A 576,716-nucleotide genomic window follows, 5' to 3' on the forward strand; every position below is an offset into this window, starting at 1 on the left:
TCCTCCCATGCTGACCCTTGCACTCTGAAGGGACCCCCTGGAAAACCATCCCAGAGCCTCCCTTGCTCTTCCCAGTCCCTTTTTTTTAATTCCTCAGTGGCAACAAAGAGCCTCACCACAAGCAAGTCACTTCTCCTGGCTGATCTCAGCCTGTGCTGCCCCTGTGCTGCCAGGACTACATCCATCAGTTGGTTCATGCTCCAGCCTGTGCCTTCTCTTGGGCAAACCCCATCATCCACACTGGGATTCTGGTGCATGGATAATGCTCCAGTTTGCTCTGGCACAAAAAGCAGTGCACGTACATAATAAGCAAAGATGTAATACGGAAAGCACAGGCATATGCTAATTTCCCCCATTTCACACTGTTTTTGCTGGCCTTTAATCCCTAAACATCAAGCCAAACCATGAAATTATGTTTATGGTGAAATATTGGACTCTGTCCAGTCATTTTTCCTGCTGTAAAACTAATACACAAAAACATTTCTAGTTTAGAGCTGGAACATTCTACTTCCCAAGGAGAATATTTCTGCAAGAATGTGGCCAAGGAAATTTATCCCAGCAGAGGGGAGCAAGAACCACCTACACATGGGGACAACGAGCCCAGAGCACTGTAAGTGGTGCAGAGACCTTGAGCTGGCCCTCCACAGGGCCTGAATTTCTCCCTGCATGCCCATTCCCACACAAAGATACAAAGCATGTTGCTATCAAAGGGCCTGCCCCAGAGCATCACTGCAGCCATCAAATTGCTACTCTCTACTTTCCTTTTCCAGGATGGAATTACTCAGATTATATTATGGCTCCAGAAGAAAGTGAGGGGGGAGAGAAGTCAGCAAGAGCCACCACATGCTGTAAATCCTCAAAAGACGCCTTCATCAGTCACACTGTGCCTTTTCATTTCTTAGGAGGAGTCAGCTGCTGACTGCTATGTTTTCTGTCCCTCCCACCTTCTTATCAGGATTACTATAATTTTTTGATTATTCATTTCTATGCAGTGGACAAAAAACATCAATCACTTTAACCAAATGTTTTAGGAAGTTAAGTTTTACTTTCAAAAGGTGGCTATCTGCATGAAATACTTATTATTCATAATGCCTTTAAACAGAATCTGTTTTTCCTGAGCATCTGAACACGAGCTGAGAGCTCGGACATCTTCTGGTGATCACCAATTTTATTTTTTAAACCCATGGTGGGCTGTATTCATGCAAGCACCTCTGCAAAATAGAAGAGATCCATACATGATGAATTTAAAGAGCAAGCCTCCTCAAATCCAGCAATAGATGAACACAGAGGTGCAGGGTAGAAAAGAGTAGCAGCTTAAAGCTGAAAAGGTGAAGTACTACAAATGGGGAGAGAAGAAATGGCAGAAAGCCACAGGTCCATACATCTCAGTGGAAAGGAATTCACAGAACTCTCCCTGCTTGAATGTGGAGGATGAAACTCCAACTCTGACCATGCCTTCCCACTAGTTTTCCTCTCCCTGGTTAATAATGCAATAAACACAAAGGCAGAAAAGATACTTTTAGGAAAATCAATGTTTTTAAGATAAAACATCAATGTAATTCAAACAGCCTGAGTCAACTGCCTATAGTAAATTAAGTTTAAAATTTTAACAAACTGTCATGTAAAACTGGTGGTGTCTGACAAATTCAATTACAATAGTAATACATCACTCACAAAAGTATTATTGATAGTGACAGGAAGATATTGAATTTAAATTATTCATTTTTATTGATTAAACAGTATCTCTTCACCAAGAATGGGGCAAAACATCTGACAAACATTCAAGATTCATATTTTAGCTCCTAAAATAAATAGCTGTCAATCCCCCATGCTGGGTTTTTGCATATTCCCCTGCAGTGGATCAAGCCAGCATTAAAACTTCGTGCATGGAAAGCCATTCGCCCATATTTCTTGTAGCTAACACCAAGCTGCAAAACACTCTTTCCCCTCCCAGAAGTCACTTGAAAAGCTGTTTCTGTGAAAATGTGCACACTGGTGTGTCCCTGTGAGCTGCTGCCTTACCCACCTGCATCTCAAAGTAGACATTCCAGGCAGGTGGGACACCTTGACTCAATACCAGCCACAAAATGTCATCCCTACTGCTAATTCCCTCTGCCCAGGACCAGTCAGGAGATTTCAGCTGAAGTCTGGACCTTCTAGTCATTCCATACAGCCAGTCTGAACTTCATTCCTTGCCAGCAGCAGCGGTATCCCAAAAAAAAAATGAAAGGAGTAATTGCTTTCTGAGCTCAAAGACTGAACCGAGTCACACTGAGAATACTGACCCTGAGCAGCTCTAACACGTGTATTCCAAGAAAAATAATCAGGGAAGAGAAAGTCAGGTCGCCTTCAACATGCAATTCTTCCCCTCAAACTATTACCTGTGAAAAGTCCAGGGGATTGTTATTTCATTTAAGTTCTTAGTTCCTTGCCCAAATGCTGTCCTTTGAGGTTTTCACTCTGATGGCACTGAACATCACACATACAACAGGAAAATAAATGAACACCAGCAAAGTAGGTGGAAGCAAAAGAAGAAGATTAAAAACACCAAGCCTTAAACCAAGCAACAATCTCTTATGGGAAGGAGGCCTCTTGCATCCAGACATGTGCATTTAATTGTTTCTGGAGACTTTTGGCCATGGAGTTTTGACACATCGATAAAACATGGAGTTTTGACACTGTCTCCTACTATAAGTGAGGGAATGTCAGGCTGAGAGTTTGGACATTTTTGTGCTGTTAATATTTTTACTTACCTGCACAGTCTTAAGGGCTGAAGGAAAATAAACCAGCATGAGTGTGTACATCTGGGTGATCTTCATGCACAGTCAGAGTGGCAGAGCTGGTGGGATATACAGTCTTCAGTTTCCTGTAGCAACTCACTCTCACATCAAAGCATGGGGATTAAACACAATTTTCCACATGAATGTACAGGGTAACACACTCAAGGACTGTGCACATCATTAATGTGCACATGAATAAATGTCAAGTAAACCTTTCATAACCATAATGCATTTTTGGTGGATTTTTAGGAGAATTTGAAGTTCTATTGCCTTTACCTATATCCAAATGTACTGATACAGTGCTACATTTGGTCTGAATAATCTCACTTGTCTATATCTGACTAGTTTTCTCTTCAGAACATTAAATTTGAATCCTCATAGCTTGAGCACTGTTATCAACATAACTAACATTGCTACTAACATAAGATTACCATAAGAATATCATAAGATTATCCAGCCATGAAAAAAAATTATCTTGCTATTCCAGACTTGCAACATTTGTGTGCCAGTGCCAGCAAGAGTTTGCACACTCACACATGTTGGATCCCAAACCACAATCAGCACTGGATGTTGGATAAGCAGACTGCACATGGTGGAGCCCAAGGCATGGGCAGTTCATTAACTGGTCCCAGGACACACAGCCCGACATGGCCAAAAACAAGCCTGGGAGATTGGTTTTACCATTAACCAGTGGCTCTTCCTACATTTAATGTTAATGTTTGATTTTTAGTTCCAAGGGAGGTATTCACTCCTGCTCTGAATTTTCAAGAGGGAATAGAAATGTGGTGCCACAGCTCTGTGTCAATGAAACATTCCAGTGGGGCAGTAATACAGGAGTAGCACAATTTATTCTCTTCCCTGGTCTACAGAACAAGAGAGAAGTAAATAAGATTAAACTAAAGAAATTTTCTATACAATTAACAAGCAAATTTATTTAGATAACAGGTTTATTTTTATAGGGTTTGGGGTTTTCTCAGGAAAAAAATTTCCTCTCCTGCCTCCAACTGACATTTTTATTTCTTTTGCATGAAGTCTTTTTTGTCTTTTGGTACAAGAAGGTTCAGCCTAATACCTGGATTATTTCTGTCTACTTGAAATGAAAAGGAATTTGTTTTATGTGTTTGACCTTTGATAAACTACTATACAGTAAATCCTTTTCCTTTTCCTCTCCCTGCTGATGTGTATTTGGTCCAGTGTAAATACAGCACCTTTCAGCAGCTCTGAGAAACTTCAACAAGGGACCATGGAAAATTAGTTTGTTCCTAGCATTACTATGCCCTTGTTTAAAACCCTTGTGTGATCCATCAGAAAAATACATCAAATAAAGAACCTCAATGTTTAAATGGTTCACAGCCACTCTACCAAAAAGCAGTGAATCCTAGATGTTTCAATATCTCTTAAAACCTTAAAATCTAATTTAAATGCCTACTTCTTAAATGTCCTAGTTTTAGCACATTTCAGCTACTCAACAGAAATATCCTGAACCATTAAATGAAATGGAGCTTCTCAATCCTAATTCCCTACCCATATTTCCCAACTCATCCCCTTCATACCAAATACACAGCAGAAACCTATAGGAGAGGCTTTGGGTCAATCCCCAAAGGTGTACAACGCTGGAATAAAAACTGGACAAGGTTTCTTGGCACCTATTTAAACCCAGAGGCTAGACTCACTGTTTTGTGGGGAACACTGAGTGAAATCTGAGTCCCACTGGCTTCCAGTCACAGCAGGCTCCCATTAGGGAGAACTCACCACACACACCTGAGTTACACCATCTGTTGGCCATGGCACAAAAGAGAATGCACAGATAAGATGTTTTTTTCTGCTAACAGGTGAATAAGAGCCTGTAACTGCCAAGAGGGCTGCACAACAAAAAGATGGGATTTGGAAGGAAAAAAAAACAAGTTTAAAACAATCCCTTCAACTGAGAGAAATCAGTTCTTGATTTCCATAGGGAAGAGTTTACAGGCATTCACAGTGGTTTTCAGCAAACAAATTTTAAAAAGCAATCTATCATGTTGATAAACTCTCTTTTATCCTCTGCCTAGCCTAGAACTACCTTGTGCCAAGTCTCTGAGAACAAAGTTAGGGAGTTTTTCTTCCACAAGAGCATTTTGCTACTTGCTAGTTAGTATTTCCTGAATCTTTATGCTTCAATGAAAAACAATGAATCTTACGAAAGAGACTAGAGGAAAAACTTTAACAATTTTAGATCATTTTCTTAATTATTAAACAAACTCTGCTTTTCTTGTTTAGCTCTACTATTCTGCACATCTGTCCCATTATTCAGCAATTAATGTTAAAAATAAAAGCAGTTCTTCAGATCCTCAGGAAGCAAGTCCTACACCAAAAACCACAATCAAAAAGCCATAAATCTGCTGGGTGCAGCTCTCAGATGTAGAAATGTCCAGCTGAAAACATTCAGATAGCCCAGCTACCTCAGTGAGCCTCTAAATACATCAGCACACAGAAAATTTCTGAAACCATCTTGAGTTCAAACAAGTGAAAAAGCATATCAGCATTGATCATGATTGGTTCTGTGATGCTCCTCTTATGTGCTATATGCTGTCCAGCCTCTGCAATAAGTAAATCACACTGTTTGATCAGGTTGTATACTAATAACTGATCTAAGTCAAGGCAGAAAAAAAATGCAGTATATGATTTTGAACTGCAAATACCTAAGTGGCCAGACTGTAATTGTAATCACCAGCATTCTGGTTTGTTCTGCCTTACCACTTCAGTTTCTTTAGTATAATCTGTTCATTCTATAGTTTTTTTTATTTTTCCCTGGTGATAAAAGGTTTTCCATCGCACAGAGTTATTCCCCAGGCAGCAGCAGAGGCTCCATCTGGCATTATGTGCTCTCTGCAAAGTCACCAGGAGCTGAAGGTCTCTGCACCAATTGGGGATTTCTTTTGACTACCAAACCCCAGAGCTGCTTCAAGGCAGTACAACTCCATTTCTGGGGAGACCCAGCACTGTCATTTTATCACGAGGAAAACTTCAGGAAGGTGGCCACAGCACTGGCCTCTCCCAGCAAAGAGCAAGGCCACCACGTCCCCACTGGGATCTGACAGCACACAGTGACACACACACAGTGTGCCCAGGGCACAGGGAAGGAGGCAGCTGCCAGGATGCTGCCTGCAGGAAAGGCAGCCTCTCTGCTCTGCATTTGCCAGAAGGTGCTGGGATGGACTGTTTCAAACCACTCCAGCCTCCTGCTCTGGGAGAAGAGGGAGACAGGCAGGGTTGTGAGAGGAGGCAGCTCTGTCCTGCTACAGCCATCACATCCTACCCCAGCCCATGGGACCCTTCTCACTGGAGTCCTCACCAGGGACCCCAGTGCAGGTGGTGAGCACAGAGTGCCAGGGGTGCACGTGGAGGGGATGGGTTTGGACCTGTGCTACAAACCATGTACTTCACTTGTAAGGTAAGGGAAACCTGAAATCCAAGTCCCCACGAGCAGCCTGGGCTGGTGAAGTTGTAAGGCCCATTTTGCCAAACCAAGGGGAAGAGCAGTCACCCACAATGTCACCCCAGCTGTGCTGGCCCCACAGCACACGCTCAAATCCATGGCAATGGTCTGTTCTGGGGCTGAGCAGCACAGCCCAAACTGCTTCCTAGCTGAGGCTGCAGCAGCACTTCAGTCCCACAACTTTAGGGCTTCAGATTCAATTCAGCACAAAGAATATCTTGCAATTTAGGCAAGTAGAAAAGTGTCTTTGCCTGAGTACTAACAAAACTTTGTATTGTCTGGCCACAAGCTGGGTTTTGGCAATTAATAATTGGGAAAGTGTAGTAAAACGTTTTGAAAGATGAAGTTCCTAGAGACTTCTCCTGTTCTTTCAAAAGCATCATGTGAAATTGCTCTTGATTCCACACAGGTCAAAAGACAAGGGAATAGCAAGCACTGCTAAGGAAAACTAAAGGACAACTCATGCACTAATAACAAATCCTCACTGTTGATGGAGATACTCATGAATTTAACCAAAAGTTATTTGCATATAATGTCTGTTTCTGAGGTTGTAGTGTTTACCATTGTTGCTCTTAATTATTTCTGACACATTCCGTATTACTTATGGCCTTCAGTGACATTGAGAAATTAACTCTCAGTCTTCTTTAAAGCATATGTGCCAAGAAACAGAATTAAATGCTGCACATTTGTATTACAGCATTCAGGCACCTGAAGTAATCAAGCCAGTGCATGCAATGACATGGTGGGAATAATGCTTATATAAATGCCTCTGAGGAATGAGGGCATCCATAGGCAGATTTTTGCTCTCTCCAGTGTCTTGTCTCAACTTGGTTGTTCAGGGAAATTCTGAACTTCCAAGAAGTTTTAATCAGCCCATGCTGATAGAAAACCAATCCCAGCATGGCTGGCTTGAGGGACTTACAGAGAGGAACAGAAACACTTCTCAGGGTACACTCACCCCAAAAATATCTATCAGCCTGGAGGTGTATGAAAGGTGCAGCTGACCCAAAATAGGAACAAGATGCCATTCATCCTTCTCCTAGTATTTGTCCACACTCCCTGCAGCACAATGGCTACACACAGTATTTTTTGGCCCGTGAGAGAATTCTGTTAATGCAATCAGTAACCTCAGATAGGAGCATCCATGAAATACTTTGGAAAGTTAATGAAATCTGCCCACCAGAAAGGCTGAAAATTGTTGTCCTTCAGCTGTGTCTTATTTACTTTTCAGGGCTATTTCCTTTTCAAAACAGTATGTGGACAGCAATAGTTTTCCTTCTTGTGGCAGGTGCAGGTGAAAACTTACGATCCGTGGGCAAATTTATAGCAGGGGTTTGGTACCAAAAGATAGGAACTGAAAATTAACTCTTACTACTTTCAAATCCATTAAGTTCCTTCAAGCCTCTAAATCTTCTCATGATCTGCCCCTGGGGCCCAGCCTGAGCTGGATGCCACTGTCTCTGCAGGGGAAAAAATAATAAAAATTTGCTACTTAAGCCTTAACATTTTACTAGAGCTTAACATCAGCTGGGCAGATTCTTCAAAGGTCCATCTGAACCCACAGAGAGTGGTAAAAAGATCAGTCAGAGAGCAGGATCCTAAAATACACCATCTCTTCATGTGCATTTGAAGTCAGACTCTCTGATCCATTGTCTTATCTCCTGTTTCATCTGCAACCTGCCAACCTTTCCAGGAGCAGATTTGTATGCACATAGATGTCTGTGAAATAGTTGTTCTTTAGATAAATTTGGCTGAAAACAAAGCAACGTTATGCACAGATCAGAGACTGCAGCTCATCAGCACCTATTATCACTAAGTAGGAAACTGCAGACAGACACACACACACAGATGCAGCTGCTCCATCACCATGAGGGTGCTGCAGTGCCAGAGCTGCACCACCACGACAGAGTGCCCACAATGGGTACCTCGTGCTCTGCATCACGTGCTGAGACACAAGGAGTGGCTGCAGCAGGCTGGAGAGGGGTACAACATAAATGCAACCATTATACCTGATAGACAGCTGTCACAGAGGAACACCTTTTTCATAAACATCATAGCACAGTCCCATTAAAAATTCACCTTTCCTTAAAAAATACTTTCTTTTATAACGCCACTCATGCTGAAGATCTTGCAGTCAGAGCAGTCTAATGGCCTGCTAGCAGTGTTATTAAAAGTCTAAGGAAATCCTTTATTCATCAACTTACAGTCTTAAACCGGTTTCTGCAAATAACCTGATATAGTAAATAAACAATTTTTAAAGAGGCTATAACTAATGAAAATTAAAAGGGCTAAAGTCACAGAATGTTATGAATTGCTCTGATAGCACTTGAGGACACTAAATAAGCAAATTGGCCACATTAAAAAAATATGAAGTCACTGTCAGAGACTTGCAGAATTGTTTAGGTTGGAAAAGACCTCTAAGATTGTTGAGTCCAACTGTTCTATTAGCACTGCCAAGCCCATCACTAAACCATGTCTCCCAGTGCTGCATCTACACATCTTTTAAACCCCTCCAGGGCTGGTGGCTCCACCATTGCCCTGCAGAGCCTGACAACCCTTGCAGTGAAGAAATTTGTTATAATAACCAATCTGAACATCCCCTGACACATTTCCTTGCTATTTGGAGGAAGATACCAACCCACACCCAGCTGAAACTTCCTGTCAGGCAGCTGTGGAGAGTGATGAAGTCCCCCTGGAGCCTCCTTTTCTCCAGACTAAACACCCCCAGCTGCCTCAGCTCCTCCTGCTCAGCCTTGTGCTCCAGACCCTTCCCAGCTCTGTTCCCTTCTCTGGACACACTCCAGCCCCACAGTGTCCCTCTTGTCATGAGGGGCCCAGAGCTGGACACAGATTTGAGGTGTGGCCCCAGCAGCGCCCAGCACAGGGGGTGGTCACTGCCCTGGTCCTGCTGCCAACCACGGCTGGAACAGGCCAGGTGCCACTGGCCCCTTGGCCACCTGGGCACACCTGGCTCATGTCCAGCCACTGCCACCCAGCAGCCCCAGGTCCTTTCCAGCCCCTCTGCCCCAGCCCGGAGCACTGCAGGGGCTGTTGTGAGCCAAGGACAGGATCCAGCACTCGCCCTTATCAAACCTCCTCCACCTCGGGCCACTGGTCCAGCCTGGCCAGGTCCCTGCAGAGCCTTCCTGCCCTCCAGCAGATCAACACTGCCACACAATTCGGTGTCATCTGCAAACTGGCTGAGGGTGGCCTCAATCCCCTCATCCAGATCACCAGTCAAGATATGAAACAGAGCTGGCCCCAGTACTGAGCCCTGGAGAAGGTCCCTTGTGACCAACTGGATTTAATTCCGTTCACCATCGCTCTCTGGGATTGGCCATCCAGACAGTTTTCCACCCAGCAGCAACTGTCAAAGCACATGATGTGGCAAAAGAAGTCACATTGATAGCACTCCCATTTTCCATTATTAACTTGATCTTTTGATGTCCAGATCAAATCAAACACATAAATGGGAGCCCTGACATGATTAAATCCGCCATGAAAATATTAAGGGCTGCTTAATTGTCTTACAGTTCAGCACAAGATTTAAGGGAAAAGTGTCACATATGTAAGATGGAAATTAGAAGACAGATGGAGTAAGGGTTGATCTGAGCTTTTAATCAGTGTATCAGGCCCCGAAGACCAGGACTTGGTACAGACATGAATGAGACACAGAAGTTTTCTGAGAAGACAAGATCCATAAGGACCCTCCATAACCACCTTCCTATTAACATTTATCTTTTTCTTCTGGTTCAACATCTGCAGTATTAAGAAGACAATTACTTATCTACCTTTCCACTGCATTAGCACCAAATTACCAACTGCAAACCACCACACAACCTTCAGGTAGGAGATAGCAACAAACATCTCCAAAATTCAAGCAGCAGGCAAAATAAAAGCAGAGATTTTAGCATTTTTAATTTATTGACTGGCAGGGAATGATCTCATGGGTGTCTGAAGGTAGATGAAATAGCTGCTCCAATTCATTGGTGTGTCAGCACTGAACCCAAGCAAAGCAGAAAATGTGACACCTTTCAGCCAAACTTAATGGGAATATAAATGGGTTGAAAAGAAATTGCAATCAGGTATACAATTGAAATGTTGAGGTGCTTAGAAAAAATTACTTATTGTGATAACAAAATAAGTGTTATATGAACCAATAAGTCACAGAAGTTGCCACTAGCTAGGAGATAATTTAAAAATACAGAGCTTGGCAGTTGTTTGGAAGTATGTGATGGATTTTTTTTCTTTTTTTAATACATGTGACAGCCAGTATTTTGTGTAGACTTAGAGAAATTTCACATTTGCTTCTGACTCATTATCCTAAATAAATCAAAAATCTCATGCTGTTTATTTATCTCATGAGGAAGAGTGCACATATAAAATAAAAGACCATATTGCACTTCAACAAATCAGCACTTGTTTTCTGTCTCCCAGTTTGAGTAAGTTTTCTTCTGAATTATGTCAAATCATAATATGATTATGTTAAATCATTAACAACATACCTGAAAATCAAATAATTGTTTCCCTCTGCAGAAGATCTTGGCACAGAAAAGTGTCTTCAAATCAGGAGGGACACAACAACCAATAAAGCTAGAACACACATGAAATTAGTTCTAACCCCTCACCCTTATCACAGAACCAACTAGAACATAATCATTCCTGACTCAACTTTGCCAAAATTTTATCCTAAGAAATCCTTCAACATGTAGACTTCTTACCTAGGTAACCTGTTCCAAGGATGTGCCAACAAGTTCACCCCAGGTTGCCCAATTCAAACACTTGGAAGTCTCATGTCAGGCTTTAAGATTGCTTTCCGTGAGTTCTTATATTTGCCAACTTAGTTTTTGAACTTGAAAGTTTGTATTACCCAGCTTCTCTGAAACATGATTTTTTTTTTTCAGAAATCGATAGCTTCTCATAATCATTTGAGTCTAGATGCTGAAACTTGGGAAGCAAAAATATATACTTCTACCAAGTGCTGACAGTATTCATTTAATTTCTTGCAACCAGGGTGGAGAGAATAATAGACCACTGTCCTTTAACCTGCCAGGGCTCAAAATCTCCCAGAAATGCTGCCCTTTGCACAGCACCCATCTGGGCTTTGCTGCAGGCCAAGAGAAGGTGCCTCTGGGTGTGGTATTCACATGCCCTCTGAACAGAGAGAGACTTGGCTCTCTCAGGATTTCTCCTGAGAGAAGCAGAGAAAAGAGAATGAAAACAATGCTTTTCTCACTCTCTGCTCCTGTGTTTGTGCCCATGTGGAATGTGGTCTGGAGATTGTTTACCCAAGGTGATTGCTTGACTGGATTCTGGTGAGGGTGTTTTGGATTCATTGACCGGTTGGATCCACGTGTGATTCTCAGGAGTGAGTCACGGGTTTGCTGGTTAGGTAGTTAGTGATAGCTCTTGTTAGTGCAATATAGTTATAGTATAATATAGTATAATATAGTATAATAAAGTAATTAATTAGCCTTCTGAAATCATTGGAGTCCTGCACATCATTCTTCCCATGCTGGGTATCCCAGCACTGATATCTGGGTGTCCTGATCCACGTGTGACTCTCAGGAGTGAGTCACGGGTTTGCTGGTTAGGTAGTTAGTGATAGCTCTTGTTAGTGCAATATATTTATAGTATAATATAGTATAATAAAGTAATTAATTAGCCTTCTGAAATCATTGGAGTCCTGCACATCATTCTTCCCATGTTGGGTATCCCAGCACTGATATCTGGGTGTCCTGAGCCCCCACCCTGCCCCCCATGGCCCCAACCCTTGTTATCCTCATCCCCCTGGCTCCAAGTGACCACGATGCAGCTGCTCTGCTCTTCTCTCTCCCTCCTGCCCTGTCACTTCCTCTAAGAACATTGACCAGAAAGTATTTGTCTGGTCCTTTGCTCCATCTGCTGCTCAAACATTAAATGTGAAAGAAGGCAGAGCCCCTACACTACAGCACAAATTCTGTTTAGGGTATGATGCTACTGCAGTTCGCTTGTAGTATCAATTTAAAATAAAAGAAAGATGCTTTGCAGGGGATGGCAGGTACTGGAGATTTAGCTTTGCTTCCATTTGGACAAAGAAAAGGAAAAAAAAATTAAATTTCCTTTTACCACCTCCCAGTTTTCCAGAAATTCTCTAATTCTGTGCTAAACTACAGGCTATATATTTATATTCATGGGGATATTTTTTCCTCTAGTTTGGACATATTTATTTTCTTCACTAATTAAAAAATTAATTGGAAGCAAAACAGGACAGAAGAGATTTGCCTTTTCCTTTCCAGAATACAATCATAGCACCCGCTGATTTGGTTTTGGACTGGACTTTTGGTTCAAGGTTGTTTGCGCAAGTCAACTTTATTTTTTCCTGAGAAAGTCTTGGGGACATTGCTTTGGCATTTAGAGAAAGAAGGAGCTCTGTGCTTTTACCACTTTTTTGTTTAACATGGTCCCAGACCACAGATGAATTTTAGCACTTTTGGGCACATCAGTTTTAGTGGGTTTGGACACATATGCTTCTTCTGCATGAAAGGCAGTAAAAATTTAGTCACGGCCTCATTCATCACTGGCCTGATCCAACTTACACTGAAATCTGTGGGCACATCTCCAAAAAACTGGACCCATGCACCAAAAAATCCTCCTCTGACCAGGAGGAGGCTAAAATATACAGAGGTCTAAAAAATAACAGAGGCTAAAAATAACAGAGGTCTCGTACATAACTAGATATGAATGGATACCAGAAAATAAATCACTGCAATGAATAATATCAAGAGAAGAAAACGGGTTTCAAGTCAAGCTCTAGATTTATAAACTATAGGGGTAAGAAACTTAGCCCCTGCAAAGAAACAAATGGGTATGATTGACTGCTTTGTTCTGTTTGCAGATAAACTTTGCAATTGCAGCTCCAGTTAATGATCGTGCAGGAATCCTTAGCTGTAAGCACAAAGAGAACAGTAAAACAGCAAAACTCCAAAGTTACACTGTGCAATGGAAGTTGATGCAGCAGGGCTCTGCCTTCCTCCTTCCTTTGGCAGTACTGTCAAAGTGGCATAACGACTCAGAAAATAAAGAATTATTAACTAAAATTATGTCAGAATAAGCAAGAAGGGGAAAACCACAGGTTTACTACCAGTCTCTCTCCCTGCTAATTGCTGATTTTAATAGCTTTGAGCTCCTTAGCCAGCAACACACAGGAAGAGGAGGGGCAAAAATGTTTTATTCAGTGCTCAATAAATGCACTGCAGTTGGTACTGACACGGCACTCAGGACAAAAGCTCTTCACTGTGTCGTCAAGCAGCTGAACTTCCAGTCCTGCCTTGTCTAAAAAAACAAGCTAGATGCCCCTTCTCCCAGGCAAATGACACATTGGTTGCTGTCACTGCTGTCAAGCCTGAGTTACAATGATAGCATTACTGCTCGTCCAGCCTGCAGGGAAACCAAACAGCATCAGAGAGGGAGGCTGCCAGGAAGGTGCAGTCACCACCTCATCTGCCTCGTGAGAGGAATAATGTTTTTTGCAAGAGATACTTCCCAAAGAGCAGTGAACCTTGCAAACTGCCATGAGAAACACCCCTGCCTTCCTGACCAGCCTCCTTTTCATTCTACAGATACAATAAATCAACCTTCACGTCCACAGCTGATAACAGTGGTTTTCCTCATCAAGCTGAGGCCCTTTCTGTCATACTCAGCCCCAGCAGACCATCCTCCTGGGCTGTGTTTGGACACAGGTTTTGTGCAAGGTTTCTGACTCCCCATGCTGCAATCCAGCTCTGATCATATGGCTGAAATGCCCGAGAGCTGCAGTGTGGAAATCAGCACATGGCACAAAGCAATGACCTCTCACCCCAAACAAAGGCAGGGTTATGTCCAATAGGATTATTGTGAACCTATCCTTTCATTTAAAGAGAGACCATTTTAAATTTTCACCTGCTTCCCAACACTCCAAATTTCTCCCAGCATTCCCAATTCTGCCAGACTTCCATGAGCTCCCTTTAACAGGCTGCAACTCCTCTCCCCAGTGCCAGGCAATGCACTCCCATTGTTTGCTGACAAGCTGGAGCTTGCCCTGGGGTATCCTTGCCCCCAGCAAACAGCTGTCCGGGCTCTGGCCCACCACCCACGAGCCAGTGGATGTGGAACAGGCAGGGACCAGCCTCACAGCTCAACACCACACTGAGCTGCTGCAGCTCCCTGTCAGAGCACCTGTCCCACCAAAGCTCATTAGGGGGAAATAAGCAAGGAGTGCTGGGGAAGGATCTTGTCATCCTTAATAATGTCAGACCCTTTTCTGCCTTGTCTTTTCATGTTAAAGGTTTCAGAAGAACATGGAGGAGCCACACTTGACAGGTCCTAGAGTACCTTTGACACCCTGATCAAACTTGGCACCTACTACTTTATGTCTGGAGTAAATGCTCTTTGGAGCTCATGTACACGTCATGTATTAGCATATGTAGCTTTTTTATATCTTTTATATGTATTATTCATATTCAATATGTTTTATATGTATTATTCTGTTTAGCTGCATATGGATACACAGCTACCTATTCCTTGGCCTATTCTGATATCCAAAGGGATTCTCAGGGAAATTCCCACTAGGCTGGCCTCAAGGATCATATTTCCTGAACTGAACAGGGCCACAGCAGTTACTCTGTACAGCTCATCAGTCTATCAAAAAAGTAGGTGACTCCTGCTAGCCAGCCACACAGACTATTTTCTCTTTCCCCTTCTGACAGATAAATTATTGAACATATAACATGGAAATTTTCCTTCAAATTCATTAACAGTTCCTCCACACACTACAGCAAGCTGTTATATTTGGATACCTTTCTCTCATAAGCCTCGGGCTGACTTCTCTCTCTTAAAAATGGTTTCCCAGTGGATACCAATATGGTTATGGTGGTGTACAATCTCCTCCCAAACACAGCTCCCTGTGTTTTATCCCCAGTTCACATTTCCAGTGCAGCATGAGAAGTACCAGGCTCCTGAAAGACCCCAAAGGCTCCTACCTTTGAGGTTTTTACCCCAGACTCCCTGTGAGCCACACAAACTTCCTTGCAGTTTGAAATTACACCTGTCTGGCCCCACAATCTCACCGAATGCAGCAGTGTGGAGACTGAAGCATGCACTGCCCCAGCTGCAAACATCTGGCTGGGAACCTGCCTGCACCAGCCTGCGGCAGGTTTCTGATGGAGCACATGAGGGGAGTTCTTCAACAGAGACGCTGACAGCAAGCCCTGCCCCACGGGTGTTGGCAATTCCAGCAGGTGCCACAGGTAGCCCCAGGTATAACAACCTTCTTTCCCTCTCCAGGATGCCTGCACTCACCCTGACAAGCTGCTGTGCATCCCACTGCACACTATAAACAGACTTTCTATCTATCGTGCAGAGCATAAAAGAGAAGTTTTGTTGTCAATCCCCCATTATTTCTGCTGCAGATGTAAGGAAAGGTGGCCTGGTTTATTTAATGAGCACAGTGTCAAAAGGCACCAGCCCTGCAACCCCTGTCTCTTCACAACAGCCCAGGCTAGTGGGGCACTGGAGGAGATGCCTGCTCCCACAGGCACTGGAAGAGCTGTAACTACTGATTTTCTGGTGCATTCAGTGACCTGACCTAGACAGAGTTTCACTAAGTTACTCCAGAATGTGCACTTCCTCAGCTTTGTCACTGGAGCTATCAAAACCTGCTCACGGGGTTTTCCCTTGATGCAATTATTTACCCACAGGGAACTCATTTGAAATTTTCTCCCAGACCCAAACCAGCACCTAGCACAGCAGCTAGATTTAATCCAAAACCCAAGAACCTCCTATGGCATAACCTGGGGGCTGGCATACCCTTGCTGCCTCCCACACCCTCCTCCTCCAGCTGTCTCACCCTTGCTTGCTCTTTAACTACCAAGAATCCCTAATTTCTGATAGTAGCTGTCCAAAGTCTCACATGCAGAGGAATCATCTCCCCATCTTGCTTGCATTACAAAACAAATTAGAGATATTGAAGTGAAGTGTGTTAATCCTGTAATTATCATGGTTATAATGAGGCAGTTTAATGATCTTGCTAATTGTCTGTTCAGCAAGACTGGATTGGAAAACATTTCTTACCCCATCCACCCTTTTAATTCTGCTTAGATCAGATGTTTCCTGTGAGTGTAGCTATGTGTATCACTAACCCATCACCAAATTAATCTTTAAAACTTGCTGCAAGTCTAACCAAAGGCCAAGTATTACATTGTAATCAATGCCTATGTGGCCACAGTCAGCAGCTATTCAGCTGTATATTAATTCAGACAAGATTGCCAGAGGTAGCAAAAAGAGAAATAAAACATCTCTGTGACGACTAAAATTTTGCATATGGATTGCCCGTTAAGGGTCTTAAAATTATCAGCTGAAATAAGCTGCCTGAAAGTTGTTTCTGCCTAATCAACTGCTTTCCTGTTTATTCTGCTGCAGCAACCCATCCTCAGCCTGTGGCTGTGGCTAAATACAGGTGCTGTCCCAGAAACCACCTGCAATGCCCCAGGAAACTTCATTCTCCAACCCCTGCATACCTTGGGAGCAACTCAGGACCCCCTACATGGGCCATCAGAGACTCATTAAAAATGATCTTTACAAAAGAAAACAATCAAGAATGGGTACATAAGTAAGTGTTCACTACTGCAAAAAAACACATGCTTCCAGCACATCAGCTTCTCTGCAGGAGTTGTCATGCATATGCTAATCCTGGAGTAAACTGCAAGTAATTCCAAGCAATGAAGCAGTAATTTAGCCCATGTTTACTGTAAGCAGCTGATACAGCCATGCTTTCCCTGCCATGGCTTGTTCAAAACCCCACATCTCATCCTTCCAGCTCTCTTGGCTGTAAAAAAGGTGAACTAAGTTTTCTTGTAATAGGCAAAATTTACCAAGCATCTCAATGTAGAATTCCTCTGTTTCCCCAGCAAATGATTGCAGGAGAATTGAAAAAGAATGAAGAGTCTGTCCATTTAGCCAAAAACACACCTCTGAGCCACAGAGGAAACTGCAGAACTTCTTCCAAGTACTAACCATCTCTCCAAGATCCCTACCTCACCTGCTGCTACAAAACAAAGGTAACTTGTCATCAAGCTTGGTAATAACAGTGCTGTGAGCAGCCACCCAAAACCCAGAGGTCAGATTTAAACTGATATTAAACCAGCAAAACTCCACCAGTCAGAAAACACAGTGATTTACAAGCAGTTGGGGACCTAACCTCTGCACCCAGCAAGCTCTGCACCATGTTGCACAGGCAAACAGCCCAGCACACGTAGGCCAAGCTGCCCTGCACAGCAGAGAACAGACAAAAATCAGGAGTTCTCTCACTGCAGCCAGATCTTAATGCTCAGCACCTACCAGATTTTGTTTCTAGTACATTTGACACACTAGAGAAATAATGAATAGTAATTTGAATTAATCATTGCAAGTTCCATTGTAATTAACAGCAGTGGTTAGCATGCCATATTTATGAATACAGAAGTGACGTATGGGATCAGCCCAAAGATTTAACTAACCCACTGTCCCGTTTCCAGCAACTGTCAGCAGCAAATGCCTGGAAATACATTTCAAGGGCAAGCTAGGCACCAAGCAAAGCTTTTTCTGAACATCCTTCCAACCTCCAGTGGCTCACAGCTGAGAAATTTCCTGAGCCAAAGCCTGCCAGGGCTGTGCATCTGAGCAGCTGGCACCCAGCAGCACCCACAAACTCCTTGTGCTCTGCAGAACATCTCTCCCTGTGCCTCAAAGGCCAAGCCCAGAGGGTACAGGCAAGTTCTGCATGTAGCATTATTTCTTTACTTATTTGACACACAATTCTCTCAGCATCTCTGCATGAGCTCAAGGTATCACAGGACTAGAGCACTCCTTTAGCCAAGTGCTGAGCGTTGCTTTGCTGAAAAAAAGGGCTCACAAGTGAGACAACAGCAGGTAATGCATCTACTATAGTCTAATGATTTCCCATAGCTTTAAAAAATACTGTCACTGCAGCATGTGGCCATGATAACCAGAGGATGCAATCAGGAGAAGGTTTGTAGGTAAGCATTAGATTTCATTAAAACCAACTAGCAGAGATTAAAAATGAAGACAAGCTTATCAAGACACAAGTCCTCTTTTCAGTTCTGTCAGCTCTCTTATTAAACTGTATCCTCTGTCCCCAGAGATCTGCCTTGACTGAGCAGTGCTGGGGGCAGGAACAGCAGGGAGCAGGTCAGCTTGGTGCCACTGCCCTGCTCCCCACCCTGCAGCAGCCGCAGAAAGGATGGGCCTCCCACGCCAAGCAAGACCTGGGAATTAAAGTTCATTTATCAGCAATGGGAAAAATATTCCCTTGGCAGGAAAAGAAGGGGTCAGGTAACAGTGGAATCTATTAAATGAGTCAGTTTCTTAGCACTCTCCAGAAAATAGAGTGGAAACAGCAGAGTGATGACATAAGGTGGAATCCGCAGCGAGATGAGAATCGAGCACCAGGGAGACAGGAATAAAACCAAAGGGATATGGCTGAACTCATTTCCCTCAGACCTACACAGTCACTCTTATTCTGTGCTTCACATTCCTGATAGCACAGCCATCCACAGGGGGATGATCTGCTGGGTGCTCAAGTCAAAGAAAAGTTATTCAATAACTTCAGACAGGTTTTGGTGTAAGCTCCAAAAGCCCCTCCAACTCAGCTGGGCAGTAGCTGTGTGCAAGTCAGCTGTTGCACCTGAAGAAGGTAGCCTCGTGTGAAATTCTAAATAAAATAAATAACAGTTTTCAGACACATGTTACAGCAAGGAAACCACTGGAGATGATGGAGAGTCTTCTTGTTTTTTGGCTTTTGGTTTTATTTTGAAACAATTTTGCAGTAATATCACTTCAAAACAAGCTGCCATATATGAAGTGGCAGAGTCAATATTACCTTTTAAATAAAAAACTCATTTGTTTCTCATTGTGCCTTCAAGATTATAAGCTTCTTGATTACAAACACCTTTTTCAGAAAGCCTCAGATGAAGAGGTATGGTGCTGGCAGCCAGGATTGTTACCAGCTTTATATGATCCTCACCTACACAGCCACACTACAAATGAATTTGCATACCAGAGATATTTTGGGCCAAATAAAGCAAAACTGCTCATTATTCCTGAGCTGTAACATGGCTCAAAAACATCCCTCTATCCATTTACCTCTGTCCATGAACCATTCCTCTATTTATTGGTCCATCTCCAATATGAACGACTCATGAAAAGTTTGGGGTAAAAACTCTGCAAAGATGAATTTAAGTCAGAACCAATATTTATTCCAAGACTGTTCCTCAGTCCATTTCATCTACTCCCCAGCTCTCCATAATAAATCACTTGGGCTCCCCATATACTGCAGCACATCAGATCTCAACAGCATAGCTCAGAATACACAGCTGTGTTTATGAGAAAGAAAAACTAATAAATGAAAAATTATGAGTGGAAATTGAATCTGCTAGACAAATGCTCAGCAATAGATTAACATATGCTGCATTTGCAAAAAAAATAATACTTTAACTCCAGTTTATATTAAATATTGAGATCACTAAGTTTTCCTCAATGTTCTGCATGTCTTGATATATTGTAAGCAGCATATTTTGTTAGTTGCATATATCCATATCTCTCTAATAACTTTCAAACTCCTGGACTCCTGTCATTTGGACTTATATTTGAAGAGACACTTGAGACCTATAAAAGAAGGGGAAAAAAACCAAAATCCAATACTAAAAGCAATGTGCTTTCACTGCTTTTGTCAGTGGAAATTTTCTTTTGAGCTATATAATTGAAAAGCAATGCAGTAGCACAAAATATTACATGAGATGAGGAACATTTCAGTGACAGCCTTGCAGCCCACAAATCAAAACATAATGCATTGTTTATCACAGATAATTTCAGGCTTTCCATCCCATTTTAATCTTTTTGTTAGCTTTTAAACAAACTCTCTGTCCCAATTTTAGAGACAGGAATAAGAATAAACATTTGCATTCTGTCCTGAAAAAAATTCATTATTCAGGGTAACAGAGAGAATAAACTGCAGAATATACTACCCTGCTCATGGTAGCTACTCTTTGCATGATAAGATACAAGCCAGTGAACCATCACAACACATTTTCTTTATTTAACTTTTAGGAAGCTGTAACTAAGCTGTAAGCTTCTCTGTTTCTATTCCTTGGCTTTGAATTCATTCTCTGCCTTATTTTAATATTTTCTAAATTAAAAAAAAAAAAACCTCACCAAAGTCAAATCTTTTTCATGCAGATGAGGATGCCAGGAAATAATTCAGCAGTAGATTTATCCCTGAGAACAGAAACACATTTTAAAAGTTATATCTCCATTTTTAATCATTTTTACAGTCTAAGAATGAGCATTTTCTAGTGAGATATTTTTCCTCCTGCCTGGACTGCTCTGAAGAGCAGCCACAGTCTGTGTAACATCTGAGGTGCTGAAAAATCCACGAGAAGGTCAAAAATGTAATTCTGACAGCAGTTTTAATTCAGCATAGTTCAGCCAAAGTCATTCAAGGGAGAAAGAACCAAAACAACTTAGTGGTCTATAGGTGAAGAGAACTTCAGCCCACCCCTATGTTTCACAGACATCAGTGTTGATGATTATTCTCATTTTCCATACACAACTATCCATAGCCTGAGTATTTGCATGTATGAGTGATACCACTCACCTCATGGAAGTCAGCAGAACTCCTAGTGCTCACCTTCTACTGCTGAATTAAAGCCCACTGCCTACCACTCATCGATATCAGCTTCTCTCCTCAGCTGACCCACTTTGACCTCAATACCCATATTTAACAGAAACCCAGCTCCCCTCCAGTGAGACACCCCTGTGCTGTGTTAGTCATTTCCTGCAAGGACAAGGGCCAGCTAACACAGAAAAACCTGTGCAAAGGCAGCTCAGTTTGCTGACACCACTCAGGTGTTGCTCAAAGCAGGCACCTCTTCTAATGACATTTGCAGTGCATTTTTTACAAGAACATTTGGTTAAATTAGTATCTGCAAACTACAGTGCCACACATGCATAATGCAGTGTGGCAGCTCTGAAGATTTAGTGAGGCTGTACAGAGAAGCATCCATAGTGATAAATGAAAAATACAAGTTTTCAAAATACAAACTTTATGTCTCAAGACACCTGTTACTTGCTCAGAGAATGAATGGAAAACTACCAGAAATCAGAATAGGTGCTCTCATTAGGCTGTTCATAATTTCTTACTCTTTTCTGCACTGTCAGCCAACCAGATCTTTCTGGTTGGGCCAAAACTATTGCTGTCCCAAATTCAGTCAGTGGGAGAAAGCCAAGTGGACAGCAAAACCTGGAACCAGTCTTAACCTGGTCAAGGTGTAGGGATGTTTGGAGGACAGCCCAGAAGGTGATAAAGGACATTAAGTGTCTCAGTCACTGATGTGACACTAAGGACAGTGCCAGGTCTAAAGTAAATTGTAATGCAGTCTTGGCCTCTAAAAAATTGCAGAAGTAGGAGGGTTGAACTCACACCCTTGTGCTTCAAAGGCAAGAAACTCCTGCTGCTGAAATGGAGAAAGGACAGTCCTGCAGTTCTTAGTAATACCTGATGTAGCAAATTTTTCAAACAGAAAGAAAAGCAAAGAAAAGAGCAATGCAGGAACACGACAGGGTTTGAAGACACAGATTAACAGATTTCAATATTAATCAAGTTAAGGTAGAGCTTGTTATTAGAGACTATTGCCTTCAAATTGCTTCTGTTCATATATTCATTAATTTGGGTATTTTTACAGATTTTCTGTACAGAAAAAAAAGATTGATTTTAGATTTCTGAACTATGCTCTGTCCTACTTCACTATTTACACAGAGCTCCAGAGTGAAGCTGCCTGATTAAAATGCCAAGCAGGCATTTTGGCAATGAAGACCAATAAAAGTGCACAGGCAGGAATTCAGCCTTGGTAACGCATAGACGTTACGTGTTTCTAACTTGCATCCTGCTGCCTGGGGCCCCAGGGAACAGCCCTGCCATGGGTGGCACCACGACACAGGCCCCTGTCCACAGCCTTTCCCTACGGCTCCCTCTCTGCATCACACGGGTGAATATTGTTCCCTCCCACCAACTCTCTCATCCAGCTGAAAATTCCCAAAAGAGGAACATTTGAATAATCAACCAGCCATTTGCACAGCTGAAATAGCAATAAGTCAATACCAGGGTCATAAACAACCATTCCAAGTTCTTTTTTGTGATATTGTTTGCAAACATTTCTACTGGCTCTAGCAGCATGAGGTTGGAAGTCATGAGTGAGCAGAGCAATTCCCACTGCAGTTGGATTAACCCTCCCTTCCCAATCTGTTATAGCTGTAACAAGATATACATGGAGAAATAGTGTTGATCAAGGTGGAATAATATTTAGAGCAGAATGTCAGGTTCAGCCACAAATAGATTTGCTTGTGGAAGCAGCTGCTGCACCCATTAGAATCTTTTAATAAACTGTTATGAAGATTGACACCTTGGAAGTAATTAAGTATTCAGTATTTTTAGGTAATTACTGCAGCAATAACATAAGACGTGCTCATTTTCAGAATGAGGAATTATCTGTAGCTCCCGTTGCTGTGCTCCTTTTAATAATCCCTAATAGTTTGACACCAATGATTATTACTCCAGCTTTCCAAGTTTCCAAACAAACTAATAGGAGCAAAAGAAACTGTTTACAGTCCAGGGGAAATCCCACGAGCTGGTTAGATGGGACTTCTAGGGAAAGCACACAGAAGGAATGATGCCAATGCACCGAAGAACAGCAAAAAATCCACATGCAAAGCAAATACCTCTAAAAGATCCTGTGTAGAAGGACAGAAAAAATAGTACAGCAATAAAAGTGGCCATGAGAAGATGATGTCTCATTAACAGGCATGCTGCCACGTTTGTTAGGGCACTCACACACTGGCTGGGATGAGGAAAGGATGTTTTCATGCAGTCAGTGCTCATGGGCCACCACCCAAACCAAGCTCCCCACCTTCTCTCTTCCATTCACACCTAACTCAGACTTCTTCCCCAAGCCCTTTGAAGGGCACAGGCTTGTCCTGGATGTCCCATCACCTGCATTTGCCAAGTGAGACATCAGGAGCTCTCCTGGACCCACACTTGTTCCACATTCATGCAGCACATCTCCACAACTGCACACAGAGCCAGACTCAGGCTCACGCTGCTTCCAAGCACCATTTAATCTGCTGATTGCAAAAAATACAAACCCAAAACTTCCCATAGGCACACTTGTTCTTTTTGCTATGAGCTGCCCAGGTAAACCACAAAGGTTTCCTGTGAGGCAGTATTGATAGGATCTCAACGTGCAGATGGGTTTTGTCAGTGCAGGAAAGCTTCACTCTGCTCCCCCTGCAAAGGAAGAGTGCCTATCCTGAAGCTCATTTTAAGAGCAGAGTGACCAGGCCAGAATTCTGTGCTGTCCCCCTCCTGCACAGTGTCACCCCTCCAGAATTCAGCAGTGTCCTTGATCCACCCGGTGCCAGTGGGTTGGCATGACATCCTTCAGGCCCTGACAGGTTGAGAGCAGCTGCACTCAAACAAACTGCTCTGCCATCCTAAAAGAAATTTTGAGAATCAAAAATTAAATAAAAATAAATACACATCAATTAGACAAGAAGGCCAAACCCTAGAAAATATTACTGAGTTAAAAAGAAAGACTGAACCAAAAGAAAGACTAAACAAAATGGTCTTACTGACAAAAAATGCTTCAATAGCTTTAAAACTACCTAAGAGTGGCTTTGGCCTTATTACTTTCAGTAAATCTGGAGGTTTGTTTTGTATTTAAACTTAAATGTCAAGTTATAAATGCACTTTGAACTGAAAATACATTTTTGAAAAACCTTTTCAAAATAGGATGGATATTCACAGAAACTAACCATTTTCCCATAAGCAGGCTGGACTTAGACAGAAAAATGTCAGCATAAAACATACCCACAACTCCATTCTGAGCTGTGTGCCCCCTAATGAGATGGATTCCTAATGTGGCCATCTGAAAACATCTCTCAGTGCCCCACCACCCAGGCATTCCCAAACAGCTTTTCCCACAGCCTGGCCAGAGCTGATGCTGCTTCATCAGGATTTTTAGCTGCTGCCTCACTCTGCCCTCCTAGCAGAGGTGCTCATCAGGAAAGCTCCGAGTCCTTCTCTTCAAAGACAGGGATGTTGTTGCTTGGATGGATAGAAGCAGTTACATTAATCCCCACTTTGTCTTCATTTGCTCCATCACAGCAAAGACAGAAATATCTGGCCCATACACAGCCTCTGCCCAACCCCATTAACGTGTGGTCAAAAGAGCCGCCAAAGGAGAGATTAACAGCTCCTCATTTATTTTAAAGTGTTTCCTGGTTTGTTTCTGAAATGCACCATCTGTGCTTGCACCACGACGTGTTGATGAAACCTGGCTCTTGCTTCTTTTAGGGCACGAAAGTGATTTTAAGTGCACGGGTTGGTGGGAACCTGGCCCAGAAGTTGCAGCTGTGACTGTAAGTAGCTCTGGCAATGGCACATCCACCTTTCCACCTGGAACAGCTCATCCCCAAGCTGCCAGGAGCTGTCTGAAGAAGGTTGTGAAAAACCCACCAGCATCATCCAGCTTCCTTCGCAATTCAGATGAAATGAGGCCAAGGAGATTTTAGCAGCCGTGTATTTCAAGCAGTGATGAGATTCAAACAGCTGGAATTGAGGCACACTCTCACAGATGGCTCTTATGTTTGCTTTTGTTGTGGTTCAGCCAGCAGACTTTGGGATAACTGTGTCTTCAGGATCCCAAGGCTCTAATAAAGTTGCATTTGCCATCAGCTCTATTTTCATTTGCATTGCTACAGGAGGTACCTTGACATCTGCAAGACAAGACAGAAAGGCTTACAAAGTGGATCAAAGTGTGGATTAGGGCACAAGTTGACTCTTCAGAGAAATAGACAAAACCTGCAACTAAACTGTGCTTTGAAGAGGAATTTTAAATTTTATTAAAACTGTTTGGTGCTCTCTGACTGTGTACTCAAGACAGACACCCAAGATTTTTATCCTGCTTAAACAAGCAGTAAAGGTAGTTAAATTTCATTCCAATTCTCTCAGACCAAAGCACATTTCCACAGCAGATAACTCAGATTATGCTAACAAAGCAATGGATTAACTTTCTTTCCCTCAGATGGTAATGCTGTTAAAAACACAAAGCCAAGTGCCAGTGTCCTGGCTAGAAAAAGCCCATCAGTTTTGTGCAAAGATGACTCTTATTAACTCGCAAAATCTCCATCTGCTCAGAATATCCATCATCTGGGGGAGACAGAGAAGGAAGGAAAGGAGGAGGAGGAGGAACTGAGAGAAGGAACTGCCTTTAAAGACATTGTTCCATTTGGTAAAAGTGACACAGCTGTGTTTCTAAAGAGATTAAAATCTGAGCCTAATATCAACAGTCTGCCTTTGCCTGAGGAACAGCACCACAAATTTCAACATCTTCATCTGGTGAAGTGGTACCAGTTATCATGGGAGAAAAATAAATCAGAATGTTTCATGTCCAGACCAAAAATTAGGTAAACTCTGGGAAAGCAACAGTAAACCCTGGAAACACAAAGTTTTATTCCACATTAAATATGAAACAAACCTACTAAAACCAGGGAAGTTTAAAAAAAAGTTTGAATTATGCCTGAAGAGACCTTGGCCATATGTGGTACCATATTCAGAAATTTCTTTCTAGGCTGCTATGCCACTGTTCCATTTGTTAAATTATTTTTATGTTAGTGAGAATGATTAGGTTTCTTGTGCAGTTATTGGGGCCCGAAAGGCACCTTTATTTACCTCATTTATCATATACAGCAGCATTCAGCTGAAGTGTAGAGGTAAACAATCTTAAATAGCAATATTCTTGCTAGAATGCAGTCATCTTGACCACAGGAGCTTTGGAAAAATGCAGATTTAAACTGTTCACATTACTGTTTTATCTGCATTTCAGGTCTGAATCACTAACTTGTCATCAAGCTTAGCAATAAAGAAACATGGAGAGAAGATATTAAATATTTATGTCTCTAGTACCTTACAAGTTTTCATTGAAATATTAATTGTAAAACAAAAGCACAACTGTTCCAGCTACCAGGAACAGTAAGGGCAATACTTAAAGCCAACTAACAGTGCCATAGCCAATTAAGTTTGGTGTGCTAAAAGAATTGTTATCCCCATTTAAATTTGTCAAGGGAAATACTTTGAAAATATATACTCAAAATATTTGTCAGTCACTTTGCAAATGTGCAAAGTGCAATCCGCACCTGCTAAAACTGTTGAATCCCTTGCATGTTACAGAATAAACATAAAGTAGGGAAATATCTCCTGACTGCCCAGGTTATGCAGAGTTTCTGTCACAGGATCTCCTGCAGCTTTGCACACTCACAGCAGGACTGACAGGTTCGTCAGGGACTCCAGAGCCTGCCCTGGCCACGATGGTCACAGCAAGGCAGGAGCCACTTCATACCAGCCACAGGCAGCCTTTTGTCATGCCATTTTCTTAAAAGGTGGTCTGTTCAACCAGAGAATGTCTTTTACAGTAAATTGCAATTATTTTTTACAAGAAATAAAAGCTTACTGTAATCTGAAAGAAATAAAATCTGGTCTTTGCTGAAAGAGCTTAAAGTTTAATAAAAGGCAACCTGTGTGGGTGAGGCGAGGAGAAAGCCAGCTAAAATGGGCTGAAGAGAAAAATCAAAGAGTAGTTGGGATAAATGGAGAGAAGCCTCTCCTTCACAGAGATTAAATTATTAATTATCCTGCAGAAAGCCCTGTGTTTACCTCAAACATGTTCAGTGCCTTAACAAGGGCCACCATCCGTGCTGCCTTAAAACAGCGCAGCACACACGGAGCTCAGCTCATTGCATTACAGAGGATTTTAAATACTGCTGCTCCTCAAAGGCAGTGATATGGGGTCAAGAACATAATACCCATTGCAGAGAAATCTAATTCCAAAGCTGGGAAAGTCTCTTCCCACCCCAAAATGGCTTTAGGTATTGAAATGAATCCTGTATTACAGCTAAGCTTTGGTCAAAGCAGAAATTCTGACAGACTTATTACTACCTTATCAAGTGACTTCATGGCTTCAAAAAATACATATATTCTTCTAAAATCCATTTATCTAGGCAGAATTTAATAGTTGCAAGAAGCATGCTCATTTAATTGAAATTTGCTCCTAGCATGTTACTCTAGGGCTCTCTCCATCTGCAGCACCCCACCAAGGCAAGCGTCCTTTTATTCTTGCTGTCTATCTTCCACATTCAGAGACCCACTTAAAATCATGCTAAGGCACTTTCCTTTATGCCTTTGCATTCTCAGAAAATTGCTTTTTAACTTGGGTCAGCTTCAATTTTAACTTTATTTTTTAGGAAATGTTTTTTAATCTGCAGCAGCTCAGCATTTATATACCTCATTTTACAGTGCTGCTCTGGAAGAAATGAAGGAAGTGGCCAGGGCCTCATCACCCCAAAGCAGTGCACTGTGTTCATCAAATGTGCTGTGAGGCTCTGGGGGAGACAGGAAAAATAGGCTGTAATTCTGGCTCAGGCCCTCCCTGACCTCTAGCACGAGGTGAAATCACTGCTGGGTGGTGCTGGATGTCAGGACGTGCTCTGTGCACATGGGACCATTACTATCTCAAAGCATTGCACTTCTACAAACTTGCTGATTAATGAAAAATTCTAAAAGCCCTTCCAAGAGCTAAGGACAGCCCTGGAGAAGGGTAAGCAGAAATTATCACTCAGCTAAAAGCTTTCACTTGCATTAGTAGACACCTGGGACGAGTTGTTCAGTTCAGGGCACCTCAACAGGAGCTGGCAGGATGCCATGGGAGCCCCAGGTGAGCTGCAGTCCCCGGGGCAGCTCTGCAGGATCCCCCTCCAGCCACAGGTGAGGGGACACAGGGCTCTGGCAGCACTCCCAGCCAGCACAGAGAGACGAGAAGCATCTGGCAGAAGGGAAACCTGAGAGAGAGTGGGTTTAAATTAGAAACTAGGAAGATGCTCTGGACTGTGGGGGAGGTGAGGCCCAGGCTGTCCAGAGAAGCTCTGGTCACCCCATCCCTGGAAGTGTTCAGGGCCAGGCTGGATGGGGTTTGGAGCAGCCTGGTCTGGTGGAAGGTGTCCCTGCCCATGGCAGGGGTGGGACCAGGGGATCTCAAGGTCCCTTCCAAACCAAGCCATTCTATGACTCTGTGATATTAAGAAAGCAGTGTTCCATATAATTGAGACTGTAAACATTAAACAAATCATTGACTAAATGCGTATTAGAAAAGAAACTCCTAACCAATTAATGGATGTAGGCTACACACTGAGCTTCTAAAACTTAATGAAGAAGCATTTCAAATACATATTCTACTGGGTTTGGTTCCCATAATAAATTCTTAGTGTAGAGGAATTGATGCTTCGTATTTCCTTTAGTCCACTTCCAATCACAATGCCAAGTGCACTTATCTGAAGGACATTATTTTAATGAAGTCATTTGTGCCCTTAAAAATTAATATGTCAGAGCAGTTAAAGTCTAGTGACTGTAACCAAACCAAATAATGTATAATGGAGAAATGCAGTGAGAAAAAAATACAGCCTGAAATCAAGGTTAAAGTAGTTAACCTTAGGAAAAAGAGGGAAAAGAAAAGCCAACACCAATTTTATGTCCCCTTGACACACCATAAAGAATACCATTACATTGTCATCACACTACAGCATATAGTTGTGAATTGAGATTATTAACCATTACTGTACTGTATACTGAGGGCACCATGAAATTTATCTTCATTCGAAAAGATAAAAATTATATTCTTGTGGTGTAGAGACACCTGATCTCAGAGAAGCCCCTTCAGCAGCACAGTACCAGAGCTTCTCAGACAGCCATGACTAGAACAGTCCTTTTTGTTGTAAAGAGTTTTGTGCAAGTCAAATACATTGCAAAAATATGATGCAACATTCTCTCTTCCAGTTCTTTAAGCCAAGTCATACAGAAACTGCTATTTAATTCCATGAGTTCAGGAAAATTCTTCCCTCACTTTTGCATAAAGCCATGACAGACTGTTTTGGCAGCAGCTCCTTAAATTAGAGCAGCTCCAACTCAGGGCTTCCTTTCTTTAAATAATTCAGCTTTTCCCACATTCAGGTGAAAGTGAACCATGTATCATCTAAAATGCCAACTATATACAAGAATACAAAGTGCACCTGTTGATGTGCTACTACTTCATCACTTTTCTCACCATGACATTTTCTTCAGTGCATCTGTCATCCCCATGAGCAGTGACAGAAGCAGAGCTGGTCCCTGTGAAATGACAGGAAGTGTTCACAGACAGAACTGAGGCTCCTTCCTTCAGCATCCCGGCAGATGTGCCTCCCACAAATTCACTGCCCTTTGGGTGATGGAAGGGGATTCCTAGCTAAGCATACAGGAAGGTTAAACACATGAAGAGTTAATCCTCTGTCCAAATTTCCTGATACCCAACACCCCCCACCTCACTTTCAAAAAATGGACAATGTTTCTCTCCTGCAGAGCCCATGTGCACTGAACTCAGCACTCCAACACCACAGCAGTTCACTTAAACTGCTACTCACAGAGGGGTTTTCTTCATTATCAGCTGCAAACAATTCCAGACAAGAAAAGCACAATCACATTTGCAGAACCCATCACAGATATTTATGAGTTCTTCTTCTTGGCCCATGGAATTCACTGGTTTGATAAACTCCCTTCCCCTTTTAACACAGCTTAGCAGTCTCCAAGGTGCACCTCCAAACTAGATTAATGTACCTCCAGAACATTCATAAGGTAAAGAAATGTAATTTAATTTGTGATTGCATAAACCAGTCACGGAAGCCTCCCAAGAAGCCTGAGTTTTCATTTCTTTCATAGTAGACATTTAATTATATGATAATTACTTACAGCTTGCAGCTCAGCTTCTACTTTTATGAAATATAAATTGCTCTTCACTCAAAAGTGCGGGATGAGCATTTAAAAGGCTTCATTAAGTAGGTTTTAAGATTTTTTTTGACTACTTTCTTTAAGCTGTGGAATGGAAAGCAGATGTACCTGTAAACTGAAACTTGCTTCACAGAAGAACAAAGTAGAATTGCTAATGTAATACCAGGATGGATGAGTCTTTACAAGAAAAAAATATTAACTTTTAACAAACACATTTTTTAAAACAACAAACAAAATATTTCTGTCAAGCTGCATGATAAAAGGGACCAGAAGGGGATAAGCAGCATTGCCAGATCTCAGACATGAACAACAAGGCTCTTTATTCTAAATTTCCAGAGCTTGGAAACCTGAGGTTGTGTCTGACTCACACCATTATTAAAGCACCATTATTAAAGCAGCCTGACTGAAAACCCACCAACTCATTTGTAGCTTCCTAAAAGCCTAGAAAACAGGAATTATGGAAGCAGAAAGTGGAAGAGAAGAAAAATACCTTCACATGAGTTTGTGTATTGTAATTCTGTGACTGTTTTGACCTTGATTTTGATTTTAGACCATTAGGAGATGGCAGTGCTGGTAACTTCTGCCCTCTCATATCTTCCCAGTGCTACAAGTTCAGACCTAGGAACAAACGAACGAGGACACAAAATAACCAAAGGCTGAGGTCCCGGCTGCTGCAAAATATTGTGCGGGTGTTACTGCTACCTGGTGGCCACACAAATATCTCACAGTGGTGGTAGAAAGATGCTGTTTGCTGCAAATCCTGCAGGAAACGTGACCCAGGCAGGCAGCCTGTTCTTCTGCCACAGGGCTGTGTCTCCTCCCTCCCAGGCAGGAGAGGTGAGCTGAGAAAGGTGCTGAGGTGTGAACTCCACGTTTTGAGACTCCATCAGGTAAGCTTTTCTGATTTTAGCTTAGCAGTTGGGTATGCCCATACTATTAATCATATCTGGATTCATTAAACGTGAATATACAAAATGAGACAATAAAACTGTCACACACAACCTGCCTGTAAATTCTGCTTTGGCAGCTGTTGTCTGCCACCAAGTCAGTACCCCAGAAGAGAAATTCTCTCTGAAGCAGAGGAACACAAAACTTGAGATTTGCCTAGACCAGGGCACTGTTAAGGAAACTAAGCAGAACTGAAAAACACAGATTGAAAGGCTCAGTTAAACTGCATTAAGTCTTTGTGTGGACACTCTCACTCAGAATTAAAAAAGTACCCCTGATTCAAGTGAGGCTTACTAATTCCCACGGGAAAACAAAGCTTATTATGATTTTTTTTTGTCACTTAAATTCTGAAGTAACAAGTCTACTGAGAGTTTGATCATTTGGTTTAAAAGGTACTTTGGAATAATTTTCCTAAGGGCTCCCATCTAGAGCAGCATTTGCAGACTGCAATGTCTTTTCAGACACTTTACAGATACTGCAGCACTGAGCACTCACATCACCCCAGAGCCACCTCTCTGCAGCTAATGAATTCAGTTTATGGTTTTTCCTTCTTCTGGAGATGACACACCCCAAAGAGACACTTTTAATTGTGACCATGGGCAAGCAGTCCCCCAGACCCTGGTTTTTACATAGAGGCTGTGAACAGTGCTCCTAACAATCAGCTGGCTGGAGTCAGCCATGATCCAGGGGAAAGTAAAGAGCCAACACCCTACAGCAAGCTGTGCCTTGGCTGAAACGGGCAGAAAAGTTCATCTTTATTTTATATAGTTTACAAAAGGGCAGAAAATGCCACGCCATTTCATTCTGAATAGCTTCTTCCATTATCTACTGCAGCACGTAGCACTTAGCAGCTAAATAACAGCAAAGGAGGGAAATTAAGAAGTAGAGGAGCAAAAGGAGTTGTATTTCCAGCTGAGACGTGGAGAGAATTGAGAGAAGGTGAAAGGCTGCTTTGTGTAGGACTGAACATACCTTCTGTACCCTTACTCACACCAACACAGTCTGCTGGGGTCAGGCTCTCAAATACCTCATATTGATCAGTAATGTCTCAACCTGTAGAAATCAGCTTAAGGCTGAAACAAAAACTACCTGGCAGCACATAAAAAATTTAAAAGCATTTTTTGAGCACAGATGCTGAAGGAAGGTGTGCCTGTGAGCTGCCCAGCATAGAAGGGTCTCTCCCAAAGGGAAAAGGCTACTTAGAGCTACTGTGAGACCTGACACGCTTTTGGCCACACACTTTGCCTTGAAAGGGGGCAATATTTTTTACAGCTGCTTTTCTGAAACTTATCTCATGTCCAGGGAGGGAAGAGGAGGGTCGGGGGACAGGGAGACATCACTGCCTTCTCTGTGCTGGCCTCTCTGCACACCTATTTCCATACCACACCAGGAGGATCATTCAGTGAAACGGTGTGAAGGCAGTGGGGAGGTAAGGAGAACACCTGATCACACAGTCCCATAAAAAGAAAAGGTTTCTTTTTAAAGTTCCATTAAATCTGGCTGAAATTTTGCATCTGCAACAAATGCACAATTAAGACTGCAAGAGATAAATTTGTAATTTAAGCCTATAATTAAAACAGAACTTCTAAAGAGCAATCTTTTATTCTTTCCAATCTGTTCTTTTAACATTTTATCAGTTTAAGGCACTTTTAAAGCCCACAGCAAGACATAACACCACCCTCTTCCCAGACAGTGAAAGTAGCAGGGCCTTAGAAAACATCTGCTATCAGGCAGGTGCACTTTGTGCTCCAATGAAGAATGCCCCATTTTTCATAGTTGGATACTGCTGGGGAACCTCATTAGAAACCAAATTACTACCTGCATCAGGTTTACACTAATGTATTGACATCTACAGCACTTGGTAAATGAACCGTAAATCCAATACACTGAAGTCATTTTCAACTGAATCAAATCAGGTTTCAGTCAAAAGAATTACAATTGTCATATACTTAAAGCTTGGCACTTTCCTGGTGTCTCCAGCTAGATCATTTCAGACACAGAGAGAAAATTGTGAACCTTTGAAACAGCACAAGCTGAATTGGACACACTGCAAGCATACAAAACCCAGGGTGAGGAGTCTGAGGATGATAATTGACTCTAATTGACTCCTTGGTAAAGCTACCCAGGCATCCACAGGCACACTCCTCACTAATCTGTTTTCAACAGATGCTAGTTTCTTCTCCTTAGTTAATTTATACTTTCTTATTATAAAGCACATTGTTTGCATTTCAGAGAACCTTTTCATTTTAAATCTTCACCTCCTGGTACCCCTGTGAAGTCCCCTGTGGGACTGTGGGCCCTGCTGCAGTACATAAAGACCAGGCAGCAGCACTGTGCACAGCCCTCCGCAAAGTTCTTTCTCAGCAGGAAGAAAAATGCCTTCCAGGCCTTGGGAAGCAAATTCACACTCATGTGTTGTCTCTTCTCCTCAAAGCCACCACTGGTCTTCTTTTAATACTGATCTAAAAATCCTTGACCCACATGTGAGTGAGGACAGCATTAACCCCAAATTTCCTTTTCTCTCGGAATCGACAATTTCTCAGTAAACCCAGGTCTGTCACCCAGTGCCTGACCATGTGCACAGTACAAAAGGGGATGTCAGCAGAGGGGACAAAGCCAGTTTCCCCCTGTCCTGCTCCTACAGCCTACCTTTTCAGCTTGCTTAAACCAAGATATTTGAAAGGCCTAATTCAAATTCAATACAGCTACGAATTTGAACTAGCAGATTTGTCCAGCTAGATTTTCGTCCAGCCTCACACAGACACATTGCCTAAGTGGCCTTAGTTCTGCTTAATTCATTTCCCAGAAATAGAAAACAGCAAAATGTAAATTTAAAAGGAAATATATATGAGCCAGCTCCTCTTTCAGCATAAATAGAACCTGGTACCAGGCAATCATTCTGACATTGTCTGAGGAACCAGCTCCTAATCAAGAGTTTATATAGATTAAATTCTTTTACTAGGCCAGACTTTAAACAATTTCTTTTGGCCTCTCACTATCTAAATCCCAGGCAGACTATCTGTGCAAGACTTCCTCCTTCTCCCCTTTCCTTGGAGCAGTGCTACCTCCATGATCTGCTCCAGCAATAAAGAGCTGCCCCTTGGAAAAAGTAGCCACACAGCAGAACAAAAGGCCACATTAAACTTATGCAGCCTGGAAGAAATTCTGCTGATCAGTCAGAAATAATTGGTGACCTTCTAATGAGAGGAAGCCTCAGTAGAAGGGGTGGACACTGCTTGCTTCCATTCATGCACAGAGCTGGATTGTTTGGAGAGCTGAGGCTGTCCAGTTGGATAGTACTCTCCTTTGGCCACTTTCCATCCCCATTTACTATTTCCCACAGTGCCAGTGGTGTTTTCAGCCTGTTCCTGGAGGACTCTAGCAGAAAGTCATCCTGCCGGTGTATTCATGGACAGACTTTTGTAACACACTGTTACTCACCTGACATATTTATAGGCTGATGGTGAAAGTGAGGCTCTCCCACCCAGTGCATCTCATTGCCATATTGCTGCAATGCTGGATGTGCCCCTGGAACAGGGCTCTGGAGCCTCCCAAGCCAGCCAGCTGGCAGGGAGGCAGCCTGGCCCCTGAACCCAGCACACAAGCAAGCCTTGGACCAGGACAGGCTGGCACAGCTCAGCACAAGGCATTGGGCCATTTGCTCAGTGTGTTTGCTATCAAGTGAAAGGTCAGCAACTCACTGCAGAAAAACATAGAGAATGCTGGTAAACTCAGGTGAAAACACAGCCTCAAGCAGAGTGAAGATGGTTGAAGATCACACCTTGGAACAGATTTGTTTTCAATTGCTTTTTCCTTCCAATTCTCAAATTCTTTTTTGTCTCAATCAGTTTTCCTGTATATTGTTCATTTCTTACTCCCCTGTGAACAAGCATCTTGCACAAAAGTTTCCTACAGGGGCAACTCCTTTCCATTGCTTCCCTGGACTGCTCAGTTTGCATCAGTGGCCATCAGGAGAGGGATGAGGATGCCATGCTGCTGGCCTCAATTCACCTCAGCCATTTCTGCAGTGAGCTGGGAAGGCTGCCTCCTCCTCGCCACATCAGTCCATTGTCAACTCTCCTACACTTTAACCACAGTCATTTTATCCTCCTCCAGCCTGCAAAATAAAAGAGTAGGTGTTAATTTAGCAGCTGTAAGGTTGTTTTGCATCCTACAGAGCCAGCTGCCATGGGGTACCTTCCCAGGATGCTCACCAGACAACCAAAACATTGATGGGGTAACCAGTGGTAACCAGCACTGTGGCTGATGCAGAAATATGAACTGGAGATCTCCATTACTAAACACATGAGGAAGAATAAAGTCTGTGATTTCACTGTAGTGAGTCTATAACATACACCCTGGGTGATCCACATGTTCTCCAGGGGATTAGGGGACCACATGACTGCAGTGGGTTTCTCTTTATAGAAGACAAAAAGCCTGCAGGGCAAGCAGGGAACAAAGAAAAGCCTGGTCCATTGGGTAAAGGGAAAGAGGTTCAAAATATGTACCAATGAAAGGGCAATACCAAGAAATTGAGGTTAGTTCAGAGCCAGTTACAAAAGCTCAGAACAAAGAGTGGCTACATGAGCCCTTAAAAACTAGTAGCAGATCCAGAAATAAAAGCCAATCTTAAAGTGAGTTGTAAAGGAGACACATGAAATCCCCAACATAGTAACAGGTCAGAAAGGCTGTTTTACTGTAGAGCTCTCCAAATACAACACAACAAATAAGCTTGCTAATGCTGAGAGAATCAGGATAATTTTCTTGTAGTACAGAGTCTGTCCGCAGCTGTAGTGCAAACCAAACAGAGCAAGTGCATCAAGTCACATAATCAGCATAGAAGGATCAAAACACCTTCCTCAAACATCTTTGATAAAGGCTTCTGACTCTTGAATTACCTACTATGCTTCAATTTATTATTTTTGATGACAGTATTTTATTTTCATCCAAACTAATTATGCACAAATCCATGGTAATGGTAGATTTGGCATCAATTATCCCTGTAGCTGCTCTCAACTTAAATCATCCTTTTGCACACAGACGATTCCCTTGGCTACCTCCTGCCAGAGCATCGACACCTGAGTATTTATTTCAGTAATTATTTTTATGCATGTCACTGGAATTTGATAGAAACTACAGGAATATAAACAGCTCCTGTGTTCCTGTATATAAACAGGAATATAAACCCCCCTGTGTTGTCCAGAGACATCAGAAGATGGGCTCCCTCAGCAGTGAGCCACTGTCTAATAGTCTGCTCAGGAACTGCACTGAAACTGAGCTGTGTTCACAAAATCTTCCTCAGTCACAGACCCCGTACCAGACAAGGTGTCCCAGCAGATCAGTTGTGGAGCCTTATCGGTGCAAGACCAGGTTAACTGACGTACTAGACCAGTGCCTCTTCGTTTGAATTACTGGAGAGCCAAGAGTTCAAGAAAAGCTGAAAACTGTTGGGGTTTTTTTGCATAAAATAAAGACTTCTGCAGTTTTGCAGCTACCTCTCCAGTTGTCCACTTCTCCAAGTCTTCCCTGGCCTGGAAGGGATTACTCAATTCTGAAAGAGAAGCAAAGCCCACAGTGATTGGGATGACAGATAGATCCACCTGCTGGCATAAATCACATTTTCTGTCTACCCCACTTCCAAATCAGAAAACAAAAAAAAAATTGCCCATTGGAAGTGAAAGGCTTCTAGATCATTATTTACATTATTAATGTTGTCCACCTTTTTTCCTCATATAAAAATCACCTAGGTCAAAACTAGTCACTTGACTTGCACAGAAAAAAACATAACAAAATAGATGCAAACATTTTTTCTGATATTCTGACTCAGAATGTAAAAATAATCTCAAATAGCCTCTCTACATTTAAAAATTGTGTTTACTCTTGAGACAGGTAGGATTAGTCTCAGTGACAGATTAATTTGCTTTTTGATACAGAAAAAGTGCTCTGTGGGATGAGCACAAACACTGCAGGCTCCAGAGGACTGCAGGAGAGCATTTCACCTCCAGGTCACTGGTTCAAGTTCCATCTGGAGGTAGGGACAGAAGATTTTTTTAATGTCTAATGTTCAATGGTCTATGTGAAATGAGTTTTGTTGTTGTGCCTTCACTTCAAGTTAACACTACTGACTGTCTCAGTGATGAGGCAAGTGCAGTGAGCAGCAAACCCTCCTGCACCCTGAGTTTCCTTTCCATGGAGCAAAGTCTGCTCTTGATCTGGCTGTAATGCAGTTCTTCAGTAACAAAACAAAGGATTTCTTGACATTGGGGCTTATTAACTCATTGCTTGTCACAAGAATTAAAATTGTTTCAAGTGAATGCTGAAGGCAGCGTTTATAACCCAAAAGAACCAGTTATAACTCAGATCTGATGCAGAAATTAATAGGCTGCTCTCCTCTAGAAGCTTCTCCTTTTCTTCCTTTTTGCAGATATGTGGCTTTCTCTGAAAGAAATATATACAGTCCCAAAGCCTAGGAAACTGCAGTTTTGGAGCATTTCCAGAAGCACCACATGAAACACATTGAACCTGGAAAGGTCTGCTGCGGGCAGATGGAAATAAGCAATAAGCCAGTTTTCCTTGATGTAACCCCACACCACCAGTACCACTGCCCAGAGGTCTCATTCCCTTCCCCATCTGAATATTGAGTTACTTTTACTCCTGTGACATAACACACTTAATGTACCTTAAAAGCAAAAGGCTACCTGAGATTTCCCAAACTGAAACACGGTTTTAAAGGCCAGAACTTGAGACACTTTGTTTCAGGGGGAGCACTCCGGCTGCCTGCTCAGCCGAGCCCCGCAGAGCCCCAGGGCAGTGACAGCACAGCGGGCACTGCGGGCAGCCGCGGAGCGGGGCTGGGAGGGAAGGGGACACACGGACAGGGGATCAGGGAGGGAGGCTGCTGCACCCCCCCAAGCCTCAGAGCCTCCTGAGCCACGCTGCAGATACCCCTGTGATCCTCAAAGCAGCAAGGCTGCTCTGGTCACCTTCTCCCCAAAGAGCATCCTTTCAGGGCAGCTCTAGCCACACCTCTTCCCCCAGTCTATGCACCTGAGTCAGGAGAGGGGAAGAAAAAGGCAACTTTGCACTTTGCCTGCAATGAGCAGAGGAAGCAAGAAATTAACTAAATGTGTTTTCCAGGTCTTGCTATGATGCTCTATAAAAGAAAAACAGGTTCTTGCACCAGCTACCCACCTACAGCAATTTACAGTACCTGATTTGGGGGCATTAACCTGTGCACACAAAACATGTCAGTTCTTATTATTCACTGTAAACATGTCATCAGCATGGAAATATGCTCCACAAGGCTACTGAGGCTGGGCCTGAAATTGTAAACAGCCCATTAAATAGGAGCAGTAAATACTCCAAAGTGCTGTAGATCTTGGTCAGTTAAAAGAAAGCACTAGACAGACTTTAAACCACAAAAAAATACTTGGCTCCATCTAAATCCCCTTCTTGCAATCCAACCCAATGCTGCACTGCAGGAAATTGAGGGGAACAAAGCAAGCAGGTAAAACCTACACAAGGACAGAAAATACAGGAGCACTTTCACAGCTGCTGGCTGCTGGAGCAAACACCAACACCAGCACGACAACCACTCCTCTGAAAGAGAGGGGTGGACCACGGGCAGGGGATGCCTATGAGCTCACATCCTTGTTCAGATCAAAGGGGCATCTGAGCCATCTCAGGCAACAGGAACAAGAACAGGCTGCACTGGTGGTAACTGGTGATTTTGCACTCGAACACAGAACTGTGGAGGAGGCAGAAATAAAATGTGGCATCTCGTTTACAGGAATATTTTTGCTAAGACAAAAACATCTGATGCAGCTGGTCCTGTGTAACCTGGTCCCTGAACCAGTACAGACACTGGCACAGGATGGGAACCTGGGTCTTACCACCACAGAGGAAATACCTGAACTGATTTTTGCAGGGCTGGAACTCAACTGATCCTCACAGCAATTTACACTGCTCTCAAAGCTAGAAACCACACGTTTCTTTTTTTACCAAAAACCACAAAACTTCATTTACTCCCCTGATTGTGTTAACCAACATGAAACAAAGTAATTTTTAATAAAGTGTGCCATGGCAGAGAAAAATTGATACAATCACAGAGCTGCTATAATAGGATTTAATTCTGCTTCAGATGTGCTAGTTTTAATAAAAAAGGATTGAGCAAATCTAAAATAAATTACACTGAAAGGTCAGGCTTATTGCTTGTACAGTTATGTTAACTCTTCCACAGACATTTTTACAGACTGTATTTATGAGACCTTTTGATTTTCAGAAGAGGTATAAAATACGTCTGCAATTTTCTCATTATTTGCAGCAATGTTTCTTCTACAAGTGTCATTTCTTGGTACTTCAATATAGATTTATTTAATGGACATCTATAAAAAATTATGAGTTATTTATCAGGTGGTTTTGTTGAATTAGTGAAACTGTAATTCCCAATGGAAACTTAAACCCAACTAGAAAAAAAAATTTTAAGAGAATGATGATTTCCATTTGTATGCCAGTGACACTCGTGATTTCTTATTCATTAATCATTCCACAGCATGTCACTTATTCAATAGAAAGCAAATAAATTACTTATTTTTATATATAGCTAAGGTCCTAATACTGTGAACTACTCAGAACAGCCATGAATTGGAATGAGCTGTAGACACTGAATCTTATTACAAGGCTCTTATTAATATTACAGCAGCACCTTGAGACCCCACCCAGCATCATAGCCCACATCACTTAGTGCTGCCATAACCCAGAGATAAATCTCCACCCTACCCCTAAAGGAAATCCACAGCATGAACAGACCTCAGCAGAGGAAACAACAGAGTCTGCAGAGAAAGGAGCTTGCTGCAGCCCCAGAGGAGACACAGCACAGCATGGCAGTGTCCCAGCTCAGAGCCCCAGGCTGCTGCTCTCCTGCATGGCCTGGCACAAACCCTGCAGGCACAGCCAGGGACCCCAGCAAGCTGCAGTGACACCATTTCATTCTTACCCTTGCCATTGCCGTGGCTGCACGAGTCCATCGTGTATGAGCCCAAAGGTTCTCTGCTGCTTCTTGGTGGTTTTACCCAGCCCGGGTGAGCATGAGACCTCACACTTGGAAAAAGAACTGTCAGTCCTATGTCACTGTTGGTATAACATCTAGATAGCAGAAGCACAATTCTCTACAGCCACACCAGAGAAATCCAGCTGAATTTGATCAAATAAACTATTGGGAAGAACAGGAAATCCAAGCCAGTCTGGGTGTCTGTATCCACAGGTCCACCAGCAGTGAGCACAGACAAAGTGGGCTGGACTGTGTCACCACATTTAAAAGTAAAATCCTGGGTTCACTGTGAAGTTCTACTCAACACTCACAGGTAATGAGTCTCTCCAGCATCAGGAAACTGCACACAGAAACCTCTGACAGCAGCAGGATAATAAAGACCTGACACAACAGCCAAGGACTTTCCCAGGGGGCTTGGGTTTTAAGAGTCACATCAATTCCAAAACACTGATTTTTATGTCATTCTAGTGAGATGAATGGCTACTAGGTGACTAGGGAACTGGAAGAGAGTGTTGTCTTCATTTTTATATTTGGAAAATACAGCAAACCTTAGAGATACCTCCTCAAATCTGCCTCAACAGCTTAAACATCTACCAAGCTCTAGCACATCAGTTCATATACACTTTTCCTTCTGATACCACTGACTCTGACAGGATATCTGTATCTATTTCCACCTATATAAGATAGAGATACAAGCTATGGTGTTTGCACAGGCCCTGCTACATACAACCTGCAGTTACTGCTGCTGTGATTGATATAAATCCTCTCATGTCCCACAGGGATGTGGTCTCCATCTGACAAATCTATCTATTTTGTCTTCTTTTTAATCGGTTTCCTGCCAGCTGGGGTCTGTATCCATCTCATCAAGTGAACTATGTCCTCAATCAACCCTTCTTGATTTTTTCCTCTCCATTTTTAAAAGCAACAGCCCAAGACCATGAAAGCAGTAAAAAATATTGCATTTTCTCAACTTTTATTACTATTGCTAATTCCCGATGAGAAAAACATTCCTATAGCAACACTTAAACAAAGCCCTCAAAGCCCATTAAATTAAAAAGAATTTATTAATGCAGAGAAACTGGCAACGCTGCTGATCTCAGGTTGTAGGCACCTTTGTTTAACCAAGAGCAAGTCAGAAAGCTGAGGTACATCACCCAGGACCAGAGTCTGAGCAAGGCTGTGTTGAGCACACATGCTGCTGCACTAACCTCCGGGGAGCCCCCTCAGCTGCGCCGCACGCGGGCAGGCAGTGACAGCCTTGCCACATTGCTTCACCTGGCCCACACCAGAACAGCCAGCTCTGAGCACGGGATGCCACATCCACCCTCTGGCAGCAAGTTAGGAATGGCACACCGCTCCAAACTCTGGGAGCAAGTTAGGAATGGCACACCCGCTCCAGACTCTGGGAGCAAGTTAGGAATGGCACACCCACTCCAAACTCTGGAAGCAAGTTAGGAATGGCACACCGCTCCAAACTCTGGGAGCAAGTTAGGAATGGCACACCCACTCCAAACTCTGGGAGCAAGTTAGGAATGGCACACCCACTCCAAACTCTGGAAGCAAGTTAGGAATGGCACACCCACTCCAGACTCTGGGAGCAAGTTAGGATGGCACACCCACTCCAAACTCTGGGAGCAAGTTAGGATGGCACACCCACTCCAAACTCTGGGAGCAAGTTAGAGGGCAATCAATGGTTTCATTCCAATCCAGAAGACTGTACTGATTTGCACGGGGTGCATCAATAGGGTGTTATTAGCTCCATATTATTTTCAGTTTCCTCCAGTGAGGAAGACTTTTTTCTGCCCACCTCCAGAAGCAATGAACACTGCAAGGAGCCTTCTGTGCAGAGACATCCATTTCTGAAGGGCGATGGATCTGCCTGTGTACAACATTCATGGATGGGCACTGGGCCCTGGCATCAGGCAGCCAACCAATCCTTGCACCCCAGGCTTCTGAACAAACTTTTAGACCAGGATGCCCGACAGCCGGCATTTTAAGAAAGTTCTGCAGCACCCAAGAAATAAATAGACTACCATTACTCTTCAGTTTCTGATTCTGCCTCAGGTTCACTACTGAACAAAGTAACTTGCAGATCAATAAATTTTGACATGTTTTCATGTTATAAAAACAAAAACTTATTTATTCACTTTTTACCTCATCCATCCCAAATCAATAATTGCATCTATTGATTGATGACAAATTCAAAACTTTAATTTACATTGAGTACCATAACCTAATAAGACGGCAACAACTGAATTTGTTTAAATCGATTTTTGTTTCCAACAGAAAATCTTCAGGCCCGTAGCATAATAAGATGCAGTACATGGAGCAGTTAATTACCAGTGAGTATCACAAAAAGCTAAAATTAAATTTCTTTTTGAATATTGAAAGAAAATGCTGAGTCTCCAAGGCTGACACTTAAGAAAAAGAAATTTCTTGTACCTCTTCCACATGTTCAGTCACGTAATATTAATCAACCCTTTGTAACATAAATAAGTAAGATTATTTCAGAGATATGTATGTATGGAAGCCATAAATTAATGCTGACACAGAAAGGGTAGGGGTTTTGGTTTGTTTTTTTTTTTTAATTACAGCAACATAATTTTAATAGTAAGTCCCAGAAGAAAAGTCCTGCTTTTTGTGGTGCAGATATGCTTGCCTTCAAGCAGTCATTGAACGTGCTCTAAGACAATGCCAACACAGACCTTGCAGGCTGGCTCTGAGCAAGGAGTGCCACATTAGCTATAGCTCAGTTTAAACTTTGATAGAGGCCTTTTAAGTTGAACATGATGCAACTTCTGGATGGGAAGACTAGTTTTCAAATCACCTCTTACATGGCAACTAACCAGCCAGCCAGCCAGTTTGCAAGTATGTTTGGAAAGGAACGGCAGCTCTGAGGAGACGGCTGGACTACAGCCCTGTCAACACAGAAAGGAAGGAATTGCATAGAGCACCTCAGTACCACACCACTGGCCTTGTTCACGGTGCATGGAACTTCTCCTTCTCCACATTTCCTCCTTTCAGATCCAACACTACCACCTGGGGTGTGAACGGGTAACACCATGGAAGCACTGCAGGCAGGAAGGGCAGAGAGGAGCAAAGCCCAGCCAGCAGTGCCCTCACCAGCTGTGCTCCACACGAGCCACACGGACAGCTCCAGTGCCTTCCGACCTCCACTCACTCAGCAGCAAGTTACAGTGGCTTTACCTTCAATTTCCATTTACTAGCAAGAAAAAGATAGATTTAGCCATCAATCTCCAGTTAATTACACACAGATTTTCCCAGCCCAGCTCTCACCCTTGCCTAGCACAGGCAATTTTTTCCAGGATTCAGCCTTTTTTTTCCCATTTCAAATGTTGGATGGGGAGCCTGCTGTGAGAGCAGGGCTTGCACAGGGACTGGGCACTGTGACAAGGCACCCCGTTAACTTGGACAGCTTTCCAAGGAGCCATGAAAACACCCATGATGTTAACTGACCCAGCAGGATTTGAAATAAGGCCTAGAAGCAAAGGCTTAGTCCCATCTAAGAGCTCATCATGCACCTGTGCATCTTCCTGCTCCTGACTTCACCACCCTTCCATCCCAACACCAGTCAGGACTTAAAGCAGGTTATAGTAACAGCTGGCAACTTCTTGTCTTCCTACCTCCAGATAGCAAAGCTATCTGGAAGAACTATAGCTCTTGGAGTGAACCCAAAAATTGTTTTGGCTGCTACTGAGGACCAGGTAAGGCGGAACCAGCTGTCTTTTACCAGCTCCTCCATCCTGGTCTAGGTGCCTCACCTGAAAAAGAGGAGCACACAGAATTGCTACCAGCCAACACCAGAGAAACTGGTCCTCCAGTCTATCTTTTTTAGGTTATCCTGAGGAAAAAAGACTGAGCATTCATTCAGGGCATGCACCTCTCCAAGCACATAATCTAGCAAGACTACTAGTGATCAACAACTGCAACAAAATTCATGGTTCCTACCATTGTGTCAGCTGGACTTAAGCTCCAAAGTATTTTATTTTAGGAATAAACCAAAGGTATGAAATAAAAGGGAATCAGCAATACACTTTAATAGAGGATCAACATTGTTACATTGTGTAACACTGTACTAAGAGACAACACAGGCAAGGCTGTCACAAAAACATAGGCACTACTAGTATAGTTTTAGATTACAAGAAACTATAATTTGAAAGCAGATGTGCAACAGTCACATACCCCTTACATTCAGCCACCATGGCCTGAAGGTTATCGGAGGCACAAGAGCAACAAAACCAAATCAAACTATCTTGAAAGTATCCAAGTAACAGACTGGTGTACCAGAATGACCAGAAGACATCAGGTTCATATTAACTTTTATTTTCATTTATGTACAACTTAAGAAACAAATCCCAGATTGAAAAAGTTCAGAAGTCATCTTGAACAACACGACACCGACATACCTTTGAGGCAGCAAATATTACTCCTATTAAGGCTCTCATTAAAGGATGGATACCATGCAAATGCAATTAAAGAGTACATTACATTTCAAAATATGCAAACTAAGTTCAACTTTAAGTCTTTCAGAAAAAGAACATATCAAACATTAGAACTATGAGCCACAAACATATTTACATACATGCTTGAAGTATGTGTGGACCAGATAAAATTAAGTAAAATGTAACAGTTGTCAACCTCTCTTTAGTCAGATCAGAACTACAGTTGGTGATCAATCCCTTCCAGCATCACAAGTGCCAATGTGTGCACCAACCTCATCATTTGCATTCACATAAAACTGGTATTGACTGCAAAACTCCACCTTTCTTCAACCTGTAACGCTTTGGCATTTTTTTCTCATCACTGAAAGTACTTCATCCCCCTACTGAACGTGGGCAGGAGGCATGTACAGGAGTGCCTGTAACACAGCAGCACACAGCAGCAACTGCAGGCACTGTACAACAAAGTTACTTCCACTGATGCCAAACTCATTTTTGCTTTTGTATATCCTTCATATAGCTACAAAGCTACAAATATATATGAAGAATATATAAAAGCAAAAATCAGTTTGGCAACACCATCAGGCACAGATTCTGATTATTTTCTGTATACTGTACTCCTTGCTCATCATCTCAAAGAGTAATAGCTGCTTTTTTTTTTTAAACCCTAACCAGCATTAGCACTAAATCAAACAGCAATGCTAATCTACAACAAAAAAAATTCCTACTTAATATTTTAGTATAGTAACACCACTTGTGCAAACCAGCATCTAAAGATGGTCTAATATTACCAGAAAGAAGAAAGTTCATTTCTTCAGTGTCATTATAGCAAACTGAAATTAAAAACAATGATGGTGGCTAGCAGCATTAGTTTTTTGGTCTCATCACTAACATAACTCAAAAATAAAAGGACTAATAAGTTGGAAGTGATGAATATGTGAAAAGGAAACCACCACAATTGCTGTGACCTCTCCCAGGATGTTATATGCACTGCCTGGTGAGTCAAAGGTGCTAGGTGACTTTCTTCAAGCCTGATGTTTACGCAATCAAATTTTACTTGTCCACTGAAAAGGAACTAAATTAGCTTTCCAAATGTTTTATCTTGCAGCATTTTTGGCAACTCTAAAATTGCCTAAAGGCTCAAACTTTTCAGAAGTTTTCTGTCACATAACATTCAGCACTTACTAATTTCTTACAAACAGTATTCCTCGCCTACAAAAATAGCAGTTAAAAGAAGAAGGATTCTTTCATTTCTGTCACCTAATTTTGAGTCACAGCAGCACATAATTTAAGATACTGCTAGGCATACACTGTATGGGTATTGGCAACTGGAAGAATGAAAAAGGGAAAAGAAAGATCCATTCTTCTTTAATCCTGACCAGCAGCTGTTAGCAATTTTCTTTAGTTATCACTGTAGGACATGATGGATGGGAAGGCTCAGTCTGCTAGGAACTGGTGTATAGTGTCCAAATGCTCTCAAGGACTGCTGTTCAACAGCACATTCTGTTTAACTGGGGACTACAGACTGCAAAATGTAACAGATAGTTCCTGGGAGAATCTATTATTCTTCAGAGCTGTCTGATCAAGGGATAATATCTGAAAGAACAATTGCATGATCTTTTGCTATATGGTTTGTGCATCATGTCATTGAGAAGAATGAACATTACCTCAAGTGGTAACTCAAACCAAAAAATCTGCATAAAACAACATGTTGAGATATTACCATTTTAAGACTTTCCATACACTTTGCAACACAGAGAAACTGGATACACAAAAACATGCGAGTCAAACAAAGCTAATCTACAATAAACAAAACCAGAATACACTTATTTCAAGACTTAAAACATTAAAATATTCATCCAATGCTAAATAGGAGCAATAGAATAAGCTCTAGACCTAGCCATGTAATTCCATAAACATTTCAATTGGCTCTTTAAGCCTTTATTTCCCATCTCTTTTAACTTGTTTTTATCATTTCAGGCCATAAACTTAGTGAGTGGCACATGAGCCAAAATGCAAATGTAAATAAGGCATCTTCCTCTCTCTATTAATAGCAATGCTCCTGGGATTTGTGGTTATATATGCATGTAGCTGCACAGCCTTTTTCCATAATTACATGGGATGCCCTCCTCCCAAGGATAAAGCAGGATGTTAACTGCTCCAGTACCAGAACCACATTCTGAGGAGACATGCTTCTTTCCTGAGCACACCTATCCCACCTGGGCTGCACACTCATTTAAGAGCATGCTCTGACTCCTTTGACCAATCTCCTGCCTGGAAGTTGTGGCCCACCATTATCAGATGTACCTCTCAACTCAACAGACAAATACCAAGTCTTACAAATGTAAACCCAGTGAAATAATTAAGGTGGTCCCTGGACAAAAGCTACATTCCAAAATACAGAATCTAATCCTTTTGAAATGCTCATCCAATCTTCACACCCATTTTGCCTCAAACCTTTAACAGACACTACGAAAAAAGCTGGAAATTCTTCATCAAACTCAGAGGTACGAATCCCAGAAAACTTCAGAGACATACCAATATATTTTCAATGACATAGAAGAATATGGGCAGAGCTCAAAAACTTTAAGTCCTATGTTTTACAAACACAGAAGAAGGTAGCCAATGCAAAGCACAAAATACAAAGAGGTTTCTTTATCTAAAAACACCTCAAACCACTGAAGGAAGCAAACTGCACTAGAAGAAGTTTACAAGTAGTCTTCAAGGGAAGTACCATGTAAAGCACACTGCATTAATCTAGACATGACATTATGAGGGCATGTCTCACTGTAGCAAGGTCTGTACTAAACACCAGATCAGAGACTGAACATTAAAGTAAAACATCAGATGTCACAGCCACTATTCTACTGATCTGGGAAAGGCAGACTCCAAAGTGAGCAGGAACTGTGAACCTGCTTAATAAAGGCCATTCTTGCAAAGTCAAAAAATCATACATCCAACACTTTCATCCCTTCATTAAAATAGAAATACTAAAAAGGAGCACTCCATAACATATCCCCATTGCTTCTGACTGACATGGTGAATAAAAGGTAAAAGAACTTTAGCTGAGATAATTAAAGCAACGAAGATCTTTCAGCACAAGGCAGCAGAGCTGAGGAGCCTACCAACCAGAGAGTGAACTATTTTGTTTGCTACTTAAACAACCAGAAGCTGTGAGCTGACTAATTCCTTTTATGAGGCATAGAAAAGTTTTCATCTAGCGGCCATTCTGAGAAACAACTCACTCTGTGTTTAAGCATGTGGCCCAGCAGAAATCACTGATAAAGAAAAACAAAAAGTGTGTATTTGCTGGGTTTCCTTCTGAACATTTCAGAGAAAATGTCCATTTAATGCAGAGAGCAAACAAGGATGTCAGTCTAATTAGATTCTGTTCTGTCATGCTCCTGATCCTGTCTAAGTACTCCTCTGAAAACAATCTGATTGATGATGAAGGCACAATTATACAAACCTTAACATTCTTTCTAAATGTAGCTATGCAAAAAAGGGAGAGAGGATAGGGAAAACAAAGGTGAAGTATATTTCTCTTCAAATAATTAAGTCAGTTTATTTTCCAACAGCCATATAAATTTAAAATATGAAACAACAATAATACAGCTATAGAATCTAGGTTTTCTTTCAAAGCAGCAGCATATAAAACATATAAAAGCTAAAACCTCAGCACAAGCTTCAAAAAACCAAGGACTGAGTGAATTCTGCCAAAGACATGAAACTCACAAAATACAGTACACAAAATACTGGAATGCATAAGATATAAAGCTACACATTTTAGGTAAAGAAAGGCGTTGTAAAGGATACAAAATTTGCAAAATTAAAGCATGGGACTTGGGGAAGAGTACCATGAATACAAAGAAGTTGGCATTAAATACACATAGATGGAGTGAAGAGAGTGGCAGTTTCATATTTAGCATTCAGTTTTCAGGTTCACGACTTCACTTTCTTAGCATCTTTTTTTCCAGAGTTCTCAGCAGACATATCTGCTTTTCTCTTCTGTGACTAAAGAGAAAAAAATAAGTATAAATTTAACAAGATGGTGGCATTACAAAAAAAAAAAGTTTAAATACATAACTGTCTATTCAGAAGGGAATGTACAACCCCAATGCATTCTAGATTTCAGTGCACCTTTGTAGGATACAATGGAAAGGCAAATATTAATTCCTGATGTAGACACTCAATTCTCGTACCCTTTTAATATCCTTAAAATCATTACATGGTCTCAGTGGTGCAGGCACCACACATACCATGAATTGGATGAAAAGATCAGGGCCTTGACTTATACACAATTCTGTTCTAAAGATGACAACCAAAATAAAAGAAGCACTTTCATTTCTTCTTCCAGCAACTACTACGTAGTGGAGAAAAAAAATCTGAGAAGAAACTGAAGCAACATGCAATGTACATAAATAGGCAGAAATTAGGCAGTGCAACTTTCTAAAAAGAGTCTTCCTCTGCTACTTAAACAAAAGCCTTCTCAAAAAAAAACCCAAAAAAAGCCCGAAAATACTGTGCATTGGGAATACCTGCCTAAGCAAATCTAGGAGAGCTGTGAATAGAGAAATATTTTGGTTTAATCTCTCCTCATGGCTTCTACTAATGCAATCAGTGCCTACAATTATCTTTTACATTTAAAAAAATATATATATAATTGAATTCAACACCACTGGAAGTAAAGTAAGTGCTACTAAACATACTGCTGTAACTTTTGCTCCTCTTTTCTTCTTTTCAGCTCTTTCTTTTTCTTCAATTTCCATATTTTCTTTTTCTATTAATGATATGAGAGTATTGCAGCGTCTCTGAAACTCCTAAGGAAAGAGAACACATCAAATTTTTAAGTAAATTATAATATTTCCCTCGCTTATATAAGTATGTTCAAAATCCTTTCATTTCAAAGCACTTATGTTTTCCTAAAATATTCAATAATACTAATCATTAGCTTAGTTACTATTATCTGTCTTTCCCTCAGTGTAACCTTTAGAAAGAGGAAAGGATTTACTGTCCTTCTGACAAGGAGTTTTCAGGATTCTGTCTTCCAAACTGACATTCCAAAGATGGATGTGATCTTTCATCTTGGTTAATGAAGCAAATTACAGCCTACCAGCACAGTATGCCAGATTTTAGGGAAGAGGTCTTCAAGCATGTCTTTAAAGCAGAGAGAAAAGGAAGCAAAGCTATCTTAAGCAATACTTTTCTGTGCTAAACAGACTAGAGAGGTTTTTTTTTTTGTGAAAAGACACAGTAGAGCTGCAAATTGGCTAAAAATCTATTCAGTCTTAAATTGTAAACTCACTGTTGTATTTTCATTCAAACAGGACCCAAGAGATAATAGGCCCTAAATGCTTTTACCATCAAGACTTGCAAGCTATCAGGACTAAATGCCATAAGGTTGTTTACACATTAAGAAGTATTTCCAGTACCACTCAAAATATCTGCATTGCAGTTACTAATGGCTGGCTTGCTTAATAGAATTCACCTGACTTGGACACTTTCTTGTACCCCATTTAAAGGAAAAGTATCTCCTACAAAACACCTAACAGTACCTATTTTTATTATAATTATTCAGTATATTCTATGTACTATTGAGAACATGATTCCATGGGTTTTTCTTTCCAACTCAAAGTGGGAAGCTCTCTTCTGAGGAAAAAAAAAAAAACAAAAAATATGTTTCATCTCTGCTAAACTGAGAGAAGCCATTTTTGAAACATAGGCTATCCTAGAATTACCTAGTAGCAGGTATCTTGACCTACAATGGGTCCATTTGCAATGAAGTGAACAGGTGACCTTTTTGCCCAGAAATTAGCCTCTATTTTCTCAGCCCCAGCCATCATGGTCCATCACGGATAAGACAGCCTAGGTGCTTTCCTGGACTGAACCTTCCCAGGCAGGCATGTCACTCATCTTTGAGACATTCACAGCCTCAAGCTTAACCACAGTCTTAAGTTCTACAGTTTCCACAGATTCCTCTACAAAAGATGCTCCATGGCCTTGGGCAAAAACTGTGTCTTCAGAATGGACACAGAGAATCCTACCACCACTTGAATTCTTTTTATCAGACACACACACAAAATAATCCTCAGGACATTTTTCTTTACAAGTCCCTTCCAGAAATGTTCCAGTGTCATGCTTATAGCTTCACCAACAGAGTACTGGAATAAGTCACTTTTATCACATCCCTGTAGCAATAACCCCACACCCTCCAGTAAAGGTTAAACCACAATTAGGGTGCCATGCTTGTGCCCTGGTGTGTGACAGTCCTTCAGGAACTAAAATACTCTCACTTCAATCAATCAACTCCCTCAAATTCCACCCAAACAATGTAGTTTAGATAAAAAGCAACAACTCTGAGCAAACTTGAGTTCAAGCCATCCCAATATATATTGCAACCTCAAACACAGAACAAAAGAGTGCCTCTGTCCCAAAAACCTACACTCTACAGATGAACAGAGATGAAAAAAGACCAGAATAGAATAATGATTGTCAACATGCCAGAAGTATTTTACAAAATTTAAATTTGTGTATATTACACTCAGACTTAGGAGCTGAGATAAAGAGTGATGACAAGCTGCTTCATCATCATAACCTGGATTTTTTCTAGCATATGAGAAATGGGATTGTGTTAAAACAAGCAACTAATCTGAAAGGACTAAGAAATAACCTTGATCCACTTGCCTAAGGCACTCAAAGATCCTCCTCTTTCCTGGGGACAAATGCCTGCATAAATACATACATTTATAAAGTGCTCATGGTTAGACTTTCCAGATGGACTACTGCCCCAAAGCATCTGCTGTGGACAGAGGATGGACTCAAGAACAATTTTCTCTGGAGAATCACAGAATCAGTTGACAGTAAGATGTGACATGCACACAGGTTTCTTGTACATCTACCATAAAAAATAATTTGAGTGATAAATCCTGCACTAAGCTAATGAAGTTCCAATATGGATTACTGCATTCCGTTTTAGTACTACAAAACTACACTTATTAAAATGCCTTGCACTTTCAGAGATGACTTTTTATTCTGTGTGGCCTGATCCTTTTCTCTTTTGGATGGAAAGAGACAAGAAATACTTTGTTCATCCCCTCACAGCTATAAAGACCTGGATTGCAACAAATAAGATGGGAGCACTGAACCACTGCCTTCCACATGGCCGGAGGCAGAGATGCTGACTTGGGAGCAAAAGCAGCCCTCAGCTCTGTCCACAGGCCTGGGTATTCCTGTATTTACTAAGAAGTCATTTCTCTTATGCTGGGGAGTGTTTGCAGAAAACTAAAAGAGAATATGCATAATTTATGACTTCAGAGAACAGATACATGCTTCACTACTGCCATGATATTTTGCATGGACAGAAATTTAAAAACAAACAAACAAACCTGTGCTCAATATAAAAAGCAAAAAAAAAATTACTATCTTAGGCACTCATGGTATCTTTAGGAATTTACATTTTGGGTAAACCATTTGATTTTGAAATAATTAAGTGAAGCAGGATTTGTTTTTCAAAGAGAAATCTTCAGGAGAACAAACAGAAATTGTAAGATGGAAAATAAATTAGCTGATTATATGGAATTCAAGAGACATCTAGTGGTTACAACACAAAGCTTTCTCAAAGAGCCTGCTAAGCCCTATTCTGAATTATGCTGCCCTTTTTATCTTGTTTCATATGAGTTTAAAGGATCACATGTGAATTTCAGCATTTTAGGGAGCCTTCTCCACTTTCACTTATCTACTCCTCTATAAAAATTTGTATTCACACTTCATTCGTTGTTATTATCATGTGATTTTCCAGCACATTTCTTCACCAAAAAAAAAAAAAAAAAAAAAAAAAAAAAAAAAAAAAAAAAAAAAAAAAATCACCAAACTGGTACAAAATGGACCCATAGAAATTAATACCTCCACAAATCTCACGACATTAGAATATATCAGCTATATTACTAAAACACACAGAGCATGATAATTCAGAACATTTCAGAATATTAAATGCATATTGAAAGTGAAAGATTGTTTTAAGTTTGTATTTCCATAATATTATCTTTTAACTATGTAGTAGCAGAATAACTAAAATTATTAATGAATAGAATTTTAAAAGAAAATCTAAGCCCAAAGTTTCACTATATTCCCAGTGTCTCAGTTTCAGCATTAAGACACCACAGAACATATTTCTACACTTGAGCAAATGATTTCTATCCCCTTTAAAGAAAAAGTATACTGAACATAAGGATCTGCAAGATTTAAATTGAATATTTAACTCTACCCCTGACAACTATATATCAACTAATATTAAACACTGAGCTACATTTTTAATTTCTAGTACCCATTTCTATGATTTATTTAACTGGATTCCTTCATAGACAGCTTAAAAGAAACTTCTTAATGTGCTAAATACTGCAGGCTTCTCTCTTTATGGACATAATTTTAAAATCCAGTATTTCTTCAAACAGACATTTTAGTAAGAAACACTTGTCATTTTTTTTAATTAAGGGCTACCTGCTGCACTATCCAAAAACACTTCAACTGCTGAAATAGCAAGTAAAAAGTGTAATGCATAATTATAAGTAGTATTGGGAAAAGCAAATATACCCACCTGTTCAAATACACATTTTAAATATTTTAATTTATGTTTTACCTATTCTTAGTACATAACCAGAACTCTGAAAGAACATTCTTTCAGACGAACAAATCCTGAGGTCAGGAAATAAAGACAAACAACAATTAGAAAGAATTGAGCAAAAATTCTGGGGCAGATCCAACAGCTTTTTACCATTGAAAGAGTCCCATATTCTGATGTTGGCACCTACATACCTTAATATTTGCAACCAACAAAGCTTCTGTTAGTGTTATTAATTCCTGCTTAATGATTAAATTAAAAATTAAAGGCTCTGCTCTAAAATTCCAAGTGCTAGTCTACTTGCTACTAACCTTGTATTATATTCTCTAAATAAAAACAGAATTTTCAGTGAAGGATACCTAAAGAAATTTAAGCCTTTGCATGGAATAATCCACACTCACAACAACCAAGTGCATTTTAAAGCTATTGCTTCAATGATTAATTTCTATGTGAATCACTAACTTTCCTCATGCTGTTAGAAATTAAATACTGTATTAGAAAAGCTGCTCCCTTCTCCAAGTATATTATTCAGATGTCTTCAGTCTTTAATATTATGCAACAATTCTAAAAGAGTCATATTTTAAGAGACATTGTTTAGTAAAACACTCAGTTTGCAATAAAAGTAAGAAGGATATTTGTAAGTCTATTCTACCTTTGCATTAATACCTCTGGGTGACATGGGACTTCAGTCTGGCAGGTTTTCTAATCTGTGTTTCAGCTGTATTGCATACATTTTCTATACTAAGGCAAAAGGTTACTTAACAAAAACAGAAATGAAAATAAAACCCGAAGTTATTCTTTCAGCACTTGTTTCCTAAACTAATTTTATGTGGTGGTGCTTCAAAAAAGAACAAGGTGCCTCATGGCAAGTCATGCCTAGCCCCTGGAAGTGGTACCTACCATGGCAGTTCTGGATTTGATAAACCAGTCGAACCTGAACTGAGGAGCGTTGCGCACGCACTGCCTCAGCTCCTCGTACACGTTTTCCTTGTCAAAGCCCATCTTGTGTAACATACAGATCAAAAACCTGTCTTCTTCTTCCGTGTAATTTTTCCCTTTGTTTGTTCCGTACTGAATACGCAGCTGATGAAAAGGTGCTTTGTACCTTGCAATCTGAACGCAAAACAAAAGTAAGGGCTAATAAACATACAATGCTACATCAAGGAATCATTATACAATACTGTAGATCACTGAGAGATGGCGAACTACCTATGCTGCATAAAAAGACAGAACACTCATCCCCAGTTACTCCTTTTCTGAAGGAATTTTTGGAAGAAGTTAGCTGCAGAAAACAAAAATAATTACTAGAATAATTACTTTGGCATCAAGGGCTTTCTTGATACTGATCCTCCTTTGAATCCTTGCCTCTCCTCGTTCAATTTGAGCCATAATCCTCTCAATGTCCTGTAGTTCATTACAACGCTCCCAGAAAACAGCTAAAAACACAAACAACAAAATTGTTGAATATAATCTTTTCCCCTGCTCTTCTGACTTTACTGTTAAGAACCTCTAGCAAAAAAAAAAAAAAAAAAAAAAGTTATTTAGCTTGTGGTTCCATTAAATCTTAAACAGCGAGCTAATGCTCTCCAGCTTACTGTGCTAGCCAAAAAATAAGCCAGCACTGACTCTATATTCAGTATCTTTAAAAGTTAACTGTAAGTGAAGGCTTAGTAAAACTTCTAACAAAATTTGCATGCAACATAATTAATTGTATCAACACTGAAGGGAACTTTTGCAGAGGTCTTCCTTTTTAACTACAGGAAAAACATTGCAAAGTTGATTTTATGAAGGTATTTAGTAAAATTACATCCAAGGCTGAAAGAGGAAAAAATCTCAAAAGCACTGTGTAAATACAAATGACAAATATACAGTGTACTAGGCAAAGTAGCAGAGATACAGCATAAAAAATCATGTTGGCACTATAAGGCAAATGCACAATTTCACAACTCCATGTTGTCAGCGAGAATTAACTATATCAAATTCTAAATCTTGACTAAGGAGGGCTAAAGGCAGCTGTAGGTGTTAGTTACAGGCTACAAAATCAACCTTTTAAATAGAATTTAGTGTCCTGAAAAAAAACAATGTTGCATACTTTATCAAAAAAAATTCTTAATGCATCCCAATTCCCTATCTTGTAATTTTAAAAGAACATGTAGCAAAAATTATGGTAATACTCTGGTATTAGGAAATAAATACATTTCAAAGTAGCACAAACCTGAGTACTCAATGACCTCCTCAGGTGACTTTCCTTCCACCTCACGGGCAATATTGTCTATATCATCACGACCATATTTCTCATTAGCTTTAATAAACTGGTTAAAATCTCTTTTATTCCAGTTTGTAAAACCCTGTAAGCAACAAGAGATCAAGAAGGCATTATGAGGTCGAAGGGAAGCAGTTTCCAAAATTCTGATTTATGTATGTATCATTTGCTCCTCTGCAACATCACATAATTACAGTGGCTAATGGCCTTTCAGTATCTCCATAAACTTGTGTTATCCGAGGCTTATTACTGAATCTATAACTAAAGAGGTTTTTTTGGGCATGACCCCATGTGCATTAGTAACAGCTTTTTATCCTTTCTTTTTAAAGTTTTTGTGATACTTCTATAAAGAAACAAGCTCAGTGACAGTCACACTTCTGCAGATACAAGCATCACACTTCAGAGGAGTACAAGGTGCAGCAATGCCTGTGTCATCATAAGTTCTCAGAGCAGTGCGAGTATCTAAAGCAAGAGCTCCTACTTCAGACATTTACAAACCTGGAACCAGACAAACAGCTGGATAAAAGCGTAAGTATGTCAAGAAAAGATCTCTAGTCCAAAAAGATGCAATCAAATGGAAACTCTAAAGCACTGTCAAAGAGAGAATTTGTTATGTACCAAAGAAATCAATCCAAAACTGAACAAGCGAGATGCAATGCACAAAAACATCATCCAAGAAAGAGACATTACAATTCAAAGACAGGGAAAGCAGAAAATGACAACAAACAAGACAATCACATGCCTGGGCAATAATCTGTAGTGCACTGAGTCTCCTTCATCACAGAAATGTATTTACAGGGAACTCTGTCAGTTCTCCAGCTGAATAAGCTCCCTCCACAATTAGCATGCTCAGACATATGTGAACTAACATACATGTGTCTAACATACACAATACAACTATTTCTTTTTAATCATTAACAGCAGTACTGATATGCAGCACCAGCGTCAATATTTCCTCTGAAATTAACAGCGAAATTGTGACCTTGGAATTTTTTTCCAAGGTACACCATCCCCAGTTCTTCTACAGAAAACTTTCTGAATCAAAAAGTCCTGTTACTTTGAACACGCCTTTCTCCTTAACAATCAGCTTTGAATAAGCCCACTCAGCAGGATAATCAGCCAAAAGGTCAAGAAACTAGTGAGTGATAGAAATTCAGTCCCAGTATAAAAAGAACATGCCTAACAACTCAACTGGGACAAAAATTAATGGATGTGACATGCCTTAAGACACCTGCATAAACACCATGTATGTTGACTCTGGCTTGTCCTGATTCAAACCCTTTTTGATTTAAAATCAACACAGAAGCATTATGTATGTACAAGGAAGCCACTGATTGGATTTCTGCATGTTAATGCTGAGTAGTACATCTACTATACAAGCTCTTGCCTCAGAAGTTTTCAAGGACTTTCAAGGAGATAGTAGAGGACTAAAATGTAAACTTGTTCAAGGACAAGAAAGGTTCCTCAAAGCAAAACCAATCAATATCATTACATGTTCTGTGCTTTCTTCTTTCAATAACATCAGCATAGTTTCCTGTGGGCATTTACCATTACTTTTATTCCATACCAGCAAAAGCACATGATGAAATATTTCAGCTGATTTTATTTTACCTGTGTTAGCAGCTTTTCTTTCTCTTCACTTTCCTCAGTATTCAGAGGCATAGACTCATCTATCTTCTTTTGTTCCTCCTTTTGTACCTGAGCTGCATTTGGAAGGTCAGGATTCCTGGGGACCTAAAATCAGGGGTATCAAAAAGCAGTAGTGCAGCAATGTTATTTCAAAGACTGCATTTTAAAAGCACTGATCTGTACAAAATGTGTTTTACCTAGATTCAGATCTTATTGCTTAAACCCCTCCTCCCAGAAATAGGACTGGATCGAAGTTCTAAGTTCGTTAAGCTCTGAACCCACCACTCCTGCACACAATGACCTCGGGATACTGTGAGAGGCTGAGCTGTCACAGCTCACTGATTTTTCAGTGGTACTTTTCACTAGGAAAGGCCCTGCTTTCCTGCATTCATTGGTTTACAATGTTTTGTAACTACAGTGAAACACTAAGTTCTGCCAGTAAAGCCATGCACACTGCCCAAGTAAGGACCAGACACAACATGATGTTAACAAGAACAAGCAACATTTTATCTGTCCTTCTCCACACTGACCAATTTAGTATTTGTGACCTTTGAACTGTACTTCAATTCCACTGCACACAGCAGCAAACAAGTCAGAAACCAGTATCTAGTAAAGGTTTAGTAGACCTTACTTATTCCTGCAGCAAAAGGCAGTGGAAGATAAGAACTGTTAGGCTGGTTTCAATATATAAGAAATCTTCTTGACTTTACTGGTTTAAATTAAGACTGACACATAAAGCTTGATCTCTGCCTATTGGTTACCTTCTGACATTGGTTATGGCAATTTTCAGTATTTATAATAAACTCTCTTCAGATTGGAAGTTATACTTCCATTTCAAAGCTAAACAAATTTAATTATATTTATCACTTTCCCCACCAGTAAACTGTCATACTAACCTTTTACAGTAACAACTATTCATGTTCAACCTTTCCAGGCTGACAGGTTTCCATAACAGGTCTGAAACACCTCTTTTTACATGCATACTGTCAACATTAGCAATTCTCTCATCCTTCTTTGTTGGAGCATTAATTGAATAAATTCTTTCCCTAAACTAATTGCATATGTATCTTAATTCTGTCCTGACATCCCCGTGAATTTATTTTGGCTGAAAACAAGATTCTAAAAAAACCTTCTACTCTTTCTTTAAAATACATTTTGCTAATACTCATTCTACTCTCACCAATTTTCTATCTGTTGCTTTGTATGACAATTTTATGTTCTCCAACACATTTTTAGGTTATTTTTTTTTCTTGCTGCAACTTGTCACGAAACCTGAGGCTTTTTAAAGCAAGTTACAGACGTGTCTGGCCAGAAGTAAAGAATCCATTTTGTTCACTCAATCAATATTGGCCCATGTAAGGATAACAGAATCTGTTCGCTGCTTGTCCAGTAATGTCAGCAGGGAAAAGGGAGAAATTCAGCTAAGGCACAGTAAGAAGAAAAAATAAAAGGAAAATCGAGAAATCTGTTGTCTTGTTTCCTTTCTGTAGTAGTAATACATTCAGACTTTTCCACACCTTTAAACCTTTTATATCCTACTCAAATCCAAAGAAAACTGATGTAATTTTAATTACCTTTGTATCAATACAAAGTCATAATTATTTTAAGTTATTTTCTAAATAAGATATACAAAAGTTTTCACAAAAAATCATACTCTGGACATAGACTTCACTTATTTGCAAAGAAAAAATATGCATTACCTTGTATCCTATAGTTTTTCGGTAATACAGAATTTCTTTTTCCAGAAGTTCAAATAACCGTGGTGGGAAAAATTGAAAATCCTGAATATTTGGTTGTTTTGGAGGTCGTGGAGCCTACAAAAATATACAGATAAATCAACATTATAGAAGCTTAATTTTTCTGCAAGTAAACTACCATAATTCAGCAGCAGTGGCAACCTATGACTTTGTAAATATACAGGGGTAGAGCCAGGGATGCAGCATAGAAGAGGAGGAGCAAAAGAACAACACAAAACCCTTCCATACTTGCCACCTTCTTACCTTTGGAACTTTCGGTTCACTGACACGTAGGGCTTCTCTGAAATAAGCATCCACTGCATAATTGGCTTTGCGTTCTCTTTTTGGAGGCTCAATCCATTCCATCATGCTCAGCTGCACACAGAACAGAATGAAAAGCTACTTAAGTAACTGTTTGCTTCCCTAAAGTCACAAGAATAATGACTAATATGGCACTGCAAAACAGGAATGTATTTCTGCACAGCAAATTTAATGATTGTGCTCAATAATTTGGATACTACAACAGAGCTCAAAAATAAGCTAGAAGTTATAGCTGATTATAACATATTTAAGCACTTAGAAGACAATACACAAGAGAAGTAAGGCAGTGCAGTGGCAAGAACAGATTATTTTACAGTATTCTAAGTATTTCAGACACCTGAGTAGGGTTAGGACTCCATCTACCAAAACACAATGGAAGGGCTGAGGACTTGGGCTCTGAATTCTCTAATTTCTTGTGATATGAATAAATTGCTTCTCCTCTAAATATCTAAATGAATAACCTCTATAAAGGCTACAACACAGACACAAAATCCATTAGCAATCAAATAATCTTAACTAAATCCTTAATGTTATTTCATACTATGCAGTATTTAACTCACTTCTTGTAATGAAATTATCCACACAAAGAATTTTATGTGTATACCCACACACTGTACTATATTCTCAAACAATTTACTTTTCTAAAGGACTTTTTCAAAATCAATAAAAGCCAGAGTAAGAAGGGTATTTTGTAGTTAACAAGTAAGAACTCACAAATCTGATTCCAGGTAAGACCTTAAGGACATTTCAATATACATCTTGTACAAAACAGGGACTCAAAGGAAACACTGTGGGATTGAGTAATGCCTCTTTGTATGGACCATCCTTCTATTTTTAGGTAAAATCAATGTACAAACTAAAACCTCGTTGAGGGCTAGGTTTCTCTCCTTTTGTTTCTTTTTACTTAGGGAATTTTTTTCCCATATGTTGCTAGGAAACATTAACTATGGGGTATTTAAGAAAAACTAAAGTGGCCAAGCTCAGGGGAGGAGGGCATCTGGTTGCACTTCTCTTATCTGGGAGTTTCTCTCTGAGGGGCAGATACCTTGGGAACTGGGCTGGTAAAAGAGGAGGCTGGGGCAGCTGCAGGCTCCCTCTCTCCCAGCTTTGGAGGCTGGAACTGCTGCTTGGGGGAGGGAATTTGCTGCTGCAGCCGGAGCCCAGCCCAGAGCTGCTTCTTCTGACACGGGGTGAGCCTCTGCTTGTGAGAGCAGCCACCGAACTGGGACCTTATTGACACCTGCCTCACTGAAAGAGGGACCTATCCCCATCGGCTCGGCTGCCCGGGATCCTGAGCCCGCCTCTCCCTGCCCTGCTGGGATCCTGGCTGCCGCTGCCCTGCTCCCGCCGTCTCTTAGGCACTGCTCCGAGTCCTCGCTGCACTGCAGCCTGCACCCCCTGCCCGCCGATACATCCTGCCAGCCCAGCCTGGTGCTCCTCAGCGTCCTGCAGGGCAGCGGGATCGGCTGCCCCAGGGTTTGTGGAGCAAAGCCTCTCCTCCATCCCTTCCCGCCTGGGCCGAGCCGCCATTGCCGCGCGCTGCCCGAGCCCCACGGCGCCCCCTGCAGCCGCGGGGAATCACCGCACCCGCCCTGCCCGCCGGGAGCCAGCAGCGCCCCTGCCGGCCGTGCCCGGAACTGCACCGAAGGGGACGCGCCGCAGCCGAGGCTGTCCCTGGGCTCCTGGCTCTGCTCGTTGTTAATGCCGGGCTGTTGGTGTTTGTTTGCCTTGTTACACCTACTGGTAAAGAACTGTTATTCCTTTCTCATATCTTTGCCTGAGAGCCCCTTAATTTCAAATTATAGTAACTCAGAGGGAAGGGGTTTACATTTTCTATTCCAAGGGAGGCTCCTGCCTTCCTTAGCAGACACTTGTCTTTCAAACTAAGACAAACCTTCACTATAAAAATCGACTCAAGTCCACGATCCACATAAAAATTATTATCAGGCCTGTTTTTTCACCTTAGTTATGCGACAGCAAAACAATACGGACTGCAGCAGTATAGTACTGCTATAGTATATAGCAGTATAGTACATGCAACACAGTGGTTCGTTACAGATGGGATAACATCCCTGAGGAATGTTATTGGATTTTGCCATGAAAAAAACAGTGGGGCTGAAAGTAGTTTAAAAAAAATTCAGAATACTAATGCACAGGCAGAGCCAAGTGAATTTTTCAATAGTTCCTTACTTCTCTAGAATCCAGAAACCTTCATAGTCATAATGTTTATAGTATGGCTTTTATGCTTGCACCTTTAAACTGAAGTCTTAAATTCTACAAAAGATTACCTTCTGTTTTTCTCTGTAATCTTCACCTTCAAAGTTGTATAAGCTCATCTCTGTGTCCATAGTGAAATTTCGTAGGGAGCTCTCTCCCATTTTCTGCAATCGTTCATTCATTTCAGCTGTCTAAAATGAGAGGAAGATATTTTTAGGCTCACTCAAGCTATTTAATCTTTCCTGAAAAAACAGCTTTTATCATTAGTACAACATTCTCAATATCTTTTTCTGATTTTAACTTTTACTTATACTTTCTTCTGAAGAGAGATACCCATTGTCCTTTTCAATTTAGAGCAATTTGACTTCAAGACTCTCCATTAAACTGAATTTATTATGCTGGAATGTAGTCCTACAACTGTAGAATTTAACTTTAAAATTTAAATTAAATTTATGCCCATCTCCTTGGAGCTGAAATGGCAGTTCATTTTTTCATAGAGCTATCTATTACCTAATGAAGTTCCATAAAGACTTTGTGTCTGTCCAAATTACTGGCAGTGCTTATAATGCACACAACATGAACCTTGAAAATAATTACAATCACTAATTCTACTTCTTCAAAACTTCCATAATATTTAAAATCTGCACAAATAATAAAATAAAAATAGATTTACGTAATCAGATCTCATTCCATTTTGTGCATAGGTATTTTGAATTCCATATTAAACAGCTCTCTAACCTTTTTTTCACCTCTTTCTAAAATTGTGGTTATATCTTCTTCTGTCAGCTCACTATCTTTGGAAGCAAACACATGCGTGGCTCCGTGCCGGATCATTTGCAGCATTTCATCTTTTGCCAGTTTGTTGGACTGCTGGTCTATGAGCCTTCCTACAATCAAGGAATATGTTGAAAGTTACAATATGGCAGTTCGAGTAGGACCATGAAAGCAGTGGATTTTTTTTACTTCACTGACAGAACAAGAAAGGAAAAACAGAACAACCGTACAGAAAAAACACATTTCGCTCAAGATGAGAATAAACAGAAGTCAGGAACTTTGGGGAAAATTAAAACAAAAAACAACTTTGACACAAGCCATAACAAAAAAAGTTTCATATTCAGATAATCCGAATTTTACATGTAAGATCTTATCCTTACAAATTTAGCTGAACTTTTAGGGTCACAATCTTATCTCAAGATGAAAAATTTAGAAGTATTCTATAATAACCAATAAGAAGTGCTTGACCTTTTCAACATTCACATCACCGATTTCAACCCGATTTTTAATTATTCTTCCCAAAATTTAATTGCTGTCACAAAATTTCACTTATCCTATCTTTTTTCATGCTATCAAAATTTTGACCATCATCCTTTCAGTAGCCCACCCTTCAGTAAATACAAACAACCCTACAAACAGAGCTTGAGTACCTTAGTTTTGACAAACTATTCCCCTAAGTGCTTCCAAACAAAAATACATGAAAGTGTTTTATTGTTCACTTAACTCTTATGTGGTAAGAAGCATACATATATTATTATTATTTCAACTGCCATGGAACATACCTGATTTTCTTCTTTTTCTTTTTAACCTATCACAAAACTAAGTAACATCTATTCAGGTGTAGTTTACTTTCCTCACTTAGACTCACTATAAGTCTATGTCTACATTAATCAAGAAAACAGAATTTAAAAATAATTCAGCTGAACAAGTGAATACTTTGCACATTAGGTTGATTTAGAACACTGCTATTATACACAAGGCCTGCTTTCTCTAACACTGTACGTTTGTACAGTTATTTAACCATACTTTAAGGGACTGAACAATTCTGTTGCAGACAAACATATATAGCAGTTGATACCTTGTTGTATAACTATAGAGTCCAGTCTCAGTTTTATTTCAGCTCTTTCTACAATCCTCTCTTCAACAGTATTATCAGTGATAAGTCGAAACACCCGTACTGGTTTCTTTTGACCAATACGATGCGCACGATCCTAACAAACATAAATCAGTGAGTGTTCAGCAACAAGAACTCACAAGCAATACACAGTTAGCTTGCAGAAACAGCAGCCTCAAACTAGCATTGTACTTCTTGGTCCCTTGCCTATTCAAAAGCACTGTAAAACCAGTGATAATATTTACTTATGCCTGGCTATTACATTTTTGAGTCATTCCATAGCAATAAATGCATCTCCCTCATTGTAAATTAAGATAACTGAATGTCCGTCCAGACTGCAGCTGGGAAGTGGACATACAACAGTACATACATGCATACATTTGTATTGCTTTCAAATGAATTCTCTCACTTGACACAGAAATTATACTCTGCATCCCTGGCTTGAGCACATTAATTCCATGTGCAGAGTTCCTGCAGCCATAGCTCCAACAATGCACTTGTCCCAAGCCAGCAAACAAGGTTTATGACTGACACACTATACACATTTGTAACAAAACTTGTGTTTATCCTCTCTGGAAAACATGTCCTTTTAAATCAAAAAAAGTTGAACAGCTGTCTTCAAGCTGTGGGTACCAGGATTTTCTCTTTAAACATGAGTTGTTAAATCTTTTACTCTCCTGCATAATATTCCTTTCTCCATGAAAACCCTACTGAAGTTCACAAATCACACTTACAGTCTCCAGGAAGTTGGTCAACTATTGGCAGTCAACATGCATATCTAAATGGATGAGCTATTGATATTAAATACCTGATGTGTTTAAGTGCATTAAAAGAAAATTAAAAATTACAAACCACTAAACAAATATCCACCCTCCTAATCATGCAAGAAGGATCACATGAGTTTTATTCCACATGAAATAAACTACAGACTCTATTTTCTTTAAATTCACCATTCAGAAAGAGAAGATTTTAGTAGGTTTAACTCAAAGCATCACCAGCCACCCAGCATCACCACCAAATGCCTTTCTGCTTATGCAAAAACAAAAAGTAAAACCATAAACTTCCAATTTGAGAGAAATATAAGGCTGCATGCTTCTAGTTATCTGTTATTATTTTGGAAACAGTCCTCTATTATTCATTGACTGTACTCTTCTGAAAAGATAGAATTAATAATTCTATACTTCTATTAACTGAGATAGTATTTTGATAGAAGTAATCTCTCATTATTAAATCAATTAAGAAAAATATTCACAGGCAAAAATCTACAATTTCCTCCACAAATTCTGTTCATGCCCTTTTATTCAATTCCTTTGCTTCTTCGTATTGTCTTGTGTATACCAAAAGTAAAGAAAAATAACAAAAGTGCAAGTTCTGAAAACAGTTATACAAAATAGAACACTGACAAGTTAAGCAAACAAATGTGTATTAGGGAGTTAACTCACCATGGCTTGCAGATCTACTTGAGGGTTCCAATCTGAATCATAGAGAATAACCACATCAGCAGTTGCCAAATTAATTCCAAGACCTCCAGCTCTGGTACTCAGCATGAAAATGAATTTACTGCTGTTGGGAGCATTAAATGTGTCAATTGCTTCCTGAAAGGGGAAAAAAAAAAAAAAAAAAAAAAAAAAAAAAAAAAAAAAAAAAAAAAAAAAAGTGTCACTGAAGTATCAGATATTTCAAACAAGTTTCCACTATGTTGGTGGCTTTCCAATTAAATTTCATTCTTTTAAATTTACACAATTTTCATATAAAAAAGAATTTTATCAAAGTAAGAAACTGTATGTCTGGACAGGTAAGAAAATCTGCATTGACTCCACAATATACTGTATTTCTCATTTAGCTGAGGATCAAATGAAACATACTGTGGACTTAGGTTAGGAAAAACATTCCCTAGCAGCCTTTGAAAAACCCCAGCATTTCTGCTTTACTTTAAACAATGATGTGGCTACATACATATATGTAAATAATAGCTTTTTAACACAAAGGCTTTTCTTGTTTGCATACAAGTTTCCCACCTCTCTTTCCTCATGCGGTGTCTGCCCATCAAGTCTGCAGTACTCATAACCACGCCACATGCAATAGTCTTCCAAAATATCCAGCAAACGAGTCATCTGACTGAAGAGCAGAACTCTGGAACCTGACAGAACACAGAAGGTTTTGACATTCATTTTGTTTTCACATGGATCTTATCACAGAGCTACTACAGAGCATTACTGAGAATTTATGTGAAATATTCTATACTATGCCTAACTTAAATAAGTCTTTCTTCTCAAGTTTTTTTTCTGGCAGTGATTTAACCAATCAAGAGTATTACTTGATAAATTATAGAGAAATATATAACCAAAGAAGCAGAACACTTCAAGTCACTGTAAGGGAATCTGGTGCTGACTGATGCACATAGATGAAATAACCTATCATCAGAAATTTTCTAACAGAAAGGAGAAGGGAGGCTGTATTCGTCCTTTCCTTCTGCTTCTCCATATTTTTAGTCTTACTCATGATTCCCATAAGACTTCTTTCCCTTCATGTGTTAAGATCTACAGAAAATTAATTTTCAACAAAAACCTCACAGAAAGTGATGAATACATTCACTGCAGGAAAGGCTAAACCTGTGCCGTTTTTGAAAGATACTTTAACTTAGAAGGAGCATTCAAACCACTGCTGTCCATAAACACTACTCACCCTGCTCTCTGAGTTTTGCCAGCAGCTTATCCAGAACTAACATTTTACCACTGTTGGTGATGAGATGAGTGTCAGTGGTGTAAGGAGGGCCTGGCTCAGCACCATCAAACAGGTAAGGATGGTTACAGCACTTCCGCAGCTGCATCAGAATATTCAGCAGACGCATCTTATCCATTTTGCCAGCTGAATTCAGGATATCAATATCTTTCATCAGGATCCTGGTATACCTGAGGTTTTAAGGGCAGTTTTGAACAAATTTTGTTTTTTATTTGAATGAATGAATGAATGAATGAAACCCTGCAAGATCACCATTCTTATTTCTGGATGTGGGAGTTGGCTTTGTTTATATAACAATGAACCATATTATCAAGAAACATCTGACTGATAATATGGATTTCTAAATTCATACCTAAATATGAAAGGGAATCTCTCTGCAAGTGATAATGATTCTGCCATTCACTGGATTATTTTACACTTTCATTTTAGTAGTACAAAGTGGATTAAAAATTTCACTTATTTGACAGAAACTGCTTCACTGACCTGGCTCCTTGTCTTATGTCTCTTCTGGGTATGTAGCTCCTCAAGGTTTTTTTTTTAATTTCAGGTAAGACTTTTTGGTGCATACATACTTGGATCAAAGGAGGAAGCTTAGGAAGCATTTGTTCTTTCAAATAGACTTAAGGAAGGAAAAAAGTTTCTGCTTTCATCCTCCCAGTTCTTTTCATTACCCTTTGTGAGCTCTCTGAAACTTGTGCATTTTTTACAAAAACCCTAAGACAGCTATAAGTAATTTTCTCAATCTGACTCAACATGCAATTGTAAGGAGAAAAAGTACCAGTGTGAAGAGCTATAGTGTTTATCAGAAAAGAATCTTACTTTGATGTAAATAACTCACCATTCTCTCTGCATTTTGCTGAGCCCAAGATAAATTTTTACTTCCTTCTTCGGAGGCAAACTCTTTTCTACTTCACCTTTTATGCGACGTAAGAGAAATGGCTTCAAAACCTACACAAATTAAGATGTTTTACATAGATAAATGTATAAAATTGACTGCCACAAATACAAAACTAACAGATTCAATTATCTGATATTTATTCAGAACTAATCAGTATCTATTGCTGTCATGGGGACTCCATGAGAAAAATTCTGCAGAACAAAGTTGTCCAGCGATGACTAAACTCACACATAAATATGTGTATCCCTATATAAGGATTGCTATAATCATCCCAGTTGTTATCTTAAGAAGAGGAAAAACTTCTAAGTTTGTAAAATTTAATCATTTTTAACATAAGCCCCATTTCATTTCCATTAGCAGGGACAAAACACAACATTTCAAGTATAAGCAATGTAAGTTGTAGTTTCTCTGACCTCTTTTGCTACTGCAAAAAATGTCTTAGCTCATGCACAGTAAAACAAAGGTAAAGGAATGCCTTTATTCAGACTAGCACGATGTGTATCAGTGCACTTTTCACAATAATAAATGGTTTCAAAAAGATCTCAAAATTCTTCATTTTCATATTTAATGTTCAGATTTTGTCTGCTTCAAACAGTAACACACAAAAGATAGTACCTATGATAGGAAGCTCAATTCATTAAAATTCTGCTAGGCATTCCTGTAACTAAAGACCTCTAAGTTCATCTTTTCAACTTTGAGATGAAGGGGAAAATAATCTGGTTTTCTTCTTTACAGTGTGCATGCTAATGATGGCATGTGATTACAGCTTTAATTACTTACAGCATGAAGTCTTTCTACAAGTTTCTGATCACCGAGACAATTTTTAGTGTCAAACCATGAGTCAAAATCCTGTGGTGAGAAACAGCACAATTGGTATGAACAGTTTATCATCTGTACTTTTAACAGACACATATTGACTCTCTTTCATTCCAACTGAGAGTGGCCCAAATCTTGAGACAAATTACTCCTGTGAAAGAAAACTCAGTCTGCAATTCTGGGCCATCTCCCCAGTACGTTGTAACATTTGAGTCAAGTGCATCGCTCTGCAGACAAAATACCATTCTACTCTGCTTAATACACAACAACTTTCCATGCTCATCACTGCAGTGTCCAAGTGCTTCCCTTCAGTGCTTATGTGATAATGGGACAAAAAGTTAAAAAAACCCAACTCGAATCCTTAAGAAAATCAGATGGACAGCAGAGCAAGAATAACATAAGCAAGTAATATAAGCACAAAGAAACATTAACAGTAAAAGAAGAAAGATTATTCAAGTTCTAAACTACACAAAGGCTTATGCCTATTTGGATGCTTTATATTCTTGCTACTTCATTGCTGTCTTAAATTTTGCATAAACCTCGATCTACTTAAAGTATTGCATTTGCTATTAATGGTCTGAGGCCTCACCCACACCAGCAGAATGCACTGTTTTACCTAGGTAAAGTAAGAAAAGTAGTCTACAGTAAGGCACAGAGCTTTCCCTGAACCTGGGTCATGCACAACATCCATCTCCTACTAGGCTGATCATTCTTCTCTTCTACTGACAGCAGCCTGAGAATCAAAATAACAACACTGTACCTCCAAACATCAACTTACATCTGCAGAATTGAAGACATCAGGTAAAAGGAAATTGAGTAATGCCCACAGCTCATGGAGGTTATTCTGTAAAGGAGTTCCTGTAAGCAGCAATCGATTTGTTGTCTTGAACTCGCGTACAATCTCTGACAGCTGGAAACACAACATAGTTATCAACACCATCTACACTGAAGCACAGTGAATCAGTTTTTGAAACCTAAAACAGTGTCAATTAAACTTAGAGACAGTGAGCTACCTATGAAACTCATATTTACCACCAAATAGCTTATTGCCTCTATTTTAAAAAAACACCACACCTAACACTTAAAATCTGCTCAAATCAGATGCATCTTTTTGTATCAAACTAATTTCCAAGTATCAAACAATTTCAAGTTTACCTTAGACTTCTCATTTTTTATTCTGTGGGCTTCATCAATTACCAGGTACCTCCAGTTAAATTTCTTGAAGACTGATTTCTCTTTAATTACCATTTCATATGATGTAACACAAACATCCCATTCACCAGGCATCATAACATCACGGATAAATGCAGCCTAGAGCAGAAGAACTGGATTAGTAAACACTTATAAATATGAACAATTTTTATGGCATTCAGGGAAAGCTGCCTCCACCACCATCACTGATGCACTAAACTAGCACACCAAAGACTCTGAAACATCTTCTCAGTAACTGAAAGTTACTGTAATAAAAGCCTTCAATCCTTTGTACTTCAAGCACAGAGAAAGCTGGAGTTAAGCAAAACACAAATTACTCCTACTCTAAATTAGCTGTTTTCTCTTCAGCATCATTTCTCTGTAATTCAAATACAGTACCTACAACCAAAAGGGGAAAAACCTTCTGAATTAACCTGTCCAAAGATACAATCCACAAAAGTGTATCAAAACAACTTACATAGCCCACTCCCAACTAGGTTCTCTCTTCCCCAAATACGTCCCTCCTCTGTCCCATCTGTTTTGCAAGATACACATCAAAGCATATAAATCCTTTCACAGGAAAGAACATCATCCCAAGGAAAGCCATGCAGACAGGTCTCCCCTGGTGCACCTCAGGCCACTTCCTCTTGTCCTATCACCTACAAAAACAAGTTCCCTCAGCTGCTCCTCCTAAGCTCTGTCCCCTTCTCTGTACACACTCCAGCACCTCAATGTCACCAGTGCCCAGTACAGGGGCACAGTCGTTGCCCTGATCCTGCTGGCCACACCATGGCTGGTACAAGCCAGGATGCCAACGGCCTTCCTGGCCACGCTGCCAGCTCCTATTCCCTTTCTAGAGCCTTTCTACCCTCAAGCACTAACAGGTAGCCATGCAATCCAAATGAGCAGCTACAGAATTCACAGAAACATCCAGCTCATTCATCCCCTTCAGTCAGAAAAACATTCCATATCTATTTTAAGGCCTTCACAATGAAAGATGGAAAGCTCTACAACAGAATCCTAGTTACAAGGCCAGGCAGGTTTATAAAATACAAGAGTGGGAAAAGTTACCTGAAAAAAGGTGAAGAGAGAGGTAACAAAGTGAGTGCAACAAAGAAAAATGAGTACACACTGCCATATTACAAATATAGAAGAGAGATAAAAAATAGGTGCAAAAATCAAAGAGAAAAACAACAGAAAAACAGACAACTCAAAGGGCTGTACCCTGATCCCAGTCTATTATTTAATCTACTGATTTTCAGTTTTTCCTCATAATCACAATCATAATATTTTGCATTTTCAACATTAATGTACTTAACAATTACTAAAATACACTGTAACTAAGGAAGTAGCTTAGGGAGAATTCCACGGACCCAACTGACACTTTTGCCAAATAACGCATATATTTCTGAAATGTGAAACACTTACTCTGGCATCTTTATCTCCAATAAGGCAAACAGCACGTAAGGATGGAACCCAGCGCTTGAATTCATTCATCCAGTTATGCAAAGTTGATTTTGGAACCAGGACCATGTGTGGCCCAGGAATGTTCCGGTAATGCTTCAGATAGCCTAATAAAGCTATTGTTTGCAGAGTCTTACCAAGCCCCTGCATTGACAAAGAGGGAAGGGAAGGAAACTTGCTGATGTGAAATATCATAGAGAAATACTTTCAAACCATTTCCTTACTATGTAATTCTGCCATTTGTTTAAAACAAACTATAAAAAAAAATGTTTGCAATAGAACTTCTTTCATTACAATTTCAGATTTGAAAAACCAGACTGCTGTAGAATGAAGCATACTACTGCACATACATGAAACACTGTAAGCATTTCGATGTTTTATTTTGCTCAATAATTACCACAAAAAATCCAAAAGATTACTGCTTACCATTTCATCTGCCAGAATGCCATTAACTCCATTTTCATACAATGAGATCATCCAGTTCAAACCTCTAACCTGATAATCTCTTAGTGTTCCTCCTTTCACATCTGTAAATGTAAAATTCCTCTAAGTAGAAAAATACTAATTCTAAGTAGAAAATTTTAATTGCAATCTGCTCAGATCTTAATTACATCAAATCACTCAGAACTGTTAACACCATGCTTACATGAAGGGGACTCCTCAAACCGAATACACACATTGGAGGTTTTCCGACTCTCAGACAAGAGCTCTTCATCTTCCTCCTGCTCCGTGCGCCTGTGGCGGTACCTAAAGAAAGAGCCCAACACTGATGTGTGAACAAAACCACTCCAAAACACTGCTACAAACTCCAAAGACAAATTACAACAGAAGCAATCACTGACCCACAGTGTGAATGTTCTGGTATCCTGACCAAACTCTCATCCTGTTAACACATTATTCCTTAGGAGTCATTCCAGCTTTAATTAGAAAGGCTGATCTGAAGCCCTCTCTTTCAGAGCCACAGCTATAATCTGACAATATCTTGAGTTCTCTGAGGCACTTTTTAATGAGCAACACAGAAATACAAGACACATGAGTGGTGGCCTTAGACTCAATTACTCGATAATTACAAAGTTCAGAAAAAACACATATTCAAATTTTTAAAAAATTAAAATTTCTAAAACAGAATGCCATTTTGCAAACATTCAAAAAAATAATTGTTTCTTATTTCAAGACCTCTCAGAGGCACTACAGGCAGGCTCTGCTGCAATACTAACACAGACCAGTGAGAGAGACTAACACAGACCAGTGAGACCAGTGGGAAGAGCCAGTTGGTGCTGAGGATCCAACATCCCCACTACAAGGGCACTGCCTTGTCATAACCTGGACTAGTCCCACCCTGGTCCCACCGACAGGTCCACTACCAGCTGGGTCACATCAGGTGGGCTTCTGGAGTGCCCCTTCAGCATTATGCAAAAAAAATCCAATCTGTGTGCTCCAAAGTCACCCCACAACACAGACCAAAACATTTTACATGGCAAGAATCAGATAACTTGCTTTACAAGTGAATGTCCAAGGTCACACTTATGTTGATGGAGCAGATGATGCCTTCAAACCAATCAGCTTTTAAAGAAATTGATACACCACTAACATGAAATTGTCTAGATTTACTGAAAGTACCATTTCTATGTACAAACTCTAAACAAATTATTAAGTTTAAGTTGTTTGGACATGTAACAAGTCAGAAATAAAAATAAAACATACTCCCCAGCTGAAATCAAACTCTGTTTTTCATCTTTCTTCATCCGTGGCCGTCCCAGCTTGACTTTCAGTGGAGACGTTGGTGATTTTTGTGCTGCAGGTTGAATAAAATGTGCAAAAAGTTCTGTCTGCTTCAGGAGGAATTCAAACCTTTTCGCTCGATCTGCTTTCTAGTTTCCAAAGTGAAAAAGAGAATAAAAAAAAAAAAGAAAAGCAGATAACAAAAATACATTTTTATGAAGAAAAGTTAAGACATAGAATTCAGGCAACTCATGAGAACAACTCATAAAAGGAAAGACTGACAAGACCATCTGTTAGACAACTCAGAGGGCTACAAGCATTGTGAAATAGAGCTGCTTCGTGGCACACCAGCAGTGGTGAAGGGATGTTTTAATCTTTGTCCACAAAAGATAAAGACAAAACTAAAGTTATGACTTACAGTAAAGGATGAAATCCTAACCTTGCTCGTCAGTGGAAGAACTTTCATCAGGTTCAACGCGATCAGGATTTGATCAAAGATAACAATGTAGTAGCCCTGCTTTTAGAACTATTTCTGAAGTAATGAACTGCTTTCATTCAAGTTTGTGAATTTTGCTGTCAGATTTCAAATCTCGAGCATTTCAGTTTTTCCATCTCAATGAGGCACGTGCACTTCAGTATGTCACACAGCAAAACATGGCCTGCCTTATACTTAGAAGATAACATATTACATCATTTTAAAGAAAAATATGATAAAATGCAAATTCTGTTTGAGAGAATGCAACTGTTATCATTTTCTCTATGAGAAATCTAAGCACCATGTAAGGCAACGTCCATGTGATCTCATTTACATATCATGATAAAAAGGACAGAAGCGAACCGTAGCTCCGCACCGAGTATTTCCCAGAAATACTGGACCCACAGAACGCCTTTCTGCAGGTCGCTTACAGCAGGAAGGTCTCCCCCAGCAGCAGAATCGCCAAGAGGGCAGCAGAACCATCCTGGCGTGCAATGCACGACGGCGCCACACGAGGGCACTGCAGCCCGCTGCAGTTTCTCGAGCCGCGCAGCCCTCACCAGCCAAGGACCGGCTTTACTGAGATCTCCTGGGGGGAAAAATTCTGCTTCTCCCCCTTGCATCATTACTGCACCGTTTCTGTAAATAACCTGACAACCGAGTAAAATTTAAATATCAAGTAAAACCTTTATGAAAAAGAAATTATAGAAGGGGGAGGTAGAGGCATTGATGTCTATGATCATCAGTACAGAAATAAATCCATTCAGAGGATTCATAGTTAACAAATAATACACGATCACTTTGGCAAAAAAAATACACGATCACTGTTGGTAAAGACCTATATTGAATTAAACAATATAATTTTCTGCCTGCAATATTATAGGCTTAGTTAAATTAAGCCTATAATAATTAATAATAAATTAAGCCTTAGTTAAAGATATAAACAGTATGTCTTGGTAAAACAGTAAAGGTCTAGCTCACAACTGCACAATTGATAAAAGGTAGTTTTTTTGGCATCTAATCCCTTTGCCTATTAGGACAACTGAACTAACATTGTAATTCAGGAAAGCTGTAAAGTCATGTGAAACAAGTTTAGCTGTTTACTCAATTCATTCTCAAAGAACAGATTCACTGTGGCTCTTTGGCTATAAATTAGGTGTTCATACATGTACGTATCAATTTTTCTATGTCTAACAGTTATATTCTTCCCTGACTTCAGTGATATCCAGTCCTTTCAGACTCTTCTGTAATCATTAGGCGTCCATTTAACATTAAAGCTTTTTAAAAAAATACAAGATAGAGGTATCAGCTTAAACCAAGAATTTATTACAAATGTCATCCAAGGAGTCTTATAATGTCCTCCAGGCTTTTGCCTCTTTGTAACACAGAAGTTACCCTGTTACATCTCCTTTCCAGCACTACAAGCTCCCAGCACTGGTGTCATGGACAAATCCTCTTTTGCACTGTTATGGCACACATATTATGGGGCATTTAAATATTTAAGACCTTGGTTTTATATGAGAGAAACTGGCAGCAGCTTCGGTATTTCAGTTAAGTAAGAAGTAGCTTAAGGATGCCTCTGACATGACCCAAGGAGTGATCAAATAAAACTGGCAGAAACCAATTCAAAACAAAATGGGGAGAATTCTAAATAAAAAATATAATTGAATAGTAACTCCTTACCACAGATGTGTGTGGATAACTGCAAAAGAAACCACAAAACCAAAAATCTACTGACAACTACTGAGCATAAAAAACAGAGTCTACAACTCCAAACACATGCAGACAAAAATATTTGGAAGAATGGGAAGTATTTAACAGAACTACCACTACCTGACCTGTTTGCCACTGTGAGACACACGACATGGGCCTAGACATCTAAATGAATCTGGATCTGTTTTTCTTTTCTGACACATCCAGGCTGCAGTAACTCCTTGTAACTGTGCTGATCCTACTCCAACAAGCAAGAGCCACAAAAAGCTGCTGTATGTTTTCTCATGAAAGCACTTACCATCTTCTCTTCATATTCTGGGTCAACTTCTTTGTCAGGTCTAGCTGCCTTTGGAGGAAGTTTGAGTTGAAATGGGGGATCATTTTTCTGGAAATCAGAAGTTAAACATTTTATAAATACCAGTTTGTTTACTTTTTTTAGCAAGATCTATCAAACTGAACAAACCTACAAACTGCAAAACAAGCATGGTACGTTTCAAAAATAATTATGTCAAAATGAAATGAGTGCATTAATCATATCATTTCACCTAAAGCAAAACTTCATGTCCACGATAAAACTAAAGATCCTCATATTTATATCTACACACAGGATCCAGATTGAAAGAAATTACTGAAAGAGCACTAAGTTTAATCTTTCACAGAGATCTCACTATAAATGCATAACTAAGTTTAGTATCTTGAAAAGGTATTTTTAAAAATGTAAAAGTTTTGGTTTCTAAATGTCAGATTCCTAATTGTAAGTCCCTGACACTTGCACTTCAGTTGGGTTTTGTCTGTTTCCACTTCTAGATGAACGGTCCCAAATCCAATTGGAAACACAGCTTCACTACACTTAACCATAAACCTAGGAAAATAACCATCCAACCAATTCAATCCATGCAGCAACAACTCCATGGTACGCTCTCAGACAGCTGAAGAACCACCTTATTTCCTATATATGAAAGAAATCTAAGGAATTGTAACTAAAATGCAACTTTTGCAGTTTATGAGATTCATACCAGACTTCAATTGTGAAGCTCAAAGCAGGTTTTCCACAACTATATTGGTAAAATGATGAAATGGTAGATTTTTTTTCCCCCCTAATTAAGGAAAACTTTCCTAACTGGTCTTTGAACTATGCCAATTAAAAAAAAACCTATTTTGAGATGTTTTAAATTCTAAAAATGTTTTTGAAAAGCTCTGAATAAACTGGAAGGAGCTGTCAGGGTGCATGTCTGCATAAAATATAACAGTGCAGAGCACAAATCTGCTTTAAGTGCTTTGAGTATCAGACTAGTATTAAATACATTAAAATAATAATTACTTTAAACTATTAAGGGTTCAGTAGCAAAACCAGGCCAAAATGGTACCAAATATTTAAAAATCTGTCAAGCAACACTGCTGGATTTAAATTTCAGAACTGTTACTGATAAATACACATGCCAGCTTCTTCTCTAACCACAATCATGCAAATGTAAGGAATATTTTCTGAAGTCAGAGATTACAGTTTCAAGTTTGGCCCAAAGCCATAATTCTCTGCAGAGGTGAACAGTACTAAGTGTATAATGAAGCTGCTTGACAGCTTAATGATTTTATAAATGCTCCACCTCACCTTTGCAAGGCCAAATGTTGCAAATAGGTAGCATTAAAAATATTCTATTCACTTAAATGTTCTTCAATCACACAGGTAATCAGCTCATCTCAGAAAGCAAAGTTACTCCAACATGCCACAGAGAGCTCATACAGACGTGTATATTCACACCTCCATTACATTACTGAACAACACACTCCAAAGAGATAGACTGACATTGCTAATATCAGGTCCAGTCCTTCAATTAAGTGTCAAATTATTCCTTAAATGAAAACAAATTGACAGTAGGCCATTTCAGGCCGACTCACTTGCCCTAGAAATAAATTAGATAGATACGTGTTACTGGAAAAAAACTGTCTACCTCAGGTAAATATTAAGTTTCTTCAAGCAGAACAACTCAATATTATGAGAATCCCTTAAAACTGAAAGTTTTCCAAGCAAATCGCAATGCAGTATTATCTTTCTGAGCCCCAAGGCAGACAGCTGCAATGCCAGTTCTCTTCTTACTCAGATTATCCCAGAAGGATAAAACTTATGGTGGCATACAAATCGAATTTATTCTGAAGTAAGTATTTCTGAGTAACACACTCTGAGTTAAAACACTAAATGAGCTGACTTATTCCTGCAGCCACAGCACAATAAAATCACAGCATACACCCCACCCTTCAAGAGGAAACAAAACACACTGTCCTTACCCCCCCAGCTTCTCATTGCAGTGCTTCTGTTGAATACTGATGGTTCCACAGCATCAGAAATAACAAACAGGACATTATCAAAAGCCAATGAAAGAGACAAGCATGAACATGCATCCCTGTGCCCCTTCTCTTCCTCAGCACGGGCAGAGTATGCTGCAGGTTCACTGAAGTGCTGCTCTGTGCTAGTGGTGCCATCATACCCAAACTTGCTTCTGCAGCATGCTCTGAATTACAAAAATCTACACCTTGACAATTACTAGATTTTGGTATGAGTAAGAATACTTCCCCCTAACAACTGGACCATGTACCTTTATACAATACAGGAACACAAAATATTTCATGAAGTCTGACAGTTTTTCCCTAGAAACTTTACACAACATATCTTCATCAGGTAGCGGGCTGACTTGTCGGGAACCAGGACAGCAGAAGTCTCAGTGCAATTCACCACCACAAAAGTAGTTTCATTTTTAGCTCGGGAAACTCACCAGTAACAATTTGTCTCTACTCTAGAACCTATTTCCATTATAGATTAAACAGTCCCCTGAAAACTGGCATCATTTAAACACCTTACAATACCCACACAGCATATTCAAAAGATCCTGAGCATTCCAAGGATACAAAACACTCCCTTTAAAATCTCTAATATTAAACTACCCTAAAGAGAGTTCCCAAATCCAGGCTGAAAGATTCCTATCCAGAAAGTTTAACAGTCCCAAAGTGAGGAGGCCTCATGAACACCTAAATAAACAACTGGGAACAAGCACTGCTGCTGATTTAGTTGACTTTACTATTACAACTTGTGATACTGAAAACTCTGAACAGATGCACTAAGAATAAAAAGGATTCCTTCTGTGTTAAACTCACATTTACAAGGTGGAAATACATTTCCAAATAGCCAGTAAGACAGTTCTGTTAGTACAACAAAGACTATTTATGAAGTAGAATACTGAGAGGGGAGCAGAGCACAACAGGTCGCATTACTGCCACCGTTATGCAGACACTGTGACTGTACAGTTGACATGCATAAAATTTTGCAGAGTAAGTTGAATACAACACAGAAAGAGCCCTTAAACATTTTCTTTTGAGCAACCAAGTAAAGTCCAGGCTTGCACTTCACTGTGTCCCGTAACTGTTTGCATACATAATAAAATAAAGCTTCAAACATTCTTTACAGGCAAAATGGACTGTCAGTAACTGGGATAAAACACCTGAACGTACTGTTATGAGTAGGTTCACAATTTTCTCCAGTATCACAAATATATGATGTACGCTCCTCATTCCTACTAAGTTTTTTCTAAGATATATTCTTCGGGTTAAATCTCGTTCTGTTTCCAAGGATACCTGAATACGTCACTTTCTACATGCCTGGTGTCTTTCTTCCAAAATACTAGGGAGAGGCGGCTGGCAGCCATCCGCGTTCTCTCCAGGGGTGTATTCTGCACCAGGGTACAACTCGAGCTGGGCAGGGGGAGGCCCTGACCCCTGTCAGCCGCCAACTCTCCGGGCCGCCCTCCCGAGCCCGCGGAGCTGCCGGCGCCGGGCCAGCTTTTCCCGGGGCACAGGAAAGGAAACAGCAGGGCGGGGGGCTCCGGAGGACGGACCCCGCAGGAGCGCGCAGGCCGCGGGGCTGGCAGGGGCTCCGCTCGGGCTCCACGGCCCCGGGCCCGGGCTGCAGGGCCGGGCCGGGGGCATGGCAGGGCCGCGGAGGCGACGGCCGCTGCCCAAGGGCAGGCACGGGAGGGGGCGTGTCCGGGCGGGGCCGGCCCGCGGGGCCCTCGCGGGCCGCGGCGGAGGGGCCCGGGCGGCCTCAGCGCCGGGGCGGCGCGGGCCGAGCAGGGGCTGCAGGAGGGGGCGAGCGGGCCGGGCTCCACCCCCCGCAGCGGCCCCCCGAGCGGAGCGGTACCTCCTCGGCGCCGGGCTCCTGCGCGGCGGCCGTGGCGGAGGACGTGGAGGCGCGGGGCTCCTCGCCGGGGCCCGGGTCCATCTTGAGCTCGGCGGGCGCCGGAGCCGCGGGGGGCGGGGGCGGCCCCTCCGCGCCGCGCGGCCCCGCCCCTCCGCGCGGCCCGCGCCGCGCGGCTCTCGCGATAGCTGCGCTGCCGGGCGCCCCCGAGCGTGCGCGGCTCGCCAGGGCGCTGCCCACGGCGCGGCCCGCATTGGGGTCGGGCGGACCCTGCAGAGCGTCTCGTTCCAGCCCCGCCGCGGGCAGGGACCCTTAACGCCACCCCAGGCTGCTTCAAGCTCCATCCGAGCTGGGCTTGGACACTTCCCGCGATCCAGGGGCAGCCACAGCTTCTCTGGGAACCCTGTGCCAGTGCCTCACCACCCTCATACTAATTATTAATCCAAATCTCTTCTCTTAGTTTAAAACCGTTCCCCCTTGTCCCATCTGTCCCTGTACACAGTTGCCGTCCCGCCGCCGTGGGCCCGTTCCAGAACGGAAAGGCTCCAGAGCGATCTCCCCAGCGGCTCCCGCTGGGGCCGAGCAGCGGCACCTCGGCTGTCCCCACAGCAGAGGGCCCCAGCCTCCGCTCCTGCCCCGTGGCCTCCTCTGGACTCCTCCAACGTGGCCCTGTCACGCTGGGGTGGAGGTGTCACCGGAGCAGGGCAGAGGGCCGGGATCCCGTCCCTCGGCCCGCCGCCTCGGTGCTGTGCGTTCATCCCCGCAGTTCCAAACCCCGCTGCAAACGGCAGGCGTGCTTTCCTAAACCGGCCCGGGCGGCACCGGAGAGAAGATGGTCTGTTAACGTCTGCAGGTCTAAGAGCTGGCAGTGGAGCTCACAAAGCAAAAACAGCTCACAGGATTTCTTTTTTCTTTTTTTTTTTTTTTTTTTTTCTGGGCGATTTTAAATTCAGCAGTGTTCGCATATTTCTTTTGAAAATTGCAACAATGAAGCTGCTCAGTTTAGTTACTGGCCATGCACCTATTTCTGACTATCCATGCAAGACATTCAGATTTTCAGCTGCTGAGCTGTAACTTTGCTCATATTGCTAAAGAATCCCAAAACGGTCCTTGAGCTGGTAGAGTTAAAAAACATAGCTCCAAATCAGCCAGGTTCCCTGGTGATTACTTACAAAGGCAGTAGCATGAGCATTTTGTCCAGTGGCAGCAATGAAACCTTAGCCCAGTGGGCAGAATGAGCAAAAAATGCTCCTTCAGTCCAGTAAAAAGCTCAGTAGCTATCTGAATCTTTTTGCATAACTCAACAACTAAGCTGAGCAAATGGGTTATTGCAGATCTCATGTTCTGCATTTAGAAATACTTCTGAGATCTCTATTCCATCTATACATTGGTTCCAGTGAAGTGCCAGTAACATATGTCTGAACTGTTTCCATGACTGCCTGATTATTCTGAAATTCAGCATCTACTTTATGGCCCATCATAGAAGATCTAAGCTCCAAACTCCCCCTTTTCAGGTTGTGAAACAGCTGCAAAGTACTAACAGTGCTGTTCCAAATTATTTAGCACCTTCTGTGTATGCTGCATTGTCCACAAAAAAGCAAGGCCCACAGCATCTGCAGTAGCCCTTCCACATGATTTATTTTTAAAAGCTTTGGGAAATATATTTTTCATAGAGCAATCAAGAAGAGTGATGTGACTGGTTTTGAAAGAGTACTCCAAATAGCTTTTCCAAGCAGCGCTCTGTAGAAAATGAAGTTTACCATTAGCTATGAGAAAGTCTCTAAGGTAGGCAAATGACGTGGTTTTTCTTAACCTTCAGAGCAAATAGCGCACTAACCACTTTTAATATCTGACTCTCCTTCTCCACTTTCAAATGCTTGAAGCTTCTGTTTATGCAGAAAACGCTCAAGTGTTTGTCACAGCTTGTTTTTTCCTTGGAATTCACAGGAACATTGCATACTGTACAAAACAATCGAGCTGCTGCTTTCATGAAAGATCTCTTATGGCTATTTTTTGCTTGTGTGCTTCACATTTGCATTTGACACTTTGCAAAGATGTTCTTAGCTGCTTCTCTTAGACTATGCTGTGTACTCCTTGTGGATCTACAGCAGTGCCTGAAAAAATCACTTAGTCACACAACAGTATTATCATGTGATAATCTAATTAATTATTTTAAAAAGTAGGAAGCGCTTTTTTGTACTTACTTTGTATACTAGATTTTGTTGTCATATTTGAAAAATTCTACCAAATATATCCTCTTTTTTTTTTTTTTATGTGTTGGGAGGGAAGGTGCTAGTTGTCCTGTTAACACTGTAGATTTAGCTCTTAGCTCCTTGTCTTCCCAGGTTTATTGCTCCCTATTTTACAGTCTGCCAGATATAATCACCAGAGCTGAATGTGTGGTCTCCTACACCCCAATTTTGCAGGTCTCCTCTGCCCATCTCAGAAAGATGCCACTTAACATACTGTATGATGAGAATTATGTTGTCTTGTCAGATTTAAAAAGAGAAATTGCAGGCTCACTGTTACCCACTTGTATGTTTTACACACTGCTGAAATATGTAAAGAGCTGATAAGATACAGATCCAGTGACATTTCATATACCATCCAGGTAATTCCATAAGATTTTAAAATTTTGGACAGTGATTACTCAACCTTTTCCAAACTGTAGCAGTTTTCATTTCTCTAGCACAGATATAACTGGGTTTGGGTAAGTTCTTAAATCTCAGTATTCTGTGGAATTGATTTCTAGGCCAAGTTGCTATGCAAGCCCCTTTGTGTGAGTTGATAAGCGCTGGACCTGTAACCCAGCAGGCTGCTGAATTCACGAGAACAAATAAACTCAACATGCCAAGAATCTGCCAAATCCATGCAAGGCCACCACGGTAGCAACAGGTTTGTAACTCAGACCACAGCTGAAGAGCAGTGGCTGTGGCTGCTAGCTAGAAAGGAAGTGAGAGGATTATGTAGGCACCTGCTGAAAAAAGAGGAGTGGTCTTCAAAGACCTGAGCCCCTTGGTAAGCAGGTGGGTTGTCCTCGCAGCTCTCACACCAACCAAGAAACTCAGTGTTGGTGAAATGGAACCATGTGAATGCACTGTGAGGATGCTGATCTTCTGGCGAACAGCTCGAGTAATAAAACGTGTCTTGGATATCAGTTGAGATGTGTGTCTTTGCTGACTTGAAAATCCGATTTCCAAGTGGCAGTGCCGCTGTCACGCTCCACCAGGTGGCAACACCGACCTGTTCTGAGCTGCGGGAGTCCTGACAAGGGGATCCGGCCGCCTGGGGACTGATGTGAATGCTGCTCAGTCTTGGAACTAATTTGATCAAGAATAGGAAAAAAAACTACTTTGTAATAATAAATAATACAAAATAATAAATAATAATAATAAATTGTAATAATAAAAGTTACTTTTACTTGTTGTTGTTTAATTACCTCTTTAACTGTATCACGTACATATAGCACTTTTCCTTAGAATGGCAAAAGGGTTTTGTTAAGAAGGGCCTTGGGAAGGTTGTATGCTGTTACTCTGGGATCTGTTCACTCCCACATGCACATTCAGAAGGTTCTCCAGTGAATGCCATAGTCCAAAATCCACTTGCAGAACACTGGTCATTTCTAACTTAATTGTACCAGCAATTAACTTTAACCACAACTGTGCAATACATGTTAACTGTAAGCAATGAACAGCTTTATAACTCAGAAACCAGCAGGATCTGGAACACAGCTGTCTCTGGAGTATTTGCAAGTTGACTTGAATAGTTGCCACCTTTATCTCCATGCCTACATCAGCCTCCAAGTGTGATCAACCACAGTAACCACACTGCAGCAGTTACCCTGACTGCAGCAGTGCTACCATCTTGCTTAAAATGCTTATATCAAGTGTTGCTGTTTTAATATTGCTGTTAGTAACAGGTTATTTCTCTACAAGTAACCTTGGCTATGTCCAGTAGCACAATTCTATGCATTCTTGCACTTACCTGTTTCATTCATTCACAGGTTCCCTTCCAAGTTTACTAACTTCAGGGTTCCAGATTATTTTCTTGTTCATAGGATTAGAAAGAAGCCTAGGACTCCTCCTCTAGAGCTTACAATAAAGAAGGTACTTCTCAAATGTGCTCCTGGTTTATGTGCCATTCATTTGTAAGCCAGGTTTTGCTGAAGAGCCATTTCTGAGGACGTCCATGGCTGCAGTGCTTTGCAGCAGACGAGAGATGAGAGCAGCCCAGTTCATGGCTACAAACAAATGCTCCCTGATTCTGCATCAGTAACAGGCAACAGAAGACTTGACATTGAGTATTCTTGTAGAAAAGGGTTTGAGTTTTGTTATTGTTGCTTGGGGATTCTGTGAGGGTTTTTTTTTGCTTGGTTTTTTTTTCTCTTGTGTGTTTTTTGGGGTTTTTTGTTTGTTCTTTTTTGGGGTTTTTTTGGTTTTTTTTTTTGTTTTTTTTTTGTTTTTTTGTGGTGCAGGTTTCATATCCGTACATCAATTTTCTGTATCAAGTTTCCATTTCACCCAGTGGAGAGTCTCTGGTGTTGCCAATAGTGTTTGCAAATGCAAGACCACATTCAGCATTGGAAGCTATAACAAAATAGCTAATGTATCCTTTGTATCTGGTTCAAAGTGTTGATAGCTGTACAAATACTCTTTGTTTTTACAACTTTATCCCATTATTGCATTTTTAATCCAAGCTTTAGTAGCCAGAGCTTTATTGTGGTACTGGAAAGTCTTCTAATATCCCTGTATTTCGCAACTACACCGTTTTTGCTTTTTTTTTTTTTTTTTTTTTTTTTTTTTTTTTTTTTTTTTTGTGTGTGTGTGTTCATTTTTGCACTGAGAGCACCAGGAGCTCTCACAGTTTGTGTTCCTGACCCCTTGCACTGTTACTGATGTTTCTGCAGGTGAGCAACGGGTTAGTTCTAGATTCTAAAAAACAAAATTGATTCTAACAAAGAGAGTTACTATTTTTTCCTCAGATCAGCCCAGCAAAACAACTCAACTGCCCACGCACACAGGGGCCAGTGCCAATACAGCAGCAAAACAGATCTACAGCAAGATGAAGGGTGGGATTGCAGCCACACTAATTTGTATCAGTTTAAGCTACCACATCCAGGCTTTAATAAACAGTTTTACAACTGTGTATTCTGTCCTCAATGCCAGATTTTGCCCACCTACGAACAATGATGTCATCCAGATATTACAATGATTGGTGATTCCTTTGGACATCATAAAATATTTTCTGCTGTAATAAGCTACTACTTTGCCAAAATCTGAGCACTGTCTCAAGAAGACAGTCCCCAACCAGAAGAGCACTTTAAAAGAGATTTTAGATCCGAGCAAAAGCTGTCAAGAGGTTCTTCCAACTGAAATAAAACTGAAGCATAATTTGCTACTCCCTTCAATGGCGTCTTTTTCTCTCCTAACCTATGCAGTCATTTTGCAATATTGAAAACCTATAAATAACCTGTTCTTGACAGAGTATTATAAAATTTGGAATGTCTGTGAGAATCCAGTGAGCAGGCTGATGCAGTACAGCCTTTAACTCCCTTAAATGTTGGTTGAGATTCTCTCGTCACAAAGAATTGTCTTCTTTGCCTAAAACAAATTATCTCTTAACCAAAAGCCTGTGGGTTTGATTTCACACTGATCACAGATTATTTGTAAACGTAACAATTCTTGTTTAAAGGTTTTAGCATGCACCAGGATTTCCTTTGAATACAGGAAATGCACAAAAGGATGCTGCAAAGTACTGCCTGCCTTAGCCTTGAAAACATGGCAGATGCATTCCATAAGCCAAAAGCCATGACTTCAGTTACCACAGGCTTTACCTTACTATGAAAATACTTGTAATCTTCTCCTTTGTATCTATTTTTACTTGTAAACATCTACACACTGTGAAAAACTACACTGAAGCTATTATATTTTCCAGAGTACTATCCATTTCTGCTGAGGGGTCTGTTAGACAAAAGTAGTTTATCCTAGTCCACATAGGATATGTGTCTGCTTTTCCCCTTGCTGTCCTTTTTTTTTTTTTTTTTTTTTCTTTCTGCTATTTTGCTTCCCTGACTGCCTGGGCCCTGGGCCTTCTTTCTTCCTCATCCTGTACTGAGTCTTCCTTTTTTGTAACAGTCTCAAACACACAGCTGCCATCAAAACAATCCCTCCTTTCCTGCATTTGCATTCTTCACACAGAGCAACATTTACACACAGAGTTCAGAAATCTGGTCTGTTTGCTGTGTTTTGGTGTATTGCTTTATGCTCTATTTGCTGTATTTTGCTCAATTCAATTATAATTAAACACAGTTAATTGCCTAGAGAGGGAAGGTCTGTCATCCACAGTTCTGCCATCAGCATGAAAATTTCTCCCAAGTGTTATAGGTAGGGTTCCTATTTATTCTCAGGCTTTTTTGGGCAATCTGGAGAACAGAGGCAGGCAGTGTCCTCTGTTAATTCTCCTGGGTTCATTTTCTCATCACTCCAGAGTGTTCTCTGGTCTCAGCAGGACAATTTGTGGGAAGCTGAGACCCATCCTCCAGCTCATGGTGAGTCTTCCACATTTATGAGTCTGAAAATAGCTAGACAGATATTTTTTCATCTAAACATAAAACTACAGCCGTCTTTTTCCATCTGTTTCCTCAGGCCTACCTGGGACCCTTCTTTAAGCTTCCCATCCAAATTCAGGCTGCTTCAGACAGTCTGGAGTAAACTGGTCTCAGCAAATCCTCACTTTCAGGATATTAAAATTCAAATAATGATTTGTTATTTCTGATCTGGAAGAGACATAATCTTGATGTCAAATAGAGTGTTTTGGATTCCTTTAATAAAGTAAAGAAGGCAAACTCCTTCAAATTGCCTTATAAAGTAGACCTCACATGTGAGCTGAGTACCGATCATTGTTGTGTATGAAAAATGAAGTAGATTTTTCTTAACTCATAAAAGTAATTAGGACAAATACAATAGAAATTTTGGATCTTTAAGAAAGTCTTTGTATCTCCTCCCTCAACTGCAAGAATTATTTGCTGACCTTGAGGGGCCAGTAATATCTTTACCCCATGAGGAAATCCTCACAAAATATTTGCTACTGATTCACATGTGGAAAGGGACAGCCATGACTTACTTCATCACCTGAGTAGACATCATAAAATTGTTTACTAGTCTGCAAACAGAAGCTGAAAATTAGAAGATCCACAATTTTTAGTGTGTGCTTTTGTGGATGACAGAGAAGAGAGAAACCTCTCATCTGGTAAAAGAGCCAGGGAAGCGGTTTGAACCAAAGTGAACCTGTTTGTTGCCACTCCCACCTCAGAAAAAGACAGTTTTACATTTGCAAATAAATGTACTATTCAGCAGAACTCCAGTCTTCCACCAGCTACTTTCCTAAACAGGAGGCTTTCCTATGAGATGCTGGATGTCTGCTGCTGTTTCACAGAGGAGGTTGGTGCCAGAGGGCGTTGGTCTGTTTTCTGAAAGGGATTGACAGAGTTCTCCCTATGTGTCATGAGAGCTTTTGGTAAAATTAGATTCTGCCCTGTCCACAACAATAAAGGCCGTCCCCGCGTGCAGCTTACATAGTTCATAGCTTCCTGGAGCAAAACCACAGCAACGTTCATCTGTTGTCTTTTTCTCTTTTCACAATGGCTCCTGCTCCGAAATCAGGTGTCTGCCCACGGGGTGTCACTGCCACCAGGGTCCTGGGGGTGACAGAGCACAAACCAGGCAGAAAATATTCATCAATCAAACAGCACAGTGCAGATGGGTCAGCATCACCCTGGGCCTGTGGTCAGGCTCCAGTTTTGGTAGTTAATTGTTTAAACAACAGCAATAAATCGTGACTGTGGACCTGAGTGCATTAGTCCTTTAGACCCGATTTGTATGGTGAGGACAGGCTGTTGAAAGGAAGAGCAGGGGCTGAATTATCCCGTGACTTTGCTAAATTTGTCCTTGTGAATGGAGAGAGAGTGAAATACTTGTCTGCAGGGGGGAGCAGAGTGGTAACTGTCAGGAACAGCTGGAACATATATACTGTGTCATGTCTTTTTGTGGCACTGGGCTTTTCTGCTTGCTGAGAGAATGCTGCAGAGGCATGTTAGCATTCTGCTGAGTAAGTGTGGTGCGAGTTCCATATGTAAACAGGGATCAGTTGCTAGATGAGAGAAAAAGGCTGTTCTCCCAGGGCTATGGCAGCCTCTTGCATGCACCTCAACCTTCCCAATGCCTGCCTGGTGTTGTAAATTAAATGTGAGGCTAGATTCTCAGAAAACTATCTGCTTGTGGAAATGTCAGTTGAGATAAACTCTGGCATCTCTTTCTCCCTTTATACCTGTAAATTTGTGAATGAAATAAATACTTCTGATTTTTTCCATCCTCTCCATCCAGATTATCCATTTGTCCACAAGGAAATAAGAACTTTCACTACTCTCAATATTAATGATAACAGCACCAGTTATTGTTAATATAGAAATGGATAAGCTTAAATAGCAGACTTAAGTTCTATCTGTCAAGTCATGAAGGAGTTTCCCATCAATGCAAGTAGCCATTGTGTTCTCTTCTGCTTTATTAGTGTAGTTTTCCTCTGAAACATCAGTAGCCTAAGTTAGGAAATGAATGGATTACACCAGTACTTCCTTGAGAAGCAGAGAATGCTCTTAGGGATCTGGCTGATGTGAATTGCACACACATCCAGGGTCAAACTGACCGTGGTTGCTCTGATCTTTGCTAGTGGCACATATGAGGTTAGTCTGGTGAGGGCGGTGTGTGTGGCAAGGTTTTGACAGCAGAGGGGCTGCAGGGGGGGCATCTGTGAGAAGCTGGCAGATGCTTCCTCCATGTCCATCACAGCCAAGACCAGCTGGCTCCAAGACAGACATGCCACTGGCCAAGGCCAAGCTGCTCCATGACAGTGGTAGCACCTCCGGGATAATGGACTTAGGAAGGGGAAAAAAACCTGTTCAGCAGTAGAAGAGAGGATTGAGAACTTTCCATTCTATTTCCAACATCAGTTCACCCTCTACATATGTCTTCAACTGTAAGATTTTTAAAACAAAGACCCTGTCATTCGCCATCATGATGATGGATTTAAGAAAATAATTTCATTATTTAAATGTGGCTGAAAAATTTGTGTATGGGTCAGGACAAAAGTGAAATCCCACCTCTTCCATCAGGATGAGAAACCATTAATTTTTAAGCCTGTTATTGTCAAACACGTGCATGAGTGCTACATTATCGGCACAATGAAAGTTGTCAGTGTAAGAAAATAACTTTATTTGCTCTTTTAATGTTTGGAGCACAAATACCAAGAAGGCAACAGCAGCTTTCATAACAAACACGTTAACCCCCACATGCTCTGCTTAATTATGGCTTCCTGTATTTCTCCTCAGGCTACTGGCACCATAAGTAAGCTGGCACAGATTTTATTTATTCTGAATGTGCTGAGTGCAAGTGGCCGGGCAGGTGCTTCGCAGGCAGTGGAGCCATTCCAGCAGTTCCAGAGGACAGGAGCCTCTGACAGAGGAGTGACACATCGAGCAGGGAACAGAATCACTGCACCCCTCCCTGTCACCATGGCTACCACTCAGCAGGCGGGTTTTGGGCAGAAGTGCCAATTTAAGCAACTGCTGATTTCTTCTTATTGCCCCTGCATCACCCCCTCCCTTGATAAGGTATGTGCTATTGCAGGCCACAGCATTTATCAGATCAGGAAACTAGTCCTGATACAGCTGGAAAATAATCTCTCTCTTTTTTTGACTCATTCTTTTCCAAACAGTCAGGTTTGTGATTCAGCTCCTCATGTAGACACACAAATACACCATGTCTGCACAGTGGAGCTGATGGCAGAAGTGCAGAGACAAGGATGGGGACTGCTGGTGATTTAAGCAGCATTATCACTGAGCACAGCAAAGACAGAGCCAGAGCTCTCCCTAAGGCTGTGATCTGCTATTCAGTGTTTAAATTCATTTGGTAGCCCAGGTTCCTTTTTCCCCTGTCCTGTCCCCTCCCCATTCCCCCTGCTGCCTTTCTGCAAGTAGTTATGCAGCTGCACAAGGGAAGCCATCTGTCTGAAGCATGATCCAGTAAAAAATGGATATTGTTAGGACAGTGCAGGGCTAACACATGAAGTGTATCCCAACTCATTTTATTTTGACCTGTGGACGTTTTAAAGCCTTTCGCTTAAGGCTACTGTATCTGTCAGGGTGACACAGGCAAGGAAAGTGTGACTTTCTTTCCCTAAATAAGTTCCATGGCTGGATATATCTCTTCAGGAAGAAGTGTTGCAAAGCCTTGTTCACAAACCTGCTATTAAACATGTGAAGTTGTTAAAACATCACTGTGGGTAATGGATAAATGGAGCTGAGTGAAGGTGGTAGTAGAATAGAAGGTTGGGAATTAAATAATACTGTAAGACTTCATGAAAGCCATTCTCAAACAAAAACATACCCAAAAAAGTCAGAGCACATTTGAAATATGTTTATAGTTTATTCGTGACAGTTTTCATTTATTGTAGGATTCTTTTGAGACCAGTGATAAAGTAAAGCACTAGCAATAGGAATCTATGAGTTTGTACAGATTTATTTATATTTTTATGTGAATTTACACAGGGCCTATATTTATACAGTTATGTAATTTATAGTACATATTATATTAAATATAATAAATACATATTGCAATCACCTTTTTGCTTAAAAACTTGAAAAACACGTTTGTAGTTTGTGAGATTCAAGAAGTGGCACTGCAAGCTGGTGTCAGCCTGCCCTGCCAAAGAACCCCGGCAGAGACCTGAAAAATTCTGTGAAAGCATTAAACTGCCGTGGGCCTGCTGGTGCTGATCACACCTCGCAGAGTCAGGCTGCCCTGCGAGGGCTGTGCCTGGCCAGGGGCACGAGAGACTCCTCTAAGTGACAGACTCACTAAATCAGTGAAGAACCACTGCGTCCACTTTAAATAAGTCAGAGTTTAAAAAGTCTTTTGAAAAATGAACAGAGATTGCCCTGTCCTTGAAAAGGCAAGAGTTTCCCGCCCTGGAAAGAGGCACAAACTACAAGGATATCAGCAATATTATGCACTCTGTGGGCGTATTTTTCAGTTGTGACAGTGGAGTGGCAGTCTCCTTGAAGTCACTTTCTGAAAAAGTATGTTTCTAAAAAATCTGTGATGATGAGAGCAGAAAAATCAAGTTTATTCCTATTAAATTCGTACAGGGGGCTAAATGCTCCTGGAAAAAGCACTGAATGCACAGACTAACGAAGCTTGTTAGATGTTGGAAGCTGTAGTGGAGGTTTCAGTGGGGACTGGCTCCACCGGCCCTGCTTTTGCCTCCCGCTGCGGCCAGAGCCCTTCTCGTGCCGGGTCCCCAGGGTCGCCACGGTCCCCTCCGCGGTCACCGCTGCCTCCGCCGCTCCCACGGCTCAGCCGCGGGGCTCGCCCGCCCCGCTCGGCCGGGCAGGGGCTGCCAGCATCCGCGGGGCTCCGGGCAGGGACAGCCGGCATCCCCGGGGCGCAGGGCCGGGCTGTGCGGGGCGGTGCGCGGCCGGGCGCGGGAGCCGCTGCCGCTGCCGCTGCCGCTGCCGCTGCCGGGGGTGTCGCAGCCGGGGGTGTCGCAGCCGGGGGTGTCGCAGCCGGGGGTGTCGCAGCCGGCGGCGGCGAGCCCCGGCCGCCCATCACGTGCTCGGTGTGTTGCATTGTGCTGGCGGCGGAGGGAGGGCTGGCCGTGTCAGTGATCAATGTCATGACTTCTTCCGCGGGCTGGAGCCGCAGCAGAGCGCAGCTGAAGGAAGCTGACTGCTGCGGTGCGAACTGGCTGGGAACAATACACACACACAGCCGCGCACCCGCACGGGCGGACACACGGCCGCACGCCCCGGCGCGCACTCGGGCGGACACGGCACGCACACACGCGCGGCCGGGCACACGCGTCCCCGCACACACACACTCGCATCCCCGCGCACACACAGACACTCCCATCCCGCACACACTCGCTCCCATCCCGCACACACACACGCTCACATCCCAGCGCGCACGGACACACGCCGCACACACACCCGCACATAACAAGTACACACGCACGGGCAGCCCGCACCCTGGCTCCCGCTCCGCCGCTCCGCGCCCGGGGGGAAGATGAGCTCGGGGGACGTGGTTTGCACCGGATGGCTCATCAAATCACCACCCGAGAAGAAACTCAAGAGATACGTAAGTGCAGAGGCTTTCCTGATATTTTTTTCTCGCTAAAGGGATTTCGGCATGTGCTCGCTGTCTGACTCTTCCTTTGAAATCTCTCGCCCGTTTCGGCTTCGCCTTGGACCAAAACAAAAAGAATTCCAAGTCCATGCGCTTATGGAGTATTTTAGTTTCCACCGATATTCTTGTGTCCTCTGGAATTAACCTTTCCCGGCTCGTAAGATTATAGTACTTCAGCTGTTATGCAACATATTTTAGGTTAAAAACCACATTTCGGTTTCAGTTAACGTTGCCGTAACTAACAGAATTGTTGTAATAGAATTGCAGATGTCACTTTTCCAGGGACGGACAAGAACATCCTAAAAGGAAAGGGGGGGGGGGGGGGGGGAACCCAAACCCAAACAGCCAAAATTCTAGTAATTTAAATTCTGAGGCTTGGCTTTGTTAAGATGCTCTGTAATTTCTATGACACTTGCTAAAGGCAACATATGCAATAGTTTTATTTATTTTATTTACCAATGCTAGATGCTGTTGTTAGCAGAAAGCTTCAGAAAGCTTCTTGGTCTGTGATAAAGAGGTGCTGGAAGATGCTGTGCTGTAAAGTTCCTGACAGATGAAAGGTGAAGGGGGCTGGGGAGAAGAAGCGAGCCCTGCATGGAGATCTGCAACTGCACTATGGGCCCCTTGTTTCATTCTCTATCTGCTTGCCTGTTTGTCTGGGAAAAAAAAAAAAAAAAAAAAAAAAAAAAAAAGGATGTGTGTGGCAAACATAGGAAACTGTCTCATTGCAGGGGTGCGAGGAAAGCACTCCGGGTAGGAATAAATGGCCCTTAAAAATTTGCTTGGGACAGCATTAACATTATAAGCCCCTCATGGGCCATTTTGCATACTCATTTGTGGTGGTTCGTCATCAGACATGTTGTTATGTTCTGCTGTGACACTTTTGGACTCGGTAATACCCGTTTGAGTCATGCCCTTCTAACCTGACTTACCCTGGAACTCTGCACCGTACTCGAAGGATGCCGCTGGCCGTGTCTCTGGCGCTCCGAGCCGTATGCACAGCTTACATCATTTGTCGTATTCACTTCTGTTTATCAGCATTTTCTCTGGAGTGCTGATGTTAGCTTTTCCCGGTAATATGAGGCATAACTGTCTAGTGGAAGAATATGGTGGATATCATTTGGTAGTGTATTTTTTTCTTTGGCTAAAAACTAGCAGAAAGCATAATTTACTGATGTTGGAATTATTTTTAACTTATTCCTAGCCAGAGTTTCTTCCTGTAGACCACAGTATTGTATTGAAGTGGCTGAATATTTGCTTTGTTCAGTTAGCATTTTCCAATTCTAAAATAACCACTATGGTGTGTCTCACGGGAGCTGCAAATAAATTATGGGCATCTCATCTTTGCTATATTTTGTAAGTGTACTAATAGCACTGTATGGAAGTCACAGTGTAAGAGCCACTGATTCACCCAGCTGGTATCATTAGTAACTCTGTCAGTGAAGCTATTTTTGATGACTCAATATTCATAAAAGGGCAAAGTAGAGAAAACAGAATGTGATAAAGCTGGGATTTGAAAGCCCCCATTATACAGTCAAGATAATAGTCACAACAGGGGCTCTGATCAGCTCACAAGGCTACTTGCAGTCTGCTCTGCTCAGATTTTGCACTACAAAACCGGGGGAAAATTGGTCTATGTTATTCTCCACACACCATTAGATTAGCCAGATCTCTGCAGATTAAGCTTTGTTTTCTGGTTAGGAGGATAAGGATAAAGATTTATTATTTGTCCATAATAAAAGCAGAAAGAAACCTGGTGCAAGTACAGCCAAGCTTAATGTCCTTTCTCATATGACCGGTTACACAGTGGATGCTACAAACCAAATGGAAATTGTCTCTCACCTGCTGTAAACTACTTCTTCCCTATTTTTCGTAGAGTTTCACCAGCATGGCAGCTCGTGCATCTTGCACTGGGGTAGCAGATAGCTCAGGCTGAACCACAGTGACTGCTTAAAAACAACAGAGCTTTAAAACAATGCCTGTTTAAACTGACTTCAGTAGGTGTCAAGTGTCAACCGCTTACAGGAGAATGGTGTTGGCTCTGGTTCTGGACTGACAACATACATAAATCCCCGAGTTCAACACCACCCTTTGTGTTCAGCTGGAAAAGCCCGTGGTCTGAGCCGACGCTTCCAGGGAGCTTCAAGTGCCAGCTTGGCCGGCTGCTCATGGGACCTCTCGTTCTCTGCCCAGCCTCATTTGCTTTCATGGGGTTGTCTCCCAGTTTACATTTTCCTGAGTTTAGCATCCGGCCTTTGTAAGGTCTGACCTGACAGCCCAGTGTTTTACACACAGATAAATTCTTAATCCTTCATCTATTACATTTATCACTAAGAAAATCCACTTAATTTCAGTGGAATATGTGGTTAAAAGATCAGAAAAAGCAATGAATTCAGGTTGTGAGACTGGGGACTGCAATAGTCCCGCTGAAGCCACTGGGAATATTTGCAGTGTTTATGAAATTAAACAAATTATTCTTTCCAAGACTGGAGCCTAAAGACCAAAGTATACCTTCATTTATATTTGTTCTCGGGTGAAAGCAATTAGGTTTTCTACGCATTATCAGAATTTGCCTCTAGGTAAGCAAAGCATTATTTTCAAAACTTTGAAAGTGAAAAGCAGGTGTTAAGAGTCTATATTTTTCCTGTAATGTCTTACAAAGCCGATGCTCTTAGTAACACTATTCTTAGAAGTGTCTTATCATTCCCTAACAAAGGCTGCTGTCTTGCCTGTGCAGGAAACGAACATGAGATTAATTACCCTAGCGTAACTTTCTGTAAAAACAGAGAGCTTAATGCTAAACACAAAGAATTCGTTAGAAAGCACAAGGAGCTTTGCTACATCAGGCAAATACTCTAATAATGATTTAATGGCATGGGCAATGCTTTTCTCTCAGTCTGATACTTGAACCATGAAACCACCACGTCAGCCTATCTATAGAGGCTGTTGTGCAAGGAGTCTCCCAGGAGGAGTATTTGGTGTGTGTTGCAGTACTTCGTCCTCTAAGTGTGACCCGAAAGCTGGGCTGCTTTCATTTCCCCACTTGGTTCCAGCTTTTCTCACCCACCAGGTCTGCGTGGGCTTGAGGGGTGCCAGGGAACAGCCAGAGCTGGGGGGAAGCTGGCTATGGGGCAGGAGACAGAGAGGAAGAAGCTGCTCACAAAAACTAAGAAGTGGTGGTGATGGAGGTAAAGTCCATCCTGCTCTAGACCAAAAATGTTAAGTATCAGCCGTAGCTTGACATTCAGCCCCACAGGAGGAAAACCCATTGAAGATTTTTGCTGTTGATGTTAGTGGATCAATGAATACCAGCCTCTGTAGGAAATTAGATGTAATGGGGGAATCTGCTTCAAATTTGATGGGTTTTACAGTTCCTTACATTGGTGCTGAGTACATCCATCCCAATTCTGTACTGTCAGCATTGAATAGCTGGCTCCTTGGTAGTTTTCATGGGGAAATATATCTGAATACTGACTGTTATTATTTGTTGTTTATTTACTGGGGGAGGTGGAAGGAAGGAATGGTTTCTCGGCCTTGAAAACAAAGGACTTAACACAGCCAGTTCAAAAAGTCACAATGAAAGGAAAAACAACACAGAAGAAGGCCCAGAGAATGTCTAATGAAATAAGAGGCCAGTGCTATTGAGAAGACACATTGCTTATGTGCTGAGAAGAAGGAGGAGATGGGAATTTTAACACACAGCTAATTGCAACTTCTCCTCAAAATGCTGTCCCATTGTTTGTCACACCAGTGTGGAACAGCAGCAGTAGCTCCTCTGAATGCCCTGCCAGTGTTTACTTGCTGCTAGTGTTATGTGGTTTGCAGTAGTAAAGGGCCATATACAGATGTTTGCTTGTTGTGAGTCACTGCAGCTCCATTTAAGTTAACGCTGTGCAGCTGTACCCCAGCTGAAGAGCTATTTTTAATCTTCAGTACTATACAAATTGATGAGGGAAGACCACTTGCTCAAAAAAGGGCAAGTTTCCCGCCTTACTTGAGTGACTGATTTCTTCAAACATTGTTGAAAATCAAAATTCCTTGTCAGCATCTCTAGAACAAGAGTGCCAAATGGACTCCATATTAGAAAATGCAGCCTTGCTTCCTACCACACTTTTTCATGGAGTGTCTGGTCTGGGAAGACAAATACAGGTGAAAATTAATGAACCCTGTGGCAAAAGCTGGTGGGGCAGAGCTCTTTGCTGCTGTGTCTGCGTGTGGGGCAGTAAGTGCTGCCAGAAGGACAGAGCAGAGCCCAGCCCAGCATCTCTGACCGTTGGGGGATCTGCCAGGACCCAACCGCAGCACACCAAGGCTGGGGGTTTAGAAGATAAGAGAATCTAGGCGACTTCTCCATTTTTAGCTGAAGTTCTGGTATTTATCAGGAGAACAAACAGGAAGTTACTAAGAAGAAAAAGTAAAGTAGAATTATGGAAGAGTTTGCTCAAGTAATAGGAACAGGAGTGGCAGAGCACAGCGAAGGGCGGGTGGGATGGAGAGCATCTGCTCTGCGATCCAGAACTGGGCTGCTGTCACCAGAGGACACTGCCACCCTCCCCTGAAAGAAATCCCCAAGTCCTTTGTGAGGTCAAGTACTTCTCCTTGTTTGGGGTTTGGGGGAAGTTTCTGAAAAATATTATCAAGAAGAAACCCAAATTTAATTTTTATCCTTAAGTCTTTTTATTTCCAGATGCTTCTTACAAAGCCTTACCTCTTGAGTGCTGTCCCTTTTGAACAGAGAATTCTGACCACCTTTCATACTTTCCGGGAATAAATATCCCCAGCTCCCTGAGTTTCTTTAACCGATTTGCGCAGGTTTTGTAACTGTGGTTCATGGGCTGGGTGGAAGTAGGAGTCACGTGGGGTGCAGAAAGTTGTCAGAGCCCTTTAGCTCATTCCAGTTGTAAGTTTTGTGCCTATGCTTTTTTCTGTTGTTACTTCATTTGAAAATCCAGTGTATATTCTATCTGTCTGGTTTGTGTATTAAAAAAGAACTGATTTTTGAGAAAATGAAGGCTTTCAAAGAGAAGCTCCTGTGTGGCAGTCTGTATGTTCCCTCTCTGTGAAATCCTGTACAAATTGATCTCACTGGTAAAATAACAGCAGAATATTTATGTTAGGGAGGAGTTTCCATCACTGGAATTAAACATTTGTAATTAGCTATGTGCAAATCAGACCTTGTTTTGGTAGGCTGAATGTGATGTTTATTCTAGACCGTTTTCTTCCATTTTAATGATGTTTTGATAGTTTAAATGCAATGCTTAATGAGATAGGTTGACTTCTAAGAAAGAAATAATTTCTAAAAAACACTGCTGTTCTTGGCAACCTGTGTATCAGAATAATTTCCCTTGAACTATTTATTTGGGTGGAGCAATAATAGTCCTGAAGTCCCAGTTTAATCTTTGACTACATGTTTTCAGTGCACAGGAATGTCCAGCTATTGGTTTCTATTCAAAACAGAAACCCATATGTTATCAGGTCTTTGCATTCAAAAATAGAGCCTTAAAAAAACATGCTGGTTTGAAACAGAGAAGGAACTGTTAACTCAAGTGGTAAATAAACAAGTGATGCAGTCAAACATGGCTCAGAGGAAAATGCATTACGTTGTACTTTGGTGAAGTCTTTGTTGTAGCATGAAATCTATGGAAATATGAATAAACAACATTACTTCTACCAGTGATGCATTAAAATGCTATGAATATTTGTTGTGAAAATGTGATAGGTTTTTAGGGAAAGGGACAAATTTATTCCTAAAATGTTACTCGTTGGAAAAACAGTCATTTTATTTGCTTTTTTTGTCCTTTTCATTTGATTTGGAAATGAATTAGTAATGTGATAAGACAAGGAAAAAATGCTGGTTTTGAAATAAAATTTGCATGTCAAAACATGACATGCAGCCAGATAAAATACATTTTCTTCTCTCTCATTTAATTGTTAAATAAAATGCAATACTTTAACTTTTCAATTTTTTTCTGCTTTACAATAATATCCTTGACTTGCTTCAGTTTGTGTTGCATCAAGAAAATAAACAAACGAGCCAACAAACACATAGCCATGCAAAACTCAATTCTAAAATCTGCTGCAACTTAGTATTTGTTCAAAATACCAAAACCAGTGCCTAGTCTTTGTGCCAGAAAAATACTCCCTTTCTGAGGCTAATTCATTCATAGCTTTGTAATTGTCAGAATGAGACAAGTGTTCTTAGAGATTTTGTTATTCCCTTCCCTCCTGATGCCAAAAACCCCACCTGACCCCTGCAGTCAAAACTGCATTGTAGCTTTCCACAAAAGCCCTGAACAGCTCATTTCAGTTATCCAGGATCCCTTTTCATAGAGCATTTTACAGAAAGGCAGGAAAGTGTTGTTATTAGTGTGAATTTGAAATTACTTAAATGAGAGTATTAATTTAAACTGAACTTAGATTGTCATATGAAAGTTTTTGGCTCATTTTTGACAATGCCTTTTTTAAAAGACAATACTTTCTGTGAGGCCTGTTAGTGATAGGTATTCATCCCGTGACTCCCAAGTCTTGAGACCGTGGGTTATGTATTCATATTTCTGTTGGACAGAATAATGGCCATAAGGGGACCCTTTCTAACTTTGCAACTGTTGTAATGTCAGCAGAGCACAGAGTTTGTGAACAGTCTGTTTTCACATACCAGACTTGCAAACTGTTTGTAGAAGTTCAAGGATTTTACAGTTGTGGAGCCATTTTTTCAAGCTGACACGAACTGGTCGTGCCAAGGAGAAGCCAATAGTTCAGAGCAAGCATGAGCTATGTTTTACTTGCAGACTTTACAAATGGAGCAGTAAAGCCATGAGCTTTACCAAAGTTTTTCCTGGGTTTGGGAGCGCTGGGAAAGCCAGCTCTGTGTGCCTGCTGTGGAGCTGCACTTCCAGGGGCTGTTGCTGGTTCCACAGAAAAGCCCCCAGCACTCCAAGGTGACGGAGAGCTGATCAGATCACTGTGGGAGGAGAGGAAACATCCCAAGAGATGCCAGCTGAGTTTACAGTAGCAGTGAAGAAACAGTTTCAGGAGAAGTGATAATGCTCCTTGGCCAAGTGTTCACTGCTGCTCCAGCTACATCATCTGGATTGTTTACTAATATTTATAGTGGAAGCTTTGCAAGCCTAAGAAGTTTTATTTTTAATAAGTTCAACATTTTGAAACCATCCTAAGAAAATAATTGCATTCTCACTGAGGCCTTAGGTTTAAAAATAAGAAACACTCAAGTAGCTCTGGGAATTGGGTTTTTTGAGATTTTCAAGCGCTTTGCTCCCATTGGAAAAAGGTTTGCAACACGTTTTCACTGGGTCCTCCCCTGACTCCAGGGCTACATTTACAGGTCTTCACTGGTTAACTTTCCTGGTAAAACAGTGAGATTTGGACTGTCAACTGAAAATGGGACTGCTACTCCCATTAGTCCTGTTACTGTTACACTTTATACTTTTCCAAATATTCCTTTTTGACAGATAACTTAGTGTCACACCAGCCTTGAGCTATGGATTATAAAATAATGGTGAACTGTTTCTGAAACGTGATGGAAAACCACCAGCTAAACCCCATCATTATTTCAGAGTCCTCCCCAAACTCCTGCTTTCATTTGCTGCGAGCCCCATAAATAGTCAAGCTGAAACATCATTAAGACTAACAAACAGAAAGGTTAGGGGGCAGTCAGACTGGCATAGGAAGAACAGGCTACGTGGTGGTGCCACTGCTTTGGTTCCCCTGTGCTTCCCTCTCCTTTGGGTTTGCAGACTGGAAATTTAATAATTCTGGTATTTAAAGGGGGGGGGGGGGAGGAACCCAACATTTATTGAAGTGTTACTAGACTGCAGTGCTTTAACAGCTTTAATATGTTCATATGTTCTTTTTTTTGCTTTGCTTTTTTTTCAAATTCACAACTGAAAGTACTGTTGCTATGTTACTGTAATGGTGTGTAGGCTGCTAAATAAATAGAGGGAGTTTAGTCCATGCCAGAAATAGAAAGCCAGGTCAAAGGTGACATTTGGGACATGTTGAAAAAAAAAAGAGAGAATATATAATTATTTATTTCCTTCCTATTATTCTCTTCAGTCTCATTAACCCTAGACTACTTAGAAGGAAATTACAACAGAATTTCTGAGCATGTCAGAGTATAAAAAAATGACACCATGGGAATTGTAAATCTTTTGGCTTTGTTCTTTGCAAGATCAAGTTTGCACAGTAAAACAGTGGCACCTCATGCTGCTGTGAATTGAGCAGGTACTTGGAGGTATCAAAGGACTCAGGGACTGCTGAAAATTCACTCTGCAAAGGCGTGCAGAAGGGAAAACCTGCCAGAGGGAGCAAGCTTTGAGGGAAAAAAAAACCAGGAAATGTGAGTCCATTGTCCTTTTTGGGGTAGTCTGGCAGGCTCCCAAAGACCAGATACACAAAATGTGCTCCGCTCTTTGTGAGTAACCCCAGGTGCCTGCCTGCACCTCCGGCTGCCTGAACATCTTTGTGAGCCTGGCTTGTGAACCTGCACAAGAGCAGGGTCATTTCATGCTGCTCTGCTGCCTCTGTGTGCTCCTGCTGTAGCTGGGCACCACGAGCTCTTGTTCAAGCCCCAGGGCTGATTCAGTGAATGGGGGCACTGCAGCCACTTGGGTGAAAAGTAGAGCCCAGCCCTCCCTCCACCCGCGCGGGCTGAGGCAGAAGCACCCTTAGCCCAGGAATGAGCCCAGCAGCCCCTTAATTGCAGAGGGAGGCCTCTGACTTTATTTCCAAGACATTATGGCAGCTGCTGGAAGCTCAGGGCTGTGTTCCTTGAGCACCAAACTCTTGGCCCCACTGCTCCTGGGAGCATCAGTAGCTCTGAGCCCATGGCTGGAAGCTGCCAGACCTTCCCCTGGCAGGAGGTGGGACATGGAACTGCACTGAGCCGTGAGTTAATTTAGCAGATTTGTAATTAATCTGGAAGATCTTCTCTTTAAATATGTATGTTTACTTATAAACACGTTATTCACATGACACAATATGAGGCCTCTAATTTCTTTGTGTGTTAGGGAAGACATCCACAGCAACAACCTTAACCAGTACAGTGCATGCAGTCCTATTGGAGATTTTGTGGTGTTATTTTTGTAGTTCCACAAATCTGTTACTTTTCTGCAAACAAACAGGTTCCCCCTATGGAAGAGACATTTGTATTTGAAGCATTCCAGAAAATCCCAGATTTAGCATAAAATTTATAGAAGAGGATTAAATTAGAGGTACAACAAGAGCCAAAGATGCAACAAGTCCTGATCCTAAATTGCACAAGTTTTAAAATTTTCTTTGTTATTGCTCCTTGAATGAAGGGATGGAACTTGAATGACTAGGAGCATTTCCTAATATGATGGATGTGAATAGCTGGTTTAATAAGATACTCTCCTATTCTCAGCCCCAAGCCAGCCCCTACTGCCTTAGACCTTGGGGTGTGTCTGACTTTCTGTGTCAGAAAACAACAAGAGTCTAGGATCCATCAGGGTTGTTTATTTACTTTCATCACAAGTTTGCTGCTGCAATTGGTTGGTTTCTACCACAACCACTATTCAGCCTCACTCTGAAGGAGAGGGTACTGAAGGCTTTCTTTTGTCCCCTGTGGACTTCAAGCCCTCATTTGGACTCCGTTAAATCCTTTACCCTTGCCAGAGACTGCATTTATCTCGAACCCTAAAGTGCAATGACTATGATTTATCTCTCTTTGGAGTGAATAAGGTTTTACCAGGCATTTTCTCCACAGAAGTCTGCAGCTGGGAGAAGAGCAACCTACAGCCTGTCCTTTCCAGGGCTGTGTTGCATATGCTCAGTAAACTGCCCAGTTTTAACCAGCAACAGCAGCATTGCTGAGTGGAATGAAGGATGAATTATGCCCTCTGCAGTTCTGTTACATTGTCCTCCTAAGGGACCTATTTGCCTTTCATTATATTTCCAGGTCCTTGAAATTATTGTCTAAAACTTGTAAGTAAACTTGTTTTGCTGGTTGGTAGATTAAAGCAGTTTACCCATTAGAGCAGCCCAGATGGGCTGCAGGGATGTTTGCCTGTGCTCTTTGTTGGGGCAAACAGCTTGATTGTTAAACTGAAGGAAATTGTGCCAAGGCAGAAGCTGGCAGACATGGCCAGCTTTCAGATAAGCTGTAGTTAGCTGGATGAAGATTAAGCATGTTTGCATTGCTGCTCTCTGTCAGTACAAGCTCCCCTCACTGTGGCACTTACCTTGTCGTGGGCTCAGAGATGCTTTAGCGAAACTTGCCATTAGAGAACGGGCAGCACAAGTTTGGGAGGTGAAGAGTCAAGGGGAGCTTGTGTGAAGCTGTAGCTGTGCAGCCCTTCCCAGAACACAGTGATGGAGAGGGGTAGTCCTAGAGATGCTCCCCAGTCTAAGCAATGATGAGGCTGTAGTTTAGCAGCCCCAGCTATGTGAAGACATCAGCAGTGGTGGCTCTAATTCTGATCTGCTCAGAACTCACTGTGCACCCACAGACAGGTTTTAGTTTGACTTGTTTCTGGGGTTTACTGGATTTGGAAATGGAGCTGGGATCTCTGTATGACCATATTGTTTCAGATTTTAGTTCAGAGATTGGGTTTTTTTTAAAGAAAGCAGATATTTTAGGTGTCATCTATGCATATGAATAAAAGATAAGGAGCAGAGGAAAGCACTCAGATGTAAGACCTTTTACTATTACTGGGCATAAAGCCTAAGGTCAGTTTGTTGTAGGGCAGCTGGTCACTTCTGACTTCCAGCTCGTGTTGCTGCAGTCACCTGTTTTGAGTGGAAACATGGTTGTGCAGAATCACTCCAGATTTAGCTCATGGTGCACAAACATGGTTGTGCAGAATCACTCCAGATTTAGTTCATGGTGCACAAACATGGTTGTGCAGAATCACTCCAGATTTAGTTCATGGTGCACAATCTTTGTGGCTCCTTGCTGGGATAACAAGAAAAGGCACATGAGCCGGCACAGCAACAGCAGCAATGAAATATGGTGTTGTAGCATAACTTGAGTCTCTACCATCTAGCACAAAATTTTTTCCTTCCAGAGTCAAGTGCACCCATAAATAACATAAAGGCCAAGTAAATACTGGCTTTAATAAGCTGCTGGAATCAGGCAGGTGCAGAGTCAGACTGGAGGGTTGATGTGAAGCTTTCATTTGCCTTTATGAATTTGCACAAATGTGCTTGGAATACCTCTTTGTCCTCTATGAAAAGGTTTCATGTACAAAGTACTTAGACTCATCAGAAAAAAAAAACCTTGAAATAGAAATGGTACCTCATGTTCTTCAGCAAAACAGAAGCTTAGAGAGAAAATAGAAGCTAGAAAACGTAGTCTCAAATTCTAACCCATTATGACTATATTTATGGGGAACATTTAAATGATTGGAACTGTTTTCCTACATATTCCTTACTAGTAACAACAGTACCTTGTGACTGGTGATGTCTCATTGCCTCTAAATACTGAACTTGAATGTCAGGTTGAGCTCAAGGCTTTTCTCTTTAGCTTTTCTATGAATTGGCTGAATGCAGATCAAGTACAGAGCCGTGGTCCTCAGCAGCAAGGGATTGGGAAGAGAAAAGCAGGTAGGAGGATATTGCATCCCAGTGAAACCCCCCAGATCTGGCATTATTACCAGAGCTTCTGGTAGCTTCAGTGACACTGGTAGAGATGGTATGTGGTATGGGAACTGCAGCATTTACCAGCTTGTGATTGGAAACTGGAGGCAATGAATGGATATGAATATGTTCAAATGCACAGTTTCAGTTCACTTTCTGTAATATCTCACACAATTTTCCACAAAAAGATATTTCACCAGATAGAATTATGGTGAGAAATAAAAGCAGAGTTGCAGAGAAATTGGTAACTTCTTAAAAAGAGTGAACTCACTGAAAAATTGCACTTTCTATTTGAGAGATTAAATCTATGCATGGTGCAGCCATTTTTGCTTTGCCTGGCATAAGATTTGCCTGAGTCATGGCCAGCAGTAGACCACGCTACCATCTCCAGCTGGGGACCTAGAAATACAGAATGCAAAAGCAGATGCTGACTGCTGGCTGGGGGATTCCTGCACCGTCTCTGAAATGATGACCCTGTTTGATGGGGCAGCACACAGAGTGCAGGCAAGTGCATGTAATGCTTCTCCCCAGGTGAGAGGATTGATCTGAGGGTGAGAGACAATGCAAAGGCTGCCAAACACCTCCTGTCCCAGCTGATGAGGATGGATGATGTAATGGATGAAGCAGGAGAAGGTTTGCAGTGAGGAGGGTGTAAGATTTGAAAGGCTGCACATAGGAAGGAGGAGTTGCAGTCCTAATTTGAGTACAGGCAGCTCAGCAGATGGCCCAGCAGATGAGTTGCTATGCACCACGGCATGTGTGAGAACACAGAATCACAGAATGGCTTGGGTTGGAAGGGACCTTAAAGATCATCTCATTCCAGCCCCCAGCCAGCATGCCACCCACTAGATCAGGTTGCTCAGGGCCCATCCAACGTGGCCTTGAACACTTCCAGAGAAGAGGCAGCCACAGCTCTCTGAGCTCTCTGTTCCAGTGCCTCACCACCCTCTGAGTAAAGAACTTCTTCCTAACATCTGATCATAACATGAGAGTGGTGGTGAGGCACCAGCAGGCACAGAGCCCTGCCCTGTGCCTGGTACTGGGTACCATCAGATGCCACATTCCTTACCCCAGCTGTGCCCTGCATCTCCCATCAGGGTGCTTTCCTGGCTTGCACACTGAGCTTCCCACAACAGCATTTCGTTTTGCTCTTTTGCATTACAGCCATTTCCTCCACCATGCTTTGTCTTCCCTCTTCAAACAGAGCAGAGCCCATTTCCAGCAGTGGAGGTCCTTGCCAGTCACAGTGACACCAAAGTCACATTACTGACTTCTCCTGCCTGAGGCAGCAGCTCTCTGGCTGAGCTGGCACCTCTGGGGGAGGAAAACCTCGTGCTTTGGGCCACAGAACAGCCTTGCTGCCATGTTTTGGGGTTATTTCCTACTATTCCAGATCTTCCAGTAGTGAAGTCCAGTGGCCAGAGATATTTCATGTGCATCCTATATGGCTTGCACCTTCCCCAACAACTTCAACTCTTTGGGAGTTTTAGGAAGATACTTCAGAAAATCTTGAAAAATCTCTAAATCTCTTTGTTTAAGAACTGGACAGTTTGCAACTGACTTTCTCTAGAGGATCTGTTTTGCTGCTTGCTGTTTGAGTCCTTTGGGCTCCATTTTCAAATCACCAAAGCACTGATGGCTAGATCCAGGAAAAATCATCTTTACCCTTAATAGCTTAGAATGGCCACTGACACCTCACAGTCACATTGTGATGCCACTCAGCACACCAGTGTTAGAAGCTTCTTTTTTTCCAGGCTGTTAATTCAGAGCAATATATTCCTGTGGGAAATTCCAATAATCCATGTTTAGTGATACAGCAAAATTCTGCTTCAGTAACCAGTTTATGTGTAACATTGATAAAATGATTGCCACTGGTTTGTTCCAAGAAGCTCCATTTCCAGTGTAATCTGCAGGAAACCCACAGAGATGTATTGTGATGCATAAATTCAAATCACTAAAATTAGGCTGATAAAAATCTCGGATATTCTTGGGGCGAGTGACATATTTTTCCTTTAACCATTTCTGGAGCAATATAAACTAAAATGGGAACAATGTTCTTATTATCAATATCAGAGTGTTCCCATGGCATACTCCAGCAGATACATGGCAGCTCAGCCATGCCAGTAAAAATGCAGACAGCCCTTTGAATCAGGCAGCAGCAACACAAGCACTGGTAATCCCTCCTTTCCCACACACTGTCCTGTCAGATTCCTTTTGCTATCTCCAAGTCTTAAGAGCGTAGTTCAGGTTTTGTGTCTCTGCCCTTGGTGTATTTACTCAAATTGCAAACAAAATTAATCCCTCCTATTTTTACTATGCTCCCCTGGAGCCTGCACTAAGACTTCCCATTTACTAAGCTCATCTAAGGGTACTGTTAGCCCATCATTGGGACAATAATTTTGTGAGTCCCTAGTGAAAATTCTTTGGACCATGGTCATGGATTAGGTTGCATGGTTGAGGATATTTCACTACTGGACCTGTAGAGAGTGTTCAGCAAGGAGAATGTTTTGATTTTCCATAATTAAATTCTGTATATACAGAAGCCAACCAACAACAAAAAATCCAGGTCTCTATTCACTGCTTGTATAATTGAACTCTCTGAAGTATCTCTCAGCGTAAGGACTCTGAGATAAAGTGGAAAGTTTTCAATTAGTAAAGGTAAAACTTAAATGCCATGTTCATCTGTCTTATTGTAAAGAAACAGAAGGATGTTAAAAACTATGGTATGCTGGGTCTTTTTTTTTCAACAAAAATTGGTTTTGGGGGCATTGTACATGCTTACAATAGAACAGTTGAATAAGAAAAAGTGGAATCCACTATGAGTTTTGCATAACTTTTTTGTTCATAACATGCTTGTGCAATGGAGAAGTCAGAATGCAATAATCAAACTGTATTTCTTCCATGCTTGAACATCAGTGGCTGTCTGGAAAATTGTGTTCCTTATATTCTCTGAGATCCAGTCCAGAGCTGCCTGTCTTGTCCAGGGGCTGTCTTCAAATAGGAATGGTGGAAGGAGGCCTGGCATGTTCTGCTGAAGACATTGGAGCAGCCTCCAGAGCAGCAAAGGGAAATGCCCAAATGCTGGAAAAAACCTCAGCTTTTTGTGGAAGGATCTTGTAGGAAACTGCTCTTGTCAAGGCTCTGCCAGTGCAGTTACCCTTTCTGCCTGCAGCAATTTACCTAAAAAACTTTGTCTCAAACCACCAGTTATCACTCTGCTGGTGCAGAGTGTTGCCTCTTCTGTTCCCAGTAACAAGTTTGATCTGTGGCTCTGGAACAGGCTACAGGCACTCTTGTTAGTCAGCAAATACCAGAGCCTCAGGGCAGGGACTCCACATCAGGGAACAGGGAAACGGGGACATGTCCAGTGTCTGTTGGTAATCCAGCTGTTAAAAATAAACATTGACTTGACAAACTTCTAACAAAACACCTGTTATGTCAGAGGGGAATTCTGACATGCTGATAATAACGCTCAGCTTCTAAGGTCAGGGTATAACTGTGGTGAATGCTGGGGAGATCTCAGCTGAGTGGAAAGAAGAGCTCAGGTAGTTACCTAAATACAGGAGGCCTTGGCAACTTTGGTTCCTGTTCTTTTGAAACCCATATCTCACAATGTTATAATTTGACTTACTATTATTAATGTATTTGCTCAGCTTTTTGGTGAAAATACCATTAATTACTAATTTAGTTCAGTGGAATGAGTGCAACAGTGTGTGTGCGTGTAGTGCATTTAGTGATTTCAGTCCTGAGCCTGTAATTGCTCTTGCCTGTATATAATGCTGTTGGGAAAAATTCCTAGTTTCAGAGTGTCAAGCCCTTAATTTATCAAGGACCAAGCCAGAAGCATGGAACTCTGGAGAAGATTGTTAGGCATGGGAAGTCTCTGGTAGTAAATCTCTGTGGAAACAGTGCCCAGCTGCAGTTGGGGGACTTCCCTTCCAGTTACACCCTTTACACCCTCCCATGGCTGTAAATGCAGAGCTAGGACTTTTTGCCTGTGCAAAGGCAAGGCAGTGCCACCAGTCTATGCTGAGGCACAATCCATGCTCAGCTGTGTCTGGCACAGGGAACTCTGGAGCTGTCAGGATGGAGGCAGCAGCATTGTGATGTGGGAATGCAAGACACACACAGGAGTCTGACACTCAATGCAGCCCAGGACTTGAATGTCTCTTCAGAGGCCTTTGGCTCTCCTGCTTTTGACTCTATGCAGCCACCTCCACCTCTCCCACACTCCTCCTTTGGTGGTTTTCATGGCTAACCCTCAGCATCCATGCAAATGCTTCCGTGGCCCCCTTGGGTGGCTGTGGCCCATGCTATCCCACAAAAAAGTGAAGTAGCCACAAGCTTAGGAAATGGCAAACAAGTAAAAAGATCTCCCCTTGCTGCTTCTGTGCCCTGAATGGCAGCTTCTTTAATCAAGGGCTGTTAAGAGGGTCTTGGAACATGTTTGTATTCCTGGGAGAAGAGCTTGGTCCTGGAGCTCTGGAGGAGCTGAGCTGTCTCTCTTAGAAGGCTCTCTCAGAAGATGAGCTGTCTCTGTGTGTTTCTGACACACAGAGCACGTGACATCTGTCACATAACGCTGTGAGAAAAACGTTTCTACCTCAGAGCTGAAGCAATGTGTGAAGTTAATCATAGGTATATGGCATGGGTTCTGATTTAAACGTGGATTAGAAAGCATGCAAACAACAGTCTGTCTCTAGAGACATTGGTTCTTTGCAGCAAAAGAATGAAAGTGAAAATATCCTGAAAAACAGTAAAGAGTGCTATGGCCTGCAAAAATACCAATTTTTCAAACTGGATGCAAGAAGTGGTACAGGGAAGGGGCATGGGATGATTTTAGTGCTTCATTCATCTTCAGCTTTAGTTGTACATTATGGGCCTGATTTTGCATATGATTTTGTACCCAAGAAAAGCTTTAGTTTTCCTTTTAATTCTCAAAAAGGAACAAACACAAACCAGACATGGAGAAGAAGCCTTGGATTAAACAAACACAAAGTCCTAATCCAGCTGGATTCAAGGCAATTGGATTATTCTGCCTAATTCTTGTAAAAAATTGAATTAAACTATTGTTGAGAGAAGACTGAGGTTACAGGATCAATAGTAGCATTCAAAGAGATAGACAAGAATGTTCTATGGAATATTTAAAATATTTATTTTGGATTTATTGAAAGATGACTACTCAAATACCCCAAATTCTTAGAGAGGTTAAACTTCCATTTCATTTTTTTTTTCAATAAATCATTGTTTAAATTAAGTATATTATAATATCATTACAACAGCAATGCAATAATATTAGTAAGCACCATCATTCTCAATTTATTTTAAGTAATGAGGAACTCACAGAATAAAAGATGGACATCTGTGATGGGTTTAAAAATTAATTCAAACAGTCAGTAAGACTAGAAGCTCTTTAAGTGCCAAATTATCGTTGCAGAAGTATTCTTTTTATCTATGGGTCATCATTTCCAAGAAACAAGTGAAAAATGTAAACACTTCCAAGCATTTGTCCCTTTAGGCACAGAGTGTATTAAAAAACAACAACAAAAAAATACTTCAGGGACTGAAAAGAAATGCTGGCCAGGGCATTTTAGACAGAAACTAATAACGCCTCATCTGGTGAACAAGCAAGAAGAAAAACTTGCAAATTATTTTATTACCTGATTCATGGAAGTTCTCCATTCAGCTGAGTTTTAAAATTAAGTTTCCTTTAAGTTTAAGGAAACTAATTGGAAACCGTCTTCAGTCACAGAATTCAAAGCAGGAGATGGTTGTGGTAATTACTGGCAAGCAAATAGTAAATAGTCTCAGAGGTGAAAAACCACAGGGCCTCTGCTAAGCTGGGTCAGATTCTGTGCTTAATTACACCACATGAATAAATCATTGGAAGACAGTTCAAACTTTTTTTCAGAAGTGAAAAGGAAAATGCAAATTCTTACTTTTGCAAAGCAGGGTGAAGGGTGCAAAAGAGCATAGCATCATGACTCTGCTGCATTATTGGTTTAGAGGGGCCCTTTTGAGTAATACAGGCACAAACATCCCATTGCTCCCAGGCCAGATTGTGTAAGTTATTGAAGCATCTAAATCCATCTTGTTTCCTCTGTGGGTTCTTTGATGGTGGTTCGATCCACAATAAAAAGGTAGTAGGAGTATCAAAGATAGTCTGAGTATCCATGCTGAGAGGGTGAAAGAGAATCAGCAACACACAGTCTTTCACTGATATGAACATTAAATAATAGCACTAACACTGTTTCATCTGAAGAAGCACATTGGAGATCCATAAAAGCCAGTATGGTTGATTTTTCTTGAAAATTTCCTGGAGCCCAGCTGAGCAAATACTGTAAGTTTGGAGCTGCATGACAAAAGTAATGCTTTGTGTTTCTCCTCAAGTCTTCATCTGTCCAACTTCTCCTCTAATTGCACACAAAAATAGCTATGGCAGCACCACAGGGAGGGCCAAAGTCAGAGCAAAATTCTTTGGGTTGTACTTAGCACAGACCATACCCATCAGAAACCACCAATTTCAGACAGTGTTGAGTGTGAAATCAGAAAGTGGCCACTGTCTGAAATTTTTCTGTCTGTTGCAATCCTTGAAATTTCCCCAAGAAAATACAGTTTGCTGGGCAAGGAGTAGTGTCATCAAAATCTTCTTTGGAAGCTTTTTCAGTATTCCTCTACATCTTACAATCAACCCATCAGCTCTCTGGGGTTAGATTTCTTTTCAACAAATCTCCCTGGTTTGAGACATCACATTGTATTGCTTATCTTTACCATGCATGGGACACATGCCTTTGTGTGTGTCTGATTATTCTTGTAACCTGATGAAGTCAGAAAATAAATTTTTGTCCTTGTTTCTCTAAGACCAATATGCCATTCTTATTTTTCCTGTGTGATACTGTTTTCTCTCTCTATGGTCTTCCCTCTAAATCAGAGTCTTTACAAAAAGGAGAGGCACTTCCCTTGGCCTGTCCCTGGCAAATAGCTCCCTGGGATTCTGCAGTGACTTTTAACACAAACATCAAGACAGCATCACCATATGATTCTTCCCAGGCATTGTAAAGTAATAAAAAAATGTATTTTCTGCTGAGAAAAAGCTTTTCTATCTGCAGAAGGACTAGATCAATCATTAAACCCTCACAAGTTCACATTTATGGTTGTCTTTTGCCATCTGTCTCAGCCTGCTTTTTAAAGCCTACTAAAACCACCAGTTGTGGGCCAGTGCCCTCTGAATGGGCACATCTGTGCTACAGCCATTCTTAACTCCGTGGCTGAAAACCTCTGCAATGTTAGGCTGCAGAATCCACTCACTTCTGGCAGGTTTAGCACCTCTGTTAACACAGATCCTTGTCCTGACCAGGTGGTATTTTACCTCCCAGCAGGCTTAATTTAAATCCAGCAATTAGCCTTAACTCTCAGTCAGCACATCAGCAACAGGCAGCCTGGTGGGGCTGCTGCCTGCAGCACACACCATGCATGTTGCTTGTTGCACTGGACCCTCACAAGGAACATTTACAATCTGGAAAACATGGTAAGAAAGAGTCATAAGTGAAGGAGAAGAGTAGGAGTAATTCCGCATTCAGTTCTAAATTTGTGTCAAGTGTGGGATGAGGTTTAAAATAAGAAAAGATAATGGTTGGGGTTCTGTTGTTTCTTTCCACCTCTTAGTAAAGTAATTTTTGATCCTACTCTTTGCTTCTTTAGAAACATAAAATCAAGTGATAGATCTTAGCTGAAGTGTTTCATGAGTTAAAATTAAACTTGAAAGTTAGCAGGAGGTGTTACTTGCTCTTGCCTTTATTTCTAAGGTTTTTTTTTTTTCATGTCTGACCAGAAAAAAGGTAACATGCAAATGTCTCTTAGTGGTTTAAACAAATAAGCATGAAGTCTAAAAAAAGGAAAGCAGTTGCTGCTTTCTGTGTACAACCACTGTTTTCAGAAGTCTCTTTTATATCTGCTGCCTGTGAGTATGACTCCATTTTTACTCAACAATATTCTGCATTGTTGGGGTAGGAGGGGTCAGGGGAAGGGATTTTACTAGTTTGGTTTTCTCCTTGAAGGGAACTCCTGCAGTATTCCTGCCCTGGAAACCAGCAAGGACATGGGGAATGGCACAAGAGTAAACCTTGTCTTTCCCTACAGAATTGAAAAGATTTGTTATTCAAAATGTCAGTTAATCCACAGTAGAAAGCTGTAAAGGTTCCTCAGTGGCCATCCCTGAATGCTCCTGACAGCCCCCATGGTTTGACAGTGTCCTTTCTGTGTACTGTTCCCTGCACTGTTGCTGTGAACAGCACCCAGGCAACAAGGGCAACACCTTAAAAGAAAATCTCTTTTCTCATTCAGAGCCACCCTTTTGGGGTATCATGTGCAAGAATTATCTCAGCCTACGCAGAATTTTTCTCCTCTGTGCAGCTCTGGCTTCATGTTTGTAGACAGTATTTTGCACTTGTGTATTTTAATGAAATCCAGAAGAAGAAACGAAAACTTCATTATATTTTCCCTTTTCCTCTTTAGTGTATTAGGTTTTTTTTTTTCCAACCTTGAGATTTTGGATTTAATTTAATTTAGATCTTGTTCAGTTAAGATGAGGCACACAGCTTTAGAGAACTGGGAGCTGTCTGCAAGTTAACTTGGCTGTTCCTGGTACACATTTTATTGCATCTCGTTCTGCTGGAAGGTTTGATGCTTCCAGACTGGTGGTTTCTTTCTCGTAGTTTACTAGTGAATCATAAAGGTCTTGCTCCATTGTATTTTGATCTTTTTTATTTACTGATAATACACACCTCATGGCCCTCTAGTTTAGCAAAATTGATTTTATAGAAAATAGATAGAAGCATAACTGAAGGATCAATGACCATTGTCTATTTTTAAAATATGTATTATCTGCTATAATACATTTGCTTGTTATTTGTGATTGATCTGGTTTCTCACATTGCACTTTAGCTTTTGGATTATGTACTTGAAAAGTGTTTGGCTGCTGAGCCATCTGTCTTTACAATATCCTAAATAATCAAAATAGATAGTAAATTTTGACTTGTTTTAGAGAGGTAGAGGAGCTGAAGAGCCCATTGTGGTCAAGCACCAACACAATGCGGCCTTGCACCAGCAAATGTATTTTGGTTAAAAATAAAATGTGATATTTTTGAGATGCAAGGTAATTAATCTAACTACATTATGGCTTCTTCTAGAAGGCCCTACCCCTTCCAACATGAAGTTGCTCATTACTGACACAGCTGAGTGAAAACTGACCACTGTTGCAGGAATAGGAAGAACTGAAAGTGTAAAGGAGGTGCAGAGCTTGAACAGTCTTTCTGCTAACTTCACAGCTCAGATCTTCAGAGCTCTCTGAAACATATAGATTATGACTACCCAGAAAAAGAAGGATCATTCATACAGTCCATCAGCCTCCAGTGGATTCACAAAGCGTTGTCTGATGAAGTTCTGTTTGGGGCTGCCTGTTCTCAGGGAAGCTGTGCAGCACCCACCTCCCTGCATCTCCCATGGAGGGGGTGAGCAGTCACAGCATCTCTGCTGAGCTTGTCTGGCCGAGCATCCCTGAGTGGCTAGGAAGTGAACTGCCCTGTCGTCCAGCCTAAATTCCTTTTCATAACTATAGGTAAAAAATAAGTGTGTGATTCAGAGTTTGGCTTCAGCTGACCCATGGGTCGAACTGCTGTTGTTTGTTTTTGTAATTACTATAGTTACCCTGGAAGCACTCTGGGCATTCAGGTATTTTGACTGCCAAAAGCCAGAAATAACTAGTTGGAATAAAAGTGTTAATTCTGATGGCTGTGTGTGAGTCACAGTGGCCTTTAGACAAAAGAGAGATTGCTGTGAGTGGCAGCAGTAGAGAAAGCCCTTCCTCTCTGCAGCCTTACACACTCATTGCAGGTCAAATTTAAACTTCCTTACTCAGAGCACAAACAGCTCTTCCATTTACACAGTTTGAGCTCCCATAGGCCAAGATCCCTTATCACAGAATCATTTAGGTTGGATAAAAACCTTCAAAATCATGCAGTCCAACCAGTTAACCCACCACTGCTAAGCCCACCACTAAACCGTGTCTCCAAGTACCATATCTACATGTCTTTTAAATACCTCCAGGGATGGTGACTCCACTACTTCCAAATAATTAAGGCTTGAAGAGGCAAACTCTGCCTCACTCTCTCTGCTGAACCAGGGGAAGACTTCTTCCCATGCAGCTCCCAGACAGAGAGAGGTTAATTGTGCAGCTGGTTTTGTATGGCCCATTTGCAATTCAAAATTATTAGATGTCAAACATTCAACATCCAAGAAAATTCACTGTCGCTGAAGCGAGAAGATGGATAAATAGGAGCACTTCACTTAGTCAGAGTCAAAATTCTCCTTTTATCTTGCCAGGTGCTGGTCACACTTTGGGCAGTGAAAATCTCAGGGAAAACTTGGACAATGGCAAAAAAAGCAGCAGGCTCAATTCCTTAAATTTTAGTTTAAATGAGGTCAAAGACTATCCCTGAGCTTGCTGTGAAGCATGTGCTGAAGTTCTTTCTGGAACTGAGACCTAAGCTTGAAGGTCAAGTTATTTGGTCATGAATGACTGGACGTTTTTTGGTACCCTCAAGAAACAGCCATTGACAGAAGAGTGAAGAGTTTCTGTCAGGCAGAATTTCAGAAGTTATCTTTTGGATGTGAGAGATAGAGACTCCTCTAACTGTGCTAAGCTTGCTGGAGTGTCAGGATGTGTGTAGAGTGTTTGTTTGCTCTGTGCTCAAACAGCCTTTATCTCACATCACTTTTTATGGGATTCGGTTAGCAAAACCAGCCACTGTGAACTTCACGCTTCTGCTTACAGCTCCTACCAGCACCCCTGCTCTGCAGGCAGGGCAGATCGTGGGGAGTTTGGTTGTTGGGTGACAATACAGCAGCACAGCTTCCTGCTCCTGGAACTGGGTCAAGGGGTTGGTAAAGAATGAACCTTCACCAGCCTTCAAGAATGGGGCAGGAAGTTCTCAGCTCTGTAGCCAACCTGCTTTTTGCAGAGAATTTCAGAAACTTTATGAGAATGCACACAGACTTTCAGGATGATGTAACATAAAGATGTGAAATTGTTGTTTGTTACTATGAGAGAGCCTCTTGATGTAGAGGAACCATGCAGGGCTGCGGTATGGGATGCCTACCCGGATTTGTGTTGCAGGGCACAGTGTGTATCAGGATTGCTGTCAGTGGCCCACGAGCAGTGGATGGAAAAACACTGGGATGCCTTGTGATGGGTTGTGAAACTGAAAAAGATTTGTAGTCTGAACTAGTCTGAGTAACAGGTATTCTCTTCTGGGTTTTGTTTTCCTGGTGTAGTAGAGAAAAGCCTAAGCTTACAGGGAGCTGAGCTGCAGTGTTTTACATCTTTTTGTGGTGGTGTTCGTGTGAGGGATTTTTTGTTATGGTAAGACTGCTCTCACACCTATACACTCTATTAGGTTGTGCCTGGAAGACGCCCTCAGTGCTGACCTCCTTCACACGTGCTCACCAAAGTGTGAGCATATATACCATGACCTGGTCTTTTTAATGATGAAGGGATATCAGGCATATCTGCATGTTTGCTCTCAGATGAAACTCTAGCTGTGTGCGAATTGTGGCTGTAGCCACCAGCTCAGCCATGAACACTGAGAGCCCGGGGAAAACCCATGTGCATGAGAAGCTCCAAAGGCTCTGTTAATGTGCATTATTCTCAGAGTCCTTGTGAAAGCATGTGGTAGCTGCCTGCTGTACCACAAGTAAAATAACTGAGTTCAGTTTTTGGAAATAAGGTGTGGTGAGAAAGATTAATTACTTAGCCCTTGGATACCTTTTAATCTGTGGGTTAACAGATGCCCTGTGTTGTAACAGTCCATCACTGTCTTTTTGACATACATGACTGAGGGTAGAAAAAACCCTCATGCAACACCATTGGTTACAGGCTGCAAGTTTTGTTCAGTCTAGGAGCACTAGTAGTTTTATTTTCAATTTCAACAGCTCCCCCTCATGATACTTCCCCAATCTAGTCCAGTCATCCTGAGGAAATTTCCCTATAAAGAGCATTAATTCACATATAGAGTAGGGTTAACACAGATTTCTATAAAATTAAATGAGAAGGTATAAATCTTTGAATTGAACTGTGATTTCTTAGTCTCATTTTTTGCCACAGGTACTTTTCCTTTTATTTCCTTGAAATACAGTTTCATTAGTTGATGTACTATGATTTACCACTAAGTGAAGATTTTAGGATAAATGTAGTGCTTATTTCTGCTAATAGGCATACTTCAGCTCCATCCATAAATATCAAGGCATTGCTGTAGCTTAATATACTTAATTGTAACATACAGAACAATTTTTATATTAAAGAGGTATCACTGTGAAAAGCTTGGTTTCCCCCAGCAAGGAATTTTTTATGTGATTTGAAACAAGTTGTATTTGAATAGAATTGGAAAAATATACAAAAGCATTTAAACACTTTTTTAAAGGATTTAAAATTAATGAATTATATGAAATTACCTACAAATAAACTAGGTGGGTTTTCTTTGTTAATTTTTCACTGTTCGGGTTGCAGATTTTTTTCATAAAAATGTATTCAAAATTCCAGTTTGTTTGACACTTTGAATTTAGAAAGCAGTAAGTGAAATATATGTTGGAGCCAGAACTTGATGCAAATGGATAAACAGTGCAGTCCAGCACTGCTTCCTTCTGCTGCCTGCTGTGCACTGAGGCTCAAAGGCTCAAGTGTTACCCTCTTACTGTATTATACAATTACATTACAAATCACATTTGCTGATACATATCACTAACACCCTGAATTCCCCTGAGGCTGAAAACCTGTGAATGGTGTCTTTGCACAGAAGTGTTAAGTATATTGAACTTTTTTGTTAGGACTTGTTTGCAACAGAAACGTGACTTGGCTTTGGGACAGCTCTGCTTTTGCTGGGCAGGAAGATCCAAATTTTTATTTCTTACCCATTATGAAACACAATCGTGCTCGGGAAGAGCACAGATCCAACTCCAGCACTGGGGAGAGCTGTTTTCCCTGACCTGTCCAGGCAGTGCCAAGGAGGGAGGGCTGACACCTCCAGCAAGTGCCTGCAGAGACCCAGCCCAGGAGGGAAAGGGGCTTATAGTTGGGCTGGGCTGGATATAGCCTAAGTATGCCTCGGTATATGCCAGGGGATCTCCAGCTGGCACTGCTGGTGGCCAGAAGAGTACAAAATTACCATTTTCACTCAAGAACCCTGCCCACCAGGTGCTCTATGTTCAGTTGTTCAAAGGAATATCAGTAAACTGCCAAGATCATTGCTACTCCAAACTTCAAGAAAGGAGAGTGAGAGGCAGCCAGGCTGTGAGTGAGTCACACAGGAATACACTAGCACACATCTTGTACTTAGTGATTTTGAGTACTGATGAGTAAAATACAACAACTAAAAGCTTGCTTAGAAAAGGCTTTGTTTGAAGTACACTTCCTTAATTCTTTGGGAGATCCCAACAGATCTGCTGAATGTTGTGCTGAAAACCTCTGACCCGTCAATGTCGCCTGTAAAGGCTGCTACAAGTCAATTTAAGATGGAACGAAAGAGATGCAGAAAGGCATCAAAAGATGCAGGAAAAGAAAGATGCACCTCAGCCTCAGTGCCTGCCCAGTGTCACTGGCTGTGCTGGCAGCAGAGGCAGAGAAATGGCGGAGGAGGAGGGGGAGGCTTGCACAACTATTGCTTGCTCTCATCATCCCAAAGGATCAATTTTCAGACCATTACCTACTTTCCCACACACGCAGACACACATACGTCACTGATCCAGAGAGGATTTATAAGTTACCATCTGAGGAATCACTATCAAAACACAGACACACCATTTGCTTTAGGGCTGTTTGTGGTTCTCCAGTAATGGCTAATGCCCAAACTCAGAAACAGCCCCAGCCCAGTTGTCCTACTGGGCACAATGTATAGTGCTCTCAGCTTATTTTTCTCTAAGGCACAGCTGTGTCTTTGGGCTCCTTTAAATCTGTCTCCAGCTTAGTCACAGAGCAGAGGCTTTCTCCATTCCTGAGCCAGCCCGACAGACACAGCTATCTAGCAAGCCAGACTAGCCCTCTCCAGCACAATCACAGGAAGTTATTCCAAGCCTCAGACAAATCCCATTTCTATCTCTGGAAGAGTAAAAGGTCAAAAAACACGAGGCTGTAGCTCTGCCAGCAGCAGCAGCAGCCCCAGCCATCACAGCCCACGGCGGGGCTGAGCAGAGGGGACGTGAGCCCAGCGGCGGCTCCCACCCGAGCTCTGCCCTCCTGCCAGGACCAGTGGCTCCTGCCCATGTGCCTCCACGAGCTGCGTGGAGCTCTGAAAAGGCTTCACGGGCTGTGTCATTCCACAAGCAACCCCAGGAGAGGGAAGAAAGAATGCATAAGGACCAGGTTACCAAAGCAGACTTTCCCTGGGAGTCAGCAGAGCCCTCTGGTCCCGCCTGCCATATTACTGTTGGCATCCAGCCACATCCCCATCCTCTCCCAGCAGTAGGCTGCTTAATTAGCACAACTCCTGATTAGCTCTTGCCCTCTGCTTGCAGTGTACTAGCAAAACAGGAGGTTTCTAGGTCTCTGTGCAATTCTTTAGTAGCAGCCAGAGATGCCAGCTTTGAGCTGCCCTGGCCAGCCATGCCCATCACACCATGCTTTGGACACTGTGCTGTTGCACTGGCAGCTCCTGCAGTGGAAGCAGGGATGTGAGGCATTGTCTATCATCATTCCTCACTGTTCTCATAGGATTCCAGTAACGGCCTCTTCCCTCCTGTTGCTTTGCTGGCTTTTCTGCTTGGCTTTAGCTAAGGAGATACCTCATAGCAATGCATACAATGGCCAGCCCACAGCCTGATGATTCAGAATGTGATGGGGCTACTCCACCCCTAGTAAAAACTCGGTCTAATTTTGAGAAGTCCTTGCTGGAGGAGCTTCCTCATGCTGGGACCAGGGCTTTGCTATCAGCCTTCTGCAGGTTGTGCTGTGTGTGAGCTGCTGGGGATGAAGCTGCTCTTCTGTGTCCTCTCCACAGAGCTGTGGCGCCTGGTCCATTCTCTGTATGGTCCCCACAGTTCTTTTTTAATTTGTCCTTCTTCCTTCAGCTTTCCTGCTCCTCCCATTCCTGTCTTTCCAATATTCTTGCCCATTTGGGACTCCCCTTTTAGCTTGTACTTTAACTCTGCCTTTGAAAACACTTACTATTCTGTAGTCTTGCTTTTCTCCTAGAATATAAACACCCTTGAGATGACCTCTCTAAACAAAGCCTGCATCCCTTCTCCCATCACTACCTACAAGCACCAACAGGCCTGTTGATACCCACATGCTGTCACTCCTAAAATAACATCAGGCAGGAGCCGAAATGGCAGAGCCAGGGAGCAAAACATTGCCGGCTAAAACAGAAGTGGATTTGAGACCTTTTATAAAAAGAATGATCTGCATGGCTCCCAAGCACCACATTTCAGCTGAAGGCGGCCACGGGGAAAGTCTGCGTTGCTATTCTCTATCAGGCTGAGCACTGGAGCTTCAGTGCAGAGCTGAGGATGTTGCGTACAGTTTCTTTGTTGTGATGTGTCTGTTTCCACACCGTCCCTAAGATAAATGCTCTGAGCAGGGCTTTCTTAGCCAGTGTGAAGGCACTGACTTTCCAGGATATGCTCTCTTTGAAACAAGCTGAAAGAACCTTGTTGGGCACAAACCTTCAGTTATTTAACCATTCTGTGGCTGGGGCATCATTGGTGAGAGGAAGAGGAGAACTCAGCAGTGACTGGGAAGGGAGTGCAGTGTCCTCAGCATAGGATGAGAGCCCTGTAGATCAACTCTGCTTGCACATTCAGCTGATCAGGAAGTGGTCATATCTGTGGAGAGTTTTGAATTTTTATGTGTCTGCATTTTGGTTGGAGCAGATCTTAGTATGTACTGCTGTCTTGGCATTTCTGCTGCTAGTTTCTCTGTCTTCATTAATCTTTCCTATAGGATTAGAAGCAATAAAACCCACTTCAAAACTGAAAATTATTTCAAAATTCAGCAGAGGAACTCCAAGGCAGCTGGAATTTCACTTCAACTCCTCTTTTGCAATTCAAGTTGACAGCATTCAAGCAGTTCAAGTATTAACATCAGCCACACATTTGCTTCCTTCAGAAGCATATGCAAGCACTGCAGACTATGCAGATGACAGTACACTTTTGGCTTTGAAGATCTATAGAATTTGGGCTATCTGAGGTATGGTTTTAAAGGCAATTGACCATCTCTTCCCATCAAAGAAAAGCAGAACACACCTTGGTCATCAACAAGGTCATGTGGGGGTCTTTCATCCCAACATAGCAGCATGGCCTTGCCAGCTGGTTGGGATTGCATCATCCTGGGCAGCCCTCACTGCAGCCTCATTGGGGCTAGAGTCAGATGTGGTTCAGATGCCCTAGATGCTTCAGGTTCTCCCCGGACATCAGGATGCAGGGGGAACAAGTGTACAGGTATTTCCCTCAGGGCAGAAGGTGTGTAGGTGACCATGCACAAAGGTGGTGGCACTGACCTGCCATGACTGGCTGGGAGGGCACAGGTCACACTAAGGTGAGGCAGGGGAACGGGCAGGAAAGGCGATGGCCGAGGAGCTTGTGCATTTCTTCATATTCCCCATTTGCCTGTAGCCTTGGCATAGGAGAGGGTGGCTGGGTGGAGGCATGACAGACCCTTACAGCCCTTACCCTTCATGGGACACAGCAGCCCGGGTGTGAAGGATCCCTCATTCTTTAGCTGCAGACATCAGGAATGCACAAGAAATCTCTGCCTGAAGCACATCCCATCTGTCTCTGTTTTTCCTCAGAGACTGTTCAAACAGCACCAGCAGCAGAGGCAGTGGCACATCATCACACAGAATCAGGCCAGTCTCAATGCCTTCTCCTCCTTCCTGGTCCTTTCTCTGGCTGCTTCCAGGGAGCCCTGGTGAGAGAAGGCAGCCAGCAGTATGCACAGAGCAAATGATGCAGTCACAGTCTGCATCCACATCCTTACTGCTCCCTGGTGACCTCATTTTCTGGGTGTAGCTCAGAGTGTATAAACCACAAAAAAAAAAAAAAAAAAAAAAAAAAGGATAGGGAAGGGAGGAGAAGAGATAGAGAAGAAGTTGCAGAAAAGCAGAAATAAACGCTGTAGTTTTAAAAATGCCTGTGGAAAAACCCAGCTGGCTCATTGTCCTCACTTTTGTAACAGTAACATTGATCCTATTTCACCATCCCACAAGCACATACTCTTCTGATAGCTTTACTGTTTAAAAAAGACATAGATCCAAATAGGCTGCACAATATCACTGCCTTCAACCACGTTTACCAGTTTACATTACTAAGAATCTGGATTTTGGTGTTTCATAGATTAGTGTGCTGACAGGTTGAAAAATGATAGAAAGGGAGCTATTACCCTTCTCCCACACTGCTCATATTTAAGACATTGCTGAGCACATTAATTGCACGTTGTTCCCAATACATCAAGCTGAACTTTCATTTCTGAAATCTGTCTTTACTCCCAAACTGTTCCACTATTTGTGGAGTTTGGCAGTGAGTTTACTCCTGCTGTACTCAGAAAAAAAAATCTGCATTACAAATCCCTGTCAACTGGCTGAACATAACCCCAAAGAGAAGGCACCTGCTCAGGAAAGCTGGCCTGTCCTCTTGCAAGCTGCATCTTTATCAGCTTGCAGCAATGAACCCTTCTGGGTGTGAAATCCATGGGGTTCTGCAGAAATGAGCACTTTTATTTTTTCACTCTTTCCTTTCTGTTTGGGGAGGCCCTGTTGCTCTCATTGGCATCAGTAGCCCAGCCCTCCCAGGATTTCACATGTGGGACCTGGCCTTTCACAGCACAGGGAGGACCACGGCCAGCTGGTGAGGAGCAGCCCCACTCCTGCCCTTCCCCTTCCCCATGGCCAATGTGGGGAAGTTCAGGTGCTCACACAGGGTAGAGCAGGCAGTGGGAATGCACAGGTGAGTGCACAGCCAGGCAGGGCAGTCCTTGCATTACACCTCATCCTTTCAGTGCCATAAAGAATTTGGGCCTTTACACCACAGAGACAGCAGGGCACTACCCAGTACTGGGTTAGGCTCATTCCTGAGTGGCACCAATCTGCTGCCCACAGGCCAGCAGGAGGAAGCTGGTTTGGGGCATCCTGAAGTTACTGCCTGTGTGTGGACTGTGTGGTCTAAAATCCTCAATGTTCAGGCAAAGCTGGGTTCAGCAAGTCTAGGCACTTCCTATGAAATAAATCATGGTCCATAGTTGTTTTAATGGTGCTGTGATCAGAGTGCAAGCCTGTAAATATGCTGGGATACCAGAATTCAGAGTGTTAAAGAGTGCAGCATGCCAGAAGTAATTGTTTTCCTTCTGCAGCCTGTTGTATTCAGATGTTGAGGAAATGATTTAATATTTCTGAACATGTTGTGATTTCATCATTTGGTTCAGCAAGGGAAGTTTGAGAAGTTATGGAAATGAAGATAAACTTTACATATGCTCTTATTTGCCATGCTGAGTTTTTTCAATAGCAGTGCTATACAGCACATGCCAGCCCTGGCCACATTCATGTCTCCACATCCAGACAAAAGTTGCAGCAGTAGCAGGGGGCTGAAAAAAGCTTAACCTACATATGATTTGCAATGGGAAGAACTAGTCTCAGGAGGTGAGAAGAGAAAGGACTGATGAGGAGGATGCTTCCTCATGAGGGGAAAAAAGAGATGCAGACACTGATCTCCTGTCTGGTGACCAGTAAGAGGACCAAAGAACAACAGGAAGCTGTGTCAAGGTAGGTTTAGGTTGGATATCAGGAAAACCTTCTTCACCCAGAGGGTGGCTGGTCCCTGTAACAGGCTCCCTAGGAAAGTGGTCACAGCACCAAGGCTGACAGAATTCAGGAAATGTTTGGACCATGCTCTCAGGCACACGCTGACTCTTGGGGATGGTGCTGATCAGGGCCAGGAGCTGGACTCGATGATCCTTGTGGGTCCCCTGCAGCGCAGGGTGTTCTGTGCTTCTGGGAGCAGCTCAGGACCCAGGCGCAGCCCCAGGTTTGTGCCCTGGTGCTCATTCCCAGCTCCACTGGAGCATTCTGCTCCATGGGCTGCTGCGAAGAAGGCAGAGCCCTGAGGAAAACTGTGCAGGCCTGCAGAATTTCACAGGCAGCACTGCCTTCCCAGCCGAGCAAGGAACGCAGTTATCTCCTGAGCATGGGAAGTTTACACAAGCAGTGTTTGCATGCTCGAGCTGACTTTAACCAGCTGACTTTGTGAAACACACCTAAAACATAAAGGAAAGCGGAGCTCACAGGGTGCTATATCCTCAAACCCTTCATCCTGAAATCCTCTTTCCTTGGATGACACATGGGGTCCAACATCAACAGAAAAAGTACTGACAACTCAGAGAGAATTATTAAACAAAAAAAAAAGAAAACCTGGCAAAGGAGCATTGTTTATATGTTTCCTAACATTTATATATTTTAAAATAAAAAATGACAGCTAGTGAATGCTGTATATTATGAGCCATGTGAGTGATGACCACTTTTATACAAACTAAGGAGAACAAAAAAAATAAGTCTAAAAATATTTTAAAACTAGCTTTGCCTCCTGTCAAGTATAAAGCAGAGACTATATTAAGATGGCTTTTAAAGAAGTAAACCCAGATCTGGAGATGTAACACCGCCTAGAGAATAATTAAAGGTTAAGCATCACAATTTAGTTGATGAGAAGACAGGTGAAAACTACAGAAGCGCAATCAAAACAATTATGAATTCCATAACATAGCTGGTTTTCTAATAATGTACTTTGAAATGAACAAATAGGTGCAAAAACAGCTATTGAGCACTTTCAGCCACCTTCAGTGTTGGTGAGGTTCAACTCAACCCGCTTTAATGGAAGCATGGGCCGCCTAAATACACCCCCTTTAAAAAACATCAGTACTTGCATATATGCAATATAGAGACTTCATCCAGCACATTCCACCGTCTGTTTTGGTTTGTGCCTTGCCCACACACTTGGTATGCTCTTAAATACAATTATAATATTTACTAAATTGGTCTGACAAATAACTCTTCGTTTATAATCTGGTTTGTTTTCTGTAAATATTCACCAAGGGAATCTGGCCAGTGATGACTGGCTTTGGCTGAGCATCTGAATCACACAGCAGTGCTTCCAGTTGGAGGCTGCAGAGACCTGATTGCTCAAACCGCATTTCTGGGACAAATACAGACGTTTCCAAACTTCACTTTATTTCACCATAATTCGTTTGTTTTCTGGTTGAATTCCAACAGCTCTCCCCGTGCACCAGACACTCTCTGCTCCTGCAGGAGCCATGGCAGCTCATCGTGTTACCTGGCTTGCCACTCTGCCCATGCAGCTGTAAGAGCTGGGTGTTTGTGTTGCACCAAGCCTGCCCTGACCAGGTATGGCCAGGGTAAGACTTATGGGGGCAGCCTGGCTTCCCCCTAAAAGGGGCTTTTACCATGCTTGAAGTCACCAGCAGATATTTGCTCTTTGGCTGGAGAAAAATCAGTTGAGGGCAGCCTGTGTGCAACCCGCAAAACCCAGGCTAGACCCATGAAGGGAGAGTTCATCTTCTGATGTGCTTGGTAGAAATGCTCCTCTTAAGTCCAGAGGCAGATTTTCTTTATTCAGATAATTTTTTCATATCATGTTTCCATTTTTGGGAATCTCTGAATTTCTCAAAGCTTCCTGTCAAGAGGAGGACCTGCCCCTCTCAGAGCAAATGGGAGCTTTTCCATTTACATCAGTGGGGTTTAAATGTCACCACAAAGGCCGGGTGGTTCCCACGGGACTGATTTCAAGCCAATACGTAGATCCCAGAGGAGATCTCTGAGTCAGTATACCTTGGAGCATGCAATTAAATCTGTGCCTCTCTTCTCATGTCTAAAACCAGAGCTCATCTGGATACTATATAGCTGCTGTTGTGAGATTGGACCTATTCCTATTTTCCTTTCTATCTTTGTCTGTATGTGCAGAAAGGTTGATTCTTATTTTCAACAAAAGTGACCTGTTCTCCACAGCAAGTCCTCCCACACATGTGCGCCTCCTCCCTGTTTTTCTGCCTGCCTCCCGCACACTTCCTTTCTCTAGGCAATTTAGGAGTGAAATGAAGTGCAAAGGTCAAAGTCTTTGCGGCGTGTAGCCATGAAGTCAGTAAGGATGTAAAAAAGAACAGCCCAGATTTGGCCCGAAGGGGATGTGGAGGATACGGCTCTTTACTCCATGTGCACCCAGATCAGCTGAGCAGGACACTGAACGTGGGGGCGTTTCCTGAACCTCATTGTTATGATCAGGCAAAAGTGCTACAGCCTAAACATTTGCAGCTTTTTTTCTGCTCCTGCTGGCTACTCTGCTTTTCTTCATTAGGTCTGACAGTGTGTTGTTGAACACTTAAAAAAAAAAAAAAAAAAAAAAAAAAAAAAAAAAAAAGTAGTGTTGTAGTTCCCTACTAAAAGAGTCACTTTGCCCAATTTCCTGTTTATGCTGGAGCTGCAGCATCATGTGAGCACAGACAGTTGTAGATAGGCTGGCGACTGTTGCTGACCTCACACCACATGTTCAGTTAACAAGGTGAAACAGCAAAATTTGCTCTGTTTGTGTAAAGAATACTGAGAAAACTGCCAGTTCCAAGTAAACCAGAGGGACAGGGACTCCCGATAGCCTGAGGCAGGGCGCAATCTCCAGGCAGTTTTTTCTAGTCTTTAACTGCTTTGCACATCTGTATTCACATTGTGCTTGCAAGTGACAAGAAAGGGGATTAGCCCCTACTCCTTTCCTTAGCGAAGCAGGTTTGGAGTCCTTCCATAAAAGCTATTAGTTTAGCAAATTTGCTCAAAATTTGTCCAAACTTCAGTCCCTTTGGTATATACATTTTCTTATACTTGTTTCCAAAAATGACTGAAGACTCCTGTGACTTAGCTAGATTCAGTTATTCAGCAGATGTTTATATCCGGCATTTGTATTTCAGAACTCTTGTTTCTTAACCTGGGAGCAACCTATTTTTCATTAAAATCTCAAAGATCTATGCAGAGTCTTCCAAAAATCCTTCAAGACTGTGTAAGAGTTTTGGATTAAAGCCATTCTAACAAATGAAAATTTACCTCTATTCAAGATTACATCTTATTACTGAATTACTATTAAATTTTTTTTTTGGGAAGTCAGGGGGATCTTAGGAGTTTACAGACAATTTTACACAAGTACTTTTTATGTAAAAGTAGGAATTCCTATCAGGCAATTTAAAGCTTCAGCAGCATTTTTTCCACTCAGAGAAAACAAAGTTAATGGTTAAATCCAAGAAGACCTGTCGGTGTATTTTCTCCTTTCTCCTTGTTTTCAACTTGTGTCTGTAAAAAGATCCTGCATCCAATCCTGCGTCCTGAGAAATCCAAATTTTAGTTTTTAACTGACAAGAGGAGTGGCACCAAGCCAGACCAGCAGTTCTCTGTCCACCAACCTCTGCCACTTTATGTGGCTAATAAAGGGTTTCAGATGCAAAAGTGTCACAGCAGATTGGCTGAGGCTGAACACGCAGATGGGACTGCATCGCTGTGGGTGTGTGGAGGAGCAGTCCAAGTATCAGGAACACAGCATAACTTCAGAGGCAGGTGTAGCCTGTGACAGGTGAACAAATCACAACATATGGAGGCTGTAACCATGATGTACCAGTTGTCAAGTGCTTTAGGATTCAAAGGTGAAAAAAAGCACTTCAGAAACTTAAACTCCATTCAGGATGATAACAATGTCATTTTAAATGCTACTTACAAACATGCTGTAAGGGAATATGGAACTAAAACTCTTGGCTAGTGGGCGAGGTTGTAAACATCCTCAAGTAAAGAGTCCTGCCTGTAAGTCTTTACTGCCGGGGAGCTTAAATGCTTGCAATATTGTAGCAGCAATCAGAAGGTGTCCTTTGAGGGGCAGCTTACAGGAATTAGTGTTTCGCAGTGCCTGCACTTGGGAAGGAAAATTGTCCTGGAGGAGCAGAGGGCTCTGGGTGGGAGAAGGTCCTTGAATGGCAATAATCACTGCAGTCCTGTCTTCTGCTGCTGGGAACTCTGCTCTGAGCTGTGACCTGTTTTACATCCCCACTAAAAGTGAAAAAAGGAAGACAAAATGAAACAGAGGGTATGAGGATGCTCATGAGGGTGCTCATGATGTAAGTCAAATCCAACTCTGGTGCCCAGTACTTTGGTACCCCCTGCCTGGTGTCACAGACTGCAGCATGCAGGGATACAGGTGGGACAGACTCCACCTGTCTGCCTAGGCAAGGTCAGTTGGCCAAAATCAGCTTCCCTCCACCCAGGGCTTTTGTTCACCCATTGCAGCATCCTCTTTGATGACAGCTGGCGGTCCACTAGAAGAGCTGGCAGCCCAGATGGAAGGTGGCCATCCTGGGGCCATCCTGTTCCCAGACCTGTGCAGATATCACACCATGGCTGGCTTTCTCTTCCTTAGCCTGATTTTACATCAGTTCCTCAGATCACTTCAGGCACAGCTTTACAGTGATGCTGAGTCACAAAAATTCCAGTTGTTTCCTGAAAGCGAGTGAGATCGTCTTTACCCTCTTGTTAGTCTCAATGAACCACAGCCAAGTGCAGCTGGGGAGTTACTTCATTTTTTATTAATACCAACTGTGTCTCTTCCTGGCGCCCCACAGGTGCTGTCAGGTTTGTCGGCTGGCCCTGGTCCCTCGGTGCTCCTGAGAAACCCCCCTTGGCCACAAGCCTCTCCCTGGGAGGTTCAGCCCTCGGGACACAACTGGGCTCCTGCCGTGGGGTGGCTGTCACCACTAATTTCATATTGATTGATCCTTATACTTTCTGTACATGAGCTTAAAGAGGCCTGCACATATTTGCAGGGCAGCTGTTCACAGGTAAAGCTCCAAGCTTTCAACACCACCGCTGTCAAAACAGGAGGAAGAATAGAGGTGTGATGCCCTGGGCTGGCAGTGGGGAGGGCACTCACTGGCTCCATGCCTGTTGCAGGATGTCACTGTTAAAGAAATACATTGAAAATGGATTGCCATCCTTCCACCACTTCTCAGATGTTTTGCTGCTGTGTGTTTCACAGGGAAGGCTTTATCAGCCTAGAGCCATCTCCATAGCATCAGGACAATGGTGAGCAGTGAGCTCTGTCAAGAGATGGGGTGACAGTGAAGTCCTGCCTGCCCTACAGACCTCAGGACAGGACCCTGTGAAGCCATTGGATATATTTGAGCCCCCTGGGTGTGGTGGAGCTGTGGTGGTTTTCCGCTGTGGCAGTGTTTGTTGTAGCTGGGATCAGTCAGTGAGCTTTCCCCCACAGCAAGATCTTGTGGGATAAGATACTCCATCAGCATCCTCCCCTGCAAACTCCAGGGACCTATCTGGGCAGCATGACCACAGCATCCACATTTCTTTTCTGTGGGAGAAGAAATTGACACCCAGCTGCCAGGAGCCATGGGGAAAGCGAGGAGGGCACAGCACTGCTGCTCCCCTGCAGCCCACAGAGTCCTGTGAGCAATTCCTACCTGCATGAGGAGCAAATGGATGCTGTGCCACCTTGCCAGTGTCATCAGGAGAAACCTCTCATCAAAATGACTGTGAGGAGCACAGTTCCTTATTGATCTTATTAAAGGACAGAGCACAGGAGTGAAATTATATTTGTTCATCCAGATGTCTGGCTCCTTTCTCCCTCCCCAAAATGAAGTGGTTTCATTATTGATTTTACCTTCAGAACTTGTTTTCTTATCTTCTGCAAGTACTTTTAAGAACTTAAAATTCTCAAGTTTTTGGGTTTCTATGACTTTGACCCTCCACGCCCAAACAAACCCATTAGAGTAAAGAATCTTCATGTTTATTAAATAGCAGTGTCTCACTCAGATGCAGATGTTTGTTTATGTAAAGCACCATAAATATTGTGGAATAGAATGTAGAGCAGGCAATGGCAATGTGTCTAGGTTAGCAGGCAACATAGAGCAGGCAATGGGAATGTGTATAGGTTAGCAGGCAACATATGACTGCGGGATTTTTTTCTACTTTTTTTAAAATGTGTGTCATCTTTTCTTCACAAACCACAGATTCCTTCATGTAAAGAAACAGAAACAAAGGACATGTCTCTGCTTCTACAGGATGTCCTCTAAGGTGCTTTAGTACAAAGCTCTCATTGCACTTAAAGTGCAGGAAATTTTCTGACTGGTGTTTTTAGTCAATTAACGTAGCTGTATCACCTTGAAAGGAAGAAGGTATTTCCCCTTGCACTACATACCCTGCATGTCTCCTCCAAGGGTTCGTGGTGACTTTCTTGAAACAGGGTTCATTTAGAGTCATTCTGAAACTACCACGGTCAGAACGTGGCAGCTGGAAATCCATTGTGAGGCTGTAGCCTGTCCTGAGCTCATTGTGTGACAGCCCTTTGCACAGGGTGAGCCAGACCATTTGTGCCAGTCTGTGTGGAAAGTTGTTTTGTATGGAAACACTGGTTAGCTCAGAGCTTTTTCCTACCAGAGCTGAGTCCTAGCCTTGAGAAAGCAGAGGTGCAGTGGGCATGAACAGGCAGGGAGAGGGAGAGCCAATGCCTTTCCAATCAAGAATGCCCCTCAACTTCCAGGCACCCAAGCAAAGGGAGAAAAAATACTGCAAAAAAAAAAATCTTATTTTATTCTCTAGATTAAATAGAATTACATGCCTGTGGAGGCAGAGGAAGGGCCTAAGGGAAGAGTATCCCTCTCTGAAATTGAGTATTTATTGATTTTTCTTTCCCAGTCACAAAGCATGAGTTTCAGCCTCTCACTACTGAAGACATTTGTGAGAGCTGAATGGGAAATAAGGGAGACAAAACCCAAGAGAAACATTAAACCAGTAAGTGATGGACAGTGAGCTCATCTGCTCCCAGAGTGTTTCACAGGGACAAACTGGAAGGGACAAGCAGGAAGCCTCATCAGGGAGAGATTAATTATGCAGAGCTGATAGGTGCTGCAGACCAACAGCCACAACTGAAAGAGCAAAACCGTAACTCCAGCTGGGGGATAGGCTGGGTGGTTTAAGAGGTCTTTTTCATCTGATTTCTGTGACTGAGTGAATGAAGTGTTACAGCTGAGCACTGCAGGCTGCCAAGGTGTGAACCCTTCTGCAAGGGTCTCACATTCTGAGGAGCATGTGCTGCATGGAACTGGCCCTTTGCTCTGGAAAGAATGGCACAAAGAGCTCCCAACAACGTCCTCTTTGAACACAAGGATGTTTGCTGGGAGCTGGTCCTGACTCCTTGCCAGTGCACAGATTCCTCTTGCAGGGACCGTGCTCTGCAGCCCCTCTCTGCAGTCAGGGAACTTCTGTTAACATATATGGTCTTAGTGGGCTTAGAATCAGCTACTTACAAACCTGACTACATATGAATTTTAACTTCCTCTTTTGGGCTTTTTATAGGAAATGCTATAAAGTTCTGCTTAACTTCTTTTTTCCACAGGAATATGTTTAAACACTGTTCTTTAAAAAAGACAAGCTGTGAAAACTTGTCTCAAGTGCTGGCACTCCCATGGGACTATCATCCTGCAGCTCTGCTAGTTCTCTTGCCCCAAGGGTGGTGACTTAAGCTGTGGGCCCACAGTGAGTGGCAGGAGGAGCACTGTGCACTGAAGCTCCCAGCCCTCAATCAGCTGTGGGAGAGAAGCCATGCCAAACCCTTCTCTGGTGGGATTTGCTGCTTTCCCCTCTCCAAGGGATTTTGCAGGATGAGAGCAATTCCAAATAGTCAAGCCTTTTGAAGTCATCCCTATCAGTGAGCTCTCAAACTCTCCTTTGAGTGTCAGAGGCCCTGCAGTAGGCCTGGGGACCAAGACATGACCTGTGCCATGTCCTTGCAGCCTGTCCTGACTGCAAGGCCACCAGGCAGGCAGGGAACCAGCACACAGCCACCTTTCTTTCTGCTTCACCTTGCCATCCCCTTTGCTGCATTCTGTAAAATGAAGATTATCCTCATGGGGGAGTTGTAAGCATTAATATAGCTGGTCAAGAATTTCATGTTTGTTAGTTCGTTGGTTGTTCTGTGTTTTGTTGTTAAAACCAGAAGAAAATCAAAACCCACAGGGCAAATTACATTTCAGGCCAATTTACCTCACTGAGCTTGTATGTGCTCTAATAAATTATTTAGATCTGAAATACTGGATATGTTGTACAAACAAATGAGAGCATGGTCCTCGGGCAGAAGGTAAGTGATGAAGGTCCTTGGCTAAACCTTTGCAGCTTTCATTCTGCCCTGTTCACTAGCCAGCTGTTTTTCAGCTCAGAATAAGTTTGCTCATGTGCTGAGGTAGATCTTGTGCTCACATGTAAGAGCAGCCCTCTAAACCTCACACCACTCATTCAGCAGAAGCAGAAACATCAGATTGTGGAAGGAGCAATCTCTTTCTTGGAAACCCTACTGAAATGGAAACAGAGCTGTTCCTCTTTCTTTTAGATGTGGCTCTGGAATTTCCAAAGTCAAAAATTCAGGAGTAAGATGAAAACACTGATAGCTTGTGTTACACAGAGGAACGTGCTGGCAGCCAACCAATGCTGCTGCAAATTCTTTCTTTTGGCATCAAACTGTGTCACTTCCGAAGGGCAGATGAAAATGTTCTAGATTGATGTTTGCTCTTGTCTGATGGTAGTTGTTTCTCTGATACAGCCTTCTCTCTAGTGCCCACAAGGCTTTGGAGGATGTGTAAACTTCTAATCATCCTATCACTCCTTCATCAAGAAAATAATAATTTCAGGAGGTTCCAAAATAAATGTAATTGTTTGGATGTAATAGCCTGGATGCATAGAACCTTTTCATAATGTGACTGAGGAGCCTAAGCTGAATGCCAGGAATCAGTACCTATTGAAGTATATACTTCATCTCAGCCATGGGAGTGCAGTCTTTCCCCCTTAAATTGATCCACATTCTCATAAATTTGGCAGCGTGTGCAGTTCTAGACTAATTATTGGCAGATATTACTGGCTCTGACCAGCTGAAATAAATCTCACCACAGCCCAGCCACTCTGGCCCTGCTGCCTCCTTGGGTGTCCCCACTGGCCTCAAGCCACTGCAGGGGCTCCCAGGGTCTCTCTTAGCCTGGTACAGACACCCTCAGCAGACACAGGGACAGTCGTGTAACAGGGAAAGGAGGAGGCAGCCTGGTAAATGGTAAAAAAGAAACTACCGAAGATGTACAGCTGTGTAAAACCCACCCTGCTCTGCCCTGGGGCTGGGGCGGGCGCTGGAGAGAGGGACAAGTGCCTGTCCCGTGGACAGGGACTGTGAGGGGCCAAGCAGCCTCTGCACCAGGGTGTGTGAGCTGCTGAGGCCCTGAGAGATAAAACTGCTGCTGCTGACTCATCTGGCCAGGGCTTGTCACTGCTGGGCTCCCAGTGACCCCAGTGTGCTGCATCCCCTTACCCTGGGGGAAGGAGGTGTACAGCAGATTGCAGGCAAATGCCAGGAAAATGAGGAGAGGCTATTTGACTCAGAGAGAAGAGCCTCCTGCTGCAAGGTGTGTCAGAACCAAAACCCCTGCTTTGCCTATGCCATGGAACAGGGCGAGTCCTGTTATTGGCAATGGCAAACCTGCTCCTGTCCAAAAACCCTGTGCACTGTCACTCAGCATTGTAGGATAATTAAAAGGGTTTTGGAGCCAACATTTTGTGGGTAAAGGCACATATGGGGGGAAGGTTTCAGAATGGAAATAGGCTGGGGAGACAGTGATGGGACCGGATATGTCAAGTGTGAGAGGATGTGCAAAAGATGGTCCTTCATCCCCACCCATGCAGGCAACTGTGTCATGTCAGCAGATGATGCCACTTTTTCCTTAGAAAGTGGAGGACAGAAAAAGGAGCCCAGAGAGTTGAGGTGTGTGCAGATGCAGTTTGATGGTACAGTGAAGCTGATGTTAAGAGCAAGCACCCAGGGAAGAGGAGGTCCCATTTCCTCCCACCCTTCTGTGCCCTCCGTGGTGCTGGGTGCCTGTGTCCAGCCACGGCTGTGTGCTGGGGCAGTGGGCTGGCAGCACTCCCTGTATCCCAGTGTTGGGTGAGGTGGTGTCAGCTGCTTTTGCTCCCTCAGGTGACTCTGGTGTCAGGCATAGAACATTGCAGGCACAAGGCAGCAGGTGAGCTCACCAGCTGATCCCAGCAGACTCTTTGTTGTCCCATGCCACTGCCACTCTGCCATGGCACCTGATTTCAAGAGGGCTTGAGTGCTTAAATGTCTGTGAAGATCTGAGTGTGCAAATGTTGATTCACCTGCGCTGCTGGCTCAGGCTGCCATCCCTCTGTGCCTCTCCCTCCCCTGTGCTCCAGGCTCAGCAGTGGTTGGCAGCACGGGCAGCTTTTTGCAGATATTTTTCTGCAGCTCCATGAGGCTGAAAGCACCTTAATGTTTGGGACACTCCACGGTGGCAGCCAAGGGCTGTTGACTTGCCCGAGCTTGTGATATCACCAAAGGGCAGTTCCTCTGCCTCACTCCACCCCTCCTTTCCTGCATGTTTCTATAGTCCCTGTGTAACCCCCACAAGAAAAATCTACTTGTTTTTCAGCTGGCCGGAGCGGCCTGGCTGCCTGGGCCCCACCGCCAGCCTGGGGAAGGTGCTGAGGGCCCACACTGCCCGAGGGCCGTGCAGATTCGGGCAGCTGTGTGCCACTGTTTCCCCCCAGCCCTGTTCTCCCGGCTGCTCCGCTATGATAGCCGGTGTTTGCTCCCAAAGACCCAGCCCTGCTCTCCTCTCCCATCACGAGCCTCTGACCGGGCACCTGCCCATGTCCAGCCTTGCAGCGCCAGCCCGATGACAAACCCGATCAGACTGTGTATTCACAGGTTAGCAGGCAGCTCCTCAGGGACAGACCCCAGCCAGCCGAGCCACGGCCCCGGACACACAGCACAGCCAGCCGTGCCTCCTAATGGAGGCACCATGGGCTTTTCCCCAAAGCACAGCAGCACTTTATTCTCTCACCAGCTGCCTGGGTTGTGCTGAACACAGCCTACACACTCGTCTAGAATCATGAAAACCAAAATGCTTGGAAATGAAGTCAGGTACCCTGGGCTGTCCTGCCTCAGGGTGTGGTAGCAACCAGCAGCAGGTAGCCCTGAGCCTCCACTTTTCCCCAGCTGCCAGCTAGGGTGCCAGGCAGACAGTGCTCCCCCATCCCCTCCCTCCTCAGCTTGCTCAGATGCAGGGGATTTCTATCCAATTTCCATCAGCAGGAGCCAGGTGTATTTAAGCCACAAAGCTAGCAGCTTTAGGAAGGGGGGGAAAAATGTGGGGTGGTTTTGTGGTGGAGCTGGAGGTTTTCACCTTATTGCCTTAGCAGCCTTCTTCTTTGGAAGGCAAAGGAGCAGCTCTTGTCTCACACCTTCTGAAACATTTTTCTTTGGTTGTTTAGAGGTGAGGGTGCATTAGGAGATGTGACCTTTCTGTCCTGATCTATCTGTGGGGAGTGCATTGAGCCTGTCACCTGGATTGCAGGTGACAGAGATTTGGGCTCTTTTTGGTGCTATATGTGAGGTACCTGCTGGCCTGTGTTCCAGTGTTGTATCTGGCTAGTCTAGAAAGTTCCTTCTCCATTAAAGGTTTTTCTTCTCTTTCTGTTTCATGTTTCTCCTTTTCCCTGTCTTCCACAAAATTATGCTTGTCTAAGATGTGTCAATTATCTGTTATCTCTAGCTACTTCCAGCAGAGAACAAATCACTTTCAAACTTTAATAGGTCAGTGGGGGCAAGACTTAATTTTCTTTGTGCAATACACTTTGCACCTCATCTCTTCTTCCTGTTTATTCCTGATGTGATGCCCCAGTCTGTAAGCTCCTCCTGTACACAGGCTTGCTAAGCCTTGCAAGAGCTTTTTCCATGAAATATCATCTCTGTATTTGAAGAATAATTTGCTTTCAAAAGAGATTGAGGTACTGCCAGGCTGAACAGACTTACTACTTAGATAAATTTTTGGGTGAATATTGACAGCCTGTGAAAAGCTGGCTGCACTGCAAAAAAAAAACCCCAAAAATTATTTGGAGCACAAAAAGAAAAGTATTTTTCTGACATAACAATTGCTAATATTCTTTTGTTGCTCATTTTTACTATCACCATGACTATGGGAACTCAGCATCAGCAACATCTGTAGTGCCTAGATTATCTTAAACTGTGCCAGTAAGGACTCTTACATCTTACTGAAAGCAGCCTGAACTCAGTTATTTTGTCTTAAAATGGAATGGTTGCCTGTCTTTAAACTGACAGATCCAATCTTTGCAAAATAAGTGTGATTTTTAACTCAGACACAAGCTACCACCCAGATTTACATCCTTGCGACAAAGTCCTTTTGCCAAGAGTTCTCGGGTAAGATTCGGGTAGGGAGGTTGTGGTAGTGGTTGTTCAGACATTCCTTTCAATGAGCTTTTAAGTCCAGTGAGGGCAGGTGAAGCAGCCAGTGTCTGTGCAGTTGTTGGAGGTCCCTGGGCAGTGTAAGAGCCCCTGCGCCTTTCCCAGGTTTCCATCAGAGCTGAGGCAGCTGCAGCCTTAGCTTTGGCTGCTCCCTGGCCTGGCTGGCTTGGGCATGACATATCCCACAGTTTTTATGGAGTTTGGCAAGGGCAAATGTCCCGATGTCTTATTTTGGCTTTTTTTCTGTGGGACAGAGATTAGGATGAATTTCTTCTGGCCCAGAGTAGGTGTTGGTGACAGCTATAATCAACACAGAGGTGCTTATACTGTTGATGAACAGAAGCAGCTGCTGGGGAAAAAAAAAAAAAAAAAAAAAAAAAAAAAAAAAAAAAAAAAAAAAAAAAAAAAAAGGAAAGTATATTATTTTGTGCCTAGAAACAGTCATGTAGCTTTATAGAGTGATGCTGCCAGGACTTCATTTAAGCCTGTGTGGGACCCATACCTTCAGTCACAAGGGTCAGAAAACATCAGTGCTTGCCAGGTTTGCTTCAGGTTGGCAGTGCCTGTGTAAATATTGTCCTTTTGTAAGATGCTGAAGTTTTAGCACTACAACTCAACTCAGGGGTTTGTTCTGGGCTTTCAAAAGTAATTGGCAGCTCAGAAACAGCTTTGTAATAGCACTGAAAACCGTAGGAGGGAATCTGCACAGGGTATCTGGAGCTCTGGGCTTTGCTGGGAAAAAGGCATTTGTTTCCAGGTATGTACAGTTCTTGGTATTTTCGTTTTACAAAAAAAATTGTTTTCTCTTCTACGGATGAGGTGGTGATGTATTGGATCATTTTGATTGAGTCATGTTGGCAGGGTGAGGGGAAGGGAGAATGTTCATCTTGACCTCCCAGGGACAACCTTCTCCCTGCTTTCCAATCTCTAATGCAAGCTGATTGCAAGTGCATCAAATAAAAATCACCATTTGGCCAGCTTATCAAAACAGCTATAAAACCTGAAAGAAAATAAGCATGGAGCACAAGTCCTGTGAGGAGCAGCTAAAGGAACTCGGGTTGTTCAGCATGGTAAAGAGAGGCCTGAGGGAGCACCTTATTACTTTGTAACTACCTGAAAGAAGGTTGTGGCCAGGTGGGGGTCAGGCTCTTCTCCCAGGTAATGAGCGACAAGACGAAGCAGCCTCAGGTTGGTTTAGGGGAGGTTTAGTTTGGACATTAGGAAAAATTTCTTCCCTGAAAAGGTGGTTAAGCATTGGAACAGGCTGCCCAGGGAATTGGTAGAGTCATCACCCTGGAATTCTTGACAACACATGTAGATGTGATGTTTAGGGACATGGTTTAGTGATGGGCTTGGCAGTGCTGGGTTGATGACTGGATTCAATGAACTGAGGGGACTTTTCAAGCCGTGCTGATGCTGTGTGTGGGCTGGTTGCTGCAGTGGGTGTTTGGCACTAAAGGTGTTTGTGCCCCTTGCAGGCCTGGCGGAAGCGCTGGTTCGTGCTGCGCAGGGGCCGCATGAGCGGGAACCCTGATGTGCTGGAATACTACAGGAACAACCACTCCAAAAAGCCCATCCGCATCATAGACCTCAATGAGTGTGAAGTGCTGAAGCACTCGGGGCCCAACTTCATCAAGAAGGAATTTCAGAACAACTTTGTCTTCATCGTGAGAACCACCTACCGCACCTTCTACCTGGTAGCCAAGACTGAGGAGGAGATGCAGATCTGGGTGCGCAATATCAGCCAGATCTGTAACTTTGGACATCTGGAAGATGGCACAGGTAGGATCACGCTCATCTTGGAGGCTGGGAGAATGCCCAGAGGTGACAGGAGGCATGGACCTGGGCTGGGCAAGTGTAAGAGGACTGTGGTTCCTATAGCTCCATAAAGACTGAGATGCTGCTAAACCCTGATCTGAAAGTTCTCAGGGACCTCACTGCTGCTGGGTGGCAATACTCACTGACTGGTCTCACTTTGATGAAGCAATTCCTGCTGGAGCAAACAGCACGTCCTTAATAAGAAAAGGTGCTGTTTATGTGAAAAGCTGTTATCTTGTGGGGCCATTTATTTCATTACATGTCCTGCATTTATTTAGTTAGGCTTAATGTAGGCTTTGCTGAATGTGGAATGTGCACAGACTTGGGTGTGTATGCATGTACATAAATCAATGACAGAAATACTAAGCTGTCTTAGTCTGTTAATAAGAGAAAACAAAGAAAAGGCAGAGGATAGGAGTGTTAGAAGTGTATGTGTTGACTTAAGAGATGGTCCTGCCAGTGAAGCATCAAGGCAACTCTTTTGCTGGGCTACACCTGTATATACTCAGCAGAGTGAATTTCTTGAAAAACTGCCAAGAATTAACCACTCCAAGATGGATGTAGCCAGTAATTAAAGTGGGGACCTGTACCATCATTAACTTACCTTTTAAATGAGACAATCAGGCTCAGATAACAGCAATCTGTCTTTCCCTTGACAATTCCAAGGGGCAGATACAGCAGCAATTTGAGAGTTTCAGAGGAAGTGAATCAGAATGAAGCCTTCAATGTGATAAAAGGCAGTGCAAGAGTAGAAGAGAGGGCCATGGAGAAACACAAGCCCTAGGGCAGTAATGTGTTTGGGATATCATGTGTGGCCAGGCAGTTTATCCTTCCATGGTCTTTGTGCTACTGGACTCAGAGTGCTGCTGGTGGCTGCAAGTGCTGCATGGCCACACCATTACCAAGCAACTTGATAAGAAAGAAAAGGCTATGGGAAAGGTTTTATTTTAATCTAGCATGGTTCCTGGCATTGCTTAGCTGCCTTTTGAGTAGTGTCTTCTGAGGAAAATGGGAGTGGCAAGAACACTGCAGTGGTCCTGTTACAAATGTGATGTCTGTTCTTTTCTCATTCACTTCAGAAACCACCATGAAAACTTGCTGACAGATTATGTGTCAGTACAAGCTGCCCATGAATACAAATATCAAAGTAGGTCTGGTAGGGATTGGAGTCTACTGCCCTTTGGAGGTTGGATGGAATTAGGGAAGTTCAGTAACTGCCCTCCTACTGTTCTTTGTTCATGCTGAGTTGTTGTTCTTGGATTGTTATTTCTGGTGCAGGTTTATTTGAGATATATTTTTACCAATTACTCTGCAATTAAGGTAAACCCTTCTATGCAAAAGAGAAAAATTATCTTTGTCTCTCAAATTTTTAGGCAGCCTTCTCCTGGCACTGGGTGAGGATGTTAAGGGGGGATGTGATCTGTGGCAGAGGAGCTAAGATAGTGGCTTAAGACAGTCCCAGACAGATGCATTTATACTGGAAAATGCCTTCTCTGTTTTGCTGGTGCAATGCACTATTGCTTGTAAGACTTGCACATGGACAATACTCAGAGTATTACACATTGGTGTTTCTCTCAGAGCAAAGATTGCCAGTGTGGGCACTGATGGATGAGAAATGACAGCTCTTGCAGCAGCAGTTGGGAAAGCTGACACTCCAGCTTTCCAAGGCAGATATTACCCCCCAAGAAGTTCAGCACTGCTGAGCATTTGCCTTGATTCAGTACAAAGTCTGGCACATGAACTTGCAGCCCTCATCAAGGATGGTGTGAGCTAAGCCTCCAGACATGCACTTACTCTGTCTCTAATGCCAAATAGCTTCTAAGAGCTTCTATTTACCCTGCAGCTCCTGCCAGTGAGCTCAGGTCTGGGGCATATCCAGGTCAGGCTGCCAAGCACATCCAGATCCTCTGATTTAAATCTGCACAGCTCCACAAGTTGCACATCACATTTCAAAAAGTTGCTAATTGCTTCAGCTTTTCAGGATCTCCTGAATTCTCCAAAAGCCCGTAGGTTTAAACAAATTACCCTTTAAAATTAACATTAGAAGAGAAAAGCCCTATTAAGTGCCACATGTTTTTTTCTAACTTGAATGCTGCTGCTTTAAAAAAATACTAGTCCCTGCTATGAGTCATATCATTCTTAATCTGTGCATTGCTGAAAATTTGCTGTGACTGAAGCCAAAATACAACCTGCTGCTTTCTCTGCTTAATGCCCAAAGTGTAGCCACAGGTTTATGCAGTGACTCAGCTGTAAGGGCTGTCCTGTTGTTCCCAGTTAGTCCCTTCCAGCAGCAAAGAAGGATGGACAGCCAGGTCCCCACACCAGAGGTGTTGGCAGCCAGATGTGGAGCAAAGTTACAAAAGCCATGGCTCCTGTGAGCACAGCTCTGTAGTCAACAAGAGAGAGGACAGCTGAGAGGCAGAGATGACATGGCAGCTCCAGGCAGATGTCAGGAAGCACCTGGGAAGGCGGCTGTCAGGAAGGGCTTGCCAGCAGCACTCACACACTGCTGCCACCAGAAAGTGCTGCTGGCTGTGCTGGAAATGACAGGGGAGTTGGCACCTTTGGGGAGTCAGCTGGAGGAGAGAGGAAGAGGCCTTGCTCCTGGTTTTCCTGCCCTATCTGAGCAAAATCCTGCTTCTATCTTTGGTGAAACCTCCCAATAGAGCCATCATTCCCCAGCCCCACGGGATCCATGGCCATGCAGGGGACTGGGAGGATGCTTGGCCCGAGGGTCTGGGGCAGGGGAGGGGATGAAATGAAGTGGCTGTGGGACACTAGGGGCACAGTTTATCCCATGTGCAAGCTGAAGCCGTGACTATTTGACACAATCCAATGTTACAGCTTTTCATTGGAGAAACTAGTGGGAAGGTTGTTTAACCAGTTTCATTAGGAAGCCTTATTGTTATTATTTCTACCTCCTTGGTATGTCAGTGCAGCCTTGGGGGTGGTTGATGTGAGAAGAACACCCCTATTCCACTGTGCCCCTGCACAGCTGTTGCACCATAGCAATTCCTGGGGAGGGGGCTGGGGTCTGTAGCAGAAGGGGAAAGCCCTCTGTTTCTCTAAGCAATGGCCTTTCATTGATGGGAGAGGTCATGGTGGAAGATGCTGTGCAGCCTCTGTGGTGGCTTTCTCCATAATTGCAGGGCAGAAATGTTTGGTATTAGTACCCATCAAAGCAGTTATTTTGGCAGCTGAAGCCTCTTGCTGTCTCTCTGGCAAAGGGGATGGCAGGCACCAAACCTATTCTCTGCCTTCTCACTGTTGAAAGTAGCCATGCATAATTTATTCTGCCCAGCTGCTGTCATGGTCGTTTTAATGCACACAGTTTGGTTACCAGCAGAGCTGGCAGGGACAGGAACAGTCTGTGAGGAGCTGGCTGCAGGTCCCTGAGCCCCTGAAGGTCAGAAAAGGGCAGGTCTGTGCTGTCCCTACCCCTCCCTCCTGCTCATAACCGTTGCCATGTGGTCTGCAGCTCACAGCTTTTCCTGATGGGATAATCCATGGCTAAACCCTGTGAGTACCAGATGGAGTTCAGGCCTGTTCGTTCTCTGTGTTAATAACTCAGAATGTCATTAATTTCTTTCTTATGCATTGTGGCAGTTTTAGTTGTTGGTTTGTTGGGGTGTTTTTAAATGTAGTCAGATGGTGAACATGCTTTTCTGAGATCCCATGGGAGTTAGCCCAGTGTATGTTTGATCATTGTCAGCTTGCAAGACAGCTCTGAGTCCTGGATTTAAAGGCAGAGTTACTGTCTGAGCCAGCATGATGAACAAAAGTTATTTTTCAGATGGGAAGGCTGCAGCCCTCAGCTCTGCTTTGTAAATGTGAAACCCTGTAAAAGCCATTCCTTCCAGATGATCACTGATTAAACCCTACTGCTATAAGCACCTGCTCAAAATTAAAGCAAATCCTTTGCTTACACTTGAATTTAAGCATGTTCTTATATGCTTTGCTGACCTGAGGCCCACCACTGCCCAGATCTCTGAAGATAACTGGAGGAAGCAGCAGGGAGTCAATAGTGGTAGATGGGAAGGAAAGAGGCAGCTCCCTCCCAAGCTGAAAGGGTTGAGATGTAGGATAGTGCAGGGAGGGAAGATGAGCTGTGTTATTCTTCTTCTGCTATCAGAAAGATGAGGGGTGAAGCCTGCTGTGGCTGGTGTGGGATCCTGGATCGCTGGAATCATAGACTATCCTCAGTTGGAAGGGCCCTGTAAGGATCACCACACCAAACTCCTGGCCTTATACAGGATGGCCCCAAGAATTACACCATGTGCCTGAGAGGGTTTCATTTGTGTTTAATTGTGTTTCTGTCTAACCACTTAAGCCTTGGCAGTCCTTTCCATCCCTCCTGGTCTGCTTGCATGTATACCTAGCACCTCCCAGGGTTGAGAAGTGACTACAGCTACCTGGTACAGTGCCAAGGTTTGTGGCTCTGTTGAGGCTGGGACTAGATTGGACCTGCTGGAGGGTCTCAGGACCTCAGCACACAGGGCAGGATGTGGGGTGGAGGACTCATGCAGCTGGTCAGGGGCTGGTTCCCAGAATTCCATCAAGTTCTGGATATCAGCATTAGAGAAATCTGCCATCTTGCTGCACATTGAAGACATGTTAATTCTATGTATGGTTTTATCAGCAGTTGCTGGTTTCTTGTGTTTGTTTCTTCTGTGGCATTTTTCATTTTGGAGGAGAGTTTGGCAGCTTTGACTCAGGCAGTGTCTGAGCCAGAGAGATGGGCATCCACTGCCAAGCCCTGCAGGTGTCAGGGACCCAGTGAGCACTGCCCCATCCCCACACAGCTCTGGTGAAGGAACTGCCATGCAGCATCCTGGAACTTCATTAGAAAAATCATATTCCCTGAGGACTTGTGCTCTTGGTGCCACTGTTTGAGCTTGCTGCCAGGAGCAGATGCTTTTGGGGAGCTGCTCTGTAAAGACACCCTTCCCATTCCACAGCTGCCCCTTGTGGGAGGTCTGGATTGCACTGGATTTTTTGAGTTGGAATGCCCCAAAAGCGTTGTTTAGCTTGACTCTGTGTGGCTCAGCCATCACTCCTTCTTCCCTTCTGCCCAGCTCTCTAGCAGGGACAGAGGCTGGGAAAGGAACAGAACCAGACTTCTCTGCTGCCAGGCAGTGCTCAGGCCAGATGGGTCTGAGTGTCTCAGCCACAGGCTGCCACTGAAGGGTGGCCTTGGTGGTGTGAGCAGGCAGCCAGCTCTGGGCCAGCCCCACTGCCTGCAGCCCAGACCCCCTCCTGTCCCACTGCCATCCCACTCTGTGCTGGGGACATTGGAGTGTTATGCCTAGAGAAGGTGTCAGTGAGCTCAGGCTCCCTGTGCCTTGTGACCTCCATAAAAGTAGTGTCACTTTTCTCAGCAGAGCCAAGAAGCCTCCAGCTGGGCAGTTACAGCCACAGCACTGCTCTTGGGGTTTGGTGTCCAGCTGAGAGAGGCATAAAAAGCTTGTAGACATGTTCAGAGCTTGTCTGGCTATTCTGTGAGCTGGAAAGCCCAATTTTGTCTACTGAAATCTAAAAAGTGGCAAGAAATCAATCCTTATCCTTATCACCATTAATTTGAAGTGTTGGAGATGAATAATTAATTATTTGCATTAGATACTAAAAAAATACTTGATAAAACAGGCTGCTGTGCTTCAGCTCTTTCTTCAGCAGAATCTGTTCTTCATTGCTGGCTGCAGGAGGGAGAGGGGGACCCCAGAGCAAGGGGTCTGCACTTCCTACAGCCTGAAGGACTTTGACAGCCTGGGCAGGGGTAGCAAAATCAGGCTCCCCTCTACCCAGAACCAGCGTTTGCCTTGACTCACTGCTGCTCTGGTGTTAAACATCCCTGGTGCAAAAGCAGGGTGGTGACGGCCAGGGCGAGTCAGAGCCATCCTTCAGCTGGGCCATCCGTTGCCATTGCAGGTTCTGTGGAGAGCCTGTCTCACACGACCTCGTCCCCACAGCCCTCGCCGGCCGCCTCCACCCACGCCTCCCGCATCGCCGACCCCTCCTTCTCAGTCGAGCACACAGCTGCTGATGCTGCCACCGAGGAGACCCCCAGCGAGTCTGGGTCAGTCTTCCTCCCTGACTACCTCTTCCTGTCCAACTGCGAGTCGGGCAAGCTCAGCCACAACAGGTGAGTCTGGGCTGTGCCAGATGTGTCAGGCTGGAGCCCCCCTCTGTCTGTTCAGGCATGAAACTGGGGCACGCAGCCCCAGGGAGCCCTGCCACTCAGGGCTGGCTCCCAAACACAACAGGGGACCACCAGCCTAATCCAATTTACAGGGTACTTTTCATAGCACAGATTAGTGGTTAAGCATCATATGTTGGTCCTGTCCCTTTCCAAGGTGGGTGGCTGAGGATCTGACACACAGCCTCCCTCCAGACACCTGCTGTTGTCCAAGGTGCTCCACAAAGTGCCTCAGCCTCCAGTCCAGCTCAGAGGGAAGGGACAGATCTTGTCCCAGATTGTGTGGTTGGCTTTTTTGTTTGCTGTGTTCTTCCAGCCAGAAGAAAAGGAAAGCTCAGGTCCTGACCTCTGTCTCCTTGCAGGTGTGACAGCTGGTCAAATTCAGACAGATCTCTGGAGCAAACATCATCAGACGATGTTTTTGTAGACTCCTTGCAATCCCAGCCCTCCTCGTACCTTGTACAGCCGACCAGCGCTGGCGCTGTGCACCAGGTTGGAGCCCCAGTGGCAAATCCCAGCATGATGTCCAGGAGCACAGACATTAGTGGGCCATCCAGTGACTTTTCCTCCTCTTCCCCACTGCTGGGGACACCGCTGACACCGACATTTCAGATTGACAAGAGCCAGAAGGGGCTGCCCTATGGGGTAACACAGCTGGACGTGCTGTCCAACACGCCCCCGCCGCGGCCGCCCAAGCCAACGCACTTCTCAGACAGGAGGGGAGAGGAGCTGGGCAGTGGGACCCTGCAGAACGGGCACGTGGGGATCTGCCGGCCTCAGGTTGCTCTGGTGCCCAGAAGGATCTCCTTGTCCAGCTTGGACAACATGAGGAACTGGAAAGGTGAGTGCACTTCCAAGAGCCAGCAAAGCAGCACCAATGTGAGGCGTGGAGCTGCCCACATTCACAGAGCAGTTTTGACTTCCTGTTGTACCTCTCTGTTCTCCCCTCTGTGAAATCTTACACCACCCAATGTAACACCAAGTGCTGCTTTCAAATTAGCAAGCAGGATTCAGTCCCTTAGGTTTGCTTCTGCTGTGTAGAAGCCTCTCAGTATGTGTACAGATGGGCAGCAATTTAGCTCTGATCCCTTCAGGGTGCCTCATGCCTTGCTAATTTTTCCCCTTCCTCCTCAGAAGAGAAAGCAGTAGAAAAACCAAAATGAGAAGTCCGCCATTGAATTGGGCAATGCCAAACTCTGTTTATGCAGGTCAAAATGTGGGCTTGCATGTGGGAAATGCCTCTGGAGCTGTGCTGCTTTGCTACATCCAGTCTGTTCTGTGAGAGCTGCATGTCTTTTCACAGCTTAAAGTAAAGACCAGGAAGTCAGGGAGACACTGGTGATGGGATGTAATCCTGGTTGAACCAGGGACTCTGCGTGTCCTTGAACAAATCCCACTCTGTCCTTGCACTTCTGTCAGGGCAGTCTGAAAACCTGCTGCTATAGAGCAAGGCAAGGCTGCAAAGCAAACTCTGCTCTGAGCTGAGCTGCCTTTTCCACTTGCTCCTGAAACACCATCACAAACAAGAGCAGCAGTCAAAACCCAGAACATCATGGTGTCAAAAACCATATGCAGTATGAGAGAACTTTATTACATGGAGCCACAGAACAGAGGGACACAGCTGGAATACCTGGCTGGAAATCATGAGGTATATTGTAGTCATGTGAAAACCTTCATTTTTTGATGAGGAAAAGAGTGTCGGTTTTTAATGGCAAGCATCCTTTGGACTCCTGTAGTTTGAATGACCAGACAATGTGTGGGGCTGTTAGATCTTGCTCTTACAGCTCTGAAGCTAAAGCAAGGAGATCTCTGCTCAGTCTGTTTTGTCAGTGTACAGACAATTCTTGGAGGGTTTCTGGAGAAACACCCATCAATGGAATTGCTGTTCTTAATTATCAGCTACATTTGGTTGCTCCCTGAAAAATGCTACTCTTGCTTCTGCACGTGTGCTGCTCCAATGCAGCTGGTTCATGATACTCCAACCCAATTTACACCAAAATGTCTCTAAGAGGATTAAGTGGCCAAATGTCATGTTGTGCTTCTGTGCTGCAGGGTTGTCTCTGCCTGATGGGGGCAGCAATGAATTAGTAAGTGCTGCCACTTTTTCTTACCCTAAGTGTAGCTGAAACTATTTGAAGAGTTAAACTCTGAATTAAAATGTTTAACAAGAAAAATCAGAAAAATAAAGAAGGAGAAAGCAGCAGTTCCTCACCAGCTCCCCCAGTGAGTGCCCTCAAGTTAATAACTTAAGTTTTTGCCCTGCTAACCTGCCAAAGGTGCCCAGATGTAATTAGCCCAGGGCAAAAGCAGCAAGAGCTAGTGGAAGTGCCATGAAGGAGAATGAGCTGTGAGGCACCTGTATCCTGGCGCCTGCCACAGCCTTGTGCCTCAATGTCTTTTTGCTCTAATAAATAAATTCAGCTGTCCCAGGACAGTGACTGTGTCTATCTGAATACATATCTGCACTAACAGAATTGCTTTGTTCTTGTTTAGCCAGAAAAGGCCCCAGTTGCAGTACTGACATCTCTACCATAAGAGCAGGGAATGGATTAACATGGTTGTGGGGATTTGAAGCATTCCCACAGAAAAGCTATTTTCTGCACAGAAAATCCCTTTTCATAAAAGGATGGTGGTTGTAAGCATCTCCCACAGCTGATCTTCTATGTGCTGAATGCTGGATTTTAGGGTTTTTTGGCTTTTGCTTGGAAAATAAAATTGACTTATATCAAGACCAATGCCCACATGCACAAGGAGGCTGGTGCTTGTCTCCATGATCTGGCTGTTCATTCCCCATCACCTTGAGCCCCTTGCACCACGTCACCACTTCTGGATGCCAATGCAAAGAATTTTTCTCCTACCAATAAGTTCCCCCACGCACCACTTTCTGCACAATAACAATTGTTTCCCTGGCACCTTAAAATGCTCCTAAATAAATATCCAAGAAATAATATTATCTATAATAGCCCCTTTTCATGTAATTTCCCTAGTTTGACAGCTGGAAGAACAGATCAACTAGAGCAGGAGCTGCATTTAAATGCGTGCTTGCTCCCACACCAGTCTTTTTCCCCAACTGCTTGTGTTACAGGAAGCATAAGTTGCAGCTGGACTGTACATGAACAGGTTCCTTGGTTTCATCATACTTATAATAGAGGTAATCACTCTGGAAATGCTTCTGAGTTGGATCTGGTCTTAAGTATCACTGTATTTCCTCATTTAGGAGTTATGGAATCTGTATAAAACTCTCATTATTTTAGAGCCATATGTTTTATTCCAGAATTATCTCTGTACAGTTGCACTGCCTTATCCCATTTTTAATCACTTTTTTTTTCCTTGCAGCAGACATGGAAGGCAGTTCCCTAAGAAGTCGAGATAAGAGGCTTAGCTTGAATTTGGTAAGTACTCTGTTTGCACAAATTTAAAACACTGGCACCTAAACTTCAGAGTGAATTATTTCACATCCTGATATTCAATCATTCTTCTCCTCTGTTCAGCAGAAGAATTAAAAAAATGGAAAAGGTGCTTGGCTTTGGGCAACTTCGGTGCTGGCTGCTTTGTGGCCTCAAGTCAGCCTTTGAGAGGAGAGGGAGGGAGAGGCCTCAGTACTGAGCACCCTGGTTTTAAAGCAGATGAAGCTGGGTCTGTTATGAAGAAGGTTACCAGTAGCTTCAAGAATTAAACTGTTGACCAAGAGCAACAAAGCAAATGGCTTATTACTTGAAAAAGGGGTCTAAAGAAGCCTATCACTTCATGGTCCTGAGGGATATCTCTTCTTTAGGACACTGGAAAATGTCTGCTCTGACAGTGCCTGTGATTGAAGGCTCTATCAGTCCACAGCTTCCTGCCTCAGCCTTTGACAGACACACATCTAAGCAGCACCATCTCACATCACATAGCCAGTCTTCTGCCTGAGGCTGGATGCTGTCTTCTGTGGGAGATGCTTTGCTGGTGGTGGGAAACTTTTTTCTCCTCATTGAAAGCTTGCAAGAATTGTAATAACTCCCTCTCACCACTCAGCCAGCACTAACCTGCATGAAGTGATTTTCTAATGCTAATTCTCAGTGATCAGAAGTGAGTTGTGAGGTTGTGAGGTTCCACATTTGCCACATTTGTCTAGTTCATTAGGTGTTCTCCTTTCAGACTTTTTTTTTGTATTCAGGATCCTCCCACATTTTATGGGTCAGAATTACTGCTGTGAGAGGCAAGTGCAGCCTCGCTGAAGTTGGAGGATTTAACCAATAAAGTCACCAGTCAGTTTGGTTCTAGTTTCCAGCAGTGACTTGTGAAGCTCAGCGTGGACTGCTCTGGAGCTGGAGTGTTCATCTGAACTCATGCGTTTGTCTCTTGTCACTCCATCTTGTGCCTCTCTGAGGCCCCATCAGAGCAATCCTGGCCTGGGCTCAGCTCAGGTGTGTTCCCAGCTCCCAGCAGCTCCCGGCTGGGAGGGGCTGGCTGTGTATTAATGGAGCCCTTTCTCTCTCTGCTCCTGCTCTGCCCATGCAGCCGTGCCGGTTCTCCCCGCTGTACTCGCCGGCCGCAGACAGCGCGGAGGACAGCTACGTGCCCATGCGCCCCAGCACCTCTCCCTCTGCGCCCGGCTCCGACTGCTCCCCCGACGGATACATCCCCATGAGCCCCGGCTCGGCCACCTTCACCTTCCCCGTTGTCAGCACCGAAAAACTCACCAGCCCCTTGCCTGAGCTTCCCTCCGACGTGGAGCCCCCTCCAGTGAACCGGGACCTCAAGCCTCGCAGGAAGTGTAAGCTCAGACCTAAAGTGCAAAGCCTGGGGGCCCTGATGGTGGGGACATGGGTGACCTCCTTTGATAGTGTCCTTGGCATGTCTTAAAGCAATTCTCCCTCTAGAGGATGGGTTGGAATGCTGCATGGGTGACTTACAGCACTGTAGCCTAGGATGTGCTTGCAGGGTGGTTTGTGAGTGGAGGAAAAGATTCCTCGGCTGCTTCTGCAGTCAAAGCCCAGGTGGCTGCATAAGCACAGTGCCTGGCTTTCACTGTGACTGCAAACAGCCAAAGGGACCTAGTCTGGGAGAGACAGCAGACTAAATCCTGCCACTCTGTGGTACATGTACACCTGTCTCAACAGCTCTCTGACCTGCCAGGAATGGGACATCCAAACACTCAAGTACTCAAACTTGATGTGTTGGCTGTTGCTTAAACTTCTGTTGGGTAGGCACAGCTGTCTTAGTTTAATCAGGAATTTTCTGCAGATACTTTTGCTGATGGTAATTTTCCACTCCTGGTTTTCATGGCATGTCCAAAATCTGGGTTGCACTTCTAGAGAATATGATGGGGACATAATTCAACTTTGAAGTGGAGAAATTGCCTAAACCTAGCCTATAATAAGGCTCTTAGGGTTGTAGAACCACAGGGTTACTCAGAAATTGGTTCAGGCAGTGCTACTGTAAAGTGGGTACAGACATTTAGACTATTGCCATGAAGAAAAGCATACTCATATCCTTTCTTAAAGGGTCTTGAGAATGGTGGGCACATGTACATTGAGTCGTGACAGGAATGGTCCTGATCCCCATGTATAGGACCTTTTTCTTTAGAACAAAATCCAAAACCTGTTATAACCTGTAGGCTGAACCAACCTCTCCAAGGCAGCATATACAGAGCGTATTTGGGGCAAGTGTATGTATCTTGTGTGGCATTTGGTCTCTTTATGCCCGCTATATTTCTTCTGTTATTTTAGGGTGATTGGAGGACTTTGCTTTCCAGCACTGACTGAAGAGGTCATTTGTTACTGATTTCCTTCTTGGTTATGTTCTGTGAAATACTCTGTTAGTTTCTTTCTGTTAATACAAAACTGCATTTTTCTAAACAGTCTGTACTTTTCATTGAAAACATAGTTCCTTTTGTACTTACTTACAGCACGACCACCTCCTCTGGACTTGAGGAACCTCTCCACAATCCGGGAGCATGCTGCTGTGACCAGGATGTGGACTGTGCCTTAGTAAGTCAACACGAAACCTGCTGTTCCAATCTTCGAAGTGTTAGCATGGAATAGAGTTAAAAATAACTTATCCCATCCCACAAGAAGATTCCTAGCAAAGTCCACAAACAGAAGTTCCTCAACGTTCCTTTCAGTATCCCCAAGGCTTTTGCTGTCTCTGAAAAGCAGGGTTCCCTTTCATGATGGGCAGCTCCAGGGAATTCAGCATCGTGATTTGAAGGTTCCTTTTAAACATCCTGGAGCTGGTCTGCACTCTGGTGTGGCTGCTATGATGGCTAAAAGCTTGGCATGCCTAAACTATGATAGAGCCATTTTTGCTCCTTAAAATTAATATAGCAAAGGAGAACCAGATCAGATAAAGATCTGCCTGAATTGTGGACTGGGTGTAGAATTCTGCACTGCCATACAGCAGTCCAGACTTGAACTTTTGGTGTGACCTTTTGTCACTAGAAAGTAGTTGTTGGTAAAACAAATGCTTTTGATCCCACAGCCCAGGTAGTATGAGCAGATTATACTGTTGGGCTCCAAGGGCAGCAGAAGACTCATCTTCAGGGAACTTGTGAGCAGGGGAGGACTTCAGCCTTCAGTCTTGGCTGGAGGGGTGTTGGCACAAAAAAAAAAAAAACAGCGGTGCTGAAGTGTGCGTGCAAAAGCCAGATATTCCCATCAACCTCCTCTGCACACCTCGGGCACTCCAGAAAATGTGGGGTTTTGCTGGCATGAGTGCCAGACAGGGCATTTCCACTCCCCCATTTCAGGCTGTCATGTGAAGGGCAAAGGAGATGCAAGGTGAGCAGTTTCTCAGTTGCAGAGCCCTCTCTCACATCCAGTCCAAGGCTGGTTAAGCCCCTTGGCACTGCCTCTTGGGGAAAGCCAATACCCTGCTTCCCAAGCACCCCTGCCAGTGCACTGAGGTTAATCAGTGCTGACACAGTGCAGAGTCCTGAAGGATAATGAGCTTAGAGTGAGTTTGCATGTTTTACACTAACAAAAATTAAAAAGTTATGCCTGAAACTAATACAGCAAAAGGAATTATGCTGTTCATGCACAGAGAAGCCATCTAATTTCCTACTAACCAAGCCCATTGCACTTGCTTGTGGTAATTTATTCACCATGCACCTCTGAGAGTTGTGTTCATGGGAGAGATTTCCTTGTGCAAGAGCAGAGTCACAGCCATCTCCGCAGCACGGGTGGCAGGTGTTGACACTGTGTGCAAAGCCAGACCCAGTGCCTTTGCATGTACCTCCAGCAGCTGATTAATTTACATCAGTCTCCAAAATGTGGATACCTGCACAGCCAAGTAACTGCCCCCATTAGTACCCAAATGAATGATAGCTCTGTGCCCCTTGGTAGAGAATTGCTTCAATGTTTTACAGTGTCTGTTGTACCAGATAGCAAACTTCCATAAATCCCAGAGAAGAAAATCAACAAAATCAGTCAGCAATATAGCACACTATTTCTAGAACTAAGGAGTGGCTTTGGACATCCTCTCCATGAAGACCACAGCCTTAGTGTGAGTTTACTCACCATATGGACTGTGTCAGGCTTTGGCTTCATTTCAGTGCATCTGTAAGATGCTTCCTTAACCTCTCCTGTTTTTTTCTTCATAGCAATCGAATGAGCTTTATCTCACCAGAAAGAGACGGTATTAATTCAGCAAGAATATTTGCCAATTCAGTTTCCGGAGAAGAGGAAGAAAGTTACATTCATATGGTAATGTCATTTTCACACAGCCATCCTTTGCTTTATTCTGCTCTGTCACATTGATGGAGAATGCAGAAGTTTGTTTTCTAAGAAAAAAACGTTGAGGAGGTTTGTCCTTTGCCTTCTGGTTTCTTTTTTTTTTTTTTTTTCAAATGATGAAATGGTTTTAAACCGAAGACACTGGGACCAATTTACAGAGAGATAAGGGGAGCCCTTTTCCTGCTCTGCAGAACTCAGCTGTTCACCCACGAATGTTGCTGAACAGTTCCAAGAGATCACAGGGATCAGCCATATTTACATGAGAACTCATTAAGACAAAAGAAAATTAAATCTTTTCACCTTTTAAAAGTGTGCCTTGCAAAATCTCCAAGGAAATAACAAAAAGCCGTTAGTGCACTTCCTAAAGAAACACACCAAATATTGTGCAGAAACAGAACTCCCATTAGAGTCTCATTGCTTCTGCTTTGGCTGGTGGCACTAACCCCACTTCCCATCCCATGAAAGAAGAACATCTGGCTTTGTGGCTTCCTTTTTTTCATCTACTCTTTAGCCATATCTTGCAAAAGACCAGGATCTTGTTTTACTTTGAATTTTAGGTGGAAATGGATCTCAAATCCATTCATCTGAGCCAGTGTCTACAGATCTGCTCCACAGCCAAAGCCCAATACCAGTAGCTATAAAAATATATTGCAAAACTGACCCCAGTCTCCATGAACCATAGTTTCAAATTTTAACCCACATCTCTACAAGACGGAAATCTGCTCAAGAGGGCAGTTCCAGTTGTAACCATTCCCTATTTGGTTTTTCTAGTCTAGGAAAACCTGACATATGTTTGGCTATTTGTGATTTTATGAGAGTAATTTTCAGTTTCTAGATTTGAACTGAGTTTTCACCATTTCTTCAAATTCATTGAATGGTGATGTTTACGTGGGCACCCCTGCAAATCTGAGTGTTCCAAGGGCTTGGATTGAGAAGCTGGGCACAAGTCTTTCTTGATAAAATTGAGTATAAATCAGCCTGTTTTGTTTGTTTTGCCAGAATTATCAGAAGAAAAAGGTTCTCATGATTTCTTTATGCTGTCCCACAATTATCAGTGTTATGCTGTGGTTAGTAACCAAATGCACCCTTGGCTTAGAAAATTATATGGGCCCTGACTGTTCTCATTCACTTTCTGCCAGGTGAATCTCCCTACTCCCAGTTGTGATCCTGTTTCCTTCTAGGGTCATGTTTTCAGAGCATTAAAAGTTTTTCTTCTTTCCTGACAGGAACACAGACAGGCCACCTCTCCATACAGTGGTGCTTTTCCATGGACAAGGAAATCTAACCTTGATTACTTAGCACTGGATTTTAACTCTGCTTCCCCATCCCCTGTGCAGAAGGTACGAGTCATCTGAAAAACCCTGTAGCCTCCTGCCTTTTTGCCTGCTGGGAGGAAATCCAGACCCAGGGATTCTGCTAGGTGCCCTAAGTGCCATGATGAAGCCAGTCGTGTTTTCAGCTGACTGTGTCAGGCCCAAGATTAATATGATAAAAGCATGATGAGGGTGCTGACAAGGTGTCCTTGGTGTGACTCACAGGGCTGCTGTTAACACAAGCTCGGCACAGGGTATGAGACTGCGCTGGGAAGTGCAGCCATGAGGGCTTGTGGGCAAGCGTGTTGATGCTTGCAGGATCTCTGCATGCTCCTTCATTTTCATCAAGTCTCCCCAAAGCCTTTCCTGCTAGTTTTCCCAAAAATCTCTTTGCAGTAACAAGTTTGCAGCCCATGATAAATTCCTGGGGTAAAACTGCACCATCTCTTATAATCTGGCAAAATGTGCATCTTTATTCTTGCATCACCAAAACCTTTTCAATTTCTCTTGCAATGCTGAGAAAATACATTCCTTGTTCCAAAGAACTTCTAAGCTGCCCAAGTGGTGGGTAGGTACCACTGCAAAGCAATGAACTGTTGTCAGTTTGGATCATTTTATGTCCTGTGTATCATTTTCCCCATCAGCCAACACTCCCAGATGCAAAACACTCAAGACTCTTAAGCTTTCTTATTTAAACCCTCCTTGTATCTAAAATCAGGTTATTCCTGCAGCAGGATCACTACGATGAGGAGAGAATGATTATCTGCATGGAAATAGCCAGTACAGCATGTTTCCCTCACTTGCTGTGCTGGGCTGAATGGCAGAGTGGCAGATGGAAAATTATAGCTAAAGCAGGCTGTAAAGCAATGCTTTTGTCAGCTGATGTCACTGTGAGCTTCAAGGTGAAGTGAAGCAATCAAGGACTGAGGGAAAGGAAAAACAGAAAATCAAGCTAAGTTTCACTAGCACCCCTTTTCAACCTGAGAATTAAAACATTGTTTTTTTCCTCTCTGTCCCATAGAAACCTTTTCTGTCTGAGGAACAGAGAGTGGACTATGTCCAGGTAGATGAACAGAAGACTCAAGCTTTACAGAACACTAAGCAAGAATGGACAGATGAAAGACAATCAAAAGTATAAAGGAAGAAGATTTGGGATCTGGAGGGTTTTTTTTTTTTTGCACTGGAACCACAATGTTAATGAAGCAGCTATCACAGTAGAGCTCAAAGGCAGAGAGAGTTGTAAAATGCTTACAATCTGTAGAGGCATTTTTACTGGAAACCTTTGATTTCAGCTGGAAAAAGTATGTTGAGTGAGTGAGTGGTTCACTGATGACTGAAGTAATGCATTAGCCTTTTTACTGCCCTTACCAGTATGCTCCATGGTACCATTTTCTGGCATGATTCTGCAACGAGTCATACACTTAACGTTAACAAATCCACTACAAGTTGTATTAATCTAGTTCATCCTGCCTTCTCCTTCAGTTGCATAATTCCTAGTTGCTAAAGCTATTTTTTGATATTCCTACAAATGCTGCAGGTGCTCAGGGTGCTTTTATGGCAACAGGCATCTGACAGGTTTTGGTGACTAATCAACTAAGGGCTAAAATACTGAAACAATAATAAAACTTTTTGAATATATAGTGCTTAAGCAAAGAGAATTTTGAAAAATATTTTTCCCCTGGGTTTAAAAGGTCTGGCTGTGAGCTGATGCTGTCAGAACTCAAAACAGGACTACGTGCCATGCAACTGGAATGCATGGTCTGACCCTCTGGATGATGGTCATTGTGTTAAGCTTCTTCTCTCCATTGTGGCTCATACGTGTCACTTTTCTGTCTTATTCCTACTGATGCTTTCTCCCGTCTTGAGAAGTGTCGCTGGCACAGCACAGCTGCTCTTCTAGTAGGAGGCTGCAGCCACACAGCTCTTGGCTGGCCAAAAAATAGAAAGGGAAGCTGTGAGCCTGTTTCTGCAAGCCTTGAGAGAACTGGCAAAGGATCAAGACTGCTTTCATCTGAACGGCAGAAGGAATGCCATTGGAATGCTGGTAGCAGTCGTCAATCTCATTGTTTCACTAGACCCACCCCAAAATAAAAAAGAGCATTAGGAAGTGCAGCGTGCTCTGAGAGGCCGGGAGCCTGCCAAAACAGGACAACAATGCGCTCTCGCAGCATGAGGACCTCTGGGCTCAGGAAGCTTATCTACCTTGGGACTTGTTACAGGCACTATCTCAGGATGACACATGTGTATAGTTTATAAGATATTTAACTTTAAAAGCTTGGCTGTGGTCTTTATTTTACAGTGGCACACAGCCACTTGACTCATGGAAGTAGGCAGTGATGCTGAGTGACCCTGGATTTGGTCTCACAGGCTTTGCTCCTGTAGGTGAGTCCCAGTAGCCATAAGAGGTCTGATCCTGTCAACATGGACAGACAGGACACTGGCAAAAGATTTCTTCTCTGACAGCACCAATTCGCTGGCCTCCCTTCATGTGCCTGTTGTTACCACATTGCATTGCTGTAGCCTGATATCCTAAAAATTCTAATCTACCAAACAGAGGTCATAGAAATGCCATTGCAGAAACCAGTGGCATTTCAAGGCTCCTACTCAACTTGTTCCTTACACTGTGTGTGCTCTGATCGTCCAGGCACTCTGGGAGGCCATCGCACATCCCGTGGGAGAGGCAGCATAGCTAACAGAAACGCAGTTTTCCTCCTACCTCAAGAGAGCTGAAGGGCTTGCAAGTCTCACTGCTTCTTTAGCCCAGCCCCTGGGGATCTGTAATGACCAGGATCTCACTAGGTTTACCCTGCAAGAACAAGGTTCACCAGCGCCTTCACTGACTGAGGCAAACTGGGCACCTAGGCCTGCGGGCATGAAGTGTCCTGGACTAGAGCTGCTTGGAAATCCGGGGTTAGTCCTGCAGATAGCTGACCTGCTGTTCCCTCCTGCCCTGCTCCTCTCTCCCTCACCAAAGCTCACAAATGAAAGTTGATGTTCATAAAAATTTTGAAAATAATTCCAACTTTTCCACATCTTGTCTGTCTGATGTGAAATTTAATTTGTTAAAACCCAGCTGTTTTGTCCTCTAACTGATTTAGCAGAGCTGGGAGCACCCATGCCTTGGGAGTGATATTGTTACAGGGGCAAGGCATTTGGGGAGAGGCAGTAGAGATCTGCACCTGCACAGAGGTGTCAGAGAGAGGGAAGCATGGAAGGGCCATGGTCACTGAGACCTTTGCCTTTCTGCTCAAAAGAATTGCCTTTCTTTCAAAGTGTGCAAATAATACATGTTGCTGAAAGCTCTTGGTATGTGCTGATGTACTGAAAGGGTTAAAAGACCAGCTAAAGGGCATTTTAAATTACGGACAGACAACCTCCACAAAGGGTGAGTGAAGTTATGTTCTGCTGCTGCAAATCCCAGATTGTGGAGTGATGGCAGAGCAGCCTCGGATGCGGATCAGAATCGCATACAGATCAGCTCATGTTTGACTGGAGTGTTTCCTTTCATGCTGTCAGAAAATCTTCTGAAGTGGAAAAACACCAAGTTACTGGAGACAACTGACTCACTTGTTATTCTAGTTTATTGTAAAAATATTTAAACTTCAACAAACCTGGCTAACAGATCATTCAGAAGTTTAGAGAAGAAAGAGCTGTAGGATTTTTATTCCCCTAAAAGGACATAAGCATATAGCTTGGCAGGGACTGTCCTTAGAGGAGAATGGCCCCTTTCAACTTCCTGTGTCCCCTGCTTGCCCTCACAACACTCTTATCTTGATCAAATGCTGCTCACTGGTTTCTAACTTTTAACTTAGAGCTAAATTTGAGGGTTTATTCTGATGTTTCATGTAATGTCCTTTTTTCCCAGCTGCTTCAGGGCCCATGACATACATTCTTGTGCAGGTAAAACACATGAAACAGGAGCAATTAAAAAATACTGGGGTACTGGGGGAAAAAATTAAAAGCAGAGCAGTCCTTCTCAAAGGCTTTTTTTTTTCTTTCATTTTGGTCGAATTCCACAATACTTCAAAGAGGGTTAAGAGGAGCAGGATGGTGGGAGGATGGCAAAGCCAAATCTGCTGTGGCCACCTCACCACTAAGGATTTGGGCGTGAGGGGACCTGCAGCAGCCACGACTGACAAACCTATGGGCCAGTACCCATAGAGCAAGCTGATGGGAGTGGAGAAGTGTTACAGAGCAAAAAGGAGTTACTGTTTTGTTAAATCTGTTCTTAAATCCTAATCCCTTGGCTAAGAAGGAAAGCAAACATGAAAACTGAGTCAGCTTTTGACAGTGCCGTTTCTGAAAATACAGCCCAGGCCAGAGCCCTTGGTTAGTACTGGTTGTGGGGCCAGCCAGGCACACTCCTGATGGTGTCCTCTTTTTGCCATGGGTCTGTTACTTGCATGTATTTTTTCCAGAAGTGTGATGAGAGCTGATGCAGAGAGATGCTCTGCAGCTAAATGAGCACAGAGTGGCCAGTGGTCCCTTAGCAAACTCTGCTGAGGGAATTGGCATTCCCCAGCCCGGGTATTGTAGTGCCTTCTCCAGCACTGCTGGGGCCTCTCATTAAAAACAGGGAGAGCACTATATGAGCAGAACAGTTTTAGTTTAATTAGAAATGTCACCTTGTGGAGTTGCTGGATGAAGCTTGGTTGCAGGATGACGTGGAAAACAACCAAGCTCAATGGTTTGAGTCCTGTGGTTATTGTTGGGGCCATCAGCTGGTTCCCCCCACATTTAATATGGCCTTACTCTCTCCTTCAATGACTGAACATTTGACCAAGGCATAGCAGGTCCACAACTCATCTGCTTTTTGGACTAAACTACATTTCACATTTATAATTCCTTTATGACAGGAGGCAGCATTAATTTCCTTGCTGGCAGAAATGAACACTTAACCTGAGGAATGCCAGCAGCCGTGTAACTGGAGCAAGGTGTTTTCAGCCAGCTCACTTTGCCAGTGGTAGCACTTGCTTTCTTCATTGTCACTAACTACATCCTCGATGTAGATTTTGGAGTTGCATTCACTTGCAGTAATTCAGAACTTTAGTAATTCAAAGACCATCAGATGCTGTGATGAGAATGAAGTACAGGGCAATGCCTTCCCTTTGTACCCCTGTTCCGCAAAACTTGCTCAGGTTTAAAAGAAATGAAAGCCACCAAAATAGCAGACATTTGCCATGTCAAAGCCAGGATATCTTTTGTTTTCAAATAAAAATAAACTTTTTCTTGTGCAAATGAAGCATTATACATTTTTTTGTATTTGTAAATCTGTGGGGAAGCATTAAACAGTCATCTCTGTTACAAAGGGACAAGTCATTGCTAGAGGGAAGGGGCTCACCTTCCTCATGTTTCATTGTAATGTTTGGTGTATATATTTGCACATTAAACTGTATCTTTTTTCTAATAAATTAATATAAAAAGTAGTTGTGTTCTTTAATTATTTTGATAAGTGGAGGTGCTCATGGGATAAGCTCCCACATCTTTCATTTAATGCATTTTCCGTTTTTTAATTCTCTTATTAGGCAGTGACTTTTTCACATAAAATATTTGGATATGAGATCAAACAAATTTGCAAACAAATGTCATATGCCTGTGTATCAGGGAGATTATTTGCAGAATAACAAAGAACTATGAGGTTGTGACTTGGATTCATGTATGTGTCCTCCTGGGACAGGGTGAGCTGCTGTGCCCCAGTCCCAGCCCCAGCTCCTGCTGCCACAGCCAAGGGGCAGGAAGGGGTCACAACTCCTGACCAACCATGTAGAGCACAAGTCCAAATTTATTCAGCACATGCTCCAGGCTTGTATACAAAGGCTAGTTGTTATTTAACCTGGTCTTTGCTGGGGAGCGTAGTTGCTGGTAATTTAATTTCCACATGCAGCAAGCTAGGGATGTGGATCCTTTCAATGTGAATGAATATCTTGGGATTTGGAAGATGAAACAAGGCAGTCCATGGGAGCAGAGCTGAGCAAGCCTTGCTGCTAACAAGCCAGGTAGTTTGGAAATAGTTTATTTATTGCTTCAGGCGAGTGCCACTTTTGGATCTGCATGCTTTGCAATCCTGGTTGGAGACACACCGTGGTGGACTGAGGGAGGTGTAGTGCTTAGGGAGCCACTGCTGGAAACTTGGCTGCACAGCTCGAGACACACAGACACGTGTGCCTTAGATAAGCCTTTGCCTGCAGGCTTGATAGATGGGAACTCCATGACATTTTGTGTTTGGTCTTCAAGGGAGGGCAGGTCAGACAAATAGAAGGTCAGATAAAGTCTGACTGATGGTTCACAGCTCTTCCCTGTGCTCTGCCCAGCAGAAATGGTAACAGTCCTTTCACCAGAGAGCACTTTCCAGAAAAGAGACCTCCAGCTACTGCCCCTCCTCCCACAGCCTGGGAGGGAAACAACTGCATCAGCCCTGCCACCATGGAGTGAGCCAGAAGCTCTCAGACTTCTCACACCTCCATCCAAAGTACTTTACTGATTGGATAACAACAACAACAACAATAATAATAATAATGTGAAAAAACTGACAGCAAAACGTCTGGATATGTAAGCACTTGGCTCTATAGAGGCTGGCCTCTCTAGTTACATCTGCAATTTCAAACCACATCAAATACTTCCCTGAAGCAAAAAGCCACAGAGCAGCCAGCCAGGTGGCAAAACCAGGTTATCTTCATGGGGTGTGAAAAACAAACCTCTCCAAAAAGTCAGTAATTCCTTGTCATAGAATCATAGAATATACCTTGAGTTGGAAGAGACCCACAACAAACACTGAAGTCCAGCTCCAGGGCCTGTACAGCACAGCACAACCCCAAGAATCACATGTGCCTGAAAACATTGTCCAAACTCTTCTTGAGCTCTGGCAGGCTGAGTACTGCGACCACTTCCTTACAGAGGCTGTTCCACTACTCACCCTCTGGGTGAGGAACCCTTTTTCAATCCAACCTTTCAGCCCAATGCTTTTTTGTCTCCTCAACTCTTCTGGTTAAAGTGCAATTGCTTTGGTCTTTTTTTAGCTAGAGCTGCTCAGTAGAGCATCTGCCTTAGAAACAAGCATTCCTTCATAGTCCTTGGGCTCTGTATCAACACAGCAGTAGTGGTATCTCATTTCTCTCCAGGAGCTCTCCAAGAGTTTTGGCAACAGAGCCATACTTCCAATTTTTCCTTGTGGCTTTTGCAGGACAGTGACTTCCCCCAGGCCAGTGGCAGTAGCAGAAACAACACTGAATTTGTGGGGTCTTAGTCCTGCACTTTTGCTAGCAACTTATGCAGGCTTCACACTGTGTTTTGACAGGTCTTAAGATCTGCATTTCCCCATCAAACAGCTTGTAAAGCTCCTCTTCCAGTTGTTTAGGGCAGAGAGTGCAGAGGGACTGGCTATTGGGTTATACATATTTATGGCAGCACACTGGGAGCCAGGGGTACCACATCCAGCAAACAAAGGATGCACTGGCAGAGGCTCAGCCCATTCCCACCTGGGGAGCTGATCCCAGCCCCTGTTGTAATGCAGGAGTGAGCAGGGAGCAACCCAACCTTTCATTCACTGTCCTGTTTTGTTCTACTTTGATTTTCCTTTCACATCCAATTTTAGCATAAGCTCATTGTTAAGCAGCCCCAGCATCCTGCTCTGACAGCTTTGGGATCTTGGCATTGGCATATCCATCACTGTGTAAGAGTCTGAAAAGCCCTTGCTCTGTGGTGGGCTCACACTGGGGCCCTTAAAGCTTTGAGCAATTTGAGGGGGTGTTTTCATGGCATGTGTTTGTGGTGGTTGTTGCAGTTCAGTTTGCTCTTTCGTTAAGAAATTCCATTCTTTGTCCAGGAGCTCAGCTTCTTGGAATTGCCTCTGACTGTGCTGCTGTCTTCATATGGCTGGTTTGCCACTGCTGCTGTCATTTCTTAGCATCCTTCCCCACACGAGCAGCATGGGGTAGACCTGCTCTGTATTTTCCCCCAGAAGAGAAAAACCACAGACCCCTCCCATGAAGCATCCTTTCTGCCACCTACTCCAGGAGACTGTCACTCTGACAGCATCCTGGTTTTCTCTGGGAAGGCACAGAGTGTCTTGTAGAGTTACACAACAGTGAAAAGGACAAGACATCAAATAGAGGCAGCACTGGCAGGTGTCTGCAAGCACTTGAGAAGGTGCCAGAAGGCAAATACAGTCTTTTCCTTTAAATTTCCAGATCAAAATTCAGGACAAGCTTTAAGTGCAACCTTTTATACAGCCTGAAAGTGAGAATTCCTCTACAGAAACACATGGAGGAATGAGCAACACAGGAATTCATAAAATCCCTGAGGTCTCCATAACTCATCCATGTGTCTGTTTAGCATTAATGTGGCTTTCAGGAAGCAGCCAGGCTTATCAGGCAAAGGGAGACAAAGTTTCCAGAAGTCCTAGCGGGGCTTGGGTGCCCCTACTGCAGTATCCCGCTGAGATCCCTGCCAGCAGCCCCAGTTTGAGACACTGAGCTGTTCCCCTTCACACCTGAACTGCCTGAGGACGTGCCCGAGCAGGGGCTGGTGACACGGCTGTGCCCAGGTGCAGGCAGCCCCAGGAGGGCTACAGGGACAGACTGTGCCTCTCCTGCCTGCCCTGCTGCTGCTTCCCCTGACCAGCAGCCTCACACCCACAGGGCTGTGCCCAGGCCCCTTGGGACCCCAGAAATCCAGAGGCTGAGAGATTTTCCCTTGGCCATAGGAGCAGGTGACCCAGTCACATCTTAGGGTATGTTCATTTAGACTATGAACAATTTATTTTAAAGCACTGCACAAGCCCAGTGTATTGACCCTGGCAAATGAAGTTCCCCCAAAATGGTAAGGGCTTCCCGTAGAAAATTTATCTGGATTTTGGTGTAAATTTCATCCATGAAGATGAGGCAGGCAGCAGGACAGCAAGGCAGGCTGTTTACAGTTCAAAACAATAGATGTCTTTTTAAAAGTGTTTTTAAAATAAAAAATAGAAGATTCATCATTTCTTTGGTTTAACTTCCTCCACAGTTAGTCAGAAATCATCAGGAAATGGCACCGAAGGAAATCCGTCCTGTTCTGCCTGGTCAGCACAAGGAATGTGCTCACCCAGAGGACTGTGGAGGGGGGGCTCTGCCTCTTCAGAGCTGAGCAACGCACCAGAGACAGCTCAAGAGTGAACTTGCATGACATGTAAAGACAAAATGACAGGGAGAAAAAATAAAGATGGGTTTCCACAATCCGCACACCCAGAACCTGACTTTTGCACCAAATTAAAATTTGGAATAGCCAGAAATGTCAGTAATTCTTTTTTTCCATGTTTATATATGGGGAGGAAAAAACCAGCCCACAAACCACATACTTTACCATCCATACACCTCTTCAGACTTTTCTCTAAACAGCTCTGACTGTTAAATGATACCCAAGGCTCAACGAATAGGTTCATTTCTACTGCAGATCTACCTATCTCTCTGTGCTCCTCTCACCAGTGCCCACCCCATTAATCCTTCCACAACCCACAGCTGGACTGAAAAGTGCTTGAATGTACTTTTTTACCTTCAGCCTCTGTGGATCAAGTTGGGAGGAAAGGACGTTTTGGTGTTATTCCATCAGCTATGGTTACCATTTGTGGCTGCAAAACACCATCCTTTTTCATTGGCAATGTAACATTAATCCTCCTAAAGAGCTCTTGCTAACTCTGCTGACCACAGTTCACTGGAAGAAACAGAGGGAGGAGCACATGAAGTGGCTGGTCTGTACTGGGAGGAGGTGAGAAACAGATGTGCAGGAGCTGGGGGTAAAGAGAAGAGCAGCTGTATCCATGAGGTTTATTTCCACCCTGCAGATGAGACATTGCGTAGGAAAAGTTGAGTAGGTGAAAAACCCCAAACCTCATTTATACAGGCTAGTACAAAGTCTGTATCTTTCCTAGAAAGAGATCACAGAATCCCAGAATAAGCTGAGTTGGAAGGGACCCACAAGGCTCACTGAATCCAACTCCTGTCCCTGCACAGGACCGTCCCCACGAGTCACACCATGTGCCTGAGAGCATTGTCCGTGTTTCTGGTTAGAGCTGTATTTGCACTACATCATCCCATAGCAGTGATTTGGCTCTTCCACCACTCTTTAGCTCTCTCACTTGTGTTTCCCCTGAGGAGACAGACACTGCCAGGCTCACCCTCATGGCCTCTTTGGTGTCACAGAGAGCAGAGCCTGACCCATGCTGGCAGGTCCCCAGGCTGCTCCAAAACAGATACGGAAAATACTCTCTACAGACAGAGGCTCAGGTGTGCCCCAGCCTGTATCCAAAGTGCACACTCAGAAAGGGAAAATAGTTCAGAAATGCATCTTGTGTTTATCAGGATTATTTTTGCAATGGGTGCCTTTGATCTGCTTCCCAGGGAAGCAGCAGGTTCAAGGATCTCTGTGGCATGAGGAAACTCCCAGGTCCCTCTGCCAAGGAGGGACTCAGCGTGGAGCCCGTGCCTGGCTGTGGGAACAGCTCTGTGTGTGCCCATCAGCCTCCAGCATGGGGAATTGGCTTTGATAGTGTAAAAGCCCTGTGCAAGCTCCTTTTGCTCTGCGGATCCAGAGGAAAACACACCCAGCTGCTTGCACCCTGGAGAAAAGTCTCAGTCTTGTACCTGGGGGAGGGAAACCTGCAGCCTCAGGAGGAGGCAGAAAAAATCATATTCCACCAGAAGCCTTGCCTACAAGTACTGTACCTTAGCAGCTGGGGGGATGTGCTTTCTCAACAACCCTTTAACTCTGAATGGTCAGAAAATACTTACAAATCAGATTTCTCTGGTAACTCTGACACTTGCACTGCAGCCAAGCAGAGCCCTCTGCTTGGAAAACGTTGACGCAAAGGCTTCCTGGTGCTGCGGAGCAGCAGTCAGTGTGAGATGGCATCAGTAACTCCAGCCCAGGGTTGAGCAACCTGTTTGTAAAATTGTGATCTGGCCATTTCCATGGGGAGGTGCTCACTTCCCCTTCCCACCAACCTCCCCAGTACAAAGGGCCAAGGGCAGGGCAGGCAGGGGAAACCCAGTGAGGAAAGCTGCAAGGGACAGGGTGAAACAGTGCTGAGCAAAATGCAAACCCTACCCTGCTGTGCCCAGTGCCTGCCTGCTGCTTCCACTGGGAGAAATTATGGCCCAGGAGATTCCAGTGCATTCAATCCCACTTTGGTGGGAGGCTGGCAGCAGCTTTAGGGTGGGCATGAGGTGTCCAAAGATGTCTGTGGCTAAGTGGGTAGGAGCTCAGGGGAACAAAACTTCCACTCCCCAAACCATCACCTTTTATTCTGGCTTGGAAAGCATACAAATATCTGTCCTTCAAAAGGTCTAGAGATAATCCTTATCTGCTATTCACATCATGCGTGGCCTGGCGGCCATCACCCCAAACAGCAGAGGGGAGGAAAAAAGGAAAATACTTTGGTGAAAGAAAGCATGTGGTGCTGGCAAAGACTTTCAGTAGTCATGGAATACACTTTGTGCTGTGATTGCTTTTTTTTTTTAATAACCACCCATGGTGATGAGCTCCCCCACTTTCTGCTTAAGCAATAGCCACCAGTGGTGGCTGGGATGGTTTTGGACTCTGGGAAGACAGATAATGTCAATAGTTAAGGGCCAATCTGAGGGCTGCTTGGGCATGTGCCAACCAAAATACAGCTGGTATGTAAATATGGCCATAAGTCAGTCATCTTGCTCCATAAATAGTAGGCAGCCTGTTGAGCTCTCCTGCATCACAGCAGGCTGTAGGACTACAGCTGCCCTTGAGTAGAAGCACCTACTCCTCGAGGCTGAGACAATCCTTGTCATATCAGATGAAATGAATTAGGAATAAGTGTGCTGAAACTTTGAAATCTTAGCTAAGTGACAGAAATAATTGGTTAGGCACATACAGTCCTTCAGATCTAAACCACTGACCAAGTTTGTGTCTATGTCTGGATACAGCTGCACACAGACTCCCCTGAGAAAGGAGTTCAGAATGCAAGGGGTGCTTCTGGAATCTTGTGTCTCAACAGGAGGGTCTCCCAGCACTTCTGGCTGACCTGTCCTCTCTGCAGTAAGCAGTCAAGCACACCTTGCCATGTTGCTACTTCTCTTACAGGTAAAGTGTGTCACTCCATCTGTGACACAAACCTCAGGAAGCAGCACAAGGCAAAGCCGGAGGGGAGAGAGAGCCAGTGGATTTCCTTTGGCCAGTATCTCTCTCCTGTCCTTGCAGCCAAGACCTGGGGGTGCAGGTGAGCCCAAATCCAACCTCTGCTGCTATCAAGGCAGAGAAGAGGAGCAGCTTCCACTGCCACATTAAATGCCAATCTTCCATCTTAACTTGTGAATCCTTTCAAGGGGAAGTGGTCGATCTCAAGCTGTTGTTTGGAGTCATTTTCATGGAAGTCTCCAAATAGATGTTATGCCTCAGTGCTGAAGATGGCATTTTTTAGGAAAATAAACAAAATGCTGTTACCACAGACCACATTTTGTTGATGATGGTACTGAAGTGGATGAAGTTCAGCTGTATTCCTCTTGCTCCCTGCACACCCACGTGTGCCCACAGCAGAGGGAAACAAGTCTAGCAGTAACTCGTGGAGCCTTGGCCAAAGCTGAGGGGAAATCCAGGACTCAGGCCCTCAAGTTAAAGCAGTTCACCTGGATTACTTCTCATAAAGGGGCATTTTTCATCTTAGATTCTTAGTAACAAAATGAGTTGACATGCTGCTTTGGCTGTGGAATCATTGCTGCAGTTGCCTGTTCCCAGCCCCACAGTGTCCACTGCCAAGGTCCATTATGTCCAGTCTGCTTCTACCAAGGCTGAGCAACCCGACTCCTGGATTTATCAAAGCCAGAATTTCTGGTATGGGTTGTTGTTTGTGACACCAAGTTAGACACACGGGACAGAGCTCAAGGACACCCATCAGGCAGGGCTCACCTCCTCCTCCCCATGTCTCAGGCTGTCAGACACCTTCCTTATGTGCTGCTTCTTCACTTCACAGCCCATCTGAAAGATTCCCAGCCCTGAGGGGCTGCCAGTGGAACAGTACATACTGGAACTGAAAAGCAAGCAGACCTCTATCTGTATAAAATATTTTTATCTCTATAATATATATATAAATATATATATAGCTTGAGGACACATCTATGTATATAGTCTCAAGAAGCAGAAGACATCTGTCTCTTACACTGGGACATGTGGGGGCTGGCCTGGAGCTGCACTGTTCCTGAGGGAAGGCCAGAGTTTCCATTTCTGTGTCTGCCTGGCTGCCCAGTGCCCGCTCTGCTATGCCTGTGCACACCAAAACCTTGGAGGCCGTGCCCAGCCCAGCAGCTCCCTGTGCTGACTGGGAAGGGAACAGGAAAATGCCTGTTTTCCCTGTCACCTCCTCGCGTGCAGAGCTGCCCGGGGGCAGTGTGACCACAGCTTGTGCTGTGACAGGGATGATGCAAAACACCAGCCATGGTGACTTCAGTTTTCAATTGCATTTATTGCTACGGGAAATGGGCTCTCTCATGCTCTCAGTATCGCAGGGGTCTGAGCCCATGTTGTGGCTCCTGGGGTCAGGCTTTTAAGACAAATAAGGTGCAGCCACCTGTAACAATTTTGCTCCTGATCAGGTCAGTGAGGGATGACTACAGCCAGGTTCACCCATGCTGTCTGTGAGATTCATTGCAATATTGGTCATGGGTTTTGTTTTGCTAAAAGTGGCCACTACTGCAGAACTCGGATGGGACTGGTGACACCAACTCTGCAGCTCCTCAACACCAGCAGTGCCAGTGCTGCTGTCACAGCCTTCTGGCACACAGCAAGACAGAGGTGTGAGCACTGCATGAGCTGGAAATGCCTTGGTACAAATATCTCCCCTCCAGTGTCTTGGGCTCCTTGTCCCAGGGAGATAACCAGCAGTATCTGGCTGTGCCCAGGCAGAGCAGGGTGCACCAGCCACGGGTGGGAACCTGCCAACACCCAGAGGCTTTAAGGTGGAAGGGCCCCAAGCTGCACCATGGCTGTCCACTCCATGACGGTTTTGCATGCAAGAATATTTGCAGTCCCCGTTTTTGTAATTTTTGCCATGTTTTACTTTCTGAAGCAGGTAGAAAACTGTCCATTTTAATGTAGTTGCTTTTACCCTCTGGCATGGGCACTTCTGTGGTTGCTGGATGGTTCCCCAGACACCCCATGGCAGGTGCTGTTCCTAGGCCAGACTTGGAGATATCCAAGCCCCAGGAACACAGCACCCATCACAGTTAATCCTGGTCTGATATTGGCCCATTGCCCCCCACTCCAAAGCCACGACCTCTAGGGGTGGGTGGCACCCTGGTGAAACTGATGGTGTTTGCAATGAAGACCTTCTCTGGCTGCCTCTGCAGCCCTCACAGCCCCATGCCCTTCTCAGCTGCTGCCTGAAGAAGAAAGTGATGCCACTTCCTTCTCGAGCTCAATTCACAGCCCTGCTGTGAATTGGCCTCAATTCATGGCCCTGCTGTGGCCATGCTGCCAGTATGAGTTCTCGAGTGGGGTTTTGCTGCTCCCCCTGTGCAGGGACACTGTGGCTTTCCTGGGGATGAAAGAGGGGACACAGAAACTACCATCACCTTCTCTGGTGCACCTTCTGCTGGGTGGTGAGAAGAAGACTCTTTCCATGGCACTGCAGAGCCCAGGGACTGTGTTACCCTGTAACACCAGCCCCACCACAGTGTGAGGAATGGAAGGCTCATCCATCACTAAGATGGTGTGTGTGCTTGCATACTAAACCCCACACTTGAATTCATCAGAGAAGAAAGCTGCCAGAACTGGGGGTTCATGAGGGGTTGCCAGGACTCCCTTTCCACTTTTGCTGATTAATTTTATACACAGAAGGGGAATTCTTACAAAAAAAACAAGACTGAGGTTGTGCTGTGATGTTTAAGGGCATAGGGATGATGAAACCCAGGGGAAGAGGGGATATTGTTGAATAGGCTGACGGTGTAGTTGGAAACCAAGCAAATGGCTTTTCAGCAAACAGATGTCTCTGTCACTATCTGCACACTCTTTCAGCCTGCACAACCTTAACACTTCAAAAACAATAGGAGCCAAAGCAGCTGATTGTAATGCAAAGGCCATTTTACAGCTGTGAAAGTAATAACAACGGGCAGCTAATAAACATTTTAATTTTAGCTGATCACAAAGAAAGGTGAAATAAACCCATGCTTTCTGAGAGCAATGCATGTCCACGGGCTTGTGGTGTTAACATGTCTGTGTTCCACACTTTGGAAATGTGCATGAAATTTGGCCACAGGGCTTTCATCAGCAGCCAGAGCATCCTTGTGCCAGCTGCCTATGGAGCCCAGGGCACTGTCCTGTGCTCAGCATTCTTGTGCCCTGAAACATGTCCAGCCCTTGACATTTATTTGCCTCCCAGGCAATGCGGTGGATAACAAAACTTCACCTCCCTAGCGATGCTACCTAGTGAAACCAGTTATTTTATAGCTAATAATGGGTACAGCCATTCTCACCTCTGGGATTATGATGGCTTGTGTAAAAAGAAGGGGAGAGCACAGAAAGGAACGTGGCACTGTCTCCTTGGCTGACTTTCTAAAAATACCATGCTCTGCTCTCTCATCTGCACGCTCAGCACAGCAGCTTCTCCCGACCCTGCCAGGCTGATGGGATCTGATTTTCAATGTTTTCCTGTAAGATCACACTCCATCCATCCTCTCCCCAGTAATTCTTGAGCCCACTGCCCACCTTATTTTCAAAAAGTAAATGTCTTGCTTGCAAATTTTGTGAGAGCAGGCTGAAAAAAAAACAAAAGAGGCAAGAGAATGAATTAAACCCTGAGAAAAAAAAAACTTGAATAGAAGTTGGTGGCTATTAGACACAGAAAATCCACTCTTCACTTAAGGTTTCTCTCTCATGTGGATTCACTGGTGCTTCATAAAGCATGAACTTCCATTTGAGTTTTTCCTGTGGCTAGAACATTCGCAATGTGTGGTTCCTCTGATGTCCTTTAAGCAACAGAGTTGTGCTGCATCCTTGGAGAACTCAGTCTGCCAGTCCCCAGGCATAAACCCATAGAAAATTATCCCTTTATTTATTAGTTCTGTGGCACATGGGGCTGCTTGTTAGATGCAGCATTTCCCACAAAAATGGATTTTTTTGGCAAAAGGACAAGTGGCAAAGGCAGGTTGTGCACGGTGGGAGCCACCCCATCTGACAGTACCTGCTGCAACACCAGCTCAGGCTCCTTCCTCCACTGTGACCAGCCTCTCTCTCCTCTGTCTCTAGAGGCTCTCAGTTGCCTCTTTGAACACCCCAGTTTTGGTTAAATTCTTAGTCCATGTGCTACATGCTAAATTCAAGTATCTTTATTTGATTTATTTTCGTTTGTATAAAAAAAAAATTAGTCCCACAAAAAAAAAAAATCCATCTCTTGGACAATTTTGAGACCACTGTGTTTCAATGGCATTGACTTGGTGCTCATTCTATCAGCAAGGTATTGCAAACAAGCATTTCAATTTCAAAATACTTGTAATTCTACTGTTTGCATCTAATTCTGTGTCTCCCTTTCAGGATCAGCTTTTCAGAGGCTTGTGAGCACTTAGTAACACAGTGAGATGCCTTGATGGCATCTCACAGTGCCTAAGCTCATTTGTCCAAGCTTATTTCTGGTTTGTTCAGCGTTTTTTGTTTTTTTTTGTTTTTTGTTTTTTTTTTTTTGCAACTCTAGATAAAAGGTATGTGCTGCCCTTATCTTCCATTTCACTGACACACTTCAGGAACTGAAATGGAAGATATTCCTTTATAAGCATTTGCAGCTTTGTCCCTATTTATTCCTGTTTAGCCAAATGTCTCATTTTTATTGTTATTTTTTGTTCCCATTTATTTATTTGGTATGAAACTAATGCCCGATGGGCTGTAATTTCCAGGAGTGCTTTAAACTGATTTTAATACAAGATTGATTTCCATTGGCAGTGTTATATTTTTTTGGAGGCTGTACTGCTAGTTCCTTCCTCTGTTGCCATGGCACAGCCCTCCCCCCTCCCCCACACACCCAGATCCTTTTTCCCCAAGCCAGGTATGCTCCTTTTCCTTGGCAGGGATGGAAACATTGCAAATCTGCTTTGGTCCACAATTTGTATAATTTTATTAGGCCAATGATTTTAGCTTTCTTGCTTCTGCAGGTTTTATCGGGTCTGTAGTTAAAGTGATGAGTGTAAGGGCAGGGAATGGCTCTCCTGGTCCTGACCAAGGGTTCTCCAAGCTGCAATCTCTGAGGTTTGCAAAACAGTTCCAGCACCTTCATCACACCTGGTCTTATCACCCCGAGTCGCCTCTCACAGATGAGCCCCTGGAATGAATGCAAAGGTGGTGGGAAAACTGAATGAACACATTGGTCATCTGTCAACCCAAACCCTCTGAAATATTTGCAGCAGGGCAGCCATGCCATTTCCTCAGGTGACAATTACACTTCCTTAAGTGTCTGCTAACACCAGCAGTGACTGTGTGTACCAGAATTGCTCAGTGTACACACACACATACGGTTCTGGAAAATAAACAAGGTTTGTCCTGGGTCAGTCCCAAAGCCAAAACTCAGCCCTCCTCCCTTAAACCAAGACTAATCTTCCAAGCCTAAGCCTCGATCTTGAACTTGTATGAGATACCGTACTCAGTTCCTGCTTTTCAAAACCCTTCTCATAAACCTTCTCAGGAAGTAACAGACCAAACCAGGAAAAATTATATTACAGCAATTGCATCATATTGTAGTATTTATTTTGTTTTCCCTTTTAAAAAAACATTGAATTGTAATGTTAAACAGAGAAGTCAGGCAAAGGAGACTTCCATGAACCTTGGTCAATTGCTCAGTAGATGGAACCAGAACAGCTTCTTCACCAAACAGAAACTCTTTCACAGGGAAGTACTTCAGAAATAAATCAGAAATCTCCTCAAATCTTTTGTTATTGACAGCCATGCACCTGCAAAGAACACGAGGAGCCTCAGGGCAAGAACAGCAACCAGCTGCTGCAATGGGAGCCATGGGAGTTCTGCCTGTCTGCCTTCCAGCACGTTTTGCAACTGTGGCATAACTCCAGATTCGTTTTTCCTTCCCTTTCTTTCTTTTCCTCTTTCTTTTCTCTCTTCTCTATAAAAAGCCAACAATTTAAAAGTTCAAACTTCACCAGCAGCCAGGTTTGAGAGGCAGAAGTTGGAGATGGCTGGGAAGAGAAGAGACAGCTCCCAGAGACAAGTCCTGCCCCAGGTCACTGCTCCTCGGCAGGGGCTGAATGGGTGGGACAGAGGAAGTGAGACCTTCTTCCCTCATGTGACAGGAGAGACAACAACCAGTGTGTGGCTTTTAGCACCCCTACACTGCTGAGCATAAATATCATGTCTGCAGGGGCTTGGAAAAGGGGCTTAAAGGCCCAGGGATTATGTACAATTTTTGAATCTTGCAGGCTCCAAAAACAGCCCTGAGACAAACTTAGTCAAGTACTCTGGGTCTCTTGAGGTGAGGTCCTGGAGGAAAGGGCTCATGATCTGATCTTCTCATATTTTGCAGTTATGCAAGGTTTGAATGAATCCAGCTATAGAGAGTCCCAGTTCTGGAGCTCAATTTCTTATCAACATTTTGCAACTCAGAGAGAGGGAAACAAAGATCTTTAAAAGAGACTGGCAGAATATGGTACCCATAAATCCAAGTTGGACAATGGGTGGAGTTTTTTCCTGTCATGTCTCTGTTCAGGTAAGAATTAGTTAACTAACATTGAAACTCCTTCTGGTGTTAGGCTTTTTAGATGATGCTGATGCCTTGTTTCTCTCCCAGAAACCTCCTCATCCAATTTTAACCACACCTGACAGCAGTAAAGATACCCAAAGCACTCTGCTTTGGCAAAACTCATGGAAAACTGGGAGTCAAGAACTCTTGGTGCCCCTGTATGGAGAAAGGCTGGGGCAAGGATTCACTCATTGTTCATGACTGGAGTACTGGATCAGGCAATCAGCCTCAAGCCCCATCTCACCCCACAGGAATCCCGTCTCTGCTGCTGCCGTGGTTTCTTTCCTTCCCTTGCAAGCAGCGTGGAATCGAGGTGTTTCTCAGACACTTCAGTGGCCTGAACTGTGAAAGAAGCAGCCTTGTTTACAGCTCACTCCTCCATGCAGATATCTTACTGGCCACCAGAAAAATGCTAATGACAACATTTTAACTCCCCTGGGTTTAAACTGGGATTGAACAACCCTGAATTAATTTAGTTTTATAATTTCAGATCACAATCACAGTATTAAAAAAAATAATTGAGTTGTGATTTTTATCTCAACTCTATCAGCAAAACAACAGCCTCCAGTAAGGTAGCTTCTGCTATATTTTGGATTCAGTGCTACTGAGCAGATGGTATTTATTGACAAACCTGCTGCTAAACTGTTTGCATTCCCGGGGCTGTAGGTAGAGTCAGCCCACAGCACACTCACTACTCATTGGTAAAATACTCATTTCCCTGGAAAACCATCTGAGTCATTCAGTCATGGCAGAAGCCCAGAACCATCCATTCCCTCCACTGCCACTGTCCCCAAGCACTATTTATATGCATCCAAGCCTGGACCACATTTCCTGTCTGATGCTTTCATTACTTGCCCAATAGTAAACAGAGGGCAGCAAAATGAATGAGATGTAAATTGTACATATAATTTCCACTTGTCATCTTTACTAAAATGATCTAAAGCATAGGTGCAGGAGAGTGGCCATGAGCAAGGCTTTTTGCACTAGGCTGGGCAGACATCAGGGCCTGAAGAGCAGATTCTTCCTCCAAGTAACAAGGGACAGGATAAGAGGAAATAGCCTCAAGTTGTGCCAGAAGAGGTTCAGGTTTGATGTTAGGAAAAATTTCTTCACCAAAAGGGTTGTCAAGCATTGGAACAGGTTGCCCAGGGCAGTGGTGGAGGCACCATTCCTGGAGATATTTAAAAGCTGTGTAGATGTGGTACTTGGAGACAGTGATGGCTGTGGCAAAACTGGGTTAATAGGTGGACTTAATGATCTTAAAGGTCATTTCCAACCTAAATGATTCAGTGATTCTACCTGCAGCCATCTAGGGGGTACACAGGATGGCCTGAACCCAGGGTAAGTCAATGCACTGACTGAAGAGGGACATTTGAACTCAGATTTGGGCCTGACCAGCACATGGAGTAAAGACAGAACCATGGCTTAGGGAAACACTGAACTCAGGCATTTTAATGTGGCATTTAGGCTTTCTGAAACAGAACAAAATAAGTGAGTCCCTGCTAGGGAAGGAGGTAGTACAGAATATCTGCTGTGCTTCAGCTCACACCCTCCTTTATTGCAAAAGAACTTCCCTGTTTAGACAGGCCCAAAGAGATGTAGACATTTGTAATGTGTATTTAATCTTTCCATCTCTCCTTTTCTTACTGTTTTGATGTTCCCTCAGGCTTTGAAGATTCAAGATCACTTTTTTTCCCCAGAAACTACAAGCCTTAAAACAAAAATAAGGCAGCTGGAAATTGCCTGCTGCCAGTGAGACTGAAGAGGTTGTAACTTTTCCCAGCATAGGAAATGTTCAATAATTTAATATCAGTGACCATGTATTAATGCATTTATGCCCTTAGGTCTACAGAAATCCTTCATTCACAACACTACACACCCTAGTTCATTCACTAATATTTGTTCAGTGTTTCTGTGCTTTTCAATGGTATCAAAAGAGCAGCATCTCTGCTGCTGACCCTGCTCGCTTTTGTTGTTCTCTTTACATTTATTGGGTCTGGCTGGAATGGAGTTGATCTTCCCCATAGCAGCCCTCATAGGGTTGTGCTGTGTACTGGTATTCAATTTTATTTTTTTCCCCATCCCTCCAGCTGAGGAGGGGGGGGGATGATACAGCAGCTTGGTGGGCATCTGTGTGCAGCCAATGTAACCCACCACAGCCCATTTTGGCACCCAGCATGGGCCCAAGACAAGGGCAGCTTTGTATGAAGCATGCTGTAGTCACAGCAGATAATAAATCACAAGATTCTGTGTGGGTCACGGAGTCTGTTGGCTGCTTCCCCCTTTTGCTAAGCTTAGGAACCAGCTCCACCCAACTGCACAGGTATCTTGGAATAGATCACAGACTGGCCAGAAGGCAGAGAATTTGAAGCATTGCCTGTGGAGGCAGATTGTGCCCAAGAGGCACCACCATGTAATGAGCTATCAGAAGATGGAAGATGTTATGCTTTATTTACTGATGGAACCTGTCATGTTGTAGGAAACCTTTGGAGGTGGAAAGCTGCTGTGTGGAGTCCCACACGATGACTCATTGAAGCCACTGAAGGAGAAGGTAAGTCAAGTCAATTTACAGAATTGAAAGCCACCCAACTGAGCTCTTGAGACTGCTGAATGAGAAAAGTGGCCATACTCTGTCTCTGCACTGACTCTTGGATGGTGGGTCACATCCTGTGGGGATGGCTACAGCAGTGGAAGAAGACAATGGGCAGCACAGGGTTAAACCCATCTGGGCTGCTGCATTGTGGCAGGACACAGCTGCATGGCCAGAAAACATCACTCTGGAGATATGTCATGTGCATGATCACATGCCCAAAAGCCACATCATTGAAGAAGATGGAAACTATGAATAAGTGGACAGAACTGTCAAAATTAAAGTAGGGCAGGTGGACCTGGACTAGGAGCATAAGCATGAGTTACTTATAGCTCAGTGGGCTCATGAAACATTTAGGGAGAGACTGAACATACAAATGGGCTCATTATCAAGGAGGGGACGTGACCATGGAGGGCATCACAGTGGTCATTGATGGATGTGAAACGTGCTGCAATCAAGCAAGTTAAATCCCCCTGCCAGAGAGGGTTAAAGCTGGGTTTTGATATGGCAGGTCCTGGCAATGGACTGTTCTGGACACAGCCACGAAGATGCCAAGGTGAGCACTACATACTCACGACAATGGGAGCAACTACCAGGAATGAACTGGGCTGAAAAAGAGTGAGTTCCACAAGGAATTGAGTGACTGCAATGATGACACAAACCAAGCTGGTGTTGGTGCCCAAGAACTTAACATGCTGCTTCTCCTGCCCTGAGCACCCATCTTGAAAGATGGGCTCAAACTATAGCCTGTTCTTATGAACATTTGGAGGAGTAGAGGAAACCCACAGAATGGGAGTATCTGTTAAAGGACAGGGGAGAGTAGTTCATGAGAATGTATAAACCTTTGTGCTGGGTACAAAGATGGTTTAAGTATGCAGCATAAGCTGGTAACAAGATATTTCAGTAGTCCTTGTTCCCCGTCACGTTCCATAAGGAATATGCTGGAGCACTTAAGAAACGCCCTCTATATCGTACAAATATTATGAAAAGACAAAATTTTTTGTACTACTGAAATACACACTACTGTGAATGCAAGTGTTTCCTGCTTTATTGCTTTTATATGTGTACTGCAGTAGCAGACGGTGGGTGTTACGGCAGTCTACCCACATATTTATGGCATATTTCACTTTAGGGATAATGTAAGCAATACAGTTTTAATCAGCACCCTAAAATATGAGTTGACTGTCAGAAGCTGCTCGATTTTTGTTTATAACACTCATATTCAACTGCCTACTTTTTACTTTCCTTACTTTTTGTATTTTTACTTCAAAGTAAAAATAACTATTGCTGTGTTCTATCTTCTGTTTGTATGAGTGTTCACACTTATATTAGTGTACTATAAATGCAGAAGTTAAAAAAATACTCCTCTGTGGAATGGCCTGGGAAGAGTGTTTGTTCTGACTGAGTAGTAGTGATGCTGCTTTTTTTTTGTCACAGTACTGGGTCTGGCTGGGATGGATTTCCCTCACGGCAGCCCTCACAGGGCTGTGCTGGGTATCAGTAGGTGGAAAGGTTTTGAGAACCCACCAGTGGTTTGGCTACATGTGAGTAGTGCTCCACGGCATCCAAGCTGTGGCTCAGTCTCTTCTCCCAAGCCACAAGTGACAGGACAAGAGCAATTAGCCTCCAGTTGTGACAGGGGAGGTTTACATTGGATATTATGAAAAATTTCTTCACCAAAAGGGATGTCAAGCTCAGGAACAGGCTCGACAAGACAGTGGTGGAGTCACGGGCCCTGGAGGGATTTAAAAGACATGTAAATGTGGAACCGCTTGGTGACAGGTTTTAGTGGTGGGCTTGGCAGTACCGGCTTAAGGGTTTGACTCGATGAACTCAGAGGTGTTTTCCAACCTAAATACTTCTACAGTCCCTTGAAACAGGCTCAGCATGGGAGGTTGGGCTCTTTTTTTTTTTTTTCCCCAGACGTTGCTTCTGAAAGTAAAGTCTGCAAGAGAAAAGAAAACTAATCACCACAAAAACTAGTGTAACCGCGTCTAGCAGAAGGTGTCCCTGCCCATGGCAGTAGGTGGAACTAGACTGTCCTTGAGGTCCCTTCCAACCCAAACCGCTGTGATCTGTGATGAGAATCTCATCTCGAGCACTCCCCTCGCCCACCCCGCGGCAGCACTGCCCCCGCTCCTCCGCCGCTGCTTCTCCCACAGCTAACTGGCCGTGACGACTCGGCAGGTTTTATTTTTCATTCACACCCACCCACGAAACAAAGAGCCGGCGGGCAATTCCCTGAAAGGAGGCTGCAGCCAGCTGGGGAGTGGCCTCGTCTCCCAGGCAGATAGCGACAGAACGAGAGATCGTAGTCTCCTGGGGAGACTTAGGTTGGACCAGGGCAGGTTTAAGTTGGACATTAGGAGGAATTTATTCACAGAAAAGGTGATTAGACATTGCAATGGGCTGCCCACGGAGGTGGTGGAGTCACCGACCCTGAGGTGTTTAAGAAAAGACTCAGTGCCGTGGTGCGGTTGACATGGTGGTGTTCGGTCACAGCCTGGGATCAATGATCGCAGAGGTCTTTTCCATCCAAGTTGATTCTGTGATTCTGCGGTGCTGGGGGCGGCGAGTCACGGAGCGCCTCGGCGCTGCGGGGGTGGGTCCCCACCGCCCGCGGACACCTGAGGCCCGGCGTGGGGGGCGGCCGTGGCTCCAGCCCCGCTCCCGGCTCCAGCCCCGCTCCCGGCCCCTGCCCCGCTCCCGGCTCCTGCCCCGCTCCCGGCTCCTGCCCCGCTCCCGGCTCCTGCCCCGCTCCCGGCCCCGCTCCGCTCCGCTCGGGCCGCGGCCCCGCTCGGCAGCGGCGGGGCGGGAGCGGGGCGGGCGCGCGGTCACCTGACGCCGCGGCCGCCGCCATTTTGTCTGTGAGCGTAATGTGAAAGGGAAAGCCGGGGCGCACCCGCGGGCGGAGGCGGCAGCGCCGAGCGGTGCTGGGAGCAGGGCGATCCCCGCCGCCGCTCCGCGGAGCAGCGGCAAGAGCCCCCGCGGCGGCGGCCGAGAGGAGCGGCTGAGGCGGAGCCCGGCGAGCGCTCCCGCCGGAGGGAGCCGCCGGCGCCCTTCCTCCGGGAGGCTGCGCTCGCCCCCGGCCGCGGGGGAGCCGCCGTCCCGGCCTTGCGGGGGGACCGCGGCGGAGCCGCCGCCAGGGCCGCGGCGATGATGTCGGGGCAGTCGATCACCGACCGCATCACGGCGGCGCAGCACAGCGTGACCGGCTCGGCCGTCGCCAAGGCTGTGTGCAAGGCGACGACCCACGAGGTGATGGGCCCCAAGAAGAAGCACCTGGACTGTGAGTAGGACCTGGCGGCGGGGCCGGGTGGGCCCGGAGTTGGAGCTCCGAGCTCGGGGCAGCCCGGCAGCCGGGCCCTCCGGCCTTGGGCGGGGGAGAGGGGGCAGCCGGCCGCTTGCACCTGGAGGGGGCTGTCGTGTAAATCTGGGTGGACCTGACTGGTGTGATCTCCACAACTTATTTTCCACGTGGAGGGAGCGAGGTTTGTAACACCTGGTCGCGCCCGGGGAGCAAAAATATTCCAACTTCATGAGCTGTTCCCATTGAGAGCTGCTTAGCTCTTGTGCTCTGGATACAGTGGTGCTTATTAATCCAGCACCTGGGAAAAGGTGTGTTTTCTGTTGCAAGGCAGAATTTAATTTTTTAAGCACTGTTTAGTCCTTCCGTGCACCCCGTGGACTAGAACCGTTTAAACATTTCGAACATTTCCCGAAATATCATAGTTTTTTGTTTTACGGCTCGCGAAACGAGGTAAAAGATTAAAAGCGAGGTAAAGGGAAGGGCGTAGGTTGATCAGTGGTTTATTCTGGATGAGAGTATGTTGCCGCTAATACGTTTAAACTTAGTATGTTAAAACCTCTATACCAAAAGATGCAGAGAGTTACCCCTGAAATCTACAGAAGTATTAGTGGTGTTGCTTCGCTTCAGGTTTTAGTAACAGAGTAGCAATTGGAGTTCCTGTCTTGCTCAAAAGTGCACAAACCTTGTACGTTCTGTTGCACACCCGCTCTCCAGCTTGTAAAAGCGAAATAAGTGTGTGTGTTTCCATTAAAGAGAGGAAAAAAGGCTTGAAGCCTTTTGCTGGTTTCTTCAAAGACAGGCTGATAGCTTTGCAGAATTCACACAAGTTGATGGTACTTAAGGTGCTGCTGGTTCAGGCTCTCGGCAGAAGCGTTCTGGGTTATATTGTTTGAGGATAGTTGGGATGTGTGACCCTGTGACACTGGTCTGCTCATACTGGCTTGTGTGAGAGCTTTCGGTGTGGATCAAACAGTTAAAAGCAGCCAAATATATATTTCATTTGTTACTGATCTGAATGGGTGGCATCCAGCTACAGTAGTGATCATTGCAGCCATTGTGTTGAAATGAAAAGCTTTAAAACTGGGTAACTGACAATTTGTTTTCTAAAGATACCTTTTTAAAGTTACCTTATTTCTTCTGGTCTTGTGTTCTGCCTGTGGTACAAGTTCAGTGAGGTAACCTTTGAGTCCAGAAATGGCAACATAACAGGAAGCCAGAAAGTGGTGACAGTTTGCTCAATAGTTTGAAAGCTTCTGAATCCTAAAAGAGGCAGTGTGTTGATTGAAAATATTATTGAAATAATATCGTCTGCTATAAGTCACCCTTACAAAGTAAGAAAATGGAAACATTGAATAATTCTTAACTTGAGAATACCATAAACTGAGATTGCTTTTTGACTAACAAGTTGCTTTTGATCCCAGGCTGTTTAGAGCTGTCAGTCAGTCTCCTGACAGTCCTCTTCTGTGCCAGATGAGTTCTGTATTCTGGTGTAATTCATTTGCTTAGACTTTGGCCTAAGACAGACAAAAATCTTATTGTCACTTGGTATCTGAAATAGAGGAATGCTTTGGTGGGGTAGGGAAAAAAAAAAGTGAAATATGGTACCTTTAATATGTCTGTAAGGGGTTAAAAAAATCCCAATGAACGTGATCCTGTCTTCATTGAGCATACCCAGGCACTGCTTTTCAAATATCTGCAACCCTTTGAGTACACTTCTTATTTTTTCACTTGTACACAGGACTTACTTGTATTAAATGTGAGCAGGTAGATACGAAATACTGTAATCTCTGGAAGAAAAATCATACACTGTGTTTTTCCAAGATACAGTGCAAGTACTTCCCAATTTAAGTACATTATGAAATAACACATAGCTTGGTTTAATGTAAAACTCTGGTAGTTGTACTCTGGTCACTACGTGTGTGTGTCATTCAAAATGCTACACCATATGGTATTATTTGTAATTGCTGCTCAGGAAAAAGCTTTACCAGGAACAGTTTTTTGAAAGTTGCTGTAGCTGTATCAGGGATTGTGGAGGAGTATCAGTTTGTGCCCTCTGTTCAGATTAATTCTTAAAATCCCTTTATTGCCAAGTTTCCTCAGCAAGAAAATCTGTGGTATTACAATATAGGTTTTTACAGAAAGGTCTTACATACGCAGTCACTCCCTCAGCCTTCAGAGTCTGGGTTACAGCAGAGTGGGGCTGTTACGCTTCTGGAGGCAAACCTCCTCTTGTCTAACTACTGAAGAGTCACAAGAAAAAATTATAAATTAAATTAATAATAAATTAAAGCTGTAGCCAAGCTGGTAATTGACTGAGTAGACTTGTGTGTAGACCAAAACTTGGAAAAAACAAACCCCTAAATTAATTGCAGCTTAAACTTTTAAATTAACACAGTAATGAAAAAACAGCTTCTGTTTAACTTGTATACAGCCCACTGAAGAAGCACAGGGGAGGGGACAGTAGTTAATGTTGCTAATCAAAACTTAAAACTCCCATAATGTACACAAGCTTTGGAAACCTTCTAAGAAGTGGTAATTCTGGTACTGCCCATTCTTTATTTTGGCAACCAGAGCTTTTGACTGCCAAGTGAATGTTGAGCAATGTGGCTCTCACAGAGATGTGCAAGTTGTGATACAGGACAAAGGCATTTACTTGAACCCTTTACACAGATCAGGGGCTGTCATTCATTTGAAGTTCTTTAGCAATTTGTGAAGTTTTTCAGTACAATAATTGAGGAAATTTAACTTGAACAAAAAAAAAAGTAGTTAATATTGTTGGGATCTATAAATGGGGGTTGTATATAGCTTTTCTTGAAAACATTATGGTGTCTGTCCTGTATCCTTGTTTAGCGGGGGAGTGGGACAGAATAGCTGAATTGCTTTGCTTGTGGTAAAGTAACTCATAATTCAGATGTAGCTGTTATTATATAACTGAAATTTAAGGATTGCTCTCAAACATGCACTATGAGCAAACATGGGCATAGCAATGTTTGTAACAGTTGAGTGCTATCTTTTAAGTCTTCCAGCAAAAATTCTTGCATTCCTTGGCTGCATTGAGAAAGTTGGCTGAAGTGCCTCTGATGTTTTATATTTTTGTAATGTGCCATATATGATGCAACTTTCCAGAAGAAAATGGTTTTTTTTTAAGACTGCTAGGACTGAGAAAAATGGTCTTAATTCTTATGTCTGTCTTAGAGCAATTTCACTCCTGTGACAAAATGGAAGAAATACAGGAATATTAAACTGTTATGGTTGCCTTTATCTTATGTATTTACAGCTCTCTTGAGAGAGATTCCTGACTCAAGAAAATTATGACCATTCATATTACTTAAAAGTTGAAAAGTATGTCAATTTTTGTCAGTGCCTGGCTGAGAATTTTCCAAAAACATTATATATGTATATTTTATTTTGTATTTCATACCTGGATTTATGCATGCTGTTCTCCGAAGAGCTGTATAGCTTCATAGGTAATGTGCCAGTATTTCAGATGAGTTGTAGAAAATAAATACTCAGTACTCTTCTAGGCAGTAAGATTTCCACTGGCTGCTTGAAAACCCCTATGGCACTCTTCTGGTTTAAAGCTGTTAGATTTTTAAATTTATTTTATTTTCATTTTTCTTTTTTTTTTTTTTTTTTTTCCCTGTGTGATGTTAACATGTTTCTAAATTCCATTCTAGAAATAGCCCTGCAGTTTCACTTGCAGTTGAAATGATTCCTCTGGGTAATTGGCAAAATGCTTTGAGTGGTGAAGTGTTTATATAAGTACTGCGATAAGAAAATGAGCATCACTCACCCTGTGCATTTCATTCCAGTTTTTGCTGCCAACATCCATGTTACTGTTGCCCAGCTGTCAGTCTCTCAGGTGCATGTGCTCCTCTATACTTCCAGCTGTATGGGGATAATAGCCTTTTCCTTCTGTGCCACCAGCTGTAATAGATCCCTACAGTTGTCTCTATATAGATACTCCTGTTGCAGGCTTAGAAGAATCGTTTTAGAGAAATGGCACTTGCATTTCTTCTTATGTATCTCGATTGTAGGATTAAAATGTAATGCCAGCTTTATTTTTATTGCTAGTTGTAAAATATATATTTTTAAAATGAATAAGTAGCCTTATTGAAGCCTTGAAGTAGCTTTATTTTTAAACTTGGTCTTTTGCAACATGCTCTTTAAAAAGTCCAGTTTTGGCCTATAAAATGCACTGACATTTTTTGCTTAGTTTAGTATTTCAGAGACATTTTGTTTGTCTAAGCAGGTGTTCTCCGATATTGGTAACTGTGACCTTCGTGCCTGGGTGTTGAGGTTTTGGAATCAAAGACCATGCTGTGCTGAGAACCCCCTGTAAAAATGGTCTTCAGGGCAGCCAGTGGGTGTTGTCCTCAGCATGTCTCGAGTGCAGGGGGGTGGCAGCTCACTCAGCCACAGTTTGAATTAGACTCCTAGTGGCCCTGCCTATGTGGAGTATTTCATTTTGGTTACCTTTTGAAATGGACAGACACGTATCTTACACAGAAGCGCCCACACTTGAGAATGAAACAATAACAAAAGAGCTTCTCAAACACAGCAGAGCTCTGTCAGTTCCACTCTGTTGCTGGCACTTGACAGAAGAGATCTGCACGGCTTCTTGTGGAAGTAAACCTTTATTCTGGCATAAGGCAAAACTTGTTTTATGGATGTGGGGTTTAAGGAGAGCTCACCAGTTAGAGCACTGCACGCAGGTGCTAACAGTAGGATTCCTGTCACACTGTGCTCGAGCAGCACTGTGAGAGCACTCAATAGCAGTCACAGACATGAGATGTGCAAAGGATCTCCCAGTGTTAGCACCGTCTTGGGTCTGCTGGAACATCTGCTGGGAGATCTTATCTTGAGGGAAGGTGACGGGACAGGAACCTCTCTGGGGAGCGCTGGCAAAATACAAATGGAAATACCTTGGCTAGCTTGACTGGAGAGCAGCAAGATTTTGGTTTTTAACCTGGATCTTCCTTCCTAGTTTCATCTGGTATTTAATAAGCACATTTAATATTGAAAAATCTTCGGTGAAAAATTTGACTTGCTTACTGGTTATGTGAAGCAAAAGGACTTTGTGCTGAATTAATATTTTCGATAAGCTGTGTGGTCTTTGACCTCAGCAGATCAATGGAATTTCTTTAACTGTTACCTAGTTTTATAGGTATTGCTCTTGAAAAAGTTTGAGATTTTTGTTTGTTGGGGTTTTGTTGGTAGGTTGGTTTTTGTAAACTGAGATTAGGATTTGTAATAGTCCTGTAACATTTCTGTGCAGGGTACAGACACAACAGCTGCTGCTCTTACATACTGCTCAGTATTTTCCATATATTTCTATAATACTTGATTATAATCTGATTGGATTTAGGAAGACTTAGTTGCCTTAGTGTGTGTTGAGAGAACTACTTAGAAATGTCACAACAAAATCCTCATTCAATTGATGAGGCTGTTGAGTTATAATTTAATATTTTTCTGTGTATAAATTCTGGGATTGGGACATTATATGGGGCAATAATTGCCTAAATAATTGGTTAAAGTACTTCTTAATTTGACAGAGCATCTGATGATACAACCATGAGTAGGGAACAGTAGCTAACAAATAACTTGTGTTTTGAGAAAGTTCACATTTGTAAATATTGAATTATTTGAAACTCAGCAATAAGGTTTTGATGTATAGCTTGCTTAAAACTTCTTTCTGGTGCTCTTCTTTTTTGCAGTTATTTCAACATTTTTGTGTGTTGCTAATAAGAGTGAAAGTTTTCATCCCAGCTTCCATATTTTGTATGTACTTAGAAACCTCTGACATGTGAATGAAATTAGTAACTTCCTATAACTTGCATTTTATAGCTTTTTACCTTGATGAGATAATAAAATTCTTTACTCTGTTAAAATTGCTTTGGTTATTAAACTATTTTAAACAGCAATAAAAGACTCCATCTTAATAAACCAGTCTTTAGTTAAGGTCCATCTACAATATACTCTGTGCGCTAGAAAGATATACATTTGAAGTGCAGTATTTCTGTGAAGTATTTTGTCCTAAATGATCAGTGTGTGAGCTCTGAGCTGACATTTGAAGTGCCTGTGATGACACAGACTGTGCTCTGCGTGCTGCTGCTAAGGCAGAGCAGTTGGCTGTTTCAGCGGTGCCAGCACCTCGGAACTCAGCTGCTGCCTGGCTGCCCAGGCACCCGCCCTCCTTCGGGTCCTCATCCAGACAAGCTGCACAAGCAGCGCTGGGCTCTGCTACCAATGGGCTGCTCACAGCCTCCGCTGAAATTAGAGGCCACAAAGGAAGCTTTTCAAACCAAATGTTTGTTTTACTGGCCTTGCCCAGTCCTTAGGCTGTACTTTGATCACACCTGAGCCAAGTTTAGCACAGAGAGAGAATAAATGTCTGATGTGCATGTCTTGAGGGGTTTAGAGTAGTCCTGGGTTCAGTTCTCTGCTCTTTTCTCAGCAAGTACCTTCTTTAGCCTTCTCAGGCAAGTGCTCTTCCCATGTGTCTGCTGCAGCCTGTCCTGGTTTTGTACTAAATCTCAGGCAAAGTCTTGAACCTCTGTCTCTGACCTCCCAAGTTAATGTTCTACTTGCTGAGTTTATTGTCAGTCTAGGACACAAAGAGCTTTTTTATATGAAAGCCTGAGACCTACCGTGATCCATCATAAATACTCAGTAGGCTTGTGATCAGGTGTTTTTAAGCTAAGTGGAAGGGTGGATAGATGCAAATTCTTGCTCTTAATTCTTACAGAAAATAGGTGTATTTTACAGATTCATAGCATCTCATTTGCCGTCATGTGGGCAGGTCTAGGTGGGAGTGGCAGGGTTGTGCTGCCTGTTGATCTCATGAGGTAGGGATGTCTCAGCTTTTCCTTGCTTCTCAGATTTTCATTTTTTTGGTTAGATGGAGTGGCCTTGGGCATTGAGCACCCAGAAGGTCACACATCCAGCAAGCTCACACTGGCTTTCAGAGACTAATTTGGGCTCCATTTTAATGGAGCGGGTATTGAGGAGATATTGGGACTCCATAAAATTACTGAAATGCCTTTGAAGTTCATACTTGGAGTGTTCCAGTAAAATGCAGTGAATCTGAGCAAGGAGAGTAAAGAAATTCAATTATTTCTTAAACAAAGAACTGAAGTTAATGCTTCCAGTATGAATTCTCAATGTAAAAACCACGAAATAACATGTTGATCCTCTGAGCATGTAATTCATTGTAATGCTTTACTTTTTTTTCCTTTAATTTAGATCTAATACAGTGCACAAATGAAATGAATGTGAATATTCCACAGTTGGCAGATACACTCTTTGAGAGAACTGCAAACAGTAGCTGGGTTGTAGTGTTCAAAGCTCTAATTACAACACACCACCTCATGATGTATGGAAATGAGGTAAGACACGATTCCTTCTCTTAAAGCCTACTAGACAGCTTTTTAAAAATTGTCTCAATCTGTAAAGCATTAGATAGGTACTTCAGTTTTTCAAAGATTTTGTTTTTCCTTTGTTGATAGTTCTAAAGTATTTTTCCAAAGGAAAAAAAATGCTCCTTCATTATTTCAATACCAAAATATATCAGTGTTTGCAATTTACCTGCAAGTATCTGGGTTGGTCTGTGAGGGAATAATGAGTGACCTTTCTAGAATAAAGGCTTGAAAGACTTCTGATGAGCTTTACTTCATTAGGGTACTGCTTATCAGTAACAGCACAGCAGGAGAGTCTTGTTAGCGCTCCATAAATGTGCAGCCAACCTAATAACAGATAAGAAAGAATACTTGGTAAAGGGGAGAGGAATGTGGTCACTAGAATACTTGGTCTTGCAAGACATCATCTGATGGGCTGAGTCTTCGTATGTTGTTGCTGTTAACATTACCCTGAAACACCGTTCTACTGCATTTAATTCACTTAAATTATTTCATCACAATTTATTAAAAGCTTCCTAGTCAATAACACGGAGTTAGAAATGTAGCCTCTCTTGCACAAGCCTTATGTTAAAAGCTAAACTTTGGTCAGGTGACAGTCCTGAACCTGTGTGTGGTCGTTGACCTAAGAAATGATGGTTCAGCACTGGTAACGCTGAAGTGACGATTCTTCCAAGTGCTTTCCAGCCATTAAACTGCTGTGAAAGCTTGGTGTTCTTCCTCTCTGCAAAGCTCTGTGAACTTGATTGAAATGACCTGTAAAACATAGTGTGCTCTTCACACTACAGCAGCTGAGCTACATCAAGCTTCAGCAGCCTGGATTATGCAAGCAGTATTTTTGTTTTGTGTTTTCCAGCTTGTCTGTTCTAAAGTACAAAGTTAACTAGGCAGCTTCCTCTAGGATTATTTGCATTTTATTCACAAGCAGTGATGTCTCTGTTTAGTTTAAATTTATATTTTTGCCAAATTGAGTTTTGGACTTCAGAGGCTTTGCCAAGGAGTATTTTCGGGTTTTCCTCTATTTTTTTCCCTTTTAACTAATTTCTGTTGTAGATAGAGGGTACTAGAAACAGTTACAAGGTAAGTGTAGTTTGCTTGTAAAATGCTTCTATGTTTTGACTCTCACAACAATTACATTCTCAATTTTTTTCTTCACCAACAGCGCTTTATCCAGTATCTTGCATCCCGGAACACTTTGTTCAACTTAAATAACTACCTGGACAAAAGTGCCATGCAGGGTAAGGATCTTTCACTGAAGGAAATAACTCTACTCCTTTTTTCTCTGTGATGGTGTATGTATTGGTGCACACTAGGAGCTAAATGATATTTAAATGGAAGGATGTTTTGATTTTTATTATGTGAGATGTCAAAGAATGTCCAGCCAAGAATGTAGACACAGGTAAAGTGAGATTGAGTTACCTAGGTGAGTACTAGAAATCTGTCTGTAATGTATGTAGCATTGCACATACACAGCTGTAAATTTTACAAAGTGAGTTCTTAATGCTCATCAGAATAAACCCGATGAATTATCAGCACAATAATCATTTTTGTTGTTGTATTTTAAAGCCTCAAGAGTAAATATTTACTGTTAAGGTGCATAGAATGGTAACTAAGATGTGCTGTATAAATAGGGAGAACTTCTTCAAATCTCTGACAAGTCCTTTAATTACTTGCTAGTGGTAGAAAACATTTTTAGGTTTTTATGTGGGTTTTGAGGGATAGCAGATAAGTTACCAAACTCTTCAGCATTTTGCCAGAAATACATTTTTATTCTGATTTCAAGAACATCTTAACAAGAACTGCTTGGTGCTTGCCTAATCTTTTATGCTCAGTTCTTGTCTAATATTTTAACGTGTTTAGGTGTTTATTCTCATAATTGTAACAAATGCTTTCTTAATCTTAGCCACCTGGGGAGAAACTAACATCACATCTCAAAATCCTGGAAAGTGGCAGGAAGGACTTCCTGTGCAAGCTGATGTAACATAGAGCAGTTCTTGAAAAGACCTGAAAAACTGTATCTCTTTCAAATGTCTAACTTAAAAATGCTTAACTTTTAGGCTATGATATGTCTACCTTCATTAGGCGATACAGCAGATACTTGAATGAAAAAGCACTTTCATATAGACTTGTAGCAGTTGACTTCACCAAAATGAAAAGAGGGTAAGACTACTACTGCTACTTCTGCTTGATCCTTCCTGTTGCAGGGGGTGGGACAAGGAGGAATACAGTTGTTCCTGAGCTTGTCATGGAATAGTGCTCTTTTGGCCCTTTGAAGCAATATTGCATTGTTGAAACAATACAATGTGTGCTGAGATCTCCATCTTGTAAACGTGTGTCTTTTACTCTGTAGGATAGATGGAGTGATGAGAACTATGAATCCTGAAAAGCTTCTGAAAACTCTTCCAATCATACAGAACCAGCTTGATGCACTCCTTGATTTTGATGTAAGTACTTTAAGCTCAGTGTTAAGTAACATTCTCTCACTTTGAAGTGAGAGTTTCATTATTTTGTTAAATACTAATTTACTTTCTCATTGCTTTCTACACAGGCAAATCCAAATGAACTAACAAATGGTGTTATAAATGCTGCCTTTATGCTCCTCTTTAAAGATTCCATTAGACTTTTTGCAGCATACAATGAGGGGATTATTAATCTTTTAGGTATGTGAGAATTTTTTCAGCTTTTGAATTTTGTGAAAGATACTGAGAAAACGAAAGAACATAGAGAATGTCTGACTTCAGTTTCTTAATAAATTTTCTCTGCTCTGTTGCTGTGAAATGAAGCCTGTCTTAGTTTTAGTGACCAGGAGCATAGGCTTACATGTCCACTTCTACCTGGAAGAATACATGTTGAAACAGAAAGTGAAATAAGAGGGTGATTGGTGAGACTGAAACAACAATACCATGAAAATTCAACCTTTGCAATTGGACTGTAAAGGTTTGGTGAGATATGTGGTGTTTTGAGTATTTAATATACTCACAGTGTGGCTGAATTTTGTTTTCCTGTTCTTTCTTTAAAACTTGACTGGTCACCTTTGACAGGTACCTGAATCTGCTGAGCTGATGAGATGAAATGTAGGGTTTTTTTAAAGGGTGATAAGCTCTTAGCAAAGCCTTTTCATTACTATTTAAGCAAATTTATGAATAAAGCCATCAGATTGTTCTGTTAATCCATTAATTTTTACTCAGTGCTATATTTGTAAGGTTATAGGGCATAACCATAAAAAGTAAAAAATGTGGTTGATGCTCCTTTTGGTAGGTCAGTGCATAGCCACTATACATAGCCACTTCAGTATCAAAATGTGTTGACACAGGGTCTAAAAAGGTAAATAAATACCAGGAATATTTTCAAATTATAAAATAATTTGTCTCATTGACAGCTTTTTGAAAAAATTCACCATAATACCTAATTTAATAATTTGCAGCGATTCCCATCCATGTTTAATAAATTTTTGCATTATAGCCTAATATATTGGAACAGAAAAATCAGTAGTTTTGTATTGACTGACTTATTATAAAAGGTTTCAGGTATTCGTATAAGCCTGAAAATCTCAACAGCTTTGAGTTACTGCTGTCTGTTTTCTTACTGAGGCTTGTGTCAAATTAAATTCTATACTACTATGTCAGCTTTTTGCTGGAGGAGGGCATTATCTTACAAGAGTTTTATTTGCATCCTCAGAAAGATATTTTGATATGAAGAAGAACCAGTGCAAAGAAGGCTTGGATATTTACAAAAAATTCCTAGCCAGAATGACCAAGTTGTCAGAGTTCCTCAAAGTAGCAGAGGTAAATAAATCTATGTGTATGGAAAGGATATAATTTAGCTGTATTGGTCTGTATTGGTATAGTATCAGTATTCATAGGAGCACCTCTTAACAGATTATTTGCTTAACTTCATATACAAGGACGTTTTCTAAAGATTAGGTGTTTTAAAGACTGTATATGCTTATTAACATGGAATGGGATTCTTGGGTATCCTTTTTATTAGCCAGACCACATAGTAAACTTTCTGAAGTGCCATTATAAATTTTATGAATGCTCCAGAATGTATAAACTGATTGTTACAGTCTATGTAAAAATACTTATAGGGCTCTCCTTTACTGTAAGTGCTTAAAAAATGATAACTAGTTTCAGTAAGCTATGTGGCTGTTTCTAATGCCTCTAGCAGGCTTTTCTACGTGAAAGTTAGGCTGGATGAAAAGCTGAGTTTGCCTTGAGATGCAGTTTAATGCATTTTTGATTTCTAAGGTGTGTTCCTAGTGAAACTTGTACCAGTTCAGAAAATTATGAATATCCCTTTTTAATATGCTTGCATCTATCTAACATTCAGACACTGCTGGTTTTTATTTTCATTGGCACTGCATGTAGTAATGTACTTTTTTTCCCTTCTTTTTTTGTAAACCCAGCAAGTTGGAATTGATCAGGGTGACATCCCAGACCTTACTCAGGTCAGTGTACATTGCATATTGATTAACCCAATATTTTGTTCTTTGTACTTTTAAAGGTTGGTAAGTAGGATAGTAATCTTTCTTCTCTAGACTGTATTCTCTTTCATGTATTTATATGTGGGAAAAATGTATAGTAGCTTCTCACATGGATTAAATGTATTCAATACTTAAACTCTGCAGTTGTTAATGTGATTTTTTTGATCGTTTAAAGCAATAAAACCCACAGAAAATAATATTTTTCAAGAACTTCTGGTTTTTATCACACAAGGCAGGTAAGCGGAAGTATCTTGCCATGCCTAGAGGAAAACCTTCTATTTCACTCTAAACTAATGTTTTCCAACACACTTAAAGATAACAGTGAGCTGGATCAGTTGAAATTTTTTTGTCCCCTTAAGTCTGAAGAATAAATTTGATGTTTCTATATCAGCTCTTAATGCTGGCTTTGATTTTACTCAGTAGCATGAGGGACATGTGCAATGTAGGTTGTGTGCTGGAAAACTCAGTCTGAAAGGTGGAATGCAGGGAAACACCTTCCAGTGAGGATAAACTGAGGGGCAGAGGGGAGGTCAGAAAATGGTTTGACCTGGTGAACAGGAAGCACTGATAGTGCACAGAGGTCAAGGTTATCCTTTGTGAGTCCCTTCAGTTTATAGGGATGTTTTATTTCTCACCCAGGGCCAACCCAACAGAGCAGAGTGCTTGTCATTATTTCTGTAGCACAGAGTAACCTGCAGGGTGCAATAAACAGCCTGAGGAGACTTGGGCACAAACTGCAGTGCCTTAGAGCTCGAGTACTGGAGCTGTTGGAGTGCAGTCAGTGACAAACTGAAAATCTAAAGTGTAATGTTTGAACAGTCACATCTAATCCTACACTAGCTTCTTGAAATTAAATTTCATGGGTTAATCATGAAAAACATATCTAGTGTGAAGATTTGCCTAACCTTAATCAGTGTGTTTTTAATATGGAAATTAAACCTAAGCCACAGACTTCTATTGTCAGTAGTGTTCATTACTGCCTACAGTATGATTTCCATCTGAAATCATGCATGCTTCAAAGCACAAATCTCTAATGCTTGCTCCTAGCATTTAATATTAATCACTTTAAGAACTTGCCTACGTGGTGTAAAAGAAATATGACTAAAACCACCAGGGTAAGAGCAGGTAATGACTGAAAACAGTAGTTTGAAGTTTTCTGTTGATGTTTGATCTCAGCATCATACTTTGTCTTTTGATTAGTACTACAGCATTCAGCTGGGCTGTATTATGCTAATCACATTATACTGAAGTCTGAAGTTATTTATACCTCACTGGGTTAGTGTGCACTTGTCCACTTAATTGGGTCATTAAAGCTCTTGAAAGCAAGTGGGGTTTTTTTATTTACTGGGAATAGGGGCATTTAACTTAATTTTGCTGCTTTTTTTATCTGAAACTTTCAGTGAGAAAATACTTAATGTCTACAACACTTTATTTCTAATAGCTCAGCTGCTTTGTTGTAAGTGCACTTATATGAGAAAAGAATTCTGAGCTGGTGGTAGACCTCAGCATCCTGTGCATTTTGGCAATTTCAGTGCCACTGTTAAGCATTCTACTTAGACAGAAAATTTCATGGCATTTAATATGAGTTGAATAATTGTACATCCATTTAGTGGCACTTCAAAAGGATTTGCTGTAATTTCTTAATACTGCCACTTTTGCCTGTTTCTGTGAAGAAAATATTTTCCTTTGTAGCTGCCCTGTTTCACAGTGATGTTGCTTTCTGTTAGTAACTGTTCTTGTATTTAATGAACGTAATGGGGTTGTTTCCCTCTGTATGGATGTTAGTCTGTCACGTGTTTTGGGGGTGGGGGATGGAGGTGGATCATGAAATACAGCCTTTCTCAAGTCAGTGGCTGGATTAGCCCAGGTACAATTTCTGACAAAACTACCCTGTTCACTCCAAGTCTGATGTTGTGTTGGATATCTGCAGTAGTGAGAAAGTTCAGAGGAGGTTACTGGATTGTTTGGTTTAGTTCAGAGGAGGTTACTGGACTGTTTGGTTTAGTTCTTGCGGTTGAGGGGGTTTTCAGTGGGTTTTTTAAAAAGTAAGTACAGAATATGCATTACCATACAAATAAGTTTGCATGGATTTGGGAAGAAAAAAATACGAGGAAAAGCTTTCTGCAATTAGGGCATAGTGTCCTGTTACTAAGATTATCTAAGTAGCTGTGCCATGCAATGCCTTCTGCAAGCTATTGGGCCTCCTGAAAGGTAAAAGTATGGGGAGGTTTGGTTTGATTGGGATTTTTTTTTGATTTGGTTTTTTTGCTTCTTGTTTTTGTTTGGTTGTTTTCTTGTTTGGTTTGGGTTTTTTGTCCCCGATACCTTTCCAAAGGGTTATTTCAAAATGTCCCCCTTGGGATTTAGCTGTCTGGGTCGAACGCTGAATTTATTCATGACCTGTGGTAACTACACTGTCTTAGCTTACCTTGCTCTACTTAAGAAATACAAGCTCAAGTCTACATTTTAAGCATTTTAAGACAAGCAGTCTTATAGGACTATTCTGATTGCTTTTTTTTTTTTCTTTTAATTAACCTAGCTTGAATTTGTCTTCAATGAAAGTGGGAATCTAGAATTGTGCTCAATATTTCAAAGAGGAGCTTGGCTGACAAAGCCTTGTGTGAATAATATTTTCCTCTTTCCAGGAAATGCCTTGTTCTAGCTTTTGGTACAGAAGGGCTAGCAAGGGCAACTTTATTTTTCCTCCAAACAATGCCTGTTATATCTGTTCTACCTCCTGAAATTTGGCAAGTGGTAGAAGAGGCTTAGTGCCTCTGAAACCCTGCCAAGTGAGGAGGACTGAGCTGGCAAATAGATTTAGATTTTAGAGGTACATTCCCTTCATCTAAATCTGCAGTAGGACTTATTTCACTTAGATGAATTGAGTTGGTTTATTGTACAGTTACATGTTGAATAGCTACTCAGTCTGCAGTAGTGTCCTTGGGATCAGATTGGATTTGATTCCATTTTATCAAACCTAATGTCCTGCTGTTGTCAGGTGTTTCTACTGCAAGCCTTTGACTGTAAATATTTTAATGGAGAGTGATTGGGTTATTGGGTGTCGGGAAAAGTATATAAAAAATGCCAGGTCTTTGTCTGGGGACTTGTGTGAGCTTCAGGGAGTAGTACTTAATCAGCTTTATTCAGTTAATTCTAACATAGTAAATACTGCTGCCAAAACCAAGAATCTAACTTGCATGCACAGAAGCAGAGGCACTCTGGGGAATCCTTCCTTCCTGCCTCTGTGGTCCCACTCCTTTTAAGGTACCACCACTGAGTAGATGGAATTTGGGTGTGTAGGATGGCAGCAAAACCCAAAGGCACAATTACTGATGTGTGAGATTTTGTTTGTTTTTAGTTGATGAAATAACGAATGTGGTACTAAACAATGATATGTTGATAGAAGCAGTGTTTTATAAATACGTTTAATTTTAGGCACCCAGCAGCTTGCTTGAGGCACTGGAACAGCATTTGGCTTCTGTGGAGGGAAAGAAAACAAAGGAAGTCTCTGCTGCCAGCCGGTGAGCACCCAGCGAATTACAGCACTGCCTGTACTTAAGACTTGCCATTGTCACTCTAACAGTTTTCAGGATTCAGTCATGTGCTATTCTTGATTTTTATTCACTTCTGAATGTATCTTCCTAGAAATATAAATGAAACATCTAGTGAGTAATAGTCTGATAGCTTAGCCACATTTGATATGTTGGTATGTCTGTCTGTGTCTCAGACAGACTTCTGTTTAGGCTGTAATAAACCACTGAGCTGAGACCTTGTGTATTATTCATTTTAGCTTCTACTTTTTTAAAGTCCTTTGACTTGTAACATTTATAAGGTGGTTGGATTTTGATACTCTTCTTACCCATGATAGGATGGTATTTATCTGAATTGTTATTATTTATATATTCATGACCTACCTCTCAGACCATGAATTTATCTTAACCTTCTCATAAAAGTTCTTCAGCCCCTCCTCAGAACAGCCAAATTATCTTGGATGTGTTGTGCTGAAAGAAATAGTGTTATTCTTTCTGTCATGTACAGTATCAGTATGTATGAAAATATTTGACTGAATAATGAGATCTCTTTTGGCATAGACATTCTCCCACAGAAACTTGGAAAATATTGATAAATGTATCAGGCTGAGCTATGTTCCAAATTTGCCATCTTCCCCCTCAGATTATTTTTTTCAAGACTCTAAGGATTCACTGCCACAATATTCTGTTCATATGTATAATGCTGTGCTTTCTTTGCTGTTATATAGTGTACAAACAAGCTTTCTGTGCCTCTGACACTTGAATAACATTCCTGTCTAGTCTAGATAACTTCAAAGAAGAAAGACAACTGCTGTCTTCCTCATTTTCCAGTTCCTACCCGCTGAAACTCGAGGGAGTCACTCTGTGCACTTGTGCCTCTTTGTCACCAAACTGTTTTTGGGGTGTCTGCTCTTATGTAGCAGAGAGTAAGAGAAGAAGTGGCTGGGGAGAAAGATAAGGCTGTAAGATGTAAGATGATGAAACTTTAAGTGACGTACACCTGACTGTGGGTGTTTTAATAATATTTTTTTTTATTATTGCTCTTTTTAGAGCCAGTGCCCTGTCCAGTGCTGTTTCCACACTTGCCAATACAGGAATGTCATTCAGCCGGATGGATGAGAAAGAAAAGCAGCAGGCATTGGAGGAGGAACAAGTTAGACTGCAGGCACTTAAGGTAGTATGTTTTTATCAAGTTTTGTATTCAAATATTTTTTTGTAATTGGGTAAAGCAGTGTATGGTGATGAAGCTTGCAAGGTCACTCAGTGAGGAGTGTGAGCTGTGTAAAACCATACACCTGTGCTTTGACCAGTGCTGTAAAAATACAGTGAACATACCTAGAAGTAGTGAGAAATGTAAACCTGAAATTAATTTAAACAAGGGTGTTACATTGCTACATTATTATTGGGTTGCACTTTGTCATACTGATTTCTGAACGTCTGAATTGAACCATGAAGAGACTCATAAAATAGGGAGATGAGTCTTCCTAAAGAAAGGTCCATTAAGCTGTTTCTCTGTGTGACTGTGGAGGGAGCCTGGAATGTGTAACTTGACTAGAAGTGATTTACTTCTAGGCAGATAGGATTAAAAAATAGTTATTTAAAACAACAAGTCTCACCTTGATTTTTACATGCTTTGTTAAAACAAATAATCTTACCTCTAATTTCAGTTATTCTTCTGGTTTTAGGACTTTACAGAAGAAAAAGTGTTTTATTTATTAAGACCGTAATTAAAATTTTCTTCTTTGAAAAGGTCTCTAGGACTGAAATGTTAATAAATTAATAAGACTAAAATGTCAACTGTGTCTCTCACCTTTCAGGAGCAACGATTAAGAGAAATCTCTGTAGTATCAAATTCCACTTCCACATCAGCATCCCCAAGCACTTTATCAGGAAAAAGTGTGAATACCACTGTAGCTGTTGACCTCTTTGCTGCACCAGCACCCACAACAAATAGGTGAGAGATATTTTGCTTTCCAAAAGAAACAAATTACTGCACTGACCTGTAGCTCCACAATCAACTGCAAGACTGTGACCCGAGTTACCTCTCAGGTACCTTTTGCTGATGTTTTCTTGGTGTACCCCCAGGAATTCTGTCAGTAAGTGCTTAATCACCAGTTTGTTCTATCACTGGTTTTGATGGGCTCCTAGCAAATAAGAGAAAATGAGATTGGTAGGAGTGTTCATAAAAGCAAGAAAACAATGTCTGTTACATATCTTCATATTTCTCTCTCTCTCTCGTTTCTTATTCAGCATGCCCAACCTTTCTAGTGATCTTTTTGATCTTCAGCCTGCATTTGTTCCAACTGTGCAAAGTACTCCAGCTATATCAACATCAGCAAGCAATGCTTGGGGAGGTGAGCTCATACCTTGATTTGACTCTCTAAATGATAAGGGAATTCTTAGAATACAAGGTTCATACTTAATGCATCTTAAATCTTAACTATTTTGCTTCCAAACATTCATAACAAAATATGAGGTAAATGATCTGAAAATTCTGACCAACTTCCTTGAACACATAACATCAGTGTTGATGGAACAAAGGAGTGGAACTGTTCAGTAAAGGGAACAGGGAGAAGAAATGTAACTCAAGATCTCAGTTGAAAAACACTGGGAAATAAAACCTAAGCAGGAGTAACTGAGAAGATCCTGGACTAGTATTTCCATTTAATTAAGCAATATTTAATACACTTCTCATTTAAAAGGTGTTGGTCATTTCAGAGTTCTTGTAAAAAAGCTGTGGACCTCAGTATCTTCACCCATCCTTCCAAAGAATGGTCAGGTTAGATGTCAGAAATGGCTTAAATGCCAAAAGAAGCCAGTGATAACACCATGGTAAATATTATTAGTATTTTAATAGGTGGAATTGAAACTCTTACATGCTATTTAAAAGGTAGATTATTGAAGCCAAAAATGTAGTATCTAACTTCTTTGATACATGTTCTGTCATTCTCCCCCTCCCACCTTATGTCAATACTAGAATTATTTTCCCTAAACAGCTGTTAGGATTTTTATCTGAAACTAAAAATTTGTATCTAAAATTTGTATTTAGATAACATCTATCTAAAATTTATATCAACTTTGATCATTAGGTAGAATATTTACAACTTGACTTAGTCTAGATATTCTCATATTCAATCATTTCAGTCTGTTTTTCTTTTCCATTATTTGTACTCTGTATTCTTTCCTTCACTTCTGCATCTGAAAGGTCCTTTCTCGTCTTCAAATGGTTGTGTTGGTTCTCCACCTCATCTGGACATCTTTGACATGAAGCCAGTTGAAGAAGCTGTAAAATCTGCCACCCCTTTCATCAATTCTTCTTTTTCCTCCAAACAAACAGTGGAACTGTTTAGTGGTAATAAAAGCAAACCCCATGTAATTTATTTGCAACTGGAGGTGATAATGCTAATAATGTGGGCCATGTAATCTTTCTGTGGTTTGGGCCAATCTTCACTTTTTATTAACAAGTGAAAATGGTGCATTAATTCCAGGTGTAGTAGATTATGTTTCCTTAAACGTTTATTTCTGTAGTTGAAATAAGCTATTATTTTGTTCTGCTTGCCCAGTCTAGACAGCCTAAGACCTGCAGCTGAATTATTTCAAACTGCAGAAATCTGCTGATTTCTTTAAAACTGCAGCCTCCTTTCTGTTTTGTAATGGGGAATGCAGGAGTTACTTGGTTTTCAAATCTGTAAAATAATAAAAAAAACCCTTTTTATATTAGTAAAATTTCCTATTTTTTAACTGCAGACTTATTTGTTGAGTTCCCTCTTCCTTTTTCTCTTTAAAACTGATCTTATTTTCTTCTCTCTTTTTGCAAAGATGACTTTAGTGGTCATAAACCAACATATGCTTCTGTGTATCATCCTGTGACTGTTGATGGTAATTCAAGTTTCTGTTTTTGTTTGTTTTTAAAACTTTCTGCTTTCACTAGAATGAGTGATATTACTTCATGGGTGTATTTCATTACTCAACTTTTTTTTCAGGTTTTCCTCTTCATTCAGCTTCTCCGAGTACTGCCTCTTCAACAATTAATGTGGACTTTGATGCTGTTTTTGGAGGGAAATCTGCAGCACCAGAGTACAGGACTGCAAGTGGTAAATACTGCCTTATGACTAATTTATACCCTATAGGCAAGAATTCCTTAACAACTTAGCATAATTGCTGTTGCAGTTGGAAGTTTAATAACTTAATATATTTGCAAGGTGATTATGGGCTGATAAGAGGCAATCAGTTCAGTTGTTAGTTTTTATTTACTTTAAAATTAGCTTTGACTGATTTCATTCTCTGTGTAATAACTGTTTCCTCTCTCTCTGGGGGAACACACTTTGAACGTGGCCCACTGGATTCTCCTAACGGGTAAGCTCCTGTTCATTTTTCTTCTGTGCTTTCTCTTGATACATGGTGATGACTTCCCTCTGACTCCCTTGAGAGGCACAGCACTTGCAGAAGTGCAGAACTGGTTGAAGAGTACCTGAGTTAGTGTCTTTCTCTTCTGTATAGCAAAGTATTATTAAAGTACAGTTAAAAATTCTTTTAGATTAGTAGGTACAATATAGTATTCCATGAAAAATAAGAAGTTAAACTATACTTCTGTCAAAGTTTTAAATACTTCCATCATGTTGAACCTTCACATATAAATACTCAAATTTGTGCTCTATAAAGAAAATACCTCCCTGGCCTATAGATGTAATTTATTAAATGTAATGTAACCATTTTGTTAACAGTTGCTTTTATATTCTTTATTTAGGTTTTAACTTTCTAGATGAGGTATTGCAACCCACAGTACCACCACAAAGTCAAAGAGCCACTGTAGCTAGCCAGCAAAGTGGAAAAATTTTAGCAAATGACCTTGATTCTTCACTTGCAAATCTAGTAGGAAGTAAGTGTGAAGCTTTTACAAGTTACTTTCCCATTTTTTACTAAAAGCAAAAGAAGCTTTTTTCCCCTCCCAAATAAAAATGCTTAAGGATTTTGTCTGCTTCTTTTCCCCCACAGATCTTGGCTTTGGAGGAACTCCATCCAAAAAGTAAGTGCATATATGTACTTAGAATATTCTCACGTGATTATTTGAAAGTCTCTGGCACTAACATGGCAAGGATCTCATCTCTTGAAAGAGTCCAAAATAACTGAGAGTACATTGGAACAGTGTCAGTCACCATAACACAGCCAACCTTAACTTTTAAAGTAACTCACTTTAATTAGTTTTGCAAGTGCTGTATTTTTATTGAAGTCTTTTTCTTTTTATGAAACACTATAAAAGTTACATCAAACTCCAGTTAATCATTATATGCACAGTACAGAGCTGATAGTTCACTTTTAACACAAACAAAAGCCCCAGACTTCACACTTACTGGAGAAGAGATACATAAGTAATTACTGAAATTCTAAGTGTTTCTTCCTAGACTTCAGCTGTGTGCATGCATTAAGGCATGTTTGGGTGTCCTGTTTTGTCATTTTACTCTAGCTGTTGCCTCTCCATGAAAACTAACAGCCTGGTTTCATTTTAGATCAGATATGCAGTGGTCTCAGCCTACAGAGAAAAAACTTACTGGTGGAACAAACTGGCAAGCAAAAACAAGCACATCAACCACGTGGAACCCAACTCCCTTACCCACTATTCCACACATGGTAATTTCTGTACTGTGAAATCACACTTCATTCTAGCAAATGCTGCTTCTCTGCTTGCATTCATTTATAAAGAACAGCAAAGGCATTTGATACAAGACTGGGGGTAGCAGGAATGCTTACAGGATCATAGGATCTTACTGAATGAGGTAGAGATTTTAGTATGCTTTATTTCCCCTCACTGAAAAACTTGTGCATTAAGGACTTGCATCTCAAGTGAAAGGTGGATTACCTGTCTCAGTTCATAAATTCTCTTGGGATTGAAACAAATCATCCCAGTCCAGAAAATTGTGCATGTTGTGCACAATGTGTGCATGCACTGATGTGCATGTTTGAGATGCTCCCACTCCCCATGACATGCACACAAAAATTCACCTTTAAGAATCCAAAGAATGTGTTTTAAGGGCAAAACTGCTGTTCCTTCCAGTCTTTGCTCCTTTTTCAGTTTTATCATGAAACACTGCTGCAACCCCTGCAAAGCACCTTAATAATGAGGTCTTGGACTTCTGATAATGCTCAACAGCAACTTCATATTTTTAACACAGTACAAAACATTTAAGTGTATCTTTTATAGTCACTTAAATGAAGAATTTTCATTTCTAAGAGGGGTATTTTTAGGCAACTGACTTTTCTGTGATTTTAAGAGATTTTTCAAGAGTGTTGTATTCATAATATATTCATAGAAATATCAATCACTTCTAAAATATAGCTGTCTTAGAGGGAGGTAGATTTTCATCTCAGTTACATAGACAACTAGGATAATTACCACATTTCCTGTGAATTTTGGACTGCTGTCTTGACTTAATTTTGCAATAAGCATAGTTTTGCTTCTCATGCCTATTTTCCTTATCTTATGACTATGCTCATTCAGAACTAGAGAAGTTGAATACAGTATTAAATCAAATACTGGACTCAAAAATGAGACTAAAAAATTTGATGAGAGGGCACAGTTGTATTGCACTCTCATGTGAGATTTTTTGAGACCATACAATCTCTTTATCCCCTCTAGGTGCTCTAGAATGTGTTCTTAGAGTGCTGATGCATTTCTATTTCTGGAACATAGAGGGTACCTTAGTACCCATTGATCACTGTGGATTTAAAGTTATGGTTTTATTTCATATGTTCATCAGGTCTAAGCATTTGACTGTTTTATGATAGGTGTCTGGTCATGCATTTTCCTGGAACTCCCAACAATTACTGATGTGAAGATCTCGCTCAGCTATGAGCCTCTTTAAAATCTGTGCCCCAGAACTGCAGAGATCTCAGTGTCCTGGCTGGCCTCTGGCACTCAGAGCTAACCCTCCAATTCATGTACCACTGCCTCCTATCCCACAGCCAAGTGTTTCACCTGCGTTTCAGTGTAATTAGCACAGCTTAACGAAGCATGGCCTCAGGAAGCACATGCATTGCTGTACCTGTGAACACAACCTGATATAAGGCTTAAAATGCTCTTCATTTCTCTTTTGTCACATTGTGATACATGCTGACATCTGATGTTAGTATGTGGGCAGCATCGACCTGACTAAGCGTCTGTTGGTACTCACTTCTTAAGCCAAATAGTCACAGGCTTTCTTGGCTTTTTTTTCTATGCCCTTCTCTAATAATGGGAGGAAGAAGGAGCACTGCATGCCATGCCCTCTAAAAGCTTCTCACACATGTGCTTGTGCAAGCAATATGCTCAAATCTGGCTAGGTGTAGTAAAGTTTCTAATTTTGCTGTACGAGTGGTAACTTTCTAAGCTTATTAACTTATGTTAGTGTCCTTGTAGGTTTTTCCTCACACTTTAACTGTTTCAATAAATGAGCATAGTTAAAAACTGTTATTGGTACTGGACTTGAATCCATCCCTTAGAATTTCCAGCATGAATACCTATTAAATAATTTTTTATCTTATCCTTTTGCTATGCCAGAATGGAGTACACTATCCTGGATATGTAAGTCAATTTCTTGTAAATACATTGGTTATCTTTAATACTGAAAAATACGTGTTTTTCAAAGTTATATATATGTATCTATTACTTACTATGCATGAGTTTCTCTAAAATTTAAAATTGTCTTGTTTAAAGGTACCTGCTCCTATCACATACCCATTGACCACACCTCAAGTGCCTGTATATGGAATGGTAAGAAGCATGATTTTTTTTGTATTCCTGAAAACTGAGTTGTCTCTACCAGTGGGTTTCATGTCATGAATTATGATGTTCAAACCATCCTGCAAATTAAATGTGTTGGCAATAGTGTGTGAAGTCTGGTATGTTTCTCACACTGCATTGAAAGAGATGACTCGGAGGTTTATAGCAGTGGTTTTTAAAAGCCTTGACTTTATCCTCTGTGTGTGTCTATATGTTTCTTTTCTACAATACTTAAAATGCAAAAAGATGTATGTAGTGGAAGTAGTTTGAATTTTATATAATTATTTTTGTGGGTTTTTTGTTTTTCTAACAGGTACCTCCTCAGGTTGGAGCTGCTCCTTTGATGGCACCCCAGTCAATGATGTACACACAGCCTGGTCTAAGGCCAACAAATCCTTTTGCACCCGTTTCTGAAACTCAGGTGAACAGTGCTCTTTAATCTTGTTGACATTGAAAATTCAGCCTTGGCAAACACAACCAAATGCTTCTTGAAAGGCTGCAGGTGCATTTCTGCGTGTGAAAGTGAGGGGTTCCTCAGTCAAGGGCAGCAACTTTTGCTGGTGAGGAGGCAAATTCAGATGCTGGAATTGCAGGAAGCAAGGAAGACAGTAAAAATCAGATTTTTACTTCTCACTGTTTCAATATTAAGTAAACAGTCTATAGGTTTTAGTCTTCCTATGACATTAGCTGGATACTTGGTTTAATCATGCTGACCAGACCAGTGTTGAAAGCTTCTTCAAGGATCAGGTGATGTGGGAGTGAAAAAGGCATGGACAAGAGATCATTCAAGCTGGAGGAACTGTACTTCTGTCATCCACTTACATAGGTCTTAATATTCTTTGAGGTTTTTTGAAAGTGCCAAAGCCTATAGACTTAACTTAAAAGTAGCAAAGCAGCCAAATAGATTCTTTATTCTAAAACACTGGGAAAGCATTTGTTATTGAAGTGGCATTAATACATAGTCTTTTTTCACAGATACAGTTTATGTAGAACCACCAAAGCAACAAGAAGTGAGAACAACCAAATACTGGTAAAAAATGAAAAGACTGAATTTCAATCTTCCCATGATGTATTCCTGAACAGGGCAACTGTTTATTCCCTGTATAATACAATATTATTTTGAACTGCAATGCTTTAGAGATTCTTGTTTATAACAGTCACTGCAGTGTGAAGTCATGTTTGTTTCCTGATTTTTTTTTTTTAACTGCTCAGCAGAAAACTGTATTTTTATTGAGGTTGACTCAGAAGGTGCAAGCTGGATTATGATGTTCAAAATCAAGGAGAAGATCACATGATTGCTCTACAACCTTAATCATCAGTGGATTACTTTAGGAATTGACTGAGAATGTCAAAGTTATTTATTTTATTCATAAATTCTGTGGCTGTTGTAACCAAGACACAACACGAAATCAAGTTGAGCAATAAAATTTTTATCTGCTCTAATAAATACTCTGATAGAGCAATGCTTGCATTATCATAAGGCCAACGTTGTGTGAAATCAGACAGCTTTTTCACATTAGAATTGCTTGTAGTAATTTGCTAACTTTACAATGTGAGTTTGAAATGCTGTGAATCAACAAGACACAAATTACACAGACATAGTAAAAATAATAAATTGCTCCATTGGCATGTCAGTATTACAGGGCTAAGTAAAAAGAGCCAGCAGCTGCAAGGCTGCAAGTCTGTGGTGGAGTAGGGGAAGTGAGTGTGCTCCAGAACAGCTCATGCAGCCTCCAAGAGGTGCCAGCAGCTGCACTTCCACAGGTACCTTCTCTGCAGGTGGCACCTCCCACCAGGGGCTCAGGGAAGAGCTGCCTTGGAGCCAGGGTCTGTTGGTGCCCCAGCCACAGAGAGTCTTGTTGATAACTGCAGTGGAGGCAAGAGGGCCAGCTCTACTTTCTAAAGTCCATTAGGTCAAAAGACTCAAACCTTGCAATCATGCTGACACTCATGAACTGGCAACTATTTTGAAATTGTCCAGCTGTAGAGAATAGCTTGTGCTTCTCTTTTGAAATAAGAACCTAGTTGTAAACCATATAAAATAATTATTTTTGAATGTGTAAATACATGTAAACTTTTAGATAGTTGTTTTTTTGATGCTGCAGTAATCTTTTTCTTCTATAGTAATTTCAAGGTAAAATGCTACATTAAGAAATCCATACTCTTTTTGAGAGGAAAATCTTTAAAATCAACTAATTTAAGAAGTATTGCTGTTCACAATGGGTCAGATGTGTACAGACTTCTAGAACATATTTTGTACTTAATCTTCCTCCAGAACTGAAATTGGCTATGAAAATGCCTTATCTTGTATTTTTCACTGTCTGATAAAAAGTGATAGCATTAAAAAAACCCAGTAGTTATAATTAAGTAGATAGGAGTGGGAACAACCTTTCCTCCAGAAGTTTTGTGGCAAAATGCAATGGAAAGCTCTCCTCTAAAATACTTGTAATAATAATTAATATTAAAGCTGAGTTTTCTATTGTTACAATAGACCTCCAGCGTAGGATGTCTTTTATCTTTTGGGAGAGTCTGTAATTGCAGGAATATCTCTCAATCTCGCCATAAATGCAGATAGGCCTGAGAAACTTGTCAAATTCTCCTGCAGAAAACTTCTAAATTAAGGACATTTCTCAGAGTGAGAACAACCCTTCTATTTTTCCAAATGCTTAATTCTGTCCAAAGAGTGTAAAAGTAGTATTTCTTAACCCTATGGTAAATATTTTGCCCAATGAATCAATGCAAAAGAAACAAAAGTCTTTTCCCCAACCCTTGAAATCCCTAACTGCTAATTTCCCAGAAAATGAAACCTTGCAGAAATTTAAAACAGTGTTCCTTGATGTATATTGATTTTGAAAGAATTAGGACCCAGTATATGGTAGTTTAATGTTCAAGTTTGAATTACAAAGGGCTTCAAGCTTTAATCCACCTTTATTGGGTTGAACAATTGTACAATTTTAAGCCAATGAGTTCTTCAGTGCCTATAGCTGCCCTCCACATGCTGAGGGAATAGATGCCATTTAGAATGGGTTGTTGTGTTGAGGGGACTGTTTATTTAAGACATAGTGAATTCCATAGATTCGTTCAGCAGTCAAAAGTCTTATGTTCAAATTAGATCTGTCCATGTAGTCAGAAATGTCTGGGCATTAATGGCAGAAGTGAGAGTGCTACAAGCAGGCAGTTCCTAGCACTGTAAGCTGTTAGGTCTCTTTCTTATACTGAGTTGTATAAGTAATAACACATTATTTTAATAAAATATGCAAATAAATGCCTGGCAAGCAGTATATATTTGTTATAACTTTATTTCAGAGCATTCTGAATATCTGGAATATACCTGGCTCAGAAATGTATTTAATACTGGATAATAGCTTGCATTGCATCTGATTTGCTCTGGATCTTTTAATGGTTCTTTTGGTCCACTTTCTTGTAGCAAAGCTGTCTGATACCAACTTATTAGTATTAAAAAAGGAGAAACAGCCACAAAGTATATTTTAAAAACTTTATAACCTACCTTCTTTTGTTGCTTTGAAACACAGCTTACAGCTTGATCCTTGTGAAGCAAAGATCCCTTTGTACCTCTCTCTGCACAAAAGTGCACAGGACTGGGTTTTGCCCAACTCTTCCTTGTGCATATTGGAACACATAAAATGGCAGAGTGTGTTTAAATAACATACATGAGAAGTGAAAACCAAGGACTTAGGATGCTGTCAAGGCTTTTATGGCTATTCTCCACAAAAAAAAAAAAAAAAAACACTTTGAACACCAAGGTTGTTCTTGAGGGTGACTGTACCAGCCTGCAGAAACTGCGAACAGTAGTTGTGATGAGTGAAGAGAGATGTATATAAATGTGACTTTCCTTCCAACTCGTTGGAACAGAATCATGTTCTGAATACTTCAGGAAGCTGGTAACTAAGATGTCTCTCCATGTTTGTCTGAACAAGGAGGAAGACTTTGATTTGTGCTGTACACTTTGCATTACTGTACTTTAGTGGGTCACTTGAGCCTCGCTGTTGGGACTTGGTGCTGCTACAGGCAGGCTATCAAGGCATACGCCATAGGATGACTTCTGAGGGACTTTGGAAAGGTGGATTGTGTGAGGCCCCTTGGACTTGAACATGTACCTCTCTAAATAACTGGGGTTTTCTAATGTTCTCCAGATACAGTTTGACTTTGCCTCCAAGAAGTTACTGCTTTTTTTTTTTTTTTTAATAAAATTTGGACATGTGTACTAGAAAAATCTCTGTTCTGTGCACATAGTGGTGGAATATTTGTAGGTAAAATAACAAACAGGCTTGTTTAAGAAAAAAAACAAAACCAACGGCAAAAACCACACACAAAAGTAACAACAGCAAAACTTCTGACTACAACATTGAATACAGGGTGTATCTATCCCCAGCTGGATATTTTGATGTGTGGCGGGGACGGGGGGGTTACAATTAGAATAGTATGCACTGTGGATCGGTGCTTAATTTGTACATAAAAAGGAAAACTTTGTTTGGGGTAGTTTGTATTGTAAGGATAACATCTAAAGGCACTGTATCAGTCATTTATTTCCATTGAAAAGATTATATTTTTGAGCAATGGAAACTGTACATGTTATCATTTATACATTTCTGATAGCTAGGACTATAGAAAACCTGTTGCTATGACTCTGAAGATGTATCTGTCTTGTCATTGATCATTGCTGCATCACTACTTTATGCAGATTCTCATGATCATTTATTTAAAGAGATTGTAGTAACTGGTACAGTTACAACAGGAATTGTAACGTCATATCTTGCAGTATATCTCAGATGTGTATCCTTGTGATTAAGCTTAATCCTTTACCAAATGTTTGGCTGGAATCTCATCTTGGAGCAATGACAAAATAGGTGCTGGAACAGATTTCCCTCACCCCAGCCCACACTTTATTTATTTAATAGGTCTTGTTTTGTATGTTATGTTTTCCCCATAACAGGTTTGTGCCTTTTATTGGATATTTATTTAAAAGGAGCTATGATAATTTAGGTTGCTTTTTTTCAGATGTATTCTTGTACAGCTATTCCTTTCTGTGAGTTCCTTCATTTTATAAGAATACAGAATGTGTGGAAAATAATGTGGAAAATATACTAGCCACAAACTGGAAAAAAAATCTAAGGATTTATGTTCTATGAATTTTTTTTAAAAAACGCCTAAGCACAAGACTGGCTGTGTTGATATTTTAATTGTGGAACTTCACAATTTGTTAATATGCAAATTGTTCATTTTTTAAAAAATTGCTCATATCCACATATTTGATGAAACAAGTTTTGGAAAAAAATAAACTTTGGCATATGCAAGCTTTGTGTATATGTGATCATTTTTTTGTGTTCTCAGGCTTAAGACCTTCTATAATGCCTATAAGCCATGGCTGAATTAGGGTGCTTAATTGGCTTGTTCCTCATCTGTGTTTACACTGGAGAAGAGAAGGCTCCAGGGAGACTGTGAGCCTTGGTTGAGTTTGCCTGGAGCTGGATTCATTCCCCAGCCATCATCTTTCCAGCAGTGTGGAGGGCCTGGGACAGGCTACAGGGGAACGTGGCTGCTGCAGGTGCTCCTTCTTTCTACATCAGAAAATTCTAGTTTTAATAGTTGTATTTTTGTTTCTTTAGGTTTCAGAGATGTGTTTTCAGTTGTGAGCTTGGACTACTTAATAGTTCACTCGTGTTCGTGCTCCATCGCGGTGCGGAGGCGCCGGGCAGCAGCGATGGGCTGCGGGGGCTCGGCCGGGCGCTGCCGCAGCGGCACCGCCCCGTGCGCGGCCGGGGCCGGCGGGGAGCAGCTTCTGCCTGTCAGTACAGGGCAGGCACTGTTGGTGCTCCTTTAGAGGTGTTTATTGTCAACTGTTAGAGGCATTGCTGCTGTTTGCTCTACTTGGCTTGTCCTCTACGCTGTGGGAAAGGCAGAGCAGCTGCGTTTAGAAACAAGGGCGCTTCCTCCGTAGGCAGAAGCAGAGGGTGGGATAGGCGACATCGCCCTCGCGGGACAGGGCAGCCAAGGCACTCGCAGTTCCTGCCACCCCAGGCAGCCCTGGCTGCCGGAGCGTTCCCTTTCATTCACGCCGGAGCCCTCCGTTCCCCTCCCTGCCGGAGCGTTCCCCTCCCTGCCGGAGCGTTCCCTTTCACACCGGAGCGCTCCCCTCCCTGCCGGAGCGTTCCCTTTCATTCACACCGGAGCCCTCCGTTCCCCTCCCTGCCGGAGCGTTCCCTTTCACACCGGAGCCCTCCGTTCCCCTCCCTGGCCCTTCCTCACGGGCCAAGGGCGGTGCCCGCGGCTGCCGCGCCCCGCTCGGCGCTGACGCGATGACGCCGTGTGGCGCACGCCGCGCATGCACCGTCCGTACCCAAATGGCGGCGGCCGGAGGCAGCGAGGCGGCGGCAGCGGCGGGCGGGAAGCGCGGCCCGCTCGGCATCCCTGAGGCGGCGTTCGTGGTGAGCGGGGCCAGCGAGCGGGACTGGGCAGCCCTGAGGCGGTGTTCCTGGGGCGTGGGGCTGGGCATCCCCGAGGCGGCGTTCATGGGGAGCGGGGCCGAGGAGCGGGGGCTGTGCTCCGCCAGCCGGGCCCGGCCCCCGTGAGGCGGCACCTCGGCGGGCGGTAGCCGGGGGGCGCGGATGGCCGAGGCCCTTCTCGGCCTCGGTCGTGGGCCTTCTCCCGGGTGAGTTGCCCTGGTTCGATGCCGAGCTGGCGCGTTACCTTACAGGAAGCTCAGGTGCCCGCGTTAGGCAGGATCGTGTTGTTGCACGGCCAGACTGAGGGCAGCGAGCAGCGTGTTGGGAGAGCCCTCCTGGCACACTGGGCGGGGCACGCCTTGCCGCTCCTGCCCCACGGATAACGTGCCCGCTCCAAGCACCTTTCCATACATCTTCCTCTTAATCACGTTTTACACCGCTGAGAAGATTCACTTTTCAGAAGCGCCTGTGTGTTCTTGAAAAACAACAAATGTGTATCTTTGGAAAACAGGCCGAACTCGTTTATCCAACTTTAAAAACTGATGTACCGAGCATTTGATGATTCTGTTGAGGAGTTGAAAAGCAGGAACCAGTGACTTATGCAGTGATGTAATCTCACAATCATCTGTTGTCCACTTGTGAGCTCACTCTTGGTACACGGTCTTGATTGCTGTTTTATTTCCTTTGATCAATAACTATTGATCACAGAGGCTGAATCTAGCTGTCTTGGGGATCTCGGGAAGTGTTGGATATCAGATGTCCCCCATCTGATACAACTGCTTTTATAGAGATAAATTTGTTTGACTTGCAGTTGGTGTTTCTAGACATAGTGCTTGTACTGCTCATGTGTCTTGTCTGGGCATAGGACCTGACCAGACAGGTACGGTGCATTTACTTTCAGTGATCCAGTTCCTCCTTTTCCTTTAAGGTTTTTTAACAATAACTGGGATCTGGCAAATCCTTACTGGGCTGGAAAACCATTGCTGCTTCCAGCTAACTTCCTTCCATGCCTCATGAGAGACTAGCGTAGATAAAAGTGAAAGGGAAGGGCCGTGTCTACAGCTGCCCCGTGAGACCACACTGATCCTGACACAGGAGAACTTGTGGTCTCTGCTGACTCTGCAGTGGAGGTGGCGACCCTGGCAGGAAGCAGGACATAAACAGCCTCAGCAAACACTTTAAGGACACCTGTCACATCCCTCATTCCATGCTGGTGGCTGCCTTTGTAGTTGTTTGCTTTGTTTCCATGTAGTTTCCTTTCAGTACCTGTGTCTGAAGTATCTTATGTGCTGTAACATGTGGTATCAAGAGTACTGGGGCTGTGCCTTAGTCTTGTGTTTCTCTTCAGTTCTTCAAAACCTTGTGGATCTTCATAATCTCTGGATCTGAACATCTTGGAAGCTTCCTAATTCTCAGTTTTGACAGGTGCTCTGATCAAATACGGTTGTGTCTGCAGACGAGATCTTCAATGGTGATCATAGAGTACTTGGATATAGATGTTAAAATAGACATTCTTTTATTCAAAATAAGCCTGCACTGAGAAGTTGTAATGGTATTCTGCTCTGCAGAGTGAAAATACTACTGTCTTGAGGGTAGGTTTTACTAGAGCTTTTTTAGTTCAGAAAATAGGTTTCTATTTCAAAAACATTTAAAGACTTGCTGATCTCTTAGCATCCCCCCCCTCCCATGCTGCATGGGCAGTCTTACTGGTCTTACTGTGAATCTTGTCTTCAGAGATGTTCTCTGTAAATTCAGTAGAGGCTCCTCACACAATTTATGGCCCATGTTTTCTCTGAGGCAGTTGTTCTGTACACTCTTGTCTCTCTCCAGGTTTCAAGTGATGTTAAGCACTCAGAGTAAATAGTGTTAAGACACGGGATTTTGCTGGATAACAAACTCTTAAAACAGAAGTTTCAGCCATGGTGGTTTTGAGCTCTTGCCCAGACATTTCCAAATAAAATGCCTTCTTTGTTCTGCCTTCTTCAGCGGGAGTGAGGATGCAGGTCTGCAAATACGTGTCTCTTGGCATGTTCTCTGCACGTGCCCCCAGGTGATGAAGCTCTCTGCAGAGTGAGGGCCTGCAGCTCTTTATTTGGGTCATCACTCAGAACCGTAGGGACATGTGGGAATGCACTCCCCTGCTGCACTTCAGGGCTTCTACAGAACATTCCTGTGGCTTGGCTTGAAGTTTGCAAAATGGTGCTTTGCCAGTGCATTTTCTCTTCTAAAAAGATATAGATGAGTTTTGGCAGGTCCTTGCAGAGCCTGTAAGTGTTGTAAGAATTCTGCAGTGGAGGTGCTGTGGAGTACACCACAAAGTGAGAATCCTAATGGCTGTGCCTCAGAGCTGTTCTGGTCAAGTTTAAAGAAGTGACCGTGCCTCAGCCTTGCAGATGGGGAGGTGGGAAAATAGCCTGACCAGCAGGCTTGGAAGCCCCAGCTGGAAAACCTTGGGGGTAAATCTGAGCTCACCTTGACCTGGGACATTATGTAGTGGAAGGAGATCACCAATATACAGGGGGCCTGGATTTACTTCTGGATTCACTTCTCAGCGTCTTTGTTTCAGGAGGATGTTGATTGTGTCCTGTCCCTGTGCACAGACAGATGGGAGCTGAGGCAGAGCTGGGTGCCAGGCAGGGTGTGAGGGAAGCTGCTGCCCACCTGCTTTTGATTTCTGCCCTAGGTGGTTTAAACAAGCAGAGCTGCTTCCACAAGAGGGAGTTTCATTTCACTGTGTCCTCAGGCCTCCCTTCGACAACAAGTTCCCAAACCTAATCCTTGTTTTCTTTGTTGAAGGCTTCTTTGGGAGCTTTATCCAGAGGCAGGAGTGCTTCCCGGACTGAGGTAGCTTGAGGCATTTTTCAGGTAGTCTGAGGTGTGGTCTCTTGAGTTTGGATCTACCACCTGGACAGTGCTGCCTGGTGCAGGTTGTGGAGTTCATGTTCTGCTAAAGATTTCCTTAATGATAAGGAATGCAAGGACTTCTTACCGCATTCAGTAATTTCCTAGTAAGTTTCTTTAGCCAAGAGAGTTAAGGCATCATAACGAGGGGGAGCAGCTCCATGTCTGATATCACTTTAGTAACATATTACAGTCTTTTTCTGGTGTGAAACTTCTGGAATGGAGACACCAAGTTCAAAAGGAGGAGCTGAAGAGTCCTGTGGTAGGGCTTCTGTCAGATTTTACCAAGCTGTGTAGACAAGGGCAGAATTACCTCAGTGGGGGAGTGGGGTCATCTGGAATTATGTGTGTACATGGTGGCCAGGCCAGAAACACGTGGTTGATCCCTGGCCTGATGTACCTTTCAGAAACTGGGAACATTTGCCCCCAGCAGATGAACTGCTTCCTGGGGTTCTGAAGGAGGCACATGCCAAGGTTGACATCCTTGCTGGCTCAGGCCTTTCTTCTCTGGCAGCTTCTTCTGCCAGTCCTGTGGCTCTCACTGTCAGTTGATGGTAGGACTGGCTGGAGTTGTTCTCTAGAGGTTTCTGTGGCTTCCTGGTAGCTGTAGAAGGAGCTTTTGAAACCAGCCTATTCATTCCATAGTGTCTGTCTGTAGAGAGAGCTCAGTTTTCCCCCTTTTGCATTTTTTTCTGCCACAGCATGCTTGATAAGGCTCTTTTCCTTCATCATTATCCAAATGATTTATCCAAAATAGTTCATAATCTGGTTAGCCACAGAGAAGCATTATCCCTGCTTTACTGGTAGGAAACCCAGGTTTAGCCATGCTCCATGGATACCCACCCCTGTAAGGTGTCACTTGACATCAGCCAGGACTGAAAGCACCACTAACCATGTTCTCACAAATATGAAGTAATCCTTGCACCTATCCCTTAGTTCCCTACAAAAAAAAAAAAAAAAAAAGCAGAGAGGGGGAAATGAAGAGATGACTAAGAAAAGAAACAAAATGCTTTTGTACTCCAGTCCAGAAAAGAAGTTTGTTTACATTTCAAACGCCCTCTAGATGTAGCTGCAGTAAGATGATAGCATGTCTGTGTCTAGGATTTCCATAAAACTCTTCTAACACTGAGGGTTTCTTTCTCCCCTTAAAGGAAGATGTAGATTCTTTTATGAAACAGCCTGGAAATGAGACAGCAGATGTAGTTCTTAAGAAGTTGGATGAGCAGTATCAAAAGTATAAATTTCTGGAACTTAATCTTGCTCAGAAGAAAAGGAGGTAAGTTGTAATTTTTGCAGATTTGGGAAATGTTTAGCACAGTTCTGCTTTTTTAAAATAATAAGTCTAGTGGCCAGGTAGGCCATGGGGATGCCAGTGCCTCTGTCAGGGCTGTCGGGGAGAGTGATGGCCTCAGCTCTGGAGAGCTTTTGCTTGAACAGTGCAGAGGCCTGTGGCTCTCACTGTCACAGTAGTCCACGAACCTCAGAAGAAACACCCTTGTTTTGTTTTACCTGCAGTGGTTTCGACCTGTATTTCTGCTGAGGTTTCCCTGTCCTCTGGGAGATTACAGCTCTGCAGAATGTACGTTTTAGTACGAGGGGGTCAGTTACTGTTACTGTGTCGTGTTCCCCTGTGAACGCTGAGTGCATTGATGTGTTTCCAAAGCCAGCCAGACTCGGTGTTGTGAGGGGCAGGTGAAGCTGGAGCTGAGCTGCCTTTACATGCCATGTCTTTCAAACCTGCCTTTGTAAGCTGGAAGAAGCTGTTAACAAGTTTTCAAATGGAGGGTGGACTGTATAGTAAAACTGATCACTTGTTTAGGAAACTGTGTCTCTGTAAAATAATAAATTATGACTGTTGTTAATTCACAGGCTAAAAAGTCAGATTCCTGAAATTAAACAGACATTAGAAATTTTAAAACACATGCAGAAGAAAAAGGTAAATTATTTTGAATATCTAATGAGTATGAGAAAAGCTAACTGCCTTTCCACCCTAACAGAACACATTGCAAGAAATGTTTTGGAGAGCACACTTAATATGCCTTTATAAATAACAGAATTATTTTTAAAGGTATGTAGTACTTTTTGAAAGCTAGTTCAAAAAAGTTAATGTTTGTTATGCAAACTTCATTTTTAATAGTGTATAGATTGCAGCTAAGCTTTGACTTCATCTCCATTCTTTATAGAGATTTCTGTATTGTTTTTAAATATATCTTTCAAAAATGTATTGTTCTTGGAGCTCTAACTAATGTTGAAGTAAAGTTATGTAGAATTCCACACAAGTTAATACTGTATCAATGGCAGAAAGCAGAAAAGTGTGCTCTTTATTCTAAGTTTTATGTCTTTAACATGTTTCCAGTGAAAATAGCAATTGTAAGTTTTATCATTTGTCTTAAGGATTCCACGCATCCAATGGAAACCAGATTTTTATTGGCAGATAATCTCTACTGCAAAGCTTCAGTTCCTCCTACAGATAAAGTTTGTTTGTGGTTGGGGGTAAGTAAAATGGAACTTTCTCTGAAACTGTTTCAATAACTTGTAAAAGGATTGTGAAAGAGAGTTTTTGTTGCTGATTCCCCTGGTTGTGGTGGGCATGATTCTGTTGGTGGGTGCATGGTGGTGCTGCGCCCTGGCAGCAGAGCACATCTAACCAGGCAACTTCAGTGTGTTAGTGAAGATTTCTTGTTCCATTCTATTTGGTTCCTGAACAGTAAGACTTCAGAGAATTGTCTTTTTGCTGGATCGTTCTTTCCAAAAAGCTTGTTTGTGATTCCCTTATAATTTCTGTCACTTTTTGGTTCAAATTAATGCCATTGCCTGGTGTGGGAATGTGCCCAGAAAATAACTTAGTTTGGCAAGTAGCTTCCCATCTTCTCTATGTTATTTGTATTCAGCATCTTGCTTTCCCTTTTCATGCACCTTTTCAGGGAAAGATGGGATTTCTGTTGCTCATAGGTATCTGCCAGCATTTAGAGTGGACTTTGCACTAAAGCCTGCTGGGATCAGCATTCGCAACCCAGATTCCTAAGTACTTAAGCACTATCAGGTTGGAGTATTTTGTATTTAGAGTCTTCATTATATGTGGAGATTAACCTACTGATGCTTATTTTGAGACTTTTAAATCATGGATGTTCCTAAATCCCAGTGTTGGCTGCCAAACAAAACCGCTTGGTTAGGACAGAAACACTGTTGACACATGAACTGTCCAGACTAACTGAACAGTTGCTCCCAACCTTTCCCACTTCTATCATAAAAAGAAAAAAAAAAAATTCTGATGCCTGTTGCTATTAGGAGACTGTCTTCAGAATTCATAAACACTGACTTTCATGGAACATCCCAGGTTTATTTTCTAACAGAACATCAGAGGAGGTTCATCTTATTGACAGTTCACACTGAAAAGCTATAATGCCACACACAATTCATTTTGTTTAGGTGTTCTTGGCCTCCTGCCTTTCTCCTGCTTGTTGCCTACACTCTGTAGGCTGTGCATGTCACTGTTACTGGGGATCACTGTCCTCCACTTGCTTTAAAGAACAGCTTATCCAGCTCTGGCAGCTCATGTAGCCTTCTGTGGGATCCTGTCAGTCACAGACTGTGGCTCCATTCTTGAAAAGGACAAAGCTTCATTGGTGCATTTTCACCTGATGCAGCTCTTTTATCTTGTCCTATGGTAGCTTCTTACTGAAACAACCATGTGTGGATTAAAAACCACCACAGCATCAGAGAGGACTTTTATATCTGTTGTATCTCTAATACCTGTAGTAGCTCTTGTTACTGACAGTGCCAGCAGTTTGTCAGCGTTCCACACAGAGCCACACAGAGGTTTATCTTGAATCCAACAAAAACTGTTTCTAGAGTTGTGTGGCACCTGAAAAGTGCTGCTAAGAAATGTAAGGTCTCTCACTTTTCAAATACAGTGAGGATGAGACGCTAATACCTGAAAGGCTGAATGTGATCCACAGGGGAAGAAATCCTTTCTTGCTTAGCTATAGGAAAAGAACTTAACTTTAAGTCACTAGGGAGATTTATTACTCAGTTACTGAAGGGGTGGAGGCCTCAAGTGGATTTGGACATTGCTTGTCCTGGATCTTGTCTTGGCCTGTCAGGACAGTCTTGTTAACGAGATTTGAACAACAGCCTAAAATACGCTTGGTGAGGCTTAGTTCTTACAATGCAAGAGTAAGAGCTTTTATCAATCTTTCTTTTTTAGGCCAATGTGATGCTTGAATATGATATTGATGAAGCTCAGGCTCTGTTAGAGAAGAATTTGTCAACAGCCACAAAAAACCTCGATCTTCTAGAGGAAGACCTGGATTTTCTCAGAGATCAGTTCACCACTACAGAAGTCAGTATCCTTTTAATTCATGTGTGGGAGGAGATGTATGTGAAAGCCAACATCCAGGTAACGACCAGCTTTCTGATGTGTTTTTATCTTCGACTGGCTGCCTCAAAATTCTGTAGCACCTGTGAACTTTACTGTCCTAGCAATGTAATGGAACATTGTGTTTGCAGGGCTAAGTTGGAGGTTGGTGTCTGAGAGGTAACAAAACTTGTGTTTGTGTCCTCATGAAATCTCCTGCAGTGGTTGCAACCCAGACTGACTCCAGAGTGAGTTGGAAGCAGGGACTGATGCCCAGATGACCACCTTAAAGCACAGTGACCTTTCCTCTAGAGCATATGAACGTTTTTCTTTGTTGCCCATCACACCCTTTGCAGCTGCCTCCAAACAGCACAGCTGCAGCAAGCAGCAAGCAAGGGACTGGCTTGGGCTGTGCTCAGTGTTTTTTAAATGTCTTTATATGGTCGTGTACCACCTCCTGGGTGCGTGGGGTTGTTTTTTATACTTTCGAGTTAAAAACTACTTTAATGAGTGTAGCCATTAACAGAAGCATTAGATTTAGTTTAATGTAGGCACAGCTGCTTGTGCTTTCAAGTTGACACTTGAGCTGTCTTAGTGCTGCAGGAGTTTGGGATGCCTGAAAGAGGCAAATACAAGCTGATATGGGCAGCTTGACTGAAATGAGCAGATTAGTTAGACAAAACTAAAATTGCGTTTCTCTGCAGTATCTTTTTGGAAGTTTTTAAAGTAATGATACAAATACTGCAGTTACCAACAGTTACCAGTGTTCCTGAGAGCTGAAGCTCTTTCACCAAGTCCCTTTCATGAAATGGTTTCTATACTGACTGTTGTAACTAAGTGGCCAACTTTGTAACCTGCTTTTTCTCCTTTCTTAAGGAGCTCTTTTTTCTCTTTTCTGATAGCATGAGCTGTTTCCTTAATTCCACACCCTCAGATATGGCTAGAGTTTATAATTGGGACGTCAAGAGAAGAAACAAGCAAGACCCATCCAAAAACAAAGCATAGTTTTTCCAATTTTAAATGTGGTTTCAATTTCCAAGTATTTTTTATTTAAACACCCCCCAAACCTCATTCAGGACTGAGTTACTTTCAGCATTTCAGTAAATGGTAAAATATATAAAAACTAATGGTGAGCACCATTTTATTTATTTGTAAACTCAAAATTTGGTTTCATGCATGCTTCATGAAATGAATAATTTGAAAAGGCACCACACAGTCCAGCAAAGGATGTAGTATTTTGACCAGACCAGTCCGTCATAAATAAATTTCTACCTGAAAGCCTGTCTGAAAAGCTGAGGGGCATGTATGAAATGGAGTCTGACATATTCACAGGCTAAAGCAATGCAGGGTTTTTCTTTTTCATCTCTGTACAGCTGATGGCGTTAACTTTGACTTGGGCTGGGAAGACGTGCAGCTGTAATGTTCTAGGAAACAACAAAAATAGAGTGGAATCCTGGGGTTTGTTTCACTTTCATTCAGTTAATGGCAGCACCAGTCTGCAGGCATTCCTGGATATCCACTTTGGATAAACTTGTAGTAACTCTGGGTTAGCTAACTGCCTGTTACTGAGCTCTCAGCACTTCACATGCAGCAGTTTGTGATTTGTCCTCAGAGCAGTGGGAAAGGAGTGAGCAGCACAGGGGATGTCAAGCCTGCAGGTCTCACCCCTTGTTTTTCATACGTGTGCCCACGCTGGTTATTTTGGGGAGCGTGTTGAACAAGGACCCAAGAGCCAACAGCTTGTGAGAGCCTCCCATTTCTGCTCCCTTGGCCCAGATGTCCAGTCCAGATGTGTGAACACAGCCTCCCAGGTGGTGAAACCTGTGTTAGATCAGGATGGCTGACTGGAGCATGACCTCTGGTGGTACAGTTGGAGTATTTTTTTGGTCCTTACGAAGCCTTGCAAGATTGTTGCCTCTTCCTTTGCAGTTTCTTTCTAAAATGAAATGCTCAGTGGTGATGTCAGTGGCTAATAATCACATTCTGTGACTGAGAGTACAGGTTTCACTGCAAAATAAATGCAAATGTTAACTGTTCAATCTTCATGTAAGAAACAATATACCTGTAAATTTTTTGTACTTTTATTTCATGATATTAAAATAGTAAAACTAAACAGTTGCGGCAAACAGCTGTTTTTGTGCATTTTTCTTTGTGTGAAAGTCACGAATGTGATGTGTGGTGTTTCTCTCCCTTAACTGGGCATGGGGGGGTGAAAAATTCCATGGAAGCAGCAGACGTGAAAAGTGTGGCTGCTGGATCCTGGTGTGAATGAAAGGGAGCGTGAGTCAGCACATCTAAATTGGTGACTGAAAGCAAGTGATTTACCGGTACTGTGCCTGTCAGAAAGTGAGCTGCAGGGATGGGCAGAGAGCAGGTAAACCCTAGCACTGGTCACCAGTAAGGGCCGGGGCTCATCTCTCCCTTCCCCAGGGCGATGCTGTTGTTTCAGTGTCTGTGGCTGCAGCAGCAGAATGTGGCCCTGCTCAGGCTGCAGGCTGCTGCTCTCCATTTTCTTTTTCTAGCATCAGCAGTGATGGAAAGCCAGCTACAGACACAGCCTGATTTCTCTTACAGTTTTTTCTTCAATTTGGATTAATGAGATCCCAACAGGCTGTGCTCCTCCCCCCCGCACCCCTGGCTGGTCCTAAGGCAGCAGTTGCCTGCCTTTGTTGTGCAGAACTAAACGACCAGTTAAGCATTTTTGCACAGCAAAAGCAGAACCCAGCAACATCAGCCACTGCCGGGAAGCTGCTGCTTAGTGTCAGAGGGGACAGGGTGCCAGCCTTGGAGCTGAAATGGCTCCTGTGTTCAGAGGGGTCTGGTTCCTGGGGAATGGGAGATGGCTGTGGCAATCAACTCAGGGTTTGGTGTTTGTGTGTTTGATCAGAGGTAAATAAAAACCCCAAAACTCACAGATGAGCTCCATGACTAATCCTTGCCTAGGTCTGCTCTGCCCTTTGCTGTCGTAGCTGCCCTGCCACCAGACCTGCAGAGGCCTCCTGGAGGGGCCAAGGCTGTGGTAGCAACTGCAGGGAGCAGGGGGTGGTCTTGTCTCAGAGCAGTTGAGTCTTGGGCTGGCTTTTCTCAGCAAGGCAGAGGACGGGTTCTGCAGAGTGAGGCAGGCCCTGCAGGGAAGGGTGTCCAGTGGCTGTGAGGCAGTGCCTGGGAATGGTGGATCCAGTCCTGGCTGGAATATGGAGCAGGGACAGGGAGCAGGGACCACACTAAGAGAGAATGGGCAGGGGGAAAGGAAAAAAAAAACCCACCAAAGTTTCTTTACAAGTTTTGAATTTCACATTATCACGTAGTAACCATTTTGCTAAATACAAGCATATTTTCAGTCACATACAGACAGCTAAATACAGCATTATTTTCACATTTCGTTACAGCGCATAACAAAGCGAGGACAGTGTAAAGTATGCTTTTATTCTGGAGGTTCTGAGCAAGTTCAGTTTAACATGCAGATTGTTTTTAACATGTGGTAGAGACCACAGAAGGTTAGCTTTTGCTTTTTTTTTTCTCTTTTTGTCCTAGAGTATAAGAGCTCCTGACCTTTACCCTGTGAGAGGTATCACCACCTGATTTCTTAAAGTCCCTCTAAGTCAAAGCATTAAAACCAGTTGTTAGAAAAGAATTCTTAGCATATCCAATAAGTTCTTCATCTTAGAAAAAACATTCCAAATTTTGTACAGATGAATCTACATTTCCTATATTTTAATAAGCTGTCTAGAAAATGCAAGGAATTAGAAAAAGATGTAGATAATGATTTCTCTATCATTTAATATAACAATTTATTAACTAAGTAGTTAAGACGTGTACATTTTATTCTGTACTGTTTCTCTTTAGAATTACAACACTTCTGTATTTAAATTGAACATTTACTCTGAAGGCCTGAATGCACTTACTGGCTTAGGCTTTCTGGAATTTCTCCCTGGGAGCAGTAACGGGGAATGTCCAAAACCCATTAAATAAAATATTGTCTTTCTCATGAAAAGTGATCTTTCCCCTCTGGCCAGGCTCTCACACAGGGAAATACAGAATGTGACTATTGCTAAAATGTCCGATCCAATTCCTCACTGCCCCTCATGTCACACTCTGGCTCTGTGCCCTTGGGGCTGCTGCTATCCTCAGCCAGACACCCCCAGACACACCTAGTGTCCAGCTGGCTCCTGAAAAGCTGAAGCAGCTGCTAGGTGGACCTTCCATCCAGGGAACAAAGAAACTAACCCTTTGGTACTGTCTGTCCCTGCCTTTGTGAAATGCAACTGACTGAGCTGGTCTGAGCAAACCCTGCACTCTGCCCAGTTGCTGGGGTGCTCCCTGCACCCACCTTTGCTCACCCAGAAACAGATTTTGTAAAGGGCATACTTTTTAATCTTCAGGGCATTCAACCACAAGTGCCTGGCACTCACTGGCCTTTAGCAGGAGGTGTGGGATGCATTCACAGCCTATTCAAGCAGTGACAAGCTCACCAACAAGTGCCAGGCCACTGCCACCCCCCTTCCTGGAATTTGCTCCCTGTGCCCTCCCAGCAGGTGCAGCTGCTCCCCAGCAGAGCCCAGGAACTGAAATTGTTCCTAGAGCACCAAAAACAAAAGTGTTCAGGGTTTGGGATGCTGGGTTGGGTTTGCTGCGGGTTTGGGTTTTTTACAGCTTCAGTATGGGAACCGCAGGTTTTTTCTTAATAAAGACCTGCCGTGTGCTGCTGCACACTGTGAGAACATGTTCAGAAGGAGAAACAGTCTGGACTCAACAGCAATCAAGACTTGTATTTCTGTAGACAGGGCAGATTAAAAAGCTGGAACAAATATTTTCTTTTTCTCAGAGGCCAAAAATAAACACTAGGTGCTTCCTGTGGCTTTTACCTAATCCCCCCCTCCTGCCCATTGCAGTTTGGTGTATAAAGCTTTCAAACACAAGTAAAAAAGTCACTATAGTTTTGTTTGCTTGCTTTCAATAGGCTGAAGTTCCCTAATTTGCTACAGGAGCACAGTCACCCCATTGCACTTCAAAAGCTTGGGTTAAAATTTGGCAGAAGCAAAGCTTTTAAGTGGTGAATGGCATTCCCAGAAAATATCCACCTACATACAGCTTTTGTGACATGGCTCCCATCCCATGATGGCCAGCCTGAGATGGAGCCTCTTTTGTCAAACTAAAACATGGAGGAAAATAAATTTTACTCTTGAGTGTGTCTTGAGGCTTTCCTCTCCACCTGCTCAGACACTCCTGCTGTGTGTTCCACCTTCCCAGTGCCAGTTCTCTTCCACAGAGGCCAAGACAGAAAATGACACTTCAACAGCAGAAAGTGCCAATGCAAGCTGTTGCTTTCAATGCTGTTTAACTTGTTTAAGAGCTAATCTCACCTTTTAGGATGTCTGATGCACCTGAGTTAAGCTTTTCAAGTTTTTTATTTTGTTGGGTTTCTTTTTTCCCTCCCTCCTTTCCATCCCTCCTTGTGACCTGGCTGGTAAGGTCAGCACAGTGCTGTTACTGAGACAGAAATGGTGTGTCCCACCTGGCTGCAACACCCCAGTCTTAAGACATAACACCTGAGGACATGGCTCTCTCTTTATGCTCTTGATCACTTAATTCTGCTGGAAAGCCCTGAACTTGGGGTACTTTCAAGGTATTCACCCAGGCACTAAATGAGTAAAAATTGCATTGAATAATCTCTACTGCAGCAAGAATTGCCACTTAGAGTCTTGGTTCTGCACAGCAAGAAAAACGCTGTTAAGGGAGGAATAATTTAAATTTTAATTACCAATCAAATAACTACTGTTTTCCTCTTTAAATCCCACAAAATATTCTTTGCTATCCAACTAGGTTCAAGAACATAAGAAAGAAAACTCAGAAGTGTGCATACCATGTCAGTAAACTTCTCCTGTGGAACTGACCGTATGAGGAAATGGTATCTGTGCTGCCTTTAGACCTTCCTGGAAAGAAATAGCTGACACAAACCAAAATGTCCTCCTGCTTTCTCTCTCTCTGTTTGACATACGACTGAGTATTCGTCCTGTGGCTCCAAAAGCCAGCAGGGAGCTATGGGTTTACTTAAAAGAGAACATGTACAGTACCCTGGCATGTACCAGCCCATTCAGCTCTGTATACCCTCTCCTGTGTTGTGCAGCCCCTCATTTCTGCTTCCTGTCTCCTTACAACATCCACATGCACCCTCACTCACTCTCCTTCAGGTTTGTAGCCCCCAGTTCTGAAAGGTTATTTGGAACAGAACATTTCTTTCCAGGGTCTGTCCTGGTGTCCAAAACAATGTGGGAGGCTGTTCACAACGGGAGTGTTGCTCTCCCTTCTGTCACACTGAGTTCACTTAGTAAAGAACGTTTGGTTAGTAGAGTTCATCACCACTCGCCTCTCTAGAGGAGCTCAGCACAAGCACCGTCTATCTGACTTCACCACTTCTTCTGAAGAGTGCACTACATTCGGGACAAACCCGCTCTTTACCCCTTCCCATCCCTCCTGGATTGAAATGTCCCCCCTTTTCACCAGCTCGTATATATCACGAGTCAGATCAGTGAAGGCCTTCTCCACGTTAATGGCATCCCGAGCTGAGGTCTCAATGTACTTCATGCCATAGGCAGCAGCCAGTTTCTCCGCCTCGTGCCTGGTCACTTGCCGCTGTGTGTCAAGGTCACACTTGTGCCCTACCAGAACAAAGACGATCTGGTATGGCTGGACGTGCACCTTGGTCTCCTCCAGCCACTCGTGGACGTTCTGGAAAGACCTGCGGTTTGTAATGTCAAAGAGGAGGAGTCCTCCAACCGAGTTCCTGTAGTAGGCTCTGGTGATGGACCTGCAAGCCAAGGAGCCACAACAGTGTTAAGTTACAGCTGTCTGAATGTTTGTCCTTTAAGAAAGCAGCATTACCACCACCCTGTCTACCCTGCAGAATACAGGGCAAGAGAAGGCCATTCAGGCAATGTCTTAGAACTTCCAGCTTGTGCTCTGTAGAGATTGTCATTTAAAAGGAAAACTTATTTTGGCTTAAAGATTTCACGCTTGAGTAACTGCCCCACTGATTATGGCTCTCTTCAAAATCCCCCCCCACCACTTTTTTCCCTCATGGATTTCTTTATATCATATATATACCATGTCAGTTCTCTGGACCCCTCATCTAACCCACTGGTTTAGAAGCACTGTGACAAATCAAAGGATTCAATTGAAACCAAACACCCGCTCTCTGACAGCCACATAAAAGCAGGTCAGAGATCTGGAAAGGCTGACCATGGGGTTGTAGCTCTCCTCCATATACCCAGGGCCCTGGGATAGGGACATTCACCCATCCCTACAGCTTCTTCCTCTACACAACTGGATTAAAGTGACATTGCAGTGACAGGACACCGTTACTGTTAGTGGCACTGACCAAGAAACAGCAAAATAATACAAGAGCTTCCAAGGAGAATCTGCACTAACACTGGTCATGTTCCTGCCAAATACTGACTTTAAATAGTTGCCAAAAAGACCCTGGAACTGCAGGTGGAAAATGAAGTACACGTCCCACAGCTCTTCCGAGCCAGGCCAGCCCAAGGCAGCCAGAAGCAGCACAGGAAATCAGCAAACACGGGGCAGTGGAGCAAAGCCGAGGCCATGAGGCTAAGCAGAGCTACAGTTTAGTGACTACTACACAAGGAGCACTACTACACAAGGAGCACAAGGACTACTACACAAATGCAGCACTGCTGCATTTTTACCTTAGGACAGTCTTTTTCTGGCTATGCTAGACTGTTGGTAGGTGCTGTTTGGTCCTGTAGTGTGTGTATCTGTCAAAATTGCCCCAAGAAAGGATGAACTAGTTTTCAAGAATTGTTTCATCAACAAACATGCAATGATGGGTAAAAATTCACAGACAAAACTGAAGAAAGCCAGAAGCAGGGGAAAAAACATAGCTGGCTACATTTGGATAATTTCTCCTGTCCAACTGTTTGGCTTAGGGACAATAGTCACTCTGCACATTTGGCACTGAGGGAACTAGATCTGCCTTTTGCTATCTGGCCAGCTGCAAACAGATATTGGCACTTTGAATTCACCCCCACACTGTCACAGACATTTCTGCTTCTCCCTTGTGTTCTGTGCCATCAGCCCTGGCTCCTCCTGCCAGCAACAACAATGCCTCAGGTACTCCTGAAAGACATGATGGGATCTAAGCTGAATGCTGCTTCAAGGTAAAATTAGGTGAAGGTCTCAGTGCCTTTCCTTAAAGCCTTTTCCACAACTGTTTTCCTCACAGATCTGCAGGAGGCAAATCATATTGCCTTCATGCTGCACATCCCTCCCCAGTTCCCTTTTGAGGTTTCTGCCTTCCCTCCTCTTGCCACACACACTGATACAGAGCAGTGCAGGGACTTGCACCTAGTTTGGCCGAGTTTTAACATACAGGCAACGTCTCTGTCTGGGAACTGTCCCCTGCTCTGTACCCATGCTGGGGACCCCTCCAGCCAGGGTCCATGCCTGTTTGTTGGAGTGTTTCCCTCTCAGCCAAGGGAGAGCTGCTGGCTGCAAGGAAACAGCTCTTCTGTAGGTGGTGGGACACAGTTCCAGGGAGCGAGGGCTGCACACGCTTTTGCTTTTGCTAGCATTACACAACATCACGTTTCAGACAAGGGAATAGCAGTATCTGAGCAACAAGAGATGAGTAAAACCTGCTGGATCCCGGAAGAATTGGACCCCGCTCTTCTACAGCTCCAAAGCAGCCTCAACACTGCCCCAGGCAGCATGTTCTGGGGTCTGGTCTGGCAAAATGGAGTTGCACATATTTAACTGTAATTTAAGCCTTGACTGCACAGAAATTACTACTAATTTATGGAGAGTGAAAGAGCTCACAACAGGGGGTCAGGAAGAGCAAAACTGTAACACAGCTGCTGCTGAGGGAATGCCAAGGTGTTTTCAAAATAACAACAGTGGTTTTGTCCTCGTGGGGCAGCTGTTAAACTATGCAAAGCAGACTGGAAATGCTCAAATATGAAAATGGGGAGCTCATTCTTACAGATTTCCCTCTTAAAAAATTCCCTGTGCTAAACAAATGACAAAAAAAGTTTCAGGTTTCTGGAGAGTACCTGCTCCATTGTGCTTCTTGCCTATGACAAGTCCAAGGGGCTTTGGCTTATTCCAATAACAGCTAATTCTTGTCTCTGGCCAAGAAACATTCCTTGTAGAAGGAGCCCAAGAGTTGTCTTCATGGGGCACAATTTGTCACAGGGCTAAGAGTGATTTGAAAGGGAAAAACGCAAACCAGATTTTACTTTTTTTTTTTTTTTTTTTCACATTTCAGAGTGCACTATAAAGGCCCCTGGGTTTGCTCCAGCTTTTCACATTGGGAATTCAAGTCTGCACTTTGGCAAGAGCATTTCGAAGTTGCAGTGGGGTTTTTTTACTGTCACTGACCATTCTTGCCCCCTGCACCCTTCCTGCCTTTGCAGGCTGCTGCCCACTGCAGCAGTGCAGCTGCCCTTGCTCTGAAGGTCACCTGCTCATCATGCTGACAACCCGAGTGCCAGCCCGGGTCACCCCCAGCACCGAGGGCAAGCAGCCTCCAGGGCCCCGGGCTTCCTCATGTGCAAAAGAAAGGAAATGGAAGCCACCCGACAGCTCTTGCTCCTCACAGCAACGGCAGAACAGGGGACAGCACTCAGGTGTGTTTTTTATAGAGCTCAGCCAGAGATCCAAAGCTGGAAGCTGATGCAACTGCAAGCTAAAGCACCTCCTCTCCCAGCAGAATAAAGCACCAGCTCCTTGCCTGCAAAGCATCAAGATAGCAGAGGAAAATCCTGTCAGTGGATAAGGACCAACTACTGCACATCCTGGGCCAGACGCCAGTGCCACAGATGCGAGGGAAGGTGGTGAGAGGGGTGGGGTAGGGGAGTTTTCATCTACTGAATGAAACCAAAACATTCCTCAGGCGAGTCATTACAGCGCAGAAGTAGAAGCTCAGTGATGCTGCACAGAGATGTGGAACACAGGAAGTGATCCCAGAGGGAGCAGGATGGAGGAGTGGGTCAGGGTTAAAGACACATGAAAAATACAAGCAAACAGGAGGCCAGGAGCTGCGGGTACACTCACACGCCTTCAAAATGAGCACTGTCTGAGCAGCAGGTCTGAGCCCCTCTTTGGCTGGGGCCGAGCTGCTCCAACCAGGGCTGCTGTTTTTCCCACACAGTCCTGTGGGAAACTTGGCATGGTCTCACATGCTGCCTTTATTTTACTTCATCGAGACTTGGTTACTGTTGCTTAAACTCCCAAATTGTCTGTGCCCATGCAGCGCTCGGCGTGGCACTCTCCAGAAAGCACCTGTCATCTCTGCACAGCCACAGCCAAAGGTTTGTCCCGACCTTTCTCCGTCCTACGGAGAGCTGAGCTCTGCTGTCGCAGCAGAGCACCAAAACGCATATTCCACTGCGTTTCGCGAGCCTCAGCGCAAGTGTTCGGCTGTGAAACATCCTGGCCACTGCCTCCGCACCGGGGGGAAGCAGGCGCTTTCCCTGCCAGCCGCATCCGCTGATGCAAGGACACCTCCAGGCTGCTGAAGCGCGGACCCAGCGCTGCCTCGGGCCTCGTATCCCTCCCCAGCGGCAGCGGGGCCGCTCCTGGACATCCACACCTGCACACCCTGCACACCTGCATGCGGCCCTTTGGGGTGGACACGGGTCCCAGGGATGGGGGGAAGGGCGGGGGTCACAAAAGGTGCCAATTTGACTCTTCTTTGTCTCATTTCCACACGCGTCACCCGGCCGCGGGCCCCCCGCCCAAGCCGGGGCCGGGCCCGCAGCCCCCGGCCCCGCGCCGCGGGTCTCACCGGAACCGCTCCTGCCCGGCCGTGTCCCAGATCTGCAGCTTGATCCTCTTGCCAGGCTCGATCTCCACCAGCCTGGAGAAGAAATCCACGCCCACGGTGGGGTCGGAGATCTGGGCGAAGCGCCCCTCGGTGAAGCGGCGGATGAGGCAGGACTTGCCCACGGTGGAGTCGCCGATGACGATCAGGCGGAACTGGTACAGCCAGATCGCCTCCATCCTGCTGCCGCCGGCCCCTCAGCGCCCGCCCGCCGCCGCGCCGCCCATGCCCGGCCCGCGGGCCCGGGGGCGGCCGCGGCCGCGCCGCTCAGGCGGGGCCCATGGCGGGCGGCGCTGGCCCTGCGCGGCTGCCGCTGCCCCGTCACCACCGGCGCATCCCGCCGAGCTCCCGCCGCCTCCGCGCTGCGCCCAACGCGGGGCCGGGGGGGCGGCGGCGCAGCCGGTGCGGCCCCGGAGCCGCCGAACCGGCGCTGGAGCCCGGCCGCGAGTCTGTGTCCCCCGCTGCCGCGGAGCCCACGCTCGGCCCGCCGCTCCCCGCCGGAGCCGGAGTGCGGGATGCGAGGTGCGGGATGCGGGGTGAGGGATGCAGGGTGCGGGATGCGGGATGCAGGGTGCGGGCTGCGGGCTGCGGGCTGCAGGCGCGGCCGGCGCGGTGCCGGTGATGCAATGGCGGCCGCGCGGTACCGCACTGCCGGGAGGAGCCGCCAGCCCCGGAACGCGGCGGTGCGGGAGCCGGGCGGGGCGGGGCGGGGCGGGACCGTGCGGGGCGGCGGGGGCGGCCGGGGAGCCCTGGCCGAGGGGACCGGGGGCCGGAGGGCTCCCCGGGACCGGGGGAAGCTGTGCTGAGCCCATGGCCGGGGAGAGCTCATCTTCCTCAGCGCTTCGCCAAGGGAAAGGGGGAGTCGAGCAGGGTGCGCAACACCTTTCTCTGTTTTAAACCCGAGACTAATTTCTGGAGAGATTCAGGCTCCTCACTACTGCACTGGGGACTTCATTCCCGCTGAAATCTACCGGCGGAGCCAAGTGCTCCTGGCACTTCTGGAGAGCCTGTGCACCGCCCCAGGGTCACCTGCACCGCACCGCCCGCCTGGAAAGGGACAGTGGTAACAGCAGGCGTGTTACTCACGACACCCAGCAAGTACACATGCTCACACACACGTACGTGTCTGTATATATGTGTAGCGTGTGTATATACGATGTGTGTACAGTCTCAAAAATTAGTAATTACGGACATTAAACACCCAGCAACTTAAATACCACAAATCTTAAACCCATTTTCCCTCACTTTGCTGGAGCGGGTTCCGAGCTCGGCAGGGTGAAGCGCGGTGTTCAGGAGCCCGAGCGGCCGTGAACGTCTGACAGTGCAAGCACAGACACCTCGGACTGCCGGTCCCAGTTTTGCCCAGCCTGTCCCAAACGGAGTGTCACTGCCACGGCAGCACACAGCCACTCTCCCCTGGCTCTGTGGGATATGGCCAAGTTTGAGCACTTACTTTTAAATCTCTTGCCAGAGCAGAATTTTGATCTCTGGAAGGGAAAATTGGCATGTATTTTATTAAAAACAGTGAGTAAAATGTCTGTATTCAGTCATACACAGAAAGGAGGAATATTGACACTTTTTAAAAATTTGCTAATATGTTGGTGGGTTTTTTAAAAATAAAGATGGTTTCATTAAAAACTCCTCCTTCATGATCACTATTGAAATAAATGCACTGAGAGTGCCTGTTATATTCATTAGGTCCTCAGAAAAAGGACATTTTATATAGGCATGAGACAGTTAACCACCATGTAAATTGGACTAGGACATTAGAGAGACCATTTCAAGTCTTGAGGAATAAATGGCAAGGAACTTTTTCAATATTCTTTGAAATATAATCTATTTATTAAAAAATATCAATCCCAAAAGATCCTATTTTAACGTACCTCAGAACAGGAAAGAAAATTGATGGAGCAATCTACACAGCAACAGCAACAGCGCAACAGAAAAATATTAAACCTATAAATCCAAGTTAGTGGTACATTAACCAGTGACTCATTGCCAGCGAGGCTTTGTGGGGATCTGGTGCACTTTACTGAATGATTTCTGAGTACTCCAAGCCCATTAGCTGAAGCCCACAACCAGTTGTGGTTTCTCTGCACTGTTTTTCTCTCCTCCCCATGCGCTCGCACACACAGTTGCTCCATTCCCTTTCTTCCACAGGTCTGGCTGTGCTCAAGCAGGCACAGGGCACTCAGTAGCACCCTGTGATTTACCCACCAGCAGCATCTCCAGGAGCAGCTCAAGGCCTGCTGACAGTGGACCTTTGACAAGGAGCAGCCAGAGCTGCTGTGGCTTGCAGGGCTGTGCAGAGCTGGGGAGAGCACCAAGGTGCCCAGCAGATCCTGTCGTAGCTAGAGGAATTCCTGAAGCATCAGGCACCTGTCTTCCCCAGCAAATCAACTTGCAAGACCCCGTGGTGCAGATATTATGTTCATCTTTGAACACATGCATAAAGATGAACACCCACTGCGTGACTAGGCAGCCACGGTATTAATTAGCAGCAATGAGAAGGTAGGAGCAAATGAGATCCTGGGAGAGCCTTTGTTCTGGTACTGTTTTAGAAAATGGAGAATCTAGTGTCTGAGAGACAGTAACCTAGATTTGATGCAAAATGAGGTTTGTTGGCTGAGGTCAGGATGGCAGGTGCTGGTGAGACACCGTGAGAGTGTGTGCACTGATGGCAGCACTGGGAGCAGCCCCCGTGGGCTGATGGCAGCTCCAGACTGGGGACAGCCCTTCAGTGCTCCTTCCCGTGGCCCTGGGGGCAATTCCAGAGAGCCCCTTTCCCCTCAGAGCTGGTAGTGCTGGAGAGCTGCCTGAGAACTACCTGAGCACAGGTGAGGGCAGGGCAGATCCCAGAGCTCTCTCACCTGCTGGCAGCACGTGTGGGACTGCACAAGCAGGGTCCAATCCAGCAGCCAGCACCGCGCTGGGAAGCCAAGGGGAGCTCTCGTGTAGGCAGTGCTGGCTACAGCCTGTGCTGGGTACAGCCAAACGTGGCTGACAGCCCTGCCCAAGGGCTCTGTGCACACCTCGCTCTAGGTGACCAACATCCACACATCAGCCACTGGAGCAAGTATTTCTTATTTAGTAAATTTATTTTAAGGCATAAAAGCTGAGAAAAAAATGAGGCAAAGGCTGGAGAATTACTCTGTTGTGACCCTGTGCTCTCTGTAGTCTCTATCCCAGAGGGATTATATTCACTCCCTTTTAGTGTTAGATGATGAAGCCCTAAGCAGATACTTGGGCTTTTTGCAAGCCCTGTTCCTCAGGCTGGTGGCTGGTGATTGCTGCGCAGGAATTCCACCTTAGGCCCAGCCCCCAGCCCAGCAGTCCCTATGGCTGGGGTGTGATGATCTGGAGGCAGACAGCTCCTCTTAGGCAGGAGCTCTGCTGTGATAAACACAACAGAGAAGATGCTGGGCCATGCTCAGGGATGTCTCAGAGCCAGATACCCTCCTGGGCCTCAGCACTGCAATTCACAAAAGTACTTCACGGAATCATGGAATGTTTGGGTTGGAAGGGAACCTCAGTTCCAAACGCCTGCCATGTGCAGGGCCACCTTCCACTAGACCAGGTTGCTCAAAGGACCATCCAACCTGGCCTTGGTTGGGTTCCCTCTAAATAGATAGCATTCCCTCTAAGTAGTTTGGTATTCAGCTGTAGCTTAGCTTTTCTCTCAGACCAGTGCCCTTTACAGGGCAGCTGGAGGCTGAAGCCATCTCCAAGCCCAAAGCTGCACTACCAGGAGCAGAGTGCATCAGCACTGCACACACCATGCAATTTTAATGCCCTTTCAGTTTCCAAGGATACAAAAAACAATCAATCAGCCACAATCCCTCGCTGCGGGTCTGGAGCTCTGTGAGGCAGCCTGTGTCTGTGCCCCAGGCTGGGACAGTGCAGTGATCACAACACACTGGTGAGCTGGAGCCCCGCATCCACACGCTGTCCTCCCTGGCCCTTGCAGGTGTTATATCCCAGCCACATGCACAATGGAGCTGCTCATTGTTTCAGAGATAACCTGCACCCAACCAGAGCCCTGAGTCCCTCCACAACCACAGGCCAGAGACTAGTCTCTGAGAACAGCCACGGGCCACACACGCCAGGATGACGGGAGTGCTGAGAGCAGGGCTGGGAACCACATGGAGCAGACAATTTATTAGCTAGTTCTAAAAAACATCTCTGTTAAATTAGGCCTGTCCAGATGTGACATGGAGACAGATTACACTGTTGACAGGGATGTGATTGCACCCATGACCTGTGGCTGAGTGTGTTGCTGTAAAACCCAGGACAGAGGGAAGGTATTAAGGCGAATTAGTGTTTATTATTTATATGATGCCCACAGTTAGTCAGGGTGGTGCAGACAAGCGTAAAGTCAAGGGCACCACACAGTGCTCTGGAACTGACAGCCCAGCTGACAGCAGGCACTGGGAGCATAATTTAGGACCTTGCTGATGAGGTGACAGCCTTACAGCCTCCAGCAGCAGTAGCAGGAGGGGAGAGCAGGCAGGGCCAAGTGCCAGGAGGCACATGGTGAAGCTTCTGTTCCACCTTGGCTTTTGGCTGGGCTAAAGTACCTTTTGGAGAGGTGGAGTTCTCTGGCAGACTGGCAGCCTCTGTCCCCAGGAAACTTGTCTGTACTCCCTCCCCAAACACCCCCGTCAGCAAAATGCTTCTAGTGCACAAGGGAGTGAGCACTGCCCACCAAGGCAATTCCAGTCATGCTGGCTGGGGCTCCAGGGCTGCCGTCCTGCAGAGCTCCCACTGGTTCCCCAGTGTCACACTGGAATCCAAACAAAAGCAGTAAAGCAGACACAGGCTTGATAAAGAGAGTCCTGGCTGAGTGATGCTGGCTGTTCCATTAATGGGCCCCCATCGATATAGGAACCCATTACCTAAATGGCTCTCTTACACTAGGTGCCCAGGCTCCTTCTGTACCCAGCTGAGAGAGGCAGGAACATTTTGAGAGCTATTTATCCCACTCAGCTTGATGGGAAGAACCATCCTCCACTAGCACTTCTCTCTCCCTTGGCCGCAGAGGAGCAAAGGGCTCAGCACCGAGTAGCTTCAGACAGCTTCAATTGCCCCATCCCCTGAGCAGGAGGCTCTGCCTCCTCCCAAGGAGCTTAACAATGGCACAGAGACAGGGCTGCAAGTCCAGCCAGGATCCACGACAGTGGGAGAATGTGAGAGAGACACAAATGCAGAGAAACTTCAGAAATAACCAGAGAATCCTCTTGAGTTAGTAGCAGTGCTCCAGGGCAGTGTTAGCATTTGCTTTGCAGCCAGAGTGGACGGGGAAGATTGAACTCTCATATGGTGTGACCCACTTGGGTGGACGTGTACAGAGGATGAGGTTGTTCCACATCCCTGCAAGTGGCAGAGCCACCCTCTGGTGCCATTCAGCACCCATGACACAGCCTCTAGCCCCAACAGCAGGCACATACAAGCAAGTCAGCTGGGCTTTTTGAAGAGACATAAAACATTTGCAAAATGTTTCCCTGTGACAATAAATTAAACAGCAGCTCCTTACCATGGGAGGGCTCACTCCAGAAGCAGCTCCTGGTGTCTTATTTCAGATTACGATCACATTAAAATGGCCATGGGCTGGCTGGTCGAAAAGGGGGCCTCCCATCAAGAGATCATTGTATCTGCCTGAGCCTGCCTGAATCCTTGCACAGATCCTCCACTGGGAATATTATGTCCTTGTAGCTGTTCTTCCCAGGAAGGGAACAGGATCTGCTTAGAGCAAATAGAAGCCATTACAATCAGGATAAATTAGTAATGGTGAGTGGGAGAGAGAGAGCAGGGAAGGGACAGAGGTTATTGTGATTTTTCTTGCTATAAAGTGGGTGTCTGAGCTACTTATATTGCTAGAAAACAGCTCCCTGGCTTCCCCTCCGAGTCCAGATTTCAGACTGCTTGCTTACAGCTCAAGAGCTACTTTGGATTGTTAACAACTACTATAATGGTATTATGGGTTGTTAGATGCATGAAATCTGATTTCTGTTCCTGCTGGTATTGTCTCAAGTTTAGCAGCTGCACAGGCTGGTCTGCAGAGAAGAGGAAAACACACGTGCAGCCACTCTGTTCAGCACCTTTCCATCACAAGCTGCCATGCCTGTTAGGGGTTAGTTGTGGGGTCTTTAAGGTGCTGCAGAGGATAGGACTTGTGGCTCTGTGGTGATGTAGTTTCCATTTTGTAATATACAGGATGCCAAGTAATTCACTAAGCCCTGACAGCAGTCGTGGAAAAAAAGGAAAACTGAGCCACAGAAATGCCTTCATGCACAGGATTCCTTCCTTTCCTCCTAAAGCAACCTAAAGCAGGGCTGGTTTAGCTGGTTTGGGTCCACACCAGAGGCTGAATTGCCACAGCCCAGAGACAAGTTCAACCATAATATGATTTTACATTTTAAAAAGCAAATATCTGGCTGCTTAAGTGAACACATATTTCAGGTCACTTGCAGGGCATCGACTGTACATCAGCCCCTTTCCAGCTGGAATATTCACTGGAGCCCTCAGGCATGAACCTGGTGAGACCAGCCAACCTGGCAAGCTCAGCCACTGCTCCCATTTGTGTTTTTCCACTCCCTCCAGGATGCTGCTGCCTGCTGACAGCTTCACCCTTCATTCAGACTTTACTATCTGACATGAGGCATTTAAGCTGAGTGAATGGGAAATTATTGCAAAACAAAAAAGAACTTGGGTTGGGGCTGCCTGCAGGGCTCCGGAAGGAGACATATCCAGCTCTCCATCATTCCCATCTCTCTCTCAGAAGAAAAAGATCTCATATAAACTATTTCTAGTAATTTCTCTGTGTAATTTCTCATTTATAGTAATTTCTCTCGAGACTGATGCTCAGTTTTTGCACTTGCTTCTGAACCAACCTGTTCAGAAGCATGGGTGAAGGTGGCAAACACCCCAAAAGTGGGAATGGCCACTCTGGAGTTGCCTACTGTTGCTCAAACCTCATTTCTCCAAAGGAGCAATCTCCTGCTCAGGATAGGCCAGGAGCTGATCCTGCTGTCCCAAAACTGAGTCCTCCTGCAGCCCCACAAACTTCACCCTGGCAGAGCTGCTCCTTCTGGCAGAGCCACCAGTTCCAGGAACCTCCCAGAAATGCATCCCTCTGTGAGGCAGTGGCTGCTCCTGGTTGACCTAATGGGAAGGGATTTCTGTTTCAAGGGCTCTCCAGGAACACGTACCAAAATCTGTGCACTGATTTTGCATGGGCCTTCACAGTGAGCTTCCCAGTTTCTGCTGACAACCTCTGTGACTCAGAGGGACATCTGCTCCCAGGCATCCCCTCTAACACCTGAGGGGTGCAAAATAAGCAGGTGGAAAAGAAAAGGGATTGAGCCATGAAAAATCTTCAAGTACAAACCAGACAACTGAAACAAATAATCCAACCTGGTGCTGAGTACACTCATGCTTAGTTATCAGGATCAGAAATGTATTTATTCAGTTTTTGATAAACCAGTCTATTTGATACATTTTTTGACTTAACAAGCCTGCAAAAATGCAGCATTTTAAAATTTTAACAGAGCACATTATTACAAGGGTTTATTTAGCCAGCATTTTTTTATCTCCAAATCTCTACAGTACTTCAGTGTTTTCCCTGTCTTCATGAAGGATAAAGCTAAGCAAATATTTAGTAATGGATAATTAATTCAGCCTCTTCTTTCCATCTCTGCTGAAACATTCATCCAAGATTCAGCAATTCTTTCTTTCTGTTCTTTAGCTCGCTTCTAAACTATTGTCAATAGTTTCTGATACCTGCAATTATTCCTATTATATATTGAATGGCCATGGGCCACACATTTTATTTGCTTGATGAAGCCAAAATACTTTCTAGAATTTTGCTTTTTCTCCACTTTTTTTTAATCCTGAAGGATTTCCAATAAAAAGTTACATAAATCAGATATAAGCTGGAAGAAAGCACACTGGCTCGCAAATGCAGAAGCCTCATGGAAAGCAGCTGCCAGCTGTACTGTAGGTGCTGAGGTTTGTGTTTGATGTTAAAAGGATGGTGCCCGAGGCTCCCAGGCTGTCAGCCAGCACTCCCTGGGCTCGCTCAGTCCCTGGGGTCACTTCTGTGTCCAGCAGGAGCCCAGGGGTCACCTCAGCTCCCACTGCTGGCACCAGCAGCTTCATGTGCAGGAAAGGATAGACAAACCACCTTCACTGGCAGCACAGGGGTCACCCCTTTCATGTAGCTTTGCTTGACCCATTCTACAACTAACCAGTAAACACAGTCAGAAAACTTTCCATCTGTTTTTTCTTTTTTTTTCCACCAGTTACAACCCCACTCTTGTTGCCATCAGCACACACTTACAGGCCAGAGTCTCTGTGAGGTTCAGCATTCACAGACAACAAATGTCAGCATCATAAACCACAGGCAAACAGGCCATTAACCTTATACCCACAAGATCCTCTGCTCCTCCACAGGACACTGGCAATAAATGTGCCTTAAGTCATTTTATGATAAAGTGCTTTCAGTGCTGTAAGTGAAACAGAGAGCATAGCAAATTTTACTGCCCCAGAATCAGCTGTGTGACAAAAGTGTGTGTGGTTTGGCAATGTAATCTTTTACTCTGATAAACTATTAAATGCCAAAGAAAGCTTCTTAAGTTAATCAGGGCTTAATTTAAATAAACAAGCCAGCAAAAGATTAACAAAAAAAAATCCTCAATGGAATCTGAACACAAAAATAGTCTACAAAGTCCCATGCCAAGTTCACAGAAGTAACTCTGCTGGGATGAACTGGCCCACTGACTCCCTTTTTCTCCCCTTCCTGACACCACCAATAAAAAATCTGTTAATTTTCTGAAACACCAGCACAGCCATTTCCAGCTCCATTGATGCAACCAGCACTTTTGGCAACATTGCATGCAGTAATGCTGCATGAGGAGGAGGAGGAGGTGGGTTAGCTCCGCTGTCATGATGGAGAGGAATCAGCTGAACCCACCAGGAAGAGACCTGAGACAGAGCCCCTGGTGCTATCAACCCCTTCCCCAGGCACAGCAGAAAGTCTGTCCCCAGGAACATCCCTGTCCCTGAGGATAGGGAAGCACCCAGGAGGAAAGCAGCAGTCCCATGGGTAACTTCACTGCGAGAAGCCAGCACCACCCACTGATGGGTGTACATCAATTCCACCTCAACCACCCACCCCAGGGCTCCTCGCAGCAGGTCAGTTACACACATCTATGAATAGTCACATGTCCAGCACATGAGGTAAGGATAATATTTTTTTAAAACTCTCAGCTTGGGCCCAGTATTGTGATGTTATCCCACAGAGGCAATAAATGACCAAATCCTGGTAAAAAAAACATGTCAGGCTAGACCCCCTACAAGGTATTTTTGGGCTGATGTTACAGATGTATCAGCTCCTTCATTAGACAGTCACTGCTTAATTCTGTTGCTCTATGGACTCTCTCCTAGTGCTTTTATTACTGCATCTGGTGCATTTCCAATTATTGTCTTTTTCCAACTGCAAAACCACTTTTATTCTTTATTTTTTTCCCGTGAAAGCTGATTATATCCCAAATGTTTCCATTAAAAGAAAAAGTCTTGTTACTCTAAGTGTACATTTTTTTCCATTAATTTATTTACAACCATCTTCGCTAAGCTGAAAATTCACAGTAGGCTTGAGTTAAATAAAATCAATCCATTAAAGAAGAATATCAAAATAATCAGAGAGCCAAAATCTAAAGTGGGATAGTTAAAAAAATTATTTCTTCATGACATTTCACTTGCTCTTTGGCAAAAATGCTTCATTTTCACATAACAAAATTTAACACCTCTTTTGCTTGCTTTTTTGTTATTTAGAGCACAATGAAAAATACAAGATGACCAACTGATGACTAAAGACAAACATTCTATTTAATCACAATGTGTACATCCAAAATAGAAATTACAAAGCTGCAATTCAAAATGTATTCACAACACCACTCCACCACTGTCCATGTGCCAGATGCAAAGATTTTTTGCAAGCTACTGGCAAAAGGGAAATTCCAGCCACTGACAACTCACTAACAGGCATCAGGTGAAAGGAAGAGGAGAAGGGCAGCAGGGGGTGCAGATGCAGGAGACGCCCAGGAAACTGCAGCTCTGCACTCCCTGCACATTCACTCACTCCCCACTTACCTCTCCCACCAGCTCCCAGTATCTCCTGTGCTCCAGTGTGGTTGAGACCTTCCATCCCTGAGCCCTGATGCCAGGCTAATGTGACACTGACTCCTACCTCATTAGTTCATACTGAAATGTTTTGCACACAAGGCATTGCAAAGGTGGGATTAGGCCCATTAGCAAAGTAACCGTATTTTACATTTGGGCAAACAGTTTATATTGCACTCAAACTCTCCTTTCACAAAGAGACTTTCCTGAGGTCTCGGAGGAAGCCTGTGGGAAAGACAGGAAAACAGTCCTTGCTTGCAAAATCCCACTATCTTTAAGAGCATATCTGCACTCTTTCAGATTAAAGCAGAAAGAAATTAATATTTCAAATTCCTCATTGTCATCCTCCTCAGGTTTCTTCATTTTCTGCTGCAAATAATCCTCTTTTTCTTTAGATGTACCTTGGAATTCAATTTTCCTCACGTTAAAGAGGTGCTATCACCAGTGACAAATGCAAAGCTCTCATTCAAACTGTGCTGGTGATTTGGAGCAATTGTACACCAAGTACAAAGTGAACCCCTTGCAGGGAGTATGAATAACACCATGCTGCTGCTTCAGTACAACTACATCTCTGCATGGAAAAAAAATGGCACAAGGAATTAAAAAAAAAATGTATCCATATCTCCTTTTCCTTCTGCCAGTGTTCCAAGAGCTTACTGGAATTCAAATATACGGAATACATAAATGATTAAACAAAAAGGCAAATTAAGTTTCCTCTTGGTTAAAATCGTGTATGGCATCAGTTTGGCATCTTCCATGTCCCCCGTGAGTGGATTAGTACTGAACATTAACACCTCCAAGGTGATGCCCATTAATTGCCTTATTACCCTGACACTTGCAGCCCTGTGCATGGTCTCTTTCTCCCTGGTCCAGGGAGTTTCCTAATTTTTCTAATGATCACACTGGGCATTTCTATGGCACCAACAATGGGTTATTTCAGCTTTTTCCTCCCTGCCAGTGAGCGCAGTGGCAGCAATCCCTCGATCCATTCATTGGCAGCCAACATCATCTCCTGCCAAAAGGCCACCTCCTCCTGTGTGGAGTCCATCCAGTCCACAGAGATGCCATAGCTCAAACCTGAAAAGAACGAGAAACTTTGGGAGCTACACAAAGAGTTCCCACTCCATGCAAAAATACTCAATGGGATGTAACTGCTGCAGGCAATGTCTTAAGAGGAAAGCTGCTGACTCCCCCTCAGCAAACTGCACCCTGAGCACCTCCAGTGTTCTTGCAAATGCCCATTCTACACCAGAGTTCAGTATGAAGTCACTGCAACAGCCACAAAATGCAAGAACCCTAAACATAACCTGCCAAGGAAAGCAATATTGGGCTCAAGCCTTTTCTGCATCTTTTTGAACAGTAAGAAAGTTCTTAAAGGTTTGGTTTTCCCCTTAAAAGATTTTCTTGTGGACAAGGTGGAGTATTCATCAAAATTCTCTTGTTTCATTTCTACAGGAATCAAACATACCATAGCAGAAAAGTACATCCAATCCAATTCAACCAAATTTCTAGGTGCCAATTTTTTGTCAGTGAGAGAGAAGTCTAAATTTAGATCACAGCTAATCTTGGGTTTGGTATTTTTATGTCTTATTGTTGTTGCCCCTTCCCTCTGGAGAGTTCACAACCCACCTGGTGACATTGGAGGTGGAAAACAGAGAACATACAGGCAAATCCAACAGCCACAGTGCACCTGCAAGGCAGACCTTCCAGCTACCATGAGCTTTGTCCCCTAGGGAACACCTAGCCTTGATTGCAACATTGTGAGATCTCTCAGAGAGCACTTCAAGGATGGACAGTCACCAGGTGGTGCTGTCCTGTGTGACATTCCAGTCTATCCCTGAGTGCTCTTCCCTGGGAGGAGCACCAATATTATGTTGGTTTGTCATGCAGCCTGTTTTCCTGCAACAGTAGGAAAACTCTCTTGAGTTTTGCCAGACCTCAGATCTGATGTTGGCAGAAAATGTGGGAACAGAGCGTTGTTACCATGGTACCAGGGCCCCTCCATCCAAGACATAGTGCAGGTACCAGTTACTAAGACACCCCATTCCTGGTTTCTCTCCAACAGGAAAATACTCTGCAACTTCCCACTTTACCTTGTAGCTCAGTAAAGGAAAATACTGACCTGTCCCAAGGCCCAGCCTGATTCCTCCAAGGAAATGGTTGGTAAGTTTTTCATGATCCCACACAGTGAGTTCAACACAGGCATCCTTCAGATCCTCCGTGTGAAAGCCATCATACACAATGGTGTGATTGAAAACAGGGTTGGTGTCTCTCTTTATGACTCGGGTCTTTTGGTAGCTCTTCTTACTGGTGTCTGGAAGCACATAGCTTTTGGGAGGAGAAAACACACAGCATGAAGCACTGGACATTGACCAAGAACTTTTTCACAGCAAGGACTTTCCTACTTTGGCCACAGGTGAATAACAAGGGCAATCCTCCTCTACAATTCTCCCAGTGCAACACAAAGGCTTTCCAGTATGGAGGCATAGCTTGGTGAGCCTGAGAACAGAGTAGGAAACCCAGCCCCCTGTGGGGCCCAGAGCAGGAGCAGCACCGTGCTCAGGCACTCACCACTTCACAAAGGAGTCAACTCCAGACGGACGCAACTGCAGCAGGTCCTTGACGTCTTTGACCCAAATGTGAACTTCGCCAGAGGGAGGATTCTTGGGCCCTGCCGTTTATGAGAAGAGAAAAGCTGTCATGCCAGCTGGAGCTCCCAGAATGACAGGGCTCCTCTCCAGGGACCCGTGGGACCCACACGGTTCCCATGTGCTCACTGCCCCTCCCTGGGGATCTCAGCACTGCAGGCAGCTCCGTCACTGCTGCAGCTGCAGAGGCTCCTGACACAACCTGCCAGTGCTGTATCAGACAAGAAAAGAGATGGAACTGCTGAGCCAAACAACCTTGTGCCTGCCCCACAGTAACATAGGTTCTGTGCTGCTCCTATCACATCACAGCACCCTACAGTGCCCACAAGCTCCTAAATTGGAGGTTGTTGAGCTCTTCCTCTCTCCCCAATACCTTCCCAGTAAATCCAGATGTGGAAATCAGATGCAGATGTGGAAATAGGCTGCAGGCAGTATTGTCAAACACTGCCTTTGTGCTGATCTCTAAGGTCTTGCTCTGATGAGATTCCTCTTCAAGCAGCCCCTAAGCAGATGAGGCATTGCAAGCTGTGTGTTTGCACTTGGGCAGTAGCCCTTAATGCATGAACCACACTTACCCAGGCTTCCAGGGGGGACGTACTTTATGGACAAACTCATCACTCCTCGATGATCCACACCATTAACAGCAGAAAGGCTCTGAAATGGAAAGGGTTATGACTGACTAAATGGAGGATTGTGGAAACACAGCAAGGCAAACAGCTTTTGACTTCAGTGGAAAAGCACAAATGGACAAACTGATTTTCCATGGCTGGAGCAGCCTGCTCTTAGGGCAGGTCATTTCTCTGTGGGTTTGTTCTCAAACTCAGTCTCAGAAGCAAAAGCCTGAGGATTCAGAGTACAAGGTTGCCCTTCCAGACATGCCCAGTTGGATATAATTAAGCATCTTGGTTCTGGAAGATAAATGTCCTTTATTTGCTTAAAAGTGACTTCATATCAGACCTGTGAATCCAGAAGCAAGCAGGAAGCTGTACAGGCTTCACAAACAGTGGCACCTGAATATTTACTTCTCAAGGTACATCAGCTCCTTCACCTACTACTCTGCTGTTTTTAAGGGATGGTCTTCATGTGAGTGGAGAGAATGGCAAAGTCATGTCAAAGTTGCTGTGATTAGTGTCAGGTTGCATTTATGAAAGCGTCCCTACAGATCAGTCACCAAAACAGACCTGAGAAGGCCATTGTTCTGAGCACTGAACTGCACTATGGTGTCCAGGGGTTGTTCCCAAGTACAGTTCACGTTGTTCCGCTCCACCCAAAGACCTCAGAGGAGTCAGGAAGGACTGCTGCCACCCTCAAGGCTTCAGGGCTGGGCTAGAAAGCAGGACTGCAGCTGAGACCCACTTACCCGGGGCTTCAGCGGGTACCAGTTGAGTTTCCTGTTGCTCCAGTCCCAGCTGGCCAAGTCTACTTCAATCTCTCCCAAAAAACTGTTACGTCCCAATGGATCATTGTGCCAAACAGAGAGATTTAATTTTTGGATCAGCAATACCATTTTCTCTATTTTATACTAGAGGAAGAAAGAGACATCAGGTTGCTCAAATTTTTCTTCTGTTTCTTTCACAAACAGAAATAAACTACTCAACAGCTTGAATACGCTCTGAGACACTCTAACCCACCCCACACATGCACTACCAATGGACTGGCTTCAGTCTGAACATCTCTTTTTTTGTCCTATAGCAATATTACTACCCTGACAAAGCTTTTCTGCTGAGCACGGGGAAACCTGGCATTCCACTCATCACAGGGCAAAACCAATATTCTTTCAAGAATTATTAACACAGGCCTGGGCATTGTTAAATAATCCTCTGTGCTTTGATGAGTATGATCACATAATGCAGATCTTTCTTACCAGTCCTGTGCCTTGTGACTGCATGCCAGGGAAGGGGGGAGGACAAACAGCTCTTGCTCTGACTGCAGGACCCTATTGCATCCAAAGATCTTTGTGGTTTTGGCAGAGAAATCTTGGGTGCCACACAGATGGGTGCAGAGGAACCTTTAACATCCCTGGCCTCTCAAACCCCAGGGAAGAGCAGTGCAGTGCTGGTAGGAGGCAGGCAAAGAACCTGGCCAAGGAGGCAGGATCTTTCCAGACCTGCCTGACAGAGGTGCCTACTACAACAGAGGTTTTCAGAGTGTGTGTTTGTTCTTACCCGTAACACCTCGTTGTAAATGGGGTTCACTGTCCTCTTCTTCACTGACGTTTTCCTCTTACCCATCCTGGCTTTGTCTGGGAGCAGGTAAGTTTTAACGTACCTAGAAAACAAACTGCAGCTGGATATTGCCCCACATGGCCAAGCTCTCCAGTAAGCTGGCAGGAAGGAAGGAAGGAAGGAAGGAAGGAATCATTGCATTTAAAGAAAATAAAAATCCTCCAGAACACAGAATTCAGGAATGTAGAAATGCCAAGGCACTAAAACATCACTCACGGGTCAGATCTGCCTTTCTTCTCATCCACTACAGCCAAGTCCTTGCACTGGGACACGTGGACCTGGAACTCCCGGTTCTTCTCGTCATAGTCTAGAGCAAATTCCACAGTTCCTTGGGCATCCACACTCCCAAAATCGCCACTGTAGACACTGAGCACACTGCCACTCACCTGCCAGGGGGAAGAGCAAGGTCAGTGCCACTGAAACAGGCACAGTCTGACTCGGTTCTGGACACAGATGATAGTCTGAGAAATGCATTCACAGAGAAAAATTCTGCCTGGTGCAGTGTGTTGTTCTTGACACAGAGATGGCTCACAGCTGTGGCTGTTCTCAAGCAAGCCATGGCGGGGGAATCCCTATTAGGGTCTCACAAGGATGTGCTATCCTAGACCAGGACTTAGAAGCACTGAATGCTCAAGAAATACAGAAGTTTTTTCACTCCTGAATCCCAAAAGTTTGGGAAATGGACTCAGATATTCCTGGGGGGACCACACATGTCTCTTCCTTATGCTTACAGAACAAATAACTGATATCCTGACCCAATCTTATCACTAAGAAAGAAAGAAATTGAGAGAACTTGAACTATATTATGAGAACTTGTTATTTCAGGTAGCGATAGTCACACAATTGTCAATCCACTTACAAAACAGGCTAATAAGAACCCTATCAGACTAGAAATGTAGGAAGAACATTCTATCTTGTTGCTTACTCACAATGTGCATGGAGCAGCACAAAACAGATACAATCATGTTCTGAAGAGCCACTGCCCCACCAGAGAGCCCGTGCTTGCCCCAAAGGCATAGGAATGTGAGGTTTCTCCAGATACAAATCTGGAGCTAGGCACTCAGGACTTATTTGCTTTCCCAGAAAAAACTGCAATTTGCCCAGACAACTTGGGCTTCTTTTTTCAGGTCTTTGTCTTTCACTGATAGAAAGTCACAAAGCACAAGCAAAGCTCAGTTACAGAAAGCTGAGATAATTTTCTCTTGTACCAATCACTCATGATTCCTGACAGGGTATCATAAAAGCTGTTTACAAAGCAAATCATTAACCCTCTTGGCACTTCTCTGTGGTACTGTCATGAACATTTATCAAAAAACCTTCCTAGTAATTAACCCAATTCTTCTCTGTCTTTCCCTACTTACTTTGGTTCTGAATTTTATTATAACCTCCAAAAACCTGCTAAACATCTCCAGTCATTCCTTGGAGCTGCATTTACCATCCCATCAGGATGGTAAAACTCACCCCAGCAGAGAATCCTGAATGAGATTTTCAAGAACACTTGCATGACCTGGACTCATTTTCAGCTTCCAGATGCTCCAAATTAGGAGAAGAGCTCATGTGCCCCAAAGTTTTTAATATATTTATCTACATTCATGACCTCTCCCTACCAGCTTTGCTTCACATATATTCTGTAAATCTCAAATATACTCCTTGGAGAAATCTATAACAGTAACACAGCAAATTCAAGCACTTTTAAGCAGCTCTCTCCCCAAATACTGTCTCTAAGGAGTCTTTTAAAAACATTCAACTAAACACATCCAGCTTTTTTCAGCTTTCCTTAGAGGCTGAAGCTCCAAAACATGCTTTTGCTGTCCAACTCTGAGTTCCCTCTTATCTGCTGATAAAGGATGAGCTTACAGAGGGTACCCATCTGCAGTCCTGGACCACAAGCATGTCCCTTAATAGCTGTGTGCCTCATTTTCCCACCTAGAAACCCCTCCCCCACCTTCTGCACCACCAGGACTCAGAGCATCCACACCTGGCAGTGGGGGCCGTTGCTTATGGGGAATTTGACCAGCGATGACTCAGTAGGTCTCTATTTTGAGGGGGCACCTGGATTTAACCTGAGCAAGTAATTAATCAGCCCTGTTCCTTTAACAATGTACCCTGCAGAAACCAACAGGCTGCTCTGGAGGCCACACCATAGCAGCAGCCGAAATGCAGCGTCACTGCAGCGGACTGAGGAGCCTGTCCAGGAGCCCTGTCCAGGAGCCCTGTCCAGGAGCCGCCGCGCTCGGAACCTACCGAGGAGACCGAAGCCATGTCGGACGAGTGGCTGCCAGTGCTGGGTGTCTTCTTGTGCCTGTTCAGCTGGAAGCTGACTTCCGAGGCCGTGTCTGATTCCGTCTGCTCAGAAAATAAGAAGCATCTTTAAGCTGTGCCGAACGAGCACTCTGCAGCACTAGAGAGAAAAAGGAATTGCTCAGCAGAGTCCCGTGAAGCAGCGATCGGGTTAGGAGAGAGGAGGAGAGTGCAGGGAGCCTCCCCAGGGTATCCCCTCCAAGCAGCACTGAACGTCATCATTAACTGCCTCCAAACAGAGCTGCATGCCGCGCCTGGGCTCTGGGAAAGGGCACACAACAATGTGGCTTGACACACAGGGCAACACCCTCCAGGATGGAACAGCTGCTCTGGGCTACTGGAGGCTTTTTTCTTAAGGCATTTCTCATTTATTCATGACATAACCAAGGCATGCTCTAAAGCAAGAACTGTTGGCCTCCATGAGAAACATTTTCATGGCACCAACTGCCATTCAGGGGATGCCCTGAACACAATTTCAGCCATTTCTGGCATCAACCCACCTCAGACAACAGGAGAGGAGAGGATCTGCTCAGTTCTTTGACTCTTTCAGGTTCAAGAAATTGATGTGGCATCAAATGAGGTTTATTGTATGCTGCAGGTACAAAGAAAAGGCATCAAGATAGTTTGTCAGAATCAGGAAATTTTAAGTCACACTTTTGTTAAAGGGCACAAGGAAGAAGGAAAAGCTTGTGGAAGGCACTGGAGTACTACCTACTTGCTCTGTCTGTGTCACCTGTCATTGAAGCTGATCCTCCCCAAGACAAAAACTGCTAATTAACATCCTGGAGCTATTTTCAGCGCGTTTTCATTCACTGTGTGGGAGTGTGGAACTCCCTCTAGTGGCTCATCTAATTCCTTTATCGGCATAAGGACGTGGATGTTGCCTCCTTTGTGTAGACTGAACTTATACTAAAACCACCCAATTCTGCCTCCTTGTCAAATCATGTTCACATTTTTATCTCACAGCACAGTGCTCTGTAGAAAAGAGCACTAAAATATTTATACCCACAATTTCACCATTGCATACACCTCTCAAATACTCTGCTAGACACAGAGGTGGACAATAGCCAGATTATCTAAAAGAAAAAAAGAAATTTCCTATCAATAGAAAGATAGTTGCGGTACTATTTAAATGTCTAACGAAAACTTATTTTTTGTATCTTTATCTTCTCCCCATAACTCTCTTGAAGATGACTTTCTCCATCCCAGAAGAATTTGTTTTGGAAAGATGAACATGCATGTTCATATACACACTTGTTTGGCATTTTAGGCATGATGATACATTCTTTGGTGCTCAAAATGCTCAAGAGATTCTTGACTTACCATTCATTTGATATTTTTATTTCCAACCTTGAATAAATAATAGTATCCACAGACTATTTGCTATATTGCAAACATGAAACTGTCACTCTGTTACAGGAGGGTTTCTAGGGATGAGGTTTGGGGCTCTAGATAAGGGGAAGCTGCAATCTTGGTTGTTTTGGTGGAGACCACATCCCTGGACAGCAATTTGGGGCCTGGAGCTTTGAGCCAACATGCCCTGTGACATGTCGGGCACCACATGATGGGGCAGTGTTTGGCACGAGGTGCCACCTGGGGTGGGCACAGCCACAGGGCTGTGCAGTGGGACCTGCCAGCAAGTGGGACCAGCAAGTGGGACCTGCCAGCAAGGGGGTCCAGTGGGACCTGCCTCCCTCCCATAACCAGCCTTGGACTTCAACTCAAAGCCTCTAAGTGGCTTTACCTTTACCTTTCCTTGGGCATTGCCTTCCCATGCTTCTCATTTCAGTCCTGGCAGCTTTGGCCTCACCACTTCCCTTTGAGGCAAGCTCTTAGCTCTCTTTTTTGGTCTTGCCAGGTTTCACCCCTGGGGATTGTCATTGGCTTTCTTGGGCACAGAGGCTGCTGCTGCCTTCCCTCAGGTGCTTTCCATGGCTGCAGCTTTCTTGGGCTTCTTCAGGCAGGTTGCTGCTTCCTTGGTTGCCTTCTCCTCAGCTTCTCTGGGTTTCTCAGGAAGACTCACCATAAAACATGTCCCAGCTGGCAGCTGGGGACATCAGTCCAGCCACGGGCTGTGGTCTGGGTGAGGGGAGAGGCCTCATGAGCAGGAGTCTGTGGCACCACAGACTGACACCAGGTCTGGCGCCTCGGATCAGTCCACGGGCTGCCAGCAGATCCCACAGCCTCATGCAGGAACAGGAGAGACGGGCACGAGCTTCTTGCCAACCCTTTCAAGCACTTGTGTTTTTGCTGAAGTAACAAACCATCAATCTAGCTGTAATTTCCTGGCTCTGAATTTAATTTTAGGCAGTATAAACTCTCTAATTTGATGATGAAACAATATGTCATTTTCCTAGCCTGGTACATGCACAGAAGCATGGTGATGAAAACTGGCATAATATATTGCCTTCAGCAAATGTAAACCAAAAAGAAGAAAGAAAGATGTTACTCACTCTCTGTGGTTGTGTAAATGTTCACCATGCTCTTTGCAAGATTAATGCTATTTGCTCGGGCCAGTGCCTGAGCAGCAGGAGAATGATCCCCATCTTCCTCTGGAACACACAAAAAGCCAAATCAACATGGTAAATAAATAAACACAAATGGGCAGTGCATCAACAAGCCCGTGTGTGTGTGCCTCCCTTGGTCCCTCTGCCCAGAGCACACCGCAGTTACATTGCACAGGGCTGCTTCCCAATCATCCAGGTGCTCTGATGTCTCCCCGAGAAAGTCTCTTTACACTGTGTCAGGAAATGTAAATACTGGATTAATCCAGTCTCCAAGACAGACCAACTCTCGTGAAGAGCTTTCAAAGAAACAGAGCCATCTGTTAATACCATCCTAAAATGAATGAATTAATAAAGGAAAAGGCCCTGAGAAATACTAGAATAATCTAGTCTATAAATGGTTGGACTTAATGATCTTACATGTCTTTTACTACTCACAGTATTCCATACAGAAAATACTTGCAATGACCTGAAGTGCAACTCAGGATTTTCATAGCAATGTTATATGAGGTAGGAAATAAGCCAAGAAATGACACAATTAAAAAATAAAAATCAGAGGAGTCTGTAGAAAACCCTCTCAAACAGGTCTTACCCAGGTACATGAGGACAGAAAAATTGGAAAAAGAAGGGAAGATGCTCTCTCTTCGTAGGTCTTTGCTTGGAAGAGAGCAGAGCTGTGGGTAATCAGAGCCCAAATGTAAAGTGAGTTGCAAATAACAATAACATTTTCTCATAGTAATAGTCACTACAAGAGCCCATCAAACCCAGAGGAAGAGGCTGCTAAAATGGTGATGATATTGATATCATCATGGTTGAGAACATGGTATCAGAACCCAGAAGATCAGACTCCTTGTTCAGTCCACTTTGCTTAAAGTTTAGTATCAAAGTTCACTTGTGCATTCCAAAAAGACACAAAATGTCATTTAGGCACTGACAACCAGTGGCTATATCAAGGTACTCTAAGAGCCAGTGTATTTATTAAACACTTTGCTTCACATTTTATTTCTTCTATTTGTGTTAGACTTATCGCTACTATCACAAAGAATTCTTCCAGTCCCACATTTGAAGAAAATACAATCTTGCCAGTGAGTGAAATGAAGTGAGCTCCTGTGATGTGCTGAAGGCAATGGAGGGCTGTCCCAAGGTGAGGTGCTTGCAGGTAAGGCACAGGGGCTGGGAGTGGGAAGGAAAGCAAGGGAACATGGCACCGTCCCCTTCTGCACTCGCACTAGGCTACACAAGATTTGTTTCCAAAGCTGATTGCAGAACACATTCTACACAAGCTAACTCTGCACAAATTGCAATATAAGATAAATGGGCAGATGAAGAAAATGTGCAAAATGCAGAAGGGTTAGGGAAGAAAACCAGCCTAGGGATGGCTCTCTATCTGGATTTCACAGGGTGCAGTCACAGCCCTCAGTACCTGAGTAAACAGCTGAGTCTGTTCCCTGAACAGCTTCTCTCTCTCCAGATGGTTCAGCAGGTGTTGGCTGGTCTGAAGACTTGCATGTGTTTTCCTCAGGTAGCTCTCCATTTATTTCCATGTTGTCTTGAGTGCCCAGATCAGATCTTTCCTCTTTCTCATCATCACTTTCACCATCTGTGGGCACAGGCTCGATCAGTATCTGCACCCTGCTCGCCAGGGACCTCCCTGTGGGTTTGTGCTCTTCTGCCACGCCCAGCTCCTCCACGGGCGTCCCTGGCCCCAGCGAGCTGCCAGACACATCCTTGGTGGGCGACTGGAGTTGGATGGAAGGCGCTCGCACAGGCAGTCTGGATTTCTTGGAGCAGTGCTGCACCACCTTCTCTTCCTCTGGCATCAGCAGCTTCCCACTGCTTTCACTCAGCAAGTCATTTCTTGTAACCAGGCCCCCTTTGCTCTTGGCACACATGGATCTGGGAGTGACGGAAACTGAGCCCTTCCTTGCAGGAGTGCCATAGCTTGGCTCTTCCTCGCTAGAAGACAACGTTATCGTCCTTTTGGAGGGGCTCCTTGTTTTGGTGAAGGCACCAGGTTTTTCTTCAGCATCCTGGCCTTGCCCAGACTGCAGGGAGAGCGAGCGGCACAGCTTGAACGGCCGAGCATCTGCCTCGGCCCAGCCCGGCTCTGCCGACGAGTCTGCTCCCTTCTCCCAAAAGTCCTTCAAGCTCCTGAAGTGCTCACGGTCGAGGCCGATCTCCTCCTCCTTGTTACTCATGGATGAGATGGTGTAGTTCACTCCTGGCTTACCCGCCCGGCTGCTCTCCCCTGCCGCGGGCAGTGGTCTGGGGCTTGCCAGCGGCTCTTTCTTTGCAAGGCTGTTTTCTGCTGGCCCAGTGTGATTCACAACCTGCTCAACTCTGGGGAAGGTTCTGCTTGCTTTCTTCTTAACTGGTATTTTGCTGGGAGCATAAGTTTCTTCAGGTGGAGTTTTTGGCCCCTCTGTGGTGCCAGTGGCCCCATCAGCAGCTTCTCCTCCAGCTGCAGTGCTGAGCTGAGGCACAGCATCCTCTGAAGGCTTGGTGGGCAGTGGAAATACTCCATGACCTACAACAACAACAAATGCTCAGAGCCTGTCCCACTGCATCACATCCAATCTCCCCAGAAGGTCTGGGCTGCAATTTCTCAATGAGAAGACAGGGAATTTTCAGAAATCATCAATATATTCCTAGTTCTTTTCCATATTCAGACTCTAGAAAGCTCCCTCCATCTGAAGAAAGCCCTGAAAACCCCAGTCCTTCTCCCTGCAACAGGACACAGAAAAAATCCACTGAGCTCTAAACTGTTGCTGCGAGTTGAGGATTTGTTTGCAGGATCCCTTTCAATTTGACAGCTTCCCTACTGGCTATTTGCTATGTTCTGAAAATACACTCTACAGTCAATGCTGGAAAGAGAGGGCAAGTCCTCTTCTGGATTAAACAGCTGAAAGCCAAGCACTCAGTTCAATATGAACTGAGAGCCCAGAGAAGTTGCAGTCATCAGATTGCTTTCTGCCTTGGTCCCTGCTGCCCTGCCTGTAATTCACAAAGCATTGGCAGCCCATTCTTATATGCCAAGGTACTCTTTGTTTGCATCTTGTCTCTTGGTGTTTGATGTTGAGTAACAAAAGCACCAACAGCTCACTGAACAAAAAAACTTACCTTTTTTAGACAAATGAAAGCTGTTTGTTGCAGTCACAAATGGACTTGTTCCAGTGTCACTCTCTGAGGAAGAGACATCATGTATGCTGGATCTCTGAAAAGAAAACAAATCTTATCAGTGTATAAATACTTTCAAGACTGGAAAAATTGTATTTTATTTGCGCAGAGACACCAGGGCAGGCAGCCTGTGGAGCCCCTGTCAGTAGGAATAGATTTGGTGAAGCTCCAAGAAGTAACAAAGGTGCAGAGGCTGTGCCTGTACTACCTTGTATGATGCAGACAACTGGACAGGAAGTCTTGGCTTCAGTTTTGGCAAAATTTTCTGCTCTGTGGTTTCAAGGGTAGGTGTACTGGATCTGTGGGAGAGGAGAAATGCCTGAACAAGGACGTCTGTGGTAATGATGATGTGCCTGTTTGGGAGCTCAGGCAGTCTTCAACACCACCTCAGTTCTGCTCAGATGCAGAACTTATCAATAAAAACAATGTGTGTCAACTACTAGGTTTATTCAGACTTTCCCTTCTGGGAAGTGCCAGAAGAGCCCAAGGGCCATGCAGAAGGGAGAGACATTTCCATGCTATGGCCCAGGAAGGAACAGGCCACACCTTGCTTAATGCTGAATGAGAAAAACAAAGCTAGCTTTTCAGGATTTAACCAACCTCCTGCAAAAAAACCCACTGGGTGTTGTGCCAGCAAAGCAGGAGTACCTAGGGCCTGTTGCCTCTGGATCCTTCATTAAACAGCACCTATTAATCAGCTGCAAGAGGTTTCCAAGTGTTGACAAGGCCCATATTTAATATTTAACTGGAGCAACTGCCACCTGTGGAGAATGATTCCCCATTCTGCTGACAAAAAAAGGCAAATGAGTTGGGAACAACAATACATGAATATGTGAATATTTTAAATGCTTCTCCATAGTCCATGGATATTGAGTGAGGTCACTGACTTGCTCATTGGAGTGCTTTTAATAGATGTTTCTGCTCAGTCAGCACAACGTGAATTCCTACCAAACCTTCATGGAGAGTGCTGAGCACTGGACACAGAGGCTGGCACCAGCAGGAAATGAGCAGTTTCCTCAAACTGTTCATTTTGTTAGTGTTGCTCCACAGCAAAAATTAAACAAATAAAACCATAATTGCTTTGAAAAACTAACCAGCACATCCTGACATTAGAGACAGCTTCCATTTTACTGATCCCTTATCAAATCATGTAGGAAAAGACTTTTGTGGGATAAGCACATTAGCACTTGATTATTAGGAGTGGATTGATATTCTGACAATTCCTAGAAGAAGGACTTAAAAATATCCTATACAACTTATTACTTATACAGTCTTGGAAACTCAGTTAGAGACCAGGGTTTAATGGGTAGCATTAAATTTTCATTAGAACTAAGAGCAGCAGCCTGAGCATTACACATGCAGCAGTGTTACCTTCCCTCTCCTGCATCAGCAATGTCCTCAGGAAAGGCAGGACTTGGGGCAGCTTTGCTTTCCAGACTCGTCTGGATGTGCTTGTTGTCCTCATCTGTAATATAACAGAGACAACTGAGAAATGACATTTCATTCCACTTGTCATGTTTGGTGTGCTTTATTTGGGGTAAGAAAATGCTTTGCCCAATGAAAAGGAGTCTCACCAGCACAATCCCTGGGGGTTTAAGAGGAGAGGGTTTTCAGGGGTTCTGCCTGATCTCCCCAAGGATTGGGAGGTCCCAGGGCAGCAAAGGCACGTCCAGACCCCACAGGTCCAAGAGGACAAAGCTGCCCAATGCCTGACTTGTGCCAGGAGCTGTCACATCACTGGAAAGCTCCACAGGACACTGCCATTGACTGTCAATAAAGTTAATCTCTTCCAGGATTTAAATTCAGCCATTTCCTGTTTTGACTCAAGTCATCCGATCTTGGCAAACAAAGGAGGAGGCCAATACAGCTAATGAGGAGGTCCCTGTTATTTTTACTGGCACAAGGCCCAGCTATATCTTCTGAGCTCCCCAAGACCCCAAATTAAAAACAATAGAGGATGGTAGCTTTTCCAGCAGACTCCAGGGTATAACACTGCATTAGATATTTTGTTAGCAAATGGGTTTTCTTGCTACTGCAAAACCAAAAGGATTAAACTCTCAAACAGAGAATAAAAAGTAAGCTTAGTGTGGTCAACAAGATCTGCACATATTTATTCATGCAGCTAAGTCTGTTTTAAAGATAAAATCTACCTGTTACAGGAACTGCCAAACCCTTTTAGGATATATTTAATTAAACAATTTAATAGAAAAAGAAGTTCAGAGGATTCAGAAGTAATATTAAATAGTATAGCCTTGCTTGTTATCTGTTTGGAAAACCACATGAGGGCCAAGAGCAGGCCAGTCCTATGGTGAGGAGGCTCAAGACTCAACACTGCCTGTGTGGTGCCATCCAGCATTAGCACAGTCAGCCTCCAAGTCACAGGAATACCCAAGATTCACTCCCCCTTGCCTGTGCACTCCTATGGAGAAAAATGCTGCATTCCCAGTCCTCCTGCCCACCCAGCACCTGGCCCTGAGGAGCAGGAACAGAGCAGGCACTGCTCAGAGCTGTGTGCGTTAGGACTGCATGTCTGGCACACGGGGTGGCAGCTGGGGGTCCCGTGGTTTCCACAGCAGTGGGAAGCTAGGGAGCTGCTCCTGCGGAAAAACAAGAGTCTGGCTGTGTAGGAATGAGCTGGTTTTAGAGAGCACGATTTTGAGAGAGGGACTGTTTTGCCCATGCCAACACTGATGTGCACCAAGCATCACTGAACATCGTTTTAGGAGACAGAGCCCGAGGCATGGTTGGTGGCACGTGCAGGCCATGGCACGTGTGGGCACAGCAGGGCACCCTGAGGAGATTTATTGATACAGTGAGCCACATCCTCCTCTTCTGCCTCAGACCTGGGGGAGGGAGGTGCCAGCAGGTAGCTGTGCTGGAAGTGAAGAGCCCAAACACAGAGCTCCCACGCTTTCCCTTTGCCTGTCATGGTTGAAAAGACCTTGACAACCAAAGACTGCATTCACTTCTCATCCCTCCTGCAAAGGGCTGTGTTGTACTTGCTCTTCACTGACACTTCCCCCTCAGACAGAGCTCCTCATTCCTGGCTGGCACAGGCAACAGGAAGCCTTCACTTCCACCCATCCAAATCCCTGCCCTGAAAAATGGCTCAGCCACTGCCACAGCTACGCCTGGCTCCTATCACCAAAAACAGTTTAGTACATTATAATCCCTCAAGATAAGCAATATGCCTTTGCTAACTTTAGGATGAGACAATATAAGAAGCAAATTCCAACAGAAATCAGGAGTGGCCTGACCAGGTTAATTTGCCCATCCATGTGTTTTTATACATGTGTGTAAAATTGGCAGGCACTCCTGCTCTAACACTTTTACTCATTTCCAACCACTCAAAAAAAAAGACTCCTAGTGCCTGGGACATTCATAACTAACTGTGCATCAGGGCTCACTTGCCACAGCAGGTGGATAAAATGGTCTCTCTCGTAGGTGATTTTTAGCCCTCAAGAACTGCACATAAGTGCAAGGAGAAGTTATCATCAAATTCATCCATCTGTGCTGCTCTGCAGGCTGTAGTTTAAATACAGGGTATCTATCTGTTTTATAGATTTGTATTACTGCCCATGACTAGTGTTTTCTACTACAGTCAATACCTGTGAAAACCCTTAGGGATCCCCACAACCCTCCCTTCTGAAAGCTAAAGCCCTCCTCCAGAAAAGATCACTGGGAATTTTCCTTTGCAAGCACAAATTTCCACTCCTCCTCAGCCCACTTACCTTGCAAAGGGAATGCCAGCAATTATCTCAGTGGGGTTTTTCCATGCAGGAATTTTCTCATTTCACTCCCTAACACAGAGCTAAGTCTAAAGACTCAGATCAGGAGTTATGAACACAGATTTGACTAAATGAACATGCACCTCTTCATCACCTTGAAAGCCACCAGAGGTGAATGACTGATCTTTCCAGGGGAAGGAAAAAAGGTGTCAATATGGCAAGCAAAGGCTCTTATCTCATCTAAGGTGAATATATTACCTGCAGAACCTTGATGCACAACCACTGATGTAAAATGGCAGTGGAAAAAGTAAGAGGAAGGAATAAAGTCACATGTTATACCTGTGTTTTATCAAAATAAGTCTGAGAATACAAATAGAGGAAAAAGGGAAGAAAAAAAAAGTTGAAAAAGGAATAAAGGCTAAATCTAGACATAACTATATTTAATAACATTTGCTTCTTCCTTCTTAAAACAGCATTAGTCAAGTAATGCACGTGCAATGACTCTTGCATAATACTGCTGCATTGGTAAGGAGATGATTTTATGTATGACCTGAGACATTATCTGATATGTGCACATCAGCCCTAAAAGTTAAATATAAAACCAAGAGTACTTCAAATTCTGCTTTCCTGAAGTGGGCAGAGAGTTAAGGGGACAAGGCAAAGGGCAGACAGTCCTATTCACTGCAGGCTGGTGGTTGGGCTGCAGAGCATTTGCCTGACCTGGGGGCTGGCAGAGGGGCTGCTGAAGATCTGCCCCTCCATGCCAGGAGGGTGCAAGCACAAATGCACATCCTCCAAAAGGAGAATGTGCTCTGCAGAAAAGCCAGGCACCTCTGCCAAGATGGAAGAAGTTTTATACATTTTAGCATTCTGGAGGTATGATAAAATAGTAAATTTAATGACATCATGAATTCATAATACCAAGGATAAAAGCAACTTCATATGAAATATGATGGGCCAGTTCTGCATGAGAGGCTCCAATGAATCTGTGCTAAGTTATGAGAGCTGTCAGGAGTAGGTAAAGAGCAAAAAGAAAATGAGGCTCTCAGTGAAGTCCCTAGTCAGCATTTAGCTTTCAGAATGTGTCTAAGTAACATGGAGCAAGGAGGGGTACCCCAAATCCAGGCAATTCCTGCTACAGACACATCCTGGCCAAGGAGTTTCACCAAACAAAGGCGTGATCTAAACAACAGCTCCCCTGGCAGAAGGGGAAGCTGGGCCCAGGAATGATGGCTGAACTGAACTGCTGGAGGTGACATTTGAGTGCTGGACAGACGCCCCTCTGCCAGGGGCTGTAGCCTTTACTGCAAAAGAACAGAGCCCAGCCATGGGGCCCTTGTTAGAGACAGCGGCAGGCTTTGCTTAGAGCTGCCTGTCAGGGCCAAGGCTTCCCCGGGGCAGCAGCAGCAGCCAGTAACTCCCCGGCCATGGCTGAGGATCTGTGACTGCCCACCCTGACAAACCATCCAGGAGCTTGTGTGACACTGGGCTGCTGGCCTGCCCTCATGTTGAGGACGACGTGAATCGTCCCCAGCTCTGCTTTGCACAGGTGCTCAGCACAAAGTTCCAGCTCTAGGCTAGTTACACTTGGACTCTAAGCATGGTCCTGCTTGTTTCACACAGGGCTGATCTCTTGCCCTGCACTGACAAATGTGCTTGGATCTGTTTTACACAGCACCATGAAAGTTTATCTGCACGTCAAACAACACGCAACACATCTGCTTCCAATCAGCACACGTGGCACACAGCCTGGGCACAGACTTGGCCACAAAGCCCTTTCTACTCTGAAAAGCACTTTTTTGCCTTGGAATTATTTCCATGTAAGAAGTGATGCATGGACCCTCTCAAGTGGGCAAATACATGCCAGGAGGAGAGAGGCACCCTCTCCCTTTGCAGAAATGTGACTGACCTCACCACTCCAGAGGCCTGTGAGAGCAGCTCTTGTCTGACCACTTCAGGAACCTGGGCAGGGGGATCCATTCTACATCATCCCCGTCTCTTTTTACTTCTGTGGTAAGAAATGACACCAATGACCTCTAACAAACAGGAATTTGGGGAAAAAGAAGAAAAAAAAAAGAAAAAATAAGCTGAAGTGGGGAAAAGGCATTCACTGCACACAGCTTTTGCCTTGGTTCTCTGCCACACTAATTATTTCTTTGGGCCCTGATTTTGATAACAAGAGATGTTTTTCTGGTACTGAAAACATAGATGGAAATCCCCTTCTCAAAACACAGGGACTGGTTCTCAACAGACTGCCAGTACAGGGAGACTCCCATCCTGGACCAATTTTTTTCTGGTCCATCAATTTGTTTTCTTAAGATGCACACTAACATACTTACTTTCTAGTTTGCCCTTTTTCCTTCTAATTGATGCTCGAAGTAGATCTGGCCCTGCCAAGTCTTCCTGGAACCGCTTTGCCTTCACTTCTGAAAACCATTCCCCTGTCACAAACTTCTTCTTCTTTTCATCCGTGATGGAGCCTTGTATTCGCCTGAAAGGCAGTGCAAGCATTACACACCAAACAGATCTTCAGTGTTCCGGCTTCCCTGAGCTACCTTTGCAAAATGTCCATGGGTTCACCTGCCTGACACTATGAAGGATCCAGAGATTATTCTCTGCAATCACAAGAGCCAAACCAGCATTAAAACAGCAGCTGATTTACTCTTTATCTGAAATGGTAACGGCACCTTGTAAAAACAGGCCTTCACCTCTTCCAAATTCACAAATCCAAATCATTCACCTGGCAAGGAGATTTGTCCACTTTCTTGGCTGCCCTGAGGTTTAAGGAAGCGGTGGGGCTGTTTGTCTGTCTTGCACTTCTCCATTTTATTTGTTTATTAATCTATTTATGGCAAAACCTTTTGGACCAAATTTGCTGCAAACCACAGAAACAAATAATGATATTTAGGGAAGCCACCTGTCCCTGCAGCATTGTCCCTGGACACTGCTCCTCTCCCTGCTCCTCCTGCCATGCCTATTTTGGCACTTGCATGGTTAGCTCTCCCTCCTAAGCAGAGCTTCTCCTACTCTACCTCACTTGGGCACACCCAGAGCTGATTTTTGGCACCTAAACCTGCCAGTGCTCTGTTGCCAGCCCGTACTCTAATTCTCCTCACCATGGCTTGCTGAATTAGCTGCCTTTCAGCTGGCACAGCTCACCACAGTTCAGGGTTCCTGTGAAACCTGGGAGGCCACAGGAAGCGCCCTCCTCAGCCCAGAGTTCAGCAGGAAAAGGGGGCAAACCCCCAGATAACCCTGGAGCCTTGAAGGGTCACATTTGGCTGCCTAAAGGCCAGGAGGGAGCAGGGATAACTGGGCTCAAGCCTTTGCAGGCCATGCTGGGGATTCAACAGAAGCTCCCATCTAGACCAGGACAGCACTCTCAAGGTGCTGGACCAGAGGAAATAGTTATTTTAATCGTGCTGACAGCAGATCGAGGAAATATTTATTTTAATCGTGCTGACAGCAGATCAAGGAAATGCCATTGACTTCATTTTGCCAAGCAGGCAGGTTGTGTTGAAACCAAACATGTCTTACTGCAGGTAGCCAAGCTGACAGCAAGGGGCTCTGGGCAGGACCTAATTCACTTCACTCCCAAATCAAAGCCTCCTGTGCAACAGCCTTCAAAGAGAAGTGAAACAAAACCAAAATAATCCAAATACTCTTTTTACCAAACCTCCATTTCAGAGGAAAAAATTCACCTCATTTCAGAAAACAAACAAACAAACAAACACCAAAAGCAATAAAAACCAAACCATTTTGAAATTGTTTCAATTCAGAGGAGAGGTAAGAAGAGCATGCAGACACATACACCCAAGTCCAGGCTTCTGGCTTGCAGTTGTTTCCCCAGCTCCCACCTCCAGCAGAGGCCAGGGCACACAGGCTCCCAGGAGCCTGCAGCAAAGCTTCCTGCTCCCTTGAGCACCATTTCTGTACAGGGCTTACTCTTTTTTTGGCTCAATAGCAAATTGAAGACTCGCATCCTCAGTTGGGGTAAACTGGCACAGTGCCATCCACACCCACTGAGTTACTAATTTCTTGCCATGGAGAATTCAGTGCCAGCTCCCTGAGCCTGCTGCACACTGTCAGCCCAGATGGTCTAATGGCTGGCATTTAAAAAGCAACAGCAGCAAGAAGCAATCCTGATCAACCAGACCTGAGCTCCAGGATGGCCAGTGGCAGAGGAGTTGAACTGATCCAGAATCCCTGGCTCTGGAACAGCTCCCTGCAAACCTCTGGCAGATCATGTAGCCTCTAATCACCCCTCTCTGCATGACAGATGGTGCAGACACACCCACCTCAAAAAGAACGGGGCAACATAAAGCAGAGAAGGGGATGTAAAATCTCATTTTAAAACACACTATGGCCTTTCTGTGCTACCAGGTGAGTAGAACAAGGTAGCAGCTACTCCCCTGCTCAGACCTCTGCCACCAAGAAATCAGCATCTTCCCCCACTGAACAGGAAAGGGGTGACTGCCCTTGGCATCTCTGAGGGCTGACAACTCAAAAGGAGAGTCCCCTCCTGCAAGGAGAGGACAGCAGCAACAGAGGGATGGCTGAGAAAGACGAGGTACAATGAAAAGATCTATCAGCAAAAGGGACAGCACTGCTGCAACCTGCACCTCTCCTTGTTCACACACTCACACATGCTCCTCTCTCAAAGAAGTGAAAAAGTCTTCCCCAAGGGAAGCTCACATCCTGCTGTCACACACTCTCTCACCTGATGCGATCCCCATCCTTCTTCTTCAGCTCTGCATCTCTCTGCAGAACCTTCATCAGCTTTTCATACTCCTCCTCGGTCAGGAAGCTCAAGTCCAACATCTTCCCTACTGTCTTCTTCAGCTCTTCAGATGGCTCAAGCAGAGAGAGCAGGCACTAATCCAGCCCAGGCTGCCACAGTGCCATGGGCAGCCCCTCACAGCCCCTGGTGCTGAGCAAGACGTGGCTGCAGAGAAAGGATTCACCACAGCACGGCTCGGGTGGAACTCACCCTAGCACCTGGACTTGCACTTCCAGGCTCTTGGCTGGCACGGCTCTCTGCTCTGCATGTCTTCCCCTGCCAGGGAAACTCTCTCAGCACAATTAGGCTCCTTTGCCTTTCTTCAGGCACAGTTGCAGCGATCGGGATGCCAGCGTCAGTCACAGAGGGAAGCAGGGGAAGAGCAAGCTCCTGCCAGAGCTGCCTCAACAGGCACGAAAGCTCATCTCACCCACGGCAGCCCCAGCACCTCTGGCATGCGCTCTCCTCAACAGGGAAGTCTGCTCTGTGGAGTTCAAGCATCCCTGCAAAGAAATAGCACCGAGATGCCTTTTATGATAAGCATGACATATGGTAAGCGAATGTGTACATTGGGGGTTTTATTTGTTCTCCAGCACAAGTTCCAAAACAGGCTGCCCTACTTTCCTCCCCGTCCTAGAGCTCCTCACGTGGTATTAACCTAAGCAAGACAATGTTTTATTTTAGCCCTTTCCTACTAACAGATAAACAGTTGACTCAGCATGCTACAAACAAAATAAGCATATGAATTACCAAATTGCTTGCTTGCTTTTTACCTCCATTCTTATTATCCTCACTTCTTTATGCCCTAAATGAGACCAAGGATAAGCAGCCAACCTTTGTAAAGCAATCGGAAGATGAGAGAACAGCAACCTGGAAGCATTTCTGCTGTGTGTTATGCTGTGAAATACCAGGGGCTGCTCATTTTCTAATATGTGTGCCCTTTGCTTTATGCTGCACTGATATTTGCTACTCAAACACTACTGGTGCAGATCACTTTGTGTTTCAAAAGACAGTGAGAATGGCCAGAGGCTGCAGGGCGTGGCAGAAAGGTAAAACAAGCACTCTCTTGCCACTTTATTCCTTTTCCTCTCTCCTGGCCAACTTGAGGGCTGTAAGGCCCACTTTTGAGGGAGGAAAAGTTCTGCTCCTGTCTATGTAGGCAGTTTCTAGCTCACTCAATTTTTCTACTGTTTCCAAATCTTTCAAGTGTTTGTAGCTTTCATGATACTTTGCTATTTCTTTCAAAGGCACAGCCTTGGAAGTCAGATCATTAAAAAATAATAAATCCCATCTTTCATGGCAAACATGATCTGAAGGTCATCAGGCCCACTCCCTCACTTCAAAGCTTGTATCCCCCTTAGTCTCTAATCTGTACCTTTGAGGATACCAATCTCAGCCCTTTCAGGCCACCTATTTCAGTGCTTTGCTGTCAGCAAGAAGCTTCTTCCTATTGACACCTGATAGGTATCAGCCCATCCTGGCTGACACAGGAACTATTCCTTTGCAGCCATCCTCGCTGGGCTTGACATCTCAGCCTCCATGTTAACCAACCACAGCTCCTTGAGATCCCTCAAAGCTGGCATTTTCATAATTTTTGTCACTTCTTTGGACTTTCATCAAGTGACCCACGGAAAGGTGAGAACCAGTGCTTCAGCTGAACTTGGCTCATTTGACATAATTTCATGGACTTACCTTATTTTACAGATGATGAACTCACAAATGTTTGTGCTTTTTGTAATGGTGTAACAACGTGTTAAAAGCAAGAACAGGCATCTGACCGTAATGTTTACAAATAAATACCACAGAACACTGCAGGAAAAAGCTAACAAAAGGAACGGCATTGTCATAAAAACTCTTCCCTTTTTTGTAAAAAATTGCCAGAAGAAAGGAAACAACATTTCCCATTTCTTTAAGGCAAGAATGTCTGTGCTTGTCACACTACAATATAGCCTTTATCATGTGAGAAACTATCCACACCACTCTAAATAGTTTAAACAGAAACAATAATAAAAAAGCCCTGGTGAATCTCTACTGTTTAAACCTACATTTCATCCAGTTTGGCATGGCTCTTCCATTATTAGTTCCATCTACTCTTCTCTGGCTCTCAGGCACAATCCTACTTCTACAAAGACATTCACAGAATTTTCTGGGACAGATTTTATTTTTGAAAAGGTATCTAGGGACATATCACAGTATTTGCCTCTCAAGAACTTTTATTTATTTTTAACAAACCCCATGACATGTGGGCTGAAAGTACTTCAGAAAATATTTTCAGAGAAGACTCATATTTATTCATCAGTATGGCAGTCAATTAAAAATAAAGGCTACTTCTTGGGAAAAAGGCTACTTCTTCATAAAGAGCCTTTTTTTTTTCTTTCCCATGAAAATGTTTTCTCTTACTGAAATAGCTACATTAGAAGGAAAAGGTTAACAGAAACCAAGAGCCAACTCCTTTTGTTTTACAGAGTTAAAAATCAAACCACTTGATGCACCTGCTGTGGGAAAGCGAGCTGCTCCAGAAGACCGCTCCGCCGGAGGTGGAGGTTTTGCTGGAAGTGTCAGGAGCTGCAAAGCTGTTGACCCAGACCTGCAGGAATTAACAGGCCTGGGAAATGATCTCCATCTGCAGCATGACCACGGGGCTGTCCGTGCTCCACTGAGCCTGGGCAGCCTCTGATGGGTGCCCCATGCGTGTGGGCAGTGCAGAGGAGAGGAGAACCCCTCCACGAACCGTTCAGGTGCAGAGCATTAAGGGAGAGTGTGCTAATTGTTCACCAAGTGCAACAGATGAAGGACAAGAATGAGCTGACAGGTACAGAGCGTTATCAGGCAGGCACAGTGCTCCCTGCCAACCATCGCCCGCTCCCCCGATTGCTTCATCCCGAAGCAGGCTCACACTCCTGCTGCAGCACCACACAGCTTGGATTGGCTCTGTTACATTGCACATAATCCTCTCCCTAAGAAAGCCTTGTTAATGGACAGTTTGGACACCACAGGGGTGATGTAGTATGAACATCTAAGTCAGCAGGAAAGCCAGGACCCCGTGAGTCCCACACAGATAAAAACAATTTCTGCATGTCCTGCCCAGCCCCGGCCTTGCCATGTCTGCAAACAGCTGGGAAAGAAAACACAAAAGCCTTGCAGCTCTGTAGGGCAATGACAGGAGTCATTGCACAGTGCTGGGGCAGATTTTACCCCAGATTGAGACTTCTTCAGTGCAAGCACTTTATTTAGCTCACTGATGTAAGCTGGTTGTGGACAATCTGTGATAAGCACAAAGAAAGTTGCATTCTCCTTCCCTCTCACCAATGGGAGACCCCTCCTAGGTCAGGATTACTCTCTGGTCACAGGAGCAAAATGGAGAGTCATAAAAAAGTGAATTGTGTCCAGATAGGCAACTTCTGCCCCAGCCTATGACCCACCATGCAGAACAAATCTAGGCTGCCCTCAGGTTCTGCACCACCACAGCACCCCAACACAGGGGTCCTGACATTTCACAGCAAGGAGATGGGTAAAATTGTCAAGGCTACAGGAAAGACCACAGATCTGAACAGAGAAGCACGCTGGATGTCCAAAGGACCTTCGCTCCTCTGACTGCTTTTCTGGGGAAGAGAACATCACAAAGATCAACTCCCATGCCCAGCCCTGTTGACAAATGCTGGGTGTGGAGGAGGTGTGGAGACAAGCAGCAGCAGGATCCATCATGTGGCATAACTGGCTGCATGTCCTGCTGTGATAGCTTTTGATTTCTTGTGGCCGCCTCCCCAAGAAGCAGCCAATGCTTCAGTCTCCAGAAAAGATCTGTGCTGGTGTATGACACTGCTGTGCAGCCATCAAACACAGAGCCCAGGCGTGGCTGGAGAAGCGAGGCCTGTCCTGGCATGTGTGCATTTCATCTCCCAACAGACTGTCAGTGCCCAGTGCAGCACAGCTGTGTGCAGGCCACACACAGCTGGACTGAAGGTCCCTGTAATGCACCAGCTGATCCTCAACACGGGCTAACAGCAAACAGCCAGAGCCATCCTGTGCTCCAGCTCCCTGCAAGGTACTGGGCAGGGATGCCTTGAAACAGGAGCACTGTCCCTGCATTTCACAGTTTTTCCATTTACTTTCTTAACTCTCATTAATTTTGAGTATTTGCAATATCCTCAAAGCCCCACAGTCCCACTACATTTTAAACACAGAAGTACTTGTCCTTGATTTGTTTTGACCTGCCACTTGCTTGTTTCATTTTATATCCTCAAGTATTTTATTAGAAAACCCAGCAAGGACCAGTCTGCAATCACCTGCTCCATTTTCCAGACCTGTGTCACAGCCACAGCTCCTCTTTACAGACAAAGGAAGTTTGTTGTTTGCTCATTCCAGGTGTTACTCAGGAAGCTTCACTCATTCCTCACACCCTTCTTAGCCCCAGATCTAGTTTACTACAGAACTGCTTAGCAGTGTTCAGGTGCAAAAAGGCTCTTTCCAAAAGCTGCAACCCCCGGGATACTCACGTGTGAGACGGGTTTTGCAGTGCCAGGAGAGCTGGGGTAAGCCATGGCCAGCTGCAGCTCTGCAGCCAGGAGGGAGACAGGCAATGCCAGCCTTCCCACAGGGCACAGCAAATGGCTCTGCCAAGCCCTCGGACAGAGGAGACCTCTGATCACCTGCAGAAAAGCTAAAAGGTTACTAATAAAAAGTACCTGAAGGTACTTTGGCTGTTGTTCCAGAAGCTGTTTGGGTTTTTTTAAGTAACTCTCTTTCAGATAGTTTGATCAGATAAAAATTAAAAGCTTGCTTGGCCTGGCAGGTGTGAAACATCCCCTTTTGGAAAGGCAGATGCTGAAGGGGCTGACACCTTCCTTGTGCTGCATTTTCATTTTATTTCTGGGATGTTTAACTGAGCTGAAAACAGAACTGTAGTAATGCTCTGCGTAACTAACTCAAGCTCAGATACCCAGTACAGCTCATGCCCTTGCTGACATCTACCTACAGACACAAATTATTTGTAGGCCATCTGCAGGGCACTCCAGTCTTGGTTCTGATTTCTCAGCATGCACCTTTCCTTCAAAATGCTGCACATCTTCCTCAGCACTGGGACGTGCACAGGTTAATAATATACACCACGGGCCAAGCAGATTTCATTGACTAGACACTGAGTGGCATGTAAAGGGAAAGGAGGAATTTAGGAACTTGACAAATTGGTAACCTGACAAATTGGTAGTCAAGACCCCATTCCATCACCTAGGTGAGCATAGGACCATCCAGACCCACCTCACCCTTTAGACCTGGAGCTGCACATAGGTCCATGTAATAAAGATATGAAAACCTCTTAACACAAAGCATAACAGAGCCTGGGACAGATAATACTGATCTCACAAGCCTATCCATAGCCCAATGAAAATAGCAGCTAGCAGAAAAGTTGTTGTCCATACCTCTTTATCACACATCACGTCACAATGGAAGGAAATAACCTTCTTTTGCTTTACAATGTGTGGACACTTCCCAGTACCCTCATTAGTCAGCCCTTGCAAGGCAGATCAAAGCCAAGAGAAGCATTGTATTGAGAATGATGGATGTGGTCCTGGCACCCACAGTCATACTGCAGTTCCCAGTATGTGCTGTGGTTAACAGCACCAGAAAGATTTAGTGCCAAAACTGCCATACCTAGAGAGTCCATGATCAGCCATGTGCCTTTCTCTGTCTCAGGCTGGAAAGTCCTGCCCCACTCTTCCTCCCATCTGATTGCTTCTACAATCAGTAAAATATGCAGAGGCATTGCCATCATTATTTTACTTCTATTTTACTATTATTTTATTTTTATTATCTGGCAAAACACTGACAGCCATTATAATGTTCATTGTCATTATACTATAATTTTTAATGGATGTCCTTTTCCAGTAGAGAAAAAATAAAAAGCAAAGTAGGATGGTCTTTCTCTTTGCGAGGGATGGCCTGAAAACCAGCATTAAAATCTCCTGTCCGTGGGGCTGGGCTGTCTGCCCCTGCCTGGAGCTCGGTGCTGCAGCCACAGACGGAGCTGTGATCCCCGTCTGTGCCCTGTATTTGTGCCCAGAGCTGGCTGCAGCTGGCACTGGCCACGGTCACCAGGGCAAAGGGCAGTCCCAGCCTGGGAGGCTGCGACTGATGGGGCAGCTGCAGCTGCAGGGGCCAGGTGTGAGTCCCACTTTAGCCTGTGGCAGCTCAACTGATCCAAGTGCTCCCATTTACACACAGACAAATCCCTCAAGGTGCAAAAATACAGATGGGAAAGGTATTGCACAAGCTTACAAACACTGCTCTTAAAGAATGAAATTGCTGGGAAGTAGGACAGTGCTCCTAAGGCAGCCAAGGGCTGTCCCAGGGACAAGGCACATGGCTGAACAGCACACACCCCTACCCCAGTCTATTCTGCCTGTGGCCACACTCACACCACTAACCCTTTCTCTGTGCTCACATCCCCCTCTCATTGTAATGAAATGAATATATAAAATACCTGCCTTTTGTTTAGTTGTTGTGAAACTCCACAGCATCATGAGAGCTCTTCCAAGGTGCATTATTTTCTCCTAAATTGCAATAAACCACTTGCAGCTCTGAACTGTCTACTCTTCTGCTGCCTAAGAACAGCTGTGAACTACAAGAATATTTAATTGCTTTCTGAAAAGCTATTCCACTAAAAATGCTGTCACTGCAATGATATTTTGTCTGACTTGTCACAGAGAAATGAGAGAAAGAGGCTTACAGCTCCTACCCAAAACCCTCCTAAGCAGCTAAGTCATATACAAATGGCCTTCAGATGAGAGACAGCTGATAAGATAAAGAATAACTTCAAACAAAGCAGGCAACTGTGGTCCCCAGAGCAGTCCACATGTCCACATCTAAACACATCTGTTACCATCACACAGGAAATGTCAAGGCCGAATTCTGGCAATGCCAGGTACAAACACCAGAATTGCTCAAGCTCAACTACTCACAGACTTTACACATATTTTTCTCTATTCAGCGAGGGCTGTACATGACAGAGTGCCATTCCCACCTCAGACAGAACAATGAGCAGCTCGTGCTGCTGGTAACCCCTACTGAGGGCAGCTTTGGCACCCTGAGGGGCAGCTAGAAGAGAGCAGCTCTGACCCTAGGGATGGCTCTCCACTCCAGTGTGCATCCCAGAACAAAAAACTACTGCTCAGTTCATTCTGAGCACAGCCCTGGGTGGTTTCTCTCAGATCAAGTCATTGCTTCACATCACACTTTCCAATAATCTCCAGCATGATGGAGAATCTCTGCTGTTTGATTAAAATCTCTTCCCTCCCCTTAGGCAGCTTTAGTGAAGGATGTCCATTGATCAAGAATGGCCCTGAGATGGCACAGAGGAATTGCAGGAATTTATCAGAATAAGCAGGTCTCTAGCCCAGCCCCTCAAGAGAACCCAGCTGAAGATATTTTAGAACAACAATACAATGCTAAGCCAACAAAATGAGCACACTCCCCTATTCACTGCATGTGGGGAATGCATAACTGAGGAAATGGGTGAATTCTGCCTAATTGCACTCAGCCTCAGAAATACCTTGTCTTCCAAAGAACATCCCAGACCCAGGACATTACAGAAGGCTTAGTTAAGGATGCATAAGGATTTTTCCTCCCCTCTATATTTCTACCCAATGCAATGTAACAACCACATGAATAATTATCTCCACTGAACTCCACTCATCTCCTTCTAACAAGGAACTGCATGGGTGGAATTTGCATTACACTCAATTTACTTCCTTTTAGCCATTTTTAGTTAAATGAACCATCCTTTGGTTACCACCTAGAATAAACAAAAGACTGAGATTCTCAGTCTTAATCATTATTTCCTAGAACCAACACTGCCAAAATAAAAACACCCATCAGAGGAGAAGTCTGACTCAGACTCCTTAAGGTCAACAAGTTCTTTAATTGGTAATAAACTGATAATGCAATGCAATAGTCCAAATATTTGAGAGTTCTGTTTATTTCATAGGTGGGAACTATTTGCAGAGCTTGCAGGATGTAGTTCATTGTAATTCTGCAGATTGCCACAACACAAATAAACAAGCACAGCCACCTGGGACACCAAGAAATCCTCTAATATCCCAGTGAACAGGGGTGGCTGGATCTCCAGAGAGGATGCCAGGACCTCAGAGACTTTGCTGCTGGACCCATTCACTCCCAGCACAGACATTCCTCTCCCAAGAGCCTTGGTGGAGGCAAGAGGGAAGCCTCCCACACATCCACTAAATGCACTTGGCTTCGGGGTGGGGGCAGGGGCTTGTGCTGAGGTTTGCTCTAAATCTGCACTTATGTCCTTAAGAAAACGAGTTCTACAAGGATTTGCATTCCCTATTTATTAGTTTGTTACAACCCTTCACCCCCACAGCTTAGCTGTGAGCCAGTTTAGGGCGTCTCATGGACATCCTGCTGTGCTTCTGCCACACTGACATTTCCATCAGAGAAACATCCTGGTGTCCAGGCTTCCCTCGCAGCCAAGGGAGAACAGGCATGTTATATCGCCTTTAAAAACTCAGCTGTCCTGCTAGCAGGGTTTCTAGATGCCAGGTGGTATGATGGGTACTCCTAAAAGCATCTTCTCAGCTGTTACACTTGAAGAGGTAAGGACAACTAAATGTATGGTATCTAAAACTGAGCAGTTAACAGCTTAAAGCGAGGACACTGCAAGTAATTAGATTAATCACGTCCCTGTCCTCTTTTGTCACTCACTCATCCTCAGAACTCAGGTATTTTCAGTATAAAAAAGTGGGAGGTGGAAGATAAGTTTTGGCTGAGTTCAAACAAAGAAACTGCAGAAATGGAAGATAAAGAAAAAAGCAACCACCCATGAGAACTTCTGTCTATTATTTTTGACCCAGAAAAATATTTGCTGACCTCAACTGTGCTTTCTTCCAAACATAATTTCTCCATGTTTGCCTGCAGTGGTGACATGTCTTAAATTGCTTTCCTGACCCTGCTTGTTATGCCCCAATAATTGTGAGCTTGCAACACCTACCCTGGTCAGGAGCCCTCCAGATCAGAAGACATTTTATTCAAAAAAACCCACAATGCTAAAACCACCTTGTTTTGTAACATGGTGAAGTTAAAAATATGCAGGGCCCAATTCCTTTGTACTCCTATGCCTGCTGAGCTCAATGGCATGAGGCGTGGTGCTAAATCCCAAGGGAAAACAGTGCTGTTTGTTTAGGAAACTTTGCATACTGAGGGATCCTTCCTTCTGGTCACTGATTATTTTTAAGCCTCAGCCACGCCTGGATGATTCTGAAATACCTTCATTCCAGTTTTGAGTTAACTGTAAAACAGCAGGGTGCATGGCATCATTTGAGATATCTGGCAGGTATAATTCCCTCCAACATCCAGGAAAAGGAGTTTTAGAAACACTCTTAGGAAGTAATTGCCTGGCCTGTAGTTTCTAGTTATTGATGCCAAAACAAAGACAATCTACATCCAAAGGCTGGGGGTCATCCCACCCATGATGCCCAAGGTCCATGTCTGATCTGGAATCCACACCTTTTTCTCTTCTAATTCCCAAACATGTGCTGAGGCCTAGACTGGTCTGTTCTGGGCCTAGTTCTAGTGCAGAAATGCACCACACTAAAATTTTAACTAAAGCTGTTTTACTTTGTCACCCTGACCTACGGTGAAAGGAAACTCCAGGGGGAGTAAGCCCATTGCTGAATCTGCCACATCCCCTGCTTTTACAGACCTTGTTCCATGAGAAAACAAATTCATGGGGATTTTTTTTTTTTTTGAACTGGCCACTTTCCTTCCAGAAATAATGCAACTTTCCAATGCAAACACAGACTCAGTCATTATTTCACCTACTGCAGCCATGTATATGCTCTAGGAGCAGGGTGACCTGAGTGGGACAGGAGGCCCTGCAGCACTCATTACTTATAAGAAGGCACCTGCTTCCAGTCTGTCCCCTGCAATGCTTAGAGGTAGGTGAGAGGTGTAATTCTGTCCAGTGAAGGGTGACATCCAACACCCACAGCCATGAGGAGGCTAATGCTACTAGAGATGGGTAGTCTCAATTCACAAGGAGATTAAAAGTGAATCAGATGCTACACTAATTTCAACAGAAAACCACAGTTCTCATAGTAGGTTCTCTCTACTGGACAAAGTTGCAGTAGGTTAATTAGCTACAAGTACAGCTATAAACAGATGTGCTTAAACTAGCACAAATCTGCATGTGGACATGGCCTGTCATTTAGTTGAGCTTAACATAAAATTTTAGACAAACTCGAGTGAGAAGTCCAAACAGATTGCACTGATTTAATTAAATCACTAAAAATAAAATCAGTATCAGATGATCATCTGGTACCATTTCCTTGCACAGACAAGGTGTTTCTTCCATCTGTGCAGCTCCATGAATGCTTAGCAAATCTTGAAGGAAGGTGGAGAAAACAGACTTTTTGGATAAAAATAACAAGGTCATCTGAAGTGTTGAACAATGTAGTTTTATTTCTAGGTGCTTAAGCTGAATAAGATTGGGAGCTTTTATATGAGCAGTGACAACTCTAATTCTGCCCAAAGACACCTGTATGATGATGCTGTTGTGTAAAATGCACGTTATGCTGCAGAGGGTAAGATGCCTGCCCAGGGACACTCCACACTGGTGACTCTGCTTTGTGGTGTCAGCCCTGGGAGCTGCAGGTCTGCAAGAAGGGAACAGCTTGGGCTGAAGCTCCTCAAGCGATGGAGGCTCAGCCAAGCAGCCACCCAGAGCAGTTCCCAGCTGCATCCTCCCTGGGTGAGCTTCTAATCCCATCTGGTTTGGCTCCCCAAGAAGAACTGCACCATTAGGTTTAACTTGCAAAAAAAAAGTAACTTGGTTTTGGATCAAGTGTCACTAACAAGGCTTTATTTTTCTCAGGCTCTAACACCTGTTTACACCCCAGGACAGCCTTGTAATCCTTTCAACTCTGTTGCAAACATTTATCATTGCTTTGTTTTTCTCCCCGCAACACACACACTTCCCTGCTACATCTCTGGGCGCAGATAACAATATTGATTTAAATGCAATCAAAGTGAGCCTCATGTACAATGAACACTTTGTCCCACGTTGTGCCATACTGTGGCAAGGGCTGCCCCTTTCCCAGGGAGGGAGGCCCATTAAAGGGATACAATTTATGAGTTCAGGAGGAAAAAAACAAGTTTGCACTTCAATTACAGAATTGTGCAGGAGAGCAGAAACTTGGGTCAGCATGTGCAGTTTCTCAGATACTCTGCCAAAGGTGGAACAGGGAGAGTGGTAAGGGAAATGGGTTCAGCCCTCAGAATCAATTAACTCCTGCCTGCTGATACCCTCACAGAAGTTTCACAGGGACAGGTCAGTAGATCTCCACTGCTTGACCATGCCCTGTGGTCTGCCCAGGGGGCAGAGATGCAGGGGCCTAGAATGGTCTATAGCATCACTGGAGAGAATATGCTCCACTGCAAACTTCATTTATTTATTTATTTTTCATTTATGTGAAAATGACTCAGAAAAGACATAAGAACTGAATAGGTCATAGACCATGGGATACCATGGCTTATACACCAGCACTGATCACACTGGAGAGATGGCTGCCAAGGGAGCAGAAATTAATAAATGCTGGTTTTATTGCCATGTCAAGCATTTACAACAATCAAGCATGAACACGGAAGTAAATAAAACCAGGATGGACAGGGGAGTCTAGGAAAATACAGACAAAACAGCAGAAGTCACAGGGAAGTGACACACCACATTCCATGTTTTTACAAGTAATTTAGAATACAAAGTGAGGAAGTAATAACAAAAAGTACACTATAAATCATCAAAAGTATGCTTTATTTTCTAGAGCTTTCCTTTTTTGAAAGTATTTTATGCCAGATTTTCTCTACAGGGAAAGTTGTGGATGCCCCATCCCTGGAAGTGTCCAAGGCCAGGTTGGATGGGGTATGAGCAACTTGATCTAGAGTAAGCTGTACCTGCTCATGGCAAGGGATTGGAATGAGATGATCTTCAGACCCAACTATTCTGATTCTATGATCTCTCCTCTGAAAAGCAGCAGCTGCCTCACAAACTTAATTTTAATAGATGGGACAAAAGCCACTCTGTGACTAATTGCAAAATGCTTTGATAACGCAATTCATCAATGCAAGATAAGATTTGCTTTGATTTGAACAGCCCAAAGCCTCGGCCAGACCCACGGGAATGATGCCCCATGTCAAGGCAGGGCCCCGGCAGCCTGGTCGGCGGAACCATCCCCGAGCCGTCCCCTGCAGGGCTGGGAAAGTCACGGCCATCCCCGTGCGCTCGGCCCCGCCGGCCGCTGCGCTGCCGCTGTGCCAGGCGCCGTGCTGACCCCGAGCGCTGCCGCGGAGCACACGGGCACCTGTAGCCCGTGTCCCCACCGGCACTGCCGCCCCCGCCACGGGCACCGAGGCTGTCCCCGTGTCCTGTCCGCTCTCCTGCCCGGCAGCAGCTCCGTGCAGCTCGACCCCACACTCCCACCCGCTGCCGGGCCACGCGTGCCCAGCGCACGGTGCCCCCGAGGCCAGACCCTGCCTGGAAGGGAAGTCCGGACCCCTCTGGGGACCCGGCTGGCCCGGGGCGGGGGCAGGGGGCGAGCGGCACCTCCGCCCGCCCCAAACGCCGCCCGGCCGGCGAGCGAGGTTCGGCAGGCACCGGGGTGTCCCGGCGGCGGCTGGACCCGGGACACGGACACGGCACACGGACACGGCACACGGATCCGGACATGGAGCGCTTGCACCGAGCCCGGCCCGGGGCTGCGCTCCCGCCCCCCCGCACAGCGGGGCTGTGCCCGGCACGGCGAAGCCCCGCAGCCCTTACCTGCCCTCGGCGGCGCGGGGCGGGAGCGGGGCTGTACGTCCCCGAGCCGGGCTAACCATCCCGGGGCCGGGCTATCTGTGCCGGGGCCGGGCTATCTGTGCCGGGGCCGGGCTATCCATCCCGGGGCCGGGCTATCTGTGCCGGGGCCGGGCTATCCATCCCGGGGCCGGACTATCCATCCCGGGGCCGGACTATCCATCCCGGGGCGGGGCTATCTGTGCTGGGGCCGGGCTATCCATCCCGGGGCCGGACTATCCATCCCGGGGCGGGGCTATCCGTCCAGGGGCGGTGCTATCTATCCCGAATAGGCACTATCCATCCCGGGGCGGGGGTATCCATCCCGGGGCGGGGGTATCCATCCCGAATCGGGGTATCCATCCTGCGGCAGGGCTATCCATCCCGGGGCGGGGCTATCCATCCCGAATCGGGGCTATCCATCCCGGGGAGGGGCTATCCGTTCCGAATCGGGGCTATCCATCCCGGGGAGGGGCTATCTGTCCTGGGGCCGGGCTATCCCGGGGCGCCAGCCGGACGGAAAACCCGCAGAGAACCAGGGGCGGGGGTCAGCGGGACCTGCGAGGGGAACAGTGGGGTTGGAGGCAGCCTGCATCGGGGATCCTTTCAGTCTTGCCGAATACTGTTATAGTATATTAAGACAAAGTAATTAGTGCCACCCTTGTCTCAGTCAGGGCAGGACCCGACGTGGAAAGGCAAGGTGTTAGGAGAGCTGTAAGGTGATAGAAAAGCAGACATAAGTTATTAGGTGTTCGGAGAGGAGGTGTAAGCAGGAAGGCACCCCCAGGGCACAGAGCGGCCCCGCAGCCGCAGCAGGCAGAGCAGCCGCCCCATCTTCCCTTCAGCATGGCAAAGCTGCCTCTTCTGAAACAAAAGCTGTTCCTCTCTCCTCGGTCTGTGCCTGGGGACAGGAGGGAGGGAAGAGGGATGCTGGGGAACGAGCCTTATTCCAGTGGTCAACGCAGGCAGGTAACCAAGAGTGAACCCACCCAGTCCCTGTTCTAACCCAAACCAGAAAAATTAAAGTTCCAAACTAGGATTTAAAGGTATATTTCCAGCAATTCCAGTTTAGTTGGATTCCTACTCGCTGCTGTTTGCCGCGGTAACTCAATCTAGACCTGTGACGCTGCCCCCTCAGTGCCTCGGCGGCTCCCTCGCACCAGCGCACTGCTCCCAAGAAGACACAGTAATGGATACATTGGATAAATCTCAGATGGGGGAAAAAATCAGGAGGCTCCAGAAGACCTAGGGAATGTGCCCGCCTCGCTAATTCCCCAGGGGTAGTTTACAAAGTGCCAGTGCCACGTTAGGAGAAAAGCAGCGCGTCCCTGAAAGGATGCAGCGCCCAGGCACGGGGAGCAGCACGCTGGCTGTCCCTGCTGTCCCACCCGCTGCAGACACGGCAGCTCCCCCAGATGTCATCTTCTACAGCAGAGAAAGATGAAGCAAAACCAGTCACACTTTGTCATTACTAAGAGTTTGAATTTCTGGCTGCGGGACAGTCAATGCTTCTGCATCAAGTGGAAGCAGGAACAAGAGCTTAGTATAGGGTTTATTTCTGGCCACTCCTGCTCAATGCTAGACAAAAACGTGACTTGAGAGTGAGTAAATACAGTCACATGGGGACTTTACAGCAGCTTGTAAAATCAGTGAAGAAGTGCATTTTATTACCACAGCCTGTGCCTCCCATGCTTTTCTCACGTTTCAGTCTCTTAATATCCTCAGGAGAACAATTGGCAGAAATAACGTAAAATAGGCAGAGATGGGAAAAAAATTGGATTTACTTGCTGATTTCTATTTAGGCTTTCACAGTCCATATCCTAAAATGAACTGCTGATTCAAGTCTAAAACTTGGGCTATTAAGCTTAAAGCATCAGGAGGTCTTCTGAGTCTGAGAGGTGCTGATTGCTGCCTATGTCATTCATTATTATGACCTTTGTCTTCCCAAACAACTGCTCTGTGTACCAAAGCTCTGCTTCCTGCAAAGTGGCTGGACAGTGCCTGCTGATGGGAAGTAGAGAATAAATGTTTTGTTTTCCTTTACTTCCATGTGCATCCTTTGCTTTTGCTTTATTAAACTGCCTCTATCTTGACCCATGGGGTTTTTCCATCTTTTTTTCCTCCATCCCATCTTGTCCTGCTGAGGAAGGCAGTGATAGAGGAGCTTGGTGAGCACCTGGCATTCAACCAAGGTAAACCCACCACCAAAAGGTTTGTCCATCCATATTCCCATCACAGTGAGAATTCCCTCAAAACCCACACAACTTTTCAGAGTACAATATAGGACTCCCCTTTAGATGAGGTGCACCTCTAGTTCAGATGAACAATCCTTTTCTTATCTCACCTAAGTTGGGACCTCTGCAAGTACAGCCATAGCACAATCCATTGTTCTAAGGATTTTCTTTCTACACTGTCCTTTTTCTTAACTCAAATCCCATTAAGCCTAGAGTGTTTTCAGTATATTTAGCTGTGACTTTCAAAAGGCTGCCAAAAGATAGCTGAAAAGTATATAACAGTGTGATTAATGCTCTCAGCGTTTCTTCACAATTTGGCCTCCACTAGAGGAACTAAATGTAGAAGCATGACAAAATCAACAACAACTATTTCACTGGGTGTTTTCAATGAAATGTTTGCAACCCCAAAATTTCCTCCCCAGCTACATGACTGCAGTGCTAAAACTACTGAAAGCACCAAGGGAAGAACATGGTATCGCTGGCTGGGGCTCTATGTACAAATCATGAACGGGACAGGACTGCTGAGGAACGCGTCTCGAGCTGTTTATTTTCCAGCATCAGTCTCATTACATGGTTATGGCAGTGGGAAGATGCCAGCAGCTCACATCCCTGGCAGCAGACAAATAACTTAATGTTAGAACTTACTTTAAAAGTCTTTTGACCAATCACACAAAGCAAAAGCATATTGACAGTAATTCCATCCAACCACTATAAGCACACGTACCTTTGGTAAAAACAATGCTCGCTTATTTCAAATACAATACCTGCTTGTAAGCCTTAAGATACAATGCACAGAGCTCCATTATTAAGCTTAGAACTTCCTAATATCTCGCTAGATATACTTTTCTGTAACTTAGGGAGTTATTCTAGCCAGGCGTTAATACACAGACCATTGTTCAATTTGTCCTTACTTTTCTACTTCTTGTATAAATTTTCTGCTGACAAATCTTATGTCTACTGCTTAGCTCTAATCACAGTTCTGCTGTCTCTGAGGCCTGCCTTTTGCAGCTTTCCCAAAACCCTCTGATTTTAAGGATTCCCACAATTCCCCCTCTCAGATTCCCACACATGGTGCTTTGGATATGCCATTTTTTCTTCCCACTGTTGTATCACAAAAATATTTTACTGAGAACAAACTGCTTCTCAGTTTTGTTTGCTGGGTGTTAAAATTTTGGTTTACAGCTTGCCGGAATAAAGAAACAGATAAAATCCCCTCTCCACTAGGACAAAGGCTCCACTAGCAAGCCATAAACATAAATACAGACTCCAAAGGAAGAAATACAACCCAATAAATGTGTGTATGAGCAGGGTCCTACTTCTAAATGCAGGAACTGGGCATCTAGGACTGGATAGGAGCAGAATAACATATCTCTTTAGACACATCCTTTGCAATCCTGCTGTATGTCTTACTTGGTTAGAGATGGAAAGTCATGTAACAGCCAAAATTCAGCAAGTAAAATTCAGTACAGGTCAAGTGACACTACATGGAGGTGATCCAGTTTAAACCAGCTAAGAAGCTGGTTGGCACTGTGGCACTGTGGTTGGCATCAGTTTTTACTGATGAAAAGCTGAGCTGTTCTAATCAAAAAGGGAGGCTCTGTGTCCTTTCTGCTGTAAGGTATAAATCCCCACTGGTTGGCAGCAAGAACTATATTTTTGATACCATCTTGCTCAGCAGTGCAAGATGATTTTTTTTTCTTTAAATGTAATAGAGTTTTAAAAGAGAAAATGGCTCATGTTTCAGGGAGCTTTCTGAGAGACTTACAAATCATGTAGCCCAAGTCATGGGAAAGATGTTACTAATTGCTTACAGCAAAGCCAACAGTTTTTGTAGGGCCACGTTCATCCCAGCTAGCAGTGACAGAGTGGGATGGCAAAGTGCACACAGCCACCCATGGCTCAAGCAACACAAAGGGCTTGAGCCTGCACCAGGTACGGGGTGAGGTCCAGACTCCTCTCTGTAGTGAGAAGAGATGGTTACTAAAGGTGAGGTTTCCATGCAGAGAAGAGAAACACAGGCACCTGCAGAAAAGAAAAATCCTTCGGGAAAAAAGACCTACAGGCCTGAGACCTCCAGCCATATCTCAAGACTGGTACTAATCAGTGTTCAAAAAGGAAATGGGAGAGTTTCCACATGCATGAGATAAACCAACATGGGTTGTTTTTGTACTGTTGCAATATATTTATTTCTGGCCAGAGTGAAACCAGCACAGAAAAGGAAATATCATGCAGTTGCTCATACCACCACTGTCATTCCAGGTTTGCTGTGCTGAACTGAGGAATTAGGCTAGATACATGTCAAAAAGCATCCTGAGAAATCTGTTCTCTGGCTTCCAATAAATGCAGTAATCCAGTTTACAGCAGAAAACAACATGGAGCAGAAAGTAACTTAGCAAAGAGAGACAATTAGCAAAGCTTTACCATTTTCAGACCAAAATGTGCTGTTGATGATGAAGTGACACTGCCTAATATCCCTTCACACACTGTTCCATCCCTACCCTCTGGATGCCCTGCGTGCTCCCTTCTTGTCAGCAGGAAGCCCTGAGAGATACATGTTTCAGCTAACTGGCTTTAAAATTGCCCTGAGTTGTAAGAGAACATAAAACAGTCTCTCCTGTTGGGAACACATCCTGGCATTCCTTTAAAAAAAGCAAACAATAAATCTTCTCTCATATAGATGTTTCTTTGAAATATTAGTGAGTTTGCTGCCCCTCTTGCAGTCCAAATCACATTTAAGAAATGGATTTCTCTTTGGTTCTGACAGGATGTCCTAAGTAAAGACTACACTGCTGCACAGACCACACAAGGAAAGATAACACAGAGGCAAAGCTGTTTGCAAGATACAGAAAGAGGAGCAGATTTTTCTCTGCTTAATGAGAATATCTGCAGTTAGATTACTGAGCAAACTCCAGTGAATAAAAGTGAAGGATAAAATTACCTACAGGGGCACAGCCTTCCCCACAGCCGCTGTTTCACCACCAGCACTGCACAGCGTGTTGCATTGCATTATGAGACAGCTTGTCCCAGCAGGGTACCAGCATCCCGGAGAGCCAGGCCTATCCAGCCCACCCTCCAACCCCTAGGGTAAGCAGAGGCTGGATTTGTTCATGGATCTGTCATGTAAAATAGCAAATCTAAGCAGAAATGCTTAGAATTAGCAATACGAACCCATGCTCTGCTCCAACACAAGAGTCAGCACAGAAGTACTTCAGGTCTATTTGTCACAATCAACACTGCACATAGTCAGATTTGGAATTTCTTTTCTGAACTAAAAGTCCACATTCTCCCAGTTATTTTTGAAGTACTATAAGTAAACTCTAGTCTTGAGAGGACTGAACTGCCAGACATCAGTGTGGGAACTCTACTCAAATGGGTTTCAAAACTGCTTTTGAAGGACAAAATGCATTTGGTATCTAGTGCCTTAACAAGCAGTCAAAGCAGAAAGGACAATTCTTAAGAATAATTCTTTAAAAAGGAAAAGGGAACCTTAGTTTGAAGATGATTTCTCATTATGAAATACCAGAACATTTTTCCCTGACCCCTTAGAACAGGTACCTCTTCCTTTCTCCCTGGTTCCATCCATCCAAGCAAGGCTGAAACACCCAAGCACATTCCTGTCTCAAAAGGGTCCAAGGAGGTTTTAAGCTACTAATGTATATAAAGCTTTTGTATTGCAAAAAAGGCCATCAAAATAGGATTAATATGCCAGGACTCTGCCAGACTTTTATATTATTAAAACATGCCTAGCTGCATTATGCTGATATTTACTTAGAGGAAGTATTGCTTTGCTGTATTTGACCTGAGGGACTACGGAACAAGATGAGTGTGGCTTACAGGAATAAGACCACAAAAATAGAATTTTCTAAGGAAACAGGAAAGATTTGCTGATGTTCTTTGGAAGTACAAATTAAGCTGCTACTTGAGGGATAACACATAAAAGGTATTTAAAGACTGTCACATGGATTTGTGCTCAATCACAACAAATAAAGTCCTTTTTAATTGTCAAGAGCCAGCCCCTGTATTGAACTCCCACACCATTTGATTATCTGTTTGTTCAGTTCATGTCCTAAAACAGGAAACATTTGCAAAAAATGCAAGCACCCTATGAATGTCATTTGAACTGCAAGAGATTATATTTTCAAATAAACTTATTTCTAGAACTTAGCAACTGTCAGCTATATTATTGTTGTGATTATGATTATGATTATTATTATTAATAATAATAATAATACAGTGTTGAAGTAGAAATATCAGGAAGAGGCATTGCCCTAATTGGCTTGAAAGTCCAAACTTCAAAAAGCTGCTATTAGTTTTTAATCCTTTATAATGATGATGTATTCAAGGTCTCTGTGTGCTTCAGTAGGGTTGTACTTTTTTTAAAATAAAAATTATGTAAGCCATTTATTTGCCTTCTGATTTTTGCTCTTTAAGTGTACACTTGGAACTATTTTAAGATTTTTTTTCCTTGCAATCCACAGGATAGAAGCAGCCTTTCCTTAGTGAAAGAGCAAATGAAATGGACCTTTCATGTCATTATTCACCACCACCATGCCCAGAGGTAGAAAGGTAAGGGAAACCATTAATTATTGCATGGGTCATGATAAATTTGACAGTCCTGGTGCACCTTAGGTCAGTGTCTCCCATCTATGACATATTTTAATGATGAAACACAGAGGCTAAACAGCAGCTTTCTGCAGCAATATGCTCAGTGGTGCCATCCTCTTGGCCAGGCTCAGCCCTGCTCCCACAGCTGTGTGCTCCAGTGCTGCAGGAATCTCACTGACACCACGGGACTCAAATCAAGGCTGCAAAGGATCCTTTGGAAGGTCAGGGGCTTCCTGTCCCAGGAAGACACTCTAATTACATGTAATTACTGCTAGAAGGTACAACCACTCTAATCTATCTGCTACAGGTCAGTTGTCATTTGGGGTGTGATCTGGCTCCCAAAATCACAGTGAACAAAACCAGCTTTTTCTAGCTATGCACAGGCAGCGACCGTGACGGATGCCAACCAGAACGGTCCCAGCTGGGTAGGTGACGTTAACCTGCAAAATGAAAAGGGGCAAAACGAAAAGCTGATGCTAATTAAATACCAGTCACATCAGTGGTGCTGAGAGATAAGTTCCTGAACTGGGTTTTAATCTGTTCTTTCTTTCTGGGGGCTGTCTGCTTATAGAATTGGAAGCTTTTCAGCATTTCATACAGGCTCCAAGAACATATCACTTATTGAACATTATAGAAAAGGCCACCCAGTAGGAGTTTTACATCATCTCTGGCACAGAATCAGTACACAGTGTTTGGGAAGGAAAAGAACAAAGATCCCAACAGCATTTCTGATAATTTTACAAAGCCATTTCATTCTTTGAGAAAGCCTGTACAAGCCTATGGCTTTTTGCCTTTCCCTTGTGAGAGTGGGAGTTACAGGGTAGTTTATAGACCGAGATGGATGCAGAGAGAGGGATGTTCTGTGGGTGCAGGAGGAGCCGGGCCGGCGAGGGGAGGCTGCTGCAGCACGGGGGTGCCGCTGGTACGGAGTTCATTGAGAGGCACTGCCTGGGGCTCCTCAGCACCGCCCGGGGCTGTCCAGCACCGCCCGGGCTCTGCAGCACCGCCCGGGGCTCCTCAGCACCGCCCGGGGCTCCTCAGCACCGCCCGGGGCTGTCCAGCACCGCCCGGCTCTGCAGCACCGCCCGGGGCTCTCCAGCACCGCCCGGGGCTGTCCAGCACCGCCCGGGGACTCTCCAGCACCGCCCGGGGCTCCTCAGCACCGCCCGGGGCTCCTCAGCACCGCCCGGGGCTCTCCAGCACCGCCCGGGGCTCCTCAGCACCGCCCGGGGCTCTCCAGCACCGCCCGGGCTCCTCAGCACCGCCCGGGCTCTGCAGCACCGCCCGGGCTCTGCAGCACCGCCCGGGCTCCTCAGCACCGCCCGGTACTCCTCAGCACCGCCCGGGGCTCTCCAGCACCGCCCGGGGACTCCTCAGCACCGCCCGGGGCTGTCCAGCACCGCCCGGCTCTGCAGCACCGCCCGGGGCTCTCCAGCACCGCCCGGGGCTGTCCAGCACCGCCCGGGGCTCCTCAGCACCGCCCGGGGCTGTCCAGCACCGCCCGGGGCTCCTCAGCACCGCCCGGTACTCTCCAGCACCGCCCGGGGCTCTCCAGCACCGCCCGGGGCTCCTCAGCACCGCCCGGGGCTCCTCAGCACCGCCCGGGGCTGTCCAGCACCGCCCGGGCTCCTCAGCACCGCCCGGGGCTCTCCAGCACCGCCCGGGGCTCCTCAGCACCGCCCGGGGACTCTCCAGCACCGCCCGGGGCTCTCCAGCACCGCCCGGGGCTGTCCAGCACCGCCCGGGGCTCCTCAGCACCGCCCGGGGCTCTCCAGCACCGCCCGGGGCTCCTCAGCACCGCCCGGGGCTGTCCAGCACCGCCCGGGGCTCTCCAGCACCGCCCGGGGCTCCTCAGCACCGCCCGGGGCTCTCCAGCACCGCCCGGGGCTCTCCAGCACCGCCCGGGGCTCCTCAGCACCGCCCGGGGCTCTCCAGCACCGCCCGGGGCTCTCCAGCACCGCCCGGGGACTCCTCAGCACCGCCCGGGGCTCTCCAGCACCGCCTGCCTGGCACGGGCACACCCGGCCGTGACACGGACCGGGGACACGGCCACACGCGGATGTGCAGGACACGGAGCCGGGCTGCGGGACACGGATGTGCGCAGTGTGCCACCGCCACCGCCACCGGCCGGGGCTTCGCCACCGGCACAGGTTTGCACAGCTGCGAACCCCTGGTGCCGCGGGGGAAGGCGTGACAGGGATGTAACTGTGCCGGGCTGGGCTGCCCCACGGCTTTCAGTAGCTCGTTTGAATCAAATTGCCGTGTACAACTGGATTAGACAGTTGTTTTTCAAAGGTTACACCCTACACACTATTAAGAGTCATATGTTTTTCAGATGACTTCATCTGAAATCATCTGAGCTATTGCTTTCCCGGCTGCTCCCACGATGTACAAGTTGCTAACAATTTCATTTTCCTTTACTTCCCTACACTTTGCAAACTCAGTGCCCACTTGATCACTGAAGGATAACAAGTGCTTCCGAAGAATTTGAACAGCAGCGTGTAACAAAGCAGTCGGGCTACAGGATCTGAGTCCCAATCAACTGAAGAATAATTTTGGTTGCCTGTCACAATTAAGTCAGAGGCAAGACAAAACAAGTACTTAGCTTTATCTCCTGGTCTCCTACACTGTTTTGTATTCAGAATTGCTGATCCTCTGCTCCACAACTTCATCATATCATCGTGTTGCCATAGTGTAATGAAAATAATTAAGTCTAATGAGATTATTAGCAAAGCAGGGAAGGAAGCATCTTCTTATTCTTCCTGGGAATTAAAGCCAGGTAAACAAGTAACCTTCTGGGAAGCTCCTGGGAATCAAAAGGAAAGGTCTCATGAAGCCAGGCACCAAGGAAGTAGCTGCTCTTGGTCCATTTCATGTTACCTTGTTCACCTTAACACGATGCAGCATTTCCAGCACTGCCCATCTTCTGGGAACCCAGAGTTTCCCAAGGAAAATTCCCCATCATACACCACCTCCAGGAGCCAGTGCCAGAGCAGTCTGGGAAGCTGGCTGCCAGCAGGCAGAGCCAGGCTCCAGCTGCCACCAGGGACCCCATGGCATTTCTGCTGGGAGAAGGGCAGCTGGGGCAAAACCAGCTGTACAACCATTAATGAGTAACTAATGGCATATACAAATATTATTCTGCCTCCCCAAGAAAAGGGCCACTCAGTCCCACTAAATTCAGGCTCCTTCAGAGGGCAGCTGAGTTGCAGAGCCTGGATGCAGAAACAGCTTCTCAGTTCCCTCCAGGGGCCAGTTATGTGAATTAAAATGAAAGGGATTCACAGCCAGGTCAAACTCAGGCAGGCATAGCAATGCTCAGACACAGAGGCTGCTTTGGTCTCTCTGCTAAAGTGGAGTGTGCCAAAAGCAAAGAGATTTGGAGCAATACATGGAGTAGGGAGCAGCTGAGGTCAGTACTGAGTCCAAGAATTTCCTTAAAACAGTGAGAATCTAAAAACAGGCTATTTTTTTTAAATAAAGAATGAGGTCACCTTGTAGTCGTTTGACAGCATGAACTGTTGTGTTTGAAAGCACAAACACATCCTTTTAACATCAATGCACCTGAACCCTCCAATTCAGAGAAAGCAGGAGCAGATGGAAAACCTAGAGTTCAGCCCAGTTGCATTAATTTTATGCCAGGTTTTAATAGGGCAGAGTAATCCTAAAATTACATTATCATACCTGTTAAGGCAAGCAGTCACCATATAAATTATGCAGTTCCACGCACTCTTAAGTTGAAAGCATTTTTTATTTTAGACAAGGACAACAAATGCTGCCAAACTGAAGGAACAAAACCACTTAATAGTTTCAAAAACTGTTAATCTAGGAAAATGCAAATAACGATTAGAAAAAAGACCTTTCCTCTGATAAGGATGATAGTTTAATCCCCAGATCCTCTGTGTGAATTTTCCTTATTTTTCTTTTTTTTTTTTTTTTTTTTTTTTTGTTGTCTTTGTTTGCTTGTTGTTTTGCTTTTGTTTTGTGCTTTTGTTCGTTTGCTTTTATTTGATTAGCTGCAATTGTGAAACTACATGACAATGAGAAAGGTCAAAACAAAAAAGATATAAGGAGAGTTAATGATATGCAAGGAAAAGTTTATACAGTCAATGAAAATCCAAGGGAACAGCAATGGTACAAAGGCAGAACCATTTTACTGTGATTTACCACGGAGGGGAGAGCTTGCTTTGGCTTTGACACTTGAGCCACAGAACAGAAGTGGATTCTCTGATGGTGGCACTTTATGTTAGAAAGTCATTCTTTATCCTGCATCCATCCAGGCACTGTGAAGCTCAGCTGCCCTGCACACCAGGTGTTTAAATTCACCGTGTATATTAACACCACAACAGCTGCAGAGCCATCCCCTGCCTCTGCAACAAAACTCCCTCCAGCACCCCCATCGTCCTGGTCCAGCACAATCCAAGGCAGCCTAATCCCAGATTATGTGAATGCTCCACCAGCATCCCCAGGAGGTCTGGGGCAACATCATGAACAGCTATTTCTCTGCTTTTCATTTTTTCCTCAGGTCAGAAGGTAGGGAAGACCAGAGGAGTGTTCCTGTCAACCTAAAAAGCCTCAGCCAGATCCACAAATGTGTCCAGATGCTTACATTCACATCAATTTCACATGGAACTCGGTGACTAAATACATGCTGCTGTGGGTACAGGTGTCACAGTTCTATTGCAAGGTGTTGAACACAAACAAATCCTTTTGACTGCAGCAGGCTTCAGTTTCCCAAAGCAATACAGGATAAGAAAACTTCCTCCATGGTCTGTGTCTGCCAGAGAGGCTGGATCTCCTCCCCACCCTCCCCGCCTGTGTGGAGGCCAGAGCAGTGCACGGGCAGGCAGAGGCACTGGGAGCATCCTCCGTGGCAGGACAGGAGCAGTGGGTGGGTGCTTCACCTCACTTCAGTGCTCATTGGTCTTTCCTTTTCCCCCCAGAAAGAGGAAAGTTTTTTGGACAAGGATTTTGCTTTAGGAAACTCTGGCTTTTGAATGGCTAAAAGGAAACTAGATCTTCTTTCTGAAGTGAGAAAAGGGACAATATTAAAAAAAGACCTCTGGACCCTTTACAAGGAAATGGAATTGTGCTTTTTGATAATAAACTGTGCTCATTCTGGGGACTGAATTCAGAGGGTTAGGCATATTTCTGACCAAGTTACTTTGAAGTGACAAGCCATGTGCTCTCCTCAGAAGAGTGTATATTTTTGTTGCCTTACAGACTTTCACTCTTTGCAAGATTAAAAAATAACAGTGAGTTTATTAATTAGCTTTTAGGCTGCAAACACTCCACAAAAGCTTATAAATATTTTTTAAACCACAAACAAGGCTGTGCAATAAGCAAGCAAACTGTACTGTGCATTTGAAAAACAACCTAATGATGGATTTAGAAGCTTAAAGCAACTCTTTCACTGCACTTGTTGGAATCTTTAACTACACACTTCATCCTCAGCCATCAGCTGTGATACTGAACTAGAGAGCTTTATAAATCACTGGGTCAGACTGGGTTTAGTGTTGTCACACAATTACAGATTTAGCTTATTTCAGGAAGACAGCAGCTGGAACACTTTGGAGCTTTGTCAAGCAAAACATGGAATTCTACAGGAAGTTTTTTAATTAGGTTTCAGGCCAACAGAAGCAACTCCTAAATATCCTGGCAGTGCTTTGTTTGGATGATGCTGCCTTGCTTGGGGTTTGCCTCTGGGCTTCATTTTTTAATGACTGATAGTTCTATTTAGAGAGTGAATACATGGGAGCTGCTTGAAAGGGAACATTTTTGAATACATTTCAGTGTACACAGGCTTGACTCACAAAGTCTTAACACACAGCTCCTGGTAGTGGCCCCTTCCATTTTATCTCAAGATAGGAGCCTTTTCTCCACCCAGAGCAAAGTGACTGCTGTACTCTGGGCTGTTCTCTCCTCTTAGCTGAGCACTGTAAGTAAGAGCTTCTTTTTCCCACTGTAATTTAAAACATCAAGGCAAAGCAGATTTTGTTTTCTGTGTTCAGTTCCCCTGAAGAGGCAGTGCTGTTCTCCAGGAGCAATGGGTTAGAAGCAAAGTCAGCAGCTGACAGGTGCTATCTATTACCTTCACAGGAGAGTAACCCTGGAGAGCCTGCAGGAATAGTGCTGGGGAACCTCTGGTTTGAGTGGAATGAGCCACAGGTGGGTAATAGTCAAACATAAACACTCCTGCTGTTCAGAATCCTCTGTAAAACAGGGTAATGGTCGTAATCTTTTGCTATGAGCTATACCCATTCTGTAACTGGTAATCTCAGCCCTTCATCTCAAGATTAAAGGGCCACATGTTGATATAGAATTTGTGTTCTTGGCTCCTGTTCTCTGGTCAAACTGAGCATTTCACCCTCCAGGAATGTAGTTCTGTCATTTTTTAAATTGGCAAAAAGTGAATGTAACAAAGCAAAAATACATATTAGCTGTGGGAGCTTTAAATGCCAGGGAAATGACTTTGGTGTTGATAGATGAGAGGGAATTAGAGGACACACAGATACTGTGGTAAAAATACAGGATCATGCAGGTGCTGACTTACTCAGCAGGGTGGCACTGGTTTTTTGCATCTTCTTGAAAATTGCTGTCTTTTGCAAAGGATCAAGACTCTGTGAGCTACCAGTCAGACTCCTGGGTATTATGGAGCTGCCACAGGCAATCACTGAAATGTGTCTGTAGGTTGTCTCATGTTCAGACCATTTGCACTCATCCATGGTTAAATGACTAGAAATCAGCAGCAGCTCCCATTTTAGGCTTTGGGGAAAGCCAGTGAGAACTTCCCATGAGTGCCTGTGATCCCTCCACACTTCCTCAGTGAAGGTGAATCTAAATGCTTTTCAACTTTTGGAAGAAATCTGAATTAGAATTTCAATCTTTCAATGTACATATTCCTTTTTGGACTCTGGGTCCCCTGTGATTCTTGGACAAGACATTTAACAGTTGCAAGACTTGCCCTTCCTATATATTAAAGACAGGCACTGCCCACTCTCTGGGAATGCTGTGTAAAGTGCTGACAGTCAGAACCAAGGAGAAGACATCTCCAAAACTTTTGGAGAGATCTCATATAAAAATATCACCAAACCCTGCCATCTGCCCAGAGATTATTCAGGCATCTGCCATGCACAGAAATATCTGGCAGAATAAAATAGTGCATAAACCTGATCCCAACAGTAATTGATACAACCAGCAACCTGACTTCTTTGCTGAAGAATCTGCTACCATATCACATGAGAGATGAGGGAGAGCCTGGTCATTCCTTTTCCCTCCAACCTCACATGGCCAGATGCTGAACCCCACCTTCCAAAAGGGCTTCCCATGGGATCATCATGCATGAATTAGTCCCATGTTTTCATCAAGCACAGAAAAAGTCCCTGTCCATGTTACCTGCCTTGGTCCCAGGTGCAGGCACACATGTACAAGGCAATGCTGCCCTCTGCTCTGCCTTCAGGCACTCACTCCCCGTGGCTGTGTACCAGAGGCAGCTACTCCCATTGCAGCTCAGGGCTCTGAATCAGCCTCAGTCAAACAACATGGAGCACAAGAAGCAAATCTGGCTCTTGCAGGAAGCTGAACAAACTGTGTAAGACACATGTTTTGAATTGAAAATGTACTGACAATGTATTATCTACACATGCCCGTTTTTAAGAGGAAATTACAGAATTAACAGGAAATAAAGATTATTCATATTAGGTCTGACCCCAACACTAGTAATCAGGTTGACTGCTAAAGAGCTCCACAAATACTTTTCTTGTACTCAGCGGAAGTACTTAGGTAGGCAAATACTGCAGGGCCTGGCAAAAGTGGGAGAATTTGGGCTTCTCTGATTCAAAGGTTTATTATTAACAAAACCCTCGGTTGCTCAGACCCCACGGAATGGTTTCAAGTGAACAGTCACACCACTAGTCGGAGAAAGGCACACATGAGATAAAGGAGAATGAAACAGCTCACTGACGTGTTGATACACAGCTGATAAGGAAAACAAAAAACCGACTTCAAAAATTAAACCAGTTCCGTTTCAGTCGAAGCCAGAAGCAGCATCTGGTCTCTTTTCTCTCCCAGCATCAAGAAGGTGTGTGCAACAATGCTGAAGATATTTCCAATTCTAGCCATCCTTGCAGGTAAGAATAACAAACAGATCAAAATAGCGCTGGAACAAAGGAGCCTGTGGAAGTAAGAGAGCAGGTGAACCTGACTAGCAAACTAGGAGAACTTTTGAGATTAATTACTTCAGGATGGAATAAAAAATTATGGCTATACTGCCAGACCATCCTCTGAAAATCCACAAGCTGACCTCTGCCTGGTTTTGAGCTCTTTGCTCAAGAACAATATTTTGGCTTTGGTAGATTAATGCTTTGCTCTGATGTCAGGAAGAGGCAAAGAGCTCTTGTATGGAGCATTCAGGTCTTTCAAGTCTTTCAAAGTCAGGTTTTTCCATATTTGACTTTTGTCTCCCCTTGATAATAGGGCTGGAAAATGATGCCTCAGTCCCTCAACCACCAAAAAATTTTGGGGGGGATGCTTAACTTTAAGCTTGTAAAGAATTTTTTAATTAAATTAGGACATAATACTTCGTGGAATCCAGGAATTTTATTTTAATTTTATTTTTAATTTATTTTTAATTTATTTTTAAATTTCCAGGTATAGTAAAAACTATGTATTAGTCATATTTCAAGGGCATTTCATTGTGCCAAGCTATACTTTGAATATATACTGAAGCAGTGATTTTAATGCTCCATGGAGATAAACAGCCCCTGTATCCACTACAGAAAATGAAAGTTCATTTCCACATCTTTTCCAGATAGAATTATCTGATTTGGGTGCTATAGAAATATTTGAAGTAGCTACTCCCGGAGTTTCAGTGTTCTAACTCTCACACACATATAAACCCAACAGATTTTTACCTTAGATATGAAAAGTAGCTCAGAAGTGGTATCATATATAATTTTCAAAGCAATGTCCTCTAATTTGAAAGTTCTGGATTTAAGACTAGCAATGTGCCCATGTTGGTGGGCACTACTGACTGGGGGTTTCTGTCGTGGCTCAGAAAAGATCAGCAAACTTGGATTTATTTCATGAGTGTTAAAAACTGCAAAGGACTTCAGTGAAAGTGGGAGATCCCTAATTCACTGCAATGACTTTCTCTGTGGGAAGGAAACAGTCTCACTATAATATTGATGAGTAAAGAAGTGGATCAGCCATTTTTAACAAGTTATGGTCCTGTTCACACAAGCTGTTTTCACTGTGTTATTTCTTATTTGTGCACTTTAAAAAATTTAAACCAAAAGGCCTGTATGTAGAAAAAGGGATTAGGGGTTGGAAGCCATAAATGAAAAGTGAAACTGCCATTAACATTCATGGTGAGGAAACAGGCTCTGTGGGGCCAGTTCACTCTGCTGTCAGACAAAAGATCCATGTTGCAATTAGCATTGGTTTAAACAGCCTTTTTACTTGAGTAAAGATTATTTCAATTAAATGTATTTCTTCAAAATATAGTTTTATGGAAACTAGAATGCTTTGTGGAGTAATTTTTGTTAAAATTAATTTCTTCTGGAAAAGCTTTTAACAGTCAGACTCTGTGGCACTCCTGACTCTAAAACCAGAGAATGATAAAGTAAATATGTGGAGCAGATGACTGGAAAATGGATGTTTTCAGCAGAATAACATTGTGTTGAAAGAGAGTACCTTTAATCCCGCAAAGAGCAGAAAATAAATACACATCAACTGTGTTGGGAAATTATCATCCTCTGGCCAACACTAATTCTTAAAGCTGAGAACAGTGAACTGAGATACCTAAAATAATATGGCACAGCTTTTCTATTAGATCTCAGTAAGGACTAAGCTGCTGTGAACTCACAAGAAAAGCAGAACTGGCAGCCAGTCCTGGGATCCCCTCTTTCCCTAAGGCAGGTTTGACACATTTAGGTCAGTCTCCAGCCATTCCTGTGACACTATATTATATGTCTTCACATATAATAGAAATTTTCTTGTAGTTTAAACCCATTAATTTTCATCCTAGCCACCATCAACATGGAAAGTATATTATTCCTTTCCTCCTTGCAGTGAGCTTTTATTGTTGAAGCCATCAAACAAGGAAAACAGCTCAGATAGGTTTGTATACTGTATTAACTCATGAATTTACAATATTAAATAGTTTAAAAATACAAAATAGATAGTTTCTTTCTATAAACAATATTTTCTCACACAAGGCTGTTAATTTCAGCAAAATACTCTTTCGTATTACTGCAGATTCTGCTTAAACTCTCAAAAGCAGCACCCCTACATAAGATGCACAGATCCTGCACTGAGAAAAATATTTTACATCTTTGTCTCAATCATTAATATATGCAATAAACCCACAAGAAAATTATTATAACATGAAATTCTCACCTTGCCTATTTTGCACAGAAAGCTCCGAAATGTTTAATACTTTCCATCCCATTCAAAAGAAATACATTCTCAGTCTGAACCTTTAGACATTAGCTTTCAAACGGGACTCAATGACCTACCAAAACCCTGAAATTCAGACTTATTTTTCTGACAGCTCTATCTTTGCTGTCATGTGTCATCATGGCTAGTAATTCACAGAGGATAGAAGCAGATAAATAGTGTAAGGTGGTGCTTGATTCCTTTCATTACTGTGATTGTGTAGTCAAGACTGATCAGAGTCTTGGGAAGGGCTCACAAGTTGTGTTTGCTCCCTTTGTGCTCTGAGCACAACAGAAAGGGCTGCTCGAGTTATCAACGAGCTCCCTACAACCCACACAGTAAAAGCACTTCCAAAAAGTTTCATTTGATTTTTCCAATGTAATAGCATTGGGAAAAAAACAGCTTCTGGAGGTAAACACTTAGAAACCTAAACTAAAGCAAAGTAATTAGCAAAAGAAAAGCAGAGAAAAGCTGCTGGTCCAGCCTGAGGGATCCAACAGTGCTACCGAGTCCCAGTCAGAACATAAGGGTGTATGAAGTGAGAATACTGTAGGTGATGATGCTCCACAGAGAAGGAGATCAGATATCTTAAAAATTACTGCAAAAAAACCAAAAAGGACAGGAAAGATGTAAGAGAGGGGTAGACACAGCTGTGAATGAGAGTGCAAGCACAGGAGAGCACTGTGGGTGCAGAAGAAAGGTTCACTTTAACCACAGACTCTTAGTGAGAAGAAGAGTATCAGCCAATGAGAACAAGTATGGGTTTAGGAACTCTGCTTTTTAAGAATATTATTTTTTGTAAGAGCATGAGTATTCTGGGGGATTTATTTGCTTGCTAGCTTTTACTCAGCTTGTTATCTCTGAAATTTCCACACAAAGCCCAAGGGAAACTGTACTGAAAAGGAGAACAGCCAGATACATCCTACATTTTCTTCAATAACCCAGAGTAATAATTCCTGCACAGCTCCCAGGGCCAGCCCCAGCTGATCTCTCCTCTCCACACTTCCTGCCCACAGGCCACACCAGTGGGGTCGTGGTGACTGTCCCTGAGAAGACAGTGAATGTCACGACAGGTGGAAATGCAACCCTCCTCTGCACATACACCACTAATGGACTCCTGGGAAATTTCTTTATTCAGTGGAGTTTTTACAGTGCCAAAGAGACCCAGCTGCACACCGTAAGACATTTCTTTATTATTACTGTGAAATTGTATTTGAGATATCCTTAAGTCCTCAAAGAGTCTTGTTATGTTTGATGGGGTTATCCTTACTACAAACCCGGTAATGTTGGGGTTCCTACCCTAGAGATTAAGGACTGGGGTGCAGTGACATTTAGGGGCAGAAGAACAAATTATCTAGGCTCCTAGTTCCCACTGACATGCCTGAATACCTTCACAAACTGATGAAAAAGTACAGAAATGATTAATGTGCTCAAACAACTTGCTATGTCACACAGGAAGTGTGAAGCAAAGACCAGGTGTCTAAAAATCACACAAGTGCTGCAGCTCCTGGACCAGCTCCCTTTTCTCTTGTCTGGCAGATATTTCCTGCTATTGTGAAAGCTGCTTTCCTGGTGAGACGCCCTTGCCTATGACAATGTGCTGTTCCCCATTTAAGGGTCAAATGAGAGCTCCTTGACTCAGGCACTGCAGTTGCCTTTTGGCAGCTCAGTAGAAGGTGCTGTGCCTAACAGTGGACTGTGAGCACAAAGTGAGCAGCAAGTGTTGGCAGCACTTTGCAGAAAGTTGTCATAGCAGGAAATTTACCACAGCAAACTTGCATTAGTATTTCCCAGCATCCCATGGCCATCACTGTGGAAAGAGAACAATTACAGGTCAAGAGCAAATGGTCCCCGCCCTTCCCAAGACCCCAAAAGGCTGCAGAGCCAAACAATATCATACTCTGGGGGATAATGAGACTGTGTTGTAGGCTGGAGTGTCAGCATGGGTGGCGTTGGGAAGGACACCAATACCAGGCAGTGACTTGGTCTAAGCCTGAGCCTCTCATGTGGCTGTAAAGACCTTGCAGAGCAGCCTGGTCTGCCTGGAAGGGGTCAGGGATGGGATATATATCTGCCTATATGTACTCACACTTCTGCCCAAACTTCAAGAACTATCTGTTAATCTTATGTTTTGGTGGGGAAATGAACCCATGAATTTCATTCCCAGCATAACACACAAGTTATGAGCCCCCATCAGCTCAGTCCTGACAGGTGGTGAGCAGTCAGCAACACATTCCTTTATAAGAAGAAATCCTAATTAGAAATGTTGATGAATCCTTGAAGACAACTGAGATTCCTTTTCCATGTCCTGGTATCAGGCTTCTGCTTGTGGGACAATCATTTCCCATTGTTTTTATCCTTTTGCCAACATTTTTTTTCTGGAATTTCAATCCTCCTGCCTGGTGTTACAGCTGAGAGTTGATGTAGAGATTTGTGAGTGTCACAGTCCACACTCAGGATATTTTTGTCCTGTTCATTATTATTTCCTAATAATATTTCAGTAGGAGGCTTGCCATTGCTGATACAGGTGCACCTTCCATTTGGTTTATCAATTACTGCAGAATTAGCCTGTAATTTGCAGAATGTACAGGTTGTAATATATTTGGCATTGAAAAGCAGTAGCCAAAGTGTAAGAAATGGCAATTTAACCTAAGACAGAACTGCTCACTCACCTGCAGTATATCACAGCCACAGATAAAGCCTGTATCAGTGCTAAGTACAAACCCTGGGCCCATCCCAAATTCTGACTCCAGCTGAATGCTACACTGATGTAGGCACACCTTGCCTGATTGTGTAGTTGAGTAGTTGTTACTCATTGTTTGCTTTCCTCAAGTTAAAAATCATTTATTAAATGAAGAATTATTCCTGAAAGGGTGGTAGCTACAGGTTTCCTAAATTGTATATAGTACAATATATTATAATTTTGATCCAGTATATCTTAAATTATAATTGCTTGTTCAGGTGGGCAGTACTGACATAGGATCAAGCTCATCTTCTCCAGGTTTGGTTAGAGTCTTTCTGTTCTACTTGCATCAAATTTTCCATATTGCAACACACTAAATGCCATACATTTTTCTGGTCACAATCAAGAGAAATAAGTAGATTGCAGTTATAAGTATTTTAAAGGGAGAACCACACAGTTTCAAGAGATCCAGGAGGGGAAAACCATTTGTAAACTGTGGCTAATGATAAGAAAAATACCCCCTGAAAATTACAATCATAAAATACTGTGGGTAGTTCAGAATACACTCAACAAGACCTAACCCATGCAAGACTACCAGATGTCAGGGAAACTTAATGGATCAATCCCTCCAGTGCTCCCTCCTGGCTTCTGCAGCTCTCACTGCTAGCACAGGGAAAGCTGTGCCTATAAGGTCCATGAGAAACTCTGCTGGGAAAAATTGCAGCTGGATTCCCCCATCTGAAAGTAATTTCACAGCAAATTCACACATTTGTAATGGCTGCGTTTGTGATGGGTGATTTGCATTTTCATTACATAAAGTCAGTTCAATCTGGAAAGGCCATGGGTTAGTGCTAATCCCCTTCTTGAACACCAAGGCACAGTCTCCTCTCCCTGCAGCTCCAGTTCTCCTGGGCTGGCAGGCTCAGTGAGGCTCAGAGGGTTCCCTGTGCTCCCTGGAACCTGCTGCTGTCCCTGGAGGGTGCAGGACTGGGGCACTGCTCTTTTTAAAATGCTTTAAGCAATGTTTAATTCAGTCTTGTATAACTTGACCCTGTATCCTTTTGCCACCACCTGGCAATTCCTTACCATTTTGAACCTATTCACAATAAAATAAATGGTGCTAATGCAGACACTGGGAAGAAAGGCTTGTGATTGCTTGTGGAAAATATGGTTTAAGAAATCACACAACACAGCTGAACATAAAGTTGGATTTTCACCCTCCCTCTGATTGAGGCTGGTATTTCTATTGCAGGCTGATGACTATTCTGAATTTCAGAAAGGATTGGAAGCCTGAAAGCCCACATGTTTTTCTCCCACAAGTTTAAACAAAAAAGATAATCTCTCTACAAACCTGGCTCTGCCCTGGTGGTGTGGCACATTGCTGAATCAAGTTTCACATTTTGTTCCAAGTAGGGAACATATGCATGAAAATGGAGGAGGTTGCCAGCTTTGGCTTTCATTGTTTAGGTAAAACAATACTAATATGCAATTCAAAAATATATTTAATATGCTGGTAAGATGACAAACCCAACTATATTGGAAAGACTGGCATCATATCTTACTGAATACCAGAACAATAGTTTGAATTGTATCTGGAATAAAATTCTTTAATTTTATGAGATATTTAGATTCTTCTAACAGATCCATAACAAAGTACCAAACGCTTTCTTATAAATAGCATATATTTGCCCTGAAAATTTTGTTGAAAATTCTGGCTCTACTAAACATATGCCATTTTTTCAGCAACTAATTGGATAACATTTTCAAATTCCATTCTTGATTTTTAGAAAATTCTGCCAAATATTTTGAAGACAGGAGACTTAGAAGTTTTGTAAAAAATTACAGAAAATACATCTTCTTCCACCTACTAAGTTTTAAAATAATCCTGACGTCTTACTGAATGCTAGATGTCTTGATGACCATGTTATTCACACGGGCACTATACTCAATAAGATTAAACAGAGGAGATATTCTCTATAACAAATACGTGTGGAAAAAAATATTGATTTTAATAAATGTTTATTTAAACAATTGATAACATGGCCCTTTCTCTCTACAATGGCAACAAATAACAGAGCAAGCTGTAAACATTATATACATTTATAAATGTTATATATAATTAAGACATTTATACCATTAAGAAGCTTTTGGCTTTAAGCATTAATGAATGGGAGAGTTAAATTACTAGATTTTAGGACATAACATATAAAAAGCAGAGGCCACAGAGGCCCTTTACTTTACACTGCCACTTACAGTACAGATTTTGCAGTGTTTTGAGATCCATAAGCTGAGGTACAGTCCTGGCTGGAGTGAAATCAGTAAGGCCAGGATCAGAACTAGTGCCAGGGTTAATTTAATGTAATGTAAGTATTCAGCAGCAGATTTTACCTTGCCTCAGGGCACGCTGTGCTTTCATTACTTTGCAGCCTGCTACTGATGCAGATCTGCCTCCCAGCACAGCCTTGTGAGGTTGGTTTTGTCTTTCGCTGTCTGTTGTGGTGTTTTCCTGCCCTGTCCTGCCTTGGCCACCCTCCCTAGGGCTGCCACGGCTCCCACCATGGCAGTTACACCCTGGGCAAGGAGGAGACACCACAGCCAGGCTGCCCACAGGCAGCACAGTGAAAAGGGAGCAAGCAAACACAGCCAGGTGTTCACAGCACTCTTTTGAAGACAGCACAGCTTTAGTGGGTGAATATAAACTTTTTTTTCCTAATTGAGCCTAACTCTGCTCTTTTCCTGAGAAGTTTCTCTAGTAGAAGTAATTTCCCTCACTTGAACTTAATAATGTAAGTATAAAATCATGGAAAATAGGATGCCATACATATTTTTACCTTTTACTTTTTGCCATTTAGCCCTTAGCAACATGCCCTTTAATGCTGAATTTAAGTTTTAAATAAAAACTCCCAGCCAGGGATCTTGAGAACTTTCCAGCACTGAGCGATCTCTGTTTTACATCTCAACAAACTGAGGCTAACACTACTCTGCTCACCCAGGGTACATCACAGCCTGGCCTGGTTCACAAGGTAAAGTCTCAGCTCCTGCTAAGACCTACATCTGTGCTTCATTTCATGCTCTGAGTCACTCAGCCGGCCCCAGTGTAAAGCACCTAAGTAAATGTTTGAAAGCTGAAGCCTGTTGACTCTTCACAGGCGCAGCTGCAGCTTTGCAAAGCTAAATACAAGTTCTGAACCTAACCTGGGCCACACCTTGAGCCTCCAGCCCAGGCCACCCACAGCTAAAGTCAATGAAATGATCAGGGACACTACCTGGCTAACCAAGGTGTGCCCAGGGCAGGATTCTTGATTGAAATTTTAAATTCATTATATGAGTAAAGGTCATGGATGCCTGTTACTTTTAGGCAAAACAGAATTATTGATAAACTTCTTATGAAAATCTTCTCCAAAAAAAAAACGAGCTTGTGGCACATTGGTCATCAACAGGGGACAAGGAGAGGAAGCCCAAAAGAGGAAAGAGGCAAGCAGAGTGACCTGAGCACAGATGTGTCAGTTCTTTCCACCCTAACACCCCAAATTCAGATTGTCAGTAGTCCCAACAGCAGCACAGCTCTGCTGCCCAGCACAAAGCAAGGCACAGCTGTGGCCACTGGGCTACCCCAGGTGAGAGCCAGAGGCCAGCCAGCTCTGTATGTGGGGGGTTTCCATATTACCTTCTGAAAGAACAAATAAATTCCCCTCCATGTAGTCTGAGCAGTTCAGGGAACGCCTCCACACACTTTCAGCCACAAGACACCTGAGATCCTGTGCTGCAGAGGCTGTCAGTGCTGCAGGGGACACCAGCCTGGGAGCAGAGCCGTCCATTCCAGCCCAGAGAAAGATGAGCCTGTGTGCAGCACCCCCTGAGGAAAACTTCCTGGAAAGGGCTTCTCTCATCCATAAGCATTTCTTTTTGCCTAGAGCTGATTTTTTAAAACTGAGTTTTATCTAGCACTTAGATGACAGAGCAGGCACTGGAAGGAACAGCTTCATGGGAAGCAGAGGCAACACCTCCAAAGCAGAGGAATGGAGCTGCTGTTGTCATGTCACGGCTGCTGGAGTGACTCTGGATGTCAGTGGGACTATAGGGGACTGCCTGTGGTTATCACAAAGGGAAGTGCAGACAAGAAGGAAATAATCAGGTTGTAACTGGGGTGTTTGGAGCAAACATTAGACTTTAATCTCAGTTTGCCTAACTTTAGGTAGAATTTAGGAATAAGCTTGTTTCATCTTGTGGTTGACGAGGCCTGAGATACTTTCTGCACAAAACACTGAACGTGAGGCACCCTGCCCTCGTGATCAGCATGGATGGTAGGTGGGGAGCTGTGTGAGAAATGACTCTTTGATTTTGGGGGAACATTTAAAGTCTCATTTAACTCTCAGATCAGCACATTTTTGCTCAAATACAGCATTCCCCGTGTCATGGTATTCTGAGTATGGATGAAAAGTCAGTCAGTCTTTGTCAAAAGACGGTGTATGTGACAGATGCACGGGGAAGATGTAGCTGGAGATACAAGGTAAGAAAACAATCCCCATAATCTTAAGGAGGAAACAGCTAAATAGCTTCTACTAGATTTATGATACTGTGAAACCTGTATTCATATTCTGTATTGAAATATCAAAACCAGCACATGACTGAAATAAGTTGAATCTGATGCATTATCCAGAATTTTTAACTCACCCTATTTTTTATTGCATTTTTCTCTGTCAAAATTATTTTGGATGTAGCTGTTATGTTGGGGTTTTCCCCCCCGCCACCTATTCTAGGTGGCTGAACTTGCACTTTCAGGAATATTCTACCCAAAGGGTATCTGAAGGGTGTGTGCACCCACAAGGAGCCTCTGGGCTGAATGTGAGCAAGACTGGACAGCCCGAACTTGGGGCTACATATTTACATGGAAAAAAAAAAATCATCCTGGATCTCCTTTCTAGAATATAAAACCACTTTGAGATGTGATGGATACTGAGGACACTGAGCTGAACCAGCTTCCTCTCAGCTATCAGCTCAGCGTTCCAGCCATAACCCATTCCAAACTCTCTGACTGCAGCATGGTTCCTATCTCACCATGAGGTACAGGGTACAGCCAGTATAAACTGACATCTAATAATAACTGCTGAAGAGCAGTTACACCAAATGCACTAAGAAAACACATTTGTTCTTGATGGGAATTATTCATAAACAGTTCAGCCACAAGAATGATACTGTGAGAACATGAAAGAGCTGCTGCTTCAATGTATTTGCATCAGTTAAAGCTGCTGAATGATTAATCCTCTAAAGGCTTCTGACTCCCTTTCTTCTTCTACCAATGCACTATTGTGACAAGACACTTCTTGTCATTGTTAATATCTTCAATTCCCAGTGCAAAAAGCCCAGTAAGGGATATTCCTCTAATATCCCTGCTATCTTCTGGCAGATTAGAGTTTTGACAAAAATGTGTGAAAAGAAGCTGTGGATGAAATAAGGGATTTAGGCCCACACTCAGTCATGTGACATGTGTCAAAGAAACCAACACATGTGAGAACATTTGCTTTCTTAGCTAGCTGAGTTCAGAATCTGAGCTTTGGGCCTTCATTAACACTCTGACTGTGTGGCATTTGTTCTCTCATTAGATGGTAAGATGCTTAAGGAAGTGATGAGCATTTTTTCTCCTTGTTGTTATTTTATAAATTCTGTCTGTCCTCAGAATTCAAAAAGATATCACAATCTCAAACCAGTAAAGTCGTTAATATCCTCCATTTTCTACTAGCTTGAGAAAATGTCAAACAGAAAATAACAAACAACCCAATGACAGGGCCCTCTGGATGCTGGAGCTTTCCAGCTCTCCGGGCAAAGACTGTGAGTCACACACTGAATCCATCAGAAAAACGTCATCCAACAGGATCCTAGAGCTTTATATGTGCTGGTGGGGGAAAGGGAGAAGAGGCTGGGGGAGGAAAGACAGGTACTGGAAAAGAGGTCATGTCCTGAAACTGTCCTCCAGTCAGGAAGTTGGGATTCTGTGGAGATTAGGCAGGACACTTTGTAATGCCCCTTCAAGTGCATCTCGTAACTTTGATATCCGTAAGTACTAGGCATGTACGGCATTGTGATGCAGTGACTCCAGGAGATGGGGATGGGAGGAGTATTGACCTGGAAATTATGAAGGAGTCCATCCAAAGCCATCTGAAAGACACATATTTATGCAAATTCTAGTATATATTTGTCCTGTCAAAAGAAGAAGAGAAGCAGAGGGAGGCATGTTTCTTCTAATTTCCTGCCTGCTTCTTCACACACCCCCTTCACACCCTAAGGAAGATCTTTCTACAGAAGTTGTACAACAAAAACCTGTAGGTGGGTTCCTCACACTCTGCTGAACATCTGGCAGTCTTTGAAAGTCCTCAACTCAGCCTCAGCTCTGCTGACTGCTTCCTCTGCAGGCAAACGTGTTCTACACCATCACAGGAGAAACTGCCTGTGGACATGCAGGGTAACCCCGGCACGGCCTCAGAAAGCCTGCAAGGATGGCTGGAGACAGCAGCTCTGGGCACTGCCTGGCCCACAGGCTGAACAGCCAACTAAACTGTAACCCTTCCTAAGGTCAGAGATGTCTTCTGGGCCACTTTGCTGTTTAGCAGAAACTAGTGGCTCAGATTATGAAGTAAATAGGGACAAGAGTTTTAGGAGTGATAATCTCCACTCCTTTTTCTCTCAGTTGTTTGATTAGTCACCCAGGCAGCTGCTTCCATGAAATGTGAAAAGGCAACATTATATAATAGCTTGCCTGAACAAACTAGCTGGTAAGGAGGAGCAACAGCCATAATGCACCCTCAACATTGTTTCTGCTCTGGTAAATCATCAGCTTCACTAGAGCTGCTCGTGACTTGCTTGAGGACACGAAAAGCTTTTTTGTTTGAAGGGAAGCACAGCAGATTTCTTTTGTTTTTGTTTGCATTCAAGATGGTACACTTAAAATATATTTATCACACCAGATTAAAAAGGTTTCCAGAAAAAGTCTACCATTGACTAAATATAGTTTTCCCATACGCACATTTTAGGTAATATGGAAAGAAAAGTCAATGATGTGTGTCTGTAGGAGAAAACATTAGCTGGCAGTTGCCCAAAACCAAAAAGTTTTCCATATCTTCAATAGAAAACAATATTTTTACTTTTGAATCGAAAAAGAAACACTTTTGCAAAGATTTTCAAATCAGTTTTCTGAAAGCCACAAACCAGCTTTTCAAGGACAGCATAAAACCACTTTAAACCAGGGTTTAAAATATCCATTTTGAATGTATTGTTTAAAATGGACTATGAATTCACAGCCAATTAACTGAAACATATTCCTCTTAAATGAAATTTCCTGTGTACACAATCTAATCATACCTCTGGGACAAGATATACACTCAGCAATTAATCAGAACATTATTCAGCCTTTTTGGTGTTTACCACCTTCCTTCAGACAATGAACTCCAGAGCCAGGGAGATAAGCATGGAACAGGAGAGAACAGAGAACAAGCAGGAGCCTGCAGAGGAACTGAACACATTGCCTGAGAATGTTTCACTGCCTTTATGTTCCTGGCTGACAAAAAATGACCCAGTAAGACTCTCTGATTCTATGAAGACAAGAAATAGTCTCTGCTGTGTTGGCACCTGCCTCAGATTTAATAGTGTATACAAAATATTTTCTCTGCATTCATTGACTCAGAGAGAACACAGGGGATTTGTTTTTCAGTGCATTGTATGAGGACTTGGGCACGTAATCCACCCTGACTCCAGGTCAAATACACCGAGGAGCACTTGCTCCTCCACAGTGTTTACTGGCATGCCCTGACTGCATTTACAACTTGCAGTGCCAGTCTTATTCCCAGGAAGATGGGCTGTATCTAAATGAGCACTCACTGGACCCCTTCTGCTACTCTTTACTCTCACATAATCCCAGCTCACTCTCAGGTAGACTGAGTAGAATTTAGCCCCTTTTTCCAACATTCAAGCCTTTAATAGGGTATGATGGGCCTGCCACTTCTCTCATGCTGCAGCAAGACACACATGACTTCATTTAAGTCATTGTAGAGCCTAATTTCACATTCAGTGTAAGGAAATCATGGAACCCCTTTGACTGCCCTACTCCAGCAGTGCAGTTGATGGAGAGGAGATGGAAATCCAGGCCATCACTATTGAGAGCTATCCAGGGACATCAGCCTCAGAAGAGGCTGAAGTCAGAAATCACAGTTCTTGTAACTTTAAACTCTTGCAAGAAACAGAGACAAATATTAGTCTGCTATTGCTCACACTCAGATAAATGTAGAATGAGACTAATGTGGCCAGTGTGTTTTTGTAATTCCAGGTAGACAACTTTTTTGATGAGTGATTTGTTTTAACCAAACTCCCTATCTTGAACACTCTTTCCTCAGGGAACACAGTGTGTCCATCCAGACTCTGGTTGGGCAATAGAGTTCCATCTCTAGAAACTTGCAAAGCATAAAATCAGTTTTAAAACTGATGGTATTGTATGCACACAATGGAAACTGGGAGGAGTATCCAGCTTCAGCTGACTTTCTAACCGGGTCTGTCATCGAGCTGACCCTGGTACCTCTTATGCTTCTCCACTGTACCAGCAGTGTTCCACAGCTTGGGAATGCCTTGGTGTTCAGAGCCCTGCATCAATTGTACCTGTTGTTTGTAATCCTGGGGCAGGGAAAGATAAAGTCTGTCTGAGGATATGCAAAATTGCTCTTGAGATAGGGCCAAGCTGCAGTCCTGGAGCTGCTGGTGCTGTGCAAGCTGGATTCTGACCTTCATTTCAAAGCCGTATCTTTGCATAAACCAGCTGTGCTCTGACAGTTTTGGAGTGTACTTGCTTTAAGCTAATAAAGGCTTTTAGATAACATTCCTTAAAGACTTCAGTCAACACCATATCAGGGAGGATAAACAGAATAAAGAATTAATACTCTTAATTCAAAATGCAAGCAGTTGATCTGCAAAGCAAAGCAAATTGTACTTCTTGCCTGGGGATCTGCAGTATTCCTAAAAGGCAGGGAACTTTGACCAAAAGGAAATTTTGATACTAGTCAAGTGAGAATGGCCTGTGAAGAGGAGTCTGTGAAACTTTTTCCTGCAAGCATTTTTGCACTATTTCCATTAAAAAACATGCTGTTACTTCAACTTCACTGATGATTCTGGAATACTGCCAGTAGGAACAATGTTAGATCTATTTGGGTCACAACCTGTAATTCTGTATGGACACCTCTCACCAGTTTAGAGAAATGACTGAGTGTGCTGAAACTGCTCACTTTGCCTAATGTGGGTATGTAGATGCTGGGGAACATACTGCCTACCCAAATACTGTCACTTTCCTACAACACAATTATTAACATCTCAGAAAAACGATCACCGAATCGTAGTTTTCCACACCTTTGTTCTTTCAGATGTTGGTTTCAGAGTAGAATGAGCTTGGACAGAGGGCAGGTATTCCTTGAGAACTACTATATTTACCCCAGAGCAGATGAGATACTGCAGTTCCTAACCAGACTCAGGGCTCAAGGCTCAGACTGCCATCCAGGCTCTGCAGTGAACATAGTTCTACCTCTCCTTTCCATCAGCAGACAACAATTTTGGGCTTATGAGGCTACTTCTACTCCACAATGCTGCTAAGAGCAATTGATACTACTGAAGTCAGTGAAATCAGTCAATGTTAAATCAGCGATTTTTATCTGTGAGGAAATGCTGCATTCCTTAGGAACATTTATCCTTACTATGCCTATCATTTGGCAAATGATTTTTTTACTATTTAGTAAAAGGGGAACTTCTTAATCCCAAATAGGAATCCCCCAAGCACTGAGGCCAGCAGGTATTCTTTACTCCCTCCCTGATCTAAATTCAAAAAACCAAGATAGTCCATGACACTGCCTCCGAAGCTGATGACACAAACAACAATAGCATGGCTGCTCTAATTGCATGTGTGATGACTCTGCTCTGTTCTTGTACTGCATCCTCATGGCTTTCAAATTTACTGCCAACAGATCAGGTGCCTTGTTTGCTTAGACCTTTGTCTTGTGAATTCATTTCAGTCCTCTGTTTGCCAGATTCTGTTTGGAAAGCTCTGCAGCCACCCACTTCTTCCACTGACAGGTCCATCCTTGTCATAATCTTCTACTGAGCTGCTTATTAATGCTATCACAAATGATCAGTGCTTTGCTTAATTCCATTATTCACTGTGCATGACTTTGTATTTTTTCACAAAATTGTCATGATGGTCAATGGTCTCACTTTTGTTTTTGCAATTGCATCAGTCTGTGCTTGGAGTATCCACAAAGATTTAGCTACTGTCAATTACACAATTAAAAATACCATTTCTGAAAACCTTGTCTTTTAAGAACCTTTAGAAGTATGTATTCAAATGTACTATGTTTTTATTTCTGCTTTCTTGGGAGAGGAGGCAAGAAAGGGGGTGACATTGCTTGGCTTTAATCAGAAATCAAATATATTCTCTGTACCAAACAAAGCAGCAAGAAGATCTCTTGTTATTAAACTAACAATTGTTTCTTTATCACAGATCTATTATTATTCAGGAGGCCAGTCTTACTCCTATGGAGCATTTAAGAACAGGATAACAGCTTCAACAAGTCCAGGGAATGCATCAATAACAATCTCCAACATGCAGCCCTCAGACACTGGTTCCTACACCTGTGAGGTTTTCAGCCCTCAGGGAGATGCTGGACAGAGTCAAAAATCGGTGATTGTCAATGTGCTGGGTAAGTGCCTCCCCCCTCTATTGCTGTATTGTCTTTTTCATCCCATATTATGAAACACTGAATTCACAGCTCAAAACACATAGGGCCAGAGGGAATAACAGGCTGTGGTAAACAAGGCCCATGATGCAGAGGGAAGCTCCCTGAGTCACTGCTGCAGTGTTTCCAAGGGCTCTGGAGGCAGGCAGAGCCTGGGTGCCCTCTAGCTTCCAGCCACAGCTGACCTAATTCCACTCCACAGCTGCCTTTGCCTGAACTGCAGTCAAATCTCGTTCTCCCACCACTGGCCTTCAGAGTCACTTTGTGCTCTCAAAATGTTCCCTTTATGTAAGCAGGTAAGAGGGTGGCTAGAATTACCCAACTTCACTCCATTTTTCATACTGGAAAACAAAGGGATACTAGTTTTAGTTAAAATAAAACACCATTTTAGCTGGGAGTGACAACTTTTCACTAAAATCATTACATGCAGCCCCAGCACAGTCCAAAACTTTGCTAATTTTCCCTAATGTTGATCATGGTGACTTGCATAAATCTAGGGAGAGGCAGCAGCACAGCCCAAGAGTTCTGACTCACATCAATTCCCAAAACCTCTAGAAACTTAGTATTTGTTGGATGAAAATAGTACAAAGTTTGTTTCGTGTAGAAGAAAGCAATAGTTCAACCATGAACAGACAGAACAGAAAGGATGAAAAGCAGTGGAATGAGATATTTTATTTCCTAATAAGATAAAAGATTGTAATAACCTTGTATAATAATTCCTTTTATCATGAGAATTCATACCTGATCAGAGTGACAAATCACAGACATATGGGAATGTGATTCCAACATCACTTGCCTATCTTCTAGGGATAAGAAAAAGATATACGTAAACTGATTTCCTGAAAAACCAAAGTGCTACTGATAATTCTCATCTAAAATTCCCAAAATAAATAGGAAATCTTGGAGCAGTTGAGTAAAAGATTACACTTTTTACATGAAAACCAAGAAAAGTTGTTGGTTTGGGCTACGTTCATTGCTGGTGGTTTCCCTTGACAGCACTCTAAAGAATCACAAAAGCATATCTGGAGGTAGGAAATGGAAAACAATGGTGTAAGTGAAGACAGAATCTTCCCTTCTGTGCAAAATGAGGACATTATATAAAAACAGATACATTTTTTAACAGAACTATAGCTGATTTATTTCCTTCACAACTGTTAATATACTGAAAGAATTGGGCCGTGATCCTCTCCCTCTCTTTGGAAAAGCTCCTGCCATGTCTCTAAAGAAAATGATGCTGCTATGTGGCAGAATGGTGTACAGTGAATAGTGAGTGGCCCATTACAATGAAAATAATTGATAGTTGTAGTCTCAACACCTCCCTAACAGTTAATATGCAAATGAAAGGTAATAAAACTGTGTCCTAGGCCATGTACATATATTTAATATTACTCAATTTTTTAATGGGAGAGGCTTTGATCAGTTCCATAAATTACACTCTGCTCTTGGATGGAAGCCTATAGATGGGGCTCAGGTCTTTGCTCAGAGCAGCATGGTACCAGAACTTGAGGTGGATGTTTGCAGCCCGGGTGTGCACTCCTGATGTGCCCGTTCTTATTTTACAGTCAAACCATCAAAACCTTTCTGCAAAGTAGAAGGAACCCCTGAAAAAGGCCATCTGATCTACCTCCTATGCAACTGTGAAGAGGGATTGCCTCGCCCCACCTACCGCTGGTACAAAGTCGATGAGAACACCCTCAAGCCTGTGACAGAACAACTTGGTATGTAACTACAGGGCTAACATACCATGTTCAGGATCTGAAATCCCAGCATTTCAAATGCTGTGTATCACATCGGCTAATTAAAATTAATCCTCCTCTTCCAATAGTCAATGTCACAGAATCATATTCTTACTTAATCAAATCAACTGACAGCTGCCAAAACCACAGAATGCTTTTTCTATTTAATACATTAAAAAACAAAAGTTGAAGTCCTGTCCATGCCTTTAAATTGTTAAAATGAGAGAACTATTTATGTCTTTACACCTCTCTTCCCTTGAAATTTTGAGTGAATTTAAGTTGAATCAATTTGTCATTCAAGTAATAGCACATCCTTCCCTCCCAGAAATTTTCTGGACCTGTTACATTTTCATTTGTGGAGTCACACAGACAACCATAGTATCAGTGTGGGTAAAACATCAGCCAGACTGGTTGGCAGAGTAGGGGTTTTTATACACCCCTAAAAAATCTACTGGAGCAATTTTCAAGGAAGGTAAATGTTTTATTTTAAAGAATATAAAAAACCCACACAAATAAATCAATAATTGGTCAACTCTTTCTAATATCTGAATAGCTCTGTGTTACCCACTACAGAGAACTGTTTGCCTCTACAGAATACAAACAATAACGTGTACCTGCTCCTCACTTGTCACAGATCCAAACTCTGGCATCCTTTACATTGGCAACCTCACCACCTTTGAAACTGGCTATTATCGGTGCATAGCCAGCAACCTCCTGGGCAACAGCACCTGTGAGCTTGACCTGACGGCAAAACGTAAGTAAAATACATTAAAGCAATCACATCTTTGATGGAGAACATAAACAGCTTGCAGAAAAATTCTGTATCAACTTTGAAGCTTAGATTTGGTCTTTTTCAAGTAAGAACAGGATTTTGAGAGCTCTGGAGTTTTCATCCAGGCCTGCCCGGACTCTACAATGACCTAGAAAACTGATTTAACATCCCCACCTTAATTTCCTGCAAGGAGCAGGAGCTGGACCTGGTTCTGACTGCAGTCTTTACTGAGAACAGACAGACAAGGAGTTTTGAGCATTTTCTTCCAGCCAACAGTCCCACTAAGGTCTCCCCACCCCAGAAATTACAACCATCAGTGAAACGTGGTAGTACAAGGACTGGGACACTGTAGATGTGACCACTAGCTGAAAGACAGAACTAAAGACAACCTGGATTTCAGGATGTGTTTGCAATGATTGAAAAGCAAAGGCTTTCACCTGTTGTCAGTATTACAGCCCAATGATTCCCTTAGCTAGGCATAAACAGACAGTTTGTTGGGATAGGGAGCTACCCAGTGAGAAAGGAGGCAGCAAAGAACACCTGAGCACAGAGCTCTCACTTTCCTGGAGCATCTTTGCCACCCTCCTGCAAAAAGTTCTTTGAATCCAATTCCTTCTTTCTGCTAAAGGCTCCTGCACTAAATTTCCGTGGGATTTAGCTATATTACTACTTTTAAAAAGTCAAGTAATCTTTTTCTTTCCTTTGCAGATTCAGATGGTGGTATTGTTGCTGGAGCACTGATTGGAGCAATTCTGGCAGCTGCTATAATCTGCATTATCGTCTGGGTCTTAACCAGGAAGGCAAAAAATAGGAAGTCACCAAATAATGAGATGCAGTAAGAATTTCTGTTTACTTCATTTTAAGACAAGTATTTCTGTAAAGCACTGCTGCTAATCCAGAACTAAAGTAAAATGCATAATACAAGTTTTGAGAAAACTTCCAGAGTTAACATCTGTTTTTTGGGGGACTTTTTACCTGTTGCTCTTTTAACAGAAGGTGCCATTGCCCTCTTCCCTATTTTAACAGGCAGCTACCACTTAGCAGTATCTGAAACAGTGAAATAAATGTTTTTAAACAACACAAACTAAAGTGGCAAGTTATAAAAAGAGCTCTTAAGATTTAAAGTTAATGGGGTCTCTTAAAAGCAGGTGGAGGAAGTAAAAAAAGAAAGAGCAACTAAGGGCCACCTCAGGAAATGTACTGATATTTAAACACAGAGGACTCAGGTCAGTGCTATCTGAAATTACAGGACACACACCTGGGATACCCCCAGGCATCTCAGATTGCAGGAAACACAAGATTTAGACAACAGAATGGAGCCCAGAATGTCCATTTTGATCCTGCCCTGGAGATGGTTTCTTCTCTGTGCTTTGGTTGCTCATTTTTCCCTTAAATTGCCAAATCTTCAGAATAGGGATAATGTCATGCACTATATAGACTGTATTCAGCCCATTGATGTAAAATGCTAAATAACTACACATAGTTGAGGCCAGAAAAAAACCTGTGACTTCCCTGTAGCACAGGTTTAAGACTTCCTAATACGGAATTCTGCTAACCCAGACCAGTGATCAGTCGCTCATACACCTGATTTCTGCTTTCAATTGATGTAGCATTAACACCCAGTTTTGTACTTGGATCCTAATAAATCTTACTGCATTGAATTAATCCACTAGCATCTGATATTTTTTACCATGTGAAAGTGCTTCAGTACTGGGAGTTGGTTTATTATAATTTTGATAAGATAAAAGGAATTAATATCTGTTACTAAAATATTTTTCTAGATTTCCATATTTTCTAAAATACTAAATATATTTTATATTACCTTTCCAGATTTTAGTGTTTTCATAATTCTTTTCTGACTGAACTCTATTTTTCATGTACTTGGGACCCCAGATCTACATGGAATTTCCCAGAAAGCTCACATGAAGCAGCAAGTTTTGCTATCACTCCTCAGATGCTGCCAGCACTGTTTCCCTTTCCACTTTCTTGGCATAACATTTAAATATACTAAAATCCCTTTTATTCTAATGGAATCACTTAAACCAGCAATGCAGATGTCTTTCTAGCTAATATGCTGTCACTCTTTCTGTCTCAGCACCGGTGGTGTTGTAACCTTTTCAAACAATCTTGAAACAGTCATCATAACATCAGAGTTACTGTTCAGATAGCAAATACAAAGATTCATTATTTTGAAAGACTCTAATGTACATGGGATTTCAGCATGTGAGATCACAATCCTAATCCTGTCTTTCTGCAGAGAAATGGTTCAGAAACAATCCAATGCAGACTATGTTCAGGTACCCAATGAAGAAAACATTCCTGTGACCACAGTTCCATCGAGCAATGCAACAAATGAATACCCAAGTGTTGATGAAACAGCAGCTCCTGCAACACCTGAAAATGATGAGAAACAAGAAGCAGAAAAAGAAGAAATAGCCTAGAGTTTATAATAGAGTTTTCTTTGTCACCTTTGGACACCTTTATACAAAAATTGTTGTCATTGAATTAACATAGAAACATGATTAAAACTTGTATTCAAGGCATTTTTATTGTGATCCACTGGGGTGGATCAAAAGGGGTCTGTTACACAGGCCCTTTGTGAAGAGCAGAAGACTTGGCCTTTAAAGTGAACCAAATTTCTTTTATTATCTAGTTATACTGTACAAAAATTTAAGTATAAGAAGTGTATCGTCTACATCAACCTATTTTGCAAAACTAATTAGGAAATGGGCTGAAGCATTTATCAAAATAAGAGCTTTCCAGTCAACTACCCGAAATGCTATGTGTACTCACAGTTCAGAACCACAGCAGCCTTGTCCAGAAATGGTGTTAGCCAACCTGCTTTGTGTGCACCGAGAACAGTAATCATGGCCAGTACATTGCAGTGATTCAAGGAACTGATTTTGCACATCAGAAATTAAAAGAAGTTACATTAGTGTCATCAGAATGCTGAAACATCTGTTAATATCTTAAGAGATGTTAAGACCCGAGTCAAGGAAATCTTGTGTGTCTGAATTCCACCTAAGCTAAAAAAGAAAATCCTGGAAAATTTTACCCCATTTCTGCCTGACATGGAAAATATTCTGTTAACAGTGACCTTCTTGGCTTAGAGCTCCCAAGGGCACCAGAGTTCCAGAGTTGTCTGTTTCAGCAATTCTGGTTTTCAGTTTAATGGAACTGGCATTTGGGTACCCAGTTCAGACACAAATGACTGTTCTACACAAGAGGAGCTGGAGATTTAAATCGTTTGCAAGGCTTGTCCCAATAGGCATGCACAGCATCACATTCCTCATGACACACAGATATAGCTGCTTTCAAAACTTAGCAGCGATACTGCTTTCTATACAGCACATCAGTTTTGATTGCTTCCTCTGTCTGAGATGATTTAAATCTCTTTCCAGGCTAGTCCTACCCACTAAGCAACAAACTCACACTACTTTTTTTCTGGTCTCTTATCCCAGTATAACAATCTATCTTCTATAGATGAAAGCATCAAGAGGGAAGGTAAGTGGTGCAAAGCACACCGCCAGCCAGCAGTCGAGCAATGAGTGCCCCTTGGAAGAAGAAAAGGGCATTGAACCATACACACCTGGGTCACTAGACAACCCAGGGAGAACCCTGGGCCTCATTTCTAAGGTTATACAAACTCAGTTTTTCAGAAAGGCAAAAAATACTTTCAGAAAAGCTCAAGGGCCATGGGGCTTAGGCAAATACAGACCCACACCCTTGCTGATACAGGCAGACACTGGTTTCAGTCTCATGCACTGCAGGAAAACATATCTGGCTCAGGGATCTCGAGTTTTTTGGCACTTAAGTCTTTCATAGGATCTAATATTCAGAAATCCTTTAGTGACTGTTCCTAGACTATAAACATTAGTTATACGCAACATTTATCTTTAAGATTTCTGGGCTCAAATTTTCCGCTTCAGTTCCTACAGCTCTAAGTATCTTTATCAAAATAGTGAGTTAAAAAAAAGATAAAAGGAAAAAAAATACGTGGCAATATTTAAGGATACAAGGCATGAGACTCTAGTTAATATTTATTTTGGATCTTCAAGCATAACTATATTCATTGCTCTTTCCTCTGTTTTCTGACTTCCAAAAATTTTTCCTTGATAGGCGTGTCCCAACAAAGTGTTTAGCTTCATTCCAAAGTAACAGAGCATTAATGGTATTCTTCTAACACTATTTTAGCCAAAAACTGTTTGTGCCAGTCTGTGAGGGTCATTGCCATGTTGTAGCAGTGAATCCTCAGACTCTTCTCTCTCCAAAATATCCAGGGTAAATCTCAAACTGGGATCTATACAGAAGTCTCCTTAATCAGGCAGTTCTTACTGACTCTGTGCCAGGCCAAATTCCTAACTCACATCCTGCCATCCAGGTTAAGCAGCTTACTGAAAATCTCTGATATTGACAGCCAATTTGTGTAGACCTGCAGGATGATGACATTAAGCACACTCAGAAGCAGCAAAGGGACAGTCAGTACTACCTGCTGCTCTTTGGATGCTATTTCTTTCTGAAGGTGTTTCCTGACAATATAATTCAAATCAATTATTGGTCCAAAGGCTTGGCTGACAGCAGCAATAATTTAATATAATTTATCTGACATTCCTAAGCATTCTTTTACTCTTCCCTTCATAGGAAAAGATTAATGTTTTCATGTAACTGCTATAGCTGTATTAGTTCTTCTAATGCCATTTCCTGCATGTATGTGATCTTGTCACATTGTTCTTACTGCTACACCTTTCCAACTTCCACATCTCTGCAACAGCACTGTTGTGATTGAAGAGGGGACTCCATTACGTGGTCATATTTCTTTTAACCCTTCCTTCATTTCACTTCCCACATTTATCTGCTGGTATTCCTTACCTAACTTGCTACAGTAAGATAGGAGCATATGCTGGTGAAGTTGTCACTAACTTCTATAGATAGTACAGTCTTCCTAGAACACCATAGGTTTTATATTTGTTCAAAAGGTAAAAATTCCTCAAATTACATTTAAGTTTTTATATAAAAGAAAGGAACAATTGACCACATTCTTGACTAATGATTCCTCTCATACTTCTAACCACCAATGAGTAATAGATGGCAGTAAAAAGGCAAAATAAGAAGCAAAACAGGCTGCTGGGAGTAAGGATATAAGGAAAATTACATGTATTTGGAGTTTCTTACCATAGTGTGGTGTTTTCTGTAAGCCTTCTGGCAGATGTTTGTTCTCATTTCAGTGTTTATCTATAGTTTATTAAGAAGGATAGGGCACCGTTCCCAGCTTCCCGCTGATACTCTTGGCAAAGCACAAGTCCAATTAGGTACTGATCCATGGTGCATAGCTCTAAAGCCCTGCAGAGCTATGCAGGATGCATAAACATTTTTCAGAATTAGCTTTAGATGTTCCAACACTCCGTGCTGCATGGCCTATTTATCTTCCCATAGGGAGCAGAGATCATTAATAGGGACACCAGAAATTAAGCCAACATTCAAGCCACCATCTCCTAAGGAAGCAGATTTACAAAGCTACAGAGCAGGGTTTTTTGCTATATAAAGATCAAGAATGAACACAGAACTCTTAGCTTCAGCTGCTCTCCAATCAAATTTTCAGCCATGCCTGTGCAATATATAAGAAACATTTACTCAGTCAGGTTCCTCCTTCAATCAAGGTCTGCATGGCCAGAGTTTACTGTACAGGCAAGTTATCCCTCCTGTTCTTAATGAGTCCCCTCAGTGAAATTTAACCTGCATTTTTTATTCTAAGATACATTTAAAGTCCTTGGTGAAGGTATTTGTTTGGTTGTAAGTTTCTGTCTTGCTTATCAAAATAAATTGCATTACCTTAATCCCTACAAGTCAAACTGTAGAAACTGCCAGCTTGCATTTCACCACTTCCTTGAGGCTAAAGATCAAACATGTTGCATTTCCATACTGTGTAACGGATGGCAGGGTTTCATCTCATTGTTCACATCCCAAACATACAAACTATTTAGAAAACACTGCTTTTCTTACATGTAAGTTTAATAAAGTTTTATAATACCAATGACTGTTGTTTAGGAAAGTTCTTTATTTCACAGAATTTCATTCTTTATTCAAGGGGAAATCTATCCACTGGTGCTAAAAGTTATCTTAACAACATCAGGACAGGAGGGCACTTTTCAGGCTCTACATTGTTAGCTCTGCCTTGTAATAACTTAATATCAGGATTTGCTATGAGTAAATAAAGTTTAAACCAGGTTTCTGTTATAAAATAATATGGTAAACTGCAAGTGTCAGTGCTGCATATGGGAGTCAAAGAGAACAGAAAAAGAAACCTACAAAAGGAACAAGAAGAAAAATATTGAAGTCGAAGTACATCCCAGAGGAGTATCCAGAGCCATCCATTATAAAACAGTGTATTTGCAGAGAGAGCCCTGAAACTGGGCCTGCATTCTGCAAGCAGTCCAGTGCACTTCATCAAATACATGTACTCAAAGACTCAGAGAAAAACACGGTAACAACCAGTAACAGAACAGGTTTAAACACTCAGATTTCACTTAATACACCAGGAGTCGCAAAATGGATACAATTATCTAAGTAACTAAGCAAACTGCATTCTACAAAGAGAAATACAGTGTAGCTTAGAATCATCTGGAGAAAGACAATCAGTACCCACAAAACACAGACAAAACCCCACACACAAATCACAAAGGCTAAGAGAAAAAAACAAAGACTCTAGAAGAAAACAAAAATTGGCTTTAAATGGTTAAAGCATTTTTGGTCCTGTTTCTTGAAAGAAATAATTCTAAATTGAGATCTGAAGTAGAAGGAATACCACATTTATACACATCACACTGTAAACAAAGAAAACTGCAAGATATTGAAAAAATACTTTCAAATCAGTGAACTATTTAATTAACAGGAAGTACAAAGACTTGTTTTGGCACTGCACTTGAAGGACAGCTTCAATAAAAACATTTCATTACCATGCTGATACCATACGTGACATCCCAGCTGAGCTATCAAAATAGGAAGTTTGCAATCCTAAGTAGAAGTGCAACAGGAGAGAGACTCAAGTGGGAAGCCCCCTTTAGCCTTCCACCATTCTTTTAAGGATGGCTCCCAAGCCACCCTTTGCCACTTTCAGAGGGGTCAGCTCTTCTTTATTCTCAATGTGAATACTTGCACCATGAGACACCAGCAGCTTTGCCTCCTCCACTCTCTCTTCATCGCAGGCTAAATGACTGCAGTGAGAACAAGAAACCCACAGCCACTGTTAAACTGTCCAAGCTTTTAAAGAGCAGTAATAACACCATGTCAAAATGACAGTGTGAATGTTGGGGGAAGATACATCTGAGAACAATAAATCCACAAGCAGCCAACTACCTAGACAGATTCCAAAGCTTGCTGTCCAGTCCCTCTGTCATCATTAAGCAACTCAAGAACATTCCTCCTGCTGCTCTCCTTGCAATGTTAAGACAGTTCTTTGGGTTAGGATTTGGCTCTGCAGTCAGCAAAGCTAAAGAGAACATAATCCATGGAGAGAATGGAAATCTCTATTAAATTGAAGGTGAGAAATAAATTGTCTGATGCTAAAAAATAATGAGTTACTGCAAATGCAGCAAATGCTTTTTTTCCATTTAGCACAGTGTCCTAGGAAGAACCGTGTGCATTCCAGGGCCATACTGGGGTTTATGTACCCCTAAAACTTACTGCTTGATCTTATTCACAGCAAAATCTGGATTCCACTGTGGTTTTGACACCAACTCCAAAGTATCTGTAATCCTTACAGATTCAAATTGATCTCTAAGGTAACAATAAACACGGGGCTGACTGTACTTCAATTACAACTTACTTTCTTTAGAGAGATGAAGAAAAGCTTCTGAAATGAGCTCTTGCTTGGCAGGACAGAGTAGACCAGCCTGCAAGACCAGTTTCCTCTGACTCTGATGTCATTAGCTCACTTTCTACCCTGTAGCAGCAACCAGTGTATTCCAGATTAATACAAAATGTGTTCTACACTCTTTAAGTGGATGCAGTAACACAAGTTAAAGTATGCATGTACCGACCACTATGGCAAAATACTAAGTATGACTTTCTCAAATACTCTTTAATTGCACAGGGATGGGAAGCAAGAGTGTATTTTGCAGCAACAAAAAAATGAAAAAAAAAAGACGAAGTAATGGAGCTGCTTTTCAGAGATTATGCTATATTAGAGCAAAATAAAAATAAAAAATTACTTACAGAGGAGTATTCCCTTCAGAGTCCCGTATGTCCACAGTGGCATTGTGCTGCACAAGAATCTGGACCATTTTTAGGTTTCCTTTGGCTGCCGCTCTGTGTAACGGGGTGGATTCAAAATGATCTGTTGCATCCGGATCTGCTCCATTCTCCAAAAGCATGATTGCAATCTGAGTATGTTGAAAGAGAAAGGAGCAGGGGAGGAGGATGTGGGCTTAATAGACCTAAATCCTTCTTCCAAGAACACCACCAGCTCAATAGCTTAGGTAAACATACCTCCTGCTTATTTTTGGAGGCTGCATAATGCAGGGGTGTGCAGCCATTCTGATTGACAGCATTTACATGAGCACCCTTAGCAATGAGGGCTTTTACAATTTCATCACGGCCTGCTGAAGCAGCAATGTGCAGGGGTGTCCAACCAGCCTACAGAGGCAAGAAAAAATTCACATTATTCAAACCATGAGTTTCAGGCAGAAAAACATGATAATGCATAACCCAGACAAACCTGAACTACTCACACTGCTCATGCTCTTACCAGTGTAAAGCTAAATTATTACTGATTTTCACTAGACACAAGGCTCATGTCTTCTTACATGCCTGCATTCAGTACCTGGAAAAAGCTGCCAGTTAAATGATAGAAATCACTTCTGCTATGCAGTTATGCATGGTATCTTGCAGAACTTTGTCTCTGCAGAATTTACACTAGTGTCTTTTTAAGAACAAACAGCAGTTGTAGAAAAGGGTGTTAAAAAGTTTCTGCAACTTTTTCTATATCCTACCCTCTAAACTGATGAGACATTTCCTTCTTTATGGATGACGTTTAGGATGCTTTGTAATGGATACAAATACTTCAACTCTCCCTCTAGAACAGGAGCAGGCCATCTCCCTTCCAACTGTGAAATCACTGAACCTGCACCTGCTTTATTAATACCTTCCCCAGTATGAGAAATCTTCAGGGTACCTCATGATTTAGCAAAACATATTTGAGAGATCACGCGGTGATAAAGGTAATGTGAAAACCCCAAGAACTACCCAAACACCCCTGGTTTTGCAACTTCCTTCATAAGCACAGCTCTCCTAAAATTCCGGGGCAGGTCTCAAATCTCCTCCTCACGCCTTTTTCCAAATGCGGAACACTTCACCCTGCCTTCCCAGCGCACGCAGAGCAGCCGGGACCCAAGTGCCAGATACGGCGCTGGGCGCGCCAGCCGACGGGAGGAGGGGCAGGAGGGCGAGAAGGGAGCGGCGCAAGCGGCTCCGGGAGCTGTCCCCGGCCGCCGCCGGGGCCCCTCTGCGGCTGAAACCACGACAGCACCGGGCCCCGGCAGCAGCTGCGCGCCCGGACCGCCCCGCACAGCGGCCCGCGGCTCCCTCAGCCGCACCGGGCTAGGGCCGCGGCACTCACATCGTCCTTATCGTTCACAGGCACGCCAAGCCCGAGGAGCAGGTCTGCGACGTCCGTGTGTCCCGCCGAGCAGGCCCAGTGCAGCGCGGTGCGGTGATCCTGCGGGAGGGAAGCGGTGAGCGGGGCAAGGACGGGCAGCGGCTGGCAGGGGCTGGCAGGAGCCGCCCCCAGGCCGCCCGGGCCGCAGCCGGCTGACCTGGTCGGCCCGCGTGGCCTGGGCCCTGTCGCGGAGCAGCAGCGCCCGCAGCTCCTCGAGGCGCCCCGCGAACGCCAGGTTACACACGGCCACGTCCGACACCGCGCCCTCCATGCTGCCCCCGCGCCACCCCGCCCGCGGGGCGGGGCCAAGCCCACGAGCCGCCAATCAGGAGGGCGCCGGCGCCCAGTCCAGCCAATCGCGCCTGCCCGCCTGCTCCGCACGCCGCTCGGGCCGCGGGGGCCGCTGGGGTTTGTAGTCCCGCGGCCGGGGGGCGGTGCGCTCCGGGCCGGCGGTGGGACTGCAGCTCCCAGGGCGCCCCGCGGCGCGGCCGTGTTGTGCCTCCGTGTCGGGGCGAAGGGGAGGAGGATGGTGACAGCGGGAGGATGGAGGCCGGTGAGGGGCGCGGGGCGCGGGCACGGCTGGCGGGGCGGCGCTGAGGGGCCGGGCCGGGGCTCCGGGCATGCTGTGGGGCTGCCGGCGGCGGGAGACGCCCGCGGGCTGAGGGGCGGGGGGCTGGCGCGGGCGGCGCGGTGCGATCCGCCCTGAGGGGTCGCCTGGCACTTGGGGTCCCGCGGCCTCTCCCGGGGCCGGGGCTGGGGAGCTCGGGTGGGGGCCCGGCCGTGAGGGGACTCGGCCGGGGCGCGGGGAGGCCGGAGCGGGGGCGACCGAGGTGGCCGCGAAGGGGGTGCAGGTGCCTCCGGTTGGATTTCGGGGATCGAGAGTGTCTTAAGTCTTTGGAGTAGAACCCAGATAATTTGCTCCTGAAGTGCAGTGAGCGATGCCGTTTCTGACGGAGAATGCAGAGCACGGTGCGAGAAGTTGTTTTGCTGAGCTGACAGCCCTAGGGGAGCCTGTCGCGGTGTTTAACCACTGCCTGCGGGGACGCTGACTGTCGGGGCTCGGCAGCGGCCTCGGTGCTCCAGCCAGAGGGTGGTGCAGCTCCCTTTTGATTGCTGGAATGTATATTTTTTTAATGGAATATTACTTTATATATATGATTTTACATTAATTTTTTGCACTTGAAGGGTTGTTGCACTCTTCCAAAAAGCACCATTTTAATGATCTAGAAAATGGTTGGACTGTCTTCTTTTGGTAGTATTAATTATCATTTGCTATTTTTCACTAAACAGATGTGGTGTTGAATAATGACATTAATATATATATATTTTTTATTGAAGTGTTTCAAATCTCCAGTTGGGAAAGTAAAGCTCAATCTTGCTAACACTTTTCACATGCTTTCCATTAAGCATGAGGCCATAATCACTTTGATTTGTATTTTTCCTATGTTTCAGATCAAGCTGTGGTGCCTAATTTTTTGTTTTCCTTTCCTCATTATCTTGAATAAAATCTCATCCTCACTGCAGTGATCCTGAACTTCTGTCACTGGCTTCAGTGAGACTGCTTATAAAGGTGTTATTCCTGGTGTTCTCTCAGCACTCACTGAGGATCTAAATAAAAACCTAGGCATTGGCTATTTCGGTGTCAGAAGAGCTTTTAAGGGAGAAAATTAAAAGCAGCTGGCAGCACTGCTCAGAAGCCCCAAAGGCTGCAAAGACTTACTACAAACTAGTTCAGTTTGAGAGCTCCAAGTTGTACGTAAAAGAACAAGGGGATAAAATGGAGTTTGTATTTTGTGTATTCCTGTTCAGTTTTATCTAGGTATGAAAACCAGATCACTATTTTGTCAGACTACTTAGAAGAATTTCCAGAAACTGATGAGCCAGTGTGGATTTTAGGAAGGCAACACCACCTAAACACAGGTATCTTTAGAATTAAATTATCTGTAACATCTGTAGAATAGTCCTAGATTCACATGCAGCAACAGCTCCTGATTTCCTTATATTGTCTAAATGTCTCGTGAGGGAAGTTTGTTCTCCATCAGTGAGACACCAGGTGTAAGCAGGGGAATTCCTCCTGTACAGAAACCAGAGCCAAGGCCAATGTGCTTCCACTGTGATTCATGCAATATGGTCACATTCATAGCAGAGGCTGTCAGACGTGAGTCTCATCACTTCGCAACATCAGGGCCTCAGAAATAAATATATAAATAACTTTAGGAAATGTTCAGCATTACTGATGTCATTTGCCTATGAGGGATGCTGTCCACAGCCTGTTACTTGCAACTAAAATGGTTTTTCAAATAACAATAATAAGTTAGTCTATGGCACATACTGCATTTTAGTGAAAATAAATACATGACCTAAAAGTTAGAGCAGAGTAATGTGTTTATATAAAAATAAGACTTCAGAAATGAGTTTTGCTCCCTGGGAAGAAGACAGGGCCATCCTCCTGAGTTACATGTCAAAACCAGTGCAGTTACAGTGTTCAGGACAGCCAGGGGTGCTGCATGCAGCCTTGGTCAGCTGGAGAATCCTTTGGAAAAGCCAGCCAGTCTGAGCCACAGCTAAGGGGAAATGCAGCAAATAGGATTCTTAAGCATTCTTCAGAGCCTTTGCAGAATTCTGTAAGTGCATGTGTTTAAACAAACAAGGCAAATGAGAGGTTTAATTCAATTTAACATTATTAACATTTTCTTAAAATTACTTTCTGCTGAGTTAGAAGGTAATGTATAATTCCATGTTGATTTGCACGTAGAACTTCTTAACCTGCTTTACCAGTTCTTTCCTGAGGACATAGTTCTCCAGAGTTGCTTTATTCAGGCTGGGCATAGTCATTCCAAACACCTTGTAAAATTTCATTGGCTAATAATTATTTCATCTGTAATAAGTTAACTTTAATTAGCAGTCTGCAAAAGCTTTCTGTGTTTAAACTGCTAAAAAATGTTTTAAGTATTAAGGGTCTTTTATATAAAAGTTACAGGAGCCTTCCTTGTACTCTATGTATTGACTGTACAGGGATAATTTGAATTTTTCGGTTTTAAGTCTGTTTTAATAATTTATTTCCTCTTAAAATTATTCCAGACAAATCTAAGTTATTGTTGGATATAAGTGCTCGCCTCTGGTTTACGTATAGAAGAAAGTTTTCACCTATTGGTGAGTATGCAGCATTCCAGCTGCCTGGTTATGGATGAGCAGGATTAGTGATGATGTTGGGGACTGAAAAGCTATTTTTACAGTACTAGAACATTTTGATCATAATTTACTGTGTATGCAAACAAAAGATTAAAGCTGTTAAAAGCAGTGTTTGCTTGTACCTGTATATAATCAGGTCTTCATGCTTGTGGGGCAAGCAGTGAAGTGACAGCAGCACTGTGGGGAGAAAGGAGCTGGCTCAGTGCCTTTAAGCTGTGGGACAGCTGTTAGAGGTTGGACTGTGAGCTCTCTCAGAAGCTGGGCTCCGTGCAGGGCCCGTGCTGATGGGAGCACCTCTGTTCCCAGGAGGCACCGGTCCCTCGTCTGACGCGGGCTGGGGATGCATGCTGAGGTGTGGGCAGATGATGCTGGCCCAGGCACTGATCTGCAGACATTTAGGAAGAGGTGAGTACTGTTGCTGAGGCAACTTCTGTGTTATTTGGAGGCTGTTTCATTTTTGTTGTTGTTTTCCATAAAATCATAAAACCTAAATTTATTAATGAAACTCTCTGTGATGCCCTGATAAGGTTTTTAATGAACTCTTCTTGTCTGATGGGGTAAAATCATGTCAGCCTTAAGCAGAGAAAAAAAGAGGAAGGACAAATAGGGAATCCCACTGTTGTTATTTTATAAATCTTTTTGAGGAATACCCAAGTTGAAGCCAAGGGAAAACTTGCTACCGTGGGTCTGAGTTCTTCCCCTCTTTGCATTACGTAGCTGCCAAAATGCTAGCCCAGGGTGACAGTGTCAACAGTGACAGTGATAGACACCACAGAAAGTACTTCACAAACCTCTCACCCATCATTAGCCTGAGTCCAAACCCCACAGCAGACCCCACTAGTGCCTGCTTAATCCTGCTTAACACCCCATATCGCAGGGTCACAGGTGAGTGTCAGAGGTCTGCTCTGCGTGACACTCTTCTGTCAGTTACCTTGCTGTGGCTGGGTCTGTGATCCTTCCACTCTTTTGTCACGGTTTCTATGGCAGCGTGATGTGTGGATTGCCACTCTAATAACTGAATAAACAGAACAGTAGTGCAAAGATTTAACTAAAAGAGTAGGCAAACAAACATATTACCTGAGAAAAACTAGACCTTGAACTTTCAGTATGGATTTAAATAGCATCAGCCCTGTGTATATGTTTCTGTTAGTAAATATGAGGTTACCTTATGTTAGAAGCAGAAGCTCACGTGGCAAAGCTATGGCTTGGATTTTGCTTTGGGAGAGGGCCAGCATTGTGTTTGGATTTTGCTTTATGAGTCTTATTATCCTACAAATGCTTGCAAATCTAATAAAGTCCAAACAAAACAGATAGTTTTAAATAGTCTTGGAAGCTATATATAAGTAGCTATAAATACCTAGAGCAATAGCTATCAATTCTCAGCAGTGATCACTCGGGATATACTTGCAGTTGGCATTGTTATTTTAGTTTCCCAGTTTTCACACAATAGCATGTGATGATAAAGGACAGCTTGATAATAAATGACAAAGTGTGACTTCTAGGATCTCCAAATAAAATGTAAATATTAGAGATGGATTGTCTCTTAAGATCTCATTGTATGGCTTTCTGCCATCTAGAAATCTGATCAGTACAATGAAAACATTATTTTTTAACCTGTATAACTTTTTTCCTGAAAGATTGGCAATGGGAAAAACACAAAAAACAACCAGAAGAATATCACAGAATTTTACGGTGCTTTCTGGATAGAAAAGATTGCTGTTATTCCATCCACCAAATGGGTAAGAACACACATCAACTTTGTCTACTGAGATTCCTGCAGTGTTGAAACTTTCTCATTTGAAGTAAGTTAATGAAACATTTTTAAAAGGTGATTATGAAGACAATGTATATTTTTATATATAAATTAAAATGTGTGCAAGTGGGTATGAAGTATAATAATTCAGAAATATTATTCACTAAGGCCTAAATAAATCTGTATTCTAGAATCTAGCTCTTGATAAAGTGTGCAGGTTTTGGGTAGCAGAGTTGATAGTGTTAAAATAGACAGTCATAAAACTTACTGCTGTAATTTGTAAGTAAGGACATAATTGTAGTTGTCATTACAGCTAAGGAACTTCTTCTAAGGGAACTAGCAGTCATTAAGTTTTGAAAAGAGTATAGATTGAGAAAATAATTGTTGCTGCTAAATACAGCTTGCGCTTGCTTTAGAGTGTTTGTCAAGATATTAGTAGGCCATGCTATGTGACACAGACTGTGACCAGCCTCTCTGTGGTCTTTTCCTGTGTGTGTTTTCCCTTTCACAAACAGCACAGATGGGTGTTGGAGAGGGGAAGTCCATTGGAGAGTGGTTTGGACCAAACACAGTTGCTCAAGTACTGAAGTAAGTCATGGCAGGGGCTCCCTTGGGACATGCTCCCGGAGCTGCTGAGCTCGGAGACCGCGCAGTGCTGCCCAAAGCTGCTGAGAAAATGTGGAAGCTCCTCCTAGTCTGGAAGCCTCACTAGAGCTGACTTTGCTGAGGGACATGGGAACGTCCCAGATTTCAGGTGGAGGCTGGACTGCAGGTTCTGGGTGCCATTTGCTGCAGCCCTGGGACAGACACGTTTTGGAGAGAAAAAGGAGCTAAAGGATGTCCTGGCCTCCAGCTCCTTTCCCTTAAAAATTCTTCATGACATACACATCAGTTTTTCAGGTTTATTTTAGACAACCAACACTGCCTGTGCAGCCTAAGAACTCCCTTTCCCAGAGTTCTGGATGTCACACAAAGTGGACAGAAAACTGTGTGCTATTATGCCACCCTCCTAACTTTTGGGTGCCAAAATATTGAGCTGTTCTGGCTTTCAACAACCCGAAATAGTTCTACTGAGTTTAGTGGAACTTCTTAAGCACAGAGTAATGTGGAAAAACTGGCATAGGAATTTTTTTCTTCTCTGCATGATGCTAGGCATCATGGGCAGAATCCCACAGTGGAATCTGTTAATTGCAATAAAAAGTAATAAACCTAATTATGTGGTTGAGCTGTTACTCTCCCTGCATTTGGCAAAAGGACAAAACAGTTTTCACATGGTATAGTGTGTGTGCTTTTCCTGGAACCACTCATTATTATTTTTTTCTAAATATGTTAAACACTAAAACTATCTTTTTATTACATGGAGACTTAAAAAAAATTTTTTTTCCAAATAAATGACTTTTTTCTTCAAGAACCATTAACTGTTCTGAGTTAAAAGCTACTCTCATGGTCCTAGAAAGCTTTTACTAATTATTGCCTCTGTGTTTTCTAGGAAGCTTGCTTTATTTGATGAATGGAATTCGTTAGCAGTTTATGTATCTATGGACAATACAGTGGTCATTGAAGACATCAGTAAGTGAAACAGGAGTTTTTGCAGCACTGCTTTAGAGTCTCAGCAGATATTAAAGAGTAGCTCAAGCTCATGGCAAATTTAATTGTTTGGACAAACTACTTCTGGGAGCATTAGGGTAGTGGTTGGATTTGATGATGTTAAAGGTCTTTTCTGGCCTAAATGATTTGATGGTTCTATGATTATTTCCTTGGTGACAGTTTTTGATTTGAATTCACTCTCATGAATGTATATAAGTATGAGCAAAATCTTGGCACCATCCCTATTTCTTGCCAGGGTAAGAAAAGGAATAAAGGAAATGGATTCTCAGGTTTGGGATTTCCCAAAGTAAAGTTAGCACAGAACAGTGAGGCATTTTTGGTGACCGACTCATATACCATGTGGATGAGAAGGTGGAGTTTGGTCTGGGCTATCTTAACTCTTACTCCAGCAATGGAATGAAGTTGCAGTATGCAAAAATACAGAGAATTGCTTGTAATACAGAGTTTGCCAGAAATTTGCTCTTGTCAGGCAAAAAGGAAATGAGGGGCAGATCCTTCAGAAACATGTGGCCCATTTTCAGTTTACAGCTGTAAGAAGCGTGGTTTTACAAGTGGTATTTAGCCACAGCCTGGTTCTGCTTTAGTCCCTACTTCTGCTTATGTTATGTCTACATCACTGGAAGTGAAGAGCTCCCTGAAGAATTCCTAATCCTTCCACTCTGCTATATCCTCCCAGGCAAAGCTTGACAGCATTAATACTGCAAGTAGTGAATGTAACTTCAGTCTTAAACATTCATGCCCTCGTTTTTCCCATGTCTCACTAATGTGCCAGCACATACTCTGACTGCCAGAATTACTTCTACTAAATAGTCAGGATTTCCATGCCCTGCTCCTTTTGTCTTAAAACAGGAGCTCTATAAAGCTGTCTAGAAAAGTAATTTATTTCATGAAAGAAATAGAATAAGTGAAAGAAAAAGAATAGTAATTTATTCCACGAAAGAAAGATCTGCTCTGTGTTCCTCTGTGCATTCACTGATGTCTCTTTTCATTCCCCCAGAGAAGATGTGCTGGTCCCCTGCTCAGAGCAGCAGCGTTGCCCACAGCAGTGCACATTTGCACAGAAGTGCTCTTGGCCAAAACAAGAACACAGCAGGATTGTGCCCAGGCTGGAAACCCCTCTTGCTCATTATCCCTCTCCGGCTAGGGATTAATCACATCAATCCAGTGTATATTGATGCATTTAAAGTAAGAGATTCTTCAGTGACTTGTTTGTGTATGTGGAAAAAGTTCAGGTATCTGGTATATCAATAAACAAATCAATTTAATTTTTCTCTCTTTGGACTCCTAGGAATGCTTTAAGATGCCACAGTCTTTGGGAGCATTAGGAGGGAAACCCAATAATGCCTATTATTTTATAGGATTTTTAGGTAAGGAAGAAAGAAACTTACTCCAAATATCCTATGACTGAAAGAGAAAGGATTTTCTTTGGGAAGGGGCAGTAGTAAGCATTTTAAGTATGAAAATGGAGAAGAAGAAACATAACTCAGACACTTCAGGAACAGTATGAGACCATCCTTATAGGAACAGAAAAGAAGCAGCAAAGCTTAATATAAAAATATGGAATGATATAAGCAAGAACAAGACACTAAGAAAAGTTGATAGCATTCAACAAATGTCAGATGTCACTGCTGCTTAAATACTGTATTTTTTTCTAATCATTAATACTTTCTAGTGAAGAGTTTCTTGTTTTATTCTTTCACTTCCCGGCTTTCTTTTATTTTCTCATATTTTTCATTTTTTTATCAAAGCAGTATGTCTTTAATGTTCTTCCATGTCTTTATTTATTAATGCAATAGTTGATCCTAAATTCAGTCTTTCATATTTTACCCTGGTTTGATCTGTAACTTCTTGGGTATTTTGTTCTTTCTTTTGTAAAACCTGAGCTGTTTTAGTCAGACTTATTTGTTCAATTTCTGGGTGAATGCCTAATGGGATTACAGATTAGATTTGTGGTCATCCTGTATCTTTGATCTGAGGAATGTTAGGGATTACTGCAGTTGAGATTTTTAAAAAATGTACTGGACTTCATGTAGATAAAGGAAAGTATGTGACAAAGGTAGAAAAAAAAATCAAAAAAATCTACTCTAAAAGGTAACAGTGGAAAATTACACTAAATGCCCTGTGGGATACTGTTGTGCCTGGCTTTCCAGTTCTCTTAAAGACTCCCTAGCTAGAGAGTTGATATACAGACTGTGCTGATGATACAATTTATGTTTTACAAGTCTGGATGGGATAAGTGTTTATTACTGCTTCTTGCTTGTTATCATCATATGGATTTTACCCCTCCAGGCAATGAGCTGATCTACTTGGACCCTCACACCACTCAGAGTTTTGTAGATTCAGAAGAAAATGGCATAGTTGATGACAAGAGCTTCCACTGCCAGCAAGCCCCACACAGAATGAAGATCATGAATTTGGACCCTTCAGTAGCTTTAGTAGGTGCTAGAAAATAATAAATGTGTGTACTTTGTTCAAAGCAATACCTCTCTGTACTGGTAAGGGCAGTAACATGCTTCCTTGATCACAGTCAAGATCACAGGGCACTCTTCTGCAATCTAAAATTCAACACGTAGTAGTTGAACTGCATAGGACACATTAATTTTAGCTCAAGCAGGGGACCACCTGTTTGTATCCTGGGGAGCCAATTAAGTTTCTTTCCTGAACAAAATAGACCTTTTCCAAGAAGTAGTTTGAAAGTCAAAGCAAGGGACTGAATCAGGTTTCCTTATTTTATTCCGTCGCTATCATCTGTGCATTGGCTGCTCTTGAGAAGATACATACCTGAGCTTATTTAATCAACAAATCTTCAAGTGAAAATACTTGTAGAAGTCATTCAGTATAGGTCACAAGAATACTGTGGTAGTTGAAGAAATTCAGTCTGATCCTTGTGCCTTTGGTTGGGTTATGGGTGATTGTCACTTGAGATATAACCCATATGTAGATACCACAGCATCTTTGCTCATTGACATACTGTATTTAATATTACTATGTGTATTCTTTCCTTAGGGCTTCTTTTGCAAAGAAGAATGTGATTTTGATAACTGGTGTAGTCTTGTACAAAAGGTAACACTACTGTATTTTTTTGCTCTGTATGAAATCATGGATACTGTTCTTTTTTTGGTTAATGGAAATCCCTGGCCTGCAAATCAGATGATCCCCAGTGAAGGAGGCACTAATGATCAGGGAGAGCTGACACTGCTGATGGAACTTGTTCAGCATTTTGCAGCCCTGAGCCCTGGCACTGGGAGAGCAAATGCATACACCCCCTACCTGAGTTTGTCTTCTGTTAGCAGTACTGCATTAGAGGCTCATACCTAAGTCATTTACTGAGAAACACAGCAAGCAGGTGGAATATTAAACAACAGGTATGTAAGTACCACCAACCAAAAGCATTTATTTTATAAAAGGCTACAGAAAGCAGTTTGCAAATAACTGAAGTAGAGGATATGATGTAGCTCACCTGATAGCAGTGAAATTTTGCTTCAATAATAACTTGTTTCTCCTGATCAAAACCTATCTTCCAAAATCTGTTGGGTTTTTTCAGTAGATAGATCTGTCTTTTGTTCCTATTGATCAACAGAAAACTTGAACACAGAGAGGTTCAAGCAAGTAATTTACTTTTAAAAGGCAGAAGTATGTTCTTGGTATCTGTTTGCTCCATGTAAACAAAATTACAGATGTATGGATATAAAAGCTCATTATAATGCACTGATAACTTGTAGGAGTTTAAGAGATCCATCTTCCAGGTGTGTTTTCAAGTAGGACAATACTGGAGATGTGTGAAGCAGTGATTCATGATGGCAGGTACCTGACCTAACAGGAATTTACAGCCTTTGTTCTTTGATAGATATACAGTATTAAAAGCGTTTTTAATTAAGCAGGCAGTTTTTCGGTCTGTATTCTGTCCTCAGGAGATTCTAAAGCAACAGAGCCTGCGGATGTTTGAGCTGGTCCAGAAGCACCCACCCCACTGGCCTCCTTTCATACCTCCAACCAAGCCAGAAGTGACAACCACAGGAGCAGGTGTGCTACCACTGAATGTGCTGCTGGGCAGCAGAGTGGGGCTCCTCAGCCAACAGGAGATCCACCACAGCTGGAATAACTGGGCTTTCCTGAGGATCCAGCAATCACTGCATGATTAAATGCCTTACTCTGTAAGAGTATCAGTTATCCAAACAGGCCCTGTCCAATTTACAAGTGTTAGCAGAATACATTTTTAAATCTTTGAAAATATTTCAAAGGCAGCATGTCAGAAGGATTTGGGGGGGGGGGGGGCGTGGTTTGAGGGTTTTTTTAGTAAACAAAATCAGGCATGTCTTTACATTCTAAATAGTTTAATTAATTTTTCAGAACTCATTGAATCTACTGACAAGCTGTTTGAATTGGAAGAAGAATTTGAAATCCTGAGTGTATGAAGGAAACTGTGGTGACCCTTCTGAGTATTGAACATATTGCTAATATTATTGCATTGACATAAATTACACAGCCATGTTAGCCCAGAAGTGCCTGACATCATGGATAACAGAGCACAAACACCTGGTATCATCCAAAACTCCAGCAGGGACAGTTCCTTCTGTCAAAGAGCTTCCCCAGATGTAGAGGCACTGAAAGATTTTATCACAAGACCCTGAAAGGGAACCTCTTTTTAATGTGTGTCTTTCTTGAAGACAAATGGACCTCTGAAATTAAGGCAAAAATAAGTCTGTCAGTGGGCTGTATGTTTGGAGAAAGGGATAACAAAATGGGTATTTCTTGCTCTCATATAATGCAATAGTTTAGTTCTTAAAGCAAGAGTCTTCAGTTAAGGAGGATGTCTACTTCTGTTCCTTCCTGTGGGCTGCATCATAGAAAAAATGCATTGTCTTGTTTAAAAGATCAACTGGATCAGGAGAAAATTGTTTCCTTGTTAAATATTTTAACATGTATTTGAGCAACCACACTTTATGACAAAAATGTTTCTGTGAAAGGAACTATGTCTAACGTATCCATTTTGCAATAGCCTTCCTGTTTCTGGGAGACCTCAAGAGGAACAGGAGCCTCAAATAGTTGATACAGATCACAACCACTGTTATAGCTATGATATATTTCACCTTGACCTTAAAGTTCAATCATTAAAACTTAGGCTGACTTTTCTTTTGGAGCTAAAGTGAGTCAAAGGTGGTTTAATTGTACCTTATTTATTTTAAAAAAGATTTACACAAGTATCTCTGTTACTGCACTTTATCTGTGCATCTAATAAATTTCTTAAGCTTTTCATAGGTTGTATGCTGCTATATTTTGTTATTTTGTTTGTGTGAACTAAATATCACACAGGTTATCTTAAAACTTAATATATAGGCATATGCAAATTACTTAATTGTTGGGTTTTGACTTGTTGCCTTCTGAAATCTGTTTTGGTAAAAGTGCCTTAATTCTCCAGTTTTATCAGAAGAGCCGGTGCAGTTTTATTTCTTTTTAGAAAGAGTATCTCTGTAGCAACTATAAGAAAACCAGCTCAGAATAAAGGCAAAGATCTTTTAATTCATTCTACAGTTCCTTTTTACTATCACAGTCCCCATTTTGATCACTTTGTCACCATAGTGCAATGGACGTGAATCACACACTTTCATCTTCAGTAATAAATGACCATGTAGAGAAATCCTGAATGCTGTCTCCTCTCACTTGCACTTCTGGATCAGGGCCAGTGTGATTTCCAAGAAAATCGTCATGACCTCGGCACAGTTCATCTTGTTTGCCTTCAATGTTTATTAGTCATGGTTTGGAAACTAAACATGTAGGAAAAATACCATTTTCTTCCCCTCCCCATGGATTAGCTGCTCAGATTTAGGTTTTATTTTAAATTAAGTATTTCTTCTTCATTAATGCATGATGTTACTGTGCTTATGACATCAGTTGCAGCCCTCTCCTCCCCACAGACAAAAAAATAACATGAGCCCTTGCTCTGAAATGCTGAGTCTTGAGCAGTACCTGCTTAAAAAAAAATAATTAAAAGATGCTCAGTGGAGTACCAGGTGCTTATTCCCCAAGCCACCCTTAGCCTCTTCAGAGAGGAGCCTGAGCCTTGCCGAGCTCTTGAAGGATTTTGGGTGGGGGTAGATGGATGGAAATGGGGCTGATGGCAGAACAGCTGGTGATTGGAATTCCTTCTCTGTGCACCTGACAGGGAGGGGCTGGTGGAAGTGGATGGAAGCTTGGACAGGGGCAGCAGTGGAGCTGGTTACTTCAAGAGAAGCAGCTCTCTAAAGAATGTGATGCTTAAAATGCATAAAGCTCTGGTCCTGGGGAATAAATTAATTGTCTTTGCATGTGCCATGTTCAAAATAAAGCTGACTCCTTGCAGATAAAAGACCTGACCAACCAGACTCCTTGTAGCACCATGGGAACCCCGTGGCTGAAAATTTCATTGTACTTTGTTAGTTATCTGCATGATTTTTCAGAAGTCTTGAGCTTTGCTCTGTGCACACAAGTGTTTTAGAGTTGCATGTGCATAACCCAGGATATAAAGCCAACATGCTCTGTCTGTGCCAGGACAGCTAGAAACTAGACTGGATATCCTGCAGGAAAGGACTGCTGCTCAGGAGTGTTAAAATGCCTTAAAGATATTTGCAAAATACATCCAAAGCAGTTGCTCATCTTTCACAATTAGGACTGAGATAAAAGACTACATTGTTCCTCAAATTCCCTGTTCATCTCTGGTGTGGTTTAACTCCAGGACTTGGAGAGCTCTGACCTCCATCTATGAAGATAATAATGTGTTATGCAAGTAATACTTTCATCTTTACTGATTATCATCTGCTTAGAATAATGTCTCAGTCATGCATTAATAATAATTTTCTGAATAATTTTATCCAAAAGTTTTTTAAGCCAAGGTGACAGTGTATTTGCAAGGCACTCCTTTGAAATGTCCTGGAACGTCAATAGACAAGGATTTCACACGCTTCACTCCAGAGAGGTAATGGTAATAACTTTAGTCCTACTGAATGAATTCATTATAGGTATAACCGTACCTTTGTCATGGGTTTCCCCTAAAACATACAAGGAAAATCCAATTAGTGGCACTTGTCTTTAATTACGCCCTGAAGGAAAGTTAACAGTGCATATAGTAGAGATACATTTTTTTTTAAACTTACAGCAATAAAGCCCAGAGGAAGCAGTATACAACACATGGTGACTGCAGGAGTAAAAAATGTACATCCCATAGCTGCTTATTCCTGTATCTGCATAAGCTTGCATGCCATCTAGTAAAGGCTCTACTTTTCGACCACACACAGCTTGAATAATAAGCTTGAAAATAAGTGTGCCAAAGCTGCCTCAGAAAGGAAATTTATGTTCATAGTAATAAAATGTTGGCTAATAAAGTATGGCTGTATATCGGTGGCTGCAAGGAGATAAGCACAGACCTTGAAGCCAACAGACCTGGAATATATTTCAATAGAAAACAGTGAAAAATGGCAGAGGTGTTTTGGATTTATCTTCACATGAAAAATTGCATTCAGGTCAGCTGTGGATAGCAGGCTGGATTAGAACTGGTTGCCTGTCACTGGAGGAAAGAATGTTCCATCTGTGTAATAAGCAAAGCAAATAATTCATTTATCAATTTTTCTAAGAAAATCCATTATCAACCATTAGTGCATAGTGTTTCCAAGTCACCCAGCATATCCTGATAAATTTTAGCTAGTTCTGTGTTTCACAGGAGAATGAGTCTCCACTCCCTTACACTAGACCAAATACTGTTTGCAAAGACACTAATTAAGCATAGCTTAGGCAAAGTCTCTCTGGGTGACAACTGGATGTGCCTTGGACAGAGGAGTGGTACGAGGTGTCAGCTGCTCTTCAGTCTGAGTAAGGAACTCACTGAGACTTTCTGAGGTAGCCATAAAGGAGGAGAAAAAATCATCGAAGTAAAAACATAGCACCATGTTCCATTAAAAAAATGGCTTCAGAACACTGGTCTTTCCCTCCTCTGCGCACAAATTCCTGGACTTGAAACTTGATTTTTGTAGAGTTCTGGCTGTCTTGATTCACCCATCAAACACACACAAAAGAGGTTTGTGAATTTACCCTTCTCCAGTCAGTGATGTCTAATGTGGGGTAACAAAGACTGTCCCCGTAACTGCATTTCTGTTACTACAAGTTCTTCATGCACACCTGGCAGCGGCTGACGCGAGTCCGAAGCTGCCCCGCTTTCAGAGTCTCTGAGGGAGGAGCACTGACAAACTGCTGCTCCTGCTCCACCGTGGTCAGCCAGAAGCTGTACTTGTTGGCAAAGTAATGGCACGTTCCCCGAGCACCATTGCACTCGATGAATGGAGTGGCTCGGAAATCCTCCAGGCAGGAGCCAGGTGAGACAAGGGACTGGCCTCCACCTTCCGCCCCTGCCGCAGTGTGCTGAAATAAAGATGGCAAGTTGAAAGAGCTCAAGGGAACAGAAGGAGGTAAACAGGCAACCAAAATTATACCCTGGCTATGTATCTGTCTCTTGATCAGGGCTAGAAGGCAAAGGAACATACTTAGGCTGAATATGCAGGCCTGGAATAATGGAAAACCAGCTTTTCACTTGAAAGTTGGGAAAGTTTGGAAACAATAATGCTGACATCATGTTTTTCTAGTAATCTTACACTAATAAGCTTCTAGGGGAGTGCAATGGAAAACTTTTTCCACTGAGAAAGAGGATTATGTCAATACTGTAGCTGAATTACTGTTTCCACATTTAATGGTTTACAGAACAAATATCCATGGCGATACAGAACTTAGGCAGCCACCAAAACTGATCAGGGCAGGTGCTAAACAGAGCAAACTCAGAGCTACAGCAACTCAGCTGATGAAGAAACACACTGAGGCAAGAAGAGACAGGGTTCCAGGTTCCTGTAAGTAACTCACAGAACACAGTCCCAGTGACCTCATTAGAGAGGAGAGATGGAAATGTTTGAAGCTGCCTTTGCATTAGCAGTCGTGTCCTTACCATAAGGAAGGAGTATCCTATCCACAGGCTGCGCCAGCCCAGGGGACACTGTGGGATGGTGATGTCCTGGCTGTGCACAGCCACAGCCTGGGAAGGTGCTTCACACACAGAGCACCGGCTGATGTACTGCGGGATCTGGACGCTGTCCACGGGCATCATGGGGATGGGAGCAGTGGTGGAGAGCCAGTAGGACTTGTCATTTCGGCTGGCATAGTAGCACACTTCATTGATGTTGCAGTAAATAAAAGGCATGGTGCTGAAGCGAGGCAAACATGAGCCAGCAAAACCTGGAAAAATCAGAGAAGTAGTCATACCAAGCACCTGCCAAACACTCCAAGTCATAGACACCAACATTCAGTGGTGAGGATGGCACGAGCGACACCGCTCCCAGTGCGGATCTGGCCAAGCCAACTGCCACCAGCTCCACTACAGCCCTCTGCACTGCCACAGCATGGCTTTTTAAATGTAATTTTGGACTGTGCTGTTCATTCTTGAGAGAATTCTTTCAACTCACCCAGGTCCTGGTTGTGTGACTTCTCCTGTCCCTCCACATACAATAAGCTGTAGCCATCCCAGAGTTTATTCATCCCTATGGGACACGGGGGGATCTGGTCTGACTGACTGTGCTTCACCAGAGTGTATCCAACGCCCACGCTCCGGCCGGGCATTCCCGGCAAACCGAGGGGACCCGGCTTCCCAGCAACACCTAGGACACAGAGGAACAATCACTACTGCTAGTGCACAGTGTGGGCATCAGCTGGCTCTGTACCCCATTTGGCATTGCTTATGGCAGTCTTGTACAACGAGGAGCCCAAGCTATATGGTTGTTATATGAATTACTAGACTTAACAGCTCCAAAAGCAGTCATTTCACAGCACCACCCACCCATTCCCTTCCTCTTTTAGTTCTCTTTCTTTGCCCAACAACTCTGGTGCCAGTGTTAGGTATATCTCACAGTACAGTAGCTCTGAGGATCTCAAAGCACCAACCAAAACCTGATTAATTCATTTTTGCTATAGCACTCTTCTTGATGATACTCCTCTTCTTTCTCACTGTGCCTTTCCTCTCCTGTCCAAGCCTCACATCCATGGTTAATGTGAATACTTTATCACTCTTATAGATCTTCAAGATCATTCCCACATCCACAAAACATTAAAACCAAAAGGTGTTTAGAATTGCACCTACAGAAACACCAGCTGTGACATCAACAAGGACTTATGACAGAACTTTCCTCACTGAAGATTAAATTTCCTTCATTACTGATACAAAACAATACCACAGACATCCCCTGGTTTTCCTAAGGTAATTGGGTGTTGGGGAGGGTCTCTGCAGAAGCTGTAAGCAAACACAATTCTACTGTTTGCTTCTTTTTTATCCGTTCTCCCCCAAATCATAAAATTACCTTCAAATCCCTGTGGTCCTGGGGCACCTGAAAGTCCTGGATCTCCAGCTATGCCAGGGGTTCCAGGAAAGCCATCACGTCCTTTCAGACCAGATCTTCCTGGCAAACCTTTTGGACCTGAAATAAAATGTAATTATTAGTATTATTGTTTCCTCATACTATTGCCTTGACTCCTGCAATCATATTTCAGAAGGGAAATAAGATGTCAGCAGCCATGCCAAGAGCTCACTCTTCACCAGCTGTGGTTATAAACAGCCACCTCCAAAAGAGACTCCACCTGATCTGTTTGTCTGTAAAAGGAGTAAGAGGTGCAGCTGAGTATCACACATGGTTAAAAATGCAGCATTCTATTTATATATATTATATTTGTATGCATTTTGATGGAAATATTTCCTTAATTAAAAAAACCCTGTAAACACTCCTAATGCATTTGATAAAGTAGTGTTTTTCTTCCAGAAGAACAGCATTTTGGTGATCTGAGTGTACTTTTTACCTGGTTTTCCAGCTGGGCCATGGAATCCAGGATCTCCATCAAAGCCAGGAACACCATCAATTCCTGGCAGACCAGGTAATCCTGCAGGGGCTGTGACTTCTTCTGGCTGTGGGGTTATTCCTGGAGCCCCTGGTCTGCCAGGGGGACCTGCACATGGGGCAAAGGATGTGTAAGTACCCCATAAAAACCATACAGATTTGATGTGAATCCTGACACAAAGGAGAAAAATGCGAAATTAAGACCACCTTTATACATCAGCACTGAGTATCTTGTAAAAAGTATGTCAAGCTCTAACTTATTTCAGCCTCTAAGAAATCAAGAGTCCCAAACAAGCCCATTAAGGGAGCTCTGAAGTCACCCCCAGCCCAAACCAGGTGCAATAAACAACAGCTTTTTAAATCCTCCAGCACTCACCTCGATGGCCCATTTCACCCTTCAGCCCGGCATAACCGGGATCCCCTGGAGGCCCATCTTTACCCGGCATGCCCATTAGGCCAGGCTCACCTCTTGCACCTGCAAAGACACACAGCTAAGACTGGGCCTAAGCACTAATTCTGACCCACAGCTGTGGCTCTCACTGATGGTGGCAACAGCACTGGGGCTTCAAGATGAGGGGACCACAACCCCCGAGGCAGTCTGTGCCCAATTTCACATCCCCAAGGGCTGCAGAGCCTCAAGACAAGAATGTCCACTGCTACCTAACTGTACTTTATTGAAAGTACTCTTCCCCTTCCTTGGGTAGCCCAGGGACAGGGTTTGGAGAGTACACATCTTTACTGGTTGAAATCCATCTCTATGCACAGCACAGAGGGATGGGATCCGCCAGCCTACAAAGACAGCAGACAGCTGTTCATCTGGCAGTGGTTCTCCATCCTGCCCTGGCTTTTGAGTTGTGTGGTGTCTCTCAAACCTTGCTCCTGGAGTCCCTGTGTGCAGCTGCCCTTTGGCCTCCTTTCTAGAGACCAAAGAGAGATCAACGTGCTCCCTGCCTCAGCCCAAAACAACATCTCTGAACTCCTACAATCCTCTTAGCCTCTTGTTGAGACCTAAATCCACCACACTAATGCCTCTGAGCATACAGGACAGGTGGGATGAAACAGCAACTGCAGTCGTTGCCTAGAGAGCACAAGTGAGTCAACAAGCACAGCAACATTGCAGGTGAACAATGAACGCCTACTCAGAAAGAAAACCAAGGTAAGAGTTAAAACATAACTAGGGGCACATTGAAGAACACCTGGAGCTGGCCCCACTTTGCTGCTTTTGGAGTCAATAGGTAAAATCTGCAGGAGCCAAAAGGAAAGACTGAGACATCAAATTCAGCTGTTACGCCTGAACGAGGAGGCCACACCAACCACCCAACGACCATTCTTACTGTCAAGATGACAGCTGCCAAACCACTCCCAGATCCTTTCAAGGCAAGATTACCTTTGAATCCAGATGCTCCAGGGAGCCCAATTGGACCAGTGGGTCCCGCGTCACCCTTAATGCCTCGCAAGCCAAGAACACCAGGGAAACCTGGAGTGCCTGTGTCACCTTGGTCAGAAGCTGGGCCAGGGGGCCCTCGTGGTCCTGGAGGACCTGGAAAACCTAGAGACAGAGTTAATTGGCAAAATCTATTTCTGGGGCAAAGTAAATTCTGGGGCTATCCCCAGCATTTCTTTCTGTGTGGGGAAAGACTGGAGTCTCAGCCTCTCCAACAAGGCTGTGAGGTACTGAATGGTTCCAGTGCCACTGTGACAAAGCTTCCAAAGCACACACACCTGAACTCCCATCAGTGCCTGGAACACCAGCATCTCCAGGTCTGCCCCGTATATCAGATGGAAGAGAAACTCCAGGTGTTCCTGGCAGGCCAGGCAGTCCCATAGGACCAGGGGGACCTAGAATAAGAAACACGAAGTGAGGGACAACCAAAGGTCTTCATGGATCTTCACAGACATTGACAGAAGCAGTGGCTAGGGAGCATTTATATTGAGGAGAACAAAGAGACATCTCACTACAGGAGGGGAAACAACACATACTGTGCTGTTCAGGAGAGCTATAGATACGTTCAGAACTGTGCAACCAACTGTTTCTCAAAGTACAGAGCAACATCACAGATTTCACATTCGCCTGTCAAGTTTCTAACCACCTTTGAGGCTTCAGGAATTGTCTCTGGTAGTTCTGCTGACCATGCAACCCATTAACCTCAGATGCAATACATCCTACTTTCAGAACATCAGTATTTACCCATGTCTCCTGATGAGCCTTTTGGTCCAGGGAATCCTGCAGCTCCTCTTCCCAAGCCTGGAGAGCCTTCTTCACCCTTTGTACCTGGGAGGCCTGCAGGTCCTTTCAGTCCAGCTTCACTCAGACCTAATTAAACATGGTTAACAAATATAAGAGAGCCCATTCAAATTGCTGAATAGCAGTCAAATTATTACACAAAATGAGTGGTAATTTAAAAACTAGCCATTTATTACTGTCTCTGCTGTTTTCAGTAGAGCAGCTGGAATTGGTGATTTGGTGCCTCACATGTTACTCTGGTTGTGCAGAGTGAAGTTAAACAATATGTGAGATGCTGAGAGAAAAGCATATGACTGTTCTGGTCTCCCCACAAGCTCTTGCACAAGAATGGGAACTCAGCAGTCCTGTGACAGGATCTGCTGCCAGATGCGTGCTGTGTCTCTCACTGGGACACACCAAACTCAAGCTTCTGGTCTTTAAATAACCTCGTGGGCTTCATGCTGCAACACAGGGAGGGAGTTCAGTTTGCACAGACTGCTGCAGAATGCACACAGGCACACGTGGTGCAGGCCAGAGGCTCCCTGAAAAGCTGCAGGGAGATGTTCAGAATGCCACTCTGGAAACAGTATACACTAAAAGCAGCTCTCTCAGGAAAATTGTGAGGGATCTATATGCTGCAAATCATTGCCTTCTGATAAAGTTTTAAACAAAGAAAACACAGGTATTGTTTCAGGTGTACACGTGAAGTCTAGCCATTTTCATGCATAAAACAGCTGCCACAAATTTTAGGTGTAACTTTACAACATGACTGTAACTAAACAAGTCTTTTTGGTAAGGTCTTTCTTCACTTCTTTACTTTAGTAAAACCCTGTTTGCAACACAAAACTGCATTCCATTTCATATGATTCAAAATATGAAAAAGCCCAACAAAAGCTCCCTAAAAGCAGAATCTGGAAATAAATAAAAGAAATCAGCTTCTGATTTTATTGATGCCTTCTTTGAGCTCCATATAACGGAGGGCTCTGAAAAGCAGTACAGAAACATTTCATTGCTAAGTCAATTCAAAGCAAGCATTTGGTGCTGCCCTGCTCAAATCAAGCCTCCATTAGAAAGAGTTTTATGATTTCGTTCCATTAGTTTTCCAGAAGTGACACAATCATTCAGGAATTCAAGGGGAACCATCACCAGAAAAGCCTCCTCAACTCCACAGGCTGCATCCTGTTCTTACTGGCATTGAAGAAGAATTACTTCATGCACATTCAGTATCCTGAGGTTTTTCTTCAGGTCATAATTAAAGCCAGAACTGGGTGAAATAGGGGAACTTTTTGGGGAAACATTGCTCTTATGGTGGATCAGTTATATCTTTCCCTAGCTATCACACTTCTACTACACGTTTCCTTTACCTGGTGTTCCAGGAGACCCTTTTGTGCCTGGCAAGCCATTCAGACCATTTAAACCTGGAAATCCATGAAAGCCTGAGGAGACATTGGGAACACATCAGTGAGCAAATGGGCAAACAATCTACTTAGGTGGAAATGCATAAGATGGCTCATGGGGAATACAACACATGAGAGAAACCTGACCCACGGGAGCACAGTACATAAAGCTGTAAAGTCTTCCTTCACACAAGTGCCCTTCACAGAAACTCTTCCCACTGCTCTCTCCGTGAACACCCATTAGTGATTCAAACCAAGTGAAAGCCCCTCCCTTTCCAAGCCTTCCTCTGCTCATTCCTAGCAGCTGGTGCCTGCGCAAGGTTGCCAAGAGGGAGCTCTTTCCCACGCACAGCTGGCCGGTCACACTCTGCCTGCCCGAGACACTTGGCCAAAACACTGCTTTTCTGACCCAAATTCTCCTTCCATGTGCAAGATTACACATCTACCTTTAGGTCCCACTGTTCCACGAGCTCCAGGGAATCCAACAGATCCTGGCTGTCCTGGGGGTCCTGGTGGGCCAGGGGCTCCTCTCAGCCCAGCATTTCCAGGGATTCCTAAAAGAAAGTAGAAAAATATTCCTGTACTACACATCATGTCCAGGCTGAAACAGCTCACAGCTCCATCTTACGGCTTCTGTTCCTGCACTTAAGTCATAAGATGGGTGAATAAACTACTATTTCAATAAAGCAAAATCAGATCCAAATCTCTCCTCATGTCACCATTAGCATCACATTTATCAAACTATTTGATGGGGTTATTTTTAATCATAGCAGTGACATTCTTCATCATCCACTAAGTAACACATGAACAGTTCACACACAAATAGCTAATTAAATTGTTTTTTTTTCAAATAAAACATTTTAATAACAACTTTCACTGTTCTCCAACCTTTGATCTTGATAACCATTTGGGAATCTACTTGCTAATTACCCCACAACCCAAAGACACTTGTAGCCATTCGTCTGGGTAGGTGGCTCTAGAGAGGGAACAGACAAAAATGTTGCAATGAAAGAGCTGTGAAGAAGCTGCAACTGCTTTTATCTAACTGAGATCTTCCCTATTTGTTAATGGGATTCCTTTGGGTTTCAGTGTTGCAGGATTCACCATATTTGACCAGCAGGACAAGGTGACACCTTACACTACTGTCAAAGAAAATTCCCATTTTCTTGCCAAACTTCTTGTTTAAGCCTCAGCTGAGACAGACCAAAGAGGGCTAAGGAAGCATCAAGGTGAGCTTGTCATAGTCACAACATGAGCTGCAGAACTTAGGTGCTCAATCCAGTACCTGCTGGTCCTTCTTGGCCAAGATCTCCCGGGCTGCCTTTGGGTCCATTCACCCCAGTGTTTCCTGGATAGCCTGGCTCACCCTTGAGTCCTTCTCTCCCCCTCTCTCCTAAAAGGATATAAACATACAAGTCAAACTGGAGGAAGGCATGAAGAGGGTGAGAACATGGTATGCTGAGGTTGCAGCACTTGTGTTTGCTCAGCCATTGCCTGGGCCCTGGGCTGGACTCCCAGGGTGCCAATGCCAGTGCAAGTTCACTCCTCAAGAAGTGAAGTGAACCCAGCATTAGAACTGGGCTGGTCTCAGATGTGTTCATTATCATCCAGATTTGTGCCCCACCTGGACTGCAGACTCCTCAAATCTCCCTTTCAGTATCACAAAAATACCCAAATTTGGCAATGCCAAACTATTTAGTCTCTATAATTTTGTATTTTTGAAGTGAATTTTGTATTCTTGAACCAAAGCCTACTTTACCTGGAAACCCTGGATCTCCTCTCTCTCCTTTTAGTCCAGCAGTGCCAGGAACACCAACAGACTCTCCCCGTTCACCTGGAAAAGGAAGGAAAGGCCATCCTGTCATTGACTGTGGACATCAGTTTGCAGGGCTTGTTTAAGAAAATAAACCTTGCTATATTTCAAATTCATGGTGCAAATAAAGACAATAGCAAATGATGCACCTGAGTCTGATAATGCTTATACCCATCAATGGATGTAGATCCACTCATGCAAATGCACAAGACAGACTTTTACAGGTAATTCCACAACATCCTACACTTCTGACACGAGGAGATGAGAGAAAAGGGTACTTCTTGCACCGTCCAACAGGCCTCACACAGTGCTGTGGCCAAACTTTCAGAGGACCATAAAGTACTTAGGCTTGGTATAGGTCTTGTCTGAAAGAAGCCTCTTACAAGGGGATATGTACTAGAGCCTGTCACTGGAGAGCAATGGACACTACCAGAACACTGCTTAATCCTTTGTGTCATTAATATTAGGACTGTGTATAATGAAAGACCATATACACTGTGGAAGATTTTTTACCCTTTGGACCAGGAAGGCCAATAGGTCCTGGGAATCCAAGCGTTCCTGTGGTGCCATCTGAACCCTGAAAGAAACCAACCCAACCAAAATTAATCTTTGCTTTTTATTCTTGCTGTTCCAAGCTTGGGTCATGTGGAATAACAGAACACAAAGGTGTAGGACGATATACTATGTAAAATGCCATTTAATGGTATGAGCCAAACAAAAACAATCTGGAAGTTTTGTAAGGAAAAATTCTGCCATGTTCTGCTGCTGTGCTACAGGAGTACCAATTAGAGGACAGGGTTTTCCAAAGAGCACCCAGAGAAGATGATGATACTTTAGAAGGTATTTACCCTCTCTCCTGGCATCCCTGGAAATCCCATGATACCATGTGCACCCTTCTGTCCTGGCAGGCCAGGCTGTCCAGGTGGACCAGGGAAGCCTGGGTCACCATGAAGACCTCTCTCTTTGCTTGGTGACCCAACTGGACCAGGGAGACCAGGCTGTCCACGGCTTCCTGAGATTCCTTTATCACCTGGGTAATACAGAAGAGTGGAATTTCTTTCAATAATACAGACATCCAGCTCATTTGGGTCAGTTGACCTGTTACCCTAAACTCCCCTAAAGAGGAAGAAGGGATGGCATTAGATCTACAGAACAGAACTCCAAAGGAAAACTGTTTTCTCAAAATTCAGTACTGCCATATGCAAGTCTTGCTAGAATGGGAATGGCAGAACAGAGAACAGTAGCATTGTAGGCACTGCCAAAAAGACAGACCATGCTCCACTGATAACAAGCCCAGATACTGAACACTGATACTGGCAAAGAGCGGCAATGTTGTGAAATACCTCTAGGTCCTGGGAATCCTCCAAGTCCAGCTAATCCAGGATCTCCTTTGTCTCCTTTGATTTGCAGTGCCTGTTCTGAAGTCCCAAGAACAGGAAGACCAGGTGGACCTATATCACCTCTGTCACCTGAAGAAATAAAAAGTCATGAAATCCTCTTGCAGAATAATCGAGCAGAGAAAAACAGAACTTCCATGTCTCCAGATGCAAATTCATTACTACTCTTTGGTAAACAGGCCAAAGTATTGAAAAAATAGAAGATTACAATATTTAGAAGAATAATACCAGACACAGACATCTCAGAATTGCCTCCTAAGTCCCTGTGCTGCACAGCCAGCAAAAGCCATTCAGCTGTTTCTCACCTTTTTGACCTTGAAGTCCCACAACTCCTGGACTTCCTTTTCCTCCAGCTGTGCCAGGAATTCCTTTAAACCCATTCACTCCAGGGACACCAGGCAGTCCTGGCATGCCAGGAAAACCAAGCAGGCCAGAAGACCCTTTCTCACCTGCATAGAAATGTTGAGAATTAAAAAGGGAATATCAGTCGATCCTGGAACACTGCACATCCACCCTGCGACAGGGAGAGGCTGCCTGGGTCTGGCCATTCACCCAAATCTGGTACTTAAACAAGCACATGGCACAGCACTGTCACTTCTGTCACAGGTCTCCACTCACAATACTTTCAACCAGCACTTCTCAGTTCACCTTTGAGAGCCTGGTCCTGCTTCCAGTGGAGATCAAACACAATCAATTTCCAAGAGAACAACATGCAGTTCCACAGCTCTGTTGCTTTGTGTTATTCTTCAGATAACCAACTACTGTGTTGGTGCTTAAAGATCACATTGTTTGTAATTTTTTACTTCCCATTTGATTTGTGCTTGATTCTCTCCCTTTTTTCTATAAATTTCATTCACTGTTCATTTCTTCAATTTTCTTGTCTATTTTGATGTACATAATCCTTTGTCCACAAGGACCTAAGACCTTTAAGATAGATTTCCTTAGGAACATTATTGATAATTAAATCCATAATTTGTATCTTGGCAGCAAAACAAATGCATCCCAACACTAGCTGGGGATTCATTCCCTTCCATCAAGTTGGGCCTAAAATCAGGATCAGCAAGGGTTTTTTTTGTGGGCACAGCAATCTCAGGACTGAAACACCTACCTTTTGGCCCAGAGAAACCTGGATGTCCATCTTGACCAAAAGGCCCAGGTGGCCCTAACAATCCTCTTTCCCCAGGAGATCCTGGAGCACCATCAAGACCTGGGAAGCCTTTCATACCAGCAGGGCCTTGTGGTCCTACATCCCCAGCCACTCCTTTGACTCCAGGAGGTCCTGAATCAATACAAGAAAAGAACTCAATCGAGGATATTGCACAAAACTAGGACAGTTTGTGGCAGCTTCCCAAGCTCTTTAAACACAGCGTTGTTTTTAATGACAAATGGACCTTATGGCACATGCAGCCTACTAGAAGGCATAAAGCTTAGAACTGCAAAAGCATTAGTCATCTAATAGTAAAGTACCTACAAGGAGGGTTACTGCCTACATCACTACACAACTGGCGAGAGTGAAACCCCTTATTTCGACCACCAGACACTGACCTGTAATGCACAGTCTTACCTTCATCATCAAGGCAGCCAAGACAGAATGGGGAGCATCATTAATGCCAGCTTCTGCTCCCTACCCCATGGTCTGGGTGAACCAGACATCAATCAGCTAGACAGGCTTATTTTCATAAGTTCTTGTTTCACCTTGGTAGTTGAGCTGTACTTCTCAAGAGCCAATTGCTCACTACAGGAACAAGCCGATTGTGCTCTCACAAAACCAATACCATATGCACGATTTTGCCTCTAAATGTTTCTAGCTGAAGCCTTGTAATGGTTTACAATTTTAAACAAAGGCTCAAACCATTGAAAACAGAATGCTCAGATCCAAAGTAATGAAGAGAAGGAAAACTCAGGTGGTTTCTGAAAAATTACATTTGCTGCAGTAGCAGTCAATATTCGAGCTCTGTTACCCTCAGGGCTTTGTGCTACAACCCAGCAGTTTTTTAAGCAGCTGAAAGAGCTGCCTTATTTAAGAAGACAAAGAAAACATGCAGACTTTAAATCTCTGCATATTAATGATTTCCTTACAGGCTTGAGACTTTGTTACTGTCTGAGCATTCCCATTACAGTGGTTCTTTGCCTTCTGCTTTGATTAGCAATGATAAGGGGTATCACCTATGGTCAATGCAATTCTTGTAGCATTAAAAGCTGGGTTGTTAGTCCATGAGCTTTTATGCTACACTGCATTTTCTCACCTTGACAGCCTATGTGAAGAACCCATTACCAAACAGTGTGACATCAGAAATGGAGAGTTGATGATAAATGGAATAGAAACATGGTGAAGGAAAAAACAGACAAAATATGTAAACAGAAAGAACCAGGCTACAAAAGAAATTAATGATTCAGGGAGACAACAGCTGCAAAAAAAAACTTAGTTATTTGGAGCTTATCTTCCTAGCAACAGGAGGTTTTTAAAAACAGTTGAAGAAAAGTCAAATATGGCATATAGACCATAAATGTGAAACAACAGAGAGGCAGAAGGAATGTTAATATTAAAATTTTTAAAAATTAAAAACTCTATAATTTTCACATCAAGTGATGTTACTGCTTTCATTCATTTGTGGCCACTGTGCTTTAGCACTGTCATTTTACATCACAAGAGCACTTTTTTGTCTCAGACCATCATCTACCAATTGCCAGGTCTCTCTTTGCTGGGTTCTCAATTCTTTCATATACTGTTATGAAACACTTTAGTCAGTGCACCTTTACAGATATCACTATACTCAAGTGGTGGGGATTTTTTCCTCTGAAAAAAATGAGTGAAGGAAAATAAAGCTCTCTTCTGCCCCAGCAAAGAGAAAGACAGGGAAGACCAGTGCTCATCCTGATAAAGTCAACAATTTTTCAATCTAAATCACATTTCAAGCAACCTCACACAATAGAAATTAATTGTCATGAAAAAGGGAAATGAAGATTAGTCAATGATACAGCCAACATGTAAGAGCAAAGATGTTAAACACATCATGACATTTAAGATGTTTTCTTCTGTCTTTCTGCTGTACTTTCTGCAGTATTGGGGTAACATTTCCCAGCAGGAATTGCCCAGCAGTCAGAGTCAACAGGCTCAAATTCTGCACTGTTACCCCTAACCAGGGGTAGGAGCTCACTCCAAGCAAATGCCAAACTTCTCCCACACTTCAACACCACAGAGCTCAGCTCAGCTACTTGTCTTCATTTGAAAACACCACATACCTGGTGCTCCTGCAAGGCCAGCTGACCCCAAGGGTCCTGGTTTTCCCCTAATGCCAAAAGGGCCTCCAGGGCCAGGAGGACCCCGCAATCCAGGGAGACCTGAATATCCTGGATGACCCTGTTCACCTTTAACACCCAGGAGGCCCGGTCTTCCATCCAGCCCTGGAAACAGAGAGATAGGAGTTTACAGAACAAATAAAGCAAAATTCACATTTTAAATTTAAAAGTGAGTTTTGATAAAAGCCTTTGACTTGCATTAGATTCTAACAGAAAACCAGCAAATCACCATCTATGAGCAGAGGAGTTGCATTATCTTAAAGTGATTGGAAAGAGGAAGGCTATTTGAAAGAAAAACAGTTTGATATTCCCAGATACAAGCAATATCAGTGCTTACCTTTTGGTCCTGGAAATCCAGTATCACCTGTAAGCCCTTTATCACCTGGAAGTCCAGGTCGGCCACGCTCTCCCACGGTTCCACTCTCAGCACCAAATACATCTCCAAGAGCTCCTTTAATTCCAGCTAAGCCTGAAGGACCCATTTTCCCAGGCAAACCATCTGTTCCATCCAGTCCTGGAAGTCCTTGTGAGCCTTGCTCTCCTCGAGGTCCAGGGAAGCCTTAAAGAGAAGATCCGTAAGAATCACTCAACAGAAGGACACTGTTCTGCTTCCAATAGCATCTCAAATAAAATATACATTTAAAACAATTCCATCGAAGTTGCTTGAGAAGTTGCAAAATATTTCAGTACTGAATTAGAAACAATAATCAGTGATAGAAAGATGAAATTGTTGAAAGGTTTAGGTTTTTTGGACCTTTTTTTTTCAAGAAAATAATACTGTAGAAGTGTGTAGTTGCAGCTATATAAAGCATTCCAAGCTTGGTTTTGATAGACGGTAGGTCAAGCAAAACCCCTAACCCACATCACCTTTGCCTCTTGGTCTCTCTTTACACAACCATCAGAAATTCCTATGGCTAAAATAAGTCCAAGCACTGTGTACAGTGTGCCTTCACCAGAGCACCACAGGGCTTAAAATAAGTGTTACACTAAATTTGTGGCTAACCTAAACTGGAATAAAGTATGTGACAATGGTCTCTGGAGAAACAAACTGTTGACTGTTCTCTTTTCTCCCAGTAGTGATACAGTGATACAGGCAGGTGGTAAACATCCGGAATATTTCCTTTGTTTTCTCCCAAGCTGCTATCACTTGCTTGCACTTGCAAGGAGCACAATGGAATACTCAATGGAGCATTATGAATGTATGAGGCAGAAGTGGCCGAGAAATCCAGATTACTCTTTTGATAAAGTATTGTACATATTGATCAGACAATAAAAAACACTCCAGCAACTTCCCTCTTACCAGGTTCCCCTTGCAAGCCTATTATTCCTGGAGACCCTGGCTGTCCTTTAGACCCATGTAACCCAGGTTGGCCTGGAATGCCAGAAAAGCCTTTGCTGCCTTTGGGACCTATGGGTAAAAATATATTAATTAATAATATCAACAAACGAATAACAGAAGACAAAAACACAGCACAAGAAAACAGGATCAAATCTTTTCTGCAAAGCTGGTGCTGGATACACAATTTAAGCTAAATAAAGTCTCAAAGCTATGGCTGTTCATGAGCTACATAAACACAGAAGTAGAAGGTTTGTGTTCAAGGCTACATGAAGGCTAAAAAATGGTGCAGTTAATATGACCCTCCATGGGATTTAGGCCTAGTCACTTTGGGAAAAAAAAGGACATTGTTCTGCCACTTAACCCTCTGGAATAACTATTGCTTGGAGGAGGATTAATTGGGAGGTATTATCTTCTTTGACAAATAAGTGCTGCTTGGCAGTCAGTGCATTACATCACCTTGTGTCCCTACCTGGCAGTCCTGGAAAGCCGGGAGTCCCTGGGGGCCCATATGCTCCAGGAACTATGCAGGGCAAGGTGACACCTACAACAAAGAAACACCGAGGTTGTATCCTGACTCTGCCAGCTTAAGCCAGTGATACTGTATTATCGCCTTTATCTTAATTTTCTTATTAAATTGTAGTTCTAACTTGGGATCTCTCACTGGTTTGCTTTCAAACTAGGAAAAAGTCACAGACTCTTTAAATGTTTATCCACATTTTCACAATAAGGCCTTTCAATCTGGACAAATAAGGAATGATTATTTCTTCTACCCACACATATTTCTTCAATATTACATGAAATTTACTACATCAAAGGATGTTATGTATTTTAATATATGCAAATTATTTCCTAGTATGGGAGGAAAGGTGCACTCATAATTTTTCTTACACATCTCTACGGAGGTGCAAACTGAACTGGCTAATGACTTACTCCCTTTCCCACATATTCTGACTATAAATACTCTCCTACACTAAGGACTGTTCATTGTTCCTAAAACTTTCATGTAGAACTCATAATAAGCTGGCTTCTGATGTGCTCTGCGGAATAAATGGAGTTCACATCATGCACAGAGCAATTTACTTTTACTTATCTCATAATGCAATTTTAATTTAACAGATTCTGTAGGAGAAAATTTACTGAACAAATGCGTAAGCATTCACAACTAGGAATTAGTAAAGCTTTTAGCATTTAGTATGTGACTTGAATTGGAAAAAAGCTTATGCAGACTATCCCTGGGGGACATTAGTGCTACATCAATACAGTGGACATCTCCTCCCATAACAACAAGGCAGCATGACACTGGTGTGAGGTACTATCCCCATCCAGCACATCTGGCAACCTCCTGGTGCTGCCCTGGCCTTGCTCTCGCCTCCCTATGGGTCTGAGATTCCTCTGCCAACTCCTCTCATTGTGGTGGTCTTACCACCAAGGGTTTTGAGCTCAGAGCCTCACTTTATCAGTCCAGAAATCTATGCCACTATATTATGCCTGCAAATACATTACCAGCTCTGCTTCATTGACACAGACAGAATTACAAACCTAGAAGCCCAAGTATACACAGCATGCAACATACACTGCAAATCAGCAGTGACAAAGAAAAAATACTGTTTACCTTAAGTTATATTTAAATGGCTGACATGGAATAAAGATACTGGGACCAGCTTTCTGCAGTCATTTTGTAATGAAAACATTTTCCATAAATGTTTAGACATGAATTTCCGTGTAACTAAATTTGAGAACGAGCATAAAACATCATGTATGAAGTATTATCAAACCCATATTTACTTACTTTATCACTTGTCATTATGGTATGCTTTAGGTGCATATAATGACACACCAACTGAGCCAAACGATAGTACCTCAGGAAGCAAACAGAGCCCAGAGCTGGTTGCACAAGTGTTAACTGAACTCCCTACCTGACTGTCTTGACAACCTCTTATTCATCAACACCTGTTCATTCATACAATGTATTACCATTTCTTCTTTTAAAAAAATCTGGGGCTCTTATTTCAATAATAGCAATAGTTCTGAAAACTGAATCAGACACCTCAGATATCAGTGAATTACTATTTTTATTAGGACAATGATTTAGGTGTTTTCAAAAACCTCATTTTATCACTCTTCCTAACTCCCTTTGGTATAAAATGGCTTTCCAACAATAGTCAGGGAGTAGGTCCATCTAATACTCTTAGTATTTCAGCACTGCTTCAGTATTTATTGCTTATTTTCTGTGTCCTCCTGAACATGAGAAATCTGTGACTGCCATGTGAGGCCTGGTGAGCACACAGATGAGTTTAAATTAATTTAAAGAGCAGTCTTTAGCCTAATGCAGTCTTCTGGCCCAGCCACAGGCACAGCAGTACATTGAGAACCATTTGACTTGCAGCTTTACCCTTTTTAAAGTAAGAGCAGACCCAGCAATACCTACCTGGAGGGCCTGGAAGACCTGCTTGTCCTGGAAACCCATCCATTCCACTGTCACCTGGTGGTCCACGAACTCCACTAGGGCCTGGGTATCCAATGCCAGGAGAACCAGTTTCTCCTCGATGGCCCTTGGAGCCAGGTAATCCTGGCAGACCTTTTTCACCTGGGAAACCCAGCCCACCATCACCCTGTGCACAGCAAAGACAATTACAGCTGAAAGTCAAAGGGATGCAGAAAGAATATCCACCACTATAATTTTTAAAAGTAAGAGTTTGGTTGGTTCTGTGCAAGGTTCAGGTGAGCCTGAAAAGATATATAGAACCCACTGTAAATTACCCATCTTTATTTTAAAATGCAGCAAAACTTGGTGACTATTACAAAGAACATTTCATGTTGTATTTGCCAAAATGCAAATACTACAGATTCTGAAAGACATTTACTTTCTCTTTAATTGATAAGATTTCGGTGTGATTTTTTTATTTCAAGGTGTTATTTTTTTATTTCAAGATTTCACTCATAAGAATGTCTTTTGTCTTTTAGAACTCAACATAGAACAGCATTATGGTCTACTAAGTTTATCTTTTAATAGAGGCATTAGGAATGCCAATTATTAATCCTGACCAAGACAAATTTGTGCTCAGGGACTGTGAGCATTTTATGTATTTGAAGATTTACCACAGGGCTAATCAGGACTAGTTTGCCAGGCCTGGCTGTTTTCTCTGCTCCTTATTCCAGTTCTGAAGCACTGCTGCTAAGTTAATCTGAACTTACTGGAGGGCCTGGTGGGCCTGGCAAGCCTGGAAGTCCATCCCTGCCTGGAGCTCCTGGGATGCCTGAAGGTCCTCTGGGTGCTGTCGCACCACGGTCCCCACGAGCACCTTTGACTGTTGCATAGGATGGCTCCCCTTTTTCTCCCTTAAGGCCTGGAGGTCCTTGCTGACCAGCTGAAGCCTACAGACCAATAGATAAAGAAAAGGAACGTGCAGAGAAAAGGCTTTGTTTCTTAAAAATGTCATATGAGGACAGGACACAATGACCAGATCAGAAAATCTCCAGAGGGTTTCCTACTGTGTACATTAACTTGGGAGGGGAAAGAGGTTTGTTTGTTTTCAGCTGCTTCTACTGTCACTACAGTTCCACAGTGGCAAGCCAAACCTTGGTAATAGGGACAGCAATCTGGAAACATCACATTACTCATGATATAATGAGACCCAAGTAATGAAACTTCTTCCCTATTGCTTGTTGTGCTGCACTTACTGGGATCTGAAGACAAATGGCTAGTACCTTCATGGACTACGATTTTCAAAAGTAAATACTTGCAATGAGCAATGCTCAGCACTTTGGAAAATCCTATTTGTTATGGTCACTGTTTGATAAAAAACAGAGCTCAACTCTCATTGGTGTATTTAGCATACAGCAGTTAGGAAGCAGACTCCACCTGTGGTGCACAGTTTTTATAGCTATGAGCAATGATGTGGGAAGAGCTCCCTGACTGATTTTTCAGATCTTCTCTCCATGTACATGTACAACTGCTTCCCCAGCCAGCCCTCACTTAGGAAGAGTCCTGGGCCTAATCCATGTATGTCTACTTCCAAGAAGTCCTGGGATGAATAACTCTTACTGCTTTTCTCTTGACTGATGAATGTGCAGTTCTCAGAATTTAAGAACCATTTGTTCTCCCATTTTTATAGCTGATAGTATCTCTACTTTCAGATTCTTTACACAGATCTGTTTCTAGGTTGATATATTTTTTTAAACCAAACAAATAGAAGCATTTATGGGAAAAAAAAGTGTTCTTTCATTACATTGAAGACCAGCATTTGCACATGGCCACAATTCACAATAACCAACACAAACTCTTCCTGCCTTACCGGAGGGCCACGCAGTCCTGGTGCTCCCACAGAGCCTGGGTCTCCACCAAGGCCCTTGGCACCAGGTACACCAGGGCTTCCTGACGGACCTGGTGGGCCTGAGATGCCTTTTAGTCCAGCTCTCGTAACTCCTCCATCACAAGCACAATCACCTGCCTCTCCTGGAAAGTAGTCAACACTCCAAAATGAGTTTCATTTGGATAAAGACCCTTTTCAGTTGCAAGAGTTCCAAAAGCAGTATTTGATTCAATGAAGACAAAGACATTCTCTTATTATTTGATTTTATGCCTCCTCTGCTCAGGTGATGTGAGTGGCAAGCAAGTGGAGCTCAGGTTTTCTCCAGTTTAATTTCCAGGCAATAACCATGTGTGGTATGAACCTCAGCTCTTCTAGACCTCTTGCCAAAGGTTTAAACTTTCCTAAACAGATGGGTTTAGGGGAGTTTTAGGGAGGTCTTGTGCATTTTTAAAGAGATGGTTATCAGAGAAAACAAATCCATACTCCCCCTCACAGTAGGTTACAATGACCCCCTGAATTGTTACTGTTCATGGACCCAAACAATCACCAAGCACAGTGATACCTGTGTCATCATGGCTTTTGATGCTGGTTCTGCCACACACTAAGACCCAAATTCTCACGATTTTTAGCACATTTTTTTAACTTAAGTTTTTCTGTCATTTACATTTCTGTCATTTTTGTCTATTGCAAAAAGCAGTGAATAAGATTTTATTTCTAAGTCTCATGGCTTTAAAGAATAACTTACTTAGGTAATTTTCTGTGTATGATATGTTGATCAGCTTATTTGCCTGAGCAGAATAAGAAGAATAAATAGGATTTTACTGACAGTGCTGGGCACAGCTCTGTCTAAATTGCAAAGGCTGTTGGCTCCTTCAACCCCTCCTGTGATTTGTCATAAAGACACTTACAACTCATCCCTTAGGATATTAACCACATGTAAATATCTTTCAGCCAGATGACAGCTGAAAAGCTCTCTTAAAACAAGAGTCAGTTACCTTTGTAGCCCTTGGGACCCAAAGCTCCTGGCAGCCCTCTTTGCCCAGGCTCCCCTGGGGCCCCAGTCCTTCCACTCAGGATTATCACTGGGGAGAATGAAGGGCCTATATGCAGAAAGAAGGCAAGGAAAAGCCATGAGAAGGCTGATCTCCAGCTCAGTATTACTGACTTACAAAACCAGTGATGCAGCTGGCACCAGACAAAACTGCAACTGTGGACGTAACACAAGGAGATGGATCTTGGTTGGTACCACCCACAGTAGTTCTGCAGTTCTCTGCCACATTTGCTTCTAGCTCTTCATACAGAAAAGCAAAAGTCCTCACAGTGTGGATGCAACAGAGTTTCATTCCTCTACTCTGCCACTGCACTTTTTCACAGATTTACCAGCTGACCAAAGAACTCACCAAACTGTGGACAGGTAGTGTAAAGAATGGTAAATGACTTTCATTCAGTGGTTGCAGCTCAGGAAACACTAAAGGGCAAAAGGGTTAAGGGGACTTTCCCTGTCCCTCACTTCATGACTGCAGGATTGTTGTCTACATCTCTTTACATGCTGAATGGAATGAAATATAAGTTGACAGAAACAGCAGCAGAAAGAGATCAAACATGATCCAAAACTACACTGTCTGCAAACCCTTCCCCTCTGTGACAACAGTAAGATGGAGTGCTGATCATGGAAACAAACTGCAGCCATCAGCTAAACACAGCCACAGGAGCTTCACAGACTCTGCAGAAAAGTGAGCCAGATTTGACTAGCAAACAGTTATTGATAAGAGAACTCTTATTTCTCCTCCACAGGAAACCATTTTATCAGACCATGCTCACTGGCTCCATCACTGGAGTGTCCCCTGTTCTGAGGGGTTTGCTCTCAAAAAAAAAACCAGCTTATGACAGAATGGTAAAACACAGTTTTGTAAACTCAACCCTGATCCTGTAATACTCAATTTCTGAGGAAAACAAAACAATGCCCAATAATTTAATCCAGACATCCATGCAAATGAACATGTAAAAACAAAATCCTATTTCCTTAGGTCTGCAAATGTCTCTTCAGACACCCTATCTGACTCCTGGTACCCAAACTACCTGCTCACAAGACAGATATTTATCTCAGGGGTTCATAAGGATCATGGTCTATTCTTTACCAAAGCCAAGAGGAAACTAGCTTAGACCTTCAAAGCCCTTGGTGTCATAAACTGTGTCTACACAACTTTGTGCTTCAGTATCTCAGGCTACCAAGCTCAACAATAATTAGGTCTATTGTCTTACTTTATAGGAGTGTCAACTCATATATATAAGTTTGTGAGCTACAATCACAATGAGGTGTCATTCAAACATGTACAATTTACAGATGAATAATCCTTGCTGGCAAAGAACTAAATATATAAATGATTATTTAATCTATTTCACTCTGAATCTAATAGAAAAATAGATGTAAAAATTCTACATACGTGGTGAACCAGGCAATCCTGGTGCCCCTGGCAGACCTGGTAAACCACCTCTGCCAGGAGGGCCTGGTATTCCAATTGTTGCTCTTCCTGGTTCTCCCACTTCACCCTTCACTCCTGGAATACCTGGAGACCCTCCAGGGCCCATTCCATCTAGACAACAATGACACAATGAGCAGCTCTCCAGCAGCAAACACATTGAAGTATTTTTAATGTTAAGATAATTACCTTTGTACCCTGAACTGTAATCATGTTAGGACAGAACAATTCATAATCTTACACCAAGGAAAAAAGTACTAATTGGAGGGACCAACTGGCTCCCATTTACAAACTCCTTTGGTGATCCAAAAAACTTCACAGCACTGCACTTAAGTCCCTATGATCAATCAGACAATTAACTATGTAAGACTGGGGGGGGGTTATTTTCTGATTTTCTTGGTAGTTCCTAGTCTCTGGATTATTGCAGGCTAGAATTTCCCAGATGACATTCAAGTAAAACAAAAACTTTTGAATGAGATCTTGGACGGGAAAAATAGGTTGCACAGCCAGTGGGTTTATCAAGCCAATCTGTTAGCTCTTTATTGCAAATATAAAAAGTCATTTAAAAATTTCAAAAATATTCATTATAATTTAAAAGGTAGGAAAAGTTCTTCCAATCAGCACATTCAAAATGGAAATCAAACCACAGCCTCCTGTGTACACTGCCACACCAAATATTCACAAGTGAAGACTTACCTGGGCTGCAGTAATTGTGGCACTAATTCTGCTCCCACCCAAGTCAACACAACTGGCTTCCCTATGTGCCATCCCTGCCTCCTATTTCTCAGACAGCAGCCAGCCTGCAAATCAGCCAGCTGAAGGAGCAGGGAAAGGCTTGCTCCCATACCTTCACCATCTCCAGCCCACTACCCAGAAACTTCTCCACAAAACCCCCAGCAAACAACCTGCCAAGAGCACTGGGAGCAGCTGCTTTACCTCTCTCCAGGCCTGGAAACCCTGGAGCCCCTGGAAGGCCTGGTAAACCAATGATCCCTTCATCTCCTGGAGGACCAGGTATTCCTGGGTTGCCAGGGTCACCTGGGGCACCTATTAGAGAAAGAGGAAAACAAGGAAGAAAATCTCATCAGAATTTCTGCTGAAATACTCTTCAGTCAATTATTGTAGTGGCCACTGATCTCTCAGATAGCAAAGGCTGCCAAGCTGTGAGCAGGAAGTATGTTAGAAAAAGTTAATAATATTGGGAAAAATTCCTTCTGAGCTGTTACAGAGGTTATTTCAGACTTGACTACACATGAAGGAGAAAGAATACGAGAGACCATGCAGTGTCCCCTTACCTTTATGGCTTCGGAGACTGTTCTCATGCAGGCCTCAGTCAACTGTGGCATTAATTAAGCTCATTTTTCTCAATAATATTCTTACCTCATTGGACAACAACAGCAGAATGACACTTAGAGCACCCTTTACCATGCAGCACCAGGAAGCCATTTTGCCTTGGTACAATGAAGACAGATTGAAGTGCGTCTACAGAGCAGACACAGCACTTGTCCATGCTCACATACAGACTGTCTGTCCCAGGCAAGACATTTCATTCTGCCTTGAGATACATCATTCTGCAATGTGGGGATGAATGGCTTTCTTTAAATGATAAAGTTATAAACCAAAAACTAAATACATGTGTAGCCAAACAATACAGAAATAAAGAAAAAATAACCAGGGATGGAATAGACCCAACATACAATATGGTAAACTGTTAGCATACAGTAAGAAAGAAAGTTGGATCAGAAAAAGTGCTTTATATGAGTTCCAAAACAAAATGGAAATGTGTACCTGAAATGACTACACCTTCCCTGTCGATAATGACAGGCGGACCTGGGGGACCCATGTCACCTAATTCACCCTGTGAAGAAAACAGATTCATAGCACACTCAGATGGGTGATGGAGAGCAGGCTGCTTGCCAGGAAGCAGACTGTATTATGGTACCAATGTCTGCAGCCATTCACTGAGTAACCACCATTCTTTGTCTTGCTGAAGAATTCACTTTCTGAGAATTCTTGTTCTGCTATTCATAATCATCTGCTGTCCTGACTTACATCGTTCCTGTCTGATGAAACTGATGGCTACTTCAGATAAGATGGCTGCTACTGACCAGCTATCCCCTGAAGGTCTCCAATTACCTCAGTAGGAAGCACAGACATGTATATACAATGTGTACTGGAAACCAGTTATGTCAGCACACTGACCAGTATCAGGTAGATAACATCTGTTCACTTTGTGGTGAAAGCTGCTATGAGCTATCTCAGTTTTAAAAGCTTTCATCACTGCAGCTATCTGTTGCCTTGCAATATTGAATTTCAATAATAGAAGCTTACAGAAAAATGGATTCCTTAGTAAAATCATCCAGGTAGAACAAGCAAGTTGTGACAAACTGCAGTGTCATTCCTTCCTGTCACTGACACTCTCAAAGAGTATCATATCCTCTTTGAAATCACAAGCACAAAATTTGACTGTTGTCCAAATTGCCATCATATTTATCACATAAACACCATGCAGTGGGCCAAGAAGTGCACACTTGGTTGCTTCTTCTAGTAATACTTCTCTGTACAGAAACATCTAATACTACTTCTTCCATGTACTCTGCACAAAAAATCCCTTCAGTACTTGCATTTTACAAGTCTGCAATCTTGGTGGCAGATCAGTGATTTCACAGCAAACTACTAGCTAATCATTTTCCACTCAGTTTCGTGCTGACTGCCCAAATTTTAAGACACCCAGAAAATGTCTGCTATGCATCACCTATATTTAGTACAAGAAATTGAACAGGCTTGTCCGTACTTGCAGATCTTGCCAACTGTCTTACCATTGACTTACTTCCATCTAATCTTGCCTCAATGGTCCAATAAATATGACATTTGTGTAAGGATAAAGGAGACCAGAAATGCTACATCTACAATTCTAAGTCATGAAGTTCAATGATTAACATTGAAAAATTATTAAAATACCCGAGTGTTCATGGCTCAGCAACGACTCATTTTTGTGCTTAACAATGAAGTGAACGAGGAACTGAAATGTACTGAAAATGACAGTGATATAGGGGTAAACAGGAGGTTTGATTGGAGCAATGGTAGTTATTTATTCATGTGAATGCCTTTAAAAAACCAATGTTTTAGTGAGAAGTTACCTTCATGCCTTCTACTCCATCCAGTCCTGGATAGCCTGGAACACCTGGATGGCCCTGCAAAACCCCACAAGGGAAGGATGATACACAGTGAGACAGTAAGTGGCATTATTTTTTACCTGAGACATCTGCAGAGCCTGAACTCAAATCACAAACCAAATTCTTTGTCCTACCAACCATCTGAAGAAGAATTAAAGAAAGAGAAAACTCATGGCATCAATTTCTCAGCACTCACAACATACCAGAGCTCCTCCAGGCCTCCTTGTGAAGATGGTGAGAACTTGTGAGCAGGCTGAAAGTGTGCAAATCAGGAGAACACCTGGGAGTTCTCACAGAACTGTAGAAATGCTTGCAAAATGAAGAGTCTAAAACATTCTTTTCTTGTCCCACACATTTTCCCCCCACTGTTTTCTGCTTCTAAAAAATTATTGGCATCAAAACATTTAAAGTACCACTGGGAGATGCAGGATCTACTGATTTTGTACTTTCTACTTAGCTTAACTATTTCAATAAGGCAGGTATATTTATCCATCAGAGAACTTGAAGCTACAATATAAGGACGTCAGTAGATCTTAAGCAGTTAAAGGGCTTCTGTAACTCTTAAGAACAGTAAAAAACAGAAGAAATTTCACCTTTCTCCCTGGAATTCCTTCAGATCCATCCAGTCCCAAAAGACCCTAGAACAGCAAAGACATTAACTTTTAGAGGCTCCATCCCAGCTTGATCAGGCTTGCAATATCTCAGCATCAAAGAATTAAAAGTTAAAATTTTCAAAAGGAGAAGAAACCACTGCCTTTCTTATCTTTCAATCATTAACAATAACAATGTAAACAATTTAACAAAATAACTGATAAAAGCAGGCTTATCTTATTTAATACTGTTTTTCTAATTGGCAGTTCAAGTTACGGAAGTCACAGTGTCTCAACTTACGAGGAACTTAGGTGTTACTTTGTAATCACAAAACCAATAAATTTTAGTGTGGTGAAGACTTTCTAGCAGACAGCTTATTCTGCACACACAGAACAGAATGTCTTGGTCTGCCTGTTGCATAGAAGCACATCACTGCAGGGAATGAGTCTTTTGATGAAAGGCCCACTTCATGTGTTTGAAAACAGGCTTTTAAAGACTTGGTGAAGTTACCTACCCTGCCACCTGGTAAGCCAGGCACACCTTTTTCTCCTTTTTCTCCAACACCTCCAAAGCCCTGGGGAAAAATGTCAACATTCAATCTCTGTGATCTGTTTGGAATTGAACAGCACATCCCTAAGTAAAGGGAACACAAACCTATTTATTTATACAAAGAGTACAATAGCAAGACAAAGGGAGATGACTGTTTCTGCTGGGACTACTTTGTCCCAGAAAGAAAAGCTCCTATCCATCAGACTTGGCAGTATGTGCAGTACAGTACCTGCTTTATTCCGCAAAACTTCTATCCATTTAAACCATGGCATATATTTCAGTAGCAACTGCAAGTGACCCCATATTACAGACAGCAAAGACCTGCCAATGCTACTCTGTATTCTATTCTACACTGAGAAATTCTTTCAAGTCTCATTTCTTAACAGCAGCAGCTCAAGGGAATGCTCAGGGCACACTTTTTCCTTCCAAAGCCCATGAATGACACAAAACTAGCACTTTCATGCTCAACATATGGAAATGTTTGGTGGCTTTCCCAGTCAGCAAGAAGTATCAAATCCAGAGACAGAACACCAGGATTTAATTTCAGCAAGAGTTACAGTAGTTAAGCAATTTCCAGGCTTAAGTCTTAAAATATCTTACGGTTGTGGTTAAGTTTGTACATATGTTCAATTTCACCAGCTTCAATGGGTCTCTTGTGATGCATAAAGCTAAGCATGGAACATGTCCAGAAAGGCTAATAACAAACTGTGCTTCATGTACAGGTTTTTCTTGCACGTATTTCTCCTAAGAACATCTGTATACCGAAGAAACTGGCAAACAATTTATCTTATTAGTCAGAAGTTCCCAAAAATATTTATTCCCTAAACTTATTGAAACAACCTCTGTTTACAAAATGCTTTAAGCTGGTAAATAACTCTCAGGAATTCAGGGGTAAATTGTTTCTCTTAATTCATATAGAGAAGATGCAACACCATGCTGAGCTGATGAGCACTAATATTAAACAGCCCATTTTAACTGGGTGTATACGGATAGAAAGAAAGATCTGCATGTGCTTTACAGCCTTAAAGTAAAATAACAAAATATAAGTTTAGATATAATAAAAGGGAAAAAACTAGTACTTGAAAAATGTCTGTGGGACAAGGAACACTGCCATCAAGTGGCCAAGCCACAGGTAGAGCTCCGAGCAAGTCTGCAAACAGCAGGCTGCAGGTACTGAAATCTGGGCAGCTTTGCAAGTCTGTAGTAGGACAGCATTTTATTCTTTGTATCTACAGGACAAAAAGTATCACACTACAGTTACACTCTGCAAAAAGTCTTGTGAACATTCTTATCAGATTTTCAAAGTTCTCTGGTGCCTAGAAACTCCTGTAGAGGCCTTGTGAGCTATTCAGAGGTAGCTGAACCATCTAACCCCTACTGGGAGTGTTAAAAACACTCCTCTGTCCTTACCGGGATGCCAGGCAATCCTTGGTCTCCGGGGAATCCTTGAGGACCCGGCTCACCCTGGCAAGGGGAAAGAGACAAACAAAACAAATCACTGTGCCTGTGAAAGCAAGACCTTCCCTGTCCAGCCGTGCTCCTGACACCCAAAGCAAAGCTTTGTCCTTTGTTTGCCAGCGAGTGCCCTGGGTTTGTGCCACCACGTGCTGCATCAGAGGCTCTCAGCACAGAGCTTCCTCTGGCACTGCCTGGGAACTGCTGCTCTGCTGTCCACAGCTGCTACGAGCCAAACCAGGGGCAAGCCATACCATCAGCTGGGAAACTGCAACATGCACAGCACCTCATGAAAGCAGCAAAACTGCACATGACGAGACAGCAATGTTTTCACAACTCTGCTTACAACCTCCAGAGTGAGCCCAAAGGAATGGGGCTTGTCTGAGCCTCACCTCACTCTAATGCAAATTGACCAAGTACAACAATCTCTCTCATAACTTTACACAGGGGCTCAGGCAAGCTCAGACTGGGCTCCTAAACCAGCCTGTAACTCAGCATGCCTACATTTCATGTGTCTAGAGAATCTTTAACTCAATCTTTAACTCAAACCACACAGCTTTCATAAAAACACTCATGACCTAAATTCACATCTCAGTAATAACAATGCAAAGGTGAAAAAGCCTGATTATTTCAGAGTACTGTGCACTAAGGCAAAAGAGCTAGAGCTTCCATTTATTTTTCTAATTTGATTTTTTTGCTCCAGCTGACACTTTCACAGGTTTAACAAAAACAAAGTACAGTTCACTTATTTTTAGGTTTAATGACAAAAACCTTTAAATAGCTTCCAGATTTCTTCTTCTTCTAAGTGTTGTGTATTCTCTAGTGGTCCACAATGCTCTGAGCTATGAATATTTTTATTCCATAACCATTTGACAGAATAAACTGGTACAGAAAATTATTTTGATTTGGAAATATAACAGCTCTCACTGTTCAGTAATTTTGTTCATTCTTGAACGAAAGAGCATGGAGAGGGAGAGGGTTCATAAACTTAATTTACAGACCTTTTCTCCTTGCTTCCCCTTTGGAAATCCCATGAATTCCAGTATTCCAGTGGATGGTGGGGGACCTGGAGGCCCAGGCAGCCCCACATCGCCCTGTAGACAAAAGAGGAAGATATTAACTCAGCAGAGCATGTTTGATTCTCTATGGAAATGGCCTACAAATCAGAAGAAAAAAACACTTCAATTATATCTCATGTATATAAATATGTGTGCCTGAATGCTGGCATGGGACTTTGGTCATGAGAATCAAAAGATCAGATGGAAAATCAGGATGAACAAAATGCAACTCTTTCCAAAGTCTTGTGGATATAAAACATGACAAGGAAAAAAAAAAGGCTCCCATCCTTTTTAGTGTACCAACACTAAGGAAGCAGCAAGATTCTTGAGTATTTGAACTGTCAGTCAGTCCAAGGCAAGAAGAGAGAAAGGAAAAGAAGAAAATGCTAGAATCTAGCCACTTTCTAGAGGATCAAGCTGTGATGGAACTCTGTACTATTATTTCATGCTCTTTCCATAATAAAACACGTTTCACTTACCTTTTCTCCTTTCTCTCCTTGAAAGCCCAATCCCATGTTACCCTAGGAGAGAAAAAAAACATGGATGAATGAATAATAAAACAACAGCAACAACACCACTCCTTATTATCTAAGCCCACAGCACTTTTAAACCCCAAAAATTAAAAATTAGGTGTAAAAAGAAAACAGGAATGATAGCTACTTACTTTTGGACCTGGTGGCCCAGGGGGACCCACTGGACCCTAAATGTAAACAAGACCAAGATTTTATTCCTTTTGACTTAATTAGGATGCAAACAATTGGAGCAATGCTGGGATCTGCAGTGGTACCTGAACTTTCTTGCCTCCAAAGCAAAAGCAACACAAGTGCTCTCAAGTCTTCACATCTCTAATAGCACAGCTCTTTGGCAACATTGTTAATTAAGAGAAAACTTCAACTTAAACCCAACAAAAATGTAGTTTGGTTTTACCTTTGCCCAATAGAAATTCTCTTGTAGGATCTTGAAAAAGCAACTCTCACACATCTCCTGGCAACAAGGGCTCCAAGCGTCAGAGATCAGCCTATTCCCCTGGCCCTGGGTTGAGGCAGTGCTCAGGACAGTGTAACAAGGTGTTGGTGTTTGCAGAGAGCACTGCAGAGCTCTGCTGGAGCCCTCGTTTGCTGCTCTGGATGCCCAGGGAGGAGCCTTTGCTCTCGTGCTCAGATCAAACTGACCCAAAACCGAGCATCCTATGCTGGAAGTCAGCTGTGCTCAGTGTTTTCAGATGCACAGGCACTCTGGCTCATTGTCATGACACAGAGACAAGGGAAAGAGAGGGGAAAACTGCCACCAGTTTGAACTCTTCTATCAACAAGTGCAACAGCTGAGGTCTCTTACCTGCAAACCTGGTAATCCTATAGGGCCTGCAGGACCTATTGGACCTGGAAAACCTTTTGGGCCCTATAAAAAGAACAGAAGACAATAGAGGATGTGTAGAATTTACCCCAGCAACCCCCCCCACAAAGTGAGCCTCAGGAAACATTAAGTAATATCCCCATGTTAAGTAAGCCAATTTAAAAATTACAGCAATTTATTTCATATTATTAGATGTACTTTGAAAATCAAAGGAATAATGAAATAGGTAATAGGAAAAATCAGACTTCCTCTCCATATTCTTTCTCTACTCATACCCTTACAAATCTAGAATTGCTTACACTACTGGTATCACACTTGTAAATACACTTCCCACTAATTTGAAAAGGGTCCTTGAGAATCCATACCTGAAAATGGACCTACTTAATATTGTTTAAAATCATTATGCCCCATATTAAACAACTTACAGGAACTCCATCCAATCCAGGAAGACCATTTTCACCCTAAAAATCATATATGCATATGTAAAAATTACACAACATTATTGCAGCAAACTATAAGGAACATCAAGCTTTGTATAAATAGAAATATTTGCTGTTAGTTAATACCAGATCAAGTGCAAATGGGAAAATATCTTGAAATCTGTGCTTCTATATTTGAATTGGGTAATGGGAGACCTCTAGAGAAATTGGAACCATTTTATTTATGTTTAACAAGAGAAAATAAAGTGGCATTAAAAACATTAATTACAAAACCACTGAAAATACATTATAAAAACTCTTTACTATATGATTGCTATAAAATATGCAAAAGCATATCATCATAATATGAAATTATCTTCATTTCCTATAAATACAGATGTAAATTAATAAAGATCTATTTAACTTTTACAAACTTTTGAATGTACATAATGTGGATAGAATTTTAGAAAGGTTCCTAATTTTGGCCAGCAAAGTCAGTGTGAGAGGCCTTATACCACAGAGTGAATTTTTTATATTTTCAATATTTAATGAAGCATGTATGTAACCCAAGAATGTGACTGATACATTTCTAGTGCCTTCCAGTACAAGAAACACTGAGAGGCAGCTGGAACCTCACAGTAGAAGTTGCAACATGCACTGAACAGCAACAGGATGAGCAATGTCTCAGCATCCCAGTACGGGATGAACAAGATCTCTTCAAAGACCAACAATTCCAGGTTCTGAGAGCATTCTGTGCTATCATTAATGAAGTTATTACAAGGCCTTTTGCACAGCTCTGCTCTCAGACACCCAGGACTGACACCATGAACTCGCAGTATCAGCCCTGCACCCTGTAACATCAAGGAGTTTCTTGTACTGCATTTTCTCCTGTGTGATGACAAGTCTTACCTTCATTCCTTTAAGACTGCCTTGAGCAAAAACAGGTTCTCCTTTAAGGCCTTTTGGGCCAGGACGACCCTGATTTAAAAAAAAAATAACAAATAAATTTCTTGAAAAAATACTGCTTTAGTTTTGAAAGAATCTCTAATTAGCATAATGAACAAGGCAAACTCCTGGCTCCAGTTAACTGTAAAAGTACCAGTGCTGCTTTGTCAGAGAAGCTGTGTTATTATGAGAACTAAAGACTTCCTGCAGCTTTAGAAAAACAAGGTTCTGCAAACATTTTCTCTGGTATTTTCCTGTTTATATTAGATTTCCCTTTCATTTTAGGCTTTTGACAACCTTAGATCCTATTTGAACCTGTCTGACATGGTGTAACTCCCCTGCTCATATACACAACAATGCCATTTAGAGGGACCTTGGCAGGCTTGAGGGATGGGCCCACGTAAACCTCACCAAGGGCAAGACCCTGCAACTGAGTTGGGGCAATCCCAGCCATGGATTCAGGCTGGGCAATGACTGGATTGAAAGCAGCCCTGGAGAAAGGCTTGGGGGTACATGTGGATGAAAAACTGCCAGTGTGAGTTTGCAGCCCAGCCAGCCACCCACATCCTGGGCTGCATCCAAAGCAGCGATGGCAGCAGGTGAGGGAAGGGATTTTATCCACAGGATCTTAATTTTAGCCTCAAAGTGGGTAAGAAATTTGAGCTCTAACAATTCTAAAAAACTTAGGATTTTTTTTGTTCTTCCTAAGTACTTGGCAGTTACTTCTCCAACAACGTCACAAAAAGCAAATCCTGGTTTAGAAGACCACATTTGAGTTGGGACGTACAGGCAGTCCAGGTAGGCCAGGAAACCCATCGGGTCCAGCAATGCCACGACTCCCAGTGGTGCCATTGCAGCCATCGAGGCCAGGCGGGCCTCGGGGTCCAGACTGCCCAGGGTGACCCTGTGTAAAGGGAAAGAGAGAGAATGACCAACAGGATCCATTATGTGCTAGTAACACTGTTGTCCACAGAAAACTGGTATCTTCCTTCCAAATGGCAAGACAAACAAAAATAATTGCACAACTCCCAAGCAAGTTCAGTGTATGGCAGAGTGCAACAGAACAAGCTTCTTCAGCCAGCTTTGTTTGTCCTCCCTAAAGGTTAAATCCTAGAACACTGGCTGCATTCATCTGGTTACCTTTTTGTCCAAGGGATCGTTTTCTGAAGTACATAACTTGTGCATGAGTAGGTCCCAAAAGGGACCATCCCACAGCAGTGTGAACCATGTGGAATGTAACAGTGTCAAACAGAACGCAAGGGTGCACCTGACACCAGGAATGGAAACTGCTCATGTGAAAGAAAGGGCAGAGGCACACTCTACAATACTGAGCATTTATAATTCTAATCTGCTTGGAGTTTCAATGGCTTCTCTTCCTGTCCAGTGTGGATTCTTTTTTCGTAATAGATTAACAGATGTTAAAGCTCTGCTATCAGGTCATTCAAGCAGAACTGCTTTATTTGTTATATTAAACATAAGACCTTAGGCAAAGCAACTGGGAGAAAGATCCAATTAAACTGACAACATTTCTAAAAAAGTATTTGCAATGGCCAATTATTAATCAAGCAGAGCAAAATACAATTGAACCTAATTCTGATTTCACATGTCTTTTGCCCTGGTATAGCTCTCCTAATTTGACTGCAGCTTTCTCGGCATGGTACTAGTGCAAAGGAGATCAAAGTTTGGGACTTCAGGTAGTTTTTTTTCAGTGCCACATGAGCATGTGAGGGCAGAAGGCAGAAAGGCAGAACTGTCAGCCACAATGCCCAAGTGTCAGGCAGCTTCTTATTCTGTACTGCTTTTCCTATAAGTGAGACACGTGGCACTCAACAAGATTGTTTTAAGGCAAGAAGAAAAATTAAACTTATGGAGATAGTATCAGTAACTTGACAGTTCTCTCCCTGCTCTGTACACAGTGATCTTGACTCATCCCAAAAGTACTTTTGTTTGATCCCAAAGATTTGTCCTTAAGATATGACGCTAAGCAAGTTATGACTCACATTAGGAAAGTAAAAAAAAAAAAACCAACAAAAAACACAAAAAAAAAAAAAAAACCAAAAAAACCCAACATGGATAAAATGGAGATAAAGCAGAACATTAACAATCCTTCATGCCTGACACTTAAAATAAAACACATTTGCAACACTAAAGGTCTTCCCAATCCAAGCCAACAGCACATACTGAGACGAAACTCAATGAGAATTTTGCAGTAATGTAAAGCTTTTTATCTAAGGATCTTTAATTAGCTTGAAAAAAATGCGGGACTTCTATAACCTAATTTTATAGATGGGAAGCTTGGGACACACAGTAGCAGGGTGATTTTCTCAAGGATGCAGAACAACTTAGGCCATATTTATGTAATTGCTCGAGCTGATCACTGGCCTCAGCTGCTGCCAGGACAGCTATTCCACATTGCTGCTTATTCACACGTACCTCCTCCCTGTGCTGGCAGAGTAGGAAACAAACACAGCAGAGAAATAACTGTTCTATTTCTTAATGGGGTTAATTTCCAGTCAGATGAAGTCCTTGGTCCAGCTCATTTGGCAACTGCATTGAGATTTGTGCCAACAAAATCAAAAGGGACCTGATCTGCTTTCTTCAGTCAACAAAGTACAAACTGAATCAATGTCAGGTGTGTCCCAACTGCACGATTAAGGCAGCTCATCCAGGCAAGTGTAAATTTGAGATTTACCAAGGAATGGAATGAAGTCATTCTAAAGCATTAACATCAGAGACCACTACATTAACAGTACCAGTATGATTAGTCTGCTTGTCAAAATAACCACGTGTGGTGTGCAAGCAGGGACTTGCCAGGCCCTGGTAAAGCAACTGGAGTAGGCTGAAGCAGCAATTTATTGCCACTTAGATTTTTCTCTTAGAAATTACCTAATTAATTTGATCCATGCAGGATGTCATAGCCAAGAGCATCACATCTCTGACAGGACAGGCAGTGACTGCAGAGTCAGAGGCCAGAGTTGTCTGTGTCTACCAGGTTTTCACCTTGTTTACAGCATAAACAAGACAGGAGCTACGTGGGACAAGTGCACACGTATCTGGTTACAGCACAAGGTGAGCAGCTGCAAGGCTTAGTGAAGCTGAAAGGGCCAACATCTGCCCCTCAGAGTGAGACAACAGGGAGCCAAGCTGCTCCAGCTTTCCTGCTGGCTGAGAGCCAGCCGGTGGCACGCAGCTGCCGGGTGAGCCGTGTCCTGGGAAATGCTCTGGGTGAGATCTCCTAACTCTCAGACCAACACAGCCTGTAAGAGGCCCAAAGGACTTTGGTATCCTCTTAAAATGTGAGTAGGGCTTACAGGGAGAGGACATAAAACATGCTGATGACAGTGATTTCTTATGTGTGCTAAATAAATCTGTGCCCCTGTCACTTAATCCCATGGCATCCGTGTCTGTGCTTCTGTGCCAAAACATGACACAGACTGACACACAAGCACAAACACACATTCTGTGTCTTTTGCTTTAGGAAAACAACCCACAGGATTTCCTACTTTAAAGCTAATCTGCAATCAGAGTTCATAATATTTTGTTTTAAGACCCTTATCTGAGGAGATATTTAACACCCACAACTGACTTCCTTGAGAGTTGCTAAGTCCTGCCTTAAAAGAACATTTTTCCCAGGGGTTTAAAATACTGATTTAAAGAGCAGGTTTGACCTGAAAAAGTGGTGGCTAATAGTTTCATTGCTCTCACCTCCTCTAATTCCTGTTTTGGCAGATGTGCCATTTGAACACAAGCACCTCAATTGACTAAGGCACAAGACTTTCACAGACTTTACTTATACATGTCAGGGTGATTAGTTTACAGATCTGAGTTAAAACACAGGCTGGAGAGATGCTTGTGCTCTCTGTACCCAGAAAAGGAGGCATTTAGTGTGAGACAGATAAGGAAATTTGAACTGGTTATCTGGGCCCTCTTCATCTGACTATTGTTTGTACACTGACACTGTGATTCCAAGGGCTCTCTTTTCTAAATCAAACAGTGAAAAGGCAATCCCATCAGGAAAGTTCCACAAATAATTAAAAGTAGAGAAACAAATGCAATTAGGGATGAATACAAAATTAATTGAATAAACCGTTTAATGGGTTGCTAAGGCAAGTGGCCTTTCTACAGCCATTGGCAAGTGCTTGCATTTACTCTAGGAAGGTCACAAGCCTGCCTCTTCATATAGCTTTGGCTTTCATAGCACAGACAAGGGCTCACTTATCATAAAAGTATTTCCTTCTAGAACCCCTTGGACAGTTCATGAAAAGCTATATACATCTCCCAGTTTCAGTTCCAGCCTTTGCCAGAGGTGTCCTTGAATCTTGTCCCATAGGAAAAAATAAACTTCCCAAGTAGGACTAAGGATTTGAGGGCTTCTCTTACAGCATGACATGAAAATCTAGCAGTAAACACATGTGGCTGCTGTATTTACTAGGTTAAAGGGATTAGTCAGGCCAACTGCAACAACATGATTTACTTGCCACCAGCATTCCCCAAGGGAACTCTCTGGAATACCACTTCCCTTAAGGTCAGCAGTGGGATTCCCCTGTGAATAATGGCCTTGCCCATGGCCATGACTAAACTACACCTGCCCACACTAACATACCTGCATACTACAAAGAATCTCCATATTTGGATGTGCAGAGATAGCAATATCTTTTTACTTCTCCCATCTTTCACACACACACGTTCTCTCCTTTGCTCTACATTCCACACATCCATATAAAGTGTCTATATTGGTACACACTTCACAAAAAATCTAAGTTGCTCCCTATCCTGAAATGTAATGGCAAAAGTGAAAATATTTACTCAAGCAGTGGTGGTTGCTATTTTCACCCTACAATGGAAGCATTTATCTTAGTGGTTATAATGTAAACAGTATGAACAAGTTTCTCTTTCCCCTTTTTCTGCCCTGCACTTGTGGCACACAAAGTGTTGAGCACTTTGCTACTCATGACCAGCAAAATCTGCCTCTTTCCCATTCACCCACCTGCAGAATGTTGCAAAGCAGAAGATCTGCATATGCTGGAGGCTTTGAATCCTCTCATCTGCCTCCTCTTCTCTCTCCTTGGAATGCCTGTCACTGCCAACTACCTGGCAATGGCTGCTGCTCTATCTCTGCCTCCCCTCATTGTTGGGAATCCCCTTTCTCCAGAGCCTCATCTGAAAAAACACCCTGAGAACAGCATGTTCCCACAGTGTGTTCAATTAAATTAAGTATTATGGGAACAGCTTGTTCTCTTCAGACCTCGACAGTTGGCTGGTGGTAAAAGCGAAAAAAAAAAAATTAGCAGCAAGGGAGTATAGCAGGAGAGAAAACAGGCAAGGATGAGCAGAGGGGGACTAAAGGACAAGGGCCAGGAAGGAACTGGAATCAAACAAGCTCATTTACAAGGCCAACTGTGCATTTTCAGCCAATCTATCATAACTACTCAGTTTTTGATATGAAGTAAGAAAACACAGCTCAATTGTTGGAGCTCTTAGCCATCTGAGAAAGCAGGGAAAATGAAAAAGAGTATGAGCACAGTCTGAATGCACAATGACACACAGAATGGAAAATTGCCTTCAAGAAAATAAAAATAATTCTAATATCAGAAGGAGAAAGCAGGATGAGCCAAATAGGGTAGAAAGAGTAAGGAAGTTTTGGGCAGCTTCTAAAGCTGATCCAGTTAAAGTTCCCCTGAGATACAGCAAGATACCTCTGCAAAAATCACTGGAGAGACCAAGCAAAAGAAAGCTGGCCAAAACACTGTAGCCACATAATTTTTTATAAACTGTATATAGAATGTAAAGTACTAAAGAATGAAAGAAACACAAAGTTCCTGATAGTCAAGGCAAGTGGTTACCTACCTGTCACCTGATCTAAACCAGGACTAGAACCTAGAAGAGAATTAAGGGTTATCTGGAGAGCCTCAGCTCTCATCAGCGTTTTCACTCATGTCATAGCAAACGATGATTGAGGGAGACCTGGTAACAGCTATCACATACAAGAAGGCTACTATAAAGCAAAAGTGAACAATGTTCTCTTTGTGTCCCTGATCAGTAACATGAGAAATAAGAGCTTTAAACTGCAGAAAGAATGAAGTTAGGTATTAGCAAAGCTTTTCTAATAGAGAAGGTAGTCTCCATCATCACAAGGTTGTAAGAACTGGTTAGGAAACACATGCTAAAAATGGCCTGAAGCACAGCTGATCATGCCTGTTTGACTCCCTGAGGTCCCTTTCAATTCTGCAAATCTTTGATTTTATGAAATAGTGTTTTTAGGCAGTGCTGAGGGAACATGGTGCTGAAAGAAAAGCTAATCAATCATGCAAACAATCCCCATGTAACTCAGGCTCATTTTCTGATATATATCAGCTTCCCATTGTCTTCCAAAACAGCATGGAATCACCAGGTAGATTAACAAACATTTCCATCTTCCTCTAGATAGAAGAAAGCAATTACAAGGTACACTATGCATGTGCTAGGAAAATCTAATCATGTTCAGGTGCTTTTGGCTGTGATTACTATTCAGGTGATTTATATTTACATATAAAAACTTACTGGGATCCCGTTGATGCCCTGGAATCCTGGAACTCCCATTGGACCCTGAAGAAAAAGAGTACACATTATATTTCACTTCATTGGTCTGTATATTTCAGTTACCTGTGAGATATTTTTCACTCCAACACTTTCAGTCTTGGACTTCTGCTTTCAAAACCAAAAGGAGCAAACTATCTCAGGCAGATTCCCTCTGACCACAGGGGTCAGTGAAGACAGGAACTGAGCATCTGAGCTTGACTGGATGCCAATTGAGAGTTTCAGGAATGTTTTAATCAGGCAATTTAAAATAAAAATATAATCTCCTACTGCACATCTGGGGAAAACAAGATGCCAGGAAAATAAACAATCTGCTATACATTTAACCCTTGTCTTTCCAAGAGTTACAACAAAACTTACATATTTTTCTGTCTACAGTTGGATAGGACCCTCAGAGATATGCAGATCACTGCATTAACTACAGACTGCCCAAGCTGCAAGTAATTACCACACCTTGTTGCTATGCTCTGAATAGTAGCAAGACAGACTGTGTAAGCACAATTCCCTTACTTGCTCTTGCTTTGGAAAAGTAAAATATATTTCTCCCACGAGAGATGAAGAGAGAATCTTACAGCATGTTGGTATTGCATATATATAATTTCAGGGGATAGAAACAGTTCTGGAGTAACTGGATTTTTTTTTCAGTGCAAAGAAATTGTTTCCAATCTTGCACATTGCATTCATTGACACCTACACCTTATGGGCTATTGTATTATGACATAGTTTATTGTATTCTTTTTGTTAGAAATAACTTTGCACCTGCAAAACTGAACTACAGATTTTATTTAGTACCCATTCTTTTTGCTTTTCTAGACACCAGCTCAGGATCTTCTACACAGGAACCAGCCCCATATGTCCCTGCACAGAGTGTGAATAATAGCCATCTACCCCTGGGCATGGGAAGTGACAGACTACTTGCAACAGCAATACTCATTTGGCTGTAGCTCACCTACCAGCATGGCTGCACTGTTCAGTAGCTTTAGCATCTGTATTCTCATTCAAAAATAAATGCTGACAATTTTCTAAAGCTACTGTTGAAATGCCATTGTATTTTTATCCCTGGACATATAGCCCAAGATTATTCACTCAAAAATATACACAAGACCGTAGAACTATTGCAGGGAGAGAAAAGTCACTGTTGAGCCTACCTTGTCACCTTTCTGTCCAGCTGGTCCAGGAGGGCCCACTGCTCCTCTCTCACCTTTTGCTCCCGGCAAACCTTCTGGGCCAGTAAATCCCGGTGCTCCTATTGGTCCTTGAAGCCCAATTGGTCCTGGTCGACCCTAATATGCATTAAAAACAAGACAATGCATCATCTCCACAAACTCCTCTGTAATTACTCTTTCCAACTCAACTTTCAATGCAATTTTATACATCTCTGGGTAGTTAGGACATCCTAAAGTTTTCCCTGTCTATTCTCAGACAAAGACTGCCCAAAATTGCACACAGGACTCAAGATGGGGCCACACCAGCACAAGAGTAGAGAAGGACAACCAGTCTCTAAACTGTCTGGTGATGGTGTGCTGAATCATTAAGGTTGGAAAACTCCTCCGAGATCAATCTAGCCTTTGACTGAATACCACCATGCACACGAAACCATATTTCCAAGTGCCACATCCATTCATTTTTATAACAATTCCAGGCATGGTGACTCCACTATGTTCCACTTCTTAACCACTCTTCACAGTGAAGAAATTTTTCCTAATAATCAACCCGAGTCTCCTCGGGCACAACTTGGGGTCATTTCCCCTTGCACGATCGCTGGCTGCCCAGAAGAGGCTCACCACAACCTCTTCTCAGAAAGCCATGGGGTCCCTACCGAGCCTCCTTTGCTCCGGGCCAAACAAGCCCAGCTGCATCAGGCGCTTCTCATCACACCTGTGCTCCAGACCCTTGAGCTGCTCGGCTGCCCTGCTCTGGACACGCTGCAGCAGCTCAGGGCGCGGGCACAAATCCCTGCCCGGCGGAGCCGAGCGCAGCGGGGAGCGGCGCTCGGGGGGCAGTGCGGGCGCTGCCGGCAGAGGGCGCGGCCCCCGCGGCTTGGCGCTGCCGGCCGTGCCCGGCTCGGGCGGCGCCATCGGGCGGTGCCCGGCTCGGACGGTGCCATCGGGCGGTGCCATCGGGCGGTGCCCGGCTCGGGCGGTGCCATCGGGAGGAGCTCGGCTCGGGCGGTGCCATCGGGCGGTGCCATCGGGCGGTGCCCGGCTCGGGCGGTGCCATCGGGAGGAGCTCGGCTCGGGCGGTGCCATCGGGCGGTGCCATCGGGCGGTGCCCGGCTCGGGAAGTGACCGGCTCGGGCGGTGCCCGGCTCGGGCGGTGCCATCGGGCGGTGCCCGGCTCGGGAAGAGCTCGGCTCGGGCGGTGCCATCGGGCGGTGCCCGGCTCGGGCGGTGCCATCGGGCGGTGCCATCGGGCGGTGCCCGGCTCGGGCGGTGCCCGGCTCGGGCGGTGCCATCGGACGGTGCCATCGGGCGGTGCCCGGCTCGGGAGGAGCTCGGCTCGGGAGGAGCTCGGCTCGGGCGGTGCCCGGCTCGGGCGGTGCCATCGGGCGGTGCCCGGCTCGGGAGGAGCTCGGCTCGGGCGGTGCCCGGCTCGGGCGGTGCCCGGCTCGGGCGGTGCCATCGGGAGGAGCTCGGCTCGGGCGGTGCCATCTGGCGGTGCCCGGCTCGGCAGGTGCCGGGCTCGGCAGGTGCCCGGCTCGGGAGGCGCCGCCCGCCGTCACGGCGCCACCCCGCCCTGCTGGGCTGTGTCCAGGGACACCAGTGACCACGCTGAGGTCCCACGCACCAGCAGAAAACGCACTTCATGGCTATGCTTTCTACAGGCAAGACAATCCGTGGATTACACAAAGTTGCCCGCGTAAAGGATCAGCACTTATAGTAAAATAGAAAAGAGGAGGAAGTTAAAAAACCCCCACACCTTAATAATTCCACCACATAATTCCCCCTCCTTTTAATCCTCATGTCCATGGAAGTGTGTTTCCCTTTTACTTCCCTAACTCCATAAAACAGCAGAAGGAATGCAGCTCCCCGCTGCAAGTGTTTCAGCAATCTCAGCTGGAGACATACAAAGCCCTGACTCATGGCTTGGCAGGTAAAAGACTTTTACTGTTAATTTAAAAATCCATTGTTACAAATTTAAAACCAAGCAAAGTGAAACAAAGTGTACATTATTTTAAAAATTCTTTTTCCCGGATCATTTCGAGTACCTGTTTAGGCTAAAATATTTTTTCCCATATTCCATATGTTTCTTCACTGTTGTTGCAGTTTTCTTTTAACTGCAGCAATTCTCCCATATCACTCTTTCTGTTGTGATTGTTTCATCCTGGCCTTTTAACCGAGGTCAAGTGCATGTTTGATATTTCATACCTTTTCTGTCTAGACACTGTCCATAGTGTGCACTTCCAGAGGCACAGACTCACATTGAAAAGGCTTTTACGTTGATTATTTTTAGCTTTCTTCACTCTGGGCTAATTATCAATGGAATCCTCTATATTGGAAACTATATAATCAGAACATTAATCCCCAAATCTTCAGCTGTCCTTGGCAACCATACACAACAAGAAACATGTTAAAAATCACGTGCTCTGCTCTCACTTAAAAACGTTAAAGCTGAGACTGAACTTCCCATAATCACAAGCAATTCAGAGGCTTTCAGGCAACAATTCACTTACAAAGCATGGATTGTGGACTGTTTACCTCAAGGCACAACAGTGCTGAAGTATAACCTAAAAATGTTACACTTACAGTCTTACTTACCTCTCACTAAAGAAATGGCATCCAAGAGCCCACCAAGTTTGTAGAGCAAACACACTGTGAATTCCTCATTTGTTAGAATTGCTAATACTTCTGTATTCCATTAGCTTGATTGCCTGGTTAATGACAGTGTTTCACAATGACTGGAACTGATGGGAATTAACATTTTAGGAGGCTTTTGTTTTGCTCTGCTGCAGGTGGCTCTGAGAAATATAACTAGACTGGAGAGTAAAGACCAGCAACTACACCTTCTGCTTGTGTTTGGATGAGCAGCTCTTGGACAGAAGAATTAAATATGTTCTCTGTGATTTCAGGGCCCACAGCTAAATAGCTCTCTCCTGCATTAATGCCCTACAAGAAAGATTTTAACAGCACTTGAAGATTTTGTCCAGTGCCTTGGAGTGTCACTAAAGCATAAGGACACAGTAAAGTGCTTCTAATCTCTCTGATAATGTGATTATGCCATGATAATCAGGCTCTCAAGAATTCCCACTGTTTCTTTTGAAGTCTGTGTGGATGGAAATCATGTTTTCTATGCTGAAACAAAGGACTAGCCTTCACTGCTAAAAAAGCAGTATTTTTCGTCACTCAGCAGCACTCCCATGAACTGTTCCAAGATTAAAGCATTATAGAGAGCAGGCATAGTGGCATGCAGGAGCAATTCGAGGATAACAGCACAATGAAGACTCAGGCTCTACCACAAGGAAAACTTAGAGCTCAGTGCCACATGGAACTTCTGTCTGACCTGAATGTGCTCACCTAGTCTTTACTGGGCTTTAGCACCAGGATTTCCCTTACCCAAAGGATAAAAACAATAAAACAACTCTTAGCAGTGAGGACAAGCTGAACTATAAAACGTGGATTACATCAAACAAAAACTACAATGACTCAACAGAGCACCCTATTTTTCATCTTTAATGTTCAACATTAGCGATTAATGCAAGCGGTATCATTTTGGTTTTTTAAGATGTATGACAATTGTTTTTAAAAAGAGGAAAATTATAGAATACTAATAATATTAAGCAAGAACAAAGCAAATGAAATTACTGTGACTTGTAAATGTTCTCTCAAATGCCCACTCGAATTTCATATGTGAAATCTATAAATCTATGACCTGCATTCTCAAACATATTTGTGCACCAGGCTTTTACAATGCAGCAGCCCTAAATGAGATACCTGTCTGTAATGAATATGATGCTGGTAAAAACAGCTTTTTTTTTTTTTTTTTTTAATATACCTGGGCATTTTCATAGTTAATTTTGGATTCTGACCAAGTTTGAGTCACAAAATCAGCATGAATCATGTGCATCTCTGTTATGCACATATCCATTGCAAACCGTTACAAACACACAGCTGGCTCAGACATTCAGCTTTTCATTCTCAATGTGTGGTAAGCAAGAGCAAAAAATGCCTGGAAAAGGAACCTCCCATTGCTTCTGAGTCACCACACTGCAGAAGGCATTCAAACCAAACAGCCTGAAAGTGTAATTTGATGGCAGTGTCTTTCAAGGTGGAAAAGGTTCTGCAACATGTACCTTCTTCCTTAAACCCTCTTAAATTCACCTGCGTGCCAGGGTGTCATGAGGAAAGGCTTGAACAATGGGTAATGATGGGGCCTCTGCTGCTGCACAAACCAACACATCACAGTTTCTCTATTGTCCCTACCCTTTTTGGCAACTCTAATACCCCACGTAAATTTTCGCCCACTGAAGCAGAGCTGCTACACATAGCATTGCAAATTCCAAACATTCTTTTATTTCCCATTGCCTCTGTGAGCTTGGAGAATAAAGCGTAAATCTATTTGATTTGTCACTGTGTAAAGGAACACACATGGAAGTGGTATGGAACCACTGGATAGGCCACTTATTTCTGGGACAAAAAAACCCGAATATATACTTACTTGGGGAACAATTCAACTGACCTAAGTCACTGTCAAATGTCAACTCAGTGGTTCATCACCATAAAAAACACTGGAACCCACTAAGATAAATCTAGCACCTCTGGTAACTAAGCAGATAATACTACTGATCAGGAAGGGCAGAAGTGGCTCCAATTTTTGTTAGTAAATTTGTAGACTGCCATATTTCAAGCAGAAGAGCACTATTCATTTTCTAAGCAAAATTAAGGTCCTGTGTATGAAAAGAGCAACTGACTTTAAATATGCTCACATCTTCTGAAACTAACACATGGTTTCTTCTCTATGAGAATTCAGTGACCAAAATTTGTAAAAGGTTCTTATTCACATTCTCTATTCCTTCACTCATTATTTGCCCCATAAAACATGTTTTACTGACACAAAAGATAATCAGTGAAATATTTACTTCATGAGCAAATACTTTGTTGCTTGAAGCATCTTATGCTTGTTTGATTACATAAAGATGAACCAAACAGCCAACCATTAATTCATTATACTGTGGCCCTAAAAGTGCATTTTCTCATATACTGCATACTCTAAGGCTGAAACTTTTAAGCAAGATCTACATATCCAATTCCTGTTGGACAGGACAGCCTGTGCAAGGGAGTGGTCCCTCAGGATGCTCTTTCACACACAGATTGCATTTCCCATTTAAACCAGGGACATTCTCTCTGATGAGAGCCACCAGGTTACAAAAGCTGACCCAGGGATCTCCCTGAACTCAGATGAGGGCTCTGTCAGTGACGTACCAGTGCAAGGCAGCCGTGTCCACTGCGAGCAGCACAGCCTTGGGCCAGCCTTCAGCCTTCCACCTCCTCCCTTGCCAACCTTCATCTTTCCACCTCCACCTCCTCCCTTGCCAACCTTCAGCCTTCCACCTCCACCTCCTCCCTTGCCAACCTTCATCTTTCCACCTCCACCTCCTCCCTTGCCAACCTTCAGCCTTCCACCTCCCCTTCCTCCCTTGCCAACCTTCAGCCTTCCACCTCCACTTCCTCCCTTGCCAACCTTCAGCCTTCCACCTCCACTTCCTCCCTTGCCAACCTTCAGCCTTCCACCTCCACCTCCTCCCTTGCCAACCTTCAGCCTTCCACCTCCACTTCCTCCCTTGCCAACTTTCAGCTTTCCACCTCCACTTCCTCCCTTCTCCTCTTCGTTCTGCCCTGCCTTCACAGCAGGATTCCCACAGCAGTGGTTCTCTCTTGCTAGATAGGGAATAGCACAAGAGAGTCCTGCTCTCAGCTGGGGCCCCACAGTTCTACTGTAATAATAATAATTACTGATGAAAACCCCTTCACTATTTTCTTAAATTACAGGTCAGGTATCCAGTGCCCTGCTCACATTCCAGAGTAAGTAATTATTCACTCTAGTGAAAAATGCTTTGTACTTTTAACGAAAATTATTCTTCAGTTTTTCTTCTAAAAACTTAGGGGAAGCCTTAAGTTAAAAATGGCTCCTTTATTTCTGTCATATAATTCATTGCTCCTCTACACAGCTTTTTACCTACACAGCATGAGAAGAATACAAAAAACTGTATGTGCACACAGAAATAATGGACCAGAAAAAAATCCTGTGCAACGATCCTCCTTCATTCAGTATCCTCCCAAAAATGCCATTGTTTGGGGTTTTCTTCTGTTTTGTTCTCTGTTTAAGGAAGGATATTAGGGTGATTTTTTTTTTTTTAATTTTAACAAAAGCAACAATTTTTTCATGTACCATGTGAAATTCTTTAGTATCACAATGCCTTTCAGAAGCTTTCTGTTTATGTAAAGCAGCCTTTGGCATGCTCACACTGCTGATTGTCAAGGTTGCTCTGGTCATCTCAGGACCAATCTTCTAATGTAGTAATGAGCAACTGCAGGCTGGGTCTCATAACAATTTTAAATTTAAATTCATGTGATAAAATCTATTTTCAAAAAATACTTCTGTTATTTCCATTAAGCATGACTAGACATGACTGCAAGCAGAAAATCTAGGTGATAAAAACTGTGTGTCATGTATATGTATGTATGTGTGTGTATATATATATGGCCTTACACCCTATTTTTTAACTGCTAAAAATTATTGAAATTTGATTCCACAAATCATTTGATGAATCCCATACTTCAGTAACAAAGTTGCAATGGATAGTTTACAACATTATAAATACAGAACATTATAAATACAGAACTATATATAAACTCTAGACAATTATTAAGACTATCCTTATTTTTTAATTGGATATTTAAATCTATGAAAAGCTTGTTCCTTAGAATGTTTGATTTCCAGTTAAAAGCTTTCATGAAACATCCTGATCCAATCAATTCCACATATTTGCTATTTCTATTTAAAACACACAAAGAGACCACATACTGTCATCTTTTTCCCCACCATGGGCAATGCCAGGACTGACTCCATATGAACTGAGAGTAATTATTCCACTTTATATTTCACGACTTTCTGAAGCAACTATGAAAAATGTACAAAAGTCAAAAAGCATGACTTCAACTTTGGTTGCTTTTTTGCTTTGATGTTGTGAAATGTCCAAGTTAGATAAGAAATAAGCTCCTGTGGAGAGGTTCCAGACCACAGAGAGCACAGATAACATGAAAGCCTGTGAAAGCCCTTGTGGGCTGTAACATCTGTGTGAGAGAAGCACCACTGAGGCCACAGCCCTCCTGTGCTGAGCTCCAGAGAGGAGGGGAGCTACGGGCAACACCCCACAATGATGGGCACTACAGAGAGATTTCAGTTATGGGGATTTTTTAAAATAAAGTGCAAGCAGTAGGATTTACAAAGCAGAGTCATGACTTACTTTGTATTTCAATTAAATAACCAATGTATGAAAATTATGAGTTAAAGCTTATTTTTAAGGAGCTGCATTATATATTTGAATTACATTTACTTGCCTTTTTCATGATCATCAATCAAAATTATGCTTTTTTTTTTGAGCAGAACAAAAGATTTGCAGAGACTAGACCCCAATGAATTGCATCACAGAGTATCACCAGAGCAGAGGTGACCACCCTGAATCCCCAGCTTACCCACTGTTGGTTTAAGCCAATTGGCTGTGAGCCTCAGGTGATATTTGGTCATCTGAGATAAATTCTTGCTATTTGCCACAGCAAAAGCTCTCTTTGCTACCTTGACTGATATCTTCAAGGCCTTTTTGTGTTTTCAATTGGCAGAGCAATACAAGCTTCCTACACCAATGAAGGCAATTCATGAAGACAGCACATGAGACTGACAACAGGTACTCCTCTGAAATCGTGCACATGTTTAAGCCTGAATTAGAGGCAGCTGAGGAAATGAGACATGAAGGAGGAGGTAACAAGCAAGAACTGCTGCTGCACCTCATGGAGCTCTGGCACTACATTACACTCACCAACATTCCAAAAAATAGGCCTTATATTGAAATACTTGATTATGAAAACTTAACAAAATTTTGAAGCAAGTGAGGTCTAACTGACTTCAATTTCCTTATGAACTAAGCTTTTATTTATTTATTTATTTATTTATTTTGGTTTTTTTTTTAAACAAAGGAGTGTAGTACAGCCAAAGGTTTGAATGGTTTATGAGATTTTATGGTCTTTTGCAACCTCAGTTCATATTCTCTCCCTCAAGCCTTCAGTGCCTAATCTCTAAAAAATGTTTTAGAAAGCCTTTACAGTTCCCCGACCTGTTCACATAGGACAGCAGCTGTCATAACATTTTCCTACCCTTAACTGAAGGAAGAGAATTTGAGCATTGTGTACATCTCTTGACAGCAGAATAAGTCCTGAGCTGAATTTTAATACAAAAGAATTAGTTATTTCAGAAGAAAACACAGGGTTTCCCTAGAAAATCTTTCCATTCTCCTGGTGGCTGCACAGGAAAGTAGACAAGGTGGCAAATGCAAAGTATTTTCCTCCCCGGGATGCACACAGGTCATCTCTGGTGAGAGCGTGGCAGTGGAAATGACCAAGTGGCAGCTCCTTGGCAGTCAGTCCCCACAGGGGAGGATGGGTAGAATGACAAGTGAGGGTCACAGCCCCTCTGTCCCCTGGCTCTGTGGCCATGAATACATGGATGTGTGCTTGTGTCACCTCTCCCACACATTTGGGAAGATCGAGCAAGTTATTGGTCACAATTTAAAGGGGTTTTACTCAGCTCATTACCGAGGAAGATACAACACCAATCATAGATATTAGAAAAGTCTCCTGGGGAAAACAGATGTTGAATCATTGAAACCTCGTGGGCAGCCACATCAGGACTGCTGCCCACCAAACCACAGCTTCTGCCTCGCCTTAAGATAGCCCCAACAACAACGTTCAGGGATCTGCTACGGGCTCATGAGGAAAGAAGAACACGAAGTGTTGTGTTATTTTCCCTTCCCTTATCCCTAGCACCCCAAAGAACAAACCAAAAAAAGTCTCAGTGTGTTTCTAAAGAGCTGTTTAAGTGAACAGTGACAATGAACTTGCTCCCCCTGCCTCTGGCTGGCATTTCCAAGCTGCCTTCCCCATGGACTCGAGTGACAGAAGATTCATTGTTGCAAAAAAATGTTGTCAGTAGAAAATTAGCTGTATTAAGTAGTGTACTGAGCAAGTGAAATCTTGCCAGTGTCAGGCCTGTTAAGACTATTAAAAGGACATTGTATCTAGAAAGGCAGGGAGGGTTCAGCCACATGCTGAAGCCGAGCAGACTCCAAACCTCCGCAGGGTCCGCTGTGTCCAGATCTGTTAATTTGCTTTGGGCTCCTCTCCAGTTCTTTCCTTTACAACAAACCCTTTTTAAATAAAAGTCTAATTCCCCTTTGCAAGCAAAGGCTATGGAAAGTTAGTGTTTCCTCAGAGACTGAGCAGGGATGTGGGCAAAGAGTAGATCTAGCAGGGAGTGCCTGTACCACATTTCCCCAGTACAGCTATTACTGTCACACATCACACAGGCACTGCCCTTGGGAATCCTGGCTGCACCTGGGGAAAATGAGAGAGGGAAAGGGAAAGGGAAAGGGAAAGGGAAAGGGAAAGGGAAAGGGAAAGGGAAAGGGAAAGGGAAAGGGAAAGGGAAAGGGAAAGGGAAAGGGAAAGGGAAAGGGAAAGGGAAAGGGAAAGGAATCCCCTATTTTTCACACTTCTTACAGAAGTTTCCTGTGTTGCTGTCAACCATCTTACGGTATTCCAGCTAAAACAGAACAACTTATCTTGGTTTACATGCTGCAAAATTAACAACTAAGAGAACAATCTTTATATTTAACAGCTTGTCTTTGAATCTGCAAAAAAGGTTCTCAGTCTTTGATTTCTACTCTTTTTCTATCTGCAGGTATTCTAGACAGTAATATAGCTACTTATATCAATGATATTTGGCTTACTGCATTTTGCAATAAATTAAATATTGAGGTGAATGTTTTGCAGCAATTACTTAATATTAACTAAAATAATACAGACTTATTTTCATATTTGGCATAAAACATAGCTGTGGTTTTTCATTTGGTAATAATATCATAATTAAATAAAACTTTTCAATTATTTTTATTGTGTTCTCTGTTTCTGCAGAATGCAAAGTGTATCATTAGAAAATGAACAATAGAGATTTGGATTCCAAGTGTAACATTGCTATTCTAAAAGCAGATTTAAATGTCTGTATCCATTTATGCTTCTAGGAATTTCTCTCAATTTGTCTCAAATTCCTGAGAGGAAAAAGTGTGTAAAATGCTGAGATAACTGAATCTAAACCCTGAACCTTTCCTCTGTCTTAGCTAGCAATCCAAGTCACAGCCTAACCTGTTCTGGACAACAATCTTATGACTGCTTTTTAGGCTCACTGGATTGTCCTATTATTCTTCTAATCTAATTATTCTATGGCATTTCACTGTTACACAGAAAAATGTGTATCTGTAAATTGCCATAAGTTAAGCAATGTTCCAGAAAAACAATCTTGTCTTTTTCCCTTTGTTCTTATTGATGCACTACCATGTCCCTTCCCCTGTCTGATACTCAGTGTTTGTGCTATTACAACCAAATTAGTGCTGAGTACAATGTAATTCTGAAAGCAAGTCTGAGCCTGGCATGTGATATATGCAGCATGACTGCCTCTAAGACTTACTGCCATATCATGTATAACATTAATAGTCTAGTGAACAAAGTAGCTTCTTTTTGGAAAAGAAAAAAAATACAGAACTAATAACAGCAACAAAGCCCCTCTAAACATTTGTTAGAAAAAGTATCCATTTTAGGCACCAGACCATGTTCCACATGCTAAACACTCTGTTTACAAGGGAGAAACACAGCAAAACTTCTCATTAGCCACTAAGGTCATTCAGCCCCACAGGATGCTTCTAGTTAGAAAGGCAGGCGGGGAAAGTAGGCCATGCACAGATCTGGCCAGTACAGGGTCAGCAGCAAACAATAGATTCTCTGCACGCAGTTTCCCCTACATTTTGCCTCCCATAGCCTTCCCAGCATGTTCCTGGCACTTCAGAAAGGTCTGAGCAGCTCTCCTTGCACAGGGTTCTGCTAAAACCAACAGTATCTGCTGGAAGAGATAATATTAGTCAAGATTTAAAACTCAGATGGGAACCATCTCATGCTTATTCAAGATAGCAGATTTAGAACAAAACCTCTTCCCAGAGATCTGTTATGCAGCAGAGCCGAGGGGAGCTTTGCAAACATGTAAACAATTCACTTTAAAGGAAAAAATGGAGTCTGTGAATTCTCATCTATACATTCCTTGGAAATACACAGGCCAAAGCAGGAGTGGAGACTAGCAGAGGTCTGCATATCTACTAACATAACATTTGGCCAGATTCCAGTTATCTCTAGGGGCTTAAGCAGAGTGGGTCCAGGCAAAATTTCACTGCAGTGCCTGATAACATAAGCGCCAGTCAGTCAGCAGCTGGTTTACTGGGCAGTGCCAGAGAATAAGCTGCAATTAGTAAAAATAACTTCAAACCAAAGTCTGGGAGAGAAAAAAAATAGAGGATTTTTCACTTGTCCTATATAAGTGTTGTATATTGATCGAGGTAAGGACGGAAATGAACTTTTCACCTACTTGAATTCCCACTGGCTAAGGTATATAGAATAAATGATCTATTCCAATGTTGCTTGTCATCACATAAATTGTATGTTTAAGTCCTTGGACATTTACTGCGTGGCTGTATTAACACTCCAAAAAGCTTCATTCATTTGTTGGTATAAACCACACTTCCAGTCTGCTTAATCTTTGACAGACAGGTCTCATTGTCCCCAAAATCCCTCACTACACAATACAACAAAGACTTAAATGACTCTGTAGGCCTGCTCTGCTACCCACACTGCTCTGCGCTTCCTGCCCATATATCCCTGGAATTCATGACCATGCAGATTACTAAATTACACACTAGGCCAGGGATTAAGCATGGCTCTTTGTATGAGAGCATCTGAGGTCTGGAAGAAGATTTTACCTGTCACGGTCTGTGCTCACTGGGCCTTGATGGGAGACAGAAGGAAGCAGCACTGCAGAAGATCACAAACACTGGTGTGTGATAATCAGCGATCTGTATATGGTGACAGGATAGCCTGACTGGGGCTGTCCTGCACACAGGTCTCAGCGGCTTTTCACAGACAATAACCAGCCTGCTATTTCCATATCAGCTCAGCAGCTTCTTCCCCCTCTAAATAAAAGGTGAAAGTGTTCCCTGTTCTGATGGGTGGCAAGCCAGAAAACAGCCTTCACTGCGCCCAGCAGAGCTGAAACGTGTAGGGGTTAGGATTGTATCCTGCAGTTAAGCAAACATGCCAACAAGACAAAGGGAGAGGTAGGCTAGCTCATTAGTTGTTTTAATTTAGCTGCTAATCAAAGCTGCAATTGTTTCTGATTGTTTTCAGAATGCTTTAAAGTTACACATCTAAAAGAATTAAAAATAAAACTAAGGAAAAAAGGTCTGAAGTAACAGTACAAATTTAAACACCTTAAGGATATCAAATGTCTTTTATTCACTGCTTTTCACTTGAAAAAACAGAAGCCTTTAGCAGGCCTTAATCTTGATGTCTAGAAGAGACTGAGGAGAGTGAGGTAGTCTTTACCCCAAAGTAGCTTACAGAGAGCTGGCCATGTGGCTTAGAGAGGGCTGGCAACTCCAAGCTTTGGCTATGTCTGTTTAGTAGTTCAGAAGTTACCAGGACAGTATAATGATGGAAATCAGGAAAAGTCTGTAGAGAGAGACCACATTTTACAAAAACAAGGTATTTCCCTTTTTATCTTTTTAAGAAATAGTAGGTGCTAATTTTTTTTTTTTTTTTTTTTGCTTTTCTCCTCTTTGTATACCTATTCTTCTAACAGCAAATACTGGTATCTTCCAGGTTTTATTAGTTATGTTGATGTGGCCATATTTTTCTGAAAGATGATATCATATTTCTCATGTATTTTGCACTCACTTGGGCACAGTGAATGACAGGCATTATCTAAGGTTTGAAAGATACAAAGTTCACAGCATAGCCACTTCTATGGATTTGTTTCAGACAGCAAAATCTGCTAAAAAAATAACAAATGGGGACCAGTACACCACAGTAAAGTGATGTTTTAGTTCAACATTGTCCTATTACATCAAAGAGTAGTGTTACTACATGCCAACATGATGACATGTCATTTTAGAGAAACCAAAACTGTCTGAGATCTGCAAATAGCCTCCTTGCAGCTCATAAAAAAATGCAACCCCCCAGAAACCCTGGGATGACAAGCACTGGAAGTGGATCTGGTCTGCACAGACTCAGCAGGACTCTTTGGAAGTTGCTGCCAGTGCTCCTTTTGCAGCCAGAACAGCCACTGTTGAGCTACACAAACTACTCTAAGCCCTTTCCCTAGAGCCATCAGCCAGGGACCAACCGTCTGACTGCCATTTGAGAAAAATAAGCAAAGCATACTTTAAAAGAATAGAGAAAAAAGAATCCTCTCTTGATCACTGGCTTTGTACTTCCCTTGTTCCTGCACTCACTCCAATTTCAGTTAAATCATAGCTTGCTGCAGCAATGTTTTTCCATAGGATATTTTTTAAAGCTTCAAACTATGCTGCATAGCAAGCAACAAACTGCCCTCAGCCCACACATGCATACCACCCTTCTCACACTGGGCTAAGCTCTTGATAATCCCCACAGGCATTTATAACAGCCTTTTAGCCAGCAAGAACAGCAGAACAGTGAGCTGGTTCAATGAACACACATTCACTTCTACAGAGTTTTAGATCACATAAAGATTCCAGTATCTTCTCAGTGACATCCCCACAGACACATGATGGCTGCAGTGAAGCACAGCCCTGATGTCAGAGACAGGCATCACTCCTCCACTGCCACTGCTCGTGCCAGCACAGCCAATCTTGGCTTGGCTGAATCAGCATCAGCAGAAATGTTGTCTTAGATCTGCCACTGACTGGAAATGCCAGCTTTGCAAGTGTCTGCCAACCAAAGCCTGAGAGGAATCGTGCCACTGAGGAAGGCTGAATAGTTAAGGTTTAGAAGCAGAATGAAGGAAAAAGAATCTGAGAAATGAAAGGAGATAATGTTAGGAAGTACAGAGGAGGCACAGCTATACTGTCCACCTCCAGTTTATGGCACAGACTGAAGAGTACACACAGGGAAGCCCACAAAAGTCAACAAACAGTCCTGAATGGAGGGTCCTTGTTTCCAGCATGAAAGCAGTGAGGATGTGCATCAGACTGCTGCTGGTTGCCGATTATGTGATTCTGGTGTCCACCTCCTTGATCTCCAAATGGCAAATCCAAGAAACAGACCCAGGAATGCTGAGCTGCAGTTCCACAGGTGGCCATGGGAAAGGCAGGCTGCAGAGCCTGCTTTCGTTGTCCCAGCTCTCACAGAGGACATGCCTGAGCACAGGACTTGCATCCTAAACACCAGGATTTTACTTGAGTCTCAAAAGCTGCATCATCATCTCTTTGCTTTCTAGAAACAACATTTTTCCACTGACACAAGTAACGCTGCAGTGTCAAAGCACTTATAGGTCAACTGGAATAATAGCTATTTTATCCTGGGGAAGTGAAATTTAGCTGCCCAGAAACTTTGGCTTTGCTGAATAAATAAAAGGAAATTAAAAAACATTTCCCTTGTCTTTGCAATACTAGATGCAGCAGCAAGAGGGGAAGAAATCTTGACTCCTTCAGATTGTGATTACCAGTATCAAATTGATATTATTTATTTTGATAGAAAGATTTTTTTTCCTATCACTACATCTTTCTAGTGCTAAGAGCTCATATCTGTATTTATCAAAGAAACAACTGACTACCAACTATTTTATTTTCCTCTCCACTATGGCAATATGTGAAATGTACATCCTTTTCCAAATACCAGCAGCTTCAAAGGCTTTTTTTTGTAAGTATCTCCAAATCTAGCAACCTTCCATGAAAGCAAGACAGATCAGATCCCCCCTGTATTTAGCAGGCCAGCACTCAGAAAGACAACACTGTCTTGAAGATATTTTGTACCCCTGACTGTAAGTCAATCTAAATTATGGGGTGTGCATACATTCAGTCATCCAATAAGGATTAAATTAGTGACCTATCTTTCTCTCAATTAAATAAAAGAATGCTAAAACTTGATCCACACTGTGGTGATTAGAAACAGGACATTCCACAGAGTCATGTGGTGCTTTTATGGCTCCTTGACTCTGTTGAGAGGCTGCATGAGCTGAGCACACACTCACCCAGGCAGGTATGGCCAGCTGGCTGCTGGCCCGCTCCACTCCCAGCCCAGAGCCAGCTCCAGGGCAGAACTCCTGAATCACACTGTACCAAAACACTCCCAGGCTCTTCTTCACTGAGTGTCTTATCCTTCAGCTTTACTTGGGTGTATATTGGGAGTGTTTTATCTTAATTAAATTGAGGATCCATGAAATGAATCTTTAAATGTCCCTATTATGTCTCCAGTGAGCACTAAATCCAACTGCTCCACAGTTGAACACAGATGGAAGAAAATCCAGATCTGCCCTTATGTCCAGCTGGTTTGGGATCATTCCATGGTTTTGTCCCAGCTGTGTGTTTTCCTTAAAAAATCAGGACATTTAATGCTTAGAAGAAAAGTTATTTGGTGCAAGGCTTTTTTATTGTTTATACAAAGTACAACTGATCCTGATGTGTAACTGAGGCCCCAGGCCCTGCTGTACTGTAAATATTGAAAACAATCATCAGACCAAAGCAACTAGAGTCTCTGCACAAATGCTCTTTTTAAAATATGATCCAGTTGGATGGTGTCTTCCAATTCTACCAGAAATAGCCTTTTACCTCCCACATTAGCAGAGCTGTTAGAGGACAGATATATTTCTAATTTATGGGAATAAATTAACTCTTCTACAGAGATGGTGAGAGAAATCTGTGTAGTACTTCTAGTAGCATGTAAGTTCAATGCAAGGAAAAAAGAAATCAAGTGATAAATAAAGAAAAAGTAATCGATTGAAACAAAACCTCTTCCACAATAATTTTTTCTGGTTAAGTTTCAGCACAAAAGTTATGTGAAAATATATCAATTTTTTTCACTGATATATCAACAAAATAGTATCTCAAACAGTACCTCCTGTGGAAAGAACATTAAAAATTAAACTAAGCAGACGATTTGTAAACATATTTTTTGTTTAGTCTGGAACACAAATTTTACACAGTACATACAATTCTTAAATCCTATCCAAATAAACTCAGGGGCTAAATAGACTATAAGAGTACATACCTAGAAATTTAGGTTGTATTTACTTCCAAAACTTGCGCAAAATATTTGGAAAATAATTTAAACATAGGAAGCATTAGCTCAGAATCAGCAGAAAGAAAGTAAAGTGCATTATTAGTCATAGCCACATTTCATTACTTCTTCATCTTTCAAGAATAAGGCTCCTTCACTCTTGTAAGACAGTGGTTAAAACATTAGCTCCTGTAAAGCTGAAATGAGACCAAATCCTATATGTTTAGCAAAAATTAGCAAAATCTACCAGTTCTAACAAGCAGTACTTGCTATGGTTCTTGGAAGCCCTCCAAAGTGTGTAACTTGAATAGCTAGTTGTGTTCAGGAGGGAGTTTCTGATATGCAGTGACATTTAGGAGCAGACAAAGAGCACTAGATGTTAGAAATGTGTAAATTTGTTCAGAAAGCTGCCCAAGACCCCAGGCCACTACACTCAAGAGAAAGAGTTAAAGGTCTTCTGTGTTCACATCTCATGGTGAAGTGAGCAGACAGTTGCTGGAGGTGAGTGCTGATCAGAAAAGTTCTTGCTGATTTGTGAAATGGTTGGACAGCACCAACATTCCCAGTGTTGAGCAAGATGAGAGAGAACACTAAAAACCACTGGTGATGGCTTAAAGGTAGTGCTCCCCAGTTTCTCTAATAAAATGCACAGCCTTGGATGACTTACACATAAATAACAAGCTCTGAACTTTGTTTAGCTGTAGCTTTCATTCTACAAGTGAAGCTTTTCACACACACTTCTGTAGTTTAAAGAACATTAAAGTTTTTAATGTTTCTTCCAGGAGATGCAACTGTTAAATACACAGGGAATCAGTGTTTTCACACCAAGAGCCTGGATTATCCTTTGCAAAATAAGTTGGGCTATTCTTTTCTGCTTTCTGCCTAGACAGTCAAACTGTTCTCACTTCATCTCTACTTCTGGATATCAATTACATACGTGTAGTTACACCTAAATATGGAAAGTAAGGATAGATCTACAGCCTCTCCTAAAAAAAGGATATTTTACATAGCCAGCATACCTGAAATACTGTGATCCAGGATCCCATTAATTCACCCTTTTTTGCACAAAGCTAAAGTAGCATCACCAAAGTCAGGCAAGTGACTTCTTAATCCTAGCAACTGGTTTTCACTAATGTAAAAAACAGACCTCCAGCAAAGCCAAACCAGGAGAAACTGGTATTTCTTTGATATTTCTGACACTGCTCTGAGAAGTGTAGAAATGCTGCAGAATAGAGTGAAATCAAGATCTGGTATTCATAAACATTTTGTTATACACAATTTTAGAAACATGTTTCTAGAACTGATATTTCTTGATTTAAAACTCTCCTGCATATACTCAGTAATTCAGTGAGCTCTTAATCTTTAATTTGGAAAGTTGAAGCAAACTTTCCTTAAGACTTCACCAAAATCCAGGTGTTCTGGATCTTCCCAATACAACTATAGTATGAGATGGAAAGTAAACAGTCTAATCCATGTATAAATATTTAATAAGACACTTGAGTCTGGAGCAAAATGCAGCTAACTTAGTGTTCCTTCTTTAGAATGCAAACAGATTAGTTGCATGACACAGTGTTAGTACAAACTTCCCTTGACTATAAACATTTCCTGATGCATTTCACCAATAATGTAATGTATAGGAACGGAGGAAGGGTTCACTCAGCAGAGAGCATGTGGAAAGGTCCAATTTCACAACCTCCTCTCACCTGATGATGCCTTTTCCTAAAGCACCTCGAGAAGTTCCCTCTGCATCATTCTCCTTTCTACTGGCAAAGAGGAGCAGGATTCCAGTCAAAAATGAATGGCAGACGCACGCCAACAGAAGATGCTGTTCTGCTTCATGTATCCCCACAAAAAAATCTCAGCCTGAAATCACAAGTATTTGCTAAAGGCAATTCAGATGGGACCAAGAGCAGCCAAAATGTTGAGATCTTAAAAATGTACTATTTAATCTTAGAAGGAGCTTACAATTTCTGCGTTACTCTCCTTCAGAAAAGGACCCCGAAATGTGAGTGGCAATACATTTCCTCTCCCAACTCTTGTATCAATTCTATTCCTCTGCAGTAAAATCAGACCGTTTTTGTGTGGCTTTATGATGAGACAGGATCAAAAGACAGTTGTTCTGTCAGAGCTTTTTTGCATACAAGTTTTCAAATGCCCAAACGAGTAATATGTTAAAACCACACTGGCCCCAGTGCTAATTAACCCCTAATTAATCAAAGACTGAAGAGAGGCAGCTTCTTCACAGGAGATATTTCTATGTCTGATCTATTGAGGGAATGGAAAAGTAGCTACAAATCCCATGAAAACATAAAAGCCTCATAACTCTTCTGTTCACAGTTTACTTCACATCTATTTTCAGACCAACATTTCTACACATAAAATAATGAGACATGTATGAGAAATGATTTAAACTCTTTGTTGAAGTGCTTCAACTTACATTTAATAATATGATCACTTGCCATTCAAAAAGCCAATTTTCATTGTCTGTGCCTATGATCCAACTTAGATTCTAATGTGGCCAGAAACAGAAATTACAGAGTTATCAGCAACTGACGTTGCTGTCTTGACTAACAGAATTTCCATCCTCTAACAGGGTGCCAGGCTCTTCTCTGAGCTAAACTCCATCCATGTGCTCTGCCATTTTGAGTAGCAAACTTCCAAGACAGATCATTGCATTTTGAGCACAGAGCAGACTCCAAGCTGAAGCCTGTGCTTTGCTGGCACCCAGGCAGGCAGGTGCAGTGTCTGTGTAGCTGGAGGTGTTGGATAAGTTTGGGTACGCATTAAAGGAACACTCCACACTCGCTCCCATGCAGCTTGGAAAGGATAGCTCCACGTTCCCAATCAGCACTCAACATCTCCTGCAGCTCCTCAGCACAACCAGTGTGGGAAGTAGAGGCAGCTGGTCCTCTCTAAAAGACAGGAAATGCAAAGTGAAGGGAGCTGGGAGCTCCCTGCAAGCTGGGTGACCTGAGCACGGATGTGCAGGTCACACACTCCTGCCTTGGGGAGCCTCTGACCCGTGCTCCCGCAGACATCCAACAGCCCTGGGACAAACAGCTGAGACCAGCAATACACGGAAGTGGAAACAGCCACAGGAACATGAAACTGTTTTTCCAGGGTCATTTTGCCAGGTCATCTAAGATTTTTATGGCCACAGTATGAAGCACTGAAAGCAATCCCAATTAACATAGCTGGCTACCAAGGTAATAACCACAGCTGTACTATTAACAATGTGAAAACCAGTTATCACTTTCTCTTCAGTCTCTTAACAATTATCAAATAGGGAAATTATCAAATTAGTTTTAATTACAAAATTAAAAATTACTAATTATCAAATACTTGTTTGTGCTCATGTAATTACTAGGCAAAAGCTAGTTGTACCATATGCTTTTCAGTATATAAGAAAAAAGTGATTTAAAAAATCCTGAAATAGGGCTTTAGTCTTCAAGTCACATATCTTTAATCTATTAGGTAAGCCCAAAGTAGAAGGAAGAAATGTGAACCAAATGCTGACTTGTTAGTAAAGTATAAGCTAAAAAAAAGAATATGGATATACCAGATGGTTCTTATCAGAGGCAAGTCAGTATTCCTAAAGATTCTTTATTTTTGTTTGTCACAGTTATCTGTTCCTATATGCAGTTAAAACAGAGGAAATTTAATTAAGTACAGATTTATTTGACAGGGATGTTATTTTTTTAATGAAACACACTCCCACTTCAATTTCCCTTATGCCAAGAGACATATTTACTGAAAAAGTGTAAGATGGAAGAAAATAATGATGTTTCTAAAAACTCAAACATCATTAAAATGGGTACAACCAGCACCGCAGCGGCTCACAAGTTGATAAGACATTTTATGAAATAACAATAAAAATCTCAAACCCCCATTAAACAGTTCACATGAGGCACTGCAAGTGACAGTCTGGAAACATGGCAGAATTGTGCTTAAAGAGGAGGCCTGGAAAAGATCACATATCTGGAGGTTCCAAAGAAGACTATTGCACAAGATGGAAGGATCATTCCATTTCCATATCCTTGAGGGACACACAGCTTGTTGTTTTTCTCCAGGGCAAACCATACTGTGATACTGTAAAGCATGAAAAATCCCAGTGTTCCTCCCTTCCTGCCCATTCCTGTTTGTCCATGTGCTGACGAGAAAATTTCACCTCTTTAGAGTAATTGATCTCATCAAAAACTCAACATTAGGAACTTGTGTGTGTTTCTAGCAGCCAGGTCACAGAGCTGAAACCTCCTCCCAGGGTAACACCCCGCACTGGAACTGAGTGAAGCAGGATGAAGTTCTGAAATGTGACATTGACTCAGCACGGTCCCAGCTGAGTATCATTTGCAGAACAAAGTCTCAATTTTGCAGAGACGTTCTAGTTTAAAGTAATGCATTTCCTCCAGCTATAACATCCTGCCAGCACTAAATGGAGCATTCACACAACTTTTCTAGATAAATGTGAAGAAAAATACATCAGGAGGTACTTCCCTTGAAATTGCTTCCCTTAACACAAATGTCACAAAAAATTCACATAAATGGTTGTATGAGCAATCGTTCTGAGAAGCCTGAAAGGAATTTTCTTTAAAGGTTTGAAAATTAAAATCCTGTCTTTCTCATAGATGTGGGGAAACCCCTCAATAGCACCAATGGAACCCAGCTTTCCTCTTCAGTCCAGACTGGAGAGCTGATAATACTGATACACAATACAACAAAAGTGTGTCAGAGCTCAAGTCTTGCTTACAGAAGATACTGATGAAATAAACCTAAAGACATCTAAATGTGGAACATCTGGCACGTGATTCTGCAAGAAAAAAATAATGCAGAATACAGTATCTACATTAACCCTGTGAAGAAAACCCTGACTACTTTTTGTTACCCAGTGTACAAAATCCAGCCACTGCAAGAGGAACTTCTATTCACCCAAATGTTCTCAGGAGTTAATGCACATTCCAGATGATAAAAGACAAAGGAATGATTAAACTAGATTAGTTCAGGTTTTAGTCCTGATGTTAGAAAAACAAGTGGAGTTTAATTACTTCACAGCTCTGGAAAAAATCTGGAGATAACACTTATGTCATTTATTGTTTCAAAAGAAAACATTACATCTCAGGAAAATATCCTTTAAGGTCCCAGAAACACAGATCCAAGCCTGCAAGGAATCACTGGGTGTCCCATTGCTAGTTTTGTAATGCTTTTGGATTTACAACTCAAGTACAGCTGGAGTTATACAGGGAATGACCACCTGCTGCCTTGATTTTGCATGCAGACTTTACTTCTTCATTTTAAATTTGCTGTGAGACAAGCTGGGTTATATTTCCATAGCTAAGGATATTCCAAAAACATTTTGTCCTTTTAGGAAGATATGCCCTAATTAAAATGAGACAACGTCTTCTGCTAAGTCTCTAAGTTTGGAGAGAAAATGTATTCCAGAAGAAGTGATTAACTGTTTTCAGAGGTCTCTTATTAAGAAGTACAGAAAGCTAACTTTTTAGAGTTTTAAATCAAAATACTTTCTGTGAAGTCACCTACTTTGTTGAAAATATAGTTGAGTAAGCAACAATTTCTCAACTAAAACTTGAAGAAACATATAAGTAATGTAATTCACACAGAGTGGAAGCACTTTGGAGCATCAGCTTTCTCCTACTGTATGTTTGTAACTGCCTTGCACTGCAGGACTTCCCTCATCTCAGCTGGATCCTCAGCCATTAGTCATCACAATAAAGGAAATGAGACAACAACATCATGTGGGTACTCAGAACATACAACATTGAGTATCAAGGAAAATGAAGCTACACAAAGATGAAACAAAACTTGTTTAAAATTTTTCTAGAAAATACTTACCACCTATATTTCTCATATAAAAACATTCTGATTTACATTCCAGATGTTCCTGGATAATTAATGATGCCAGGGTAAGCAGTCTCAATACATCTGGGAGTACCATTAACCAGTGTTCCCAGTGAGGTTGCTGGTACACCTGCACAGTGACCCCCAGGAAGGGCTGAGTGAAGCATTCCTCACCACTCCAAACCAGTGGGAGCCAGTGTGCTGGGCAGGTCCCATGTCTATCTGTCCAGGAGCTCAGGCTACAGTTTCTGCACTTTTGAGAGTGATATCAGCGTTCATCAATCCAAACCACCACCAGTGCAGTTAGCAGTTCAAGTCATAAATAATAAAATCACTATATACAAAAAAACCCCATCCCACTTTACTGAACAGGATCATTCATGTATCTTGCAACTATCGGGGGACAGGATGTCCAGACTCAAAACAATTCTTTAAATCCATGACCTACATTCACTAGCCCAGAGGTAAAGTCTGAAATTGCTGTATGTAGTGATTTTGCCTTCCAGCTTCCAGAGAACAGGCTCTGCCTGTGCTCACTCCAGGAGCTTACAGTTCTTTTTATACCAAAATCTATTCCCTAAGTGTAGCAGTTGCAGCAAACAATTATGGCAAAAATACCCTGGCTGATGCATTTCTCTTCCCCCACCCCTTCTTTTAGAAATTTTTATTCTGTTTTTAGAACCTGATTGGAAATAGAACCCAGACACACAAGTAGACAGATGGTGCCAGTCTGGCAATAGAGATAGAAGCAAAAGAAATTTGGTGTTCAGAGGGATTTGCCACTCTGTTAAAATGTATCCCAGCTTCAGGAACAGGTGAACAGAACACAGCTCAGATATAAAGCAGAACAAGCTCTCCTCTTCTGTTCCAGCAGAAAATCATGGATGAGAACAGAAACCTGAAAGATCTGTCTAAAGAGACAACAGCTTTATGGAACCTTGAAAAGCAAAATTTAGTGCAGAATTTCACCACCCCTAGAGCTAAACACGAGGTACTAAAAAATTCTTGCTTTACCATACACTGAGAATTCAGCACATGCTGAGTCATTTTATACAGCTTTCTTTGATCATTTAAAAGAAGTATCATAGACATTTAAAAAAAGACAACCAGATGTTTCTTAATAGTCCTTCAAAATTTGTACACTATTTGTACTGTATTTATTATGGATCAAACCCAGAAATTCTGAAATTATTTTAACTTTCTGTTTATTAGCTTTGGCAACACTCTGCTGTTTTTTAAAAAAGACCCACAGAAAAACCCTTCCAAAAATCACCCATTACAACCAAGGACATTTGCATCTATGCTACTTTTCAGACTACTAAAATGTTTCTATTTCCTGGATGTAGTAGCCGGATGAGATACCTGATACAATTCACAATATCCCATTCTTACTACAGTTGCACCTTTCCTCCTAATTTATCTTCTATTTTGGCAGTTCCACAGAATGAGAAACCCTAACATGTCACCCATCAAATCTGGACAGTCACAAAAAAATGCTTGTTCTAGCAATGGATTTATGACTGATTAGAGAGCAACAGCTAAAATATCTCTAATCAACAGCTTAAAAGGAGGAGATTGGCAAACACCTGAACATTCCTCCTACTTTGCTGAATAAGTAAAGTCAAGGGAAAAGTTATACAATTTACACTTCTACCTAGATTCTCAGCCAGACCACTCTGTATCCTACATGTTATTAATTCTTCTCTTATCCCCACTATGTTCTGTTATTTGGATGTTGCTTTATTTGTTTTAAAAAAAAGGTGCCATCATCCCCTTTTATTCTTGTCTTTCATTTTCTTCACCATCAAATGTTCAGAAAGTCAGCCCTAACACTTTGCTGGGCACCAGCAAACACCCATGTTCCTCACTCACAAGGAGACAGCATCTCCCCATTTTCCTTGCCTATCACTGATGGACAATGTACAATCTGTTCTCCTGTCTCCTAAGATCTCCCATCACCTACCAGGAAAAGCTACGATTCACACCAAAAATACTGCAGATATTTCCAGGAAACAGGTAGCCTGAAACACCTCTGCATTCAGCTTTACTTCCAACTAATTGGCACTGCAGCCTCTCCCACCACTACAAACACAGTTTTGCCTGGTTAGCCATCTTCATTGTGTGCTCTCTGGCTGCAGGCTCCATGACTGGCGTACTTCCTGCCTATCTGTTGCCTAATTAAGTTTGCTTTGTAGTAATCCCTGCTGCTGGCTGTTTTCCTGGCTCATGAACCGCCTAACCTGACTGTCAGCCAAATCTCTTCAAACTGGGCCTTGCTCACAGATTGGCTCTGTGATCCTTCTGTTTCCAAGGCTGACTTACTCAAGGAATCACACTGGAAATTGCTGTCACACCTTTCACTTGCTGCCAGCGGAAACTCTTTAAAAAAGACTCTTGTTTCTGCAAAGGGCACCTCTTCTCATTTTAAGAAGCTTAAAAATAATTAGTACCAGGAATATTCTGAGCCAATCACACTTAGAAGATGAGCAAGTTTTGGAGTGGGGCGAGAGGAAAGAGGCATGACAAAAATGAGGTATTTAGAAAATTTAACCTGGACAAAAGACATACTTTAGGTGGTGAGTACTGTACATGAGTAATAAAGAATGTGCTGGAAGAAAATGCCAATTGGGTAACTTCAAGGCAGGATATAAGTTACCTCTTCTTGTCTATCAAATGCTTGGAGAGGAAAGTCTTGTGCCATTTCTCAGATGTAAGAGGGCACTAAAAATCTCTCTTCAACTGAAAAAGCATTGCAGTACTAATAGCACAAAATTCTACAGCTTTTGTTAGGCAAAAACCCAAACAGCCAATTTTATGTTTCAAAGACTCACAATAACATTTGTTTTTCTTGTCCTGGGCAGGACACTAGAGAGTTTATCTTCCTGCAGAAATTCTTAGTTTTCTTTCTGACTTCAATGTGGAGTGGCTGACAAAAAAAAACAATTTTAAGAATATTTACTAATTTACTATCTACTTTTATTTATATAGTTTATATTTAATATAATTCGTCTCCTACAGTGAATAAATGAATACACAAGAGAAATTGAAAGGTTGATGTTAGTCCTATTCTTAGAAGTTAAATGGCAAGTAAAAGATCATAGACTCATCAAAGTCTCCATTCTATGGCCAAGAAAGACAACAATTTTTACAAAGAAAGAATTTGGATACATGTTTTTATTCTCCAGTACTTAGGAAGCTGAGGGGATCGGTACTAGGAAACTTTCTGAACTCTCTGTTTTGTCCATATGGAGCAAATCCTCAGCACAACTCATCACTTTGGTCTTGGAGAAAGTGTCACAGATATAAAGTTAGAACAGAAGGTCGGTCGTGGCAAGGCTCCAAAGAGACAAGGCTAGTCTGGTTCTGTCTTCCCATCTGTCTACACACCTAAAATGAAATCAGCAGGAGTGATGGCGCTGCCTTCAAGGGGAACAGCACGTTCCTCCTGCAGGTTACCAGGGGTAGCCATGGCAGCTCGTACAAACAAGAAATGATACAGCTCCCATTGCCAGGGCAATGTGCCTGCACCCTCAGCTCATGCCAGCCACAGAGCAGAGAATCACAAAGTGTCTTCAGATGAGGAGGATTTATCACAGCACAGGGCAGAGGGACACAACTGTGCCAGCTGAGCACAACTTTCAGGAATCATCTCAGCTTCCACCCATATCAGTAACACCTCACACCTCTGAGAAGCTCATTTTGGGAAAACTAGAAACTTTCAAGCTCAAAAACAGAAACAAAAAGGATATTCACTTGGTATAGTGAGACTACACAACTTCTTCTTAAACTAAGACAACTCACAGCATTGTAGGATGAAACAAGGAGCTTTTTAAATGCTCTGTTTGCTTCCAAAACAGTGTAAAGACTTTGAAATCCTGGGTTAAAGCTCACATGAAGCACAATTACTTTAACAGTGACACATCTTCACTGGGTTTTTCTAAGCCATCTGGAAGTGCTCTGTGGAGCACAGCTTGAAGACCCATGTTCTGGTTGATTTCTAAGGTCCCCACTGCAATTACAAAATCTGCTGCCCTTGCAGGCAGACTGAAAAACAGTTTCAGGTCACAGAATTACTTCACCCACCCTGGTGACACAGAAATGCCATGGATCCTGGTTAGTTTTGAAATCTTCTTAACAAGGTACATTTCCTAGAATATATTTAGCCTCCTTTAGTACACACATTCTCTCAGACAAAACTGCAAACCAAATCACAGAGACAGGGTTTGCTACCAGAGCCTCCTTGGTCACCCTGCTTCAACACAGTTGTTACTGAATTCCAGGATAAGATGGGGGCCTGTCCCCTCGAGAAGTCTTCCCAAAGAGATGATGTAAGACTGCACAGAGGAGCAGGTTTGGTCTTGACACCCATTGCATAAGGAACCCTTTCAAATGCAATGAGTTTGATTTATGCTGCTTTAGTATTTGGCGTGGTTCTCATTAGAGAGTTAAGCTCAGTGTATTTAGGTTCGGTCAGGACGACATGTACAATAATTGTTTAATGCTACATTTGGCAAAGTTTGTTTTATTACTTTAAAAAAAACCAAACCTTGGCAGTTGTTAAAATAGCAGCTGGCACGTAACTTGTTTGACTTAACTATTACCTCATTTTCTTCCAAAACATTTCCAGAACTTCTTAATGACAGCAAACAGATGGTCATCATTTTTCAATGTTATAGATAATCCTCCTCCCAAACCAAATGATGGCATTTTATATGTTTAACCAGAAGGGAATTGTTAGAAGGCTTAGACATTATTTACATATAGTCCATCTTTAAAAAATAACTAGGTAACAATCCCAGTATTACCTGTACCTGTATCCATGGTTAGTGCATTTAGCACTGCTCACATCTTGGCATTGTCAGTTTGAAAGAAATGGCAGCATCCCACAATCTGATTTGATTTTAACTGGTCAACCTGCAGGCTATGGGTATCCACATGGCACCACTATGTCCCACAGTGCTTGTCAAGCCAGGGAGTAGGAAGCCACATTGAAACACAGAGAAGTTTGAACCAACAGCATTAAAGAATTTTGTCACCAGCAAATATGTTTGTGTAAAGCACTTCTGCATTTTGTTGAGTCGACACTTTCAAAGAAATTGTTTCATCAGGAAATCTCTGACCGTTCCAAATAGAGTGATAAACCAGCCAAAGCAGAAATCAGCAAGCATTATTAACAATACAATTTATAATTATTACAATCTCATGGCAAAGAAAGATCAACCAATCTTCAACTAATTATCACAAGAGAGACACTTTGTACACCCAGTATTAAGTTGAGGGGATTAGTTCCAGACAAAAGTTAATCTAAGATCTCTTGCCAATGCGACTTTAGTTTATGCTAGATAACAATTAGATTAATCATCCAAAGTTCTGACCTCAGGTTACACTGTTCACTGCATGGATGTTGAGGATCTGTCTATCTTTTCTTGCTTGTTTGATCTGCAGTAATTCTATCAAAAACTGATTGCCCAGAGATAATTTACACTACATTTACTGTCATCATTTTGACTTCAGAAAAACCATGGGGAATTGCAAGTATCTCTGGGCACACCAACCTTTCATTCAGATTGCTACCACATTTTTAAGCAAATCTCTCAATCTTAGTCAATTCCTCCTACTCACAGTGTTTTGTTTCACCCTGTTGTGTAGTCTTGGAGTAGACAAAAAGGATTTTGTTTGAGTGGGACCAGGTCAGGGGATGGGTTCCCTGGCATACCTGATGCACTCCAGCAGTCCTTTACTTTATTGGACCAGACATTATCCAGTGTAAAGTGTCCACCATGTCCCCAGAACCAACTGCCTCATTTTACAGATACACCACCTTCCAACCACACCAGTTGCTAGAAACAGTCTCTGTGAAGACATTTTTTGAGACAGGAAAAGGGTTCTAAAATGCCATTAATAATTTTCTAATCAATCATATAATAATATTTTAATGGATTTTAAAGAACACATTATATATATAGACATGATTACATATTACAGGGAAAAAATATATAATTAGTAACATCAAGTTTTCCCAATTTACAACTCCTGTAAGCTGTAAAAGCTGCCTGGGACACAGCCTGTCCTGAGTAGTTTGTGAAGTCTCAGAAACAATTTTTAAAATTAAAATGAAAAAACCCAAAAGATTAGCTCCAGCACATTGAACAAAGTTTAAAACAAACTCTAATATTGTTATAAATTCCAAGATAAGTGAACAGGCATCAGGGGAAGGTATACATGCAACAAAGACTGGCTCTGCTACTTTATCTTCATGAGTGTTTGAAAGTTGATGACATTATATAAAAACAAAAAAGCCAACATTATTATAAACAAATGCAAAATGAGCTGCAAAATGAAATGGTGCAGGCTGCCAACTATTAATGCTTCTTGATACTCTGAAAGTATGAAAAATGCCTCCTGTTCCCTGCTGACTTATCTGCAGAGCATTTCTTAGCAAGACAGCCACCAATACAGCATGAAACCTTCAGCAGCATTATCCCTGCCCATAAACTGTGGACAAACAGTGAGCAAGTGGAATGAAAAACACTTTTTTAAACAGAGTAAATTCTTCTGACAGTCCCAAAAATCTTCTAGCTGTAGATCACTCACCTGCACTGGAACTGAACATACCCTTGCACTAGGATAGGGACTAATATCACAATTTACATTCACCTCCTCATTTAACTTTTTATTTAATATGGTTGCTTTTCTTTCACCTTTCCTCTTGTGCTTCATAATTCAATATATCGCACTTTTTCTACCCATCAGTTGTTGTTTCTAAAGATGACTGTATGTAAGTCTTGTATGCAAAAATGGGTTCAGCGTAAGTTTGTGTTCAGACTGTCTCCTATCCCCAAAAATTGTATGTACCAGGGTTCATTCGAGTACTATCACAGCAGAATTCCCTTTCAAATTGCCTTAGTCGGATAACTGGTATCTCAGCTGGCCAGAAAAATGAGACTAGGGACACAGAGATTTAGAAGATCCACACATTCACCTAGAGACTCCAGCTAGGCAGGGGCTCGTGTAACCTCTGGGATGCCCCCTGGCATTTTCTTTGCAGAGCATTGCATTAGCTTTCATATCGAAATCAGTACAAGTTCTAACAATGCAGTTTAGGGGAACAGAACAGCTAGATCCAAAACTCCTAGGTTTAAAATCAGTTTCCTGGCCTTCACTTGCTATTACATTTACTGTTACACTATCATACCATGTGTAGATATCTTCTTGTGCACTTCAGTAGTAAGAGCCACACATGCAATTTAACTTTTAACTTGACCTCTGAGAAAACCTCCAGACAAGGTCCTAGCTGGGACCCTTCAGTGAAGACAACACTTCTTCATGAAGAACTGGACTTCTGCACAAATCACTGGATTGTTTCTCACAAATCTTTACAAGATAAAAACTGATAAGGTGGGGAAATGGCTGCAATGGACAGGAGTTTGACCACTGAATTACACAGAGACAGGCTTTTCATTAACTCATCATTAGATAAAAGAACCAATTCTGAATCACTGGCTAAGATGAAGAATGCTTCCATAACAGCTTTCTTCTTGTGCAGGCTTCATAGTAAATTGGATCATATCAAGATTCAATGCACAGCCTAAAATTGGTACAAGGTAGCATTAGAGCTTTTCAAATGTAAGGCAAGCATTTGGACAACAGAAGGGAAATTTTGCTCTTTTAGGAGATGTGCCTTACCACACTGCTAGGAGAGCTCCCTAAGGGGCTGCTAGACAAGCACTTCCTTCCTTCGGAAGAGAATCACCCTTCCTTCAGAAAAAAATCTCAATTATTCCACAAATTGCTGACTCACTGCATAGAGATTAGTCTTCTAACAAGGTCAGTCTTACAGACAGTGAGATTATTCTGGTTTGTTGAGTTTTGGGGTGGGTTTTTTTGGTTGGTGGGTTTTTGTTTTTTTTTTTTTTTTTTTTGTGGTTTTTGGTGTTATTTTAATATATCCTGCACATACAGCAGCAGTCTATAGCAAAACAAGAACATGGGCACCTGTGGCTTACACACATCTGCATCCCATTTTTAGAAATATCTTTCACTGATCAAGTAGTCTGAGGCAGTTTTGACACTTTTATTGCCTAAATAAAAATTTTAAAGCTTGATCTGATCAAAAGTGCATTCAGGGAGGACATTTAAGGACATTGTCTATATTATTTTCAGTAAGCTGTCAGCTTATTGTCATTTTTCTTGTGCTTTTTAGCTGTTTCCTTCATTTAGAAAGAAAGCTTAGCTTTATTCTGATCTGGTTAATTGTGCAAAATTGACAGCTGAAACAGTTTTTTAAACAAAATATGGATTTAGGGCATTGACAAAGTCCTGTCTCCGTTTCTGAACTTAAAGGCTTTGCAACAGTGGGGAAGCAGCTAGGCAGGAAGCCAAGGAATTAGCCTCAGGCTGTACAGTGTCCTGCAAGAAACAAGCTGTGCTGCAGGATACATAATCACACCATCCCCGGTTCAGCCAGTCACCTCCATATCCCCAGGCATGGCAGGCCTCCAGTAGCTGCCTGCAGATGTCCAAGAAGGTGTCAGGAGGGCTCAGCACACTTGATGGAAGCAGTGTTGCAAAAGGGAAAGATTACCACTTGTAGCAGACACTTCACTCCATGGACAGGTCTCAGCAGGATGGAACATGTGTTTGAAGGACTGAAAATGCCCTACCCACACAGGTCACATAAGAAATAAGCTAAAAGCCAAATGAGTTCTCAGGTCAGTAATGAAAACAGCCTAAAATCTTTGTGACATCTTAACAAAAGAGATGCCAAGAGCTCAAACTGCAAGGTCAACAGCATTGTGGCCACTTCAAACAATCAAGTTGGACCCCAGGAATATAAAGAGACAGAAGAATGATGCTCATTGCTGTCTAAATGTCAAAGCATTTGCAGGATATTGTGTTCCAGAACCAAACTAGGTCTGTCCCTTACTGTATCTAATCACAAAAGGTATTGAGCAATTCACTTTAGCTCATATTCTAGGATATATTAAGAACTTCCTCGCAAAGTTCTTCTGCTTATCTGTTTAGACATGCTTTCCCTCTGCCACATGATGAACTGAAAGAATTTTTATATTTCCAGAGCAACCACATCACCAGTTATCAATTAAGCATTCACACTCAACTCTGTCTGCAATTAGAAAAAACATAATTTTTTAAACAATTTTTAAATAGCAACATTTTCCTAAATTCAGTCCGAAAAGTAATGCCTTGCATGTACACATATTGTGTCACTGAAATAGACAGGCAAAATCAGGATTGCTAGTGTTTAAATAATACTTAATTTCTTTTGGTTTTGCTCAGAGGATGAGTTTTCAATATGATTTTGGGAAGTACAGCTGATTAATTAAACAAGACAACTAGTATTATTTCCCTTCTCTTTAAGCCCTTCGAATTCCTCAAGTACCTACTGTGTGCTCTTTTTTCCTTTCATCTTCAAAAGCAAAATCTGTAAGATTCATTTTCATACATGTTAAAATGCTCTAGAGCTTAAGATAAAACATTAAGTAGATGGCGTCTGGACAAAAATTAACATTGCAACTGAAGGCAGAGTGAAGTCAATTACTGCATTCCCCTAATGCAGGAGATAAGCAGCTGCATTAAGTTATATTCTGTTCATAAAAGCAGAAGAAATTAAAGATTTTTACAAAAATCTTGCTTAAACATTTGGCTTCTTCAAATGAAGACTTTGGAGAGAGAGAGACTTCAGCTACACAAGCAACTTTCTCAAAGGGAATTGCTTAGATCCATTCTGAGTTATTATTCCTCCACAACCAAATACACAAATCAAAAACACTTCCACAAATAAACAGAAGCTATTACAGTAAGGCCTGGGCAAAATCTGTATTAGAAGCCCACACTACTTTGATTTTCCTAATTTTAATTGTTGTAATCTACTTAAAAACCATCTGACTTCTTTTGAACGTGGGCTCAGATCCCATAAAGAAATAGGATTCTATTGAAGATTCATTACAAAGCAAGCCATTTGTAAATCTTTTAGAATAGCTTTTGAAATCTTGGCCAGGGACATTTGAAATGCAGCTGGTCTTCATCATTTGTCATTTCATGAGGTCATTAGATTGAGAATTACACATATTAATGTGGTGTTTATTTATTAATTTATTTCTTAAAAGACTGATAAGAGGCAAGGACAAGTTATATTAGTGTAAACAAACTTACCCGTGCACCCTTCTCTGGAAAACATTTGCATCCAGCACTGCAATTGCGGCCCCCACATGGCCCACTGTAGGACTTCTTTCCACCCTAAAAAAGAAAAAAAAAATTTAAAATTGAATTTCATAACTATTTGTTAGCTGAAGATCTTCTTTAATTAAAACACTTGGTCTGTCAACACTTTTCACCTACATTACTTTTGTTGTGTGAATTTCCTGAGAAGTAATTGGGCAAAGTGTACTTAGATTTTAACTTTTCCACAACTGGGTCCTTTCTGGAATCACCAAATAAACAGAAAAAAGTTGGGCTAGAAATTCTTTGCAGACAAGTGAATTTACAGTAGTTGGTGCTCTTCTGCAAGGTGCAGAGTGCTTCCTAGGGCTCTCAACCCATAAAACAAGTGATGTTTTTGAGCTACTCAGTACACTGTCAGACTAGGATCATAACTGGCAACTTGTGCCTCAGCCATCCTGCATAAACAAGTATCTTTACATCAATAGGAAACTATCGAGACAAATTTAATTTTGGGACCCTTCCATGTTCCTAAGAACAAGAAGCTGCATCCCTAAACCACAAGAACAAAAGCTACTGGATGAGAGAAAATGGCTTTTTAAACTAAGAACACATGTGCAAGGAAGCGTGTAGGAAACCACCATGGATTTGGATTTAAACTGAAAATAAATTCCAAATTTGCTGCACTGGCATTAGTTGTTTCAAGAATAATTACAATATTTATGTCAATCAGAAGTCTCTATATCACAAACTTAATTCCAAGCTAATAGAGTACATGAAAGTTAACAGCATGAATTCAGTTTAGAGTTTGACCTGCTTCCACACTAAACAGGTCTGAAGGACTGGGCTTCCCAAAGCCCTGCAATGCTGACAATACTGTCAGTCCTGGAAAAAAGCTCCCCTTTAGCAATATAGTTTTGTCACACACTATGAACTCCTCTCTCTAAGGAAACTTGCACTGTCCAGCATGCTCAGGTACAGTCCCTAGGCTTTGAAATTCTGAAAGGAATAAACATTTAAGCTTCTCATATGAAGGTGATCAAACTAAATGCCAAAACAAGTTCAGACTGGAGCCTAAGATTTCCTTACTAAAAACATTCACAGGAAATATATTTAAAGCCTTTAAAATTTCCTGACAGTGAGGAACGTGAAAAATGAAAGACAATTCATGCAAGCTTCTCAACTTTTGAGCTTCTTTGAATCAGCTTTCTGAAAGGAAGTAACTAATTTGACATCACTTGATCAGTGTTCTGCTGAAGGTAAATAAAAACCTCTATGCATGCTGATGTTTATACTGCTTTGCTAAATTAAACACCTTTGGATTTAGAATGAACAGATAGTAAAAAAAGCATTAAATTCAATCTCCTCTATTACCCTATCCAGAAAGGAGTGTTATCTCTTGCTGTAAAATAGTCATTACAACCGTCAAGCAATTCTAAGAGGCATCAAGTATAAAAAAAATCCTATGAAACTACTTTGCAGACATTTTGGCAGCTTTGTTCAGATGAGACCCCATTAGATATGAGGCTTTTGGACTACTCATTAAAATCCTACGGTAGGATCTAACACAAAACCGGAACTGCAGAAAGGCACCACAAGAGAGGCACCATAACGGGAAACGCACCACAAACAATTCTAACTGGCAGCAGCAGAAAACAAAGAATGAAGTAAAGATAAAAAAACCAAACAGCTAACAAAACAAAAATTGCCAGCCAGCCTATTAACTACCCAAAAGCCAAGAGAAGGAGACAAACTGTATCTAGAGGTTATAGAATAGACTGTAAGAGCATCTCCAAGCTTTCTGCTCAGACAAGGAATGGTCACTTGAGTCTGCCATGTGCAACAGCAAGGGCTCAGTCCATAAAAACAGGTCCCTATCTTAATGGACACCCTGCTGAGAGGTCATTCCTTTGTGAACCTGTTTTTAGAATGAAGTGCACTGAGATACATATTTTCCCATGCTAATATGCACATTTCACAGTGGAGATTTGGACCCATTGCTAAGCAATGCATATCACTATTCCTGACACTTAACCTTGTGTTTAAACTCTTCACACACAGCTTTATGCCTCCAGGTAGTCAGATTATGCTTTCCCAGACACTTATCAACCTTAAATTCTTCAGAGTTTTAAGCTTCCAATCAACTTTTTCTCCAGCTTATTCCTTGTTCCAGGAGTCACTTTCACAAGCCCTCGGGGCCGTGGTTCTGTCCATTCAGATGCCTCCTAGGAGTGAGCAGTGGCAAAGAAGTTTCCTTTCACCATAGCTCTGTAACCCTCTAAGGTCACTGCCTTGCAATAGTCACTGTCTCAAAGCACTAATCCCCTGCCTCTGGTGGCAGCCAGGTCTTTCCCAGTGGCAGAGGACTGGACAAAAATCCATCCTTCTTTCTATCCCTTGGGCTCCTGCTGCTCCCATCATTGATGCAGTGTAGTAAATATGGCTCTAGTCAAAATCCCACTGAAGTCAAAAGAAATATTTCTCTTTAATTTATAGGAAGCTAGATAAAACTCTCACTGAGCTTTATGAAAAACTGAAAGTATGTCCCTATTTTGTGAAAAACTGTGTTCACCATGTACTTCTAGGTTTCTTTTTCACAGCACGAGGAGTCACTTTGCTCACTTATGAATGAAGGCATTTGGAAAGGAAGCACAGCAAAGCCAGTTGGCTCCAAACCAGGTGTACATGTCCTGAGTATTTTATTTAGGGGAAGTAGCTGACATCAGACACTCCATGACTATTTAAATCGTAAACAGCCACGTGCGTAATACTTGTGAACACAACTCTAAAGGTTGCATATAATATTCTAGACAACAGTGTTCTCTTCTGAAAAGGTTAATACATTTAGCCATTCAAATATATGAATGTAAGGTCATTCAAACATTTACAGATTGTAACCTGACCACGTAAACATGAGCCTGTCATACTTGTTCTGTGCATGTATTTGGGGAAGGGATTTTTTTCCTACTGCTCTACATTTCACATTGATGAATATGCTCTTGAAAAAACTAAAAATTAAAAAAAAAAGGGTATTAGTTATACTGGTAAGCTCCAGCACTATAAGAGAAATTAATGAAACCATTTTCATTTCATTGCATGGAAGCAGACCAAGATCTTGAAAACAAAAAACAAAATAGCAGCACTGTTATAAAAACACATACTCTGAGATTTAAACAGCTGTAATATCAACTGAGTAACATACATCCTGATTTTAACTGAGTTATTTCAGGCTTACATAAGAATCACTGCCATGATTTTAATGTAGAAAAAACCCACTCTATTTGAAAAGTATCGATACAAGTGAGAAACTATTATTAAAAAACATTCAAAACCAAGAGTCATTATAAGGACAATTTTCCTGTCATGCTTCTGGCGTACCTCTATCAAGCATTTATGCACGGCTGATTCATGAAGAAGCAGTGGCATTTAAATCTTTCCATTGACTTCAGCTTGTTCTGGACTGGAGCCAAAGAGTAAAGAGACCTCACAGCTGTGATGCCATAGGAGGTGTCCCAGAATGTTCATTCCAGCTTCTCTAGAGCAACATACAAGGCAACAGAATAAAAGTACATGACCTGGAAAGACCAGTCTGCAAATACAAAAATTGTAGGTAGGAGCAGGTAGGAGTAAACCATCTAACAAAGGACTTTAGTGGGAGACCTCCAGGAAGCACAGCTCAGATGCAAGAGCTGGGGCTCAATTTGGCATCAAAACTCCTGCTCTGTTTCAATGGATCAACTGCAGAAGGCTTAAAAATCTCATCTGAAGACAGCGACTTCAATCAGATAGGAAAATGAAGCCAGAGGAATGGGCTGAGAGGTTATTTCGGGAAAGGACTGCAGAAAGGTTAAAAACATCATCTTTACCATGAGAAAGCTAAAGTAGCTATGGTGGAAATGGGCAAATCAATTGGAAAATTTTAGTAAAGAATGGATTCTAAGGAATGGTAGTGCACAAAATTGGAGTGTATAAAGTCTGCTGAAAAATGAGCATACTCATGATAAAGGAGGAAAGAAAGGATGATGGCAAAAAAAACCCCCATTGACAATAAAACAGAAAGTAACAGAATATATAACTTGCATAAAGAGATATGACAGGGATGATTTTTTTTCCCCAACATTTGTCTGCAGTAACTTCTCAACTCCAGTTAAGGACTGCTCCATTACAGTAATACAAAATCATAACAAGAAACTTCATAATCAAAAGCTAGAAAGGAATGAAAACTTCTGGGATCTTCAAATAAATAATTTTCATATAATTCAGAATTACCTGCTGATGACTAATAAGGAAATTTTATTCACAGTACCAGACATTCAGACACCCTTGCAAAAGTTCACTGCAAAAAAATTAGTGAAACCTAGGATCTCTGTTCACTTCATGAGCTGCTGTGATAACCATTTGAGCGTTCATGACTCTTAGCTAAATTCACGAATGAAGACTTGGGTAGTGAAATAATGGCCCTATACATTCATCAGTAAGGAAAGTGCCAGAAAAGTGAACAAATTTTATTTAAATAGTGTTCTCAATACCCCACTGCTGCTCAGCAGCACCTTACATGGCCATCAGTAACTGAGAAGGTACGGAAACAGATCTCTGGCAAGAATATATAAATCAGCAACTGGGGTGACTGTCAGGGACAGAACATTGGCTTGCCCTATACTAACTAATCAGAGGAAAGGACAATCTGGCACAAAAGCAAGTGTGTATAAGTTTCCATAAATATTTGCAGAACTGAAGTTTTTAAGCAGAGGGCAACATCCTTCCATTTACAAAGGCAAGGCATTTAATAATTCTGTTGAAGTGGTAATCCATTTTGACAGAGATTGATACAACACAGTGGCCAGTCACAGTATGAGACAGTATTCAGTGACTGCCACTTTTTCTTTGCTCCTGAAGTGGTTCATGTCAAAGCATCACCTTCCCATCCAGTCCAGTTCCAGCCCTTAGCATCAATAGTGTCTGGAAGGCAAAAAAGTGGGAAAAAACCCAAAGTGACTGACCTCATGAAATAAAATTTTTTAGAAGCAGTCCTCAAGGTCTCTGCTTTCTATACCTGCAAATTTCTCCTATGACCTGCTGCATTAAAATCTGCTGTGAAATTGTGAAAAGCTTGAAAAAGCATTTTTCATTGACTTTAACAGAAGTAGAGCGTAAAAAACACACTTTCAAAAGGAAGAGGCTGTAATTTAAATACTAACTCACATACTACACATAAAGTGAGGCTTTAAGCCCCTCACCAAATTCTTCTTATAGTTCCATGGAAATGACTGGTCTCCAAACAGGAGCAGGAATGTCACATACTGGTTATTCCATGTTAACAGATTTGAATCTGGCTCTGAACAGCTCCATCTTCAGAGCATCAGCCCCAAAATGGCTCAGCTCCTCCATTGTGCAATCAGTTCTAACAAAATTACTAAAGAAAGACCTTCACTTAGTTAAAGGGATGCTCACAGTATTTATCATCAAAGTACATATCAGAAGGTAAGCTGGCATGTATCCACTGTGATTCATCTTACAAATTTGTACACAGAGCACATACTTCGAAAATATGACAGCAATTTTTTATTTGCATTTTATTTTCGAAAAGTAAAATGCCACTAAAGCCATCTGTTAAAAACCTTTTCAAAATGAAAGCTCCAGAGCTGACTGTTAAATAGCAAAACCCAAGGAAAATATTGGTAGAATCTGGCCACACTTTTAGTGATACTTGTAGCAAAATGCTGGTGGATTAAGAAGTGAAGGTAGGAGCTGCATCTGACCTCCCACACCAAAGCTATCTACTAAACTCCCTCTCTGTATCTTTTGGATTTGAGTCAGCTGAAAAAATATCTCTTCTGTAACAGCTTTCTCCAGGGAAGACACACTAGGGGTCAATGCAGCCTTATGTGTGGGAGACAGCTGGGAGAGCCTGCTTGATCTTTCTGCTGGGGAGGCAGTGACAGCAGGATGAGCACAAGGAACTGCACATGAGCAGAGCCTCAGCATTAAACACTGCCTAAAACACAGATGGAATCTGCAGACTGGAGTTCCAGCCAGTCAACCCTCACTGCACTTGAGTCTAGTCCTTTGCCATTCTGATTGCATCCTTCAAGGTATTGTCAAAGAACTGGTGTGACCACCAAGGTCACTGAAGCCATCACCAATTCTGCTTAAAGGAATACCATTGGTTTCAATTATTTTCATGCCAGTTTTTTGCCATTAAATTCTCTCCTAAGCAGAGTAAATCAACTTGTGGCAAAAAAATTTATTATAACCAAAATCCCCCCCGCCGGTCTGCTCTGTTTGTGCACATATGGCACACATATCCACATTACTATTACTTTCTTTATTAACTACTACTTTATTTCCCTGATAAAAATGTGACCTTCCCAGAAACAAGGCTGTACACTGCTGTACCCTGTTAAATACATCTTTATGAAAAAACACCAAAAGAATCAATTCCACAATTCCATGCTTGACTCTGATATCATTGAGACCAAAGAAGACTGCTGAATGCTCTGCTAAACAGAGATGAACTTGGGCACATGCTGGCTTTGCTCAGAGAAGGCCTCAGAAACACCCTCAGGATACGTCCCTGAGCACAGAACAATCCTGCAAAGAAATAAGGATATGCATTAGCTCCTCCTGGATTTGCCTCAGCTTCCACAAAGGCTAAAGCAGTACAGCAGGCTGCCCTTCCCTGCCACAAATAACTCTGAACGTGACAGGGAAAGAAAATCCAAATAGCACAATTCCTTCTTTAGGAAAAATCACCTTGAGAAAGAAGAAAATACCTCTATAAGAGAAATAGTGTTATTCCAAAACACGTGAGAGAAGTGTGTGAAAATCCCTCTTTTATCTGACATTTTTATTTTAAATAAATATGTAATGTAGCCTTTTAGCTGGAATGTGGCACATGTTTCTCTTGATTAGCCCATAGGACAAAATAAAATGTTTGGAATATTCCAGATTCCTTCCTTGTCAGATTAGGAAAAGGTTGCCCTCAGCACAGAATGCCCAGGTGTGCACATTTGCACAGACGTTGAAAAAACCTAGACAGCAACTTTTCTCCACAGCAAAGTGACAGAACTAATCCTGATTAGCCATAGCCACTTTTATACCTCTAGAATTTCCAGAATGCACACATAGGAAAGCTCCTGCATCCCCATCCCATGACATGGTACATGATAAAAATGTCTGGGACAACTTCAACCACCACATTATTCTGACAAATAATTCTTACCCTACAAAGTCCATATTTTGGGGAGGGAATGCAAGCACTCCTCTAACTGCAGCTGGGACTCCAAATCTGCACTAAATAATCTCACACAGTGCCTCACATTCAAATTGCTGCTCACATTATCAAGCCACTCCTTAAGAAAGTCTGGTGTCCCATGCTTAATTACCAGAGGACTACAGTTTTGAAAATGAAAATTGTTGACTAAGAACTGAGTTTACTTTAAGAAATGTTCCTGTAGCAAGAGATTGCTGCTTCTGGAGCTTGTCATTAATAATGGAATTTATACCCAGATGGGCTGGGCATGTCTACTTTACACAAAAACAATTAGCTATGCCTGTATCCCAAACTGATGGTTACACACTCGGTATTTGTCTGTTCAGATTATTAATACACTTACCCCAGATTAAATTTCCAAAATCCATGGCACACATCAGCGGCAGATGGTGGCATCTGCCAAGAACCACTCTCATGAGCAGCAAAAGTTAGCAAAGCATTATGGCCCACAGGTATAAAATTTACCCATCTCTTCCAGTTCACTTGCAATATCTACACCAAGGTCACTCCTTCCTTTTGGGGTGGCACAGATAAACAACTCAGCAACCCATTTGCTCTCACCTAAGCTTTCATCCTATTTTTTAAATAGACAATCTTCATCACACGTTACAGAAGGGCCAAAAGGCCCAAACAGCTGAAAGTCCATATAATTATAGAGTATCTAAATAAAAACATATGCAGTCATCTCCTGGAACTGTCAGAAGACTACCTGTTATAGCACCAACATTATTAACTCTTTAACCTCTGTCTCTGTAGACATTCTATTCCCTTGCACTTTGTGTTCCTGAAAATAAGAGCTGGCTTGTATGTTGATGCATCCTCACTAATTTCCCTGGAAGTTTTGTCACTGACTGAAGCAAGAACAGAGTAAAGCCACTGCAAAGCACAGTGAGACATCCCACTGTGTTTTAAGTCCTCTAGGAAAGATTTACTACAACAGCTTTGGAAAGTACCATGCACATAGTGTGTTCTTGGTTAATTAAATCACAAAAGAAACCAGAGAGGCACTGTGTGCTCCACCCACAAAATACTTCAAAGACTAGGATCACAGAGAAATTGCTCTCCTTTAGGGGAAAAAGATGTCTGCAACTATGTTTGTGTCCTTGCACAATGGGTCCTTGTTGTTAACTAACGTTTGGGCACCATAGTAGTAAACATAATTAAGAAAAAAATGTTGGTTTTTAAAAAAGTAAGTATCTTTGGAGCTGTTCCTCTATCCTCTAGGTTATTTCTAGTGTACTATTTCTATCTTCAGGGAGTGAGATTTATCAAGTCTCAACATGTCCCAGGAGCATACAACTGTCTACTCTTGGCTGTTAACAACTTTGCACTCTTGACTGGCCATTTATCCTCCATGAGAAATGTAGAATACCACCAGGATATCAGTACCATTTACAAACATCTTGTGCTAGCACAACTGTCAGTGATAAATCAGAACATCAGTTCTATATTAAAATGAAAAATAATCAACTATTAGTACATCCTTAAAATTGTATGTACATCTGTGTGCACCTCCAACAAAGCAAACAAATTAAAAGTAACAAGAGTAAAATTCAGACATGTTGTTTGTCTGTAGCCCTACAACTCTGCAAAAGAAAAGTTGCATAAAAGGCCCATCCAAGCAGCAAATGCAGTCTAAATGCCCTTTGAAGTCCAAAGGCTTCCCATTTAGTCCCTAACAGAGGATAAATCAGCTGGCAATTAAGAATTTTCCAACACTATAAAAATATCAGAATTGCAAAGAGTAAGCAATAGGTGTAAAATTATAAAAGTAAATTATGTTAAAAAACCAAGAGTATGCATTTGAGATACTACATCATCATGCAAGCAGGCTTACATAACTAACCATGGATTTACTAAAGTAATTCCCTTTTCTAGCTATAGTTGTAGAGAGTGAAATGACTTTGATGAGCCCTCCTATCATACTGATGAAAATAACCATATGTTTCTAAACACATCTTATCTATAAACACATTTATCTTAATGTTCTTTACAAACACAGTGGTGGTCCTACAAAGTATTTTTCAAACAAACTATCTCTGGGAAGAGACAGGGAGGGCAAAAATTTTATCTACTGGAAATACTACATTGCATACATTTTTTTTCATTCCATACAGAACAAAGGTTAGGAAAAAAGAAAATCTGAAAATTTAGTCCTTCCAGGATAAAATAAAGTGGATGTTTTTGACATTGGTAAAAGAGATCTGGGCACACCTTTCAAGTTCTGTAGCAAGGTCCAGGAGCTTGGGCTTCAGCAGCATGTGAACCCAAAAGCCTGTAGGCTCTGGCTGCTGATGGGAAAAAGAAAAAAAGGCAGGCAGAGACCAGGCAGGTTTTCTACAGAAAAAACTTATTTCCCAGCATTCATCTATACCAACAGATTCTTTGGGGCCTTTCAAGTTTTACCCCCAGCAGTATTCCCAATAAAAGTCGCTTTTTCAAACCCATGGGAGCAAATAAAACACCTGTCCATCAGTTGGAAGTGAACAAAAGCAAGCAATCCCAAATGCAGATACAAATGGTAGGGGTGAAGGGGTGCAAGGAAGAGACAGAACAGCGTCAGATCAGGCAGAGAAGAATAACAAAGGCTTGGAGGACACAAGGCTGGGAATTCAGGACTTTTAGATAACAGAAATAACACCCTTTCCAAATTCTGCCCAACCCATATAAACAGCTACAGCCAAGTCTGCTTGCTCTCTATTCTCCAGCTGAGTATGTCTGGGTTGCTTTGAGAGATGCAGATCCTGCACATTCTCAGGAATCCCTCTCTTACTTCACATTCACACAACACCTCTGAGGTGAGCTCATCCCAGGCCCTGGAAATTCAAAGAGAGGACCCAGAAAAATTCACAAAGAAACAATGAAAGTGTGCTTTTCTGCACTTCTGCTCTGTAGAGCAGCAATGGCATAGCCCCTGGAACAGGTTCCTGCATCTATTCTGAACCTGGTTGGACACGCGCAGAACAAACATAGCACCGCAGTCCACAGTTTTAGATGATCACTCAGACTCTGAGGGTTCTGGTGTATCTGATGAATCCAAGATGTAAAATCAACCTGTGACTTTATTGCCACAGAACAATCACACTTCTATCTACAGATATAGCACATAACATGCACAACAGGATGCTGTATTTACTAATACAGCTGTTCATTCAGATTTCTTTTCTGGGCTGCCCTTCTCATTTCACTGATGCTTCCAAGCAACCCGTCCTTTCATGGTAAAACAACCCCTTGTAGTAATTCAGCCAGTCAAGCCCTCCCCTGCAGGGCACAACTGCTTTGCTTAAGGATGCCCCTGCAGTCAGCCCAGCAAGCACACTGCACACTCATACACAGCACAGTGCACACTCACACACAGCACACTGCACACTCACACACAGCACAGTGCACACACAGCACAGTGCACACTCACACACAGCACACTGCACACTCACACACAGCACAGTGCACACACACACACAGCACAGTGCACACTGCACACACAGCACACTGCACACACACACAGCACAGTGCACACTCACACACAGCACAGTGCACACACACACACAGCACAGTGCACACTGCACACACAGCACACTGCACACACAGCACAGTGCACACACACACACAGCACAGTGCACACACAGCACAGTGCACACACACACACAGCACAGTGCACACTGCACACACAGCACACTGCACACACAGCACAGTGCACACTCACACACAGCACACTGCACACTCACACACAGCACACTGCACACACAGCACAGTGCACACTGCACACACACACAGCACACTGCACACTCACACACAGCACACTGAACACACAGCACAGTGCACACTCACACACAGCACACTGCACACTCACACACAGCACACTGCACACACAGCACAGTGCACACTCACACACAGAACACTGCACACTCACACACAGCACAGTGCACACTCACACACAGCACAGTGCACACTCACACACAGAACACTGCACACTCACACACAGCACACTGCACACTCACACACAGCACACTGCACACTCACACACAGCACAGTGCACACTCACACAGCACAGTGCACACTCACACACAGCACAGTGCACATTCATACACAGCACAGTGCACACTTATACACAGCACACTGCACATTCATACACAGCACACTGAACACTCACACACAGCACACTGCACGCTCATACACAGCACACAGCACACACAGAGCACACTGCACACACACACAGCACACTGCACACACAGCACACTCACAGCACAGTGCACACTCACACACAGCACAGTGCACACTGCACACACAGCACACTGCACACACAGCACAGTGCACACACACAGAGCACACTGCACACTCACACACAGCACAGTGCACACACACACACAGCACAGTGCACACTCACACACAGCACACTGCACACACAGCACAGCACAGTGCACACTCACACACAGCACAGTGCACACTGCACACACAGCACAGTGCACACTCACACACAGCACAGTGCACACTCACAGAGCACAGTGCACACTCACACACAGCACAGTGCACACTCACACACAGCACACTGCACACTCACACACAGCACAGTGCACACACACACAGCACAGTGCACACTCACACACAGCACAGTGCACACACAGCACAGTGCACACTCACACACAGCACACTGCACACTCACACACAGCACAGTGCACACACACACAGCACAGTGCACACTCACACACAGCACAGTGCACACTGCACACACAGCACAGTGCACACTCACACACAGCACAGTGCACACTCACAGAGCACAGTGCACACTCACACACAGCACAGTGCACACACACACACAGCACAGTGCACACACACAGAGCACAGTGCACACTCACACACAGCACAGTGCACACACAGCACAGCACAGTGCACACACACACAGCACAGTGCACACACAGCACAGTGCACACACACACAGCACAGTGCACACTGCACACACAGCACACTGCACACACACACACAGCACAGTGCACACACAGCACAGTGCACACACACAGCACAGTGCACACTCACACACAGCACAGTGCACACTGCACACACAGCACACTGCACACTCACACAAAGCACAGTGCACACTCACACACAGCACAGTGCACACTGCACACACAGCACTGCACACTCACACACAGCACACTGCACACACAGCACACACAGCACAGTGCACACACACAGAGCACAGTGCACACACAGCACAGTGCACACACACACAGCACACTGCACACTCATACACAGCACAGTGCACACACACACACAGCACAGTGCACACACAGCACAGTGCACACTCACAGAGCACAGTGCACACTCACACACAGCACAGTGCACACACACAGAGCACAGTGCACACTCACACACAGCACACTGCACACTGCACACACAGCACAGTGCACACTGCACACACAGCACAGTGCACACACAGCACAGTGCACACACACACACAGCACAGTGCACACACACACACAGCACAGTGCACACTGCACACACAGCACACTGCACACTCACACACAGCACACTGCACACTCACACACAGCACAGTGCACACTCACACACAGCACAGTGCACACTGCACACACAGCACAGTGCACACACAGCACAGTGCACACACACACACAGCACAGTGCACACTCACACACAGCACACTGAACACTGCACACACAGCACAGTGCACACTCACACAGAGCACAGTGCACACACACACAGCACACTGCACACACAGCACACTGCACACTCACACACAGCACAGTGCACACACACAGAGCACAGTGCACACTGCACACACAGCACAGTGCACACACACACAGCACAGTGCACACACACACAGCACAGTGCACACACACACAGCACAGTGCACACACAGCACAGTGCACACACACACAGCACAGTGCACACACAGCACAGTGCACACACACACAGCACAGTGCACACACAGCACAGTGCACACACAGCACAGTGCACACACACACAGCACAGTGCACACTCATACACAGCACAGTGCACACACAGCACAGTGCACACACAGCACAGTGCACACACACACAGCACAGTGCACACTCATACACAGCACAGTGCACACTCATACACAGCACAGTGCACACTGCACACACAGCACAGTGCACACTCACACACAGCACAGTGCACACTCACACACAGCACAGTGCACACTCACACACAGCACAGTGCACACTCACACACAGCACAGTGCACACACAGCACAGCACAGTGCACACACACACAGCACAGTGCACACTCACACACAGCACAGTGCACACTCACACACAGCACACTGCACACACACACAGCACAGTGCACACTGCACACACAGCACAGTGCACACTGCACACACAGCACAGTGCACACTCACACACAGCACAGTGCACACACAGCACAGCACAGTGCACACACACACAGCACAGTGCACACTCACACACAGCACAGTGCACACTGCACACACAGCACAGTGCACACTCACACACAGCACAGTGCACGCTCACTACATGGTTGAGCCACATGTAAATTAGACAGCAACTTGAGAAACCAAAAAAGGCTGTGTTCTAAACGTTGGAGAAGACCCTGGCATATCGTGATTCTTCTCTTTCCAGTGACAATGATAAAGGAGAAGTGAGAAAATATAAACTGAGGTAAACATCCATAAAATGTCAAAGGAAATTCAAGTAGTTCCATTGTGTAGCCATGTATTTAATTTATTGTTAGGCCTATTTAATTTCAAGTAACACTTCTGAGCAGAGCGGATGTCTATTCATCAACTGTGGATCTTGCAAACTTTTGCCAAGACAAAATGTACAATCTCCATTACGGATAATCTTACCTGTCTGGAGTGGGAAAAGACAAAAAGCCTTTATAACATTTATCTAGATTAAACAGATCAGAGGAGGTATAGTTTGATGCAGTATTTTGACAGGATAAGAGTATGTTTGCTGAGGAATAGGTACTGATTAAATCTGAGACAAAGTGTGCTGCAAACGTTTCCCCCAGGAAACCAAAAAAGTACAAAACATTGAAGTGGCAGAATAAATGTGTAATTTTATTTACAAATATCCTAATTTTTTTTAGGTGTGTTTCTAGGCTACTAAGCAGAGTATGAGCTTTAGAATGATATATGAGAAAACACAGAATCAAATGTCTCGGTTTGCTAGTTCTGGATAAGGGAAGGAAAAACTGAGACAAAAGGAAACTATTCTTAGTAACAGCTAAAACAACTGAAAATATGTCTTTGGAGACATCATTATCACAACTCCTCAAGCAGAAAATAATACAAACATTAATTTAATATTTTAATTTCTTTTTTTTCCTCTGTGTAAGTAAAACTTTTTTTTAGATTTTTTGTTTCACATATGATTTTATATGTTGGGGGACAGAAAACAATGCTTTTGTTTTCAGATTGTTTTACAGATAAGAAAAGGCATATAGTGAGCATAATCAACATCAATCTTCAGATGTCCAGTTTGTCACAGAACCTGACATGAAATTTGAAGAAATATTTTTTTCAGTCTTTATTAAACCATGCAAGGGAAAATCTGTCATCAGAAAGACTAAAACTATCTACAAAATTAGATTGTGGAGTCTGATGCAATTTAGAACTGAAATGCCTATTTAATATAATCTTCAGCACTCTCTCATTGCAAAGGCATAGATCTTTATCAATAGGTGTGTGTGCCTTTGCAAGCAACAGTTTGAAATGGCGACTTGTTACAATTTTTAACCCTCTAATCCTCTTTTACCCCTGTCCAACCTAAAGTCACACTGCCTGGACTTCTCATTTGGGAGATGACAAAAAGCAACTCAGGAAGTAAAAGCAGCTAAAATAACAAAAATAGCATTAAAAATGGAAAAAATATTAAATAAACAGTTATTTAATTCTGGAAGTCCAAGCAAGTATGTTTACAGAAGTTATTTTATAAAATAGTAAAGTCATCCTGTAAAAGTACATTCATTCTGCTTCTCCTTAATGCTTAAGGCATTACCTTGCTCTGTCTTCCCTGAAACCCACTAGAGATAAGAATGGACAGATGCCACCTAAACAGAGAAACCAATACAGTGGAGATAAAAATCACAAAATTTCACTGGAATCGACATCTTATGACTTGTTTGTATAAATCCTCTCATGCAGTTAGAATTGCTCAGACATTGAGGACTCAGAGGGTCTGGCTTTTCAGTTAAGAACCAGCTGCCACCATATTCAAAATAAGTTTAACTAAAAAAAAAAAAAAAAAAAAAAAAGGAAAAGAAGGGGAAAAAAAAGGAATTAGTGTTCAGAATAAGCTCTGTAATAGTTGATACCATACCACCAAATAACTCATCTGAAGCTTTCAAAATGTCCTAAATTGTTCTTTGAGTTCATTTATTTCTTAGCTGTCAGGCATAGTGTGATAAGGGATGACCTACACTACACATACAGCACCTACCAGGAGATTAAAAGTTGCTGTACATGCAGTGTAAAAGCACACTACTAGAAAATTCTTAGTAACTTAATATCCAACCTTGAACATTATCACTCAGAACAGCAAACCCAACAATTAATGAAATGAAGATTAGTGATAAAATTTACGGTCTCACTGAGCAACATGCTAGCTAAGCACAGCTGTCCCTCCTGAGAAAAAAACACCCACGCTATTTCAAACAACTTTTTTCAAGGACTTTGCCAACTTAAGCAGTTTCTTTTTATTTTTTTGGCCACATGCATAATAATAACATGACAAATATAAGTAAAAAGTCTAATGTAAGAACAAACAATTCTTCTCTATACTGGGTATTCATTTCTCCTATGTGTTTTTTTACAGCCTGTCCTATTGTACTTTCACTTGCATGCTATTTAGTTCAAATTGTACTATATCAAGAAAAGACTACTCCATTTTTTCCTTAATTGGTAAACTGGATTCTAACTTTTACACTGGCTCCTGTTGAAAAATACCATGGTTTGTGACATGAAACTACAGATGTTCTTAAAATAACAGACTCAGATATTTCCAAGTGCTATCACTCACAAGGAAATGCCAGGCAGAGAAAGGAACTGTTCTTATTGGCACTGGGCCCAGCAAGGACCTGCCCCACCAAGTGCTGAGCACCCTGAGATTCAGTGAGATGACAGCACATTCAGTAAATCATGGACTCTCTCAGAACCAACAGAAAGTATGTGTCTAACTGATGAAAAATCACTATTCTGCCATGCCAAATGCACCTGCATCATCCCTCCTGACACGCCAAGCCTGTGATTCCCAGCACTGAACTAGGACTGGAAGCACTGCCAGACTTGAGCAGACTCATTTGCAATGATGCTACTCCTCTTTGCCCAGCAGGATGATTTAATGGGTTTGTGCTGGTACCTTGTCTTCAAACCCTGCCAGCCCATCTCTATCTCTTCCTAATTGTTTGGGAATGTGGAACAAAGACTTATGAGTGGAATCTGTTGGGTCAGTCTGAACCCAAGGAAAGCACCTGTAGCCCTGGCTCAAAGCTGGCCATACCAGCCCAGCCTGTCCTCAGCCAGAATGAACCTCCCAGCTCAAGTCAGATACTTATTTGTGATCTACTCTGTACTGCTGAGACCACATCTGGAGTGCTACGTCCAGTTCTGGGCTCCACAGACGAAGAAACACAAGGAGCTATTGGAGAAGGTCCAATGGAGGGCTGTGAAGAGGATGATGAGGAACTGCAGCATGTCCAATAGAAGGAAATGCTGAGGGAGCTGGGTCTCTTCAGGCTGGAGACAACACAACAAATGTGTTAAGGGTGGGTGTCAGGAGGATGGGACCAGACCCTCTTCAGTGGTGCCCAGCACAGGACAAGGGACAGTGGGCACAAACCAAAACACAAAATTCCACCCCCTGAACAGGAGGAAAAACATTTTTAATTGTGAGGGTGACTGAGCACTGGAACAGGCTGCCCAGAGAGGTGGTGGAGTCTCCTTCTCTGGAGATGTCCAAAACCCACCTGGACAAGGTGATTCTGTGCAGCCAGCTCTGGCTGAACCTGCTGCAGCAGGGGGTTGGATTAGGGGAGCTCCTGAGGTCCCTTCCAGCCCCAACCATTCTGTGATTTTGTGTAATCATCTTGTACCATCTCACAATCTAACTCCTGTTTGAACTACAATGTATCTTCTAGGAAATCGTCCAATCTTCCTTGGAATATCTAAGCGCGAAACTTCCACATCAGGACTAGAATGAAAGTGGCTTAATTTTATGAAAATGTTTATCACCCCTGTAGAAAAGGTCAACAAAATTGGTCCATTTCATCAAATTCCTCAAATTCACTGAATCAGAAGTTTTGGGAGAAAAACTATTCCATCTAAATTGTTACATGCAGTTCTATTATTAGTCAGCTGGTTTATATATATTGAGAAAAAAGAGTAAATGTATGTATAGGTTTTACTGAACAAATTAGAATCATCTAGCTTTTAACTGTGTCAGTTGCCATGAAAGGACCTCTTCCTTTTTCATCTAAGTAACTCCATACTAGGTACTGCTGTCAGTTTTAAATTCTAAATTTAAACAGACCTTTACTTTGTATTTAAGATTTCCAGCACGCAAATCCAACACCAGCCTTCTTGTGTTACACATAATAGAAAGTAAAAGTTAACAGCATTTCTGTTTAGCTGCCCTCCCTCTTTCAACCAAGGCTTACCCCAGAACTTTATTTTTACACCTTTTATTTCTTCATCTGGTTACTCAAACAGGTTCTTCACTAGCCTTTAGTCCAACCAAGTCCACTCACAAATCACCTGTATTAATTTGCTGAAAAAGCTGTGGAGATTACCAGCAAATATAATTCAGGAAGAAAGACACGCTGGTTCCATGGTAACATGAAAGTCAATGAGCCCACCTTGAAATCTGGAAACAAAGGGCCCTTTCAGGACAGGGAGCAGAGGGGAGGGACCATGTCTTATTGAGATGTTGGGTCCTTTCAGATTGTTTGCCAGTGAGATTTTTCTTAAGGAGAAAAGGCAAGCAGCAAATTTGCCTTGCACAAGTTCATTTGATTTTGGAGCCCATTACCAAAACTCTGTTGAATTGCCCTCGACCAACCCTGCCCCAAGAAGCAGTAGAGCAGATCACAATGAAAGCCAACCTCCTTGCAGCCCTGTTGCTTTGTTCAGGGATACACAGTCACAACATGACACACTGAAGAATTCTGATCCTACATCAGAAAAAAAAAAAAATGTCCTAGAGGATAATATTATATCCTAAAGAATAAAATTTGGAGGGAATTTTGGAAAAAAACCAGCAAATTTAGCATGAAAAAAGAAACTGAACAGACAGAAAACTTACAGACCTGCACTGAATTTCCCAAAGCCACACCAGAACAGGTTTAGTAATATTTACATGCATTGCAATTTAGGAGAATATTTCAAGACTCCCATTGCATGGCCCTTTGCAGGGTTAAACTAGGGAGCCACACAGAGTTTAGATCTGCACATGGGATAACTTAAATTTTAGTGTTTAGTGTTCCCCAGAATTTCTGAAAATGCAGGAGTGGAAAGAATTTATACTTTGAACTGTCCAGTAAGACTGAGTTATTTAGATAACATCATATTAAATAATTTGCTTTTTACAAGATGATTTTACTCATCAGCTCTCAAGAGATGTGACTCCCAGGGCAGCAAGATTACAACAGCCATGTACCTACAGACAGACCTGGCCATTACCTTGTGGGTTATAATCACAGACCACATCTACCTCCTCTACACGTTGAGCAGACCAGGTGTGTTCTGGCAATGAACGCACTCTAGTTAAACTCCCCAGCCTCCTTTCTTCCCTAGCTGCTTCTTTTCTTCAGCTATAGAAGGCTCAGGAGACAGTAAATGCAGAGGCAGAGACATCACCTTCCTGGGCTTGCAGGACACGAACATCCTAGAAGCCTACAAAAGCTCTAGAAAATATTATTTTCTATAGTGGTAATAACTGAAATCCCCAAAACAACTAGCCACAAATTCTGGAAGGAGCTCCAGGGCAGCAATCACCGCAGCCATGCACTCCAGTCTATGGTCCCACAAAACTGAACTGTGCTCTGGAGGGACTGCTGATGCTGTTACAGGACTGGAACAACAGGACTGCTTATGCTGCTCTTTCCTGCACAGAATTTTAATATAAAGACTTCATATGATAGAGGAGCATACTTCCCAGCAATGCATTAGCTACTAGGCCATCAGAGTCATCATTATAAGGCAGTAAATAATTATATTGAGATTGATAAACTTCCTTGCCTCAGCTGTTGGAAGCTAAGCCAAGACTAAACACATTTGTACAGCACTAGTAAACTTTCACCATTTGAATAGCTTTCCTGTTATTGTCAAACCTATAAGCAAACAATCCTTCTGACTGACCATATGGCAGAAGGACAGCAGCCCAGAGAGGCAGCAGTATGAGAGAGGAATTTCACATGTCAGTACACTTTTGTAGGCGCCTCTCACAAAGCAAGGAACAACCAGTCCTTGTAATGAAAGTTCCAAAAATGTCATTTTAAGAACAAAGTGATCTGGCCTGTAGTCCTTCCTAACACCCTCTCTGTATAAGCAGATGTTTGAAGGTCACATTATATCCTTTTATAAACTAAATCACAGCAGTAATGTTCCTTCATTTCGCAACTACATTTGCAAAGCCAGTGTTTTAGCACTCTACTGAATCTTAACCTGCTTGTGGATTTGGGGTCTTTTAGATTCTGGTTGCAGTCTGTAATACTTAAGCTTGCTGGATATAGGACATTTAAACAAACTGGACATACACAAGTTCATAAAACCTGAAAGTGTACCCATAAGTACTGAGGGAGCCAGCTGATGTTGCATGGCTACTCTTGATTATATCTGAAAAGTCATGGTGACCAGATGTTCCTAAGGTCTGGAAGAATGCAAATCTCACTCCTGTCTTCCAGAAAGGCACGCAGGAAGATCTGGGGAACTACAAGGCACTCAGCCTCCTCTCAGTCCCTGCAAAGTCAATAGAGCAAATTCTTCCAAAAACCTATTCCAAACACATGGAGGACAAGAACGTAATTAGAAACAGTCAGCACAGATCTGTAAAGAGAAAATGATGCCTAATTATCCTGATGGCCTTTAGGATGAGATGTCAGGCTTGATGGATGAGAGGAGTTGTTGCTGTTGTTTACTCTGACCTTAGTGAGGTGCTCAACAGTGCCTCAAGATCCTCATATAGAAAATAACAAAACACAGGTCAGACAAGTGGACAGCAAGATGCATTGAAAACTGGCTCAATTGCCAGGTTCAGCTGACACTTCAAAAATAAATTGAATGAAGTTTTACTCCTTCTTTGTATGAGAACATGTGAATGAAGTCACCATGATTGAAGAAGCTCAGTATCATAAAGGATGGAGCTCTTTATTTCAATGGTTACAACTTTAAGAGGACCTACCTGACCCAATCCAGCTCCAGCTGGGATAAAGGTACACAGAACATGTGACAGCCAACTCAGGTGTCTTTCTTTATGACTTAGCCTGAGACTTCAGTGCATTGTCATCCAAAGGCTAGCAAATAATTTGCTGAAGCATTACCAGAGATACATCTCTCCATAGTTTTGCAATTATGCTGTACTCTTTTATCTTGTAGAAGATAAGTTTTAGCACTGTCCATATCCTTAGACTGCATTAAAAGCTCTACCTACTGCACAAATATCTTAGCTGGATTCTTTTCCTCTCCTCTGCAAATGCTGTTTCTAATGGTTGATTTCAGAATAGCTACAGAAATGATATTGCAGAAATCAGTGGCTGTCAGTGTGAAATCAACATGCAAATACAGCATAAGGACAACATCAGTGTCAAGCACAGTTAAGTGTTTAAAACTTGGTTTCCTGGCAAAATGTTTTCTCATACACAGCATCTGCTAATACTTAGAGCTTAAAGTATGCTGGAAATACTATATACTTCATCAGTGTTAGCCAACAGCTTTTCACCACCTTTATCACTATTCCCATTGACAGCTGCAGAGTGAAATACAGAGGGACATTAGCAAAATTACTAACACAGTGCTCCCACAACCAAAACTCTGATTTTTTTAATTCCAGCTTGGCACTTGCACTATGACAGAAGGTTGTTTCTCTTACAGTAGACCATCTTCAAAGACTTATTTTATGTCAGCAATGTGAAGGAAAATAGTACTTTTAGAAAACAGGAACTGATGAGATGTAAACAATGATGAGAACACATCTGAGTACATATCTTAAGAGACCACACTACAGAAATTTACATTCATTCACAGAACAAGGTTAATCGCTTTCCTCCCACCCACATTTCGATTAGGCCAATTCTGCCTTCATTTGTACATATATATTTTCTGTCTTTAAACAAATATATGGTGTCATTGTTAGAGCAAAGTAAACAGAATTCTGTCAGGGATATTGGTTAGAATTGCTCTTTGTTTCTTCAGTTTGGAATTTGAACAGCATGTTTAAAGAAGACAGCTCCAAGAGAGCTTTACAAACACTGACATTTTAAACACTGAAGACTGTTTACCTGAAGACTCCAGGGCCTCTTAAATCATAACATCTCCCCACTCAGCTCAGTGGACTATGGGAACAACTGGATGTTCTGTGACTTCTACCCACCTTGAATACAGCAGAATAAATCAAGTAGTTGAAGACAGAAGCACAAGCAAATATGGAAATGCTCAGGTATACTTGACCATTATTGAAAGATTGCATACCAGCAGTTGAAACATGCTGATTTTAGAGCTTTCTAACACACACACACAAAAAAAGAAAAAAAAAAAGAAACCTTGAATCTTTTTAAATACAGTTCCTTTGAACTGAAAATAGTATCTCTTGTAATCACTCATAAACATTGCTATCCTAGGTAATATAGACAGGGTCCCACTTCCCTGATATTCTTGAAGAATTCATGGTCCATTGAACATTCTTCTTTACACATGAAATAAAATATAGGGAGCAAATTTTGTCAATAACAACACCAAGTATCAATGCCTGTCATAAATCATTGTATTTAGAGCTACTCACCACATACACATTTAACTTTGATTTCACTAGGAAAGCTCTAGAATCTTACTGGCCAAACACTTGCACACAATCGTGTCTGAATATTATATGTTCCTCCCAATACTCAGGTCATTCTTAGAAAGTACTTCTCCAAAACATCAAGAGAGTCAGGGAAGGCAAGGGTGACACAGCTCAGCTGGCCTCCTTATTTCTGTCTCTAACACAGATATATATATTTGCATGAAGTCTTGGATCCAAGTTCACAACTGATGCCAAGCAGGGACTCTGAAGTCAACACAACCAAGAACACATGTGGCTCATTTTCTTAATTCAGCCTCATGTTTGTTTTGAGTTGTTTGACACTCACATGTCCAGAACAGAATATAGAAAATTATTTAGTGTATCCTCACATATCTTGTTACATTACAGTACTGACATTGGCCAGCACAGAGCAAATAAGAATGGTCACTTTTTTTTGTACAAGACCACAGTTCTACTCATTACAAAACATGTCACCATGATGTAATGGGTCATTTAAACCTACACAAGGCCAAACAATCTCTCAGTATTATTTATCTGAGCAACTCCCCAGAGTTGCTATACATAAGCCCCTTTAAATTTAGTAACTACGAGCAGAGACAAATTTATCTCTTAACAGATCTAAATAACATAGTGAATGTATGAGTCTGGCATTAGTACAGGTCAGCAAAATGCCAAAATAGACCAGGAGGGAGCCACCTCCCTCCTCTGCAGCTTGGACACTGCAAACCACCCCTCCCTGCTTCCATGCTCAGTAAAAACTGTTAGGATGGTACATACAGAAAAAGCAAGAGCCAGAACACAAAGAATGTTCAATTTTTCACATATCCAATATCTAAAATGTTAAAACGTACTCATTTCTCATGTGGCTTAAACCAGAATTTTGACTAGAGGAAGTACATTTCTTTAGTTATTCTGTGCAACCTTGACCATCAACCTATATGTTGAACTGCATTCATAAGATCTAATTGAATATAAAATTATCAGCTTCAATCATTTTGTATTCAGAGGTATTTTTCAAAAGCTGCAGTTCCCATTTTTCACATCCCTCTTTAAAGGTCAGAATGAAAAGGAAATAAATCATTCATACTAAAAAGGAAAAATAAATTGCACATAGTTTGGAAAAAGAAACATGTAGGTCTTGATCTTGTCAGATTTCTTGGAGTGCAAAGGTAGCCTAGATAAAGGTATTGTCATGTCAGATTAGACATGTAAGAGCTGTATGAATAATTGTATTTTGATAGCAACAGTACTGTCTTCTTAATGGCCTATTATAAATGGAAGTGTTCAAATCACCCTCTGCTTTTAGTACTTTGATTCCAAAAATAAGAGCAGAAGTACCCACGTAAATTTAAGAAGAAAAGAAAAGTTGTACAGGGCTAAAAAAGCTCAATATTGGCAATAATATTTTGATAACATCCAAGTGTCAAGGTTTTAACATATGCTAGACTGGCCTGAACATGAATCCTGATTTTCTCATTGGATTTTTCCCATGTTCAGGAAGAGCTCTTGCTGCTGGGAGGAGATGGACAAGGCTTCTGATCCCTGCTCCTGCACTTGCTTAAAAGGGAGGGCAAAGGTCACGCAGAAGGAAAAAGGTTTTAAGCTTTCAGTGGAAGGGCAGATGTAGGCTGGAATTTAGCTGGAGGGAGGGAAAAGAGCTGGGAAAGAAAAGAAAATTCAATCTGCTCACAGCTCTTCTACAAATGCTGAGTTATATGAAACTCATTTGCAAGGCTTTAAGGATTAAAGTTCTTGCTGAAATACTGTATTGGCACTTGTAGTAAAAATAAATAAAATAGCTTTCCATTCCCATAAACAGCTATTGAATCTCTCTAGTTAGCCTAACTCCCAAGTTCATCCACCTTACTCTCAGCTGCCAAAAGTGCTGCACAGTTTTCACTGCATTCCTCAGGACACGGATTTTTTTGACCTTCAGATCTGCAGTCAAGTTCATCTTCTATCATTCTTCCTCTAGGATAAGCAGATGCATCTCCCTAGGAGATAGGACTCTCTGCTGCTCCCCATTTTCCGCTCTAAGTAGGACTGCTAAAAACCTTGCTGCTCTAGTTTGCAACTATTGCTGAACTTCGATAGTTCTTAAAAAAGGAACAGAAGATGCCCAGTAGTTAGAGATGCAGGATCAGAAAACATTTCCTAGGGTTTGTCAAAAGAGGACAGAACTGAAAGGTCTCTCTTTCCACTTCTGGTGTGAGTTTACATGAACCATTCACTGCACACACGTTGTGCAGGAGCTGGAGTTCAATATCCTGCCATGCAGCAGGTGGTAGGATGACTCTTCACAGACTCATTACTGTCCCACAGTATCAGTAGCTTTTTTTCTAGTCCCACTCACCACTAAAAAGGAGAGACAACAAACTGCTTCTGGCAACCCTCCAAGCTCCATTAAGGAAGATGCACAGCACACCATATGGAATTTAAGCTGGCCCTTCAAAACAGTAGTCAAAAAGAAAGTTCCTTCTAATTCCCCTGGAAGATACGTGCTAAATTTCTGTATTTATAGGTAATTGTGGTGGCTTAAAACATGAACCAGCTCTTTGGAAGCTCAGTGAGGGAACTGTGGTTGCTCTTCATTCTCATTTTGAACACTAGCTTGTGTCCAAAATTTCAGGGGCTGCAAGGCTTAAATTTCTGGCCACACAACATACTAGAAAGAAAGTTCAGAAGAAAAGATCTGTTTTCCTTATAAACAATGGTAGTTGATCATAGACAGCACAACATTAACAAATATAATACATTAAAATAATTTCATGTGTCTGAACCATGCCTGGTTATGTATTTTACATTTATCTAGATAGCTAAAGAAATACAGAAAGCAAAAACAATACTGTATGATTCTCTTTCTGTCAAATTACTGTATTAAAGAAATACCATATATTTTCCCATTCACAAACAGAATTGGTTTTATCCTCTTGTTAGCATGTAATGTAATACAATCACTACTGAACCTAAGAGGTGAGGGAAATTCGTGCATTTAATAATAATTAAAGCCATGATATCCTTCACTGACTACAAGCCAGGAGAAGAATTTCACAAAGTGTTGGTGAATATTGTGACACTAGAGCATGACACCTTCACTTGGACTGAAGAAGGAACATTTTTCTTTATATATTTTCCTTACAAGGCCCACAAATACAGAGATTTGCAAAACGTCCCAGAAGGAAGCCTTCTGAAGAAAACTCCATTAAATACTTAATTTCTTGCACATGATCTAATATTTCATTACTTTCTTAATGGTTAGAAAAGAAAGAGAGTGGGGGAAAAGGGCAAAAGAAAAAGCTCACTAGTTATGAAATCCATCCTTGAAATTATAAGCAGCAAGCTGTTTTTTAATTACTTCTGGCCCAAAAACTACTCCTGAATTCATGACTAATCACAAATACTTATTTTAAAGACTGAGCATTAAGTTACTCTTGAGGGAGAGATCCAATATTGTTAAAATAACTTAAAGAAATGTGTTTAGATGTATTTTGACTTTGTTATGACAATAGTGACCATAACCTTTGCCTTGACATGAAGGAATGTGTGTATCTCATAGGAAAGTTGCAACCTTTTGCACCTAACCCCATCTCAAAAATCCCAACCTCAGCACAACTGTGTTGTCATAAGAAGCTTCACCAGAAACATAAGTGATAGAACAGACAGGGCTGGGAATTAGCAGGAAGCATTTATATCTCAGACCATCCTGAGCTATCAGGGACTCTGATGACTTAGACTTTCTTTCAGATGTGATAAAAGCCAGAGGTCCTAGCATCTGGTGGCCATTAGGAAGCTAGAGATATTGGAGTTATTAGACATTGAATCCTGGTCATATTCCAAGACAAAAAAGTTTATTCAGCCTTCCTAAAAAATTCCTCACTGTTTCAGAGAAAATTATTCTTCTAGCCACCCAAAGGTGCTGTGCAATGTTTATTGGTATGCTGCAAAACAAACCACTGCAGGAATACACTGCACTCCACAATGACAGAACACTTGTTTCATCTGTTTCATCTGTTGTCTGATAATGGCTATATTAGGTTTTGTTACCAGCATAACTACCCTGAACCCCCATTCTCCAGAGTGATGCAATGTGGACAGGATGCCCACCCTGCAGTGGGACCTACAGAAACAGTTTACATGGATGAAATCCTTTAGAGTTGCTGGGGTATCATTGTAAGGAAAGAATAAGTGCCCAGCTGTGCTGTGTCCCACCCTCCTGTAGATCTCTCATGTACACCCACACGCCAGTTTACAAGTGTGCACACTATGAAAAACAATCTTTGTGTCAGAGGTGAGCACTGACATTCCTTATGTCAGTCAGTCTGACCTTGATGCTCACAAAATTACCCCTCTTACCATCCTCCTTTGGTCATAAAAGGACTCCGGTTATTAATGGTTATTCTCCAAGTCATGGCTCGGTTAAATGGATAAATTAGCTCCAAAACTAGATTGGCTAAATATCCTCTTCTCCTTTAACCTTCTTCTAGAGATCAAAAGTGTCAGTGAGAGGTACTGAACAACTAATCTGGATATGATGTCAAATTTACCCCGAAAACTCTTTCCACCTGCTGTTACTGTTCTTTGAGATTCCCAGGAGGTCAAAACTAAGCAATAGCTGTATATAAACATACACCCACATGGATTTTTACTTGAATCAAGTATAATAACTTTGGATACTCTAATGTTAGTCTGACCCAAGGATTACAACCCTGATTAATTTCTCTATTTGTAAGAGGAGTGTGCAATGTTCTCAGAGTGAAAAATGAGATGTCTTTTCTGGCTGGGCAGATTTTCCCTCAGTAAATGAAATAATTTGATGTTTTCAAGAAGATTGATGTTTCTGTTGTTGAAAGGAAGAGAATGATTCTTTTGGATTGCTGATCATTGACTCAAAAGATTTATGATCTGAGCTATCACATCAACAATCAGCTTAACAATAAAATCCTGTTGCAGAAAGGTTCCTTTTTTATGGTCCCTATTTACACAGCAGCAGCATAAAGCACAGCTGTGCTCTGAGCTCACCATCCTGCCACAAAACTGAGAAAGAACAGTTTTGGGAGCAACAATTGTTTCCAAGACTTTTCACAGCCATATGATTACCAACACCTTCCTACTGCAGTAAGTGATTTTAAATTAAAATCTGTCTTGAAACTCCACTACTATACCCATGAACAACATTTAGCTCAGGTATTCTCAAGTTTTTAGAGACAGAGAAGCTGCCATCCTTAACCAGAATGAATACCAGAGGAAGCAGTGTGTACACAGTTTCTTAAACAGCAGCAGCACAATTCTACAGTTGGTGTGATGAGACTGCCCCTTGCTGAGCAATATTTTCCCAGGATTTCTTTAGGTTTCACACATATCTGGCAGGTTGCAAACCTTTTGAAGTAGGGATTGTATTTCAACTCTGATTTTTCATGTATGAGAGCACAGTAGGGTCAGATGTGGTGACCCGAGTTTACAGGTGGGAGCATTACCAACCTAGACAAACGTGCAAGAAAGTTCACAGCTTCACAAAGTTGTGAGTTTCAGAGAAAAAAGTATTCCATGTGCACATGGAGATACTTAAATCTCACAGATTTTTAACAAAGCTGATATAAGTACTATCTGAAGGGTATTTTTGAAAAGTAAAACCTGAATAAGATTGCATGCTCTGAACCTCTGATAAGTGCTAGATTTCCTTCCTCTCACCACAAGAAAAACAATTCACAGCTATCTGTACTCCCACATTCATCTCACAGACAAACCTGCTGTGACAGGCACAAGGCCTGCACTTGCCGTGGGAGAAATAGTATCAGAGCTAAAAATTCAGCTGTGAACTGATCCAAACATTAAGTTCCTAACCTCCCCCCATGAGAGACAAACAGCAGCTTCACTCTGCAGAGCAGGGGCTGTACATTGTACACCCTGACACCCCGCAGACTCCTTTGTGGTCCGGAATACATTAATAAGGGCAAAAGGTTATTTTCCAGCAAAGTTTGTAAATTAAATTCTATAGAAAACCAAACAAAAGGTTACATGAGTGTTCATTTATCTACGAGCAGTGAGCTCAGAAGAAAATATTTCATTTCAGATTTTGCCAAGGTGTCCTAACAATGGCAGCTTATATACCACAGGTACTTTGCAAACAAGACTAAATTAATTAATATCAAGTTTCAGCCAAATGTATGACCTGGGAAAGGCTTCAAATTAGTTTTTTTCACTGAATTAATTTCAGCTAAGACCTTTGATAAAAACAGCATGGAAAGAGTAACTGAAAGGAAGAACATACTTTATTCGATTACTTTTAAAGCACAGGCTTTTAAAAGTAGGCAAGTGCTTTTAAAAGCACAGCTTTTAAAAGTAGGCTTTTTTTAGGCTTGCAGAGTGGTGCAAATGGGAAATAAAGAATGAATTAATACGTTACCCAATTTATTTAGTTAGATAAGAATGAACTAATATGTTACCCAATTTATTTAGTTAGATACGTTATCTTGTCTTAAGGTATAAGTTGTCCAGCTTACTGGTATTTAACCCAGCTACGGAAGTATTCCCTGTTTGCACCAAATCCCACACTGAGCTGCCAGAAGGGACAAGCAGAGGCTTCCTGAGGAGCCCTCAGCCCCGCCGCCCTCCATCCTCCCTACTCACATGTGCCCCCCTCCAGACCAGGCACAGCCTCTGCTGGGAAGTGGCAACAGCAAACAAGATCCCTGACACCTGGCAGGCTTCTCTGCTGGACTTTCCACTCCATTTAACAGCTTTTCTCCTCCCACTCCAGCTCATCCAAAGACACAGCAATTAAAAACTTTATTTAGAAAAGGTTTAAGCAATTACTGTCTTTTAAAAACTTAACTTTGTTCCGAACACTTAACTGCAACCAGTGTGCATCAAATATAACAAAAACAGCAGATCTTGCAGGCCAGAAAGTATGATTTATTTTTTTTTCTGCTATCCAACTCTGACCTTTCTAAACAGATCTCCATCCAGCTTGTCAGATATCCTAATCAAACAGGTCCAGGTGCCAATTACTTCCTACAAAGATGCAGCAAACCACACAGCTGACAGGTCTGAGATCATCCAGTCTCAGGAAAACCATCTCCTGATTTCCTCTTGTGATTTCCTCAACAGTTCTTAAGTCAAACATCCAGATGTTACATGACAGGTCCCTACAGGCAAGCACCTGACCTAAAAGCCGTGGAAGAAACCCTGATACTTTAAAGATAATTTTGTTTTCTCCTCATTTCCTCAAATAAGCTTTAGGGATAGAAACTGATATTTTATTTAATATATTAAAAAATAGCAAGTGCTACTGTTAAAACAAGAGCTTTCTAAAGCTAGTAAAGACACTAAATCTTTGGTGCTTTTAAACCCAACCCTGTTGTAATACTTCAAGGAAAAAATGTGTCATCACCCGTATCCCTGCACAAAATGCAATATTACTTTATGCTTTTATTTACATTATGCCTCTATAATTTGAACAAAATAAAGTAACACTACCTTTCTTCTGTTTCTTTACACAGATGCTATTTGTTTGGTACAATCTAATTTTTTAAGTAATACTAATTTCTAGCCAGCCTCATGGCACTTGAGTGGAATACATGTAAAGAAAAGAACAAGATTTAGGTAAAGTATTCAGTTTTGTGAAATTGAAACTGAAATTCAAACCTGCATTCAGATCAGTTTTACAAAATATATATTTTGTATATTATTATCATAATTCTCTATTCATACATATTAGAAGAACTAGTAGGTTAGTTATGAAACTCAAGAAAGAAAAATACTTCAACCACCTTAGGAACTTGAGGAAAACACAAATAAGTGCTCATTCAACTCCCCACTAAGTCTGAGTGTTACAAAGAGTTATCTGCCTTGAGGCATACCTTCCCCTCTGGGAGCAGATCCCTCCAGCACAATGCCTTGGAAGAAAGGAAAAACTCATGCAATTTTTATAAACAGGCATACAAACCACTGGAGCAGTACGATTATTTTACAGATAGCTACAAACATGGTATGGAGCATTTAAGAAAGTTACACAAAGGCATTCATTAAGCTATTTTGATAATAGAATCTAGGATTCTTTATGCCACAAACAAGTCCTCATGTTTTATCTACAAAAATACTAGCTTCCTGCCTTAACCATAAAATATCTGATAGAAGGCAATATCCTGCTACAGTTTCTTGATATCATCACACAGGAATTAGAGATTTCAGGCTTATCAAGAGCAGAGGCTGCAGTGGTTATAAACTGAGCAAGCACAGTCAATTTCACAACTCTGTCAAGCAATTGAATGAATTGTGGTGGTTTCATCTTACAGAGATAATCTGGTTCCAAACAGAATTTGAATTCCTCTCCCATAGTAGTTTTATGATTAACTTAATGGAAGCAGTTCAGCGCTTCTGTGCAACTTCTTGGAGATACAAGTTGACACTGGTGCTACTTTGATACAGTGTGAGGTAACAGCTAAATAAGCGGGTTGAAGATTCCACTGATGTTCGATATATAAGGAAAATCAGGATTACTCATGCCAGACATTAAATAAAATTCCAGAAGAAAGTGAGGCCCGCAGTGACACAGACTGAATTCCCAGTGACCTCAGCTGAACACAGTAGCCAGAGTACACCTGAGAGCAGTGTAAGTGCTTTTCAATCACCTCCACCTTTCTCACAATCACACCCACAGCCTTTAAGGGTCTCACAAAACACTTCTCCTGCCTATCTAGAAAAGTATCCACCCTTTGGAAATTAAAGAAAACTCACGACATTCTTCACAAAGACTAATCCTGCTTTTCACTTTTTAAAACAAAACCAGATAAGGAAGTGCTGTAAATCTGAGATCTGTGAGCTGCTGGGCTGCAGAAAGGCCCCTCTAAACAAGTATGTCGTGGAGCTAGTCTGTACCTGTGTCTCACTGCACATTCCTCTGGCAAAGGAATTTAGGCCTGAAACCTGGTACCCCTCTGCCCTCCTCTGAGTGAGTTCATTACGCCAGAATGAAGGGGAGGGAAGTAACGTTCTCACTGGAATTTCTTTAATGGAAATTATAAGAACACATCTTGATGAAACAGATGCTGGAAGTATTTTGCCTGGTTATTCACAAAGAGTACTTATTATTATATATAGAAAACATAGAACTACTTGAGAAAAATTTATCTCTGGTAAGTTCAATGTTGTCATATAATCCAAATAAAATCTGTAGCCAATATCACTGCACAAAGATGCCTGGGCTGACAGTCTTATGTGCAGAGAAAACTGTAAAACAGTAATTCCAAATGTGGACAGTGACTTAGTATAAAACAAAAACTTCAACTGAACCACCAAAAAAAAAACTTCAAGTTGCTTTGTCATAGCCTTTATTTACCTCTATCCAAAATACTTGGTAAACATTTTAGTTTGTGATTCATAAAGTATCTTTGAATGGAGTTGAAAAGTTATAGTAGCACTGGAGATCTCATATAAATATTAATTAATTCTACTCTACTACTGACAGACTGTAGTTAAGACTCCGTAGCTGAATTTTAATCCTTGCCCCTCCTCTCTGAAAGATGTGCAGAACTTGGCTGGATAGCACAAACCTGGAAGATAAAAATCGAGCAGATTCTTTGGAAACTTCAGTCCCATGCTTGCCCATAGAAGAAAGTGCAATTGAATGGTGAGTCTTTCAGTAGCCGTAATTAACTTTTTACTGTTTTATGCCTTATTGGTTAGCGGTTCAAGCTTTCAAGATCTCCAAAGGCAGATTGTACAAGTCCCTCATTTAGAGAGGAGCCTTAGGGCATACAAAGCACACGGTGCAGCAGTTCAAAGAAGCAAAACTCAATGCATGACCTGAGGCAAAGCCTTCTTCACAGATGCAGGACAGTAATACCAGTACTCAGCCTGGCCCAGTGCAAGGACACCTGAAAATCGCTCAGGGGTGAAACACAACACAGCAACAGCAACAGCAACGCAATCAGTGATTAAAGCAAAAGCTGCAACTTGTTTCTTTGTATTGCATAAGGAAACGGTGTGAAATTAATTTCATAAATGAACCCTAGAGAAGGGTCGAAACACACTAAGTGTTGCCGTAACTTCAACAGGAATGCTGGTTTCGGGATTCAACCTGTCCTGCAACTCTGCACAGTGGAGGGTCTGCAAACACATTTGACTTTCAGTGGCAAACGGGCTGTGCCACACGAGATGTTCTGACCCAGAAGGTTGGTACCGTCCCAGAAGGACAGGCTGCAGAAGCTCCCGTGTGGCTTTCCACAGAACACGCGAGGGATGGGAGCTCCTCATCTCCCTGAGACTCTGCAGAAGGCTCCCAACGCTGCCCCAGGGCTGATACATTCACATGGAAATTGCTCCACTGAGAGATACAGGTCAAACCACAGTTTGAAGCTCACTCTAATTATCTAGGCAGATTCTGGTTTAATCCTAACAAGATTATACATTCACAGAGATTAAGGTTGTTAAAAGTACCACAGAGCAAACCATATAATCACTATATTGAAGAGACCATTAACTATTCTGTATATGGTCACAAACTCTTTTAACTTTAAAACCTCTGTGGTATTCAAGGAAATTTTCTGTACTATTTGTGGTAAAAGGCTAAGGATCTGACATTTACTTTGGTGACAAGAACACATTTGTTACAGGAGTGGTTTGAAAGCTTCTTCTTTTCATCATCATATTAACATATTTTCTCTACATTTTTCTTACATCATACATCTTTTCAAGTCACAGCAAAAAGCCAAGCACCATATGTAGAAAGAGCTTTCACAGGCTCTTTCCAGTTTAATCCAAAACTACTTTATTACATTAAAAATGCACTACTCTTCCTTTGTAAAGAATGATCACAAAGTTTACAAGAAGAGACAGCTGTTAAAAAAAAAAAACTGTGTTTCTGATGAAAACAGACAGAAAACTTTTGCTAGATATCAAGCAATGTGTTTGTGTCACACACATTTCCCTAGCAGAGCAAAAAACATACTCATTTCCAAAGCACCCCAGGAACAAAGCGCCTTCCTTCTGGCACCCAGGGCTCACTAGAAATCACCTCAGTCATCCCCCGAGAACAAGACTCAGCACACTTCTATCATTTCTGGTAATAAAGGTTCAGCATTTTCTTTGCAAAATGCTGTATACACCGTGCAGTGCAATACAGGACCTGCCAACCTCCCCTTCCAGCCAAATGCACACTTCGTATACGCTGCACTTCATGGAGAGGCATTTACAGAGATACACTGATTTACAATTATCTTCCAACTTTTCAATCCCTCACACACACTTCGATAATAGTCTAAAACTTCACAAGGCTGAAGCTGAAAGCCCAAAGGCTCCTTTTATGGAAAAGTCTGAAGAGTACTATAAATTCTTAATTTTCCAAGCTTGCTTTTTGCTCCTGCAGGCTATGTTCTTCCAGTGGAGTTACACCCTACTTTGTGGATAGCTTTAATCATCCAAGTACAATACAATGATTCACCTTCCTATTGTTTTGATGTGTTTCTACTACAGTAGTAGCAATAATTCCAAATTGCTTTAAATTTTTTTTTTCAAATACACTTTACAGAGCAAGTGGTATCTGTACAGTACTTCACAGCAAAAGTTTTATATAAGGAGAACTATTACAACTTTAAAATTTGGTCCTGGCTTCTCTTTGGGAAAATCAAGCCATTATTCCGTGTGTCAGGTAATCTATTTAACTTTGTTACAGTAATAATATGCATTTATATGTGCATTTCTAGAAAAAAAGACTTGCCACCTTACAAATTCTAAACAGACTTTAACTAAAAGTATTAAGAATAATAATTTCATCACTTCTTTTACAATTTTATAGTTTTCTGAGGAAACTTTTTTTGTTTAAAAATTATTTTAAGAACTAAGCATTATTTCATGTCCACAGAGAGACACCTTACTACTTGTGAGGGCATGACCTTAATAAAAAAAATAACTTCAATAATTCAAATAAATGGATAAGGAATGTAAGAAATTTTTTTGAAAACACTAATACAATGTGAGCAGGTAAAGTACGTGCAGTAATTTTTAAAAGTTGGGAAAAGACAAAGCACTAACTTGTCACTATTCGGAGCTTTAAAGTGATGCTGCTAGCAAAAAAAGAGTCGGTGACATTTAATTTGTGGAGATTTGAAGAAGCACAGGAGCATTCATAAGTCCATTTCTTGCTTAACTTTATTTTCATTTTCCTCTCCTCTGATTTTTAGGTCAATACCAACCCCTCCAAACAGTGCTAGAAATAAATTTATGCAATTGGCTTTCAGCTACTCTGTGCAAACACTTGGTCCTAATCTCTAGAAAGCTGCAGGTTTTGATCTATCTACCAGCCAAAAAAAATATGCTAAGGAAACAGGTTGGGAACAAGGTAGCAACAGCAACACTTTCTCCTTCAACGGAAATAGAAAAATGACAAATATGCAAAGCTGAAGAAAATTACATGTTAGTTTCATATCTTAGTTCAATGTATTGCCTTTCCTAGCTAGCTCCCAACAAGTCCAGCTACAACACTGGGCTGACCTGTGTTATCACACCGGGGTCTTGCCAAATGCTTGCGTCAAGCATGGAATCGTTTGCTCCTACACCAGTGGGGAAAGCAATGAACATTAGGCGCAAATCTCTCAAAAAGATTTGTGCAACAGAGATTCCTGGGTAACAGGCACTGACACGTCCTCTCTGCTGCTGGGAGTGAGGCATCAGAGAAAGGATTAACAGCAGTGATACTGGCAGCCTCCCTGGCTATTAAAGCACAAAGGAGAGACAGAAAGGCAGAGGAGCTTATGAGCGCGTCGAGGCAAGGGCTGGAGGCTGTATAAAGCACAGCAGATTTCAGCCAAATAGGAGAAAACAGAGCAGTGAGTGAATAAGGCAAACTTAGAATACAGTAGCTATTGACATCTCAGTGGGCTGAAGCAAATCAGACCAGTTTGGTTCACAGAGCTGATTCTCTCAGTGTTAAGGTAACCAAGTAAGCAGAGACTATGCAAACTGGATGGTGCTGGTTTAGTGGCCCCAAGAGGTTGACACAACCAAAGCTAATCACAATTCTGCAGAAACAACAAGAAGGGAAGCACAGACCAGAGGCATGTCTACAGCTATGTATCCATTTGAGTATGAGCAGCATCAGAAGGCCAGCAAAGTCACCTCTGACCAGCAAGAGCTGTTAAAAAATGTGGCAACGAAGCCAAAGAAGCAGCAGATCAATGAAACCATTCCTTTGAATCAGTATTTATGTTTCCTCTGTGTTTCTTCAGACCTGAGAGAAGAGGAAACCATTCTGAAAAGATGAATTTGATTACAAGTAGTAGATTATTGTCAACAGCTTTTTAAAGTAGTTAAATACAACTCCTGGAAACTGCAGCAACACAACTTCCATATAAATTGCACCATCAGGGAAGGGGAAGTCATATGGAAAGACTCAAGGCAGGCTGAACTGCAGGAAGTTTGTGCAAAAAGCACAGGAACAAATTATTTGCTTTTCCCATGTATTTTCAGATTTATTGCCTACACCTCTAAATTTCCTTTTTTACAGGGTACAGGTGACAAGAACTGCATGATTCCACTCTAAATGCTCTTTCTGTTCAGACATGTAAATGGAAATAAGCATTTAAAGCTCAGTCAGGGTTTACAGCTTTTCCAGGAGAGTGAGAGCCTTTTTGGGTTATATGGGTATCTAGGAAAAAACAGAAAAAAAAAACCAAAACAAAGACCTAACCACCTAAAGAAATTAAGTTCATAATGTCAGTGCCTGATCTCCCTTCCCACTGATCTTTCTCCAACAATAGTCAACACTGCAGTCACTATCAAGACTGTATTTTTCAGGTATCCTCTAACAAGCAATTCAGCCTCCTTCTAATCCCTTTTGAAACACAGACTGACCTTGCTAGAGCAATCCCTTTCACAGCTAACAACTGAGAAGCTTTCATTTTTTTTTCCCCAATAATAATCCTTACTTTGAGACTTGATTTTTAGAGAGCTTGAAAATAACCTATCAATGAAAGTTTAAAAAAATTCTTATTTTTAGTTCTTATTCATCATAATAACATTTAAGCTGAGATACAGGCATTACCAAACCCTACTTATACAGAGATTCTCTACAGCAAAGATGAGCAAAGAGGGGAGAAGCCCCAGCATGAAGTGCTCTGCCTCCTTTAGGGACAACAGCATAACAATAGCAGGTCTTAAGTCAAGGGAACACAGTGGCTGGTGCCAGTGATTGTCCACAAGAGGAAATAAAATGCTTCTTCAGGTCGCACAGTGCCTCTCACACCTATACAAAAAGCAGGCATAGCCTTAAAAGGATAAGGATATCACAAAAGCTCTTCAGAATGCAATCACATGCATTACTTCATTTCATAGCTGCTGTAACCTGACACGGCATCTGAGTGCCAAATAAAATGCCACTTGCTCAAGTGTCTTCAGCACACAGAAAATATTCAGCAATTAAGCAATTATTTGTTCAAATGGGAAAGTATATTCAGCTTTAAATGAAAATTTCCCCTAAAACGCAATGTCTTAGCAAGAGCTAGAAAATTAGCCCTTTCACCAAAAATCAGTTTCTTTTTTTAGTAATTCTCCTTATTTTGCTACAGATACAGAGTATGATTCTTATTATTTTACCCTAGACCTATTGTTATTCAAACTTGACCTTTGTAGAAGGACCATTCTCAATGCAGTACATGAATCTTCACCAAGTGTCTCCACAGCCATGCATTCTTACAAATTAGAGGCTGCTTTGTCTGGTAAATAAAACCTGAGATTTATATTATTTTGTGATTTCTGTAGACTCCTTCCTTATAAAAGTAACTTTACTGCAGATACTAGTTTTTTCCCAATAAAGTTTATGGCTACATAAAAATACAGCTGTAAAAGTCAAGTTACAGAAGGGTTGCATACTTATAAATACTGATGAAAATGGCAAAGGAAAGGTCAAAACTTTATAAAAACCTCTTAATGGATAACATCATATTTGCAGAAACTGAATTGGAAAGAGTTACAGTAAGAGCTGCAACTCTGGTTTGAAATATCCATACTTAAACAGATAATTTTTCCCCTCTGTCAGAGGCTCTGGAACAAAATTTATTTTTGGCCATTCAAAACAAGGAGTTGAGCTCAATAAGCTGGTCCAGTACGTATTAAAGGAAAAGACACCGTGAAGCATTTGTATCATAGACATAAAAACAATAGAAAACACACAGAAAACCTGGGATATATTAAGACATAGATAAATAAGATCACTTGGGCTAGCTTGTCATAAACTAGCAGAGCTTCACTTACTCAAAATAGAGCAGACTTCCCAGAACTGGTTTCAGCACACAGTTTTTGTTTGCCTTACTTGGATACTGAAGATGTTCTGCTAAACAAGATACCAAGTGCTAGGAAAAGGAAGTGACTCTAGTTAATCTGCACATTATTAGCTAAAAAACCAAAAAGAAAGAAACAAAACCAAACAAAAAGACCACAAAACAACAAAAAAGTCCACTCAGATTTGAAAGAGTTGCAACAGTACATGAAGTCCACTCACAGAAGAAACCTTACTGAACTCCACCTGAAAGCTCAGTTGTCCCAACAGAACATGTCTGACAATAAGTCCTCACAGTAAGTCCTAAAAGTAGTTCTTTAGGCTATCACATCAAACTAGGATGTATTCCAGGTGTGCTCAACTAGCTCAGCATCAGAAACTGAATGAATGAGGAGTTACCATCTCACCTGTATGCCAGGTATGCTCTCAAGGGGCACAGAATGACTGCACAGAAGGACTGCAGCTCAGCTGAGAGCTTTGTGAAGGGACACAAATCTCAAATTTCATTACAAGAGCTGTCTTTTGGCTTAGTGACCATTTTCAGCACGTGCTTCACCTCACATTTGTGACATCCCAGAAACATCAGCAAAACTCTGATTATGCTTTTACAAGTCCCTCTCCTAAAAACTCTGCTTTGCACTGTAGCCTGTAAAAGCCACAGGGAAGGACAGGGATTAGCCAAGGCAAATCCCTGCCTCTCTTGCACTGTTCCAATACTTTGTGTTATCTCCCCTACCCTTGCACAAACTTTTGTCACTTGTCTTAGTGCAATGAACATCTCAAAGATAGCACTGTGTTGTTGTTTTGTGTTTGCACAGATGCTCCTGGTTCATTATTAAGGAAAATTATTGATAATAAAAGACTGAAACCATGAATGAAGCATAGTTTCTGGAGGGACTCCAGGGTGAAAGCAGTTAGGGGGGAACCTCTTAGGTCACTCCCAGCAACTGATCTCCAGGGTAACAATCTCTCTGCCAAGTAACCCCATATGTAACATCAAGTCATCCATGTTTTCAACATTTACTTCAAGAAAACAGAGATTATGTTACAAGACTAATTTTGTACTGCCATTCAAAATAGACCATAATTTATACCCAAGAAAAATAATTATTAACTGAAATATTAATTCAGATGCACATTAAAATCTCATTCTTACAGAAAGGGAGATGACTACACCTCATAACTGAGACCTATGAATCAAAGCCAGCTTTGATACAAGATGCTGGCCTGATGTGCCAGCCACTGCATATACTGGTCATGTCCACAGCACCATTCCTGAAGAGTGCTCAAGAACTTGGAACAACATTTTAGTGATGTTTCTTTTACAACAGGTAAGTAATTGAAATGGGATTACTGAAAAGAAAAATATATTAACAAAGTTATAAATGACACTGTCTTCAGCAACAAGTTGGCAGTCTCTGTGAATAGTCTTCTAGAAGTTGTTACTCCTTAACCTAAAGCTTTAACCTCATTTTATTGACATTATACTTCACTATGCTCCAGCACTTCAGTGTATACACCAGAGATTTATTAAGAAGAGTTTCAGAGATCCTAGTTTTCCTGCAAAAGCTCTGTTTAGTGCAAGTTCAATCACCAGTACTTTTTCTTGACAGCTTACTTCTTGCTGGAAGGTGTTTGGACATGTTTTTAAATCAGTGATACCAGAAAGTCAGCTATTAACCTACTGCTGTATCTGAAGTTGACAAAAGTACAGTTTTACTCTTTCCCGCTGGCTATGTTTGACAGCATTTTAATAGAAATCATTAAATCCATCATCTGCTTAGACATATAAAGTACTAAGTATTTTATGGACCTATTTCTGATTCTTCTTCTGATTTAGACTGATTACACAGCAACTAAGATTTTCATCATTTTCTAACCCTGAAGAAAACTCTCAGGAAGACTTAGAAATATCATGTAGCTATTAATTTTAATTATTGTGATTGACTTCATTGACAAGAGTCCTTTTATGGGCAAGTGAAAGATGTTAAAGAACTAACAAAAATCTGACTGCTTAAGAAATGTTTTCCAAACAGGTATGGAGCAAAAATGGAGCAAAGAACTGAAAATCTACTGTTAGCTACATCTGCATCAATCAGCAATAATTTCACTGCCATATGACATAAATTTATATAAACGTTCGCAAAATGTGGTTCATTTGTCTCAAAATAATTTCAACATTTGCCTTTAAAGTACTTGCTTTATAAAAGTCATTTTTACCTAGATTCCACTGCAATAAGAACTTATAATAGAACAGTTCTTGGTGTTGTTGAATAAAACTCTCTAATCTTTTAATCTTTGAGAAGATTAGAGCTTGTAACTACCACCTGATCAGGATGATGAAATTCTGCTAGTGCAATCGATTATGAAAAATGCAAAACATTATCAAGCCTTTCCTATTTATAAAAAGTATAAACCCCTCTGCTATTAGAGCCTTTTCAAAAGATTTCTTCTCAGTTGCACAGAAAGGTTATAGATCCTTAAAATTTTAATCAAGATTAGCAAAATCAGTAGAAAAACATTGGCTAACAAGTCAAGATTCCATATTTCAACTGGTTTTGTTAGAAATCTGTCTGAAGTTGAACCAAAATAAACATGCTTAAAACATATTATACTAATGTTAATTCAGTATTGTACTTGCACTATAAAATGCACACCACAAACGTTATTGTCCAATCTTAATTTACATTACAATATAACAAAGAGGTGTTTTTGAACTGCTGACTGTACATCAGTTGGACACTTAATTTAGGCTACAGATTTATTCATTAGTTAAGGGGGCTAACAATTGCAGATTCCAGTGGCCAAAAATCTACTGCAACACCACAAAAAGAAAATTATGAACATTTTAAAAATCTGTAGTCCCCTACTACTCTGTTTAAACATTAATTAGGAACAGCAAGAGAAAATCCATGTTTATGTCATAAAGTTGTCAGATCATAAAGTCGTTATTTCTGAATACTAGCTTGGAATTTAAAACACATTAACTAATCCATACTCATGAACCTTGATACAACACTTAAAAGCTTAATCCTTTAATTTCTCACATCTCTTTTACTAAGTTATGACGTGTTCTGGATTGGATCCCTTGTGAACAAGGACTCGTTTTTACAGCAAGGTTTGAGAAGATGCTAAAAGAGAACTAAAGGCAGTCAGTTGCAAAGAGAGACGCTCATCACCCTATCAAACACTAAAAGCTCTTACACCGCATACAGAAGTTCTTCCACCCAGTGTACTTTAGTCAAAGTAGAGCAGATGAAAGGCACAAAGGAACTCCGGAGTAAAGGTGTGCGGCAATTAAAAATAAAAAAAATAAAAAAACCGCGCATCTTTTAGAAGGGGGCGGAGATGCGTCTTTTTTCTGGCCGAAGGATGCCCAAACCCCGACAGGTTCGACCAGGCACGTTCACCTCCAGCGAGCACTGCTGCGGCCGGGACCTGCACACACTTACCGCACTCGCCAGCTCCGCGCCCAGCCAGAGGAGCAGCAGCAGCAGCGCCCTGCGGGAGGCAAAGGGACAGAGTCACGGCGGGCCGGGGGGCGAGCGCGGGGAGGGGGCGGCCGCGCCTGGCACTCACCCTGTGCGCCCCATGGCCCGGGCAGCCCGCGGGGACCGGCACGGCGCAGCCGGGTGCGCCGCTGCGCCCGCCGGAGGAAGAGCAGGGCCCGCCGCCACTCGGGGCGGGCAGGGCACGGTGCGACCGCTTCGCGGGCTCCTTCCCCGGCACGACGGAGCCCCGGGGCGCCGGGCAGCGGCCGGGCTGGAACCGCCGGCGCTGCCCGCTCGGGGTCGGTCACTGCTCGCTTCCCGAAGCAGCGCAGCCCCTGCAGGCACTCACAGCGTGCCCAGGCAGGAAGTTTGCGCAGTCCCCGCCGAGGCGTCGCACCTGAGCGGGGCCGGATGGGCCGAGACTGAGCCGGGCGAGCCCCGCGCCCGCCGCCCTCCCCTCCGGAGGGGCGACCCAGCACTGGCAACAAGTGCCCCTTCACCCACCCACCCCGGCAACTTCCGCTGCAGAAAATAGTCCGGGGTCCAGCTGCCCGCCCGGTGGAGGTGCAGGGCGGGGAGAGGCGGCGCCCGCTCTTCGAGCCGACAGAACCGCGGCGCCCGAGGGAAGGGTGGGGGGATTGTGGCCTCCTCGGAGAGGGGCGGTAGCAGTGTGCCCCACACCGCCCGCCCCCGGAGCGGAGGAATACTGTAGTCCCGGGAGGACTTGAGCCAGGAGAAGCGGGCGAGCGCGGCAGAGGGGCGGGCGCTGGCGTCGGGGCGGCCGGTGCGAGCCGCCTGCAGGAGCCGCGCTGCCCCGCCGGGCTATGCCCGCGCCGCAGGGCCGGCCCCGGAGCTCCTGAGCGGGCGGGATGGAGCCGCGGCGGTGGAGCTGCAGCCTGGCCGCCGGCTGCCTGGTGCTGGTGCTGGGGTGCTGGGGGCCGCAGGAGGCGGCGGCGGCGGTGAGTGCGGGGCGCCCTCCTTGTTCTCCTCGGGCGCCGCGGTCCCTGCCCGGCGCGGCCGCGGTGTGGAGCCTTGGGGGGAGCTTTGGAGCCCGTTTAGGGCTGGGGTGGCTGAAGGTGGCATCCCCCTGACAGGAGCTCGGTGGCTCCTTGCGCGGGCGGGGGTCGGCGAGGCTGGGCCGCGGGAGGGTCTCTCCGGCTGCCCGCTGGTGCTGGGGCTCCCGGGCCGCTCTTGCTGGGCAGAGCCCCGCGGTGCTGCCCCGTCGGACCGGACCGCTCCCCGCGGGCCGCCCGCACGTCTGGGTTCGCCGGCAGCTCCGGGGAAGGAGGGAGTGCGAGGCGGGGGAAGCTCGGGTGAGCTTAGTGTGGGCTCTGAACCCGCTGTTCCTCCAGGACAAAGGAGGAAAGATTCCCCCCCCTGCCTTTTTCCCCCCAAAGAACTCCGTGAAGAGGTGTCTGAGCTCTTGCCGCTGAGCCATCACCTGCAGCCGTGAGTAACACTTGCATATGGCAGGGAGATGGAGCCATGTGGGCATGGCTCGTCGGAGGACTGTGCCTCACACTGGGACTTGGTTTTCTCGAGGGTTGTATTTCTGCTTTCTTAAAACTCAAGTGGAAGTGCTAGCGGAGATGGTAAATGTGTGCGGTGTAGTGGAGAGCGCACGGCAGGCGGCCTGGAGGAGACTTTGGGTCTCTGCCTTTGGAAAAGGGATGCTGTCCCGGCTTCCCTGGAGCGGCAGGGCCGTGGGACTGAGAGGTGGGAGAGGTGATCGCTAGCTTCAGGTTTCAGGCTATTTGACTAAGACCTCTAGCTTTTAACAAGTGGTAAAATGATCTAAAAATGTTCCCACTTTAACCTGCGTTAATTTCAGATTTTATGATCTATGTATCTTTTTTAACTTTTTTTTTTTTAGGTTTACTTGGAAAGTGAAAAAAATTTACAGATTTCTGTTGTTTAGGATTCCTTTCTAGTTGAAAAGTCATAATATGTTATAGTAATAGGTGCAGAGTATAATTCTGCTACTCCCCCCCTTCAATTCTGTAGTTAGCACTGACAAAATCTTATTTGTCTTGAACTCTCCTTTGAAGTGCATTCCTTTACAGTGAAACTTTGTAGACCTTTCATCTACTCTCTGAAAAAGCAGAGACTAGCCACAATATACTTCCTTCCTCTTCCACCCCTCCTTACTGTGCCCAGGTGGGAGCCCAAGTGTAAGTGATACTGGTGTGCCAGCAGTGCTCACTGATACGGAGCTGCTCGGCTCCACATTGTCTGTGCCCCTGGTTCTGGTGCTCTGTTCAGTAAGGCCTCAGCCCAGCCAGCCTGCCGATACCCCCACCCCAAAGAAGGACCCTGGCAGTCCCACCTACAGCACTTCACTGTTTTAGCAGGTAGGGCTTGAAGATGGGGAGATTTGTGTGCATAAATGTGGCCCTTTTCTTTCTTCAGGGAAGTGTCCAAGCAGAGTTCTGCGTGTGCAATTACTGTGCATCTGTGGGGTGTGGGAAGGGGTCTGTGGTGACCCTGTAGGCAGTCCCCTACCTTGGGAGAAATTAAGAAGGGAGCAAAACCAGTGGTAGAATTTTTGGCTCTTAACACCACCTTGTGCTGCAGCCTCTCTTAGGATTTGCAGTGAGATAAGATTAACTGAAGACCCAAGGGCTAAGTGGGGGCGGGGGAAAGAGAGAGATGTCTCTGTTCCACACTGTATAAATCCCACTGGTCGTTTGTAATATGTTTTTTTCTAATCGTTTCTCAGTACTTTGGTGTTCTGATGTTTTTGAATTTCCTGTGATAACGTAAAATACTGCTGATCCTTGTTAATGGGTATCAGCAATTTATTCTACCTATTGTCAGAAAGGGTTGAGTAGATGCTGCAGCAGTATGTTTGATACATACAGTCTCTTGTGTGAATTTTGTTTTGGGATCTTGTGTCAGAATCGTCTCCCCAAAAGGGCAAATTTGGTAAAATGACTTCAAGTCATTCTGGTGTCCTTATTCAAATAATACCTGAAATTGTTATTGAACATCATAATTCACATTTCCAATAAAAAAGGTGTATCTTCTTTGCTCCAGATTGTTGTAATAGTGTGTATTGCTATGTGATCAGTTACCAAGTGACAGAACATAGTTAAGAATCATCTGCCTATGTGCCCATCACAGAGAAATCCTTGACTTATTTCGTAGTGAAGTAGATATGGATTTCCTTGTTCAGATTTTATTGCTGGGTTTTCACAGCCCATAGTCTACACTTGGTGAGCAGCATATGGATCATGCTCTGCACTCTTGTGCGGACTCATTGTTGATGTAGAGTGAGGCGTGTGACTACTGATGGACAGTGTAAAAGTAACTGGCAGTTTGAAAATGGTTCTGCTTTCGAATGGGCGAATGAATGAGATGGAAGATGGTTTCATCAATTAATAAAGTTAGAATATTTTTTAAAAGTGCTTATTTGTATGCTTTCAGCAGAGAGTATGAGGACTTATACCAATGGACAATTTCAATCACTGCTTAACTGCCTTGCTAGTTTTAATATAAATCCACATACATATATATAAGCCAATCTTTTATAAGCAGAATTTTTTTCTTCTCCTGGCAGGTTTACACTTGCACTGTGTTATAGAAAAGTGATTGCTAGCTGTGACTGGGAAATCTGTTTAATTAGAGAACATAGATGGACTAGATTCTTCAGTTGTGCTGTCTATGAAACTCACTAGAAGTTAGTGACTGACTATTGGCTTATACTGGAAAAAATTCCCTCATAGCTAAGGCCCAGATTTTCAAAGTCTAAATAGACTTTGTCAGTCCAAAAGTTAGTAAAAATTGAGTAGTGTCTGCAATGTCTTTTTTTTTTTGCCTTCCATTATAATTCCACTTTGACTAAAAGTATGGGGTTGAAAAGAGTTGTTCAAGTATGGTAAGGCAGGCTGGCAAGTTGGATATAACTTGTGTTTAGGGAAGTAATGTGTTATTTGTGAAAGTTCTCCAAGTTTAGTTGAAATTTCTTTTTTTCCTTTTGAGGGTCCCATATGTAAAAATACATGGTACCGTGTCAGTAATTACAAGGTACATGATCAATATGGTTAATTTGATGGTCATCTGTGTTTCTTGTTTGTTCTAACTATTTTATCATGCTGGTGGTGGTGGTTGTTATTATTTTCTGTTTCATAACTGGCAGAGGCTCTTTCTAGTTATAAAAGCTAGGTCTGTAAAAGCAGAAAGCAGTGGAAGCTGGCTTTTAGGATTCAGAAGGTATTTAATCCTGAAATTCTGTAGATGTGTCTTGATTAGTCATGCACAAGATGGGTTTCATAACATCAAGGCTGAAGGCCTCTTGCTTGCAACTTATCATGTCACGTGTTTTGGTTTTGAACTTCCATGGCTTTTAGTTGAAGATATACAGTAAAAGTTATATCTCAAGTTCTGTTCTAGCATGTACTAAAATGCTGCCATATCCAAGGAATCCTGAATGAAGCAGGATGTAAGAACAATTTAGACTATAACAGAATATTTTACAAAATCTTTCTTTTTTTTTTTTTTAAGTTTTTCCACATGATGGAAATAGAATGATATTTCAGTGGGAATTCCTAGGCTTTCATTTTCCTGGTCATGAATGAATAATGTATGCATTGGAACCAATTATTAGTTACCTTTCTTAAAGGAGAAAGGGAAATTTTCCTAGGACAAAGTTAGTTAATTTATTTAATAACAAATGTAAATTTATGTAGTGATTTTTTTTTTCTACTATGAATAAGCAATGATGCTTACTGTAATGCAATTAGCTGTTGTTGGGTTTACTAGAACATGTGCAAACTTTTCTGTATTACAAAACTACTGAAATCATGAAGGGCATCCCAGCAAATCTAATGTGCATATTTTCAGTCTGGAGCAAAGTACAGGGAAGAATGTGTTTTGCACATGCAGTGAAGATGCATTGTGCATTTTTACCTTTCTTTCACTGAGATGAGAAAGCTTCCTTTTCCAATTGTATCAGCTGTGCAAACAGCCCACTGATCACCCCAGAACAAGATAGCCAGGCAATGCTCAGGTGTATGTTCTAGGAATGGTGTTGCACAAATGCTCTGAATGGAAAGTAGCCTCTGCCAACGGTGATAATACCAGACAAAATTGCTTTGAATTAAGACACTTCTTGCTTGTCTGTTTCATAAGGCTGTGTGGAGTCAGTAACATAAAAAACCACTGGGGTGCTTTGAAGTTCCTGCTCAATGCAGTGTTTGGCAAGCTGGTGTTGACTGCAGACTTTAGTGCTGTAAACCATCTATTCTCAAGAGTACCTGAAATAAATCTTGTTCAAAATATAGAGTGCTGATGCCGTTTTAAGGATCACTAAGCAGTGTTCTCTACCCTCCTCTGAAAGGTTTGCAATGCAATTAAACCTTATTAAATGTCATTGGTACAGTGCAGTGTCTGCAAAAAAGGCAATGTGCTGAGCATCCTGGGTATGTGGTTGCTAAGTGTGGGGAGAAAAAGCTTCAATGTGATGTGAAATTGTCATCAGAATAAACCTAGCTGAGATGAAGAGGAAAGGGTCCTATTTATAAAAAGAAATCTGTTGCTTATTTTTAAAAAAATTGCTTTGAAATTGACTGAGTCTTTCTTGCAGAGCTTAAGTATTTCTTGGACAACTTGTTGTGGGCACTGCAAGAAGCAAAGACTGCAAGATGTGATCTTAATTTTAAGAGAGATGAATGAAGGGCAATTAGATAATTGCAAAGCTGTATTACAAGTTTTACATTGTAGCTTAAGCCTGTTAATCCTTTACTCTCCCTTCTTCCAGAAGGCATGATGCTGAAACTAATGTATTAGTAGACAGATCTTTAGTCTGCTTCAAAAAGACTGATAATGTGCGATTCCTATTTAGGAAACCCTGCCTCTCTTTTTACATGTTTGATTAGCAGACTGGACTAAATAACCCCAAGGCTCTTTCCGGCTTGAAATATGCTAGAAGTCTAAGATTACGTGGACGTACAGTTGTGCTCCTAGGTGTACTTTCTGTTAAGACCATTTTTATATCCAGTAATTAAAAGTTAGTCATAATTCATTAAGTTAAATTGCAGATTGCAAGGTATCAGATTAAATGTTGGGTTTTTTTTAATTCAGTTTCTACTAGTTAATCAATAATCTCTTAAGTTGCCAGCATATAGCATTCAGAATTTTAATTTTGTCTTCCAGTTTTGTAGAGGTGTCTTATGGAGTGTGTATGTGTATTATTCTGTTATAATGGAACAGAAGAGAAATTGTAGTGGCAATATAGACACTGTTTAAAGGTTTTGGTTTGGGATTTTTTTTTTACTTGAGGAGTGTGTTTTAGGAGTAGGAAAGAAAGAGGCTTTAAAGCTATGGATTTCAGCTCACTTGAAGGTTCTTGGTTATTGCAGCTCTGTTGTTGGATTTCTTTGTTCCCTCCCTTTGGAGGGCAAGGGAAATAGTTTAGTCTCTCATCTGTATTTTGTTTCTTTTACCTAATCTCTACAGAGAATTAAAATGTCAGAGTTGAACTTCAATCTCGTCTCTCTCCTAGCACTGTAAAAAGCATATATGTGCAACACACTGCTGTTTTACTTTTGGTTCTAGTTTATTATCTACAGAATGATTTGTTTTATTAAGGTATAGCTAGACCTGCAGAGCTGTCCTGCTCTAATCTAACATGATACGAGTGCATACTAGATAAGCTTTGCTGCTGTAGTGCTGCTGAAATCCTGCTTTTCCCTCTCTTCCCTCAAAATAAGCCAAGGCTTATTCACTTCCCTGAAGTTAATACAGTGAATACTAACACAGGTTAGTGAGTCTTTTTGCCAGTGTCTGTATGTGTCAGGATTTTCTGCTGAAAGGCATTAAACATGTTGGACAGTGTCTTTATTCTAGGACTGGCTTTAGTTGTTAGCAAGGTGAATCTTAATTTTAAACTACACCATTAATGTAGATAAAGATATTTATGCTATACTGCTTCCTAGAGAATTTAGATGCTTTTAGAAACCAGACTTCCACAACCTTTGGTTACTCCTGAGGTCTGTGGATGTGGCAGACACCCCTTCTCCAGGAGGAACAGTGAGCACGGAGGAAATCCTTGCTTGCTGTTGATGTGGTTCACTGGTATGAAACCAAGACTTTCATCTCCTGACATCTCTTTCTCTGCTGCAGTAGTTGTCTGTCCTGCTGTTGTATTTGGAGACCTAGTTCTGATAGATAAGATCACCTCATTGGCTCTGGTAGAAGAAATAGAGGTTTGGCAGGTCCATTTGGTGCTGTTTGCTGCACAGACTCACCTGAGAGCCATGGCAAATATCCAGAGCTGCAGTGGAAATGGCTTCATTTCAGAGATTCAGAACCACTCACTGGAAAGATAAAGCTCCATAGAGACTCTTCAGCTCATCTTGTTTTAGGAACCACTGCTGTAAGTGACAGAAGTCACAATATCTTAGTGCTTTTGTATAGAAAATGAAACAGAACTATGCTGATGTTCTTTTCTAGCTTATTTTTCAGTTTGACTGTCTTTTTATATGGTTACTGGGCTGGACAAAAATATAGAACTTTATTATGCAATGTATAAAATTTTGTCTTTATCTGGCAACTATAGTTCTAAAGTGAAGTAAAGTACAACATTTGTACTGAGAGAAATTGTGCTGAGCCCTTGTAGTAGTGATGAGTTTTGAATGCTGTTTCAAGTAATTAGCTGGATGTTTGGAAGAATCAGTTACCAATGGGTGCTGTGGTTTTTTGCTTGCCTGCAGTGTTGTAGGCTGGCAGTCTTATTTTCCTATTACCAACTCCTTAATGCTTTTGTTATAATAGGAGTTTTCTACTTTTCTATCTTAATCTAGAAAGATATGACTGAGTCTTAATTTGTATGAAGTAGTAACTTAATTTGTATTATAGTATAAGCAGCATGATGCAAAACTTGTGACTTGGAATCCTTGGACTACTTAAAAGTAGTTAGGGGAAATAAGAAGTGATTATGTATTCTGGACTTACCTTAATTTCTCCAGTACTCTGCAAATATCAAAAACCTAGAGTATATTCAGAATAGTTAGGTTTATTTCTATCTGTTCTGGTTTCTATCCACTCTAACTCCTGCATTCTGTGTGAAAGTATAGCAAGCATTAGTTATTAATTACATAAAGCTGTCAAGCTTAGGCAACCATTAATTCTACAATTATAGCTGATTTTTTGTAATTCACTATGTTAGCAATGAAGGCTTGTTTTCCTTTCTTAGGAAAGATTTTATTTCATTAATGGTAAATATATTTCTATCTAGCATTAGTCTGTGTCTGTTAAATGCATCATCAGTTCTTCAAAAGCAAACCTTTCTCTTTATGCACTTAAATGCCCCAGGAATCTGATAGAAAGGAAGAAAATGACCACCCTGAACCATGAACTGCATTCTTTCTACACCTTGAATTAAAGTAGCAATTATTAAAACCCACAATTAAATTGCTTTACTTAAAGCAATGAAAACTAACGTGTCTTGCAGGCAAGGCTAGACAAGCCTCCAGCTCCTAGAAATTGTGATGTCCTGACAAGAAATGCCACTGAAAAAAAATATTTGGGTGAAGGAGCTTATGAACTCGGTTTTAAAATCTTTTAAAAATAATCCTTTTTATGAGACAGTGGGTTTTTTGAGTCAACTTACTTAGAACCAACCTGTCACACAGAAAGACAGCAGAAGCCATTGTTTCTGCAAGGTAATTTCTAGCTGTCATTCAGACAATAAGAATTGACTTCTTAATAGAAAATACTTGTTCTGAGTTAGTTAGAACACTTCTCTTGTATATTCAACCTTAAAGGGCAAAGCTATTCGAAAGGAAGCTTCTACACTGAGAAATGAGAATTTATATTTGACTTTGCCATCTCTTTTCATCAGTTCACTGTGTCATCAGACATGAGGAAAAAAAATTGAGATTTCTGCAAAACCATTACTTATTGAATGGCTTAAGACTTTAACAATATTTAAAATAATTAGGGAGAAAATCTAGAGAGAATGAGAAGTTAGCCTGGAAAAAAAGGAGACTCAGGGGTGACCTTATCACTCTCTACCTGAAAGGTGGCTGTAGTCAGGTGGGGCTCTTCTTGCAGGCAACAACTCGCAGAAGGACACAGCCTAAAGCTGCACCAAGGAAAGTTTAGATTAGATGTTAGAAAGAAATTCTTCACTGAAAAAGTGATTGGGCGATGGAATCATCTGCAGAAGGACACCTAAAGCTGCACCAAGGAAAGTTTAGATTAGATGTTAGAAAGAAATTCTTCACTGAAAAAGTGATTGGGCAATGGAATCATCTGCCCTGGAGGTGCTTAAAAAAAGACTGGACACAGCACTCAGTGCTGTGGTTTCCTTGATGATGAGGTGCTAGGTTAGGTCATAGGTTGAACTAGATGATCTTAAAGGTCTTTTCCAACCTAGTTCATTCTGTGATTCTGTAAGTTGCAAAGCTTGAGTGTGTTTTGTTTTGGTAGTTTAGCTTCCAATATTCATTTGGTGCCTTTTTTAATAGGGAAGGTAGTGCCATCAAAGTTGCTAGAAGGCTGTGCCCAGAGTCTGCCCAGACACACAGTGAAAACATCCATGCAGAACTTGGTGTTTGTCTGGGTGGAAATATTTTTGTAATTTTGATTGAAGGAAGAGTATATACATCATTTCATTTCTGAGTCAGAATGCTAATGGAAACCTCTTGACAATAAAATGAATGGCACTCCTGTATCAGCAGAAAGTCAATTTTCTGTTCTAGAATCTTTTATATTCTTAAAGCAGTGGCAATAATAAAGTGTTAAAACATCTCTGTCTTATGTATGAATTTTTGTATCCTAAGTAAACCTAGAAAACTTCTTCATGCTTGGATGAGAAAATGCTTGTTGACAGGTCTAGTCATGCTCAGGAAATGTGTATTTTCAGGACTTGGGTATACTGTACCCAAACATCAGTGTAATGAAACAGGTCTCTTTAAAGAACCGTAGATTGCTGATATGCTGCAAAAGTAATTGTGGAGGAAGAGCATGGTCTGTTATAGAAATAGTAATGGAAATAGTAATACTTTTTTTCCCCTGTCTTTTTAAACAATTGGACTAAGCAGATGTGTTTAACATAACAAGCAGATTAATCTGAGATGTATTGTTCTAAGTTGTAGTGTAAGCTTTTCGGTAACTATTTTTGTCTTGATAGCAGAAAGAGTAGGTAAGCAAAGGGCACATGGTGTGACTCTTGGGGGTCGTGCTAAGCACAGCCAGAAGCTGGACTTCGTGATTCTTGAGGATCCCTTCCAACTCGGCTTACTCTGTGACTCTGAATATGCTGATCATTTTGGTAGAAAATGACTTAAAATAACAAGAATTACCTTTCTGGTGGTGTTCAGGAGTGTAATCATCAGTTGCTAAAAGAATCAATACAGAAGGTGGATATTTAAAGTGTAAAGATGAATTTTCTGAAGGAAATAATTAGAAACTGATAATGAAGAGACAAGATGTAACAAACTGACCAGAACCCTCATTCCCAACCCCCCTGTGCTGCTGGGGGGGTAGGAGTGGAGAAATTGAGAGTGAAGTTAACCTGGGAAGAAGGAAGCCAGGAGCAAGGTGTTGGAAGGTCTTTTATTTTATTTCTCATTACCCTACAATGACTTTTGATTGGCAATAAAATTTATTTCCCTGAGTCTGTTTCGCTTGTGATGCTAACTGCTGAATGATCTCTCCATGTGCTTGTCTTGGCCCAGGAACCTTTTGCTATATTTTTTCTTTCCTGTCCAGGTAAGGAGTAATAGTGGAACTTGGTGGGCATCTGGCACCCACCACAAAAATATTGTTAGATTTAACATTCTGAAAAGTTTTACTTAGGTGTAGATAACAAAATTTAAAAGTGGTGATGTTCCAAGCTAATTTATTGTAGGATCATAGTAAAACTTAGGCTGGAAGCATAATCCTTCTGTTCTGGAGTCTAGATTTGGTGACCTCTTGCTCAAAGTAGAGCTGGCTTTGAATTTCTGCTTATTACTCAAATAGTTGCAGTCTAAAAGGACATTGAAGCACTGTCTTCTATTCCAAACCTTGCTTGCTGTAGGAATAATGTTAAAATTTGGTGGGAAAGCTCCTAATTCAATATTTGCAGTTAACTTACTGATTAGTGCAGGATGCAGAGCATGTGTCAGACTTGAAGCAGGTTATTTTCTTTGCATATGTTTGGCTGCAAATAGCACTTGTGGAAGATGGTATACTCCCTACAATGGGCTGCCTGAGGGAATACTTTCCCTTAGAGAAAGTGACTTTGTTTTGGAACGAGTACAAATGCCAGAGGCTGTTTCTTATTCCTGCCAAGCTTCAGATTGAACTGCATCTCAAGTTTTAATAATACTTGAGGGCTGTTTCTTATGAATGGATCTCCTCACTTTAATTATTGTGCTGGGGTGTTGGAGCTCTCTTTGCCTAACTGCCCCCACCTCCACCTTTTTTTAAACTGACAGTATTTTAGTGTGATGTAAGGAAGACAGCTCACTGACATCCTTGGACCTGGTCAGAGAATCACTGCAAGGAGATACTTCAGGTTGCATATTATCAACTTGCTACTGGGGAACCTCAAGAATGTGACTGGGAATAAAATCAATTGCTGACAAAAGCAATAATGTAAATTTACAAGTATTGAAGTGAGGAGAAGCTCAGTGCTGCTACTGAAGATTTCCTCCCTCCCTCCCCTTTTGTTTCCCTTTGAAACAAAAATATAGTGTCTTTCCTGTCCCTCTGTCCTCCCTTTCTCTAGCACTGATCAGATTTCATTTGCCTGTGCTGTAATTGATACAATGTTAATGCTTTAAAAATTTTGTTGGCTTTTTAATGTTTTATTTAAAGATCTAATCTATGGCCCTTCCAACTACTTCCTTGCATGTGTTCAAATTTTTTAACATAGCAAGTCTCTGAGAAGTGTGACTTAATTCCTGAGACTTGCTTTCTGTTTAGTGATGATCCGTGCAATCTGAATGTAATGATTCTCAGGATAATGTAATTTATAGCCTCTAGATGTAATTTCTCTTGTGTAAGGGAGTGGAATCTTTTTCTTCTTATCAAAGTTGAGTATCAAATTCCAAGATCTGCATGTGCTAGATAGAATGTTCTACTCACACTAGCCGGGGGCTGTCTTACAGCATTTTAAAGGCAATAAAATACATTCAGGCCCCCTTTTGGTTTTTTTTTCCTGTAAGATAGTCTGGGAAATTACTGTTGTGATTCTCCATTCACCATAAGGTCACTCCTTCATAGGAAGGTGCATTTTGCACAGAAGTACCTCACTTGAAGTGGCAGGTGCTCTAGGGAGCCCTGAGCTACTGCTATAGCACATAACCAGTGCTTAAGTGAATGAACTTGAGAGGCTGACACTGAGGGTACTCCATATCTGCTGCAGTCCAGCATGGGAGTTTCTGAACAGGCATCTGAGACCTCTCACTAAATATTCAACTTTCAGCAGCTTTAGGGATTTCTGAACCCATGTGGGTAAAAGGGTCTCCCATCTCCTCAGATCCTGATGTTTCATTCTTTTACAAGTGCCTTTGACTTACAGGGTTAGGAGAATTGTTTGGTCTCCATTGCTTCCTTGTTTAACTAGGCCCTCTTCAGTGCCACTTACTTTTTCAGCTTTGATTACCTGAGGCTGGAGAGTAGCTCCTGGTTAGCATTGAGCACCACAGAGAAAGTGCTGCCTGTAGTGCTCTCTTTAGGTGTTAAAGTGCACACATAGAGTGTGCTGCTGCCACAGGCATAAACAAATGATAAAACAGCTCAAACTAGAAGAACCTTGAAGCTATGATACTTGGTCCAAGAACTGAAGGAGAATAGAGCTGATAATCGCCTCCACCACAAATTAAAAAAATCCCCCAGACACCCACCAAGCCTTAAAGTGAGTTAGGTCTTGTTCTGGCAGTTAGGAGGGTGTGGACTTCTTCAGATAACATCTCAGTGCAATATCACTCTGCACAGCCTCTATTCTTTTTAGCATGTGTATTCGCTTAATCTTTGGTATTCATTTAGTGCTCTCACTAGTTTCAAAATAGACCAGAATGGAGTTGGATTAATCTGAAATGCTATTCTATTTTGCCTCCTTTCTCCAAGGAAGAAATGGGTTTCTGTTCTTGTGTGGTCTGCTTCATGCTCTTGACACCTGAAAATGCAGTTGTCAGTGACAAATGTCTGACCTCTGTTAACAGGACTCTGGGACTGAAGCTTCTTCTATTGCATGTTATATGGACAAGGGTGAGGAACAGGACATTTTCCTGTCTGTGAAATGTCTGTGTCTTTATTCAATTTCTTTAACTGGGAAAGGAGTAAAAACAGAGTGCCAGAATGACTGGTGCTATGAGTGTGTAATACTTGGCTTGCAAGCATATCTGAGACTTAGGAGCCTAACTGACCGTTTGGTCTAGGTTTGTGTTACATTTGGACATGGTTATAGAAAGTGGCAACATCTAACACCTGTCACATGGGAAAGGTCCTAAATGACTATTAAATCTTAACCTATAATGAGTACCATATGGCACTTCTTATTTGCAGCTGGAAAAAATCAGGAAGCCCCAAGAGGCTGGTGATTAGAGACTTGTGTGTAAAATAAAAGTAAAACTGAGACTTCCTGAAAAGTCAAGTGGCTTACTGTATCCTGCCACTGACTGACTGCCAGGTGCTCCATGTGGGTGTCTCAGGGATGGTGTGAGTTGTAGAGATGTGTAGCTGTCCAGGCAAAGATGGAGGCGTGCTTAAAACTAACCATTCCTCTAATTTGCTGAGTACTTGTTTAGGGGTTCACTTATGATCTGTACAAAAGTTAGAAGATGGCTTGCATTCAGAGTTCAGCATTTAGAACTGAAATGAGCAGTAGTGAGGTGTAGACTGCCTACAGAGGTGGTATGAAATGTATGCATTCCCAAACTGCAAAGCCAACCAGAGTTACTTTGTTCAGGATGTTTCTCTAGATACGCTGTATATTTAGAGGTTCGTGCAGCTGCAGTGCTTGCTGAAGGAAATGAATGTGGTGTTTGGCATCTGTCAGTTCATTAATGAGTTCATTAATGTGGAGATGGAGTGGATTGAGAAGGCCACCTGGTAGTTTACATTCTGGTTTAATGCTCTTAGCTTGCACTGTTTACCAGGAGGTGTACATGCCAAATCTAAACATAGATGCTTTGTAAGATGCTGCCTCTGGATGGCAGCATAAAGATAGTACTTCTAAGTTGTTGTTAAAGGAAATTTTTACCAATTCATACAGCCTGATGTGTAGCTGTTTGGAAATTCATGTTCATTAGGCCAGAAGTACTTGGCTTCTCAGGTCTCTTCAATTGTAGCTTTGAAATGCTTGTGAGAAGGGCAAGAGAGCTTGATCTGATTATTTTACTTTGTCTCACCCAGTAAAATATACTGCACTGAAGCCCATTCTCTGTGTTCTAAGACTAATAGACTGCAGAAACCTTAGGGTTTTCAGAAGTGGTGAAAACTGTCCATGTTCTTTTCCTCACCTACACTTGAGTGCAAGGCTGGCGGTGCCCCTTAAAGCACAGGGCAGCAATCATTTTTGAAGATGGAAGGCTGTGTAGGAAATAGGAGTGAACTACTGTGAGTTGCAAGGGCTAACTGTTCCTTAAACTCTGTACTTAAAGTTTCTACCTAATGTTTCTTCATGTCCTGAAGAGTTGTCAGCCTCAGCCTTCTTAAACCCAAGTATTGAGAATGGGAGTAAAGAGTTACATGCCCAGCTGGGCTCTTCTACTTTCTGCCTTCTGTTCAGGTTTAGGAGACAGATACAGAGAAATTGCCAGGTTGTGATACCTCCTGTTCTGAATGGGTAAATAGTTGCAGTTTGGGGATTAATCAAAGTTGTTCAAGTTTTGGGGTGTTCATTCAGTAGAGAGTCCTTGACTCCAAAGGTTGCCTGTAGTTAGACTGGTCTATGGGAAGATCTGTTGCTGCAAGTATTGCCATTATTTTAACTAGAAGCTTCTGTGAAAGATACTCTTTATGAAAAACTGTATGTTAAAGAACCATCATTAGTTCAGTTTAAAGCAATAAATTCCATATTGTTTTGGTACAAGGTACAGGCAGAAAAGTTCAATCCTCATTAGATAAGAACTCCTGTCCATTTCTTGTAGCACAAAATATTTTTGACACAGACAAGCTTGTTTCAATTTTTGCATATTCTGAAGGTAGTTGTGCCTAGCTTTTCTTGCTTATAATTTTAGGGGTTTTCTAAGTACACCTTTAATTCCAACCAATTTGTAGTAACTGTATTCTAAGATAATTTATTAATTCTTAAACTTTCCAGTTAATCAGACCATTCATTTGGGATGTGATAACTAGACTTAGCAGATCACTTACAGTTATTCCATGTTGTTATTATTAGTAGTTATTCGTGTATCTAAACAACAAGCACATAGTGCTACCCCTTCAGAGGAAAAAAGAGGAGTTGTTTATCCATCAGATGCTTGAGAATGGTTTTTAACCTGTCTCTTGTGTTCTCATTCACTCTGGCCAGAACTGTAGCTACTACAACTAAAGGTTTCCTCTGCCAGTCTGAACAGGTCTTATATTGTACAGATTTCAAAGAAAGATAGTGCCTTGAGGTGCAACAGATGAAATTGCATGCCAGAAGTTCCCGTAGTTAAAAAAAAAATTGGCTGAGAACTTCTGCAAACATATTTTGACTCTTACATTTTAGACCATGGTATTTTTATTCTTTTCACATCTTTGGGTAGATTGAGGGAAACAATTCCTTAGAAGAGCATGTAAAAGCATTTAATTCATATTCTGCTTTAGCAATGTTACTGCTCATAAATACACCACTTTAGTGAGAAAAGGATGGCCATTTGGATTACAGACCTGTGATGACTTTGCTGCCATAGCTGACTTCACACAGATATATGAATAATAAATTATCTGCAAATTTGTGCACCTGCTAAAGCCTAAAGAGCATGGATGTGAAATCATAATTAGAACTCACAATAGCTGCTTTAACTCTCCTTGTCAAAACCTTTTGTTTGTTGGTTATATTTCTGTCCAGGCAAGTGAAGGGAAAATCAACTTGCTGAAGATAAATGGTGAAATATTTGACTTGGAGGAGTAGTAAATCCTTAGCTAGAAAACTGCACAGGTGTTTTGTTACACAGATCTTGGGAAGCTAATGAATATGAGGATACTCTTCAAAACCACCATCAAAAAAAAAAAGCTTAAATCTTTGTCTGCTTGGAATTGAAAGGCTGAATTTATTTGCATTATAAATAAAGGTATGAATAATTGAGTTTGTGGCTTTTGCATGGTTACAGCAGGAAGATTACTTAAGCCATCCTCTTAGAGCAAAGGCATTTTTAACTGATGCTTTGCTGTATGTTGAATTTGCTGATTTTAATCAGAGTGAACAACAGAGTCAGTCTTTACAATTGATAAAATTATTCAGTATTTATGCTCCTTTTTTTTCTGATGCTGAACTTATGCTGACAATTGGTAAGCTGTCATATTTGAATGCAGAGGGTGATGTTAATAGCATTCAGCATTTGTTCACTGTATAAGCTTTATTCTAGGAATATCTTTCACAGATGTCTAACAGGTAATTACAGCCCCTACTGTGAAGATTCTCTTCTGCCAACCCTAAATCACGAACAAGAGAAGCTCGAAAAATCTGCGATTTCCACAGTGAGCTTTCATGAGCTACAAAACACTGTTAAACTGCTTCTCAGCAGTAAAGTTGTGTGTATTTGAGTTAGTTTAGACACTCTAGGAATTCCAAGATATAAGTGTATTTTACCAAATAAATGGTCTAGAGTCAGACTTGGAGAATTGGGGAGTCCTTTTTCATTGTTTTCTGGACTAGAAGACTTCAAAACTATGGGTTTTAGCCTAATTAACACTTCCATTGTTTCTGACCCCTCTTGCCCTTCTTTGGCAGTAAAAACCTGGGGGGCTGATGCATGCTGTGCTAGAACTTGAAGGGTTTGACGTACCTGCAGTTCTTTTGCCACAGCTTTGTGGTTTGGTGTGATTCTATCTGAATGCAAAACTCTGTTTCATTCAGCTTTTTTTGGTACTAGGGTAACTTCATTACCTGATTACCTTGCTAAGAAGAGTAACTGGTCACATGTTGCTTGTAAATACAGAAGGGAGAGACCTGAGGTACTTGATAACCTAAAACTGACAGGAGCAAGGGCTCGACTAGCTTTAAAAACGCTTGGAAGGAAAGGAAAATATAAAGTTACTGTGTGTCGATTCTCCAGTTGAGACTGTATCTTTGAGTCACAGCAGGTCCTTGCCTGTGGCTGTGCAGTCAGAGCTGCTGCAGGTAGTGGAAGGGCTCAGAACCACATCAGCCTTGCAGACTCATAACCACATCAGCCTGTTACTTTTATCTGTGAAAAACCTGAGTTACGAGTCTCAGGTTGAAGAGCTGTTAGGGGAGACAGACTGTGTGCTGTATGAAGCCCTCAGAGATTAATTGCTTTTGAATGGGTTTTATGGATTGTTCTTCCTTTGGCTATTCTAGAGAATGGAAGGCTTAGTAAAACCAAACAATCAAAAAGCTTCATTATTTGTCACAAATAAATCCTACAGAAGTCATTAGGGAAAAGTATGGGAAAATACAAATAGAGGACACAAACAGCAATTGCTACACAGTGTGACATGAGTGTGTATTAACATTTTTCGTCTAGCCTTTACTGCTTGCCCTCTGCTCCTCACTCACATTGTTCTACAGTTCAGTGAAGCTCCTGTCACCAGTGTCTGTTGCAGTTTTCAATTTATTTTAAAATTCTGGCCATCTTTACTTGGGCAGAATTTATTTTGATGATTTCTGTGCATCTTTTTCCAACTAGAGGGAACAATCCTTACCTGGTGAGGCAGCTGACAATGTTGTGTCAAATAACTGTCTGGTTCCCTTCAGGACAGCATCTGTTTATGAAGTTAGTGTGTTCAAGTTAAACCTCCCTGGAGCTTCATCATTTAAGTCTCTGAGGGGGTCTTAATGCATTACAGGTGACACCAGCATTTAAAATCAGTGGCTGTCCACAATCAGGCTTTTCTTTTCTGACCTCCTGCTGCTATCAGAAGGGAGCTTTCAAGAAAAGTATGCAGTCTGTTAGTACAAACTGCATCACTGCATTCAGTAATGTCACTTTGCTCCTCTGGGAACGAGAGGAGTTGTCAAACAGGGAATTCTTGATTTGTAATAAAATTATCCATAAGGAGGATGTGAGAATAAATAAATTGTTTGAGCTATTTATCTTTTCTTTTTCTTATCCAGTTGTCTGATACCTGAACTGAGAGTTCATTTGTAAACAAATTTTTGGGTCATGTCAGAACTCTAATTGAGTCACCTACCGTGCTTCTCTAAGAAGCCTCACCTTCTCTTGATTGGTAATTTGTGAGTGTCAAGGTTTGGAAATTATTGGCTTCCCTCTATAATCTTGCTCATGGAAAGAGTATTAAATTACTCTTAAACTTACACTTAATGTTTTAATACTAATACCTTATTGAAATATTCTAGTGTAGGGGTTTGGGAGCTCCCTTAAACCCCTAGCTATGTGTACACTATTAGCTGCTAGGTTTCCCTGCAGCTGTGTGTGTGTAGTGGTAAATCACTTCTTTTTTACTTCATAGTTTTAACGTTCTCTCCAGCAGCAGCATTCGTCTTCCTGGTAGTTTTTTTACAAATATTTTGTCCAATAGAGTTGTGAGTGGCAGCTGGGAGGTGGGGTGAGAATGGAATATGCTGAAATTGTCTTGTAACCAAGGTCTTTGCGCCTGATGAGAAAGCAGTGGAATGTGCCCAATGCATAAGGCAGGCTTTTAACCACAACACATTTGGAGGATGACTTAGGCTATTCATTTCACTGAGCTGACTGTAACAAACCAGGAGTAGGAATATGTATTTTTTTTCTTCAAACTGAAAAACAACAAACAAACAAAACTGCATTCTGTTGGTGGCATAAAGCAGTTTTCCTCAGTCCATGTAAGACACAAAAGACCAAGCTTGTTCTGGAAGAATTATCCTTTGACCAGTAAGCCAATACCATCCCTCCTTTTATATACTAATGAAAAGAACTTGTTCTCCACACACAGATTCAATGGGTAGAAGCTGTCAGGAAAATCCAGTGGAAGGATTAGCTAAACTTGAATAGATTAATTAGAGCCTTTGGTTGTGTCTTGCTATGGAAAAGTCAGCATAGGAAATAAGCAGTGATAGTGCATTCATCTTTACAGGTACCTGAATGGGGAGGCAACAGGAGCACAATAAGGAGCAAATCTAAGCAGTTTGTCTTGAGTTCTTAAAAGTTGCTTTGATTCCTTCTTCATCTTGGTGTAGTTGAAAACTAAAAGATTTTTATAGATATGGAGATTGTGACTAGCTCCTTATGATCAAGCTACAACCTGCTATTATATCAAATATTTATTATTATCTTCTGTCACCTAAGACAGTGTGTCCTGCTGGCCAGAGCCAGGAGCTGAACTGCTACTGAAGGCTTCTGGCTGCCAGGTAATAATACAAGACAAGAGTCTTGCTTGGTTTTCCAACTGTGTCATGTGCCAAGTGTAACTTGGAGTTCCCCTGGGGTTTGGAGGAATTCAGTTTTCCGTATCTGGAAACCCAGGCGGTCACATAATTTTCAGAACTAGTGATGGTTAACTGGTTACAAAGGGCAAAGTACTGATGGTAACCATCTAAATCTTGCTCTTAACATAGATTTTTCTGCATTTGGAATGCCATTGCATCCATTTTCTTTGTGTGATTGAAGTGTAGATAACTTATTGTTCATGTGCAGGAGAAATTCCAAGTGTTCCTATGCATAGTATGGAGCCTGGATTTCCTTAGCATTCATGTGAGATACACAACTGATTCTGTGACATCAAAAATCTCTAGCTTGTGGCTGCTGAGTGATTTTCAAACTTGTACTAACTTGTTATGCAGTATGCAATCTCCTGTAGTGCAATTTTTGTGCCTGCTTTGCCAAGTTAAAAAAAAAAAGGCCTTGAGATTACTGAAAAGTCTAAACAATAAGGCAGCTTTCACTCAGAGTAGGTCATTAAGCCTGTTTTTTGCCTCTGTGCCATCATGTTTTACTTTGGTTTTTCTTTAAGTTATACAGCAATAAGACCTCTAAGTGGCATTAATTGATCTTGAGATAATATAGATTCTCAGGGTTTTTTTTTTTTTTAATTCAGACTGTTAAATTAAGAATACTTTAATTTGGTGCAGATACAAGTTAATGCAAATGAGAAGCACAGTGTGCCAAATACAGCTTTTGTACAGGAAGATAAGTGACTCTGCTGGGGGAATACTTCTTGATAAGCTTGTGGGTGAATAGATCTTCCCAGGATTTATGCCAAAAACTTACTACCATTTGATTACAGTGGGTATTTGAAGAGTTTTCTGATTACAGGCTTTCAGCTTCCCTTCACTGCTGTCTGAGAAAGACTGTGTTTCCTTCCTGCAAGTAATGCATCTGAACAGGATATCCAAAACCAAAAAGCATTTGTCAAAAAGCGTTCAGTGAGTACTCCTGACTCTCCAACACAGGCTAATTATGTAGGTTAAGAAGCTACTCAAAACATAAGAAATCCAGTCTGAATGTATAAATTGCTTTTGGAAGACAGTCATAGGTTTAAAAAGAGCCTCTACATTGATTAAATCAAAGCACTTTGGTGCAAACCAGATAAAGGAGAGAAGTACATTTTTTAGAAACTTTGTGTATGAAACTTTTAATGGATACAAGTTGCAACATAAGGAAGGGGCTGTGGGATCTTCACCACTGTAGTTATTCAACCTGCAACTGAACAAGGACTTGCGCACGCTGCATAAGCTGCCCTGCTTTGAGTGATTCCTTCCATACCAAATTATTTCATTTGTTTTATTAATGGGATCTATTTCATTTGGTCTTGGTGCTGAATCGCTGTTAAAAATGTGTAAGCACTGACAAAGCAGCTTTCTGCACTCAGTAGCAAAGGGCAGAGACTCCTGAGCTTAATTGTCTGAAAAGTCACCTTCACAACACTGTGCACCTGACTTGTTTTGTGAAGGGGCCATGTAGTCTCATATCATCTTTTTCCCTCCCAGCTTCCCTTTCTCCCTGTTCATCCCAACAGTTCTCTTGTACCTGAAAACTGAAAAAATTTCTATTAGAAACATTTTGTGGAAGCTGCAAGGAGGACTAAATGCCTCTCTTCTGTTCCAGAGGCTGAATAAATCCTCCTCTTTGTGCAGGATCTTGATCATGCTTTTTGTGTATGTGCTATTTTAACCTCTGTGTCCTAGTACAGTTTTTGGTGGGTTTTGGTATGTACTGATACAGTTTATTATTTTACCACACCTCTTGGAGGCAGCAGAGGTTTTCCATGTTGCTCTCACTGTTCCATCCTTGTAACACAGAATCAGTGCTGCAGCACAGTAAGCAAGGTTTTACTATGAGGGAAGGGAATATTGCATGTAACTAAGGTTAATCCCTTTCAAATGAAGTTTTTTTAAAGAGATTCATCTTAAAACTGCTCCACAAGGAACCTGATTTTTTAAACATCCTGTTCCAAACAGGGACAGCCATGTGGTCAGGCCACACTGCTTGTCCAGCCTGATCTTTGAAAGCCAGGCTAGAATGATTCAATTTCATTCTAAGGAATGGCTCAATAAACCCCTCTTAACTAAGAATTTGGAGTTTTCATATGCATAACACCAAGAAACTGGTAAAAAAAAGCCACATGGAAGATCAGGAGAGACACCCTGGTTATGTCATGTAACACCACTGCTGAACTTAAATCTCAAAGCTCTGCCTTTTGCTGAAAGATGCTTCAATTGATCCTGGGATTTTTGTAGCTCAAAGTGAATTAACTTACTTCTGTATTTTCAACCTGATGCTTGGTAGTATGTTTAGGCTAAGAGCCAGGACATTCCTAATGCCAGGTAAGGGATGGGTCATGTCTCTAAATGCTTCTGTGGTAATGGAGGCTAGAATTCAAGTGTGGGTATATTTCAGACCTGACATACCAACTGGTTTCTTGCTTGATTGAAACTTTGCACATAATGGTCTCTGTCAATTACTGAAAGGGAGGACCCCAAATGCTCAGCTTTTCAAACTTTTAAAGCATTAGCTCTGTTTTTTTAATACAGTGCTGCACCTGTTCTCAGAACAAGCTGGACCCTGAAGTGTTTCAGCTAGTGTATCTTCTAATATGGCTCACAGTTTTTAACTGTGAAGAGGCCTGAAATACGTATTATGTTGAAAAATTCTACCAAAAAAAGGATTTATTCTAGAAATCTCACTTCTCTAAACACATTTGTTAATCTGAGATCAACACAGAGCACCAATGAATATCCCATGTTAGAACGAGGGTGGAAGAATACAATCTATGCAAATATGGTATGGAAGGGTTACTTAATTTGGATGTTCTTATCCTTTCTTCTTCTACATCCCTCTCCTTTGAACCCCTTGCCTGACTGTCACCTTATGCTAGAGACTGTTATAGCTGGTTTGTCAAGCTTTGCACTGGTGTGTGAATGCAGCTACATGAAATCTAGAGGTTTTTAAATGTGTCTTCTCAGTAACTGAGCTGTGGGGGGAAGAATTAATCACATAGTAAGTATTTGTCTAGTAACCATCACAAATGTGCTCATAACCTTCAGGCTTGATCTAAACTCTTGTGCAAAACCTGACATCTGCTGGTGGGAAGCATAACTGGGCTCTTTTCAGCTGGAGATGTGCTGAAGAGCCTGTTTTATAAAGTGCTGGTGCTTTTGGCTGTAGGTGTTGCATTGTACTGCTTAAGCATAAATTTGGAAGTCTAAAATGTAAAATACAAACAGACATCGATATTGTTAAAGGTGATTGAACTTTCAGTTAACTGTGCCTGCTTTGAACACTTGTATAATGGCTGGAGGACAGACTTTGTAGGTTTACATTTTAGACAAACTTTTTAACTTTTAACTTTTAGTGACAATATTAAATATGTCATATAGTCTTATGCCAGTTAAAAACAATTTGTCCCCTTATGTTTTAAAGGCTTGCCATGGATGTGCATCTTTGTCCAAATGTGATTGCAGTGGAGTAAAAGGTGAAAAGGTAAATATTTCTTTTTTTTTTTTTTAATTTAACTGTCAGACCAGCACACAAATGACTGAACCATATGCAAACTTCAGGTAACTGAAGCTTATATAATGGATAAAGCTTATGGATGAAATTCTTGCTCATATCTTTTTTTCTTTGATGGTAGTGTGAGCATGCAGCAAAGAGCAGAGCTGTATTAACAGTCAGATATTGAGTCAGACTGACTGGTCCAGCTGAGAGTGTAAGATTTTCATATAATTATTTTCTCAAGAATGGGGAATTAATGCACAGATTTTTTTTCCATCTAGCTGACAATTTGGGGGAAAAAAACCGAGAAGAGAAAAATTCTAGTAAAATAGAAAGAATTCCTATTTACAGCCAAGTCCTGCCTATACTAAGTACTTAGTGTTGACAAGCTAAGGTGTGGAATGTAGCATAATGGCTAGGCTAGTAATGCTTCACTGGGATTTTAAAATTGAGTGAATGTAGGTTGTTTTCTCTCTTTTCTTGCACTGCCAGTTCATAAGATGCTCATGATTATGTTCTGAACTGTACTGCTTTTCACCTCTTAATTTGTACAGCTGTAAGCAAAGATGATGATTGCTGTCACTGTCTAGATGTGAGCTGGACCATGGAAGTGACAAAATTCACATACAGCTTTCCCAACACAGCTGCCATCCAAGTAAGCAGCTAGTTAAAGGCCAAACATGTATTCTTGGATCAAGCAGAGTAAAAAACATCCCTGCTGCAAAAAGCATCTCTGTGTACCTCATTCAGGTGCAACAAGCTGTTTTGGTCTGCCCAGATGGTATCCTAAGGCTGAGAATGCATGTTGACATATTAGAGCTTTCCTGCTTCCTTGCAGCTTTGACTTCCAGTCTCACTGCCTGTTCTCAGTATATCTGTACAGTACTTCAAGTTTGTCCACACTATTTCTTATTGTTTTACAATTTTTTTCTCTTAGGACACAGCAGGTGCCCAGCGTTTATTTTAGGTACAATGCACTGTAGGTAAACATCTCAGTACGATGAACCCAGCAAGTACTCGGTTCTTTCTCCATGTGGGGGAGGCTGGTTGTGAGTAAATTGTGTTTAAATAGTTCCCATGTAGCTGCTGTTGTCACAGGGAATGAATGGGACAGCAGTTGCCCAAAATGCTCCCACTCTTAGTCTTGTAAACAGTTTGCTTGAGATACAATGGAGTTGTCCTAAAGATGTGAACTGATAACAGAGTTTGAGAAGCATGTCTTATCAAACCACTTACCCTATCTTAGCAAGGTTCTAGGAGGGTTTCAGTGCTCTAGATTAATTTCTGACACATTTCAAGGGTGGTTTTTGACTTGCATAAACAATGTAACCTTAAATGAACAAAAGTAATTCAAAACACTGGCACTATAATGTGCTGGTGCAGAGTTTTACTATTGGCTCAGGTTAAACAAGGCAACTGTCCAAAATTCAAGGAAATGCTCAATGCCACACCTGCCATCCAGATAGCTCCAGACAGATGAGGTCATTCCTTGGCATTTACTTGCTTTTAGTTCATTGAGTACATTCCCTGTTTACATACCTAGTGAAGAATGGTATTCCCTTGATGGCAAGATTTCCAAGTTAGATTTGGTTAGCCAAACATGAACCTGGTTAATGTTCCTAGAGGATCTCAGATGCAGGTGCCCAAACCAGATGCATCCTAACTAGTCACAAATGATTTCAAGTTCAGTTTGAAGGCACTTAAAGATCAGATTTCTATGCCCAGTACAGTTATTGCAGGTACAACTTTGGAGAAACTTTCTGTAATTCTAAGTTGGCTTTTTTTTTTTGCACTTGTCACAGCTATTTTGTGAATTGACTGAGCAAGTAGCTGTTGTCTGGTTAATGTGGATCTAATGCAATCTGTCCTTAGAATGGATATGAAACTGGGGAATTGTGATTCATTTCCACTGCAGCCAAGGTAAACACAGAATAATACTGAAGCATGCCAGAGGGTTTTTAAATAGTCCTTCTGAAGCTTGCAGACCATGATGTACCTTATGGAAAGGAAGGATGAAAAGCAAAGCCCACATTTCCTATGTATGATGTGCTGCTAGTGGAACTTGTTTGAGCGTACGTGTACACACCTCATTTTTAGTTGCCCTGTAATTACAAAGCCCTCAGTATTTGATGCATTGCTGGATTCAGCAGTTCAGCTCTGGGGAGCCCCAAGGTCTGTCACTGAAATCCTAATGCTTTATCTTATAAATTCTTTGCTTAGGTTAGCTTAGGTTTTGAATTGTTGTTTGAATCTTCCTAGATGCTTGTACTACTGCCAGATGTCAAGGGCTGTCCTAAGATGATTAGCTGGATTCCTCACAGTGTATCACTTAGTTATACATTTGATCTGTGTTTCCAAAACCAATACTGCTTCTTTCTGCACTGACCTCTGAACCAGGAGTGATATGTTTTGAAGAATGCAAGTCCTGTCAGAGGGGATTTCTGTGTTTGTCTTGATTAGATACTGTAGTTTTAAATGTGTTGAATTAGTGCTCTTGGAGTTGAGGAAGAATTTGTTGGCTAGCATTATAATTTGAAGCAGCCATTACTTTCACCCCATTATTTATAAAGGTGGAGAACAATATGGGTGGCTGTGGCATCACTTTTTCCATGCTCTGTATCTTAATATTACTATGGACATTTGTACATGAATTTAGTTTTAAGCAGCCACCCATAGTTAAGTGTTTTTGGACTCTTTGTGAAGTTCATTATTTTTATAGCAAGGGCAGGAAGCAAGTATGTGCCACTCATGTCAAATGTTACAGCCATGTTCTTGCATGTGTTTAGACACTAAAATGGGCTCTTCAGCTACTGCTTTTCTGATGATTTTTTTTTTTTCTCAATTTAAAATTTATTTTGGATTTGGTTTGGTTTTTTTTTTGCCATGAGTATTTCACATCAACATAAGTAATTATTCTGGGTTCTCTCCCCATACTGTTTATTTATAAATATGGGATTTTGGAGAACAAATTCTAGAAATGTGAATTAGTTTTCCATGCTTTAAAACTGTATCTATCCCTGCTTGTGTCCTGTTATTAGAGTACGTGGAACTCTGCCAAACTTTTCTGTATCCCTGTTTAATTGGCTATATCTTGCTGCAGCAAAGCATAATTTTAGGGTGTTTCCTAACTATATTTTTTTTTCTTTCTATGCCCCAAGCAACAGTCATGTTCAAGCTTGTGAGCTGGCAGTTTTGCCATATTGGTGTAGCTGATAGAGGGCAATTGAGATCAGAATCTGATTCCTTGCCCATTCCTCAAGCAAATGATGGTTTATAGCTGGGGCAACTTTATTTTGCTATGGAAACAAACCTGGATTTTCAGGATTGGAAGAGGACATCTGAGTTGACCTAAACCTTTGCTGTTTATGTTTTAGTTTAGTAGCTTCCAGTCTGAAGCAAGAAGTATCCAACATTCCGCAGTTGTTTCTGTGTAAGCAGAACTGGCTAGTGAGTTTTTAAATTTATAAGAAAATTTACTGCACACTAACCAGGGACTTCAATAGCATTCTATCCCCAACAATATAATGTCTTTTTTGGAACTGACTTTTTGTGGAAGACTTGTTAAATTTCTTTTCCATTTCAGTTTGTTCCTGCAGTGAGCAGGCAGTTTTTTTTCTGCCAAATTTGTAGCATCCAAATCTTCATGAAAATCAGTATGGTGTGGGCAATAGGAAAAATCTGGAGGCAGAAGCAGCATCTGAAAACGGTTGTCACTTATGGAATCATCTATAGGATGTTTAAGTAGAAGACAGTTTAAAAAAAAAAAAACCCTCAAAGAGAACTGGATCAGCGTAGTTTCTCTTCCCACAAAATTTTCTCACATTTCTTTAACTGATTTTTTATCAAAAATAGGGATTATAGTGCAGCTATTTCCACTGTAATAATTTTAATTTTGATGTAAGTTCCCTTAGGCCGTGTCTGATGTACTCCCTCAGCTGCCTCCAATCATAGTCCTTCAAATAATCTGTTTGCTTTTGGGGGTAATTTGCTGGCAAACTCCACAGGAGTTGCCCTGGCAACAGTTTCCTCATGCCAGGCGCTCATTTTTGCTGCTCGCTTTCAAAGTGGGAAAATACTCATTTCAGTTTCAATACTACAGTTCACTAGCATCTGTTGTTGCCTCTTCTGTTTCTCTTAGCTGTTTAACTTGATGCTTCTCTTTCTTGGGAGGCCTTGGCTTCCCCGTTCCATGACTGTTTGGAGTGGAGGCTTTGGCATAGTTGCATTTTAGAGAACTGTTCCTCAGCCTCGGGTGACACACAAGGCCAACCCTCTGCTAAAAGTCTGTTCTAGCAACCATTTGTAGATGCTACTTGCTGTAACAAAAACGTGAAGGTTGAGATTAGTAGGCACTTTGTAGCCTGGCCTGCCCCTCACACATCTGACATGCCTCTTGTACACAAGCTGGTTTTTTTTCACTGTGCACGGCTCATGCCAGAGCTTGCTCCAAAATCTGGTTTTGCCTAATATTTTCTTTATCTGGCACTCCTGAATTCCTTATTTTCTCTCCTTCAGGGACACACTAACCCTTTCGCATCCTGGCCTGAGGCAGTAACACTCCTCCACAGTGTCACTTTTCAGATGAGGTAGCAGACCAACTGTACAGCATGCAGAAGTACTTGTATTTGGTTTGCAGGGGAGAATGCTCTATGAAAGCTTGTAAACCTATGAAATCAGTTTGAGTGCTGTAATTAAAGGTAAATCTGTCCCTGTTCCGGAAGTTCTTTAGTTAAGCAGGTGAGATGGTTAGTCAGTGTTAGTTTGTCGGTGTGATGACTTCCTACAGAAAAGCAGAAAGATAATGTGTGTTCTAAATTTTTCTATCATATATTTTGTTTCTGTCATATTTCACCTCCACCACCACCTATTCTTTTTGTAGGGTGAAAGAGGATTCCCAGGCTTGGAAGGACAGCCAGGTTTGCCTGGATTTCCAGGACCAGAAGGACCACCTGGTCCAAGAGGCTCAAAGGTAAGTCCCAATTCACTTGAATGGGATGAAGGTGCTGGGCAGTGTTAGCCTAATTGTAGTGCTGATCCTAAGCAATTCCAGAACTCCTGAATATCATTGGTTTAACAGTTAAAATCTTCAGATGTTGGGATATAATAGGTCTTTAGGTTGATTAGTTTGAATAGTCAGCCCATGGAAAAAGATTGCTCTGAGTTTCCTATCCAGTTCTTCACCTACCCAGGTGCTTGCCAGCACTACATTTCACTAGGTGCTGCCCATTAGGGTCAAAGAACAGGTTTGGCAAGGTGCTGTGATGCAGCTTTGTTAGTCCTTGCACTAGAGAGATCCTGGCTTAGCTGAGTTTACTGATAAGAGCAGAGGTTTGCTCTCAGCTGCCCTGGGGGCTCCCACCACGTAGGTAAACTGTTGTTTGCACCTGGTGGCATTCCTGGGATGGGATTCCTGGGCTGGGTGTGGGTGGGGTGATGCAAATGAGGGCCTCATTGAACCTATGTGCAGAGAGCTGAGGAATGCTTCTGGAGTTCCCTGGAGGCTTCCATTTACTTTTATTTACTACTGAATTGCACCCTTACTCAGATGGTGTAATTCAGCAGTAAAATTTCTCTGAATATATTTGCCTTTAACATACATAAGGATATTTGGGCTCTGCCATTTTTTATAAATGCTCATAGTATAAACCTAACAGAAGCACATAAAAAAGAAGCAAAGGAAAAAATAGGCAGGTGATAAGAAAAAAATAAAGGTCTACACTGAAAGAACAGATTAATTGGCTATAACAAGAGCAAAACAGCACAGGGGTTTTGGACTAGAAACTTCTGCTACACTTTTATTCCATAAATGCATTTTCTTAAGGTTTTGATGCAAAGAGGTGCACTGTGATTCTGTGATGATCATAATGCAGAGTCTCTGGAGCAGTCTGAGCCGTGTTGAGTCGTGGCTGCCCTGCTCTGCCCACAAGGGGCCGCTGGAGGATGCTCCAGGGAGGTTGACCCGGAGGTTCTCGGGGACCTGACAGCGCCGGGCCCTTTAGCAAAGCTTTCCTCTAAAGCATGGTTCATCAGCTGGAACAAATACTTTTCAGCTCAGAGTCCAACGCTAAAATAATTTTGAACCCTTTAACTCAGGAAATGACAGCTGCTATAACTTTTAGCCCACTTACTATGAACAGGTAGGAGAAAGTTAAGGCTTACTGTTTAATTTGATAGAAACACAAACTGCAGCTTGAGTGTGGGGTCTTGTTTGTTTCTGTTGTTTTTTAGGGTGACGATGGTCTTCCAGGGCCTATTGGACCCAAAGGAATCAGAGTAAGTATGGATGCAGCTTTAGGGTGATATGTTGGAATAATGATAAAGACCAACAGGCATTGGGTGAGTCCTAACAGAAGTGGTGATTGACAAGAAAAAAAATTCACTTAAATCTGAAGAGTAATCTACCCACCAGAAGAGATTGTACTGCTTTTTACAATTAATACAAGATTGCATGAGCAACACTATCTTACATATTGTTTGTATTTCATAAATTGTTTAGGTAGAGCCGTTCCAATACTCATGTGATCTGTTTTGCAATACAGGACCTAAGCAAGTGGCAGTAGCTTTGTTTCAATGTATTCTGAAGTAGAGGCAATACTTCTACGGTCCATACATCTGTAGTCTATTACTTTAATAGTTCTGCATTGTCTTTTTTATGTTTATGTGGCTATTTCCCTGAAAGATTGGTAAGAACTTGGAATGCCATGTCAGCATGATTTTCTTTTTTTCTTTACAGGTGATTCAGATGTTTGTCTGTCTTTACCTGCACAAATAAGTTACATTTAGTGAAATCATGGTACATCCTTTTGCACCCATTCATACTGTACTATTTCAAACACATGGTTAATTTCCTTCTAGGGACCGCCAGGGCTTCCCGGCTTTCCAGGAACACCAGGACTTCCTGTGAGTAGGGGGCTGTGTAGCTACAAATCCATTCCCTTTTGTCTTTCAAGCCCAGAAGAGCACCCTGCACTCTTAACTCGTCTTTCCCTTTTCTACTTTAAAGGGATTGCCAGGACAAGATGGGCCACCAGGACCTCAGGGTATCCCAGGATGCAATGGAACAAAGGTGGAATTCCTTAAAAAAATCTTAATGCAACAATAATATAGTAAAAAGCTTTTGTTCTCCTGGCTGTACCCAATAGGTTTAGTCTGTTGTGTGCAACAGTACTTGCTGTTACTGAGTTGTGAAGGTAATTCCAAGATAATTCATTGAGAGAAGGGGTTATGGTCTGGTACTTGAAGCACAAGCTTTGCCAGAAAGTGCCAGCACCAAGACACAACACACTGTGCTCTGCAGCCAATGTCGTGAAGCTCTTGTGTTCTAATCCTTACTTGTATAAGTTGCAGCTGAGAGCTGTGTCTGATAATTACCTCAGATGCTGTCTCATCATTGTAGTAGACTCATGCTACCAAGAAAATCTCATTACTTAACAGTGAGACCTTTTTAATTATTCATTTTAATATTATATTGAAAATACTGATTCAGTGTCTATGTTGGAGGGAGTAATTTCATTCTGAGGTGCTACTTAGCTTCATGTTGGGATTTTCCCAGAGGAGAAGTTGATTTTCTGTAACATTCTGTGAGTTTTCCATCTCTGTAGTGTAGTACTTCGCCTGGAAGTATGCAGAAACACCTGACTGTGGAAATGTGTTTCCATCAGTTGTGTGAATTAACTAAGATGATTCTCTCTTGTTCCAATACAATTTTGTATTCTGGAGTCATAAGCTAACAATTAAAGTAGACTTCTGAATCAAAATTTGTTTGTCTGATTTTGTTATGTTTTGGTCTGGTGTTGACTAATAATTTTCTTCATCCCTAAGGGAGAGCGTGGATTCCCAGGCAGTCCAGGTTTTCCTGGTTTACAAGGGCCTCCTGTAAGTAAAAGGTTTCCCAATCTTGTGATCCACTGAAAGACTTCTACTGTGAAAAATAAGATAAATATCATCCTCTTTTTGCAGTTTCTCTTTTAATAAATAGGATTTTTTTTTTTTAATATTTAATCAGAGCATTTTAAATGTCCAGTGAAAGTGAGTTTTTCTGCTGCATGCTGTGGTAAAGCTTAAAAACCTCTTTGAATTCTCACATGCTGAGATGCTTTACCACCTGCAGAGAAATACAAATACATGCATATGTGTCAGAGAAGGAAGATCTTGATACTGACATCTTGTGTATCTAAATACTATTATTGGTGATTAAAGGGTCAGAAAAAAGAGCCAGGGTAGGGTGTTTTCAGTATAAAACACAAGGATGTGCAGCAAAGTGCCTGTCAGAACCAAAGTTACAGAGACATAGTAGACAGGATGGATAATAGGAGACAACATAGAAACAAATTGCTAAGAAAGGGAAAATGTAATCCTTCTAATGTTCAACATTCACTAGGAAAGTTCTCTAATTTTTCCATTTCATTCTGAAGTTCAATAACAATTTTTCTTCTATTCCACATACTGTTATAAGTTCTTGTCTTTAATGGTTGCCTCATGGTGTAGATCTGATTAGTGGTTTGCAAACAACATACCAGTGGTCTATTTCTATTGATGTTAATTTTATTTTTTTTTTGTTTCCTTTGAACAAAGGGACCCCCTGGGCTGCCAGGTATGAAGGTGAGTGTGCTGTACTCTCACATCCAGGTACTTACCAGACAGGGGTGTGCAGTGGGATCTGCCATAAGTAACCTGCTTGTTTCATGCAAGACTGTGCATCCACTGGAACCTGGAGTGACAATTCTTGGTGTCTCCAGGCCACTCCAGTGCAGCTAACTGGAAATTCTGCAGTAGCTTCGTTTGGGTCAGTAGCTTGAGAAGCAGCAGAGTGTTTCCTGAAGCTGTTCCTTGGGACTGTGAAGGGTCAGTTGAGGCATCAAGTTAACAAAATGTCTACAAACACCCAAATGCACCATTAGTCTGCCTGTGCATTCTTAAAACACTCCTAAAGACTACACAATAGTGACCTAAAATACCCAGTGACAAGAATAGTACAACATCTTATGTTCTTTTGAAAAATTTTTTTTGTACTCTGCATGTTACATAGATGGTCTTTTCTCCTAATCTGGTGTCTTATGATCTGATGTTGAAACTTTTATTTTTTAAGGGTTTTGTTGTGCCTTTGACCAGTTGAGCATGGGCCAAAATATCGGTTTTGATTGATCTCTATTTGGGAGGAAACTTGACCCACAGAATTACACTGTTAGACTCCTGAGAGGACAGCATAACACTGGAACTGGAAAATTGGGATGATTAGGCTGAATTGTCTTTCTTAGCTCCTTTTCTTCCCAGTTGTTTTCAAGATATTAAAGGACAATCTCATCAGAACATATATTTTCAAAACAAAGATATTCTCTAAAATCAATAAGAAACTACTTCAATATGGACCACAAAGCATAATTGTTGTAACAGCACACTCAGCACTAATCTCATGAGCTGGGACATTGGAAAAGGCTGAATGAGTCTTTTTTCTGTTGTGTCCTATCCACTGCTTTCACATGAAGCTGGAATGTTTCTTTTGTGAAGAATTTGTGTTTCAAACCCCTAATCTTTTGGAATTTAAATCAATGTTTCTATCTTTGTACAAAATAAATCTTTTAACAGTTGTTAGCTTAGCCATTTAGAAGATTCATCTCTCCTAAACAGAGCTATTCTTGGAGAATCTAGTGCTTATATGAGCATGTACTTCTAGGGTGTAGCATGGCTCAGAGTCTCTTAGAGTCTTAGGAGCCACTATGTGCCCTTTGGAGTCAAAATGGTGGTAAGGAATTGTAAAATATGTTGTTAACTAAAGTCAGCTGTATTTTTTCTAGGGTGAAGCAGGTGAAATAATTACATCCTTGCTGCCAGGACAGAAAGGTGATCCAGGATTTCCAGGTCTTCCAGGGATACCTGTAAGTTGCATAAAGTATTATTAGGCTGTGTTGTGCCAAAAATATAACATGAAAAGTACTGTTATTACAGCACAATTGGCAACCTGATGCTTGGGAATTCATGTGTTTTCTTGGAGATGCAGGACTCACATTTAATGTACCTCTGATGAATGGCTTGAGGGAAAGTGTGTGATTCCATATTGCTCTCAATAGGGTGACCCACAGAAGCCAGGAAGGTCCCCTGGTCAGGAAGGTGGTATCCAGCAGACAGCAGTACCCAGTTACTGATTTGCTTCTCTGCTTTCCCTGCCTCTTCCCCCTTCCTAGACATTCTTTGTGTCAGTTCTGGAGTTCTCTTCCCTTCTTTACTCTGAGTTGGTCACATCTGGCTTTCTGGCTGTAGCTGCTGTTTTGATGGTGGGAAGGAGAGGGTAATGCCTCAGCTGTTCTCCTCATGTTGCACCTCCTGAACAGTGTTTCTGCTCTCCCAGCAGTGCTCTGTGGAAACAGCTAGTGACTGCAGGCCCTGTGCTTCCCCACTGAGCCATTCATTGCTTTAGTGGAAGAACAAGGGGAGCCGAAAATGAGTCTATCGGTCTGAGCTGGACAGAAGCCAGGCTGCCATTTCCTGGTACACAGAGGCAAGCCCCACGCTATTCTGTGACCAGACTGAGCCTGTTGGCATTTCTGGCCCTCTGATCTGTGCTTCCCCATTGTCTGTTTCTGGCTGGGAGGAATCACAAATACAAAGTGTTTTGTTGTTCTCTCTCAGTGCATGAAGAGAAAGAAAGTGCAAAAGTAGTTCAAAACAAACCAAAAAGCATTCCCTTATCCAAGCCAAACAGATGCACTGATGTTAAGAGCAGAACTCTCCTAACATGATGTACACTCCTTTAGGCCTTTCCCTAAGGACAGATTGGTGGGTTAGTGGTCAGCTACATTGATTTGACATGTATGGGGTGCCAGCTGTTGGGGTTATTTGAGCTTGAAGCTCTCATTGGGTTTTTTTCATAAAAAGATGCCTCTCATGTCCTCCTCCTCTTCCTTAACAGGGCCCCCCTGGCTCCGTGGGAATACCAGGTCCAGTTGGCCCTCCGGGGCCCCCAGGTTTGACGGTAAGTGTCTTTAACCTGCTGCTCATACAGCCTTAAATGGGACAGTTACTGCTTCATTTTGAGTTCTCAGAGGCAGGTCAGAAAAGTGCAGAGATCATGGTGGTCAGGACTTGGTATGAGGACAGCAGCAACCATGCATTCAGTTCAGCCTGGAGCTGTTATATTGTGCATGTTTAAATAACATACTTCTGAAACAACCTGTTCCCAGACATCTTTTTGCTTTAAATTGTGCTGAATCATTGTGCAGGCTTCTTAATATGAATCATGAGACAAGATTTAGCTTATTTACACTGATGTTTAATACCTGACTGTTCAATTTCATGTTATGGTCTCACCAAAGGGAAGTTTCTTACATATTCGTGAAGTTGAATAGCATGAGTTTTCAAAGGCAGGCAAGGTGCCTTGTCAGCATGGAGATAATTCACAGGAAACAAAGCTGCCACATTGTAGGTTTTTTTTTTTTTCTACAGGGGTTTGTAAAGTGCTTTTAAGTGACTTGTTTTTTTGTTTCCTTCCTCAATAGGGACCTCCGGGTCCACCAGGGCTGCCAGGACCCAAGGTATTGTCTTTCTCATATTAATGGGCTGTTTTCTTTTTCTTTCTGTTTGTGACTTCTAAGGGCTGATGAGTTATACATTTTGCAGGGTAATATGGGTTTGAATTTCCAAGGACCCAAAGGTGAAAAAGTGAGTAGGTGATCATAATGATATTTTTACTTATTACTTTCAAAATACTTATGCTTGCCATTTTTGTTTGTATTGCCTGTAACAAGCTGCATCTTCCTACACGTTAGGGTGAACAAGGTCTTCAGGGACCTCCAGGGCCACCAGGACAAATTGGAGAACAGAAAAGACCAAATGACATTGAGTTTCAGAAAGGAGATCAGGTGAGTGGGACACTACACCCATCTGTGGTGAGCGTGTGATCAAGCTGCAGCCTCTGTTGGTGTGGCTCTTATATGCTCACATCCTGCTTACTGCAGAGTTTCTATTTTTTTTTCTCTCAGAGTACTGAATATTCCAGGCCTGAATACTTTTCCTTTAATAGAAATCATGCCAGTCCCATTAGTTTTTACTTCCCTTAGTAAAATAACTATTCTAAAGAAACTCTCTAAAGGCAGTTCACAGTAACATTAAAAGCAGTTAAAATACTCCCATTCTTTGGAACACCCAGAATTGCAATTTTCAAAGCAGTCTGGGGATTCAGATTCCTACTAATTAACCAGCTGTGTCATCCATTGTGAAGAAGTCTTTCAAAATTTTTAATTCAATTTCTTCTTTTTTTGTTATTAGTGATGCCCCATGATCTTTATTCCTTGTGGTCTGAATAAAGCGCTTTCCCTGTTTCTGGCATCTCAAAAGTAAATATCAGTCATATTGTTACAAGTAAGCTCAAAATACTGGTTTGATTTGTATGGATCCCTCCCTGCCCATCAATGCCAGAAGGCCATTGGGAGAGTTAGCATTTTTAAAGTTATTACACTTTTTTTCTCTCTCTTTTTCACTGGAGAACATTCTACAGTGCTGTTTAATTCTGGGTGCCATAGACAGTCTGGGCAAAACCAGCAGGATCATGGGTGCCTGGATGTCACATTTTCCTTGAAGTTTTTGTGATGTTCTCAAATACCACCCTGGGTAATAGAAGAGTTAAGGTAGATACTTTGAGGGAAAAGTGTTGAGTGATCATTTTTGTGCTCTGACTGTTTTGCAAATGTTACTGTAGTAACTGAACTTTAAACTATTAGTTTCTTACATCGGTGTTTGGATCAGTTTCTTCCTTTCCATCTTCTTATCTTGGGAAATGTGTCACAGAAGAAAGCTTTGGGACACAGCAGTATTTTATTTGAGCAGGGTGTAGGGCAATTCTGCCCTTCATCTTGATCAAAACCATTTGTACTTTTCCTTTCAGAAGAGCATGAAGCACCACTAAGGCATTAACTAGAACTGTGTGCTGCTGTACACTTGCAGTGCACAGTCATCCTAGGAAGGTCTCTGGTTTTGTCTGTAACTGGGTGATAGGACAAAGTAAAGAGCAACATGTGTCTTTGTAATTCTAAGAAAACACAAGGTAACATTTTGACCACACTGTTGAGGCAAAAGTTAATCTGATTTTATTTGGGTCAGAGTAATTTACTTCTGTCATTAGGGACCCTTGAAGGACTAATTATACTGGCACCAATTTATGTAAATGCACAAAGTAAAAGCATTCTACCTACGTTCCTTTTAAAGCACTAAGAATTATAAACATTCTGAGTGCATTGCCTTTGCCCAACATTTATAATGATTTCCAAGTTTGCAAATCGGTTTTTATTTCAGCAAAATTCATGCTTGCTAGTGCACAATCAGTAAAAAATGTCAACACTGCAGTTACTTTTTTGTGAAATGCACATGGAGTTCTGGTATGTGCCTCCACCTATGATCTCTGACCAAAATCAAGTGTGTAGATGGGCTTGAGTCTGGGATGACTTCAAGAAAATAATGAAACTGCACAGAAACTTTTTGTGGATTCAGTAACCTGTAACCTTTCTTTAGGTTAATGGTGAAAAGATTTAATAACTTGTACAAGAGTATAATAAGACAAAATAGAGATGAGAACTTTTTAACACAATGAACCTGTGATACTTTTCTGACAAACATACTTTGATCCTGATGGCCTCTAAATTTCAGCAAATACCAGTAATCTAATGACTGTTGCTCCTGTAATTTCAGCAGAATTTGGCATTTGTTTGTTCTTTCCTCTTTTTTCCTTTCTTCTCTTTACTATTGGATAGCACCTGCAGGCCACCAAGCCAGCTGCTGCGGTGCATGCAAGAGGCAGCTGTGTTTTTAGGAGTGAATCATCTAAATAAACAGGATGAAATGTTAATAAAATTTATAGATTCACTTGCAATTCCACACAAAGAATAAATATGATCCTTTATAACTTGGAATCTAAATGGCAGCAAAAATATTCTATTTAAGAAAAAAAGTCAACTGAGCTGCTAGAGAGTGATGGAAGCTTTAATCCTCTTTCTCTTTGCCCATGCTTGACAGGGTATTCCAGGTGATCCAGGCCCACCAGGACTTCCTGGGCCTCCAGGCCCTCCTGTGAGTAGAACTCTTAGTTCTATTTTGTTGCATCTGTATCAGAACTGTAGCTTCATTCTACTCTGGCTTGTGGGCTCAGTTTAAGATGACGTTTGTGTGTCCAGGGTCTTCCCGGTGGTGTGAAAGGTGAAAAAGGTGAGCAAGGAGAACCAGGCAAAAGAGTAAGTAGTCTGTTTAACCAAACATTTCTCTTTCCATTCAGTGTTATCTTTGACAATTAAGCAAATGTTGAATTCAGGTGGGGCCATCAGCTTATGGGTAAGAGACTACTTTTTTTTCTCCTTGTAACCTGGCAACTCGTAGATGATGCCCAGGGGTCATGACAGTGTTTCTAGCTGTGGCTCTCTGTGCTTCCTGATAGAATGATCCACATGTAGATCTTAGTTTGGGGGGCAGGAGAAAATAAACTATGTTATCTGGTTAACATGTGAAAACCTTGAAAGTTGTTGGACTGCTGGTCTGAAGCAGCAGTTCTCTGTTTCCTTTTAGAAAGGGTCTTCATTCAGTTTGCTATGTACTGGGTTGCCAAGCAGCATGACACTGGGGGGTGTGTATAGATATATATATATAAACTGGTCCATGTAAACTCATTCTTGGTGGGTTTGCTTGTGAGGTGAGTCATAAAACTAAGTCTCTGAACACTGTTAAGACCAAAAGTAGTCTGTTTGTCATTTCCCAAGAGACTGCCTCAATTTATGTGCTATCTAGGGAGGGCATAAGTCGGGATAGCAAGAGTTGCTTTGTTCCTGATCAGACTCAAATCAATCCTGGAATTCAAATGTACTTGGATATCACAGCTCAAAAAAGATGAAGAAGAGCATAGAAATGCTAAGAAATAGGATAAAAATAACACGGGCTGGACCAGCAAAGAGAGGCTGTAACCAGCTCAAAACATTCAGTATCTTCACTTCCACAGCTTCTGAATGCATTGTTTCATCAACAAAGTGCCTCTAAAAGTCGAGGCACAAGTTCTGTTCTGGTTAACTGCACAATATATAAACACTTTAGAAGCATGCTGGTAGTAGGTTTTCCAATTTTCATAGGAAATAAATATAGTGGAAAAAAGTGTTTGGTACTCCAGATAAAATCCTTCACAGTTGCTGGGATTTATAGAAGGGCTTTGATTTGTCTCTTTTAAAGAACATAAAAAGCAGATTTACCAAGCCAAAAGTCTCATTATATTTTGAGCCGCCTTTAAATTGTTTCTTCTCTCTGCAAAAATAAATGGGAACCACATAAATTTGCAAAGATCTGAAAGGATAAAAGTCCTAAGGGGATATGTCAGAAGCTTTTTGCCAAAAGCTTGTTTACCAATATTTTTGTTTGGTTTTATTACTCTGAATCTGGGCATGTTGCTTACTTCAAGTGCAATTTTGCTATTAAGATACTTTAAAGTTGCATTTTAGGGCTCCACGTGATTCTGTGAGGCTCAAAGCCATTCCAGATATACTTATAAAAATATCAGTCTACATATTCAAATACATGGTTCTGCACATTCACAGGAAATCTTAAAACCTCAGTTTTGAGAGTTAGAACTCATCACTGGTGAAAACAAACTTCACAAATCACATTATACTCTGATTCACTAAATCTGTGAGGTCTTACTATCAATTTCTCAATGACTGAGAGCTGATCTTGGCACTGAGGAAGGTTCACTAGGTGAAGCTCAATCACCTGCTCTAGTTCTGTTCCAGCAGGTGCCCCCAGACATGGCTTCTGTAACTCTGACAATAAAGTGCCATTTTCCTGCCCAGTGAACGGTCTGGAATTAAGTGGAGCTTGCCCTGCTTTTATTGCAGCAATGCCAAATCTGTTCAGCAAGAAGATGCTTTTTAGAAGTCACTTCTTTGAGGAGAACTTTATCTTATATTTTCATTGATACTAATGAGAAAATCATGTTGATTTAAAGGAGAATTAAAAGTCAAACACAAAGTTTTATTTAGTTTCACTGGTCACATGACACTAATTTCCTAATTAAATATAGTGTTCTACTATTTAGGGAGTTAGGATCTGTTTTCCAAATAAAGAATTTCTCCATTGCTAAAATGAAAGAAGTAGTAAACACAATGAATCAGCTGTAGTTAACTGGAGATCATTTTTTGTTGTATTCACCCAGCATTACTCTGAGACTGTCATGGTTTTTTGCTCTGGTTTTCAAAATGGAGCCTCAGTTTAGGTAACTCCATTGGTATGGTTGATGTCTTTGTGTTTTCCCAAGGACTGCATTCTAGATAGTTTGGTTTATTGAAAAATGGGAAACAAGTAACATAATTTCCATAAGAATTCTTTACCACTGAAGCATTTTATTTCAATGCATATTTGTCTTTGAAGGGAAAGCCTGGCAAAGATGGAGAACCTGGCCAGCCTGGTAGGGATGTGAGTAATTCATATGTTTTTAATCTAAACAGTCTCTTTATAAGCTTTTCTTTTGATATGGAGAAGATCTGAGTGTGAATATATTTCCCTTTTCTTGAAGGGTTTACCTGGTGGGCCTGGAATAAATGGTGCTCCAGGAAGAGATGGTGAAAAGGTATGCCAGGATTTTTGTCAGTATTGCTGTAATAGATGGAAAATTTACCATCACTGAGTTCATTTCTGCCTGAGTAGTAATTGCATTGCCTTTGCTATTACAGTGTTGAGGAATATTTGCAATAACTTTTTTATGTAGTGCTGCACAGTATCAGAAATATTCTTAATTTCATTGGTAGGGTGAAAAAGGTGACATGGGTCCCCCTGGTCCTCCTGGAATTGTAAGTTGTTGATCCTTTATTTTTTCTGCATTTGGCTGACAGTGTTGTTTCATTGTAGTTCTTGGCTGACTGAGAGTCCTATCTCTGGGTACAGCACCAAGAGCACCAGAAAATTCTTCATACATACACTAACAGAAACAATGGTTTCCTTCTTTCAAGATCAGTTCTGTGCTCTGGGATTTGCTAGGTCACAAACACAGGCTAGACTATAACCTCAGACCAGGACTGAGTCAGCCTCACTGAAGCCTGTTGTAACTATGTTGGCTTGGCAGGCAAACAGCTTCCTATTGGGGAGTGCTCTTTACTGGAATTTTCCCCGGTAATTCAGTGGAGTGGGGAAAGCGTCCTGTCATTGGCATAAGGTTCAAAGTATGTTGAACTTTCCCTCCCTCACATCTCTTTACAATTCCAATGACTCTTTTCTTGGCAAGTAGTTTCACATGAGCATGTAACATTTACAGGTTGTTCCAAGACCAGGCATTGATGCAACAGTGGGACCAAAAGGTAGCAAAGGATTGCCAGGACTGCCAGGAGCCAAAGGGGAGCGTGGATTCTCTGGTAGGCCAGGCCCACCTGGCTTGCCAGGATCTCCAGGTAGGAGTGCAAGCTTTAAATTAAGTTGTATGCTCAAAGGTGTGATTGGGTATTTGGCTTCTCAGTCTTCATGCACTCCTTTTGACAGAAGGCAGAATATTTAGAACTGCCTTTCAGCTTGAGGGGTAGTCTTGAACTTCTGGGGTAATGTGAGGAATTCTGAGCATTCATTGCCCTCGCTGTGGTGAACTGAAGATGCTAATCAGATACTAGCTTAATGCTCCTAGGGGTAATCTATCTCATATCACTCATCTATAATTAATATACGCTGTCCATGCGTTACACAGAGAAAGTTTTGTGTAGCACATGTCTGGTAGGAGATGATCTGAGTCTACAGTGGGAGTCAGCAGTGACACCTGTAAGTGCATTATATATGCACAAAGAGGAACATAATGATTCTAATGATACAGCTTATATATGAGGTTTTTTTCTCATTGATACTTCTTTCATTAGTCCTGGTTTTTGTTTGCTTTGGTTTATTTCCCCAACCATAAACTTAGTTGTTGAGTTTCAGGTCAATTTTTTAAACAAACATCTCCAAAAATGTGAAATGTGTATCATTGTCATCCTTGCAAAGATGTGATGTTAACCATTAAGCTAGCAAGGAACTAAGTCCTTCCTGCCTTAGGGATCACTACTGTTGGACCTCCTGGCCCACCTGGCTTACCTGGTGAGAGAGGACAGAAGGGAGATCCAGGTTTACCTGGGGTTTCTATTCCTGGGCAACCAGGAGTTGAGGGACCACAAGGACCGCCAGGACCACCAGGTCCCCCAGGGCCACCTGCACCATCTGTTGCTCCTGGTAAGTGATGATCATATAAACAGCAAGTAGAAGAGACTAAACAGCTTTGAAATTTGTTTAGATTTGGGTTTCTGTGGTTTGTTTGTTTGGGTATTTTTAATTCCACCTCCAAGGTGTTGTTTATCAGCAGCTGAAGTCCATGAGATTCTATATGTTCTCAAAGTTGCTCCAGTTACAAATCAAGAAAACTATAGGAGTACCTTAAGCTTAAGGACAGGTACAGAATTTGTTCCCTACTAAGAGTTGTGATAGCAGGACAGTCAAAGGTGTAACTTTTCTCAGAATTCCAGTTCCATTTCATAAATATTCTAGTGTATAGACCATGTGAAATTAGCTTTGGAGGGGACACTTGGAAAGCACTTAGCTCTTTTTTTAATATAAGGAGAGTAGGGAATGGTAGATAGGAATATAAGAACTGGAAAGCTTTAGTGGAGAGGGGCTAACATGGTTCAGAGAGGAATTTAGTGTCTAGATGGCAGTGGCATCTGAAGTGCCCTTGCTCTGATGATGATTCATAGGCATGGTTTTATGATATGAGGCTGAACATCAGAATGAAGTATGGAGATGGAAGTGTGTAGGCTGTGGGAAGCAGTGGGAGATGGTTGAGGTTGTAAAGAATTGATGATTGTTGTGTAATATCACTGTTTCCATTTGAGATTGAATTACATGTGTGGGTTTTCACCAGCAGTCCTGTCTGAATTGCCAAAATGTTTGGTCTGTGATTATGGTGGGTGTATTAGAATATCCACACAAATACATTTTTGTACTGGATACATGCACTTGGTACTGCTGTCAGTCTGACACAAATAGATAATAAAATCTCTCCTGATTTTCCTTAGGTGAAGGGTTATGTGAGCAAGGGCCGCCAGGTCCTCCAGGAGCTCCAGGACAACAAGGTTTTACAGGGGAGCGAGGCCAAAAAGGTGCAGTGTCATGGCTATATTTTTTATTTTTCTCTTTTTTTTGAAGCTTGGTAAAAAAATGTAAAGCCTGCATTAAATAGTGATTAACGGTGCCCCTTCCCAGTAGGGTTGAATGCAGATATTTATGTCTCTGTGTAAGAAAGCTGATGGCTTTGAGTGTAGGATACTCCTTCACACCTTATATTAAAGCACAGGAGTCTGAGTGACTGAGAGAACAACTATTGTCTAGCATGGATCTTGAATAAAGTAAAATGGAACTTGAGGTGTATGAATATCTCCTAGGCAGATAGAAACTGGGTGCTTTGTAACAGCACTGGCCAAGTCTGTGTGGAAATGTTTTCTAGATCATGAATAAATTTGACATTTTTTTATGGAAAGCAGCATTAAAGTTATAAATACAAGACTCCTAATTTGAGCTGGTCAGTCTGCAGTGAGTTTGTTTGTTTGCTAAGCAAAAGAAAGTCATATTTAATATATATCCTTGTTTCCAAAAAGACAACCTTGCAATGAGGATGCTGATATGGGTAAGTGAGAATCTTTTCCTAGCCCAACCATGGACATCATAAATGACTTTAGACATCTCACTTAATTTTGTACTCACTTCAAAGAAAAATTTTTTTTTTCATGGAGATTGTAAGGATTAACTAATTAACCTAAATGAAATGCTCAAGTATTTCACTGATGAATGTCATATAATTCTATATGCGAAGGAAATTCCTAAGCTTCTTGAAACAAATCTTTTTTTTCTAATTAAATACTTTTAGTCTATTTTCAAATCAATGAAACATTCCCAGTATTTATTTTGCACTCTTGGAGTTTAATTAAGTTTGGGATTTTGATATATGTGCTTCAGAGTTCTAGTTAGAAGTGTTAAGTACCTACTTTATAAGGGGACACTTTTACTGAGGGAAAAAAAAAAAAGTCCATGGTTTTATTTTCTATTTTTGAAAGCCCTGGTTTTGTTTTAATTATTTTGCACTGTCATAATTACATTCTACTTATATCTGATATTGGTTGTCTGACTCCTAGCCACCAAAAAGCTTCAGTTTAATTTGTGGGGGGATGAGGGGGGAGGCTTCTAATATTTAAGCAATAATTATTTGAAGTAGTCACTTTGCACCTGGTATTAGAGATCAGTAGCAAAAAAAGAGTTGCTGTTGTGTTGAATTCTTTTAATATTTTTGAAAAATCTGTTGCTCAAGTATGCTTTTTCAATGCAAATATCTTTAGGTGATCGAGGAGACACATGCTTCAACTGCATAGGAACTGGAGTAACTGGTCCTCCTGGGGAGAGGGGACCACCAGGACCTCCGGGTAGTCCAGGTAGGGCTGGAGCCTTCACTAGTTTGCGTAATATGTTCCACAAAGTCATTTTTTATCAGGGTGTCTGGGTACAATGGTCACAATATGTCTGTATATAGTGTACAAGTTCAAATGTGCATTTGTCAGCTTCAGTGCAGAGTTGGTACATGTTGTGTTTTGCACAGTTGGAAAGAAACAAGATGGGCATGTGTAAAACAAACCCTCATTCTTTGGAAATCCAGTCTTTGAGAAATATTTCTCTGTTCAAAGACAGCCTTGCAAGCATTCTGCATTTTGAAGGTTTAGGGGCTGCTGTAGATTTAACTGAGAGAAAAATTAACTTCTACTACTGCTATTCCTGGAATAATGGAGAAGCTGGAGCTTTTGAAAAGCATGATGGTTTTTGACACCACTGGTTCAACTTAGAGTTGCAAATATAAACAACTTAGCTATTATCAATGAAACGTAATGTTTGATGTTGCAGCCTCTCCAGATTTATGTTTTTCTTTTATGTTTTTCTCCAGGTTCTCCTGGTTTTCCTGGACCAAAAGGTGAAAAGGGGCTCCCTGGATTAACTGGCCTTGTAGGGCCACCAGTAAGTGGTGGTGTTATGTTCTGGTGGGGAAAATAGTGTCTCATTTGTCTTGCATGATAGGTAGATCTGTAAACAATAGATCTAATTTATTGTCTAATAGGTATTTTTTTGTCTATAACTATCTTGAATGCATGATTCATACATTGTTCCATACTCAGAGGGAGTGAAAGAAAAACTAAAATACCTTCTTCTTTTCTTTCTTTTTTTTTTTCCCTTCTCTCAGGGCTTCCCAGGCACCCCAGGTGCTCCTGGTAGACCTGGTCCTAAAGGAGACCCAGGGGATGTCCTGACTTCTCCAAGAATGAAAGGTGACAAAGGAGACCCTGGCTTCCCAGGACCTCCAGGTCTCCCTGGCATAGATGGCACTCCTGGACGAGATGGACTGCCAGGTTTGCCTGGCCCTAAGGGGGAACCTGTGAGTTCCATTTTAGGCTGTCTTTGACAGGATGGATGTTTTGGAAAGTCCTGCGTGCATTTGACATAGTGCAGATAAGAGAACTGGCACAAATGCACTTTCTCTGTATGTGGTAAGGCAGGAATTCACTTCAGCAAATGCCAATCTGGTGGTGATACACTGAGGTACCTCCTGAGTCTGCCAGCGCTCTAGAAATAAGCCGAGGCTCCTCTTGGGCAGTGTCAGAGGGTCCCTTCTGCCACTGTCTACTTTTCACCTATGTACTGGGAGGAACTAAGTAGCCAGGTTTAGGCCTGCTCTCTACCATGTTAGCAAGATGCAGGCAGCTAATGAGAGCTGGAAGGATGGAAACTGCCAGAGAGTTCCAAAGCAGAAGCAATGAAACACTTTACTCTTTTGATAGTTAATACATTATCTTTCCCATCATGCTCTTTCTATTTTCAGGGCAGTGTTGCATTCAAAGGAGAAATGGGTATTCCAGGTGACCCAGGAATTCCAGGTCTTCCTGGAGAAAAAGGGCTTCCTGGACCTCCTGGTTTTGGCCCACAAGGTTCACCTGGTGAAAAGGGCATCCAAGGGGTATCTGGCCGTCCAGGGCCTCCTGGTGTCCCGGGTGAGTTGGTCTCTGTGTGCTGTTGAGCAAGTGCTGCAAAGCCAAACTTTGCCCCTTTTACTTCAGGTAGTTCTCAGAACATAATGCTGCTTTTAAACTTTTCCTGGAGGCTTTGTACAACCTGTTATTTGTGGGGGGCTGCCTTACTGAGGGTCCTCACAGAACAGAGGGAGGGTGGCATCTGTGCTGTGTCACTTTAGGCACATGCCTCACCTTCTGCTCTGACCTCCAGGAAAGCTTCTCCTTCCCCACTGTGGAAGTGCAAATGCACTGTAACTACCTTAGTATGCTTGGCTACACTGCAGCTAAAACAGGTTGGGAAAAAAACAGCTGCCTTGAACAAGTTTGCTTTTGTTACTTTCTTGTCAACTATACAGATCCTAATCAAGTTGTGCTGGTGTCAGCTATGGAAAATACTATTCACATGATGGTACCTAGGATGAAGCTACTAAAAAATAACAGTTCAGAAAAACTGTCTGAACATTGAACAGGGCTTCTGAGCTTTGTGGGACTGGGGACTGGAGAACCTATTGAATAAAGTATTACTGATGTCTGAGTTCTTTGTAAGCTTGGGATGGGACTGGCATTGTTTGTCCTTAAAGAAAAACAGAAAAGCAAGTCCTATTGAGTGATTCATATTTCTGCTTTTTGTTTTTAGGTCCAAAAGGTGACCCTGGCCAGACTATTACAGAACCAGGAGTTCCTGGTCCCCCTGGTCCTCCAGGAAGAACTGGTGATCCAGGTCTTCCAGGTAAAGCAGCAGCTATATGCACCAGGGAATTCCAAGAGCTTTTTATTCTGATTCTGGATAACTATGTTGATGTTCTTCTTTTTACAGGAGATCCTGGTCAGCCAGGTCAGCGTGGTTTACCTGGCATCCCAGGTGCAAAGGGAGAGCCAGGTATTCCTGGCATTGGACTTCCAGGTCCACCAGGTCCAAAGGGTATGTTTATGCCCTGTTACTGTATTGTACTGGCTGGAAGAGGGGGCATAAGGGATAGTGTCTCTTCACTTTTTACTAGGGAGTTGACTTCTGTCTCTAGAATCCTTTAAAAAATGTTTGTCCTAAAGCTATACATCTTTATAACAGTTTCAGAAATACCAGGAGAAAAAACTGCTGAGCTCCTATTACTCTGTTCACTGTCCTGCTCCTTCTCAGTAGCTTACATTCTTCAGTAAACCAATAACACTTTGGTAAAACTTTGGGGAATGAGCTTGAATCAATAAATGATCTGCAAATGCTGTTTCAAGATGTTAATATTTCTGATGTGAACTGCTTGCGATTTTTGTAAAAGCTCAAAGCATAGGGAGTGCCCCCTCTGAGAGTCCCAGAGACCCTCTGTGGCCAAGACTGAATGCTCAGAAGTTCTCTCAGCTGAATGGGTACCCCTTCAGTGCTTGGGCTAGCACAGAACCTCTTTTCATGGGCTTTAGGCATGTCTGGAGGAGTTGTTCTAATGCTCTCTGGTGTCCTTTCTGCTGGCCTGTCTTCCTGTCCTGTGTAGGTTTCCCAGGCACTCCAGGCCCACCCGGAGCTCCAGGAACTCCAGGTCGCCCTGGTCTGGATGGACCTCCTGGACCACCTGGTTTCCCAGGAGAGAAGGTCTGTTTGTGTTTACTGTAAAACTTCCCTTAGAGGTTTTTCTGTGTCACTGGGAAGATGGTGAGGAGGATTTCACCTCTTGTTCTCAGCTTTTGATGGTGGGGAAGTAAAATATTTTACTTGACATTTTGAGTGAGGGTAGTGAAATAGAAACTGGACTCTAAGACGGTGGCCATTTTTAATGTGTTACTTTTAATGTTTTTAGGAGAGGCTAAACTTCGAAAATAATCTTTTTTATTTGTTACAGGGAGACCGTGGATTTGGAGTTCCAGGACCACCGGGGCCCCCAGGACCCCCAGGCATAAAAGGAGTTCAAGGACCTAAAGGTGATCCAGGCTTCCCAGGAAGCCCTGGTCTCCCAGGCCGGGCAGGCTTTGATGGAACCCCAGGGCCCAAAGGTATTGAGAACTCTCCCCTGTTTTGTTCCCCTATTGAACTTTTAAAAACATAGCTGTGCTGGGAGGCATATGGCAGTTAAATACAAGCAGTGCTGATTTTAGAGCCATTACTTCCAAATCAATTTTTCCAAAGCAGACACACCTGTGTAAATGGAAGATTGTGTTCTCAAAAGGCAGCTAAGGGAATAAATCCCAATCTGTGAGTCAGTACCTGAAGGTCTGTATTCTAAAGACAAATAATGTTTATATGGAGGTAAAGCTTTATCAATATAATTATTTCATTTAGATGCACCGTGCTTCTACATGCACAGAGTTAGCAATTCATTTACCTCTGCTCTTGACCATGGTCTGTACTGACCTGCCCAGCATGCCTGATTTGCTGGAGAGCATCTTTTGAGTTTGATGTGGATGATGGTGCAATATATGTGTGTGTAGCCTAGAAACATAAACTTAATGCAGTCCACATTGAGTGAGGACAAATCTCTGGCCTTGGGAAATAGCCTCTGGAGTGTGTTTTTTTTTCTCTCTTAGATCAGTGTTTGTTTGCATGCAAGGATGAGATTTCAAGTACAATGTGCAGGGACTCTGCTCTGAAAGCAAATTAGTTCAGTATTTGACTAAACAAGAGTGTTCTTTTAGGTGACCCTGGACCAAGTGGACCACCAGGACTTCCAGGCCCACCAGGCATCCCTGGCATTGGTGGTCAAGGTCCTCCTGGATCTCCAGGACCTCCAGGTCCTGTTGGTCCCCCAGGTAAAACTTACACAAATGGTTCCCATAGGTTATTTCTGGCATATACAAGCAGGGACACAAGAGGCTGAAGGTCCAACTCGCAGATAGACAGCGATAATTAAGTATATGTCTCTGAAGGGAGTTTGGTTGCCTGTTGTCTAAAATGACAGGTGATTGAAGATATGAACTTGTTCCATCTCTGCACAAAAGGGTACATGTGCATGCATGTACATCATTCTATTCATAGAGTTTGTTCAGGGAAATTCCTTTTCCTTTCATTCAGTGAAAGGGCTTGCTGTGCACCAACTCTTGATGTTGCAAATACATGGTAGTCACCACAGTGAGAACACTTCCTGTGGTCTTCAGCATGCCTTGCACTGAAGCCCTTCCAAACACATCCATTCCAGTATTAAATTAAATATTTAATTCTGCCATGCCTGTAAAACAATGTTTGTATTGCATGTCTGTGAGCTACACTATTTGAACATGTTTGTGTGTGAGCACTGGGCTTGTCATTGTTTGCAATGCATGCTGACAAAGTTGTGGCCAGCTCTAAGACCATGGATCATGGGTTGCTTGGTCACATTCAGATCTTCATGAACTGTGAGCTGAGATTCAGCAAAGTGCTGAAGTTGAAGGTGGACAAGCACTTGAGTAAATAGACCCATGGGGCTTGAATTCTGCTTGCATGCACAGTGTGGGTCATGTCTAAATCTGCTCTTGCTGAGGGGGCAAGGAACATGTGGTCAGGGCACCAGCAAGCCTGGGATGTGCCCAGTGTGGGGAGCAAGGGACAGAAGGGGTTTGGACAAGGCACACAGGAGTTCCCTGGGGCAGCAGTGGGTCCTGTGCCTGCCTGGCTGTGCTGACTGTAGGGTCCTGAGCTGTACTGGAGGCTAAACTGAAACAGAAGGGCTTGATTTTGGGGAGAGGAGGATGTATTAGTGTGGGTTTGAATGTTTCATCCAGTGCATGTTCTTTTATCTTCCTGTAACATCTCTGGTGCTAGCCAGAGTTTGATTTCATGTGACCTCCAGTTATTTCTGCAAAATACCAATGTTGACAAATGCACAATGATTACTAGAGTTGATGGATTTGAAATGCCTCTATTTTCACTCTTCATGTCTGTACTGACTAATCAGTGTGGCTATTAACAGCATGGGGCTCTGAAATCTGGTGCATGCTGGAAGGTCCTGCTTGAGAAATCCTCATTTCCCTTGGCACTGCTCTGTCTCTGTTTTGTGCAGAATGCCTTACATTTTCTTCTCCCATCCCTTGTGTGTTTTAGTAGGCTGTTTTGATTCTGATCCTTTATGCAGCATTAGGGTAAAGTTTCTGGGACTCTGTTTTTTATGTAATTTGGAAAATTCTTGGAAGGAAGTCCCTGTACAGAATTTGCTTCCTCTGTACCACCATTTATTCAATATGTTTGCAATAGCTCAACATTTTTCCCTTTTTGAATATGTAACTTTAGAATTTACTGTGTTGTCTATATTATTCTCATTATGATGTGGTTACATTTTTGAGACCAGAAATTAGATTGGAATTAATTTCTATTTGAAAAAATATCTTTACCATTCTAGGTATGGAGTTTGTCCTATACATTATTCTCTTTTTTCTACTTGCTGATAGAAAGCCCTTGAACACAAAGCATGTGTATCCCCTGTCCATCATCTGATACTGTGTTTTTCCTGTGCAAAATAGCCTCTCCAGGCACATGACACCATGGTTTAAAGCAGTGATAAGCTGCTGCCAGAGGGGAACATGCTTAGAATTAAATAAATGCAAGTTCACAGCTTATGCCATCAAGAAAATTCAATCTGCCTTTTCAGTGTGCAAAAAACACATGATGACATCACTCCTAAACTTGTTCCTGCAGCTGAGAGTGGGGTCACCATTAAAGAGTTGCAATTCTGCTGCCTTGGAGTTACTGATGAGATTTTTGGCATGGTGGTGTCAATTATCTCAGACTATGCCAGGACATGCAACATGCAGTATACCATCTGTGGTGTAACAATGTATGCTTACATAATAGAACTAAAAGAATGTGGGAAAATATTGGAAGTTTTTTTTTTTTTGTGTAATAAGGAAGGAACATCTTTTGAAAATCCATATTTGGAGGGATTTAACAGAATGTGGGGCCAATCAATGAGAAGCTGATTGGTAGGGTGTACTCTGGTGGTCAGAAGGGGTCCAAGCCAGTGTCTAGAAATGTGAATTTTGTAAGAAACATATCAGTAAAACTTGTTCCCCACTTTTGTAGAGAATACTAGACAAAGAGAGAGGGGAAACATTTTTTTAAATGTACCATCAATATTTGAAAATATCTCAGTGGTTTTGGCTTCTGCATACAGAGATGGATGCACTTTTAAAAAGATCTCCAAGTTTCCTTGCAATCTGGTTTCTCTTAGCTGCATTAGCATTGAATTCTTTGTATTTAGATCTGTTTTCAGTAACTTCAGATATTTTTTTTGTCTTTGTTCTAATCTATATGTGCTTTATTTTGTTTCCTAATTTAATGACTATTACAACTGCTTACTGCTACCTGTCTCAACTTCCTGATGAGCTCTAACTCGTTGGCTTTTGAACCTCAGGTCCCCCAGGTACTGTGGTTTCTTTACCAAAGCCTTTTCTTAACTTGAGATTTATGAATTCTCCTTTTTGGTCAGCTACATTTCCAGAGTGAGCATCTTCACTGACTCTGTGCACTGGAGGGAGATGAGCCACCTGCTTGCTTCAGTGCCTTGAGCTCTGGGTCATTAGCAATGAACAACCTTAAGCGAATTTTGACAATTATTATTTTTCATTCAGGGAAAATACAATGCAGTGCAGAATTTTGCTTAACCTTCAAAAATATTCAGCTGATGTTATCGTAGAATGTAGGAAAATCGAATAATTCATGGAAATATGTGAATCTGAATACCTAATTTTAAAAGACAAACTAGTCTAATAAATTTGGCTTTTTCTTTTAATAATCAGACTTAAAATGTTGTTGAAGAGAGTTGTTTTCCTTTGAGATTTGAATTGCAGTTGCTGCATCTTAGTAAAATTTTTGTCATGTTTCTTTTCAGGAGAACATGGCCTTCTAACACTTGGAAGCTATTAAAAAATAAATGGTTTTAGAAGAATTGCAGGGTTTTCAGCAGTGCTAGGAATGGATTGCAACTAAAATTATTCTTATGGTGCTATACCCAGACACAGATCTCAGCCTTGCCTGACTTTTTGCTAAAAGGTTGTGTCTTAACCACATTGTCTAGGGCTGCAAGGCATTCCAGGGGAGAAAGGGGATCCAGGTCCTCCAGGCTTCGATATTCCTGGTCCTCCAGGTGACCAAGGAGCTCCAGGATATCCAGGACCCCCTGGACTACCAGGGCCTCAGGGTTCACCTGGGCCCCCTGGCAGGGATGGAATACCTGGATTTCCAGGTAAGTTCATGTATTTTACCTGTGGAGAAAGACCAAACTGCAGTTGCAGGTGGTAAGCTCTTTATGCTTGGCCATGCCAGCTTAATGTGCTTAGGTGTTTATCCCACCTATTTAAAGTTGGATATATGTAACCATTACACCTCATACTTAAAAACAAAACAAAACATTGTAACAAGATTTGTTGCATTAAAATCCTTGTTACCTTTTCACTCTTCCCTGTAACTTGATTTAACTATTTCATACCTTATTCTTTTTCATAACTGCCAGACATGGCTTTGATCATCATTGTTATGATAAATCTCTAGTTTATTTTGTGATTTTTTTCCTAGTCACTGCTATAATTAAGAATTTAATTAAGAATTAAAATTTGTTTAAAGAAAATCATGATAAATTCTACCTAGTTTTATGTATTAACTTCCTTATTCTAAGTGTTAGACTGTTCAGTTAAGCTAGTCTGTTTTGGCCTTTAAAATAGAAATACAAAAAAATATTTTTTGGATAGAAGGAGCAATACAAAATATTCTAGAAGTAGTGTATATTTAATTGTCTTCTTGCCTTTCACTATATCCAAGTTTGTTCCAACTAGTATTTGTGTTTCAAACCAGGGAACTAAACCTCTTGGCGATATAAACATGCTTTCTACCATAGCAGAGCAGTGCAAATTTTCTTCTCAGGACCTAACTGGAAAAATTGCCACAATTTTTAAGTGTCATTTTATCTGATATTAATTTATACAATAAATTAGTGCTTGTAATTCCCTTCAAACAGGCATGTGCTGGTTAATAAATACCACAGAGATCCAGAGAAACAAATTTAAGGTACCTGTTAGGTTTTGAGTCTCTGTTCACAATGACAATGTGGTTGGTTCAATGCTTTTAGGTGCCAAAGGTGAGATGGGTGTCATGGGAGCTCCTGGTCCTCCGGGGCCTCCAGGAACTCCTGGAAGAAATGGTCTGCCTGGCTTGAAAGGTAATGTTTGTTTTATTCACCCCTAAAGGGATACAGAATGCTGTTTTCCCCGTCCTGTGCTGAAAGAGGTTTTGTAATACTAACATCTAGGTTTTAATATCTGGGACCTGCCTAAGTTATTGTCTTGTGACAGTGCTGATGTTCAAAATTGCTTTGTATTTTTAAGCCATAGCATTCAATCACTATTTAGTTGATGTCATGAATTGGTAGCTATTTTAGAAACATTTCCTTTGGATTGATGGCATTGAAGTAGGGCAATATTTCTGCAGTGTGTTTTGAAGTCTGCTTAAAACAGCAGACAGAAGAAAATCAGTAGCTTAGGGTTATGGAGCCATCAAGAATTAGCTATGTAGGTATCACAGAGAGTCTCTTCTCTCTGCATTTTCCCAAGCCCCTTGTTGGAGATGAGTTTTGAAAGCGTTTGGTAGAAGCAAACCCAGTTCACCTTTCCAGAACAAGGAGGCTCTGAGTCCAAAGCTGCCATAGCTGTTGTGACCCCTTAGTGCTGGTAGCGCAGCGTGGCTCAGACAGACACAGCTGCTTCCTCTGCTGCCCAGAGCTGGCAGATACCCCTGTGTACTCCACTCACTCAGCTTTGTTCCAGGGCTAAAGATGCTCTGCAGCACCTTCCATAAACTGATCCTTTGGTGAATTCCAACCTCATGAATAAATCATGGAATGCCTATGTAAGAACAACCATTACAAATACATTAGCCTACTTCAAGGATTTTTTTTTCCTTTTGTTGGCTGTACCTTCTGTAGGTAATAGTGGATTACCTGGTCCACCAGGACCTCCTGGACCAGTGGGGCAGAAAGGCATCAAAGGTGAAGCAGGTCTGCCAGGTCCACCTGGAACACTTGATCCCAAACAGCTGGGAGCAAAAGGAGAAAAAGGCGAGCCAGGTGTTCCAGGTAAGGCACTTTGCATGTGGGTATGGGGAGGTGCTTTGTCCTCTACACACAGTGGTGAGCTGTGACTGAATCCATTCCTATTCACTCATTCTTACAGGAAAAAAAGTTAACTTGGAATATAGATGTGGGTATGGGGAGGTGCTTTGTCCTCTACACACAGTGGTGAGCTGTGACTGAATCCATTCCTATTCATTCATTCTTACAGGAAAAAAAGTTAACTTGGAATATAGATGTGGTTTAAGGGTCTTGTATTTAGGCTTTTCTAAGAAGGATTTTGTGACCAAGCTCCTCCTTATGGTTAGTTTCCAGTGTCCTTGCTCATTAGCTGTTACTATTATTTGGCACATGGCAGTTTTGTAATAGCTCTAAGGTGCTTTCAGCAGGATTACAGTTCAGTCTTCTAGGAGTTATTCCTAAGCATGATGAGAGAGTTTTCATAGCTGCTGTCCTGGCTGCATTCCTGCTGTCTCAAAGGCCCTTCGGTTTTGCCACATAGGGTGAAATTGCTCAGGTCATTTGCTCATGCACCACCTCTATATTCTCCCTTTGGGTGTCTCTCTGGACCACTGATGAGCTAAATGTCATCTCTCTGTGTGTTTCTGCTTGGGAAGTTGGCAGCCTGGAAGTCTTTGTCAAGTCTGTGTTCTCTCATTCTTGCTGGCTTCTCCCTCCTCCCCCACCAAGGGTTTTCATGTCTCCTTTGAACTCTTAATTTAGTCTTGAGAAGAGTAAAAAATATTCTACCCTAGAGAGAGACAGAATGCTTTTACCTAATGTTGCCCCAGCCATTATTGTGCTAATTTACCTATTGTATTAATTTCTCACAAGCCTAGATAGGCTCCTAAGACACTATTTTTCTTTTCCTGTGGAAGGCAGGTTTAACTATGTCAGCAGGGCAACAAAAGTTCTTATGGGATAACAGCCACATAGAATTCTTAAAAGTCTAATAAAACACCCGCATTAATTTTTGTAATATATTAGTCCCAAAGTGATTTTGTTGTACCAATGTAATTTAACTTGTATATAAATAATCTGGGTGAATGTAGAGGTTAGAATGGAATCTGCTAATCCAGAAGACAGCCCTTGAATTAAGTATATTGGCATTAGTCATTAAGTTACTTTTTTCTCTACTTATTATTTTGTTCCTGTCCTGTAGTAATTTTAAGTTTTCCAGAACAAATACTTTGTGTTCTGTGATACTTTTCCTTGTTAAGCTAGGAGGAATTATATTTACTGAAGAAAAAATCCTATTTGGTTTTTTATTCATCCATAGCTACATCTCATCTCTTAAGGTAAAAGAAAACATACATTGATAGTAATAATAATAAAATGTGTCTTTTTCCCTTGAGGTGTTCCTGGTTTATCAGGCCAGAAAGGTTATCAAGGTCTCCCGGGTGACCCAGGCCCACCAGGACTTAGTGGCCCACCAGGTGTGCCAGGATTGCCAGGTCAGTAAACAAGACTTCAGCTGGACAGCTTTGATGAAGAGAGATTTGCACGTGTTTTTTCACTTGGAGTTGGGATGTTAATCCACTTATATCTAAACTAACCTTAGGGATTTGCACTTAAAACTGCAGCACAGTTTTGGGACATTTAAAGTCATTATCCAGACACATGCTTGAAGCCCTTCCCTTCAAACAGGGGCAAGAGCAGGTTTAAACTGATCCCTTAAAAGATTAAGGTGTCTTTCAGGATGACTGGAAAAGTACTTGCTGCTTGAGCAAGCAATGTGACTGCACAACCTGCCAATAGGGCTTTCACTTCATATGTTTATTTCATATATTGCTAAGCATTATATTTTGAAAATGCCCAAATGGATGTATTGCAAAGGCTGGCTGAGTGTCAAATATTTGCTTTAAAGAATTGCAAGGACCAAGAAAACTGATTCTATTTTGCACCACTTTTCCCTACAGCTGTAACAATTTATCTAAGATCTTGAGTCCTTATTTGCTGTATCTAATGTAGGCCTTGCTCAAAATATTTTGTTGGGCTTGGGGAATACTGTTAACATCCAGGACTCAAACTAGTTTGGGCGTTGTAGGTTGCATTTAAATCTGTAAAAGAAGCTGCTGAACACTTGTTGCACATAAGAAAGAGATAATGTGTTCATTCTGCAGAGGAACTCGTGAGAGACCATGTCACACCAGTACTGAATCCTTTCAGGTGGTGGCTAAATCCTGGACTGAGATTTGACCTATTTCATTAGACTTATTTCAAAACAAATAAGCAGTGGCCCTGATCAAATCTTGGCTTACGACAAAATGAAGGTGTTGAATATTTTACTACAAATAAGTGTGGAAAAGCAAGTAGGAGCAGTATGAGGCCCAAAGCAACTCTAAATCCATTGCCTGTAATCAGAGGATAAGCATGGTCATGTGAGAATGCATGGATATCAGAAACCTGTAATTATTGCCATTAATTAACTCAATCACACCTTTCCTAGGGATCAAGGGAGACATGGGGCTTCCTGGGCAGCCAGGACCAACAGGACCTCCAGGATTAAAAGGAGCTATGGGAGAGATGGGTCTTCCAGGTTAGTTTCTGTGCTTGAATTTTACTTCATTTGAGCCAGTGTTCTCCTTTTATGTACTCCAAATATGACTCTGCTTGTGTCTAGCATGTAAAAATAGCAATAAAGATGAGGATTGCATAAAGCCCTGTATACATAATGGAGATTTTTAGGTAATTGTTTTAGTTTGGTTTTAAAAGTAAAAAAACATTAGGTATTCAAGGCCAGCCAGTCAAATTGTTGGGCATTTCTAGTTCAGTTGCTGTAATTTGAATGATTTCTGTAAATTACTGCAGAAGTTCTACTTATATTTTTTTAATTTTCATTTTATCTTTTGGACAGGTCCCCCTGGGCTTAAAGGCAGCCAAGGACTGGCAGGACGTCCAGGGCAGCCTGGGCCTGCGGGATTTCCTGGATTGAAAGGGGAGAAAGGTGACCCTGGTCTTTCAAGCATTGGTATTCCTGGTCCCCCTGGACCAAAGGTACCTTTACAAAATCCTTCCAATTGAAAATTCCATTAGGAAATTAGATTTTGTGTTGATTTTTTCCCCCTCAACTATTACTTAATATATATTATGTATAACTGTAAAAATGTATATAAATATATTAGTAACAAGCTGGGTTGACTTTGCAGGTGAGATAAAAATTTCTCATTTTAAAGGTGGAAATATTTATATATAACCTAATCAGGTTAAAGGAGAAGATTGTTTACCAGACTTTTCAAGTTAGATTTATTTAGTGGCCTAATCTTCACTGTGACACTTTTGTAGTTGCTAGAGATTTATACAATTAATATCATTGTCCTCCTGTCTAATTATGTAGTTAATTCCTAAAAAATTCAGAGGTGCATTTAAGGACAAATTACTGATAATACAGCATGATTCCTGCTGCTTAAAATTTCAAAGTCTGTATAAAGTATTTTAATTAATATTTACCTATATCATTCTTTCTGCCACCCACAAAAAAGTGACAAAAAGATCTTCAGAATGTCTAACAGTCTTCACTGATGCCGTGCAATTGATGTTGTGCACGATTAACTTAGCAAAATCAATGCATGATTAAAGCTGAATGATTAAAGCTACACTTTTTATTCTGCATTATCATGGGGTAGAAGTCTGATCCTGCTGGAAGAAAGGAAGATACTTTCTACTTTAACTTTCTTTTTTCTTTACTCTTTTCTTTCTTCTTTTTTTCTCCAGTTCTGAGGAAAAACTATTATACTGTACACAAAATTATAGGGGAAGACTGTTGAAGTCTTTACTATTGCTATTTTTGCTTAATTTTGTGTTGAGATGATTGACATTAACTGGATATGAGGAGAGGTGTACACAATCTACTTGTGACCTTGATGTGCTGGTAGGATGGGGAACATACAATAAGGGCTTTCCTATCTTAAGAAGTCTGGGTTCTTACTTCTGCTTAATGTTTTCCAGGGAGATCTTGGCTTGCCTGGATACCCAGGTAGTCCAGGCTCTAAAGGCATAGCTGGAAATCCTGGTTTGCCTGGATTTCCAGGCAGTCCAGGTGCAAAAGGAGAACCAGGCCTTCCTGGATTCCCAGGTAATTCTCAACAGATTTTTTTTTTTAATTTCTACTCTTGCTAATATTGGAATGAACAGCTAAACACAGTGGGTAACTGGGGGAGACTCCAGCTTCTCAGAGTTTCTGGCAATCTGCTGCTTCTAAGCTTTGTGCTGTTGGAATTGTCACTGCAAAAGTGTGGGAATGCATCTTTTAAATTGCCTTCTGAAATTGTTCATCTGCTCTGAGGGAATGGAGCAGCTGTGTTAGTTAAGACTCTCCATAGCACTCCCTCTTACCTCCTCTAACACACAAATATTGGGGTCAAAAAAAAGTATCTATATTTTTTCTTCATGAATCAATAAAAAAGTGCCATCCTAGAAAGTAGCAGTTTTTTCATATCATTTATTGTCCAAAAAAAAGTGTTCTAAAGAGAAATCTCTGAAATATAATTGAATTAGGTTTTGCACTTTGTTCTTTAAAAAATATTAACTGTGGTTGTTCACAGGTGTATGTCAGTTTTTTCATTCAAAATTGAAAGAAAGAAAGCTTTTACCTCTGCTGCATTTACAGCACTAAAGGCTGTTTTACAAGTATGCTTGAGCTGCTTTGATGTAGAAAATTAGGGAATTTACAACTGTGGTCATGACAGCAGGAAGCTTAGAAGAAAACAAAACCTGACCATGAACCTGACGGTTTTTACCCTCTGTTTCATGTCATGCCTAAAAGACTGAACAGCCACAAGGTGTGTTGAGACACTGCCTTGATCAGGCGCGGGTGCTGGTCAGGGCAGACATGCAACAGATCAGGTGTTTCTCCTGCCTCCCACTCAGCTCACGCTGTAGGGGCGAGAATCCAGTGTAAACTTGAAGACCATTTTTACTTTTTCAGGAAGGGAAAAGAGGGTTGGGGAACAACTATTCAATCCCAGTACATAATGTTTTCAAGTTGTTGTCAAGCAGAAACATCTGTCTTTAAAATGGTAACTTTTGAGTTGCTGTGTCCTTGGCCATGAGCACTCACCAGTTAAGAGAAGGCTTGAGTGTAGCAGTAAGAGTAGTTGTACCAGTCTGTTTTGTTTCTGTGCATTCTTTGCTTTCTAATTCATCTCCTTGACCAGCTGTATGTCTGCAAAATGAGCATACATACAGTATCTTGGTAGAATTAGCTCATTTGTTACTCAGGGCATCTCAGATTGTAGCATTTCAAGATCTGCAGAATAATCAGTTTTGTTCATTATTTGATTGAAATGCCTGTACTTTACAGGAACACCAGGAATTCCAGGACCAAAAGGTATTGAGGGCCCTCCAGGTAATCCTGGCCTGCCTGGACCACCTGGGCCAGTAGGTGAGCATGGACAGTGCAGCAGAGATCAGCTGCTTCTGTGAAAAACATAACACATGAAGGCACTTCATTTCTTATCTTTTTAGCATCATGGGAATGTATATGTACATGGGTGCTCGAACACCATTGCACACCCTTAATTCACTGAAATTAAACAACAAAGAAAGAAATTTCAACTTTCTTTTGAGGACTTGTATTTGCTGTCAGTTCATTAGCTATTGAAACAAGAAGTTAACTGTTTCTGTACTTACCAGCTTTATTTATGCTAAGTATTACGGTGGGCTAACTTGTATTTATAGGAAAAAAATCATAATTTATTCTAAAGGGAAGCATTATATTTTTAGCAAACAGTGACTGCTTGAAAATTCACAGCCCTAAAAGACTTTTCTAAATTGTCAGGGGTGAGAGAGAAAGGTTTAATTTTAAGATTACACCCCTGTAAATCTTTTATTGCATTACCACACCTTTAGATTCAGATGGTGGTGAAGGGGATGCTGGTTTTCTTTACTGCAGTTTAGGCAAGACTGTGCTGATGTGTTCCATCCCTGTTTTAGGTGATATTGGTCGTCCTGGCCCTCCCGGTCCTTCAGGGGAAAAGGGACAGCCTGGTCGAGATGGTATCCCTGGACCAGCGGGTCAGAAGGGTGAACCAGGTTAGGTGCCCTTCCTGTTGCTTTCCTCCTCTTCACTCTGCATTGACATGTCCTGCTTGCTCTATTCTTTCTTTCCTGTAACTGCCCTTACACCTTCAAAGCTGTTCCTGTGGCTCCTGGCTGCTGGGTGGCTCACAAAGGCTGCTGGCAAGCTGCCAGGGAGGCACAGGACAAGAATTCAGTCAGCTCTCCTGGATTTTATTACCTGGCTTTAACACCAGCCCCTGTTCCTGTATTCCATGGTAGCTGTATTGCTTCAGCTCAGTTACGCTGTGGATAAACAGTGTAATCCCTGCTGTAAAGATAGATCTTCAAACAAAAATGCAAACATAATAACTCCCAAAATCTGAAAGAATGGATTGCAAGGGGATGGAAACAGTTAGGAAAGTTAGGGGTGCATTCAATAGCAAAACCTCCAACTTTGGGAAGACTGAGTGAATGACAATCCAAGCAATCTCAAGGAATTGCTTATTTAGATGAACTGCACTCTCATTGTTCTAAGCCTCATATTCCCATTCCTGGAGACCTGAAAGATCATTTTTGTCTAAATCTGTCTTTTTTTCAGGTCTACCAGGTTTTGGGCGTCCAGGACCCCCAGGACTCCCAGGATTGTCAGGTAAAGCTTTTCTGTTGCCCTTTGTTAAAAAGTTCAATGTAAAATACATTTACACACCAAAACCAAGAAGGGTATGTTGTTTTTTCTGTAACAAATGAATGCTATAGCTACAAGTAATTTTTTTTTCCTCAGCAGACTGTTTTAAATTAACCACAGCAATAAAGACATTTTATTACTGACCACTGTATTTTGTAAATTAGCAATTATGCAGCCAGAATAAATGCACACAGAGCAATAGCCTGTTGCACTGTGTGGAACTTTGCTGATTGGTGTCAGTAAATTCATACAACAGATGACAAATTAAGCTGCTTTGAAAGTATAGGTACTTGTTACATTGCTCTTCTCTGGTAGCATTAAAGCTCCTAAATTCTCCAGGCTTATTTGAAAATTTTGCAAGTATGTCTTAATTTTCAGCAACATCTCAAAAAAGGGATGAAGTCTTAATACTGACAGATTTCTCCACAGAAAGCCTTATTTGTAGGCTTACAGTCTCCTAGGATGTTCATGAATTACAGCATCACTGGCTTTTTAACATGTTATAAGTTATGGCACTTTCTCCTGCAAGAATTATTAGCCCTCACTCTTTTCTGAATGTTAGATAATTTTACCCTGTCTCGCCCTGCAAATAAGGGGAGTTGTGGCCAGACTTGTGCCTTCTGCAAGAGAGAGAGATGGCTTTGTGAGTTGGCTTTTGGGTTTTATATAAACTTGTAACAGTATTCACAAATATGACTTTCTACAGGGCAAAAAGGAGAACTGGGGTTACCTGGCCCACCAGGACCCCCTGGACTTCCAGGACCGAAGGGAGAACCAGGTTTCCAGGGATTCCCTGGTCTGCAGGGTCCACCAGGTCCACCAGGAATACCAGGGCCACCTCTAGAAGGTCCTAAAGGTAGCCCTGGCCCACCAGGTGTTCCAGGAAGGCCAGGTAAGAGCATGATCCATACCTGTGGACATCTGCCAGTACTTTGATATTTTGCTGGTAGGTCATCAGCCTTTAAATTGGCTCCGTTTATTTGGATGGATAAGGTCAAGCCTCATGGCATAAGTGTGTGGGCAACCAGAGAATTATGTTGCCAAAATCCCCAGTATCTATAAATAAACTAGCCTTAGTTTCTCTGAATTTTGGATGCCTGGCAGCAAAAATCAAAGGCGTTCCCACGCGGGAGGTTCCCCGCATGCTGCCCCAATAATCACTCACAAGCACCTCTGAATATCTGAGACCTTTGCAGTGTTGTCACGCGATCAGCAAGCGTCACCACGCACAATAAACCAAAAGTAACAAGCCCCATCATCCTAAGAGTCATGGAAATCCAATTCCCACTAGCATCCCAGCATGGTCAGACTGGATACTGCTCCTCATCTCCAGGCCATGTAACACAAGTCATTGCTCCATCGTGTCACGTGGCTCCCATGGACTCCGTGCTCCATCGTGCCGTGTTCATCTTTCCATTCCATGTTTGCATCTTATTCCTGCACCAACTAATTCTGGGAATGAGAAAACACTACACTGAGTTAACATTGCTGAGCAACTACCTGGCCTGTGTTAGAAACTGATTTCTATTTTGTGTTACAGATTGTTTATTTGCATTTAGATACTGCTCTTGAAAAAATCTAATTTAAATGAACCTGCCACAGCTCCAGCTCAAGCTTAGTTCTGGACCTTAAATCCAGAAGTACTTTGCTACATCTAAGATTCATCTCACATAACAGGCTTGATATTCTCCCTAAAGGAGACTGCTTTCAAACCAAACCATTGGTTGATGACAAGGATTTTTTTCCTTTGCAGATTAATGGTGAAGTAATATTTTTATTTATTGCCCTCAAATTATTCTTTAAATAAAAGAATTTTCTGTGGAAAGTTAGTTTTGAGTTAGTACATTTGTAAAATAGCTGCAACACAGATATTGTTGATTTTTGGGTATCAAGGGAGAGTTTAGCTTTCCAGTATGCACTTGAAAAGATTTAAAGGTTCCCATTTTCCTCATCTTGCTTCTGATACAAGAGGAGACAGTCACACTCAGTAATGTAACTTTGAATGGAATTGTATCAAAATATTTCCCCTAGAGCTGGAATTGAACCATATGTTATTATCAATGGCAATATGAGTTTTTTCTTTTGCAGAGTAGGCTATGAACTCATATACCGTAACTGTGTATTTAAAAATGAGTCATTATAAACATTGGTTTTAATCTATAACACCTTAGAACTGGGGTGCTGTTTGCCAGTATGAGGTTTTCTTTTAGTGTCAGTAAAAATCCTTCTGCTGTGTTTCGTCCTAAACCTGCTTTGTGTGTGACTGATGTAGAATAACCACCCTACGGGTTAATAATCCCCAGCCAGTCACAATGTCTTGCTGGTTTCCTATTTGGTTTGTAGAATGAGGACTGCATGCCTTCCCCCTTTTTCCTGGAGGAACTGGCTTCCTGCTGTGTCCCAGGGGCTCTAACAGGCAGCAGAGCATCCCTGCAGCACATTTGTAGCCCTGTTTGCTTTGGACTTCGTTAATTCTTCTGTATATAGAGTAGTACAGCGATTCAAGTTTTGGCCCAGGACAGTGATTGGTCCATTGCAGTACAGGCTTTCATTTTTAAAAGTTTTTTATACGGAGAATATCTCCAAACTTCAAAGAAGTCTTTAAAAGTACACCAGGCTAAGCAACCTCTGAGGTGTAATAGAAGTACCAACTGAGATCTCCGCTCTGCTGTAGCGTTGGGGTTTTATGGAGCTGCTCATCCTGTTCACACTTCCCTGCCTAAATCAAGTGTTCACCGATTCTGATCAGCTGGGAAGGTGGAGCAATGGTGGGACTCATTTTGTGCAGCTTTATGAGCAGGGGAAACAACCAGTGAGGTTCTGCTCAGCCATGTTCTCTCTCTTTTTCTCTTTCTTTCTCTTATTTCCATTTTTGTTGCATGCAATGTATAAAGTGAAGCATTTGTTTTGCTCAGTTACGTGTGAACTAATGTGGATAAACCAAACTATTATTGCAGTTCTGGTACAATCAGCACTCCAGCCTTTTGTTTCCGATGATAACAGAGTCTATTGTTGGAATGCTGATTTTGTAACATTTCAACATAAGGCAGTTACTCATAAAAGCAGCTGTGTGGCTGTCAAATTACCCCTTCTAGGGACAGAAATAAAACCAGAAGCTGTTTGCGTGTACTGTTTGTTGTTGACTTCTGGGTATATTCTAAGTTTAGTAAAAGAGATGAAGTCAAACATGATGTAGCTCTCTGACTCCAGTTGAGTTACCCCTAAAATAAACATTGATAGATGGTGTTGGCATAGATTTATTAATTCATTATAAAATGATGCCAATTTCCAGGGCAACAGAACACTGCTGTTACTCCCCATGTCTATTTTCCTTGCTATAAATAATAATAGTTTGGTGTTTTGCACACTGTAAAAGAATATTGAGCTAAATCTAAAAAGAAAGGTTTAGTTGAATATGTTAGGTTGTTGATATTTCTAACAATTTTGATGTTTTTCCCCTTGTTCTAATGATGACCTTGGTGAATTCTGACCCCCTACTCCCAGGTCCCTCAGGTTAGCCCCGTAACTCCAAAATAATAACTTTGCATGAAAATGAATGTGTTACTTTTGTAGTGTCTAAATGTAGATATGCAGAGTCATGTTTCAGACATACCTTTTAATTTGTGGTGGGAAAAAAATGCTCAGAATTGGCTTTCAGCCATCTCTTCCATGTTGTTGTGGGACTGATATTGGAAGGACACAGTTGCTCTGCCCATGGTGGAAGACCATGTGAGTCTAGATTTGCAAGGCTTTTATAAAGTGTCCCCAGCTGTGAAACTTGTTTTTAGCTTTTTTTTTTTCCTCAGTGCAGTTGGAAAGAATATATTCTGATTTTCAGCTTTTTTTAAAAAAAGCACTTTGCACTGTCCTCCCATGACTTGCTGCATAATTGTGTGTTGCAGCTTGGGCAAGTGACAGTAGTCATTTTTGTAGCACCTGCTACTGTTGATTTTGGACACTCTCAAGTGACTTAAATAAATTAGATGCTTCTTTTATACCAACAGTATCGGTAGGAAAATTTATATAGACTAACAGTGATGCTTTAGATTGCCAACTTAGAGCCTTTTAAGTTTTCAGTGCAGAGAAATCCTTATTTCCATTGTTTCACTTCACTAGCCCATTTAGAGGAAATGAGGAAAGTTCTTCCTTGCACAAGTATTTAATGAAAATAAAGCTCACAGCCATGTCCTCCCTGGCACTAGGGCAGTGGGACAGAATTGGTGAGAAATTTATTGTAACCTTAGTGTATCAGCATGGAACACAAACTGGCACTTGGAAAGATTTTAACATCTGTGTCTAAACTGAAAATGACTTGGTATATCTATTTAATAAGAATAATGATATCATTAGGTTTTGCTATGATGACTTTCAGGCAGCAAAGAACTCTCATGGAAATGTAATAAAGGAATACATTTTAGTTTTCAGCCCGCTGTCCTAAGCACCACGAGGTAGCAAATTTGGTAGACCCTGATGTTTGAATCCTATCTTTATGCAGCCATGTAAAAAAAAGGGAATGTGGCTTTACCTTTTAATTTAACTGTGGTCACCACAGCAGTAACCACACTTTCAAAGAGAGCTGCCATCATGGGGTGCTGAGAGGAACTAAGCAATTGCATCAAGTTTTGTTCCACCCTGTGACTGTGATCAGCCAGAATTCAGTGATGAACATGTGTAGAACTGATTTATAAATCATAGCAAAACTTACCTATCAGTAAAATATAAATTATAAGAACGTAACAGTAACAATGAAATGTCCATGTCATTATTTTTAACAACTGTATTACAGTTAGTATTTAAAATAATTTACCAGATATGTAAGAAATAGTGCTGTGAGGTAAACCTGATGTGTATTTATTGTAGTTTTTAGCTGCAAATTGCATGATGATATGTTGATATATTTAAATCATTTCACTGACATGAAATATGCAAGTGGCACAGGAGCTAAAAATATATATTAACTTAGGAGCACTGTAGGGACAACCAGCTTCTTTTGAGAGAGGGAATTTAAATCATTTTTCTAAGGATGTTATCACAGGCCATTCTCCATATAATCTTAATCTTGAACAGGTAAATTAGCATCTTAAAATATTTTGATCAAGACGAAATAATGCCAACAGTAAAGACAACAAATTCAAAATTTGCAAGTTCTGCTGTATTTTTGCTTACAGCATTTGCAACCCTATTGATCCATGTCAATCTTGCTTACAGTTTCAAAAAGGGCCTAAGCCTACTTTTCAGTCCTGGAATTGTATTCACAGCTAGTTGAGGCTCATACCTGATTAGTGGTGATAAGTCCTTCTGTTAGTCACACTTGCCCCCCGCCCAAAGCAGAACTTTGCACAGGAGTAAGTTGTATTTCACAAATTACCTGTTTGCCAAGCTCCGGGCCCTGAGAGGCTGAGTGTTGTCAGTGAAATGGTTACATAGTCCAAACCCTGTTGTGAGCAGGACTAACCATTTATAGGCCTTAGCTGTAATGTTAAAGCAATAAAACGCTCTCTAGTGAAGCTTTAAGTTTGCTGTTAAATGAAGTGTCAAATTAGTTTCAGTAGAGCCTAGTCACCAGAATAACTAGTCTCTGAAAATATCTATGTTTGTGGATTCATGTGTGGTTTTATGCATGCATGTGGATTATACTGTAAATACAAAATATGCTGGTGAAATGGGTTGTTGTGTAGTGTATATGCTGTCATCTGTACTATTTCTAACTAGTAATCTTGTTTTGTACTGTGTGATGTCTGACCCCTCTAACATCGATCATTGGGCTTTGGTGAACTCTGATCCTTCCAGGGCCTCCAGGTTAGACTCTTAACTCGGGCAATTTGTTTTACTGCATTGCACTTGATGTAAGAGAAACAGATGTTTTCCTGTAATTCTGTGATTGTCTTTTTAAGGGCTGTGGTTGCATGCCCCAGATGGTAACCTGGTATTATTTTGCATGTGTACAGTAATAGACCAGTATGAAAGAGCAAAATGAACACAAAAAATCCTTGCATGATGGGATGTTTTCTGTAGCTGAAACTGCTACAGGATATGTGTGAAATCTGGTACAAAACTGCTGTTGATTTAAAAAGGAAAGGAATTCTATACTCAAATTTGCATGCAGAAGCACAAATCATCAAATTTATCCATTGGGTATAGACTATGAGGATGTCAAAGGAGATTCAAAGTTACGGGAGGACTGAAAATCCAGCACACTGATAAATGTTAGATTTGTACTACAGGAGAGAATGTCATAGCACTGTCCTGCAAAAAATCCTTTTGTTAATACAATTATGAGCTCTAACTTGTAAAATGTTATTAGCTGTTGTTGCACTTGCTTATGGTTTATTTTGCCACAGATTTATACTGGTTACCTTCCATTTAGATGGTGGGACAAAGGTGGAGGTCTCATCTTTGAGTTGTCCAGATATCAGTTTCTTTTATACCCACTGCTTTGTTTTGGATTAATCCAGCTGTACAAAGGCAAAATATTTAAAGACCAGCCCAGTTTCTCTGTTAGATTTACACAGTGTAAGTCTACTAAAGATTAAAAAAATCAGTTGCAGAAAGAGTCATTCAACATAAGGAAGTTTCTGAGACTCAGGTTATGTAGGCAAGGCAGAATGACAAGCTTCCTGCTGCCCAGCAGTCAGGAGACAGCACATGTGTGCTCCTTAATAGGTATGTCAAATTCTAACAAGAAAGCAGCACTACAGTGTTTACACTGTACTGTGTTAGTGTTGAGACTAGCCTACAAAAGGAATTCAGGCTGTTAAGAAGCACTTAAGGCATGGTGAATGTAATGCAGGTCAGCAGAGGGGATATTTGTACCATCTAATTTTGGGTTTCTTGGCTCCTAGTAAAGGCACTGGTCTGGTCACCAGTATGCTGCCAATGCAGGTGAGCTGCACTGCCTCCTGGAAAGACCTGCTTCATCAGCTACAAAAGGGGCCTTGGTTCCTGATTTGGGTAGTGCAAATAATTCCTCTTACTTGTTTTCCTTTTAGTTTACCCTGAATTTAGCACTGATAGAGCTGAGAAGTTAAGCCTTTTTTTTTTTTTTTTAAGAACACTGAAGGCACAAACTTGGGCAGAATGAATGATATATACTGATGTGTGCTTATTTGCTCTGCAATGTTAAGGTCCACCAGGCCCAGAAGGTCCACGAGGGCCACCAGGCAGTGGAGGACTTAAAGGGGAAAAAGGAAACCCAGGTCCACCTGGTCCCCCTGGCCTGACTGGTCCAAAGGGAGATCAAGGACCACCGGGACGCCAGGTAGGACAAGAAATGGAGTTTTCCGCTAGTTAATTTTTAAATCCAATAAAAATGGAATATATTTGGGTGGAACATGCAGTTTAACATAATAAAAGCCAGACTGTGGTAGCTAACACCCTGTCTTGTAGCAAGGAAGGGGATCTTTTCCCCAGCTATCCCCCAGTATCTAGGCAGGATGCACCTGCTGTGTTCCCATGGGAGCTGTCCATGCAGCCTTGTGTTCCCACTCTCCCTGACAGCCCCCCATGGCTTCAGCCCTCCACAGCCCCCAGTGTCCTTTGTTGTCCCCAGCCACCTGTCCCATTCGGGTTCTCTGGAACTGCTGAGATGAGGGAATAACGTGAGGCTCTTCTCTTCAGGGGGATCCTGGTCGTCCAGGTCTGAATGGAATGAAGGGTGACCCCGGGGTTCCAGGCGTTCCAGGATTCCCAGGTATTTCACTGGGTATTCCCAGGTATTTAACCAGCATTTTGAGCAAAACCTCCAGACACAGTAACAGCCTGTTTAGGCCATTCCTGCAGCAGACTTTGTAGAACAGCATGTTCTTTCACTGGGTAACTGTGTGAAATTGATGTTTCAGGTATGAAGGGTCCCACTGGACCTGCAGGACCCGCTGGCCTCACGGGCAGCCAGGGACTGCCAGGCCCACCAGGTAGGAGTCCTGGGTAGTGGTACTGTCACTTTTGTTCCCTGTCAGTAGAATTTGTTACATAGATGAGTTGGTCTCAGACAGCAAAGAGAAGTGAGCAAGATCTTCAACATAATTCCAACCTGTCCTTTTTAGCCTCTACAAATAATTCTAATATGTTTTATACTCTGTATCCAGTCTATATGGATTAACTCCTCTGAGAGGGGTCCTTAGAGGTGGGTCACCAAGAGTACTTTTTTGTCCTATATATTCACTTATTCTTTCTTGCAATGATGGAGCTCTTGGCTTCTGATTGTGAAATAAAGAAACTGTTTCTAATGCTGTCTTCCACCTTGGTTTATCTAAGACCAACCTTCCTTCTCTCTCAGGTCCACCAGGTTTACCAGGTACCATTGGACGAAGTATTGTTGTCAAAGGTGATCCTGGTTCCCCGGGTCCTCCAGGACAGCCTGGGTCCAAAGGGCCACCTGGATTGCCAGGGCCACAGGGATTGCCAGGTACGATCCAAGGTGGCTGCAGAGGACATGACCAGAAATGTATCTGAGTGCAGGTGGCAGTGCCAGTGACATGGCACAGGCTGCAGAGATGAGTTACTGAGCTCAGCAAGGGGCAAGAGAGAAATGCAGGTTAATAGATAACAGATAAACACAGGATCATACACATCTGGTTTAATGGACTCTTGTTCTTCTCTTATGTGTCGGAAAGAAGCAACAGATGAGTCACTGACAACTTGGAGATTTCTGTAGTGAGATTTCAAGAGCTTTTATTTCAGTTATGCTTTTGTGTGTTCTAGGTCCGATTGGTCTTCCTGGTGACCCAGGGAGAGATGGACTTCCTGGTTTTGATGGTCCAGCAGGACGAAAAGGAGAGAGAGGTCTCCCAGGCCAGCCAGGTAGGGTGTTTATGCTATGAGGACTCACTGGAAAAAGACTCCCATTTCTGAATGGAGGTCAATACTGGGAAGTAAGATCTTTGCTTCATGGGAATAATGGTAAAATCATAATTTTAGGATTTTCTTAATGCAGAAATATTACAAGCACCTGAACATACTTTGATTTGGAATATTCTCAGCACCAATACATTGCTGGTCATTGCTGAGTAACATTGTCAAGTGCTTTACCTCAAGCTTAATGACAACCCCTTTGTAGCACAGATGATGCAGAGGAGATAATGAAGATTGTAAGAAACTGAAGAGAGACATTAGTAAAATAATGCTTATTTTGCATGGAAATTATGAATGGGGACAAACAGACTGCATAAAAGAGTTTCACCAAAGTCAGAGATTGGACTATCATTTAGGTATTGCCTAGAACTACTGAACTAGGATTTGAGAAATCAGACTAGGCACTGGGACAATTTTCTAAAGGTGATAGATATTACGTAGCCCTCTATTGCAATCTGTGAGAAAAGGTTTTAGAATTAAAACAGTTAAAAACAATACAAAAATCCATAATTCCTTTTTCTCTGAGCAGCTCTATGAAATTTGTTACCATTATTTTAGTAAAAAAAATTTAAATAATGACTGCAGAATAACACAGTCTAAATATTTGTAGTCATATTTCCTGATATTGCTGTTCAAGAACAGCTGTTTTTGATACATTTTTCAGTCATTTGACTCATTTTTGCTCACATTCAAGGCTGTTCTAGCTTATTTCCACTTTTAATAACCTATTCCAAAACTGGCAGCAGATTTTCATTTTGATGGACTTTGGCTCAGGTTGTTACCACAGCATGGCTTGAAGTGAGACTTGCCCCTGTTTCTGGTTCTGCCATTTATTTTGTGATCTTGAACAAGATATTTCAGCATTATCTTAAGCTGCACACACAGATATATTTTGGAAGTGGGAAGCTGACTGAAGTCATTCCAGTGGCTGCCATGTCCTCTGCAGTTATCACAGAGCCTGACAGCCCTGAGATTATTTAACTTCACAATACCCCTGCAACACAGAGAAGTTCCACTGTTATAACCATCTATGACGAGCTCCCTGATTCAACCAAGCTTAAATGAAAAAAAATCCAGGAAGGCAGTGTTAGCAAATACCAGATGCCCTAACACACAAGCACTTAATCATGAGACCAACAACCTTCCAGAGCTATGTTGGTCCTAAAAGAGCAAGCAATGGTGTTAATCAACACTGTGTTGTGTTTCTGTCACGTGAACAGGCTCACGAGGAATACAAGGACCTCCTGGTCCTGATGGCTTACAAGGCCCACCTGGTCCTCCTGGAACAGCTTCTGTTGCTCACGGATTCCTTATAACTCGGCACAGCCAGACCAGTGATACACCACTCTGTCCACAGGGAACATCAAGAATATATGATGGATTCTCTCTTCTATATGTGCAAGGAAATGAGAGAGCACACGGCCAGGATTTGGGTGAGATATTCTGTATGCTCTCTCTTAAGAGGAAACATGTTATAGCTGCTTCTTTGAATGCTCAGGTTCTCTGAAGCCATAGCAGTCTTGGAGATTTCTAGATGAGAATGGGGACTGCATACTGAGATCTGCTATCTCCAGGTGATGCATATTGTAATTCAGAATGAAGGAATGTAAACCAAAATGGAGAAGTGAAGTTTTTCCCCCATGTGACAATCTGCTAGCACTTGCTGTGCACTCACAGGAGGGAGAGGAAGGATCCACAAGTACTGTTCTGAAAGAATTGCTATAAAAAGCAATGAAGTGAAAACTTTGCTGTCTTATGTGTCTTACTCTGTAGGTACTGCTGGGAGCTGTCTTAGACGTTTCAGCACAATGCCTTTCATGTTCTGCAACATCAACAATGTTTGTAACTTTGCATCAAGGAATGACTATTCCTACTGGCTGTCAACCCCCGAGTCAATGCCGATGAGCATGGAGCCACTGACTGGGCAAAGCATTCAGCCATTCATTAGCCGGTGAGGCAAAGCAGGCCAGCAGGTCTGTTTTAGTATCTGGAGAAACAGTACATCTTACCCATGTGTTTCCAGCATGCAGCTTGGGAATTAAGAGATGAATCGGTCATGTTTTGTTCTGGGAGACACTAGAAAAATAATTTGTTTTAAAGTATTCATTGTCTGCAGAGGTTCATCTATCTCCCTGCAGCAGTGATAAGAAGAGGCTGTACAGCTTTTCTCAAACAAGCAAGCTCTGTAGTCAGCAGTGTGAGATCACTGTGGACAGAAAAGAACATAGAAGCAATTGGCTTTAGGATTAAGGTACTCACTTGGGGACTTTGAGCTTCCAGTTTCTGTTTCAGGAACTGCTTCAGTATTTTACCCAATGTAGTGAAAATACAGACAAATTTGAGCTCCAAAATACTCTTATTGCGGTCACAAAATATGTGAGAAATAGAAGTCTAGATTAATAGGTGAGCCTCTTGCAGGTGAGTTTTGTTCCCTTTTTCGGTGTAAGAATTCTTAGTAAAACATACTCCTATTATATTTTAACATCACATGTTTCTCTGGTATTCCCCTGTGTTCAGATGTGTTGTGTGTGAAGCTCCAGCTATGGTGATAGCTGTCCACAGCCAGACCATTCAGATCCCTTCATGTCCTCCAGGCTGGGACTCCCTCTGGATTGGTTACTCTTTCATGATGGTAAGAACTGCCTCCTACTCCAGAAGCAGCTACTGCCTGCCCACCTGTGTCCTCAGCTGCTTTAGGACACTGATAAGAACTGCAAGGTTGTCATTTACCTTCAGCCACTAACCAAGGTAGCCAGGACTGACAGTACACAGATCCCAGCATCACTGACATTTATGGAGGTGTCTGACAGCACATTATCTCTGCCAAGAATGAACAGTGACTTTTCAGTAGCTGACTGCTGTGCTATTCAGTTTTTAACACCTAAGATCCTTGTTTGTGTCCTTTCCTCCATTAGCACACGAGTGCAGGAGCAGAGGGCTCTGGACAGGCCTTGGCATCGCCTGGATCCTGTTTGGAAGAATTCCGCTCAGCACCGTTCATCGAATGCCATGGTCGGGGCACCTGTAATTATTATGCCAATTCATACAGCTTCTGGCTGGCAACTGTAGAGGTGTCAGAAATGTTCAGGTAAGAAAACCTGTTTCTTGCCTATTGCTTTATTCCAGAATGAATGCTTTTGAAACTGAATTTATTCCAAAGATCAAAAGATACTTGTTTATAGGGATATAGGGAAATAATTTAGCCTGTTTTCCCCCTCTCAACCAGTTTTTCAAGTGTTTCTTTGGTAAGCCTTTAATATTATGTAAAAACTTGCTAGGGCACATTCTGTTTTGCAACGAGCCAGATTCTTTTTGTGTCAACTCTCATTCACATTTTGTTGTAGTACCTCCTCTGAAAGTAGTGCTACTGCGTTTATTGTATTTGGAGCCCAAAAGAACAATTTTGATTTTTTTTCTTGCCAAACCTTTCAATAAACTCAAATATTTGGAAAGGTGGTTCACAGATATACAAGGGATAGGAGTAAAGGGCAAGATCAACTCTACTTAAACTTTTTAAGGCAAAGGTTCATATGACTTGTTTTTAAAAATCTTATATGAAGAAGGTTTCCTACCCTCCATGGCCAGCATTTTATTCTATGCTTTGACATTTTGGCTGCAAGGAAGCCAGTGGCCATTGTGTCCTCAGCTTCTCTGCAGTTAGCATTTCAGCTGGAGTCTCTCAGCTGCTCCAGCTTTTTCAAGTTGAGTAGCAAATCACTGAAGAATCATCTCCTTTCATAGAATAAATAGTTACTGCCCTGTTTGTGTGCTGATAAAACACTCTTAATATTCCCTGCTACCTAATTGGAAAGTGTAGCTTTGTGGCACAGGGCTGACACTATGTTCTGAGCAGTGGTGGCCCCAAGTTGGTTTTGTAGCACCTACAGTCAGGGTACTTGATATAATTCATCACTCTTTTCTGGGTAGTTGATTATTGGTAATTCACCAGTGAAAACTTCCTATTAGTAGCTGTCATGCACCCTTGAGATTTTTCTCTCTCTACTGTTTTCTCCCTCCCATTAAAACAACTTCCTTCTTCGTTCTATTTTTTTAAAGAAACTTTTAAGTATTTGACTTGTGTACATACATATTACACTAACTGTATTAATCTCCTATCTTGTTACCCTTTCAAAATGAAAATAAGTTATTTGGTAAAGCTACCACTTAAATACAGCTCTGACTGTAGCAGTACTTTTGATGTGTTGTTAAAGTACCCTTCAACTAAAGGCCAGAAACAGACCCCAGATACAATCTAAAATGTACACAATTCACCTTCCCCTTGGGTTGTGTTTGTGCTCCATCATCTGCCAGACTGAAACAGGTTCTTAGCATACCTTGGGGACACTGACACAACTGAGAAGCTGTTACCTGCTGCTGGCAACAGACAGAATGATCCCTTTCAGAAAACTCAAATTCAGGATTCCTTCCCTGCTCACATCCTGAAGTTTTATATGAAACAGTGAATTCAGTAGAAGTTGAAAGGAATTGTAAACAAAGAGAAACCTAATGCAACCTTTCCTTTTTGTCTGCCAACCAGCAAACCTCAGTCTGAGACACTGAAAGCTGGAGACTTGAGGACGCGGATTAGTCGTTGTCAAGTTTGCATGAAGAAGACGTAACATCTTGGAGAATGTTTTATAAAACAGTTGAAAATTCCTAAGATGCACTGTCTTCCAGCTGCAACAATGGTGCTACTGTGCAGAAAGAAAAGAAAAAACAAATCCAAACTGTTTTAAACATGCAAATTCAAGTGTACCTCACTCATGTGCCAAACTAAGGGTTGTTCAGTACGTATTTGACAACAGGACTAAGATGAAAGAATTGACCTCTTGGAAACAGAAAAGAACGCTCGAGGTTCACAAAGGATCAGAAGATGAATTTTTTCATTTCTCTCCCTGTACCAAATGGCACCTTTTTGATCAACCAAGAGAATAGAGAAGAACACGACGCACTGAGTATGTTTAAAATAACAAGACTGCAGTTTTGAAAAACATTTTTCATGGTGCTACTAACCCTACTGTATTTTTAATATGAAATTTTAAGCTTATTTCTCTTTGTAAGTAATGAAATGTGTATATTGTGTAAACACCTTTTTAATCTAAACTTTCAGTCATCTAGAAACAAACCAGACTGATATAAAGATCCTTATGTCTAAAATTAAAAGACAAGACAGTATTTTATTATGAAACTTGTGGTACAGAGAGAATTTACCCCTCTTATGCCAACTTATTCATTTAATTTTTCATTTCCTTCCTCAGTTGCCAACCTGATATATTTGGGGAATGCACAATTATTCTGAAGTAATTTTGATCAGGGTTTTAAATGTTGTACACCATACTAGCACTGGTTTTATTTGTGCTTAGAAAACCCAATCCACTTGAAAAGGGGTTTTTTATCTTGTGAAAATATGTGAAATTATTAGCCATATTCTATATCCTTCTTTTAAGAATACAAGTCACAGTCACATTTTAGTAATCAGTTTGGTTTTAACCAAACCTATCCTTTGGGAATATCCAGTTACCAAAGCATTTAGGATGATGCTTGCATGAAACTTCAACTCTGAAGTGGTGTCATATGTTTTATCCAAAATAGTATACACGCTAAGAAACCTTCTGAATAAAATAAAGCATAAGCTGGTGGAAACCTTCCTATTTACAAATGAATCTTTTAATCTTATGTGAATTTATACACATCCACAATGTATTCACAGTATACAGCAGATCCTGTGTATGTACAGTTCACATAAGGCCTTGAAAGATGGTGCATGCAGTCTTTCTGATGTCAGTTTGTAAGAATCCTCCTGTGTATGTCTAAAGAGTGTCACTACTTGTGCAATAGCTGAAAAGTGATCACTTTTGTATGCATGACTGTTCAGCTTCCATGGTCAGAGTGTTTCATTTACCCTCATGTATAAACAGCTCCCTGACAATGCAGGACTCTGTCAAGTGACAACACTTTCATATTTTCATTGTGTATTGCCACCTCGACTATCAATACAACCTAGCTTGTGAATTATCGTACTGCTCTATACAGGTGATGTGTATTTGTTTATTGAATACTGTTAAGTAGTTTATCTGCTAATGGCTGTTCTTACCTTCCAGTTATCCCTGTAAACACGGAGCATCTGACATCTCCTTGTTTGACACATTTGACAAAAGACATAGGACTGGTGACTAAGCAGGTGGCAGTGATATACAATGAGATTGGTGCTGATTTCTAAAGCTTTCAACTACGTATGAAACCGAAGTTCTTTAGTTTAAAGTGCAAAATAATAATAGCTTTGTCTTTTTTCCATTAGCTGCAGTTATATCTGTTGGTAGAGAGTGGGAATTCAGCAATGTGTATCTTTCAGCTCAGTTTGGTTTGCTGATGCATATAGTAATAAACTGAACCTGCTGCTACCTCCACGTCAGGAACTTGTTACCAAAGCTGAAATAAAATAGTAAGTTTCTTCATGTAAACACAAGCTCTTATCTTGCTGCTGGCTCTGCAGAAGTCTAAAATGAACATGGCTGCTCATCCCTAGCCCTAAAATAGCAGAAAAATGGATGCTAAGGCCAAGGAGCTCTCAAAGGAAAGGGGTCTCCCAGCCTTCCCTTAGCAACACCCCATCTTGTGTTTACCAACACAGCGTTCAGATGTGGGGACATGGAATAGAGTGGACCATGTTTAGTAAACCAGTGCATAACTGGTACTTCTTTGTGAGATGTGGGCTTCTCTTGCAGCAGGTAAAACCCAGACAGGAGATCCTATTCCAGGCTAAGGTACAGAGCACCCAGACCTGCTCATCTTGGGGCAGCTTCAGGGCCTAAAGCTGTGAGATGACCACAGAAAAGTAAAGTATGTAAAGCAGCTGTGCTTATGACAGCTCTGTTCTCTGTTCTGTCCTTGCAGCTCTGGCCCTGAGCTGCACAGGAGTCCTGAACCTTAATGAGCTTCAGGCACAGAATTCCAAAGGGGTGACTTTTTACTAGGAGAAAAGTGATGTAGACATGAAGGAACATCATCTGAGATCTGCAGCAGAGATTCAAGAGATATTGGGTTAATTCTCACCCCACCTCCTGTGCCTTAGAGCAGGTACATCACTTGACCCGTGTTGGATTGGAGTTACTGATCTATAAAAAAACCACGGTTATTATTCTCTTCTGCTTCTTGATGCTTAGACTGTAAGCTCCTTGGGGCAGAGACATTGAGGGGGCTCAAATGTTGGTTGGGGCCTCTAGGTGCTATCCATCACTATATAAACATTAAACTACAGGTAAAAGTTTGTGTTTGCAGCTTTATTATTAAAAAAGGAAAACACTGCTTTGGCCATTGGATCCTTAAAATAGTTTTCAACACCTAAACACCGTGCAGCTCTGGACACCACTTCAGCTGTGGCTGAGGCTCTTTTCCTGATGTCTGGTATGATTTTGCAAGTTTTTATTCTCATAACTAATCACATAGATTTGGGCTATTTTAGTTAATCTCAGCAGGCACCTGGCAGGTCTGAGCTGTCGGGGCCACGCTGCAGCCACTCAAGGGCACCGTGTGGCTTTGGCAGGAGCTGTGACAGCAGCGCTGCCAGGTCTGGCCCTGCCTGGAGGAGGGAGGACTGCAGGAAAGCTCAGCAGGAGCGGGGTCCAGTTCTTGTAAGCTGCTGTGTGGGGCACTGTAAATTGCAACCAGAATGATGAGTGAAAAAATGCAATTTTTTTGAAGGAATACTAGTTTTAATCCTAAAACCAGGATTTAGCAATCTTGTGTCTAGGCTGGATTTATACTGTTCTAGTGTTAAAAAAATAAATGTTCTCCTTAAGGCAGACTTTTCAGTCCCTCTAGAAATCCTATTACAAAGAGGAAAAAGCTTCCTTCAACATCATATTTATTTCTAGGGTGGGATTTAAACTTCTTAAACACTTTTGCAGTCTGAGGACAACCTCAACCAAAAGGGGCAGACGGGGCAGTGCAGCAGGACTTCTGTAGCCTGAACTAGATGTCACACACAAGTATTGTGCTGCAGAAGCTCTGAAGTCTGCAGCATTTTGTCCTCTGCTTTGCAAATCAATTCCTCTCTAGTGACCATTTCCAACAGAGTGCGGGAAGGCTCTGTTTTAAAAAGTAGTTCTACAACTTGAATATTTTCTATATCCTTTGATACCCAGCTGCAGTACTTTTGTAGTCAGCTTGCTGCCTGAACTGTGCTGCTGTGCCATCCTTGGGACACACCTGAGGGAGGGTTGTTGTGCCAGATTCAGGACTGTGCTGCTGGGAGCAGCATTACATGTTTTCAACAGGTCCTTCCCAGAAAAGTTATGCTTCAGATAACCCAGCACTGTTGGGACACACAATGCTTCTGCTGCCATGGCTACTTCCACTAGAAGCACAAGCTGAAAACTGCACAAGAGACTGGAATAATTTAGTTTTTCCAGGTTAGTCCAGTGAAAAAAAGGACACTTGCTAATGGGACACAGAGGCAGTGATTAGCTCAGGGGAGCAGTAAGTGTTCTACATTTAAAATGTAGGATAAGTATCTAGAACTCCCAAGCTTTGGAAAGAAAGATTATTAACTCTACCAGCAGACAGGTGAGCGCTGCCTGAGGACAGCCTTGCCAAGGTGACAATAACTGGTCAGTGCCAGACACCTGCTGTCCCTACAAAGGGCTCTCTGCCCCAGGTGTAGCACGAGATGGGGGCTGAGGCCGCTCTGCCAACAGCAGCTTCGGTGCCCGCTGCCTCACACTGTCAGGCTGTAACCATAATGCTGCTTTGAAAAGTTGTAAATTAACTCGGAAGAAAACCAAACTAACCAAAACTCGGTGTGTTTTTTCAGCAAAAGGGGATGGGGGGGAGAAGTTTCCATCTTCCAGACATGCATAGCAAGCTCAGAGCTCCTGCTCTCCCTAAGACATGCTGCTCTAGAGCTCTGCATGGACAGAGGGGAGAAACTTATATATATTATATTGATATAGATTATATTGATACCTGGTACCTCTAACAAGGTCCTTCTTCCAGTGCTGTGAATCAGTGACTCCCCAGTACTTGGTTATTTCCAGTACCACAGAGCTCAGGGAGATGCACAGGCCATGAGAACTAGGCAGTGCATTTCCAAAGACTTTTAAGATGTATTCTAGTGACTGTCTTTGGATTACATCAGGAAGTCTATCTTTCCTTTTGGCTTTAGCTGAGAGCTTTCACTATCCTTTGGATGCAAGAGAGCTCAGGCACCCAAAGGGGCTTGAAAAATCAGTGTAAAATTGTGGCCCCCTACATAAAAAACACCACAGCCCTCGGCAGCTGGCCCATTTCAAATCCAGTCAAAGGTAGTTTGCAGCACTTTACTGTTACACTGTCACAACAGCCTGGACAGAGTTTGGACAATTGTCACTGTTTGGTTGCACTGCTGGTAGAGATCTTTCTGCCTAGGTTGAGCAGCCCTATTCTCTTTTCCCTCCCATTACAGGCTCCACACTATGAAAAGGGCTGGTTTATTTGAGGAAAACCCTATCCTTACAGCAAAGTTGACCTTGCCAGGGAGTTGTTTCAGTGTACTCTTGAGTAACAGGGTAAGAATTAATTTGGGTAATTTTAAAGAAAGGTTTCATCATATTTCACAGTAATCACCCACATTTATGGAGATCATATACATTCCAATCTATGGATAAAAGGCTCTTTCTATAGAAGATTATTTGCCATACCCTTCAACTCAGTAAGGAATCTGAAAAGGCACTTCTTTTTGCTGGTATTTTCTGACTTCAGTTTTTACAGGTGGGTGTATTACGTGAAATGATGAGATGATCTATCTGTGTTTGGGTTTCAAATACTGAGACCTATTTACTGTATCTTTAAAACCAAAATGTCACTGAAAAGATACAACATCAAAACACACCTATTCCCTCCTGCCCTCAAGTCAGGCCCCTATTTGATAACACACTGCTAAAAATTTCTTTCAGGACTAGTACTTTTCGATTATGAGTATTCCCTATCTTGTCATGGATGAAGTTTGTGTCACTTTTTTGTTCATGCCTTCTACATTTAAAGTAGAAAATGTATTGGGCACTGATTATATATATTTATATATATATATATATATAAAATACTTTGTTGTTGTTGTTTTCATTCCGAAGCATAATTGTTTACAGGCACTATGAATCCATGGCAAAGAAAACTTTTGGACATTTTTCTGTATCTTACCTTCTAAACTAAGTGGAAAGGCAAAGAAAACAAGAGATATGGGGAATCACTACCCTGAAAATAGTGCTAAACCTCTCCAGATCTTCAGGGCTACAGGGTGACAAAATCACTTTCAGGAGAAGCAGCTGCAGCAGGAGGTCTGACGGAAAAACCCAGAAGTTTGTTTAAAAATAAAACCCAGACACGGAGCTACATGAACACGTATTTACTGCAAGTAGCTCTATGGAAAGCCAAGTCAAGATAAATATAAACACTATACAGAGCTTCAAGCCAGTCTCCCAAAACCGCAAACGCGATGTGTTTTACAAAGAAAACAACAGAACAATATTTACAATGGAAGACAAAGCCAGATCAATCAGCCCAACTTTTAAACAGATCTGTGGAGCAGAAATAGCAAATATAATGAACAGTTTCAACCATATATATTTTAGTTTGTACAGACAATAACTGTCCAATATCAAATTAAATTTACAGGACAAACATTGTTCTATCATTGGTATTTTCATACTATACAGCAGCATAAACGGGTAGCTGGAAGGTAGTATATATAGTGATATGTTTTACATCATCTGAAAATGTTCTTCCAGCACAATACTGAATAAATTAGTTGCTGTAAACTAAGAGATTCAAAAAGATTGCATATTTATTATGCCGTACCTATTAGTATTTGTACCACTATACTTGAGGTTACCCATTTACTTATTTATTCAGCATGTATTAAATCAGTGCTGTATATTGTACAATGGCAGCCTCAGGGACTCTAATATGAAATAAGTATGTAACAAATTTCTTCAAAACAACCTTTTCCTTTCACATTAAATGTTTAGAACTATCTTCACCAAATTTTGATTTCTTAGAAAAGATGTAAAGCTTTATAAAAAGCTGTCTACGTATTGCATTATTCATTTATGAGACCAACCAACAGCTATATGGCAAGACAGTATCATGGTCTATAAGAGTGGTCGTGTTTTTAATTCCTGTATGTTTAGCAGCAAGTAATTGTACCAACTGAAACTTCTCTTCCAGAATCAAAAACAGGTCTGTGCTTTTAAACCCTGCAGCAACAGTTTTTCCTGTCACTAGACACTGTGTAAACTGATTGGTACCGTGTTTCCTAAAAAAATCCCAAAACAATCACCTCATATTTTAGTGACATGTACATTTCATTACGACTCAGAAATAGATCTGGGTACACATCACTGAACAATCCAAGCTGACAGTGTCTGATTTGTTACACAAAGTGTACCAGCAATCTAAAGGTTGTCTGTTGGAGGTGAGGCAGCCTGGCACATCCGTTGTACAATATACATATGGAGGATTCCCAGCTGTGTGGTGCAGTACAGCATGAGGATTTGTGTACCACTTTGAAACCCTTTAGCAATCATCAGTGCCTTTTATAATCCATTGCATGTACCAATGACTAGTGTCATGCTCTTTGAAGTTCATAGCAGTATTAAAAAGCTAAACTCATTTCAACCAAAAAAAAAAAAATTCAGTACAAGAGTGAAGCACTTAAATTGTAGAAAAATCAGGGCTTATTTTAAAAATGTCAAATAGTCATTGTTCACGTTTCTGTCAGTGGGATAAAGACAATCGATGAGCCAACATTTTACTTTATTTCCCCATTATGCCAGAAAGAAAGAACAAAAATAGTCCCAAATTGAAAGTGGGACTTTGGTTGAAAGTAAGATCAATTAGGGTGGTTTCCCTTTAAAAAGCTACAGCTGACAAGGCTAATGCAGAAGTCACAAACATTGGCTACGACTCCGCAGTTCTCCATTCGAATCCATGAACAAAAACCTCATTTTACACAATTCATATTTATAAACAAGAACAAAAACAATCTACAAGACAACCAGCCCATTAATCCTACTTTGTACATACCAAAATTCTGAGCGAAAAAAATTTCCGTTTAAGCTCTGACAGACACTTGACTTAAAAGCCTCTAGCCTATGCTCAAGAAATACCTCTTGTACCATAAAAGCAAAACCTTGAAAAAAAAAGAAAAAAAAAAAAGGCAGAAGAGGTCTCTTTTCCTCAGAGCTGTCCAGTCCCACTGGTTCACCCCTCAAGCTAATGTGCACCTCTCCCTCCCTCCTTCTGCCCAGTCACCTGGAAAAATCCTGAACTGCCAAAGTATTTCTAAGCAATACATGTTTTAAGCTAACCACTTGTTAATGTACCAGAGAAGTAAAACCCATGTTAAACAGACAATCAGAAACCAGCTTTGACTTCTCAGAATATAAAGTTTTTTTAAAAAATTAACAAGAGAGGCAGGAAGAAGAAAGGGACATACAGGCATCTCCTATTAGCATTCACACTGCCTCCCAAATAGATATGACATGAAAGACCAAATTCCATCACCAAAGCACAGCTATGAAAAAACGTCAATTCAAATTAATTCAATTGTAGAGAGCCGATGTCTATGGAAAAAAATAATTAAAAGGATGTGTGTCTATGTCCGTGCTGGTGGAAATGAAAGTAGCCGGCTGGAGCTGAGCTTTGCTTCCAAAAGCACCACACAGTTTCTGGAGTTACCAGCAGAAAAGTCTTCTCTTCCAACAATGGTTTCCATGGCAATGCAATCAGTCTAGAAAGGAGGGGGGAAAAAAAAGTCAGTGACATTTCAGATGCAAGTTATATTGGAAAAAAAAAAATGTTTTCTAGGGAGGAGAACACATGGAGCTTATCCACTGCAGGAGTGAGAGCTGCTGAGTGCAGAACGCAGGTCCTTCGCAGAGGGAGGGGACACCCCCTGATGCCAACCCTTCAGATATCCTGAGGGAAGGAAGAATGATGGAGTCTGAAGCAAGCACTGAAGAGCCACTGCAGCCAGAGTGACACGTGTACATGGGACAGGAACTGGGGCAGCAGCCAGCCCACGCTGCCAGCCCATGCTGGGGACAGCCCAAGGCTCAGAGCTCCCACTCCACTGTCCCCAGTCCCCTGCCGAGGCTGCGCAGCGCAGCGCGCCCAGCGGTGCCGCTCACCAGGTGTGACGGACCCTGCGGCCAACACTCCACTCACAGCTGGGCACAGCCGCAACACCAACGCTCCTGCCCTGCCAGCTCCAAGCAAGGAGCAGCAAGTCACAGCTGCGTGCCCTGTCCTCAGCTTTTCAGGAAAAAGCTTTATTTAGTTATAATTAGAAACACCTCACAGCGCACTCGTCCCTTTTTGAAGGAAGTGTCACTGCAAGGCAACACCCAAGTACAAAAGCACACAGCTACAGCCAGCTCCCTTCTTCAGGGGCTTCAAACTGACTGGAAAAGGCAGAAATCCAAGCCTTGCTAAAATGAGGGGCAAAAAATATACTCTTGTATTGCAGGAAGGTACAAATGGGTGACGAGGCACAAATGAAAACAGGAGGGAGTCTGCCCTCAAAGCACAGTATCAGCCCTGCAATTAACCATGCACATGCCAAGGTGAGAGCAACTCAGGAGTTTCCTGACATGGAAGACAAAGTAATGAAGGGCATGCAAATGCTTTCTGCAGTTGCATGAACACAAATGAGGAACATATAAAAAGTTACTTTCCAGCTCTCTACAAAACCCCTTCTTCTCCCAGCTGAGCCAAAATGAACTCTAATTTTCAGTCTGGAGGGCTATTGCAAACCCACCCAGTGAATCACACTCTCCCAGCTGAGACAGACTGTCCTCTTCCACCATTTTTGTCCTCTCAGCCAAGACTGAGGACACTGTCCTCTGCCAGGCAGGTGTCTGTGCTCACCTTCTCTGCAAGGCTGGAGGCACATACCTGCAGGATGTTTCCTTGCAGTACAGCGAAGAAGGAAACAGCCGGTTGCTCTCAATGAGAAACAACGAGTGTAAGAGGTTTAGGCTTAAGAAAACAACAGATACAGAAATATCAGCTACTTTTCCCCTCAAAGCCACACATTGCCAGCTCTCTCCCTGTTCTGGGAGCTGCCTGAGCTGCAATACGGGAACACTTCATTACACAGCACAGCAATGGCAGCACAGGCCTCTGGAACGGAGGAAGGGGTTTCGGAGCTTAATCCTGCCCATGCTCTTCTGGTGGGTCACAAGGACATCAGTTATATCTCACTGCTGAAGATCTCATAGTTCTTCCTTGCCTCTACTCCAGGGATATGCTAAAGAAAAGATGACCGTGTAAAGAACAAGCATTATGTGTAATAATGCAAACCTGTATGTTTACTTACAAACCAATCATGAGGTATGCATACACCAACTCCACCCTGTGCTAAAGAACTTTTGACTTCTGTCCAGCTAAAAATACTCTCCCTCCAAAAGAAATAAGAAAGCTAAAAAAACAGAAAAAAGACCAAAGCTCAGCTGAACAGCCCCGCCCCATCCCAGCACTCAGCAAAGGCTGCCCATGGCTCCAGAGACAGAGAGGCAAAGGCAATGCAGGGCTGGCAGCACTGTGGGAAGTACACAGGGGTCTTTCCACTTCAGGAGAAACTCCCTTTTAATCATACACAGCCTCACCAAGGTCCAGGCTGCTGTGTTTCATTTTTCAAATATTTCAGTGATTTCAAAAATACAGCAACTTAGTTTTCCTCTATTAAAGGGAGAAACAGCCAAAATACACCCACAACTTGAGAATCTCTATTTGTGTTATTTCACAGACATCATAAGATCACTACAAAAAGCTATCACTTGGTACACACAGAGCGTGATGTGGTCAGCAATGGCTTTGTTTTCACAAAAGCTAACTGAAGCTATTATTTTTGAAATAATTTTCCTCTTTAGAAAAATATTGTTTTGTTGTAAGACCAAAGAATGAAAATATGCACCACAGCTTGCAATGAATCACACCTCAGTGATGCATGCAAGTCAAACATTAAAACAGTTAAAGCTTCTATATTAAACTTATACTCAATAAAAATTAACTTTACCAGCAACCCCCCACCCTTTCCTTGCTGTGGACCTGCAAGCTCACATAAAAGGAACTTCAAAAACTGTCTCTGCTTTTGTCAGGACATTTTTCCTCCATGCCTTACACACAAGACACACCTGAAAGCTGTTTGACAAGTTATTCTAATCTCTCCAAGCACATCCTCAAAACATGTTGAAGAGCAAAGGCCCGGTTGCTTGAATCAGACAATCCCATATGGCAGAACTCAGTATTTACACCCAAAATGTTTTGAAAATTTTTACAAACTAATGCCAAATTACATTTAAGGTATTTGGACGCGAAGGGGAAGGGCTTAAGAGCAAAAAAACGCCAAGCCTGCTTAAGTGCTAAGTTTAATTCTCTGAAGCAGCCTGATGTACTCGGACAGCAGCATGGCAACCAATTCTAAAGTAAGAGCATCAGGTAACTCTGGGCAGAACCCCAACAGATTAATTTACCAGAAACCAGAAGAAAGCCTGGGACCTCCCTGCAGCACCTCCCCTTCCCAAAACTCTGCACATCCTAAACAAGAGCTCATTAATTTCCTGCCTCCATGACTATAAACTACACTTTAACATGTTTCTTCTCTGTTTTTAAGGTAAAACAGAATTATGTGAACTGTAAAAAATGTGAGTTTCACATAAATATTACCTACAAGCTGATGTCAGTCTCATAAAGGCTTGAGTCTTTCATACATGGAGCTATTGGTTGTCACCACTTCTCTAATCCCCTTATTAAAGCTGGAAACTGCAATATTGCAGTTGGAGCAGTACAGTTGGCTGGTGTCCTGAGTCATCAGCACTTTTTTGGTATATAAGTATCGAGCAGATGTATATATACACACACACATATATATGTGAATATGTGGACACATATATCATATATATCACATATATATCTTTTCTCAGACAGAAAAGGCTAAGAGCAACTTGTGAAACTTGACCACATAAAAGAAAAGTATTTCATCTGAAATCTAAGAGGAGACCCAAAGTCTTGCAAGATCCCTCCTGCAATGCCCTGCAGTCACCACCGTTCCCGAGGGCCCACAGGTCACCCAGCATGAAATCCTGTCACCACCAGTGGAGTCTGCACCCACGGGCGAGTGGGGTCTGCAGCCCAGCCCAAGGCAGCTGTGCAGTCACAGTCACGAGCCCTGGCACGATTCCCAAACCCCCACATCCCTGGAGCTGGGCTGGGTCACAGCACCCCCTCCCTGAGTCTCACAGGTCACTGCTCCCACTGCCCACAGGGGCAAGCAGCCCCTCGGGGTCACCTGGGCACCAAGGAGGTTTATCAAGAGAAGCTGCTCATCAGAAGAGGTGTAAAATGGGTTTAATGTGAGAACAAGGCTAGTGTGTGTTGGGCTGCTGACACCTGGATTCCCACCTCTGTGGCCCCTGCCAGAGGGATCCTTTTGAAGGGACATGAGAGGTTGCAAAAGGACTTGCACATTAAGCTTCTTGACAGTTCCCCTCCCACATCTGAACTGTTTCCAGTTTTTCACTAACCAGTTGGTGAAGGAAACCTAATGAGGCCAAGCAGTGCTTGAAGAAAACAGCAGTGCTTATGTGAAGCTGAATAATCTTATTTCAGTCTCATAATGTGAGATTCCTCAGACATCAATTTCCTATGTTAATAGTACATGATAAGAGAATTGCTGATCAACAATAAAAAACAGATTAACACTTCATGCCAGATCCCATATGAATGGATTTAACTCAGCACTGACTAAACAATAAAGGAAGCTGTCAGAAAAAGGAATGAAGACACTCTTCTATAAGGTAAACAAATTATGAGATGTGAACTAGCAGAGACAAGAGGTACAATTCTCACAGAGTAACCCCGCAGTACCCTGAAGTTCTCAAACAAAAATGCCACCAAGTAAAGCTTGGTGGCCAGATCAGACAGAACTTCTGCTTGCAGTGTAAACATACAGCTGTTCCTGGACTGTCACAAGCTCTTCTAAGAAAATCCACACAGTCTAAAAGAAAAAAAAAATTAAAATCTGATAACTGATCATGACAACAAACAAGCAGCAAAAAAACCTCTCAAGGCAGCCCAGAAATATACTACTCTAAATAGTTTGCATTGCACCCTACACTGGGCTTTTCTATCTGAACTTCAGCTCTATTAACAGATTTTGCACAAAAGCTTCAGCCTTTATTCTACTGCTTCAGACTATTGACAACAATACAAATTCAACTTCTTATCAATGTTTAATATAGAAAACGAGTCTAGACAGCATCCAAACATTTTCGAAGTTCATCTCATGAAATATATAAGGAAAGTTCTCCTTCTCTTCATTACACAATTCCATTTCAATTCATCAGTTTAAGATGGGATCAGATTATAAAACTACATGCAGCTGTCTGAATTTTGCTGAGGAACAATCAGAGGAAAACGATCACAAGGCAGAAGAGAAACTAAGGGGCACATATTTGAAATAGGATGGCTGCACTGCTAAAAGACATTTTATTTAAAATTAAGGAACATACTGAGAAAGCACTCTGCAAATTTTCCATGCAAATATCACATAGTTTTATAAGAATTAGGGGCAGAGACATAAATCAGCTGTAATTTATTAGATGCAAACCCAGTGTGTTCCACTTGAAAATGTATGAGGTGAGAATATACCAAATTTACACTTCATTTCCTGCATTTGAATTATCAAGGCCATACAAGTCAGAACACTTTGAAACATACTGAGAGGCTCTAAGAACAAAGCAGACATACCCTAATTCTCTCAAAGAAATCCATCCTAAATAATACATGTTTTTACAGGAAAGGATTTTACTGACATAATTCTGCAATTGATTCCTAAAAGGATAAAGCTTTGCTTACAGAAGATATTAGTTTAAGATAATTAAATTATTAAAATCTCCATGTCAAAGACTAAGACAGTTTAATGCTTTCTGGAGAGCACTGCTGAAGTTCTCCATTTCCTGAACTTCAGGTTAGGGGGAAATCAGAATTAATCTGATTTACACAGATCAAAAGCAGCAGAGCAGCCCTAGACTTTTTGTGCATGCGGCCACACAATATTCCTGTTGTTCAGGAAAGCACTAAACCCAGCACAACCTCAGGACACAATGTGGCATCCAAAAGCATTTTGTTCAGCAGCCAGGCTGGGGCAGGAGCACAGCAGCGAGTTCCACATGGAGCTCTCCCCATGGCAGGCAGGCCAGGGAGGGCTCATTTGCCCAAATACATTTTTCACAAATTAGTGAAAATTCTTCTTTTGCTCCGAATTTTACCAAATACACAGTCACTACCCCGTGCCATTGTCCTATTTCTTGGAATTCTTATTTTAATAGCATAGCTTTACACCTCGCTAGAGGCAAGCAGTGTTACTTGAGAAAAGCCGAATCTCTTAATTTGCACCTGGCAGACACCAAGTCTACAATTACAAATCAAAACCTGACCCACTTGCTGCATCCCCCACATGTGGAGTTATGGTGCCTAGGTGACCCAAACGAGGCCCTGACACAGAGACATCCTGACCTGGCAAGGTGTTCAACTACCTGCTGACCACATACCCCATCTACTTACTTCAGCCAACAACCGACTAAGGATGCTCAAAATCAGCTAACTAATATATATTGAACACATAATTTTATTGACTTTCCACAAGCAAAAAAAAAGCAAAATTTGGTAAAAAAAAAAAAAAACCTGTTGCATGACCCACTTTTCACTGGAGAAACTATTTAAACACAGCAACTGGTAACAATATCCCAGAATCGTTCATTTGAAACATGGTTTTGCTACTATTAGTGCTCATCAATTTCGTGAGCTAAAAACCTCTCCCATGCTTTCAGATAATTTCTACTCACTTAGCAGAAATGCCTTATCTCTTGCAACAGTGGCTTTTTTTCCTGTTCGAATAAACAGCAGGGTTGTTTCTAGGAAGGCCGTATGCACACTCCCTAATGTCATCTCTTCTGCTGATACTATTCCTAGAATTAGTAGACTTGCCTGCAGTTTTGGCAGAGGTCTAATAGCAACTCAAATTGCACTGGACAGCTTGACAAGAAGTTGTTAGAGGTTGAGTTTGCTTGTTTGGAGGTTTTAAACTAAATTTCTATTACAATATAACACAACAACACTAAAAATTAACTCTTCTCCACCTCAAAATACATAGTTCAAAACTTTAGATTTTCATGTTGTAGAAGAATCAAAGAAAGGTTTTGCTTTTGAAAAAGCATTCTCACAGCAAGTGTGTGGGTTACTGCACCTGACCTGAACCACAAAAAATGTGGGTAAATTTTAGCCAAAAAAAAAACAAAGTTGTTTGTTGGCTTCTGAGAATACCACCTGCTGCAATTCCCTCTGCTCCCATGACAAAGGTCAGGAGCCCTCAGTGCCAATAGGCAGGAATATTTCCTGTCTGTGCTCTTGCTGCAAAGTGGGCATTATGAACTGTTTGGAAACAAACAGGAAAGAAAACAGCCACAGCAAACACCTCTGCACATACAGCCCTGCTTTCTGCATCCAGAAAGGACTTAGAATACTTGGGAATTTTCAGTAGGGCAGAGAAAACTCCTGCACGGTGTGACACAGCTTCCCAGTGAGGAACAGACTGGTAACAAGAAGCCTTTCAGCCTGCAGAGAAGTATTGGGACATAACAGGAAATTTTAAAAGCCCAGATTATACCACAGGTCCACACTACGAGTGGTACAACACATTGGACACAAGTGTATGGCAGAGGAGGGCACAGCATCTACACAATCCTAAGTGGCCTGGAGAAAAAAGATAAGATTTGTTATCTCTTCCACTCCACAAACCAGGGGCTGCCAAACTAAGCTGGTACAGAGCAGGGTCTAAAATGCACAGAGGTCTGCATGCAGCATGTCCTGATGGATTGTGGGCTGCTGTGGATACAAGGAGTTTACACAGGATCAGAGAGAGATTGGAAAAGTACTTGGATTAAAGAATTCTAAAACAGACTTGAATTACAAAACAGACAAACTACATCAGTCTCAGGAAAGCCCCCAAGCTGAAAAAAAAAAGAGGTTTGTGTGTATGTTTGTGGGAGGTATTATACACACCTGCCCTGCTCTTCCTCTGCTGGGTAGTGTCTGCTTGTAGGCACAGGTCTGGGGCTTGAGTGAGCCAAACTATTCTTAGGAACACAACCAAGAGAAAGGGCAGGGTCACTCATGACTAATGAAACAGCTCCCCACCTTTCAAACCACCTTTCCCAAAACTTCCTTTCTACATGAAGTTTCACCTGTTGTAATTCATCCCTTCCCTCTTCTCAGCCACTTTAGACCTCAACACCTGCAAGCATTCAGCATTACCTTTTTGTTTCACCTCTAGTGCTATAAATGACTGTCAAAGGCAGAAAGGTACTACACAGCCAAACACCTACACAGTTGCACACCTGTGCAGGCTCGTGTGTGCCTGCATAGAAAATAAATATATCTTTGCTGTCAGTCACTCTCTGCTATCACACGTAGCAGTAGCATGCCTCAATTTTTTACATTTCCTAATTATTACATTATTGATTCTCCAATAACATTAGGACACCCCAAACCCTGGCTTACACAGGAGAGGAAAAGAAAGGTTCAGATTGGACTTCATGTGTGAAGCAACATCATCTCAAACCTCAGGACATGCCCAAGAACCAAGGATTGCACTTTCAGCTTCTAGGAGCAGTTTGGGAGCTCACAAGGACAGAGTTAAACTGAATTTAAACACGGGCAACGTTCAATCAACAGTGTCCAACTCTTGTTTAGTGTCTACCTTGTGGAACATGTCAACATTAATATTTCAATCACTCATACCCTCAACAATTAATCAAGCCTCAATGCTGCCACCACTTCCAGATTTACCCAAAACCACTGCAGCGTCTGTTCAACCTGATCTACAGACTCAGAAATAAAGTCACTCTCTCCTGTGAAAGTGACTGTGCTGCACTCCAGCCTCCACAGGCACCATTCCTGCAGCTGACAGCACTGCAGCAGCAATGAGCAGGTCCCACGCCGACCTAGAGATGGGCTCCAGATGCTCTGGGGCATTGGTTACACATCCTAAAGGTGACTATCTTCCAAGCCCCACTGTGCCTTCTCTCCAATGCTAGAAGACTGCCTGAAATTCAGAGATGTCACCTTAAAAAACCCAAGAACGAGCCAGTAGTAACACCAATGCAGTTCCACCAGCTTGGCTGCTTCTGGAGCAAAATCTCACCAAAACAGAGGCCTCAGTCCACACAACATTAACTGCTAAAGGATGCTGCACAGGGTGATCCTGTGTTTTGGTATGCATTCCTGCATCACTGCTCACACCAAATCTACCAGCTACATGTCTGCAGGAAAATTAACTTAAAGAAAGGGAAAAGAAATAAAAACAGAAAAAAAAAATCACATTCCACATCTAAAAAGGAGACATAAACACAGGGACATGCTCCTAACTCAGAGATACATGTTGGCCCACATTCCTCTTACCAAGATTAACATCCTGGCCAGTGTTCTGACATTCACCTCATCCTTTTCAAGTCATTTAAACCATTACGACACTACCTTCCCTTGCTCCCTGCCTTGTGCATACCCTTCCAAGTGCCTACACCAGCTTCCTCTTCTACAACCACTCTCAGCAGCCTTTTATCTCTTCCAGGCTCTTATCTGGACTCTGCCAATGGCAGCAGCCTTGATCTCTATCTTTCTCTCCACCCCAGCACATTAGGTTTCATCCATCTCTTTAGTTTCATCTCTAAATTGTAAGCTCCTCAGGAGAGGGACCAACACATTTACATTTGTGGCACCATACAGGGACCTCCATCCTGTCTACCTGTTCAGGTTCCACAATCCTGTCTGGAGAGATCCTATCTGGAGCTACATGCTTTCATTAACAGACTGTTGTAATAATGTCTGAATGACCTCAAGATGAAATCTGTTCGTTTTTTCAGCTCATTTCTAACTGATTTCCTGTTCACCACAATCTGCAATTTAAAAACATCTCGTTCTACAAACACTTAAATACAAATCCCACCCACCCCAAAGAAACATCACACAGCAAAATATAGACAAAAGCATTCCAAAGCATTTCACACAAAATTTCAAACAAAAAACCAAATGTTGTTACGGAGTAAATGTACTACTGGAAAAGCAAAGGGCTTACAAATTGTTCTAACAGATTAATTTACGATTCAAAATAATTCCATACAGGAAACAGAAACGCCAGTGCCTGTCAATAGCTTAAACAGGGGTTTCATACAAATGATGTATCCCACGGCTCACAAGAAAAGCTCTGCTTGGGCTACTATGTAATCAGTACATACTTATCAATGATACAACATCTGCTTCACTGTCACTTATCAATGATAGCACATCTGCTTCACTGTCACTAAGAACTTCCCAAACTCCTGCTAGCCTAAGAGATCTGGGTAACAAGTTCCCAAAAAAAAATTCAGGTTCAGGCTATCCATCAGGAAAAAAAGTTACATGGCTAATTCATCTGGTCAGCAAGAACCTAAACAATAAAGCAAACTGGGTCAGCATGAATACATGAACAGAATCACACTATTCCCTGTGGAAGGAGAGTGTCCCTCAACAGTGCCTCAATACATTCAGAAACCAATTTTAATAGGTTTTTTTGCAACCCTTTTGATATTACTTCCTACCATTTTCAGAGGAAAAAAAAAGCATTTTCATATTCTCAGTCCTTCTGCAAAATTCTGTTCCACTAAAAAGGAAACCTTCCTCCAAGTAGGCAGCATTATTTATCAGCCTTTCATACCCTAGAAAAAGGAAGTAGTATTCTTATCTATTTATGCCCTAAATAATAATTCAGTTTGGTATTTATAGAAGTTCATAACATGCATATGCTATGCAGTGAATACAACCCCTATTTACCTTTAGTAGTAATTTATTAAAGTTTTCAATTTTCTTGAGTCACATTATGTTGTATCTTTACCTTGGAATTACAGCCAAGTCTTAACTATAGTAATTTCAGTATAAGCCACTTCTTTCAAAAACCCTCTCTTCTTGGAAGAATAAAAAAGATTAGAACTCACACTTAACTCGCAAGTCACAGGCACACAAAATACATGTATACATAGAGTCTCAATGGTTTGCATCCAACCATAGATCTAAATCAACAGAAAAATAATGTCTGGAAATAAGCAACCTCTGGCTCTTAAGATACAGCTCATGACTTGAAGAGGGCAGAAAATTCTTGCTAAGTCTATTAACACTGTTGCTCCTGGGGTAATGCTACACCTGAAGCAAAATCTCCACAAATCCAAACACTTATATATGTTCAAGATCATTTAGATAAGATACTCCGCAACACCTCTGAAATGCCTTTGATGAGTCAGGCTCATTCACCTTTGTCTTCCCACTGCCCTCAAGTATGTCAGAAATCCCTTCCTGATCACAGCTCTGCCTCTCAAGTAAATCATAACCCATCCCTAAGCCTGAGTGACCTTCACAGAGTTGCAGGGCTTGATTGAAACTGGAACACACTTCTCCATTTTTCCCTTGTCACTGCCTAAACCTGCAAGACAACAGTGCAACTTGCTCACAGGATTGTTGAGAATATTTAGAACCTGAACTGAAAAGAGTGAAACAGCAAATTTTCAGGGTGGACCATCAAACAGTTCTCCAGCCAAGTCATTACACACCATTTAAGGCTGTGTCATAAGACAATAGGCCATTTTTAAGAGAAAACAGCATTAATAGTACATCTCCAGGCTCCAGAGAGTTTGACTCTCTCACACCTGCCTTCCAGTTTTATCACTCCATTTTCCTTTGAGCTGAAGAATGCCACATTTGATCACAACAGTACCTAAAATAGAACTCTGGAGTTTGTTTCCTTCTTCACCACAGAAAAACAAACTTGTTAGCGCAATCAACAGAATTCAGCGTGGTTTTGGGAGCACCACAGATCCACAAACAGAGCGCACACACACCAAGGTACAACACAGCACTATAAGCTCTTTTTAGTACCACCCAAAACCTCAAGGTATAAATCCTCCCCCGAGCAATCAAAATGACGAAAATGTATTAAAGATCCTTTCATAAAAAAAAGACCATACGCAGAGAAAAGCAAACCCAAACTCTACCTACTGCTAACATACCGCTGGACATACAAAAACCCCAAAGAAATACCTAGTGACAAACCAGCCCAGTAATCACATGCTGGAATACAGCCTCTGGAAAAACCAAACAGGCGCTGCCCACCCTCTGCAACTCCAACCTGCTGCCCCAGCCACAGGGGAACCAAGGGGCCCTCAGACATCAAGGGAGGAGGGGAAAATGTGAACTTGTAGAGGGAAGAGTAAAAGAGTAATCATGTATTTAAGATTTCAACTAAAGACTTTAAAATAAAAAACAAAACAAACGCAAAAACATCCACAAAAAGCACTCTGAACCCATGCTGGATTACTCCAGACCTCCCTGCATCCTGCAGCCAATGCTTTCATCTCCTAGACAGCTACAAGCAAAAGGTTTTAGAATTCCAAAAAGACAAATGTCACCATCAGCTGCAGCTATGGATTTGAAGTCTGGAAAGCTGATTTCCAGAAGTATTTCAACACTGACTCCAAGTAAGCATTCTCTTTCAATGGCAGGGGAACATTGTTGCCTCAGACTTTCTCACCAAAGTACAAGTAAAACTGAACTGATTCTTGGTCAAATATGTCATAATTAACTCACTCCCACGCCACACGGCAAAAATCTGTTCTGCCTTCAGCAGCTCACATACTACTCAAGAAGAAATTACCCAGGGTATTTTTAAGCATAGCTGCGAGTTATCCAATATTATTAAAGTGGCATCTGTTACAGCAAGATTAAAATGGTTTGAGTTGTTTGGGTTTTTTTAAGAATTATTATCCCAGCACTACTTCAAAGATGTAGGATACACAGCAGCACTTGGATGTGCTGCAGTAGAGTTCTTCAAATTATTTTTAAATGGGCCCCTGCCTTAAGTATTCTGCCAATACAGAAGAGCCTCAGTTTGAAACAAACTTTAAAACCACTACTTAGAAACCCAAAAGGAGTGGTTATTTGCTTCATATCCCATAAACTGTAATTTACTATATTAGTAATAGGTAAAAATTTCAGCTTCTGAATTTCTTAAAAGTGTATATTGTTCCTTATATTCTTCAAGGTTTTGCATTTGAAATATGCAAGTTACCAGAAAGGATTTGGACAATTTGAAACATAAGTTTTGCTTTACAGCTGTTGCTGCTTTCCTTCCTCTCAGCTTCCCAAAGTGTACACAGCACTCTCACTCAGTCTGGCACAGGAGAGATTAAAAAGGTGAGGAACAATTATATTATAATCCTGCACTTTAGAGAACATCTTTAATAATATCATAGCATAGTGTAAGAATATCAGATACATATCACAGAGTAGCACATAAGACTGAAGAGTGGGTGTAAAATAGCCAGGTTGCTATTAAGCTGAACATTACATTTACTCTAAACAGCTTGTTTTTTTTGAGTCCAGGGTATCTTTGCAGCTATAATATTTCTAATTAGGACTGAAGAATCTTGCATTATACAGGACTCTTTATGCATTTTATTACTGCCCATTCTCATTATCCTGCTTAGTTTCTACAAGGTCCAATAACAAGGTATACATTAGCTAAGCCCTGTTTGAAGTAGCTTTAGTGTTCTGTACTCCTAGCACAAAATGTCATGACTCAGATTCATGTAATCAAAACTGCAAACCACTTGCTTCAATATTGTGTAACAATTTCATGATGAAATTGTTTTGCAAATGACCTCCTTAAACTGCAAGCACTGAAAATCAGTATCTTATGTTCTTATTATCATTATCAACATAAAACCTGAGCTCAGCTTTGCCTAAAACCCCTCAGAAAAAGTTTAATAACAAGTCAGGCCTAGTTACCATTCCACATTTGTGCTCTCCCCTTCCTCCATACATGTAATGAATGGAGAAGGGGAAAACAAAAAGTTTGATTCACATCAATGAACCTGAACCAAAGGTAGTTTGGGAATTACAATGAGGGAGCAGTGATGCATTGGAAATCACTCCACCACCCTGGCAGCTCGGAGAACACAGCTGAGTCACGGAACACAATATGCCATTTAAGCAAAGAAAAACAAAAAGCAAACAATCCAAAGCTGGGAAGTGTTTTCCTTCCAATAAAACTGTGGTTCAGGGAGAAGAGATGAAGTTCTCTACCTGACAGAATTTAATACAGAGGGGATAGCTCCTTTCTAGGAAGTTAAGGGTAAATACATCTGCTAAATATTTTCCTTAAAAATGGATTTAGCCACAGAGCACTTTTTCAGGCAGAGAGGCTGAAAAAGTGAGATGCAGTAAGAAAGCATGTAGTTCTGCTAAGTCTCCAAAAGTATTAAAAATATAAATTACCTAAAGGCACACTACACCTCCTCAAGAGACAAGAGGTTTAAGACTGAAGCTTTATTTTCACTACTTACTGGAATGTGAAAGTGTTTTTCTGGATTACAGAAAACTTCTCAAATATTAAAATAAAAGCTTTATTACCATAGAAACCAATAAGCTGTTTAAAGAATACAGACTTCTGAAATTGTGCTTGCTATAGCTCAGAGACATGATTTCATATGTGAAAGTAAACAGCTATCCTTATAATGAAGAATTTTATGTCATTCCTGAGAAACAAATATACATCACCAATTTACAGTACCATATTAAAGTCTGGCAAGCTGCTTTCAGCCTGGACTATCCCAAAATCTGTTCACCCCTTCATGAGCCCCTACAAGTGCTAAGTGTCCACACCCCACCCACCCTCCTACTATATACCAGAAATCTTTTACACTGCCTTCATAAAAAAATGTTAGGCCCTGTGTAAATTTATGTTTCTTATTAGGACTATAAAGATGCTAGATTTCCTGGCAAAGCCCACGTTTTTTGCACATAGCTGTTTTTGCCTCCTTTTAATGCATTTCATTTCCAGAAAACTTCCATTCCCAACAAAAGCCAGCAGCTGTTATGAGTCTCGCTTCTCTGCAACTTGTAATAGAGAAGGGAAAAACCCCAAGCACGGGGCTGTAAATACTTTGCTGCAGCAACAGTAAGCAAAATGTTTATAATAAATACAATTTCTAAACACAGTATCTCTTGTAAAATATTTTTCAATGTAATATTTACAATATAACCGAAAAGAAAGCATATTTGGGGTTTTTTCATCCTATTTATTTAAAAAAAATTACTTTATAATACAGATTTTAGTCATATAAGGGGAATAAGATCAAGTTAAAAATTCTGCTGGTTTTGGAGGTGCTTAAAAAACATGAAAAAAGAAACACAAATCAGCTGCAGTAATCAGTGTGCCTCTGACTGCAGACTTAGCAGACAAATCTTTGAAGCGCTGAAAGACTAACTTTGGAAGCAAGCACTTTTTGGACTGGCAACTTTCAACGTCTTCTAAATTTGATTCCAACCAACAAAACAAAGCAGAGGAAAAAAACCACTAAGGCAAACCACACATTTCTGAGCAGCCCCAAGCAGTGCTGCCAGACTGAATGGCATGCAAGCTGAGTCAGGCTTATACTTTCCACTAGTAAAAGCTATACAATTTTAAGCTCATGCAATACCTTCTACCTTTAGAAACTTAGTTTTAAAGCAAAACTAGAAAAAAAAAATCCTTCCAGTGTTCGAGACTGTAATTAAAAATACAGAAGTCGGCAGCAGCCTTCCCCCTTACTGCTTTATCTGTAGACAGAGTAAACAAGTATCAATGTCCAACCACGATTAAATATTTCCTCTTAGTATCCAACAATTACTGACTATACGTACATTTGCAGAGAGGAAAACATAATTTCCAACAAAAATGGTTTTCTACCAGGAGAGTGAATTACTGTAAGGAGTTCAGTGGGTCGCTGGCACCAAAGCAATGATTATTCTTCCAGAGTTCCAGCACAGCACTCACACACGCCACGGCCCAGCCGGGGGACATGCACTGACACCACTAATTACTGGCTTTGCTCCCACCATGGGAGCTTATCAAATGAACACGAGCGTCCCTCCTCCTTCCCATACTCTTTCTCCCCACCTGCAACACCTTTATTTTTATGCACACTTCAAACTGCACTACCTTACCGCTGGGTCAGACCACTGACAAGCTGAAAGGCAGCAGCCTCCCCCACCAAGCTTCAGACCTGGAAGACACTGCTCAGAGCCTGCTCCTCTCAACCGCGGGTGTTCCTCACCTGCTACACAAAAGGCAGATCCCAGGGAAAGGCTACAGCTCAGCTGAGCCCTAGGTGGTGAATGAGAAGGCCACGAGCTGCCTGAGACCCCTCCACACTGGTCAAACAAGTCCTCAGGCTTCTCCAGAGGACATAAAGATGCTGTGGAGACCAAAGCTCAAAAGCAGCCACCAAACCTTCAAGGGAAAAAAACTGAGTTCTGTTTACAAACGATTCAGCTAAATAAATCTGAGCAGATTTGCACATTAAAAAATGCTATAATATGTATTTCAACTACATTAAGAAGAAACAAGAAATATATTTAAGCCTCAAATTTTGAGGTCTAAACCAAATTTAGCCATTTTGAGCTTTTAAATAACAAAAATTTCAGTTCAGGAAAAAAAATGAAGAGTCATCAGAAAGGAAAAACAGCAAAACAGAAGCAAAGGAAAGAGCTACCATAACCTCAGGACAAGAATTCACAACATGAAATACCACTAATGCTTATGCTAGCAAAATCAATTAAAAAAAAAAAAAGGCAGACGACAGTTTGATAACACCTCTGACTGCCCAGAAGAGGCACATAAACCCTTTAGGCCAAGGACCACATCCCCTTTCACTGCTGTTCAGCGGTTCAGATGCTGCACTACAACAAAACTGGTTGTACTAGAATAACACAGGAGATTATAAAAAGCATTTACCCCACTCTGAAGACAGCGCTAAGCAGACAATCTAATTCCTATGGTTAAGCAAGCATGAAAGGGAAGTGCTTTTAAAGTTACAAACCTTTTCTCGCGTTACACTTCAGCCCATCTGATCTGCTGAAATCTATGCTTACATAAGCGCCACTGTCCAAACCTGAAGTACCATTTTGGAGATGGCAAGCTGGCGCTGTAGTACTCGCCTCACAGCTTAGAGGGTCATCACGTAAATTCAGAGCAATGTAGTTTAAGCCATTCTGAAATCCAGTTGAGGTATCCCTGGACATTTTGTTTTCCTGACCATCAGAAATGTTTTCATCAGGTTTTAACCAAACGTTGTCGAATGAGGCAGAGCTGTGTCTTTTGCTACTGTCAGTAAAGAAAGAGGATGAGGTCGTCACAGTCCCAGCAGAAGAGAACGTTTCAGAACTGTGTCTCCTCCTGCCTTGAGGGTCAGCTCGGATCACTTTCGGTCCTATAGGAGGGTCAGAGCTAGGGACAGAGAAGCTACTGCTACCAGCGTATCGATCAACTATGCAGAGTCTATTAACGATGGAAGAAGGACTATCCATCTTTACAGCACTGTCAGATTCAGTGGCAAAGGGCCTTGGTGGTGTTGCTGCCATGTTGAATGTCATCTCAGTGTAGTCATCAGTCCTGTTACTTGCCGTGCTAACACATGCAGCACCAAATGAAAGCCTGGCATAGTCAGGATTTGGTTGGTTTCTAGGAATACTGGAACTTGCATAAATTGAAATATCTGTTAGAGAGTTCGACAGTTCCTTCGCTGCTTTCGGTGACTGCACATCCAAGTCAACACTCATGTAATCAGAGAGTGGTGACTGTCTGTGGTCACTACTTGAGCCTAGAGATGATGGAGATCCTTCTGCAGATAAGGAATATGGTGTGTTACTCGCCTTTTCATTAAAATCAATATTTATGTATTCACCAGGACTCGCTGGCTCAGGTGGAACTGTACGATCATACATTCTGGGGATGGTATTACTCCCTCTCGTACCTAGGGGCAGTCGTGTGGGCCTGGTAGCCCTGTTCTGCACAAGTCCTTCATCCGAACCTTTCAACGTCGGCAATTTAGAGATGCCATTAGCCAGAGTCTCACTGCTGACTCCCTTTACATTTTCTGGTGCACCATACAAGAGTTTTCCAGGTGAAGACATTGGAACATATTCACTGTGGTCACCATTTTGTCCTGATAACGCCTTAAAGCTTCGGGGCAAAGAAAAATATGAACTAAAACCTTTGGAAACAGAAGTGGTATGAATATAATTTGAATCACTGGGGTGTTTGGGAACTGAATTGCCAGGTGACATATCCATATACTCGTTGTTCACGATCTTCTCATTACTTCCTTTAGAAGCAAATCCAGTTAAAGGACTCCGCACAGGTGAAGAGCTGCCCTTTGGAAACATCATCATATAGCCTCGGGAGTCAACTTGAGATGGTGACCATGAATTGTTAATCTGTTTTGGAACAGACATGCTTTTAGGAGTCATTGGCAAATAATCGCTGGTGCTGGATAGAGAAGATGCAACTCCTGGCATCATTGGCATGTACCCATCATCCCTGGCTTTACTCCTGCTTTGGTTACACATGGAATCAAGGTTAGTGTCACTGTACTCCAATTCATGGTTATCTTTCAATTTTGGTGTTTCAGAGTAAAGTGATCGTCCATGATTTCCTGCAGAATCTTCATCCAACAAAGCTGTAGTTTGTGTTGTCTTCTGCTGCATTGCCACGGAAGTTGGCTTTGTTAGAGAGTAAGCTCTTTTCCTGAAGCATTTTTCAGCTTCCATATAATCATCTCTTGAGCCATCATCTCCCTGCTGCTTATTCATGGACATGTACTCACTCAGACAGTTCTCCTCTCTGATAGGTGGTGTGTTTCCCAGGGAATCTGGTGTATTACTCCTCACCCTAAAGTACCTGAAATCTCCAGGGCTGGAGCCATACTCATCAGAAGAGATGAATCCCCCATCACTTGGGGAACCACAAACAGATGAGCTAGAAGGCCTGGTCAGCATGTCCGAAGCAGAACCATGGCCACTGCTGGAAGAAACACTGATGGGACTTGTGGTGGAGGGAAAATGAGAAACAGGCAGCGAAGCAGACCTGGTGTGATAAGATGAGCTGAAAGCAGCTCTCACGTACCTTCCACTCCCTTCTTGCCGGCCCAAATTCATCCTTGCAGTATTCAAGTGGATCAGACTCCCAGTCACTGACCTAAAAGGTCTAGTCATGGTTCCTTCTCCTTCACTGGATGTTCTGAAGCGATAGGAGTTGTTGCTTTTGGTGGTAGGAGGAGTGCCTCCAGCAACACTCTCAGTTCTAGATCTTCTCTGCAAGCCTGTCTGGCTGGGGGGTAGGTTGCCCAAGTGCCTTCTGGTGGTGATGAAGGATATGGGATTGGTACCGCTGCCACCACCAGAAGACTGGCTCTTGCTTCGGGGTCTGAACTCTGCAAAGGCCTTTAGAGCTTTCATGGTATCCAGAAAAGTCTCGTGCATATTTTGGGCAACAACCGAATCATCCACTTGCATCCAGAGCTCTCCAGGACCAATAGAGGCAGATCTGCCCACTTCAATGAAGAAGAAGTTCTCTGAGTGTCCACAGCGGCGAATGTTCATGAGCTGCAAGTGAACAGAGGGCACCTCTGAGTTCAGCTTGACAAGGTGGATGGCCTTGCTGGAGAGGCACAACCTGTACACTCCAGTGAGGTTTTTCGTTTGTCCCAAGCCTTTGGGCTTCACGTTGACCTGCCACACCTCCTTGAACACGGTGCCAGGCCTCAGGGCGGCCCCGTAGTGCTCATCATCCTCGTCCACCTGCTGATCGGCATGGTCCTCCTGCTCCAGGAAGCCCCTTTTGCTCTGATTCATGAGCTCGCTGATGGCCTGGTACCAGGCCTCCTGCTCGGCATCGTTCTCGGCCAGCATGGCGAAGTACTCATCCTTGGTGTACAGGGCGATGATGTGCTTGTGCTTAGCGTCGGCCCGGCGGCTCACGGTGAAGCACTGGTACAGGGGGATGACCCGCTTGGGCGGGGGGCAGCACAGCGCGGCCGCCCCGCCGGCCCCCGCCGCCCGCAGGCTGCTCTTGAACTTCTTCTCGCTGTCATAGTACTCCAGCCGGGCGGGGGCCAGGTGGCTCTCGGCCCGGAGGACGAAGTAACGCTTGTGCCCGTGCTTCTGCTTCCGCAGGTACCCGCATTTCCTCACGTCCTCGCCGGCGCCGCGGCCCGCCGGGGGGGGCTGCCCGCCGCGGCCCGCCGAGGGAACGGCCCGGCCCGGCGCGGGGGCGGCCTCGGGCGCCGTGCACAGCGAGGCGCTGGGCGAGCGCCGCAGCAGCAGCAGCAGGTGGTGCGGCTGAGGGGACGGGCAGCGCCCGCCCTCGCTCGCCGCCGGCTCCCCCTCGCCCGCCGCCGCGCCGAGCACGCCGGGCTCCTGCTGGGGCGCGGCTCCGCCTCCCGTGTGCCGGGCGCCCGGCTCCTCCTCGCTGCTGCCGCCGCCGCCGCCGCCCGAGCCATTCATCCCGCTCGCCATCTTAGGGGCCACGCAGGGTCCGGTGCCGCCGGGGACGGGGCACAGGGCGGGCAGCGGGAATCCGCGCTCACCGGAGAAGCGCCCCGTGCATGGGAAGCGGGCGGTGCCTCCTGTGCCCCCAGCCCGGTCCGCGCTTCCCCCGGTCGCTCCGGCCACTCGCACTCACGGGCGGCGGCGGCGGCACCGCGGCGAAAACATCACGTGACACCGCGGAGGGCGGGGCCGCGGCGGGCGGGGCGCCCGGCGCGCGGAGCGAGGGGGCAGCGGCGAGCCGACCGGGCCGCGCGCCAGAGTGGCACTGGCAGAGCCAATAGGAAACGGCAGTCCTTCGCCAGCCAGCCAATCAGCGAGCGCAGCAGGGAGGAGGGGCGGGCTTCGCTGCGCCCTGTCCGGGGAGGCGGGGCTAAGGAGGACGGACAACGCGGCGGACCAATGGCAGGCGGCGGTCGCCCCGGGCTGGCAGCGATGTGCAGGGGTGTTTCCTATGCTGGGGAAAGAGGCGGGGCCGACCGTGATTGGCAGGAGTGTTGAGCGGTCGGCCCGACAGCCAATCCGCGCCTCACACACACGGAGCGGGGAGGCAAGGCGGGGGAGAGGTGCATTCGGCGGCGAGAGTAAGGGGGAAGGCGGGGTACTGAGGAGATGGGCAGGCTGTTTGGCTAATCGGCGCAAAGCCCCGGCGGACGAACACTACCGGCTGAGGTTGCGTTCGCCCGGTTCCTTCGGGGCGGAGCCCGCCCCTAGCGCGCGGAGCTGGCAGCGTCTGCCATTGGCCGGCGGACGGGGCGCGCGCGGAGGGGGGGGAGGCGGAGCTCGCGCCGCGGAGGAAGTAAACAACCCGCCAGCGCGCGGGCGGCCGGGGCCGGGGCAGTTCGGGGAGCCCTGCGCGCCATCCCGCCCTCACAGGGCGCTGTGCCCGAGCCCGGGGCTCTGCCTCACGGACCCCACACATCTTCTCAGCCTCCAGAGCCCCCTCAAAGCCCTCACAGGTTCCCTTATAGCCCCCACAGCACCTCAAAGCCATCACAGATTCTCTCATAGCCCCCACAGCCCCTCAAAGCCCTCACAGGTTCCCTTATAGCTCCCACAGCCCCTCATAGCCCCCACAGCCCCTCAAAGCCATCACAGATTCCCTCATAGCCCCCACAGCCCCTCAAAGCCATCACAGGTTCCCTTATAGCCCCCACAGCACCTCAAAGTCATCATAGATTCTCTCATAGCCCCCACAGCCCCTCAAAGCCCTCACAGATTCCCTCATAGCCCCTCAAAGCCATCACAGATTCTCTCATAGCCCCCACAGCCCCTCAAAGCCATCACAGGTTCCCTTATAGCCCCCACAGCACCTCAAAGCCCTCACAGGTTCCCTTATAGCCCCCACAGCCCCTCAAAGCCCTCACAGATTCCCTCATAGCCCCTCAAAGCCATCACAGATTCTCTCATAGCCCCCACAGCCCCTCAAAGCCATCACAGGTTCCCTTATAGCCCCCACAGCACCTCAAAGCCCTCACAGGTTCCCTTATAGCCCCCACAGCCTCTCAAAGCCCTCACAGATTCCCTCATAGCCCCTCAAAGCCCTCACAGATTCCCTCATAGCCCCTCAAAGCCATCACAGATTCTCTCATAGCCCCCACAGCCCCTCAAAGCCCTCACAGACTCTCACAGCCTCCTCTGCACCCTCACAAGCCCCCACAGCCCACTCAGCCCCCACTTCCTGCGCCGGTAGAGGCAGCGAGGAGTTGGTGACACGCAGTGCGGTGTTTATTTTCCGTACACTGCTGTGCCACCCTTGTCTCGGGTTCGGGATTGCCCGCTGCCCGTCGCCGTGGGGTGACGATCCGGGTTACTCTTGTGACCGCTGTGCAATCCTTTGCCTGTGGGATCCGGGCAGGCCACTAACATAATTCTATGGTTTAGGTCAAAATACGAAGAGTGAAGAGCAGATTCAGTCTGTTTCACAGTTAATGGGCATTTCTGTGACATAAAAATGTCTGCTCCATCTAGATGAATTGTATTGATAAAATACAGCACTGGATGTTCTTACATGCACGGCTGCCCCACCATTTCAGAGGCAATGGTGGAGGGCAGGGAGCCACTTCCAGTCCTCTACCCACTTCCCCAATACTTTCTTCCTCTGTAATTAATTCCTCCTTTTGCCAGCTCGCCTATGTCCTCACAGAGGACGCTGTCCAAGCTGTGGGCAGAGCACACGGCAGGTCTGTGACAGCCCAGAACCCAAGCCTTGTTCCTGCGCTGGGCTGCGGGGGTGCTTAAACTGCAGGGCAGGGCAGGGTGTTGGCCACGCATGCTGTTCCTGGTGCCTTCTCACTCTTAATAAAAGCATCCCTGCCAAAGGTACATTTTATTTGAGTTAGGAGTTTGTGTGTACCACTCACATCAAGTGTAAAAATACTCCTTTTCCTGTAATACAACAGCAAAGATCATTTCCCTAGCCAGTAATTTTGACCACACGTCTCTTTACTTTCTGTCTTGATTTGCTTTCAAGGTCATTCTTGGACTCCCTCACCTATGATTCATTATGAGATGACAACTCTCAGCAATTCCTGACACCAGCTTCCATCACCCACTTGTTTTGTTTTGGGATAAATAGCTCTATGTTTTCTTTCATTCTGCCTCTCAGGTGTGGGAAAAAATATTTTTTGAAGTCCAGTAACTCGATTTGAAAGCTGACGTGCCAAACCTTGTACTTGCCATATTGATTGTTCATGTCTCATTTTTTTTATAATTCTCTATTCACTGCCTGCTCACAGTGTTTAAGCTGCACTCTTTTTGGTTTATGTTTTTACATCATCTAACATGGCCTATTCCTGTACATGATTAGAGGTCCTAAGTGTTATGGCAATACAGTAAATAGATTGTAACTACAGAAATGTATTTATTCCCATAAAAAGAATTATTAACACTAGAAAACTGAGATTAAATATAGTTTTTAAAGCCATTCAGACATGTTGGCACAAAAATACCCAACTAAACTCCCCATTAGTTAATGGTGTCATGAATTAACTATACAATTATATTGCATTATATTGTTAATAGCCCTTGGTAGAATTAAACTTGGTTTTGAAGATTAATTCCTTTTATTTTTCATTCTTCTCTACCTGGTCCGACAGTTGGATGAGGCTGAGATTTCTATAATTGTTTTGGGTTTCATTCTGTGCTTTTACATGAAAAGTTAAAGTGGTTTTAAATGTATAGAGCAAGGTGAACTTTGTTCATTGCATGCATATTCGGGCTTGTTGCTGAAGGGTATACATGGGAAGAAGAAAGGAAAACTTTTGAAAGAAAGGGCTTAGGTTCTCTTTTTTGTTTATGTTTTTTTTTTTAGTCATCAACCTCTGGGCTTGCTTGACAGTAACTATGAATAATCTGTCCCAGTAAGAAAAAATATATCACTGTTTTCTGGTCTCTTTTGAAGTCCTTTGCTCTTACATTGCACTTACAGTGCTTTTGCTAGGGAGTCGAAAAAGCAACCTATGCATAATTAAGTCATGCAGAATTTTGGGGTGGTGGACACATGTGATCAGACCGGCAGGAACCTGCAGAAACAGAATTTACAGAAATGGATTTTTCCACTGAGTTCTCTCTGGCTTAAAAGGAGTGCTTAGCATTCCTGGAAACTTAATTTGTTCATGTTTTCCTATGTGACTACTAAAAAATACTTACCAAAAGTACAAGCTAATCTATAATTTTCATACTCTTTCTCAATTTTCATTAGTAGAAAGAACAACTATTTGTTTTCTCTGTCTTTGAATAGATATTGTTTAGAGTCTTTTGAGCAGCTGTGGAATCAAAATTACTGGTTTCCTGTAGTAATGATTTTTTTATTTTTGTAGCTTATATAAAACATTTAAGTATACCTGTTAGTGTATTATACCCTTCCATTACTGAGATAATTGTCTGGCTATGGGATTGGATCTAATTTTACTGTCTTATTTGTCACAAATGATTATAACTTCCACAAACTTCTGTAGGTTTCTTTCTTACTGTTTCTCTGGCTACTTGTCTGGCACATAGCCATAATTCACTTTGTAAAGTCGGTGTCCCAGTTTTTATATAGAATCAGATTTATATTCTTCACTTTTGTTTACAGAAACCAACATAATCTGTGTATGGAATGTTTCCTTAGCTGTGGGTGCTCTGTCTTTCAGAAACAAAAAAGAAATCCAGATTCCCCTTCACACGTCTCTTGATCTTCACCAGACTTGAAGAACCTGTAGTTCTTAGAGCTGGAGGTATGTTTGCTTTGTGTTTCATGTATTTGCTCTTTCTACCCTACTAAGTGTCTGCATGAGCAGGCACTGTCAAAGGCTAAAAATTTGAAACCATTTTTTTCATTACAGTTTCCACAAGTGGCTATAGTGTGTGTAATATAAAGCAATTAAGCTATTGGTAGTCATATTGTTGACCCAAATGGAGGGCCAAGTATGTCACCTGTGGCTGAAGTACTGAGGAACAAGGAATGGGTTCCTGCAGGGATCTCTGAAATTCCACAAGGAGTGATACTATTCATTTAGTTAAGATATAAGAAGTAAATGGTTTTGGATGTGATGTTGCATGATTTATTGCTCATTTATTATAGTTACAACAGCCTATCTTATGCCTATCCTCAGTTACATCTACAGGAGTAACTACCCAATAAAAAACAGAAAGGAAATCAGTTTTGTTGAGTAGTAAACACAATCCCAGTTCAATTGTGCTTGTGACATGTTCATAAAGAAAAGGAACTGGAGAAATTACCTCTGTAGAAATTTAGAATAAAAATATCCCAGAAGTATTTAGTGACCAAAGGATGTTAAGTGAAAGGTAAGATTCACAGTTTTTAATTGTATGTGTTACATTTTCACCAATCATATATTTCTATACATTTGTGCAAAATAAATTAATGTAAGTGTTCATAATGTGCATTTATGGCCCAAACTCTTCCCTCATTTTAACTTTACATCTCCAAAGTAGCCTGCTCTCATTAACTTCTTAGCAGTTCTGTTCTCACAGCAGGTCATACAGTGATTTTCACAAGTGGCAAAGTTAGCTCACAAAACCAAATAGAACAATGGTTTTAAATTACCAGTTAGCATGGGTCATTCTGCAGATGGGGAAGTGTATGGGTCACTGTATGTCAGTGCAATAAGAAAATGAAAGTGTTAATGCCATTCCTTAACCAAGATCCAGAGGACAGTAATACCCTCTGTTTAAGGTACAGATAGGGAGTTCTAAGTTGTCACTTCAGTTTGTGGCAGGCTTGCCCTACTTCCTTGGGCAAATCTCTCCTTTTACCTTGTTTCAATCCCTTGGTCATTTAATGGAAATAAGAATACCCCCCTTTCTCAAAAGAGTTTTAGAGATTTTATCTCTAAAAAATCTGTTCATGACAAAGAACCTCACACACTTTGGTATCAAGGTTATATAAAATTATTGTAAAGCTAGCCTGATGCTGGCTTTCCTTCATCCCTATGGTTGTGTAGAATCCACTGTGCTCTAAGAGTCCTCTACACGTGCATTGCCCAGCATAAACTACATGTGGCCTTATTTCTCTCATCCAGGCCTGCCTTCCTGTGTTGTAATAAGATGCTGGAACCTTCACAGCAATTGTGATGATGCTCACTTATGAAAATGTACAGATTTGAATTTAAGATTTTCAGGCACAAAAATTAGAGGCAGTTCCCAGTTTAAGTTTAGAGGGAGCTGTGGGTGCTCAGCACCTCTCTGATAATGAGAATTTGGTTGTTTATTTGTTCCATTATAGTCCTTTCACCATCTATCGAATCCTATCACATCATTGTCTACGGAAATACTCAGACGCTTGGTTTCTTTACTGTTTTGTATAATTGGGGATGGTGTCACCACGCAGTGAAAAGAGCCACAGAATGCTGTTTTTCAAAGGCATACGCTCACATTTGCACAACGTTTTCTCACTGGATCATGAATGAATAATAAGATTATTCTGTCTGTTTGTTTTCCTATTGATGGATAGTTGCTGTTTGGGATATATAGATTTAGGATTATGTGCAATATTATGCAACTCTGCTAGTGAAAGAAACATAAATGTGCCCTTTTGCTATACACAGTTTGGCCATATGTCCAGGTCATTAAGACAGGGAAACTACTAAAGCAACCAGACTCTTATTCACTAGTTTCACCGATTGTTTTTGATGAATAGCAGAGTGGAATAGAAACTAAAGATACCCATTTATATAACTGGAAATGAAAATGGTATCATTAGTATCAGTTTTCAGCTATTCATGGTAATGAGCAGACAGTTCTGGTTTTGTAAATCAAAAGCATTTTTTTCCATACTGAGTGGAAATGAACCTTTCCTACTATCTTCTTTGCAGTACATTGTATCTACCAAAAGGTGTTTTATATCAATTAGACAGTAAGTCTTTAATTCTTTGATTTTGAAAAATTATTAGCAGAAGTAAATGCCCTCTAGGCAGTTTATAAATGAGAATTTTCAGCTTTTTGCACCACTTTGATGAATCCTATAATCTATCCTCATTGCTTGAGTAAGAAAAACCTAGGACTGTGTTCGGAGAAAGACTGGCATGAGTTGGAGAAGTGAGTCTGCTGCTAGGTGCTGATTGCCCCCTGTTTGGTGGTTGTTGGTGATGGAGTCAGAATTCCAGGCAATGCCTCTGCAGGTGCCACAGGCAAGATGAGGATCACTGGCTCTGACTGGAACTGAGCCAGTTCTGGGGATGTGACTGCCAGGGAGGGCACTGTGCTGGTCGCTGCTACTGAAGACTGGGTTGATAGACTGTGTCAGCAGGGTTTATACTACTTGTAGCAATCTGTAGCAACATCAGGCAGTGGGATTAATTTCATCTTCCCCCACCAAAAAAAGAAAGGCCTTTTTGATGCCCGAACAGGGACATGAGGAATTTGAGATAAGGACAGAGGAAAAGGTAATGGACAAAACATGGATGAACAATGCTGGAGAGGGAAGAGTGGAATAACTGTGGAGTATTTTGGTAGTTGTAATTGCGGTGAAGGAATGAGGGGAGTATTGTCTGTAACTTTTGTTGGTGTTGATGTTATTTTGATTTTGGTGCAGGGAATTCTGTTGGTTGATGTAAGTGAAGTTTGTGATGAATGTGTATTTTCATGATAATTCTTAAACATATGGTACCCAGAGGTGAGGGATGGAATGTGTTTGGTTTGCTGGTGAGGCAGCACGGTGTTGGTGACATGCAGTGAGTTGTTTATTTTGGTAGGTTTGGGTAGGGGTTATACAGGTGGCTTCTATGAGCAGCTGCCAGGAGTTTTCCCCACGTCCAGTACAGCCAGTGCCAGCCTTTGCGGTGCCAGCGCCTCAGGGATGATGTATTTAAGGAGGGGAAAGCGTGATTATGGATTTTCTCTGGTGGTCGTCCCTGTTTCCATCTCAGGGAGGGCAGAGCTTGGTCCCACCAGTCTCTTTCTGGAACTCCCTGATGCTCCTTAACCTTTCTCCCTCCGCTCGCAGCGCTGCCACCGGTGTGAGCGAATCAATCTTCTCGGCCGCCGCTCGCTCCGCTGCTCCCGCGCTGCCACCCGCTCCCTGCGACAGCCTCTGGCACCTGGGCGGCGGCGTGTTCCCATGGCAGCTCTGTCCAGGGGCCACGGCCGTTCTGGCGAGTGCCGAGGACGTGGCTTTGTACCCGTCCCGTTGGGAGGGCGCCGGGCGGCGGCCGGGAGAGCCTCTGGACCCGCAGGGGGACGGACAGACGGACGGACGGCGCTCCCGGAGTGAGCTTCAGGGAGTGCCCCTGGCTCTAGGAATGCCGTGAGCTCCAGAGAACCCGTAATTTCCACTTCCCAAAGGTGCGGTGAAAATACCTTTATCTTTCTGTAAGGAATTATTTTAAATGTGTAGCGTGACACCACAGACATCTCAGACAACACATACTAAATGCGCCGCTTTACTGTTTGACGTCATTAGCAGAGAGTGGTTGCCTTTTTGTTAGTATATATGAGCCTGGTTTAATTATTGCAAAGGGAATTAGTGCTCAGTGCTTTGGTGCCCCTCACAAAGTCAGTGCTTGCCTGACGCACTTGAGAACACAGGGTGAGGCGGATCTGTTCCAGGATGGGACAAAACGTGGCCATGCCCGTTCAGAGCAGCTCAGTGAGAAGTTGTGACTCAGAGGCATCCTCTGAATCATATTTCCCCTGAGCTGTATCATTGCACAAGTGGGGAGTGTGCCATCAGACCCTGCCAGATGGAGCACGTTCCTTCCTTCATGTCCAGCCAGTTCCCTGTGCTGACACAGAAGGGAGCAGAATGATGATTATGTTTGCTTCTGACCCAAATTCCCCCCACTTCTCCACTTGCTCATGGAAGGAAATAATTTCTCTTTGAGGTTGGCTCATTAATTTAGTGCCCTTAGCACAGCTTTGAGGAAGGGTGGCACAGAATGCAGGAATGCCTTACTCCTTCCATGCAGAACTCTGTGGCCATCAGATGCCCAGAGTAAAGTTTATCTGCTCATGTGTAGATAGGTGCGACATTTTACTCACTTGTGAGCTCTGAAACTAGTGCTTGTTCCTTGGGCACTCACTTTTCATCCTATGGAAAGCAAATCTGTCACAGTGAGAGAAGATATCAGCAATGCATACATGACTTGCAAAGGACCATTCAAGTTTGATTCCTGGCAGACTTGGCAATAATCACCAATATGATTAGACAAATTTGAGTTCTTATGCATTTTTTTAAGCAAACGAGTTGCACTCACCTGGAAACCAACAAAAATATGCTTTTTGTCAGCTAAATTTAAGAATTAAGGCTAGCATAATCAAATAATCAGCCAATCAGCTAATTAAGCTCTGCAATGACTTCTAACAGATTCAGGCGGCAGATTTTGCAGATGAGCAGTGATTTATTTGTAAATAAAATTGAGACTAAAGTACTCATTTATTAATATTTGATCAGCTAGCAATGGAAAGGTTCATTGTTCTTGATGTCTAAAGAGTTAATGATTCTGGTAGCCAACTAGGAATCAAGCACTGAGAACTCCTGCTTTGGGAGCAACAGTAATTCTTTGTGAAGCCTGGCAGTGAATAGCATATTTTTTTATTTCTTGGTTTATGAAGAAGGAGAATCCATAATAAATAAGATAGTGTGTGTTGAAATAGGTTATTTTAGTGTTAATAATCTATATTTTTCTAGCGAAATTTTCAGAGGACTTAACCTGAAGCATTTACTTAAGGGACAAATTATGCTCCTGTCAAAGCAGAAGGAAATACCAATTGCTCAGTTTAGCCTGTAGGACAGCTTGGGTGAGTAGTTCTTACCAAAAGAGATACAGAGATAATTATTTTTAATAAAAACCTTTCCAAAACTATCTTAAGACTCCTGAAGATAAAACATGCAGGGTATTCATTTGCATCACTTCATTTCATAGCAATGCATTTCTCATCTTCAGGCAGTGAATAAAGGAATAGTGCACAAAAAATTTCAAAATGCTCACTAAGGTTCTGCTGTTGCTCCCTTAATCATATTCTAACGTGTTCATGTTCCAAATCTCAATTATTTTGAATCTTGCAAAGAGGACGTGGCATTGGATGCTAATCCCTTCAATAGAAAAGCATGGTATGACATAATCAAGCTGCCTTTCATACAGCTTAACAAATAAATTATGTTCCAAATAGGTTTATAGAATTCATTACTGTTTGTATGGGTAGTTACAGAACAAAATCAAGGGTATACATGGAAATGACATAAATATGTTTAAAGAATTAACAAGTGCAACAGATAATACCCCTATGTTTATTCTTATTTGCATATTTAAAGGCCTGTTGTTAGTTTAATAATAAGTAGATGGCAGTTTTAAAATAAGTCAGACTGAAAGCAGGTGGTAAGTAAGTGTGCAGAAAGTCATATTTGATGGGATTCCTTCACACAGTAATTGTTCATTTGAGGAGCACTGGGCATAGTACATTCTCTAGAAGATAAATGAAATAAAAGTAAATAACACAACATTTCTCCTAAAAATCTTTTAGTGACATTATTATTTTAGGCTGAATCAAGACAGGAGCATTTGCTTGCTCTTTACTGTACTATGAATAGAACGTGTGCTAGGGCCTTCTGAATGCCCAGTCAAACAGCAACACAAATCAAATGTTTTGAAGAAAAGAAAAACTACTAAGGACAGCCTTCATGGGAAGGTAACTATACCGTTAAGAGAGGTGAACAAATGCAGGCCTCGTACAGGTGAAAATAACTCAAAATGTCCTTAGAGCAACACTAATTTGCCATAACTGACCAGTGGATTGGGCCGTCCTCCTTTCCAAAAAGTTCACCACTCTTAGCCTTCACATTGTTTTTACATTCTTCTCTTTGGACCCGTGTGAAAGCATTAATAGAGTCGAGTAGTTCAGAGAAATGTTACAGTTTATTCTATGCTGTCTCTTGTGGGTTTTTTCTCCAAAAAGCATTAGGATGGTATTGCTGTCTAGTGAGACAGTTTGGGTTAGTGTATTTATTAAGTTTAAAGTTTGCATTTATACATTAAGACCAAAAAAAAAGGTAAACCTTTTGATGTCTAGATTTTTTATCTCTGACATAATTAATGAATTAAGAGTACGGCTCAACTGATTGTTCAGTATAGTCAGAGCTTATTAAACTCAGCCTGCTAACTCTGAAATTTCTCCTTGTAATGAAAAAATGTAAATCAATGTTCACACAGTTCTAATTTCTTTCATTGTCAAACCCAGTTATATACTGGAGAAGGTTGACCTAGTCAATCATTTGCTCAGATACAGAGACTGCTTTTCTTTCAGGAATTTGCACTGAAGTTACCTGCACCATTTGAAGTTGTACCCAGGTACTCGATGTGCAACAATTTACAGCTGACTCAGAGCAGCTCAGTGCAAAAAAACAAAGTGACTAATCTCTTTGTAGAACTGAGGCTTTGCAACTTTGCTCTGAGTCATCATGACAGCTCAAGTACCTTGACTTAGTGCAGAAATAAATAGATTTAGACAGAGCACTCGGTTTCAAAACAAACATTACTTCTGGTCCTGTCAAAGTGACCTTGTTAACCCCATTTTACAGCAAAGTGTCACTGATATGCAGGGTAATTTCAAATCTCTAGAAGACTATCAAAGTGGAGCCCAAGAAGTTATGGGAAAATATGGGTGAAAGAAGGAAGGCAAAAATATTTTCTTACCAATTAAGAGTGCCACACAAAGAGAGTGGGAGCAGTCATTTGTCTCGTAGAAAGAATATAACTGAAAGTATACAATGGGAATTGCTGGCATTAGAATATGTAGGAAGAGGTAAGGGAGATATTAAAAAGTTTGCCTGTTCCAAACATATTTTAGCCAGCCTTAATTATTCCTTCACATTCTAAGATCAAATAAATAAATAACTAAACCAAACAGTAACATTAATCCTATGTTATTTGCCAAGTCTCTTTGTGTTACAAATTAATGGTCCTCTTATCTTTATGCTGCTATCTTAAGGGTAAATATTAGTACAAGTGGAGCCAGAATCTCTTCTGAAATGGATAAGTGGTTTGTGACTTTGTTTTCCAGAGTTGCTTTGCCTCAGTGTAACAGGAGTTCAGGTCTCCCAGTGGGTGTGTGTAGTAATGCCCAATATCCATGCACAAGGCACCTTCACCGGGGAGCAAGCATTTCAGAACAGAAAAGAGCATTCATATGCAACTTATAAATTATGGATATCTAAATTAATAGATTTAGTCATTAGATAAGCAGTGGTAGCATTGAGTATGTTATATAGGGCTTGAGGTAATAATTTGGTTTCTTACACATATACTACCTACATCTCTGTAATTAATTTATATATAGGTATTTAAAAATATTTTTATAGTAATAGTCTCATTTAATGTCTCATTTCATACAGGCTGCAATTGCTGCAATAGTGGGAAAAGTACCTAAATCTAACAAAACTTCAGAAATGAGCAATGTGTTGTTCTTTGAGTCACAAAATTAGCAAGAGGTAACATGTTCATTAATGTTAGGGAAGGATGTTTGTTTAAATGCTTTTTTGCTTGAGGAAGGATCATGTATTATCTCAGAAACTGAGCAGATTTGGGCCTAGTCTGTACTTGAATGGAAGATGTGTAATAAAAATTTCTCTTATTACGAGAAAGGATGTCCGTGGTTGGGTAGGTTTGGTGGTTATTGCTGACTCAGTCCGGCAGTCACGCCTGCTCTGGTGGGAAGGAAACATTTCAGTGCTGGAATTGGATCCCAGAGTCATTCGGTGGTTAGGGTAAATTTGGATCCACAGTGTGTGGCATTACATTTAGGAAAGTTTTTTTCTTGAATTTTCAGCTGTATTCCCATAACAACAATAGGAAATGTGCTAAGTTTGACAGCATTAAAATAATGTAATACAGTATAAAGTAATAAAATAAAATAACAGGATACTGTATTAAAATAATGTAAATATATATCAAGTATTATTAGTGATTGTTACCTTTCGTTTTGTCTTCAGCATAAGTCAGTAGCACAACATGGCCCTCATTACAGTTTCCCTGTCTGCTGATCTCTTTGTTGCTCAAAGACCTTTCACTTGTAAAAAAAAAGTAGAGGTAAATAGATAAAAAATTAAAAAATAAGGAAAAGTTCATTGTATTACATCTCCAATACAAACATAAGCCCCAAAAATGACACTTCAAATGGCTGAAAATAAGGAATTGTAGAAAACTGAGATGGGAAGATAAAAATAAAAGGACAATAATGGCAGCACTGAGAAAAAATGGATGACATTTGAACAGAATAAATAAAAAAAATATCTAAAGCCTATTAGTCCATTAGTTCATACTAATACAAGAGAGACAGATCTTTACAAGGAGAGTATAATCATTGCACTTTTGAAATTGCATTCTTTCTGAATCAAAATTCACTCCAAATCTGACAATTAGGATGTCATGTAAGATTCACCTTTGTGGATACACACCTTTGGAACCACATTGTGGTCCCAAAATTATAATTGTTTTTATGAGATGGAATTTAGTATTTTTCTTGTTTTTCCAAAGCTTCTTTGGAATCCATATGATTTAATTTCTGTTGATGGTTTATTCTGTTATTGATGTAGCTATTAACATTTCACACACAAAAAAATAGAGAGATTCATTTAAAATTAACATTGCTGAAGATAAAAGGGAAAGTTAATTTTTGTAACTTGGGAAAATAAAATTTGCATGGAAATTTTCACCACAAAATCCTTTCCTCCATTCCTGTTTATTTTGCTGCTATCAATTAATTCAAAATGCTTTTATCTTTATCCAGAAATCTTGTGGTCCTACTCAGCTGAGAAGCCCATCCTCTGCTGTTTCATTTCAGTTCTCTGACTTGAAAACACCTTTTCAGTCCTTGTCAGAGTAAATGCCCTGTTATTGGGTCCATGGGACATCTGGCCCTGCCGCTGTGTCTGGGGCTGAAAAGCACTCGCTGGGCAGGAATTTGGCTTTTAGCTACACAAGAGTCGGAATGCTGGGATCCAGAAAGCTGCTGGCTCTGGAAATTACCCCATTTATAAACCAGTGTTGCACTTCCCTTTAGATTAGAAGCCAAAAGAAACTATAATGGCTACAAGATCTGCAAAGTAGCTTGCCTGCTTGTGGGAATAAGATTTAAATGTCATTAATGAAGTTAACATTATTATCTATCATGAATCTGAAGACTGAAAAAACAGAACTGTGTTTCATAATGTCTTTGGGGAATAGTCTGACAAATAGATCTGCAATTAGGGATCATTTCCTGACAGCTTTGGTGTTTTCTGGAAAGATTGTGTAATGTTGATAATGAGTTGTTGGATTATATTCACACTTAAATCACTTAAACTATCTTTGTCTCTCGTGTGGAAAAAGAAACGAGGTATTTTTAGTGGGGTTTTGATGTGTTTCCAAATTTTGGGGGTGAAGGAACTTGCTATAGAGTAGAAGAAATGTTACTTTGGGTGGGATTTTTCATAGAAAGTCTTATTCTTTTTCATGGGAGAACTGACAGAGATTAGTTTTCAAATGAATATCAGATAATATTATGCAACAACATGTTGTGATATTTTTAAAATAATTGCTAGCTGGAGTAATAAGTACAGAAAGGCTACGTAAGGCTGCTTGTATTTGCATGGGTGAGCTAAAATATGTGTTTAATTGCAATAATTCTCAAGGTTCTTGTAAACAACTATTAAATTTCTTAGGTAAACATGCTTGATATTTTTAATCTAATTATAAACATAAATATCTCTACTCACAGAGGTATTTAAGTTCTCTGCTTGTATCTACAGTTCTCCTCTAGAGCTGCTGGGAGTGAATTGCTGCATGGCACAAGCACTGCTGATTTGGGAGTGGGTGCAGCCTGAACTGGGAGGCCAGGGTGGTGTCCTGTGCTTCTGCATGCTTGTTTTCTATCTGCAAGCATTGCAAAGAGAATTCTGTCTTACACTTTTAGAGCAAAAAGGGAGGGAACGTTGTGCTTTCATTGCAAAGAAGTTACTTACAGTATGAGTAACTTCCTTGTGAGACTCATCCTTAGCTGCATAGTAAAATCTACAGCAGCTTCGTGGAAAGTAAGATCACTTGACAGAGAAAGGAAATACTTTGAAATTTATATTTGTGTTACATTAAAAGTTTTGTATCTTGAAACTGGATGTTTCTGTCAGTTTGTCACCTGCCTTATCTCTGAACTTTGGTGCCTTCACACAAATATGATAGTGTGTGCTTTTTGTAGGATCATATTTGTGAAATGATTTCTTGATTAATGTTACAGGAAAGATTTCTGAAAGTTTGACAAGCTCCAACTGGTTAGGATCTCAAGGCACTGAAAGCTAGTGATGTCTAAACCTGCTTTGATGAAAGTCAGATATAAATTTATTCAAAACGGAAGAATAGGTGACAAAGACTAACTTTTTGATTCCAATACAGTAGGATAACCTACCCTGTTATATCTCAGATAAGAACTGTATTTTTCACAAGCATCTTCTAAAACTTTTTATGCCTATGGGTGTTTGTTTATATGAAGTCTGAATTTGTTGGTCTAAAGTCTTATGCAAAAATTGGTGCACTCATTATTTCCATAGCTATTAGTACATTTTTGGGCTTGATGTTGAATCTGTAGAATAATAAAATAATTGCTTACAGTCCACCTGTACAAATTGCAATGTTTGTGCATATGTAACAATTGATGCATGAAAATATTAAGATGGAATTGCTTTTAGATGTTAGACTTAGACATTTAGAATTGTAAAAAGGAAAGATAGAGGTTTTGGTAAGTGGCTTTCTTTTGTCTGTGATCCCGTGCATTTAGGGTTCAATTTGAAGGGGATAAAGGGTGCTAGAGCCTGCCTGTGCAAGCAGAAGCAAGTAACAGTGCCAAGGATTTATACATTTCTCTAAATGTTAAAGCATCTAACAGAGCTATTCTTCTGGTTTGCCAGAAAAGGCAAGATTTGACCCTTTGGCAGTATCTTTAATGAGAGAGGCTCCCCTTTTGTGCATTACCTGACCGAAAGGTGCTGACACCGTTGAGTCAACACAACTGTCCTGGCTTGTTTTTTAAATATTTGTAGGGAGTTCACAGGTGATAAGCTGACAACCAAGATAGAGAAATGTATTGTTTGTGAACTTGTGTCTCACATGCAAGAACAAGGTTTTGTAGGAATAACAGTGGGCACTGAGTTTGTGACTCAATAGACTGGGCGAGAGTGCAGCCCGCTGTAGGCACGGGACGGCAGCGGCACTCCAGAAGTCAGCTGCTTGCTGTGGCTTTGTAAAATAGTTCCGAATTTGCAAGAGTAAATGATTCCAGAAGTAAAATTTCTTTATAACTAAAAAATAAAAAAATCTCTTTTTTATTAACTAAAAACTGGATGTTTACACCAAGGCAACAATATTTGTAGATATCATGGCCTGTTTCCAATGGCTCTGCAACGACAATAAAGTAATGAGAAACATGCTAGTTAAAGGTCCATAGAACCCAGTCTGGTGTTAGTCATGCGTATACTCCCAAACATAAATAATTATATAAAAGATTGGAAAAAGTCTTAATTATGAAAATATGTTAACAATACATAAGAATGTTGTAAACTTTCTGGGATAGTTTTTATCCTGACAAAACTGCAGCTAAATGGTTTTCTAATCTTCTATAGACAATAAATATAAATTGCTAATAGGTCTACTAAAATTATAAACTAAACTGTAAACTAAAATAACATCAATATAAACAATTTAAATCAACAGAGATCCTTGATTTTTAATTTCCTTTTACATTCTGTGTAAAGATGGACAAATCTAATTTTGAGAGGGTTCTGTTAGGGAGATCCTATCTCATATTCTGTGGATGTCTAGAGAATTTAGCATTTACACCTTATAAAGTGATTGTAATTAACAAAGCTGCTGTGCTCAGCTCAGACATGCTGGTAGGATCAGTCCCTTCAAAATATTTAAGCATATTTTATTACGAATTACTTTTCCAACAGGTCAGCTGTATCAAAGCACTATTTGCTTAATGGTGAACTGAATAAGTAATTTATTGTCAATCGATAGAAAAGAGTGGCATTTGAAATGCTGTATTTATCTTGCATTCAATCACTGGAATGAAAAATGTTATATTAATATATATTAAATGTTATACTAATACATTTATAATTGATAAAGTAGAAAATATTTGTGTCTCATCTTGAGGAAAACAGAATTTTTGTTTTTGCAGAAAGAGGATACAGGTCCCTACTTATAATAACATACTCTGCCTTTCTTCCATCCTATTGGCAAGTAATGATCATTTCTGTTTTCATACAATTTATTAATTTTTAAATTATCATTTATCCTATTACAGAGCAAACTTTTTGCAGTTAAAACCTTTAGGCTAAAATCAGTTGCAGGTAATTTCAGTTGTATTTTAATAGACTACCTTTTGTGATTAACTTTAAATAGTGCCTTAGTGTAAAAAGTGTTACATGTTTCTTGAAATACATTTTCCTTTTTTCTTTGCTTGAAACTCAACTGTTAACACTGTATATTTTCAGTCTTGCAAACTAAAACAGTTTATAGATTTATTCACTGTGAATTGATATAGGAAGGAAGAAAGAACTTATTGTGGTATTTTCTTGCCTGTCTTTTCTAGAAAGGGAAAAAATTATCTGTGGAATTATTACATTTCTAGATAGAAATTCATCATTCTTGATTTTTTTTTCTTTTACTTCTGTAGCAATTTAGCAAGAACAGTAGGACTAAATAAAGTCAATCTTTTGATATATGAGGTATAACATTTTTTGACTAATTAGTCACAAGTATTTGTTCTTCATCAGCCATGATTCTTTACCTTGTGATTTCCCATTTAAGTGTTAACCTGGGCTGGTAGTGTTTCATTTTCAGGATCAGATGGGGTTGAGCACTCTCAGTCTGTGTGGGCAGACTACCAGGAGAAAAAATATACATGCACCTGGTAGTACTGGGTGGATTATTTTGCTTACAGTGATTTTGTTTCTATCAGTGTGTACAGAATGGAATGTCCGTTCCCAAAGTAAGAAAGTTACAAATTCCAGGAGGAGAATGTGTCTATGGCTAAAATAAGTATTGAATGTTTTAGTGAAGTTACTACACATCTGAATGAATGATACTTGTACCTACAGTGTGCTGGAGTGCTCACAGACCAAGCAGTGATTTATTTTCTTCTAATATACCATTTTTAAATAGGATGATTCACATCAAAACTTCCCTACAGAAATGCACTGTATTTTTATTTGTTATTGAAACCAGGCTGGAAGATCCAGCAGAAGATCTTTTCAGTATAACTTAAGACAGAGCACTGTAGGAATTGTCGGGTTTGAAGGCAGTACACAAATGAAAGTCAACAAAAATTGAACTGCAGGTCTGATTTAGATTCTTAACTGTCAGAAATGCCATTTGCTTTTTTTTGTAAAAATACACTATTGAATCAAAGATAACAGATTATGAGTTAGTCTTGAAAGAAAGAAATAAATAAGACCTTTTTACAAGTGCAGGTGGGCTTTAAGGACCAGAAGCACTAAGAATCTTCTGTTTGTCTGTTAATGTCCTACCACAGCTAACACAGCAATGAGATTGCTCAATGCCTCATCGCTGCTCGCTTCAAGATAAAAATTCACTGTGCTTCAAGATGAAAATTCACTGTGCTCCAAGAGCTAGATGAGGCAACAGGTCTGTGATTCCTTTAATTTTTAATCCAGGAATGTATTTCATGAGAAAACTTACCCTGTATTCAGTGCTGTATCTAGATTTGAACACCACCACATCCATAATCTCTGTTCAGAGTGTAGTTTTTTTAATGTTCATCTAGAAGGCTTTTGACAAGGTGTAACAATCCTTTCAATTATCTTTCCTGAATTTGAAAGTAATTTTTGCTTTGAGCTCTTACTGATGATTCTGTTCAGTAAGAAAATCCCTCTTCTACATTTAATAAACTGTTGTTAACAAAAAAACCACAAGATCACTTGTTTATTTTAGAAAACTGCTTTGCTGAATATCCACTGTGTACTCTGCGTATACTCTGAAATTTTCCTTATACAAGTTCCCAACTTGTGGTGTGATATTAACCTTGGAAAAAATTAAGTTTTAATGGGAAAAGAACTGAGAAGAGAAGGCTGAGAAAGTATAATTAGAAGCAGGGTTTTTTTTCACAGAGGAAGCCACTGTGATATTTGGTCAAAAAAAAAACCCAACATATTTGTGAAGAAAAGTTTGCCTTTGGTTTCAGACTTGATAGCCAAAAGGTTCTCTGTAAGGATAGCAGCAGAGGTAGAGCAAGGCTTTCTACTTTGTAAGTATTGGAGTTGTAAGATGTAAGCAAACAGCTTTATTTCTATGGCAGGAATTCAGACATAGGATGCCAAAATCTTTTGGCTATTCCACGACACAGAAGAGATTGGGAATGTGGGGGCAAGAGCTGACAGGCAAGAACACTGACAATTTTTGGCACAAGCTAACAGTAAGTTTAACTAACATAATTTTTAGTTGTGAATTGGATCAGTGTACTAGACCAGTTTTTCACACAAATGGTCACACAAACGGAAGAATTGCAAACACAGGAGGAGACTGTATCTTCTTCTTTATTTGTACTGCTATGGTAAGAGTTTCATTGAATAGTATATAGTAGAATATCAAAAGAATACACATTAATAATATCTTAACAATATCTTAATATTAGTAATTATCTTCATTTGAGATAATAGGAAAGCCAGAAGAATTTTAAGACCAACATTTCACTAAAAATAGCCGATACAGTGTTCTATTAGTGTCTCTAAAATAAATGTTATATAGTGATTACCTATTGATTGATCTGGAATACCACAATAGGCAAAATTTTTACTAACTAAATTACTAAATTTACTGCAAGGATTCAAAAACAGACTCTAGATTGATTTTAATATTCAGTTGCCCCAGAGCTTCAGAAAATGAATGAAAATAGAAGAGCTAATCCGTGGAGGTTTGGAGATTTGTAAGCAGCCAGTTCCACAACTAACACAAGTGGGTAGAAATAAACAGACAAGCAAGACGTGGTGAGCCAGGTATGCTGTGCCATACAACTGGATGAGAGAAGCATGGCATAAATGAAATTTTAAAAAATCTAAAAACTTGGCTGGTGAACAGATGCATGTATTATGTATGTCTCCTGTGTTTTCTAATGTCTTTTCACAGTTCATTTACTCATTAATGTAAAAGTAATGGGATATAGAGGATGGCACATGACTGAAATATTAGCATTCATATAGTGGTGGTTTTTACAGAATGGCTTACCAAGGCTTTTGCTTGTTTCCAAAGTCTGTTTAGGAAGCAAAACCATCCTGATTTAAATTGTTATTCTTTCCTGAATACTGTGGGTTTTACCTGCCATTATGCAAATTGATCTAGTTCTCATAATTTCATTGAAGAATTTACTCTCCTGGGTATGAACACAGCAGAGCTTTGGGGAATTAATCCAGATAGCTGTAAGCCAGCTGGAGCTGAATCAATAGTCCTCCGTGTATTTTGACGTATCCTCTTCTGAAGTGTGATATGAATGGTGTTCCACAGCATATTAGCAATTTTCCTCTCCATTTCATAGTTTTGTGATCACATTTTCTAACAATCAAACCTAGGAAATTTTTGCAGGTCATCAATCTATTTGTATGCCATTCTCCTCATTCATAAGTCATATTCAGGCATCAAGTATTGGTTTTGTTTGTGCAGCAGGACAATGCAGCTTTGATATTCAGCCATTCTCATCCTAAACTAGCTGTGCACTCATTAAAAATGGTTCAGATCCATTACTTTGTGGCCATTCAGGTCAGGCTCCAGGCAGCTGTTCAGCGTGGTGGGGAATCTGTGTGTGGGAGAGGGAAGTTCGGGGACAGAGGGAGTTACATGAGTTCCCTTAAACTCTGGCTTTGTAAACAGAGCTTGGTTCTGCATACTGATTTCATCAGGCAGCCAATGTCAACGCTGACATTTTCAATCCCTTTCTTTTATGTCACATTAGTGGAAAGTGACCTGTTGTGTTTGTGGAAGCTTTGGAATCCCGCAGGAGAAGGATCACTCAGCACCATGGCAGTCTGCCAAGAACAACTTGTTCTGCAGCACAGTGCTGAGAAGTTGCATTATCAACTGGAGCGCAGTGTCAGCTTAGCAGGAGGTGGGTTAGGCCCGTGATTAGCGACTTGTTGTGACCAGCGAGCCCCCCAGGGCACCCTGCACCTCTGCTGCCGGCTCTTCTTTTCTTTCTACTCCTGCCTTCTGTCCGCCTGGCCTGGGAGGTGGCCCCTGCAGAGCTCAAAGTGCCGGCCTCTTGTGTCCCTGCGCCGTGTCCAGCGCCTCTGCCGTGCGCTGGCCGTGCTCTGTAAGGAATTGTTCCTTAAATCGCTAAGTTCTCCAGGAGTCATATGTTTTGTTCCAGTCAGAACAAATGTTAAAAGTGTAAAATACACTAAATTTTTATTTTATTTCTGCTGTCCTACTTCTTTGGCCAGTTTTATGAAGTCAGAAATCCTAATATTATCTCAAACTCTACAATGATAACAAATCCAAATAATCAATACAGAATAATAAAATAGTTTAGCCAGTAGAAAAGGGAAGTAGCTTAAATAATAGTCTTGCAGATGGAAAAGACATAATGTGTGCTAAAAATACAAATGTGTTTGTATTGTTCCAAGAACTCTTGATTAGCAAAAACAAACTGAGGGCAGACTAGGATTTACATGTGGAGGTTTGAACTTGAGTAGTAGTAGGAAAGGAGGTACTTGAACCCGTTTTTAAAAAGTGCTTACTACAGACAGATGACATAAAACAAATTGTCAGGCAGAGCAGAGTCATCTGACCTTTGTCCAAGCTCCCTGCATCTAAAACTTCTCACGGGCTTGCTTTTAGCTGCAGTTCTCAAATCTGTGTCTATTCTTTGTGGAATAAAACATAACTGCATATGGAGAATGTAGACTTTTCTCCCAGGGTGAGCAGTGAGACTGAGCCCCAGTGCTCCCCTGCTGCAGGCTACCCACAGACAATGGCTCCTCTCCGCACCCCAGAGCTGTACAGAGCTCTGCAGGCTTCACTGCCAGGAGGGTGAAGCTCCTCCAGCTTTCCCTGTCCTGCTGGGAAAAGCCTGTGACTGACAAATCCCACTGAGGGGCCCGCATGATCCTCTGCAGCCTTTGGTACTGCAGGACCAGGGCCCGAGTGAGCTGCAGACACAGGAGAGGAAGGTGGCAGCTGTGGCAGGGGACAGTGGCGAAGAGTTGTGTGTGCTCATATGGTGTCTATGGCTAAAATAAATGAGTAAATGTACTAGAATAAATTGTGTAAGGCAAGCAGATGTCTTAAAAATTTGGAGTTGAACAAATTTATATTAAAAGTAAATGTAAAATAAAAGTACTGTACATGTGGAGTAGACTTTCAGAGGAAATAGAATGAGTATTTGTATAATATGGACAGAAGTGTGGTTTATACATATTTATGCCTAATGTAACCTTCAAGGCCCAGGCAGAAGAGAAGAAAATCCTAATCTGAAAAGAATGATGGATGTTGGTGTGTCATTTTAAGGCAGGATTGATGGCCTCAGAATTGTTGGAAACAATTTTTACATATTTCACTTGAATGTCTAACTAAAAGCTTATGGTAATTCACATGAGTTTTTCACTGACTAAGTTAAGCATCTTAGAGTACTGCTTGTTCCCATCAGTGGCAAATACTATAAGCTATACATTTCAGTTTAAAAATACCTTTATATTATTCAATTCTTTAATGCTTTCCTAAATGAGGCAGTAAAAATGCTGAAAAGAAGCTGGAAAGCTTTAAGCAATGTTAATGCATGTTTCATGCTGCAATTGCAAACACACTCTGTGTGTCATTGCATTATATGGATATAGCACATTGTCTACTAGAAATAGTTTTTGGGGATCAGCATGTCTTGTAAATATGAGGAATATTGTCAAAGTTAAAAAGAAAATCAAAATAATAATTTAAAATGTTATTATAATTCTTGCATGCTGATCTGAGTCCTAATATTTAGTCATATTTCTGTATCACTTTATAAAGGCAGATTATTTGCAGAGATGGAAATCTCACAAAATACTAAAGGAAGAAGATGATGATAGACATTTTAAAAGAGCAAAGCGGCACAGCAACTGCAGCTGTCAAAGGCTGGAGCATTACAAAAATTGTTGTTTAAAATCACGATCATCAAGTGCAATAAAGAAACAAAATAGTAAAAATGTTGCACTTTGTTATTTTGGACCTATTGTGAAGTTTTTAACAGACCACATAGTCTGCATAACCTGCAGCAATAAAGACTCTTTTGTAAGGTACAGGGTAAACAGGTTGGACTTTGATTTTTCAGGGAACCCATGTCTACATATTGCTGGTTAAAATCTCAAGAAAAGGCTCTGTTTTCATCTGAGATTGTAAGGGTCTATTCATTCTGTAGCTTGATAATGTTGGACTGTGTGCCCTTAAAAATGTGTGCCCTGCTGAAATTGAGCACTGAACACATCTTCTGCAAGTGCTTTGTTCCACACAAATCAGAAATCATATAGCAGTGATGCTGGGATTTATACATGGAAGACAATGGGAAATACAATATTAATACAGAATAATTTTAATTTTAAAATTTAAAGAATACATGGAGAAATGCAGTGTGGACTAAATGAGAAGATAACTTACAATATATATAGTCATTTCTATTTTTGTTAAAGAGTGATTAAAATTAAGCTATAAAATACAAAACTAAATCTAATAATCATGAATCCATTGTGTTTTCAGAAAGGGTGAGCTGACTGACAAACTTTCAGTCAAGAATGGAATGTACAGAAACACTCAAATTCTTTAGTTTAATATAGTTTTATTTGGCAGGGACATGGATTCAGGTCATTAACCTCAATCTTTTTAAATCATTGGAATGAGAATTTCTCCCAGTCTTCCATGAATACACCCCACTTTTGGGTGATGAGGGAATGTCTGTATAGCTCATACCCAGGTACATCATGTGCATGGAACCAAATCTACCAGGGGGGATCTGGAAAATGAAGTTGGAGCAAAAGGAATGCTTCATCAGATCTGATTCTGCAGTCACACCTGGCAGGGAACTCTCCTTGAAGTCACACACATTTTTTGAGATTTATTGCCCTACTTTTGCATACTCTGGAGACTTAGAGAAGCATCCAAATTTGCATGTGTTTGGATGGATTGAACTGCTTGATTTCTGAAGGACTCAAACTAGAAGAATGGGTTATTCCTGAATTATGGGGAAGCTTGGGTCTAAATTCAAATGCTCATATAACATTGAGGTATATTGTGTATGGATAAAAGAATGCCTGTTGTAGTGTCCTTAAAGCCAAATTCCCTCATGATCTCAGTCTTAAATTTTGATTGCTGCTGGGCAGTTGTAAAGACACACTGTGAGTAGACTAAGGGATGTCTCCAGAAACACCCACTCCTCCCATGAGTCCTTGCAGACCTCCATGGTCCTGGTCAGCAATGTCTCTGCTGCCTTATCCCATATTCAGCAGAGCCACCTGCATTATTGCCTTATCTTGCCAATGCCCTTGCACTGTCCTGCCTGCAGCTGGGCAGGTGCTGCACCTTGCGTGTGATCCGAGAGTCTGACCACAACCCATAGAAATCACTGGGATTTGAGTTAAGCTTGAAACCAGTTTGTGTTTTAGTTTCCAACCTATAAAATGGAAAAAATTACCACCTTTCTTCAACATTTCCTTCTATCCTTTTTTTAGCTGCACAGTACCTATGAAGGTTTGAATTCCAATCTCAATTCAGTCTAGACTCTATGGTAATAAAAACTGATTTTACTAGAAATAAGCTATAATGTATTTACAAGCTTTGTTTCTCTGTTCAGTCAAATACCAAGTTTCAACTCAAACTTTGAGAGTGGTCATAACAGTACTGTGTGTTTTCTGCACCCACTGGGATGTGCTTATCGGCAATATTCATTCCAGTTATGTGTACTTGCTTTATTTTTTCACTGTCTCTTTGATCTTTCTCCAAGCTTGCAATTCTGTGACCATTTCTGGTTTTATACCCAAGAGAAAAAGCAAACCAGGAGGAATTTGATTAAAGGTTTAGCACAAACTCCTAGATACTGTGTCATTTTTAGCAAAAAGCCCTTCTCATGAATCAGAACATTTGCACTGTTAAATGGATAAAAGTACAATAGAATTCACAGATTTACTTAATATTTTTGAAAGAAATAAAATCCAGTTCTTAGTAGAGATAATGCCATGGGAACTAAAAAAGAGGCAATTTGTCATGTTAATCACAGATGTTACTATACAAATTCTTGTATATAATCTGCTGGTACAAAACTGTATTATAATGATTAAGTGCTAAAAGCTTCATTTAAATAACAATAGGGTCATCTTGCAAGATGATACTCTCCCATCTCATGGATGAAAAGGAAACTAAAATGTAGAATTACAGCTCTTATTTGCAAAAAAAGATAAATTTTCAAAATCTATTAAATATATGAGATCCCATCAGCACCATCTTTCTCCAACTTCCTGCCACTGGTGCTGTGACCTGTTGTGCCATGACTCCAGCTTCATTGGGAATCTGTGAGATCTTGATATATGAACTGTGCTATGCTGGCTTCATGCTGATATTAACTGCATCCAAATCCTTCCACCTTTCCCACGTAACACTGTTTATTTAATTCATTATGGACACACTGATACAGTGGATATAGCAGGCTTATACATTTCATTTATACAATTTCATAGCTAGGCTCGTGTTATTAATTAGTTATTAAACTTAGTTGAGTTTCTGAATGATCAACCTTCCAAAATTCAGCCTCTAACTACTTATAATTGCTCTTAATTGGAAATGTTGGCAGGTAAGCTTAAATGTCTTCCTCACCACTTTTTTTCTAAAAATACAGTGCCATAACTCACTTTTCCAGTCTGTCAAAGGAAGGACTATAATTAATTTTTTTGACCTAAGCATTATTCGGGAAGCTTAACTAACATGCCACAGTGTCCTTTGTAAGAGAGATTTTTATTAGAGTAAAAGCTCAAAGAAATAGTTAAGGATGAAACTCTGAGTAATTAAAAAATCACCTTAATGAGGAAAGGACTGTAAATAAACTGAGGGCATAAAGATCTTACTCCTGCTGCAGTCTCATAGCTGCAAGGGGCCTTGAGCACATGCTTTTTCACTTTTAGGGGCCCTCTACGTAACACAAATTAAAACCAGGGCATGCCTTTTCTTAGAACCTGTGCCAGGCATTTTATTTTCATAGGTGTCAACTCTAAAATCAGTCTTTCCTCTTACTTATACTTTGATGGAGGTGGAAGAAATGAGTGGAGAAGTGAACTCTGATTACTTGAATAAAAGGTTTTAGTAATTTTGGACCACTTTCTTTCCATCCTGCAGGTTCCTGGCTGACCCTTATACATGGAGTTGGGGGTGGGGAACAGCACCAGTCTAGACAGAAGAGGCCAACAACTGGTTGTCCACTCAGGTTTCAGATTATAAATGAAAAATGTTCAATTTCTCACAGATGTTTGGCAGCCACTCTGCTTTCACTCTAATCACAAGCAGGATTTCTTCTGCCTGAAGAATGCATTGACCAGGAGACATACAGAGACACACAGAATAATGATTCCATCTGCTGTGGTTTAGGTTTATCAAACAATAAGTTTTTAGAAGTGAGATCACTAGGACTATGGTCTTACTAAATGTATTAACTTATTCAGACCTGGCACATCTTCTTTTAAAGTTTGGGATTCAAATGTTTCTTTCATGTAGAATAAAATTTGTAGAAATTAGTAGTTTTGTTCCAGGGATTAATTATGCCTTTAAATGTAATACAGACTGTATATCTATAAAGGCTCTTGAAGGATTAGGAAAAACATAGAGATAAAAACTCTATGTATGCCCAGTTTACAAATAAAGGAATGGGTTTTTTTCCTCTGCCACTTAGTTTTAAAAATCACAATCTGAAAACTGAGGCATTAAATACAACATTCTTAATTTCTCTTAGGATACTCAGAGCTTCACAGTTGCCAATTACCATGTCAAATTACAAAAATGTTGTAACTCAAGTTTAAAAACACAGCTCTTTTTTTGCTCTTTGTTACAGAAGGATTGATCTTAACATCTGAGTGTTCAAAGGCTTCGATCTGGTCTGAGCACAGGAAAAGGTTGTGCAGGTTGCCTCAATCTTCTCCCAAATTATAAATAAAAAGTAAATCCCTTAATATGAATTGAACAGGGAGAAGGAAAGATAATACAGACTGAGCATTTTTGACTGTCACAATGTCATAGAATTTGGACAGTAGGGTTGTCAACAAAATATGGTGCAAGAATGATGACAGAAAGAGCAGTCCAGCAGCAAGCAGGATTGGAAATAAAGAAAACATTGCAGTTTAAGCCTTGGATAAAGAACTTTTAATGGCTATGTAACTACAAACTGATACTCTCCTGTTTCTGAGAATGGCTCTTTCTAGGTGTTCATAGACAACTTTAGTTTATACATCAAAATATAAAATGAGAAAATTTGGAGAAGCATATCACTTCCTGTACAGTTATCCCAGATGTGAAAGAACCCAATGAGTCAAAATGCTGTGTGGCTCTTACCAGAGGTTCTGTTCTGAGGTGCATTGGGCAATTCAAACAGAAATCTTACACTTTAAAAGGGAACAGAAATTGTCAGCTGAATAGCAGGAGGAACTTTGTGACAGAGTGACATATTTGATTGTGAAATAGTCTCCCAGAATAAGTGCTGGAAACAAAATCACTCGGAACATTCAGGAGCTGATGAACAAAATCCACTGCAAATACAAGGGGCCCATCATGCCTTGGCAGAGCTAATGGCTGCTTTTTTCTTGGATTATAAGGGAATATAATGTATTACTTTGTACAGGAGATATCACAGTATGTAGAGATGAAGTTTCTAGATACTATCACAATTCAAATGACATTAAAATAATAGTGTCTCACTAACCCTTGGGAATGAAAACTTATGTATGTTATTCAAAGAAACGAAAGAACCTGCTGTTCACAGATAAGGAACACACAGGATGAGAGCAAGTCAATCAGGGAAACACCCAAGGAAATACCTTAGCCTAACCACTGTATCCATCACTGCTTGAAAATGTATGCATTGTAAGAGAAAAGAGGAAAGACTGATTTAAAGAGAGAGGGTGATTGTGTTACTCTGGGTTACTTTTTTAAATTTTAGAGGATATTCTGGAAGGACAGAAATACCTGAGGAGGATATGGGTGAGTGGATGCAAAGGACTGACAGATAAATAAAAAATCCTTATAAACACTTAAAAATCAATTTTCCATACGTACATATTCTAATTACCTATCTGTCATTTGTCAACAAAGGAGAAAAAAACAGTCTGCTGACTTCAGATTCTGGGAACACCTCTCAAAATGCACATTTGGAATGACAAAGGCTTAAAGATTTATTCAAACAATGGACCAAGAATTATTGTGCTGAAAAATGGTAAATTTTCATCCATAACTGTCAATTATTTAAGTAAGGAAAATCACAGCCTCCACAGATTTTCAAGCTGCATATAGACAGAAATAATGAAATAAACAATTCCTGCTGTGTCTGGTTGTTCCATTTTCCAGCTTTGACAGTTATGCTTCTGAGACTGTGAATGCCATACATTCCCAACCAACGTGTGGCTGGAAAGGTAATATATCCAGCTCATTTGGAGTTGCTTTCAGCTCCAGGCAGGATTTCAAGAAATTAAGAAAAGGCTCCCAATATACAGAGCTAAGTTCTAGAGAAGAATTAAATTATCAAGAAGTTCCTAGGAAAGAGAGACAAATCATATAATGGCCTCTGTGAGGTGATTTACCACTTTTGATTCTATCTAAGATAAGGCATATCATGAGTTACATTAAAATGTAGCAGAAGGAATGAGGGTGTATTTTGAGGAAAGAAAACACCAGGTACAGAGAATCTGGTGAACTTTCTTTTGAGCTAAGTTTCTTCAGTTCCATAACTTTTACTGGAGGTCTAATCCCATTGCCATAAAGTACAGCAAAATGTTACAATGCTGTCTAGCTTCATAAAAGCAGAGGCAATATCAAAGGTTTGATTTAATGTTGATTAAATGAATATGGCACAATGACTGTCTAAATCTCTATTTTTGAAAGTATAAAAAATTTGCATTTATTCAGCTGCGGTCTGCATTGTCCTTCTGCTACTGCATTCACACAGCTGTGGCTCTTCTGAAGACTGGCACTGAGGACTGTCCCTGGTGCCTGGCAGCAGCATCTTCCAAAAACCACAAGTGTTCACTGACAGGTGAACAGATACTCTGTGGAGCTGGGGAGAGCAGAGTCTGCTCTGTAACTGTGTCAGAAGTGCTGACTGCTGGGGTTGAGTTTACTTTGAGAATTGATGTCAAAATAATATCCTGTGAAGTGACAACTTTATAACCCAGAGGAGAAAGGCAAAACCAAAGAAGTATCTCCTATTGCCACAAAATCAGGACACGGTTCCAAACACAGAGTGATATTAATTTTTCTATATTTACTGTATGTTATACTTAATATATACTTAAGTTGCCAAATGTAAAAAGGCAAATAGCTTCCTAGGTAAAATTTTACTGTAAAATATAAACAACAAGATACATAAAGCTGCAGGCCTGGAAGTTTGATTGGTTCTTTAAAGAATGGCTTTCCTACGAGAAAATCACAATATCAGAGTATAGATATCAGGTCATAATAATTACCAAAATAATAAATATAGACAGAAACTGATATTTCTCCAATAACTTCTGAAATTTCCAAAGAAAGGCTGTGATTCTCCAGAAAATTACACAGTTAGGGTGTAGTAATGTTCCTATAGAATATTTTTCTTGTTTTTTTTCTGTAAAACCTGTGGGTTTTAGTCTATGCTACATTTTTTATGGCTTTTCTGTTAAAGTCCAACTTTCGCTGCTATCCAAAAGAGAAGCAAATATTTTGTTCTATACCCATTTGTTAATATTTCCTAATGATCAGTTGGGGAAATCTTTCTGTCCCATTTGAAAGTTATAAATCTCTTCTTCTGTATTAAAAATATCATTAAAATATCATTGCTTCTTACTGAACTTTAACCACTCTGAAAAACTAAAGTAATAGGTACACAGAGCTCTCTTAAGACAGGACTGGAAATATAAAAATCCGGGCTTTTGCTACTGCACCCAGACCACAAGACCACATATATCTATATCTCATTGAAAATGAAATCAAATTACTTTTCAAGATTTCTTGATATGTTTCTTCCTTTACCATGTTTGCATTGCTTTCTGCTGTGGTAAAGATAAAGGATTCAAATTTTGGAGTTAAAATTCAACTTTCAATGAATGTGAAAACTGAAATATTTTGAAGAATAATACTTTTAATACATGCAGATTACTGCCAGATCAGTCAGCATTTCAGCATGCGATGATAGTGTTCTCTTCTGGCAGTAAATTGCCCATATAATGACTTCACCTCTTAAATTTCTTCAAGAGGTTGATTTTCACCTGAAGTGCAGTTTTTTCCAAGCTATATTCAACTTAACCGTATCACAATTTAGGAATATAATTTGTTCTATGTTTTTTCAACTGTAACTCTCAGCAGTTGAATGGATGGCACTTTTTTTTTTTTTTTTTATCTTGGGAACATAGAATTTGTTTGCTGAAGCTTTTATAGAATTTATGAAATTTGAAAAACCTAAATCATTAATCCACTTCTTTATAAGTGGTTATGTATATGTCCAGAAGTACATATTTATATATATTTTTAAGTACTTATGTAAGTGTGTATTTTTTGTTTGAACATAACTTGGTTGATGTTATAAACACCAACCACTTGGTTTTTAAAATTTTAAAAGTTTAATAATAATAAAATGGTTATAAAAATAGTAATACAATTACAGTAATGAAAATTTAGAGTTAGGACAATTACAAGACAATAAAAAGCAAAGAATTACGGACGTCCGGATGCTCTCGGGCACTTAAGCCCAATAAGCATGCCTTGTGAACAAAGGAATAATCTTTAAAAGCAGTAGCCTGTTGCATATTCATACATCTCATACATGATGCATAAATTCCTTGCAAATTAAGAACTTTTCTGGTTTTTGTCAACTTCTTCCCCTTAATCCTGGTGGTTCCATAAAGACGGAGAGAAGGTGGAAGAATGTTTGTCTTTTCCGATAAGGAGGCAGTAATTCTTTATGGGCCCCCATCATTGTCATCTCTGTGTGAAGAGTTTCTTCATTATCTCATCTCTTGCTTGAGTTAGTAAAAAAAACCCCACATACATAGGTTCTATTTTAACTACAAAACTACATTTACCATACTATTAAAATGTTAATACAGCACTTCTAATCAATATAACATAATACATATAGTATTCAATTTAATATTTGCGAAAAGCCAATCATAAAATATGCATTTTTCACAGTTGACAGTTTTATATTGTACTTGTATTATTATGCAGATGCTGCCTCCAAGAAAAAGCCTTGCATGAAAATATTTTTTTTGGTAAAGTGACATAAGTCTAGGCAGCCTATTCCACCCTTCCCAAATTAGTTTTATGGGCAGGAAGCATGTTCCAGGTTTTCCGAGGCAATCACAGAGCCGTGCAGAGCTGTGCGGTGTCTCAGGGTGTGTTGGAGCAGGGCTGCCGGGTAACCACAAAGGACATCCTGGCAGTTCGGTGCAGCCTCCAAAGGACAGCAGCTCAGTGCCCTACACGCTGTGCTTTGACCCAAGAGGAGCCAAGAAGGAATGCAGAGCACGGGTGGTGGGCATGGAGGAAAGGGAACTATCTGGGGAGAGGAAAACAGGAGCAGAGGATTGGAACTGTAACTGGAAAAATAGAAGAGAGCTTAGAGGAGAAGTGGGGATGTACTAACAGGAGTGGAGCGGGGCCGGGAAGGGACCTTGGGGTCCCTCCACCCTGGGGAAGGCACACGGTAAAGCTGCATGAAGCGGCTGCCAAGTTGGGCCTGTGTCCCAGAGCGGGCAGGCAGCACCGCTGATGGCTTCCCTGATGCTGCTGCAACAGAACCTTGCATTGCAGACTGATGAGCCGTGAGGCAGCCATGAGCTGTGTCTTGCCCGTGTGAGGAGAGATCACTCCTCAATGAAATACTTCCCTTTCTGAAGCGACAATATGAAATTCAGGTTGCACTGAGTGCTTCCTGGCAAAGAAATGAGAATGCTACAGCAGACTGAGGTTAATGCTATCGAGAACTGCCTGACAAATTAAATATGTTTCAAACTGACACAAAAAACAAGCTACGGAAACTTTATGTTAATCAGTGGGGGTATTTTTTACTTAATGCAGCAGTTCAGAACTGATTCTTTCTTTTAGGTGCAGTAGGATGTGGCATTGTGTATCTTGTGAATACAGCTGTCGTCTTTGTGCTTGTGCTCAGGACCCAGAGAACTTTAATGATTCACGCCTCGTAGCATCTCTGTACAGGAGATGTGTCGCTGCCCTGTAGCTGCTGCACTTCCTCATGCCTTGGGCTGAGGTCCAATAGGGGATGCAAGAACATTTATGATAAATACTGACGATTCTGTTAAGTCTAAAATTATTCTTCCTGCTGAGGAGTTGAAGTAGGAAGGGAAAGAGCTTTTTTATTATGCCTCAAAAGTGCAGAATCACTTTTGGCTGTAGCCCTAGAAATTCTCCTTCACAGGAGAGGTGCAGTGAAGGATTAAATGAGGTCATGCTTTCATCTCCCTTGCACCTACTTCATTCTGGTGTGCAAAGGGCTGATAAGAACACAGCTCTGTATCAAAAGTGTGGAATGGGGAAGAGGAGGAAGAGGGGAACCATAAGAGAGAGGTGGGAGGAGAGTTTCAGGCCCTTAGCACCTCCCTCCTGCAGAGTGGTCACAGTAGTTCACAGCAGTCAGTCTTCTGAGGAGACATTTGCTTCATGCTGCTCAAGCATGTCCTTATAGCAGTAAATTACTGGGGACAGTGGCTGGGAATTCAAATAGCTCAGATGCAAACTGTCTCTTCACTTGATTTTCCATTGCTTACGTTAATCTTCCATTTTATGAATGAAGGCAGTTGCTCCACCCAGGACAGGAAATCAAATGTATTGCTTTTCAAGACAGGATGGCAGAAGTCCAAACATATCTAACAGGGGAAGGAAGCAATATTATCAGCCTTTCTGGCCCAGTGATAAAACCATGGAAGGAAATCATTCAGCTTCAAATGAGGAAAAGGAAGTCAGATAAAATTCAGAAGTTGCCTTGGGAGTTTTCATATCACATCAATGAAAAAGTCACATTCAATTAACCAAGCATTCCAGTTTGTATGAAGGGCTTTATTTATTTCATCAAAGCAGAACTATTTACAGTTTGTGACAAGCTTCTCTACGGTGCATCAGCTGACATTTTTCTGGCCTGTCTGCTTGGTCAGATACCTTTTCTCTAAGTGCTTCTTTATGAAAAAAAACCCTGCTGCAGCCACCCTGGTTTTTTTGTTCCATTCCTGTAATAAAATCCGATTTTTAGTCACCATTGCACACAGAGTATTTTGACATTTAGGTCTTACTTTTAATTTTAAAATCCAATTATTAATATTCAGACAAAATAGTAAATACAGTTACGTTGGGGGTTTGTACCTAAGATGGTATCTCTACTGACAGTGTGTCATGCCATATTAAAAAGTAGTTTGAGGTAGCAGTATCTCATTAATCACTGCAGTGTACCCTACTCTACATAACAGACATAACAGTGCCTCATGTTCTCTCTAGCAAACTAATCTATCATACTGTGATTGCTGTGATAAACAAACATAATCCCAAATAAATTAGCAGGGTTTAGCACTGTTGGGATTGTTGGAGTAGCTCAAGGAAGTCTGGGGGAAAAGAGAGTCTGACATTGTTTCCTTAGGTCTATACTGTGTGATAATTTGAGATATAGTAAGTTAATTTCAGACTAAATCTTGAGATATAGAATGAAATATACATTCAGACAAAATCAAAACACTGTAGCATTTCAATCATATGGGTGGTTAGGATTTTGATAAATAGACATTTTTCTTTAGATGCAAAAAGTAGCTGCGATCTTCTAGTATCTTCCTGCTACACTAATTTTAATTATGATGTTAATGCTCGACAAGGGCAATATACACCTTGTATTTTAATAAATTAAATTCTTATATTTGAACTTCACTAAGAAACTTGAAAGTCAGAGCAAGGCCTTGTAGATGCAAATGCCTTTCTGTCTGCTGAGACAAATGGGCACACTGAGTATGCAGATGGCTAGATTATATAAATGGGGAATCTGTGCATGCTTAAAACACACAGGAAGCAACAATCAAAACCACTATACTCAACTTTGTATATCCTGAGAGTAAAATGTCTGTTTGCTGTCTCTCTGTGAAATCCAGAAGCGTATTCTTGCCAGACTCTCTCAGACTTGGTCATCTATCTAACATTGCTTTGTTATTGCAGAAGATCTGGTATTTAAAATTTCATTTATGTATTTGATCTCATCCCTCTATTCTCAGTCTTACAGGTGACAACTGAAGTTGCCATTATGGGCAAGAAGTTTGAAGCATAATTTCTTTTTAGGAATTGAAATGTTTTTCTCTGAAGAAATGAGCAGATTGTCTACATATGTCTAATAGCAAGTATATAGGATAAAGAACTGTATGAGATTCCTGCCCTCCTGGAATTAGTACTGTGATGACATCTGAAAAATGCCTCAGACAGCAGAAAATGTGCTGCTTTCCTACTTTGATTTTTCTGTTCTAATCAGGCTAAGATGGAATTCTGGCTGTTCTACCTACTTTTTTGTTTATTTATTTTAAAGCCTGTTTTGTTATCATGGACCCTCTATGTGGGTGTTAAACCTGATTTATCAGAGCCCTGTTCACTGTGACCTTTAAAGTACAACATGTTACTGTAGCAAAGTTGGCTTTCCAGTAACAGAGAAATTAATCAATTGACATAGCCATGGCCTTTTGCAACTTGCAGGATTTATGGGGTCATGTGTTCTCTTTGTGCAGTCATGCTGTAGGTCAGCAATACAAGAGTTAAGTCAAATTTCAAAATATTGCTCCTCTATCCTTCTCATGTTATAACACGAAGAGGCAGAGGTGGAACTGCATCGTTGAACATCCATCAAGACAAAAAGAAAACCCTAGTTCTTATAGAATACAGAACAGTTGTTTTCCACCTGCCAAAATGTGATAATTCTGGTTGCCGGTCATTTTTCAGGCAAAAGAGGTAGAAACCCAAGTATTCAATCATCTTACGCAATCTCCAGTGGAGTCAAAATAAGCTCTATTGGAATGACGAATCCCACAGACCTTGGTCCAGTCAAGTGATTTCCTCTGCTCTAACAAGCTGCTACAAAGTGTTTTTACTGTTTTTTGGTACATAATTCAGACTGCCTCCCACTTGTGGTTGTCTGTAATTCAGGGCAGGACACTAAAAGGGAAAGGGAACACATCTGGACATTCTCTAGACAAGCTCAAATAATCACAGATATGGTATGGAGGAGATCTTTGCATTGTTTATAGGTGTAACATGTCATATATATACATTTATGTGTGTGTATATGTCCCCTGATTATTCAGCTTAAACACTGAACAACTGTGTCATTAAAGGACATCTCAAAATGTTTGTTTTTAAAAAAACCAAAACACAATACGAATTACACACTGAATTTCTGATTATATGCTTTACCCTTGACTGAAAAAAATTACCCAGCCTCCAAAACACCGATCCTAAAGCAGCTCCTCATTTGAGTTTGTTTCATTCAGATGTGCACAGCCTGTTTCAGTTGTGATGTTTTTTCAGGCTCAACACAAAAATGTTATTTGGTATAGCACAGGTTTTAGTCTTCATTTAGGTCAAATTACAATTGAATCTGACAGTAAGAAATAGGTTAATTGCTTTTGACTCAATTTAACAAGATTTAGCTTTTGTATAAAAACACTTTTCTTACAGGTAAAAAAATAACATTCTTTTCTAGGTGAAGGAGGAGGGGTACTTCATTTTCAGTATCACAATAAAAAACCTTTTTATTTTTAATCTTTCTAAAGAAACACTCAAATAATAAGGTATTAAATAGTCAATATAAACTTTAGGTAAAACCTACCATGGTATAATCTTTACAGCCAACAGAAGACTTCTTAGAAGCAGCCCAGATAACCTATGGAAGAGGCAACAATCTTTTGTTATCTTCCACAGGTGGCAATTTTGAAAAAAACACATTAATTTAACATTTCACTTGGACTCATACAGTCTCACTAATGCTCTAGTTGTAAATAGAACCAAGGATTGGCCCACTGTCTGCTTCTTTACACTTCTTGTCCAAGTGGGAGATGAGAAGAAGGAATACAGAAGAGAGTTCTTGCTCCCCTGGGAGTGTGATTTGGCCACTCCAGGTCTCATTGAACCAGAGGTTACTCCACAATAATTCATGCTTTCTGCAATATGATCTTTACCAGGACATTGACTCTTGATAATCAAATATAATAAATAATAGCTCCAAAACTGGTTGTATAGGTAATTTAATCTTTCACATAAATCCTGAAGGTAATCAAACTGTAAAAGAATCCCAAAAACATATTAATAATCCTGATAATTTCCTACTGGACTTCAAATTACCATTAGCTTTTGTTTTTTATAAAGCATGGTTGACTTGATGGTTTTATTAGAGAGGAACTGATGTAGATTGTGTATGCTGCTAATTGAAATAAAAGAAATAGAGAAAATACAAACATTTACTGTATCTTCTGGACTATTGCATAAAAAGTTTTATAATAGGTGTTTCCCAATTTATTGCTTGCCTGCAATCATTACTGGAATAGTTCTGCCAAAGCATTGATGGAACATGTATTGTAAAGTATTTGCAGCTTTGAGAGCTAAAGGGAGGGTCATGTTCTGGCTGACTATGTATCTGTTTTACAGGAGAATGTAGCTCTCTCTTCTGAGAAAGCTAAAACTTTGTTTCCCATCCAAGAAGATATCTAGAAACCAGAAAACCTTTGGAATGACATTCGTAAATAAGAGCATATAAAAATGGAAGAAGAATGAGAAAAGATTGACAGGGGAGGGAAAAGGGTAGTTTAACTCCTCTGGCATAGAACATGTCTGGACTTTGTCTAGGAAGCAGGTTCGACATTTATACTGTTTATCTCGGTGTGGTATCAGAGAATTGGATTTCTGTCTGTGTGACTACAGGAAAGTCACTTACCCCTCTTGTCCTTCCATTCCCACCATAACCTCTTATTTATCTTCATTTAGGATTTCAGTTCTGTGGGACTGGAGGCTCTCCATTTGTGCAGCCCTTAAAGCAAAAATCTCAGATGCAGCCTCTGCATGTTGTTGGAATACCAACATTGATGTTTCTCTTATGACTCAAAAGAAGACATTTGATCTCTTTGCTGTTATTTCCTCAACTTTAAAATGGGACAGTAACTCACGAGTGGGTTATGGCTGATTATTGCTAATGAAATAAGTTTCATTTCTCAGAGAGATTTTAAGGAGACCAAAATATGGAGGAAATTACAAATGTATTCCAGTCGGTTTTCTTTCATTCATTCATTCACCTATGCTGTATGATTGACCTAAAAAATGCACTTTTGGTCAATCAGAGAATAGTCCATGATTTCCTCTGATCTAAATCAGAGGATCCTCCTCTACCATTCAGGAGTGACAGTAGAGTTACCTCAGAAGACAAGTGAGCCCTCTAAGAATGAAACTCAAACTAGTATGTGACTTCTCTCAAAGTATACTGGGCAAGCACACCAGAAGCCCGTTCAAATTTCAGTCAAGAAAATGAAACCATTTTGTATCAAAAGCTGACTCATTTTAGCAATGCAAGGCGTGCAGAACTGGGCTGGGCTGTGATAATATTATCACACATCCACAAGGAATGATCCAGTCTTTCATCTCTCAGGAAGCCAAGAATTAGGGAACCTTGCTCTATACTATGTAAGGAACATGGAATTTTAGTGCAGGAAGGAATATGGAGAGGCCAATGTGGAAGGGTTAGAAAAGCCCACTTTTCCCAGGAATCCAATAAGTAAAAAGAGAATCTGCAAGCTTTTAACATGGATGAAGATTAAAATATTTTTTTCCAAAATATTAATGAGTTCTAACTGTGGATAGAAATGTTCCTCAGAGATACTGGTGAATGGCCAGGTGGCTTAGTGGACAGTGGGAGTGTATAAGTAAGAAAACAGCTAGACTTTAAAATTTTTAGTAATTTTGATTTCCATTTTTTTTTACAAGATTTAAGGTCTCACTGGAAATGTATTGTTTTTGTTACCTAAAATACTTAGCAATTCATAGGACTCTGATGATTTCAGATATGTGTAATTAGAACTAAAAGCTTTTCAGTGACAGAATGCTTCATAAAGTCTTTTCAGTCAGAAGAATTCCATATATTTTCCCATTTGCATTGCTATAGGAAACTGTCATGCTATCTTTATATTTGCATGTCTATGCATCTATGTGCATACAGCGAATTTAGAAATACAATAACCCTGGTGGGATGCTGAATATATTGGGATTGAAGAAGAGAGAAAGACAAACTGCCTGATAACCGAAGAAACAGTTCATTTTACTCTGTGCAGGCAGGCAGGAAAGGGAGTGCAACGTAAGCAAGACATTTCATTTGTGGTTGAATCCACAGATGAGCTATTGTAGAAAGTATTCTCCAAAACATGCTTACATGGGAGAAGGGGCACGTGGTACTGATTAGGTTTAGTACCAGCAGGGCAGTTTTATTACACAGAAACACTAGGATTTGAAAGCTGCAAACATGTTTCAGTGTTGGAAGGCTGCTCCTTCAGCATTTCCTGCCTTACTGGGAATTCATGGGGCTCTGCACCTTCTCAGAAAGGGCTCAGCACCTTTTAGCTTTGACTCATGTTATAGCTGGAAAGATTCAAAGCTAGAGACAATGTTTTCTTTGAACAGTCAAACATGCTGGAAAACAAAGGAGAAAGCATGCTTCACATTCCACTGAAGTCAGTGGTTTCTGTCTCTTTTTGCACTTCAAATCACTTCCAGTCCCCTTAGGCAGGAGAGGAAGAGTCTGTGTTAGTCTGTGTTGTCTGCCTTAGTCTGTGGGCTCATCCATGGGCACTGAGCTCAGCCCTCTGAGAGGGAATGCTGCTCCCTTCTGCTGTGCCCACTCACTGGCTGCCTTCCTCACTATAAGCCAAGAGATTAGCAATAGGAAAAAAATGTACAGGCTTTTTTTTCATATTTGGTCTTCTTGTGGAGTGCCACTGATTTGGTTTATACTCTTTTTATCTAGATGATACCTAGACATTTAGTCAGTGGAATGTTAAGTTGGATTTACTCAGATATGTTAGATCTATAAAAGCATGTGACAGAGAATTTTTGAGCACATTTATCTGAAAATGTCAGTAATTAAGACTGTACAGTGTTGTTATCCTTTAGAGCATCTCCTGAGCCTTGATATAACAACCAGTCTGAA

At 42.2% G+C, this 576,716-nt stretch overlaps 12 protein-coding genes and 3 long non-coding RNA genes across 35 annotated transcripts; 8 read left to right on the forward strand and 7 right to left on the reverse strand.

Moving 5' to 3' along the window:
* Window positions 1–48,186: 48,186 nt before the first annotated feature.
* On the reverse strand, window positions 48,187–78,682 carry SMARCA1 (SWI/SNF related, matrix associated, actin dependent regulator of chromatin, subfamily a, member 1). Its single transcript, XM_068204886.1, has 24 exons — window positions 78,526–78,682; window positions 74,638–74,724; window positions 72,134–72,300; window positions 71,076–71,176; window positions 70,856–70,956; window positions 70,394–70,573; window positions 68,930–69,085; window positions 68,553–68,684; window positions 67,739–67,807; window positions 66,899–67,008; window positions 66,004–66,230; window positions 65,337–65,458; window positions 64,761–64,913; window positions 63,283–63,415; window positions 62,169–62,317; window positions 61,502–61,621; window positions 59,157–59,267; window positions 58,857–58,970; window positions 57,139–57,261; window positions 55,480–55,612; window positions 54,582–54,700; window positions 54,165–54,377; window positions 49,357–49,467; window positions 48,187–48,661 (listed from the first exon to the last, which is right to left on the reverse strand). Exons 1-24 carry the CDS (start codon window positions 78,604–78,606, stop codon window positions 48,590–48,592), a joined length of 3,084 nt encoding a protein of 1,027 aa, XP_068060987.1. The 5' UTR covers window positions 78,607–78,682; the 3' UTR covers window positions 48,187–48,589.
* An 11,811-nt stretch (window positions 78,683–90,493) lies between these two features.
* GAB3 (GRB2 associated binding protein 3) lies at window positions 90,494–154,745 on the forward strand. Of its 2 annotated transcripts, none has more exons than XM_068204887.1 (10): window positions 90,494–90,710; window positions 135,245–135,548; window positions 141,510–141,723; window positions 142,140–142,618; window positions 145,114–145,169; window positions 146,278–146,533; window positions 147,668–147,749; window positions 149,360–149,462; window positions 150,719–150,832; window positions 151,827–154,745. In XM_068204887.1, exons 1-10 carry the CDS (start codon window positions 90,639–90,641, stop codon window positions 151,941–151,943), a joined length of 1,797 nt encoding a protein of 598 aa, XP_068060988.1. In that variant the 5' UTR covers window positions 90,494–90,638; the 3' UTR covers window positions 151,944–154,745. The 2 variants fall into 2 exon arrangements, with proteins under 2 accessions (XP_068060988.1, XP_068060989.1); XM_068204888.1 differs by having other exon boundaries at window positions 145,117–145,169.
* Window positions 154,746–175,006: 20,261 nt separating this feature from the next.
* LOC137482529 (phosphatidylinositol-binding clathrin assembly protein-like) lies at window positions 175,007–202,811 on the forward strand. 14 transcript variants are annotated; one of them, XM_068204900.1, is made up of 23 exons: window positions 180,210–180,336; window positions 182,678–182,820; window positions 184,010–184,085; window positions 184,905–185,007; window positions 185,198–185,291; window positions 185,396–185,507; window positions 186,526–186,632; window positions 187,253–187,294; window positions 190,766–190,851; window positions 191,911–192,034; window positions 192,678–192,814; window positions 193,111–193,214; window positions 194,066–194,212; window positions 194,680–194,739; window positions 194,844–194,954; window positions 195,608–195,739; window positions 195,856–195,886; window positions 196,368–196,488; window positions 198,395–198,418; window positions 198,551–198,607; window positions 198,930–199,037; window positions 199,592–199,646; window positions 201,923–202,811. In XM_068204900.1, exons 1-22 carry the CDS (start codon window positions 180,225–180,227, stop codon window positions 199,604–199,606), a joined length of 2,046 nt encoding a protein of 681 aa, XP_068061001.1. In that variant the 5' UTR covers window positions 180,210–180,224; the 3' UTR covers window positions 199,607–199,646; window positions 201,923–202,811. The 14 variants fall into 14 exon arrangements, with proteins under 14 accessions (XP_068061013.1, XP_068061007.1, XP_068061008.1 ...); XM_068204912.1 differs by lacking the exon at window positions 180,210–180,336 and adding an exon at window positions 175,007–175,411 and having other exon boundaries at window positions 199,592–202,811; XM_068204906.1 differs by lacking the exon at window positions 180,210–180,336 and adding an exon at window positions 175,138–175,411 and having other exon boundaries at window positions 195,623–195,739; window positions 199,592–202,811.
* Window positions 202,812–204,915: 2,104 nt separating this feature from the next.
* Window positions 204,916–214,464, forward strand: VBP1 (VHL binding protein 1). Its single transcript, XM_068204891.1, has 6 exons — window positions 204,916–205,062; window positions 209,133–209,257; window positions 209,851–209,917; window positions 210,376–210,474; window positions 212,189–212,327; window positions 213,273–214,464. Exons 1-6 carry the CDS (start codon window positions 204,934–204,936, stop codon window positions 213,341–213,343), a joined length of 630 nt encoding a protein of 209 aa, XP_068060992.1. The 5' UTR covers window positions 204,916–204,933; the 3' UTR covers window positions 213,344–214,464.
* LOC137482522 (uncharacterized) lies at window positions 212,177–212,800 on the reverse strand. The gene is made up of 2 exons (XR_011004111.1): window positions 212,739–212,800; window positions 212,177–212,686 (listed from the first exon to the last, which is right to left on the reverse strand). It is a non-coding gene; the product is annotated as an uncharacterized lncRNA (long non-coding RNA).
* A 2,241-nt stretch (window positions 214,465–216,705) lies between the features above and the next one.
* Window positions 216,706–223,522, reverse strand: RAB39B (RAB39B, member RAS oncogene family). The gene is made up of 2 exons (XM_068204890.1): window positions 223,143–223,522; window positions 216,706–219,146 (listed from the first exon to the last, which is right to left on the reverse strand). The coding sequence occupies exons 1-2, from the start codon at window positions 223,355–223,357 to the stop codon at window positions 218,720–218,722; spliced, it is 642 nt and encodes a 213-aa protein (XP_068060991.1). The 5' UTR covers window positions 223,358–223,522; the 3' UTR covers window positions 216,706–218,719.
* Window positions 223,523–234,032: 10,510 nt separating this feature from the next.
* LOC137482523 (synaptotagmin-like protein 2) lies at window positions 234,033–267,669 on the reverse strand. The gene is made up of 17 exons (XM_068204892.1): window positions 267,547–267,669; window positions 254,661–255,223; window positions 252,280–252,431; window positions 247,584–247,677; window positions 246,421–246,511; window positions 246,156–246,249; window positions 244,459–245,562; window positions 242,985–243,083; window positions 241,032–241,123; window positions 240,475–240,576; window positions 238,447–238,616; window positions 238,171–238,273; window positions 237,366–237,527; window positions 236,581–236,659; window positions 235,929–236,028; window positions 235,480–235,685; window positions 234,033–234,434 (listed from the first exon to the last, which is right to left on the reverse strand). The coding sequence occupies exons 2-17, from the start codon at window positions 254,759–254,761 to the stop codon at window positions 234,289–234,291; spliced, it is 2,895 nt and encodes a 964-aa protein (XP_068060993.1). The 5' UTR covers window positions 254,762–255,223; window positions 267,547–267,669; the 3' UTR covers window positions 234,033–234,288.
* A 14,584-nt stretch (window positions 267,670–282,253) lies between these two features.
* VSIG1 (V-set and immunoglobulin domain containing 1) lies at window positions 282,254–306,819 on the forward strand. Of its 2 annotated transcripts, XM_068204920.1 has the most exons (8): window positions 282,254–282,529; window positions 285,854–286,014; window positions 291,923–292,030; window positions 298,046–298,244; window positions 299,843–299,998; window positions 300,651–300,770; window positions 301,497–301,623; window positions 303,046–306,819. In XM_068204920.1, the coding sequence occupies exons 1-8, from the start codon at window positions 282,493–282,495 to the stop codon at window positions 303,227–303,229; spliced, it is 1,092 nt and encodes a 363-aa protein (XP_068061021.1). In that variant the 5' UTR covers window positions 282,254–282,492; the 3' UTR covers window positions 303,230–306,819. The 2 variants fall into 2 exon arrangements, with proteins under 2 accessions (XP_068061021.1, XP_068061022.1); XM_068204921.1 differs by lacking the exon at window positions 291,923–292,030 and having other exon boundaries at window positions 282,265–282,529.
* Window positions 306,820–306,823: 4 nt separating this feature from the next.
* On the reverse strand, window positions 306,824–310,753 carry PSMD10 (proteasome 26S subunit, non-ATPase 10). 2 transcript variants are annotated; one of them, XR_011004112.1, is made up of 6 exons: window positions 310,598–310,753; window positions 310,402–310,500; window positions 309,273–309,419; window positions 309,000–309,166; window positions 308,142–308,274; window positions 307,861–307,999 (listed from the first exon to the last, which is right to left on the reverse strand). XR_011004112.1 is itself a non-coding variant. In XM_068204922.1 (5 exons), the coding sequence occupies exons 1-5, from the start codon at window positions 310,709–310,711 to the stop codon at window positions 307,846–307,848; spliced, it is 681 nt and encodes a 226-aa protein (XP_068061023.1). In that variant the 5' UTR covers window positions 310,712–310,753; the 3' UTR covers window positions 306,824–307,845. The 2 variants fall into 2 exon arrangements, 1 of the variants encoding a protein (XP_068061023.1); XM_068204922.1 differs by lacking the exon at window positions 308,142–308,274 and having other exon boundaries at window positions 306,824–307,999.
* An 85-nt stretch (window positions 310,754–310,838) lies between these two features.
* ATG4A (autophagy related 4A cysteine peptidase) lies at window positions 310,839–322,249 on the forward strand. Of its 2 annotated transcripts, none has more exons than XM_068204918.1 (13): window positions 310,839–310,993; window positions 312,250–312,360; window positions 313,522–313,593; window positions 313,939–314,037; window positions 315,270–315,371; window positions 315,901–315,973; window positions 316,875–316,954; window positions 317,991–318,178; window positions 318,282–318,360; window positions 319,283–319,428; window positions 320,000–320,056; window positions 320,905–321,016; window positions 321,344–322,249. In XM_068204918.1, exons 1-13 carry the CDS (start codon window positions 310,984–310,986, stop codon window positions 321,406–321,408), a joined length of 1,194 nt encoding a protein of 397 aa, XP_068061019.1. In that variant the 5' UTR covers window positions 310,839–310,983; the 3' UTR covers window positions 321,409–322,249. The 2 variants fall into 2 exon arrangements, with proteins under 2 accessions (XP_068061019.1, XP_068061020.1); XM_068204919.1 differs by lacking the exon at window positions 310,839–310,993 and adding an exon at window positions 311,878–312,010.
* A 1,793-nt stretch (window positions 322,250–324,042) lies between these two features.
* COL4A6 (collagen type IV alpha 6 chain) lies at window positions 324,043–411,268 on the reverse strand. 2 transcript variants are annotated; one of them, XM_068204896.1, is made up of 44 exons: window positions 411,239–411,268; window positions 395,642–395,725; window positions 363,422–363,556; window positions 362,238–362,282; window positions 356,485–356,601; window positions 355,662–355,730; window positions 354,759–354,794; window positions 354,316–354,378; window positions 353,645–353,680; window positions 353,460–353,501; window positions 352,924–353,016; window positions 351,878–351,931; window positions 350,433–350,492; window positions 349,921–349,965; window positions 349,292–349,345; window positions 347,940–348,009; window positions 347,088–347,198; window positions 346,116–346,265; window positions 344,667–344,771; window positions 343,654–343,814; window positions 342,554–342,733; window positions 341,787–341,970; window positions 339,828–339,899; window positions 339,320–339,427; window positions 338,357–338,578; window positions 337,963–338,124; window positions 335,828–335,998; window positions 335,025–335,168; window positions 334,666–334,791; window positions 334,171–334,352; window positions 333,836–333,899; window positions 333,269–333,343; window positions 332,795–332,902; window positions 331,956–332,063; window positions 331,477–331,548; window positions 330,077–330,202; window positions 329,611–329,727; window positions 329,276–329,437; window positions 328,265–328,363; window positions 327,851–327,997; window positions 327,358–327,474; window positions 326,470–326,661; window positions 325,956–326,242; window positions 324,043–325,381 (listed from the first exon to the last, which is right to left on the reverse strand). In XM_068204896.1, the coding sequence occupies exons 1-44, from the start codon at window positions 411,251–411,253 to the stop codon at window positions 325,121–325,123; spliced, it is 5,031 nt and encodes a 1,676-aa protein (XP_068060997.1). In that variant the 5' UTR covers window positions 411,254–411,268; the 3' UTR covers window positions 324,043–325,120. The 2 variants fall into 2 exon arrangements, with proteins under 2 accessions (XP_068060997.1, XP_068060998.1); XM_068204897.1 differs by lacking the exons at window positions 395,642–395,725; window positions 411,239–411,268 and adding an exon at window positions 365,193–365,320.
* On the forward strand, window positions 365,234–366,480 carry LOC137482535 (uncharacterized). Its single transcript, XR_011004113.1, has 2 exons — window positions 365,234–365,366; window positions 366,226–366,480. It is a non-coding gene; the product is annotated as an uncharacterized lncRNA (long non-coding RNA).
* A 26,173-nt stretch (window positions 411,269–437,441) lies between the features above and the next one.
* On the forward strand, window positions 437,442–512,616 carry COL4A5 (collagen type IV alpha 5 chain). The gene is made up of 51 exons (XM_068204895.1): window positions 437,442–437,652; window positions 459,661–459,720; window positions 464,612–464,701; window positions 465,961–466,005; window positions 466,588–466,632; window positions 466,736–466,798; window positions 467,554–467,607; window positions 468,307–468,333; window positions 469,527–469,607; window positions 470,639–470,701; window positions 471,225–471,260; window positions 471,346–471,387; window positions 471,495–471,587; window positions 473,734–473,787; window positions 473,892–473,948; window positions 476,119–476,163; window positions 476,264–476,317; window positions 476,496–476,537; window positions 476,999–477,131; window positions 477,760–477,933; window positions 478,773–478,856; window positions 480,087–480,179; window positions 480,683–480,753; window positions 480,977–481,168; window positions 481,613–481,781; window positions 482,440–482,532; window positions 482,620–482,724; window positions 483,287–483,384; window positions 483,632–483,782; window positions 484,422–484,535; window positions 487,772–487,939; window positions 488,819–488,908; window positions 489,671–489,820; window positions 491,170–491,268; window positions 492,264–492,353; window positions 492,672–492,811; window positions 493,763–493,889; window positions 495,117–495,197; window positions 495,749–495,847; window positions 496,413–496,463; window positions 497,206–497,391; window positions 503,624–503,757; window positions 504,117–504,189; window positions 504,338–504,409; window positions 504,775–504,903; window positions 505,200–505,298; window positions 506,570–506,782; window positions 507,123–507,300; window positions 507,867–507,981; window positions 508,265–508,437; window positions 509,887–512,616. The coding sequence occupies exons 1-51, from the start codon at window positions 437,563–437,565 to the stop codon at window positions 509,966–509,968; spliced, it is 5,067 nt and encodes a 1,688-aa protein (XP_068060996.1). The 5' UTR covers window positions 437,442–437,562; the 3' UTR covers window positions 509,969–512,616.
* Window positions 512,617–515,712: 3,096 nt separating this feature from the next.
* Window positions 515,713–538,420, reverse strand: IRS4 (insulin receptor substrate 4). The gene is given in 6 exon segments (XM_068204898.1): window positions 515,713–518,112; window positions 534,329–537,929; window positions 537,931–538,041; window positions 538,043–538,162; window positions 538,164–538,370; window positions 538,373–538,420. Coding segments are annotated over 6 exon segments (4,077 nt in total). The 5' UTR covers window positions 538,406–538,420; the 3' UTR covers window positions 515,713–518,107.
* Window positions 538,421–538,558: 138 nt separating this feature from the next.
* LOC137482536 (uncharacterized) lies at window positions 538,559–570,449 on the forward strand. Of its 3 annotated transcripts, XR_011004116.1 has the most exons (3): window positions 538,559–542,053; window positions 545,284–559,434; window positions 559,474–570,449. It is a non-coding gene; the product is annotated as an uncharacterized lncRNA (long non-coding RNA). The 3 variants fall into 3 exon arrangements; XR_011004114.1 differs by having other exon boundaries at window positions 545,284–570,449; XR_011004115.1 differs by having other exon boundaries at window positions 558,267–570,449.
* The last annotated feature ends 6,267 nt before the right edge of the window (window positions 570,450–576,716 follow it).

Source organism: Anomalospiza imberbis, chromosome 14 (genome assembly GCF_031753505.1).
Source record: "Anomalospiza imberbis isolate Cuckoo-Finch-1a 21T00152 chromosome 14, ASM3175350v1, whole genome shotgun sequence".
NCBI lineage: Eukaryota > Metazoa > Chordata > Aves > Passeriformes > Viduidae > Anomalospiza > Anomalospiza imberbis.

Bases quoted from the DNA above. Each gene is read 5' to 3' on its own strand.
- SMARCA1 (XM_068204886.1), bottom strand. From the start codon at position 78,606: ATGGACCCGGGCCCCGGCGAGGAGCCCCGCGCCTCCACGTCCTCCGCC. The intron at 70,957-71,075 runs GTAAGCATGGTG...TTACATTTACAG, and splicing joins GTTTGAGGAGTCCCCTTCAT to ATGTGAAAGGAGGAACACTA. The intron at 66,231-66,898 runs GTGAGTTATTTA...TTAAAACCTCAG, and splicing joins AGCAAAATGCAGAGAGAATG to GTATACCAGGATCCTGATGA.
- GAB3 (XM_068204887.1), top strand. From the start codon at position 90,639: ATGAGCTCGGGGGACGTGGTTTGCACCGGATGGCTCATCAAATCACCA. The intron at 142,619-145,113 runs GTGAGTGCACTT...TTTTCCTTGCAG, and splicing joins CAACATGAGGAACTGGAAAG to CAGACATGGAAGGCAGTTCC. The intron at 149,463-150,718 runs GTAATGTCATTT...CTTTCCTGACAG, and splicing joins AAGAAAGTTACATTCATATG to GAACACAGACAGGCCACCTC.
- LOC137482529 (XM_068204912.1), top strand. From the start codon at position 175,279: ATGATGTCGGGGCAGTCGATCACCGACCGCATCACGGCGGCGCAGCAC. The intron at 185,008-185,197 runs GTAAGACTACTA...TTTACTCTGTAG, and splicing joins TTCACCAAAATGAAAAGAGG to GATAGATGGAGTGATGAGAA. The intron at 198,419-198,550 runs GTAAGTCAATTT...TCTTGTTTAAAG, and splicing joins GAGTACACTATCCTGGATAT to GTACCTGCTCCTATCACATA.
- VBP1 (XM_068204891.1), top strand. From the start codon at position 204,934: ATGACGCCGTGTGGCGCACGCCGCGCATGCACCGTCCGTACCCAAATG. The intron at 209,258-209,850 runs GTAAGTTGTAAT...GTTAATTCACAG, and splicing joins CTTGCTCAGAAGAAAAGGAG to GCTAAAAAGTCAGATTCCTG. The intron at 210,475-212,188 runs GTAAGTAAAATG...TTTCTTTTTTAG, and splicing joins AAGTTTGTTTGTGGTTGGGG to GCCAATGTGATGCTTGAATA.
- RAB39B (XM_068204890.1), bottom strand. From the start codon at position 223,357: ATGGAGGCGATCTGGCTGTACCAGTTCCGCCTGATCGTCATCGGCGAC. The intron at 219,147-223,142 runs GTGAGACCCGCG...CTTGGCTTGCAG, and splicing joins GCCGGGCAGGAGCGGTTCCG to GTCCATCACCAGAGCCTACT.
- LOC137482523 (XM_068204892.1), bottom strand. From the start codon at position 254,761: ATGTTGGACTTGAGCTTCCTGACCGAGGAGGAGTATGAAAAGCTGATG. The intron at 238,617-240,474 runs GTAGGTTCCGAG...TCCCCCTGGCAG, and splicing joins ACATGGCTTCGGTCTCCTCG to GTGAGTGGCAGTGTGCTCAG. The intron at 237,528-238,170 runs GTAAGAACAAAC...TTCTTCCTCTAG, and splicing joins TTTACAACGAGGTGTTACGG to TATAAAATAGAGAAAATGGT.
- VSIG1 (XM_068204920.1), top strand. From the start codon at position 282,493: ATGCTGAAGATATTTCCAATTCTAGCCATCCTTGCAG. The intron at 300,771-301,496 runs GTAAGTAAAATA...TTTCCTTTGCAG, and splicing joins GCTTGACCTGACGGCAAAAC to ATTCAGATGGTGGTATTGTT. The intron at 301,624-303,045 runs GTAAGAATTTCT...GTCTTTCTGCAG, and splicing joins TCACCAAATAATGAGATGCA to AGAAATGGTTCAGAAACAAT.
- PSMD10 (XM_068204922.1), bottom strand. From the start codon at position 310,711: ATGGAGGGCGCGGTGTCGGACGTGGCCGTGTGTAACCTGGCGTTCGCG. The intron at 309,167-309,272 runs GTATGTTTACCT...CAACATACTCAG, and splicing joins CCTCCAAAAATAAGCAGGAG to ATTGCAATCATGCTTTTGGA. The intron at 308,000-308,999 runs GTAAGTAATTTT...TTCTCACTGCAG, and splicing joins TCTGAAGGGAATACTCCTCT to TCATTTAGCCTGCGATGAAG.
- ATG4A (XM_068204918.1), top strand. The intron at 312,361-313,521 runs GTATCTTTAGAA...AAATTATTCCAG, and splicing joins GCAACACCACCTAAACACAG to ACAAATCTAAGTTATTGTTG. The intron at 316,955-317,990 runs GTAAGTGAAACA...TCATTCCCCCAG, and splicing joins AGTGGTCATTGAAGACATCA to AGAAGATGTGCTGGTCCCCT.
- COL4A6 (XM_068204896.1), bottom strand. The intron at 363,557-395,641 runs GTAAGTTTGTTT...AATGCATATTAG, and splicing joins TTCCAGAGAAGGGTGCACGG to GGTCGACCAGGACCAATTGG. The intron at 348,010-349,291 runs GTAACTTCTCAC...TTTTCTTCACAG, and splicing joins ATGGAGTAGAAGGCATGAAG to GGTGAATTAGGTGACATGGG.
- COL4A5 (XM_068204895.1), top strand. From the start codon at position 437,563: ATGGAGCCGCGGCGGTGGAGCTGCAGCCTGGCCGCCGGCTGCCTGGTG. The intron at 467,608-468,306 runs GTAAGTAAAAGG...CTTTGAACAAAG, and splicing joins CTGGTTTACAAGGGCCTCCT to GGACCCCCTGGGCTGCCAGG. The intron at 483,783-484,421 runs GTATTGAGAACT...GTGTTCTTTTAG, and splicing joins TGGAACCCCAGGGCCCAAAG to GTGACCCTGGACCAAGTGGA.